This window comes from Schistocerca piceifrons, chromosome 2, assembly GCF_021461385.2.
Source record: "Schistocerca piceifrons isolate TAMUIC-IGC-003096 chromosome 2, iqSchPice1.1, whole genome shotgun sequence".
Classification (NCBI taxonomy): Eukaryota; Metazoa; Arthropoda; class Insecta; order Orthoptera; family Acrididae; genus Schistocerca; species Schistocerca piceifrons.
The window spans coordinates 496,565,073-497,141,788 of record NC_060139.1 but is presented as its reverse complement, the minus strand read 5'-3'; the positions used below and the strand labels follow the sequence as shown (position 1 = coordinate 497,141,788).

General features: G+C 41.9%; 1 protein-coding gene and 1 long non-coding RNA gene across 4 annotated transcripts; one reads left to right on the top strand and one right to left on the bottom strand.

Annotated features, from left to right (window-relative positions):
* The first annotated feature begins 217,076 nt into the window (after nucleotides 1–217,076).
* On the top strand, nucleotides 217,077–436,032 carry LOC124777786. Of its 3 annotated transcripts, none has more exons than XR_007015780.1 (3): nucleotides 217,077–217,448; nucleotides 217,862–218,426; nucleotides 435,897–436,032. It is a non-coding gene; the product is annotated as an uncharacterized LOC124777786 (long non-coding RNA). The 3 variants fall into 3 exon arrangements; XR_007015782.1 differs by lacking the exon at nucleotides 435,897–436,032 and adding an exon at nucleotides 222,537–222,558; XR_007015781.1 differs by lacking the exon at nucleotides 435,897–436,032 and adding an exon at nucleotides 218,557–219,039.
* Nucleotides 436,033–436,205: 173 nt separating this feature from the next.
* LOC124777785 lies at nucleotides 436,206–569,067 on the bottom strand. The gene is made up of 2 exons (XM_047253296.1): nucleotides 568,951–569,067; nucleotides 436,206–439,453 (listed from the first exon to the last, which is right to left on the bottom strand). Exon 2 carries the CDS (start codon nucleotides 439,437–439,439, stop codon nucleotides 436,596–436,598), a length of 2,844 nt encoding a protein of 947 aa, XP_047109252.1. The 5' UTR covers nucleotides 439,440–439,453; nucleotides 568,951–569,067; the 3' UTR covers nucleotides 436,206–436,595.
* Nucleotides 569,068–576,716: the final 7,649 nt, after the last annotated feature.

Below are 576,716 nucleotides of genomic sequence, written 5' to 3'. Positions count from 1 at the left end.
TGACTCTGCAGTAACTCGTCGAGTTTTGAAGTACAGAAGAACTAGGAGGTTATGGATTCATCCTATGAATAGCAACAGACATTTAGGAGAGTTTTTTTATTTATATGAAGAACTTAAAAACTGTCCTGAAAAATTTTATTCAAATTACAGAATGAATCATAATACATTTCAGTATGTGCTGCAGAACATTCAAGACAAAATTTCTGAACAGAACACAAATTTTCGCAGAAGTATAACAGCAGAAGAAAAATTGTGTATAACGATAAGGTAAGATTCGTTAGTACACACTTTTTGGTTTGCAGTAGAACTTTGTACAGCATTCGCTACCTCCAGTTAATTGTAGTCATGCTTTTGTATTTTAAATTTCACAAACGCTAACCTCTGAGGGGAAGAGAGTTTATGGGACTCCTGAGAATCATTAGGAAGTAATTAGCTTCGTCATTTTGGGTAATGTCTTGCTGTGCCTTCAACGAAGAATCGCAGAAATACTCCTTCAGAATTTTCCAACTTTTTTCTTCTTTTTTCTTCATGATGCAGCGCTTGGCAGCGGTGATGGTTCATCATGTGGAGCCACTGATGACCTCACAGAATTCTTTTCATTACCTTGTAAGATAGACAGATTGATAGGCGAAGAGTTTTGAGATAATGCCCTTTGAGTCAGTGGTTCTATCTCCACTGATAAGGAACTGCCACAGCATGACTTTACAATGCATTATCATCTGGTAGGGACACATTTCCGTCCCTCAGTGACACTCATACCTGTCTCCGTTTACAAGTAAATGCGAACTATTCAGTGGCGGCAATGCCGCGATTGCTGGCAAGCTATTGTTGTAAATGCATGTAAATACGGTAGATTAAATAAATGAAATAAAAGTAATTTCGCATGTATCATCATAGTAAACGTAATTTTTCCTCACTGATTGTGAAATGTGAGGTAACATCTCAAAGTAAAAGACGTGTGCAGTCACACTTGTGAAGAAAGCAGAAGGGAGACGTGTGATGCGTGTACTGCGGAAGCTGTAGCGCTGCTCCACAGGCTCGCGCCTGCGGTGGGCTCGCGCCGGCAATATTAAACACTCGGAATGTCGTCGGCTCGGCTCCGGGAGGCTCACACAGTGTCGGCGCGGCCCGGCCGCCAGTGTGAACACCGCAATTCAAAACCATGTGTTTGATATCGAAGCGGGCGGCGGCCCGGCCAGGCTCGGCTCGGTCCGGCCGGCAGTGTGAACGCAGCCTTACTGTTTTGATTGGTTATGCAGTCATTGATATGCAATGTATCTGGATCATTTACAGTTACTCGGACATTCCGGCAGTAATTTATATACGCGTCCGGAGTCCTTATCAGTGCCAGGTCAGTTTGCCGGTTGCCATAGGATAAAGTGCAGTTGGCCCGGGAGAGATCAATTCTAGCCTTCATTTCCCGCAGCGCATCAAGTCCCAGTATGTAAGGCACTGTAAGATTTTTAACCACAAGGAATGAGTATAATATGGCTTCTTTTTCCGTGGCAATCTCAGCCTGCACCTGATTCCTTATCATTTGCACTCTGCTCCGTAGAGCACCTACAACCTTACAATTTTCCACTGGAAAACTGTGTAATTTCTTTACACGATCTATACATTTGTATAACTGCTCATCTATGCATGAGGCACTCACCCCTGTATCAAGTATTACTGTCACTTCTATGCAGCCTGTACATGTTCTACCTCCTGCTGTTCCGCCGATCGCGGATCAACTGTTAATTCTTCTTTCGTATCGCTTCCGTCATTATAACGGAGTAAATGCACACCCACTTTCTGCCTGCCGCCCTCTTTAACTTTGCGGAACGTCTGGGAAGGGCTTACATAGGTCGGCCAGAGTTTGACGATCTGTCGCACCGTGCCGATATTTGGTCCGTCACGTCTATGATTCTCATCCCGTCTGTCACAGTTTGATATGTACCATGCGCGATATACACATGTGGCTGACTATTCGGTGGCTGAGGTGAGGCCGGTGGCATCGGAATAACGTTAATATGATTGACAGGCACATGACCTGTTGACATGGCTTATTGTGCCTGCCAATTCGCTGCCCCCTGTCCGTTGCCACTGCTCATTGTTTGTTCTCATGTTTTTGTTTACGAAATTGGAGTTCCCTCTCTCTTCGCTCCTTCTCTTTCGGTTATAATTGTCTCCCCCCCCCCCCCCTCTTTTTGGTGGAGACTAGTTCATGCTGGCATACTGGTTCGCCATTATAACCACTGCTACTCCAGTTGTTATTCGCAGGCGGCCCATTATTAATTGAGTTCACCTTCTTATGGAGGTTCTCTCCATGCGAATATTCGTTATTTTTGCCGTAACCATTTTTACGGGGGTTATCATTACCCTGATTTCTTGCTTTATTACCATTTTGACCGTTATTTGAGTTCCCTTGCTCATTCTGCCGGGCATCCTCATGTATTAAGTCCAAAGGATCTATTGTTGCCATGAACAGTTACAGGTCGGTATCAGTTACGTGCACTAATTTTTCCCTAATTGCTAATGCTAATTTAACTTTTAGTATTCGTAAAGCATATTTCGAGGGCGTGGGTTCATCCCAATACCTCGTCTCGTACAAGCATCGTTCAAAGTATTTCCTTAGATTACCACAATGAGGGTTAAAGGGTTCAGGGTTGTACACCTGTTTACAAATCTAGACCAGTACCTGGCTAGGAATTTGCTTTCAAGGTCCGAGAACGTCGGACACTGTTCCGCGATCTCCATCGCCCGCAGTGCCGCGTCTCCCGTAATAATGAATGAAATCACGAACTGAATTTTTTGGTGTTCAGTCCACGGCGCAGGTAACACATTTCGAAAACTTTTTACGAAAATCAGGATGCACGCTTTTCTTTTCATCGTTAAATGTTTGAAATTTCCGGTGTTTGATTAACGATTCTTCATGTTTTATTAGTGCTACGGTTGGTAGCATTCCGGTCTCGTTTGCAGCGATGTACCTGTATAATTCATCGGCGAGAGCTGTTACATTCTCTCGCAGCCTGATTTTTCTAACCCGCATATATTAAGTGGTACATTTCCGTGCGGCACTTTTGTTGTAGGCTCCGCAGTTGCTCACGCTAACCAGGGGACCACGGTGCTCCTGTGCTCACGTTATCCGTGATGTTGCCTATTTTGCGCATGGACTACTCACTTTGTATATGTTGCTTATTTTTTTTCATAGTTCCACACTTCTTCCTGTTTTCTCGAATGATCTGTGTTCGGTTTTTCAAGGCCTATCCACTGTGCCAACTTATAACTAAATGTGAGGGGGGTGCGATGGGGAGGTTCCCTTGTAAGTAGAGTCAAGAAATCAGCTGTTGGTGCGGGTACTTGCACATTAGCTGTTAATGGAGTAGCATCATCTTTCCCTGTCCCTGCAGCTGAGTGACCTCTCCGCTCCTCTGAGCCAGATCCTCAGCATTGCCTGATATGTTATCTTCACAGGCCGCTCACCTACCTGTCTAGGAATTTGAGAGCCTGCCATTTCGAGTGGATTCTTTACTGAAAATTCCTGTACATTATCATCTGTATCATACCCAGACATATTCTCGCTCTCTACTAGTTTTTCCTTCCGTGTCTTAACCATGTTTGCATAAATTTACACTCACTAACTGGATACAAATGTACACAGAAATCTGTTTCCTCCAAAATGTGACACACACGAGAAATACACAAAATGTACAAAACACACAAAAAATACTGAAATAATCTAATGAAATCTTACTAATTACTACAAATGAAGCTATTACCTATCTTTTTACACTCACTTTATGATGTAATCCTTTACAATACTTCTTGTGTACTGCAAAAAAATCTATCTCTACTGAAATATAGTTTTGGTGTCAATACACACACAAGTTAACCCATCGTTACTTGTACTTCAGATTATCTGAAATCCACACAGCTGATTGTGTGACCCCTATTTTAAATACTATTCGCTGTCTAGCAAATTCTAGCACTGATTCACTCTGTAGTATCAAGTTATAGTAAATGAATCTGACCAGTTTTCACTGTGATTCACTTTATCTACCCAATTATGACAAATTCGTGCCCAGAAAGTCACCACAGTGCATGGCCCCCGGGTTCCTTCCTCTTCTAGGTTCCAGCCAAACATGCACTTACACCCTTACTTTTAGTAATTAGTATTGCTTGCTGCTGAGTGTATCTCAGTTGAGACAATTGTATGTACTGATTCAGCTTCAGGTCCATAAATCTTCACTGCCTCAGTCTCGTACAAGTGAAAGTTTTTATATTGGGCACATGGAACATTGTTACATATATGGTATTACTTCTTGCATCATACACATCATTACATACATATAAATATTTACGAACACTTTTGTAAAATTTTCTAATAAATACGATTATACCTCTGTTAATTATATATATTCTCTGTATTTCTGTAGATAATGTTGGTACATAAAAATTCGAGCCCCGCGTTCTTAAGCGCCACTTATCACGATATAACTATATATTTTTGTTTTTACAATTATATTTTAAGATTTTGGTTGGGATGTCGTTAAATATTATGGGCTATAATGAGACTTTTAATTAACTTATACCGCGATAACACTCGTACGGACAGCGGCTGCCCCGAAGTACGTAGGGTTTAATATTTTTAAACAAAGCGCGCGACTCACTGCAAGGGCGTACCCAGGATCTGAACTGGGGGGGGGGGGGGGGGGCAGGTCATACTAGTCTCAGGAAACAAGGACCCGAGACAACATACAGCACTTCTTATTAAATAAAACAGTAAACCAGTGAAAAACTGCTTTTAATAAACACTTTAAATACAAGAATGCACTTGCACAATTCGAGAAAACATGCAGCATTTCTTATTAAATAAAACAGTAAACTAGTGAAAAACTGCCAATATCTTCCTGGAGGGAGGAGGGGGGGCAGCTGCCCGCCCCCCCCCCCGCCCCTCGCTGGGTACGCCCATGACTCACCGCCTTCTAATAGATAGTTTGCATGAGCGCTGCTATTTAGAAAAGAAAATATACGTATTCTTACGCAAACTGTAATTATTAATATGGGTCTCAGGGGCTACTGATTATTTATGTACCAAATTTCACAAAGATTAACTGAGATATTGTGGAGCTTATTAAATGGAATGATTTTCAATATTTCTTGGTCATAATTTGCAAGGCAAAACTGGAGAGAATCTCATCTGCCGTTAAGTGCCCAAAATAGAACTTACTGAAATCATTCAGTGCTGTGAATTTAGTTAATGAAATCTATCACTACTCTTTTTAACTTTGAAATTAATGAAAGATCAAAACTGAGAAGTCTCTCGCATTTACATTTAATATTATAACATAAATTATTAATTATAAACGATAGCGTAATGGCCGACCAAATGCTGCTAGGGAAGAAGAGCTCCCTGCAACTCGAACTTCTAAAAAAACTTGGTTAATGAGAATTAATGATTGCAACTATGAGAGGTGACAACTGAGTCAATAATACACACTTTCTAATAAGAATTTCTATTATATTTTGCAAAAATTCAGCAAAAACTTACGTAAATTATCATCCAGCGCTACAATGGCGGCCTACTGCTAGACGAAACAAAAACAGGAGAGAGAGTTCAATCAAAGCATTGTCTCTGATCTTCATGGCCTATGTTACACAGAGATTATACAAAAAACTGTTCTTTGTTAATCACATCGATATTTGTGTTTTGATAATAATAATTTACATTCTTTACTATTTGTTATACACCGCGCAGACGTACTTAGTCCTTAAATAATTTATGATTCACACATCTCATAACAAAAACTTCTTTTCCCTTTCTCCAAATGTCCATTTATGCGACGTAGCGTCACAAAGCCTTCTGGAAATCTAGGAATATGGAATCGATATGACATCCCTTGTCGACAGTACTCAGCTAGCTGTGTTGCACAAGAACGATATTTGCTGAATCCGTGTTGGTTGTGTATCAATAAGTCATTTTCTTCAAGGTGATGCATAATGCTCGAGTACAGAATATGCTCCAAAACCCTACTGCACATTGAGGTCAGTGATATGGGTCTGTAACTCAATGGGTTACTCCTATTTCCTTTCTTGGATATTGGTGTGACCTGTGCTACTCTCCAGTCTTTAGGAAGAGACCTTTCGTCAAGTGAGCGATTGTATATGGTTTCTAAGAAAGGCGCTATTGTGTCCGCACACTCTGAAAGGAACCTGATTGGTATCCCATCTGGACCGGAAGACTTGCCTTTCTTAAGTGATTTGAGTAAATCGCAACGTCTAAGATATCTACTTCTATGTCACTCATGCCAACAGCTGTTCTGGTTTCGAATTCTGGAATATTTACTTCGTCTTCTTTCGTGAAGGAATTACGGAAAACTGTATTTAGTAACTCCGCTTTAGTGGCACCACCATCGGTAACATTTCCATCGCTATCGCGCAGTGACGGTATTGCCTGTTTTTTGCCACTGGTGTAATTTACATATGACCAGAATCTATTTTGGGTTTTTTACCGTATTTTGAGACAATGTTTAATTGTGGAAACTATTAAAAGCATCTCGCATTTGACGTCCGCACTAAATTTCGAGCTTCCGTGAAACTTATCCAGTCTTAGGGATATTGCGTTCTACTGAATTTGGCATGCTTTTTTCGTTGCTTTTGCAACAGTGTTCTGACATGTTTTGTGTACCATGGTAGATCAGTCCCGTCTCTTATTAACTTATGCGATATGAATCTATCTATTGCTGTCGATACTGTATCTTTGAATTTAAGCTATATATGGTCTACACTTACATAATTAGCTTGGAAGGAGTGGAGACTCTCTCTTAGGAAGGCACCAAGCGAATTTTTGTCTGCTGTTTTAAATAGATATATTTTGCGTTTATTTTTAGTGGTTTTGGTTGATATGGTTTTGAGCCTCACTACAATGACCTTGTGTTCACTAATCCCTGTATCCGTCATGACGCGCTCTGTTAGATTAGGAATATTTGTGGCTAAGAGGTCAAGTGTGTTTCCGCAATCATTTCCAATTCGTGGGGGCTCATGAACTAATTGTTCAAAGTAATTCTCAGAGAAAGCATTTAGTACAATTTCGGAAGATGTTTTGTGTCTGCAACGAGCTTTGAACATGTGTTTTCGCCAACAGATCGAGGGTAGATTGAAGGTTCCACCAATTGTAACTCTATGAGTGGAGTACTTATTTGTAATGTGATTCAAGCTTTCTTTGAACAGTCGGGCTATTATATCATCTGAGTCGGGGGGTCGGTAGAAGGAAAAATGTCTCGCGGTTAAGGCGCTCAGTCCGGAACCGCACGACTGCTACGTCGCAGGTTCGAATCCTGCCTCGGGCATGGATGTGTGTGATGTCCTTAGGTTAGTTAGGTTTAAGTAGTTCTAAGTTCTAGGGGACTGATGACCACAGGTGTTAAGTCCCATAGTGCTCAGAGCCATTTGACCATTTGAAGGAAAAATGGTTCAAATGGCTCTGAGCACTATGAGACTAAACATCTGGTGTCATCAGTCCCCTAGACTTAGAACTACTTAAAACCTAACTAACCTAAGGAATCACACACATGCATGCCCGAGGCAGGATTCGAACATGTGACCGTAGCAGCAGCGCGGTTCCGGAGTGAACGCCTAGAACCGCTCGGCCACAACGGCCGGCCGGTAGAAGGAGCCAATTATTATTTTGGTACTGTTGTTGAGTATAACCTCTACCCATAGTAATTCGCAGGAACTATCTATTTCAGCTTCCCTACAAGATAAACTACTACCAACAGACACAAACATACCACCACCTACTTTATTTAATCTATCCTTTCTGAACACGATTTGCGCCTCTGTAAATATTTCGGCAGAATTTATCTCCGGCTTTAACCAGCTTTCTGTTCCTATAACGATTTCAGCTTCAGTGCTTTCTTCAGCGCTTGAAGCTCTGGTACTTTTTCAACACAGCTACGACAATTTACGACTACAATACCGACTGTTGCTTGGTCGATTCTCGTCGTTTCTTTGCCCTGTACGCTTTGAGACTGGAGCCCTTTTTTATCTTTCCCGAGACTGTCTCACCTAAAAAACCACCCAGTCCGCGCCACACAGCTCCTGCTACGCGTGTAGCTGCCTCCTGTGTGCAGTAGCCACCTGATCTATTTAGCGGAACCCGAAACCCCACCAAGTCGAGGAATCTGCAGCCTACACGGCTGCAGAACCGTCTGAGGCTCTGATTCAGACCATCCATTCGGCTCTGTACCAAAGGTCCGCAATCGGTCCTGTCGACGATACTGCAAATGGTGAGCTCTGCTTTCATCTCACTAGCAAGACTGGAAGTCTTCATCAACTCAGATAGCAGCCGGAAACCAGAGAGAATCTCTTCCGATCCATAGCGACACACGTCATTAGTGCCGACATGAGCCACCAACTGCAGTAGGCTGCACCATATACCCTTCATAGAATCATCTCGGATGACTCTCCCCGGTATGCACACGGAGTGCACATTGGCTTTCTTCCCGTCCTTAGCTGCCATTTCCGCAAGGGGTTCCATCATCCGCCTAACATTGGAAGTCACAATGACACGCACTCTCAGCCTGCTGAGAATTTTTTCGGGTCGTATGGCCGTGATCCATGGAACTCTTCAATCCCTGACGTTTCGTCCAAGGCTACGTTGGACATCATCGGAAGTGCTCCTGGTTGTGCTGACTCTTGCTGACTGACGAGTCGGATGTCGAAGAGAGGACTAAATACTGTGGAAAGTGGGCGTGGTCTGGATTTCACGTGATAGCAGAAATAAACCTTGTCAAAGATAAACAATTTTTTTAACTATCGATCATAGTACGCCAAATATAAAAACTTCTCATTAATTCTGTAGCACCACAGTCCATATATGACTGAGTTGCGAAACCATGGATGAAGGGTATCAGACGGATGCCATATTCCTTGATTTCCGGAAAGCGTTTGACTCGGTGTCCCACTGCAGACTCCTAACTAAGGTACGAGCATATGGGATTGGTTCCCAAGTATGTGAGTGGCTCGAAGACTTCTTAAGTAATAGAACCCTGTACGTTGTCCTCGATGGTGAGTGTTCATCGGAGGTGAGGTCATCATCTGGAGTGCCCCAGGGAAGTGTGGTAGGTCCGCTGTTTTATATCTGCGTAAATGATCTTTTGGATAGGGTGGATAGCAATGTGCGGCTGTTTGCTGATGATGCTGTGGTGTGCGGGAAGGTGTCGTCGTTGAGTGACTGTAGGAGGATACAAGATGACTTGGACAGGATTTGTGATTGGTGTAAAGAATGGCAGCTAACTCTAAATATAGATAAATGTAAATTAATGCAGATGAATAGGAAAAAGAATCCTGTAATGTTTGAATACTCCATTAGTAGTGTAGCGCTTGACACAGTCACGTCGATTAAATATTTGGGCGTAACATTGCAGAGCGATATGAAGTGGGACAATCATGTAATGGCAATGTGGGGAAGGCGGATAGTCGTCTTCGGTTCATTGGTAGAATTTTGGGAAGATGTGGTTCTTCTGTAAATGAGACCGCTTATAAAACACTAATACGACCTATTCTTGAGTACTGCTCGAGCGTTTGGGATCCCTATCAGGTCGGATTGAGGGAGGGCATTGAAGCAATTCAGAGGCGTCTCCCGGTATAACGGAGCTGGTCCGCTCTGAGGTAAAAGCTGCGCTTCGCGATAAAGACAATCTCGATCTGATAGCAGGCACTACATCAGGTACAGTAACGGCAGCAGTATTGGCCAAAATGCGTGAAACTGTTGAGGCCAGTACTGCCGAAATTACAGCACTAAAAAAGTCTTGTGTCTGAATACGAGAAAAAGGCACGAGAGTTGGAAGTAAAACTATCTGCCGCAACAGACGAGCTAGAACAGTACCAAAGGCGAAATAGTCAACGACTGTTTGGAGTGGCAGAAAACAAGGAAGAAGACATAGACAACCTGCTTATACAGGTTGCGCGTGAAAAATTAGGCGTTGAAGTGACTAAGGCAGACATTGACAGGAGCCATCGTGTGGGACGAAAACTACCAGGTGCTACCAAACCTCGTCCAATAATAATTAAATTTGTCTCATACCGAAAAAGGGCAGAGATCTTTACCCAGAAGAAGAGGTTAGCAAGGACAGGGGTTACAGTAAGGGAAGATCTGACACACGAACGGCTAAAGATTTTAAACAGTGCCATATCCCATTTCGGTCTTCAGAATGTGTGGACTCAGGATGGCAGAGTAATCATTAAGACAGCGGCTGGAAAGAAGACAGTCACAAACATGATAGAGCTGAATAGTATTTAGTGAAGCTACTCGAGCCAAAAGTGCAAACTTAACACCATTTGCAAATTGTAACAGCCCTATACTCAGATATACTGTCTTGTAATTGTATTAACTTTTCAATTATACCCATATTTTGCACCTTCAACTAATTGTTTTTGTAACTATATTAACTTTTTACTATTTTTTGTACTTGTAGCTCTAACGTTTACTTAATTTTAGTTACTGCTAATACTTTTTTCACTTTCTCAGTTTATTCTCTTCCATTCTGTAATAGTACCATTGCAATTATTAGTCTCTCCTTTAGTTCATTAATCACCCATCTCTCCGGTTTAGATTGTTCATAACAAAAATCACTATCAGTATCACTTAAGCAAATTTCAATCTAATTGTAGCTTCCTACGATAATCACTACCAGTATCACTTTAGTAAATTTCAATTTTACTCTAGCTTCCTACGATAATCTATTAGTTATTAAGCTTACTTCTCTCTGCTGACAGCATCGGCCTCTTAAATCACTCCCCTTTCCCTTATTTCCACCCTAAGCTGTTTCAAATACGCTAATTACATTTCTCCTCTTACGACAGAGGATACACAGTGACACACAGCCGTCACTATTTTGGTCATATTCTCCTTGCACCGAATACCACTAATCCATTTTCTATACTCCTGCAACCTCAGGAAATCTCTCGCAGTCGCCTTTCTTTCGGCACTCGCGGAGTCACAAACAGGACGCGCAAAATCTCGGACACCCCTGTGTTATGTCACTTGGCGGAAGCACCGGCCAGTGCCCCTCGCGGCAGGTAGTGCCTAACAAAGGGACAAACCAGTCTGCCACCCTACTCCAGGCTGCTCAGCGGAACGCGTCAGAGCTTTTAGCAGCTCACTGCAACATCCAGTCTTTGCCTGCACATTACGAAGAACTTAGCCTCCTCTTCAACCAACTAAACTACCACGTAATCCTCTTATCCGAAACGTGGTTAAAACCACACATATCCTCTGCATCTATTCATCTCCCAGGGTACACATTTCTTAGAGCAGACAGATCAAAAAGGGAGGTGGCGGGGTCGGCGCGTATATACGAACAGATCTCAAAGCGAAAGTCTTATGTACGTCAAATCCTGCTGAAGAAAAAGAGGCTGAATTCATGTTCATTGAAATAAATATACAAAGTCGGAAGTTTTTGACTGGCGTCGTGTACAAGCCGCCAAAAATAAGCTCAATGAGCTCCTTTCAGTCGGAATTACATGCACTTCAGTGTCAATACGAACATGTCATCATAATGGGTGACTTGAACACAGACCTCCTAAGAGACACTCCCTTCGCAATAAACCTAAGAAGATTGTTTAGTTGCAATAGCATGAACATTCTTCCATTACAACCTACACACCACACGGCGCACAGTCATACTCTTATAGACGTAATCGCAACGAAACAGACTGCCAAAGTAAGAGATGTTGGTCAAACATCGGCCCCTGGCCTCTCAACACATGATGTAATATTCCTGGCCTACTCTGTGCAGCCCCCAAGGATCAAATCGCGTTACATAACTTGTAGGAACATGAAACGTATTGACTTTGACGCTCTAACAGCCGACTGCTCAGAAATCTCATGGCATCAAATAATCAGAGAACCTGCAATCGACGGCAAAATTAATGAACTTGGTGATAAACTCACTGCCCTCTACGACAAACATGCACCTGTACGCACAATCCGTGTAAGAAAATCTCCTGCTCCATGGCTGACAGCTAAATTACGTCAAATAATGAATAATAAGGATGCTGCCCACAGGCGTTTCAAGGCAGATCCGAAACCCGAGCGTTTCGAAGAATATAGAAAGCTACGGAACAGAGTGAAACAATGCATTCGCAATGCTAAAATCAGGCACGCTCGCTTCCTTGTATGCAGCGATCTGACGCCCACGACTCTATGGAAGAATCTCCGTAGCTTGGGGGTCGGAAAGGCAAAATCGGAAATTACTTTTCATGTGTCAGCTAACGAATTAAATGAATTCTTTTCTGCACCTCTGAATACCCACACGGCTGATAATTACCGTCCACAACAATCCCCAAACAGGATAACTAAGAACGATACCTTCCATCTAAAACATGTAACAATAAATATGGCAAGAAAAGCAATAATGAGAATCTCTTCTGATGCAATAGGCAATGACAGTATCAGTATAACCATGATTAAGAATGTTGCCGATGTCTTAGTACCTGTCTTAACTGACATATTTAACTTTTCCCTGGTGAACGGGATATACCCCACTGCATGGAAAAGAAGCATAATTCGACCCATCCCCAAGATCGAAAACCCGCAAGTGCCTAGTGATTACCGACCAATTAGCGTACTGCCTGCTGTTTCCAAAGCACTTGAATATATTGTTCATGATCAAATCACTGAACACCTGCATGAATTCAGCCTATATGACAAATTTCAATCCGGTTTCCGTAAACATTACAGCACAAACACTGCTCTAATTAAAGTAACTGATGATCTGAAATATGCCATCGACAACCGAAAGGTAACAATATTGACGCTACTGGACTTCAGCAAAGCTTTTGACACTGTAAACTTTAACATATTGCTCAGAAAAATGCAACAGCTTAATTTCTTAGATAGTGCAATGAGATGGTTTGAAAGCTACTTAAAAGACAGACAGCAATGTGTTGTCTGCGTAAATGAAAAATCTTCCTGGAAACATGTTTCCTCGGGAGTGCCAAAAGGATCAGTCGTAGGACCTCTTTTGTTTTCTTTATATGTCAACGATATTTCGTCGGTTCTGTCCTACTGTAAATATCATTTCTACGCCGACGACCTCCAGCTCTACCTAAGCGTCAGACCTGAAGATATAAACACTGCAATCGCTCAGATGAATGATGATCTGTCTTCAGTAGCAACACGGGCGAAAAACCTGGGGCTTAAACTAAATGCAAAAAAGACGCAAGTAATCTTAATAGCCCATCAGAAATTAATAAGTTCAGATTTCCGCGAACGGCTGCCTCCTATTCTGCTCGACGGTACTCCAATACCATATCAGAAAACACTTAAGAACTTGGGTGTAACTTTGGATTAGCATCTCAACTGGGCGGAGAATACAGTCGCAGTGTGCCGGAAAACGTCCGCTTGTCTCTATGCTCTCAAAAAGTTTCGGAACATATTTCCATAGGACTTGAAACGCCAGCTCGTGCAAGCACTCGTTCTACCGAACCTCCACTATTGCGATGTAACTCAACAAGGCATGAGTAGTGAAAACAAAAGACGGCTAGAACTAACCATGAATGCCTGTGTGCGTTACACCTGCAACATTCGCCGATATGATCATGTTAGTGCTTCATAATCCCAGCTAGGGGGGCTGCGGCCGGACAAATTGCGTGACTACAACACTCTTATGTCTACTTCACCGACTCCTCGTCGCGCAAGCACCCCAGTACCTTGCTTCACAGATTAAACACCTGTCATGCCATCATAATCGAAACACGAGGTCACTCGTATATGGTATCCTAACTGTGCCCACTCACAAAACAAAAACTTTTGCAAACTCCTTCTCAGTTGCCACTGTCCGCCTCTGGAACAAAATGCCCCTTACCTTGCGCAAAATTCAATCCCCTGCTGCTTTTAAGAAGAAGTTGAAGCATTTCCTACTATCATACTCATAACGTTCTCCACAAAATTAATGTACAAGGCCCAATCCTCTCATCTGTCAAATAGCAAAGCTAGCGTCTCCTATCGTGCGCCTGAGATGCCTTCCTCTTCACCTATCTCTATTAGCCACGCAATTTTCTTTTCCTTTATATTTCCGTAATTATGTTTCATCATGTCTCTATTCTTCTCCTCCCTTCACCATCAGTCTCCCTCATACTCCCTGCTGCTAGTACTCCTATCTAAAATCTGCCTCTTCAATAATGTCTAATTATAACAGTACTTATGATCTACGAATATAAACTCTACATGTATGTATTTTTCCAGATGTGCTTCGTAATTGTTTATTTCACTTTTTGTACTAGATGTAGTTTAACATGCCTACTAAAGCATATGAATGTAAAATAAGTAGAATGCCTGGTTAGATGTAAGAGACGGCTTCATGGCCCTAATCTTGCCAGGTTAAATAAGTAAATAAATAGATTTGTTACGGTAGGTTTGTTCATCACGCGAGTGTTACGGAAATGCTCCAGGAACTCGGGTGGGAGTCTCTGGAGGAAAGGAGGCGTTCTTTTCGTGAATCGCTACTGAGGAAAGTTAGAGAACCAGCATTTGAGGCTGACTGCAGTACAATTTTACTGCCGCCAACTTATATTTCGCGGAAAGACCGCAAAGATAAGATAAGAGAGATTAGGGCTCGGACAGAGGCATATAGGCAGTCATTTTTCCCTCGTTCTGTTTGGGAGTGGAACAGGGAGAGAAGATGCTAGTTATGGTACGAGGTACCCTCCGCCGCGCACCGTATTGTGGATTGCGGAGTATGTATGTAGATGTAGATGAAACTCAGTGATATATGGACTGTGGCGCTACAGAATCGATGAGAAGTTTTTATATTTGACGTACTATAATCGATAGTTAAAAAAAATGTTATCTGTGACAAGAAGATGTCCAACGTAGCTTTGGACGAAACGTCAGGGATTGAAGAGTTCCATGGACCACCGCCATACAACCCGGAAAAATTCTCAGCACCTGAAACATCCGGGTTTGTTGAAGAGCTAACAATGTATTTTAAAAATTTTACCTTACTCTTGTGACATCCAGTTTCAAAAATTATATAGTTGTCAATAATTCCACTGCCCAAACATTATCAACTAAACATCTATCATCATACATTTCCTTGCATATTTTCTTATAAACACATCATTTCATCTCATTTTACAATGCATGTCCTATCAACACAGAGTCTCCACTAAGAACATCATGTCCATGCACCTCCCGAACCATTCCCTAACTGCTAGTCCGTCCAACCACAGAATCTCTTGCCGAGAGCGCAGAGCGCTGTCAGCGATATTAACACAGTCTCTAGCGCTGACAACATACAAACAGGCTACTTACACCGTTTGCAAAGTTTGTAAGCCGATGTCAAAATACAATGTGTATTACTGTTTCTTATTATCTTACCGTTCATTTAAGACTGTAGGCTGAGATGATTGATCTCATACTTGACGCTTTGAGGGCTGTTGTGACCCTAACGTGTAACGGGCAGTCAGATGAAAACGAGACAGGTGGAAAGAAAGTAAGGAAACTGTGTATCACTTCAAACGCCGTAGCGGTTGATACTGGGTGATTATAATTAAAGTGGAGCTGCTCAAAGAGTCCAGTGTGGGCTATAATTAAGATGTTGTTGTTGTGGTCTTCAGCCCTCAGACTGGTTTGATGCAGCTCTCCATGCTACTCTATCCTGTGCAAGCTTCTTCATCTCCCAGTACGTACTGCAGCCTACATCCTTCTGAATCTGCTTAGTGTATTCATCTCTTGGTCTCCCTCTACGATTTTTACCCTCAACGCTGCCCTCCAGTACTAAATTAGTGATCCCTTGATGCCTCAGAACATGTCCTACCAACCGATCCCTTCTTCTAGTCATGTTGTGCCACAAACTTCTCTCCAATTCTATTCAATACCTCCTCATTAGTTATGTGATCTACCCATCTAATTTTCAGCATTCTTCTGTAGCACAACATTTCGAAAGCTTCTATTCTGTTCTTGTCTAAACTATGTATCGTCCATGTTTCACTTCCATACATGGCTGCACTCCATACAAATACTTTCAGAAACGACTTCCTGACACTTAAATCTATAATCGATGTTAACAAATTTCTCTTCTTCAGAAACGCTTTCCTTGCCTTGCCAGTCTACATTTTATATCCTCTCGACTTCGACCATCATCAGTTATTTTGCTCCCCAAATAGCAAAACTCCTTTACTCCTTTAAGTGTCTCATTTCCTAATGTAATTCCCTGAGCATCACCCGACTTAATTCGACTACATTCCATTATCCTCGTTTTGCTGTTGTTGATGTTCATCTTATATCCTCCTTTCAAGACAGTATCCATTCCGTTCAACTGCTCTTCCAAGTCCTTTGCTGTCTCTGACAGAGTTACAATGTCATCGGCGAACCTTAAAGTTTTTATTTCTGATCCATGAATTTTAATACCTACTCCGAATTTTTCTTTTGTTTCCTTTACTGCTTGCTCAATATACAGATTAACAAAAATGGTTCAAATGGCTCTGAGCACTATGGGACTCAACTGCTGAGGTCATTAGTCCCCTAGAACTTAGAACTAGTTAAACCTAAGGACATCACAAACATCCATGCCCGAGGCAGGATTCGAACCTGCGACCGCAGCGGTCTTGCGGTTCCAGACTGCAGCGCCTTTAACCACACGGCCACTTCGGCCGGCTACAGATATAACAACATCGGGGATAGGCTACAACCCTGTCTCACTCCCTTCCCAACCACTGCTTCCCTTTCATGCCTCTCGATTCTTATAACTGCTGTCTGGTTTCTGTACAAATTGTTAATAGCCTTTCGCTCCCTGTATTTTACCCCTGCCACCTTCAGAATTTGAAAGAGAGTATTCCAGTCAACATTGTCAAAAACTTTCTCTAAGTCTACAAATGCTAGAAACGTAGGTTTGCCTTTCCTTAATCTTTCTTCTAAGATAAGTCGTAGGGTCAGTATTGCCTCACGTGTAGTTAAGATATGGCAGCGAAAGATGGCAGATAATCTAATGCCTTAATGCAGATCACTTACACTGGAAAAATTAGTTCCAGTTTCGGGCACCAGGTGCAAATCTGGCAGTGTGGATGGAGAAAGACGTATAGAAATGTTTCCGTATGTGATGGATTAGGAACGGGACGCGGGCAGAAAAGGTGAAACAAATGATAAAGGCATAATGTCGATTTTATTATTAACGGCCACTTACACAGATAGTTCAATATGAGCACTGGGGCCGTAGACGAGATGCTGTACCAGATTTGCACCTGTTGGCCGAAATTTGAAGTAATTTTTTCAAGGCAAATCGGCCCCGAACTAACTCATTAGCACACTGACAAGTTAGCTGCCACATAATAATTACTGTCCACATTGGACCTCTGAGAGTATATGCAGTTTAGCTATAACCACCCGGTACATTTATTCCACAGTGAGACAAGATGGTCATTGCCTTCATGGAAAAATCTCAGCGGTTGTCTGCTGAACCACGTGTGTACCCCAGTCGTGTACCTCTTCGTACGAAGCAAATCGACGGCCTCGATTATCTCTCTTCAAGGCACCAAAAATACGGAAATCTAGTGGGTAGAGTTCGGGGCTGAATGGGGGATGTGTAAGGGCTGCCCAGCGAAATTTTTGCAGCTTAGTCGAAACAACCTTGGCAACAAGAATAAAAGTGCAAATTGTTTTTGCCTTGCGTATTATGATATTCTGGATTCCAGAAACAACGATCTTGCGAAACTCAATTTGCCCCGTTCGCCCATGGGTTTCGCAGGGTAGTCGACAACAGCATCCAGAATCATGTGATTCACTATTTGATAGTGTGTGGCAGAGGGTACTTCTGGTACCACTAACTGATCCTCCATCCTTGTTCCGCTCGCTAGTGCTGCGTAGGAAGAATGATTGTCGGTAAATGTCTGTACTTGCTCTAATTTCTCGAGTTTTTTCGACGTCGTTATTTCTCGAGGTGCATATGGGAGGAATCAATATTCTATACGGTTCTTCCCGGCAAGTAATCCCTCGAAGTTTCTATAGTGAATCTCTCCATGATGTACAACGCCTCTCTTGTAGCGTCTACCACTATACGCAGGTCACTCCAAAAGAAATGCACACTATTTTTGAAAAATACAGTTTTCATTCTGCATGTGTGAAAGTTTTACAGTGTGTAGATGCATCCTTCCTGTTTGTTTTCAAACTTAGTTCTACCTGTTCCCGTGAGTGGCGCCGTCACAGCATGTCTTCAAGATGGCTGTTACACTTGACGTTCGTCAGAAGCAACGTGCTGTCGTAGAATTCCTGTGCTGTGAAAACGAGACAGTGGGAAACATACACAAGAGGTTGAAAAAGCTGTATGGAGATGCTGCTGTCGATCGCAGTACAGTTAGTGGGTGGGCAAGCAGGTTACGTGATGAAAGTGGGCACGGCAACATTGAGGATTTTCCTCGCAGCGGCAGGCCTCGAGCTGCACACACTCCAGACAATGTGCAGAGAGTTAACGACAACACTGAAACACCCGCCTTACAGTCCTGACATGGCTCCATGTGACTATCATCTCTTTGGGAAACTGAAAGACTCTGTTCGTGGAACAAGGTTTGAAGATGATGAATCCCTTGTGCACGTGGCCAAACAGTGGCTCCAACAGGTTGGTCCAGAATTTTACCTTGCGGGTATACAGGCGCTGGTTCGAAGAGGGCAGTTGAGAGGGATGGAAATTATGTGGAGAAATGAAAATATTGTTCCTGAAGGACGTATCTACACACTGTAAAACTTTCAAACATGTAGAATAAAAGATGGATTTAAAAAAATAGTGTGCATTTCTTTTGGCGTGACCCTCGTAGTTTGTCGAGCACCTCTTTAATGCTCTCGCGCCGACTAAACGATCCCGTGACGAAACGCGCCGCCCTTCGTTGAATCTTCTCTATCTGTTCTATCCGTCCTACCTGGTAAGGGTTTCAGATTGATGAACAATACTCAACAATCGGTCGAACAAGTGCCTTGTAAGCCCTTCCTTTTTGGAAGTGTTATATTTTCTTATAATTCCTCATATGAATCGCAATCTGGCGTTTGCTTTTCCTACTATCTGTTTTATGTGGTCATTCCACTTAAGGTCGTTCTGGATAGCTACTCCTACATTTTTATATACTGTTTCCAGCAATTTGTCATCAACAGCATAGTTGTTCAGTAGGGATTTCTTTTAAAGTTAAAGCAATTACAGCCCTCGGTCAAAAATTTAATTCTTTTCACCAGGTTTCGACACTTCTGTGAGTGGCTTCACCAGAAATTAAATATTGAAATTGGCCTAGAACATAAGTACAAAATTATGGGAAAATTTTTATATAAAAGTGTAAGTACTGACTAGCAGTATAAGAAAGAAACAGTGTTTACATGACACGTATAAGATAAATATCAACCGATAAGGCTTTAGTCACAAAAATTATTTAAAAAAGAACTCATGGAAGGCGAGCCACTATGGGCTGCTCATACACATAAAGCCACAGGTAGCAACAGACTGAGGCGCCCACGTTAGCAACTGCGAGTCGGTGAACACTACACCAAGAGTGCCATCTAGTAGCCGTAAATATCACTAGGCTACTTAACATTTAAAATGAATGTTAAGATGAACAGTATTTAGTACATGAACTAACAGGCAGTTTTATTTGACAGCAGCAAACATGGTAACTTTTTATGTAAAAATGGTTCAAATGGCTCTGAGCACTATGGGACTTAACATCTGAGGTCATCAGTCCCCTAGAACTTAGAACTACTTAAACCTAACTAACCTAAGGACATCACACACATCCATGCCCGAGGCAGGATTCGAACCTGTGATCGTAGCGGTCACGCGGTTCCAGGCTGTAGCGCCTAGAACCTCTCGGCCACAACGGCCGGCCCCACGCTAAGACCATTGCTCATCAAGAACGGCGAATTGTTAGATGAGAGCACATGTTCCGGGTTTCCTGCGGGACGTATAACAGGGTACATATAGTGTGGGAGTGAAATGGTGCAGCAGCTAGAAACTTTCTCCAAAGTTGAAGTACGTGGGGCTGTGCGATTCTTGTGGGCAAAACATCTAAATTGGACACATATTCACCGTGAAATGCTTGTCGTATGCAGTGTCATGTCCAGCCGTACGGAAATGTTGCCAACAATTTGACCACAGACGTGGATGATGGTGATCGAGAAGGAAGGCCATCGACAGCGGCCACAGGCGATAGTGTCCACTTAGTCGAGGAACTGATTCCCCGCCGGCCGCAGTGACCGAGCGGTTCTAGGCACTACAGTCTGGAACCGCGTGACCCCTGCGGTCGCAGGTTCGAATCCTGCCTCGGGCATGGATGTGTGTGATGTCCTTAGGTTAGTTAGGTTTAAGTAGTTCTAGGGAACTGATGACCCCAGAAGTTCAAGTCCCATAATGCTCAGAGCCGTTTGAACCTTTTGAACTGACTCCCCGGAACCGCAGATTTTCCAATGACGAGGACGTGTACACACCGATTCTGAAATGGCTCCGTCTCGAAGAAGCGGACTTCTATCGTCGAGGAACTGAACAACTGGCAGAACGTTCCGACCTTCATTTACAGATGTTTTAAGGGATACTGAAAAATAGTGTCGTGTAACTGTGTCACTATTAAGTGTTGTGTAGCAGTCAAAAAAAGTTACTTGAGCTGCCATAATAATTTGTAATACGTTTTTATGTCCCCCGTACATTCCTTTCATAGCTGGCTTTTCTCTTCTGGAGGTGTAAAACTTTTCTTTTATGCTGTAATGCTCTTAGATTTTGTTGATAATTTATAGGTACAAGATTTATACAAAAATATTTACCCTTTTCAGTATAGACTTCGCACATCTGGCGTGTTTTATGGACTAAACTAACTAATCTTTAACAAGTAAAGTGGTCATCCAGTAACTAACGTGTAATATAACAATAATAATAATATTCATATATACAGTGAACTATAACTAACCAACTACTTCCATACACTCTTGCGGTCACAAGCTGCTGCGTTCTGTTACATTGGCTTGTTGATAATGTTGTAGTGAAGCCGAACAGTTGGGAGCACTTGTAAATGACGAACAGGTTGAATATGCACAAATGAGGTTTCCAGTGGAGAAAAATGTTTCTGTTCCAACTAAGAGACAGTGAAATTTAATGTACACGATTGTTGCCAGTGGTTGTGAAAGGGATATAGGAAAATAGGGAAATTGTAACAAAATGCAGTCAAACCTGCAGAGAATCGACACGTGGTTCAAGAATAGGCAGTTGATTATCATTAAATATAATATATCGTTTTGCATAATAACAACATGCTGAAAGAACCTCTATAGCTCGATATATCAGATACTGGAAGTAGTAAAATAGCAAATCATTTAAGAGTTTGCTTTTGGAATGTTCTCAGGTTTTAACATAGAATTGACGTGTTGTAACACATGAAGCTGTTGTATAAATTTGTGGAATTGGACATGCGCTCAGTGGCAACTGTATTTTCTAAAGAGCTTGAGATCGGTTGGCAGTGAACAGTCCCGACACTGATCGTCGGTCTTAGTCGTTTGGAATCTTGTTATGCTCCAAAGCGACCAGTGTTCTCGTTCACCGGGTGACTAATGTCTCGCCCCGTGAGCTTATCTATAATAGAAGACTGCTCCCGGTCGTCCATCGTGGAGAACCTCGTCTGTGGCGTGTGTAGTGGACTGCGGCGGGAGGGGGGCTGGGGCACTGTGAGGGGGGGGGGGGGGGGTGAGTCAGGCCTGCTCCTGGTTTCCCAGCAAAACAGCTCCTGTTCTCCGCAGATTCAACAAGTGTCTCGCGAGGGTCCCTGAATGTACAAATACTTGAAAATCTCTAATAAGTCGTAACATTGCGATTGCTTCCTAACGTCGAAGAGTTTCTATATAAGCGCCGAGCGCTTCAGTCGAATGCTATCGCAGCACGCAAAACATCACAGTTATGTCTCTAAACAATTTTGTAATTTGGAATCACAAATGAGTAAATTGACACGAAAGTGTGGTTTATTTCACAATAACAATCGCTTCGTAACAAGGCCGTGAGGAAGAAGCTTTCCCCGGTGGTGGTGGTGGGGGGAAATTTATAAATTGTCTGCTTTAAAGCTATTGCCAAGTTCCAGAGTCCATTTGCAATTACGAATAAAGTTAATTGCCTATCATGTTCAGTGGCTAACTAGAGCTGAGTTCGAGGTATCTAATTAAAAAGTTCACTTCGGTCTAATGTAAGGTAGTCCTCTATCTAAATTCTAAACGACATTATAGTTGAAGTCAGTGTTTCGATTCACTGCGTCGTAGTAGATCGCAATTATCAATCCTTGAAAAGCAATCTAAACGAACAAGTCTGACCAGCTTCGGCTAACTCTCGTAAGGTAGTGACAATGGGTCAAATTAACCTTAGCCATTACTCACGATTCTCGAAGAGTACTCACACGAAGTATTCTTGGAGATCGTTGATTCTACTTTGCTAATTTTAATATAATGATTTTGCGATTTACTATGATATTGAGTTTGAATTTACTGAGAATCTAGCCGGCATGATGGCCGAGCGGTTCTAGGCGCTACAGTCTGGAACCGCGCTACCGCTGCGGTCGCAGGTTGGAATCCTGCCTCGGGCATGGATGTGTGTGATGTCCTTAGGTTAGTTAGGTTTAAGTAGTTATAAGTTCTAGGGGACTGATGATCTCAGAAGTTAAGTCCCATAGTGCTCAGAGCCATTTGAACTGAGATTCTACCTTTCTTTTGTAAGCTGATAAATTACTAAGTATAAGGTTCTTGTTTCAATTATTGGTTATTATCCAAATAACAGTGTTAAATGGAACGTTGGTTACTTGTTCGCTTTTCATGGAATTTGGAATTTGTGTTGGGGAAATTTTTGGGGTATTGGTTGCTATTTTTTCTTTTTTAATTTTTCGTCCGAGTAACTGACATTACAAACTGGAGCCAGTATTAAATAACCCGTGTCAGTAGAGCTCTGGTTTACACTTTTGTCAAAGGACCTGAAGATGGTGTAAGGAAACACCGAAACTGGTTGTGTAAATAAATTAAATGCAAAAGAGATGGCTGCAGGTGTTTTCATTTTCATTTCAAACTAAACAGCCGAAGTCTCTGTAAACTACTAAAAGGATGGACTCACAAAGATATAATGTTTGAAAACGTTTTGCAGTAAAAGTTCATTTCAGAAACGAAACACTGAAGGTAGTAAATAACAGCAGTTACAAATTCGAAATTATCCACGTTTCTCTTTTTGTCGTCTTGGCTCAGCACTCGTTGTTTAGCAAATAATATCTTGATTGTGATGAATTTTTGAACTAGAATAGTTCTTTATTTCGACAAAATGCTTTCTGTTTTATTTCAAACCATTAACAGTATTCACCGTAACAATACGATGCAGTTTGATGTAAGAGCTTGTAACGTTTTCTTCTTAATTTTTTTATTTATGTTTACCTTTTTATTCACATTTTCAGCACACGCAGGCTCGTATAATGAATGTAATCTCATTCGGACTTTTTTTTCTACCGCCGTTAAGTGCCTACAAGGAACAGCCATTGTGTGCGCGTGCATGTGTGTGTGTCTGTACGTGGCTTTTTTTAAAAGTTCATACATAATAACAATCTAACGTGACACGTCTTTCATTTTTACGTTTGTGACTGTCGATAACTATCGTGTTATCTGAGCATGTCCAGTACAGAAATTAAAGAGTAATCTGCGGCAAAGACGCTGAAGCTGGTATTGTTTAATAAATTTAGGTCAAAGTCTTTCTTCCTTTTGTTCTTTTGTGCATCTTACTCCAGCGCATAAAAGGAAGGTTGAATAATGTAAATAAATGCGTGGGAATGCTGCTAATACAGGGTGATCAATCCATAACGCAACCGCCCCACAGCCAGCCTGCGGCGGCGTTGCTTCGCTGGCGAGGCCTTGGTTTCTATAGAGGCCTTGCGCAGGTCAGATAGGCGACACAATACGGTGCGCCGAGTGAAAGTGTTTCACGTGAAATGATGGAATACCAGTATTCTGTTCGCGAAAGAGTATTCGTGTATAATTCGTACTTGCATTCAGAATCAGTGTGTGCAGTAATGAGATTATTTCAAGAGGAATTTCTATAAGTTCAAGGTCCGATTCATCGACTGATAAATAAATTTCGTGAAACGGGACACGTCCACAACCACGTACAGTAGTCACAGGAGAAACTAAAGATAACACAGGATGTGCTCTGGAAAGGTTTGCAAAAAATAACTTCGATATCTTTCTCAGGAAATGCAAATTTCCTATGGCTCTGTTCAAACGGCTACAAAGGTACTGAAGGTACAGCCCTATAAAATGAGTGCAATGCAAGAGCTTAGTCCATGTTACCCTGCAAAAAGACTGAAGTTAAGTGAATGGATTCTGAATCTACATCTACATGATGTAGATTCTACATCTGCATCTACATCTACATGACTACTCTGCAATTCACATTTAAGTGCTTGGCAGAGGGTTCATCGAACCACAATCATACTATTTCTCTACCATTCCACTCCCGAACAGCGCGCGGGAAAAACGAACACCTAGGTTAAACCTTTCTGTTCGAGCTCTGATTTCTCTTATTTTATTTTCATGATCATTCCTACCTATGTAGGTTGGGCTCAACAAAATATTTTCGCATTCGGAAGAGAAAGTTGGTGACTGAAATTTCGTAAATAGATCTCGCCGCGACGAAAAACGTCTTTGCTTTAATGACTTCCATTCCAACTCGCGTATCATATCTGCCACACTCTCCCCTATTACGTGATAATACAAAACGAGCTGCCCTTTTTTGCACCCTTTCGATGTCCTCCGTCAATCCCACCTGGTAAGGATCCCACAACGCGCAGCAATATTCTAACAGAGGACGAACGAGTGTAGTGTAAGCTGTCTTTTTAGTGGACTTGTTGCATCTTCTAAGTGTCCTGCCAATGAAACGCAACCTTTGGCTCGCCTTCCCCACAATATTATCTACGTGGTCTTTCCAACTGAAGTTGTTCGTAATTTTAACACCCAGGTACTTAGTTGAATTGACAGCCTTGATAATTGTACTATTTATCGAGTAATCGAATTCCAACGGATTTCTTTTGGAACTCGTGTGGATCACCTCACACTTTTCGTAATTTAGCGTCAACTGCCACCTGCCACACCATACAGCAATCTTTTCTAAATCGCTTTGCAACTGATACTGGTCTTCGGATGACCTTACTAGACGATAAATTACAACATCATCTGCGAACAACATAAGAGAACTGCTCAGATTGTCACCCAGGTCATTTATATAGGTCAGGAACAGCAGAGGTCCCAGGACGCTTCCCTGGGGAACACCTGATATCACTTCAGTTTTACTCGATGATTTGCCGTCTATTACTACGAACTGCGACCTTCCTGACAGGAAATCACGAATCCAGTCGCAAAACTGAGACGATACCCCATAGGCCCGCAGCTTGATTACAAGTCGCTTGTGAGGAACGGTGTCAAAAGCTTTCCGGAAATCTAGAAATACGGAATCAACTTGAGATCCCCTGTCGATAGCGACCATTATTTCGTGCGAATAAAGAGCTAGCTGCGTTGCACAAGAACGATGTTTTCTGAAACCATGCTGATTACGTATCAATAGATAGTTCCCTTCGAGGTGATTCATAATGTTTGAATACAGTATATGCTCGAAAACCCTACGGCAAACCGACATCAATGATATAGGTCTTTAGTTCGACGGATTACTCCTACTACCCTTCTTAAACACTGGTGCGACCCGCGCAATTTTCCAATCTGTAGGTACAGATCTATCGGTGAGCGAGCAGTTGTATATGATTGCTAAGTAGGGAGCTATTGTATCAGCGTAATCTGAAAGGAACCTAATCGGTATACAATCTGGACCTGAAGATTTGTCCGTATCAAGCGATTTGAGTTGCTTCGCACCCCTACGGTATCTCCTTCTAAGAAACTCATGCTAGCAGCTGTTCGTGTTTCATATTCTGGAATATTCCACTCGTCTTCCCTGATGAAGGAATTTCGGAAAACTGCGTTCAATAACTCCACTTTAGCGGCACAGTCGTCGGTAACAGTACCATCGGCACTTCGCAGCGAAGGTATTGACTGCGTCTTGCCGCTTGTGTACTTTACATACGTCCAGAATTTCTTCGGAGTAACTGACCACTTAACTTTCTTTTCAAACAAATCATGGTTCTACCTAACGGATATGTTAATTTGCAAAATAATCGATACCGGAGTTCTGAAAAACTTAACTTAATACACGAGATCACCTTGCATGATTAAAAAATAGCCGGCCGGAGTGGCCGAGCGGTTAAAGGCGCTACAGTCTGGAACCACACGACCGCTACGGTCGCAGGTTCGAATCCTGCCTCGGGCATGGATGTGTGTGATGTCCTTAGGTTAGTTAGGTTTAAGTAGTTCTAAGTTCTAGGGGACTTATGACCACAGCAGTTGAGTCCCATAGTGCTCAGAGCCATTTTTTGATTAAAAAATAGGAGTGTTGTACGTCATTAGCTGTGAGAGAATAAGAGGCCCAATTTTATCCAGGAAACAGTTATCAGTGAGATATATGTCGAAAACATTTTACATCCTTTTTGGTCATTTAACACCTGCGTGTTTTATTATCTCCAGGATGGGGGGCATTAAAAGAGAAAGTGTACAAATCAAATTAACAAACTTTAGATGAACTTAAAACTAACGTTCATCGAGATATTGCTGTCATTTCTCGGAGGGAACTGCAGAGTTTAATAAGCAGTCTCCGAATCAGGTGTCAGAAATGCTTGAACAACGAAGGGAGGCAGTTACAGCATCTCCTTGCTTAATGCACTTGCTTAATTCACGCGGCAAACCATATCATAGGCCGGCCGGTGTGGCCGTGCGGTTCTAAGCGCCTCAGTTTGGAACCGCGTGACCGCTACGGTCGCAGGTTCGAATCCTGCCTCGGGCATGGATGTGTGTGATGTCCTTAGGTTAGTTAGGTTTAAGTAGTTCTAAGTTCTAGGGGACTGATGACCTCAGTAGTTAAGTCCCATAGTGCTCAGAGCCATTTGAACCATACCATATTTACTGCGGACTTACTGTCAGCCGCACCGCCCGCAGCAAGGCGGGAAACTGGTTACGTTAACGATTGATCACCCTGTATGAAGAACATATGATCAATATTCATCTTTTGGATTTGCAACACTTACACATTTTTTAGTGTTTGCAGTTAAAATTGTTAGATATAGGTTTACGCCCTTTATGTAAAACACGGTTTTTTCTCGTTGCCCAAAATTGTTTCGGCACCTCTGCGCCATCATCGGTGGGTTTTGTTTATTGAACGACTTGATTTTACATTATATTGTTTCGCAGGATTTTTTGAATGTTCTTGGTTCAAATGGCTCTGACACTATGGGGCTTAACATCTCAAGTCATCAGTCCCATAGACTTAGAAGTACTTAAACCTAACTAACCTTAGTACAGCACACACATCCATGCCCGAGGCAGGATTCGAACCTTCGACCGTAGTAGCAGGGCGTTTCCAGACTGAAGCGCCTAGAACCGCTCGGCCACCAGCGGCCGACTTGAATGGTGTTCTGCACAGATAACTTGTCATGTTTCGTTATGTTGATGCTTCTTTCGTGTTCTGAGGGCACTGCACACTCGTATTGAATCTACTTTTTGTATTTCGGTTTTATAAACGCCGTTTCATTTCACAAAAAGTGTACAACATGGTGTAAACTACATTTTGTGAAGTTAAAAGCGTTTATAAAACTGGAATTAGACGATGTAGATTTAATATGTGTGTGCAGTGACCTCAGAAGACAAAAGAAGAAGAATCCGTCAAAAGTATATATTTTAGAGCCCGTGTTTACAACACAATTATTCCTAGTTTTGATCCATACTACCTCCTCGCAAAAATGGAAACAAAGATCTTACAATAGAAGAGATTTGTTTCACAGTACAGCATCGACCATAGAAAGTGCTTATAGCTCTTAACGCATGCATTTTTCAGCCAATTTTAGTAGACTTCTTTTGGCTTCGAATGATCGTTCCTATCATAGTCCTGAATGGTGATCATTTCACCTGGGACATCCTCTACACACCGTGATTCAGTTGCCCCTGCCCATCAGATTTATGCAGATTAAAGGTAAATTATTATCCCTACAGGCATAATTAAGAGGGCCTTTTGCAGGAAATTTATAGTTAAATTTTATACAGAGGTATGTTCTCACGGAGGTCACGGCTTTAGAGTTATTCAAAAAAAATTTATTTGAAGGTCTCTCTTGTACGTTTGTCATGAATAATTCTAAAACTACGGCCAGTAGTGAAAATGTATCTTAGTACAAAATTTAACTACATTAAATTACCTACGAAAGGGCCCTGTTCATTTTTTTAGTAGGAATAATAGTTTGCACGCAGCGAGCGAGAGTGTATGAAAATGTTGCAGGTGGTATTTGAAGGTGTTGCGCGCTGCAACAAACCATGTGGTAGGGACAGCTGATTCACCCTGTATACCGAGTGGCTATAATTGAACTTTCCCTGTTAACACGTTATAACTCCAAAACTAATTACCGTACGAGGACCTCACTTGGTAGCATTAATGTCAAGGATATGGGGAAGAGAAATAATGCAGAATCAGTTCATTTGAAACATCATACCATTACATACCGGTACCATTACTGCTACAAAAGAGGCTCAATATGGCACCTATCAGCGCCCAGATGGGTCTGAAAGCGCAGGATTGCATTCTGCACAGCAGAACGAATCACGTCCATTGGTATACTGGTTACCTCTCTTGATATGATGCGCTTCAGATCAACACATGAGTGAATGTTCCCCTGGTAAACCCTGCCCTTCAGGTAGCTCCACAACCAGAAACCACAGGGAGTGAGATCAGGTGATCGTGCCGACCAAGCATTTGGAAACGGTCAGCCGATAATTCGATCGTTTCCAAATGTGTTTCGGAGAAGCAGATGAACTTCACGAGCCATGTACGGTGGGGCCCCACCTTGCTTGAAAACTGTTGAGTTTAATCCGTATCTCTCCTGTAAGGCGAGTATGACATGCCCGCGAAGCATATCGCAGTAACTCTGGCCTGTCAAACTGCACGTCTTTGGCCTTTGAGCCACAACTTGTTCAAAAAAGAATGGGCCAATGACAAACGTAGCCGTGAAGCAGCACTGTACAGTGACACGCTCACCATACAGAGGAACTTCACGCACAATGACTGGAGGTGAAGCTCCCCACATTCGGCACTTCTTTGTGTTCACCTCACCCGTCAGAGAAAAATTAGCTTCGTCTGTCCATAGCATGGTCCAGGGCCAGCCCTCGTCAACATCAGTCCTTGCGAGAAAGTAGAGAGCAAAGTCAACAAGCCGTTGTGCATTCTGATGTGCAAGCTGCTGTGCGATATGGATCTTGTACGGATACCATGTGAGAGTGTTTCGAACCCCTTCCGTACAGTGGACCACGAGATGTTCAGCTGTCGTGACACAGCACGCGCACTGCCTGACGATTGGGCATTGCGCGCAGCGTTGTCTGCCATAGCAACAGCGATTTCATCAACCACTTGCGGTGCAACCGGTGGTCGGCCTCTTCCCGGAGCGACGCACAGTTCGAACTTCTTCATCAAGCTCCGCACAGCAGGTGGAGAAAGAGGACCCTTTCGTAATCCTTTCAGCCGGTGATATTCCCGAAGTGCAGCTGCAGCGTGACTGTTGTTTTGATAATAGAACTTCACCAATAATGCTCTGCTCCTTTTGTCCAATCTCATGCTGACACATCAACAAGTGCACTGCTACTGGTCAGGTGTGTGAGACTATGAATCGCGATGACTGATCACGGTACCTGCTGGGAGTAGTTGGAACTGAACGGTGGCTCTGTGACGCATGCTACGAAGTATGGCAATAGTACGGAAATTAGTTTCCGTGTTATAACGTGTTAAATAGGGAAAGTTTAGTTATAACCACCCGTTATAGTAACAGTAACCATTGATCCACAGAGAAGCCGTTTCTGAAATAATTACGAATATTTGTTTGCGACTTGCCACTGACTTCAGAATGAATAGTCATCTTACGTCATACAGATGTATTTGGAATGTAAACTGTTCACTTAACTGCCACCATCTGCTTGAGCTCAAATTACACCCATGGCCTTTGATACCTTAATAAGAAATGCAATAGTGCTTCAGCACGTTACATGATACAATATAGTGTTCAAAACTGGAAATTTGTGGTAAGGTCTTATGGGACCAAACTGCTGAGGTCATCGGTCCCTAAGCCTACACACTACTTTATCTAACTTAAAATAAGTTACGCTATGGACAACACACATTCCCATGCCCGAAGGAGGACTCGAACCTCTGACGGGGAGAAATATAGTGTTCACTGGTACCTGTTAAAGAAATGTTTGACGTGTCGTCGCGGCGTTTGCATGAAATTCTACACTCGTCTCTGCAGTGAGTTACGAATTCTTTCAGACAGACTCGGACCATCTCGCAAATGTAAACAAGATTGCACAGTTCGCTCTTCCAGTTCCGCAATCATAGCAGCGAAGTGCTGGACATTGCAGTTTTGAGATGACCTCCAAATAGAAAAATCCTAGACTGAGATCAGGTCATGTACGTGCCCAAGGTACAGGCCTAGCTCGATTGTACGATGCATGAAATTTTAGTCCTATTTACATAGGGACTTAATCGAGATATTTACATTTCAGTTACACTCTAAGACTCACACACACCAACAAACAAACAAACAAGCAAAACAAAAACGACACACCACAAGAAATTATCCAAATGCGATGGAAATCGGTAGATGTGGTATACACGTGCAGAGAAACAAATGATTAGAATTTCAGAAATATATCCAGACACGTCTTAGATGGTCGTCAGGGCTCATTTCGAAGCGGGACTCATCGCTGAAGACAATTCTACTTCAGTGAATGAGATTCCAGGCCGCAGAGGTGTCTGGAGATGACCCGGACACTGATGGGATACCAACCCGACTGTCGCCCACTATGCAGAGCGACACCCTGGAGTGATGGTCTGGGCTGCCATTTGTTTTCATAACAGGATCCCGTTGCTTGTCAGTCGCGACGCACCTGCAGCACAGCGGTACGACGACGACGACGTTCTACGCCTCATTTTGTTGCTCTTCATGGCAAGTCATCGTGGGGTTACATTTCAGGAGGATAATGCCGACTCGCACACGACGAGCGTTTCTACTGTTTGTCTTCGTGCTTGCCAAGCCCTACCTTGGCCAATCAGAGCGCCTGAACTCACCCCAACTGAGAATGTTTCGAGTATTAGGGCAGGGTTCTCCAAGCAGCTAGAATGTATGACGAACTAACGTGCCAATTGGACATAATTTGGAACGATATCCCTTAGTAAGGCATCCAACAACTCTGTCAATCAACGCCAAGCTGAGTAATTGCGTGCAAAAGGGCCACAGGTGAACCGACGTATTACTGACTTTCTGAATTTGTGAAACTCTTTCTCTTGAATAAATGATCCAAATTTTCTGAAATTGTAATAATTTGTTCGTCTGTTCATGTTCGTCACATCTACTTATTTCCGTCCCATTCGGATAATTCCTTTTTCGTGCATCGTTTTTTCTTTGTCTTTAGAGAGTACAGTTTTACCAACTAGGACGATATTTCATACTGAAGTCAGTCATGGCTCCTAACCACATATTCATTGTTATCTAGCAGATGGCTAGTATTTGGGCCGGCCAGTGTGGCTGTGCGGTTCTAGGCGCTTCAGTCTGGAACCGCGTGACCGCTACGGTCGCATGTTCGAATCCTGCCTCGGGCATGGATATGTGTGATGTCCTTAGGTTAGTTAGGTTTAAGTAGTTCTAAGTTCTAGGGGACTGATGACCACAGATGTTAAGTCCATAGTGCTCCGAGCCATTTGAACCATTTTTGCTAGTATTTGGATACTTGTTGACTGCAATGGGTTTGCTTGTGTTATTATAATATAGTTTCACATGCTGTTAATTATTATACCGAGTACGTGTTTGAAAGGCGGAGTAATTTCTACCAGTCTTGGTACAAACATTATTTACTAAGTAGAAAAAGTGTTGTTGAAGTGTCACCTTTTCTTTTCTGATCTGACATTTCAGTATGTGAATGTCAGACTATTAACCATGGTAACCATGTGACTTGGCAGCGAACCACTCGTTGCCGGCGATTACATGACTATCACATTGTAACTGCGACATGCGCTCTCTGCGCTGGTTATCCTTTGGTATCAAGTACTGTGACACATCCATGTGTGGAATAGTTAGTAGCGGTTTTGGAACTGCTCAGTACGGATAAGTTGTGAAGCGAATTGTTAGTGAGCGATAAAAAGTATTTTGCCATTTCATTTTAAAAATGAACTGTCAAGAAGAAGGAGTTAAGTAAAAGTCCTCATCACGAGATCGCTGATGAGACTCAAATCAGACTGAGTATACTACTTGTTTCATTAACCGGTCGTCAAAATTTCAGTCACGACGGTAAAATCTGAGACTCTTGCCACACGATTCTCTCGTTGATCAATTTTTTCAGCAATTATTGTTAGTGTTAAATATGTTATGTGCAGCCCAAACTTGGGCAGGATGTGGGAAGGGCGATCGCATGAGTGTCGAATTCCTAGTTTTTAGCGTCACTAAGCTGATTAGTGACAGTCCTAACGACGTTTAAGTCCGCATTTACGGGAATAAACCGAGCAGAAGTCTGTAGAATCATCTGGAATTTTTTAGAATCAACTAGAACTCTGTTTATCTTTGAAGAAGGAACTGAACATTCAAGAAATGTTACCGTGCCCTTTATTTTGTGAGAACACATTCATCTTCCTGTATACATACATATATATGCCCATGGTTATGTGCTAGTTTTGGAGGGGGGCCGGGTGAAAGTGTGGGCTTCCTGTATACATCGAACCGTGACTATGTACGAGTGTTGGAGGGGTCGCATGAGTGTGGTCAAGAATCAATTGCCGTACTTAATTTTAATCCCTAAGTACAAGAGATGGGAATATCGAACACACCTATTCGGAACAACTATCCCAGCAGGAGTAGTGGTGGCCCAAACTTTTAACTAACAGTTCTAGGTCGAACCTTTTGTGTTATAACCAGGCAATACGTTCCAAAAGCTTTTAAGTCTGGTTAAGAAAATCATTTTTATTCGAGTTGTATAAGATTTATTAAAATCCTAAACAGTACGTTGATACATTCTTCAAGAAATAAGAATCTATTCAAAAATATAATCTTTTACAGATTATTTGCAATTAAAGGAGAAAGACGATTATTTATAATGTCCCGACTTTTTTAAAAAATATAATCTTTCAAGGCGTTGATGTTGATAATAACTGGAACCGTTTCTTTCATCTCTTACAGAAAAATATCTCCACAAAAACTACATTTATTTAACTCGTCACTGAAAACCTCATGCAGCTACACAAAAAATTAAATGTAAAATTTCTAAACTTCACTTTCTTAAAGTACCTATATCACATTTGCGTGACTTGCCTTCACAGGACTACAGTCAAGAATGCACAACACACTTGAAGCTGTTTACGTGTCACAACTTCCGGGTTGGAACGGTGGAACGACCTGAAGTCGAACGTCCGTCCTTGTTAGCAGTTACTGGTAAAACGAAGGAAGGTGGATTACAGTCGAACGTCCCGTCGACATCGAGGTCATCAGAGACGGAGCCCAAGCTCTGATTCGTTAAGGAAGGGGACGGAAATCGGCCATGCCCTTTCATTTTTCTGGAGCGATGTAGGGAAATGGCGGAAAAGATTGATTTGGATTGTCGAACGAGGGTATGAACCGTTGACGTCCAAAAGCGAGTCCACTGTGCTAGCTATTGCGACACCTCGCTCGGTTCGACGAAACGGACAGGTTCCTGTCGCTTATTAGCAACCTGCAGGAGGCGGGTCTATTAACGAGTCGCAGGCAATGGCTACCGTACGGGAAGGCTGCTATGGAACATTTCGAAGAAACAAACAACTTCCAAGAATGTGAATAACGCGCAGCCCTGCGGAACAGTTGCGATGCAACATTCCGATGATACGAGTATGATGCAAGCGCGCAAGTAACTTCCTAATGCACGGAGCTGTGCGCAGTAGTTTGTGAGCGGGAACTCCGAGACCGTCGGTTAACAGCGACAAATCCCGAATGGTACTGATTTGTTTAAAATTAGTGAAATTTTAAGAGCAGGCAGAAAAGCACTGCAATAAAAAGCAAACAGTTTTCACACTGCTAGATGAATGGTGAGAATCCGCTTATCTGTTGGTGAATCCTATCCTGTTAATAATTTAGCAGGCCCTGCCATGTAACGTATTATTTGCTTAATAGAACGAAGTTATTTTAATCTTCTTCTTGTTCTTCAGCATCTTATGTACGACGTAAACCGCCTATTCGTAACGGTACTCCATCGTTTGTGTGACATTCCTACATTTCTTCTTGCTTTGCATTTACGGCAGCCTTTACCGGGAGTCTTTCTTCGTTCATACGGTCTACATATTCCTTCGATTTGCTGCCATTTTCATTTATTTTTTCATTTAGGTTCTTCATTCCGAAATCTTTCCTTATATCCTCGTTTCTTTTATACTCTTTCCCAGTACATCCTGTCATTCTTCTTAGAAAAATCACTTCCTGAGTCTGTATTCTAGTTTCTTGGAGCCACCCATGTACGTAGGGGTACATGGTTTTGTAAAACTATAGCTGGGTTTCTTCCCTGGCTTTATTTTGCAAATTCTTTATGGTTTTTCCACGTATAGAAGTAGATTTACTTACAATTTTGTCCACGTCATGGTTGTATTCGTAAGTGGTTTCGAATTACAGATATTTAAAATGTTTAATTTCCTCCAAAATTTCATTATTGGTGACTACATTTGATCTTACTTGTTGTATGCCGCCGGCCGGAGTGGCCGAGCGGTTCTGGGCGCTACAGTCGGGACCCACGCGACCGCTACGGTCGCAGGTTCGACTCCTGCCTCGGGCATGGATGTGTGTGATGTCCTTAGGTTAGTTAAGTTTAAGTAGTTCTAAGTTCTAGGGGACTGATGACCTCAGAAGTTAAGTCCCATAGTGCTCACAGCCATTTGAGCCATTTGTTGTATGCCCTGAAATGCCATCACTTTCGTTTTACCTGCAGATAATTTTAAACTCCATTCTGAGGCTATCTTCTGAATGTAGGACTACTTTTAGTCCAGTGTCACGCTAAAAAAATACTCCTTTTTCTCTTCACTTTCTTCCATTTTCTGATTACTTCAGTCATGCATATATCAAAGCGTGTTGGGGAAATACAGCATCATTGTCTTACTAGGGTGATACTTTTTTTTTTTTTTTCGAATATAAAATTACTTCATGCACAGCCCCCAGTTTTTAACCTTTGTGTTTTAAGAAGATTTCTTGCAAGGGAACCTCCCCATCGCACCCCCCTCAGGTTTAGTTATAAGATGGCACAGTGGATAGGCCTTGAAAAACTGAACACAGATAAATCGAGAAAACAGGAAGAAGTTGTGTGGAACTATGAAAAAAATAAGCAAAATATACAAACTGAGTAGCCCATGCACAAGATAGGCAACATCAAGGACAGCGTAAACTCAGGAGCGCCGTGGTCCCTTGGTTAGCGTGAGCAGCTGCGGAACGAGAGGTCCTTGGTTGAAGTCTTCCCTTGAGCGTAAAGATTAATTCTTTCATTTTCAGACAATTATTTTGCGAAGCTGCACAGGTACACAGAGCAGTATTGTTTACGTGATCGTGTGTCAATTATCAAAGTTCAGGCACTTATACATAATCAACTTCGCTCTCCAAAATTCCAGGACATGTTCAGATTTGCTTGGACATATGCTGGATTTGACGGTCTACACACGGAAAAATTTGAAAACGTTAAAAACATATGTTTCGACAGAGCACAGGGAAAACTGTGCGACTGTGAAACTGTTGCATTCATTTGTTGCAGTTTATGTGACAAACTTTTATGTTTTCATCACTTTTTTGGGAGTGATTATCACAGCCACAAGAAAACCTAAATCGGGCAAGGTAGAAGAATCTTTTTACCCATTCGCCCAGTGTACAAGTTGGGTGGGTCGACAACATATTCCTGTCATGTGACGCACGTGCCGTCACCAGTATCGTATAGAATATATCAGACGTGTTTTCCTGTCGAGGAATCGCTTCACCTATGATGGTTCAAATGGCTCTGAGCACTATGGGACTTAACATTTTAGGTCATCAGTCCCCTAGAACTTAGAACTACTTAAACCTAACTAACCTAAGGACATCACACACATCCATGCCCGAGGCAGGATTCGAACCTGCGACCGTAGCGCCGGCCGGAGTGGCCGAGCGGTTCTAGGCGCTACAGTCTGGAACCGCGCGACCGCTACGGTCGCAGGTTCGACTCCTGCCTCGGGCATGGATGTGTGTGCTGTCCTTAGGTTAGTTAGGTTTAAGTAGTTCTAAGTTCTAGGGGACTGATGACCTCGGCAGTTAAGTCCCATAGTGCTCAGAGCCATTTGAACCGTTTTTTTTTTTTTTTTTTTTTTGCGACCGTAGCAGTCCCGCGATTCATGACTGCAGCGCCTAGAACCGCACGACCACCGCGGCCAGCACCTATGACCTTGCGATCAAATGTTTTCGGTTCCCATTGGAGAGGCACGTCATTTCGTCTACTAATCGCATGGTTTTGCGGTGCGGTCGCAAAACACAGACACTAAACTTATTACAGTGAACAGAGACGTCAATGAACGAACGGACAGATCATAATTTTTCGAAAATAAAAAAATTAAACTTTTCACTCGAGGAAGACTTGAACCAAGGACCTCTCGTTGCGCAGCTACTCACGCTAACCACGGGACCACGGCGCTCCTGGGTTCAGATCAGTCTTGATGTTGCATATGTTGCGCATGGACTACTCAGTTTGTATATTTTGCTTATTTTTTCATAGTTCCACACAACTTCTTCCTGTTTTCTAGATTGATCTGTGTTCAGTTTTTCAAGGCCTATCCACTGTACCAACTTATAACTAAATCTGAGGGGGGTGCGATGGGAAGGTTCCCTTGTTAGGACTTATTTTGATGAAACTGAAGGCGAAGAAGTGGCCAAAAAGTTGCACCATGTCACTGTGTGTTGCTTATTAGCGCTTATGCGTGTGCTTGACTGCTATCGACTGTTAACCGTCAACTGGAAACCTACATTAACTTCACTTTCCGCCATACTATATGTCACCTTAAGATTTTAGGTAGCCTCTTTGAGACTAAAGTAGGAAGTATTTGAATCCATAGAAAAGGAATCTTATTTTGGAAATGTAAATGCGTGGTTCCTTGGTCAACATGTAGAAACTCTTGATTGAAGTGAATCCACTTTCCCGCAGTAGAGTGAAAATTTCATTCTGGAAATACACTCGAGGCTATGGCTAAGCCATGTCTCCATAATATCCTTTCTTAAAGGGGTGCCAGTCCCTCAAGTTTCGCAGGAGAGCTGTGAAGTTCGGAAGGGTACAGATGAGATACCGGCGGAAGTTCATCTGTAAGGACGCGTCGTGAGTCGTACTTGAGTAGCTCAGTCAGTAGAACATCTGCCTGCGAGGGCAAAGATCCCCAGTTCGTGTTTCTGTCCGTCACATAGGTTTAGTCTTCCAGGAAATTTCATATCAGCGCACAATCCGCTGCAAAGTGAAAATTTCACTACACACAGAAGGCGGCTACAGAGATACCGGGGTTGTGTGGAAGGGACTGGGCGGTTTTTTAGATTAGAGGGTCTCAGGGAACCACAGAAAGGGAGTCCGTCTAAAAGCGGGCAGGTAAAACAGTAAGATAGTTGTAGAAACGATAGGTATAGTAAAACTTTGAACATAGCTGCTAAGGTTCAGTGAACGTGTCAGAGTTATCAAATTCTGAAGACGACGCTCATAGTAGCGTCAAAACCCGGTCAATTGTGACTTAATATTTGTGACCGAGGGCTTATTTGTTCTAATATGATAGGTATTGTAGTTGCAAATTGTCGTAGCAGTGTTGAGAAACAACTAGAGCTCCAAGCCCTAACAGAAAGCGCTGTAGCTCAAATAGTTATAAGTACAGAAAGCTGGCAAAAGCCGGAAACAAGATTAGCTGAAATTTAGTAAAAAAAATCTAACAGTGTTCAGAAAGGATAGATTAGATACAATTGGTGGTGGAGTATTTATGGCTATCAGAAGTAGTTTACCTTGTAGTCAAATTGAAGTAGATAGTTCCTGGAAAATAGTATGGGTAGAGTTTATACCTGACAACCGAACTAAACTACTAATTGGATCGTTTTACCGAATCTCCCCCCCCCCCCCCCCCCCGCCAACTCAGAAGATATAGTTGCTGAATAGTTCAAAGAAAACTTGAGTCTCATTTCAAATGGGTACCCCATTCATACAATTATAGTCGGTGGTGCCTCCATCTACCCTCAATACGCTGGAAAAATTATACGTTTAAAGCCGGCAGCAGGCTTAAAATGTGATCCGAGATTGTACTGAATGCATTCTCAGTAAATTATTTTGAACAATTAGTTCATGAGCCCACTCGAAGCGTAAATGGTTGCGAAAGCATACTTCATATCCTGACGACAAATAATCCTGGACCAATTGTGAGTATCGTGACGAATACAGGGATTAGCGACCACAAGGAAGTTGCTGCTGGGCTGAATACCGTAACATCTACAACCATCAAAAAGAAACGCAAAGTAAATCTATTTAAAAAATATGATAAAAATGCTCATAACGCCGTTTTAAGAGACAGTCTTCACTCCTCCCCATCTCATCATGTAAGCGTAGAAAAGTTGTGGAATGATTTCAAAGAGATAATATCGACAGCAATTGAGAGCTATACAGGGTAAGTCACCTAACGTTATCGCTGGATATATTTCGTAAACTACATCAAATACTGACGAACCGATTCCACAGACCGAACGTGAGGAGAGGGGCTAGTGTAATTGCTTAATACAAACCATACAAAAATGCACGGAAGTATATTTTTTAACACAAACCTACGTTTTTTAAAATGAAACCACGTTAGTTTTGTTAGAACATCTGAACATATAAACAAATACGTAATCAGTGCCGTTTGTTGCATTGTAAAATGTTAATTACATCCAGAGATATTGTAACCTAAGTTGACGCTTGAAACCTCCGACGTTCTATTGCGTGTTGTAACAAACACGGGCCACGGTCGGCGAGCAGCATCTGCAGGGACATGTTTACGATGACGACCGTGTTTACGAGTGTGGCTGTAGTGCACTGTTGTGGTTTGGTCTAGCTGTCGCAGCGTCCGCATGTAGCGCTTGCTGCTATTGTTATTCTGCATTCGTCTCCGCACGCAGACCAACTGTAGTACACCGTGTTACCAGACGTCTGTGATAGTGTAGTGTTGTAGGAACTGTGACCATGGTGTATTCGAACTCTGAAAAGGCGGAGATGATACTCATCTATGGCAAGTGTCGACGAAATGCAGCTGAAGCCTGCAGGGTGTATGTAGAACGGTACCCGGACAGAGAGCATCCAACGTGCCGCACATTGCAAAACATCTACCGCCAACTGTATGCAACAGGTATGGTCGTAGCACGCAAACGGGTCCGTAACAGGCCCGTCACAGGAGAAGCGGGTGCAGTTGGTGTGTTAGCTGCTGTTTCCATGAACCCACACATGAGTACACGGGACATTGCGAGAGCCGGTGGACTGAGTCAAAGTAGTGTCATGCGCATACTGCATCGTCACCGCTTTCACCTGTTTCATGTGTCGCTGCATGGTGGTGACTTTAATCACCGAGTGCATTTCTGTCGATGGGCATTAACAGAGAATGCGTTGCAGTTCTACCTGTTTACCGATGAAGCGGGTTTCCCAAACCACGGGGCAGTGAATCTACGGAACATGCATTACTGGTCCGTGGGCAATCCTCGCTGGCTCAGACAGGTAGAGCGACAGCGACCGTGGACTGTAAATGTATGGTGCGGAATCATTGGCGACCACCTCATTGGTCCTCACTACATTGCAGGGGCCCAAACAGCTGCAACATACATCGCGTTTCTACAGAATGATCTGCCAACGTTTCTCGAAAATGTCCCACTGGAAACGCGTCAACGTGTGTGGTATCAGCATAATGGTGCACCTGCACATTCCGCAATTAACACTAGGCTGACCCAAGACAGGATGTTCGACGGGCGTTTCATAGGACGTGGAGGACGCATAAAATGGCCAGCCCGTTCTCCTGATCTTACACCTCTGGACTTCTTTCTGTGGGGTACGTTAAAGGAGAATGTGTACCGTGATGTGCCTACAACCCCAGAGGATATGAAACAACGTATTGTGGCAGCCTACGGCGACATTACACCAGATGTACTGCGGCGTGTACGACATTCATTACGCCAGAGATTGCAATTGTGTGCAGCAAATGATGGCCACCACATTGAACATCTATTGGCCTGACATGTGGGGACACACTCTATTCCACTCCGTAATTGAAAACAGAAACCACGTGTGTACGTGTACCTCACCCCTCATGGTAATGTAAATGTGCGTCCGTGAAAAAGACCAATAAAAAGGTGTTAGCATGTGGACATAATGTGCTGTTCCAGTCTCTTCTGTACCTAAGGTCCATCACCGTTCCCTTTGGATCTCTACGTAATTCGGTACTCTCCGATACACACGATCGAACAGCGGAGGAGTGGTACTCAAGGGTCAACTTTAGGTTACAATATCTCCGGATGTAATAAACATTTTACAATGCAACAAACGGCACTGATTACGTATTTGTTTATATGTTCAGATGTGCTAACAAAACTAACGGGGTTCCATTTAAAAAAAAAACGTAGGTTTGTGTTAAAAAACAAACATACTTCCGTGCATTTTTGTATGGTTTGTATTAACCAATTACACTAGCCCCTCTCCTCGCGGTCGGTCTGTGGAATCGATTCGTCAGTATTTGATGTGGTTTACGAAATATATACAGCGGTAATGTTAGGTGACTCACCCTGTATAGCAAATCAATTAATAAGTGATGGTACTGGTCCACCATGGTACACAAAACGGGCCAGATCGCTGTTGCAGAAGCAGCGAAAAAAGCATACCAAATGTAAAATAACGCAAAATCCCCAAGACTGACAAAGTTTTGCAGAAGTTCGAAATGTAATGCGTACTTCAATGCGAGATGATTTTAATAATTTCCTCAACGAAACTCTGTCCCGAAATCTGGCAGAAAACCCAAAGAGACTCAGGTCATACATAAAGCACACCAGTGGCAAGACGCAATCAATACCTTCACTGCGCGATAAGGATGGTGAAGTCTCTGTCGGCAGTGCCACTAAAGCAGAGTTATTAAACACGGTGTAACAAAGCAGCTTAAATCACTTAATAAAGGCTAGGCCTCCGGTCCAGATTGTGTACCAGTCAGGTTCCTTTCAAAGTATGTGGATATAATAGCTCCATATTTAGCAATTATTTCCAACCGCTCGCTCACAGAAATTTCCGTACCTAAAGACTTTGTAAATTTCTCAAGTCACACCAATACTCACAAAGGGTAGTATGAGTAATCCGTTGAATTACAGGCCCATGTCTCTAACGTTGATTTGCAGTAGGGTTTTGGAACATATAATGTACACGAACCTCGAAGAAAACTATTTATTGACACATAGTTAGCACGGATTCAGAAAGTATCGTACCTGCGAAACACAACTAGCTCTTTATTCTCACGAAGTAATTAGTGCTCTTAGCACTTGACATGGAAGAAGTTCGTCCGCGGATCACAAGTCTCCAGAAAATTGCTTCAAAAACAGGATTACAAATATTTTTGAGAAAACTGAAATCATGCCCATGAAACCTCTTTGCATAGATAAAATCTTCATAAATTATCAAGTAATTAACATAGTTCTACAATTTAAATATCTTGGAGAAATTATTTTGTACAACTTGGCTGGGAAAGCAACATGGATAAATAGAACCAACAAAATGAAAAAAAACACAATTTCTAACCTGGTCAACATATAATAACAAATGCCTGTCAACAGACACTAAGATCCAACATTACAAAACTTTAACCCTCCCGGAAGCAACTTATACTTCTGAAACTCTGTTCCAAATTAAAAAAGAAAGATGAACCGATCAACTCCTCAAGACTGAACGAAGAATTATCAGAACACGCATCAATAGAAAATACCAGGTCGATGGAGTCTGGAGAATCCTCCCTAATAAAACTGTCTATTGTGAGATTGACCCAATCACCAGCACAATGAAGAAGAAAAGAATCTCATGTTTCTGTCATGTCTTACGACTGCCTGACAACAGGATTTTAAGACAACTAGTGATTAGAAGTCTGTGAAAGAAGACAGGAGGACAGTGGGTCAAAGAAATTCAGCAAGATCTTGAAGGAGTCGGATTAAAAATTACCGATGCAGAGAACAAAAACAACATTAACACTCTCCTTATGAATCACAAAGTTTCAACAGAAATTATGCGCAGAAGACCGGTAGAAATTTCAGACGAGTTAAGAAAATTGCGTTCGGTACGAATGAAAAAGTACTGAGCTGAGCGTAAAAAGCAAGTTGTCCAATATTCAAAGAGAAAGTGAGCATGGAATGACTCAAGTGGTCCAATGTGGCCAATTAAGTTAATAAAAAAAACAGTGCTACCGACAGGGGTGTCAAATTGATTTCATATTTTTAGATTTCCAGAAGGCTTTCGACACCGTTCCTCACAAGCGCCTTCTAACCAAACAGCGTGCCTATGGAATATCGTCTCAGTTGTGCGACTAGATTCGTGATTTCCTGTAAGAAAGGTCACAGTTCGTAGTATCAGACGGAAAATTATCGAGTAAAACCGAAGTAATATCCGGCATTCCCGAAGTTAGTATTATAGGCCCTCTATTGTTCCTGGTCTATATTAACGACATAGGAGACAATTTGAGTAGATGTCTTAGATTGTTTGCAAATGATGCTGTCATTTACCGTCTTGTAGAGTCATCAGATGATCAAAACGACTTGCAAAATGATTTAGATAACATATCTGTATGGTGCGAAAAGTGGCAATTGACCCTGAATAAAGAAACGTGTGAAGTTATTCACATGAGTACTAAAAGAAATCCGCTTAATTTCCATTACGCGATAAATCACTCAAATCTGAAAGCTGTAAATTCAGCTAAATACTTAGGGATTACAAAACGATCACATAGATAATGTGTGGATAGAACACCCAAAGACTGCGTGCGATTCATTAGCAGAACACTCGGAAGGTGCAACAGGTCTGCTAAAGACACTGCTTACACCACGCTTGTCCGCCCTATTTTGGAGTATTGCTGTGAGGTGTGGGATCCGCATCAGCTGGGACTGACGGATGACATCGAAAAAGTTCAAAATGGTTCAAATGGCTCTGAGGACTACGGGACTTAACATCTGTGGTCATCAGTCCCCTAGAACTTAAAACTAATTAAACCTAACTAACCTAAGAACATCACACACAACCATGCCCGAGGCAGGATTCGAACCTGCGACCGTAGCGGTCACGCGGTTCCAGACTGAAGCGCCTAGAAGCGCACGGCCACACCGGCCGGCACATCGAAAAAGTATAAAGAAGTGCAAATCCTTTCGTATTATCGCGGAATATGGGAGATAGTGCCACAGACATGATACGTGAATTGGAGTGGCAATCATTAAAACAAAGGCGTTTTTCGTTGCGACGGAATCTTCTCATGAAATTTCAACCACCAGTTTTCTCCTCCGCTTGCGAAAATATTCTGTTGGCACCCACCTATATAGGGAGAAATGATCATCATGATAAAATACGAGCAATCAGGACTAGCACAGAAAAATGTAAGTCCGCAGCTCGTGGTCGTGCGGTAGCGTTCTCACTTCCCACGCCCGGGTTCCCGGGTTCGATTCCCGACGGGGTCAGGGATTTTCTCTGTCTCGTGATGACTGGGTGTTGTGTGATGTCCTTAGGTTAGTTAGGTTTAAGTAGTTCTAAGTTCTAGGGGACTGATGACCGTAGATGTTAAGTCCCATAGTGCTCAGAGCCATTTGAACCATTTATTTGAAAAATGTAAGTGCTCGTTTCGCCCGCGCGCCATTCAAGAGTGGAACGGTAGAGAGACAGCTTGAAGGTGGTTCATTGAACCCCCTGCCATAGCAGATTAATTGTGAACAGCAGTGTAATCACGTAGATGTAGAGTAGATGGAGTGTGATACCAGTCAAGCACACACGCATAAGCCGTAATAAACAACACCTAGCGACATTACACAACTTCTCGACCATGGCAGCAGGGGTTTCTCGTCTTCAGTTTCTACAAAATAGGTCTTAAAATTCTTCGTAAAAAAAAAGGAAAAAGCTAGGGTGTGTACGTAATGAAAAACGACATTCGAAAAAATAACGAGGAGCCTATTGTCTTACCCTTTGCTTTTTTTCACTGGCTTTGAGATTGCGTTTACAATCTCATAGCAATTCGGTGTCTGTGTATAAAGGATTAACAGCATTTATGAGATGATATCGATACCCTCGTTCGCCCATTTTACTCCATAGCATTATCTGTTCACATTATCCAGTGCCTTTTCTAATTCTATAAAAGCAAGATGAGTTTCCTCATTGAATCCTCGTCTCTTTTGTTTAGCTTGCTGCGCTGTAATAACATTGTCAATAGTTGACCGCACCTTTCTAAAACCCGATTATTCTTTAAACATTAGCTTTACATGACTTTCAATCTTTCATTGAGGATTTCGGCATATAATTTCTAGGCAGAATGCAGGAGGCTTATACCTCCACAGTTATTACATTTGATTTTATCATTATTTTTAAAGATAAATATAACTTTGGCTTTTCGTTGGCTTATACTTTGATGCTTTCTTCTTCTCCAACATTTATTAAAAACGTGAAGAAGCCTTAGATATAGGAACAAGCCTCCATATTTTAACATACTAATAACTCTTAAACCAGTGGCTTTCCCATTTTTTGTGGCTTTTGTAGGTGATTGTTACCAATATCGTCCAGGGGTTTTGTAGCCGCCAACGAAGTCCTAAAGAGGTCGATTAGTGCAAAAATAGTGTAGCCGCAAATTTTTGCATAGTGCTAGGAGAGAGTGTCCTGACCAACATACTAAAAATCCTGATCGCTGGGGTGTGCACGTTGGTGGTCCGGTGGGGGCGGGGGTTTTAAAGGTAACTTTTTATGTTTTTCTCCAATAACTCGAAATCCGCGGCTCCTAGCGAAAGTATTTCCCAGTACTCTTTTTAAACCATGTCAAATTTCCTACAAAAATGTTCTATTCATTTCTCCTCTAGAACCATAGTTTTCGCTTTGCAGGGATAAAAAATTGTAGATTATTAAAAATATCGTTTTAACAGCGTAAACTTAATATTTGTATTTAAATGAAGTCGGTTAAAAAAAATAGGAAAATTTGTGTGCCTCGTGTAATTGCAGTAGAGCCGTATTAAAGGATAAATTGTGTTCTGGGGGTGAAACAGGGTGTAGAGGGGATGTTGTTGTTGTAGTGGCCTTCAGTCCAGAGACTGGTTTGATGCAGCTCTCCATGCTGCTCTATCCTGTGCAAGGTTTTTCATCTCCCAGTACCTACTGCAACCTACATCCTTCAGAATCTGTTTAGTGTATTCATCTCTTGGTCTCTCTCTACGATTTTTACCCTCCACGCTGCCCTCTAATACTAAATTGGTGATCCCTTAATGCCTCAGAATATGCCCTACCAACCGATCCCTTCTTCTATTCAAGTTGTGCCACAAATTTCTCTTCACTCCAATTCTATTCAATACCTCCTCATTAGTTATGTGATCTACCCATCTAATCTTCAGCATTCCTCTGTAGCACCACATTTCGAAAGCTTCTATTCTCTTCTTGTCTTATAACCCTGTATTCACCTGACCAGAAGTCTTGTTCGTCCTGCCACCGAACTCCACTAATTCCCACTACATCTAACTTTGACCTGTCCGTTTCCCTTTTTAAATTTTCTAACCTACTTGCCTGATTAAGGGATCTGACATTCCACCCTCCGATCCGTAGAACGCCAGTTTTCTTTCTCCTGATAACGACGTCCTCCTGAGTAGTCCCCGCCCGGAGATCCGAATGGAGGACTATTTTACCTCCGGAATATTTTACCCAAGAGGACGCCATCATCATTTAACCATACAGTAAAGCTGCTCACAATTGTACCCCATACACCCCCATGGTTCATGGGGGTGTATGGGGTACAATTGTGTGAGGGAAGGTAGGTTGCCGGATTGTGTTCATGCATTTTCCTCCTTCTTAGGTCTGCAGCTGAAGAACGAGTAAGTGATTTCCTACTGTGTCTACCCCACTGCAGAAGTACCCGCAGGGTGTTTCACGAAGTTACATCGACCATCTGCAGCGCGCCATTAATTACTGGCGAGGAAGTGCGCGAGCTTGCCTGAAGGGTGTTAATTTTCCACAAGACGCGTTAGCACTACATGGAATGCAAATATGAGTTACTAATAACACTAACACAATAAATACGTGTGGGCAGAATATACGTAAATCTTTGTACACTACTTACACTGCTAGAGGGAACATCAATTCTTAGTCACCCTCTGCGGCAGCTGCGGCATTCTGCTTCGAAAGGCAGCTTCCGCCCACCTACGAGCGGAGAGACTATACCACTTATATTATAATAAAATAATGAAATAGATGATAATAAAATGCGTGGCTTCTTAAAATGTATTGAATTAATGAGATTAATTTTTCGGCGTGAATGACAAGCACAATAAGCTGAGCTGTGCCTGGAAATAAGTCCGTATTAGTTCATATTATTTTGCAGGGCGGAGTAGTTTCTTTCTCCGCTGTAGATTTGTGCTTACCATTCTTTATAATACTATGTTTGGTCGCCGCGTTCACCTTTGAAGTCTTGACCGTGTTCCTATTAAGCTTATCGGATCTTCGTAATTTTCCAAAGTACACAGGTGGGCTTCAGTGATTGTAATTATTGTACTATTTGAAATAACAACTAACACGACCTTTCTGTTAATAAAACAATACTGTATTTTTCTAAACGGTGCACATATGAAATCCACACTCCTCACTTATTCATAGCGACCCCAAAATGGCGGTCTACAATTACTCGCTAAAAAATTGACGTGCTTCTCACTCTTTCACTAGCTGAGCGCGAATCCCTCCTTCCTCCTACCGGTACCAGAAAAAATCCTCTGTTTATTAACAACTGAAAGTCAAAAAATACATGACGGTAGGCATAGGCTCTATGATGGGCTACCGCTTCATCTTGTCTCTTTGCCTTTAAGGAAGACGAAAACATAAAGGAAATGCAAAAGGTTTATCACACACTCCATTTCCTGTCGAGTTCACTTGCGTGAATCGAAAAAATCACTTCACTAAGCTCGTGTTTGTATAGTGTGGCTATTTTCTGTTTATTGAACGCCTACATGCAGTTGTTAAATGAGCTATTTCGTAAGGAAGCTCAACAGCTGGAGCTGTCCACCGTCCACCACGCAGAAGAGCCTGTCCCAAGTGTAACCTGCTGTCAGTATTTATTCGGCAATGGCGATTTCATTGTCTCCAGTACCACCGTCTGGAATGCTTTTCACATCACGAGGGGTAACAAATGCATCACACCAGCCGCGGCTCTCCCAACATTTTCACAGACCCAGGGGCTTAAATTACATCTCTCTACAACGAAGTAGGTACCGTAGATGTTGTAGTGCTTGAGATATTTCAACATACTACGTCAAGCAGTGCATTAGAGCAGATTGCTGTTCTAGACTAGAACATGACAAGTGTCATTCCATCAGACATATTCACACCCATTTTGGAAGGTATACTATGGATGCGTTGTTAGTGGCTTCACTCAGTGCAGCCTATTCGAGAAGTGCGAGCATTTAGTGAATGAAAGAATTTATGTAGCCTATCAGTAAAACATTTAATTGCGGGAGAAGTACATTAAGTTTCTGGTCATTCATTAATTCACCACCAAGTGGCTGCAACACAATAACACGGCTTCAGAACGATAGACAGCAGCAAGGTGCCATAATTACCAATCCAATCCATTTCCCACCAACACTAAAAAGCTCAATAACAACATCAAAATTACAAATTAATCACTTCTCACCCATTGTTTACACGGCCGTATTTTATACAACAGTCTAAGGAACACCTGCAAAAAGTACACATTTAAGAAATTTAAAATAACTCCACTATATTAACACAAGCTCAGTGGAGTTAATTTGTCTGCTAACATAAGAGACATGGACAGAAGTTTCGGGAAGGGGGGGGGGGATAGGAGAGTGGATGGCAGATGTACAGTCTCTGTGTAAGCTGAAAGGCGAGCAGCTCTCGTAGTAGAAGTTGCCTTTCGAAGAACACGGCAGTTGCCGTACAGGATGACAAAGATCCAATTTCCTCTCTAGCAGTGTTGAACAGTGTGCAGAGATTTACGAATATTACGTCCACATGCGTTACTTGCGTTAGTATTGTTAGCGTATATCTGCATTCCATGTAATCTGACGCTCTTCACGAAAAATAAGCACCCCCGGGCATGTGTGTCTTTGGTGAATCATAAGGCGCTCTGCAGAAGGTCGGTGAAACGCCTTGAAACATCCTGTACATGCTTCTTGTGACGCGGTGGGGTAAATGGAGTGCGGAATTACCTGCTTCATCTTCAGTCTGCAGACCATTGAAGGAACTCAGTACAGCGACCTACGTGCCCTCTCACTTCTACCCCACACATATACCGTCCACCACTCACCTATACCCCCAGAACATAATATATCTCTTAACACGGTACCATTGCACTTAAATGTGGTAACACATTTCATATTTGTTTTTAACCCACTCCATTTAGTGATATTAATTTTATACCGATAGAACAATACTTTTAATAATCTGAGATTTTTTCCATCCCCTGAACTCCGAAACTATTAGACTTAGAGAAAAATGAGTAGCTACATTTTTGCAGTCAGTTTAATGTAATTTGATTTTGTACGAGGAAATATTTTCGCTAGACTCTCCAGATTTCAAAGACTCTCCAGATTTCAAATTATTCGAGGAAATTGTAAAAAAGTGACTTCTAAAGCCCCCTTCCCCAATCCCAATGCTCAAACTTTTTAGTATGTTTTTCAGGAAACTCCGTCCAATCACAGTGCAAAAATTCACAACTACACGAATTTTTCCTCTAATTTCCCTTCGTTTACTGGATATTGTGTCATTTAGCTCAGGTAGTGTCTAAATTATACTATCATCATACCATAATTTTTATAATGATCTATCCATTCCATCTCTTATTGAAATAGTTACCTTATACATCGCTCACCTTCAGGAAAGAGAGGGTGGGAAACAGTTCTTTTCCCACTCATACTCCCTAGTCCGACTGATTACCGTTTATCATCAACTGTTTATATTTTCCGAAGAGACGTCAGAACTAATGATTCACATGGGCAGTGCACTATTCACTGCAGATTGGTTTTTCTCACTTATAACTTTATGTTTCTTGCTTATATATGTGTTCAAGAATTTACATAATCTTGTTGCTGGCGGGGAAACTGAAAATGCATCTTATAATAATGTTTCGTGTTAAATTACTATTATAGCGAATCTGTGAAAGCTTAGTATTTGTAATTTGTATATTGTACATACATTTCTACAGAGATTTCACGAATTCCTTTGATTATACACTGCAGACCTATTTCGCTCATTTTCCGTTCGGCTTTAAAGGTAGCATACGATTTACTCTGAAAGTAGCCTTTCTCATCCTCCCCCCCACTCCCTTCTCCCTTTCTCTCTCTCTCTCTCTCTCTCTCTCTCTCTCTCTCTCTCTGTCCGGCACAGATACACACACACACACACACACACACACATTTATACAACCTTAAATATTGTCAAAATGGCTCTAAGCACTATGGGACTTAACATCTGAGGTCATCAGTCCCCTAGACTTAGGACTACTTAAACCTAACTAACCTAGGGATATCACACACATCCATGCCTGAGAAAGGATTCGAACCTGCGACCGTAGCAGCAGCGCGGTTCCGGAGTAAAGCGCCTAGAACTGCTCGGCTACTGCGGCCGGCGTAAATATTGTCCTGTATCCCCTGATATCTATCTGTTGATCATTTTGATTATTTTCAATATCACATACTGTTACGATTTTTCTTTTATTTCATTTTCAATTTCTACGCAGTTCCACAGCTTTGTGCCTCAAACAAATGTTGAATTTTTAGATCCAAAATCCACAGATAAACTGAAAGTAGTGTCTCTGTTACGAGTTAACCCAGTCATCTCCTGATGATGGGGAGGGTAGTAATCTTATAAATCTCGAGATTATGTGATCTGCTTTAACAGAGAGAGAATTTTATACATCCTTCTGGAGTAATTTCAAAGGGTGAATATCTATTACTTTTATGCATTGCCCACTACAAATAGAAACCTCAACAGTTTCTTCGACATGAGAAGTCACAGATTCTCCCCATGACTTATAACTGACAGAATATAGATTTTCCTGCATGAATTCCCTATCCGTACTTAATGAGGACACGTCGACTTTTACAGAAAAGTAGCAAAACAGAATTCTCAATGACACGCGACAATGTTTCAAGAAAGATATGTCTTTGATGTGTGTCCATCCTCGTCCAACTGAGCTACGAGGCGTGTTTTTTAAGTACCGTTTTGCCACACCGCGGCCGCAGCACTGCGGTCAACGTTCTGCGCATGCGCATTGGGTACCTACATCTGTTGTCTACGCACTGACGCCATCACAGTGTGATTCTTCTTGTTTACGTTGTGTACTGAGTGTTTAATATGCCTCCGATAATCTTGAGTCCCGCCGACTGTGAAGTACGGGCTGTTATAAGATTTCTTAGTGCTAAAGGCCGAAAAGAGATCGATATTCATCGTGAGATGTGTGCAGTTTACGGAGAAAACATTACGAGTGATGGAATTTTAAGAAAGTGGGTGAGAGCATTTAAAGATGGCTGCACAAAGGTGCATGATGAACAACGGAGTGGCTGTCCTTCGGTCGTCAATGAAAGTTTGGTGCAGGAAGTGGGCAATAAGGTGAGAGAAAACAGATGCTCTACGACTTCCTCCTTGCAGGACGACTTTCCTAATGTTTCTCGTAGTGTTTTGTATTGCACTGTAACCGACCACTTAAAATACCGAAAATTGTGCGAACGTTGCGAACCGAAAATGTTGACGGATGTGCACAAAACCAAACGTTTAGACAGTGCATTGACTTCCCTTGAGCGGTACCATAACGACGGTGATGATAACTTAAGCCAAATTGTTACGGGCGATGAAACATATGTGGCCTACAGCACACCAGACTCAAAGCAACAGTCCATGGAATGGCGGCATTCAGATTCACTCAGAAAAGTGAAGTTTAAACAAACAATTTCTGCCCGGTAAATCATGTGCACAGTTTTTTGGGACAGAAAAGGAGTATTGCTTGTGGGATTCCTGCCTCGTAATGAGACAATCAATGCAGCAACTTACTGTAAGACATTGCACAATCTGCGCCCTTCAGTTCAGAAAAAAAGACGTGGCAAGCTGAGCAAGGGCATCGTTTTGCTGCCAGACAATGGCCGTCTGCATGTGGTGAATCAGACCAAAGATCTCATCACATCTTTTCGATGGAAAACTCTAGATCATCCTCCGTACAGCCCCGATCTTGCGCCCAGTGACTACCATCTGTTCCTACACTTGAAGAAACACCTGGGCGGTCAGCGTCTTCAAGACGATGACGAAGTCAAAACAGTGGTGATGCAGTTGTTAACAAGTCAGGCGGCAGACTTCTATGAGGAGGGTATTCAAAAACTGGTACAACGTTATGACAATACTGACAGAAATTATATAGAAAGGTAGATTTGGGTACAGGCTATCATGTGAAAATAAAATTATTGAGATATCTTAGCACGTCTTTTTTTTTTTTTAAATTCAAAACTGTACTTACTTAAAAAACACGCCTCGTAATATGGGCTTCTGACGACTAAAGTGTCGATGGGAAGCCAGATTCTACTTTTTTGGTGCCCCGAAGTCTGCCAATTTCGATTTTTCATCACTTCTGCGATACTTACGTGTTAGTCAAACGAGAAGTCTGGGATCATTTTCGCTGAGTTACAGTGAATTGCATTAATTTCGCGCGTTCGGCGTTTTTCGGAATCCAAGCAGTTTTCCACGGAGAAAGTGAAGTGTGGAACTCGAAAATATAAATCCAGCTGTGTCGAAAACAGATGGGAACTTCCAGGCCTGCGTAACTCTCCCGCTAGAGGCTCTCGCGAGCGAAGGATTTCGTGGGCCAATAGCTTGGTTCTCAGCAACGGATCTGTTTTCACAGGAAGGACTAATAGCTAATGAAAGTACTGGACCTGGCTTCCCGGTATTCCAGTGCGCGACAGCGCGCCGGTATTCTACATTCAGCTTCCGCAGTCCGAGTATTTGTAATCCACTTAAGTGAAAATGCTCTCGTCTTTTCCTGGAAGCTGAGCTCTACAAGTTCTAGGAAAATATCTCAGGTCTAATATCTGCAGTTATCGTCCGTTCGATAAAGCGTCAATTACATTCCAGCTCACAGTATGTTCTGCACTGATGAACAACGTCGGGAAAAGTGCAGTAGTTTAGAAGTTTAAAATTCAAGAAAAGTTATTACGAGACTACATCTTCGGAGACTTCAATGTACCATCACATGTTTACTGATGCATAGATGGTTCAAATGGCTCTGAGCACTATGGGACTTAACATCTGTGGTCATCAGTCCCCTAGAACTTAGAACTACTTAAACCTAACTAACCTAAGGACATCACAAACATCCATGCCCGAGGCAGATGCATAGATGATTACATTACTTTATAAGTAAACGAATAACTAAATTTGTCCCTAAACTCAGTGCCGCTTTGATGTGAGTGATCACAAAAGTATGGTAAAGAAGAGAAATTGCCCAGAAAAGTATTACGGTCCTCTGTCGGTATCAGGAAAGGCGCATATTGTGTTGGTCTGTTGCTGACAACCCGTGCGAGCTGTCATGTAATTACAGCGCGTGACGCAGGAGGACACATCGGCTGACTCTAGGGCCGTTACATACACGGCGAAGCTTTCCGCCGCGGTCAACTGACCGTCGTCGCCGTTACCGCAGTGGTGCACTGAAGTAAACTGGAGCTCCCGGAAAGAAAACGAGCGGCAAAATTTGCGTCGGCAGTAGCTGTGCGACTTCCGTCTGCCAAAGGCGCCAACGATAGTTTTAATGTCACCACCGAAGTATTAGCGTCTACGTCTACATCCACATGATCACTCTGCAGTACTCAGAGACGTGCCTGGAAGAGGGCTTATCGAACCACCTCTGACCTGCTTCTCTACCGTTCTACTGTCGAACATCGGGCGGGAAAAACCAACACTTAATTTTTTTCGTGCGAGTACTGATTTCTCTCATTTTACTATGATGATCTTTCTTCTATATGAAAGAGGGAGACAACACAATACATTCACATTCTGAGTAGGCGTGTGCTAACAGAATGTTTCCGCAATGGGAGAAGAAAACTGGTGATTCAAATTTCATGAGAAGATCCCGTCGCAATGAAAAACGCATTTATTTTAATGATTGACACTCCAACTCACCTATCATGTCTGTGCTACTATCTCCCCTATTTCGCGATAATACAAAACGTGCTGCCTTTCTTTGTACTTTTTCGATGCCATCCGTCAGTCCCACATGATGCGGATCCCACACCGCACAGCAATACTCCAGAATAGGGCGGACGAGCATGGTGTAAGCAGTCTCTTTAGTAGACTTGTTGCACTTCCTAAGTGTTCTACCAATGAATCGCAGTGTTTGGTTTGCTCTACCCACAACATTATCTATGTGATCATTCCAATTTAGGTTACTTGTAATTGTAATCCATAAGTATTTAGTTGAATTTATTGCCTTCAGATTTGTGTGACATATTGCGTAATCGAAATTTAGCGTGTGAACAACTTCAAACTTTTCTTTATTCACGGTCAATTCCCACATTTCGCACCCTACAGATATCTTATCTAAATCATTTTGCAATTCGTTTTGGTCATCTGATGACTTAAAAGACGATAAATGACAGCATCATCTGCAAACAATCTAAGACGCTTACTCAGATTGTCCCCTATGTCGTTAATATAGATCAGGAACAATAGAGGGCCTATAACACTTGTCCACAGCTCGTGGTCGTGCGGTAGCGTTCTCGCTTCCCACGCCCGGGTTCCCGGGTTCGATTCCCGGCGGGGTCAGGGATTTTCTCTGCCTCGTGATGACCGGGTGTTGTGTGATGTCCTTAGGTTAGTTAGGTTTAAGTAGTTCTAAGTTCTAGAGGACTGATGACCATAGATGTTAAGTCCCATAGTGCTCAGAGCCATTTGAACCTATAACACTTCCTTGGGGAACATCGGATATTAATTCTGTTTTACTCGATGACTTTCCGTCTGTTCCTATGAACTGTGACCTTTCGTACAGGAAATCACAAATTCACTCTCACAACTGAGGCGATATTCCATGGCACGCAGTTTGGTTAGAAGACGCTTGTGAGGAGCGGTGTCGAAAGCGTTCTGGAAATCTAAGAATATGGAGGTTAGCTTTACATATCCTGTCCTTACTACTCATTGTTTCATGAGTATAAAGAGCTAGTTGTGTTTCGCAAGAACGGTATTTTCTGAATCTGTGCTAACTATGTGTCAATAAATCCTTTTCTTCGGGGTAATTCATAATGTTCGAACACTGTATACGTTCCAAAACCCTACTACAATTCGACGATAGGAATTTGGCCTGTAATTCAGCGGATTACTCCTAGTTCCCTTTTTGGGTATTGATGTGACTTGAGAAATTTTACAGTCTTTAGGTACGGAAATTTCTGTGAGCGAACAGTTGGAAATAATTGCTAAATATGGAGCTATTGTATCAGCATACTCTGAAAGGAACCTGACTGCTATACAATCTGGACCGCAGGTCTTGCCTATATTAAGTGATTTAAGCTGCTTTGCAACACCGAGGATATCTAGTCTATGCTTCTCATCTTGGCAGTTGTTCTTGACCCTAATTCAGGAATATTTACTTCGTCTTCTTTGGTGAAGGTGACTCGGAAAACCGTGTTTAATAACTCTGCTTTAGTGGCACTGTCATTAGCGACTTCACTGTTGTTATCGCGCAGTGAAGGTAATGACTGTGTCTCGCCACTGGTGTGCTTTATGTATGACCAGAATCTCTATGGGTTTTCTGCCAGATTCCGAGACAGAGTTTCGTTGTGGAAATTATTAAAAGCATCTCGCGTTGAAGTACGCGCTATATTTCGAACTTGTGCAAAACTTTGTCAGTCTTGGAGATTTTGCGTTCTTTTACATTTGGTATGCTTTTTCCGCTGCTCTTGCAACAGCGATCTGGCCTGTTTTGTGTACAATGGGGACCAGTACCATCACTTATTAATTTATGTGGTATAATAATTTTTATCAGCTTTTGTAAATAGATATTTTTGCGTTTTTCTTTTTTTGATGGTTTAGGTGTTACAGTATTCAGCGTAGCAGCAACTGCCTTGTGGTCGCTAATTCCGGTATTCGTCACGATACTCCCTATTTGTCCAGTATTATTTGTTGATAAGATGTTAAGTATGCTTTCGCAACCATTTGCGTTTCGAGTGGGTTCATGAACTAATTGTTGAAAGTAATTTTCCGAGAAAGCATTCAGTACAATTTCGGATGACGTTTTATGCCTGCCACCGGCCTTAAACGTATAATTTTTCCATCATATCGAGGGTAGACTGAGGTCACCACCGACTATAATTGTGTGAGTGGGTTACCTATTTGAAATGAGACTCAAGTTTTCTTTGCACTATTCAGCAACTATATCTTCTGAGTCGAGGGGTCGGTAAAACGATCCAAATAGTTTAGTCCGGTTGTCACGTAAAGCCTCTACCCATACTATTTTGTAGGAACTATCTACTTCAATTTCACTACAAGGTAAACTACTTCTGACAGCAATAAATACTCCACCACCAAGTGTATTTAATTTACTCTTTCTAAACACTGTTAGATTGCTTGAAAAAATTTCGGATGAACTTATTTCCAGCTTTAGCCAGCTTCCTTGTACCTATAACTGCTTGAGCCTCAGTGCTTTCTATTAGGGTTTGGAGCTCTCGTTCTTTCCCAACACAGCTACGACAGTTTATAACTACAATACCGATCATCTCTAAAACTAACTTGCTGTGTTTTACCTGCTCCCTTTCAGACGGATGCCCGTTCTGTGGTTTCCTGAGACCCTATAACCTAAAAAAAAAAACGCCCAGTCCCATCCACACAGACCGCGCTACGCGTGTAGACTCTTCCCGTGTGTAGAGGACTCCTGATCTTTTAAGTGGAACATGGAATATTTTAAGTGGAACCTGGAAACCCACCACCCGATGGCGCAAGTCAAGGAATGTGCAAAGTACACGGTCACAGAACCGCCTGAGCCTCTGATGCAGACCCTCTGCACCAAAGGACCACAGTCGGTTCTATCGACGATGGTGCAGATGGTGAGCTCCGCCTTAATCTCGCAAGCAAGACTGGCAGTCTTTACCATTTCCGCCGAAACCAGAGAGAGAGAATGTTCTCCGATCTAAAGCGACACACGTCATTTGTACCGACATGAGCCACCACCTGCATCTGGCTGCACCCTATACTCTTCATGGCATTCGGAAGCACCCTTGTAATGCTACTGACAACCAAGCGTCACGTTGTTTGTACTCAGAACCTCTGCGGCGTAGGACATGGAAGACTTTGTCTGATAAACAGCCACTGTATAAATATGATGTATGACAGATGGAATAAAAATAGAGCTCATATCACTTTCATTCTTGAACATCAAAAAATAAGCCAGTGACCTGCAAAGCAAACACGATGCAATAATTGTCGCCGGAGGGGGAAGCACTATGGTCTGGGGAATGTTTTCGTCGCATTCCGTCGGTGATATTCTGAAACACACAATGGGTCATCACAGATATTCATCTATCGTTGGAGACCATGTGCGCTCCTACATGCATTTTGTCTTTCCTCAGAACTGTGGCATTTACCAGCAGGACAATGCAACGTGTCACACAGCTCACAGTGTACGTGCGTGGTTCACAGAGTACCAGGATGAGTTTGCAGTACTGCCCTGGCCACCAAACTCCTCGGATTCAAAACCAATCGAGAATCTGTGGGACCACCACGATCGGGCGGTTCGCGCCATGGGTCCTCGACGGAGATACCTTGTGCAGCTGGGCCACAGTACTGGAGTCGGCGTGGCTCCACATCCCTGTCGCTACCTTCCAGCACCTCAATGACTCTCTTCCTGCACGTCTTGCACTCCAGAAGTCTATTCTTCAGGTTTGTTACAGGTGGGCGTATTAATGTGACTGGGCTACGTAGTTGTTCGTCTTGACCGCTATTAATTTCTTTTTTTTTTTTTTTTTTAAGAAGTTTACATTTTAGCACGTTTCGACCTTAGCAATCGTCAGAATCTGTCAGATGAGCAGAACAAATGAGAAGTAATTTCTACAAGATTTACAGAAATGCATTTATAGAACAAAATGGCGACATACCGCATTTAAACATCGATACACCGTATCTCGTCAGCTCACATATACACTTGTACCATAACTACCGACGTTTAGTGAGGCGGCCTACCTTAAATAATAATTTGTCGCCGGTAGGTAGCATTAATGCAGTTGTACTCGTCACTTTAGAATTCAAATTAATGACCACAGATTCAGGATACTGTCATTTCATAAAACTATCTATGAAAGCAATAAATTGGAATTATCTCACTAAAATTGAAATTAACATCTGCAAATTAAGCATTCAGCCATTTCATGAAAAATAACGTATAAGAATAATGAATTGGAACAGTAATGTTAAAACTCCAAACTAAAATCTACGTAAAGCCTAGAAATTTCGTAAAAGGTAATCTAAAAATAATAAAATGGATAACTGTGTTAATAAACACAACTTAACGTACGGCTTTAAAATTGTACACAGCAGAGCTTAAAGCAACTTTACCGTGAGGTATGTTATACTGCACGAACATCAACAAAAGCAAAACGAGGATAATGGAATGTAGTCGAATTAAGTCGGGTGATACTGAGGGAATTAGATTAGGAAATGAGACACTTAAAGTAGTAAAGGAGTTTTGCTATTTGGGGAGCAAAATAACTGATCATGGTCGAAGTAGAGAAGATATAAAATGTAGACTGGCAATGGCAAGGAAAGCGTTCCTGAATAAGAGAAATTTGTTAACATCGAGTATAGATTTAAGTGTCAGGAAGTCGTTTCTGAAAGTATTTGTGTGGAGTGTAGCCATGTATGGAAGTGAAACATGGACGATAAATAGTTTGGACAAGAAGAGAATAGAAGCTTTCGAAATGTTGTGCTACAGAAGAATGCTGAAGATTAGATGGGTAGATCACATAACTAATGATGAAGTATTGAATAGAATTGTGGAGGAGTATGTGGCACAACTTGACAAAAAGAAGGGACCGGTTAGTAGGACATGTTCTGAGGCATCAAGGGATCACAAATTTAGCACTGGAGAGAGGGAGACCAAGAGATGAATACACTAAGCAGATTCAGAAGGATGTAGGTTGCAGTAAGTACTGGGAGATGAAGAAGCTTGCACAGGATAGGGTAGCATGGAGAGCTACATCAAACCAGTCTCAGGACTGAAGACCACAACAACAACGTACGGCTTTAAAATTGTACACAGCAGAGCTTAAAGCAACTTTACTGTGAGGTATGTTATACTGCACTCTATTATCTTTTTGTAAAATTAGTATGTAAAACGTAATGATTTTACTCTTAGAAGACAATGTAAGGGCATTAACATAACACGAAAAGAGATGTAAACTTTGATACCGCCGCCATCTCACGGGTGTTCGGCCCAGCCCACTCCACTCGCCGCAATACTACATCAGTAAGTCTTGGAAGATGTCCAAGTACCAATTTAATTTGAAATAATTTTGTTGGTTAAGCAGGTGCTGGGGTTCTCTTTTGCCGTGACCAAAGATTTCCATTTCTCCTGATCTGTTTAGGGCGTAACTTTAACCCTTTCAGATGCTCTGGCTACATTAACTTTTACTGTATCTTATCTGCAACAGAAGTACTTTTTCTCAGTGGAAACCTGAGGTACACATTTTTGGATGACCAACCTTTTCAACATGTGCAAGAGCTCCCAACTATTGGGCATCACTATCAAAATTTCACCAAGTCATGTAGCAGGTGCGCAGCAATTCGTGACCACAAGAATACACTGATGTGGTTAGTTCACTATATTTCATCCTATAATTGAATATTATTAGTATTATTTTGCATGGTAATTATTGAATTACTATTTTACTATTTATTAGAATAGAGGATACTTCGTAATTAGTTACTATAGTCCCTAAAATGAAGCCAAGTGGACAAAATATGTTTCGAGAACGGGTACATATATTGTATAAATCTTCCTCCTAAATCATTAAAAAATCACCTAAGGGATTTACCGCATAAAGAAGAATGTTCCTTTTTCCAGAAAAAATTCAGGCCTGAAATGGTTAAGGTATATTGAGTGTAATTACTAAATTATCTTGCGTATGTCCTATTTTCTGTTTTCCAGTATTCAAATGATTACCTAGGATGTATGAGAGCTTTCTAAATTGAAATGAGAAGTACCTGCCTGTTTGTACCATATACAGTTTATCACGGACTTGGCAGTTTATTTTATAAACACCCGAAACCATGAATTATGTACTAGTCCTCTTGGAGCGAGAAACATTTATTTATGGTTGACATGAAATGTTTAAAGGAACTCTTATTGTGTGTGCAAAAGAGTGCGTAAAAATATTAATCTACTCTGGTTCGAATCTCCATATAAGAAAGACGTGGATGGAGTCGTATGTATCTTGTAACGTATTTCTGGGATATGTATCTTGTATTTATGGTAAATAAGTACAGTTATTTATAATCAAACCACTTATTTCAAAAATGGCTCTGTGGTCATCAGTCCCCTAGAACTTAGAACTACACTCCTGGAAATTGAAATAAGAACACCGTGAATTCATTGTCCCCGGAAGGGGAAACTTTATTGACACATTGACATCACATGATCACACTGACAGAACCACAGGCACATAGACACAGGCAACAGAGCATGCACAATGTCGTCACTAGTACAGTGTATATCGCCCTTTCGCAGCAATGCAGGCTGCTATTCTCCCATGGAGACGATCGTAGAGATGCTGGATGTAGTCCTGTGGAACGGCTTGCCATGCCATTTCCACCTGGCGCCTCAGTTGGACCAGCGTTCGTGCTGGACGTGCAGACCGCTTGAGACGACGCTTCATCCAGTCCCAAACATGCTCAATGGGGGACAGATCCGGAGATCTTGCTGGCCAGGGTAGTTGACTTACACCTTCTAGAGCACGTTGGGTGGCACGGGATACATGCGGACGTGCATTGTCCTGTTGGAACAGCAAGTTCCCTTGCCGGTCTAGGAATGGTAGAACGATGGGTTCGATGACGGTTTGGATGTACCGTGCACTATTCAGTGTCCCCTCGACGATCACCAGTGGTGTACGGCCAGTGTAGGAGATCGCTCCCCACACCATGATGCCGGGTGTTGGCCCTGTGTGCCTCGGTCGTATGCAGTCCTGATTGTGGCGCTCACCTGCACGGCGCCAAACACGCATACGACCATCATTGGCACCAAGGCAGAAGCGACTCTCATCGCTGAAGACGACACGTCTCCATTCGTCCCTCCATTCACGCCTGTCGCGACACCACTGGAGGCGGGCTGCACGATGTTGGGGCGTGAGCGGAAGACGGCCTAACGGTGTGCGGGACCGTAGCCCAGCTTCATGGAGACGGTTGCGAATGGTCCTCGCCGATGCCCCAGGAGCAACAGTGTCCCTAATTTGCTGGGAAGTGGCGGTGCGGTCCCCTACGGCACTGCGTAGGATCCTACGGTCTTGGCGTGCATCCGTGCGTCGCTGCGGTCCGGTCCCAGGTCGACGGGCACGTGCACCTTCCGCCGACCACTGGCGACAACATCGATGTACTGTGGAGACCTCACGCCCCACGTGTTGAGCAATTCGGCGGTACGTCCACCCGGCCTCCCGCATGCCCACTATACGCCCTCGCTCAAAGTCCGTCAACTGCACATACGGTTCACGTCCACGCTGTCGCGGCATGCTACCAGTGTTAAAGACTGCGATGGAGCTCCGTATGCCACGGCAAACTGGCTGACACTGACGGCGGCGGTGCACAAATGCTGCGCAGCTAGCGCCATTCGACGGCCAACACCGCGGTTCCTGGTGTGTCCGCTGTGCCGTGCGTGTGATCATTGCTTGTACAGCCCTCTCGCAGTGTCCGGAGCAAGTATGGTGGGTCTGACACACCGGTGTCAATGTGTTCTTTTTTCCATTTCCAGGAGTGTACTTAAACCTAACTAACCTAAGGACATCACACACATCCATGCCCGAAGGAGGATTCGAACCTGCGACCGTAGCAGTCGCGCGGTTCTGGACTGAGCGCCTAGAACCGCTAGACCACCGCGACCGGCCCACTTATTTCAGTAGCGATAGTATCCCTACGTGTGTAAAAATGTTATTGTACGTTTTTCAGAGATTAATAACGAGGGGTACAACGTCAGTTGTAATTTGTATTGTTGGCTGCCATTTGCAAGACGGTAGATTCTTGTTCCAATTACTCCAGTATTAAGTGTCGTAAAGAAAAATGGGGTATGTTTACAATTAATTTTTTGAGCAAACATACTAAAGGTAAGTTGATTTCATTTTGCAAAGAGTCCTACCTATAGTAAAATATTCTTGTGTTTGCCGCTTCACTGATATATTTTGTTCAAGCGACGAGATTTTCACAGTTAAGAAACTTCTCAGCTTTGAATTTGTGCACAATGCAAAAGATGTTTCTCCACGCGAATCCACGAAAGTTTAAAGTATTAGTCGTGTCAAAAGATACTCAATTACAAACCTGAGATATTTCTAAATGTAAAAGATTAAGGTGCTTCACAACGAGCTGTTCCCATTTTGTTTTATGTCTATACAGAAATTCCAAAGTGATTTTTTTATCGGGCAGTTGAGTGTAGAAACCTTAACTACATCAAAAGTAATAATACGCGTGATTAGAAGTTGTAGTGCATATGTTGTGTGTAGCCTTATGTGATCTTACGATGTACTGCTAACAGCACAAGCACACATACACACACACAGACATACAACACACGAAATAATCACTATATTGGTGCCCATACGATGTGGGCAGATATACATGTGTGGTACAAGATACAACATTTGTATTTTATTGTAATGTGTGTTGTATTTTATTTCATTACACCATTACATGCAACAACGAGGGTATAAACTGATCGGCAAGACAATAAGCTGAAAGAGGTTGTCGCTGTCGCTAATAAGATCCTGAGCAACACTATATAACTGCGTAATATCCAAGGTAAGGGTAAGGTGGCATACAACCCAAAGCTTCAAGAATAAAGGTAATAAGTGTCTTTGGGGGCATATTATAAGCGAAATTTTATTTGTGCATTTTCAAAATTGCTTCTTGTGCTATCCAAATTGGCAGTGTTGTGTGGGAAAGTCTATCGTGATAGCGTAGGAAGTAGTGGTGGGAGTGATTTTTTATTCACATTATTGTGCTTCTTCAGTATGTAAATATTTCTTGTGTCTTGTATTTTTGCTTGTACATTGTGCTTAGTGTATTCAATATAGATACGCCTAAGAGGAAAGAAAGGTTAGAGGGAGATAACGTGACAAAGTTAGAGGAAACTGATAACTGTAGTGAGTTGGCTAATACCGGACCAGAGAGCAATTGCTCGGAATTTCAGATTTTGGAAACCGAAGAAACCTAGATATGTAACCAGATATCTGGTTTTATAATCCGTTCATCATAAGAATAAACCTGATGTAAACATTGCACTATGTATTCTTCCGCGTTTGCTGGAACATCATTGGATTTCTGTTTCACGTGGCACTGCAGCCAAGTTGTCTCCAGTTCTGTCAAGGACGATAATAAGGGTATGTTTTGTGCTGTGCGTTACGCGCACATCAACTTAGCGATTATACGGGATTACAGCTTTACCGTGGCATTTAACTTGGACAGCACTGGTCGGTCAGCTGGTACAGCTGCAGTGACGTGGCCAGTTGCAGTTCACACGTCAAAAGAGACGAGCAGAGAAGCAATACAGCTTCGAATGTCATTTAATTTTTAAGCAAGTGAAATAATACACTTTAAATCTCCCACAATACGCTCCTTAGACGACTAAAGGAAAACCGCGATACGTTACACGTTATCGTTTTTAGCTAACGTACTATTGTAAATAAAAACAAGAATGACGAAAATTCCTGAGTTAAGCACACAGGTAATTTTTCTGCATAAGCTGCGTGTAACGTAAGAGAGTTTGGAAGGGTTTCACTGTATAGTTGAATATTGAAACTACAGTCAGTCGTTTGGTAATCTCTTAGCTCCTTCCTTATGCGAATCTGAGAAATATACACTCCTGGAAATGGAAAAAAGAGCACATTGACACCGGTGTGTCAGACCCACCATACTTGCTCCGGACACTGCGAGAGGGCTGTACAAGCAATGATCACACGCACGGCACAGCGGACACACCAGGAACCGCGGTGTTGGCCGTCGAAAGGTGCTAGCTGCGCAGCATTTGTGCACCGCCGCCGTCAGTGTCAGCCAGTTTGCCGTGGCATACGGAGCTCCATCGCAGTCTTTAACACTGGTAGCATGCCGCGACAGCGTGGACGTGAACCGTATGTGCAGTTGACGGACTTTGAGCGAGGGCGTATAGTGGGCATGCGGGAGGCCGGGTGGACGTACCGCCGAATTGCTCAACACGTGGGGCGTGAGGTCTCCACAGTACATCGATGTTGTCGCCAGTGGTCGGCGGAAGGTGCACGTGCCCGTCGACCTGGGACCGGACCGCAGCGACGCACGGATGCACGCCAAGATCGTAGGATCCTACGCAGTGCCGTAGGGGACCGCACCGCCACTTCCCAGCAAATTAGGGACACTGTTGCTCCTGGGGTATCGGCGAGGACCATTCGCAACCGTCTCCATGAAGCTGGGCTACGGTCCCGCACACCGTTAGGCCGTCTTCCGCTCACGCCCCAACATCGTGCAGCCCGCCTCCAGTGGTGTCGCGACAGGCGTGAATGGAGGGACGAATGGAGACGTGTCGTCTTCAGCGATGAGAGTCGCTTCTGCCTTGGTGCCAATGATGGTCGTATGCGTGTTTGGCGCCGTGCAGGTGAGCGCCACAATCAGGACTGCATACGACCGAGGCACACAGGGCCAACACCCGGCATCATGGTGTGGGGAGCGATCTCCTACACTGGCCGTACCCCACTGGTGATCGTCGAGGGGACACTGAATAGTGCACGGTACATCCAAACCGTCATCGAACCCATCGTTCTACGATTCCTAGACCAGCAAGGGAACTTGCTGTTCCAACAGGACAATGCACGTCCGCATGTATCCCGTGCCACCCAACGTGCTCTAGAAGGTGTAAGTCAACTACCCTGGCCAGCAAGATCTCCGGATCTGTCCCCCATTGAGCATGTTTGGGACTGGATGAAGCGTCGTCTCACGCGGTCTGCACGTCCAGCACGAACGCTGGTCCAACTGAGGCGCCAGGTGGAAATGGCATGGCAAGCCGTTCCACAGGACTACATCCAGCATCTCTACGATCGTCTCCATGGGAGAATAGCAGCCTGCATTGCTGCGAAAGGTGGATATACACTGTACTAATGCCGACATTGTGCATGCTCTGTTGCCTGTGTCTATGTGCCTGTGGTTCTGTCAGTGTGATCATGTGATGTATCTGACCCCAGGAATGTGTCAATAAAGTTTCCCCTTCCTGGGACAATGAATTCACGGTGTTCTTATTTCAATTTCCAGGAGTGTATTTCAGTTCTGGAAGTGTCACCTGCTACATTGATAACGAGCCTATCAACAACAGAATCCACGAAACCAACCAGGTGCAGCATTTTCTCTTCTTCTTTTATGATGAGCCGTTCTATATCCCTCCAGGGTTCGGCAGTGACGTGCGAAAAAGCTGTGTGAGTTAGTTCCAGTACGTCTGGCATCTTAACAGTCTTGCTACCCGTAGCTTGGCTCCAGATCAGTTCTCTTGGGTTCATATAGTAATGGTACAGTAGCAAATGTAAAAATGCAGCATTTGAATGATGTGCTCGATGCTGTGAAATTGATTTTTTTTTCATGTTTCTACGATACTTATCTACCTCTGTGGTATAAAACTATGGACATAGTCCAAATAAAGAGGATTTGGTATTTCATTTTTGCCCTAAAAATTAAAATGTCATGTTTTCGTAATTTAAACAACCTTTATGAACAGTCTTTCTCAGCATGCAATTAGAAACAAGGAGGCGTGCACTATTCATAGAAAATGATGACGAGTTTTATAATTACGAGATGTAGGTATTTCAAATTGAACGTGAAAAGAAAATTATAATGGAACGGATTTGAACCAACGCACACACAACGACATTTGCTTCACTTGTCATTACGCTACCAACTGTGCTACACTTTTTTTTTTAATTTCATTTTTGTTCGCTTTTGTTCGTTGCATCTGCTCTGGGCGGACGTCGTAAGACATCCGTTTGAGTTCGTTGTTGATCGATTAACTCAGTATTTTTTATTACAGAGGGCAGCTAACCCTCTGACCGAGCACGCTGAGCTACCATGTCGGCGACATCGGATGCCAGTTAATGTATCAGCTACATTGTGTAGAAGCTTGAGATAACTTCAAAGACGATTATCTCCGTATATTTACGAAAAACATTCAGAACAGCCTATTTCTCGTCACTTTTTAATCGTGTTCCAAGCGCGTGTGTCACTACAGAACAGAAATCAGCCTCAGCCATTTTCATTCTGCGCATTAACAGCGCGACAATCTGAGCACAACGCAGCAGAGGCTGTGACTGTACACGATTTTTGAAATAAAAACTACCTAGCTAAAGCGTGACTAAGAAATACGTTGATGGCTGTTAATACATTTGAATATCTTAAAGTTTCATTTAATGTAACTTAGCAATAAGGTTTCTAATACATAAGTAGGACCTACTTCCAAGAACGTAACAACACCAGTGTACGTGACCAATCATCGCGTTTGTGTTTGTTTACATCAGTTTCATTCTTATGATGAACGGATTATAGACTGGGAACACTGGAAAAACAGGCAAGCGCCAGATCAGCTGACGCTGTTACTAATACTGCACAGGCCGTTGCCTCAGATGAGGTGCTGTTACTTACGGCGAGAGAAAACGGTTTCCTTTCTCTGTTGCTACAAAAGCTAGACTTGAGAGTATAAAGGAAAAGGAACGAGAGGGCACGGAAAGAATGGGCGAACTCGAAAGAGATAAAGCCTGAACGAGCAACTGCACAAGTTCTCGAAGCTCGTGATAAGTGTATCCTGGGCCACATAAAGGAGGGAATGGATGGCATACGAACACAAATGAAAGAAGTAGTTACTCAAAATAATTATTTGCGTAGTAAAATGAGTGAACTGAACTCACAAGTAAAAAGACCAGAAGAAGCTCACGAAACACTTGAAGAGGAGGTAAAAAAAATTACTAGCACTGTGGATGATTTGTCCAGTAATCATGAGAAGAAAATAGAAGCTGAAGTTACCGCGACACTGCAACATTGGAACATTGAAGTAAATCAAGAGAAATGTGACCTTAATGCACGACTGCCACAGGATGTGTGTGAAACACAACAGCGTATGGTTATGGCAGGCTGTGAGCCTAACGAGAACAGATTTACAGAACTTAATGAAATCCCAAGTACTACTTACCGGTACGGCAACAGCCCCATTAACACTGCGCACTGCGAGATTTTAAAACGCAATCAAGCTCGCAGATACAGCCCCAGCACTGACGAGCGCATTGTTGGCACAATAGCCGCTGACGATGCAGTGCCAACCTTGGCGCATATAAAGCACGAAGAGTCGCTTATAAAACATAGACAATTCCAGACGTTCTCGGAGACGCAAAAGACGGTACATTCCGTAATTTTCATTAAGAGTTATAGGAATGTACTGCTTACTTCTTGGCAGAGTGACAAAGGGTTCAGTTTGTGATTTCTTTCATAATTGGCGAGGCAGCATTGTGGGCGATGGAAATCGTCGACACCTGTAAGAATTTTTCAGAATTCAGAAAGTTATTTCTGTCATGCTTCTGGTCGAAGTGTGTTCAAGAACGCTTAAGGAAGCACGTTTACAATCCGAAACTATGTAATCCTAGACAGGGAAACCTGCGCAAATTCTTTGAAGAGTACTTAAATACTGAGATGAGACAAGGTCTCCAAGAGATGTAGTGCGACCACTGAAAGGCAGACTACCAACTGACATTAAGGAAAAACCTTTTCATGTCCCTGATACGGACTTCGAACAGTTTATGGCCAATGTTGACTCACTTGACCTCATACAGAAGGATGCAAACCAAAGTGAAAAAGGGGGGAGTGGCATGAGCCACAATAATTTTAACAAAAGTAGAAACGAGAATGGAATTGTTGTTGTTGTGGTCTTCAGTCCACAGACTGGTCTGATGCAGCTCTCCATACTACTCTATCCTGCAAGCTTCTTCATCTCCCAGTACCTACTGCAACCTACATCCTTCTGAATATGTTTAGCGTATTCGTCTCTTGGTCACCCTCTACGATTTTTACCCTCCACGCTGCCCTCCAATACTAAATTGGTGATCCCTTGATGCCTCAGAATATGTCCTACCAACCGATCCCTTCTTCTAGCCAAGTTGTGTCAAAAAATTCTCTTCACTCCAACTCTATTCTGTACCTCCTCATTAGGTATGTGATCTACCCATCTAATTTTCAGCATTCTTCTGTAGCGCCACATTTCGAAAGCTTCTATTCTCTTCTTGTCTACACTATTTATCGTCTACATTTCACTTCCATACATGGCTACACTCCATACAAATACTTTCAGAAACGACTTCCTGACACTTACATCTATACTCGATGTTAACAAATACCTCTTCTTCAGAAACGCTTTCCTTGCCATTGCCAATCTACATTTTATATCCTCTCTACTTCGACCATCATCAGTTATTTTGCTCCCTAAATAGCAAAACTCATTTACTATTTTAAGCCTCTCATTTCCTAATCTAATTCCCGCAGCATCACCCGATTTCATTCGACTACATTCCATTATCCTCGTTTTGCTTTTGTTGATTTTCATCTTATATCCTCCTTTCAAGACACTGTCCATTCCGTTCAGCTGCTCTTCCAGGTCCTTTGCTGTCTCTGACAGAATTACAATGTCATCGTTCGAACCTCAAAGCTTTTATTCATTCTTCATGGATTTTAATTCCTACTCCAAATTTTTCTTTTGTTTCTTTTACTGCTTGCTCAATATACTGGTTGAATAACATCAGGGATAGGCTACAACCCTGTCTCACTCCCTTCCCAACCACCGCTTCCTTTTCATGCCCCTCGACTCTTATAACTGCCATCTGGTTTCTGTACAAATTGGAAATAGCCTTTTGCTTCCTGTATTTTATACCTGCCACCTTCAGAATTTGAAAGAGAGTATTCACTCAACATTGTCGAAAGCTTTCTCTAAGTCTACAAATGCTAGAAACGTAGATTTGCCTTTCCATAATCTATCTTCTAAGGTAAGTCGTAGGGTCAGTATTGCCTCACGTGTTCCAACATTTCTACGGAATCCAAACCGATCTTCCCCGAGGTCGGTTTCTACCAGTTTTTCTATTCGTCTGTAAAGAATTAGTGTTAGTATTTTGCAGCCGTGGCTTATTAAACTGATAATTCGGTAATTTTCACATCTGTCAACACCTGCTTTCTTTGGAATTGTAATTATTATATTCTTCATCAAGTCTGAGGGTATTTCGCCTGTCTCATACATCTTGCTCACCAGATGGTAGAGTTTTGTCAGGAATGGCCCTCCCAAGGCTGTCAGTAATTCTAATGGAATGTTGTCTACTCCCGGGGCCTTGTTTCGACTCAGGTCTTTCAGTGCTCTGTCAAACTCTTCACTCATTATCATATCTCAAATTTCATCTTCATCTACATCCCCTTCCATTTCCATAATATTGTCCTCAAGTATATCGCCCTTGTATAGACCCTCTATATTCTCTTTCCACCTTTCTGCTTTCGCTTCTTTGCTTAGAACTGGGTTTCCATCTGAGCTCTTGATATTCATGCAAGTGGTTCTCTTTTCTTCAGAGGTCTCTTTAATTTTCCTGTAGGCGGTATCTGTCTTACCCCTAGTGATATGCATCTCTACATCGTTACATTTGTCCTCTAGCCATCCCTGCTTAACTGTTTTGCACTTCCTGTCGATCTCATTTTTGAGACGTTTGTATTCCTTTTTGTCTGCTTCATTTACTGCATTTTTATATTTTCTCCTTTCATCAATTAAATTCAATATCTCTTCTGTTACCCAAGGATTTCTACTAGCCCTCGTCTTCTTACCTACTTGATCCTCTGCTGTCTTCACTATTTCATCACTCAAAGCTACCCATTTTTCTTCTACTGTATTTCTTTCCCCCATTCTTGTCAATTGTTTCCTAATGCTCTCCCTGAAGCTCTCTACAACCTCTGGTTCTTTCAGTTTATCCAGGTCCCATTTCCTCAAATTCCACCTTTTGCAGTTTCTTCAGTTTTCATCTACAGTTCATAACCATTAGATTGTGGTCAGAGTCCACATCTGCCCCTGGAAATGTCTTACAACTTAAAACCTGGTTCCTGAATCTCTGTCGTACCATTATATAATCTATCTGAGACCTTCCAGTAGCTCCAGGCTTCTTCCATGTACACAACCTTCTTTTATGATTCTTGAACCAAGTGTTAGCTATGATTAAGTTATGCTCTGTGCAAAATTCTACCAGGCGGCTTCCTCTTTCATTCCTTACTCCCATTCCATATTCACCTACTACGTTTCCTTCTCTTCCTTTTCCTACTATCGAGTTCTAGTCACCCATGACTGTTAAATTTTCGTCTCCCTTCGCTATCTGAATAATTTCTTTTATCTTATCATACATTTCATCAATCTCTTCGTCATCTGCGGAGCTAGTTGGCATATAAACTTGTACTACTGTGGTAGGCGTGGGCTTGGTATCTACCTTGGTCACAATAATGCGTTCAGTATGCTGTTTGTAGTAGCTTACCCGCATTCCTATTTTCCTATTCATTATTAAACCTACTCCTGAATTACCCTATTTGATTTTTTATTTGTAACCCTGTACTCACCTGACCAAAAGTCTTGTTCCTCCTACCACCGAACTTCACCAATTCCCACTATATTTAACTTTAACCTATCCATTTCCCTTTTTAAATTTCCTAACCTACCTGCCCGATTAAGGGATCTGACCTTCCATGCTCCGATCCTTAGAACGCCAGTTTTCTTTCTCCTGACAACGACGTCCTGTTGAGTAGTCCCCGCCCGGAGATGTGAATGGGGGACCATTTTACCTCCGCAATATTTTACCCGAGAGGACGCCATCATCTTTTTACCGTAGTAAAGCTACACGCCCTCAGGAAAATTACGGCTATATTTTCCCCTTGCTTTCAGCCGTTCGCAGTTCCAGCACAGCAAGGCAGTTTTGGTTAGTGTTACAAGGCCAGATCAGTCATTCATCCAGACTGTTGCCCCTGCAACTACTGAAAAGGCTGCTGCCCCTCTTCAGGAACCACAAGTTTGTCTGGCCTCTCAACAGATACCCCTCCGTTGTGGTTGCACCTACGGTACGGCTATCTGTATGGCTGAGGCACGCAAGCCTCCCCGCCAACGGCAAGGTCCATGGTTCATGGGGGGGGGGGGGGGGGTGGAAGGGGGAGGGAGAGTAAGTCCTGGTAGTTATGGAATTAATAGTAACAACAAATCCATTGGGAATTCGTGTAGGAACGGGAACAACAATTTTTTTAATAGAAAGAGGAGGAATGAAGGGGGCTACAGTGTCTCGTTTCAACCCAAAGATGGGAGGGCGATGAATGAACAAGGACAAGAGACAGGGTCACCAAACTGCCATTCAATCCAAACTTTACAGGTTATGAACCATCCTGTCAATAATATTAATGTTATACCAATGTCAGCTCATAATCAACAACCACAGTGACTACCACCGGAGAATGAGGTGCCGCAACGGATGCAACAATCACATAGCACCAGACTAGCATAAATGGTATATGACCAACAACCAAGTACATCGTAAGCGTCAAATTGCGCACGACCAATGTAAGCCTTCCGTATGTGGTCGTGGGAGCATTCGGTACGTAAATGTATCCCTACTCAGATACAATGAAAGAAGAACTCAGCGCTGATCCGAAAAAATGCGCTCAGCGAAATACTGAGTTGGTGCAAGCCACAATCAAGGCAGACATATACGGCATGCCCGTGAATGCAATTATTGATATGGTTGCAAGTGTATCCGTTATGGACTATGACCTATTCAAGTGCAACAATCAGTTGAAGAAGTTACCATCATTGCCAGTTTAAAATTGTACAACTGTAGGAGCCATATGTGGACACATGCAGCGACTTCAGAGTCAGGTACCGGCCGTCACTCAAGTGGGAAACGAGGCGACAAAATGCTCATTCCTTGTTGTGAAAAATTTAGCGGTTCCCTGTATCTTAGGCTGGGAATTTTTAAGGGAAAGGGATACAAGATCTTTATCGAGCTGTTGTTGTTGTGCAATCCAGAGACTGGTTTGACGCAGCTCCCCATACTACTCTATCCTGAGCAAGCCTCTTATTTCCGAATAACTACTGTAAACTACATCCTTTTGAATCTGCTTGTTGTATTCATCTCTTGGTCTCTCTCCAGGCTCTCTACAGTACTAAATTGGAGATCCCTTCACGCCTCAGAACGTGTCCTACCAACCGAACCCTTCTTCTCGTCAAGCTGCGCCACAAATTCCTCTGCTCCCCAATTCTGTTCAGTAACTTCCCATTAGTTACGTGATCCACCCATCAAATCTTCAGCATTCTTCTGTAGCACCACAATTTAAAAGCTTCTATTCTCTTATTGTCCACACTGTTTATTGTCCACGTTTCACTTCCATACATGGCTATACTCCAAACAAATACCACCAGAAAATCTATACTCGATGTTAGCAAATTCTTCAGAAACTCTTTCCTTGCCATTGCCAGTCTAAATTTTGTATCCTCTCTACTTCGACCATCATCTGTTATATTGATCCCCAAATAGCAAAACTCATTTACTGCTTTAAGTGTCTTATTTCCTAATCTAATTCCCTCAACATCACCTGATTTAATTCGGCTACATTCCGTTATCCTTGTTTTGCTTTTGTTGATGTTCATCCTATATCCTCTTTTCAAGACACTGTCCGTTTCATTCAGCTGCTCTTCCAGGTTCTTTGGTGTCTCTGACAGAACCACAACGTCTTCGGCAAACCTCAACGATTGGATTGGATTTTAATTCCTAAATCAAATTTTTCTTTTGTTTCCTGTACTGGTTGCTCAGTAAACAGATTGAAAAACATCGGGGATAGGCTACAACCCTGTCTTACTCCCTTCTCAACCACTGCTTCCGTCTCATGCCCCTCGACTCTTACAACTGCCATTTGGTTTCTGTACAAATTGTATATACCCTTTCGCTCCCTGCCGCCTTCAGAATTTGAAAGAGAGTGTTCTAGTCAACGCTGTCAGAAGCTTTCTCTAAGTCTACAAATGCTAGAAACGTAGGTTTGCCTTTACTTAACCTGTCTTCTAAGACAAGTCGTAGGGTAAGTATTTCCTCGCATGTTCCAACATTTCTACAGAATCAAAACTGATCTTCCCTGAGGTCGGCTTGTACCGGTTTTTCCAATCGTCTGTAAAGAATTTGTGTTGGTATTCTGTAGCCGTGACTGGTAATTTTCCCACCTGTGAGCACCTGTTTTCTTTGGGGTTGGAGTTATTTTATTCTTCTTGAAGTGGCTCTCCCAAGGCTGTCAATAGCTCTGATGGAATTTTTTCCTCTCCCAGGGCCTTGTTTCGACTTAAGACTTTCAGTGCTCTGTTAAATTCTTCGGACAGTGTCACATCACCCACTTCATCTTCATTTACGTCTTCTTCCGTTTCCATAATACTGCCATCAAGTACATCGCCCTTGTATAGACCCTCTATATACCCCTTTCACCTTTCTGCTTTCCTTTCTTTTCTTAGGACTGGTTTTCCATCTGAACTCTTGATATTCATACAGGTGTTTCTCTTCTCTCCAAAGGTCTCTTTATTTTCCTGCAGCCGGTATCTATCTTACCCCTAGTGATATATGCTTCTACATCTTTATATTTGTCCTCTAGCCATCCCTGCTCAGCCATTTTGCACTTCCTGTTGATCTCATTTTTTAGACGTTTGGGTTCCCTTTTGCCCACTTCATTTACTGCATTTTTATATGTTCTCCTTTCATCAATTAAATTCAATATCCCTTCTGTTACCCAAGGATTTCTACTAGCCCTCTTCGTTTTACCTACTTGATCCTATGCTGTCTTCACTATTTCATCTCTCAAAGCCAACCATTCTTTTTCTACTGTATTCCTTCCCCCTGTTCATGTCAATCGTTCCCTAAAGCTCTCGCTGAAAGTCTCTACAACTTCTGGTTCTTTCAGTTTATCCAGGGCCCATCTCCTTAAGTATTGGGACAAAGAGTGCGTCACCTGACTCTCCATTGTTGCCACATTTATTGAGGATGGTGGATCCTAGATAGCGGCGATAGATATGGCAATGTCGCAATGACATCATGACAGAAAGTTCAAATTCTGGCGGGAAAATAGGTCACTTGCGCAACCTCCACTAACCTAACCCTCCCCCCCTCCCCTCCCCCGCAAAATGTTAGAATTTCAATTTCCAGCAGGACAATGCAACACACCGTGGCTACCTCCACTAACCTAAGAAAATGGCGGGGAAAATAGGTCTCTTTTGCCACCTCCACTAAACTAAGTTATCCAACCACCACCTCTTCTTTGTAATTGGTAGGAAATGGACTCAGCCTGCGCTGGGCTGCTGGACAGAATGGACATAAGTCTTTATTTTGCAGGCAGTCTTTATTTAAACAGTTTGAGCTAGTAGCTTCATTCAGTGTGTCCAGTGTGTTCACCATGAGGTCCGAAGTCCAGCTGAACTAGCACACAGAACTGCCACCAGAGGGCACTGTCGTCCCTCCTGTGACATAATCCAAGATAGCAGTCTGGGGAAAAGTGGCAGGAAAAGGACTCAGCCTGTGCTGGGCTGCTGGTAAGAGGAAGGAGTTTACTTATTTTGGAACAATTTATATAGGGATTAATTTCAGGTAGTTTATTTATTACAGTGATACAAAACACTTGCCCTGACATGCTTGGGGTCACAGTAAATAGTCAACAGACCTGCACACAACTCGTAAATCACCAAAATAATGCAGAACACTGTTGTGCAGACACGAAAACAACTCGTAAATAACCGAAATAATGCATGTTAAACACTTTGCAGACACACTCGCTAATACTAAATTGTCCAAATAATGCAGTACACAACATACAGGCCTGCAAACTACTCATAAATCACCAGAATAATGCAGTGCACTGATGTGCAGACACGCAAACAACTCGAAAATTGTCAAAATAATGCATGTATAACGCTCTGCAAACAAACTCTAAACTGTCCAAATAATGTAGTACATAGCCTACAGACACGAAAACTACTCGTAAATTGTCAAAAAATAATTCATGTGTAACGCTCACAACGCTTAAACAGCCGAAAATGATGCAGTGCACAAACACTCTTTGCATGTAAAAATGCTTTCAAACTATCGTCAACCTCAACGTTTCAGCGAACTCTTCCCTAAAGAGCCCCAAGGTACGCACGCTGGGCGGTGTGCTCAAGCTGGTCCCATACGTGAGACACCTCTGGGCTGCGCGCTGTGTTTACCGTTGTTGCTGGTGTGATACCTCTCTACCTGTGGATACTGACATCACAGGTCGCGCTATAGAAATCTGTACCAATACTTCCCAGAATAGTACAGGGTGCTTGTTCCTAGCGATACTAATGAGACTTTCGAGCTGCCGCTAGCCGTGCACGTGTTTACCTGACCAGCGTAGCTGACACATCGTTATGAAATGTTGGCATAGCAACTCACCATATAAAAGGTTCTCAGTGTTATACTGATGTCACATGGCTATGTAAATAAGAGCCAAGTCGACCTCTCGGAAATTGTTAAGTGTCGCAGAAATAGTTAACTATCGCTTTTGTAGGAGCTTTCGTGATGTCTCAGCTTGTCTGCATGGGAATTCTTGTCCTAACAGAACCTGTTTACGAAAATAACCCAGAATAAAACGATTGCACTCTTCCTGATGGTCCTACCGAGGCACCCCGTCCATCACATGTTACCCTTCCTGGAAATCGTTAAGTCCTGCTTTCAGCCTAGGTCCCAGAAGCAATAAATGTTCTCACTGCTATGTAGAGGCTCCTACGCTCCAGCACAAACTATCTCTTGTGAATGAATGGAGCTTTCTGATTGGCTCTTACTGAATTTACCTGCCAAATTACTGATGCTGCTGGTGTGGAAGCACTGTCCTCCTTTTTTTTCTGCAGACGAGACTTTCAGCGACAAAACTATTTTGTACAGATCGCCATATTGCACTAACAGTTAAACCGTACAAAAGTGATTTACAGATCGTCAAATACACAGTGCCACTGTGTAGCGCCGACGGAGGAAACTACCGCCATAAACGCGGCCCATGACAGCGGCCGCGGAAGGGCATGTCAACCAGAGAGAGGCCAGCTGGCTGTGGACGACCCCACATCCCAGGAGAAAGCTATCAATATTCCCAGCGCTAACACTCGTATTGACTCTTCTCAAATTTCTGCAGAGTATGCACGCAACACTCGCGGTCCCAAAGGCGACTCAATGCAAACTGGGTATTAGTTCACTATTCACTTGTCCAGGGGAGGCGCGAGTCAATTCATCATAAGCCAGAAGCATTCTCAGACTCTCTGAACCAGTGTATAAAGGATGGACAATCCCCAGCTCGGAACAAAGGCGACCGTTGAGATGCTGTTTCTGACCCCGACCTGCCTGCTTGCTGCTGTGCTTTCTACAATCATCTCCAGACTCACAAGAATATTGGGAACCAGACATATATTTATCAGTGTAACTACAATTAAATATTAGGATTGCTGCCACAGTCTGACACCAAGCAATGTACTGGGCATGTCTCCTCTTTATGACTGTGGTTCTGGAATGAATATCAGTATCTATGGCGCACATAATTTTCCGCGTAAGAAAAAAAACAATCTTTCATTCCCCTTACGGCTATCAGTGTGCTGAATCTATACCTCCCTCACGGTAGGACACACAGTAGCGATCACCGGCCACTCGTACATATACCATGAAGACTCTTGTACAAAGGCTGTGTCGGTTCCCTTGGCACAAAAAAGTCTCACTGTTTCTGGAACCGATCTATTTGCTAGCTTTCTTGTTTTGTACACCAATCTCCAGAGTCTGGGATTACAAGAACATATCTAATTTCACATGGCTTTGCCAAAGTATTATACCATTTTCGCTATACTTCTCGATATCAAGCACATATCAGTATGCTACCGATCGCTAGCACAACATAATTCCGAAGATATAGACTGGAAATTATACATCTAGAAACCTGAAACTTTAGCGAGGTGGAACCTGCTGTAAGCCATTGAGTAACTAGAAACTGATCTCGCCTGCGAAGACCTCGAAAAAAATAGAGGAAACTGATATTTCCACTCGCGAATACCGATGTCAGTGATATAAGAAATGGCTCAAATGGCTCTGAGCACTATGTGACTTAACATCTGTGGTCATCAGTCCCCTAGAACTTAGAACTACTTAAACCTAACTAACCTAAGGACATCACACACATCCATGCCCGAGGCAGGATTCGAACCTGCGACCGTAGCGGTCACGCAGTTCCAGACTGAAGCGCCTAGAAACGCACGGCCACACCGGCCGGCGTGATATAACACGTCCCAAATCATCCTTATAATTTCCAAAGTCAACTAATGTGTTTCTCATGTCTAGAGAACCAGCAAACGTGTCTTCCACCCGTCTTTCGCCTGCTAGAAACGCACACCACAATCGATTTTCTCTCAACCAAATAAAGACAGGAAATGTGCGGAAGCAGTCAACCAGACAGTTTACATGGGAGCGGATAATGGTCCAGCGCAATCCATATTGAATATTCTCAAATTTCCACGCAATCACGAAAGCTCTCTAACACATAATAACTATTAGTTCGCTATTCCGCCGTCTAGAGGACGACACGGTTAAGTTAACTACATTCCTGCATCCCTACAGGCCTCTCCATTCGGACAGCATATGCTATTAACAGAGAATGTGAATCATTACCGCCACAGGCCACCAGCGCAGTGCGCCAGGCATGCATAGATAGAATCAGAATCCTCCTGGGAAACTGGCCACATATATATTTGATCACTCTACTTCCAATTAAATGTTACCATCGCGGTCTCAATTGGACGACACTCGATAATGAGCGAAGTATCGAATACACCCTGCTGACGGCTGTTGCTCTTGAAATAGAAATATCTGTGCCGTTCTTATGATCTGACATACTCTCCCCTTTGCTATCACAGTATTCCATGTCAAAACCATACCCTCCCTATGACTGGACATATCCATTTCCTTTGGACATATCAGAACACACACACACACACACACACACACACACACACACTTTACAAGCCTGATGCTCAAGGCAAACCTATCACGCATCCCCTACTACTACATATAATACTTTGCCAATAACTGATAAACAGTTCAAAGGGCTCTAAGCACTATGGGACTAAATATCTGAGGTCATCAGTTCCGTAGACTTAGAACTACTTAAACCTAACTAACCTAAGGATATCACACCCATCCATGCCCGAGGCAGGATTCGAACCTGTTACTGTAGCAGCCGCGTGGTTCCGGACTGAAGCGCCAATAACTGATTGCTGGCGGTACGAAATAATACTCACCGAAAATCAGCGATGGGTGGACATGTGTCATGAGTTTCTCTTGAGATTGGTACCACTGTGTCTTAGAAAGAGAGGCGTAATCGTCTTACAAAATGCTATATATTAAAAAAATATTAAAAAATACGTCCATATTACTGTCACAAGTAGTCTTGGTTCTACAGGTGCAGACAAGTATCCATGTTAAAATATAGATGGTCATCGCTGGAGTGTATATTATCAGACCAAAAGTGTGGTTACATGTCGCCGACAGTGCAACCTCTTAATAAAATTACTAAATTTAGAAAGTGATTCGGCTAAGGATCGTGGTATGAAACTGGTATTTGCAACTCCCTCATGCCGACGCTAGATATTTCTCCAGTATTTGTAATGCATACTGTCTCGATGGAATGTCAGAGGTTTGGTGATATATCGACTGGGTTATAGGTGATGGTTGACTGAGAAGGACCACAAACAGTAGATGGTGTGCTGATTGAGGTCGTAAGAAATGTGCACTAGCTTTTCAGATCTCTAGTGTTACACTAACCGCTATAAATGCTGTCTGGGATTTGAAACCAAGTCTTTCCATTCAACCACATACCTGTGTTGGATCCTACAGAGGAGTCCTTTAATGATTACAGCCACTAATGAATCATATTTCTGGCACTCTCATATCTCAAAACGAGTCACCTTTCTCGAACCTATCTGCTACAGTAAAATTCCATCATGGTTTTATGTAGCTCCTATGCATCTTGCAACTGCTGCCGTTTCTGCAGCTTTATGCATGTGATATTTCCAATTTAAGTCGGAACTGAGTAGAAGTCGGAGAAAGCAATATCTACCACCTTCTGCAACCCATGTAGAAACAGGCTAAGCTGAGTTAGTGTGACAGGACTGTGTTTTGACCATTCGATAGAAATGGGAACATGTCGTCATAGCTCTGCCAACCGTGCATGATGTGCAAGGTCAGCACCAAATGAAGCCCGCTTCTGCAACATGAGGTAATATAAAAAACAGTACGGGAACTGGGAGAATGACAAGGATTTTGTACTTCATTGTGGCACTTCTCCAAACTACATACAAATATTGTAGTCTGAAGCAGATTCACGTCCCTCAGGACCCATTCACGTCTATCACTCCAACATGCTATCATCGTTATTCTGTACTATCCAACAGAGAAATATTACAAACTATGAAAGCTCCACTAACTTCATCTGATGGAGAACTCGATAAGATTTTTACCACATCTCTCTCCTCCCATATGTCGAAAACAAATACTGCATGCATGGTGGCACAGAGCACATGTGACGATCCTATTAAATGTACAGGTATTAATCCACTGCTCAGACCAGTTTAAAGTTTCACCACCTGTACTGTAGGAGGATGACCATATCTCACGGACTATACTGTAAGTCGCAAGAGACTCTCGCTGTAACCCTGCGCTGTTGTTTGAAACATTGCTTTTTTTTCTACTGTAACATGCTTTGTACACTGCGATACATTTTGTTTTTCCACCACAACGTCGAGGTCTGTGTCTGATTCTAAACTGACATTAACACATTTTGATCCACTGTGTCTTGCAGAAAACTAGACATAGCATGATATAAATCATGTTGTTACTGCTGCTACCATAGCACACCACACACACTGGATTTTAAATAAAAGACCAGTGGCTCTGAATTCCGTTTCGACTGATTCCTCATATTGCAGTGAGGTATGCAATCACTGTTTCAGTGCTAGCCATCCCCAGAAGGTGTCGCCCCTCCACCAAAACTCTTTCTCCATCGCAAACAAGTGATGTCAGTCAAGCATTATGTGGTGACCAACAGTGTACCAGTGGACAGATGGGATGGAAAAGACACTGTTGATGTACTGTAATAATAAGCATCGCTGTTGATGATGTGAACAGTTTCAGTAATTTTACAGTAATTTTAACACCAACCAATGATGCAACATCATGTTTCCCAATTTCAGTATCATCGCTAAACCAACCATTCTCTACTTTGCGAGTATCATTGCAAATGTAGATACATGACTGTGCAATATGCCCATTCACTGTTAATTCTCGAACATATACATCACAGATATCAGACAGTGCTGTACATATTTCAAGCACCTCGAACATAGTGCATAATTTACGATGTATCTCAATGCGGATGGAAGTCACAGAGCATTCTTGCAGTCTTAGGATAACATTAGAGACTGAAAGACCCCCTCGCACTGTCTTTGAGCAACCCACCTTGCAGCCCTGTTACCAATTTAATCTGCAGCTGACCAGAAGTAGAACACTATGTTCCGTGTCTCAAGAATGAAAGGACCTTGCCGAGTGATGTGAATCTGCTTCAGACTACAGTATTTGTATGTAGCTTGGAGATGCACCACTACGCACTAGCAAAATCCTCATCCTTCTCCCAGTTCCCATACTGTGTTTTATACTACCTCATGTTGCAGGAGTGGGCTTCATTTGGTGCTGACCTTACACATCATGAACAGTTGGCAGAGCTATGACGACAAGTTCCCGTTTCCATTAAATGATCAAAACACAGCCCTGTCACACTAACACAACTTAGCCTGTTTCTACATGGGTTGCAGAAGTGGTAGATATAGCTTTCTCTGACTTCTACTCAGCGCTGCAGGATACGAATTGTATGTTTACTACATCGACATGGCATGCGGCGATATATTGCCAGATTGAAGATCGGTTTCATGCACTAATATTCAAGCTTCCGTTCTCACTGGCAGAGCAATGTAATTGAATAAGAGTTTTTCCATGTTTGACGATCTGTAGGCCACTTTGCATGGTTTAACTGTCAGTGCAATATGGCGATCTGTACAAAATAGTTTCGCTGCTGAAAGTCACATCTGCAGAAAGAAAAAGGCAGACAGTGCTTTCACAACAGCAGCATCAGTAATTTGGCGGGTAAATTCACTAAGAGCCAGTCATAAAACTCCATTCATTCACAAAACAAAGCAACCTATTTAAAAACACAAACATTAAAATAAGCTTCCACACAAACACCAAAGTACAGCAGTTAGCAGTTCATAACTTAATCAATAACAAGCCCCCATACAAAAAAATCTCCCATACACAATCTCAGCTGTCAGCCCCTCTTACTATATAGGACAAACTGGAAGAAGCATTGAGGCATGGTTGAAAGAGCATACACAAGCCATATGTTTGAACAATATTTCAAAATCCACATTTGCTATGCACACAAGTACCAACAAGTCATGGAATAAAGAACATTGAATACCATGTACAAGTATTGCACCATGCTGAGAAAGGTAGCCTTATGAATTGGCTTGAGAAGATAGAAATAATGTATATAAAAGCAAATCACCACAATATCTCCTCAATGAACAAACCGAGTTAGCCAATGCAGCTTTTCTTCAAAATTTTATTCACCTGCTTTCCAATTTAAAGTAAAAAATAAAAAATGTCCACTTTCGTAATATTTATATATGCACATCCGTCCCAACCCATTTACTGTGCTTTCAATGTATGCCATAATATGTCTTCAATGTATGCCATAATGTGTCCATAATTGTAACATTTATTTATGTACATCATTTAGTTTTGTTCCAATGTATACCATAGTGTTTACGTAATATCACTTTAGTAACACTTTACAACTGACTGCTTTATTTGTTTATCTTAATTTTAATCAGTTCTTTTTCAATGCAAATAGTAATTAACGTAACATTAGCGATCTGTAAATTTCTACCACGGTCTAACATGACAGTCGCGACACTCACTGCTGTAAAGTTGTTACTGTTTGACTTCTGGAGCGACACTAGCGCTCCAAGCGGCGAAAAAGGAGAACTTCAGATGCGTCGTAAGCATAATATTTGTTTTGCACCAATTTCCTATGTGGTTTACGAAATACTTGAATTATTTTTTTGCCACCAAGGCTTTGTGTAATATCAGAAGACATACGGGATGTTTCTAAAAAGATTCTAAAATAAGCGCAAGTAGGGATAAAAATTATGAAAACAGTGGCAAGTTACAACACATTCGTGAAAAAACACTTGTGACATTGGACAGAACTGCAGCTTACAAAAGTTGATATAAACGGAATATAGACACATAGATTCACATATAAGAAGCACAGACATGTATCTCTACATGCAAAAGGGATCGACGCCGCATTTGTCGTTCCATAGGCCTACTGTGTTTTAGTCACTGTCGCCTGTGGGCACATGTATGACCCTCATTTTTATATTATTCTAAGTGGAACAAGAAACTGCCATATAGTGGGGGAAACATACTGTTAGTGTAAACCCGAAATCCTCAAACCAATAACACTGTCAGAAGTGCTGTCATATGTTAAATTTGCCATTAGAGGCTTTTCATCCTATGACATATCAGAGAAATGCTGTACCTTCTGCTTTAAAAGGTGGAACATATTGTCACTTATGACACATTTTATTTGTATGCCTTCTGTAATGTTTGCACTGATGGAGACATAAAACATTTTGATAAAACCTGTATGCCTGAGTGTTGTAATATAGTACATTTAGAGCAAACAGCTTATTTTTGTCTTTCCATCTTGCAGATGGCATGTTAGTCTGGCTTAACAACAAATCAATGGCACCTTTTTTTAAATATCGGGATCCTATGGTCTTCAAAATTTGTTTATCCTTCTTCACTTGATCCTTCTGATAGTTTCCTTTGCTGTCTGTGCTTAAAATGAGAGGAACTTTCCTTGTCCCGTAACAGTTTTGCACGAAGTCTAGTGATCTCCACATTCTGATATTCCACACGCTTTTTCTGCACCAATAATTGCACTTCATTTTACCACTTCGTCGTGGAAGCAGGCCTGTGTTGACGATTCAGATGAATCTCGCACTTATATATGGAGAGTTGAACTTGGTGCTTCAGTGCCAAAGGAATGTTTTACAGCTTTAGAGAGCTTGTCGAACCTTTGTGGCATTTTTCTCTTCAGCGTCAGGTAAGGTAACTAATCTGGAATGTCAAACAATGCGGTTAACTGCATTCCACACGAGTTTATTAGTGTTAGCGTTCATGAACTAGTCTTGATCGACGTGTAGCGGACAAAACTTTACATTATTATAAAGGTAAATAGGGTCTTTTTTAATAAGATGCTTTCGCCTGCTATTCGCCATCCATTTTGTGCTCTTAGAATGAAACATAAATCATCAATATACGTGTAGTTCGCAAGTGAATCCTGACGATACAATTTAGTCCACAGAAAACATAAAAAAAGAGAGATGTGGTATCTTCATATTGTTGTTGCTGCAATTTATTGCGCTACGCTACGTTTCTATTTGTAAAAAGCACAGTACAAACCAAAATAAACAACTACTATTCGTAGTGAAATGCCCGCTAAACCCGCTGGGCAGAACAGGTGATTAGGATTGTGGAAAGGGCCAAATAAGGTTGGGGTCAGTTTCACCTTAATATTGTAATTTATTGTAATGTAATAACACATTTACAACCTAAGCGGCACATAGCCGAACTTTTACAACTACGAGTTTCAAACTCGTAATCTTAGACGACTGAGGGCCTTCCAAACAAGAAATCTTAAAAATCAGCAAGGTAAATTTCAAGTGACTGAAAACAGGCAGTTAAAATTATCAATAAAACAATTAAAAATATATATGACAGATAGGCTGAAAGCCTCAAAGCAAGGGTGGATAGACAGACATAAACAAGATACAATACAAACGGCTGAAGGCCCACAATAAAATTTTCAAGGTTTTAATACAAATTACCGTAACCTTTCAAAGGCAGAAGGCCGCAATGTTTAAGCTTGGAAGGTAATTTTAAGAATAAGGTTCCAAGGCTGAAGGCCCACAATTAGTTTTCAAAAATTTTAAAAGAATATAACCATAAGCCTTAAGTTTTAAGTAGCTGAAACCAGACTAAAAGAAGAGACAGCGGTAAACTTTTAGCAAATATCCACTTGCCGGTATTCAGACTTACTTACATAAAACACAGTAAAACCAAGAATTTTTCTTTTATCATTGGCTATGATAGATTATAAACAGAGAATTAAACACCGTTGAGCAAGACAGTAAGACAACAGCACTCAGAAGCCTCCAGGGGGTCCGTCTGCTCTCGTTCACTTAGGTGAGACAGGTGGTGAGCGCAACTACACTTGAGCCGTCGGAAACCAACCAAGGGACAGCCTCGGACTGACCGACAAACGACTTGTTTGCCACCAATCGGTACATGAGAATTCAAATACAAAACGTTACAGGCGTGGTTATCCACAATCAAATATGTATATCAATTAAGCTGTCAAAACTACACACTGTGCTGGACAGCGACAACAGGTGAGGAAAGGACACTGCCTGACTCCTCTCAGAATGCCGACAACATCTAAAATAGTCGACAGTGGAAATAACGCCAACTACACACACAACCTGACAAACACTTGCACAAAGGCCTGAACGATACCCAGCAGTAACTAAGCACGCCCGAAGACAAATCGGGAGACGATTCACACACACACAGCCGACTCACGAACGATCGGCGAGCCAAAACGCGTCGTCTAATAGGACGACCGACCGACGATCCACCAAGACCATGGCGGCAATGGTCGAGCGAGCCATGTCGACGCAGACCTCACTGCTGCTCCAACCCGACTGCACTAGTGCCGCATTGCAACCCCCAACTGGCAGGTCCAAACTGCGCTCCAAACGCATTCCAACTGACTGGCCGCCCGAACCCGCGACACGAACTCCTTACGATAGGCAACGACCAGGAAGTAATAGCAGTCGACCAAAGATACTACGAGAGGGGATATATCGATACGCGCTGCTAGCGCCGGTCTCAGTCAGGCAAAGCAGCAACTCAGTGACAGTAGTCATTTTAATGAACGTAGTGAGGTGGAACTACGTTAAAACAGGGTGTAAAATACATGATGGCGGGAACAGGAGCCACGCACGTCTCATGTAGGATATGAGGTCCGCCAGTTATGCGAAACACCGTTTTTTCCAAGTGCCCAAACATGTTTCAGCACCACTGTGCCTTCATCAGTGGGTTTCCATTTTATTTAATCTGTAATGTGAACATTTTTTCTAAATGATTACAAAATTATATTGATATTTAGTTCAGACAATAGTTCGTTACACTTAGTGTGTATGATTTTTCAGGACCACTTGTGTATTATTTATTACAAGTAGCTTGTCATCTGCAACCAAACGATATTGATGAGAAATTTTGTTGCGAGTTAACCTATCATCTAAACGTAATTTAGTCTGTCGCGAAATTTCGCGCCTTTATTCTCACCATCATGGCGAGGTTTCGTGATGCACACGTAAATATAACAATGTATTTTCACAAATGAGGCCGTATAAGCACTTTGCACTTCACCAAAACATAGTGTAATTGTGGTTGTTGTGTGTCCCAACCCAGTAAGTGTTCATTTGTTCACCAGAGAGTTCGGCGCCAAATTTGAATTTTGTTTACATTTTATCTTTCTGTGTGTGTGTGTGTGTGTGTATGTGTGTGTGTGTGTGTCTTTTCTGTACGCTTCATAGCTGTTTGTGTTGTCTTTTACATGGTGTTCCATTTGTGTGTAAAATGGTGAGTCTTTGCAGAGTGTAGTGAGTCAATTTTTCGTGTGTGTGTGTGTGAGTAGACTTTGGTTGGTTGTTTGGTTTAAAGGGGAGGAAGGGACCAAACTGCGAGGTCATCGGTCCCTTGTTCCCGGTAAAATACACTCCTGGAAATTGAAATAAGAACACCGTGAATTCATTGTCCCAGGAAGGGGAAACTTTATTGACACATTCCTGGGGTCAGATACATCACATGATCACACTGACAGAACCACAGGCACATAGACACAGGCAACAGAGCATGCACAATGTCGTCACTAGTACAGTGTATATCGCCCTTTCGCAGCAATGCAGGCTGCTATTCTCCCATGGAGACGATCGTAGAGATGCTGGATGTAGTCCTGTGGAACGGCTTGCCATGCCATTTCCACCTGGCGCCTCAGTTGGACCAGCGTTCGTGCTGGACGTGCAGACCGCGTGAGACGACGCTTCATCCAGTCCCAAACATGCTCAATGGGGGACAGATCCGGAGATCTTGCTGGCCAGGGTAGTTGACTTACACCTTCTAGAGCACGTTGGGTGGCACGGGATACATGCGGACGTGCATTGTCCTGTTGGAACAGCAAGTTCCCTTGCCGGTCTAGGAATGGTAGAACGATGGGTTCGATGACGGTTTGGATGTACCGTGCACTGTTCAGTGTCCCCTCGACGATCACCAGTGGTGTACGGCCAGTGTAGGAGATCGCTCCCCACACCATGATGCCGGGTGTTGGCCCTGTGTGCCTCGGTCGTATGCAGTCCTGATTGTGGCGCTCACCTGCACGGCGCCAAACACGCCTACGAGCATCATTGGCACCAAGGCAGAAGCGACTCTCATCGCTGAAGACGACACGTCTCCATTCGTTCCTCCATTCACGCCTGTCGCGACACCACTGGAGGCGGGCTGCACGATGTTGGGGCGTGAGCGGAAGACGGCCTAACGGTGTGCGGGACCGTAGCCCAGCTTCATGGAGACGGTTGCGAATGGTCCTCGCCGATACCCCAGGAGCAACAGTGTCCCTAATTTGCTGGGAAGTGGCGGTGCGGTCCCCTACGGCACAGCGTTGGATCCTACGGTCTTGGCGTGCATCCGTGCGTCGCTGCGGTCCGGTCCCAGGTCGACGGGCACGTGCACCTTCCGCCGACCACTGGCGACAACATTGATGTACTGTGGAGACCTCACGCCCCACGTGTTGAGCAATTCGGCGGTACGTCCACCCGGCCTCCCGCATGCCCACTATACGCCCTCGCTCAAAGTCCGTCAACTGCACATGGGGTTCACGTCCACGCTGCGATGGAGCTCCGTATGCCACGGCAAACTGGCTGACACTGACGGCGGCGGTGCACAAATGCTGCGCAGCTAGCACCATTCGACGGCCAACACCGCGGTTCCTGGTGTGTCCGCTGTGCCGTGCGTGTGATCATTGCTTGTACAGCCCTCTCGCAGTGTCCGGAGCAAGTATGGTGGGTCTGACACACCGGTGTCAATGTGTTCTTTTTTCCATTTCCAGGAGTGTATTTACACAAGGGAAAGAAGAAAAGAACGGAGATGTACAGCGCAATAACAGGAGAATAGAAGAACGACAAGGACAACCAATACTACTACGGACAAAAGAAGATAAGAAAACCATAGAGAGAAGCAAGAAATAGGAAGAAGGGATAAAAACAAGAGAGTGGCCGACCGACCACGCGAGTAAACAGGAAAAGCCAGCCACTCTGCGACACAATAAAACATCCAGCCTAAAAGCATTAGAGAGCAGAACACAAAGGTACAAAGGACATGCGCGAAAACATATACAGAAACCCAGCGACACGTATAAAATGTAAAACTAAATTAGCCAATGAGGCGTTGTAAGCAAAAATTAATGCAATGAGTCCTGTAACTGAAGAGTCCATTCCAGGGCAGCCAAAGGAGGACAGCTCACGAAGATATGGGCCACAGTCAGCTGGGCGCCACACTGACACTGAGGTAGGTCATCACGCCGTAGGGGGTAGCCATGTGTCACCCAAGTGTGGCCAATGCGGAGTCGACAGAGAACCACAGAGTCCCTGTGAGAGGCCCGTGTGGAGGTCTTCCACTGAGGTTATGCCATTCCATCTCCCAAAGCCGCAAAACCTTCTGGTGTAGTACTGAACACAGGTCAGTTGCAGAGACACCGACCTCTCTAAGCGGTTTCCTCATAGCCTGTTTGGCCAGCCTGTAGGCAAGTTCATTGCCTGTGATTCCGACGTGACCTGGGGTCCAGACAAACACTACTGAACCACTGGACCGTTCCACGGCATAGATGGACTCCTGGATGGTCGCTACCAAAGGATGACGAGGGTAGCACTGGTCGATAGCTTGTAGGCTGCTCAAGGAGTCAGCACACAGAAGAAACCACTCCCCTGGGCATGAAAGGATGGGCTCAAGAGCACGAGACATAGCCACCAGCTCGGCAGTGAAAACACTGCAACCATTGGACAAGGAATGCTCGTCAATATGTCCTCCACGGACATACGCGAAGCTGACGTGATCATCAGCCATCGAGTCGTCGGTTGAAACCACTTCATGGCCTTGGTACATGTCAAGAATCGAGAGGAAGTGACAATGGAGAGCCGCAGGATTAACTGAGTCCTTAGGTCTAGGTGTACACCATGGAGGTGTACACGAATGGACCTCAAGTATAGGTGGTAAAGGCAAGGACTCCAGTTCTGAAAGAAGGGACTGGACACAAACTGCGATTGGAAGCCCTGATCTGGGCAGCCGATGCGAGAGAAGACCTGCCATGGGTGGGAAAAGGAGATGGTAATTCGGATGTGCAGGAGTACTATGAACGTGTGCAATGTAACTGGTCAGCAGTTGTGTATGCCTAACCTTCAGTGGAGGGACTCAAGCCTCCACCAGGACGCTGGCTACCAGACTCGTCCTAAATGCTCCTGGCGCTAGGTGAACGCCACAGTGGTGCACTACGTCAAGTAAACGCAACCCTGAGGGCACCGCCGAACCATAAATCATAGTCAAGGTGGGATTGAATAAGGGCTCTGCAGAGCTGCAGCAGTGTAGAGCGATCTGCACCCCAGTTGGTGTTGCGCAGGCAGCGGAGGGCATTGAGGTGCTGCCAGCACTTCCACTTAAGCTGACAAAGGTGACGAAGCCAAGTCAATCGGGCGTCGAAAACCAGTCGTAAGACTCGCTATGTCTCCACTACAGTGAGTGGATAGTCTTTAAGGCAAAGTTCTGGTTCCAGATGAATGGTACAACGCCACAGAAGTGCATAACCCACGACTCTGCGGCCGAAAACTGGAAACCGTGGGCTAGAGCCCATGACTGCGCCTTGTGGATGGCGCCCTGTAGGCGCTGCTCAGCAACACCAGTACTGGTGGAGCATTACGAAATGCAGAAGTCGTCTGCATGCGGAGAAGGTGAGACGGACGGCCCTACAGCTGCTGATAGACCATTAATGGGCACTAAAAATAGAGAGCACTCAATACAGAGCCCTGCAGGACCCCATTCTCCTGGATATGGGTGGAACTGTGAGAAGTACCAACTTTAACACAGATAGTATGAAGTGACAGGAAATTTTGAATAAAAATCAGGAGTGGGACTCAGAGACCCCACACGTTTAATGGGGCAAGGATATGATGTAGCCAGGCCGTGTCATACGCTTTTCGTAAATCAAAAAATATGGCAACGAGGTGTTGGCGTCCGCAAAAGGCTGTTTGGATGGTAGACTCCTAGGGTCAATATTATCAGTGGTAGAGCAACCCTGGTGGGAGCCGCCCTGACATGGATCCAGTAGGCCAAGTGACTCCAAGACCCAACCCAACTGCCAACACACCATACCTTTTAGCAGCTTACAAAGAACGTTAGTGAGGCTGATGGGCCGATAGCTATCCACATTATGAGGGTGACTGCCGAGTTTGAGCACTGGTATGACGGTGCTCTCCCGCCAAAGCAAAGGAAGATGCCATCGCACCAAATCCAGTTGATGACCATGAGGAAATGTCGCTTGTAGTCAGGCGAGAGATGTTTAATCATCTGACTGTGGATCTGATCTGGCCCAGGAGTAGTGTTGGGGCAATGTGCAAGGGCACTGAGGAGCTCCCACTCTGTAAATGGGGCGTTATAGGACTCACTGTGGCGTGTAGTGAACAAGGCCCGAGCATAGTCCTCAGCAAAGTGCTCGGCAATCGCGATTGCGTCGGTATATTAAAACAGGGGACTCCAGTTGAGGTCTGGTAACCGAAAACACGTTTGATCCTTGCCCAGACTTGGCAAGGTGACGTATGGCACCCAGTGGTCGAGGCATATCTCTCCCAACACTCCTGCTTCCGTCATTTGATAAGATAGCGAATGGAGGCACGAAGCCATTTAAAGGCTATGAGGTGCTCCAGGGAAGGATGTCACTTATGCCGCTGTAGAGCTTGCTGACGCTTCTTAATTGCTTCAGCGACTTCCGGCGACCACCAAGGGACTGCCTTTAGCTGGGGACACCCCAAAGAACGAAGGACCGCGTTTTCTGCCGCAAAACGATTGTTGTAGTCATCTGCTCAACCACCAAATCGATGTTCCCGTGTAGGGGAGATTCAACAGTGACAGCGTAGGTGAAAGTTTCGCAGTCCGCCTTGTTTAAAGCCCATCTGGACAGGCGTCCATGTGCCTGATGCTGGGGCAGTGACAAGAAGATGGGGGAGCGGTCACTACCACACAGGTCGTCATGTGCTCTCCAGTGGATAGATGGGAGAAGTCCTGTGGTGCAAATTAATAAATCAGTGGCCGAGTAACTACCATGAGCCACAATGAAATGTGTGGTGGCCCCAGTACTTAAGAGGCAGTGGCCGAACTGAGACAGTAAAGTTTCGACTTCTGTGCCTCAGCCAGTAAGCATGGTGCCACCCCACAAGGGGTTATGGGCGTTAAAATCTCCCAAAAGTAGGAAACGTTTAGAAAGTTGATCAATCAGTGCAGCTAATACATTCAGAGGTACTGCACCATCTGGAGGAAGATATTCATTGCAGACAGTTATTTACTGTGTCATCCGTATTCTGATAGCCACAGCTTCAAGAGGGGTTTGAAGGGGCACAATTTCACCACAGACTGAATTTAGTACACAAACGCAAACTCCACCTGACACTCAATTATAGTCGCTACAGTTCCGTAATATCCCTTATAGCCATGCAGGGCAGGGGTCCGCATTGCCGGGAACCAGGTTTCCTGAAGGGCAATGCAGAAAGCAGGTGTAATGCTTAACATTAGCCGTAGCTCAGACAAGCGGTGGAAAAAAACGCCGCAATTCCACGGGTGGATAACGTAATCGTGAGACTGGGAAGGCATGGAACGTTCAATGAGGCAGTTTACGCCTCAGGGCCATCTGCTGCAACCGACTTATTACCTGAGCAGTCTATACCCATTGTGTCTGAAGGTCCAGCGAGATGCAGGTCCTCAGTGGACGCCAGAATCTCCACCTCATCCGCAGACTCAGAGCTTGTAAGTAGCGGTGGTGTGGGTGCCACTGCAATACTTGTTCTTGGGGGTCTTCTTTTTCGATTTCTCGCATTGTTCCTTGGGTTTCCCTCGCTGGGAATACTTCACTGAATCAGTCTCCGGGACTGAGGATGAACGTGGAGCCCTACAACCAGCTGCTTTTGGGCTCTTCAGCCACTGGCGGGTGTTATCTTTCCCTCTATCAGAAACTTGGGAAGGGAGTGACCCAAGGGACCCTTTCCTAGCGGGAGTAGCCGAAGAAGACTTATGCTTCTCCACCGCAGAAGTATGGACTGATATCCCCAATGGTTGGGGGCGGGGGGATGTTGCTCCCAAAGTGGGTGATGCATGAGCAACTGGGAGGGAAGTGCCCTCCACCATCAAGGGGACAGGTGTAGTCTTCCGGATCTGAGAGGTGACTTGGGTTGGCGGAGCTGATGGGGCTAGAACTATTGTAGTGGTGGCGTAACATATTGTCATATGTACAGGAAGTAGATATTCAAATTTCCTCTTAGCTTCAGTGTAGGTCAGTCCGACCAGGCTCTTGTATTCTATGATTTCCCTTTCTTTCTGGAGAATCCTGCAGTCAGGCAAGCAAGGCGAATGGTGCTCTCCGCAGATTGGAGGCGGGGAACATGGAGTATTGAGATGTGATGTGCGTCTGCAATTTCGACGTGTGATGCAGAAGAATAGCAGGAAGACATACGGCTGAACTTCCAGCATTTAAAGCACCACATTGCGGGAGTCATCTAGGGCCTTACATTACAATGATAGACCATCACCTTGAACTTCTCGGGTAATGTATCACCCTCAAAGATCAAATGAAGGCAACAGTGGCAACCTGATTATTCTTCAGACAAAATACGATACCCTGGACCATATTTAAGCTCTTATAGGGTGTGATAGTTACAGAAACATCCCCAGCATGTCACAAGCGAGTATGCCTGTGACCAGGCAGAGGATGCTATTTTAATCAAAACTGACACAGATCACATTTTGGACAAGCCCTCCAATTGTCGTCTAAATGCTCAACAAAAAACTGAGGCTTCATCGTCATGGATGATTCCCCATAAGCTCTCGAACATACAAGGTACTGGGGTGAATAAGAGCTGCTGCCACCCTTAGCCTGACGGTTCTCTAATGGTGTGGCCAGGAAGAGAAACGATTTGGGGTTGTACTTCTGTGCACTGAATTGAGCCCGTGAACACTTAGAGACTCCTGGTGTTTGACCATGAGCAAGAGATGATGTACTACAGTTCATCATGTGTCATCCCCCCTGATGGCACCTACTCCGACCAGGCCCCTCCCCACGGGCGCCACCCAGCTGCAACAAAGGCCACCTGGCAGGATGGCCATTGCTGGGAGTCCCGATATCCCAGAGTGACAGGCATCTACTCCTTGGCATAAATGCGGAGTTAACGGCACAGGCATCAGCACACAGATCCCTGTGTGGTCAGGGGGCTACAACCAACAGGGTACATGATGGCCTCACCACAACACACTGCCTACCATGTTGGATATCAGGTGCAAACAAGCAAACAAGTCCATTATCATCATCAGTGTAGAAAACGATACTGCATAGTTGATGGAAAAATACGCACCCAGGAAGGAGATCTCGCCCAACAGTTGGAGAATGAGCAGAAATGCAGATCCACGTCAATGAAGGATGCAATGGCTCTCAGCACATGATGGACATAAAGCACCATTTAAGGCACCCTTCCCCAGTTGGCTCGCTCGTCGGGAAAATTTTGAAAAATGGAGGTCAAACCCTACAGGGGACCTTCACATAACGTGAGAGACTCATTTTCGTCTCAGGAAGGAATACCTTGGGCCTATTCTAACCTCCAGACATGCACGAGGTGAGTAGACTTTATCTGTTTGTGTTGTCTTTTTTGTAAAGTTCCTTCAATTAGTTAAATTTTGTGCTCTTGTAGAATGTAGTGTATTCATTTATGATCTGTTTTCCTTCTGCTATTGCCTTCTGTATGCGGAAGTTTTCCTCAGTAGTCAGTTTGCTGTAAAGGCTGAGTTTTAGTATTCTTAAGTCTGGCTGGCTCTGAGCACTATGCGACTCAACGTCTGAGGTCATCAGTCGCCTAGAACTTAGAACTAATTAAACCTAACTAACCTAAGAACATCACATACATCCATGCCCGAGGCAGGATTCGAACCTGCGACCGTAGCGGTCACGCGGTTCCAGACTGAAGCGCCTTTAACCGCACGGCCACACCGGCCGGCCATTCTTAAGTCTGTTTCTATTGTAGTTGGGTGATGATTGTGGGCTATGCGTTGGTCAGCAAATGTGCAATGCGAGCTGTTGCTTTTTGAAGCTCTGAGATGTTCGAAATATCTGGTTTTGAGGTTTCTGCGTATTTGTCCTATGTACACTGACTGACAAGTGTTGCATGTAAGTTCGTATATACGTGATCTGTTACATTTACCCATGGGTGTTCCATGTGTTCTGATCTTTTTTTGTGTTGTGTTCTCTGTCCTGTATCCTATTTGGAGTCCCTGTTTCTTTAACATGTTGCCTCTTCTGTGAACAAACTTGTTATTGTAGGTGAGTAAGTGCCATTTCGTTTTGTGTGTGTTGTTGCTCTGCTGTCTCTTGCATGTGGTCACTGTTTCTGTTTAGTGTTGTTCGGCGTTGGGTGAGGATTTGTGTGTGTGTGGTATGTTCATTTTGTACTGTTTACATATTTTTTGGGTTTAACGTGTCTACCATATGGGTGTCATAACCATTTTCTACTGCTATTTGTTTTATTGTGTTTAGTTCTTGTGTGAAGTTCTGCTTCTTCATGGGGGTTCTGTTTAATCTCTGGAGCATGAATCTCAAGTTTGCTTGCTTATGTGTCAATGGGTGGTTATATAGGTTGTGAATGGCGGTGCTTGTGGTTGTCGGTTTCCCGAATATTGTGACGTTGTGTGTGTTGTTTGTTTTATGTATGGTGAGGTTTAGAAAACGTAGTGTGTTGTTAGATTCTGTTTCTAATGTGATGAGCCTTGGCTGGCTCGGTTGATGCCGTTCCTTCTTTGGCATTTTCTCACAATCGAGTGGCGTCTTATGGCTCCCTGAGTTACTACCATAATGAGTTTCTGACTTGCCTCTGTCAGTGGCAGCAGGAGCAATAATCGATACTAGTACTGCTGTACCACCTTTGGTGTAGCCGCTATGTTTCCGTGTGGTGGTGTGTGTGAGGCAGTCGGTCGGTTGCGACACAGCAGCGAGGAAGTCTCCACGGCATGAGGTGAGCCCAGGGCCCGCTGGTGCCGTGCACACGTGGTTGGATTTGTGAAGCACTAGCTGCGAGAGCTGCAAAGTTCGTCGCCCACTGAACCTGGACACTGGAGTTGAGTAATCAGTTAACCTGTTATGAAACCTCAACTGCTGTGACATTTACTCGTTCAATGCCGGTTGTTCCTTCCTGGCCGTTCCCGCGAGCAGCAACGTATGATGTGCTTAAGTCGGCAAAAGTTTGGAGCCGTCTTCCTGTATGGTGTTTAACTATTGAATTGATTGTAACTTATTAGTGAAGAGCACCAGCGGTATGTTCTGTCTTGTGGCCGTTAACGTTCCAGTTACCTGCCCTGGTTGTTAGTGTAGTTTTCTGGCAGTGTGTTTTCCGCGCCGTGTTGATGCTGTCCGGCCCAGCGTGTAGCTCGACAGCCTTGGTGTTAATTTTTTTTCTTTTTTTTTTTTTTTTTGAGTGGTTATTGTGCCATGACTGTATTTAGAGGCCAATTACCAAGACTTAGTGCTGCTGGTATCTTCGTCTTCGACTGTTGTCGTGCCGTTGATTGGGTGGAAAGGAATAGATTAGATGGATGGATGGTTTGGGGAAGGAGACCAGACAGCGTGGTCATCGGTCTCATCGGATTAGGGAAGGATGGGGAATGAAGTCGGCCGTGCCTTTTCAGAGGAACCATCCCGGCATTTGCCTGGAGTGATTTAGGGAAATCACGGAAAACGTAAATCAGAATAGATTAGATTGTTGGTTGTTTCTTCAGGCGTCCCTAGGTCGTGTTGAAATCAGATTATTTCGTATTACGCTTTGCTGCCTGTCTCGGCTAAACTTTTGTTAGAGTTTCGTCCCCAGGCCGACCCTTAGGAACACTTCTGAACACAACTCTTCTGTTGTTTTCGATTGTGATTTTCTGTTAATCTCAAGTACTGTGCGAGGCCTTCAGCCATGTATTAATTTCGTTTGTTTTAATGTTCAGTGTGTGGTCTTCAGCCGAACTTCTACGTGAAATATTTGACGAAAAGGCCTTCTGCCGTCTTAAACTAAAATTTGAAAAATCATTTGAAAATTTGAGAATTTTCCTTTCCATCTTAATTTTGTTATCTATTTTCTTACTGAAATTCTTGTTATGCAGGCCTTAAGCCCTCAGTTCTTCTATTTTGTAACTAAGGCCTTCAACTGTGTGTATTCGCCAAGGAAATTTTAATATCTTGTGTTCTGGCCTTCAGCCATATTGTTTCTGAATTCTTTTAACGGCATGTGTGATTAACTGTTTAACCAATATAAAGTTTGTATGTATGTGCAACTAACAGGAACTGATTTGGGCCCCTTTCCACAACCTGATCTGCACTGTCCTGTGATCCCAGTTTTCGACTGGTAGCAGAGCGTGGTTACGTTTGTGATATTGCCATTCCAGTTGCTATTAGTTTGAATTTTATTTCTGTTAGTGCTGCACCATATTGGTTTAGTTGTTGATTGTTACAGGTGCCTTATTTAAATGGCGGTCAGGCAATGCCAAAGGATTGGCCTGTTGGGGAAAGACCACCTCGTTCATGAGTTGGCGATAAGGCGCCTGCCTATTGAGGGCAGAGTTCCGGACTTCGTGTCCTCCTTGCGTGCTACTGTTCTCAACCCGGTTGACGTCACGCTGGCGGTGATGGCCGAGAAAGAAGCAGCCTTGGAATATTTGTTTAAGGCTGTTAGGGGCCTTGAGGACACCATTGGAGTTTCGGAAGGCACTCAACCTAGTGACAGTCAGTTGTATAGGGTGCGGCCACAGTTAGTGTATTTGACCATTCGGATAGCGGATATGGGCATGTTAGGTTTGGATGATCATCATAAAAAATGAACTGTCGAGTTGTTGTCTTTGGTTAATGCATTGCAGTTTAAGCTTACATATCTAGAATTAGATGGCAGACAGTCTGAAGAACGGGACTTGCTATATAAATGGCGAACAGAGAGCCAGCCCAGGGGTTTTGTTGTTGTATCCTCTCTGAAGTTAGACGCAGCGTTTGCCGAATTGCCTAATCCTCTGCGTATTTCTTTCGAGATATTACTGAATTAGTTGTAGATCAACTTGAGCAGGTTGAAAACTTACTATGGTTGTTGGATCATCTTGAACAACGTGCTGCTGCCTTTCGCGTTCCGCACCAAGTAGTTTTGTCACTGTTGTACCCGTTAGCTAGAGGTAAGCTGCGGAACCTCCTGTCCCGAGCCATGGCAGAAAGGTTCTCCTTAAAGCAACTGAGGGAGCTCGTCATTAGCCAGAGACTGACCACCGGAATTCGGAAACAGCTTGAGTGTCGTTACATTTTGGAGATGCAGCAGGATAAAGAGCAGTATATCGACAGAGTTCAGACTGCCTGCTTGGCCTTGATGATCGATTTACCTGAACGAGAATTGGTGTCTATTGTGCTTAGGGGAATGTGAGCGGCAGATGAGTCGCACTTTGTTTTTAGTGATCGTCCTTCAACCTGGGAAGAGCTCTGTGCAGCTGTTGTAGCGATGTCTCCGTTACCGCTTGCGGACAATGTATGTTGAGAAGTTAAGGGTCAGGCCACAGGCACTGTCAAGAAAGATTCCGAATTAATCACATCATCTGACGTCGGTGAAAGGGAACCGTGGCGTTGCTTCAGGTGTAGTAGCACGGCTCATTTGGTGCGCTGTTGCGTTCATCCTCGTCCGCCCAGTGCCCATAAATGACGCTGGGCTGGCCAGCGACCTCGAGATCGAGCCTTTAAACCTTGCTGTACCCATGTCGTCGCTCCCTCATCACCGCCCTTCCCTTATATCTGTTCTCGAGTGGGGAACCGATTTGCACTCTTTTGGATTCTGGTAGCTACCTTTCACTATTAACTTGGAATGGTGTCATGAATTTGGTCATCTTACGAAATTTCGGTCGGTCTCTTCTCCGGTGCAGAGATAGTGGATGGCCAATGGCCAGGTCATTCCTCTTATGGCTGTGTCCGAGGGATTATATCGGTTGGGGGATTTCCCTACCCTTTATCATTAGCCTTGGTTAAGAAGCTGCCAGTCGATTTATTTTTGGGTGCGATTTCATCAATAAAACTGGGTTAGTCTTGGGTTACTCTGGGCACACATTCTTTTTTAAGTTCGCTCCAGCGCAGAAGTTGGTTCCTGTGATTGTGCTAAATGTACTGTGCATCGGGTTACCGGCATCCTGGCTGTTGTGGCTGTGTCTAATGAGTTCGATCTCGCCCATCTCTCCCCACATCAGGCCTCTCAGTTACAGGATTTGCTGCAGAGGTTCCCAGAGCTTCTTTGATGTAGGTTTGGGGTTACTATTGTTATTAATTACCATATCCGTCGAGCTGACAATTTTCCTGTTAGGCAGTCCCCATATCGCCTCTCACCCCATTATTATTCCTTCGACGTCTGCCTATGCTTTTCCCATATTCCTTGTCCCTAAGTATCAAGGGGGGGGATTTCAAGCATGTTGTTGACTACCGGCGCCCGAAAACTAAGGTTGTTCTCAAGTCTGTTCCTCTACCCCATCTTCATAACTAACTTACTTGGTTTGCCGGTGCTAAATGGTTTACGGTTTTTGATTTGAACCAAGCCTATTATCGGATTCCTTTAGCTGAAGAATGTAAGCTTGTTATTGTATTTTGCACTAATTGGAATATGTTTGAGTTTAACGGGGTTCCTTTTGGTTTGGCTACTGGTGCAAGCCGTTCTTACTCGTTTTCTGGATGATATCCTTGGGGGACTTAAAGTTAGTGTGTGTGTGTATAATTATTTGGACAACTTAGTTGTTTATAGCCGTTCGTTTCAGGACCATTTGGACCATATCCAGCAAGAGTTTTCGAGATGGCAGGGACCCGGGTTAACTGTTAAACTCAGTAAATTGACGTTAGCCAGGCAGCAGGTGTCGTTTTTAGGTGATACAGTGTCAGGTCAGAGCATTCGCATCGACCAGTAGCTGAATAAAGGCATTACAAGCTCTGTCTCCACCCACTAATAAACGTCGAACTGCTAGCTTCATACGCATGGCCAACTATTTTAGGCGTTTTGTCCCTCATTTTGCTCAGTTGGCGGCCGCCTTAAACGAATTGCCCAGAAAGGAGTGCGTTTTGAATGGGAACCTACCCAAGAATCCCTGTTTGAGCACAATAACGCAGCTGTAGCCAGCCCTCCCGTTCTTAGAGTACCGCTCTTTATGGTCCAAAGTGACACATCTAATACCAGTAACTCGTCTGTCCTCCTTCAGGTGTTTGAGGGTCAGAGGCAGCCATTAGCATATACGTCTCGTTGGTTGACTGGTGCCGAACTTAAATATTGCGTCTACGAGTGCGAGCCGTTGGCCGTTTTGTCCGCGCTCGAGAAGTACCACTTGTATCTTGAGCATCGGATATTTCAGCGAGAAACCAACAACCAGGCATTCAGCTGGGTGTTAGCCAGGCCACATAAAACTGCTCGTATTGCCAGGTCGGCAGTACGGATTTCTGCGTTTCAATCTGAAGTTAAACACGTGAAAGGCACTGAAAATATCCTTGCGGATGTCCTCAGCCGGACGTTCACGCAACCTACACCTAGTGAGGACACCATGGAGGCAGAGGGAGGCAGTCTTAGTTGTAGCGTGTTAGGTGAGATCCCTTTTTATTAGATGATGTTGCTCAGCATCAGGATCAAGACCCTACTTGGGTACCTGTTAAGCAACACCTCTTGGCTGGGGAACTATCAATGAGTATGTTATCAAGAAGGGCATTTTGTGTAAAAGGGTGGGACGTGCTAAGCAACTCAAGATCTGTTTGCCAGTAGCTCTGGTGCGCCGGTTTTCCGTTATTTTCATGATTCTTTGGTGGGTGGGCACTTAGGAACTTACAAGACTTTACAAAAGATAAAGGAGCATTTGACTTGGTCCTCCACGGACCGTGATGTGAGAGAGATGGTTTCTATATGTCGTATGTGTAATGTAGACAAACCTAAGAATGTTCTTCAACAGGGTCTGTTGAGTTTTGAGCGCGAATCCTGTCCTATGCACAAGTTCGATATCGATTATGCAGGGCCCTTACCACGTACTAGGAGAGGTCATCGGTACGTATTGGTTGTTATCGATGCGTTTTCGAGATTTACCTAGCTCCTTCCGAGCCGTAACGTGACTGCTACCTCTACTATTTCGCATTTAACTAACGTTTTCAGTGTTTTTGGACCCCCTAAACAAATAGTTAGTGATAATGCGAACGCCTTCCTTTTGGCTCCCTTTAAGGCCTTCTGTTTTCATAACGCTGTTAAGCATATCACTACTACGCTGTATTATCCGCAGGGATCTTTTGCGGAGAGGGTCAACCGAAATCTTAAATCCACTTAGATTATTTGCCATCAGAAGGCGCTTACCAAGTGGGACTCTTGTCTTCCTTGGCTTAGTTTTGCTTTCAATAGCGCCTTAAATGATGCCTTTAAAGCTCCCCCCGCCTCCTTGATCCTTGCCTATCCTGTTAATTTTTCTCTTTCGAACTATCAAGATGATATTCCGGCGGTAATTATCCCTGAGGTCGTTAAGGAAAACTGGAAGTGTGCCAGACATAGTATACTCAGGGTCCAAAATAATCAAGCTGAGCGTTATAATCATAATCAGCGAGCCTTTACGGGAAGGCCTGGAGATCAGGTCTATGTCCGTAATTTTCCTTGGATGCAGGTGCGTGTCATAAATCTTAGTAAATTCACTCCCTGTTTTTTGGGGCCTTGCACTATTGTACGTATTTTAGGCCCGGTGAATCTGCTGGTTAAGGATAGCCGCACCGGTAAGCAGAATCGGGTTTATCTTAGTCAATTTAAATTTGATTAGTCCTATAGTTGAGTTACCTATGGCCCCCTCACGGGTTGGTGTTTAAGGGGGAGAAATTGATCTCCGGCTGGTTTGCGTTGATGCTGTTCTTCTTTGGCATCTACTCACAATCTAGTAGCATCTTATTTCTCCCTGAGTTACTACCATAACGAGTTGCTGGCTTGCCTCCATCAGAGGCAGCAGCAGCGCTTGTCAATACTAGCTAGTACTGCTGTACCACCTTTGGTGTAGCCGCTATGTTTCCGTGTGGTGGTGTGTGTGAGGCAGTCGGTCGGTTGCGACAGAGCAGCGAGGAAGTCTCCACGGCATGGGGTGAGCCCAGGGCCCGCTAGTGGCGTGCACACGTGGTTGGATTTGTGAAGCACTAGCTGCGAGAGCTGCAAAGTTCGTCGACCACTGAACCTGGACACTGGAGTTGAGTAATCAGTTAACCTGTAATGAAACCGCAACTGTTGTGACATTTACTCGTTTATTGTCGGTTGTTGCTCTCTGGCCGTTCCCGCAAGCAGCAACGTATGATGTGCTTAAGTCGGCATAAGTTTGGAGCCGTCTTCCTGTATGGTGTTTAACTATTGAATTGATTGTAACTTATTAGTGAAGAGCACCAGCGGTATGTTCTGCCTTGTGGCCGTTAACGTTCCAGTTACCTGCCCTGGTTGTTAGTGAAGTTCTCCGGCAGCGTGTTTTCATCGCCGTGTTGATCCCTTCCGGCACAGCGTGTAGTTCGACAGCCTTGGTGTTGTAATTTTTTTTTTTTTTTTTTTGTGGAGTGGTTATTGTGCCATGGCTGTATTTAGAGGCCAATTACCAAGACTTAGTGCTGCTGCTACCTTCGTCTTCACTGAAATTTTCTGTTGTCGTGCCATTGGTCGGGTGGAAGGGAATTGATTCTGTTGTTGGTTGGTTCTTCAGCTGTCCCTAGGTCGTGTTGCCATCCGATTTTTTAGTATTATGCTTGGATGCCTTTCTCACCTAAATTTATGTTGTAGTTTATTCCTCAGGCCGACCCTTGGAACACTTCTGAGCACCACTGTTCTTTTGTTCGGGATTGTGACTTTCTTTTAATTTCAAGTACTGTGCGAGGCCTTCAGCCGTGTATTAATTTAGTCTGTTTTAATGTTCAGTATGTGGCCTTCAGCCGAACTTCTACGTGAAATATTTTAAGGTAAGGCCTTCTGCCATCTTAAACTAAAATTTGAAAAATCTTTTGAAAATTCGAGGATTTTCCTTTCTATCTTAATTTTGTTATCCAGGCCTTAAACCCTGGGTGGTTCTATGTTCAGATATGGCCTTCAGCCGAATGTTATGTGAAATATTTTAAGATAGGGCCTTCAGCCATCTTAAATTAAAATTTGGAAGGTCATTTGTTTAAAACCTTTTAAAATTTTCTTACTGAAATTCTTGTTATGGAGGCGTTAAGCACTTAGTTCTTCCATTTTGCAACTAAGGCCTTCAACTGTGTGTATTCGCCAAGGTAATTTTAATATCTTGTATTATGTCCGTCAGCCATATTTTTTTCTCAATTCTTTTAAGGGAAGGTGTGATTAAGTGTTTTACCAAAATAAAGTTTGTATGTATGTGCAACTAACAGCAACTGATTTGGACCCCTTTCCACAACCTGATCCGCTCTGTCCTGTGATCCCAGATTTCATGTGAACTTAATTTTTGGGTGTGAGTTGTTTATTTCATTGTGTAGGTGTTCTATGTGCATGTGGTTCATCAATCAGGAATTTTGTCATAGACATAGTGGTACCAGTATATAACTTTGTGGTGTTTTGGTTTTGTTATATGTCTGAAGATCATGTTCCCCAGATTGTTCATAAATATGTTAGCTAGGAGGCCACTGCTCGGTTATCCCATTGGCAGTCCTTCATGTTGAGAATAAAATTCTTTGTCGAACACAAAGTAATTTTCTGATGTTGCAGTCTTGAGTATGGTTGCTTTCTTCACTGATGTGTGTGTCTGGTGTGTTTCCTTGTAGTTTTTATCTTTGTGTGATGATGGTGATGGTTTCATTTATTGGAATACAAGTGTACATTGATGTAACTTCAAATGATATGAGATTTGCTGTGTCTGGTGTGTGTATGTTCTTGAGTCTGTTGATTAATTCCTTTGAGTTTTCTAGGTTCCTGTTGTTATCAAAAGTTTATAATTTATTTAGTAGTGTGTGTGTCTATTGGGCTATGTGGCAGGAAGCAGCATTACAAAACTGACCAGTGACCCAACAGCAAGCTACCAGAAAAACATTCATCAGACATTGAAAACCCCAGCCACAACCTATACAGCAAACTCACTGTTGAGGGAACTTCCACATACAGAAGGCGATTGCAGAAGGAAAATAGTCATAAATGAATACACTACACACTGCAAGGGCACACTATGTAACTCATTAAAGGAACTTTATGAAAAATACAGCACAAACAAAATCTACCTACACAGACACACACACACACACACACACACACACACACACACACACACACACACACACACAAAGGTAAAATGTAATCAAACTTCAAGTTTTGCCCCTAACTCTATTGTGATCAAATGAACACTGACCTGGCTGGGACACACAGCAACCACATTTACACTGTATTTTGGTGAAATGTAAAATGCTTTTACGACCTCATTTGTGAAAATACGTTTTTTCTCTTCAACGTCGTTTGGTTGCAGATGGCAAGCTACCTGTAATAAATAATAGACAAGTGGTCCTGAAAATTCATGAACAGCAAATGTAAAAGTATTAACAAATAAACGAACTATAGTTTGTACTAAATATCCACATAATTTAGTAATCAGTTAGTAAAAATGTTCACGTTAGAGATTAAATAAAACGGAAACCCAATTATGTTGACAATTATGTTGACATGCTGAAACATGTTTGGGTACTTGGAAAAACTGTGTTTTGCGTAACTGGGGATCCTCACATCCTACAATTTTAACTGCAGACACGGTCAACACAAGGAACTGCAAATCCACATCATGGACTACTATTCGCTTTCGCTTTAACGATCGCGCCGAACTCAAGAGTTTAACTTACTGCCTGCTTGGCGCACTGCTGGAACAGAAGGACAAAAAATCGAGGCAAAGGTCGCGACTGTTATGTTGGACTGTGGTTTCTACTGTCAGACACATGGACGTAATGAAATATCTCTGAGAGTGGAAGTCTTTGACAACGTTGTAGTTGAAATAACGCGAACTTTGAATGCATACTTCTATGTTGTGAAACCCATAAGTGTATAATAATACACAAAGCAAGTGCATAATACAGTTTTGGATATTGCAAGATGATTATCAGCCTGCAATAGAACGTAATGGCGCGGATTTTTTTATGTAAGTAACCGAAACATCCATTTAATAATAATAATTTGTTTACGTCACTTAAAATCATCATGAGGCACATTGATAATTAAAATGGCTTTGCCTCACGTTTCCTTCCGGTTGTAGCGCATCACATCTCCCAGGAAATTTCGTCAGATGGGGAATCATGACACGAAATATAAAATGAAGCGTGATGACGGCGCTGTTTAAATAAATACATAGCTCTTTAAAAAGTGGCGGGTCGCTGTAATCTTCTGTGCAAGGGTCAACCTATAACTTGAAATGTGACAAAAGGACGGAATTCGACAATATGGTGAGTTATCTAAATGGTTTCTTAGCTAGCTCTTTCAATGTCATTCACAAGATACTCATTTCACTAAGGTTTGAAGCTTCTCCTTTCGTTCTTCTTTGTTTGGGATTTAAAAACAGGCCTTATGCAAACATAATTAGTTTGTTTTTATATTTCCCCAGACATGTTTGTATCACATTTGTAATAATTTAACTGCTGTAGTCCTAAGAAATACAATATTTGTAACATACGTTTTTGAGTGGGGTCCACCTTTAGCAAAACATTGTTTTGTTTTTGTACTAGACATTTTGCACTGCAGTTTCAGCATAATGAGTGGTTGGTTTTATTGTTATGGTTATTAAACATGAGGAATGTTCTTTTCTGCTTAAGTACAAACAAATATTTGTTTCTAAATAGTAATTAAAGGTTTTTGAGGAGCACATAAAATTGTTTATTCATACTTTCTTATCACATGGGTTTTCTGCTGTATTACGTTTAATAGTGTCTGTTTTTCTTTACAGTTTGTAACCTGATACTTTATGAAACTTAATGTAGGCAAAACATTTACGCAAAAATTACCATTTCCAAAATGTTGTGGCTATGGCTGAGTTTAATAAGTAAAAGGTGTGAAAACACGACGCCGGCAGCAGAACAGTTGAAGATGTCTTTGGCGGTTCTTTTGAATTTCTCAGAGAGGGAGTGTGTGTGTGTGTGTGTGTGTGTAAAAGGGGAGAGAGAGAGAGAGAGAAGGAGGGAGAGAGTAGGTTTGAGGATTTATCATGATTACTATATACATCTTATGTGTTATTTTGGGTGTTTCTTGTTCATGTGTGCTTGTTTTTGTGATACGTGTATAAGTTGGTGAGAAGGCTTTTGTGTATTGGGTAGGGTCGAGGCCCCAGTTATGGGCCACATTAAGGGCAATTTGAGATACATCACATTTTTAGTATAGGATAGAGTGTCCATTCCATTTTCATTGAAAAAGGGGACATTTAAAACAAATTAGAGAAAAACCTGGGACAATGAAGAAAAAAACGGGACATAAATATTGTATTGATTAAATATAATACACATACAATTATACCTTTACAACGTGCACTCAGATGATCCCAAATCACAATTATTCTGCCACGCTATCACCGTACTTTTCAGTTTTATGTATTTTATCAAGAAGTGCATTTTCGTTTGGAATCGTATCATAAAAGTCAGTACACGATACACCATTAAACTGTGTTTTGACAATGAGCAAGGCCCTCACTGTTTCAACTTTCGTTCTGTTTTTTTCATCTGACCACAAGGAGCTCGCTAACGAAAACACACGTTGCACAGCAGCATTTGATCCAGGAATTGCTAGACAAAACTCTACCAAATGAATCATGTTAATGTTTTTACTTTTGAAATAAGCAAATATTTTACACCACGTTGCACTAACAGTTCGTCTTCATCAACAGGAAAATTTGGTACAATAGTTTAACAAGAACACAACAGTCCTGAATATCCTTCCACTGTAGCTGCTCCTTTTCAGTATTAACCCAGTCAAATACTTTAAAAGTGTGAGAAATGGTAAACACCATTCTTTAATGTACTCAATGCAAGAGTCATAGAAGATGTCAGCATAAATATGAAATTGTTCTACAGTAATTTCACCCTCTTCTTCCAGCTTTCTCAGAGTCTCATGTACAAAGGATGTGAGAAATCTTTCAGATTTTCTATATTGTAATTTGCCCAATAATTTGTTTATTTCTTGATAAACTTCCACTATTGTGATTTCTTGTTTCTCAATACATTTAATTGTTGTGGAGAAAGGTTTTAGCTGGCTAACAAGAAAATGTAGAAGAACAATAGGCACAGGGTTATCAAAGAATTGTTTAAGAATAACAGGACACTTATCAAGGGAAATGAAATATGATTTCAAAGCAGGAAATATATCTACAATTCTTTCCAATGCTGGTAGCAGTGGTAGCCACCTTGTCTTGCTGTGCCCAAGTACAGTTTTGTATTCAGTTTCAGTAAACTTACAGAATGACTTCAGAGATTCAACCCTTACTGTATATATATGGAAATGCTGGCAGTCGATGTGTAGGCAATCTGAGAGCCAGTTTGTAAGGAATTGTGCACCACATGTGCTGGAGAGCCAACACCTACTATATTATTCACTGTGTTCTGTTGCAGTTTATAGAAGAAATTGTTTTTTCCTTTCCTCTGCTTACCACCAAAATTGGTGTTAGTGCTGTCTGCGGAAACTGCAGTCACCTTTCCCTCAAGACCATATTTGTTTAAAACCTCCAGCACATAATTCTGAAGTAAATCTGAAGTTTCTCCAGCTAAATTAACCAATTCGAGCACTTTCACCGTGATGCCATTTTCAGGGTGAAAATACCTGATAAGGAGAGGAACCAACTTCAAATCCAGATGATTCGATGTATTAATCATTACAGAAATGAATCGAGCACTTTTCAGTTCATGTAAAACCTGCTGAGCTGCATACGGCGCAATAACATTTGAAATGATTGCATTACATTTTGTGTGTCCACATGTGAATTTAGGATTGAAAAGTTTTTTAGCAACTGCTGTAGTAAAGTCCATTGACTTAAAGCTGTGGTTATGCATTGCACTGTGGTGTGCAAACGTAGCTTCTTGTGCTGCGAACTGCCTATCCATTTCTGTTACTGATTTTAAGTTTACACAGTAGTCACTCACGCATTTATTTGCTCTTTTCGTTTGATCACTCATGCGATGTTTCTTTGTCTTAATGTGATTCACAATGTCAGACCTTCCACCATCACCAATAGCAAATTTTGATCTGCACAACGTACATTCTACAGTTTCTCCACTACCAGTGGAGAATATTATTTGGCATAATGAAACAGTGATTGCACAGTGCAAAACATTAACAGTGTGGTGACAAAAGCCAGAGAGCAAGTATTAGTGGTGTAGAGTATCTCTGGACCGAAAGGACGGATTCAGTGGATCGATTTAGAAGAGAAGAATCTTCGTTGTTATTCGTAACCTATAGTGCGCTTGCGATTTTTGACAGTTCGGTACATGTTTGTGGTATGCTGAAAGTCATCACACTCTTCCTAGTGAAAATAATTGCGCAGTTAATAGCAAGTCAAACAACCAGTAGAGTAAAATACTCTAGCCAAGCGGAATCATAAAAAAAACGGGACATTTGAGCGTCCCCAAAAAAACTTTCGGGACAGCGGGACATTTTGGTAAAAAACGGGACTGTCCCGCGAAAAACGGGACGAATGGACACCCTAGTATAGGAAGAAAGTATACAAATTACTTCAAAAAATCGTATCTATTGCTTCAAAGTCTACACATTACACCTATGTAAAAACAAATATTCTAAGTTGTATAACAAAACCAGAAAAAAATATTGAAAAATAAATGGCGCATTTCCCAGGTTTTGGCCATGTTAACCCTACCTATGGCCAGTTGCTTCCCCACTTATGGCCACTTCATATTATAATAAAACTATGGCTAAACTAACTGTCAATCCATGTGCCAGAAAGTAATTTGTGCTTTATACAAGTATATAAGACAACAGACAACAAACATACATCAAATAGGTAAAAGGTACAGCAACTGAATGAACAGAAAAAAAATCATTAGGCAAAGTATTGTCCCAGTAATTACTTAAATCAACTTCCAGACAAGTTTATTTCTCATGAGTATCTTCTTCTTTCGTTTCACCCTCTTTGGGGTACGCTGGATCAATCATTTCTTTGTGCATTGTTCCTTTCTTAGGGCCCAGTATTTCTTCATTCTTTCTGATCTTCTTCTCCTCTCTTCTTCCGAGATGAAGGATTTGGACTTTTGTGTGGATTTGTCTTGGAACCTTATGTTTTCATCTTTAGTAATTAATTTAGCAGTTTGATCAATAAGTGAATTTTCTGAAATATTTAATTCCACTAGGTCTTTCTCAGTTTCTTTAAACCAGTTGGGCTTCGTTTTTCGGTTACGGAAGAAGTCAAAGATTTGTTTAGTTAATCTGTTGGAATTCATTCTGAGAAGATGACCATAAAAATTTATTCTCCTTTTTCGTATAGAATCTGAAAGTTTTTCAATTTTCTTGTAGAGAGTTTCATTTTTGATGTATATAATCTTATTGTCTTGAAATTTTGGTCCAATGATCAAGTTTCTCCATTTGCCCTTTGAAATTCATGTTAAGTGTTTCTGCTGCATACAGTGCTTCTGGCTTAATCACTGTCTTGTAATGTGTAATTTTGGACCCCATGAAAGGGATTTTTTGTTGTATGTATTTTTTGTTAGTTGGGAGGCCAATTAAAGTTTATTTTTTCTGGATTCCATTGCTTTGCTTTCCCCAGCATTCCAACTAATCCAGTCTCCGAGATATTTGAATTCTTTTACTATTTCAGTCTTCTGTTCTTGAACTTTGAGGTATTTACATGAGTGCTTGATGTTTGTCAATATCTTAGTTTTTTCAGAGGAGATGTGAAGACCAATTTTAGCTGCTTGTTTCTTTAGTTCAAGGATTTGCTCCCGTGCTTCTTCCATTGTTTCAGCAAACAGGGCAATATCATCCGCAAAAGCAATGCAATTTTCTTTAAGGTTCTTCTTTTTGCAACCCAGTCTTATACCACTCTTAATATTTGTGTTCCATTCTCCGACTACTTTCTCAAGCGCACAATTGAACAGCAACGATGAGAGCCTATCGCCCTGTCGCACTCCCGTTTTTATTTCAAAGGGTTCCGATAGTTCGCCCATAAATTTAACTTTCGAAAATGTATTTGTAAGGGTCGCTTTTATAATATTAGTTGTTTTTTATCCAAACCCATTTCTTCCAGGACTGATAACAGAGATTCTCTATCGATCGAATCATATGCTTTTTTGAAATCAATGAAGGAGATTATGTATGCCTTTGCCCTTGATTTTTGGTATGCCGTAATGTTTTTGAGGTTTAGTATTTGTTCCGAACATGATCTACCCTTTCTGTTAGATGTTTTAGTTTCCCGGTTTTCAACAATGAGTTTGCATTGAAAGTTGCTAGGTACGTTGATTGCCTATTTTGAAATTTGGAGGAGATTCCAAGCCTCTCCAACTTGTCTTTGTGCGATGTTGCAGACTCCCCAGAATCCGAATGTTTGCTGACGTACTGGCGTACGGTGGATCGTCCACCTGGGGTAAAATAGTTTACATCACACACTTCCATGATTGATGAAAGTTATTTTGGGTGTGGCCCAAAGGCCACAAAATGTACAACCAAGATTGTGAGTCCTGGAAGTAGTTCTTGTGCTCTCTCCGCCGTTGGGAATCTGAACTTCCTCTTCCGCCTTTGAGACCGTTGACCAGGTTTCACCTAGTAACCCTAGGCAGGGGCCCTTACAGGGTGCTACCATCCGGAGCCAGATGGACCCAGGTTTTTTAACGAGGTGTTACTCCCCCTCCTCCTTCCTCATCACTTGCGCAATGTGGCCCCAGACTTGGGACCGGGAGTGGTAGAGCTTCTCATGAGTATCAATGGAACCAGGAAACTTTTTTTTTACTGAATGTCCTTCTTGCATCAAGACTGTATGTGGCAGTTTCCCTATAATATCGTCACCCGTTATAATCGAAACATCATTTTCAGTGTATTCGAAACAAGTTTTCTGAACATTAGAACATTTTAGGCACTGAATTTCATATTCAGAATCAGAAAGCACTTTCAAAATTACACATACATACTTAAAAATTGCAGTTCTTGTTCTGTTTCCTGTTAAACTAAATTTTACCTAAATGAAGTCCCCTACTTTCAAATTCTCACTCGAAGGTAGTTTCACATTTTCTGGTATTTCATCTTCATCTCCTACGTAGTCATCTAAACTGTTTCCACTGTCTGTCCATTCTTCTTCCTCGGAAGAACTTGTTAATTCTTGTCTGTTTCTTGTTTTCCCCTTTTTTACATGAGATAATGCCAAGTGCTGGTCTTTGGACTTTAACTCCTTCATAGCTTTTCTCTTCCTATTTTCCTGCTCCTTCTCCTGCTTCTCTTTTTCCTTCAGTTCATGATATTCCACCCACTTGTCACTAGTCACAACAGTGGGTGGGTGTTCTTTCTTTCTCTTTGTGCCATGTTGTTTGGGTTCTGGCCAAGTGATGACACTTTCAAAAATTTTTGCTATTGATTTGGGTGGTATCACTTGAATACGCACTGAAGGTGGACTACCTGAATTATGTGAAATACTATTGGGGTTTATTGATATATCTGCAGGAATAAGACTGTTGGTGAGTGTCGAAGGAATATCTGAATTTTGTAAAATGCTGCTGTGTGTTGAAGATATGTCAATATTATCAACAATTTGAATGGATGAAAGATTAAGTCTGTCCGTGTTTTGAGAAAGATTCTCTGTTGGATTTTCTTCAGAGGGAGGCGCTATGCTATCTGTCAGAATGTCATCAGTGTTACCACTAGCACCATGCGTTTCAACCTCATCAGCTATTTTTCTCCAGAACTTGAAAAATAATAATGCTTCTTGATTTCATTCCCACTCATGATTCCTTCTCTCGGTTGCTCTGAACTCATCTAGAAGGCCAGGATTAATTTGCTTTTCTATATATGAGAAATGTCTGTGAAGCTTGTCATTTGTCTGAACTGTGGTGGAGGCTGGTATACTACGAACAACTATCTTGCTGTAATCTACATTGTTCACGTTAAATGGAAACAGACCAGTTGCCCTGAAACCAGCACGAATATTTGCCACCATTTTTGGTTCTGTAATAATGTTGTGACAGAACAGAAGGTACATCAGATTTTGAAATTTCAGTGGCATTATTTTCAAAACGCCATTTCTGAGCAATCGTCTTCCAGATTTTTTTCATAGGTCCAAAGACAGCTACATCTAATAGTTGCAAGATGTGTGTAGAATTTGGATGGAGAACAACTAGAATTATCTGATTTTCACTACAATATCTGCTCAAATTAAGTGTCAAATGAGAGCAGTACCCATCTAAAAATATTACTACAGGCTGGGGAATTTCAGCTTCTTTCAAGAACAGATTTGTTATATACTCGAAAAAACTTTCACCTGTTATCCACCCATTTTCTGTTTTTCCAATGCCCCAATTAGGAGGAGCTGCTTTCACCAATGATGCTGGAATCCTTGCATATTTGAACAGTGTTAAGGGAGGAGCAAATGTTCCAGCAGCATTCACTGCAAACAATGTAGTCACATTATCTTTGTCAGAGTTACATGACTCATCATAAACATGACGGCCACGAGGACCTATGATTAATTCCCCTTTAGGAACCAAACAAAAAAGAAGTTTCATCCATATTAAAAACTCTATTTGGGTCATTTAACGCATCCATATCATTTAAAGTGATGGATACTTCGTGAAACCAGTTTCTGATTTTATCTTCTGTAACAGAACCTCTAGCCCTATTGACATATTCTACATGCTTTTGTGACAACCTTGTGTCTCTTAAGAAATCCATAATACCACTTTTTTCCAGGTCAATTGTTAGTAAATGTAGCCTTACTATTTTCCATATCTGCACTCTCAATAAGTTTTTGCACAGATGCACAGACATTTTCTTTAGTAACTGGAGATCCCATGGTAGAACAGTCCAAAACCCTGTCCACCAATTTTTTTTTCAATTTGTTCTCCTAAGACAGAATGTGGTCCATAGTTCCCTGTAGATTCTTGTGGAGATACACCAGAAATTTTGTTTCTTAATGTTCTCCTTGGAACTTTGAACAACTTGCTTGCAGTAGCAACCTTCATTCCTTCATCAACAGCCTTTAGAGCATCTTTAACTTTGCTGGGAGAATATTGAAACCTCTTATTCTTTGGCTCTCTCATTTTTCCTATAAATAATGCACAAATATGGAGTTAAAGAATGTTGCATATTTGAATAGTGCCTATTGCATATTTTGTATCTTACAAGCCCCCCCCCCCCCGAAGATATTCGCAGTTTTTCACTAGTTTACTGTTTTATTTAATAAGGAATGCTGCATGTTTTCTCGGATTGTACAAGTGCATTCTTGTATTTAAAATGTTTATTAAAACCAGTTTTTCACTGGTTTACTGTTTTATTTAATAAGAAGTGCTGAATGTTGTCTCGAGTCCTTATTTCCTGAGACTAGTATGACCTGCCCCCCCTAGTTCAGATCCTGGGTACGCCCTTGCAAATAGCAAATAACAATACAAAATACGTTTGCAATAGCTCTCTTTAAATACTGAATGATGATTTTTAAACACAATTTTGAACTCACAACCAATGTAATCGTGTGTAACTAACAATGCTTGGTGAACTGTTGAGTTAATACCTATTTGCAGCGGGTGAAATTACAAACCGACTAGAAATTTGAAACTATGTATTTGAAGGACGATGTTTGAACTGATTAATTAATAACTGGTTAAAACAAATACGATTGAGAACCCACAATTGAAGTAAGAGTGTTCACATAACATATAACACGTTCATCATAAGAATAAACCTGAAGTAAACATTGCACTGTGTATTCTTACGTGTTTGCTGGAACCTCATCGGATTTCCGTTTCACGTGGGACTGCAGCCAAGCTGTCCCCAGTACTGTCAAGTATGATAATACGGGTACGTTTTTTGCTGTGCATTGCGTGCACAAACTTAGCGATAATACGGGACGACAGCTTTACCGGCGCACTTAACTTGAACGGCACTGGCCGGTCAGCTGGTACAGCTAGCCTGCAGTGACGTGGCCAGCTGCAGTTCACACGTAAAAAGAGACGAGCAGAGGAGCAATACAGCTTCGAATGACGTTTAATTTTTAAGCAGAATGAAATAATACACTTTAAATCTCCCACAATATGCTCCTTAGACGACTAGACGAAAACCGCAATACGTTACACGTTATCGTTTTTAGCTATCGTACTATTGTAATTAAAAACAAGAACGATGAAAATTCCTGACTTAATCATGGGGTAATTTTTCTGCATAAGCTGTGTGTAGCGTAAGAGAGTATTGAAGGATTTCACCATACAGTTAAAATACTGAAGCCACTGGAGGTATTACTTACAGTCAGTCGTCTGGTAATCTCTTAGCTCCTTCCTTATGCGAATCCGAGAAATATATTTCAGTTCTGGAAGTGTCACCTGCTACATTGATAACGAGCCTATCAACAACAGAATCCACGAACCCAACCAGGTGCAGCATTTTCTCTTCTTCTTTTATGACGAGCCGTGCTATATCCCGCCAGCGTTCGGCAGTGACGTGCGAAAAAGCTGCGTGCGTTAGTTCCAGTACGTCTGGCAGCTTAACAGTCTTGCTACTTCTCGGGCCAAATCCCGCAGCTTGACTCCAAATCAATTATATTGGGTTCATATTGTAATGGTACAGTAGTAAATGCAATAATGCAGCATTTGTATGGCATGCTCGATGCCGTGAAAAATGATTCTTTTTCGTGTTTCTTTGATACTTATCTGCCTCTGTGGTATAAAACGATGGACATGATCAAAACAAAGAGGATTTGGTTTATCATTTTTGCTTTAAAGAATTAAGTTGTTACGTTTTCTTAATTTAAACAACTTTTATGAACAGTCTTTCATAAAACATCGTTGGAACCCACACGTGTACTATTTCAAATGGTTCACGTCCCATTACACTACCGACTGCGCTATACGTTCGTCAACTACATTTTATACAACACACGGAAAGCTTAACGCGGAATATCTCCGTAAACTTATGAAATACATTAAGAACAGCCTATTTCTCAGCACTTTTTAACCGTGTTCCCGTGCGTGTCTCACTAGGAATAGAAAGCAGCCTCAGCAATTTTCATACTGTGCATTAACAGTGCGACAGTCAGAGCACAACTATGCTGACGCTGTGATTGTACACGATTTTTGAAATAAAAACTACGTAGCTAAAGCATGTTTAAGAAAAACGTTAATGGCTGTTAATACATTTGAATATCTTAAAAGTTTCATTTAACGTAACTTAGTAATAAGATACCTCTTACATAAGTAGGATCTACTTCCAAGAGCGGAACATGAGGGCATTGTGACAAACTGTGATGTGACGAATTAGCAGGTAGTGCATGTGGAATGTCTGTCTACAAAACTTTATATTATTTCGGTCCAGTCTTTCTAGGGAACCTTTGTACTGGTCCTTTGGGAGGGAGGAACATTTATTTATGGTTGACACGAAATCTTTAAACGGACAGTTCAAAAAATGGCTCTGAGCACTATGGGACTTAACTGCTGTGGTCATCAGTCCCCTAGAACTTAGAACTACTCGAACCTAACTAACCTAAGGACATCACACACACCCATGCCCGAGGCAGGATTCGAACCTGCGACCGTAGCGGTCGCGTGATTCCAGACTGTAGCGCCTAGAACTGCTCGGCCACGGACAGTTATTCCTTGTGCAAATGAGTGCATAAAAATATTAATTATCTCACTGTGATGTATACGAAAAACAGTATCAGAATTGTAGGATGATCTATGTTTGGAAAACAATTAAAACAATAGAAATAGATTTTTCATAATTATTTTATTCTGGTTCAAATGTTCATATGAGAAAGACGTGGATGGGGCGTATTTATCTTGTAACATATTTGTGGTCAATAAGTGCTGTTACTTATAATCAAACCACTTATTTCAGTGACTGTAGCACCCCTACGTGTGTGAAAATTCAGTTGTACGTTTTTCAGAGATTAATAACATGGGGTACAGCGTGAGTTGTAATTTCTATTGTTGGTCGCCTTATGCAAGACGGTAGATTCTTGTTCAGATTACTCCAATATTACATGTCGCAGAGAAAAATGGAGAAGGTTTACAATTAATTTCTTAAGCAAACATATTAAAGGCAAGTTAATTTCATTTTGCAAAAAGTCGTGTCGATAGTAAAATATTCTTTTGGTGCCGCTTCACAGGTATCTTTGTTCAAGTAACGAGATTTTCACAGTTACGAAACTTCTCAGCTTTGAATTAATAGTAAGTGTAGAATGCAAAAGGTGTTTCTCCACGTGAATCCATGGAAGTAAAAATTATTATTTATGTCAAAAGATACTGAATTAGAAACCTGAAGTATTTCTAGATCTACACGATGGAGGTGCTTCACACCGAGCTGTTCCTAATTTATTTTACGTCTATACAGAAATTCCAAAGTGATTTATTTATCAGGCTCTTTAATATATAAAGACTTAAGAATATCTAAAACAATAACACTCTCCCTTGATAAGAAGTTGGAGTAAATATTTTGTGTGTAGCCTTAAGTGATCTTACGATAAATTATTAACAGCACATAGACAGTTACACCCACACACGTACATACAACACACGAATCAATCACTACAGTTATATATGTTTCTCGCCAGTTCTATGGCACAGTCTTGGTCCCAAGAATCGTTTGGCGCGAAAGCCTACACTCAGTTCAGCTGTTTTAAAACTATTCGCGATTCGTTCCGAGTGTGCACTACTGTAAGCTATTCCGACACATTTTTTTTTAATCGCGAGCACCCTTACCCTGATGAATATTTTCTTCACGTCACTGTCTTTATATCAGTTAGCCTTCGACACCTGCAGGATTATGGTAAGTTCTTTCGCGATGTCGTCATTTTATGTCTATTCGGTTGGCTGTAGTCGACACACAATGGTATGTGTTCGTGAGTTCTCAGTCGCTTTACAGTGTGATATCTCGATGTTTAGTCGACCTGACTGAGCCAACGACATACGGAGGAAACTGCCTTTCATCACACCAAGTAGATATTCTAAGTCGTCCTGCATCCTTCTACACTCAGTAACGACGCATTCCCGTAGACTACGTAGTCATCACAAAACAGTCGCAGTTTACTGATCACCCTATCCGTCAGATTGTCTATGAGCATAGAGAAAAATATTGGCCCTACCACAATTTCCTGGGGCACTCTTGACGAAACCTTTGTTTCTATTAAATGCACACCCAGCCTCTGGATCACAATTTCTTTTAACAATTACCGGTTTCTATCCACCCTGTAGATCGTTTTCAGATATAGGTCACAAAATGAAAAAGAGGAAACCAAATAAAAACTATAAAAGTGTAACGTTCAAAACAGTACCATCAAGAGTTGCGCAAATAACATTAAAACTTCTGGAAATATACACATACCTGAAGCCGAAAGGTACAGTTTGTCAATAGTGGTTTGTCAATAGTCTTAGAACACTGATAGGCCTACAACATAAAGGAAGATCTTCCATCATAAAAAGTAATTAAACAATTAATAAACACTTTAACCTGATGCCGTTAATAATGTATGACGAAATTAAAGTAAAAGATAAAATAAAAATGCACGAAAGAACGTGACAGTAAATTGTACATCATTCATTTCTATTTTTCTTTATTCACTCCGTAAGAAGGGCGAAATTAACAGCCACATCTAATTTGCATTATCTGAATCCTCCATTCGTAAAACCACAACTTTAAGAACTTGCTTTCATATAATATACAAAAATACCGAGGACAATTTCTTTTCTATCATCAGCCTTCTGGCTGGTTTGATGCGGCCCGCCACGAATTCCTCTCTTGTGCCAACCTTCTCATCTCAGAGTAGTAAAAGCAACCTACGTCCTCAATTATTTGCTCAGTGTAATCCAGTCCCTGTCTTCCTTTATAGATTTGCCTTCAATAACTCCATCTAGTACCATGGAAGTTATTACCTGATGACTTAACACATGTTCTGTCATCCTGTCCGTTCTTTTTGTGAGTGTTTTCCATATGTTCCTTTCCTCGCCGATTCTGCGGAGATGCTCCTCATTCCTTATGTTGTCAATCCACCTAATTTTCAGTATTTTTCTGTAGCACCACATCTCAAATATATAGATACTCTCCTGTTCCGGTTTCCTCAGTCTTATGTCTCGCTACCAAAGGAGGCTGTGCTCCAAACGCACATTCTCAGAAATTTCTTCATGAAATGAAGGCCTATGTTTGATCGTAGTAGACTTCTCTTGGCTAGGAATGGCCGTTTTGCTAGTGCTAGTCTGTTTTTTGTGTTCTCTTTGCTCCGTCCATCATTGGGTTATTTTGCTGCCTAGGTAGCAGAATTCCTTAACTTCATCTACTTCGCAATCCCCAACTCTAACGTTAAGTTTCTCCCTGTTCTCGTGTCTGCTACTTTTCATTACTTTCATCTTTCTTCGATTTACTCTCAATCCATATTTTGCAGTCGTTACACGGTTCATCCCATTCAACAGATCCTGTACTTCTTCTTCACTTTCACTCAGGATAGCTATGTCATCCGTTATTCTCATCGTTGATATCCCTTCACCTTGAATTTTAATCCAACTCTTACACTTTTCTTTTATTTGCTTCTTCGAAATGCAGCTTAATCAGTAGCGGCGAAAGACTACATCCCTGTCTTACGTCATTGTTCTCTCCTGGTTGTTGTACAGATTGTGTATTGCACGTCTTTCCTTACAGCTTACCCCTATTTTTCTCAAAATTTCGAACTATTTTACATTGTCGAACGCTTTTTCCAGGTCAACAAATCCCATGAAGGTGTATTGATTCTTCTCCAGTCTTGTTGCCATTATCACCCGCAACGTGAGAACTGCCTCCCTGGTGCATTTACCTTTCCTAAAGCAAACTGATCATCATCTAAGAGACCCTCAATTTTCTATTGCATTGTCCTATGCACTATTCTTGTCAGCAGCTTGATGCATGAGGTGTTAAGCTGATGGTGCGATAATTCTCGCACTTTTCGGCTCTTGCAGTCTTCGGAATCGTGTGGATGATGTTTATCCGAAAGTCGTCCGCCCCCGGTAGCTGAGTGGTCAGCGCGGCAGAATGACAATCCTAAGGGCCTGGGTTCGATTCCCGCTCAGAGACTGGGTGTTCTGTTGTCCTAACCATCATCATTTCGTCCCCGTCGACGCGCAAGACGCCGAAGTGGCGTCAAATCGAAAGACTTGCACCCGGCGAACAGTTTACCCGACGGGTGGCCCTAGTCACACGACATCCGAAAGTCTAATGGTATAGGCCTCATACATTCTATACCTCAACATGAATAATTGTTTAGATGCCACTTTCCTCGATGATTTCAGAAATTCCGATGGAATATTATCTATCCCGTCTGCCTTATTTGATCTTAATTCGAACAAATCTCTTTTAGATTCTGGTTGTAGTACTTGAGCCCCGTTTCTTCCCTGCCGACTCCTGTTTCATCTATCATGTCATCAGACAAATCCTCCTCCTCACAGAGGCTTTCAGTGCATTCTCTCCACTTACCGCTCTTTTCTCTACATTTCAAGTGGACGCTTACTGTGAGTTTAATCTTGGAAAAAAGGAATTTTGTTACAAAAACAACTACAGCTTTTATCAAACCATATTACTGCATGTTAACAAAGGCGTTGCATAATAATAATGTGTAAAAATGTAGTGGTCGCTAGGGAGTACCACGTACCATAGCCGGCTGACCGATTAGCGATGTACTAGTGTGTGTGTGAGATGTCACAGACATCTATGCCAACCAACTTCCATCTACGGCCAACCGTCATAGGCAACTTCCAGCTTTCATAGGTGGTAGTAGGGACTAAATCAAGAGGCTCTAAAACGTAGAGCAGATATGGGCTTTAAAATGCATACATTAAGAGCTAGGGACACCCCTTCAGTATAAGAGATGTGTTTCACAACTTTTGGTTTCCCTATTTTAATATTAATAAACAAAGAAAATCATCTTTTTTTCATATAAAGCCTTCATCCGTTACAAATTTTAAATTCGTTTGTAAAGACGGTTGCATCATTTTTAAATTTATTCTGTTTCATCTTTGTGTATGTTAGGTATCTGTTGGATGTAGTGAGGTTGATTGTATCGCTGACAGCCCGGACCTCGCTCGTACGAGGAAACATAAAACTTCATGCACAAATTGTAACAGATGTGCTGAGCACAAATGTTCAACCACATAAACTTTCTTTTGCAACATTGCTCATACGTTAGATTGAAATACAAGGGACTTTCAGTAAGTAATGCAAAACTTTTTTCTCGGTCAGTTTCGGTTTAAAAAATTCGGAATTTGATGTGTGACCTAGTGGAATATTCCCGCTTCGGCTGCTATAGTTTCATGAAGTTCCGATAGGCAGCGGCGCTAAACGTAACCTTCGAAATGGCGTCTGCAACGGAGGTACGTTTCAAGCAGACAGCTGTCATTGAGTTTCTTTTGGCGAAAAACCAGAGCGTCGCACATATTTATAGGCACTTGCAGGATGTCTAGGGAGATCTGGAACAGAACAAAAGCACGGTGAGTCGTTGGGCGAGGTGTCTGTCATCATCGCAAGAAGGTGGTGCAAACCAGAGTGCCGGGCGGCAGCACACAACTGTGACTCCAGCAATGTTGGAACATATGGACACTCTCATTCGAGGTCATCGACGGATAACCTCATTGTTCAGCTGGACGTCTCTGTTGCCAGTGCTGACACACTCGGCCACCAGTTGGGCTACTGAAAGCCGTGTGCCCGCTGGGCTGCTCGCCGCCCATCAGAAGACGACAAAGACAACGCGGGCCCACGTGTGCGGGACTGCTTGCGCGTTAGGAGGCTCATCGTGACCACTTTTTGTCGAACACCGTCACAGGCGATAAAACATGGGTTGTTCGCTTCGAACTGGATACAATGCGGCAATCAGTGTAGTGGCGCCTCACCACTGCTGCTCTGAAGAAAAAAGTTCAAAGACGCAACCTCAGCCAGTAAAGTCATGGCGACGGGCTTCTGGAACTCTGTTTGATGTCCTCCCTTATGGTGCAACGATCAGCTCTGACGTGTATTGCGCTACCGTCAAGAAACTGAAGAAAGAACTTCAGCGTATTCGTCGCCACAAAAATGCAAACCAACTTCTCCTCCTCCATAACAACCCAAGTGCGCGCACCCCGGGTCTGGCACCTTTGGTCTTCCATCTGTTTGGCCGAGTGAAGGATGCACTCCGCGGCGAGCAGTACGTGGATGATGGGGAGGTCATTGATGCAGCAAGACTTTGGTTCCGACGTCGACCAGTACACTGGTACCATGCGGGGTTCAGGCCCTCTGAGTAAGGTGGCGTAAGACATTCGTATTAGACGGAGATTATGTTGGAAAAAATGATTTTTGTAGCCAGAAAAGTGGGGAATAGTATGGTGTACGAGAATCCTGAATAAAGTCAACCTGCTTTCAGAAAAAAAAGAGTTGCATTATTTATTGAACGTCCCTCGTAATAACTCAGCTGAAGTATAAATGAAATAAAACCAATATGAATAGTAATGTGCTTTTAACTTCTTAGAGAACGTAGCTCGAACAGAAAATTTAATATGGTGGATTATATTATAAGGCAATAATGCACATATTATGATATAATCATGCAACCCCTTGGTTCTCAGAATGTTTGGCAGAAAAGGCTATTTGGGTTGCACTGATAAAACTAGTTGTACGATTTTCGCAGTGATTTACTAAGATGCAGTACTTTTGTTAACGTAGGAGCATTGTAAATAGAAATTACATATATGAGTGCAGACGAGACGCCTTCTTTTTCATGTGGAGCACTACAAAACAATGATATCGTATACCACGATCCATATCACAAAACCGGGATACACATGAGTCAGTACATATTCTAAAAATTGATGCATGTTGGTATTCTTAAGCCAATTAAGAAAAGTCAAGTCTTGTAAGTAGCTAATGGTTACATAGGGAGGCACGTATTCGGTGTGTTCAACAAATAAAATTTTTCCAATGTAGTTCAATTGTGAAGCATATTTTGGACACATATTCAACAGCTTTTTACAACGATGCAAAACAGTCGGTGTAAATTTGTATGTTATGTACAGTGAGGTGACAGAAGTGATGGGGTGGCTCCTAACATCCTGTCGGACCTCTTTTTGCCCGGCATAGTGCAGCAACTCGAAGTGGCATGAAATCAAAATTCTTTGTACTTCGTCTGCAGAATTATTGAGCCATGCTGCCTCTAAAGCAGTCCAGTTGCTGGTGTGCAGGATTTTATACACGCTGACTTCTTGATTACGTCCCATAAATGTTCGATGGGATGCATGTCGGGCGATCCGTGTGGCCAACTCACTCGCTCGAACCGTCCAGAATGTTCTTCAAACCAATCGCTAACATCTGTGGCCCTGTGACATGGCGCATTGTCATCCATAAAAATTCCGTTGTTGTTTGGGAGTATGGAGTCCTTTAATGGCTGCAGATGGGTGATGATCTGTTCAGTTCGACTAGAGGACCCAGTCCATTCCATATACACACAGCCCCCACGATTGTGGCACCGCCATCAGCTTCCACAGTGTCTCGTTGACAACTTGGATCCGTGATTTCTTGGGGTCTGCGCTACGCTCGAACCCTACAATTGGCTCTCACGAACTGAAATCAGGATTCATCCGATGAGGCCACAGTTTTCCAGTCGTCTAGGGTCCAAACGATATGGACACGAACCCAGGAGAGACGCTTGAGGCGATCTCGTGCTGCAACAAAGGCACCCACGCCGGTCGTCTGCTGCCATTTCTGCGGCTATTTCACGCAGTGTTGCTTGTCGGTTAGCACTGACAACTCTAAGCAAACGCCGCTGCTCTTGGTCGTTAAGTGAAGGGCTCTCGGCACACCCTTGACACTGTGGATATCGGAAAATTGAATTCCCTAGCGGTTTCTGAAACTGAATGTCCCATGCGTCGCAAAACTTTTCACACGAATCACCTGAGTACAAATGACAGCTCCGCCGACTCACCGCCCTTTTATATCTCGTGTACGCAATACTACCGCCATCTATATACGTGCATTTCGCTATCTCATGACTTTTGTACCTCAGTGTGTATTAATATATTTTATGTTTTAATAAGAGACTGTTTCAGTATAGTGTACTGGGCAAGGCAGAAGCTGATTTTCGTTCTAAAGCATATACAGATATTTAAAACCGTATAACTAACAACCTCATCAGTATAGCGTCCGACATGAGATACGCGCCCGACATAAAGATAATTCTATTACTGGGCTAGAATGCATCACCATGTCCGCTACCTTTTATTATTAGCACATAATGCTGAGTGGATATTAGTTAAAAATCCCGTGTTTCTTAACTCTGTCTAATCGATACAGATGACTTTGAAGGAAGTCGTATATCTCCATTTCTTCTAGTAGATTCATAGTTCTACCTTTGGGCAATGTGTGAAGAATATTTTGAGCTGAATCTATATTATTAACACTTCACTGAAGCGTCAAAGAAACTGGTATAGGCATGCGAATTCGAATACAAAGATATGTAGACAGGCAATTCCAGGAGGACAATGCGACACCCCACAAGTCCATAATTCCTACAGAATGGCTCGAGGAACACTCTTCTGAGTTTAAACACTTCTCGTACTCTTTAAGGATTTATGGACAGCCCGGCAGGATTGATGGCGTCACTTCCCTCCAGCACTAGGTCAGACATTAGTCGAGTCCATGCCACGTTGCTTTGCCGCACTTCCGCAGGCTTGCGGGGTACTACACGACTTTAAGCATATGTACCGGTTTCTTTGGTTCTTCAGTGTATGTTTTTGCGTAAATGCTTAAGGAAGCTGTAGGTAATGATCCGTTCGTGCCTGACGTGAGTGCGACATACATACATGACAAACACTTTTTTATGTTTTGACACGTCAGTAATATGTTATTTTTGACATTGTGTTATATTATATGATTGCCATATCTATGTTACCTTATAAGTGCCATTCTGTAGACAAGGATCCACCTACGTTTGTAGACAAGGTGTTCGGAAAATCCCAATACAAACGTCTAGGACCTGTAGAGGGGAGTGAGTAGATAATATTCTGAATTGGAACCCATGTCCGGAAACGGAACCATTTTTACAATAATTGATCAGGTTTCATCTTATACATCACTTATTTTACAGTTCCACTCACTACTAGCTAAAAAAATTGTTCGTGTACTCGTGTACTCGTTGACAGGTTCTCTTCAACAGTACGGCCTCTTCCAGTTCTGGTGTGCGACGTCATCTAGGAGCGCCACGGCCACGCCTGCTGACGGTGAAGGTACTCTTCCTCGAAGCCGGTGAGTAATTCTGGCAAAGAGAGTATGCGATGGCGTAGGATGTCGTGAAGAACGATCTTGATAAAGATGACGAGCGGCTCTTCCATTAGCGTGAAATTCGCCATTCAGAAGCATCATGTCGGTGTATTCTACAAACGTGTACTCAACCCTAATACCCACAGACACGTGAATAAGGCTCGAACCAGGTCAGGGAGGTAGGGCAGATGCCATATGATTATTGTGTCAAGTAGAGTTTAGAGAGATTTTATGTTACCGTGGATAGCGGAGAACTGTGGTGGCTGCCTGTATCAACAACGTTGCAACTTCGGACGTTATATGTCAGTTGCTAACTAACCTGAATCAGACTTTGGAGGCGATCCTTTATATGATATAATTTGTCCACTTTGTTCTTGATGAGGAATTATTGTGCTATGCATGATGACAATCGACAATCTCTGTTACACTGCCAAATCCTAAAACGCATTTAGTCAGAAACGAAGCTTTGTCTGTGATAACAAGGGGAAAGCGGTATTCCCTCATCGATTTGTAACAAGTCTTGCGCTACACGTGGCAGATTTTAACGAACAAGTAATATTAAACCTAACAGATAATCACATGAAGCTGACGTTCATTAGCAAGTAGCAGTCATGTATGGCGCTCTGATTACGTGAAACGTAATCTCTGTAGCGAATTTCAGTTTGATGAATAGGATTCGAAACAGTGAGCTGATAAAGAGCAAGGTAAGCGCAGGAACAATTGCGTGCTGTACACGTGCACGAACAAAGAGACAAATGAATCAATTCCGACGGTGTGAGCTAAAATCCGGACGCAACGCAATATCATTGGTTTCAGATATAAAAATAGAGCTGTAAAATCGTTACATCTGAGCAAAGAGTAAGAGGAAAATGGTGAATGTTTCAGTAAAACAATGTGGGAAACAAAAATGCATTATTTAAACTAATTTATAAGTCCTAGGTTTTTATTCGTTCGTTCTTAAATGAGTTTGTAATTCCCAGATTATTATTCAATCACTCTTAGATGAACTAGTCACCGAACGAAAGACAGAGTGCCTAAATAACTTCTTTGAAGTTCTTTCTCGAAATAGAATGGTCTAGAAATTTGGTGATACTGTGTCGACCATTAGTTTTCGCGGACAGATCTCTTACCATCTCATGTAAACTACACTCATGCTCATAAATTAAGGATAATGCTGATACATGGTGAAACAACGCTCTGGTGTGCGGTTTGCGGGTTTAAATCACCTCAGGGTACGACCATGCGGTGCATCTGACATCTGGTCGTCGCACGGTGGCGCTGGCAGCAGTCCACATACGCAGAGGTGTGTTGGTGCACGTGAGAGAACAGTGCAGCGAGAAAGTGTGCAGACGTTTTCAGACGTGCTAATGGTGACTGTGTGTTGAAAATAGCTCAAAGAACACATATTAATGACGTTATGATGGGTAGAATACTAGGGCGACTGGAGGCTGGTCAAACACAGCTGGTCATAGCATAGGCCATCTGCGTGCCACAAAGTGTGATCTCAAGATTATGGCAACAATTCCAGCAGACAGGAAATGTGTCCAGGGGGTACAGTACGGGACGCCCACAGTGTACAATACCACATGAAGACCAATATCTCACCATCAGTGCCTGCAGACGGCCACGGAGCACTGCAGGTAGCCTTGCTCGGGACCTTACCGCAGCCACTGGAACAGTTGTCTCCAGACACACAGTCTACAAACGACTGAACAGACATGGTTTATTCGCCCGGAGACCTGCAAGGTGCATTCCACTGACCCCTGGTCGCAGAAGAGCCCGTAAAGCTTGGTGTCAAGAACACAGTACATAGTCATTGGAACAGTGGTCCCAGGTTATGTTCAAGGACGAGTCCAGGTATAGTTCAAATGGCTCTGAGCACTATGCGACTTAACTTCTGAGGTCATCAGTCGCCTAGAACTTAGAAGTAATTAAACCTAACTAACCTAAGGACATCACACACATCCATGCCCGAGGCAGGATTCGAACCTGCGACCGTAGAGGTCGCTCGTTTCCAGACTGTAGCGCCTAGACCCGCACGGCCACTCCGGCCGGCCCAGGTATAGTCTAAACAGTGATTCTCCCCGGGTTTTCGTCTGGCGTGAACCAGGAATCAGATACCAACCCCTTAGAGTCCTTGAAAGGGACCTGTATGGAGGTCGTGGTTTGATGGTGTGGGGTGGTATTATGATTGGTGCACGTACATCTCCGCATGTCTTTGACAGAGGAACTGTAACAGGTCAGGTGTATCGGGACGTCATTTTGAACCAGCATATCCGCCTCTTCAGGGGTGCAGTGGGTCTCACCTTCCTCCTGATGGATGATAACGCACGGCCCCACAGAGCTGCCATCGAGGAAGAGTACCTTGAAACAGAAGATACCGGGCGAATGGAGTGGCCTGCCTGTTCTCCAGACCTAAACCCCATCGAGCACGTCTGGGATGCTCTCGGTCGACGTATCACTGCACGTCTTCAAACCCCTACTACACTTCAGGAGCTCTGACAGGCACTGGTGCAAGAATGGGAGGCTATACACCAGCAGATGCTCTACCACCTGATCCAGAGTATGCCAACCCGTTGTGCCGCCTGTGTAGGTGTGCATGGTGATCATATCCCATATTGCTGTCGGGGTACATGCGCAGGAAACAGTGACGTATTATAGCACAAGTGTTTCGGGCCGGTTTTCTCAACTTATCACCAATACTGTAGACTTACAGATCTGTGTCGTATGTGTTCCCTATGTCCCTATGCTACTAGCGCCAGTTTTTTGTATTGCCGCGTTGTGTGACACCACATTTTGCAATTATCTTTAATATATGAGCATGAGTGTAGCCCAGACATCATGACAGTTTTAATATGTCGGTGTCTCCTATTTTCGAATCCAGATCGAGAAAATAGGTTTTAATTTGTTGCAGTAGTGATACCTAGTGGAATGAAAGATTCTCTCCGGTTATAGAGTCTTCTGAACGTCTCGCAAAGGCTCGCTATAGAGTCAGAACGAAATATATGAAACGGCAACACAGGTGAGATTTTCACAGTTGTTGGCAGGGTAAGACCTGAGTCGAAACAAAATGCATGGAGTAGACGATATTGCATCAGAGTGACTGATACCCTTGAGAAAGCTCACCACGAGAAAATTATTCCACCTGTTGCGCAAGATGTATGAGGCAGGCAAATTACCGTCAAACTTCAAGATGAATGCACCAGGGAGTGGTGAAAAGTAATGCCTCCGAATTTTTTATGTGAACATTTTTAAAGCTTTTTAAATAAAATAAACGTTATTAACATTCTACATCTTCATTCTTCATGTCTCCATATTTATTTCTCAACAAGGTCACCCTGGCGACGAACACATTTCTCCCAACAAGAGACTGGTTTGGTGATACCGTTACTGTAGAATGTGCGAGGTGCCGGGGGTAGCAGTGTATTTAACACTCAATTCTTCTAGAATCTACATATGTACATGATGCTCTAAACCCCCCCTATTCTAACTCCAACTTTTGCTGTTGCACAAGGATAAAAAAAAATACGCAAACTGACTCTAATCAACCCTGCCAGTGGAGTAGAAGAGAGTTTGGCACCTGCAATAATTTAATTTGATAAATAAGTTAATTAAGCGAAGGTTTCATTAACATAGTGAGGAATGATGTGGTTGCTCTACCTATTAACAGAATGAAAGTTCTGTCCAAAATAACAATATGATTTATTAAGACTAAACACAAAATAATAAACAACAACACATGAAACATTAACAATACATCAAATTGGCTCTAATTGGATACTTAAACAAACGCTGTGAATGTGAAGTTGTCCCCAAACTAGATTGTGAGGATTATGACGAAGTGATATGTGCAGCCAATTCCTAGCAACTCAATTCTTAGAGAAAACACATAGCCAACCCAACATTAATTGCTGCTACCCAAGACAGAACAAAGTTAGAAAAAGACGAACAGGCGCGCTCTGCTGAGCTCTGATTATCACCTAGGAAAATCCCTATCTGCCGGTGCTGCGGACATACATTACCAAACCGACTTCTTGACTCCCAGGACACGATCTGCCGTACCGGAGCCGTTGGCTGGTTGCTTCGACGTCCTCGACCGAAAGGCGAGAGCCAACTACCCACCAGAGCACCCGTACAAAACCGAACACAGAACATTCCCGCCCCCACGACAGTGGCCGTGGTTAAACGTTCCAATCAGCAACTCGAAAACCGGCGGAAAATTCCACTCCATTGCCGGAACGCTACCATTCCACCAATGGAGATTCTTGGCGCCAATTTCTGCGCCGATCTTGCTACGTCACAGAGCTATGCCCTGAGCAAGCCAATCACAGTTACTATTTTGCAGAAAGCGCGGGAATTTTCCCGCCACAGCTGCCTGGGTACACAAGTCATTCCCACGCCTCGCTGGTAGCCCGCCAGAAAGTGTTTTCGCTAAGTTTCTGCGAAGTAACGGAACCTCCAGCCCAGCCGCTACTTCTGGCCCTGTGGGTGTGCCTCTTGACAATGTCGGCGTCTGGAAAGCATTCACTCGACCCCCTCACACCTGTCGGCTTATCCTTTCAAAGTCAGACTGAGCCCGCCTGTCACTGGACCACCCGGGTGACGAGAGACGCTGCGTGGGAAGTCCGCGTGTGAAGGAATAGCAACTTTCCACCGCATGCAATTAGAGAGGAGAATCGTAAGATAGAAATATGAGAGGGGGCTCATGCCACCTCTCATAGCCCCTACGCCATTTTAGATTGTAATTGGTGAGCGGTTGGCTCACTTAGGAGCAAGGTAGTGAGTCAATCGCCCAAGAACAATCTCGCAAACTGGCTGCACATACCGCACTTTATAAAGAAAATCACTGCAACTGAAAAATGCAGCTCATAGAGGGAGGATTGTTTATGATGGAGCCAACGTCACCTTCTTAATATGGAACACTAACACTCACATCACACATCCATACCCAGGGAGCCCCTTCCAAACACCGATTCACACAGACATTCACTCTCTAAATATGGCCCGGACATGTGAGCCAAATATGGAGCAATTTATTCTTTACAATCAGAGTTGGAGTGCTCCGCAATTAAATGCCCAAGATGTTACAACAATTTTAATCATTCAACTAACCTGAACTCACTCACACATGATATTATTTAAGTTAACAATCTCTTTGTGAGCTTTCAGAATCTAATTACAACCTCCGATTCATTCTGTCTCCCTGCAGCAAGAATAACCTTTACAAAATGTTCCCTGAACTGATGGTCCATTCACAATGACAGTGGTGGTATCTGCTTCAGTTTATGGGGACTTCAGGCACACTGTTTGCATACACACAACCATAAATACAAGATACAAAAAAAACATGGTGTGGAGAACAATACAGTAATTTGTAATAAGAATCACAGTGTGAAACAAACACATACAAGGTATCACATACATTACAAAAAACAACACTTGAGAAAGAAATTTAAGAAAAAAAACAAGGTTCATGGGACATTAAGTTGTGCGTGCACATTGCACACTGTTCACGACTGTGCTGAGAATGAGGCACTAAATCACATTGTTAGAAATGTTCGAAGCACTTCACAAATTCATTAGTTTCTCTGAGGTATGTTGAGTCATATGCACTGATGCACGTGGTTCCATGTCTTGAGCATTGGAGGGGGACTTTTGGGATGGGTCCACAGTACTGACATCACATAGGGCTAAACGTCGGGTGTTGTTGCTACGTTGTTGCAACAGCAATAGGGAGTGCTGGAGCGTCTGCAGTACGCTGTTCAGATTGAAGTCAGACCCACGCATATGATCACGGCAGTACGGTAGAAAGACACAGTGATAGGCCCTCCTCACGTCGATTAATTGTCTCTGAGGTCTACTTGTTGGGATACATCACTAGTCTAGGTCTCTTCTCTCGCTGGACAGTACTTTACGTTTCCCAATATTGCAGTTCGACGAGGGATGATGGCACGTGGAGTGACTCCACAAGTGTGTGAGGTCATCCATACAGGATCGAACTAGAAGCGACGATTGCCAAAACTGCTCTCTAATAGAGAGGAGAAGTTAGAAATGAGACCATACATTTGTTAGTGTGGCACGATACTGCTTTGTGTATGCAGATCGGCCAATGCTAGTGAGTTATAAAAACCCAAACAGGTGAGTATATAGCGTCCCTTTCTGTCCTGAGGCACATGAGACGCCGGTTATGACACCATATGTGATCTTCTTCGTGTACTCACGACAACGTGGTCTGCCGCAGGGAATCCCTCCAAACGGCTGCCGCGTCCGGAGAGCTAGTTGGCTGTCGCGTGTGGGTCGCGTGTCAGTGTCAACGACCAGCCTCACTTTCACTTGTGGCCCGGCGAGGGCTGTCTGCCGCCAAATCCCTCAGGTATAGAGCCCGGTGACTGTCAGCTTGAAGGACCGGATGCTCTCGAGCCCTTCACGTCAGGTGGCGCGCTGACGCTCTCTTCTGCAGGTAGCTGATGACCTCTTGTTTTTGCTCCGGCTGGCCTCTGCATTGCCACGATCCCCGTCATCTGCACAATTCTTACAAAAATCTTATGCCTCACTTTTCCCCATGACCTTCTATGTTATAATAAATTTACATAACGATACATTGATGGTCTGTCATTTCAGACACTCTAATTTTAATTTTATAGTTATTTATCTGTAGCTATCTTGGTGTATCTAATCTAGACATGGAAATAATTTATCTTGATATTTGTGTAGAGACCGATCTCAGTATTGTACATGGTGTGTGATAACTGATGCTATGTAATGGATGAACAACTAAATGTGCGGGCCCGCACTAATATTACTATTAATTATATAGACCGACAGTAGACATGCTCAAGAATTAACTACCATTTGCCAACGATCTACATTCTATGTCTTTTAATTAAATTATGTTGTTATGCAGGTCTAAGTTTTACTGTGCTATAAAGAACATGCAACTATGCTACTTTCGCTCGCCCGTCGTCCCTCCATCTCAGGTCTGTGGTTTGGTGACCTGAAAAATAGCATCTTAACAAGCGCGCCAAACACTTGTGGTAGAAAACCGCCACAATATTAAGGATCTAGTTATTGTAAAATCCTAAAGTTTAATTTATCCTAGTATATGGTACTCTCTTATTATTATTATTATTATTATTATTATTATTATTATTTTGTTTTTTACCTTATACAACACTCTTACATAATTACTGTTACGCTGAGATGTCTCGCTGCTCGCCGCTATTGACGACAGTGATGTGCGCGCCGTACGACATGGCCTCCGAGTTCTCACTACGCCTCACTGAAACTCCAGAGACTGGGTTAGCCATGGCTATACAAGACAATAAATTTATAGTTGCAACTTCTTTTTCTATGTTATGCGGTTTTCGCGATCAAAGCACACCTTTCCAGAGGCAATGTAATATGACCAAGCCAGGACTGGTTCCTGTTGAGGATTCCGTCGCCCACCACACATCAGCTACACAGTATGTCACGAATATCCAAGTATAACTCCTTGGTTAATCATCTGTGACAGTCAGAAGCAGCACGCTAAATCCCCAACCAGCACATTGGCATGGTAGGCTTTATGCCCGCATTTCTACCGTCTGGGCCCTAGGGCACCATTGGAGTCAAACGCTCACAGGTTAAGCCCGACTTGTAAGACAACGATGCTGGCGCAGCTCTGCAAAAAAAACTATGCTGCCCATATTCACCCTCGAAATCACGCAATATACCACAATCTTGCAGTGCAATGATGCGTGCCTGCAAGCATTGGTATGAACGTTTCACGAACTGGTTGTGGCCGCTATGGAGCGTAACACGACTTCTCAGAACGCTTCTAAGAGCACGTTCTTGTATGCGCCCGTTTGTGCGACATCTCGTCACTCATCACTATCCCTTAACATGGACACCATACAGGAAAGGACAAAAACATTGCTCATGGAAAGGTAGTGCCTCTTATCGCATTGACAGTGGAGCTTGCGAACATAAACAGAAAAAAAATTAGCAGCAGTAAATTCTTATGCGAGACAACGCAGCGTGTTAATACTTTAACAATCTTAATCTATTAATGCAACGACTATTGTTCCCCGAAGAAAGATTCATATATTTGCCTATTCTACTATGTACACCACTTAAACTACTATTATTCCACGAACTTCTTTGTGTGAGAGAAGTGGTGGAGTCCTATGGACTAGCGTCAATCCCTTCTTAGACTCCCCCTCCTCTGACGTGCATTAGGATTTGGAGGTCTAATTTCAATCTCCTGGTTCTCCTGTTGTCCTTGATTTCGCACTCTCCAATTACGGTCGCTTTGCCGTTCGTCATTCCTCCTGTCCAAGATTCCTTGTCTAGATTGACCCTGTTCCCTAACGTTCTCGTTTCCGTGTCTCTGGTTTCCATAATCTTGAATTGCGTAACCTTGATTTCCGTAACCCTGGTTTCCTAACTGACGAGCGCGATTACGCGATCTGTTGTCGTCTGCCCTTGCTGGCCCGTGGTATTTGTTATTTTGCGCCTTCTTCCTGTCCTTTGCGTCTTGTTTATCGAAGACTACTTCGAGTTCGCGCAATAGCCTCTTGAATACTTCTATGTCAGATCCACACTTGCCGACAAGTGTCTGTTGATACCTAACAGGCAATTTGTAAAAACAAAATTTGATGATTTCTCCCTTGCTATATGGACTATCTAAAAATTGATTCTTCTTGAGTAAATCATCAAAAAATTTGGTTGCGCTCCTTTGCCCGGACACTTCCAGTTCAGGACAAAATATTATTTCCTCTTTAATCCTGTCTTGCGTTTCCTTTGACCAGTAGATCCCCAGGAACGTATCAACAAATTCCTGATAAGTCTGACACGTCGCTGCCACACCCCGCATCTTTTCCGCGGCTTGGCCTTCGATGTGTCCACACATGAATTCTAATTTTGCCGGGGTTGGCCATGATGACGGTAATGAATTTGTAAACTGCATCACCCAGCTCTTGGGATGCATCGACCCTCCATTATCTCTGAACTTTTGGAATTTTAGTATCGACAGGAAGTGATTGTGATCAAAATCCTGTCCGATCCTCGCACTGGTGTTGTCACTCGTTTCCGATACTTGCACGTCTGCTGAGTGTCCTGGTCTATCTTGCTGATAACTGTGATGTGCTACCTCTGTATCACAGTGGCAGTGGCACTCAGAATTCACTCTCCTAAGTGGGCTACAATTATTGGAGCTATTACTAGGTGTTTCTGCGTGTGCATTGTTAGTTCCGCACTCTGTCACTGGGCTAGAGCACGGCGGGCTTTTCCTCGGAGACACAATTCTGTGTACTCCATCATTGGTATCCGAACGCGCAGTTCTCGTGTGCCTGTTTCGCTCTAGTTTTGCTATCCGACTCTCTACTTCTTTCATTCGTTTCGTGATGTTCGTAACCGCAATATTACCTTGAGTCTTTAAGGCCGCTAGGGATTTTGAGTGGACTTGCGTCGCACGTCGCAAGCGCCCTGCGAGTTGAGAAGTTACTCTTGCGATTTTCATTGCCCCTGTTGCTGCAGTTTTGGCTAGGCCTGCTACTTTTTGTGCTACCATTGACATTTGTTTTGCTTCTCCACATTCTTTCTTTATTGTTAGTAATTCCCCACGAATTTTCCCTATATGCGAAATTATTGCCTCAGTATCCTTCTTACGCTGTTCGTCAGCTTCTTCCTTCTCCCTCTTACGTTGTTTCTCCTCTTCTTCGTTCTCCCTCTTACGCTGTTCGTCAGCTTCTTCCTTCTCCTTCTTACGTTGTTTCTCCTCTTCTTCCTTCTCCCTCTTACGCTGTTCGTCAGCTTCTTCCTTCTCCTTCTTACGTTGTTCGTCAGCTTCTTCTTTCATTGATCGTAGGAAGCTCAGTATTGGGTTAATGTCATCATTTTGATCCTCGTCACACATGGGTGATGTAACTCTGGACACCTGGGCGCTAGAGCTCTGACGTGGCCGAGCTGGCCCCTGTCTGCTCTCGTTCGTTTGATTATAAACTTCTGCTACCGTCTCGACCTGTGTGACTGTCTCTGTTTCATCCTCTACCTCACTATCATAATCACGGCCGCAACGCTGCTCTAAGATCGCGTCCAAATCACTTTCCTCATCAATGACCCTGGCGTCCTGTCCTGCTAAAAATGTTCCCATCTCATCTCCGAACCTATTCCCGTCGGTAAACTGCCCCTTATCCATTATGCTATCCTCTTTTGTTTTAGCGTCGCTCGATAATAGTCGTGCCTTACTTCTCGTTATCATTCATGCAAAACAAATTTATCAAAAATGCACAATAAAATTAATCTACTCCATATATTTTTTTTACACATAGACCTAAAGTTTCAACAACGCCGCTCCAACGCTGTAATTATACGCACGATTTGTTGTGGTACAGAAACCGCACACAAACCCAACAAAGTGTGATGTGATACGGACACACCATCAAAGGAACACAAAAACAATGAACAAAAAAAAGTATATATATATATACTGAAAACAAAAACTGTAATCATGCGCCGCTACTTAAAACTAAACGCGGAACTACCAGAAAAAACTTGGGTATTAATCAATAAGAGAAATTAGAGAAAAAAAAATTTGAATTTTCGTACTAAGAATATTGTTTGTTAATCAGTGATTCTCAGGAAAGATCCGAGGCTAAGGGTCGCCATATTATGCGAGGTGCCGGGGGTAGCAGTGTATTTAACACTCAATTCTTCTAGAATCTACATATGTACATGATGCTCTAAACCCCCCCTATTCTAACTCCAACTTTTGCTGTTGCACAAGGATAAAAAAAAAAATACGCAAACTGACTCTAATCAACCCTGCCAGTGGAGTAGAAGAGAGTTTGGCACCTGCAATAATTTAATTTGATAAATAAGTTAATTAAGCGAAGGTTTCATTAACATAGTGAGGAATGATGTGGTTGCTCTACCTATTAACAGAATGAAAGTTCTGTCCAAAATAACAATATGATTTATTAAGACTAAACACAAAATAATAAACAACAACACATGAAACATTAACAATACATCAAATTGGCTCTAATTGGATACTTAAACAAACGCTGTGAATGTGAAGTTGTCCCTAAACTAGATTGTGAGGATTATGACGAAGTGATATGTGCAGCCAATTCCTAGCAACTCAATTCTTAGAGAAAACACATAGCCAACCCAACATTAATTGCTGCTACCCAAGACAGAACAAAGTTAGAAAAAGACGAACAGGCGCGCTCTGCTGAGCTCTGATTATCACCTAGGAAAATCCCTATCTGCCGGTGCTGCGGACATACATTACCAAACCGACTTCTTGACTCCCAGGACACGATCTGCCGTACCGGAGCCGTTGGCTGGTTGCTTCGACGTCCTCGACCGAAAGGCGAGAGCCAACTACCCACCAGAGCACCCGTACAAAACCGAACACAGAACATTCCCGCCCCCACGACAGTGGCCGTGGTTAAACGTTCCAATCAGCAACTCGAAAACCGGCGGAAAATTCCACTCCATTGCCGGAACGCTACCATTCCACCAATGGAGATTCTTGGCGCCAATTTCTGCGCCGATCTTGCTACGTCACAGAGCTATGCCCTGAGCAAGCCAATCACAGTTACTATTTTGCAGAAAGCGCGGGAATTTTCCCGCCACAGCTGCCTGGGTACACAAGTCATTCCCACGCCTCGCTGGTAGCCCGCCAGAAAGTGTTTTCGCTAAGTTTCTGCGAAGTAACGGAACCTCCAGCCCAGCCGCTACTTCTGGCCCTGTGGGTGTGCCTCTTGACAATGTCGGCGTCTGGAAAGCATTCACTCGACCCCCTCACACCTGTCGGCTTATCCTTTCAAAGTCAGACTGAGCCCGCCTGTCACTGGACCACCCGGGTGACGAGAGACGCTGCGTGGGAAGTCCGCGTGTGAAGGAATAGCAACTTTCCACCGCATGCAATTAGAGAGGAGAATCGTAAGATAGAAATATGAGAGGGGGCTCATGCCACCTCTCAAATGTTTGACGTGTCTGGCTGAGCCACAGCCTCACCTCAGATTGCACTGCTTCATCGCTATCGAAGTGAAGTCCTCGAAGTGCTCTTTAAGCTTTTGAAGCACGTGAAACCGGGATGGGGCCAAGTATGAATTGTGTGAAGGATGATCGATGACAATGAACGCAAGGCGTTGCGGTGTTGCAGATATAACTGCGCTCGTGTGTGGTCTGACATTGTCAGTTCAAGGAGACGGTGCTCCACATGGGGGCGAACTCTTAGAATTCGAAACTCGATTACAGCACACTGTTTCTCACGCACAGACATAGTTACGTTACACGCCGTCAAGTTACACGCTACTGTTTGGACTTCCCTAGCGGCAGATGGCTGCAAATACACTGAAAGAAAAAAAATCTCAACACTAAAAAATAAGTAACGTAGAATAACGAAATTTCAGGAATGCATTTTTCTAGGTAACAGATTTAAGTGATTAACATTGCAGGATCACAGATTAATGTAAGGGCGAGGTAAGCCATAGCAAATGTGGAATAATAGTACATTAATAACCGGTAACATCGCCAGAATGTTGAATGCTGGAATGCGAACGTACGTACATCGTGCTGTACAGGTGCTAGATGTCGGTTTGAGGGATGGAGTCCCATGCCTGTTGCACTTGGTCGGTCAATACAGGGATGGATAGTGCTGTTTGTGGATGTCGTCCCATGGTGTCCTATATGTGCGCGACTGGAGACAGATCTGGCGATCGAGCGGGCCAAGGCAGTGGCATCGAAGCAGAACCTGCTTTCATAAGAAACACAACATACCTGCATCCTACCCTCCGATGACTTCTCGCTTGACATCACTGAAGTCGCAAATGGCGGTGGTCTGGGGTCAGTGGAACGCACGGTGCAGGACGTCTGACTCGGAGCTGTACTTGAAGTAACCGATTTGTAACAGTTCGTTGTGTCACTGTGGTGCCAGCGGCTGCAAAAATTGCTGCTGTAGATGCAGTACTATGCGCCAGAGCCAACGCCGAACACGATGGTCAGCCCTCTCCGTGGCGCTGCCAGCAGTCATGTACTGCCAAGTCTACATCTACATCTACATTTACACTTGGCAAGCCACCCAACGGTGTGTGGCGGAGTGCACTTTGCGTGCCTCTGTCATTACCTCCATTTCCTGTTGCAGTCGCGTATGGTTCGCAGGAAGAACGACTGCTGGAAAGCCCCCGTGCGCGCTCGAATCTCTCTAATTTTACATTCGTGATCTCCTCGGCAGGTGTAAGTAGGGGGAAGCAATATATTCGATACCTTATCCAGAAACGTACCCTCTCGAAACCTGGACAGCAAGCTACACCGCGATGCAGAGCGCCTCTCTTGAAGAGTCTGCCACTTGAGTTTGCTAAACATCTCCGTAACGCTATCACGCTTACCAAATAACCCTGTGACGAAACGCGCCGACCTTCTTTGGATCTGATCCATCTCCTCTGCCAACCCGACCTGGTACGGATCCCACATTGATGAGCGATACTCAATTATAGGTCGAACGAGTGTTTTGTAAGCCACCTCCTTTGTTGATGGACTACATTTTCTAAGGACTCTCCCAATGAATCTCAACCTGGCATCCGCCTTACCAACGATTAATTTTGTATGATCATTCCACTTCAAATCGTTCTGTACGCATACTCCCAGATATTTTACAGAAGTAGCTGCTACCAGTGTTTGTTCCGCTATCATATAATCATACAATAAAGGATCCTTCTTTCTATGTATTCGCGATACATTACATTTGTCTATGTTAAGGGTCAGTTGCCACTCCCTGCACCAAGTGCCTATCCGCTGCAGATCTTCCTGCATTTCGCTGCAATTTTCTAATGCTGCAACTTCTCTGTATACTACAGCATCATCCGCGAAAAGTCGCATGGAACTTCCGACACTATCTACTAGGTCATTTATATATATTGTGAAAAGCAATGGTCCCATAACACTCCCTTGTCGCACGCCAGAGGTTACTTTAACGTCTGTGGACGTCTCTCCATTGAGAACAACATGCTGTATTCTGTTTGCTAAAAATTCTTCAATCCTGCCACACAGTTGTTCTGATATTCCGTAGACTCTTACTTTGTTCGTCAGGCGACAGTGCGGAACAGTATCGAACGCCTTCCGGAAGTCAAGGAAAATGGCATCTACCTAGGAGCCTGTATCTAATATTTTCTGGGTCTCAGGAACAAATAAAGCGAGTTGGGTCTCACAAGATCGCTGTTTCCGGAATCCATGTTGATTCCTACAGAGTAGATTCTGGGTTTCCAGAAATGACATGATACGCGAGCAAAAAACATGTTCTAAAATTCTGCAACAGATCGATGTGAGAGATATAAGGCCTATAGTTTTGCTCATCTGCTCGCTGACCCTTCTTGAAAACTGGAACTACCTGTGCTCTCTTCCAATCATTTGTAACCTTCCGTTCCTCTAGAAACTTGCGGGTACACGGCTGTTAGAAGCGGGGCAAGTTCTGCAGTATCGAAGACGGAACATCCAGCTTCTTGTATCCCTTTTACATGACCTCGTTCAAGCTCATTGAGGTGTTCATAAAAGCGTCTTTGTCGCCTCGAAGGCATTCTTGACTAATGGCAACTCACCATGTCCAATCTCAAAGCTAACTAACGCTCCCGACCGTTACAGCGTGTATTTAAAGCAAACCTGATGTGCATCCTCATAGTGGCGCTACTAGCGGCACTCTAACGCGACTGGCACGAAATTTGAACAGACGTCATATTACAGGTGCAGATACTCGCCTACAACTTTCATTTATGTCACACATCTCCTTCTAGGTGTTGAGATATTTTTCCGCCAATGTATGTAGACTTGAAGAATAAAGACGTACAAAGTTAATAACGTTTGTTTTATTCAAAAAGCTCAAGAGTTTCCACACACAAAATTCCGGGCTCCTCCTTTCCAGCACGCCCTGTTAGTAGTTCCATTTCCAAAGACAGGTGTGAATATTACCGAATTATCAGTTCCGTAATTCATGGTTGCAGAATAATGAAATTTGGAAATTTGTGGAAAGTTCTTATGGGACCGAACTGCTGAGGTCATCGGTCCCTAAGCTTACACACTACTTAGTCCAGCTTAAACTAACTTACGCTAAGTACAATACACACACCCAAGCCCGAGGGCGGATTCGAACCTCGACGGAGGGAGCCGCGCGGACCGTGACAAGGCGCACTTAAGACAGCGCAGTTACCACGCGCGCAGAATACTGACACGAATTAGCTGTAGAAGAATGGAAAAACTGGAAGACGCCGTTCTCGCGGAATATCTGTTAGGATTCCCGAGAAATGCAGGAAGTCGCAAGGCAACACTGGCTCTACAGCTTCTCTTAGAAGACAGATTAAGGAAAGGTAAACCTTGCGTTTATAGCGTTTCTAGACTTATGGACAGCTTTTGACGATGTGGGCTGGCATAAATTTTTTGAAATTCTCAAGGTAACAGGGATAAAATACAGAGAGCGAAACGTTATAAATATCTTGCGCAGAAACCGGACTGAAATTGCAAGAATCGAAGGCTATGGGAAGGAAACTGGCTGAGAGGGGAGTGAGACAGGGTTGTAGCCCCGGTGTTATTCAACCTGTACATTGAGCAAGCAGTCAAGGAAACCAAACGAGAATTTTGGCAAATAAAGTAGAGGGAGAAGAAATATATCTTTGAGGTTTGCCTATGACACTGTATTTCTGTTAAGAGAGAGCAAAAGGCTTGGAGGTCAGTTGAACAGAATGGGCAGTGTCTCGAAAAGTGAGCAGAAGATGTACATCAACAATAGGAGAACAAGGGTAATGGTGTGTGGCTGAATTAAAGCAGGCAATGCTGAGGGAATCTGATTAGAAAATGACTTTGAATGTGTTACATGAGTGTTGCTATTTTCGCAGTAAAATAACTAATGATGGCCGACGTAGACAGGATGTAAAATGTAGACCGACAACGGTAAGAAAAGCGTTTCCGAAAAATACGAATTTGTTAACACTGGATGTAAATTTAAGAGTTGGGGATTCTTTTCTAAAGGTATTTTTCTGGTAGTTCAGACAAGAAGAGATTAGAAGCGTTTGAAATGTGGTGCTAAGAAAGATGAATAGATGCGTATATCGCCTAACTAATGAGGAAGTACTCAACAGAACTGAGGAGAAAGGAAATTTCTGGCATGAGGGATCGGCTTGTGGCGTATCCACCGCCTCTTTTTTCTTATAACATTACAGTTTGATAGGAGACACCCTGTGACATCAGGGATCATCAGTTTAGTATTGGAGGGATATGTAGGGGAAAAAATTGTAAAGGAAGACGAAGAGCTGTAAAGAAGGTTCAAATGTACGTAGGTTGCGGTAGTTATTCGGAGATGAAGAGGTTTCCACAGGATACAGTAGCATGGAGAGCTGCATCGAACTAGTCTTCGGATGGAAGACCACAACAACAAAGGCAAGGAAAATTCTTGCTCCTACACTTTCTATGTTCTTATAGAACCCTGTCCTCGAAGGATATGCCAAATTATTATCCAGCCTACCAAGATACATCGCTTGTATGTAAAGACTTAGTGCTCAGGTTAACTGTAATCCTTTCTTGCCTTCTGCTCATCTTCCTCGTCTGCTGATGCGAATTCAGTATCGTACGGTCAGGTAGATAGCTTGAACAAAAAAAAAAAAAAAAAAAAAATCTTTCTGTTTTTACCCTGTCAGCAGAATTGTAATCAGAGAACGTAGGCTTGGCAGAATGCCTTTTTAAATGTGTTAAGTCTTTTTTCAGTCTGAACGTAAATCTGTAAGGTTCCAAGTTCGTGATCGAAACGCGGCAGTTTTGTGTTGCATTTTCTGCTTTTTTTAAAAAAAAAAAAGTATACGTGCCTAACTACGAAAATCACTCCCATTCTGATGAATATTCATCCCTTTATTATTAAAAACAACAATGAGTGTCACAGTAAAAAGAGGCAACAAAGCAACGAAGAATGCCGGAACTAAAACATGGACACAGTATTGTTCTAAATTTCTCTATTCTTCAATTTTCGTTGCGACCTTGTTGTACAAGGTAGTTAGTAGCATACCGAAATTCAGTGTTGCTTTACATCTACATCTACATTTATACTCCGCAAGCCACCCAACGGTGTGTGGCGGAGGGCACTTAACGTGCCATTGTCATTACCTCCCTTTCCTGTTCCAGTCGCGTATGGTTCGCGGGAAGAACGACTGTCTGAAAGCCTCCGTGCGCGCTCTAATCTCTCTAATTTTACATTCATGATCTCCTCGGGAGGTATAAGTAGGGGGAAGCAATATATTCGATACCTCATCCAGAAACGCATCCTCTCGAAACCTGGACAGCAAGCTACACCGCGATGCAGAGCGCCTCTCTTGCAGAGTCTGCCACTTGAGTTTGTTAAACATCTCCGTAACGCTATCACGCTTACCAAATAACCCTGTGACGAAACGCGCCGCTCTTCTTTGGATCTTCTCTATCTCCTCCGTCAACCCGATCTGGTACGGATCCCACACTGATGAGCAATACTTAAGTATAGGTCGAACGAGTGTTTTGTAAGCCACCTCCTTTGTTGATGGACTACATTTTCCAAGGACTCTCCCAATGAATCTCAACATGGTACCCGCCTTACCAACAATTAATTTTATATAATCATTCCACTTCAAATCGTTCCGCACGCATACTCCCAGATATTTTACAGAAGTAACTGCTACCAGTGTTTGTTCCGCTATCATATAATCATACAATAAAGGATCCTTCTTTCTATGTATTCGCAATACATTACATTTGTCTATGTTAAGGGTCAGTTGCCACTCCCTGCACCAAGTGCCTATCCGCTGCAGATCTTCCTGCATTTCGTTACAATTTTCTAATGCTGCAACTTCTCTGTATACTACAGCATCATCCGCGAAAAGCCGCATGGAACTTCCGACACTATCTACTAGGTCATTTACACATATTGTGAAAAGCAATGGTCCCATAACACTCCCCTGTGGCACGCCAGAGATTACTTTAACGTCTGTAGACGTCTCTCCATTGATAACAACATGCTGTGTTCTGTTTGCTAAAAACTCGTCAATCCAGCCACACAGATAGTCTGATATTCCGTAGGCTCTTACTTTGTTTATCAGGCGACAGTGCGGAACTGTATCGAACGCCTTCCGGAAATGAAGATAAATAGCGTCTACCTGGGAGCCTGTATCTAATATTTTTTGGGTCTGATGAACAAATAAAGCGAGTTGGGTCTCACACGATCGCTGTTTCCGGAATCCATGTTGATTCCTACGTAGTAGATTCTTGGTTTCCAAAAACGACATGATACTCGAGCAAAAAACATGTTCTAAAATTCTACAACAGATCGACGTCAGAGATATAGGTCTATAGTTTTGCGCATCTGCTCGACGGCCCTTCTTGAAGACTGGAACTACCTGTGCTCTTTTCCAATCATTCGGAACCTTCCGTTCCTCTAGAGACTTGCGGTACACGGCTGTTAGAAGGGGGGCAAGTTCTTTCGCGTAGAATCGAATTGGTATCCCGTCAGGTCCAGTGGACTTTCCTCTGTTGAGTGATTCCAGTTGCTTTTCTATTCCTTGGACACTTATTTCGATGTCAGCCATTTTTTCGTTTGTGCGAGGATTTAGAGAAGGAACTGCAGTGAGGTCTTCCTCTGTGAAACAGCTTTGGAAAAAGGTGTTTAGTATTTCAGCTTTACGCGTGTCATCCTCTGTTTCAATGCCTTCATCATCCCGGAGTGTCTGGATATGCTGTTTCGAGCCACTTACTGATTTAACGTAAGACCAGAACTTCCTAGGATTTTCTGTCAAGTCGGTACATAGAATTTTACTTTCGAATTCACTGAACGCTTCACGCATAGCCCTCCTTACGCTAACTTTGACATCGTTTAGCTTCTGTTTGTCTGAGAGGTTTTCACTTGGAGTGAAGCTATCTTTGCTTTCGCAGTAGTTTCCTAACTTTGTTTTTGTACCACGGTGGGTTTTTCCCGTCCCTCACAATTTTACTCGGCACATACCTGCCTAAAACGCATTTTACGATTGCCTTGAACTTTTTCCATAAACACTCAACATTGTCAGTGTCAGAACAGAAATTTTCGTTTTGATCTGTTAGGTAGTCTGAAATCTGCCTTCTATTACACTTGCTAAACAGACAAACCTTCCTCCCTTTTTTTATATTCCTATTAACTTCCATATTCAGGGGTGCTGCAACGGCCTTATGATCACTGATTCCCTGTTCTGCACATACAGAGTCGAAAAGTTCGGGTCTGTTTGTTATCAGTAGGTCCAAGATGTTATCTCCACGAGTCGGTTGTCTGTTTAATTGCTAGAGGTAATTTTCGGATAGTGCACTCGGTATAATGTCACTCGATGCTCTGCCCGTCCTAAACATCTGAGTGTCCCAGTCTATATCTGGTGAATTGAAATCTCCATCTAAGACTATAACATGCTGAGAAAATTTATGTGAAATGTATTCCAAATTTTCTCTCAGTTGTTCTGCCACTAATGCTGCTGAGTCGGGAGGTCGGTAAAAGGAGCCAATTATTAACCTAGCTCGGTTGTTGAGTGTAACCTCCACGCAGCATACTGCAAAGTTACATTAATACTTCGCGACCCGACATACACTCCTGGAAATGGAAAAAAGAACACATTGACACCGGTGTGTCAGACCCACCATACTTGCTCCGGACACTGCGAGAGGGCTGTACAAGCAATGATCACACGCACGGCACAGCGGACACACCAGGAACCGCGGCGTTGGCCGTCGAATGGCGCTAGCTGCGCAGCATTTGTGCACCGCCGCCGTCAGTGTCAGCCAGTTTGCTGTGGCATACGGGGCTCCATCGCAGTCTTTAACACTGGTAGCATGCCGCGACAGCGTGGACTTGAACCGTATGTGCAGTTGACGGACTTTGAGCGAGGGCGTATAGTGGGCATGCGGGAGGCCGGGTGGGCGTACCGCCGAATTGCTCAACACGTGGGGCGTGAGGTCTCCACAGTACATCGATGTTGTCGCCAGTGGTCGGCGGAAGGTGCACGTGCCCGTCGACCTGGGACCGGACCGCAGCGACGCATGGATGCACGCCAAGACCGTAGGATCCTACGCAGTGCCGTAGGGGACCGCACCGCCACTTCCCAGCAAATTAGGGACACTGTTGCTCCTGGGGTATCGGCGAGGACCATTCGCAACCGTCTCCATGAAGCTGGGCTACGGTTCCGCACACCGTTAGGCCGTCTTCCGCTCACGCCCCAACATCGTGCAGCCCGCCTCCAGTGGTGTCGCGACAGGCGTGAATGGAGGGACGAATGGAGACGTGTCGTCTTCAGCGATGAGAGTCGCTTCTGCCTTGGTGCCAATGATGGTCGTATGCGTGTTTGGCGCCGTGCAGGTGAGCGCCACAATCAGGACTGCATACGACCGAGGCACACAGGACCAACACCTGGCATCATGGTGTGGGGAGCGATCTCCTACACTGGCCGTACACCACTGGTGATCGTCGAGGGGACACTGAATAGTGCACGGTACATCCAAACCGTCATCGAACCCATCGTTCTACCATTCCTAGACCGGCAAGGGAACTTGCTGTTCCAACAGGAGAATGCACGTCCGCATGTATCCCGTGCCACCCAACATGCTCTAGAAGGTGTAAGTCAACTACCCTGGCCAGCAAGATCTCCGGATCTGTCCCCCATTGAGCATGTTTGGGACTGGATGAAGCGTCGTCTCACGCGGTCTGCACGTCCAGCACGAAAGCTGGTCCAACTGAGGCGCCAGGTGGAAATGGCATGGCAAGCCGTTCCACAGGACTACATCCAGCATCTCTACGATCGTCTCCATGGGAGAATAGCAGCCTGCATTGCTGCGAAAGGTGGATATACACTGTACTAGTGCCGACATTGTGCATGCTCTGTTGCCTGTGTCTATGTGCCTGTGGTTCTGTCAGTGTGATCATGTGATGTATCTGACCCCAGGAATGTGTCAATAAAGTTTCCCCTTCCTGGGACAATGAATTCACGGTGTTCTTATTTCAATTTCCAGGAGACAATGGACAATGGACAATGACAGAAAGGGTCTGGAGCAGACTGCAAGCAGGGGAAATGAAATTTCTCAGAGCACTTAAGGGAAAAACAAGAATGGACAGAGTAAGGAACGTAGAGATTAGAAAGGACCTTAAACAAGAAAGTATGAGAGAAGACAATGAAAAAAAGGGAGTAAGATGGTATGGGCATGTTAAGAGGATGCATGGGCAGAGACTCCCCAAAATTATGGAAGAACTAAAGATGGATGGGAAAAGACCTAGAGGACGCCCCCAAGAACACGGTGGAAAATGGGAGTGAGAATATCTGTAGAAAGGAGAGGTGTTACCTGGCAGCAAGTGGAGGAAGAAAAGTGGTGGGAGGACCGATCCAAATGGAGAGGACTCGTCAGCACCCAGATCCGGCAGTAGCTGGAGTGGGATTCGGATATAGATAGAATACTGAAAACTGACAATTACAGAGATTTCATCCTGCAAGGTCCTAACTCAGAAAAATTCACAACGTTTAGAGCTGGTGATCACCGCCTGCGTACAACACATCTGTAACGTTCGTCAGTTTGGTCATATTCCACCATCTTACACATAGCTAAAGGTGATAATTATTGAACTATATGAAATAAAATCGTCATAACTTTTGGACGGTTTGCGTTAGGACGTTGAAATCGCACGGTTGGCCGCGGGGCATGATGGGAATTAGTATGCGCAGTGTGGTTTGGTTTAGCGACGAAGCCCACTTTCATTTGGATGGGTGCGTCAGTAAGCAAAATTGGCGCATTTCGGGGACTGAGAATCCGCATTTCACAATCGAGACGTCTCTTCACCCTCAATTGGTGACAGTGTGGAGTGCAATCGGTGAGATATTTCTCGACGGCACGGTGACTACCGAACGGTAAATGAAGGTTTTGGAAGATGATGTCATCCCCATTATCCAAAGTGACAGTAATTTCGACAAGATATAGTTCATGCAAGACGGAACTCGACCCCATCGAAGCTGGAGAGTCTTTGTTGTCCTGGAGGAGCACTTTTGGGACCGCATTCTGGTTCTGGGGTAACCAGAGGCAACTGGCATCGGCCTCTGCTGACCGATTGGCCGCCGTATTCTCCGGATTTGAACACGTGCGACTCCTTTTTGTGGGCTATATTAAAGGCAGGGTGTACAGCAATAACCTGAAAACCACCGCTGAGCTGAAAACAGCATCGATGTTCCGACACTTAAGCGGGGTCATGCGGAATTTCGCTATTCGCTGCGCCATATCGTCACCAATGACGGAACGCATGTCGAACACGTCATAATATAAATCCGAATATCTTTAGTGACGTTTACATGTTGAATAAAGTGTGTGCACGTCGTACTTTGTAGCTAACTTACGTTTTTTTTCATGTAATTCAGTACTTGTCACTATTATACACTCCTGGAAATGGAAAAAAGAACACATTGACACCGGTGTGTCAGACCCACCATACTTGCTCCGGACACTGCGAGAGGGCTGTACAAGCAATGATCACACGCTCGGCACAGCGGACACACCAGGAACCGCGGTGTTGGCCGTCGAATGGCGCTAGCTGCGCAGCATTTGTGCACCGCCGCCGTCAGTGTCAGCCAGTTTGCCGTGGCATACGGAGCTCCATCGCAGTCTTTAACACTGGTAGCATGCCGCGACAGCGTGGACGTGAACCGTATGTGCAGTTGACGGACTTTGAGCGAGGGCGTATAGTGGGCATGCGGGAGGCCGGGTGGACGTACCGCCGAATTGCTCAACACGTGGGGCGTGAGGTCTCCACAGTACATCGATGTTGTCGCCAGTGGTCGGCGGAAGGTGCACGTGCTCGTCGACCTGGGACCGGACCGCAGCGACGCACGGATGCACGCCAAGACCGTAGGATCCTACGCAGTGCCGTAGGGGACCGCACCGCCACTTCCCAGCAAATTAGGGACACTGTTGCTCCTGGGGTATCGGCGAGGACCATTCGCAACCGTCTCCATGAAGCTGGGCTACGGTCCCGCACACCGTTAGGCCGTCTTCCGCTCACGCCCCAACATCGTGCAGCCCGCCTCCAGTGGTGTCGCGACAGGCGTGAATGGAGGGACGAATGGAGACGTGATGGTCGTATGCGTGTTTGGCGCCGTGCAGGTGAGCGCCACAATCAGGACTGCATACGACCAAGGCACACAGGACCAACACCCGGCATCATGGTATGGGGAGCGATCTCCTACACTGGCCGTACACCACTGGTGATCGTCGAGGGGACACTGAATAGTGCACGGTACATCCAAACCGTCATCGAACCCACCGTTCTACCATTCGTAGACCGGCAAGGGAACTTGCTGTTCCAACAGGACAATGCACGTCCGCATGTATCCCGTGCCACCCAACGTGCTCTAGAAGGTGTAAGTCAACTACCCTGGCCAGCAAGATCTCCGGATCTGTCCCCCATTGAGCATGTTTGGGACTGGATGAAGCGTCGTCTCACGCGGTCTGCACGTCCAGCACGAACGCTGGTCCAACTGAGGCGCCAGGTGGAAATGGCATGGCAAGCCGTTCCACAGGACTACATCCAGCATCTCTACGATCGTCTCCATGGGAGAATAGCAGCCTGCATTGCTGCGAAAGGTGGATATACACTGTACTAGTGCCGACATTGTGCATGCTCTGTTGCCTGTGTCTATGTGCCTGTGGTTCTGTCAGTGTGATCATGTGATGTATGTGACCCCAGGAATGTGTCAATAAAGTTTCCCCTTCCTGGGACAATGAATTCACGGTGTTCTTATTTCAATTTCCAGGAGTGTATATATATATATATATATATATATATATATATATATGTGTGTGTGTGTGTGTGTGTGTGTGTGTGTGTGTGTGTGTGTGTACGTGTACATGCAGTATAGTCCAGTGCAGTGTATACAGACAAGGCTAGTCCACTTTGTGGTACACTTACGACCGTGTAGAAAACGTGTGGTAGTAAGTTATGTGACATGTTTGTGTGAAGATTCTGTTAGAAGTGCAAGTGCAGATATTTTTATATGTGGTACCTTTCTGTGTACACACATCAGTGTGTTGTTTTTTCTCTGCGTCGAACAATCTTCCCACAAACACGTCACATACTTTACTACCTGATGTTTTCTGTACAGTCGTAACTACACCACTAAGTCGACTACCTTTGTCAGTATAGATGGTTCAAATGGCTCTAAGCACTATGGGACTTAACATCTGAGGTCATCAGTCCTCTAGACTTAGAACTACTTAAACCTAACTAACCTAAGGACATCACACATACCCATGCCCGAGGCAGGATTCGAACCTGCGACCATATCAGCAGCGCGGTTTCAGACTAAAGCGCCTAGAACTGCTCGGCCACAGCGGCCGGCCCTACCTACTTGCATGTGTTACATCTGCTGCATCTTTAATTCTTACGGGTGATCCAATGAAAATTACATGTGATCCAATGAAAACTACATGCTCATTTTTGAAGTCGTTTGAATGTAAATGTTTTCACTCATAATCGTTGCCGAATGAAAGACGCTGATTTGGCCGTAGCTGAACCTGGCATTCCCCTACTTAATGGATCAACTCTGGTAACTGTATACTTTAGTCACCGATGTAGTTAGACCCTTTTCTGTTGTTTGGCTCTAAGAAGGAACGGGAAAACACGAAAGTCCAAGTAAAACAGTCACCAATCCCAAGATCTGATTAAGGGGAAACAGAATGGCATTAAAATTATCGTTATTATTATTACTCTCATCATCATTACTATTTTTCTGAACTCTAGAATTTTATGCTCAAAATGGTGTTCAAATCTTGTTCACAGCGTTACTAGAAGCATTTTACTTTATTTTCAAAATAATTGTTTGCAGTAGAAATTGTCTGCTAGACGTCAATAGGCCGCAGTCGTAGCTGTCAAAAAAATTTTCTACAGCGTTTTGATTCATAGGATTCTACGTTCCCTTGCTTGTCTGTTTCTGTATACTGTTTATTACTGTTAGGAACTGATTAGTTCTGCTAACAGTAAAGGAATTCTAATTATAGATTGCCTAGGCAAAATAACAGAGATTACAAACGCCGTATTGATTGGAGAAAAAAGTGTAAAAACATTGAAGAAACCTTAATAGCCTTAACTGCTATCGCCCAAAGAAAATTCTTCCTAAAAGAAACTGAACACTATAAAGAATATTTATAATACTATAAATAAAAATGAAATGAAGTCCCATGCTTCTTTACAGAGCGTAGGGGAACGATGCGGGAGACCCGCACCGCCTTACTAGGCAAGGTCCTAATGGAGGTGGTTTGCCGTTGCCTTCCTCCGACCGTAATGGGGATGAACTATGATGATGAAGACAACACAGCAACACCCAGTTATCTCGAGGCAGGAAAAATCCCTGACCCCGCCTGGAATCGAACCCGGGATCCAGTGCTCGGGAAGCGAGAGCGCTACCGCGAGACCACTAAGGCGGGCTCTATAAGTAAAGTCAGTGACAAATTTCAAGTAGTTTATATTTCTATTTTATCCAGTGGTTTGGAGAACCAGGTATTGTGTAAATAATATAAGAGCGGAGACAAGAAACTAGAAATAAACAAACACAGAAGAATAGTTGCAGAGCTACAGTTAATTTGTACATATCGCAGATATGTACAAATTAACTGTTTCTTCATGTCATATTACAATTGACAATAACAGCAAAGTGTACATTTCCAGTATTAGACTGGTATATGGCCTACTCTGCAATGAGACGGGAAAAGCAGCCGGGGATACGATATGTGGCGTAATGAACCTGCCTTCAATTTAGCAGTTATAATTATACATCAGAGTATGCAGGTGAAGATGTTGCCAGTGAATGTATGTAAGTTGCAGTACAGGAAGCACTGTTAGAAAATATAGCATGTGACAATGAAAGGGATATATCTACAGCACACTTCAAAACATGGTCACATTCACTAGTGTGGACATAATCAAACTTGCTATTGTGTCGCCGTCCGCTGTGGCCGAGCGGTTCTCGGCGCTTCAATCCGGAACCGCGCTGCTGTTGCTGTCGCAGGTTCGAATCCTGCCTCCGGCATGGATGTGTGTGATGTCCTTAGGTTAAGTTAGGTTTAAGTAGTTCCAAGTCTAGGGGACTGATGATCTCAGATGTTAAGTCCCATAGGGCTTAGAACCATTTGAACCATTTTGCTGTTGTGTAAAAATCTTACAGTTCTCCAGAAAGACAAAAGCAACTTCATTTAGACAATTGTACAGAAAATTTCAATATTACAGTGGAACCATGGAAGTGGCAGACTTTTTCAACTCTCTCAGCTACGTTGTGATGTATGGTTCAATAAGGACTAGGGCGAGGGAGGCTTCAAAACCTGTAATGAAGTTGTCACCCAAAAGATATTTGGGATGGTGTACAAATAAAGACATGAATGTGTGGGGCATTTGCAGATAAGAAGGGGGGCCTGTCTTCAAAACCTGAAGTCGTCGCTAGGGAAAACTTGCTTGAGAGATGGGAAACCAGTTGGTGGCAAGGATAGACTGACATTCCCAGCTGTAAAGACACTCTAAAATTATTGTGATTTAGCAGTTAGACAAAATACCCATTGTGTAGAAGCAATGAAGCAACGCTATGGACAGTGTATTTTCATACACTGTCCAACGATGATGAACCTGTGTAACGGCGATGCAAATACAGTAAGGGTTTAGCAAATGGTGAAAAGTATAATTATCGAAATAGTCTGCCTATTGCTTCCATGGAGGCAGAAAAGCCGGTATTCAAAGGCTTCGCAAACATTGATCTTCGAAAATGTTTGCATGACAGGATACAGAATACAAACGAGTCTATGAACGATGTCATTTGGACTCGTTTAGTCAAAAAGTGTGTCTGCAGCATATACACTTTACACTTTGCGGTGTTTGATGCCATTGCTACTTTCAGTCGAGACAACAAAGTGAAGCAAACTCTGGGGTTATGGGGTTAGGTATAGGCTGTCTTGCTATTGAGACGATGACGGTTTTGAATAGCAAGAGACAGAAATGCAGGAAACAAGCTAAAAATGTACGATAAGGATGCAAGTATAACTAACAAAGGCGCCAAGAGGAAGATGAAGAGGACCCTGATCATCAAAGCCATGCAGCAGGTATCTTATTATGTCTCAACTTTGAGCTCTATCTTCAGTAAGTTTATTTTTCGATATTCTCAGTTTCTTTCCAATATACACTGAAGAGACATAGAAACTGATACACCTGCCTAATATCGTGTAGGGCTCCCGCGAGCACACCGAAGTGCCGCTACACAACGTGGCATGGACTCAACTAATGTCTGAAGCAGTGCTGGAGGGAACTGACACCATGAATCCTGCAGGGCTGTAAGTAATCCGTAAGAGTATGAGGGAGTGGAGATCTCTTCTGAACAGCACGTTGCAAGGCATCCCCGCTCAGTAATGTTCAAATCTCGGGAGTTTGGTGGCCGGCGGAAGTGTTTAAACTCAGAAGAGTGTTCCTGGAGCCACTCTATAGCAATTCCGGACGTGTGGGGTGTCGCATTGTCCTGCTGGAATTGCCCAAGTCCGTCTGAATGCACAGTGAACATGAATGGATGCAGGTGATCAGACAGGATGCTTACTTACGTGTTCCCTGTCAGAGTCGTATCTAGACGTATCAGGTGTCCCGTATTAGCCGGCCGAAGTGGCCGTGCGGTTAAAGGCGCTGCAGTCCGGAACCGCAAGACCGCTACGGTCGCAGGTTCGAATCCTGCCTCGGGCATGGATGTTTGTGATGTCCTTAGGTTAGTTAGGTTTAACTAGTTCTAAGTTCTAGGGGACTAATGACCTCAGCAGTTGAGTCCAATAGTGCTCAGAGCCATTTGAACCATTTGATTCATGAGATTGTTTCCATACCCGTACACGTCCGTCCGCTAGATACAACTTGAAACGAGACGCGTCAGACCACACGCAACGTGTTTCCAGTCATCAACAATCCAATGTCGGCGTTGACGGGCCCAGCCGAGGCGTAAAGCTTTGTGTCATGCAGTCAAAAAAAAAAAAAAAAAGGTTCAAATGGCTCATAGCACTATGGGACTCAACATCTGAGGTCATCAGTCCCCTAGTACTTAGAACTACTGAAACCTAACCAACCTTAGGACATCACACACGTCCATGCCAGAGGCAGGATTCGAACCTGCGACCGTAGAGGTCGCGCGGTTCCAGACTGAAGCGCCTAGAACCTCTCGGCCACACTGACCGGCTGTCGTGCAGTCATCAACGGTACATGAGTTGGTCTTCGGCTTCGTTGAATGGTTCGCATCCTGATACTTGTTGATGGCTCAGCATTGAAATCTGCAGGAGTTTGCTGAAGGGTTGCACGTCTGTCACGTTGAACGTTTCTCTTCAATTGTCGTTCCCGTTCTTGCAGGATCTTTTTCCAGCCGCAGCGATGTCGGAGATTTGATGTTTTACCGGATTCCTGATACTCACGGTACACTCGTGAAATGGTCGTACGGGAAAATCCCTACTTCATCGCCAGCTCCGAGATGCTGTGTCCCATCTATCGTGCGCCGACTATAACACCACGTTTAAACTCACTGAAATCTTGGTAATCCGTCACTGTAGCAGCAGTAACCGATCTAATAACTACACGAGACACTTGTTGTGTTATACAGGGTGAGATACCTAACGTTACCGCTGGATATATTTCGTAAACCACATCAAATACTGACGAACCGATTCCACAGACCGAACGAGAGGCGAGGGGCTAGTGTAATTGTTTAATACAAACCATACAAAAATGCACGGAAGTATGTTTTTTAACACAAACCTACGTTTTTCTAAATGGAACCACGTTAGTTTTTTAGCACATCTGAACATATAAACAAATACGTAATCTGTGCCGTTTGTTGCATTGTAAAATGTTTATTACATCCGGAGATATTGTAACCTAAATTTGACCCTTGAAACCCCCGACGTTCAGTTGCGTGTTGTAACAAACACCGGCCATGGTCGGCGAGCGGCATCTGCAGGGACATGTTTACGATGATGACCGTGTTTACGAGTGTGGCTGTAGTGCACTGTTGTGGTTCGGTCTAGCTGTCGCAGTGTCCGCATGTAGCGCTTGCTGCTATTGTTATTCTGCATTCGTCTCCGCACGCAGACCAACTGTAGTACACCGTGTTACCAGACGTCTGTGATAGTGTAGTGTTGTAGGAACTGTGACTATGGTGTATTCGAACTCTGAAAAGGTGGAGATGACACTCATGTATGGCGAGTGTCGACGAAATGCAGCTGAAGCCTGCAGGGTGTATGCAGAACGGTACCCGGACAGAGAGCATCCAACGTGCCGCACATTGCAAAACATCTACCGCCAACTGTATGCAACGGGTATGGTCGTAGCACGCAAACGGGTCCGTAGCAGGCTCGTCACAGGAGAAGCGGGTGCAGTTGGTGTGTTAGGTGCTGTTTCCATGAACCCACACATGAGTACACGGGACATTGCGAGAGCCGGTGGACTGAGTCAAAGTAGTGTCATGCACATACTGCATCGTCACCGCTTTCACCCGTTTCATGTGTCGCTACATCAGCAATTACATAGTGATGACTTTAATCATCGGCCGGCCGGAGTGGCCGAGCGGTTCTAGGCGCTACAGTCTGGAGCCGCGCGACCGCTACGGTCGTAGGTTCGAATCCTGCCTCGGGCATGGATGTGTGTGGTGTCCTTAGGTTAGTTAGGTTTAAGTAGTTCTAAGTTCTAGGGGACTGATGACCACGGCAGTTAAGTCCCATAGTGCTCAGAGCCATTTTTTTTAACTTTAATCATCGAGTGCAATTCTGTCAATGGGCATTAACAGAGAATGCGTTGCAGTTCTACCTGTTTACCGATGAAGCGTGTTTCACAAACCACGGGGCAGTGAATCTACGGAACATGCATTACTGGTCCATGGACAATCCTCGCTGGCTCAGACAGGTAGAGCGACAGCGACCGTGGACTGTGCGGAATCATTGGCGACCACCTCATTGGTCCTCACTTCATTGCAGGGGCCCAAACAGCTGCAACATACATCGCGTTTCTACAGAATGATCTGCCAACGTTGCTCGAAAATGTCCCACTGGAAACGCGTCGACGTATGTGGTATCAGCATGATGGTGCACCTGCACATTCCGCAATTAACACTATGCTGACCCTTGACAGGATGTTCGACGGGCGTTTCATAGGACGTGGAGGACGCGTAAATTGGCCAGCCCGTTCTCCTGATCTTACACCTCTGGACTTCTTTCTGTGGGGTACGTTAAAGGAGAATGTGTACCGTGATGTGCCTACAACCCCAGAAGATATGAAACAACGTATTGTGGCAGCCTGCGGCGACATTACACCAGATGTACTGCGGCGTGTATGACATTCATTACGCCAGAGATTGCAATTGTGTGCAGCAAATGATGGCCACCACATTGAACATGTATTGGCCTGACATGTCGGGACACACTCTATTCCACTTCGTAATTGAAAACGGAAACCACGTGTGTACGTGCACCTCACCCCTTATGGTAATGTGGGTCAGTGAAAAGGTGTTAGCATGTGGACGTAATGTGCTGTTCCAGTCTCTTCTGTACCTAAGGTCCATCACCCTTCCCTTTGCATCCCTACGTAATTCGGTGCTCTCCGATACACACGATCAAACAGCGGAGGAGTGGTACTCAAGCGTCAACTTTAGGTTACAATATCTCCGGATGTAATTGAAATTTTACAGTGCAACAAACGGCACTGATTACGTATTTGTTTATATGTTCAGATGTGCTAACAAAACTAACGGGTTTCCATTTTAAAAAAACGTAGGTTTGTGTTATAAAACATACTTCCGTGCAATTTTTTATGGTTTGTATTAACCAATTACACTAGCCCCACTTCTCACGTTCGGTCTGTGGAATCGATTCGTCAGTATTTGATGTGGTTTACGAAATATATCCAGCGGTAATTTTAGGTGACTCACCCTGTATAGGCGTTGCCGACCACAGCGCCGTATTCTGCCTGTTTACATATCTCTGTATTAGAATACGCATGCCTATACCACTTTATTTGGCGCTTCAGTTTAGAAAGCTGAAATTTTCAGGATATACTCAAACATATAAGAGGCTTGGAACTTTAATAGCGGCATATAGTCTCCGGTCCGAGTATTCGTATTGATCAAGAGCGAACGAAAGCCCTGCGGGCGTTGCCTCTTCCTATTGATAAGCGGGGAATCGGAAAATTTATTGGCATGGCAAATTACTTTAGGTGTTTTGTCCCCAATTTTGCGCAGCTGGAGGCACCCTTAAATCAGTTACGCCGTAAGGGTGTGCCTTTTGTGTGGGGGGACCTGCCCGGGAGGCTGCTTCGAGTATATTAAAACAGCCATAGTTAATCCGCTGGTTCTTGGGGTACCGGATTATAGCAAAAGGTTTTTTGAACAGATTGATGCCCTAATGCCGGCATTTCAGCTGTTCTTTTACAGGAATTCGAGGGGCAAAGACAACCATTAGCTTACGCGTCTCGGCGGTTAACAGATGCCAAGCTTAAGCAATCGGTCTATTAGTGCGAGGCCTTAGCTGTTTTATTTGCGTTAGAGAAGTATCGATTCTACCTCGAGCATCGGGTTTTCAAATTGGAAACGGACTATCAAGATTTGAGCTGGGTGTTGGCGAGGCCGCGTAAGACGGGGGGTATTGCCAGGTGGGCAGTGTGTATTTCAGCATTTCAGTTCGAAGTTAAGCATGTTAAAGGTTCCAAAAATATCTTGGCGGATGTTCTCAGCAGGATGTTTACTGAAGAGGTGCCTAGTGCTGGAGGGAAGCACGTGGGTTGTGACAATCTTAGTTGCAGCGTATTAGGTCAATTTCCCCTTTTGTTTGAGGACATTGCATACCATCAGGATCAGGATCTTGTGTGGGCTGGCATTAAGCAGCGTCTGTTGGCAGGAGAGCTCGCTCAAGAATATGAGATTAAGAGGAATATTCTGTGCGAGAAGGTCGGCGATGCTCGGCAGTCTAAAATCTGTTCGCCAGCTACCTTGGTTCCTCCGGTTTTCAGTTATTTTCATGATTCCTTGGTGGGTGGTCGTTTGGGCCCTGATAAGACGCTCCAAAAGATCAAGGAGCATTTAACTTGGCTCTCCAAGGACAAATATGTTAGACAGATGGTAGCTCAGTGTCGCTTATGTAACGTAGCCAAACCTAACAATGCCCTTCAACAAGGCTGGTTAAGCTCCGAACGAGAGTCCTCTCTAATGCACAAGCTCTACATAGATTATTTGGGGCCTTTACCTCGCACTAAAAGGGGTCATAGATATGTATTCGTGGTAATTGAGCATTTTCTAGGTTTACTTGGCTTATTCCTAGCCGAAACGTTACCGTTACCATCACGATTAATCACTTGACTAGTGTTTTTAGTGTTTTCGAGCCACCTAGGCAGCTGGTTAGTGATAACGCTCCTGCCTTTCTTTCGAGCCCTTTTAAGACCTTCTGCTTCCAGAACGGTGTTAAACATATTACCACCACCCCGTATTGTCCCCAAGGGTCCTTTATGGAACGGGTTAATCGCAATCTCAAATCCGCTTTGATTATTTATCATCAGAAAACACCCAGAAAATGGGATTCCAGTCTTCCCTGGCTCAGTTTTGCTTTTAATACAGCCATTCATGAAGCCTCGCGAGTTACGCCTGCATCCTTGATTTTGTGCTACACAGTTAATTCCCCTCTTCCCAACGTGTGGGGAGTTCAGGATCTTATTCCACCCCAGGTTATTCTGCAGGTCATCAAGGAAAAATGGAACCAGGCCAGGCGTAACATACTGAGAGCTCATCATAGGCAAGCCCAGTGTTACAATCGTGGTCGCGAAACCTTTAAGGGCAGGCCCGGGGACAAAGTTTATGTCCGCAATTTACATGGGAGGCAGGTGCACGGGGGCAACCTTAGTAAATTTACTCCTCGTTTTCAGGGGGCCGTGCACTATTATACGTGTATTAGGTGCGGTCAATCTCTTGGTTAGGGAGAACAGCTCAGGCAAGCAGTATTGGGTTCACCTTTGTCAAGTTAAGTTCAAGTAGTTCAGGGTTGGGGTTAACCCCTTCCTAGGTTAAGTTTGAGGGGGGGGGGGAGGTTGTATGCCCGAAATACTTGAACAACTTGTCTTGTTGGTGTAAAAGAATTTGAAGCCATTTTGACTATTTTTCGACCATGACTGTCTCAAGAAATATGTAAAGGATTTTTTAGTTACCGCTACCAGTCACAAACTTTGTCAAATTCGACAGTAAAAAACTTAATAACAAGGGAGAAACACAGAGATTAGCAATTATGAACCCAACAGCCCCAAAGTTAAGGGCCCAGCCTAAGATCCATAAACTTAATAATCCCATCAGACCAACTGTCAATGTTGTAAATCATCCAGGGTACAAAGTTATGCATAAGCTGCATTCAATTTTACAAAAACAATATAAATTGAAAACCTCATTTTCAGTGAAAAATAGCAACCAAGCAATTCAAAGTATTAAAGATCTTCATATCACTTCCAATGCAAAGCTCATCTCCCTTGATATAGTAAACTTATATAGCAGCATACCCATCAAAGAATCCATAGATATAATCAAAAATAATTTATGAAAAGGTCAGACTATGATCACAGCTGAAGTAGTTGAATTAATAGAATTGCTAGAGATTGTTCTTTCACCCAATTATTTCACATTTAATGGCAAAATGCAGAAAGAAGATGTAGACCCAGCAATGGGAAGTCCTCTAAGTGGAATCATAGCAGAAATGTTCATTAACCAACTTGAAAATAAACTTCTCAACAACAAAGACACAATAACTCAGAAAATAGTACACTACTGCACATATGTAGATGACACATTCATTGTATACAGTGGAACTGATGAGGAAATAGAAACTCTATTAAACAAATTCAATAATTTACACAACAACATCCAGTTCACCATAGAACATGAGAAAGATAATAAAATTAATTTTCTAGACATGACAATATGTAACACAGGCCAAACCCTAAATACCAATGTATACAGAAAACCAACATACACAGACACAGTCATTAATGAATTTTCCACTCATGCTAAGTCACATAAACAAGCTGCATTCAAGTCCTTCTTAAACAGAGCACAGAAATTCCCACTTAATACTGCCGACTATGAGACAGAAACGAACACTATCATTACATTGCACATAATAATGGCTATCATGAACATGAAATAGACACACTTTCACAACACACAACCAAAAATAACAACAAACAATGTGACACAGCTTCCTCACATAACATCCAAAAAACACAAGTACATAACATTACCGTATTTAGGTCTCATATCAGACTAAATAGCCAAGTTGTTCAAAAAACCGTACATCAGGACCACCTTTACCACCAACAACAACTTTAAAAAGAAACTGATACATGACATCTCACATCCCACAGAGAAACTTAACAAAGCAAGAATTTATAAAATTACATTGCAACAAATATGACATTGGAAAAAATGGGAATTAATTTTAAAACCCACTTTAAAGAACACATTGACTGTTTCAAACCTGGCAAACCGAATAAATCAGCTATAGTGAAACATATAAATGAAACAGGACACAGTGTTACATTAGACTGCGATTTCGAAGTACTACATAATTTAGAAAAGAGCTGAAAATCGATATCTTGGAAGAAATGTAAATATTCATCCAGGGCCACATGAGGAATAACGAGATCCTGAATGAAATGACAAACTTCAAAAACTCTAATTTCTTTTCCAATTTCACTACAGTACTCCTAGAGTAAAAGATACATGACAGTCGTTTGGCTCTAGCGCCAGCAATAGCTTAGAAATATGTAAAATAAATAGTTTATATTATGATATGTTAAATAATATGTAACAGGTCCTCAATAAGTAATGTATTTCGTCAACCTACATCTGTAATACGATAAGACATGTAAACATCGGACACCACATAGATCGACAAATCTATAGTCGAATCGAACGTAAATATCGGACACCATATACATTGACAAACCTATAGTCGAATCGAAACCAGCTGTATTTCGACCGCCATCTTGTTTACTGCATTACAGAATTCTCTCTGGTCGTGTTTCAAAGTTACTGCTGTGTAAGTGACAATTTGTGAACAGTGACCAATAGAGCCACGGAAATGGATACACCGCACACGTCACAACGAGACTGCCACGCCAAAAGAACTAAGTAAGTGACCGGTACACAATATTTTCGTGCAAACATCAGTCCAGCTTCCAAAGTGACATTCATTATTCAATATTAAGGCTGACTTTAATGCAGAAAAGGGGGCACAATACAGTCAGCAATTTTACATCACTTGCCCAGTAATGTATAATGTCTGACAAGCAACAAAGTTAAATTTGAAAACAAATAGAAAAACTTCCAAATCCTGTAGGCTTCTCTTAAACTGAATTTCATTGGTTGTTAAGCTTTTTATGGCTGCTGGCAAGTTATTGAAAATGTGTGTTCCTGAATAATGCACACCTTTTGGTATAAGAATAAGTGACTTTAAATCCTTGTGAAGATTATTCTTATTTCTAGTATTGATTCCATGAATTGAGCTGTTGGTTTGATAAAGTGATGTATTTTTAATGACAAATTTCATTAAGAAATAAATATATTGGGAAGCAGTAGTTAGTATCCCTAGTTCCCTAAACAGGCTTCTTCAGGATGTTCTTGAGTTCACACCACATATAACTCTTACTGCACGTTTTTGTGCCCGGAAAACTTTAGCTAGGCTTGATGAATTAGCCCAAAAAATAATCCCATATGACATTATGGAATGAAAGTAAACATAGTATGTCAGCTTTTTCATTTTTATATCCCCTATGTCTCACACATTTCGCATTGCAAATAGAGGTTTGTTAAGTCTCTTCAGCAGTTCTGTGGCGTGCTCCTCCCAGTTGAATTTATTATCAAGCTGTAATCCCAAGAATTTAACACTGTCCACTTCTTCTACCTGCTTGTCATCGTATGTTAGACATATACTCGTGGGACACCTCTTACAAGTTCTGAACTGCATGTAGTGTGTTTTTTCAAAGTTTAGTGACAAAGAATTGGCTAACAACCAGTGATTAATGTCCACAAATATTTTATTAGCCGATCTTTCTAAGACTACACTTGATTTGCTATTTATTGCATTGTTTGTATCATCAGCAAACAAAACGAACTTGGCATCTGGTAATATTACTGATGAAAGGTCATTGATATACACAAGAAAAAGAAAGGGCCCAAAAAAGGAACCTTGTGGGATCCCACATGTAATTAGTTCCCAGTTGGATGATGCCTGATAGCTTGATACATGTCTCTTTTCTAATAACACCCTTTGTTTCCTGCCAGAGATATGAGATTTGAACAATTTTGCAGCATTTCCTTTTACACTATAGTACTCTAATTTACTTGAAAGGATATTGTGATTTACACAGTCAAATGCCTTTGACAGATCACAAAATATACCAGCTGACTGCAGTTTTTTGTCTAATGAATTAAGCCCATTTTCACTGTAAGTGTAGATAGCCTTCTCAATATCAGAACCCTTTAGAAATCTGAACTGTGGCTTTGACAGTATGTTATTTGAGATAAGATGGTTGTGAAGCCAATTGTACACTACTTTTTCTAAAAACTTTGAGAATGCTGGCAAAAGAGAAATTGGATGGAAATTTGATGCCATTTCTTTATCTTCCTTCTTAAACAGTGGCTTAACTTCAGCATATTTCAACCATTCAGGAAATATTCCACTGATAAATGACTGGTTACACACTAGCTTAATATGTTACTTAACTCAGAATCACATTCTTTAATTAACTTTGTCCATATTTGATCATACTCACTATATGTTCTTGATTTTAAAGATTTTACGATGGACATTATTTCTGCTGGGGTAGTGAGGGTCAAATTCCGATTATGGAAGTTACTTGAAATGTGTGGCCTGAGGTATTCCATAGCAGCATCTACAGAACCTGACAACCCCATATTTTCAGTAACAGTTATAAAATGTTTGTTAAAAAGTTCTGCAACACTATACATATCTGTCACCAATGTATCATTTACTCTTAATGGTATTTGTCTCCCTTCATGTCTGGTTCTACCGGCCTCCTCCTTCACTATATCCCAGATTGTCTTTATTTGTCATCTGATATGACTACCTTTTCTTTGTAATATATTTGCTTTGATGTCCATATTACAGTCTTTAATATTTTGCAGTATTTCTTGTAATGTGCTATAGCATCAACATCGGAACTGTTTCGGATTGACAGATACAGTTTTCTTTTTGTTTTACAAGACACCCCTATTCCTTGAGTAATCCGTGGATTCTTTGTAGACTTTGCTCTAACCTTGGTTAGTTTTGGGGGAAAACAGTGTTCGAATAAGGTAAGCACTTTATTAGCAAAAGTTTTATATTTTTCATTCATGCCATGAGTACTGTAAACATCAGTCCAGTGAATATCTCTGAGGGGTGTCCTAAAATAATCAATTTTTGGCTTATTGATTAGTGTCTTGAGCTCAGATTTAACAGATTTTATATCCTGTTCAGTATTAACATTTAACAGAAGGAACTGTATGTCATGGTCTTAGAGACCATTGACTATTGGTTTTGTAATATAATTTTGTTCAATGGACTTTTCTATAAAGCTATTATCAATAGCTGTTTGTGAGCAATTGGCTACCCTAGTGGGGAACTTTACAGTGGGAATTAAGTTGAATGATAATATTACTAACTCAAATAAGTTCTTATTGGGAGAGTCTTTAAGGAAATCTACACTGAAATCACAAGCAACCACTATTTCTTTGTTTTTAGTTGTTAAATGTGCCAGTACATCTTCAAGGTAGTTTACAAACAGATTAAAGTTACATGCAGGTGCTCGATATACACTTAATATTACGGAGGATTTTTTTGTGAAATTCTTCTTCTGTTGCAAATGCTTCCATATGCTGTTCTAGGCGAAATTAATGAATGTCTATGTTCTTAAATTTAAATTTAAGTGTAACAGTAATGGCAGTGAGGTACAGTGTTCATTTTTATAAAAAAAATATTAATGATAATTAGCTGTTATTGAAGCATAAAGAATCAGTTTTAATGTAGATGTAGATGTAATGGCTGCATTAGACTATTATTGTTCTTCTGATTTTATTACACATATGTTTGTTCTCATTATGCAAACCAAGTTGTGTGAGTGAGTCCCTAATACTTCATAACATTGTAAAGGGACAAAGACAAATTTAAGATTATGTTTCAAACCTAATTAGGCAAAGCTGGATTTTGCAGTATACTTGAGCCTACTGAAGAATACTGCAGATGTTAGTTTTGGAGGATTGTTACAGACTGACATGCAAAAATAATAACTGGCTAATTAAATAAAAATAATTAATCAACCACATCATTAATTTTATCTTGCTTTTTATACTTACCAAATATTTTTGTTAGTTTTTCCCAATCCCTCAGAACAACATGACTCTGCAACATGTATTTGTACAAAAAGAGAATGTTTCACAAAAGTAACAAGTCATATGTATTTCATTTCAAAAATTATTCTTTTAAATGTTACCTCTTTCCAGAGACATAATTTCAAATGATACTAAACTGCCTTATATGACATGTACATTCACATTACATTAAAAAGGAAACAGTTGCCAGGGCAAATTTTATTTCTTTTGTTTAATTGTTATTCTAAGATTTGCTCTTTCCTTATTAATTTCCATGTTTTCACATGGTAAATAAATTATTAAGTTAGTTCTGGTTTTTAATACAGAAACTATTCAATGCCAACAAAGAATTATGAACTGTGCTATTAATTTTATGGAACTAGATGAATACATGTGCACACAAACACACTAGCAACTACTGTATTTTGTCAATTCCTTGTTGTGCTGGAGCTTTAGGAATGGTGAGACATCCAGCATGATATCCTGAACATGTTATTATCTTCATTTCTAATGCAACATTTCAAATTAATTATGCAATGCTCAATAGATATATCAATTGCAGACAGTTTTGTATGTCTTGATGAGAACACCATCTCTGTCACTCAACCCTAATTAAAGCAGCAAGAAATAAATATATTTTTACATGTACATCCATACTCTGTAAAACACTGTAAATTGCGTGGCAGAAGATACTTCCAATTATACCCATGATTATGGCTTCTTCCATTCAATTTGTATATGGAGGATGGTCAGAACAACTGTTTAAATGGCTCTGCATGTGCTGTAATTAATCCAGCCTTAACTCTTTCAATCCCGATGGTTGTGTGGTTCAATAGGTGATCCACATAAATAATTTTATGTATACTTTAACATATGGAACTAACATTTAATTTCCAATGTAAGGATAGAGGAATGTTTAGTAAAGAATCAGAGGCTGTACAGCACCCTCCTGCTCCCATTTTCCTGTAGTGTGGAGCACCCAGAATGTCTTCATATTTAAACTTGATCTAGAGGTCAACTCTTGTAGCCTCAGGTGCTGTGGTGGCAGCAAAGTTGTCAGCCACAGGTGTATCTGAAGGCTGCTAGTTTGGGTTTGTCAGCAATTGTTAAGTAAGTTTGATACAATGTAATTCTGTATGAGGTGTGGATGTGTTGCAGCAGATTCTGCTTGACACCACTGCTTTGCACTCATATCTGTAACTTGCTCAATGGTTTAATTGTGTAGTTCTTGGAAAGCCTCTGTGTAGGAGCATTTACACATTTCAAACTCACAATTTCAGAATTGGCCATTAACATCTCCTTATTCATGGCAGTTAATTTTGCTTTCAGTTCCTGGTTTCGCAGTAAATGCATATTTTTTTTTTGTAAATCATGGCACTCGATCATTAGTTGTATTGGGTTATCAATACTGCATTCAGAAAGTCCATGTTCCTGCATATGTGTGCATGCAAACCCTGAAGGAGGCCACCTGAGCAGTAAAGTACTATGTCAGTACCACAGCATGTGTGGGCAGCCATCCCAGCAGAATTCAGTAGCCAGCCAGCCACTGATCCAATGTACTAATTAGTGCAGATGCACTGATAAAAGAACCTACTTTTGCACCTGCCTTTCTCGGGAGACAACTAGGCTCCCAAATCATCTCCACCACTTGCTCACACCATTGTGGCTCATAGCCACCCCTGCAACAGGATGCTCTATACTTTGTTGTCAGAATTTGCAGCATCATCTTCATGCAGCACAGCATCTGGACCATAACCTATGTTGTCAAAATGGTGCTGTGAGTGATGAACCATTTAATTATATTTTGGTGGCTGTAATAGACAAGGAAGTGAGGCATTACTGTCGTCATAACTTGCACTTTACCTTGTTTAGGCTGGAAGAGTTGACTACCTTATGAGAGTGTAAGGGTAATTCTAGAGTATCTGATGTCTGTAAGGTATAGGCAATGTAGCTTACTTGGGCATACTGCACCATGCACAGAGTCATTATCTCTAACCTATTATACACACTGTGATTGCCAGGCAGTGTAAACGGTCTAGGTGGCTGATGATATGATGTACAGACTGATTGGTATTGGTCATTTGAAGCTGTAATTTATTTGTGCCTTATTGAGTGTAATAGAGAGTAAGAAGCCACTATGGCAGAGCAAGAGATGAAAGGTTTGCCAGAGCTGGAAGCAGCACAGATACTGTCAGGAAAGGTAGTGCAGCTAATGGTAGATAATATACAGCTACACAGGTAGTTGGCAGCTAAGGACAAACAGTTAGCCTTGATTCAGATACAGCAGCATGAGTTGGATCCAGCTACCACAAGATTAACTGTTCCCTTTTCTGGAAAATCATCTGAGGGTGTATGGCCAAATTCAGCACAGATGAGTGTTTGGACTGATAGTCAATTGTTGCAGGTAGCAAAACTGCAACTAGTAGGAGAAGTAAATATGTTTGTGAATTATACAAAATCAAATGTGTGTGAAATCTTATGGGACTTAACTGCTAAGGTCATCAGTCCCTAAGCTTACACACTACTTAACCTAAATTATCCTAAGGACAAACACACACACCCATGCCCGAGGGAGGACTCGAACCTCTGCTGGGACCGGCCACAGAGTCCGTGACTGCAGCACCTGTACTCACACAAGTCTAACACTGTTCTACATGTGGTGGTGCCATTATAGTTATTATTAAAATATTATTTTGACATATATAAAGTAATATAGGTTGATTTTATCTATATCCACATAACATCTTTTCTTAATTTGTGTGTGAGGAATGTTTCCTGAAAGTTTGGCCATAACTTTTTGTAACACCCTGTGTATATATATATATATATAGTATAGGTTGACTCCCCCCCCCCATTAACCATGGACCTTGCCAATGGTGGGGAGGCTTGCATGCTTGCATGCCTCATGGATACTGATAGCCATACCGTAGGTGCAACCACAACGGAGGGGTATCTGTTGAGAGGCTAGACAAATGTGTGGTTCTTGAAGAGGGGCAGCGTCCTTTTCAGTGGTTGCAGGGGCAACAGTCTGGATGATTGACTGATCTGGCCTTGTAACACTAACCAAAACGGCCTTGCTGTGCTAGTACTGTGAATGGCTGAAAGCAAGTGGAAACTACAGTCATAATTTTTCACGAGGGCATGCAGCTTTACTGTATGGTTAAATGATGATGGAGTCCTCTTGGGTAAAATATTCCGGAGGTGAAATAGTCCCCCATTCGGATCTCCGGGCGGGGACTACTCGGGAGGACGTCATTATCAGGTGAAAGAAAACTGGCTTTCTTCGGGTCAGAGCGTGGAATGTCAGATCCCTTAGTCAGGCAGATAGGTTAGAAAATTTAAAAAGGGAAATGGATAGGTTAAAGTTAGATATAATGGGAATTAGTGCAGTTCGGTGGCAGGAGGAACAAGACTTTTGGTCAGGTGAATACAGGGTTATAAATACAAAATCAAATAGGAGTATTGCAGGAGTAGGTTTAATAATGAATAAAAAACTAGGAATGCGGATAAACTACTACAAACAGCGTAGTGAATGCATTATTGTGGGCAAGATATATACAAAGCCCACGCCTACCACAGTTGTATAGGTTTATATGCCGACTAACTCCACAGATGACGAAGAGATTGATGAAATGTATGACGAAATAAAAGAAATTATGCAGATAGTGAAGGGAGACGAAAATTTAATTGTCATGGGTGAATGGAATTCAAAAATGGTTCAAATGGCTCTGAGCACTATGGGACTCAACTTCTGAGGTTATCAGTCCCCTAGAACTTAGAACAACTTAAACCTAACTAACCTAAGGACATTAAACACATCCATGCCCGAGGCAGGATAGGAACCTGCGACCGTAGTGGTCACGCGGTTCCAGACTGTAGCGCCTAGAACCGCTCGGCCACTCCAGCCGGTGAATGGAATTCGATAGTAGGGAAAGGAAGAGAAGGAAACGTAGTAGGTGAATATGGAATGGGGATAAGGAATGAAAGAGGAAGCTGCCTGGTAGAGTTTTTCACAAAGCATGACTTAACCACAGCTAACACTTGGTTCAAGAATCATAAAAGGAGGCTGTATACCTGGAAGAGGCCTGGAGATACTGACAGGTTTCAGATAGATTATATAATGGTAAGACAGAGATTTAGGATCCAGGTTATAAATTGTAAGACATTTCCAGGGGCAGATGCGGACTCTGACCACAATCTATTGGTTATGAACTGTAGATTAAAAATGAAGAAACTGCAAAAAGGTGGGAATTTAAGGAGATGGGACCTGGATAAACTGAAAGAACCAGAGGTTGTAGAGAGTTTCAGGGAGAGCATTAGGGAACGATTGACAAGAATGGGGGAAAGAAATACAGTAGAAGAAGAATGGGTAGCTTTGAGAGATGAAATAGTGGAGGTAGCAGAGGATCAAGTAGGTAAAAACACGAGGGATAATAGAAATCCTTGGGTAACAGAAGAGATACTGAATTTATTGAAGAAAGGAGAAAATACAAAAATGCAGTATATGAAGCAGGCAAAAAGGAATACAAACGTTTCAAAAATGAGATCAACAGGAAGTGCAAAATGGCTAAGCAGGGCTGGCTAGAGGACAAATGTAAGGATGTAAAGGCGTATATCACTAGGTGTAAGATAGATACTGCCTACAGGAAAATTAAAGAGACCTTTGGAGAAAAGAGAACCATTTGTATGAACATCAAGAGCTCAGATGGAAAACCGGTTCTAAGCAAAGAAGGGAAAGCAGAATGGTGGAAGGAGTATATAGAAGGTCGATACAAGTCGATGTACTTGATGACAATATTACGGAAATGGAAAAGGATGCGGATGAAGCTGAAATGGGTGATACGATACTGCGTGAAGAATTTCACAGAGCACTGAAAGATCTACGTCGAAAAAAGGCCCCGGGAGTAGACAACATTCCATTAGAACTAGTAACAGCCTTGGGAGAACCAGCCCTAACAAAACTCTACCATCTGGTGAGAAAGATGGGTGAGACAGCTGAAATACCCTCAGACTTCAAGAAGAATATAATAATTCCAATCCCAAGGACAGCAGGTGTTGACAGATGCGAAAATTACCGAACTATCAGTTTAATAAGCCATGGCTGCAAATTACTAACACGAATTCTTTACAGACTAATGGAAAAACTGGTAGAAGCCTATAATCCCCTCCCCCCCCCCCCTGCTTTCCGGGATTTGCTAAATTACAAGTTAACAATGACCATGAATTATGGATTTTGACCCGTGTCGGGATAAGGCATCGGAATCCAAAGTAAATAATGGTTATTCCGCGGGAAACAGGAGGCGTTATAACTTGATCGTTATTGAATGAGTAATTTCATTCAATAACGATCGGTAAATGAAATAATGGAAATAATTTGGAAATAAATTTTGCCAGTGGAAATTTTTGCCGAAAGAAATGATTTAAGTTGTAAAAGCAATTAAAAAATCGGTCGACAGCTCAACTTATGAGCGACAGTACTGTTAAGTACATGAATAATTGTGTCAGAAATAAAGGAACGGGAACTTTTACGTTAGTGATGTGTCAGGCTCTGTAGTCATATAAAATAATGTCATAACAATCTAACTTCACTTAAACATTAATGGTTAACTTCAATAAGTATTTTGATAATTATTTTGTTCATAATTTGTCAGCTAAGTGCAATGCTGACAACACAACTAATTATCTACCGTAATTTTGAATAATGACCTGTCATTCTGTCTTTAAAATTACGTACTTCGCACACTTTTAACTACTGATATTTAAATATATTGCCATTAATTGATTAACCATGTTTTGAATGATAATAATTCATTAATTGGGCGATTGTCAGGTGGAGTAAGCTTTATAGTTTCATGAAATATCCTTGAACTAACTTCAGGTGAATATGCATTGAAATAAATCTTAATAATCAGATTTATTACTTCAGTCTATTATTAGGTTACTACGGTTGGCGTAAGCTTATTAAGTGCAACAATTAACCACGATAACCAATCGTTCAAAACAGTCTGAAATTTACTCTTCGCCGTCTATGCAAATAACTTGATAATTAACATATTTTCTCTTGATAATGGCGTGACACACTCGGTTCAACAAGGTAAGGATCGGAAGGAACCTACTTGGTGTTATTGTCGGGTGGAATGTAACTGCAACACTTCGCTCATAAAGTGCTTGTTATTAATTGTTCAACTTCAGAGAAAAGCACAGTCACTGGCAAGCCTTCTACAATTTTATCCTACGAAAATTACGTAGATCTTACTTCCCTCGTTGTCGGTGGATTGACGGAAGTCCACGGCGGCGACACAATGTGGCAGCGAGCTTTTACCGTTGCGACTTGGGCCCACAGTGCGCTTCACATTTAAGCCCTCGTTTCTTCAGCACTTTGCCCATTAATCCATAATAACCTGCACGGCCATGTTTCCAAATATGCCGACCATTACTTTCCCGTCGTACTTAGAGCCACACACTAGCCATTAGATTTAACACAGCACTCGACTGCACGTCTTACTCCGAGCACGGCGTCACTGCTACTACTACCCGCTGGCGCGCTCCCGAGCCCAGCGGCACGACAAAACAATCTCTCTGATTTCAGCGTTAACTAAATATGCCCTGACTTGCCAGTGTTAAATATTACATAATTTAAACATAGTATTTACAATACATATTTACACTACACAATACATCGTATACAAACAGTTTCATGTGATAAGTAAGCGAAAAAATTCATAGCAAGGACTGCGTTGAAGCGTCACAAGCCGACCTCGGGGAAGATCAATTTGCATTCCATAGAAATGCAATACTGACCCTACGACTTATCTAAGAAAATAGATTAAGGAAAGGCAAACCTACGTTTCTAGGTTTGTAGATTTAGAGAAAGCTTTTGACAATGTTGACTGGAACACTCTCTTTCAAATTCTGAAGGTGGCAGGGGTAAAATACAGGGAGCGAAAGACTATTTATAATTTGTACAGAAACCAGACGGCAGTTATAAGAGTCGAGAGGCATGAAAAGGAAGCAGTGGTTGGGAAGGGAGTGAGACAGGGTTGTTGCCTTTCCCCGATGTTATTCGATCTGTATATTGAACAAGCAGTAAATGAAACAAAACAAAAGTTCGGAGTAGGTATTAAAATCCGTGGAGAAGAAATAAAAACTTTGAGGTTCGCTGATGACATTGTAATACAGTCAGAGACAGCAAAGGACTTGGAAGAGCAGTTGAACGGAATGGATAGTGTCTTGAAAGAAGTATATAAGATGAACATCAACAAATGCAAAACGAGGATAATGGAAAGTAGTCGAATTAAGTCGGGTGATACTGAGAGAACTAGATTAGAAAATGAGACACTAAAAGTAGTAAAGGAGTTTTGCTATATGGGGAGCAAAATAACTGACGATGGTCGAAGCAGAGAAGATATTAAATGTAGACTGGCAATGGCAAGGAAAGCGTTTCTGAAGAAGAGAAATTTGTTAACATCGAGTATAGATTTAAGTGTCAGGAAGTCGTTTCTGAAAGTATTTGTATGGAGTTTAGCCATGTATGGAAGTCAAACATGGACGATAAATAGTTTGGACAAGAAAAGAATAGAAGCTTTCGAAATGTGGTGCTACGGAAGAATGATGAAGATTAGATGGGTAGATCACATAACTAATGAGGAGGTACTGAACAGAATTGGGGAGAAGAGGAGTTTGTGGCACAACTTGACTAGAAGACGGGATCGGTTGGTAGGACATATTCTGAGGCATCAAGGGATCACCAATTTAGAATTGGAGAGCAACGTGGAGGGTAGAAATCGTAGAGGGAGACCAAGAGATGAATACACTAAGCAGATTCAGAAGGATGTAGGTTGCAGTAGGTATTGGGAGATGACGAACCTTGCACAGGATAGAATAGCATGGAGAGCTGCATCAAACCAATCTCAGGACTGAAGACCACAACAACAACAACAACAACAACATAGGTTGGCTGTGTTTGGTGCTACTTCATGTTGCCGTTACTAAGGTAATGTCTCCATAAAGTGGGGGTATGTAAAGTAACGGGGGATAATATATCTATACAGTAGCTTTGCTGGCAATGAAAATATCAGCTACTGAAAAAATGGATGCGATGTGAAAAACACAAAGATAAGTCAATATATTTATAGACTCATCTTTCCCTGATAAAGAGAAGGCAGCATTCAGCAGTTTCAGATGGTTAAAATTACTTCATTATGTAATTGCATTTAATTACTGTACATGACTTTGCACTTAAGTAAACAATGTAGGATGTGCTTGTAATGAGCCCTTGGCTCATTGAAATAGAAGTCATGTGAAAACGAGCACTTCCAAGTAGTTCGTAATTTAAATTTAAAGGACAGAAGCAGAAATAATATGTTGGGCTGGTGTACTTCAATCAAAACGTTTCATAGTAGAATTAGGTTATAAAGATATTTAGAACCACTGCAAAGTAAGTCATTGTTTTATTATGAAGACACCATTCAGTTTCGATCTTTGTAGTGCCAGACAAGTATTTGCATGTCTCATATTTCGTGCAAAGACATCATTAAATGGAGGGAGAGGGTGAAACTGTGCCAAAACATGGAGTTATCCCTAATTAGTAAATCTGATAGCATGTTGTAAATTAGTTCTGATTTTAATTTTCCGTGCTTAAGAATAAAATTATGTATTAAATGCAGAGTGAAAATAGTGTAATGCAAAATGGATATGAAAATACTTGTTTCGTGTTTTGATGAGCGCTCGTAGCTCTGTTGCATTGTGTTTTTTTTTTTTAATTGCAACGAATTATAAAATTATCTGGTAATAAATGTGTGTAAAATTATATAATTTACTTAGGTTTAAGTATTTAAATCTTATAAAAATTGTAAACGAATTGTGGCCATATTTAGGAATTACTTTGATTAACGTAGTGTCACGTGACCCCACTCAGGACTGGGGATATGAGCGGAAAAATAGGGTCATTGGTCGTTGTCCGTTGAGGTGATAAGATCCGAGCGGCAAACTGCCGCGAGTAAGCATGGACGCCAGTGTATGCGAATAAACTGTGAAAGAACAACGTAAAAGTGTGTAGGTGCGAGACAATAAACCATGTGTACGAATTGCACCGATTATTATTTATCCAGGTCGGATTTATTTGTGAACTGTAATATACGTGGCCACAAAGTTAGAAGTGTTTTTTTTTTAATAAATAAGTTTCAGTCTGAATTTGTATAGTGTACCTCATTTTGCGCAAGGTTGTGGTATAGACAACTGTGTATTCAATTCACTGCTGTTCAAAGGCTAGGCAATATATGACTCAATATCAGGGGCGCAAATGCAACAGTTCACTACTAACCCTCTTTGCAGATGAGCCACGTGTAAAATAGGTAGTGAACGAGCCCGAGAACAGTTGCAAGCACATTATGTGCCTTTTCGAACACATTCTGTGAATTTAGGCGGCACTAGTGTTGCAAGCTATTGCCAGGAAGCATGTTAATTTTTCAGTTTAGTGCAAAACGTTCATAATTTTTTCTCTAGTTCTACACAACGCTATGATCAACCTTTTCTTTCATGAAACCAGGAAGCAAAACAGTTAATAGTTTAAAAGCACGTCGAAATGAAAACTGGGATAGCGTTATCAATGCCCCCACACATGTTACCAATAACACCTGTGAGAAACCACTTGCGCGAAATGGGGTTTCAGATTTACTGAATCAACTCAGTAGACTAGAAATAGTATTCATGGTGACAGTTTGGAAGTACATACTCCAGAGATTTAATAGTGAAAATGTGCAACTGCAAAGAGTAAATATTGATATCGAAATAGTGCATCAATTATATGAATCTCTTTTAGGGTTTATTGGCTCTATTCCTGGCATGTTAGACTACTATGAAAATAAATTCAATGAAATTCTGACGGATGTGGACTACGAAGGCAACTATAAAAGATCAAGAAATTCAAACTTCACGTTGATGAAAAGCCGACATGAAGTTCTTCTTATTGGTGGGGAGAAATTTAGAGTCGAGACATTTTTCCCAATATTCGACTACTTTCACGCTGAATTAGTGCCGAGGAAGAAAAGTTATAAAACACTGTTAGACTCCATAGTTTTCAGTGTACTTAAGAATGCTGAAAAGTTCGGTGAATGGTCTCAGAAAATAAAGGAAACAAATGTTACAACAAAATATCTTGACTGGCCTTCACAGTTGTCACCAGTAATCACTATTAGCTACAATTTACTTCTGACACCGATTGCAAGGCTGTTGGGAACTGCCAGCAAAGGCATCTTGTGGAATCGCTCGAAGCAGCGTGGTCACTCGTTTTTGCATAACAGCATTGTTACAGGAGATGAGAGTGGTGTTGCCAATACGATACGGTCACCAAGCGACAGTCAGTGGCAAGGTGTTCATCGTCTCCCCCCTCTCCTTCGGGTAGAAATTCGTGATGGATCAAGTTTTTGTTGTCGAAAGAGGCTATCAACATTGTCTTAATCTTGGATTTTGTAAGAGCCGACATGTTTTGCAGGCGGGGAAGCGATTCTCACTATGCCAATGTCTTCTCTTTGCCTCCGGACCGTGTTGGTAGCAGCAGGACACATCTCCTGTAATGAAGCGGGTAACCAACAACGCATGACCACGGTGCTTCGAGCGATTCCACAAGATGCTTTCGCTAACGGTTGCCAACAGCCTTACAGTCGATGCCAGCCGTAACTTGTAGCTAGTGGTTATTACTTTAAAGGCCAGTAAAGGTATTTTGTTTGGAACTCTTCTTTTCTTTATTTTCTGAAACCATTCACCGAACTTTTGAGACGCACCTTACAGTTCGACAGGCGTTGTTTTTGAACGCGCAGCAAATCTCCAAGCGCCATATGAACTAGTTACGAACCTTCCTTCCCAAGTGAATGTGTACATTTCACGGCACTTTTGATCGTGTAACGTTAATGATTCACGAATCGGAATGAGAAAATTTCTACAAAAGGAGTGGTTACAGTTCATGTTTTCGAATGTTGACATTGTTCTTAGAATGTTTCTATGTACTGCACTTAGGAACTTTCAAGCAGAACGCTCGGCTTAAATTATACCTGCGTTTTACCTTTTATGAAGAGAGAATGAATGCCTTGTCCATTATTCACATGGAAGCTGACCTAACTGATGACGGTCTCATGTGTGAAGATATGATTAACGAGTTTGTTGCCATCAAAGTCAGAAGCAAACTTCGGTGACTGGTAAGTTTTGTTTACTTCTTCATATTAGTTAAAAAATTTGAAATTATAATGTGACTTAGAACACATTCGTTGTGATTTAAAAACTATATAGTTATCATTTAAAACATGTTTTTGGAGGGACGCGTATGTTACAATGTGCCTAGGGGCGCAAAAATTTTTAATCCATCACCGAATATAATGGTTTATTTTTTGTTTTGGATACAACTAGAAATTAGCAAAGTTTTAATCACTAGTATAGCGCCTCACTACCAACAGCGGTTTCGAAAATAGACAATGAGTTCAAGGACTGAATTTTGGAAGGCTCCTTGGATGCTTCAGAAGTTAGGTGTAGAGTTTTCGAGTGTGATATTAAGGCTAAAAGGTATGACTTAATTCAGGATGGTTGTACTAAAAAACACATCAGTGCGTTACAGTCGTTCTCAACATTTTGCTCGCTAGCTTCTTTTGTGGTGAAGATCGCAAATAAGGCGGCAGCTAGTGAGGGAGCTCTTACTTTATTTGTGGCAGCCCATACTTCATTGATGTCAACTGATCGTTTATTGAATTCACCAAACATAATTTTGTTGAAAGTAGCGCAGCAGTCGATATGGGATCACATAGGGCAAAATACATAAATTTTATTTCAAATGTTTTAGCACTACATTTTGAAAATGATTTGCCTGCGAGACATTAGTGGTGCTTATTTGCTGATTGACGAATCTACAGATGTGAGCGTCATAAAACTTTTGGGAACTGCTGTCAGTTACTTCAGAAAAGAGCATGGGGAAATAATCTCTACAAATTTCACAACCTGGAACTTGGACCATCTAATGCTGATGGAATTGGTTCTGCAGTTGTTGCAAGAAAGGGACTTAGCTTAAAGAAACTTGTTGGTATGTGCACTGATAACGCACCTATTAAGGATGTCGTGAATGATGGACTTCACAAAAAATTTAAAGAAAATGCTTTTTCTTTGTTACTCATACTTTCAACCTTGTGTATGTCATTCCTGCAGTCAGTAGATTCTGCTGCTGCTGCAGAAGAATTTCCTAAGAGTTAGGATACTCTTATCAAAGAAGTTAACACTCCTTTTGGTCATTCTTCACTCCGACAGTAGGAGTATAGACTTACTTTTATATCAGACAGTAAATGATGGTCACGATTCTCTTAAAGTTGTCAGAGCTTGAGATACTCGCTGATTATTCACCCAGACAGCTGTCAGCACAATCATGGCTCAATGGCTACAACTGAAAACCTTGTTTGAAGTGGAAAGTCATAAAGAACGATGTTACACTGCAGAATTACTGTATTACATGCATGCCGACGAAACCTTAATACTTATTTGCTATTTTTTAAATCAGTTCACAGTGAAGTTCAGGCAGTAAATGAAACATCTGAGTCCAATAGTGCAGATTCCACCAAACTCTTAAATGATTTAAACCCTCTTAAAGACGATGTTGATTCATGTATTGACATAAATGCCTATCTCGGATATGAATTTGAGTTAAAAATGAAAATGCTGAATTGTCTTCAGAGCATGACCGACAGCTCTGAGATGGTTGCAAAACTATTGAAACATCTGCGACACAGACTCTCTCTCAATCTCTAAATGCTCAAAATGATTGCATCCATATCAGTAGAAAATGCTTTAAAAGTAATAAAACACTCTTTAATTCCACTTATAGAAATGTTCTTATTGCCAACAAATGAAATTACAAAAATTCAAACGCTGTGAGTGAACAACATAGTTTCGTTTTTGGACGAAGTTGCAAAATGAAAGAGCATATGTAGAACTGCAAGATTACTTTTAAAAACAGCGGTGCTGAGATATCCAGGATCGCAAAGAAAAGCATCAGTGTTAAAGAACATCGCTATTAAAAACGATACATCGACTTTTTTTTACTGTTTCTATATATTTTAGTAGTACTCCAAAATGATTTTATTTTAAAGCATTATGATAAAAGTACGGAATTTATGTGGTCAGAGATATTTTAAACTACAAAGTAACTGGAAATAGTCTCCTATTTCTTCACCCACCTATCTATATCTTCATGCCATTCCTAAAGTTAACTTACTTTACGCACAATGATACTGCCCGACGCTGTTATCTATACTACTATATAAAGACAAGTTGTAGATTAACGTTGTTACCGAAAATCTCGAAAAGTTCTTTAACTATTTACTTCAGACTTATACACGATGTTCTAATGAACGTTCAGATGGACATAGACTACACATTTTGAAATGTGTATAAAATTTAATTATGTATATGCTATATAAAAAGGAACGATTTTTAACAAAAATCTCGGAAAGCTGTTGATCGATTTACTACACATTTTAAATTAAACTCCGTCCGAACAGGCCTTGGAAGGCCCAACGGTACCGACCGGCCGCCGTGTCACCCTCAACCACAGGCGTCACTTGATGTGGATATGGAGGAGGATGTGGCCAGCGCACCGCTCTCCCGGCCGTGTGTCAGTTTATGAGACCAGAGCCGCTACTTCTCAATCAAGCAGCTCTTCAGTTTCCCTCACAAGGGCTGAGTACACCCCGCCCGCCAACAGCGCTCGGCAGACCGGATGGTCACCCATCCAAGTGCTAGCCCAGCCCAACAGCGCTTAACTTCGATGATCTGACGGGGACCTGTGTTACCACTGCGGCAAGGTCGTTGGGACACATTCTACACTACCCTAAGTCATTGATTAATGTTGACACCAAAAATTTCGTGAAGTACTTGGCCAATTTACTTCAACTTTTTCACGATACTCTAATAAACGCTCTGATGGACATAGGCTACATATAATACATAAAGTGGAAACGTCGCTAGTAGCAAACACGAGAAATTCTTGATCGATTTAGTTCACATTCCTAGATGACACCCCAATATACTTTCGGATGGACAAAGGCTACACATTTCTTCAATGTATGTGGTATATAAATTTATATATAATACATAACGAGGAAACGTTGTTAGCATGAAGTTCAAAACGTTCTTGACCACTTTACTTCAGATTACTGTCTTTGTCAGAAAAGTTCAAGGGCAAGTCTTTTTTTTTTTTTTTTAATATAAAATTGCTCCTATTGAAGTAGTCCACTTGGCTATTTATACATAGTTGCCAACGTTTCTGGAGGTCTTGGATGCAAGTATGGAAATTTAAACTTTGTCACAACCCGTTGAATGTCTGAGGTGTCTTAATGAAGGTTTCCTTGCAGTCGCCTTTTCACTAGCAGAAACAAAAAAAAAACACCTACTCCGAGGTCTCTCAACTTTTACAAACGTACAGTTAGGGGAACATTCGTAGTTTACATGGAATGTTTGGACAAAAACTTAGGCCGCTTGCACCCTATGGCACTAGGGAAATTATTGCATATTTCCTTGCCAGAAGTGAACAATTCTATACTTAACATCTCTTCAGCAGGAAAACCAAAAGTTAAGGTGGAACTGAAAACCCCAGACAAGGCAAATTTCCTAGTTACCAGTGAGGTATTAAAGTCAAAAAATATAGAATCTTACATTCCTTCCTTTGTTGTCCATAAGCTGTGAGTAATAAGGAAAGTAGACACCAGCCTTGAAGAAGCGGAGATTTTGGAAGTCGTACAATCTCCCTTCCCTGTTGTAGGCGTTCGGAGGTTTATGAAGAGATATGGTAAAGATCAAATCGTTCAGTTGCACACCTGTTTGTTAACCTTCGACTCTCAAACCTTACCGGAAGCCGTGTCTATTCATGGAACAAGATGTCCCGTCGACCTTTATTTACCAACTGTCAGGCAGTGCTTTAATTGTCTTCGTTACGGGCACATCTGCAAACAATGTCGATCTCAGATGAGATGCATTAAATGTAGTGGTCCACATAATGTTGAATCCTGTGTCTCACCTATCACTATTTGCGCTCATTGCGGGGGACAACACGCATCCACGGACCGTTCCTGCCCGGAATACCATATACGGCGACAAGCTCAAGAATTAGCTACGTTCAACAACATTGACTTCAGGGATGCGCTATTGCTCGTATGCCAACCTATGCATCCGTCACCGGGGTTCAGCAACATCACTTGCCGGCTCCGGTCATTCCTGCTCCAACAAATTTGAGCTCTCCGGACTTTCAAAACCCACAACTCTTTCCGCCGCTGCCCGCCGCAAGCATGCAGAGTCAACAACGCGGAAGTGGGGACGCAACTCAGTGTGCAACTGTGCCCCAGCAGACACACGTCGCTTACCGGCCTCCCCGGCGGCAGGCGCTCAAGTAAACAACCAAAGTAACGTACGTGAGTGGTCTCAGTACCGCAGCCTGTTATATCCCATGCAACATTCATTCACTCCTATCAGCCAAAATCCATACCAGCCTGCCGCTCACAGATTAGCAACCCCACAAGCGCCGAATCAACGACAGCCTCGTCATGCTGAATTTATAGATAAGATAATAAATGTGATTGATATTGTCATGCAAAACATGAGACAAAATAGTGCTATGAACAATTCCGATATCCGGCACCTCGTTACTGGCATATTTCAATCTCTCTCTCCCTAAATTATGGCGGCTTTAAAAGTATTGCAGTGGAATGCGAGATCGGCTAATTCTAATAGAGAAAGCTTGCAACGAGAACTGTTCGTACGTCAGCCTGATATCGTTCTGTTATGTGAAACTTGGTTCAAATTCGAACGAACTGTTCGCTTTCAAAATTATTCTATAGTAAGGGAAGACCGTCTCGATAGGTGGGGCGGCGTAGCTATACTGGTAAGAACTTCGCTGCCGCATCGACCACACCCGTTACATGTACCTGTCAACAACCTTGAATTAGTTGCTGTGGAGATACGAACTGCCCACAAAACCTTTACAGTTGTCTCGTTGTATAACGCTCCCCACCACAGTATCGTGGAGGATGACTGGAGACAATTAATAAGTCAGCTTCGTCCTCCCTTTATCGTAGCTGGAGACGTGAATGCCCACAATGTAGCGTGGGGAGGAGACGCGACAGACAGGAACGGCAGGACCTTGATTAAGCGTTATCGAATATAATAACCTAGTGATACTCAACGATGGCTCTCCTACTATGATAACTTCACTTCTCCGTAGACCCTCCGCAATTGATGTAACTCTTTGCACCCCTTGCTTTACCGAAATATCTAATTGGTGCATTAAAAAGGATTCAATGGGATCCGATCATCTCCCAATAGAGTTTCACATTAACATCAATGTCGATACTACGCACATCTGTTACTCTAATAGTACGTGGAAAATCAAGGAAGCCAATTGGGCCTCTTATAAGGAAACGGTTCGGCGGGCACTCGCAAATACGAGACGTGACTTACGGGACGAAGATGCATACCCAGTTTTACTCAATGCTATGAATGTCGCAGCTGGCGTCAGCATCCCTAAGAAAAAAGAGTTTACAGTAATGAAGCACCGTTCTCCTCCTTGGTGGAATTCTGAATGCTCTCGGGAAGTTGCGAAACGACGACTCGCATTGAAAACCTGTCGTCAGAATCCTTCATTGGACACCTTCTTGGCTGTGCAGAAAGTGAATGCGCGAGGTAACAAATTCCTGAAGAAAACCAAGAAGGACAGTTGGAAACAATTTTGCCTGTCCCTAAATAATGAAATCAAGTATGGCAAGCATCTGGCTTAAAATAAAAGCTTTTAAAACACGAAGACTGTCTTCCTCCCCTCCTGCTACCACGGCCTGGTTAGAGGAATTCATGGATACAATCGCTCCTCCCACGGTGCCATTTTTAAACCATCGCTTCCCTGCTGAAGAAGACCGCTATCATGTTCTCCGTCGTCCTTTCTCTAAAGAAGAACTCAACGAAGCTATTAAAGTATCGAGCGACAGTTACCCTGGCATTGATCATATACACTACTCTATGCTTGCACACCTGCCTATAGAAGCGAAAGACTTTCTCTTGAACATTTTTAATCAGTACTGGATGAAGAAAGACCTCATATCAACATGGAAGACGCAAGTAATTATTCAAATTCTCAAAAGTGGTAAAGATCCAGATGTCGGTACTAATTATAGACCTATTGCCTTGTCGTCGTGTGTTGCAAAAACACTGGAACGAATGGTAAAAAGGAGACTAGAATGGATGCTTGAAAAAAGTAATTTGTTGCCTCGGAGTCAATACGGCTTCAGAAAAGGCAAAGGGACCATGGATAACCCGTTTTTGCTTAATATGGATATCACGTCAGCCTTTCAAACGAAAGAGACAGTAGTGGCAGCTTTTCTTGGCGTTAAGGGTGCATATGATCACGTACAAATACCGATACTCTTGGACAAGCTGGCAGGATTCGCAATTCCTTCACGGATGATCTACGGTATCAGTACCCTGATTACTCAAAGAACGATCTACGTCCGTTTCAAAGGTACCATGATCGGACCTTTTTATGTCTCCCAGGGCTTGCTGCAAGGTGCAATTTTAAGTCCTCTCCTGTATACTCTATATACGCACGACCTAGAACGCATAATTACTCCCCCCACAAAAATCCTACAGTATGCTGATGATATATGTGTTTATTCAACTGCTGCTTCATGTCTTCAGGCCAAAACGTCATTAACCACAACCATCGCACACATCGATGAGTGGCTCTCTATCAACGGGCTCGAGATCTCGGCTGAGAAATCAGCAGTCGTTCCCTTCTCCAAGTCGACGACAGCTCGCACTGAAGATCACATTACCTGTGGCAAGTACACCTTCCAAATAAAATCTCACGTTCGATTTCTGGGGATGATTTTTGACTCTGGGTTAAGCTGGCCGCCCCACATCCGATCCACCGTTACCAAGTGTGAAGAAGGTTTAAATGTAATCAGATCACTCACTCGTGGCTGGTGGGGAGCGCACCAGAGTGTTTTACCCACAATGTACCGAGGGATAATTCGATCTAGATTAGACTATGGCTGTCAATTCTACCACACTGCGTCAAAGATTCATCTCTCCAAATTAGATACTCTTCAATATAGAGCCATTCGTACCTGTCTTGGAGCCATGCGATCTACGCCCACCAACGCCCTTTTAATAGAAGCAGTGGAGATGCCCTTGAGCATTAGGCGCCAAATGTTATCGGACAAATTCTACATTCAAGGCATGGCCATTATGGACAGTTCCGTCTATCAAAGTAGAGACTGCATTTATCGACTGTGGATTGCCAGTCGTTTGTGCCAGCTTTGACACATGGTCACCTGTCATACATTCTATACGACGTTCAGCGCATCTACCTGTTTTTGAATATGATCTTCAAACGCTCTGCTCCCAGATCCCAGTCCATTGTTTAAGTACGACCTGGTTGGACAGTACTAATGTCAACGTTGGCTTCAATCGTCTCGTTCAAGCACAATGGCCGGGTTTTCTCTGTGTATATACCGATGGCTCCAAAATTCCGCAAGAAGAGTGTACAGGATGCGCTTTTTTCTGCCCTCAGATCCAGATCCGCAAAACCTTCAAACTGCCTACGAGCTCTTCTATTTTTACGGCGGAGACAGTGTCAGTTGTGGTAGCACTTTAGTTTGTCTCTATCACTTCCTTCCCCAAGATATTGATACCATCTGACTCGCAAAGCGTTCTTAAAAACATTCATTACAGTCGATGGAACAAAACAACCAACAGTTATATCTTGGATGTGATACATGAATATATTCGCAGCACACGCACGGGCCGGACGATCCATTTGTTGTGGGTACCTTCCCACTCTGGTATCGTCTATAATGATGAAGTCGATGCATTAGCCAAACAAGCGGCAACCTTAGGCACCGTCCTGGATCTGCACCTTCCTTATACAGACTACTTACGTGAAGTCAAGGATCACGCAAGACAACAATGGCAGGAAATGTGGAACGTTTCTCAACAGACAAAAGGCGGCTACTACGCAGTGCTACAACCTCGGATTCCTTCACAGCCGTGGTTCATGAGGACCCATCTGAACCGATCCACGATTTCTACCATCATAAGACTCCGCTTCAATCATGCGCCTTTCCTACAACATCTACATCGGATCAACGTTTACAGTTCACCAGCATGTGAGTGTGATCCTGAGTCGGAAGCTGATGTCAACCACATTTTATTTATGTGCCCCAAATTTGACCGTGAACGGTTGGTCTTTCTGAAGACATTGCTGAGTATGGGCTACCATCTTCCTCAATCAGCTTCTTCTCTTTTATGTACTACAGACGTTCGTCTATATAAAGTAATAGTTAACTTCATCAAGAGTACTGGTCACAATCTGTAGGTTTTAATGGTGTATGTAAATTATAAATATGTCTTGCTGATGAAAATATTTCAGAATTGGTGTGAATTGTACGCCAAGACACTTTTAATTATTTCCAATTCAATTCAATTTTTAAAACATTATGTACAAACCTGTAACAGTTAAACTTTTTATTCTTGTAAATATGCATTTCTGTATTTGTTTATTCAATTATGTGTACATTGTCACTATGTGTTGCCGATGCCTAAATTGAGTACACACTCAAAGGCCAAATAAACAAAAAAAAAAGATGGCAATAACAATATCTCAGAACAGTACTCGGCAACAGATAAAGCAATATGGGATCTTCCATTGTCATGTAGTTAAGAACCAGTCCTGAGAATACCACAAACCAGTGCGGCGACGTCGAATTGTTTGTCGCAAATGTTTCAAGACTTCTATGTAAAGAGTTTGGTTCGCTGATTGATTTGGAGGGGCATATTCATGTTGGAGTAGTTCTTTACAATCAAAGAACGCGATCAACATTGTGATTGTTCTCGAAGTTGTAGCTTCATTTTCTTCAAGGCTGGTGATCCGGGACTCTGCCATTCATCACTTTGACGCTTCGTCTGTGATAACTGCTTAATCATCGTCTACGTTTCACTAGTAGTTTTTCCGAGCTTAGCGCAGAACTCAATGTTCACTCGTTGCTCACAATCAGCAACCGTTGTGTCACCGTAATGTGCCTAGAACCCGAACAGTGTGTTGCTAAGCACAGCCCTGCCAACTAATGAGTTTGCATAGAAACATGGCGAAGTTCATCCAAGGACGCACACATAACAGTTAACAAAAAAAAAAGAAACGTGTTCGTTCTTGGTATTGCAAACTCAAAATTAAAAAAAAAACTGTCCTCGAATTTTTCAGCCAAAGGGAGTATTACATGCTATGATACTGACAATCAGACAAAGATAGGCCACGTATTTTTCGAACAACAATATATAGGTTTTTTGTTAAAACTGACTGCCGTGAAAATGTGCGGTTTCAGTTTCTTTCTCACGGCAGTTTTAAGTTGGATATCGGAGCATTTAAAGCATAGAACAAACTGTATTTTCCACATATATTCTTTCTCCTTATACATAATTTTAAAAAAAATCTGTACAGACAACATTGTGCTGTTTTGTTTTCTCCGTCGCAGACAGTTTTAAGAAGAAAGAGGATGTAGTGTTTATGGCTTATCGACTCATGATTAGAGCACTCCTATGAATATGAATCATTGGAAAAGAGTTCAAATGGCTCTGACCACCATGGGACTTTACATCTGAGGTCATCAGTCCCCTAGACACAGAACTACTTAAACCTAACCAACCTAACGACATCACACACATCCATGCCCAAGGCGGGATTCGAACCTGCGACCGTAGCAGCAGCGTGGTTCCGGACTGAGGCGCCTAGAACCGATCGGGCACAACGGCCGGCTGGATCATTGGAAACTTCGCAATCTTACCCATCCACAAACTAAAACTACGAGAAATACTGCCATTGAAGCTACTGTCTTCGTAGATCCGGCAGCTGGACAGGGCTCTTCTATACCCCCTACATTAATGATCCCAACAGACGATGTCTACTCAAATTTCGCCGCAGTCGCATGAGAGTGACGCTAGTAGGACGGCGCAACTCAAGTTTGCTTTAAATACACGCTGAAACGGTCGTGAGCCTTTAAGACTGGGCGTTGTGAGTTGATGTTAGTCAAGAATGCCTTTAAGGTAACAAAGATGCAATTGTCAACAACTCATCGAGTTTGAACGAGGCCGTGTAATAGGGCTAAATGAAGCTGGATGTCCCTTCTGTGATAGTGCAGAAAGAGTTGCCAGCAATGTAGCCACTATACATGACTGCTGACAGCGGTGGTCACCAGAATGTACGGTCACAAGATGACTGGGCTCTGGCCGGCCATTATGGCTCTGGCACATCGTACTGCACCAGCAGCTGCAGTTTGAGCAGTAGTTGGCACCACTGTCCAGCAACGAATTTTTACAAATCGGTTACTTCAAAGACAAATCCGAGCAGGACGTCCTGTAGCGTACGTTGCATTCATCCAAACCACCACCATTTGCGACTTCAGTGGTGTCACGGAAGAGTTCATTGGAAGGCAGAGTGGCGGTTTGTTTGTTTTCTGATGGAAGCTGGTTCTGCCTCGGTGCCAGTGATGGCCGTGTGTTGATTAGAAGGAGACCAGTTGAGGACCTGCACTCTACCTGTCTACGTGCTAAACACACTTGATCTGCTCCTGGAATTATGGTTTCGGGTACGATTTCGTATGACAGCAGGAGCACTGTCGTGGTTATCCCAAGCTCACTGAATGAAAAATCGTACGTCAATCTTGTGATTCGACCCGTTGCACTGCCATTCATGACAGCATTCCTCGGGGTGTTTTTCCATTCCAAAAGGATAACGCTCGTCCATATACCACTGTTGTAACCCAACATACTCTACAGAGTGTCAACATATTGCCTTGGCCTGCTCGATCGTCGGAACTGTCTCCAATCTAGCACATATGGAACATCTTTGGACGACAACTCCAGCGTCATCCACAGACAGCATTAACCATGCTTGTATTGATCGACCAAGTGCAACAGGCATGGAAATACATTCAACAAACTGACATCCGATATCTGTATAACAAAAGGCATGCACGTTTGTATGCTTGTATTCAACGTTCTGGAGGTTACACCGATTATTAATGTACCAACAATTCACATTTGCGATGTCTTTTCTGGTACTTACATTAACCTGTTATTTCCCAATATTAATCACTTACATATGTTGCCTAAACAAATGTTATTCTATATTAATTATCTTTTGGTGTTGCGATTTTTTTCCTGCCAGTGTATTTAGCAGTTGTGAATCATCGCCGGGTTCGCTAGTTAACTATGTTCACTAAAGTCAGATTACGTAACTACATAAAATGGATTTTGTAAATAAAATTCATCTTTATTACTGAAACAATTTATTTATTTGTATTTATCAGTTTTAATACCAAATTTAGGAAAAGAAGCGTAGATGATCTAGTCCCTAGAAGCCTGGTTTTTTTTTTTGGCTGATGATTGTCCCGTCCTCTGAGAACAAGCGTTCGCTTGGCACAGATATGTGGCGATGGTGGGAAGGTATACATTTTATACGTTTGCAGTTTTTGAAAGTCCGTCCTCCCAATATTCTGTAGGGTCTCTTTTTATTGGTGTAACAAAGGACGACAAGTACATCTGAAACTCTTTTCACTAGTGTTACCAGCGTATGTTGATGTTTATTTTTCATGTTTTTGTGTGGCAACTGTTTGTGGTATTTCCGGATGTCAAACTATCAGTCTTTTTTATCAGCCTCATCGGATGTATAGTTCTTGATTGTACTATATTTATTTAAGTGACTAAGTACCTTTCATTTTGCGACGGAATCTTTGACATGCGTGAATTTAATTCTTGGTTCAGGAGTTGCTGAAATTGCCGGAATGTTATGGAACCTTCTTTCCATGCCAGTTGGTGCTTCATTTTTTTAAGTTATTTTGCTGATTTTTCAAATGGTCGTAGTAATTCTTGCATTTCTGACATACTCTAGCTCGCTGCTAGAAATCGCTGGGGGGCGGAGCCTCAGATTTAGTTCCAGGTGCTGCTGCCACAATGGACATGAACTCCAGGAATCTTTCTAACATACGCAAGCAAGAATTTCATCGTATACGAATATCAAGTACATTTTCTTTTTAATTTGTCCGTATTTCAGTCCCGTCTATACCTGCCTTTTCCGTAACTTGTCACTCGCAGTGACGCTGCCTGTAGTATACAGTACCTGAAAATATCCCAGACCAAATCCAATACAGTATTTTGCATCACTGATGGATTTACTTACGCCTAGGTTAATCGTATGAGTAAAACAAGGGATAATCGTTTTTTCGCCAAACATGTTCCAACTGGCCTTTCATTATCTGCGATGATAGCTGAAACTTTTTCTATTGAAATATTCCACCCTGAGAAAATGTATGGCAGTTTATCAGTGATAGTGTTCTGTCAGCTGAAAAAACCTAATATTCCGCTGAAGATAAAGTGAACAGCAAGGCACACAGATGATTTATTTTTCATCATTTATGCCCAAATATCATAGGTAATGCAATAGTTTTCGGCTTTTAAAAACATCACTTATTGCCTCATACTTAGTCAATCCCGGTTTTTGTTCTTTTCCGACTTTGCACCTTGTGCAATGGACACACTTGTTTCATTAAATATAGAAACTTTTTTCCTCTACAGTAGGAAACGGTTTGTTATCCATGATCATAAAATTCACATAGCTTCAGTTATTTTCCTTGATTTTTCTCCATCCTGTGTTGGTATGATTTCATGTTTTTATGAAGCCATTAACATTTCGCTGCCTTGTTTTATCAAAACCACAAATGACAATGCTTAGCGATGTAGTGGCAACTATTTTTCTGTTGGAAGTTAAACTGGCATGTCATCACCATCGCTACTCGATTTGGTGGAAGAGCTGTGTTTTACATCACCGTTTAATTGCGATGGAAGACCCACTTTCCCCAGACACCTATTGTCAGGCATTCCGGCATTTATTCCTAAATAACCAGTAATGTTATTATCTCTGGACCTCTTGCTAGGTGGTTCAGTAACTTGCCATTGCAGCCGCGGGCCACGTTTACTAAATGACCACGAAGATTCGTCGTATTGCCTGACAATTTTAGTTTGTCATCACATACCTTGCACACAACTTCATTGTCATCAAATTGTCACAACAACTCCAAATTTTGCTTGTAAATTTATTGTGTGGCACTGGAAGCGAGGTGTAGCAAAGCTAATGCAGTGAGCGCTCAGCTACGATATACTCTCTTCTGCAAGAAGGAAGTCAGTACCTAGACTAAGTTATCTGTCCACCGTTCAAGCTTTCGAACAACTTTGTTGTATGGGAGCGAAAGCTGGGTGGATTCAGGTTACCTTATCAATAAGGTTGAGGTTACGGATATGAAAGTAACTAGGATGACTGCAGGTACTAGTAGAGGGGAACAATGGCAGGAGGGTGTCCACAATGAGGAAATCAAAGAAAAACTGGGAATGAACTCTATAGATGTAGCAGACAGGGCGAACAGGCTTAGATGGTGGGGTCATGTTACACGCATGGGAGAAGCAAGGTTACCCAAGAGACTCATGGCTTCAGCAGTAGAGGGTAGGAGGAGTCGGGGTAGACCAAGGAGAAGGTACCTGGATTCGGTTAAGATTGATTTTGAAGTAACAGGCTTAACATCAGAAGAGGCACCAATGTTAGCACTGAATAGGGGATCATGGAGGAATTTTATAAGGGGACTATGCTCCAGACTGAACGCTGAAAGGCATAATCAGTCTTAAATGATGATGATGATGATGAAGATGATGATGATGACTGTTACGTTTAAACAAACAAATAAACGTTACACGCGATAACAATCGTTAATGGATCCTACACGATAATACCTACCATACATAGCTTTGTGAGTGTAACAGTTAAAACACAATATTGCGCAAAAATTTGGGGGAAAATTTATAGCTTTAAAATAGTCCTTCGACGGTAGAAATCCGGGACAAACTGATGTACCGAAATAATTTTCAGGACGTTGAAATATTTAATCCAAAACCGGCACTGTCCAAGAAAACCGGAAAATCTGGCAGTTCAAGGCAAGAGTCATAGATGGCACCAAAAATGAGCCAAATAAACATGTACTATAGTTTTAGGATTTTGGCTTCAGAATAAACGTTGGGTTTCAACTATAAAAAAATGTAATTATGGTACATACATGCAGGTTACGTAATAAAAATAACGCTGCCGGTATAATTATTAAGTTTAAGAAATTATAATAAACAATAATACATTGTCGGTAACACGGGCTAAGCTAGTGGGACTTTCCACACGAAATTATTAAAATTTAATTTGTACACTTTGACAAGGTATCAAAATCCATGGCATGTAACATTCATTTAAAAACTCCCGCCATTTCATACCATGGTCACTACCAGTGCAGTGTGGAGCGTGAGCGAAACGGTAGCGATTGTTGGCTGTCATATTTCTCTTAGTACAGTCTGTGCAGTGTCTCCAGATAGTTTTTTTCGCAATTTCGAGGAAAAATATTTTTTTTTTTAGGAACGTTTGGGGAAATGAAAACTGTGGGGAAATATTTTGCGGAAAACAATTTCGGCAGTGGGGAAATTGGGGAAGTATTTTCTTGGATAACCATACTATTAATGCCAACTCTGATACTTTAGTTTAAGTAACGCATACCTAGTTTTATTCATATGCTTGCAAGATATGGATACAAATGAAGCCCATACTGATGTGGCGTGTTGAAACATTACTACCTGAAGCTGCCAGCCCTTGCAATGCCTGATAAGTTTTTATTTCTCCCTTAAGGAACTAAAGAGAGATTTACGATTACGATTTACAGTTTCGTAGATGTGAAAGATAGTAAGCAATGATTTCACTGACATTCGACAAGTTGTTGTCATTTCTCCAAACTTAAGTACAACAATGCAGAGTCATCATTGTAGTACACTGCATCTTGTAGCACATTGCGTCCGTTTCTAATTCTTTCATGCATTCGACAAAGAAGCAATTTATTTCCAACACAGCTGCTAAAAGTTGCGATGTACGTGTTTAGATGTACGTGTTATTTGTTTTTTGGGTGTTTTGTTTGCTGTTGTGTTCGCTGATGCTGTGATTTTTTACATATATTAACTGAAAGAGAAGAAAGTTATCTCTTACCTAAACCATTTACCATGCAAAGTTATCAGCCTGTATGGGAAGCCGAACCACAATTTTCTGGTAAGCTTCTGAATTTCTACGGGTTCTAGGCAGTAGAAACCAGAGTTTCAATATTGTCTAAATAGCTACAAATAAGCGATATTCATTTTATTTTTAGAGTAAATGCAACTATGACAAAATCACATTGTACGGTGTCATACCATTCCGACACTGCGTATTGAGTGAGATCAGTGGGTACTTAGTCGAGCGCTATAATATGGGAGGTTGGTTATTGGTTTGTGTTTTGTTTATACTGAGTTGAAGCTGTGGGTTTTCGTGCTGTTTTGCATGCCATTAAACTAAGAAGTAACTGTGTATTAAGGGGAACTGAATTGCTGGCGTTATGGGCTTATTTTCGTTTTGGTGGAATAATCTGCTTCGCTCCCTAAATCGCCTGTATACGATATTTTTCGCGAAATTAAACGCATATAACTTCTAATTTTTTGCTCTTTGACCTTAATAACTCGCGCATTAAATATTATAGCGATTTAATTATGGTAACACGTATTGACTAGATGCCAAACATGAGACACGAAAATTTGTATGGAGTGTGAAAGGATTCTAGAATTTAATGTTTATTTGATAAGAGAACACCAATACCCCCATTTTTTACTGTTTTACTATTTAACATCTAATAAAGATTATTTTTTAAATTTTCTTTTCGTAGTTGGCTTTCTGCGGCCAGGATAAATATTCCGGTGTTATTGCATGCAACGTAACAAACACTGCTTTTGTTCCTCCTCAAATATGATTCAACAATGAAAATTTGTACAGAGCTTCATTTAGTCCGGCGCCTCCCCTGGAATTTATTTTGAATGCGATGGAACAAGTCCACACCGGAGATTTAAAATAGTGCACGTGTATTACATCGCAATGTAATTATAATTTGCCGCTGCTCCGGCACAGTGGATATGACTGAGCGACCAACGTGATGTGATGAAATGTCTTCACAATCAATCATCGCCAAATATTTCATTAATTAATACTGGACACACGTTCACCGAGCAGGTGCAGTGCTACTGACTGAACGTTGCGACTGGCAGTAGTTAATAACATTATCTTGTAGTCACGTGGACTACCGACTTGGGTCGCTAAATCGAGCAGAAATAGGTAGCGAAGTGAGACTGCTACTGAGACAGACGGTAGCGCCTGGTGTTTATGTTAAATATTGTGGTCTTTTTGTTTTGATTATAAGAAGTTATGTTTTAAATACCCGAAATTCAGAACAGCCTTCTCTAAAAAACGATTTCTCAATCTAAGTTTTTTCAGAAGTTTTCAGAAATCGAAACTTGTGATTTTTATGTGTGCGTGTGGGGTGGGGGGCGGGGGGGGGGGGGGGCGTTAGAGGTGCGTCCGGGGCTTTCTTCTTCTCCCATAAGGAGAGTTCTGGCAGCCCAGACGCTGGCTACGAGCGCTTTTCACTTGCTTTGTTAAGAGATAAGTAATTTAGCTAGTAATTAATTGTTTTTGCTTAATATTCTATAGTATGTACGTGCATTGGTGTCAGATAGACGTGATAAATTAAAGGTTTCAGTTTTTATTTGCGTCTGAATAGGGAAAGCGAAGTTTCTGTTTAGGACAGTTTTGCGCGTATGCAAACGTTTGTTTACATTCGTAACTGACGGCAAATAAGCAGGATTATCAATTAAATCAGTGTACAATCCTCAGTATTTACGTTTATTAGTGTCATTTAGACTCGATACATCGAAGGTAGCAGTTTTTATAAGTTTTATTAGGAAAAGTGATACTGACAGTGAATTCTAACCTCAGTTGTACACGTTTGAATAGCGCAACCTTCGAGCGTTAACAGTTAAGCAAACGTAAAATACATGGTAAATTAGTGTTATACTACAATATCTGAGCAAATCAGTGTTAAATGCAACTTCTGAGCCCTTCCTAAATACAGTTTAGTTACCAGAAAGCTAAAACTCACCTCGCCGTCTGCTTAAATTCCTTAGCTTGTTGTGGGCTTCAGTGATCGTGTACTGTAAGACCATCGGTTCCTATAGAGTTCGTATTTGTGCTTTACGTTCTGAACTCTTATTGTTAGCTACAGGTTTTCTTTCGTACCGCTATGTGTCAGTGTACAATACTCACTATTAACTTTAAATGCGAACCTTTTAGTTAGGCTTTACCGTGACTGTTATTGACACTAAATGAAACAAGTTTTCTGTTACCAGTCACAGTTTTATTTATCTCCACGACGCGTTTCAAAGGTTTAAGGGGAGCCGGAACGATCCATCTCCTCCACGTTAAGTTTAGAAAATATAAGGAACATTTTTTTCTGAAACCATTAAACATAGTGGTCTGAAATTTTGACTACATGTTCAGTGAATATTTCTCTACAAAGTTATAAAATCAAGTTAAGAATTATTTATTGGATTTTTGTTTTAAAATTATTTTAAACAGATTCTTATTTTTTTCTCTAAAATTTTGCACTTTTTCTTCTATAACTATTGAATTATACAATTTTTTTTTCAATTTGTTTTAAAAATGAAGGAAAAGAAGTAAACAAAAAAACAAAATTGTGTATAAATTACATTAATATACTTTTAGCAGTATTTGAGAAAACGTTCCTCAAAGATGAAAATTGTAAACTTACGGGAAATGGCTTCCAAAGTTTTTTAATACATTCCTGACCCATATGATGGATTATCAGCATCCTCTTCTTTTTCCAGTTTTAGTTTCCTTTTCACTGGTCTTTTCTTCCCTTTTGCTGTATGTTGTAGGCTTTTGTCTCTTCTTCCTGCACCTTTTGGTCATTCTTCATCAATTAGGCACATTGTGGAAATGGTGTTGTATCCTGGTTGGAAACTTAAACGTTTCAGCACATCACATTTGATAATGTTTCGTTCATTGTATGTTGCCACTGCATCATACACTCCAAAATGCAATGTTCATATCTGTACAAGCACTCTTTTGGGAATCCTAATCCAAATTAAATTATTTACACTTTCATTTGGATTTTTTGTTTTCCCATGTAAACACTTTCCCAATAAACTTGGGTGTGATAAATCTCTGAACATGAGCTTAATTACATCAATTACAGCATTTGGAAAACAGTTTTATGGGCATATTCCTTTCCTGATTGGTACTTACACCATGAGTCATCACCTATGGGGCACAGTGCATGTTGTAAGTGCTCATTTGTTGATGCAGTATAAAAAAATAATGCCCATACTGCTCTCCTCATATGCTCAGTGCTTCTTGCATTTTGCCTAATTGCACACCCAAAATACCTCTGCAATTTATCAATTGCTTCATCTGTCAATCAGTCTTCCTCTTCCTCCAAGGGTCTTACCATCACTAAACTTCTAGGATCCTAATGTCTGCTTTAGTTCGCACAAGTGAGCCCCCATGTGCTTCTGCACATGTCCAATGCACTCCTGTTTTTTAATGTGAATTTCATTGCGATAAAGTTTGAGTTCCTCTACAGCTTTATATCCCTTAGAATCACCATCTCCTAGATAATTAGTGTATCGTACATTATACCACTCCTGTAATCTGGAAAAAATTGCTTTCATTCCCTCTACTTTCATCACTCCACTCGTACCGTGAAAATTTGCTTCACAACTTTCACTGTGTTCGTCCTTGATATTGCCCTTACATCTACAATGTTTTGAGAGAATAACAACATCAACTACTTTGCAACTGTCTCCACTGGTAACTGTCACAACTCCATTTAGAGATTTATGACCTCTGCATTGGCATGATCCATCTAATGCACCAGTTAAATCTCTACAGTTTCCATTATCTGTCACAGGTTCTTCAACTGCTTTCTTCATTGTTGCTTGAGCAATATCTTCACCAGAAGATTCCACCAATTCATTAAAAATCCAAACTTGATTGGTGGTTTTGGCAAGTTCATAATTCCACATAACGTAGTCCCTGCAGCACTGCCCTTACCAGAGCAACTCAAGCCATGCACTAGCCTAACATTTATGTCATACACCTTTTTCCACTATTACTACTATGAGGAATACTGGTAGAAAACGAAACTTCTGCAGCACATTTCTTACACTTCAATAACATTTTACATGCCAAACCAATGTGTGAAGTTATTTTCAATTCCAGTCCTCTTTCTTTGCAAACTTGGCACAATACATTATGTTTCAAAATATTAGAGAGCAAGGAAATGTTAATTATTTCATTCACATCATTACTGTCACTTTCATAGTTTTCAGATTTTTCTTTGTGTCACAAAGTTTCTTGCTGGAAGAAGTTCTATCACATTCATTTGGAGTAGTTGGTGAAGCAGTCTGAGCAGCATTTGACTCCAGGAGGTGGTGACTGGAATTCAGGATTTTGTCATCTAGGTTATACTTCAACTCAATACAATACTCTTCAGAATTATCAAAGAAGCATACACATTCAATAATGAGAGAACACTTAAAAACACAACAGAATTCACGCAATATGTCAAAAACATACAAGTACCTGATAGAGCCACACTTGCCTCATTTGACATACAAAACCTTTATTCCTCTGTGCTAATAGATCCCACACTACAGATAATCAATGCCAACCTACATAAACACAAAGAAGTCCCTTCAACTCACATTACTGAACCAATCGGCCTGCTTGAATTCAGACCTTCACACAACTATTTTAAATTTAACAATAAAATCTACAAACAGACAGATGGTCTGGCAATGGGCTCAAATCTTTCCGGATTGCTAGCAGAAATATTTATAAGTAACCTAGAAGACAAAAACCTTAATTCCAATCACCACCTCCTCAAAAAGATTATCTACTACTACAGATATGTAGATGATACCATCATTTTAATTAAAGGCACTAAAGATGACATCAGTGAGTTGAATGAGTTGAACCAGTTATTTAACAACTCCCATGAAAACATAAAATTCACAGTTGAACCAGAATAAAAAATAACAGACATTAGTTTGAAATTTATTGGAAACCTACCACAACACATACTACAATCCACAACTGCTCTTGTCACCCCACACCACATAAAATGGCAGCATTCCGGTACATGATCAATAGGGCTATCCAACTACCAATCTCTGAAGACAAATGTGATCAAGAAATTGAAATAATAAAACAAACAGCTATTGAAAAATGCTATAACAGCTCCATAGTAGATACCCTATACCACTCAATAGTTTTTCAGAAAATCGTAAAGTGGTTCTCTGCAAATGAGCTGTCATTAAACTTTGACAAAACACAGTATATACAATTCCACACAGTAAATGGAATGACACCATTAATACATATAGATTTCGATCATAAATCGGTAGCTAAGGTAGAATATTCAAAATTTCTGGATGTATGCATTGATGAGGGGTTGAACTGGAAAAAAACACACTGAAGATCTGCTGAAATGTTTGAGTTCAGCTACTTATGCTATTAGGGTCATTTCAAATTTTGGCGATATACATCTCAGTAAATTAGCTTACCACGCCTATTTTCATTCTCTGCTGTCGTATGTCATCATATTCTGGGGTAACTCATCATTGAGTAAAAGAGTGTTCATTGTACAAAAGTGTGTAATCAGAATAATTGCTGGAGCTCATCCCAGATCATCGTGCAGACACTTATTTAGAGAGCTACAGATCTTCACTGTAGCCTCACAATATATATATTCACTTATGAAATTTGTTATTAACAATCTAAGAGAATTCAAAAGTAATAGCAGTGTATATGGCTACAACACTAGGAGAAAGGATGATCTTCACTACTCAAGGTTAAATCTAACTTTGGCTCAGAAGGTGGTAAATTATGCTGCTACAAAAGTCTTTGGTCACTTACCTAATAGCTTCAAAAGACTGGCAGATAGCCATATATCATTTAAAAAGAAATTAAAAGAATTTCTTAATGGCAACTCCTTCTACTCATTAGATGAATTTTTGGATATAATAAGTGGGTAATTTCCGCAAGTCCCACAAAAAAATTAAAAATATTAAGTGTCATGTAATATTTTGTGTAATGTAATATCTTGTATAGACACCTTTTATTAAACTGGCACGTTCCACATCATTGCAAAATGTCGTATTCATGATCTATGGGATAAGTAGTAATCTAATCTAATGACAGTGAAAGGAACCTGTGACTACCTGAGGTACTCTGTTTAACTTATTTTTTGTTTACGATGAGATATAAGTTAAGAAGAAACCAAAAACCATGTTCTGATATAGTGTCTTGTTTCTCTACTAGACAGTGCCACAAGATCCTCCAAAAAATCGCAACACAACACACACATAAATGTCACACTAACTAATGTAAATCCACCCAACGATGGAGGTTTAGACCTTTGAAACGCGTCATGGAGATGTTAAAACGGTGACTGGTAACAGAAAACTTGTTGTTTCATTTAATACTCAGTGTTTACGTTTATTAGTGTCATTTAGACTCGATACATTGAAGGTAGAAGTTTTTATAGTTTTATCAGGTCATTTTCGCGTGTATGTAAACGTTTGTTTACGTTATAAATACGAGGGGTAATCGGTAGGTGTAGCTTATCGTAGGTTACCGTTTAATTCTTTAATAATATTCACTAGCTAGCCCCTAGCAGTTTACTGTAGGTCACTGTTTTTTCTTTAGTATTCACTAGATAGCCCCTAGCAGGAAAATAAGCGCCAGATCTAGTTTCTACCACACATTTTCATTGTTTTTCATTGTTGAGTGTCCTTTCTGCCCACTAGAGTGTAGCTGTTAACGTTGTGTGGCAGTAGGTTTCCTTAAGTTTCCTAAAGTAAATCACATATTAGCTAGATGGATAGGGACTGTGTCTGTTGTGTATGGATACAGGAGTTGGCCACAGTCCAAACCCAACTGGAAGCTTTGTTGGCCACAGTCTCCAGGCTCCAGTGTGCCACCTTGAGGTGCGGTGGGGATGGGGTGCCTGGGGCAGCCTTTGCTGTACTGGATGTGCAGGGGGGATGTCACAGCTCTGTGCCACTGAGCCGACATCAGGTGCGACTGAGGAGGCCGGCCCACTCTCACCTCAGTGTGGGTGGCGGACTGTGTCGATGTCTCGAGCCTCAAGGCGAAGACTGCATGGGGGACGCAGGCTCCTTCCAAATCTCACGCACTTTGCTAATAGATTCACTGCGCTATCTGATGCTGAGGAGGGGGGGGGGAGGAGGATAATGGCAGCTCCTTCGGCAGGGTCCGGACAGGCACGTGGGGATAGGGTTTTGTTAGTTATTGGGAGCTCCAATGTTAGGCGGGTCATGGAGATCCTCAGGAACATAGCGGCTAGGGCGGGGAAGGAGTCCTACGTTCACTCAGTGTGCTTTCCCGGGGGGCCTCGTCCAGGATGTGGAAGAAGCTCTTCCGGCGGCTACCGAGCGTGCGGGGTGCAGCTAGCTGCAGATTGTTGCACATGTCGACACCAACGATGCCAGTTGTCGGGGTTCCGAGGAAATCCTTGGGTCCTTTCAATGGCTGGCTGTATTGGCGAAGGCGGCCTCCATCTCTCGAGGAGTGGAAGACAAGCTGCTGATTTGCGGCATCGTACCCAGGGTTGACTGGGGTCATCTGGTTTGGAGTCGAGTGGAGAATCTAAACCAGAGCCTACGTCGACTCTGTGACGGAAATGGTTGTAGATTACTCGACCTACACTATGAGGTGGAAGGTTGTAGGACGCCCCTCGATAGATCAGGGTGCACTAAACACAGGAAGCAGCTACATGTTTAGCACAGAGCACTGTACATGTGGCGTTAACATGTTTTTTTCTTTTTTTTTCTAGATTAGGTTCCTCCCCACGGAAAACAAACCGTTGACCTGAATAATTACCAGTTCATGACACTGATGTGGGTGTGCCAACTGTAAAAATTGTTAGTTCGACTAAACAGGTCATTACAAAGGAGTTAAATATGCTAAATCTCATGTTAGTAAATTGTCGAAGTGTCTGTAGCAAGATCCCCGAGTTACTCTCCGAAATAAACAATAGTAATGCCAATATTGTATTAGGTACCGAAAGCTGGTTGAAACCAGACATAAATGACAGTGGAATTTTGTACTTGGATTGGACAATGTTTAGGAAGGATAGGACTGATGTAATGGGATGTGGTGTGTCCGTTGCAGTTAAAAGCTGTTTAAACGCAGTTGAGATTGAGAGTGGGTCGGACTGTGAAATAGTCTGGATAAAACTGTCAATCAGACAAGGACTGACCATTGTATTAGGACTTTTTACAGACCACCAGCATCCGCGACAAACGTTGCAGAACGTTTCAGGGAGGTGGAGTCTTTAATCTGGCGTCCATTGACTGGGAAAATTACACGTTTATCACAGGAGGCAGAAGCAAAGACTCGTGTGAAGTTATTCTAGTCGCGCTCTCAACTAACAACCTTGAGGAATTGGTTAGAAAGCAACTCGAGATGGGAACAAATTAGATATCTTGGTGACAAACAGACCTGATCTTTTTGAGCAAGTTAATCTAGACGAAGGTATTACTGACCACAATGTCGTTGTGGCTTCTATGTCAGTGGAAGTTGAAAAAAAAAATTAGGGGAGGGAAAGGATCCACCTTGGTTCAACAAACATATTAGGAAGTTGCTGAGAAAGCAGAAAATTTTGCACAGTCTTTTTAAACGTAGTCACTGCTTCGCTGACAAACAGAAATCATGGGAAATGAGAGAAGCTCTCAAAAGGTCAATAAGAGATTCTTTTAACGAATTCGAAAGCAATATTTTATCTGCAGATTCTAAAAATAACCCCAAAAAATTTTAGTCGTATGTAAAATCTATGAACGCTACAAATAATTCAATACCTTCTCTTGCTGACAGTACGGGTAATGTAACGGATAATGATAACCATAAGGCCGAAATTCTAAGCCTACCTTTCTAAAACTCGTTTACAGTAGAGGACTGCAGCACCATTCCCACTTTCAGATATCGAACAAACTCAAGGATGGCCGACATAGTGTTTAGTTTATCTGGGATTGTTAAACAGTGAAGATCCTTAGACGCCAGAAAGGCATCTGGCCCACCCGGTATCCCCGTAAGATTTTATGTTGACTATGCTACAAATATAGCACCATTCTTATCCATCATCTATCAGAGATAATTGGAACAGCGGAAAGTTCCACGGAAGTTTAAGAAGGCCCAGGTCATAGCAATCTATAAAAAGGGTAGAAATCGGATGCACATAATTAGCGGCCAATTTCACTGACATCGATTTGTTGTAGAATCATGGAACATATTTTGTGTTCAGACATAATGACCTTTCTAGACTCTGAGAAGCTCATCTGCAGAATCCAGTACGGTTTTAGGAAACAGCGGTCACGCGAGACACAGGTGGCCCTCTTTGTATGTGATACACAACAGGCTCTAGATACCGGCTCCCAGGTTGATGCCATATTCCTCGACTTTCGAAAGGCGTTCGACTCAGTTCCGTGCTGTCGCTTGCTCCAAAAAGTGTGCGCTTACGGTCTATCCGATGACATATGCGGTTGGATAGAAAGTTTTCTGACAGACAAAGAGCAGTATGTCGTTATGAATGGAGAAACTTCAACAGAAACAAGCATAACATCAGGCGTGCCCCAGGGCAGCGTAATAGGTCCGCTGCTTTTCACGATTTACATACACGGTCTGGTTGATGGTATTGACAGCGGCATTAGAGTGTTTGCCGATGATGCTGTAGTCTATAGGAAAGTAGTATCACACGAAAGTTGTGAGCAAATCAATGAGGATTTGCAGAAAATAAATGTGCGGTGTAATGACTAGCAGTTATCTCTCAATATTAGTAAGTGTAACCTACTGCGTATAACAAAGCGAAAATCCCCATTACTGTACGAGCACAAAATAAATGCCCAGTCTTTGGAAGCGGTAACATCCGTCAAGTATTTGGGTGTGACTACTCGAAATGATCTCAAATGGAACGATCAGATTACACAAGTAACGGGTAAGGCGAACTCTAGATTGCGGTTTATTGGTAGAATCCTGAAGCGATGTAGTCCTTCAACAAAGGAAATAGTTTACAATACTTTAGTTCGTCCTCCGACTCAAAGGAAGGCCCTGGCACTACGTCATCAGTAGTTAGTGACGTCACAACGCCTAGGCATGCCACATGGCGTACGATCGTGAGTGTTGGTTGTGCAGTGCCGTTCCTTTTATGGTACTTTTGTGTTTTTTCGAACACAACAGTTACAGTGAGAGTTTTCACCATGGTGTATAAGTGTTGTGTTCCTCACTGTAACGGGAATTATCCAAATGGACCTAAGGTCCATGTGTTTTCGTTTCCTAACAACGAAAACCTTCGTCGTAAATGGATTGCCGCCATTCACAGGGATGCATTTACAACAACCAAATGTTCCAAAGTAAGTAAATCCGATAGTGTTCCATGTTTTCAGTGTTTATGGTTCTATATTCTTTATTTATACCTTTTGAAGACCTGTGCGATATTTTACCCAGGCACCACTACTGGTTTTGTGTCTTCAGGCTTACGTAGTAAACGAATTTTACCGGTCAGTTCAGCAACTAGTATTCACACTTGAATAGGCGAAATCGCGTTTTCTACATTATTTTTTATTTGCTCGAAGGCACGATTTATTTGACCTGCATGGAGGCAAAGACTGCTTTTTAGAGTAAAGATCATACAGTTAGCTGTGTTGTGACAAGTCAGGTTTTAGCAAAGATGTCAATTGAAAATAATAGTACGATGTGTAGATTCACAGTTATGAGCTCTAATACAATCGAATTAGTGTTCAACTTCAGTCATTATTTTCGAAATTAGTTTCAGGTATGCGAACTACGTTTTCCAAAAGAGGATGTTCTGAAACATACAGAGTGCTTTGATCAGAAAACTGGACGGAAAATAGTGGCTCCACTCTACACACTGCGACTTAGAGCTCAATCTGTGCCATCAATTTTTCCCAACTGTCCTCAACACCTGACAGTGATACAGAATAAACGAGAAGACCCAGAGGCAAGAAGAGTAAGATTGGACAACAGCGCTGTGTCTGCTGCAATATCTGAATCCTTGTGCACATATAAAATGTTCGATTAAAGGAGAAGATTCACAACATTTAGGGAATTTGTGGACTGTTTGGAACGGTAAACGTTTAGTGAATGTTGGACTGTGGTGCAGAAAAAGAAGTGTGTATTATTTGTTTTTATTGACACTTCAAATTTTGTGCCATTTTTACCAGTGTCCGCTTGTAAAACTTGTGATTCAGAGATAAATGTTTTTAAAGAACAAACAGCCTTAAAAACTGTAGGGAGTCACATTTTCCCGAAAAAGATTCAGGATATTGGTGAAGTGACTGTTATTTTGGAACTACTTGCAATGGTTCTTTATTTACGTAACCATTACAGCACTCCAACTACAGGTCTCGGTACTAGTAATATCGTACTACTTTTCTGCGAAGTAACAGACATATTTTTGTGACAATATTCACATTTGGTTTTATTAATGTGTAGGTACTCCGATGTATCGATATATGACAGTGATATGGTTCTTGTGTGTATTCATTTCTGTGAGACTGTCATAATCTTTGACTTGCTTGTAACCGCTTTGGCGCGAATGCGCACAGAACAGTCTCTGTTTCACTTTGCAGAAGTTAAGTTGTTACTTCGCTTTGTAAAAGAACAGTCAAGTCTTGTGTTTGGTTAATGTGGAAATTAAATATATGAAGAGTGATACAAAACTGTTTTCTTGATGATGTGACAATTAAGTAGAAGTATATGTGAATTTACAAGAAGTTTAATTAAAATGTGGATCGTGAACACCAAGTCAAAAATTATTTCTACCATACCATTGTTCTGATCTGGGATTGTTTGATCATTAAGAATTTCCTGAAAAACGCATTTGTTAGGTCTTCAAATATTGCTAAAATACAGATCTGGACCTTCTAGCAGTCAAAGTGAAATCACCCTAGAATCAACAAGATGAGCCATAACATCTTCAACGAAATCTACGTGGGAATCCCTTCAAGGTAAGTGCCAAAATTAATGATTTTTTACAGTGACTTCATTATTTCCATTCTGACGATACCATCCACAGTCAATAACTTTGTTGTTGCCCGATAAATCCAACATATGCTGCGTGAGCAACATCATTAATCTGATTTCTAACCTACTTTGAAAGTGGTGATATTGTTAGATACTCCTGTCCATAAGTGCCAATGTTCAAAGCACACAGGACAACATTAATGTAGTCTGTGATTTGTTGCAAACCATTGGTAAAGTTACAGAAGGAAAAGAGAGAATTGTAGCATTTCTAATGGAACAAGTTAGGCTGTTGACTGTAGCCCAAGAACGGTTGAGGTGTTCTCCTGAATATATTGTTTTCTGTGCTATATTATTTTCAGTTTCCCCACATACTTATAGGTTTATGAGAAAATCTCATTACATGTTTGTGCCACATCCTCGTACACTTCAAAAGATATGTTTAAAGTTTGATGCAAGCCCTCAGAAGGAACAGGTGGAAGATTAATTTCTTGCTTATGTTGAACAGAAGTTTAGTTATTTAAAGGCAGAGGACCATGTTGTTTCATTAATGATAGATGAGTTGCACATCAAACCATACTTGGGCTATAAGGGAGGCAATATTTTAGGGACTGCATTCAATGTTGCCACTGCAGCTAGTTCTGTATATGTTTTTATGATCCCAAGCCTTTTGTCTTCATTTAAAGCAGTTGTACATATTCTTCCTGTAAACACTCTTCAGGCATGTGATCGTTTTACATATGTTGGTATAACAGGCTTTCACAGTATTGGTTTTAAAGTGATTTGTGTTGTGACGGATAAAAATTCCATAAACAGAAAATGTATGGCATATTTCTCAACACTGCCAAAAAAGAGTGTGGTTTATCCCCATCCTTCAGACCCTCGTTCACCGTTATTTTTTATCACTGAGGGTGTGCATGTGTTGAAATGCATTCGAAACAAGTGGATCAACCAGAAAGATGCCCAGTAGGTCCCACATATCCAAATTTTGAAAACATGGACAACACTTTGTCATTAAAAGTTGCTTCATTTTGTACTCTGAAGAAACTCCATGCCTTGGAAAGTAAAACAATCATTAAGTACTTCTATGACTTGTGTATGTAAAATATGCTTTAAACGTTTTCAATCCATATGTTGTACAGGGGCTTCTCACTTTAGGCGAGGAACACAACCTGTATGAATATGAGAGTACTGCAGATTTTATTACTTTAATTGAAAATTGGTGGTCAGTGGTGAATGTACAAACGAAATACAAAGGTGAACGTTTGAAAAATTCACTTAAACACCCACAGACTTGTGACAGGAAATGAGAATAATTTCTTGTTTCTGAATAAGTTTTTGAACTGGCTAGATGTTTGGGACCAGATGGGGTTAAAGTACAACTGCCTTATATGAGACACCCACTGGGCACTATCAAACACCACTCGTGGCCTAATTGAAATGGCCAAGTACTGTATTAATGAACTTGGCTTCAAGTACTTTTTGCCAGGTAAAATACGGACAGTTGCTCTTAAGGCAAGGTTTGGCAATTACAGAACATATGCGGGTTCACAATACTTAGTATCATTGAGACAAGTCTTTGAAACTGAATGTAAGGTAAGACTTCAACACCTTCTACCATTGCAATCCAGTTGAATATTCACCTACATATGTAAAGGAAGTGGGGAAACGTCTTCCTCTTCTTACATATTTATCTGGATACTGTAATCGAATTGCTCTAAAGAGACTTAAGTGTGAATTTTGTGCTTCAGTTATGGTTTTGGACAGGGGAGCATTGCCTGAAACCAGTGCTTGTAATAATACTTAATAGCAGCTATGGACAGGGGAGGCCTGCTGTACCCACACTTGGATATGGTGAATGCTGTCATGCACAACTACATAACAGTACAGAAGCTAATTGAAAGTAGCAGGGAGACTGCATTCCTGAGACACAGCAATCAGAGAAAGCTTGTAATTAATTTGACAACTAACAGGGTAAACACATTAGGTTTCTTCCTACCACACTTCACTTGTAAAAAAGGACATTCTAAAGATAGAGTACTAAGTGAGATGTCACTTGTTTCTACAAATATTCTCCTCAATGATTATGTGAAGAAATTTAATGATTGTGATAATGCTAAAAATAAGAGGAAAGTACAGACTTTAACTTAAGAAGTATATGAATGTAATTGTAATTGTGTTATTACTATTAAAACAAAAGGAAATTGCTTTTAATTTTTTTCTTAGCTCTTACCACTCAGGGCACTGAAAATGTCATACATGGATAGAAGATTATGTTAAATATTGGTAAAAGAGTGGTAGGTCAAACATTGAAATTCATTTGAAGTACTAGGACAAACAAATTTCTGCTTCTGTTTTACATTAATGATTATGGTCCACCCTGACAAGAAAATGAAATTTATGCTGTACTACACCATAGGTTTTCAACACATACTATTCAAGTGACTTACACATGCAGTACACTATGTAATTCATTAAATCCCTTGTCAAAGCGTACATTGCTGTGCTTAAATTTCATAGTCCAACACCAACAGAGCTGTTGCTGTTTATGCATTACTGATACATTTTATAAGGAAATTAGTGTACACTGTGTTGCTTCTGCAACAAACTATGGCCACAATTGGGCTCTTCTGAAGGTTTTTTGGTTGATCGATGGTATTTGGAGCTTTGCAAGGTAATGAAATGAAATTTCTGGTCTCTGACACATTGTGGCAGAAGGAAGGAAGAAAGAAACAGAAACATGTATTTTATTTCTTAAAATTGTGTTGGCTTATAAAGTTTCTTCATTACACTGCAAGATATGAAAATGTAATTTTTATTGTGTACATTCTGAAGTGTTATCACATAATATGTTTTCTTCTCCATTACATTCATAATGGTAGTGTGTTTCTCCTCTTAACAAGAAAACATGATACTTGAGTTGATAAGTGAGCAACACATTTTGTATTCGGTTCCTTTTGCAACCAGTAAAATCATAATTCATCACACTTCTTAGCAAAGCGTATACTGCTGTACTTGAATGTCAGTTAACTTTTAGTTTGTTGCACAGTCACTGTATATTCTACAGTCCTTTTATCACTGAGAGATCTGAAAATGTGTTACATGCAGAGCGGGTTTCATAGCTAGTTTTTCTTATTAGTGAAAGAGTTGTATGTCAAAAGTTTAAATGTGTATGAAGTGTTAGCACCTAGGACTACTTTTATTATACTCATAATGGTGGTGTCTCCCTCTCTGACACAGGAAAATGTGAAACTATTTGCGGTAGTTTACCAACACACATTGTTCTGAGAGATTTCTGCAATCAATTAATTGTGCAATTCATTATACTTCTTAACAAATAGTGTCCTTCTGAACTTAAATTTCCACCTTGTTTAAGGATTGACATACAAAAAACTCCATGGTCCCGCATCAACAGAATTCGTGCTTCTTTACCTTATTTGTAAATCTGAGGAAGTTACGTTTGTACTGGGTTGCTTTTACAAGAAACTGTGAACATATTGGTGCTCCTCTTTAGGTATCTTGGTTGACTATGGCGTGAGGAGCACTGAATGTTAATGAAATATCTTGCGATTGTACACGTTGGGGAGGGGGTGGGGGACAGAAAAAGAGGCAAGAGAGAGATACTTGTTTTATCAAATAAAATTGTTTTATCTTATAAACTTTCTCCTTTCAGTTGCAAGAGGGGAATATTTATCTTTTCAAATGTGTGTGTTTAAGAAAGTTTAAGCTCAGCAGTATTTTCGATGTATGAAGCTGTTTTGTTTCCTGTTTAGAATTGCTTTCGTTGAAAACGATCGTAATCTAATGACTGGCAACAGCTGGACATTTACACATGTAAATTAGTTCACATTTCCAGTGACGATGACAAACGAAAATAAATAAATAAAAGAAAGGAATTCATTGTAACGGGGTGGGTTAAGTTTTGATAACAAAATGGATTAAGTAAATATAGTTACTTGAATGTAAAATTTCCGAAGCTTGCAATGGGGCAAAACATCTTCTCATATTGATCTACGTTTGTTTCGACAGGATTCAGTAATACAGAACTATGATCTTCATTTGTAGCTTTATGATAGTAAGAAAATCTTTCATCTAAATATAACTACAGTATCCAAAACAATACCAAACATTCTGTCCAAAAATAAGAGATTTATAGTGATAAGCACGCCCAGGCGTTTCTGCCTGCAAGAGACCTGGCGTTCGCCGTGTCTAGCTGACGTGACGTTGAGAACAAGCGCCGAGGCCTTCCTTTGAGTTGGTGTTGGTGGAACAGAGGAGGGATGGGGTAATATGACTTTGGCGCGAATGGTGCCCTCCGTCACGCACCGCTTTTTGGCTAGCGGAGTATATATGTAGATGTAGATATGTACGTGTTTAACTTACAGCAGAAAGGAACTCAAAAGTTCTTCCTTCTGTGGGATGTAATGTTCGCCATGGGTTGATAAACTCTTTCGTTAAATTTTCAACCATTTTTATTTTATATATTGATCCACGTCATCGTCAAACGGTAACAAAACAGAAGCTTTATCAGTCAACTACCATAAATACTGGCCTCTCTTCTTGAAAACTTATTTTGAGGTGCTTTAATCAATTTTTACGTAAGCCTACCATCGACATCAAAAACCACAGTCCTTGGTAGTGTGCTATTACTGCCAAAATAAATTGAATCCATGGCATGACACAGTGTATCACGATGAACAGGCAAACATCTAACAGCGCTGCTGCCTTATCCTTGCTCGTAATTTAATATTGAACACAAGCTAATGATATTTTTACGGAATAAATACTCCCGCCTTCCATATAGCTTGGTATATTGAACATGGAGGTCGAATTTCAAATTTTCTGCATATCTCTACATAAAAATATTACAGAAATCTATGTAAACCCTCGATAATCATCTATGAGTAATTCTTTAGTCAGTTCAATTCGGTAAAACTCAAGCAGACTGTCAGTTTCGGACGCAGTCAAGTGCTATGCGACCTTTTCTTTATGGGACTACAGGATTTGTTGCTGCTTGACAGAGTTTTTATTCTAACACGCTTTCTAACAATAATTGATACACGTGGTGGCTGCAAGCAAAAATAACTATATCTCTGTTACAGTTTTGTTCAAGAAGCATACAGGAACGACCGATTAATCGATATGACCCCTTTTTTAAGCCATAGTATCACAACAAAGAATTATTACTTTATCTTCGAGATGGCAGTCTACAACCGCGTTACGAAGAGCTTGCACCTGTTGGCATCCTGAAGAGCTTTCTAGCCATGACACAGTAGTAAGTTGTCGTTATTCAAATATGAAGTAACTATTGGAAGACAGTCTTCTTTTGATTTTTTATCATGTAAAGCAGGCAACAGTTTGCCATCCCAGTGATCAGTTATTCAAAAATTGGTACTTCGTTCTGAAAATTAGTTTTTATAGCTGCTGCACGCTCTTTACGTTATTCTGTACGAATTCTTTGAATCGAGAACTTACTTGTAGGTAATTAATCAGTATTATATCCAAGTGCCTAAATGTAGCTTCAAGCATACAAACTGAAACTTTCATACGTAACCAGCACCTATCTAGTGCTACTAATTTTGGACTAATGAAAATTTTCCGCATATTGTTTTACATGTTCCGAGATGTATGTTCTCGAACAGAGATGGATAATCTTCTTGTCAGTCCATGTCATTTTCATTAGAATCAGAGGATGAGTTTTGTAATAGTTCATAAGATGACGTCGGAGGCAAGGATATGATAGACATATAGTGAGATTTGTAGTTTCATTGATATTTAAGGTCGCTTCACTGATATCATAAAATAAAACTGCCAAAACTTACTTAAGGTTGCTTCACTGATATCATAAAATAAAACTGCCAAAACTTGCTATTAGAGGGCAATTTTGTGCCTTTTATTTGATGTTTTATGCCGTCTAAAAAACATACACTTCGTAGAAGTACTACAAACAGTGTGTTAACTTCTAGATGTCAGACGACTCCCTAGTCCAGAATCGGCAGAAGTCGGTAAATATACGACGGCTTTGGCGGATAGTCAATGGTTTCTGGCTGCAGCGAACATTAGCTAGCTGACAGTACTGTGTGAGGTAGCCAGCTGTTGTCTGCTGCGTTACTTCGTTGCAGCTCTCTGTATTTAGTACTGTTTCCTTTCCTTGCGGTAAGCGTACATAATTGCTCCAGTTAGAATGTGTAATAAACACGTCAGTACGTATGACGATTTTCAGTTCCGTTTACGAACAGCGATTTTTTACTTCCGTGCATGACTTCTGCTTTCGCGGAAGAATGTAACGTAGTTTATGGTGCCAGCACTGCAGGGGTGACTTACAGTTAACACACTGAGATTCCACCGACATGTTAACTGATTGATAACAAGCCGTTTACAGACAATGTAAAAAATATTTACAAACACGTCAACGCAATACTGCACTTTTGCCTTACTTAACAAGTAGTGACAGGTTTCAGTACAAGTCGGCACGGATTACCGAGGTCCTACGTTTACGAAACTTTATTTACAATTGTTTCTCACATCGCATGAATAAATTAAGAGGATATGCGTTCGACAAAAAACGACTTCGATTTTTTTGGACACCGTAGCTGCCATTAAATAAAGATTGTCCGTTTCTGGGTAATTACTTTGACGACAATTTCGATATTTGATTCAGGGTGACTCACATGTTCAAAAGGTGATGGAAGCAAAGCGTTTTGCAAATTGTGTAAATGCACATTATAGGCACATAAAAAAGATTTGTCTAACCATGCAGACTGTAAGAAGTATTTACAGGCCCTCAAATTTTCTCAAGTCGGTTGCGGCATCATTTTATGGTGCAAATATACCTAGAGAGAGAAAAATATCAGAGCTGAAAATGGCGGTATTCATTGTGGAGCATTGTTTGGTATCAGCAGTAGACCATCAGGGAGATCTGTTGCCACCTTTGGACAAGTTATCTACTGTTCTCAGTGGAATGAAGAGGCCCCACATTAAGAGGGAAGGGCTGTTTAATAATCTGATTCCACCATGTTTGCTTCAGGAGCTCTATCAAGACGATAGTCATTATTCGATGATAATAGATAAGAGAGCATCCAAATTGAGACCAAGAAAATGCTGTGCGTCATTGTGCGTTATTTTATTCAAAACACGAGAAAGGCAATAATGATGTTTTATATACTGTTGGAAATAGGAGGTGGTGATGCTAAGTCTTTAGCTAATGCGATTAAAAATCAAGTGGCTACAGATGGCCTTGATTTAAATAAGTTAATAGGTATGGGTGTCGACGGAGCTAATGTAATGGCAGAAGAGCATCATTCATTCTCTTCAGTTTTGAAGGAATCTCTGCTCCATCTTCCTTCTCTCAGATGTGTGTCACACTCATTGCATCTTGTCGCAGAAAACGCTTGCAAAGTATCACCTTCGCATTTAGCATACACCGTTTGAGAAGTTCACAACTGGTTTTCGTGCAGTACCAAGCATCAAACTGAATATTCTCTGCTGCATGAACCACTGACCGGAGAGAAACCGCTTAAAATAGACAAGTTGTCAGGGACGCGCTGGCTAGAGCCATTACTAAAATTCTAGACCAATGGGATGTTTTAGAGCCTCACTTTAAATTGGCCAAGGATAAACAAAGATGCTATATTGCTGGTGAATTACATCTTATGCTATTATCAAAAGCCAATAAATTATATTTTATATTTATGAAACACCAACTAAAAGCGGTCACCGACTGTAATCCCCTGTTTAGGGCTGATAATGCTGAACCTCTTAATCTGTTATCAGACCTACATACTTTGCTGCTGATCTATCTGTCAATTTTAGTTCCACCAGGATGATTAGATAATAGCAAGAGATAAGATTTGACAGGCTTCAATTTCAAGAATTATGTAATGAACATTGAATGCATCAATTTAGGATTGAATTGCAATGATGTGACAGGTGGCATTGACCAGAAAGATTTAATAGTTATAAAAGAGTGGTGTGTATAATTTCTTTGTTAATTATGCCAAGAAATTCAGGGAACGATTCCAAACAAATCCAAAGCTTTTGGAAAAAATTGCCTGTTTCGCCCCTGACTAGGCTACTAGCCGAGTGCGGACTGATGTAGGAAATATAATGACAAATTTTAAAGAACAGCTTGGAGCTGACAATGTTGACAGTGCTTTGGATTAATGACGAGTGCTCCCTTTCCAACAATGGAACAAGATTAATTCAACAGCAGAGGCATTTTGGGGCGAAGTGTCGGCCTTTGAAGATGCTGATGGAGAACGGAAATTGGCGACTATCAGCAAGTTGGTGACGGGAGTTTTGAGCCTCCCATTCTCCAGTGCTAGTGTGGAGAGAGAATTCTCCACAATGAATGTGGTAAAAGACAAATTGAGAAACAGAATGCACACAAGCACATCGGATCACATAATTAGAGTGTGGCACAGTTTGAAGAATGAAGGGTGTAATAAATTCGAGTCAAGTACTAAAATGCGTAGCAGATTTAAGTCAGAGAATGTATATAATACTCACAACGATGTCAACGTCATGTCACTAAGGCCGTAAAAAAACTTATCATACCTGTTTTATTGTTTTATTCCGCTGTAAATGATAATGAAAATTCTTTATATCAGTACAATAATTGTAGTAGATTAAAGCACTCCGTCTTCAGGCCACAAGTGGCCCATCGAGACCATCCGACCGCCGTGCTATCCGCAGCTGAGGATGCGGGCAGGAGGGGCTTGTGGTCAGCACACCGCACTCCTGGTCGTTATGTTGGTTTTCTTTGACCGGAGCCGCTACTATTCGGTCGAGTAGCTCCTCAGTTGGCATCACGAGGCTGAGTGCACCCCGAAAAATGGCAACAGCGCATGGCGGAATGGATGGCCATCCATCCAAGTGCCGGCCACGCCCGACAGTGCTTAACTTCAGTGATCTGGCGGGAACCGGTGTATCCACTGCTGCAAGGCCGTTGCCCATAGTAGATTACATTTCACATAATTTCATTCATTGTACCATGTAATATGATATCTTTATGATAATAAATCATTGTACTATAATTTTTATGGCAGAGAAAATTTACCTTTTGTATTGGTAGATGCTTAAGAGACTAAAAATGTTTTAATTAAGCTGCCGTAATTGTACTTTTGTCAGTCACTAAGCCATGAAATAGATCTTTTATCTATTTCTAAAGTTTCTGTAGCATCTAACAGTAAACCAATAGGACAATGAAAAAAATATGATGAAAGCAAATGTGGCGCACGTAGACCATGCTTTTCATTTTTCTGGTTAGGTTACGGGTTTTTCTTTACAAATTAAAAATTTTAGTTCATGTAATACATTTTTTTGATACATATACAGGACCGTCAGAAGTAGTTTGAAAAGTTTTTATGGGTGTTCCAGGGATGGTTGTGTTGAGAAATAATTATTAACAAAAACTTTCGGTATGTTGCGCTGTTCCCGAGTTGTTCGCTCAAATTCAAGCGGCCCGCCATAGGTGGTCTCATCAAACGAGTCCTTCGTTTGGTTTCCTAAAACCGAACAACAGAGCGATACAAAAAATGCAAGTAAGGATCGAACCCGAGCCACAGGCTGAGCAGTCTTACGCATCATCTTCTAAGCTATTAGAACATCTGACACTATACCTTGCAGCCTGGATGAATCTACACGCGCAGGGATCTGATTGGCCTACTTCAGTATGAAATAAGTCTGAAAGGGCGTAACGTAAGCATTATTTCCTTTATAATTATTTCCCAGCACAATCTCCTATTCAACGCCCTTACAAGTTTTTCAGACTGTTTCTGAACAACCTGTATATGCAGGGCTGTTCAGCTGCCACTACTGACGTCTTTTATGCAACCCGCCTTACGTATGTATCAGGAACAGAATCCAGACAGGCGACAGCCAAGTAATCTATTACGTTCCCTCTAAGAGCTTGGATCGACTGTTAGCATACAGAACCAAACCATAAAAAATACAAGTGAGGATTGGCCATAAGTTACGCTGTGTTTTTGGACAAATATATACCTAACATCTACCATTCTTATCCCAGCGCCGCCAATTTTTCTTTATGTAATTAGCAGTGTATCATACAGGATCTGGATGTCTTTCTAAGTTTATTCCGTTTATAGCACTTAAACATCCGTAAAGAGACATTGTCGTATGAAGTATGTTTCACCATCGTAAACAACGAAATTAACAGGCGATATCAAAATGGAAAATGTGGAAGTAAAGACTTTTCAAAGTAAAACCCGGTGAAAAGATTAATATATAACTTGCCGCTTTAATGGGCTAAAGTAATTTCATAACCGAAATTTATATAATAGGTCTAAGATGTTGTCACGTACTTTCCACTTATTCTGCAACGTTTTGGCATTGTGCATCAAATATTCAGAGTGAACTGACGAACAACATTGTTCTGTCATGCGTGGTTGCATAAAACGACATCAGTAAGGACAGCTGAATGACCATGTATGTAAGTATGGTATATAATTCAGAGTTGTTACATGATCTATGAGAAGTCCTTTTTTATGATTACCGTTTGTTGAAACACCCGCCCACTTTTCCCTCCCTCCTTCCTAATTAAATCCTGGTACACCAATGATCTGTAACCGAAAATTACCATCAATTCAACTAAAATACTACTAAAATCAGAAGTACATGTAAAAATATTTACCTCAAGGGATAGTTAAAATTTCATTTATTGGTACATCTACTTGCTGAATGGCATCATACGTAATGCACCTGCATCTACAGTAATATTATCGCAGCAAAAGTTTAGTAGCTTCATGGTGCAGTGGGCATGGTGCTATGTTATTGCATGGAGGATCGTGAGTTCAAAACTCACCTGGATTGCACTACTTTAATTTCTATATTTCGTAGGAGTACAGTCTAGAAGTATCCGCAAATGTCAAGAATCATTGTACTGGAATGTTCTGTAGCTGTATATATACTGTATGTGTTCTGGCCGGAGGCAGTTTGCTCCGCGCTCTTGCATGTGCAAATGCTGAATAAACCTTCGTTAAGTGAAGTTAGTGTTCGTCATTCGTCTAATTACACCTTCTTCCAGGTGACTTTATTTTGGAGGAGGCGCCGGGTATTGGAACTTGTGATAGCGCACATTATCGACGACACAGTGGCTCCCATCAGGCCACGACAGAGCCGCCGTTTACGTGGTGAGAAACCCGGGTTCGAGCCATATTCAACAGATCGCAATCTATCGGAGACAGAAGAAGAAGAGGACGTTACGATGACAGCAACTGTGTGTCACCACATGAGACATCTTTCCAGGTTCTCTGGTGACGATGGGCAAGATCCAAACAAGTGGCTGAATGAACATGTAGCCAAATTTAACAAATGGGATGACACCGTGTGTTTGGCTAACGTATTTCTCCACTTGGAGGGCACTGCCAAGCAGTAGTATGAGAACTACGAGGAGAAGTTCACAAACTGGGAAGTATTTTGGCGGCACACAACGACAGAAGTGCAAGGTTGAAGATAAATTAAAGTCCTGGGCACAGCGTCCATAAGAAACTACAGCATCCTACATTCAAGGCGTCTTGCAGCTGGGTAAAATAGTGGATCCTAGAATGAAGGAGGAAGATAAGGTTGGACATCTCATGAACGATATTGCTGCGGACAAGATCAAGCCCTCCTCCTGAAGGAGGTTTCGACAGCAGATCACTTCATAAAATTTTGCCAGTATATCGAGACAATGTGTCAAAAAAGAATTACGTGCAAAAAGTTTGAACAGCTTCAAAACGTCGTATCGATGTCTGTGATGGAGAAAGCAACTGATTTCACAAGTGTTCTTCGTAAGATAGTGAGAGAGGAAGTTCAGAAGGCACTTGGGATGTATGGCGAGCAAAAAACCGAGACGCTTCAAGAGGTCATAAGGGAGGAAGTGGAACAGACATTGAACCCAATCTCTCGTCCTTCATTTCCTTTTAAAACGGTGAAAAGTCGAGACCGAGGTGGAGTTACATTCCTACAATGCCACATGAAGAACCTGTTTGGTCACCAAGAAAGACTGACGCTGGAGGACCCAGGATAACCAACCAGTATGTTTGCACGGTGGACGACCGGGACATGTGGTGCGCTATTGTCGAGAAAGGCGGCGGATATTTGATGACGCCCGCGCCAGAAGACAGCAGACCGATCTTGGCCGACGCCAACTCCGGGACGACGAAGATGAACAAGAAGATTTGGGTGCAGGACGACTTAGGTCACCATCGCCGCAAGCTAGCCGCTGGGGAGGACGCTCCCCAACACGCCAATCAAGGTCTCCATCGCCATTTAGAAGCTCCAGCCGATCACCTAGCCTCCGCAACCTGGAAAACTAAAGGGTGCGACCTTCCTTGGAGGTGAGGCCGCAGAAGAGAAAAATTCTCTGCCGTCGATCGCTACAAAAATGATAGGAAACTACGTGGATATCCAGATGGATGGCCGACCAGCCCAAGCTCTTGTGGGCTCTGGAGCATCATATTCAGTCATTTCGGATAAGTACGTCGCCAATTGCAGAAAACCATATTCGTCGACAGCAAAACATCTCTGCTGAAGGTAGTTAATGGGAAATATTTAAAACCTACAGGAAGATGTACCATTCGTGTATGTGTAAGTGGCCATACACAGCGCTTAGAATTCATTGTCTTACAAGAGTGTAGTAATGATGTCATTCTCGGATGGGACTTTTTGAAAGCTTCTCAGGCAATTATAGATTGTGGTTACTCGAAGATTATTCTAGACGAGATGAGATACTGTGGACAGGAAGATGCGCATCCGAGTGTGTGGCGACTATGTGTGCTGGATGAAGCGATCATTCCTGCAGTCAGCGCTAGAAAGATAACTGTCATGTGTCATTCCATGCATCAACCGATGGGTCTTGAAGTGCAATGTAAGAGAAGCATACCACTGAAGAATAACTACGTCATCCCAGCCTCAGTCGTCTCGTTTAATAACGGATTCGGTGAACTGTAGATAGTTGACTGTCGCCAAGAACCGCAGATCCTTCCAAGAGGCATGTGCGTAGCAAACGCTGAGCCGTTAATTGAAGAACAGCTGAGTGTCATAGGAACCTCCCATGCCGAGTCTGTGGGCGAAATTAGCGCTACCACTACGAGACAAGATCTTCTAGCTCGACTATCACTAAGGAACAACAAAAGAAGCTACTTGCCATTCTTCAAGAGTTCTCTGAATGCTTCAATCCACAGGTCAAGAGCAACTTAGACAATTCAGTGGTGAAGAACCGGATTAGCACTGGAGACCATCAACCAATAAGCCAGAGAGCATACTGTGTGTCAGCAATGGAACATCGAATAATTCGCTACGAGGTAGAGAAAATGATGAAGAATTACATCATTCAGCCTTCGTAGAGCCCATTGTCGTCACCAGTGGTTCTCATCAGGAAGAAGGATGGCAGTTGGCGCTTTTGTGTTGATTACAGGAAGCTTAATAAGATAACTGAAAAAGACGTTAAATCTCTTCCACAAATTGACGATACACTAGATTGTCTGAAGGGGATAAATTTTTCTCAACCATGTACTTGGGATACTGGCAGATTGAAGTAGATGAGGCTAATCGTGAGAAAACTGCATTCATCACCCCTAAGGGCCCGTATGAGTTTGAGGTAATGCCGTTTGGTTTGTGTAATGCACCAGCAACTTTTGAACGGATGATGGATAATCTTCTAAGGTACCTGAAGTGGACGATGTGTCTTTGTTATTTAGATGACATTATAGTGTTCTCAGAGACATTTGATGAACATATAAAAAGACTGAGGGCCGTTCTTAAGTGTCTCCAACAAGGAGGACTGAAACTTAATCCAAGAAAGAGCTCTTTGGAGCAAAAGAAATCAGAATACTTGGACACCTCGTGTCAAACGAAGATGTGCAGCCATACCCAGAAAAGGTGAGATCTATAACGGAATTTCCTATTCCTGAAAGTATTAGAGATGTGAGAAGCTTTTTCGAATTATATTTTTATTACTGTCGTTTTATCAAAGACTTTTGTATCAAAGCCAGGCCACTCCAAGAATTGTTAAAAGCTGATGCTAAATTTATCTGGGATGGTTCTCAACAAGATTCTTTTGATGTGCTGCGAAAAGCTCTGATGACTGACCCTTTACTTCGTGTGTATGATGAGAGAGCATCTACAGAACTACACATACATGCCAGTGGATATGGGATCGGTGCTATTCTGGTGTAATTTTCGGATGGAAAAGATAAGGTTATAGCCTATGCTTCTATGACACTTACAAAAGCCGAGAGAAACTGCTCAACTACATAAAGAGAATGTCTTGCTGTGATCTGGGCCATGTGCAGAATTCGACAGTATCTCTATGAAAGGCCATTCACAGTTGTTACAGACCATCATTCACTTTATTTGTTGGCCTTAAGGATCCAACAGGACGACTCGCCAGGTGGGTACTATGCCTTCAAGAGTATGACATTACCATAGTGTTAAAAAGTGGATGAACCAAGATGCCGACTGTCTCTCAAGAAACCCTGTGCAAGACCAACAAGACTTGGATGAATATAGTGACTGTCTCGCTGCACTCCAGGATCTCTCTGCTGAGCAGAAAAAGGACGCCACGATATCTCAAATTATGCCTGCCTTAAATTGGTCAGAGGATGTGAAAGGACAATTTAAGGTAGTTAATGGATTACTTTGCAAGAAAAACTTTGATCCGTTTGGAAAGACGTGGCTACCAGTGATTCCCAAACACATGCGCTTAAATGTTCTAAAGAAATTCCATGACATATCTGAGGCCGAACATGTAGGATTTATTAAGACATACAATAGAATCCGCTGGAGATTTTTCTGGCCAGGTTTATTTAGGAGTGTCTGTCACTATGTGTCGCCAATTCCACCAGTCAAAACGCCTTTCCAGCGTGTTGGGATTGACCTCCTCGGTCGATTTCCAACGTCTGCTGGTGGCAATAGATGGATTATTGTTTGCCCTGATTATCTGACATGCTACGCCATTACAAAAGCCGCGAAAACAGCCGAAGCGTCCTAGTTAGCCAAATTCATTGTGGAAGATATTGTATTGATACATGGTGCCCCATGGTCGTTAATTACGGATCGAGGGGAAGTTTTTCAATCGAATCTTGTGACAGAGATAAACCGTCGGTGCTACATTACTCATCACATGACCACTGCCTACCACCCGCAAAGTAATGGGTTTACTGAACGCCTTAATAAGACCTTGGCCGACATGCTATCAATGTTCGTCAATGTTGAACAGAGCAACTGGGATGAAGTGCTACCTTTCGTGACGTTTGCCTACAACACCGCCAAACGAGACACCACAGGATTTACGCCATTTTTCCTGGTGCATGAGCGTGAGGCGACTACGACAATAGACACTGTGTTTCCGTTACATCCTGATGATGTGAACGACGACTACATCGGCCAGGTGTTAACCAGAGCTGAGGAAGCCCGGCAGTTAGTTCAGTTAGTTCGACTCCAGACGCAGCAGGCTCAAGAAAACGATCGCCAAAGGTAAGACACGAGCCACAGCCCTGTTGTCTGCCAGCCTGGTGTCCTCGTCTGGATCTTCACTCCTGTTCGGAAGGTTGGTCTCTCTGAGAAGCTCCTCAGGCGCTACTTTGGACCTTACAAGGTTGTAAGACAGTTGTCTGATGTTACTTATGAAGTTGAAGATTTCGACCCCTACACAAGACGATGAAAGATCAGAGATACGGTCGATGTCCTTCGAATGAAGCCCTATAAGGACCTTGCAACCCATGATAAATTCGAAGCTCCAGCGACAGGCAACAAGCGGAAACGTGACGAAGAGTGTAGCGGCAAAATAAGTTCTAAGAAGATCACCGCCAGGGCGAGAATCAATCATCAAGAGTCGGAGTATGCAGGACCGATCACTCGTTCCCGGTCTAGGACGACGTAACACCGAGACGTTGTTCTCTTAAGAAGGGAGCAACGTCCACGAAGAAGCTGAGTAGCTCTGTGGTCTGTGTGGATATGATACTGAACTGTTGTATGGGTTCATCAGTTCAAATCTCACTTAAACTGTACAATTTTAATTTCTGTATTCGGTGCGAGTACATTCTAGAAGTATCCACAAATGTCAAGAATCATTGTATTGGAATGTTCTGTAGCTGTATATATAATGTATGTGTTCTGACTGAAGGCAGTTCGCTCCACGCTCTTGTATGTGCAATTGCTTGTTAAACCTTCGTTAAGTGAAGTTAGTGTTCATCATTCATCTAATTACGCCTTCTCCTATTTGACAATATCATTAAATGTTACAGTGCACAAGCACACTCAGAGACATAGAAATCGACAATGAGAATGCCTTAAATCATGTCCAGTGATTGCAGCGCAGAATTCAATTGAGATCACTTGTAGTAAAACATAATACTATAAACTTAATACACATACCAAAAGAAGTTTTGCACCTCCCAGGTTCCCAAAACTCCTGAAGATAAACATTGCCTATGGATATTGTATCACAGAGGAAGTCCCTTTGACTGTTCAGAGATGTCACTAATCCCGCCCAAAGATGTAAACAATCATGCATAAGCTGTGCCTATTAGACGGAAGGGTTCCGGCAGCTGATGATTTCCAGTCATTCCACCAGGAAGGAGGTACACAGCTCGTGTTGCCTGTCGTTCAACCATGCCTACACAGTGAATACCGCGGTTCGATCGCGTCCGCATTGTTACTTTGTCCAGGAAGTGCTCTCAACAATGGGACGTGTCCAGGCGCCTCGGAGTGAACCAAAGCGATGTTGTTTGGACATAGAGGATGGACAGAGACACAGGAGCTGTTGGTGACATATCTCCGTCAGGCCACCCAAGGGCTACTACTGCAGTCGATGGCTGCTCCCTACGAATTTTGGCTCAGAGGAACCCTACAGTAACGCCACCATGTTCAGTAATACTTTTCGTGCAGCCACAGGACGTCGTGTTACGACTCAAAACTGTGCGCAATAGGCTGCATGATGCGCAACTTCACGCCGGATATCCAATGCAAGGTCCATCTTTGCAAACCACGACACTAAGCAGCACGGTATAGATGGGACCAATAACATGCTGAATGGACCACTCAGGATTGGCATCATGTTCTCTTCACCAATGAGTGTCGCATATGCCTTCAAACAGACAATCGTCCGAGACCTGTTTGGAGGCAACCCAGTCGGGCTGAACGCTTTAGATATACTGTCCAGTGAGTGCAACAAGGTGAAGGTTCCCTGCTGTTTTGGGTTGGCATTATGTGGTGCTGATGTACACTGCTGCTGGTCATGGAAGGCGCCATAATGGCTGTACAATACGTGAATGCCATCCTCTGACCAATAGTGCAACCATATTGGCAGCATATTGGCATGGCATTAGTCTTCATGGACAACAATTCGCGCCCCCATCGTCCACATCTTGTGAACGACTTCCTTCAGGATAATGACATTGCTCGACTAGAGTGTCCAGCTTGTTCTCCAGACATGAACTCTATCGAACATGCCTGGGATAGATTGAAAAAGGCTGTTTATGAATGATGTGACTACCCAACCACTCTGAGGGATCTACGGCGAGTCGCCATTGAGGAGTGGGACAATCTGGACCAACAGTGCCTTTATGAACTTGGGATGGTATGGCGCGACGAATACAGGACGTGCTACTGTGTATGAGAGGTACTGGTGTGTACAGTAATCTGGACCACCACCTCTGAAGGTCTCGCTGGATGGCGTTACAGCATGCAATGTGTAGTTTTCATGAACAATGTGATGTCGATCTCTATTCCAATTTTCTGTACAGATTCCGGAACTCTCGGAACCGAGGTGGTACCAAACTATTTTTGATGTGTGTAGTTTACTTACCTATTACTTCAAAAGTACACAAATCACGAGTACAGCAATAAATGTAGTACACCACGTATTACGAGACTCGACTTGTCGACGGCTGAGAATTCACGGGTGGAAATTAATTGTTGAACAATGTCTATGATTTTAGGTGCTTTGACATCGATGCATTAGCGATGTATCGCCATTCAAAATGTCGATGGAAACCTCATCTTCGTGGTGGAAACGTCGAAGTTTTCGAAGCATCGATGTATCGTTTGCAACCCTAGCAGAGGAGCAGGAGCAGCAGCACTGCAGCAGGCAGTAGCGTATGGCGACCGTGGAATCCTGTTGGGCTGTGAAGTGCTGGGTGTGTTGTTTTACTGTACGTCTCTTTCGCCACCGCGTAGTATTTGCTTTGCGTCAGACCATGGAGAGTAAGTGCTGTGTACCAGGCTGTACTGGCTGCTACCAAATTGGCGAAAAGATATGTCTTAAAATTTGCAAAAGACGCCGGACTGAGGATGAAAAAACTCTTGCTATTGCACTCGAGAACTTTCCACTAGAACATTCTGAGACAGGTACTATAAAGTTTTATTTATAACAAAAAATGACGTTTCATCTCACCTCGTATGTGCTGTAAGTAACAATAAATTATAACCACAAAGGCTCCATTATCAGTGCACAGCTTTGTTGAAAGTATTATGCAAACGACTTTCGTTGTTGAGATGTCTATTGTTTCAATTGTACATAAATCTATGTGTGACAATGTCTGTAGCTTAATTAATTACAGCTCTGTACAGTGATTGTGATCCAAAAATTTTTGCGTTTGATGAGTAGCTTATTATGAATAACAAAATAATTTTAAGGTTGTGGAAAAGCAATGATCCAGGTTTGCTATCAGAACTGTTTCGCATACTTTTCCTAATGTGAAATCTCATTTATTTCATTTCAATTTTTTTCTGGAATAATTTTCTTCTCGCTTTCTTTCCAGATTTATGAAGAAAACTGAAGCCTGAATGATCCCATTCTCGAAAATACTGCAGATACCTGGAAAGGAGTAACAGTTCCTTTGGAAAAACCTGGATTGAAGGAAGGTGTCTTGTTGTATTAGTTACCGAACTGTACCAGTTATTTGAATTGAACAAAAGATGTGCAACGGGTACCCCAAGTCAAAGAAAACAAGGGATGGAAGGTGGTGGTTATGGGTTGAGAATGACTATATCGGAAAGCATAGAAACAGCTTCTGCAAAAAGGTGAAAAATTCGGTTTTCACGGTTATGATGAATTTGTGAGAGAAACTGAAAATGTTACAGGGAGTGAAGTGAAGTGAGAAAATAATATGTACCGAACGTGTACCTGAATTTTGAGACAGCTCCACCTGATATTAGATTCCTAAGTTTGCCCGAGCCTCAGTGTTAAACTGTGTATTCCCTAGGGACTTAGTAGTGTAATTAAAGTTGAAAGTGTTTTGAAGTTATGTAGAGATTTAATTAGTGACAGAGAAATGATTTGCACAAGCCATTCCTTCCTTCTTGAAATTTTAGCAGTTACAGAAGGTAAGAAAATATATGATTCTTTCATTTCTGAAGTCGCAAATTAAATTTACTTAAATCCAGTACTCGTCATAAATTTGATCTAGTGTGTATGATTCTATGTTCTTTATTGTTTCTCTACATACCTTTTAAGGTTTTGAAGATGTCTAGTTTCGTCATTTTACCATATCCAAATTCATTAAGGGAAGAAAGCTGTAATAAAAATGTGAACCTAAGGAATCCTAAACCACATGAACTATTTGTGATGTCTGCTAGATGAGATTCACATCAAGCTGTATGTAGATTTTAAGGCAGATGATGATACTGGAATTACTTTAGATACTGTTGATATACCATTATTGAAAGCATTCTTTATTCCTATAAAAATGTTGTGTATGCATTGGCTCTGAAGAAGCTGCAAAAAGCTTGTTTAAACTAGCAGTAGGTGTAGAAGCTGATGGGTTTCAGACTCTTTCAATTGTTGCAGATGATGATCCATTAATAGGTTTGCAAATCCAATGCAAGCAGATTTTGTGTACCCATCCTGCAGATAGTAAAAGATCTATTTTTTCTACATAACAGTATTCATGGTTCTAAGTGTGTGTGAGGCAACTGAATAAATGTGAAGAAACAGTCATACATTTTGTTTTGCAGATTTTGAAAATCCTAATAGTGTTAGATATGTGTCTTTTGCTGCAGCTAGGGAAATATGATATAAAAAGACAAAAGCTACTAAAATGTAGTTGTGGAATGACAGCGAAAGCTCTCTGGCCTTCATCTTTAGAAAGGCAATATGTTAAACTGATCACCCTAGTGTTCAGTGATTGTCAAAAGTAGCTTGGTTGACTTGGGGCAGGGTACAGCTAAATTTATAAATTGTATTAGGATGGGTTAGGATTGGATGTCATATTAACAGCATCTCTGAAAGGAATGCACTGTAAGTAAGAAATGCAGAAGCCTCTGACCAATAAAATAGCAGACGTGTTGTAGTTCCCTAGATAAATTTATTACTTTGTTAGACAAATGAAGGAGTTTAAGTTCAGGGATGGTAGACTGTCCCTAGAAACACACAAAACACTGGCACGCTATGTATAGATTAAAGTTTGTGACTCAATACTGTAGCAAAGTGGTAAATGTGTGTGTGTGTGTGTGTGTGTGTGTGTGTGTGTGTGTGTGTGTGTTTGTTGTAATTTCAGTATTAGTAATGATGAACTCAAAAATATTGAATTCAGTGTCCCACTCTTAACATATATTCCTAGTTACTATTGCCTTTCATGATAGTTGGTAGCTCTATGATGACTCATAAGCATTTAATGACAGTTGGATGGAGGAAGCTTGAAATTCCCATGTGAATTTCCTGTGACAGTAAGTACATTTATTTGATGCTGCTAAAGTTGTTGCGATAACATTTATTCATGAAGCTGCTGAATCAGAGACAAGTAGCAGTTTACCTCATTTTTTTTTAAAAAAAGTACTTATGGCTGGCTAATGATGTGGGTGTGAAAATTATTGCCCTCAACACACTATACCAGAAATGTGTAAGGAAATTTAGGACCACTGTAAATATGGAATGGAATAAGTTTTGCAAAAAGGAAAATAAAGATAATTTTGTGCAGCCTCTTCAAGGATCGAAGAAAAGGAAATTTTAAACACTTTGTCACAAGTAAGATTTTCTATTTTTATCTGTTTAATCTGTGTTTCTTCTTATTTCCCTCCACATATATCAAATACAAACTGTTTTTGATGCAGTGCATTGTGTGCTCTGTGATTAGAGTTAAATGAAATGTGAGTGCTGCTAAGTGTCTTGAAAATGCTGAGGAACAAAACTCAGAATTTTTATGGCATGGTCTGAAATTTTCTTTTAGTACATAATATTCACTGCCAGTTGTTACCTGTCATGAACTCCAGGTGAGCAAGGTAAAATTCTTGTACATTATAAATGAATGATGTGGTACGTACTGTGATCAGTGGCAAGTGTAAAATCAAATGTGTGGCACGCTATCTTGAAAATGCTGTGAAATGTAACACAGGTCACAGTCTGACATTTTCTTTATTGCTTAATTTGTATTGCTTGTAGTCTTAAGGTGAGCCAGCCTATAATAAAGTGCTTTTATTCTTTAAGTGAATTATGCAGTGCACACTGCACTCAGAAACAAGTGTTAAATCGAGTGTAAGTGTTGCAGTATCATGAAAAATCTTAAGAAACAAAAAGTCTGAAGTTTTTGAGCACAGTCTAATATAAATAAAAATAATATAATATAAATAATAATATTAAGAAAATAAATAACAAAATAATATATAATATAATAAGAAATAGTATAAACAATAACAAAATAAATTATATATATATTTTATGAATTTGGCCAGCTATGGACCGCATACAACTTAAGACTTATGGTGTTCCTTTTTTCTTCCGTCCTTCCCAGTACTTCTTCATTTTCTCACCAACTGCTCATCTCTGCTCATCATTTTCATTTCATTCATTTTATTATCTTCCTGTAAATCATTTACATGATGTAGGAATTGTCACAACAAAGTTATCATACTAGTACAAGTACTGCAGGCATAATAATGGAATATCACTTTCAAGGCATTTTTTAAAAGTACAAATTTAGACATATAAATTAAAATTTTTGGCAATAAATTTACACACAATCAAAGTACTCATCTACGTCATAGAAAGTTTTGCTTAAAAGGTAATTTTTAAGCTCAGTCTTAAATTTTACTTTATCTATTATTTCCTTTTTTATTCCAAAATAACTTACATGCTTTTGGGTTTGTGTTGTCCTTACCCTGTCTACATACAAATTCTTATGAGTTTTAGTATTATTATTATGGCAGTCCTCATTTGTACATACATTTTTCATATGTGCTCTTGTACACAGAATGCTTTTATAAATATACAGTGATGGTATTGTGAGTATTTGCAGTTCTTTGAAAAGGGGCCTACAATGAGTTCTTGGAGAGCTATGTTTTATGATTCATATAGCTCTTTCCTGAAATTTGAAGATATCTTGATTTAGTTTTACCCCACTCTCTTGGGTTGAGGTTTTGGCTCATCTTCTTCATAGTTTGCATTTTCTATAAGTAGCCTAGAGCTATTCCTGTCACATATTATTTATTCTGTAACACCTATTTTGTTGGCGTCTTTCTTTACTGTGTCTATTCATCCTACAGTTTTTTCAGCTTACTAATGTAATTAAAAATTCTCTTTGTAATACATGTTTCTTCCATTCTTTTTAAATGTCCATAAAATTTTAGCCGTCTCTTCCTCATTGTATCTGTGATCTTTTCTGTATTTTTGTATAGGCCTTCATTTCTCCTTTTAATCCACCTATTTTTCTTGTTTTTTCTCAGGACCTAGAATTTTTCTTAATATTTTTCTCTCTTTTTTTCTAGTTCTCCTAATTCACCTTTCTTATTCAATGTTAGGCACTCTGATCCATATGTTGCTTGTGTCCTAATAACTGAATTATAATGTTTAATCTTCGTTTGTATGGATATTGATTTCTTATTGTAGTAGTTTTGTGTTAATTTATATGCAAATTCTAACTTTTTTATTCTTTATTTGTTGTGTTATCCAGTCCATTGGCTTGGATCCACTCCCCCAGGTATTTGAATCTATCAACTCTTTTAATTTTTCCATACTTTGTTTTCATAAAATTTTCTGTATTATGTTTGTGTTCTATATACTCCGCTTTTTCATAGGATATATATATATATATATATATATATATATATATATATATATATATATATATATATATAAATGTAAATAAAAATTTGTACTCGCACTTCTAGATATACTTGAGGGGAAACTACAGTGCCCCTTGAAGTTCTAACTGCAAAGTCCGTGACAACTTATGCCATTGCATGTTTTAAGTAATTAACGCATCCCGATTGTCCGAGAATTTAGCTGCTTACAAAAACAGTGTGTGTGTGTGTGTGTGTGTGTGTGTGTGTGTGTGTGTGTGTATACATACGTATTTCATTGTCCACCTTTGCTGACAGTACAAAGTTGAGCGAGCATAGAAGTTCTCTTAGAGAAACAGTGACAAATTTTTGAGACATTTGCATTCCGTTTCACTGACAGGTGTGATGCTGCCCATTAATTGAAAAATCATTTTCTGCTAGCCCCTAAGCCATGCTCCGCGTCAGCGCCCTGCTGCTACCATGACCAGGGTGTCAGACAGCTGGAGGAGGTAGCCAGCCGCCGCTAGCGCAGATCACAGCAGTTCTGCGCCCGCACCGCGCCACCTCCTCGCGCCAGCTGCTGCCCTGGCCCTGGCAGAAACAGCCAAGCGTCTGTCCCCTCAACGACAGGGTAGCATTCGTCGTCAGCGTCAACGTGACGTAGGCACGCGTCGGCATGAGTTTCACGAGTTGTCCTATCGACTGTTGTGTGCATTCTGTATACATCGACTGTTGTGTACGTCTTGAATCTGCACTGTTCATTGTTGATTTACAACATGAAGGCAAAATTAAATGGAACTAGATGGTTTTAATATTTCCAGCAACATTCGGAATTACTTCGAACTTCAGTTTCTCAGTTTAACGTTTCAGCCCACACGAATTATGTACAATTCATTGGCTTTTATAAAAATACGAAAAACTTTAATTTCTCCCTATTTCACGTTTTTATCCACATGATTTATGCACGATTAATCGGACTAAAATATGCCTAGATACTTTCGTTATGGTTATCTTTCCTTCATTCAGATATTCGTTATGTTCATGAAACGCGCAATAACATCCCACATTCTTTGGATTGCAGCTTAATAATTAATTATGTCATGTTTCTATCCACAGGATTTATGCACGATTGATCAGATTTTTTTTTAAATGAGTTAGCATTCATTTTAGGCTAGAAAAATAACAAGACACTTTCGTTATGGTTATGATTCTTTCATTCAGATATTCGTTATGTTCATGACACACACAATAACATCCCACATTCTTTGGATTGCAGCTTAATAATTAATTATTTCATGTTTCTATCCACAGGATTTATGCACGATTGATCAGATTTTTTTTTAAATGGGTTAGCATTCATTTTAGGCTAGAAAAATAACAAGACACTTTCGTTATGGTTATGATTCTTTCATTCAGATATTCGTTATGTTCATGACACACACAATAACATCCTACATTCTTTGGATTGCAGCTTAATAATTAATTATTTCACGTTCGTATCCACACGATTTATTCATGGTTCATCGGATTTTTTAAAAAAAATTGACTAAAAGCTTTTTCTTACTTTCGTTATGGTTCCTTCGTTCAGACATTCATTATGTTCCTGAAACACACAATACCACCCCAAATTGTTGGGATTACAGCTTAATAATTAATTCAACTGGGATGAGCGTAACAAATAACTCCTGTCACTTCGTTTGTCCACATGTATTTACATTCAGCTTTGACGTTATCGGTACAATCGCAAAGATCGATATACGCACTCATGTAGTCGATTTAGGTTATTTACGTCACGGTGACGTAGAGTTCTCCTCACCTAGCGTGAGATGAATGCTACCCTCAACGACAGGCGGTCGCTCCCCATGGGAAAGAGTGAATGAAGAGGGTGTAAGAGAGGAATCACTCAATCCCAGAGATCGAGTGAACATATTCATATAACAGACGTAACCGGGAGATTATCACATATTAACGTTTAGAGAAAACATTGGTACGAAATATTTACATTTGTGAATGAAGTGGTTGCTAACAAATGTAGGTAAGCTACATGGTTTGTTTTACAGTATGCCTAAAGTTCTGGTTTTCATAGCTCATTTGGAGAAAGGTGGATGTGTATTTCGCGACTAACTGGCGACAGCGTGCCAAGCTATGTTGCAGCACACGTGGCCCGCTGAGCGTGGCGTCATAACTGTTGCCGGCCTTGTATTCTCTGGGGTATCGTCTGCCCTGTACCACTCGACTCACTGAACCGTCAGTCAGTCATTTTAAGGGAGTATAGTAGCTGACGGGACGAAGCATTCTGTAGCAGCCCAAAGTTATCCCACTTCCACAGATTCCTTTGGTCCCATTAAAGAACCCAGTTATATTACGCGTTTCGTACAACATAATTCGCCGTTCCGGGAGAACAGTGACATAGCTGTCAAAATGAATAGTTTACAGGAGAGGCAGAAAACCAAACGACATTTTTAAAAACTTCATAAAACAGTAAAATTATCTATGGAATTGAAAGTTGACCTAATTGTGACACTAAGGATTCTCTACAAAATACAAAAATTATTTCCTTCAAACAGCATCCCATTCACCCCCTTGCAACCCGTTAAGTGTCTTTTTTCTTCCAACATTGTTATCGAAATTAACAAATAGGACTAAAGAAGGTGTGTGGGGAAAAAAGCAATATATCTCTAAACAATCATTTTTTTTCACTCTTAGTTTTGTTTTATCATTTTTATTATTTGCATCTTATAACTGACATAAAATAATATACTAAGATTAATAAAGAGCTTCCAAATGACACAAAAGCAACAAATTACATTTATGTGGAAAGAGAATCACAGAAGGCCTTGTAATATTTAGGAATGATGTTGCTGTTAACCAAATTGTTTGAATGTTGAATTTTGTTTTCTGAGAGGGTCATTTTTGTAGTATAAGCAGGTTACTCCCATATGCATTCCCTGTTCCACGCCTCTTCTCCCTTTGAACAGAACTCGTCCCCACGCGGACTATTTGTAGCTGTTCTTATACTGAAACACATCACTTCCCTTTTCACGTCCTTGGACATGTAAGGAGCCATCTCATCATGCAAATCTTTAATGTGATTGAAATCTGAAAAACTCATTTCTCTAGGCTGTCGCGCATTTCGGGTGACTGATTGTATTTGATGGGGCACATAAATTGGCCCTGCCTTCTTAGCACTCTTAACTGCTCTCTCAGTGATGCGGTGAAGTGCGTCTCCCTCGTTCAGGGTGTGACCAAGAATCAAATACTTGTGCGTAATGAACCAAATATCCAGCCTTTGTACTGCATACAAATACGTTGCAGTCATGTATCTGGAGTAGAAGAGAATGAACATTTTAATCAATGTGATTTTTACAATGGAAACTGTTTGCTACATGATTTCTGTGGATCATAGTCTGAGTTTATGGTACTTACCTGTTCTTCTGTTGCCCTCCACAACTGGATAACTCCAAGATATTGTAAGACACAAGTTGCTATTGCTACCTCGTACAAAAAAAAGGTAGTTTTGTCGTTTCCAATCTCAGTGACCAGCAACGAACAACAAAAATAAGTAGAACAGACTTCAAGAGTAATAACAGACAGTGAAAAAAAATATATGTAAGGACACTTACTGTGAAATTGTAACAGTTGAGCCTCGACTTGTAGAAAAAGGCAGATGTTTGTGCCGTTGGTACCGGTAAGACAGCTTGTAAATCATAAACAGCTAGTTGTATCTTCTTATTTTGAGTCAATTCCTTATCAAAGTTTTTTTCTATGCGACTCAGTTCGGTTTCTTCCTGATGTTCTTCAAATGCTTCTTGTAGCTTTCCCTTGCCTTCATCTGTAGCGCTTTGTACGCTTCACATTGGTCGCAGTGATCCTTCTTTGGAACAAAAAATCCGATGTTGAATTCGATATTGAATATAGCCGCATAGGCGTCATAGTTCACAGCTGGCAGGTCAGCGGAGGATCACTCTGAAAAGTAATTTCTGTGCGTTTCTGCGATGGATAAGCCACCATCGACGAATGCTCTTGTTGTGTCACTTCTTACAAAGTAACTCTCAATATGGGGGAATTGACTTTGTGATTCCTAACAGACTCCAAGATTTCGGGATCAGTCTTCTGGTGTTTTCCATGTTGTCCCCTTTTGTCCACACTTGCCATCCCAGTCCCAGTCCTTTTCGCTTCGATAACAGTACAGATTTGCCTTTCGGTTTTGTGTTTATCAGAAATGTTCTGCACACACGAATCTTCTGCTTATCTTTCACCAAGCAGAAAACTCAATTCGACTTTCTAGGTTCTTGGGCAGTAATGCGACGATGTTTGAGAACGAGCGTTTAAATGCATGTATTCAGAAAATCCCCTTGTCTTTGTAACGACCCTAGTGCCCAGTAATTCGTGAACAGCTGACATCTATCGTCTTCTGTTACCTTCTTTGTACAAGAGTGGATACATTTATCAGTACATGGAGCATCCATTTTTTCGAGCCTTGACAATTTTACCCGTACGTGATGTATAACTTTCCCACTGTTTCCCATCGTTTTGGCTTTTACTTTGCCCCAGTTGCTAACATTTCGAATTCTTTTTTAGGCTTTTTAATAAGAGATTTTTCCTTATGGACGATTGATTTTTCACTTGAATTAGGCGATTATAGCTGCTTGATGAATGATTGTCACTTGAGCCAGAGGACAAATCTGAACTGCTATGGGAAGTGCTGCTCGGCAAAGGGGATGTTAATGTCAGCCTTTTCAGAACTGATTTTGTCGCGCTTGCCCTTTCAGCCGCATACACATTTGAAACTTTGTGGTACCTTGGATTATCTTCAGATGATGATGATGATGATGCCTGTGACTCCATCTTGCTCACTTGCTTGTCTGTTATGTCACAGTGTGGGCTTGATAGTTGTTGCTCAGTACTGCTCACCCGTGCTTGTGGTTCACTTATCATGGAACAGCTTACTTCCATGTCCCTTTGTTATCCTCCGTTAGCCCTTGAAGAGCAAGTTGCGTGATCTTTATTTTCTCGGTCGCTCATTTTTACCCCTATAAAACGGAAATGAAGTTGACCTTCATGTATTAAAAAGCTATTTTCAGATCAACAATGACGCGATGAACAGTTATGACAAAAGAGTTATTTAAATGTTGAGGAAACAATGACTCTGAACAATTACGACGCAGAAGTTATTGAAACATCGGGAAAGCAATCACACAATGTACACTTACGTCGTTATTGCACCAAGGATTTTAGCTGAAATGATTTCGCAGTATTCATAACTTCTGTCGTTATTTCACTGGATACACTCACCAAACTGAAACACACAACTGACAATTACGTCAATGTTTTTTCCAACCCAAGTCACAACAATCGATATTTCCACAAAGGCGCAACTACCCTCTAGCGGCACTATGTATTAACTATAGTTCTGTCGATCTTTCACTGCATGCTCTACCTTTTTCTGAGATGTCTTGTGCTATAACCTCGATTTGGTGAGTTTTGTAGTTGTCATTGTTCTTCCGGAACAGCGATGTTATCAGATGATTTAGTTACATAGCCATGCGATACAGGTGGGTCAGACACGCGCCGGCCACCCCACTGCTGGGGGAAGCGTGCAACTGCCGGTTGATTAGTCATTGTTGAGACAATACTTTGTTAGCAGTGCTAGTCAGTACGGGCTGCCTCCGCGCTCTTCATGTCGACCGTAGTAAGTCAAATGAAACGATAGACCGTCATAATGATGCTATTGGAGCTTTAATTGACGTAATTAATGCTGGGTGACCAGTATAACCCGACGTATCACACGTGCCGTCTCAGACAATGAACGTGTCACAGACAATTACGCGTTATTCGACCATAATATTGTTAAGTGTTATATTACAGCAGTGTATAAACTCAGTCTGAATGCAATTAAATCGATCAACCGTGCGATACAGTTTTTTTCGGGAATGTCGAACCCATGTCAGAGTTTTCATTTCCGTTTGTCGTTTCTCCCGCTAGCAAAAGGACAAAACAAACACAGATGTAATTATTGTACTTTGTTGGATATCTTTTGAAGATAGTTTCCTTGTTTTCATGAAGGCCTTCAGTACTAAATGTGCGTCACATCCTGATGGCAGCTGCCCCCCCCCCCTCCCCCCCCCCCCCCCCACACACACACACACACAAATGTTTCTTAATTCGCCAAAATTGGGAATTTGCTCGGTCGATGTTTGAGATTTTTGTCTAAATTGCATCATTTTAGCCGAATGACAGTGATAAATTAGTGTACAATTTGATGTTACTGATTAATAATCTCTGTATATAAAAGGGAATGTCCCCTCATTGACTCATCATCGCCCAGCTCAAACCGCTAAGGATAGAAACTTTAAATTGGCAGACGGTGTTCGTCGTAAACTGTAGGCGTCGTTTAAGAACGGATTTTTCGAAATTCCACCCCGAAGGTTCTTTAATGGGGGATGTAAGGTTTCTTTTAAAAAAATGTCGCTATTAAGTCAATTTTGAAGCTAGACCTACGAAAATTGGTATTTAGTTTTTGGATCAGAAATAAATTCGTGTTTCAGCATTTGTGGACACCTATGAGGTCAAATAGTGGGTGGAAGTTTTTTAAAAATATATATTTATCAAGGAACTACTAAAATATTTTCAAAGCTACAGCTGTGAAAATTGGTAGTTGACTTCACGATTACGAATTTCAAAAAAATAAATGTTTCAGCGTTTCTGATAGTTCAACCACTAAGGAGTTGAAATAGGGGGTGAAATGTTTTATGGCGGTAATTCATTTTGAAAGTGTTTCTAAAAGCAAATCTTTGAAATCTGGTGTTTGGCTTCTCAGAAATGAAAAAATACGTGGTGCACTGGTTTTGGAAATTCAAACCCTAGGGCTCGAAATACGACCAGGTTCATCCACTGCCAAATGAACGCCCAGCCAGAACCGCCAAGGATAGAAACTTCAGATTTTGAGAGGGTGTGGATTTTATACTACAGACATTTTTTAAGACGGAATTGTTCGAAATTCTGCTCCTATGGGAGTGAAATAGGGAACGAAAGGCTTCTTGAAAATATGTCGCCATTAAGGCAGTTTTGAAGCTAGAACTACAGAAGTTGGTATTTGGATTCTCAATCAGAAATAAAGAAATGCATGCTGCAAAATTTGTGGAAATTCAACGACTAAGGGGGTAAAATAGTGAGTGAAAGGTTTTTTGAAAATACATCATTATTAAAGAACAGGCATTTTATAGCTACATCTATTAAAATTGGTTTTTGACTTCTCGGTTGCAAATAAAAAAAGACATGTTTCAGATTTTTTGAAATCCAGTCTCATAAGTGAGTGAAGTACAGTATGAAAATTTTTATGAAATTATTTGATTTTGAAAGCATTTTCAAAGTTTAGTGTATGATAATATGTTTGGCTGCTCTGTTAGAAATTTTAAAAAATACATTTCTTACCACGCATGGAAATGCTACCACTAAAGAGGTGAATCATCATCATCATCATCATCATCATCATCATCATCATCATCAAAGACTGATTATGCCTTTCAGCGTTCAGTCTGGAGCATAATCCCCCTTATAAAATTCCTCCATGATCCCCTATTCAGTGCTAACATTGGTGCCTCTTCTGATGTTAAGCCTATTACTTCAAAATCATTCTTCACCGAATCCAGGTACCTTCTCCTTGGTCTGCCCCAACTCCTCCTACCCTCTACTGCTGAAGCCATGAGTCTCTTGGGTAACCTTGCTTCTCCCATGCGTGTAACATGACCCCACCATCTAAGCCTGTTCGCCCTGACTGCTACATCTATAGAGTTCATTCCCAGTTTTTCTTTGATTTCCTCATTGTCGACACCCTCCTGCCATTGTTCCCATCTAATAGTACCTGCAATCATCCTAGCTACTTTCATATCCGTAACCTCAACCTTATTGATAAAGTAACCTGAATCCACCCAGCTTTCGCTCCCATACAACAAAGTTGGTCGAAAGATTGAACGGTGCACAGATAACTTAGTCTTGGTACTGACTTCCTTCTTGCAGAAGAGAGTAGATGGCAGCTGAGCACTCACTGCATTAGCTTTGCTACACCTCGCTTCCAGTTCTTTCACTATGTTGCCATCCTGTGAGAATATGCATCCTAAGTACTTGAAACCGTCCCCCTGTTCTAACTTTGTTCCTCCTGTTTGGCACTCAATCCGTTTATATCTCTTTCCCACTGACATTACTTTCGTTTTGGAGATGCTAATCTTCATACCATAGTCCTTACATTTCTGATCTAGCTCTGAAATATTACTTTGCAAGCTTTCAATCGAATCTGCCATCACAACTAAGACATCCGCATATGCAAGACTGCTCATTTTGTGTTCACATATCTTAATCCCACCAAGCCAGTCTATTGTTTTCAACATATGATTCATAAATAATATGAACAACAGTGGAGACAGATTGCAGCCTTGTCTTACCCCTGAAACTGCTCTGAACCATGAACTCAATTTACCGTCAGCTCTAACTGCTGCCTGACTATTATGTAAAGACTTTTAATTGCTTGCAAAAGTTTGCCTCATATGCCATAATCTTGTATAACAGACAATAACTTCCTCCTAGGAACCCGGTCATATGCCTTTTCTAGATCTATAAAGCATAGATACAATTCCCTGTTCCACTCGTAACACTTCTCCATTATTTGCCGTAAGCTAAAGGTCTGGTCCTGACAACCTCTAAGAGGCCTAAACCCACACTGATTTTCATCCAGTTGGTCCTCAACTAATACTCGCACTTTCCTTTCAGCAATACCCGAGAAGATTTTATCCACAACGCTGATTAAAGAGATACGTCTGTAGTTGTCACAATCTTTTCTATTTCCATGTTTAAAGATTGGTGTGATTACTGCTTTTGTCCAGTCTGATGGAACCTGTCCCGACTCCCAGGCCATTTCAATTATCCTGTGTAGCCATTTAAGACCTGACATTCCACTGTATTTGATGAGTTCTGACTTAATTTATCCACCCCAGCTGCTTTATTGCACTGCAACCTATTGACCATTTTCTCCACTTCCTCAAATGTGATCCTATTTCCATCATCATTCCTATCCCATTCTACCTCGAAATCTGAAACATTACTGATCGTATTTTCACCTACATTGAACAACTCTTCAAAATATTCCCTCCATCTGCCCAAGGCATCCACAGGATTCACCAGCAGTTTTCCTGACATGTCCAAAATACTTGTCATTTCCTTCTTACCTCCCTTTCGAAGATTGCTAATTACACTCCAGAATGGTTTTCCAGCAGCTTGACCCATAGTCTCCAACCTGTTTCCAAAGTCTTCCCAAGATTTCTTCTTGGATGCTGCAATTATCTGTTTGGCTTTGTTTCTTTCTTCAACATAAATTTCTCTATCTACATGAGTTCTAGTATGTAGCCATTTTTGATACGCCTTCTTTTTCCTTTTACAGGCTGCTTTGACTGTGTCATTCCACCAAGCTGTTTGCTTCATCCTACCAAGACATTTTTTAGCCACTTACAGTACTGTGTCCCTGTACCTTGTCCATTCCTTTTCCAATGACTGTAATTGACTCCATTCAACTAACTGGTACCTTTCTGAGATCGCTGTTATGTACTTGTGCCTGATTTCCTTATCCTGAAGTTTCTCCACTTTTTTCCTCCTACATATGGACCTGGCCTCCTGCACTTTCGGCCTCACAATACCAATTTCACTGCAGATTAAATAATGATCAGTGTCAGCAAAGAATCCCCTGAATACACGTGTGTCCCTGACAGCCTTCCTGAATTTCTGATCTGTTGTTATATAGTCAATGACAGATCTGGTTTCCCTGCGTTCCCAAGAGTACTGGTGAATGTTCTTATGTTTAAATAAGGATTTGTGATTACTAAGCCCATACTGGCACGGAAATCCAAGAGTTGTTTCCCGTTCCTGTTGGCCTCCATATCCTCTCCAAATTTACCCATAACCTTTTCATACCCTTGTGTTCGATTTCCAATCCTGGCATTAAAATCACCCATGAGCAGAACACTGTCCTTGTCATTTACTCTAACAACTACATCACTGAGTGCATCATAAAAACTATCCATCTTATCTTGATCTGTCCCTTCGCAATGCGAATATACCGACACAATCCTAATTTTCTTGCTAGACACTGTCAAATCTATCCACATCAGTCGTTCGTTTACATACCTTATTGCAACTACGCTGGGTTCTATTTCTTTCCTGATGTAAAGCCCTACACCCCATTGTGCTATTCATGTTTTGACTCCTGACAGGTATACCTTGTATTCTCCCACTTCCTCTTCTTTCTCACCCCTTACCCGAATGTCACTGACAGCTAAAACGTCCAGCCCCATCTTACTTTCAGCCTCTGCCAGCTCTACTTTCTTCCCAGAGTAGCCCCCATTGATCAGAATAGCTCCCCATCTCATTACCATTTGTTTGCCAAGTCGTATCTTAGGAGTCCCTGGTTTGTCAGTTAGAGGTGGGACTCCGTCACCTCCAAAGGTCCGAGGGATTTTGCTCTGATTGTTGCCAGCATCATATTTAAAGTACCAGGGAAGCAGGTTGCTAGCCTTACTTGCCCTGTGTCCCGTTGAGTTTTAACCCTAACGGTTGAGGGACTCACTGGTGGATGTGGTAGGCTTTTCCGTATGAGCACAAAGGTGACCACGACTCAGAATATGTCAGAGATGCCCAGCCTTATTCCAAAGTAACTGGTATCCCGACTGTCAGGACCACTTACTTGGCCACTCGTACGTTGCCCGTGGTTCATGAACTAGGACATAACAGGAACCCACACCATGAACCACAGAGGTGAAATATGGGATAAAAAAAATTATGTGACGAATTATTTTCTTAAAATTTTTGATCCCAGAGGTGAAATATGGGGTCAAAAATTTTAAGAAAATAATTAGTCACATAAATTTTTTTAAAGCTAAATCTATGAAAATTGGTATTGCGTATGTAAAGAAATATCTGTTAGAGGATGAAAGTTTCTATGAAAATGCTACCACAAGAACGCAAAAGGCATGATTATCCGAAACCTCCGACTCCAGCTACCAGAATCGGTTTGGTCGCCGGCCGCTGTGGTCGAGCGGCTCTAGGCGCTCCAGTCCGGAACCGCGCTGCTGCTACGGTCGCAGGTTCGAATCCTGCCTCGGGCATGGATGTGTGTGATGTCCTTGGGTTAGTTACGTTTAAGTAATTCTAAGTCTAGGGGCTGATGACCTCAGATGTGTACACTCAAATTTCATAGGAGTTACATGTGACGAGACCAGATGCTAACGATATTGTTGTGAAGCGGAAACATGAGGCAGCTTTTTCACAAGCAATGTGAACGCATACATTACTTGGAAGTGGAATGTTACAGGTTATATTTACCGTAGCCAAATAAGTGAAAAAAGCCAACAAATGGGGAAAATAATTTATGAAATTTTAAATCTCGAGAAAATACACACATGGGGTTCAGTGGTAAGAAACTGAAAAGTTGCCTCCCCCACCTATAGGGAGGGCGCGTCCCTACCTTTCCTCACAACGAAGGTCAATTTAACACTTTTTAAATTTTTGCGCAAAAGGCTCATTTTTTAGAAGAGGACTGTACTTTTTAGAAGAGAACTGTATACTACTCATAAATTCTACACAAAACATGTCTTGTGCACATTTTGAGTCAGATGAGTAGTTTTAGACACATGAGGGTGGGAATAAGAGTTTGTAAGTCCAGAATTTTTGTTGCTTCGTTATATAAATGAAAAGAGCAATAAAGTATTTGGAAATAATTCGTATGTTTTTAGCTTATGAAATTCCGTGATTGTTCACTGTTACTGAAATCAGAATTAGGTGCTGAACAATGAAAACCGCAAGCTTTCCTTCTCATGTCACTCACCACTCCCCTGCCAGTGTCGCTGCCGTTTTTCCCTGCACATGCCCAGTTTAACTGAGTTTATGTTATGAATTTAGTCAAGCCATGCGGGTCATTCAGTTTGTTGTGTTATGTAGTGTTTGTTCCTTCTCCCTCTTCTTTTCTGTGGACTGATAGAGTAAGGACCGATGACCTCAGCAGTTTGGTCCCATAAGACCTTACCATCACTGATAGAAGAATAATGCTGGACCCTGCAGCTGTTTTATTTGCGATAAATTTATTTCGGAAGAATACACAACAAAATTGACGAAGGAGTTGGAAACTTTGACACGTATAGGCAGGGAACGGAAGTACGAGGTTTATGATCATCTAGGAAACAAAGCAATAGCTAAAGTGCAGAAGGTATGTCGATGTGGATGTATTCAGCAACGTAATGTAAGGAAAGTAATAACCAGAAAGCTATACAAGTAGATGAGAGAATTTTAAGATCGCCTTCCTCTTATCCACCCAGTTTCAAATAAGACTGTTTCCTCCAAAATCGTAGTGGATAGTTGTAAGCTAGTTCTTTAACTCTGGGATACACACTGCTTGAGAAATCAGAGAACCGCGATGATGATTTTGTTAGAAAGATTGTCGACCTCATTAAAAGTATTTTGTTTTCAGCAGCTTCAGAATCCCCTATTGCTATGGTAAATTAATGCCGAGACCACCTCTGTTCGGAAGACGAGGCCGGCCACATAACATTAATTTCGAGGCTGCTTTCCAAGAAATAAGTAATTTTTTAGATTTTTCAGAGTAACGTTAGTTTTCACTGCGCCTTATATTGCAGAAAGTCAGTGAATATCTTCCAGTAGGAGGCACAGTACCGTAAAACTAACAAAAAAAAAAGAAAAAATTGACAGAGCACTATGATGATGGAGGCCTGTTTGCCACATTCGCACACCCAACCCTCCCCCACCTCCTCCCCTTATTGTTTGTTACTGTGGCAGCGGTCACGAACTATTGAACCACTGGTACAACGAACGAGCTGTCAACGAAACGATCATCAGCTCCAGTAGGGTTGTCACCACCCATCTCATGCGACTGCACTCGAAGCTGCGGAAGAAAATGCAAGTTTGTGAGGCTAATATGGGCTGCACAACAATGGGTAGAAGCTGCCGAGGCGACACTAACGTGAGTCACAGTGATTTGACACAAAATTTGGGGTACATTTTTCTGTAAGTAATTATATACAGTAGCTCATTTGTTCAACATATATTGTGATATTGTAAGTGTGTGTGTGTGTGTGTGTGTGTGTGTGTGTGTGTGTTGTATATATGTTGAGTGTAAATATACTGTATGATAGCAATTATTGATTAATTCTACAATAATTCTTAATTCTCATAACAAATTATCTTGTTTCTAATATAAATATTAAGGTGCATAATACTGAACAAAAAACTATATAGCACAATTACTACGGATCAGTAAATGTCAGTTTTAAAGGGAATTTATCTCTTTTAATGTTTTTTTTAATTTTTACCTTCAGGTTTTTGTACTAATATTTGCGACCTACGTACACGGTGATTCACTTGCGGCTACTGTTGTCATCTGCGAGGTCATCGGTGCCCTCGGATTAGGGAAGAATGGGAAGGAAATAGGTGTGCCCTTTCAAAGGAGGCATCCTGGGATTTGCCTGAAGTGATTTAGGGAAATCATGGAAATCTAAATCAGGATGGCCGGACGCGGGTTTATACCGTCGTCCTCCCGGATACGAGTCCAGTGTTCTAACCACAATGCCACCTCGCTCGGCCGAATATCGGGATAATTGTGTAGTTGGAAATTTTTATACAGTGGTAGGATGGAGTGCCATGAACAACATACTGGAAATCCTGACTCGTGAGGTATAAGTGTGGGGGTGTAGGTGCGTTTGAAAGTCACTTTTTCTACGTTCTTCTCGAATAACTCGAAGAACTATACGGCCTCTAGTGAAAACATACCAGTACAAAATTTAACTACATTATATTTCGTACAAAAGGGTCCTGTCAGTTTTGGAGGCAGAGCTAATAGTATACTCGATGCGAGCGAGAGAATATGAAAATCTCGCGCGTTGTTTTTGAGTGCCAGATATAGAATTGTGGGTTACATAAAACATCGGTAGGGGCAGATGAATCAACTACTGTATGTTTCTGTTTGTATAAAAGGCAAGTAGTTGCGGAGAAACAGAAGAAAGATTTCAACGAATTAAAATAAGAGTTGAAAGTTATGCCGAACTCACATGCTAATGGATTTTCAGTGTTCCCTACTGAATGCCTCGAAAACTTATCTTGCTTTAAACATGCATATGACCTTCTTCGAAAAATGAACTGTTTTTCGTAAAAATTGAAAGTTAAAAAAATTGAATTAATAATTTGGGGAGGGGGTGCTTACCCGCTATAAGAGGGAATTTTTCTCTTCCTTTCTACTACGCTCTTCATGAGATTTTCCCGAAATTTCAGAACTTCATAAATTATTTCGCCAGTTTTTCCTAATTTACCTAGTTCTAACAAGTTGATTAGGCTATTCCCAACATAGTTCTCATTTAGCCCTGATGTTTTGCACAAAACTTAGCGGATACTAAATAAGAGGGTTGGAACTTAAATAGTGGCAACTACTTATTCACAACCGATACAAAAGAGTTACATGTTTGCACCTGTTACTGTCCTTCAAAGTAGTCACCAGCGTTGTGTAGAACCCGTTGCCAACAATGTGGAAGGCGTAGTATACTGTCACCAGAGCCTGTCGAATCACTGGAACAGCTCTGAAGAGAATGCCACGAAGTGTTTCCTTCATCTTCGGAATCAAATAAAAGTTGCAAGGACTTACGTCCGGGGAGTATGGTGGATGGTACAGTACTTCCCACTCTCATCGACTGACTAGAGTAGCCACAGCTTGCACTGTATGCGCCTACTCATTGTCGGCGTAAGAAAGCCTCTCCTTCGCGCTCATAGCGCTCCAAGTGCGTCTGAGCAGTGTTGTAACGCATCCATTTCTGCATTTCCGTCAAGTCATGCGGAACACATCGTGATGCAATTTTCTGCATGCCCAGGCGTTCCTTGAGGATGCGAAGCACAGTCATATGCGCTAATCCGATTTCGCGGACGAGCTCACGAATCGTTTAGCATCGATCACTGTCTACTAACGCGGCAACAGCATGCACTTCTTCAATCCGGTGACGTGGGACGGGCGATTCCATTTGATCGGAGGTAAGGTATGTATGTCAACAACGTGTGATGTCAGCGACGATGTCCGCCCCTGGTAGCTGAGTGATCAGCGCGAGGGAATGTCGTACCTAACGGCCCGGGTTCGAGTCCCGGCTGGGTCGGAGATTTTCTCCGCTCAGGGACGGGTGTTGTGTTGTCCTTACCATCATCATTTCATCCCCATCGAGACGCAGTTCGCCGAAGAGGCGTCAACTCGAAAGACTTGCACCAGGCGAACGGTCTACCCGACGGGAGGCCCTAGCCACACGGCATATACATTATATAGCGACAATAGTGGATTCCATTGCACAATGTCTCTACAGCAGTGTTGCCACTATTTAAGGTCCAACGCTCGTAGATTCACAATCAAATAACTTCAGTTTTCTGCAGTTCTGCATACATTTGTTTGTTTTTTCTGTCTGATTTTAACCCGCGTGTGGTTTTAAAATTGGAACCATGTTGCGAGCATCTTCTGTGAATGAATTTCAGAAGACAGTTTTGTACTGAAGCCTCCATTTTATCGTATCAGTGACATTTCGAGAATCCTGGTACTTTGTTTGAACACCTTGTTTATTTTGAACATTAACTAAATTTTACAAAGTGAGAAAAACTTGGATTATTCAGTGATTATTTCAATTTACATCATAACTAATAACACAGAAAACTTAATAAAACTTTTAAAAAAATAATTAGCATCGTCAAAATGTCGAAAAAACGGCCATGATGATAATTTTGAGGAGCACCGTTTGGGACACGCTGATCTAGACAGACGGGTTTGATCCAGTAGATGAGTAGACTAACCGAGGAATACGTTCAGCATGGTGGCTGATGGTAGCAGCGGAACCAACAAAAAGTCGCAAGACGGTGTACTACTTCGGAACGATATTCACTTGTTTCGGGTCACGATCAACCTCACTCCAACATACCATGCAGCTTCCCTGGTATTATTGTAGCCATTCTTCGTTGAGCTCCGTTTAGTTTCGTGTAATATTTACTCCGCACGTCACGTTTTCTATCGTATTCAAAAGCATATGACGTGCTGACCTCGGTGCTGTCTACCAACGATTGCCAGGTTGAAAGCGAGGGAAAACTATCGTGAAGTGCCTTCTATTTGTATCGATTTACCTAGCCCCCATCACACTCGGCGCCGAGTTCAAACGCCCTTAAGTAGAGGCGTACAGCACACAGGACCAATAAATGTCTCTTGCATATATTGGCCTCCAATACCTCTGAATTTATGACGTACCTCGCCCACATTCTGCGCCCGAGAGCCGATGTAGTTAGTTAGGTGTTCCATAGACCGCATTCACGATAAACGTTGTGATATGGAACATGTCAAATGAATAACCATAGACCACAAATTGTAAAAAAGGAAAAAAATATGGCTAAGTACTGGTCATTTATGGTTTTTTTCTGCTTATGTGACCAATTATTTCTATTCAAGACTTCCACTATAGCAGTGGTCGTCAAACTTTTTTGCTCAAGGGCCAAAACTAACAATGTGATGTGGCACCTCGGGCCGCAGATTTCCAGGTCTTTTTATTAACTGGCAAACCACGTAAATGGTGTGTTACGAACTTCCAATAGACTAGCTATAGTAAAGAAGCGAGAGTTTTACCACTTACTTTCTAGCACTTATCGTTAAAGTCGATACCATTCGGACCACAATGTGTAGAATGTTCTCCGTTTCAGTTTGTTGCCACCCTCAATGACCTGTAAATTGTAACACTGTAATTGCCCGACGAAATGTTGCTGCGTTGTCTTTGTGAACAGATGGTTAATTACAGCAAATGGACTTATACTTAAATGTAATATGTAACATGAGACACGATCACAACTGTTTTCTACATGTTTTGAAAGTCATTTTTCTTCATCTCACTTGACTGAACTACAACAACCTTAATTTTATTTTATACTAGATGGGGCACCTGGCACTGGCTAGATACGTATTTATTCCAGACTTACGTTATTCTGTCTCTTCCTTCCCTCACTCTCTGTCATCCATCTCGACTTTCCCCTCACTCATCATCTCCTCACCCCTTTATCTGTCCATTTCGCACTCCCCCTGTGTGTGTCCATGTCCTCCTCCCCTTCTCTCTCTACATTATCATCCCCCGCCCCAACAAGACGTTGCATTTGCTTACCCCACAATATTTTTTTACAGATTGAAAATAATATGTGTATCAGTGTCGTTGAAATAGATCCGAGGTTTTAGGAGGAGAAGTGGAGGATAAACGCGCGCGCGCGCGCACACACACACACACACACACACACACACACACACTTCTTTTAACAAATATGTACCGCATATGACCGTCTCTGTAATGCGTATTCATGAATCCAACGCACTTTCATTTAAGATTGATACAATAGCAGATAATTGATACGAAGCACACGCACCCATTTGTTGTCAGCACTGAGAAACAAACAAGAAAACATTTCCATTATTATGTCCCCTCCCACCGCAACGACAAATCTATCTGCTCCTGTACCAAGTGGCACCTGTAAAGGTTATAGAACAACTTTACGCGCTCCTACTTACAATTCTTCCAGCATACTTTTCATTTGACGAAGGAGACAGGTACAGCCGACAGTAGGAAACCATTTACTCTTTACCGGATTTGGATATATATCATTTATCGTTCTTCAGAAACTGTAAACATCAGCACCTGTTAAAATGAAATAGTACTTTCGGAAACATACCACTCACAACTGTTGGATGTATGTGACTCCTTCACCAAATAACATTGTGCAGTTGCTGACAACAATGAGCCATGTTTATGACACTGAAATTCTGCAATACAGGGAAAAAGATTTTTAAATACCCGTCCGCCTGTTTGACAACTATTAGTTTATGGGGGTTATATTCGTAGGAGACATACGAGTAGTTATGTCACGTTGTCAACAATTACGTTTTTAGTCGGTCTTCACAGGAGTCGAGTGTTGAAACCTACTGGAATAATCGTTGTGGTAGTGAGTCAATGACATGTGCCATTCACAGACTTTCACAGAACGACTGTCACCATGTTTACGAGTGTTGAAAACTGCATAAAATGCTGCTGATCAAATTTCAATAAACTGGAAAAAAGCATATAGTGCATCTGACTAATTCATTCCAGTTTAACTATCGCTGTGAAAATAAAATTCACACACATTCATGCAAGATGAGATAGGTGTATTATTAAAATATTATATTACACTATTCAAATGGCCACAAAAACTTTATTATAATTGTATTAATCTCAAACTTTCAAAAAATGTAGAAATAAATAAAGTTAAAAAATAAGAAAAGGACAGATGCACTGCACATGTATGACATATAAGAAAGCTACAGGTGTGTTATTGAAACTGGTTTTTATTCATTATAATTGCAAAACAAATGTAAATACAAATATATAATTTTTCTTTAATGTGACTTGTGATGTTGATCTTTTTTGGCTATGTCGTCTATATCTGCGTCGTTTGGGCTGCATGCAATTGTCATTGCGTCTTCTAAATGACTGGGCAACCGATTACGATAGCTATTTTTCAGGTACTTCAGTTTTGAAAATGAAGCTTCGCAAAGGTAAGTTGAAGGAAATAATGTTAATATGAACTGTGCGCAGTCTCGTATTTTTTTTAATTGTTAGGCATACACTTCCAAAATTCTATTCACTATTTCATTTAGCAAATTATTTTTAGGAAATCCAAATTGGCAGAATAATTTGAGATCATGATGTTCAACATGCCAAGGGTTCTCTACGAGAATGAAACAGCTTCGAATATTTCTAACATCTGCAAATATTATTTCATGTTTTGGTAAATAGTTTCGGCGATAGTTACGCCTGATCGAAGCATAGCAACAGTGGGAAAATTAGACAGATCTTTTACTTAGAGTTCATTTATATATAATTCCAGTTTGGATTCAAATGCAAATATTTTGTTAGTCATTTGCCCAATTGTCTCGTTTGGTCCTTGTAATTCCAAGTTGTGTGTGTTGGTTTTTGTGCAATATCGGTCAAAAAAGCTGTAAGTATCCATCATTTGTCACCATCAAGTTCAATATAATTTTTGCCCTTTTATTGTAAGAATAAAATAATTTCAAATTTCAAATTGACAAACCGTTCCAGCGCACTTTTCCTTTGCTTAGCCATCTGACAGCAGTATGTAGGAGAACATCACTGTAACAAGCTTACAATTCCTGCAGAAGTTCTTTAAATTTTCGGTGTTCATGGGCAGGAACGAAATTTGACATGCCAGACTTTCGTGATGCAGTAAGCAGTGAATGGAGAGTAAATCCGGCAAATTCCATTCCTTCTTAATCAGTGCTACCAAACCATTGCTGACGCCCGTTATTGACGGACAACCATCTGTACACACTGATATTAATTTGCTCATAGATAAGTCATTTTTTTTTTACAAATTCTGTAATTGCATCCACATAATCACACCTTTTTGTGTGAACTTTCATGGTTATAATTGCTAAAAAATCTTCCTCTATTACCCCATCATTTGTGCAGTAACTCACAGATAATGAAAACTGAGCCATCGAAGCTAAATCTGTACTGGAATTAAATGTGTGACTGAAGTATTTGCATAGTTTGACTTCATTAATGACTGCCTCAAACATATATTTTGAAATATCTTCTATACGACGTCGACAGGTAGTCTGAAAGTGTGAGCTTATTTATTTCAGGTGATATATGTTTACTGTTGGAGAAATTTTGAATCAAAGTTCCAGAAACAGGCATCATACATTGCTTCACTGATTCAGCATCAGTGAAGGCTTTCATATTTTTTTGCCAGAATATTACATACAGTAGAACCCCTCTAATCCGTCACCTTCGGGACCGGGACCATGGTCGGAACGAAAAAAAGGTCGGATTATCCGAAAAATCTAATATTTACTGCAAAAAATATAAAAAGACGTTTAGTACAAAAAATTAAACGATTTAAGAACTAAAAGACGTCTACAGTAATATAAAAAGATGTTTTTTACACGGTGTTAAACAATATATTAACTAAAAAAACGTCTACACACACTATAATATGTATTGGTTTTAAAAGGAAAACGACAACAAGTTACAGTACTGTACTGTACTTAATAACGTATAAATGATATATACTGTAAAGTAAAAAATATTTATAGCACTGTATATAAAAAGAAATTTTTTTACGAAGAAATAAACTACTGTATGTATAAACTAAGAAATTATTATGCTGTATGCAATGTTTTTACAGTAAAAACGAAAACAAATTACTTGGAAAAAAGGTCAGTGATACATTTTTGTTTAGCAGATGTTATTCTAGATTTAGCTGCAGTGTCCCTCCATTTTTTCATCGACACAACGTCCATTGGATTCTGCTCGATTTATTGAAGGGCGATGCCAAAAGCGTTTTTTGCATCGTTGTGTGAAATCTGGGTGAATCTACAGTAATAAGTACTGTAGAGAACACGGAATAAAGCAAACAACGACGTTTTCTAATCCCAACAAAGGATAAAACTGCACAATAACGTACAGTATAACAATATGCACAGTGATAGACACCGCAACAATGGCCCGACAGGCGTCCAGTCAGTGACAAGTCGGCACAGGCTCGCGAGGCTGAGCATGGTCGGACTAACCGGAGTGACGGACCATCCAAGGTCGGATTAGAGGGGTTCTACTGTACTTGGTATGATGCTCTTGTGACATCCTCACTTTGCCCAACTGCTGCAAACATAACGTTTTGTTGACGACGGATGGTAGATTTTAGATGAGCAATTTTTTCCTTTCTTTCTTTTGAATTCAAAGAAAAAGCTACTGTAAATGAATTGTGCTTACTTTTGTAGTGGCGAAATAAATTGTATCTCTTCAGTCCCACAATCGTATTCCGGCATATTAAGCAAGTAGCAGTACTTTCTTTGTGTCCACTTATAAAGCAAAACTCCATATTTCTTGGAAACCTTTTCTCTTCACATATTTTCCTCTTAGTCACCGTTCTTGAGGGTGCATCAGATATTATTTACTCCACTAATAATTATGTCACCAAATATGAGCACAAATACACTCAATACGCGACGAATGCTCTGGGGCACTGAAACTTAGTTCAGGACTGACACACTTGCACGACAAAGCTAAGAATGAGGCGGCTGCGGAACAAGCCCGCCGCCGACAAACGAGCGGCCGTGGGCCCGCGGCGCGTTTGATGCACGGCTCACATTGTTGGCTAGCAGGCAGATCACACCTTCAGCGCTGCGGAACACCGGCAAGTGGCGCGTTAAATGGAAGTGGTGGATGGTTTTCAGTTACCTAATTACTTCCCCGACTTCAATCACAATTTTACGCAGTTTCCGTAAACAGAACACCGCTACGCCAGACAAGTAGATAACTAAAGCTACCCGTGCGAAGCCGACGAGGGTCGCGGCAAGCACGAAAACAGGATCTGGGCCGCATGCGGTTCGCGGGCCGTAGTTTGACGACTACTGCTCTATAGTACAGAAGGTGTTATGAAGGAGACATAACTTTAATCTGTAATTGAAAACACTTCTGCCATTCTATCAGACATGGTATTTAAATAGGTGGGGTTTTATAACTGCATATTTCATCACTTTCTCTGCCAAAGTTAGTTTCATTAGCGGATAATACAAATCAGTTTTCCTTCTAGTGTTGTGGATATCTCGGTTACTTTCAAACCCAGACAAACGGATGTCAGTAAATTCCATAACTGAATAAGTGTACTGTGAAACTGTGGTTTATATTCCCACCTGCTCAATGAGGAGCCTGTGAGATATACGTGTGTGACCCGTCGCGTAAACTTAGTTACTTTCTTTAGTGCAGTGAACAATTTTTGCGTGAAAGTTTGCTGTTGTCCGCTCAGGTAGTTTATATTCGTTTCGTTAGCGATAATCAGATACACTACTTAACTTTTCGTTCAACATTGACCTTTGCGAATGCCTTATAGTAGCTTATTTCACATCCTTTTACATTTACATCCACTGAATAGAAAATATGTGACGATGATGTCGAAAACATGGTTGATATTTTAACATAATATTCTTGCTTCCGGCATAAGAAGTCACCCTTGTTCTGCCAACGACTTTGTCAAAGAGGGCGGAGGAGCAGACAGAGGTTCAGGGCACTCTCTTGTCCCTGGGGTGAGGAACTGCCCCTAAAAGGCGGAAGAATAAGCAATGGTCAAAGGCATGAGGATGCAGAAAGAAATGGGAACCACTGCATTCAAGACGTATAATGTATATCCATGGGACATGTGGCCTGTAATTGAAAAAGTGACATGATGGTCTCTCCAATGGCAAAGGATTCCGGACTAGTCCCTGATTCAGATCACCGGAGGGGGCTACCAAGAGGGAGGTGATCATCAGAGAATGATTCAATAACCAATAAAAAAAGGTAATTTTCTATGAGTCGGGGCATGGCATGTCAGAGGTTTGTACGTGGTGAGGAAAACTAGAAGATCTGAAAAGGGAAATCCTGATGTTCAGTCTAGATATAGTGGGTGTCAGTAAAGTGCAGTGAAAAGAACACGACGATTTCTGGTTACTCGAGTATAGGGTAATATAAACAGCAGCAGAAAATGGTATAACGGGAGTATGTTTCGTTATGAATAGGGAGGTAGGGCAGAGAGTGAGTTACTGCGGACAATTCGGTTCTTATTGTCATCAGGATCAACAGTTACACGACACTGAAATAATAGTTCAAGTATACATGCCGACGTCGCAGCCAGATGAAGAGATAGAAAAAGTAAATGAGGATGCTGAGTGGGTAATTCAGTAAACAAAGGGAGATGAAAATCTAACAGTCATGGGGAGACTGGAACGGGTTTTGGAGGGAAGGAGTAGACGAAAGACTTATGGGAAAAAATGGAATTAGTTGCAGGACTGAGACAGGAGAAATTTCAGCTAGTAATAGGGAATAGTATGTTCAAGAATCGCAATAGGAGGAGATAAGCTTGGAAAAGGCCTGGAGATACAGGAAGATTCCAATTAGATTACGTCATAGTCAAGCAGAGATTCCGAAATCAGATATTGGTTTGTAAGGTGTACACTCGGGAGCAGATACAGACTCGAATCACAGTTTAGTAATGACGAAGAGTAGACTGAAGTTTAAGAGAATAATCAGGAAGAATCAGTGCGCAAAGAAGCGGAATACGGAAGTACTAAGGAATGAGGAGAAACCCTTGAAGTTCTGTGAGGCTATAAAGACGTCGATAATAAATAGCTCAGTAGAAGGGCTGAAGAGGTATGGACATCTCTAAAAACTGTAACTGCAAAGAAACTTCTGGTAACAGAAGAATTACCTCAGCTGATCGAGGAAAGAAGGAAGTTCAAAACTGTTTAGGGAAATTTGGGAATACAGAAATACAAGTCACTTAAGAATGAAATAAATAGGTTGTGCAGAGAAGTTAAGCCGAAATGACTACCTGAAAAATATGAAGAAATCGAAAAAGAAATGATTGTCAGCAGAACTGACTTAGCATATGGATAAGTCAAAGCCACCTTCGGTGAAATTAAAAGCAGCGGCGGTAACATTAAGCGTGCAACGAAAATACGACTGTTCGATGCAGAGGAGAGAGTGAATTGGTGGAAAGAGTGCATTGAAGGCCTGTTTGAAGGGGAAGGATTTGTCTGATGATGCGACAGAAGAAATCGACAGGGAAGAGTTAGATGAACCACTATTAGAGTCACGGTTTAAATGAGCTTTGGAGGACTTAAGATCAAATAAGGCAGAAGACATAAAAAAATATTCCTTCAGAATTCGTAAAATCATTGGGAAAAGTGGCAACTAAATGGCTCTTTACATTGATATGTAGAATGTATAAGACTGGCGATACACCACCAGGCTTGCGGAACAACATTCACACAATTCCAAAGATAGCAAGAGCCGACAAGTGCGAGAATTATCGCACAATCAGCTGAATAGCTCATGCATCCAAGTTGCTGACAACAATAATACACAGAGGAAAGAAAAAGAAAATTGAGGACCTGTTACATGACGATCAATTTGGCTTTAGGAAAAGTAAAGAAAACAGTGAAGCAGTTCTAACTTTGCGGTTGATAATGGAAGCAAGACTGAAGAAAAATCAAGACACTTTCATAGGATCTGTCGACCTAGAATGATATTATACAATACGTACAAGAACCAAGAGGGAGGAATAAGAGTGGAAGACCAAGAACGAAGTGCCCACATTACTAATAGTGTAAGACAGGGATGTGGTCTTTCGCCCCTACTGTTCAACATATACGTAGAAGAAGCAATGACGGGAATAGAAGAAAGGCTCAAGAGCAGGATTAAAATTCAAGGTGGAAGGATGTTGTTTGTTGTGGTCTTCAGTCCAGAGACTGGTTTGACGCAGCTCTCCGTGCTACCCTATCCTGCGCAAGCTTTATCTCGAAGTACTTACTGCAGCCTACATCCTTCGGAAGATGCTTAGTGTCTCCCTCTACGATTTTTACGCTCCACGCTGCCCTCCAACACTAAATTGGTGATTCCTTGCTGCCTCAGAACATGTCCTACCAACCGATCCATTCCTCTAGTCAAGTTGTGCCACAAATTCCTCTTCTCCCCAATTCTATTCAGTATCTCATTAGTTACGTGATCTAGCCATCTAATATTCAGCATTCTTTTGTAGCACCACATTTCGAAAGCCTGTATTCTCATCTTGTCCAAACTATTCATCGTCCACATTTCACTTCCACACATGGCTTCACATCAGTGTTAAAATTCGATAATGACATTACTAATCTCAGTGAAAGTGAATAAGAATTACAGGATGTGTTAAATGAAAATCAGTCTCATAAATACAGAATTTGGATTCGGTGTAAGTTGGAGAAAGACGAAAGTTATGAGAAACAGCGGAAATAAAAAGAGTGAAAATTGGGGACCACGAAGTTACGGAATCCTACTACCTAGGGAGCTATATAACCAAAGATGGACGGAGCAAGGAGTGCATAAAATGCAGACTAGCACTGTCAAAAAGAAACTGTTGGTCAAACGAATTCTGCTAGTGTCAAACATAGGCTTCAATTTGAGGAAGAAATGTATTGGAATGTATGTTTGGAGCACAGCATTGTATTGTAGCGAAACATGGACTGTGGGAAAAATCAGAGCATAAGAGAATCGAAGGATTTGAGATGTGGTGTTACAGAAAAATTTTGAAAATTGGATGGATATGTAAAGTAAGGGATGAGGAGATTCTCCGCGCAATCAGCGAGCAATGGGGAACGCTAACAAGAAGAAGGGACAGGATGGTAGGACATCTGCTAAAACATTAGGGAATAACTTCCATGGCATTTGAGGGAGCTGTAGAGGGTAAAAACCGTAGAGGGGAACAGAGATAGGAATACATCCAGGAAATAACTGAGGAAGCCGGTTGCTTATGCTGCTCAAAGACTCTTAAGATGAAAAGACTGGCACAAGAGAGGAATTTGTGAGGGTCGAATCAAACCATTCAGTAGACTGATTTTTTTAAAAAAAAAAAATAAAAAAAAAAATGTGTCAATATATTGCCTGAAAGAGCGGCACAGTATCACTGCACAATATTTACGCTATGTGATCAAAAGTATCTGGACACCTTTCTGAAAATGACTTACAAGTTCTTGGCGCCCTCCTGCGGTAATGCCCACCCTCAGCCTTGATGACAGCTTCCACCCTCGCAGCCATACGTTCAATCACGTGCTGCAAGGTTTCTTGGGGAATGGCAGCCCATTCTTCTCGGAGTGATGCACTAAGGAGAGGTATCAATGTCGGTCGATAAGTCCCGGCGCGAAGTCGGCATTCCAAAACGTCCCAAAGGTGTTCTATAGGATTCAGGTCAAGACTCTGTGCAGGCCAGTCCATTACAGGGATGTTATTGTCGTGTAACCACTCCGCCACAGGTCGTGCAGTATGCTCGATCGTGTTGATAGATGCAATGACCATCCCCGAATTGCTCTTCAACAGTGGGAAGCAAGAAGGTGATTAAAACGTCAATGTAGGCCTATGCTGTGATAGTGCCATGCAAAACAACAAGAGGTGCAAGCACCCTCCATGAAAAACACGACCACACCATAACACCACCGCCTCCGAATTTTACAGTTGGCATTACACACGCTGGCAGTTGACGTTCACCGGGAATTTGCCGTACCCACACCCATCGGATCACCACATTGTGTACCGTGATTCGTCACTCCACCCAACGTTTTCCCACTTTTCAATCGTCCAATGTTTACACTCCTTACACCAAGCGAGGTGTCGTTTGGTATTTACCGGCGTGATGTGTGGCTTATGAGCAGCGGCTCGACCATGAAATCCAAGTTTTCTCACCTCCCGCCTAACTATCATAGTACTTGCAGTGGATCCCGATGCAGTTTGGAATTCCTGTGTGATGGTCTGGGTAGATGTCAGCCTATTACACATTACGATCCTCTCCAACTGTCGGCAGTCTCTGTCAGCCAACAGACTAGATTGGCCTGTACGCTTTTGTGCTGTACGTGTCGCTTCACATTTCCACTTCACTATCACATTGGAAACAGTGGACCTAGGGATGTTCAGGAGTGTGGAAATGTCGCGTACAGACTTACGACACAAGTGACACCCAATCTCCTGACTACGTTCGAAATCCGTGAGTTCTGCGTAGCGCCCCATTCTGCTCTCTCACAATGTCTAATGACTACTGACGTTGCTGATATTGAGTACCTGGCTGTAGGTGGAAGCACAATGCACCTAATTTGAGAAACGTGTGTTTTTAGGGGTGTCCGGATGCTTTTGATCACATTGTGTATGTCCAGGACACGACAGCCATAACTGTACATCCATAGAGAATATGTCGACGCTCGGCGATGTGGAACTCATATATACAGCAACTGCGTTTCGTGCCTTGCAAAACTCTAGCTGAAAAGATACAGCCAGAAGACTGATTACTCAAAAAATATATACTTTGCACCGTAATGCGCTTCCTCAAAGTGACGAGACAAAAGAGACGCTATGAAATGCTCAGTGGGGAGACCTGAACAGTCCGCTTGATTTTGCTGCAACTGACTTCCATCTGTTAGATCACGATAAGCATCACCGTCCAGCTAAAGATTTTCACAATAATCCCTCTGTAGAAAGAGAAGTTATGGCCTTGTTCAGAAGATAGTAACTTACGCTACTTTTTACAGTGATAAACGACAGCATTTTTAATCGATACTTTCATTTCCATCTGTAATTTACGTACTAACTCATTCTCATATCACAGAAATAAAGCAACATGTATCCGCATAATGCTGTTACTGTTCATACCAACACAAACAGAAATAACCCACCTCGATTGCTCAGAGGTCACAGCGTCTGACTACCTTGCGAAGCGCCCTGCTTCATTTCCGTATACTGTCAGAGATTTTCTTGGTTGGAGGCCTAGAACGCGGTGCATTGAACGCCGTGAGGAAATTGAGGAGCTATTTGAATGAGAAATACAGTTGACTCTCGGCCTAACAAAAAGTTCGATTTAGTGAGAGCTCACTTAACGTAAGTTTGACCGATCACAGTGTAACACCGGAAAGGTCGAAGCAGTAGTATAAGCTGGGAAATGGTAGTGCAGTTTTAATAACGTACTTACTTCTTTACAAAAGGAATCGGAAAATAATAACTATAACTCAAATTTAAAGAAAGTTGGAATTTAATGTACTTAATTCTGATGATTTATTTTAAAATTTCCAACGAAACCATACACAAAATTCCGAGAAGGCATAAGGAAACTTCAATTTTATTCATTTCTTCCATGTTAAAGAACCTGTCTCCCTTAAACTGCATGAAAACAAAGCTGTCTTTCTTTTCGTAGTTAGTCATGTCACACTATCTATAACGGCGAATCTATAAATGCCCATACTGTCAGCAATGACTTAACCTTTTCTTTAAGCATGTAATCTCTGACACGCAAGTTTAGACTCTATAGACTAAGCCATTTCAATAAGCATTGTTCAAAACGCAGGAATTCACCTCGCTGTACCGGCTTTGTCTCTCCTTGTGATACTTCAGCAATCATGTCTTTCTGCTTGAGCATTTTCGCCAACGTACACTCCTTATAGAGGGCCTATGCAAGAGAAATGAACTTGAAGGCAGTATTATAGAAAGGAAAGTGGATATACACTCCTGGAAATGGAAAAAAGAACACATTGACACCGGTGTGTCAGACCCACCATACTTGCTCCGGACACTGCGAGAGGGCTGTACAAGCAATGATCACACGCACGGCACAGCGGACACACCAGGAACCGCGGAGTTGGCCGTCGAATGGCGCTAGCTGCGCAGCATTTGTGCACCGCCGCCGTCAGTGTCAGCCAGTTTGCCGTGGCATACGGAGCTCCATCGCAGTCTTTAACACTGGTAGCATGCCGCTACAGCTTGGACGTGAACCGTATGTGCAGTTGACGGACTTTGAGCGAGGGCGTATAGTGGGCATGCGGGAGGCCGGGTGGACGTACCGCCGAATTGCTCAACACGTGGGGCGTGAGGTCTCCACAGTACATCGATGTTGTCGCCAGTGGTCGGCGGAGGGTGCACGTGCCCGTCGACCTGGGACCGAACCCCAGCGACGCACGGATGCACGCCAAGACTGTAGGATCCTACGCAGTGCCGTAGGGGACCGCACCGCCACTTCCCAGCAAATTAGGGACACTGTTGCTCCTGGGGTATCGGCGAGGACCATTCGCAACCGTCTCCATGAAGCTGGGCTACGGTCCCGCACACCGTTAGGCCGTCTTCCGCTCACGCCCCAGCATCGTGCAGCCCGCCTCCAGTGGTGTCGCGACAGGCGTGAATGGAGGGACGAATGGAGACGTGTCGTCTTCAGCGATGAGAGTCGCTTCTGCCTTGGTGCCAATGATGGTCGTATGCGTGTTTGGCGCCGTGCAGGTGAGCGCCACAATCAGGACTGCATACGACCGAGGCACACAGGGCCAACACCCGGCATCATGGTGTGGGGAGCGATCTCCTACACTGGCCGTACACCACTGGTGATCGTCGAGGGGACACTGAATAGTGCACGGTACATCCAAACCGTCATCGAACCCATCGTTCTACCATTCCTAGACCGGCAAGGGAACTTGCTGTTCCAACAGGACAATGCACGTCCGCATGTATCCCGTGCCACCCAACGTGCTCTAGAAGGTGTAAGTCAACTACCCTGGCCAGCAAGATCTCCGGATCTGTCCCCCATTGAGCATGTTTGGGACTGGATGAAGCGTCGTCTCACGCGGTCTGCACGTCCAGCACGAACGCTGGTCCAACTGAGGCGCCAGGTGGAAATGGCATGGCAAGCCGTTCCACAGGACTACATCCAGCATCTCTACGATCGTCTCCATGGGAGAATAGCAGCCTGCATTGCTGCGAAAGGTGGATATACAATGTACTAGTGCCAACATTGTGCATGCTCTGTTGCTTGTGTCCATGTGCCTGTGGTTCTGTCAGTGTGATCATGTGATGTATCTGATCCCAGGAATGTGTCAATAAAGTTTCCCCTTCCTGGGACAATGAATTCACGGTGTTCTTATTTCAATTTCCAGGAGTGTACATGAAGATAGTATTGAAAGAAGGATATGAAATGAGCGCCAAAAAAATGGAATGTAGTCGAATTAAATCAGGCTATGCAGAGGGAATTAGATTACGAAACGAGACACTAAAAGTGGTAGGCGAGTTTGGCTGTTTGGCCAGCAAAGTAACTAATGATGGCCTTAGGACAGATGCACGTAGTAACATGCCTATATCGTTGACTTCAGTCTGTTGTAGAAGTATGGCACATGTTTTATGCTCAAGAATGATGACGTTTTTGGAGAATGAAAATCTCTCTAAAAATCAACGCGGATTCCGCAAACCGAGATTCTGCGAAACTCAGCTCACTCTGTTCCTCCATGAGATCCACAGCGCCGCAGACAATGGAGCTCAGGTTGATGTGTTCCTTGACTTCTGGAAGGCATTTGATACCGTCCCGCACTGCCATTTAGTGAAAAATACGAGCTTATCGAGTATCACAGCAGACTGGATTCAAGACTCCCTTGCAGATAGAACCCAGCACGTCGCTCTTAACGGAGCAAAATCGACAGATGTAAAGGAATTTCTGGAATACCCCAAGGAAGTATGATAGGACCGTTACCGTTAACAATATAATAAATGATCTGGTAGAAGTCATCGGATGCTGTTTAAGGCTGTTCAGAGATCAGCCGCTTGTCTGTAACAAAGAAGCAACGTCAGAAGATAGTAACGATTTCCGGAATGATCTTCAGAAAATTGACGAATGGTGCTGGCCCTGGCAGTTGACCCTGAACGTAAACAAATTTAACACATTGAACCTACATAGGTAAAGAAATCAACTACTCTACAGCTACGCTATTGGTGACAAACCGATGGAAACGGTATCTACCGTAAAATATCTAGGAGAAAGTATCCAGAGCGACCTTAAGTGGAATGACCGCATAAAACAAGTAGCGGGAAAAGCAGATGCCAGACTCAGATTCATAGGAAGTATCTTAAAGAAATTTCGTTCATCGACGGAGGAAGTGGCTTGTAAGTCGCTTGTTCGGCCAATTCTTCAGTACTGTTCATCTATCTGGGATCCCCTCCAGGGAGGACTGATGGAAGAGATGGAGAAGTTCCAACGACGAGCGGCGCGTTTCGTTACGGGATCGTTTAGTCGGCAATAGAGCGTTACGGAGATGCTCAACAAACTCCATTGGCAGATAGTACAAGAGAGGCGCTGTGCATCACGGACAGATTTACCACCGAAATTTCGAGAGAGCACTTCCTGGGAAGAGCCGGACAACATATTATTTCCCCTTCATATCTCTGGCGTAATGACCACGAGGAAAAAAATTCGAGAAATCAGTGCTAATACAGACGCTTACTGACACTCATTCTTCATAAGTACTATTCGCATGTGCGGCTGATCCCGGCGGAGGTTCGAGTCCTCCCTCGGGCATGGGTGTGTGTGTGTTTGTCCATAGGATAATTTAGGTTAAGTAGCGTGTAAGCTTAGGGACTGATGACCTTAACAGTTAAGTCCCATAAGATTTCACACACATTTTTTTTGCTATTCGCAAGTCGAACAGGGTTGGAGTGCTCAGTTAGTGATGCAACAAGTACCCTCCGCAACACACCATTGGGTATCTTGTGTCTTAAGTCTTTTGGGGAACAAAAATTTGTTAACATTGAATACAGATTTAAGTGTCTGGAAGACTTTTCTGAAGATATTTGTCTGGAGTGTAGCTATGGATCGAAGTGAAATATGGACGATAATAATTCGGATAAGAAGAGAGTAGAGGCTTTTGAAATATGATGCTATATAAGACTGTTGAAGATTAGATGGATACGATATGTTAATTAACGAGGAGGTGTTGAACAGAATTGGGGTGGCAAGAAATCTGTGGCACAACTTAACTAAAAGAAGGGATAGGTTCACAGGACAGATTCTGAGATATCATGAGATAACTAAATTAGTATTCGAGGGAAGTGAGGGGTTAAACATGGTAGAGGAAGACCAAGAGTATAAACACAGCAAGCAGACTCAGAAACGCATAGATTGCAGTAGTTATTCGCAGATGAAGAGGCTTGCACAGGATAGAGTAGTGTCATGGAAAGCTGCATCAAATCAGACTTCGGACTGAAGACCACAACAACATTTCACTGTCTTAATACTCTGTTCCTTTTTTGCAAATGTTAAACACTTGTATTTCTTTGAAATTATGTTTGCAACTGGTTTATATTCCGTAGTATGTTACGCGTTGCCGAGAAACAAGAGGAGTGTCGTGAAGAATTGAATGACGAAACAATTACCTGAACAGTTGACGAAATATTTCGCATTACCGAGTGGGTTCGAATGATAGTGTGTGTCAAGAAAATTGATTAGTTTTATTGAGTGCATCAGAACCCACAAAATTTCTTCACATTTTGTCCTGGGTTTTCCAAGGGGCTTGACAACTATAATCTGATCCAAATTTCTCGTAACTTGAAGTCTTTCACTTGCCGCTACAGTGTTGCCACTGTTAAATGTGTAACGCGGAGTATTGCTGGCAAAGGCCGCCGTGAGACATGACGGGTACGCGAGACGCTCTGTCGATTTTAACCCTTTAATGCATACTGTAGCTGATAAGCTACAGACCTCATTTCTTCGATTTATTCCATATGGAGAAACATTTTCGATCAAATTCGTTATGTAGCTAAGTGTATACACTCCGCTGCAGTTTCTAGTAGTTCTTCATAGCGATCATAGATGGCAGGACGAGCTGAAGCAGTTCGACAGTGAGCTGTGTGGACATACTGCCAAGTGTGTGTTTTGGCGGAAAGTTGAGGTGTGTTTTTGGTGTTTGTGCACTGATTTCTGGGTTTGAAAATTACTTTTTCATTTTGAAAACGTAAGTAGATATAGTGTAAACAGTTAATTCGAGTGTCTTTGCGATAGATTTGAAATGAGGCCTGTTTTTGTGTATGTAGCTTATCAGCTACATTTTTCATTTACTGCATTTCAGGCGCTGACGTAAAAATGTCTCGAAAGAGTCAAGAAGAAATGCTTATGGAATGGTTAGAGATTCCACTAAGCAGTGATGACGATCTTGAGTGTTTCTCTGACGATTCCATTCAAGATGAGACATATGTTGCTCCAGAATTTGTTGATTGTGATAGTGACAGTAGTGACGAAGAAAGTCAAGTACCAGTAATTAGGACTGAAGATGTTTCTGGAACAAGACAATCTGATGTTATAATGAAGGAATCGACGTCACACTTGTCTGATAATGCTCTGAAACTGCCATGCAGCAGCAAAAATGTTACCAAAAACAGCAGGAGTGTGGTTTGGAAAGATAAACAGTTGATTATTCCCGAACTGCAGTCAAAATTTCATGGCAATACTTCGTTACCAGAAGAAGTAATAAATTTAAATACTCCATACCAATTCTTCAAACATATATTTCCATCTAAATTGTTTGATCTAATTGTCGAAGAGTCTCATAGATACAGTGTGCAGTGTAATCCTGATAGACCAATAGATTTATCCTGTGATGACATAAAAAAATTTACAGGCATCTGTCTCGTAATGTCAATAGTTCATGTACCTAATACGAGGGACTACTGGGGAGAAGTTACTGGTACTCATCTGATCAAGTTTCTTCACTTCAATGACAACAGTGCAATGATACCCAGGGGTGAAAAAGGTCATGATAGACTCTTCAAGATAAGACCCATAATAGAATTGATGAGATCTCGGTTTCAAACAATACCTGTTGAGGAGTGTGTTTCTGTTGATGAACAGATATGTTCAACAAAGGCTAGAAGTTATTTGAAACAATACATGCCAAACAAGCCTCATAAATATGGATACAAATTATTTGTTATTAGTGGCATATCTGGTTATGCCTACGATTTTGAGATTTTCACTGGAGATGAAAATGAACCAGAAAAAAGAGTGACTGGGGAGGAAGACTTGGGAGCAAGTGCAAATGTTGTAGTTTGACTCAGTAGGATACTACCAAGAAATATGAACCACAAACTGTACTGTGACAATTATTACACAAGTCTGCCACTGCTTGTATGGTTACATAAACAAGGAATTTACTCACTTGGGACAGTCAGAAGAAACAGAGTGCCAGACTGAAAACTCCCTTCAGAAGCTGAGCTGAAGAAAATGGCACGAGGTGCATCAGTAGAGCGCGTCGCAACAGTGGATTGTGTCGACATATCAAATGTAGTGTGGAAAGATAACAAGAGTGTGACGTTGCTTTCTACACTTGCTGGACAGCAGCCTACTCATGAAGCAGGGAGGTATGACAAAAAAACAAAGTCAAGAATAACAATACCTTGTCCACAAATAATTAAGCTCTACAATAAACATATGGGAGGTGTTGACCTTCTTGACAGCATAATGGGTCGACATAAAATTCTTGTGAAAAGTCGAAAATGGTATATAAGATTGTTTTACCATCTCCTGGACATGGGAGTAGTCAATTCCTGGCTGTTGTATAGGAGAGTAGCAGAAACCAAAGGGATTAGGAGAACTATGAAACTCTCCGAATTTCGAATGGAAATTGCTCACTGTTTGTGTCGCTCAGGTCAAACTTCAGCAAAACGTGGAAGGCCAAGTAATGAACTCGAAAACCAAATACAAGCTAAGAAGACAAAGGGGCCCACAGCACATGTACCTCCACAAGATGTAAGGCTGGATCAAGTAGGTCACCTGCCTTCGTACTTGCAAGTGAGACAGAGGTGCAAAATGCCAGGATGCAAGGGATTTTCCTGGGTTCAGTGTAATAAATGTGCAGTTGCATTGTGTTTGCACAAACAAAAGAACTGTTTTCAAACTTTTCATGTAAAGTGATTATCACATGCTTGGGTACAAACCTGTTGGAACTAGATACCTTATTGTTCATATATAAAAGTGTATAAAATATACAATAAATGCTCAATATTTACAACATTAATGTCCTATTTATTATTTTAGGATTTTTCCCTTCCTATACAAAGTATTTAATCATAATCAACAATTAAATTACGAGAGATTTGGTCAAAATTGAGGGAGCAAAATAAGCACGTTTATTGTGGCTCGTAAGGTGTTAACTCAAAATGTAGCTGATCAGCTACAAAGCGATTTTCAACAATAGTGCTTTGTTAATTTAATTTAAAAAAAATTTCAATATTTTTTTCGAAATGTAGGCACTATAAACTAAACATGGTAATTTTTACAGCTTGAAATAAAAAATCATGCATTTAAGGGTTAAAACGTTGGCAGTTCCAGACTTATGCGCTTGGGGCGCTGGTACAGACCTATATACGGTAAGTGTGTCATGTAATACCGGCATAAGTGATCAATGACGGAACTACGATAGAAGACACATTTGTCTAGCTCTAACCACAACCACGTGATGCGTTGTATAGCGTAGAACAGATCGGTTCAGGAGGCGGGTGGCGAGCACGAGCGCCGCGCTCGCTACCGGAGTGGCTGTCGGACGCCATTATGTTGCGGATGGGAAGTGCAAATAGTACACTGCTGGCCATTAAAATTGCTACACCACGAAGATGACATGCTACAGAGTCAAAATTTAACCGACACGAAGAAGATGCCGTGATATGCAAATGATTAGCTTTTCAGAGCATTCACACAAGGTTGGCGCCGGTGGCGACACCTACAACGTGCTCGCATGAGGAAAGTTTTCAACCGATTTCTCATACACAAACAGCAGTTGGCCGGCGTTGCCTGGTGAAACGTTGTTGTGAGGCCTCGTGTAAGGAGGGTAAATGCGTACCATAACATTTCCGACTTTGATAAAGGTCGGATTGTAGCCTATCGCGATTGCGGTTTATGGTATCGCGACATTGCTGCTCGCGTTGGTCGAGATCCAATGACTGTTAGCAGAATATGGAAGCGGTAGGGTCAGGAGGGTAATACGAAACGCCGTGCTGGATCCCAGCGGCCTCGTATCACCAGCAGTTGAGATGACAGGCATCTTATCCGCATGGCTACAACGGATCGTGCAGCCACGTCTCGATCCCTGAGTCAACAGATGCGGACGTTTGCAAGACAACAACCATCTGCACGAACAGTGCGACGACGTTTGCAGCAGCATGGACTATCAGCTCGGAGACCATTGCTGCGGTTACCCTTGACACTGCATCACACACGGGACCGCCTGCGATGGTGTACTCAACGACGAACCTGGGTGCACGAATGGCATAACGTCATTTTTTCAGATGAATCCAGGTTCTGTTTACAGCATCATGATGGTCGCTTCCGTGTTTGGCGACATCGTGGTGAACGCACGTTGGAAGCGTGTATTCGTCATCGCCATACTGGCGTATCACCCAGCGTGATGGTATGGGGCGCCATTGGTTACTCGTCTCGGTCACCTCTTGTTCGCATTGACGGCACTTTGAACAGTGGACGTTACATTTCAGATGTGTTACGACCCGCAGCTCTACCCTTCATTCGATCCCTGCGAAACCCTACATTTCAGCAGGATAATGCACGACCGCATGTTGCAGGTCCCGTACGGGCCTTTCTGGCTACAGAAAATGTTCGACTGCTGCCCTGACCAGCACATTCTCCAGATCTCTCACCAATTGAAAACGTCTAGTCAATGGTGGCCGAGCAACTGGCTCTTCACAATACGCCAGTCACTACTCTTGGTGAACTGTGGTATCGTGTTGAAGCTGCATGGGCAGCTGTACCTGTACACGCCATCCAAGCTCTGTTTGACTCAATGCCCAGGCGTATCAAGGCCGTTATTACGGCCAGAGGTGGTTGTCCTGGGTACTGATTTCTCAGGATCTATGCACCCAAATTGCTTGAAAATGTAATGACATGTCAGTTCTAGTATGATATATTTGTACAATGAATACCCGTTTATCATCTGCATTTCTTCTTGGTGTATCAATTTTAATGGCAAGTAGTGTATAAAACGCTATCCACTACGTTTAATGGCGTAGTGTTTAAAATGGAAAGTAGCACTTCTTAAAACCGATGAAAAGAAGCATTATGGGGGGGTTAGGAATTTCGAAGCCAAAGTCAGACAGGCCAGTATCCATTTTTAACGCGTCAATGCAGGATGCTTAGTAACAAAAAATGGTTCAAATGGCTCTGAGCACTATGCGACTTAACTTCTGAGGTCATCAGTCGCCTAGAACTTAGAACTAATTAAACCTAACTAACCTAAGAACATCACACACATCCATGCCCGAGGCAGGATTCGAACCTGCGACCGTAGCGGTCGCTCGGCTCCAGACTGTAGCGCCTAGAACCGCACGGCCACTCCGGCCGGCAACCGCTTAGTAGCAGTTAGAACATAGAGACCTGCAGTGTGACAGACAGTTGAGCGATAAGTTCCACAATAAAATAAGTCTCGTAGACTCGTACAAAAATTTTCTTCGACATAAATTTCCAGAACTTCACAGATTAGCAGCCAACATGGCACATGACATCTGAAGACTTAATGGAAAATATTTTGTGTGTATCTGGTACAACATGTTTATAACAAACTGTACGAAGATCTGATGAGGGTAACATAGTTCTACCGAAACTGGTCATCCACATCCTGTCTTTTAATGCGATCTTAGCTAAGAAGTTTTTCTTCTCGTAAAAAAAGTAAATACAGATCGCCCCTGCACACTCAGTGTTAGTAAACTAATTCCTATAGGTTTAATCAGTGGAACAGTTTTAGGAAATAAATTTACCACGAAAGACATTAATTAGCCACTGTGAAGCGGCACGCTTCCATAGAATACTGCAGTCGTAGAGTAGTCGCGCTGAAAGCAGTTTCTCATGCCGAAGTGCCTTGTTCCCATTCACTGGTAAGGCGTGACCAGGCCTGTTCCAGGATGCAGCCGTCAACAACCTGCAGCACATCTGTTAATCACGCTCTCTTTGTCCGCGGTAACTAAACCTAACCTCTACGAACAAACTCAAGACAGAAAATTTTCGGTTTCAGCACTAAACTCAAACTCACACCGGCTACACAAGCTGACGCGTTACCAGCTGATGAGCATTGTGGTTGGTACACGGTCACAAGTAATAGGTAATACAAGTAGATTCCAAACGAAAAAACAATGATAGGGAGAAGAAATAAGAGAAAAATAAAGAATTCAATACGATGATGAAAACGACGCTACAAAGGATTATAGATAAAAAATTTCATTTAAACCAGCTAATTGAACAAAAATAAAGTCATATCGATAAAGATTTAAAAATAAAAAATTTCAAAGCTTCTAATGAGATTCAACCCACAACCTTCTACAAGTGAGGTAAGTATCTTAACCACTGCTATATTCACGACTCAGCAGCACCATTCGCGACGATTTGCTGCCTTAAAATATGTTGCCCTCGTGCGATGTAGTACGAAGCTTATCTAATGTAGGTCTGTATTTATGATGTTAATAATTGTATATGTGGCACCAGCTCACGTCTTGTTCGACAGGATCCAGTAGTGTCTGGAAGTGAATATTTCAATGACATCGTTGTGCGTGCGTGTTGTTTTTGGCGTGATTATCATGTCTCATTGAAATGTAAAACAAAAAGGGCAAATTCGGGATCCAAACACACCAAGAAAGAAAGCTGTATAAGGAATTGAAAGTGATCTATTTGTTGTGGCAATTTGACAACGAGGAAGAGTTCGGACGTGACTTCGAGTGCTCTGGTTGGAAGAAGCCAGCTCCAACACGTGGAGTGCCAACCAAAAAGTAATTGTAATCAGACTATAGTTCCTGTAACATGAAATTCGATTTATAGAGACCATAGCGGCTCCGAGTTCTGGACAGCTGGCAACGGCTGGGAATGGTCCTGCTAGTTTGCAACTTGAATAGCTGATGTATGTAGGTAACTTTCTGCAGCTGCTAAATATTGGAAGAAAAACATTTTTATAGCCATCATCTGTAGACATTCAACTTCATTCTTATTTCGATTAATAAGCTGCCCAGTCACGTTAATATGGCCACCTGCCAAAAGCTTGAATAACCACCTTTTGCAGCGGTGGCCGCTGCGAGACGCGCAGGAAAACAGTGAAGTTCCGGAAGGTACCTACAGGGGCGTAGAGCGATCCCGACTCCACTGCCGTGGCCAACTGCGCTGGGTTCCTCAGTTGAGGATCCATGCTTCGAACGGCCCGATCGAGGTGTTTAACAGATTCTTGGTTCGACTTAATAAGTTCTGGGAGTTTGGTGGCCACGGCCAGGTTGCCATACGTAGCAGTGACCTCGTCGGAATACTCTGAGATGGGGGTTGTCAAGAAATTGGTTCTATACTTCCGAAAAAAACCCTTTTAAATAATAAAACATGACCTATACAAGGAATCTGACTACCCCTGTTAGTCAAGGATGAAAAAAAAAATTGGCTTTGTCTTTGTCAGAAAGTGTAGAATCTTATGTGGGGCCAATAATACGTCAATTTTAATCTAAATATGGTATGCCAATGTTTACGTAATAAAAAAATCCATTAGGTAATTCAGCACAACTATTATACAGATGCGATAAATCACTTTAACGGGGCCCAAATGAACAATAAAATTCCGGTAAACCTGCAAAGGTATATATATACACTCCTGGAAATGGAAAAAAGAACACAATGACACCGGTGTGTCAGACCCACCATACTTGCTCCGGACACTGCGAGAGGGCTGTACAAGCAATGATCACACGCACGGCACAGCGTACACACCAGGAACCGCGGTGTTGGCCGTCGAATGGCGCTAGCTGCGCAGCATTTGTGCACCGCCGCCGTCAGTGTCAGCCAGTTTGCCGTGGCATACGGAGCTCCATCGCAGTCTTTAACACTGGTAGCATGCCGCGACAGCGTGGACGTGAACCGTATGTGCAGTTGACGGACTTTGAGCGAGGGCGTATAGTGGGCATGCGGGAGGCCGGGTGGACGTACCGCCGAATTGCTCAACACGTGGGGCGTGAGGTCTCCACAGTACATCGATGTTGTCGCCAGTGGTCGGCGGAAGGTGCACGTGCCCGTCGACCTGGGACCGGACCGCAGCGACGCACGGATGCACGCCAAGACCGTAGGATCCTACGCAGTGCCGTAGGGGACCGCACCGCCACTTCCCAGCAAATTAGGGACACTGTTGCTCCTGGGGTATCGGCGAGGACCATTCGCAACCGTCTCCATGAAGCTGGGCTACGGTCCCGCACACCGTTAGGCCGTCTTCCGCTCACGCCCCAACATCGTGCAGCCCGCCTCCAGTGGTGTCGCGACAGGCGTGAATGGAGGGACGAATGGAGACGTGTCGTCTTCAGCGATGAGAGTCGCTTCTGCCTTGGTGCCAATGATGGTCGTATGCGTGTTTGGCGCCGTGCAGGTGAGCCCCACAATCAGGACTGCATACGACCGAGGCACACAGGGCCAACACCCGGCATCATGGTGTGGGGAGCGATCTCCTACACTGGCCGTACACCACTGGTGATCGTCGAGGGGACACTGAATAGTGCACGTTACATCCAAACCGTCATTGAACCCATCGTTCTACCATTCCTAGACCGGCAAGGGAACTTGCTGTTCCAACAGGACAGTGCACGTCCGCATGTATCCCGTGCCACCCAACGTGCTCTAGAAGGTGTAAGTCAACTACCCTGGCCAGCAAGATCTCCGGATCTGTCTCCCATTGAGCATGTTTGGGACTGGATGAAGCGTCATCTCAAGCGGTCTGCACGTCCAGCAGGAACGCTGGTCCAACTGAGGCGCCAGGTGGAAATGGCATGGCAAGCCGTTCCACAGGACTACATCCAGCATCTCTACGATCGTCTCCATGGGAGAATAGCAGCCTGCATTGCTGCGAAAGGTGGATATACACTGTGCTAGTGCCGACATTGTGCATGCTCTGTTGCCTGTGTCTATGTGCCTGTGGTTCTCTCAGTGTGATCATGTGATGTATCTGACCCCAGGAATGTGTCAATAAAGTTTCCCCTTCCTGGGACAATGAATTCACGGTGTTCTTATTTCAATTTCCAGGAGTATATACACTCCTGGAAATGGAAAAAAGAACACATTGACACCGGTGTGTCAGACCCACCATACTTGCTCCGGACACTGCGAGAGGGCTGTACAAGCAATGATCACACGCACGGCACAGCGGACACACCAGGAACCGCGGTGTTGGCCGTCGAATGGCGCTAGCTGCGCAGCATTTGTGCACCGCCGCCGTCAGTGTCAGCCAGTTTGCCGTGGCATACGGAGCTCCATCGCAGTCTTTAACACTGGTAGCATGCCGCGACAGCGTGGACGTGAACCGTATGTGCAGTTGACGGACTTTGAGCGAGGGCGTATAGTGGGCACGCGGAAGGCCGGGTGGACATACCGCCGAATTGCTCAACACGTGGGGCGTGAGGTCTCCACAGTACATCGATGTTGTCGCCAGTGGTCGGCGGAAGGTGCACGTGCCCGTCGACCTGGGACCGCACCGCAGCGCCGCACGGATGCACGCCAAGACCGTAGGATCCTACGCAGTGCCGTAGGGGACCGCACCGCCACTTCCCAGCAAATTAGGGACACTGTTGCTCCTGGGGTATCGGCGAGGACCATTCGCAACCGTCTCCATGAAGCTGGGCTACGGTCCCACACACCGTTAGGCCGTCTTCCGCTCACGCCCCAACATCGTGCAGCCCGCCTCCAGTGGTGTCGCGACAGGCGTGAATGGAGGGACGAATGGAGACGTGTCGTCTTCAGCGATGAGAGTCGCTTCTGCCTTGGTGCCAATGATGGTCGTATGCGTGTTTGGCGCCGTGCAGGTGAGCCCCACAATCAGGACTGCATACGACCGAGGCACACAGGGCCAACACCCGGCATCATGGTGTGGGGAGCGATCTCCTACACTGGCCATACACCACTGGTGATCGTCGAGGGGACACTGAATAGTGCACGGTACATCCAAACCGTCATCGAACCCATCGTTCTACCATTCCTAGACCGGCAAGGGAACTTGCTGTTCCAACAGGACAATGCATGTCCGCATGTATCCCGTGCCACCCAACGTGCTCTAGAAGGTGTAAGTCAACTACCCTGGCCAGCAAGGTCTCCGGATCTGTCCCCCATTGAGCATGTTTGGGACTGGATGAAGCGTCGTCTCACGCGGTCTGCACGTCCAGCACGAACGCTGGTCCAACTGAGGCGCCAGGTGGAAATGGCATGGCAAGCCGTTCCACAGGACTACATCCAGCATCTCTACGATCGTCTCCATGGGAGAATAGCAGCCTGCATTGCTGCGAAAGGTGGATATACACTGTACTAGTGCCGACATTGTGCATGCTCTGTTGCCTGTGTCTATGTGCCTGTGGTTCTGTCAGTGTGATCATGTGATGTATCTGACCCCAGGAATGTGTCAATAAAGTTTCCCCTTCCTGGGACCATGAATTCACGGTGTTCTTATTCCAGTTTCCAGGAGTGTATATATATATATATATATATATATATATATATATATATATATATATATATATATATATATATATATATACATCGCGCATTTGCTAGATGCCCACGAAATACGTAATTTTGTTTTGAAGCTGACAGCCAGTGAGAAAATAGGTGCAAAAATACTATTGGTCAGTTTTCAAGCAGTAATGGCGGACTGCATCAGCTGGTAATATACGTAATTTTATGGTAGCTAATTTTACTGCACAAAAAATAAAATATTTACTCCCTCCAAAAGAAGTTACACACAAACATTAAAATAAAATTATGATGAGCAGCAATATGTCTGAGAAGAATTTTGAACTTTAGTTTGGCAGGTTTTCAACACTGTCAACAAGACGAAATAATGGAAAGCATATTTACTGAAACTAAACAATTTGAGCCTTGATGTTGTGACAGTATTTTTAAATTAAATAATTTAACTCGAATTGTCTTTAATTTTGAGATAAGAGAGAGCGTAATAATTTTAATGTCTTACCTGTTGCTGCAGGCAGTGCGATGACGTCAACGGTGGTCCGCGCGGACGATGTATGAAGTTAATCCTGGTTCGTGGCGTGAAGATAATGATAGAGCCTCATGTTTCATTAATATTCCAGTTACAGCGGTGGTCCACGTCTCCGTTGTAGTCGAATCAGCGGGCAGCACTGGCGAGATAATAATAGTTCCAGTGTGTGCGTTGTCGTCACGAGCGCGACGTTTTATTATTAAAAGTTTCTTAATCACGCGGTGCGGGTAGGTCGGAATTATGCAGTGTCTTTGGTATTTACGATATATAGCCGGTTAATGCCAATACTTCGCACAATGCTTTCCCCGAGTTGCAACAGGAAAACAGTCACATATCTGATTTTATCCATTATAAATGGTTTTTGAAAGCCTGCGACTGTAGATACAATAGCTTTGTTTATAAATAAATAAATCTTCTGCTACCAGTCACGATTTTTTCTTTATTGTACTATCCGCACGACGCGTTTCGAGAAATAATTCCCACTTTCAAGTGTTTTTTTTGGTGTGTATTAAGCCATTTCTTTTGATGTTGTCAGTGTGTGTGAGTCTGCTTCATTTTGTTGGCTTTTACTGTAATACATAAGAAGCGCGATTTTTAGTTGGATATCAATTCTTTTTGTGAGGTTAGTGGCTAAAATTTAGAACAATTTGTGGTTACAGTTTCCTAATGGTCCATTTGTGTACAGTCTCACACACACTTAACATCACACACAACTTGTTGTATACTTTACACATCGAAAATATCTTATATAAATAAAACAGTTACCAAGATTAGGTATTCCACAGATTATGATATGCTTTTGTACAGAGGTTATTTATCTTAACAATTTGGCTCATGAATTACTTATATTGAGTTTACAATTGTACTTATTTCTATGTTTTACTATTTTTATTTGAGTATATTATCGAAACATCTGAAGAAATTCACTGATTCACTTTCAAGTTTTTCATTTAATATTTTATCTTCATATTTTCTGTAATGTGAATATATCACCAGTTCTTCAAGCAAATCCATTTTATGACCTTTATTTAGTCGGTGGAGTACTTTGACAGTTTGCTCTATTTTTCCAAATGGGTGTCCTGTATTATGTATGTGTGTTGCTATTGCTGATGTAGTGTGTCTGTTGTTGTGTATGCTCTAATGTGCTCTGTGTATCTGGTGTTGATATTTCGGCCTGTTTGTCCTACATAGAACTTGGAGCACTGCTGGCATGTTACCTTGTATATTCCAGAGTCTGAATATGGATCATGATTACACTTTATATTATGTATTAGTTTTTGGTGTAGTTTATTGGATGTAGAAAACCCAATTTTTACTCTGTGATTTTTGAAAATATTTGCAGTCTTCTGTGATACATTGCCTGTGTATGGAATGCTAGATATATATTTGGTTTCTCTTTATCGTCTGTGGTGCAGTTTGTACCTGGGTTTCCCTTCACTTTGTCTAAGATTATGTCAACCATGGAAGCATTGTAACCATTGGTAACTGCAATCTTCTTCACTGTGTTTATTTCTTGTTGCAAATTTTCTTGGTTCAATGGTATGTTTGTTGCCCTATGCAGCATTGACCTGTATGCTGCCTGTTTATGAATATTTGGGTGACATGAGGTTGCAGGTATTGTGGTGTCAGTTATTGTGCTTTTCCTATAAATTTTGAATGTGCATGTGTTGTTGTGTCTTGTAATCAGTTTACGTCGGCGTCTTTAAGACAGTTTGGATGGTATAATAAATGTTTCTTGATGAAATCACAGTACTGTTCTTTTACTTAACGTTTTGGTTTGTTCCACTTTTACGCAATTCTAACAGTTAATGCCTCCACACGACAATGGTGTCTGGTTCCCGGCTAATTGTCACAAGCTCACACAGTATGTAAAATCGTCACCGCAAACACTCGATATACTTTTCAGGTTTTACTGTTCACTTAATAATGCACGATCGCCTAGTATCACAGCCGACGCACTGTAATTAATTGTTCCTCCTTGTATTACGTCTTTCACTCCGAACTCTGCAACGTTTCTCCACCCGCGACCCGGCCACAATACCACAAATCGCACGTGCTCTATCGATAATCGTTCGATCTCTCTCTGACACAGTACTTCTCATAGCCTAACCACAGATTTACAAAGCATATAAAACCAGAACATTCATATTCGTACAATATAAAATATAAAAATGTAGCAAAATGAATGAAGAACCAATGTGACATATGAACAAATAAAGAATAGTTGAAGTAATTGATACATACGTGTTATGACAAGGTAACACACAAAAGAAAAAAAAATATTACTGACTTTCGGGTGGAAAAAAGAACACATTGACACCGGTGTGTCAGACCCACCATACTTGCTCCGGACACTGCGAGAGGGCTGTACAAGCAATGATCACACGCACGGCACAGCGGACACACCAGGAACGGCGGTGTTGGCCGTCGAATGGCGCTAGCTGCGCAGCATTTGTGCACCGCCGCCGTCAGTGTCAGCCACTTTGCCGTGGCATACGGAGCTCCATCGCAGTCTTTAACACTAGTAGCATGCCGCGACAGCGTGGACGTGAACCGTATGTGCAGTTGACAGACTTTGAGCGAGGGCGTATAGTTGGCATGCGGGAGGCCGGGTGGACGTACCGCCGAATTGCTCAACACGTGGGGCGTGAGGTCTCCACAGTACATCGATGTTGTCGCCAGTGGTCGGCGGAAGGTGCACGTGCCCGTCGACCTGGGACCGGACCGCAGCGGCGCACGGATGCACGCCAAGACCGTAGGATCCTACGCAGTGCCGTAGGGGACCGCACCGCCACTTCCCAGCAAATTAGGGACACTGTTGCTCCTGGGGTATCGGCGAGGACCATTCGCAACCGTCTCCATGAAGCTGGGCTACGGTCCCGCACACCGTTAGGCCGTCTTCCGCTCACGCCCCAACATCGTGCAGCCCGCCTCCAGTGGTGTCGCGACAGGCGTGAATGGAGGGACGAATGGAGACGTGTCGTCTTCAGCGATGAGAGTCGCTTCTGCCTTGGTGCCAATGATGGTCGTATGCGTGTTTGGCGCCGTGCAGGTGAGCGCCACAATCAGGACTGCATACGACCGAGGCACACGGGGCCAACACCCGGCATCATGGTGTGGGGAGCGATCTCCTACACTGGCCGTACACCACTGGTGATCGTCGAGGGGACACTGAATAGTGCACGGTACATCCAAACCGTCATCGAACCCATCGTTCTACCATTCCTAGACCGGCAAGGGAACTTGCTGTTCCAACAGGACAATGCACGTCCGCATGTATCCCGTGCCAGCCAACGTGCTCTAGAAGGTGTAAGTCAACTACCCTGGCCAGCAAGATCTCCGGATCTGTCCCCCATTGAGCATGTTTGGGACTGGATGAAGCGTCGTCTCACGCGGTCTGCACGTCCGGCACGAACGCTGGTCCAACTGAGGCGCCAGGTGGAAATGGCATGGCAAGCCGTTCCACAGGACTACATCCAGCATCTCTACGATCGTCTCCATGGGAGAATAGCAGCCTGCATTGCTGCGAAAGGTGGATATACGCTGTACTAGTGCCGATACTGTGCATGATCTGTTGCCTGTGTCTATGTGCCTGTGGTTCTGTCAGTGTGATCATGTGATGTATCTGACCCCAGGAATGTGTCAATAAAGTTTCCCCTTCCTGGGACAATGAATTCACGGTGTTCTTATTTCAATTTCCAGGAGTGTATATATTCATCTTTTGGAGTGAGTATTCGCTAACTGTGTGTCATATCTTTAAATATAGTTTGCAAAATTGTAGATTACCACATCATATTGTCTGTGTTCTTTGACATAAATTGGGTTTAATTTGTCCCAATGTGGTCACTACTTAAAATTTCATGGGCTGACATATGTATACACAAAGTTCGACATATGTATACATAAAGTTTGACATAAATTGGTTTAATTTGTCACAATATGGTCACTATTTAATATTTCATGGGCTGACATATGTATACATAAAGTTTATCGTCTTACTATCTCATTAACATTGACCCTATTCAGTAGTTATAGGTCATATTCTGCTTCTCACAAAATTATTTACTAACCAAATACCCAGTTAAGGTTTCGGATTCCTTGCAGTATAAGGCTTTAAATCCACTATATTTTTAAGAGCAAACTTCTTTTTCGATTTTGGGTAAGCCAGATAAAATGCATTCAGGTGGGGTACACCAACCACCTCAAATGGACCTTTGTACACATCAAAGAATTTAGAAATCTCACTATTTATTTCTTTAGACTTCTCATATGTTTAAATAAAACTAAATCCCCTATTTTTAATTTAACACCTTTTACTTTGTCATCATGTCATTTATTCCTTTCCAACAGTTTCTTCTCTACCAGCTCTCTTCCTCTTTTCTTATTTTCGTCCCAGCTTAATTCCTCTTTAGTAGGGAAAGGTAACTTTTCCTCCAGGAAACTTTTCTGTCTCTCACCTTTCATAATCTCCTCAGGAGTAAACCCTGTTACATCATGAACAACAGTATTCATAACCTCTTCAATATTTCCTACCATATGTCCCCAAGAACTGTGGTTACTGCTACAGTAGGTACAGCAGAATCTGCCAACCTCCCTCATATAACGTTCTATGGGGTTCCCCTGTGGGTGATATGTTGAAGTGTAAATTACTGTAATTCCCTGATTAGTAAGTCCTTCTTTCCACTTCTTACATGCAAACTGTGACCCATTGTTGGAAAATATGGCCTTAGGCTTCTCAAACTTCACAAAATAATCACCTTCCAGTTTGCTCAAAACGACTTTCCCAGTAGCTTTACGTAACGGATAGAGTTTTATAAATTTAGAAAATACTTCTAAGACCACAAAATTGTATGCAAAACCTCCCTTAGTCTTCGGCAATGCACCATAAAGATCCACAGACAACTGTTTCTTCACATCATTCGGTTTAATATTTTGCATATGAAGCTTGCATGTTTGATTTGTAACTTTTTCTCTTTGACATTTGTCACAGGTTTTGATTCGGTTGTCATGTCAAAAACTCAAATGTATATAATCTATTATCTCATTTATATATTCCCGAGGCCTACACACTTTCCAGTCATTCGAATTTTCACCAGTTTGCCTTACAAAACACCCCATCATGAATTTTGTAATATTTTGGCAATTTATTGTTAGTATCCTTCCTTTCCAACTCACGTTTCACCATCTTCTATATTTAATCCTGATTCTGGTACTTTCTTATGTTTTTACAAATCCCATCAATTTTCTTTTCCCCTTGAACACCTTTTATATAAAATAATTTTACATGTTCCTCATCCACATCATACAATACCTTATTACCTTCACTCAACGTTAACCTGGATAAAGCATCTGCAATTTTGTTCTGTATACCTTTAACATACTTTATCTCAAAAGCAAACTGCTTTAAGAAGAAAGTCTATCTTGTTAACCATCTATGTAGCAGCTGAAACTTTTTGAAAAAGATAAGGGCTGTGTGATCAGTATAAATGATAGTTTTATTTCCCCATAGGTAATCTCTAAACTTTCGATCTCTCTCTGATGCAGTACTTCTCCTAGCCTAACCAAAGATTTACAAAGCATATAAAGCCAGAACATTCATATTCGTACAATGTAAAATATAAAACAGTAGCAAAATGAATGAAGAAACAATGTGACATATTAACAAATAAACAATAGTTGAAATAAATGATACATACATACTATGACAAGGTAATGCACAAAAGAAAAAAAATATTATCGACTTTCAGGGAAAGCAATTGCTTTACAAGTGGCTTAATTTTGGCTGAATTATCTGTTTTATGAACTATAAATGAGTTTACATTCATAATTTTGTGGGAATCGTTGTATATTCCGAACTATGAATAACACTAAAATAAAAATACTCAGAAATATCGTACGGGGGTAATAGCACTGTGATGAATATAAAGACGGTAAGAGTAACTTTCGAGACTATAGTATTTTGTTGTTCCACGCGAGAACATTATCATCGCTTACCGATCATTGTATCGCGTTGTATCCAAAATTATCATCTACGCATACCATACATTCAGTATCCTGTGTCTGATGCATTGAATGTTATAACATGGTTTGAACCCACAGCACCTCGACAGATGGACACCAATGATTGGAAAGCTTAACCCTCGCAATACCAGGAGGAAGTGGCGGTACTATACCCCCACCTTTTGAAAAAATTGTAATCTAGGAAGTTACTTCATACTTTAAACTTTTGGAAAAAATATTTACTGTTTTTAATTAATTATTCTACCAGATTCCACAAAAGTGTTAAATTTTTTAATTAAATTTAACCCAAAAATTTAAGTCTTAGCAGACGATATAACTTCCCACAGTGATCTCATATTCAGTAGTTTCAACTTCAGGACGTTATTTACATAGATCAAAAAAAGTTTTGCATCACCTTGTTACCGAGAGTTCTGGAACCTGTACAGAAAATTGGAATAGAGATCAACATAAACATCATTTCCGCCCTTTGTATTGCTCATGAAAAACTCACATTGCATGTTGTACCACCATACAGCGACACCTTCAGAGGTGGTGGTCCAGATTGCTGTACACACCGGTAATTCTGATACTCAGTAGCACGTCCTCTTGCATTGCCGCATGCCTGTATTCGTCGTGGCATTCCATCCACAAGTTCGTCAAGGCACTGTTGGTCCAGATCGTCCCACTCCTCAACGGCGATTCGGCGTAGATCCCTCAGAGTGGTTGATGGGTCACGTTGTCCATAAACAGCCCTTTTCAATATATCCCAGGCATGATCGATAGGGTTCATGTTTGGAGACCATGCTGGCGATGTCGTTATCTTGAAGGAACTCATTCACAAGATGTGCGTGATGGGGGCACGAATTGTCGTCCATGAAGACGAATGCCTCGCCAATATGCTGCCGATATGGTTGCACCATTGGTCGGCGGAAGGCATTCACGTATCGTACATCCGTTACGGCGCCTTCCATGACCACCAGCGGCTTACGTCGACCCCATATAATGCCACCCCAAAACAGCAGGGAATCTCCACCTTACTGCACTCGCTGGACAGTGTGTCTAAGGCGTTCAGCCTGACTGGATTGCCTCCAAACACGTCTTCAACGATTGTCTGGTTGAAGGCATCGGTGAAAAGCACGTGATGCCAATCCTGAGCCGTTAATTCGACATGTTTGTTGGGCCCATCTGTACCGCACTGCATGGTGTAGTGGTTGCAAAGATGGACCTCGCCTTGGGCGACGGAAGTGAAGTTGCGCATCATGCAGCCTATTGCGCACAGTTTGAGTCGTAACACGACGTCCTGTGGCTGCACAAAAAGCATTATTCAACATGGTGGCGCTACTGTTGGGGTTCCTCCGAGCCATAATTCGTAGGTAGCGGTCATCGACTGCAGTAGTAGCCCTTGGGCTGCCTGAGCGAGACTTGTTATCGACAGCTTCTGTGTCTCTGTCTGTCCTCCATGTCCAAACAACATCGCTTTGATTCACTCCGAGACACCTGGACACGACCCATTGTTGAGACCCCTTCCTGGCACAAAATAACAATGCAGACGCGATCGAACCGCAGTATTGACCGTCTATGCATGGTTGAACTGCAGTCAACACGAGCCGTGTACCTCCTTCCTGGTGGAAAGACTGGAACTGATCGGCTGTCGGAACCCCTCTGTCTAATAGGCGCAGCTCATGCATGATTGTTTATTTCTTTGAGCGGGTTTAGTGACATCTCTGAACAGTCAAAGGGACCGTGTCTGTGCTACAAAATACACAGTCAACGTCTATCTTCAGGAGTTCTTGGAACTGGTGTGATATAAAACCTTTTTTGATGTGCGTACTTAAAAAGTGTGTTGCGAGTATGACTGAACAAAATTTAACGAAATTTGCATTTATTAATTTTGGTTTATGGTGAACATAAAGCATGTCCCAGCCCCTTTCTGGTACACGTGGTATGTTGATGTTGCTAAGAGTGTGCGAAAAGAAATTTTCGTGTTCTGGACACTACTTTCAAATCAGCACCGCTTTAACAAGTAAGTTGTTTAATATAAGATAAAAACACTTAAGGATTTTAGTTTTTTTAATTTTTTTTATAGGAGTGGGCTTAAAGTACCATGGTAATGCGCGTTCTGGAAAATACGTTGGTATTGCTAGGGTTAATGTAACAAAGACATTCCTCACATAATTTGTTTCATATCGCAACAGGTGTTGCTGCTACAGTTAAAGGATGTTTAAATTAGTTCATAATCTCCCTTTTGTGTTACTACAATGTCTAGCTGATACTGGTATAGCGCATCTCAATAATAGAAACGTGCCAATTGGAACTCTGCTTGCTGTACAGCTCAGGGTGTCTGACGACGGGTAGTTAATGATGGCGCTTGAGCTGCAGGATCACGTAGCAGTTACATTATTGAGATATAGAGATAATTTATTGCCCACTTCGAATGTTAAATTCGTGTTAATGGTTGTGTGGAGAACGGCGGTTGTGGAACATTGTCGGAATAGACAGACCGCAAACTATTCTCTGTTCCTTGCTCTTACAACCCGATATCGAACTGCAGATAAAGGGATGATCCGGCTACGTGGTGCACAGAGGCCGACTTCTGTTCAAAAGGCTACTCCTTCCTCACAACCTCAGTCTAAACATGTCTGCATCGTATTTGGCCGACATGCGTGTGCAGTCACTACAAGGCCACTCCTGTCCCCCAACTGCACACGTTAGAAAAAAACAGTATACTTTTCTTCCTAGCACAAACAGTTCCTTTGTCAAGGACCATAGAGAAAAATAACCTGTGGTGGCTTCAACTTAACATGTCAGAGAGATTGTAGTACACACGACCGTGCTACACTGTATCTTCACCTATGGACCCAAATAAATCATTCGGAAATAAAATATAGGGGGAGACTGGGGCTAGTTGTCATATGGGGTAAGTTGGCACACTTCTTGTTTTCTCTATCGTTATAAGGACTGAGAGATAGGATCGATACAGTCAAACTCACAAACGACATTGTACCTTCCATTGTAGTTTCAAGCTGATTAGAACTCCCAGAGAGGAAGGACTGCGTAAAACTTTTTGTGCAGTAGTCAGGCATCCATACTGTCTAAAATGTGTTGTTGGGGCAAGTTGGCATAGACTACATGGCGTATGCCAACTTATCCCTCACTCACATTTTTTTCATATACGCATCTGCTGAAGTTTTTTTTAACTACTTTCTGATACATTTCGTTGAAGCTTTGCCATGAGGAATTACAAGAGAAAGACGGAACGAGCAAAGCATACTGCTCAGAAAGTACAGAATCCCATACGTGCTCACATTATCGACAAAAGAAGCCTAGCCGCCACAGCAGAATATTTCAACATACCTATACAGAGCTTAGCTAGTTGCTGCCAAAAAGCGAGAGAATGTGATGCTTCCACTGATGAAGTCCCTGATGTTTTAAGTGGATATAAAACTCTTAGGAAGGTATGTATCAGCCAAGTGACATAAAACTTGCACTCAGCTATCGGGGCGGACCAAGTGACGTAACTTAAAAAAAAATACTTATGCAACCTTTTCCGTGTAGGCCTATTGAACTCCAGAGCAATATATCCTAGCTACACCACATGCCTGTCACAATATAAGGTTCGCAACTGATGACGTACTTGGTATTTTGTTCTCTTAAACAGGAGTATCTGCTAAGTGAATACCTGAAGAAAATCTCAGATATTTATTTCGGCTCACACCCGAAGGAGGTTAGAAAATTTGCTTTTCAATACGCTATCAAAAATGAATTTAACGTACCACTTTCTTGAGAGGAAAAGAAAATGGCGGGACCTGACTGGTACACGTATTTTATGAAGAGGCAACATAGCTTATCCATCCCAACACCTGAAGCCACAAGTCTAGCCAGGGCCAACAGTTTTAATGAAGTAAAATGTGAAAAATTTCTTCAGTTTGCTTGAAATATTTTGGATGGACTGAAGTTGCAAGCTCAAGATACATGGAATATGGATAAATCGGGGGTCACAACTGTACAGAAACCAGACACAGTGGTAGCAGGGAAAGGTCTGAAACAAACTGGAAGGATAACCTCTGCTGAAACAGGCAGTCTCGCAACCGTAACAACATGTGTATCAGCCGGAGGTAATGCTATCCCTCCTTTCTTCGTAATTCCTAGAGCAAAATAAAAATCACATTTTGTTCGAGACGTTGCAGCTGGCTCTGACGGTGATACCAACAAGAGAGATTGAATGGTATAAACAAATTTTATTAAGTTCTCCAAGCACTTCATTCGCTATTCTAGAAGTTCGAAGGTTCGCCCAACACTTTTACTGCTTGACAACCACGACTCTTATTTGTCTATTGAAGCATTTGATTTATTTGAAGAAAGTGGGGTGGTTCTCCTATCATTTCCCCCACACTGCAGTCACAAATTGCAGCCTCTGGACCGGAGTGTGATTGGGCCACTTAAGAAATATATCAGTACTGCTTGGATGAGTAATCATCCTGGCCAAACGATTTCAATTTATGACATATGTAGCATCGTGAACACAGCTTTTCCGCTTGCAACAACCCCGTTCAGTATCACCGCAGGGTTTTAGAGTAAGTGGGATTTGCCCTTTCAGTCATGACATCGTTCATGAATTCGACTTTCTGCCATCATCTTTCACTGATCGCCCGCCTCCTGATGTTGTCCAGACTGTAAATGCCGACGTTGTAACTGATCCGCCTCCTCAATATGGTTCTTCCATCCTGTCTTCCACTGATGCACCTACTCCAAGCACACGATCATCGTTCAGAATTGTAACACCAGAAGAAGTTAGCCCTTTTCCAAAAGCAGGCCCACGAAAACTGTCTAACCGTGGAGGAAAAGGAGACAAACTGCTATCTTGACAGACACTCCTACCAAAAATGTTCTGACAAAAAGTAAGCAAGTCTCAATTAGTAGGCCTATTTTAGAGAAGACAGGCAAAAGGGCGGCAACTCAAAGAAAGGGGAAGGGAAAACGATCTCGGGGAAATGATTCAGAAATGACGGAATTTGAAGACGATACGTCAGATATAATAAGGTATTCTTATTCTGGGGATAGCCTCGATTTCCCACTAAGTACACACGCTGAAGAGGAATATGAGCCCAAGTATCCATCTCGGGAATGCCCACCAGCACCGACTACTAAAGAGAACAACATGAATGTAGTTCAAGAAGACAATTCGGAGCAGTATCAAGTTTAAGACTTCGTGATGGGGAAGTATAGTGCATGTCTGTATCCTGGAAAGGTATTGGAAGTTGATGGTGATTAATTATTTGTTTCCACAACGGTGAAAGAAAAGAAATTTTGGAGATGGTCTGAAGTTCCTGACTCCATCTGGTATAACAGAAGCAAAACTGTGCGAAAACTAAAACCACCAATTCGAGTGAGCAGTCGGGCTACTTTCTTGGTGAACGCGAAGTTGTGGTTCTATAATTTGGTTGCTATTTTTTATTTTATGTAACTTTTCTATGTTCATTTACTGACTTAATAATATTTGAATATTGTTGCCATTTTCACAGACACTAATACAAAATGTACTAGGGAATCGAGAGATCTAAAAGTAAGAAAGTGTCAACACCATTTGTCTTTCATATTGTATTGAAGTAAAAGTGTCTTAATTACCAACTCGTGTTTATTCCTCAGAACCTGTTAAGCATGCCAACTTACCCCAGCACATGTTCCAGTGTGCCCCACATGTGGAGTAACGTTTTAGGAAACATTTTTTTTACGAATTCAGCATGTAATCCTAAATGATATTTTCATCATTAATTTATATCCAAGTGAAACCACTATGCCAACTAGGTCCGGTATCCCCTACCATTTTCTGCACTAGAAGAGAGGCGTTACATTTAAAAGTCGGAAAGATTTCCTTGATATCTACGGACTGCAACAAAGCACAACATGCAGTTATTGAGATACAAATTATGCTGTTCAGTTGGCATGCCTGTTTGGGGAGACGAGAACTGTCTAGGTTCAGTCTTCTTTCACACATCATTATTCTCGAATTATTAGATTAAACTTCACACAAAGAAACACAATGTAGCTATAAAATCGTTTGCTCAACTTTAATTATGCCAGTCGACATAAAAAAATAAGACATTAAAAGTCTACATCACATCCATTAACACGTTCATAGATGGGTAGATCACATTACTAATGAGGAGGCATTGAATAGAATTGGAGCGAAGAGAAATTTGTGCACAACTTGACTAGGAGAGGGGATCGGTTGGTAGGACATATTCTGAGGCATCAAGGGATCATCAATTTAGTATTGAAGGGCAGCGTGGAGAGCAAAAATCGTAGAGCGAGACCAAGAGATGAATACACAAAACAGATTCAGAAGGATGTAGGTTGCAGTAGGTACCGGAAGATGAAGAAGCTTGCACAGGATAGAGTAGCATGGAGAGCTGCATTAAACCAGTCTCAGGACTGAAGACCACAACAACGACAACAACATTGGAAGCTTTGTAAGCTGAATGTTACAAATGGCATCAACATGGAAAAATCAATATTGAACATTTGTTTCCTGTTTCTCCACTATGACGAGTATAATCTATGGATATTTATGCTGGTTATTTTTGTTGATGTGTTTTGTTAAGCATTTTCTCAGTCGTTCTGCCTCAACTTCGGTTTCAGATGTTTAATTTTCAGTGAGAACCTAACATTATCGAGAAATGAATTAAAGGATCTCTTGTCTATATTTGGTACCTTTATTTCAACCCTACTTGGATACACTGCATTTAATCATTTGCGGATGTAATTTCAGGTCACGAAAGCAGTGGCATTAGTAATCATATTAATGATACAAAATGGTGTACTTTACCTGTACTATAAAGCATGTCGCCTTCTTTGGGTTCAAAGCAATCTAGCTTAAAAAAAATGTTGAATGGATAACTACTAAGCGTTTGAGATGTAATACTTTTTTATGTATTTCTTCTCAAAATTAGATTTTGAGTAACGATACGTCTTCAACATCACCTGATATATTTTATAAAAAATTCCAGTTTTATAATCTTCCCCCTCTTGGATAAAGTTTTCGGACGACCGTGTACACTAGATACTGAAAAACAATGGAAACTACTCAGACAACAAGACGCTGGCCGTTGTTAATTTTTACATTCAACACGCTGCGACATTAGCCCCTCCGCACCCCGCACTCGCACGGTGACCTACACAAAACGTTCTACGGTCGCATCAGCGAAATGGTTAGTGTTCGAATCGAGGAATCACAGCATGCGGGTCTGTGATGACCGTACGTCTGGATGCAATCACCCACTGGTACGGTCCCATCGAAGAGGTAGTAGACAGAAAGCGATGAAAGGGTGGCGGTCTTAAGTGCAGATGGGGAGAGCAAGTGCCACAGCGAGTGTCGTGCGGCTGGTAGTAGGACTACTTGTGGATTTGTTGTAGTAGCGTCAGTTCAAGGTTGGTTGTTAGTAAGTGTTAATAGATAGGTATTAACCGTTATGGCTGGGCTCCGGCGAGATCTCCTAGGCCAGCTGCAGCGTCAGCATACCTGCAACATAACGAGTCGTCTTCTGAGAGGTCAATTTGATTATAAAATTGGCCGCTCGTTGTGTGGAGTCGTTTGGGGTTTGTCTGTGTCGCGTGTATTCGGATTTCCTGCTTGCGCTGACTAGTTAGCTGTACGACTACAACTGCAGGTGCCAGTCACATGTGCTGTAATTCAGTTGTTTGTGTACTGAGTTTAAGCCTCCCAAGTAAAAGATCCTCTAACGTTCTCATTATACATAAAGGATATATCAAACATGAAAAGCACCACTATAAGATTTTTTCGCTAATTGTCTACATGAAAGTATTGTCGTTAGACAATCGTAAGGCACTGCAGAAGGACTTGAACAAAATTTTCACTTGGTATAATGCATGGCAGGTCATTTTGAACGTGGAATATGTACAATAATGTCAATAACAAAGAGAAACAACCAGTCGATATCCGATTACTAGATTAATGGTGAACATCTTACGCACATCACATCGTGTATATAGATAAAAGTAATAAAACTCTCAAAAAAAAAAAGAAAGGTCAAAGCACCACGAAGGAATTATTCGAATGGGACGGAAATCGGTGGATGCGATGTACATCTACAGACAAACAAATGGTTAGGCTACAATTTCAGAAAAATTGAATGATTTATCCCAGAGAATGAGCTTCACAAATTGAGCAAGTCAGTAACTCATAGTTATGCTCTTATGCAAGCAGTTATTCGGCTTGTCGTTGATGGACAGAGTTATTGTATATTCTGCTGAAAGATATCGTGCCAACTTACGGCCATATCCCGAGCTGGTAGTAGGGGTCCTGACCACAGTGATCCAAAAGTTCTCAATTGGGAAGAGATCCGTCGATGTTGCTGACCAGGATAGGGTTTGTCAAGCACAAAGAAAAGCAGTAGAAACTCTCGCTGAATAATGCCCGCCCACACACGGCGAGAGTTTCTACCTATTGGACAGTTGGAAATCAGGAGAACGTGCGGGGAACTCGATGAGCCCTTCGCCTAGTCCAGCGACCAGGCGCATTTTTATCCAGATAGGCGCGCATCTCTCTTTGGAAGTGGGTTGGGGCGCCATCCCGTTCATCACCAAATGAAGCACGAATGGATGGTGAAATTAACGGATCGGGCAACTCCAGGTAACTGCTGCCAGTATTCATACTTTCGAAAAGGATGGTCCAGTCAGTCCCCTTGATGATATCCCACACCACACATTACGTCCCAGACCATTGACTGCTCGCTCGACATAAACATAAGCAGTTCATGGGGGCCAGTGCCTCAGAAGATCACACCACTTTTTAAACAAAATTAGCATCATGTTCTTCTGTCCTGGTCGTCGTTCAATGCTTGCAATAACTGCGAAAAGTAAATTCTCCATTTTACTTTGTGCAAGATACGACTTAAACGCTTGACCTGCTCACGCCTGTTTCACGCTTACATAGTTCTGTTAATCTCTGTGGTGAGCTTATAAATGAGTCTAACATATGGGCAGTACACTCTTCGCCTGTTGCTGTGAGTGGCCGGTCTGATCTTCCTTATGGATATTCATAATTGTTTCAGCGGTTTCGAACTTATCGCGAAGGTGGGCGATGCTCACGCGTGTTTCTAGATAATTTCCGTATTCCTGCCTCCATTGTCTCTGCACTTCACTAATGTTCTCGAACTTCCATTACCATTTGAGAATGGTTTTTCGCTACTCGAATGTCAGTCGTTTTTGCGTCATGTCTCACTTTGGTACACTGACATGGCACGTCACAACACTACTATAATCTGTTGCTCAGCCACTGTACTACACTTTCAACCCATTCCCCACTGTGATTTCAAAGCGTACGGTTTGTATAGCCAGTTTTAAGTTGTATACGTATTTTTGGTTTACCCTGTGTCTCACGTATTTACCTGAGACTGTAAAGAGGTATGGCTCTCCTTCCGGCGTTAAAATTATTTTCGATGTGTTAGCTCCATTTGGTACACAGCAGTCCCGTAATGCACCAATCGTAAACTGGCCAGAGACTACATTTCTCTTCAAAACATGCGCTGTGTTTTACTTAATTTCGAAGTATTACAGTAACTGTGGACAGCTCCGAAAAGAAAACCAGTTCATTATCAAGCTGTGATATCAAACTGTAGGATCCTAAAAATTATATTTTTATCAAACAGTTTCCTCAAAATTAAATGACAGAGACTGCATAGCGGAGAACACCCCTGAATCCTAAAATTAATTTTTTATGCCAAAACTAAAAGTTTTACTGGGGAACTAAGTACAAAAACGGATGATGCTTTATGTCATGTTCGTACGAGGGTAATCCCAAAAATTCGATACCTCGGAATGGTGTTTTATTATAAAATGGAAAATTATTAAGATTCAAATTGATAAGAATTTTTTTATAAGTACAGAGACCTGTTTATTTCTACAATAATTTATATCAGTTTACAGCTTAAACATTTAGCTATTTATCGACATAATCACCATTTCTGTCGATGCATTTTTGTAGACGCTGTGGCAGTTTTTGTATGCACATGTCATACCAGTTCGCCGCCATGCTGTTCAGAAAGTTATGAACCTCTTATTTCACCTCGTCGTCGGAGCTGAATCGCTTTCCGGCCAAATGTTCTTTTAACCTAGGGAACAAGTAATAGTCACTGGGCACCGAGTCACGACTATAGGGTGGCTGGGTGATTATGTTACACTGAAACTGTTGCAGGAGAGCAACGGTTTACCGAACGATGTGTGGGCGAGCGTTGTCATGGAGAATGTGTACACCCTTGCTCAACATTCCTCTTCTCCGGTTCTGAATTGCCCATTTGAGTTTTTTCAGAGTCTCATAGTACCTGTCAGCGTTAATTGTGGCCCCAGTGGGCATAAAGTCAACCAACAATACCCCTTTCCGATCCCAAAAAAAGGTTGTCATGACTTTACCGGCAGACTGTGTTTGTTTGAATTTCCGCAGCTTTGGCGAAGAAGGATGCCACCACTGGCGTGATTGTTGCTTGGTCTCGGATGTAAAGTGGTATGCCCAGGTTTCGTCACCCGTGACAATTGAGTCCAGGAAGTTGTCCTGTTCGGCTGCAAGGCGGTGAAGAAATGCGGGGGAAGCATCAACTCGTTGCCGCATTTGGTCCTGTCAGTATGCGTGGCACCCATCTTGCGCACATCGTCAATTTTTCCGTTAAAATTCTGTGAGCGGTGCTTCGGGAAACATCAGGAATCAACGTGCAGAGTTCATCCAGGGTGATCCGCCGATCTTCACGCATGCTTTGGTCAACCTTCAACACTGTCTCCTCAAAAACTGACAGTCTCCCGCTCCTTTGTTCATCGTGAATTTCGGTCCGACCAGCTGCAAACTCTCTTCACCACTTACCAACATTTTTGACGTCCATGCACGACTCATCATACACTTCTGTCAGTTGGCGAAGGATTTCAATCGACGCAGTGCCCTTTGCGTTCGAAACCCGAATAACAGCGCGCAATTCGCACTTCGCGGTGCATGTTTACACAGAGTGCATGAAGCACTCTTCATAACAGCGTGACCAACTGCCACACAGAGTTCTGTACTTATAAAAAAATAGGAGACCTTACTTTTGGGACTACCCTCGTAAAATGTTGTTTTGAAGCACATTACATGACTTGAAATTTCCCTCCCTATGTATCGTACGATACTGCTACATGGAGCAGCCAGTACTCCGTGTTGTACCGACCAATACGACACAAAATCTCATTGGTGTTGTGAACCAATTAAGTCGCTTCAACTAAATTACTACGAGCTCCACCAATGCGGGTTGCTTCTGTGTCCTTTCGTGAGTCGCATCGCGTATCGTATCGGCTCTGTGGGCACCGCGGCTAAGAAGTGACATGGAACAGGACCATCACATAAAATTAGTACTGAGAAAGCCAAATGCAGACACAAGGTTGCTGTAAGGTTTCCAGGAAGATGAAATGCGTCTATAAACGAAGTCACGTACTAGACGCTAATGCGACGAATTACAGAGTATTGCTACAGCGACTCTTTGGAGTCCTTATCAAGAAGGTATGGCGACAGATATGGAACGAGTTCAGAGACGCAATTCTAGGACCTAAACAGGTTGGTATACCATCTACGAAAGTGTAACAGAAATACGTGGTGAATTTCAATAGGAATTCTTTGAAGAAATGGACCTACGTCCCGAAAAAGTTAGAATACCTATCATCGAAGAAGACTGTGCGAGGATTATATTGTCACCGAGATATAATAAATGACTCGAGGGCCAAGAACAAACGCTGAAGGGGCCCTAACACGCTCAGTCTGTGTGTCCCAATAATGTTGTTCACGCGTGGTCTACGGGTAGTGTCGCGTCGTTGGCTACGTATCAACTCCTCCGAGGTCCCGGATTAGAACCTCACTACTTCTTTAATTTTGAATAAAAGTCATAGCAATGGCGGACGAAGACTTCCGGCACAAGATGTCACCCTCGTTCTGCCAACGGTCTTGTAAAGAAGGCCGAGGAGCGAACAGAGGTTTAGGACACTCTATTGCTTTTCAGGTGTCAAATTGTCGCTAAAAGGCAGAAGATTCATCAATGTTCAACAGCATGAGGATGCAGAAGGCAGTGGAAACCACTGCATTACAAATAGATAATGTGTATCAACAGGACATGTACCCTGCTATTGGATAAGTGTCATGATGATCTTTCCATTGGCAAAAGATTCCACACTAGACCCCCATTTTGGATCTCCGGGAGGGCGCTGCCAAGGGAAGGTTGTCATGAGAAAAAGATTGAATAATTAATGAAAGGGTAACGTTCCACGAGTCGGGGAGTAGAGTCTGAGGTGCCTGAACGTGGTAGGTAAGCTAGAAAATCTAAGAACGGAAATACTACGGTTCAATCTAACTGTAGCTGAGGGCCAGTGCACTGAAATGGAAAGAAAACAAGGATTTCTGGTCAGACGAATATAGGGTAATATCAACACCACAAAAAAACGGTATAACTTGAGTAGAATTTCTTATGAATAGGAAGGTAGGGCAGAGAGTGAGTTACTGAGAACAATTCAACGATAGAATTTTTCTTATCAGAATCGACAACAAACCAAAACCGACAGCAATAGTTCAGGTCTACATGCCGACGTCGCAAGCAGAAGCTAAGGAGATAGAGAAAGTATATGACGATATCGAACTGATAATGCAGTACGTAAAGGCACAAGAAAATCTAATAGTCATGGGGTATTGGAATGAGGTTGCACAGGAAGAAGTAGCATAAAGGGTTACGGGAGAATATGGGCTTGGCAGTAGCAGTGAGAGAGGAAAAAGTGTAATTGAGTTATGCCTTAAGTTTCAGACAGTAATAGCGAATACTGTGTTCAAGATTCAGAGGAGGAGGAGATATACTTGAAAAAGGCCTTGCCACGGTTCGTGCGGCTCCCTCTGTCGGAGGTTAGAGTCCTTCCTCGGGCGTGTTTGTGTATGTTGTCCTTAGCGTAAGTTACTTAAAGTTAGATTAAGTAGTGCATAAGCCTAGGGACCGATGACCACAGCAGTTTAGTCACATAGGAACTTCTCACCACCACCACCATCACGCCAGGTGATACAGGAAGATTCCAGTTAGATTACATCATGACTGGACAGAGATTCCGAAATCAGACATTGGATTGAAGGGCGTACGCAAGAGCAGACATAAACACAGACCACAATGTAGGTATAATAAAGCGCAGGCTGAAGTTTAAGAGAGTAGCCAGGAAGCAATGCACAAAGAAATGAAATAAGGAAGTATTAAGGACTGAAGCGACAAGCTCGAATTTCTCTAAACCTATAGACACTGCGAGAAAGAACAGCTCCGTAGGTAGTTCAGCAGAAAACGAATGAATGTCTCCAAGAAGTACAAACACGGAAGTTGGAAAGAAAAACATGAAATACTTCAATTGATCGACGAAAGATGGAATTACAAAAACGTTCAGGGAAATTCAGAAATACAGGTCACCTAGGAACGAAATTAGGAAGTGCAGCGAAGCTAAGGCGAAATGGCTCCATGCAAAATGTGAAGAAATCGAAAAAGAAATGATTGTCGGTATTGAAATATGCTCACTCTTTTTTTTTTTTTTTTTTTTTTGGCTTCAGTCGTCTAGTGAAAGTATGATTCCACAATGCTGTTTCGTCGGCTGCGGAAATGTCCTGGTTCAATGCGTTTGCCTTGTTTTTGGTGCTTCAAATACCATTTCTCCGAATGTGCTTCCTTCTTGATGTTTTGTTAGCACATCTGAACATATAAACAAATACGTAATCAGTGCCGTTTGTTGCATTGTAAAATGTTAATTACATCCGGAGATATTGTAACCTAAAGTTAGCGCTTGAGTACCACTCCTCCGCTGTTCGATCGTGTGTATCGAAGAGCACCGAATTACGTAGGGATCCAAAGAGAACGGTGATGGACCTTAGGTGCAGAAGAGACTGGAACAGCACATTACGTCCACATGCTAACACCTTTTTATTGGTCTTTTTCTCTGATGCACTTGTACATTACCATGAGGGGTGAGGTACACGTACACATGTGGTTTCCGTTTTCAATTACGGAGTGGAATAGAGTGTGTCCCGACATGTCAGGCCAATAGATGTTCAATGTGGTGGTCATCATTTGCTGCACACAATTGCAATCTCTGGTGTAATGAATGTCGTACACGCCGCAGTACATCTGGTGTAATGTCGCCGCAGGCTGCCACAATACGTTGTTTCATATCCTCTGGGGTTGTAGGCACATCACGGTACACATTCTCCTTTAACGTACCCCACAGAAAGAAGTCCAGAGGTGTAAGATCAGGAGAACGGGCTGGTCAATTTATGCGTCCTCCACGTTCTATGAAACGCCCGTCGAACATCCTGTCAAGGGTCAGCCTAGTGTTAATTGCAGGTGCACCATCATGCTGATACCACATACGTCGACGCGTTTCCAGTGGGACGTTTTCGAGCAACGTTGGCAGATCATTCTGTAGAAACGAGATGTATGTTGCAGCTGTTTGGGCCCCTGCAATGAAGTGAGGATCAATGAGGTGGTCGCCAATGATTCCACAGCATACATTTACAGTCCACGGTCGCTGTCGCTCTACCTGCCTGAGCCAGCGAGAATTGTCCACGGACCAGTAATGCATGTTCCGTAGATTCACTGCCCCGTGGTTTGTGAAACCCGCTTCATCGGTAAACAGTTAGAACTGCAACGCATTCTCTGTTAATGCCCATTGACAGAATTGCACTCGATGATTAAAGTCATCACCATGTAATTGCTGATGTAGCGACACATGAAACGGGTGAAAGCGGTGACGATGCAGTATGCGCATGACACTACTTTGACTCAGTCCACCGGCTCTTGCAGTGTCCCGTGTACTCATGTGCGGGTTCATGGCAACAGCAGCTAAAAAACCAACTGCACCCGCTTCTCCTGTGACGGGCCTGTTACGGACCCGTTTGCGTGCTACGACCATACCTGTTGCATACAGTTGGCGGTAGATGTTTTGCAATGTGCGGCACGTTGGATGCTCTCTGTCCGGGTACCGTTCTGCATACAACCTGCAGGCTTCAGCTGCATTTCGTAGACACTCGCCATAGGTGAGTATCATCTCCGCCTTTTCAGGGTTCGAATACACCATGATCACGGTTCCTACAGCACTACACTATCACAGACGTCTGGTAACACGGTGTACTACAGTTGGTCTGCGTGCGGAGACGAATGCAGAATAACAATAGCAGCAAGCGCTACATGCGGACACTGTGACAGCTAGACCAAACCACAACAGTGCACTACAGCCACACTCGTAAACACGGTCGTCATCGTAAACATGTCCCTGCAGATGCTGCTCGCCGACCGTGGCCCGTGTTTGTTACAACACGCAACTGAACGTCGGAGGTTTCAAGCGTCAACTTTGGGTTACAATATCTCCGGATGTAATTAACATTTTACAATGCAACAAACGGCACTGATTACGTATTTGTTTATATATTCAGATGTGGTAACAAAACTAACGTGGTTCCATTTTAAACAAACGTTGGTTTGTGTTAAAAAACATACTTCCGTGCATTTTTGTATGGTTTGTATTAAACAATTACACTAGCCCCTCTCCTCACGTTCGGCCTGTGGAATCGGTTCGTCAGTATTTGATGTTGTTTAGGAAATTTACCCAGCGGTAACGTTAGGTGACTCTGCGTGTATAAAAAGTAGTACAATAACTCATTTTTGCTGGTCACTTGCAAATTATTATAGTGGAGACCTGAACATTGTTCCAGCGTCACTCACCGAGACTTCATTGCCTACTGACTACGGTCAAAGACGACTCCAGCGTCAAAGACATTTCACACAACACACAAGCTTTCACTTGAAACCAGTTACTTTGATATTCTTCGTCACATCTACTAATATTAATCAATATGCTGTCACTCTCGAACATATAAGCAAATTAGCATAAAATAAGGCAAATTACAATTCACAAAAAATATTCTGACAAAAATATAAGAAAACATTTACAACCTCCCTCATTAGATTTGGTATCGACAAATCCGGTAGAAAATAACACATCTCCCAGATCCATTACAACTGCTCCCCAGGGCTTTTGTTGTTATGAATATATAAAATAAAATCCCGACCACATTCAGCAATGGATCTGTATTACAAAATTAGTACGTAAATTATGAAGTCTGATAACCTCTTCCAAATTTGTTCTTCACCATGGCTCCACACCACAGCTCGGTGACTTCCTAAGACACTTGAACAGTCTCCATGCCAACATAACATTTACCATGGAAGTAGAAAAGGACAAGAAACTGCCATTTCTAGATGTGCTGGTCCCAAGCGACGGCGAAAACCTGGGACACAGCGTGTATCGAAAACCGACACACACGGACCGATACCTGCACAAACTGTCAAACCACCACCCGAGCCAGAAAAGAGGCATGATCAGTACGCTCGTAAAGAGAGCAGGACGAATATGTGAGCCGCAACACCTCAAACGAGAAATGCAACACCTGGAAACTGTTCTGAGGAGCAAAATTATATTAGAAGTGTAACAGGGCCAAACACTCGGCGAAGTAAGGAACCAGAAAAAGAAATGTCGGGTACGGCCTTTCTGCCATACATTCCCAGAGTGACGGAGAGAATCGGCCGTATATTGCGCAAACATGGCGCAAACACGGCGATTTTCAAACCGACAAGTTAGATCAAAGAGTGTCTTAGATCGGCAAAAGAGAAAAGCGACCCACTTGCAACGTCAGGAATATACCATATACCATGCACATGCGGAAAAGTTTATGTCGGAATGACTGGACGGTCAATTAACACCAGGATCAAAGAGCATAAGCGACATTGCAGGTTGGGGCAGGTGGAGAAATCGGCCGTGGCAGAGCACGCACTGAATGAGACCGACCACGTAATAAAATTCGCCGACACGGAAGTTCTGGCTGTAGAGAAGCACTATCACACGCGCCTGTTCAGAGAAGCTGTAGAAATACAAAAACACGCAAACAGTTTCAACAAGAAAGAGGAAAGCCTTAAGGTAAACGGATCCTGGGCTTCCCATACTGCAGCGAACGACCGTCGCAGGTAGTAAGAGGAGAACCGCACCGGAAATGTCTGTTTAGAACGGCGACGAAATCTCCTGTAAGGCATCGTCCTGTATGGCATCGTTCTAAACAGACAGTGTATAAAACCATCGAGAACATCGAGTTCGCCACAACAGCCAGGGACAAGAAGAATCGCATACCAGTTAAGAGTGTTGCTGCTACTGCACTTGTCGACGGACCTTGTGTTTTCTGTGGTTGTAGACTTAATTTTAATATTGACATTAATGATATCTTTGATCATGGTAATGGTTGGCTCACTGTAGCCATTGTGCGTGGAGGTACCGGAATTCCTAACGTACCTGGACTTGAAAGTTTCGTTGATAGAGACGTTATCGCCTATCGTACCTACCATATGGCAGAACTTGCTAATAAAGACTTTGGTAAACCAGCTTATATGTCGCCTTCTGCATTGTTTTTGTATACTCGCAATAAGAGAAAAATATCTCTAAATGAGTCTGTATTCAGCCACTCGTGCTGGCGAAACGTCAGAAAAATCATTAGATGAACGTCGGCCGAAGAACCCGAGAGAGAAGCCAATAGGCAGTTTGCCAACATGTGGCCACGAAAGCCTTAACAATGTCCTCACATGCATGCCTTCACCCACAGGGAAGACTTAGCTTCCAAAAATTAGAATAAATTCATAAATGCTCACTATGGAGACCTTTTTTTGTAAAAAAAATTGTAATAAATCTTTCTCTCATTCATTCTTACAACAGTGCTTTTCATCAGTTTCAATTAACATGTGACTTCAAATTATTAATTTATACATGCAAATATACATACTTGGTTGTACAGGTAGTTTTGTTATAACAAGCATATTCCAGTGGAGGACTTTTGTTTTAGATGGAAATAGGTTATTTAAATTTTGAAATTATGATTTCTGTTTATATAGTTTCAAAGATACAACATTCCTGAGACCAAATAATTACTTTGACTTAGGGTACACCAAACGATAAGCATTAGGGTATGGATTTTATGACTTCAAAACGGCCAATATTAATTTCTGAAGTTAACAGTTTTGATTTTTCATGAGATTTTACCAGAACAAGATCCCCAATTTCGAAAGTGGTTAATTTTACCCTGTTGTTATGTCTTTTATTCCTCTTTCCCCCTTGTTTCCTCTTAGTTTCCCTGACAATATCTTCTCTCTCTTGCATAGTTAAAGGTGTACATTTAGGAAATTCAATAAGTTCTGATATAAGATTTGCAGGTCTGATATTAAACATAATCTCATACAGTGAAAATCCTGTGGAACTATGTTGTAAGCTATTCATAATATCTTCAAAATTTCGAACGTGCTCAAACCAGGTTGGATGTTTGTGGCTACAATAGGTTCTGCGAAGTCTCCCAATTTCCCTCATATATCTTCTGCAGGCTTGGTGGATGGACAATAAACAGATATAAGTATATGCTTCAATTTTGATCTTTCAATAAACTTTTTCCAAATTTTAGAGGTGAACTGTGAACCATTATCTGATAATATAACTTTTGGTTTACCAACTTGTGCGAAATAATCTCTTTCAATTTTTTTAATAATTTCATAGCTAGTGGCTTTTTTCACTGGATATAGTTTTTTTAATTTTGAAAATACATCTACCATAACAAATATGTAACAATGACCTTCTTTACTCTTTGGTAACATTCCATATAAGTCCACAGCAATTAGATCTAAAGGTTTTTCTGGAATAATGTTTTGCATCTCTCCACCATGTCTTTGATTGCTCACTTTAACTCTCTGACATTTGTCACAGGTTGCCGATTCTTTTCTTACCTTCTTTCCAATATTGTAAAAACAAACGTTTTCTTGTATCTTTTGAATGCACTTCTGTATCCCAAAATGACCAAAACTTTCATTTATGTAAATGATCAGCTTTTCAGCATCTGCCTCTGGCCAACACAGTTTCCAATCATCAGAATCTACATCTGTTCTCCGAAATAAAATCCCCTTATGTAATTTGTAAAATTTATCAAGTTTCTCATACCCCTTCTTGCCTAAACATTCTTTGATTAATTTCCAACTTTGATCTAAATTTTGATTTTTCCTAATTTTGTTACACATAAATCTAATTGTTTTCTCATTTTCCACCACTTTCAAGTATCTAATTTTAAATTGCTATTCCTCATCTTGCTCAAAAATCTCCTTTTCTCCTCCAATATGGTAAATTCTAAATTTTGTAAAAGCCCAATGAATTGCCAAAAGTCCCTTCTCTGTGACTGTATAATTCTTCTCATACTTGAGCAACATTCAGCTTGCAAATATGATTGGTACAATGTATCTTAACTCCATTCTCTACTCTTTTTTAAAATAACTCTACTCCAAGTCCATAATTACTGTTATCAGTTTTCAAACAAAATGGTAAATTAAAATTAGGTTTGTGTAATAAGTGTTGCTTCCTCAACTCTTGCTTAATTTTATCAAACTCTTCCTGACAATTTTTATCCCAAACCCAAACAGTGTCGGGGTCAGGGATTTTCTCTGCCTCGTGATGACTGGGTGTTGTGTGATGGCCTTAGGTTAGTTAGGTTTAAGTAGTTCTAAGTTCTAGGGGACTGATGACCATAGATGTTAAGTCCCATAGTGCTCAGAGCCATTTGAACCCAAACAGTGTTTTACTTGAGTAACTGACTTAAACATGGTGCATTCAGACTCTGATCAGTTACATGTTTTCGGTAATAGCTGCATAATCCGCAGTGGTAGAGCACTTGCCCATGAAAGGCAAAGGTCCCGAGTTCGAGTCTTGGTCGGACACACAGTTTTAATCTGCCAGGAAGTTTCATATGGGTGTGTGTTGTCCTTAGGGACTGATGACCTTAGCAGTTAAGTCTCATAAGATTTCACACACATTTGAACATTTGACAACTTGCCTTCAATTAAAAATGTCACTAAAGCCTGGCTTTTTACCAATTTACTGCTTTTCCCAGTAGCACCTTTTATCTTTACCCCAACAACTGGCATTTCAACATAATCTTTCCCCACTTTTAATTTCTTGTTTAACCTTTCAGATATTCCCGAGACCTCACTTCCTGTATCAATTAAACATTTACCAACCCATGACCCAATTTGAACTTTTATATAAGGACTGCAAAATTGATTGCTTTTCTCAGAACCAGTATCCTCATGTAATAAATCACTTTCAATTTCCCCAAACCTCTACTTATCAGAATCATATGGTATACCATTATATGTATTATTTGTCACAGTTATAAAATTTGCACAAGATACAAAATTGTCATTCGTACTCTCTATTATCTCAAATAGCCAAGAATTTTCATCCAAATCACATCGTATACTACTGAAGTACTTACCTTTCAGCTTTTCAATAATAAAATATCTCATCGTTTTCCACCACTCAGGACATATAGTTTCACATACATTAATTAGCATCTTTCTAAAGTTTTTGTCAAAAGAAATATTTTCACTGTTCAGCCATAGATTCGTAAGAAATGTGTGTGTGTCGTTAGTATCTGTAAATGTTTCACTTAGGCCAGAAGTTATACATGTGTCATTATTTGTGTAGTCAGATTCTTTACCAACAACATCAAAATTCTCACTTTTACATACACCCTGCCTGTGAGCCTTATTCATCCTGGTAACATCCCTGGGAATTTCTATAATATTCTCACTATTTAATCCATTTTCAAAGATGTTTATACCCAACTCCCTATTTAAACTAGTGAAACACATATCCTCAACATCATCATCAATATCATTACCATCATTATCAACTTAATCATCAACATCATTATCATTACACATATTCAAGTCATACACATTCAAATTATTCCCCAAAATATTATTTCCCCTTTCTAAAGTTACCAGATCCCTGTCACCAATACATTCATTCTAACAGCATGCACTCTCTCTTTCATTCACACATGTCTCTGAACTATTACAAATCTGACTACAAATTACATCATCTGACAAACTTTTTTACTAAAACTTTTGTGTTCTCATCCAAATTTTTAATTTCCCCCTTTATCTCATTAAAAATAAATTAAATTTCTTTCCCTATCTGCCAGTAACTCATTTTTTACAGTATTAATTTCATCGCTCAATTTAGCATCAATTTCTTGTACTTTTGCTTCCACAGATTCAATTTTTTCCTCAACATGTCCAAACCTGTTCGAAAGATCACCCACTTGGGTATTGACTGCTTGGACTTGCAACAAAATGTTATCAATTTTTTCATCCCAATATGTGTTATTGTCGTCAACTGATTGTTTAATTTCTTTCGTGAAATTTACAAGAAAACTTTTTAAATGAAATTGATTGGTTCTTTCTGTTTCATTTGACCTGTCCTGATTTTCGAAGTAATTAAATTACTATTTTCTACTTTAGGCACAATACTCTCGAAAATCTCATAAGTCATTGTGAAGAAAAAAATTTAAAAACACAGCAATAGGAAACAAGGTAGAAATATTGTTTTAATAAAATACGAGGGTTTTGTGACTTACCTGGAACTCTCTCCTACTGTTGCAAATCCACGTTTTCCATCCATATGATTGTTGACTAAAATTCTTGAAATTCCTTCTTCTGTCGAAAATTATATTTTTTGCCGAAACATTTCTTCTCCAAAACTTTTACTTCCCGATGAACACAAATACTGCAACACACATTCTGAAAAACTGGTATTAACATACAAAAATTTTCTTCTTTGTGGCACTGTTGTATATCAGATGAACACAATATCCCGGCTACAGTCCCCAGTTGAAATATGCTCACTCTTTTTATATACTTGAATTTAGCATATTTCGTGACAGTACTCACTTTTCCGTGAAATGTTTATAAGACGATATTTGACTTTTTTTTGTTGGCTTCAGTCGTCTAGTGAAAGTATGATTCCACAATGCTGTTTCGTCAGCTGCGGAAATGTCCTGGTTCAATGCATTTGCCTCATTTTTGGTGCTTCAAATACCATTTCTCCGAATGTGCTTACTTCTGGATGTTTATATAAAAAGTAGTAGAATAACTCATTTTTGCTGGTCACTTGCAAATTATTATAACGAGGACCTGAACATTGTTCCACCGTCACTCACCGAGAGTTCACTGCCTACTGACTACGGTCAAAGACGACTCCAGCGTCAAAGACATTTCACACAACACACAAGCTTTCTCGTCAGACTACAGCAAGGGCGATAACGTTAAGAGAACACTGTGAACTCCATTGCTCAATTCAGAGGAGAGAGTGAATAGGTGGAGACTGTACAATTAGAGGCAAAAAGATTTCCTGGCCCAATTAATTTAGACTCCAAGAACAAAGCACTGCTCATGCCCAAGTTCAGAAGTGCCAGTGTTTACAACTCTAGCAGTCCGTGGAGCTTCTGCTTGGTGTTTACGTCGTCAAATAGAAGCAATATAATCGTTATTAACAGTATATGTCGAGCTTCATTGCAGTTTAACTCATAGTATTATTTCCTTTGAAAATCATTATTCGAGCACGTAGAAACGATTGAAATATAAGAACTCCACGTCGGTGGAATGTTGGAACGACGAGCGCTTCGCATCTGTTTCAGTGGCTGAGTTTTTAGGCTGTCGGTTTACGAACGTATAGGACGAGCGGTCGAATCTAACTGCAGTCAGTTGTCATATTTTATTATTTAGACATGTACAGCTAAATTTTTAAACCCCAGTTCGCTACGAATTGTGCAGATGTAGACTTTTCTAGGTTCCACACTCTTTCAAAAGATTCCATTTTAAAACAGTCTAGTCTTTAAACTAAAAGGCAGATGGCTTAGTAAAAATATTGAAAATGGATGTATTTATTTGTATTTACTTCGACCGCCACCTGGTGTGTGTATAGTTTTCAGCGAAGAGAAACGTATCAGGTAATTGGCATATCTTTCTAAGTCCTTACGCGCTGTTTACACGCGTGGGTTGCTGTGCCTTCCAGTATCTGTTGTTTCCAGTTTAATAGTCGTTCTTCAATTGCGGTACGCCTATTCGACCATTATGCTCAAAGAAGAGATCGGTAGCTTGTTAGCAGCGTGTTAGCTTTCTGTCCTGGTAGCTGCAGTATGTGTTAGATCGAATCTCACCACATCCTTTTTTATCGCGTCGCAAATGTTTCATGTTTTATTTAATTTTTGTTATTAAATTTTATTTTCCTTCTTTTTAATATTTTCAATAATATTCAGTACGTAAGTAATTATAGCTTGTGAATTTGATGTCTAACCTTCCTTGGAAGTTAATATTTATCTGACCTTCCATAAAAATACAAATAATCTTCATTGGAGGACGATTTTCATGTGACCTCCCATAAAAATACAAATAATACAGTAGCAACTAGACTTGAATTTTGGAATTAATATTGTTGGCCTAATAACTATGTAGGTTTTTTACAGAAAAATGAAATAATATAAAATGAACAGTAGGATATGTATAGCTTCAGTATTTTGTCCACATGCCACTGGCATCAAGAACAGCTTGGATCCTTCGATGCATAGAACTGACAATTCTATGGAAAAAGTCCTCATCTATGGCAATTATTCTTTCCCATGAAGAATGAACCAAATCCCATTGGGCATTCACAGTTCCCAGAGAAGGGTCTGGGCAATTGTACCACATAGTCTTCTTTAGTTGAGCTTATATGTGCTCTATGGAATTGACGTCAGGTGACCTTTGTGGCCACAGAAGGCAGTGAGTAATATTCTCTCCCCTTTGAAACCAGCTCTGAATAGTAATGCTAGTGTGTGATGGATGATTATCATGTTGGTAAGAGAGACGTCCTTCCGCGCACCAAAGTCGAGCTCCAAGGATGATTACATTTTCAAGGAAATGTTCATAGCATGTTGAACTGAATTTGCCTTGGACACGTTCTAATGTTCCTGTTGCCTTGGACACGTTCTAATGTCCCTGCACCCATATAGACATCCAGCCCCAACATTTCACACTTACGCGTCTGCTTCTAGCTTGTGGCCACGAAGCGCACGTCATATCGCTGCCCATCTGTGCCGTAAACAAGAGCAGTACCTCTGCTCGGGGACTTAACTGTGCACTCGTCGGAGAAAATGACTTTCCTCCAGTCGACACCTTCCCTGGAACTCACAATTGCTAGTCTATCCACTCGTTCGTCAAACAACGGTTATTCGATAAGAGCACGACGCTAGCTACGTGATTCTATGGACCTCTAATTTTCTGGGAGCAGTTTTCGACGAGCCAGGGAAATGTGGAGCTCTCCGTGGTTCCCGGCTGAGTGACAGTGGAGGATTCTGGACCGCCCTGCCTAAATCTTCATTTTGTCTCCGTGTAGAGACTCGTGGTCTTCCTGGTATTGGATGTCTCGCCACGTCACCGTTACCTCTAAATACTCTAACCCATCTCCTTGCAGTGGAAGCATCAACATCATAACAACGTTCTGCCTTAGATAACTAACACCGTTTTCAAACAGAGCAGTTGTTCGCTCTCGAACATTCACATCGGTCATTTTGAAGCAGACTTATCACGTATGCCAAGTAGCTGATACGTTTCTCTTAGCTGAAAACTGTAGAGACGCCAAATGGTACTGGAAGTAATTACAAATAAATACATCCATTTTCAATATTTTCACTATGATCATTTGTCTGTTTGTTTAAAGATTAGGCTGTTATGAAAAGAATCTTTTGAAAGATTATGGAACTTAGAAAAGCCTACTTCTGCACAGTTTTTAGCGAATTGAGGCTTTGAAATACTACCTGTACAGGTCTAAATAAAAAAGACAATTGACTCCAGTTAGATTCGAACGATCGTCCTTTACGTTCTTAAACCGTCAGCGTATCCACTCAACCACTGAAACAGGCATGAAAATCTCGTCGCTGTAGTAATTCTACCGACGTGATATTCTTATATTTCAACTGTTTCTACTTGCTCGAATAATGATTTTCAAAAGAAATGATAATACGAGTTAAACTGCAATGAATCTCGATATGTACTGTATCCTATTATATTGCTTCTATTTGGCGATGTAAACACCAAGCTAAAGCTCTACAGACCGCTAGAGTTGTTAATGCTGGTACTACTGAACTTGGGCATGCGCAATGCTCTGTTCTTGGACGCTAAATTAATCGGGCCAGCCGGCCGGAGTGGCCGTGCGGTTCTAGGCGCTACAGTCTGGAGCCGAGCGACCGCTACGGTCGCAGGTTCGAATCCTGCCTCGGGCATGGATGTGTGTGATGTCCTTAGGTTAGTTAGGTTTAATTAGTTCTGAGTTCTAGGCGACTGATGACCTCAGAAGTCGCATAGTGCTCAGAGTCATTTAATCGGGCCAGGCAATCTTTTTGCCTCTCATTGTACACTGGAGGCCTCTATGACGGGAAGGACTTGTATGGTGACGTGATAGAAGAGACACAGGAGTCGATAGGGAAGTGACAGGGGATCCAGTTTTAGAATCAGTATTTAATAGAGCTTTGGACGACTTAAGGTAAAATAAAGCAGACGGGGTAGATAATATTCCATTGGAACTTCTGAAGTGTCGGATTTGTCGACCTGGGAAAAACGTTCGACAAAGTAAAATTGTGCAAGATATACAATATTTACAATAAACAAGAGGGATCAATAAGCCGAAGAAGCAATGACGGAAATAACAGAGAGTGGGATTGAAATTCAAGGTTAAAGAATATCAGTGACAATACTTGCTGATGACATTGCTATCCTTACTGAAAGTGAAGAATTACATGATCTGCTGCATGGAATGAACAGTCTAATGAGTAAATAATATGGATCGGGAGTAAAACAAAGATAAGAAGTAACAGAAAACCGAACAGCGTGAAGTCGGGGATCACGAGGTAGACTAAGTTAAGGAATTCTGGTACCTAGGCGGCAAACTAACCCATGATGGGCGGAGCAAGGACAGAAAAACCAGACTAGCACTGACAAAAAGCATATTTCTGTCAAAGAGGAATCTACTAGTGTCAAGCATAGGTCTTAATTTGAGTAAGAAACGCACGTTTGGACCACAGCATTGTTAGTAGTGAAACATGGACGGTGAAAAGCTGAACAGAAGAGAACAGAAGCATTTGAGGTGTGGTGTTAACGAAGAATGTTGAAAATTAAGTGGACTGATAAGGTAATGAATGAACAGTTTCTCAGCAGAATCGGGCGGGGAAAGGAATGCAGAGAAAACACTGACAAGAAGAATGGACAGGATGATAGACACCTCTTAAGGCAGCAAGGAGTAACTACCATGGTACTAGATGGAGCTGTAGAGGGTAAAAACTGTAGAGTACGACAGAGATTCGAATAATTCCAGCAAATGATTGAGAACGTAGGTTGCAGGTGGTGCTCTAAGATAGATACACGGCGAGTATAGGAAAATAAAGGAGGTATTTGGGGAAAACGGAAGTAGCTTTATGAATATGAAGAGCTCAGATGGGAAACAAGTGCTAAACAGAGAAGGAAAGCTGAAAGGTGGAAAGAGTATATAGAGGGGCTATACAAGGAAAATGAATTTGAACGCAATATTACAGAAAGGTATGAGGACATAAATGTAGATAAGATGGGAAATAAGACACTTAGAGAAGAATTTAACAGGTTACTGAAAGACCTACATCGAAACAAGGCCCCTGGAGTAATGTCATTCCTTCAGAATTGCTAATAGTCTTAAGAGAGTCAGCCATGACAAAACTCTTCGATCTGGTGTGCAAGATGTTCGAGACAGGCGAAATATCATCCGATTTTCCAGTTCCAAAGGAAGGGGTGCTGACAGGTGTGAATAATACCGAAATATCAGTCTAATAAATCACGCTGGCAAAATACTACCACGAATTATAAACAGAGTACTGGAGAAACTGCTAGAAGCACACCTCAGGAAAGATCAGTTTGGACTGTGGAGAAATGTTGAAACATGGGAGGCAGTACTGACCCTATGACACATCCTAGGAGATAGGTAAATGAAAGGAGAACCTACCTCTATAGCATTTGTAGACTCTTAGAGCTTTTGACTATGTCGACTGAAATTCCAAAGGTAGCAGGGGAAAAAACGACTTCTACAGAAACCAGACGGCAGTCATAAGAGTCGAAGGCCGTAAAAGAGAAGCAGTGGGTGAGAGGGGAGTGAGACAGTGTTGTAGCTTATCCCCGATGTTATTCAGTGTGTGCGTGGAACAAGCGGTAAACGAAACCAAAGAAAAACTTGGAGTAGGAATTGAAGTTCATAGAGAAGAAATAAAAACTGCGAGTTTGCCTATGACATTGTAATCCTGTCAGAAGCAGCAAAGGACTTGGAGAAGTAATTGAACGGAATGGACACTGTCTTCAAAGGGGGATATAAACTAAACATCAACAGAAGCAAAACAAGGGACTGGAATATAGTCGAATTAAATCAGGTGATACTGCACCAGTTATGTCAGGAAACTAGGACCAAAAGTAGTGGACGAATTTGACTATTTGGGCAGTAAAATAACAGATGATGGCCTAAGTAGAGAGGATATAAAATGTAGACCGGCAATGGCGTTACGAAGTCTATTCTCAAGGTGTAGCCTTGTGTTGAAGTGAAACGTGGACGATAAGCAAATCAGTCTAGAAGAGACTAAAAGCCTTTGAAATGTGGTGCTATAGAATAATTCTGTAGATTAGATGGATAGATCATGCAACTAATGGGGACATACTGAATGGAATTGGGTCGATAACAAATGTCTGGCACAACCTGACTAAAAGAAGGGATCAATTGATAGAACACATTCTGAGACATCACCAGTTTAGTACCGGAGGGGAATGTGGGGAGTAAAAGTTGTAGAGGGAGACCAAGAGATGGATGTAGCAAGAAGATTGAAAAGGATGTAGATTGCAGCAGTTATTAGGAGATGAAGAGCCTTGCACAGGATAAAGCAGCATGGAGAAGTGCATCAAACAATTCTTTGTACTGAAGACCACAAAAACTGTAAAAACAACAAGAAGCGAACTGCATAATTTATTGCGTACTTGTGCTGTTCTCTATGCATTTCTCTGCTGCAACTGTTGCAAACAAAATAAAGCAAAAAGAAGGTTCAGCATTGGTCGCTGGAGTAGTAATCTTTATTTCTGTTGCAAAGCGATTTCAATCACTGCGTGACCATCATCAGCTGCGGACTAACACTAGCACTGATAATGGTCCGCAGTGATCGAAATCTTTTGCAACAGAAATAAAGGTTTCTACTCCAGCGACCAATACTGAACCTACTTTTGTTACTAATACTGCTATGGTGGTCTTGGTGCAAGCAACTTCTGATGGAGCTCGAAATAAAACAGTTACGCTGTTTGATAGCTTCCATAATCTTATGTCTTTGCTATGAGAATTGTTGCAAGAAAAATAAGTGTGCTCCACGGGCAGCTGACCCTGTTTTATTTGCCAATTCTCAGAACTGCAAGGAGTAAAAGAAACATTTCTGTTTACTGCCACAACACCATCATCATCAGTTTCCTATGCTGTTGCTGACAACGAAGTATCTGGCGTGCCCTGATCAATCAGGAGCTTCATTTCTTCGAAGTACAACGTGGTACTTTCATACACGGTCCAGGCACATTAAAATGACAGCCACCTCTGGTCTACATCAATGTGCAATAACCACTCACGATGGCAGATGGTTGCACTAGCAGCAGAGGATAAATACAGCTGATCAGGAAACGAGAAAAACAGTTCAGTCGTTTTCGTAATGCCGAAACGGTGCGATTTATCTGACGTCCGAAAGGGCATGATCGTTGACTTTCGGTTCAAAGGCGGAAGCATTTCCGAAACAGCTAGGTTTGTAAAGTGTTCGTATAGCATCGCGGATAAAGTTACAGTGCATAACAAAATGACACCATCCAGTACCGGCGCCGAGACAACTGGCCATAGCTGAAAGGAGTGAATGATGGCCGCAGAGATATTTACAGGCGAATGGGCGTACAACTGATGAACACTTGGCCGCCCAGATGAACCAACGGGCTGCCGACAGTGTCTCCTCAATGACCATTCAGCGAACGTTGCTGTATGGATCTCCACAGCAGCAACCTGGTTCAGGCACCCACGCTGACTGCTTTTCATCGGCGACAAAGGCTGGAATTAAGACGCCTGTGCCGCAATTGGACGTCCAATGAGTGTGACAGGCGGCCTTTTGATGACTCACGTTTTATGCTCCATCGGACAGATGGCGAGTTGTGTACGGTGTGAAATATCTGAAAGGTCGGAATGGACCAGGCCGAAGGAGAGAGCGATATGGTCTGGGAAATGTTTTCGTGACATTCAGTGGCTGATCTCGTCATTCTGGAGGGCGCAGTGGATCAACACAAGTATGCATCTGTCCTTGGGGACCGTTCCATGTGGTTTGTTTTTCCTCGGCACGATGGCATCTACCAGAAGGACAACTCAACGTGTCACACAGTTCGCATCGCATTATACGTGCGTGATTCGAAGAGCCCTAGGATGAGCTTACAATAACGACTGAACTGTTTTTCTCGTTTCCCGATCAGCTGTATTTATCCTCTGCTCCTGGTGCTACCATCTGCCATAGTTGAGTGGTTATTGCACGTTGATGTAGACCACAGGTGGTAGTCATTTTAATGTGCCTGGACCGTGTATGAAAGTACCACGTTGTACGTCGAAGAAATGAAGCTCCTGATTGATCAGGAGACGCCAGATACTTCGTTGTCAGCAACAACATAGGAAACTAATGATGATGATGTTGTGGCAGTAAACAGAAATGTTTCTTTTACTCCTGGTCACCAAACTCTCAGGATTTAAAATCGATCGAGAGTCTGTGGGATCACCTCAGTCAGGTAGTTCGTGCCATCGATCTTTAGCCGAGAAATCTAGCGCAGTTGGCCTGGGAACTGGAATCAGTATGGCTCCACATCCCAATCGGTATCCGATCTGAAACTTCCTGGCAGATTAAAACTGTGTGCCAGACCAACACTCGAACTGGGGACCTTTGCCTTTCGCGGGCAAGTGCTGTACCAACTGAGCTACCCAAGCACGACTCTCGCCCCATCCTCACAGCTTTACTTCTGCCAATACCTCGTCTCCTCGTGAATCGTGCTTGGGTAGCTCAGTTGGTAGAGCACTTGCCTGCGAAAGGCAAAGGTCCCGAGTTCGAGTCTCATTCTGGCACACAGTTTTAATCTGAGAGGAAGTTTCATATCAGCGCACACTCCGGTGCAGAGTGAAAATTTCGTTCTGGTATCCGATCTTCCTGCGCGCCTCGCAATGGTCCGCGCTGCAAGAGACGGTTATTCGGGTTTTTGACAGGTGGTCCTGTAAATGTGACAGGACAGAGTACACAGTATGGTTGGAAACAGCCTGAAAAATCTTGTCAGAATATTGCAGGGTAGTGTGTGCTGAGCAACAGCATCAGATTTACTATATTTCCGATCCGGGGCATCCCCCGCAAGCATTTGAGATAGGGCGTAAAAAATTTAAAAAATCGATATTTCAAACATGTTCATGTTGTAGCGCACATCTTTCTGACGAGTATCATGTATAAAACACATATGTTCGAGGAAATGTTGGTCGGTTGATTTGGGGTGGGGCAGGAGGGGACCAAACAGCGAGGTAATCGGTCCCATCGAATTAGGGAAGGAAGGGGAAGGAAATCGGCTGTTCCCTTTGAAAGGAATCATCCCGGCATTTGTCTGAAGCGTTTTAGGCAAATCACGCAAAACTTGGCTCAGGATTGCTGGACGCGGTTTTGGACTGTCGTCCTCCGGAATGCGAGTCCAATGTCCTAACCACTGCGCCACCTCGCTCGGTTTAGGAACTGTAAGACATGTTATTCGCTCTTAAGTGTGGCAAAGTGCAGTGCCACACCTCTTCACACAGCATTCTTCTATTGCACGTCATATATTTCGCTCTGTAATTCAACCGTGTGTATTTTGTAATGGAAGCCATGAAACCTACATACAGGACAGTAGAAATTAAAATGTTCTGTGTACCTCCCCTGCTCCCAGTCGGCCGGTTTGACGCCCTACCCATTAAAAAAATTCACAATTAATACTGGGTAGGATTAGCTGTGGGTCCGCAGCTCGTGGTCGTGCGGTAGCGTTCTCGCTTCCCACGCCCGGGTTCCCGGGTTCGATTCCCGTTGGGGTCAGGGGTTTTCTCTGCCTCGTGATGACTGGGTGTTTTGTGCTGTTTAGGTAGGTTTAAGTAGTTCTAAGTTCTAGGGGACTGATGACCGAAGATGTTAAGTCCCATAGTGCTCAGAGCCATTTGAAACATTTTTGATTATTTGTGACCGGGAGAATAAGAACTCTCCAGAAAATTTCAACTCTTTATTGCCTATTAGCTAATAACTTTCTCTTTTGTGTGACATACAATTTAATATGGGAAACATAAAACCAGTAAGGACAAGAGACAAGCAAGCAAGACAAAGCAGATTTCTTCAATCCTTAGATCCCAGCATTTTTTTCTCTCTAATCTTGTTACAGATTTACACGGCGTATTTTCCTTTCTGCGAAAGAATCTTTTACCGCATGAAAATCCGTCAAACATTGTGCTACATGAAAAACCGAAAGGCAATTGTCTAACACCGAAAAATCTGTTAATACGAATAGTACCCAAGACTGTTGTGGTTTCTCGTTTTGGTTACGTCTATTTTGTCATTGACTGCTAGATAAAACGAAATAGGCAGCAATTGTAGCATACGCCAAATAATCGAGACTGGCAGTTTTTAGGTACCTCATTTACATAAATAATACGACAGAACATAATTCACGAACTACCAATATCAGATATCTGTTAGGCCTACTACAAGCAAAAAGTTTTGTCAGGAAACAGTTCCACATTTCATTCCTACGTTCCAGTTTGTAAAGCATGAAATCGAAACGTAGTATAAATTTTGAATCGTCATATTCTTCCAAATAATTTGTGTGATATCCCTATTTCTTCTTCTTCTTCCCCGTTCTAACAAACGATCTTGCCATCACTAATTCTCTAACTATTCCTGCCATTGTCAAAACTTATCCTCCGGTTAACTTCACTAATCCTTCCAGAACCACAGGTACAGTTATCCCGCGTTTATTCTCCGGTTAGGCGTTATTACGTGTTCGTACAACGCGTTTTCTGCGCTATTCCGAGAATAGAACTTCAGCGGCTGCTAACCGGGGACTGTACAATTGCCGCTTACTAGTGTAGCGATCTGGCAAAAAATTTTCTGTCAAAATTTGATTTTCTTGGATACACCTAGAAGATAATACGTCATCTTTCTTACCTATTATTCCTGTTAGTCGTTTATTTCTACTCTGGTAATCTGACTCTATGGATTTCGCAAATAATTATAACAATGCTGATCATTCGCGCACCCAATCAATTACATAAACGAACAGCGATCGGCATTCACCCGCAAAGAGCGATTGGAATTCATCCTTTCGGCTTTATTCGGCTAATCTCGCATAGTCCCGTCCCCTTTCGTCTGCGTGAAAGTTTTTTATTTCTAGATGCGACGGTGATTCCCCTGGCAGAGACCTTACTTACACTATGCGCGCATTCAAAAATCAACTTACGATTCGCTCAGAAATCAACTTGGAATGTGTTCAAAACTTTTCCAAAACCACTGAGATGCGTTTCAAAATCGTATGAATAATCGATGGACCAACGTGCGATGGATGCTAGTCCCTTTGTGAAAAAAGGTTCTTTTTATTCAAGAATACTAATTTGGCGCCCCCTGAAATTTGAAATTGCCGCCCGGGACAGATACCCCAGTTTGCCCCCCCCCCTCCCCTCGCTTTAGATCCGGGCTTGCTGAGCAATAATTGTTCAGAAGAAATTCAATACATTGTGCCGTTTCCGAATTAATTAGCATTGAAGTTAATCAATGAGGCGGTTCCGTGCGCAGATTCAAGCGGCTCGCCGTATACAATTGGTGTCAGTGTCTTTCACAGCGTAGATGACAGCGCACGAGAGTCCTCCGCCTTTGGCTCGGGTTCGATCCTTACTACCATCCAATATTTGTATAGCTCCGTTGTTAGGTTTTTTGATGAATGCGTTTGTCGTCACCGTCTCTGGCGGGCCGCTTGAATTTGTTTGTGCACGCAACGGTCTGATTGGCTAACTGAAACGCTAATTAACTCGGAAACGTCCGCCCCGCTGAGTGGCGCTGGAACCGTATCGCAGCGTGCTCGGCCAGAGGGATAGTTGCCTTCTGTAATAATGATAAAAAAACTGAGTATATAGATCAACGATGAACTTGAACGGGTATCATGAGACGTCCACCCCGAAGAAATGCAACGAACTATGGCGAGCAAAATGAGGAAAAATAGTGGTCAGTGCGACGGACTGTCATGCCAAGGGGCCTGGGTTCGATTCCCGGCTGGGTCGGAGATTTTCTCCGCTCAGGGACTGGGTGTTGTGTTGTCTCTATCATCGTCATCTCATCCCCATCGACACGCAAATCGCCGAAGTGGCGTCAACTCAAAAGACTTGCACCAGGCGACAGGTCTACCCGACGGGAGACCCTAGCAACAGGACATTTCCATTTTCCAAGTCGGAAACGCACAACGTATCGATTTTTTTTCTGAACAATTATTTCTCAGTACAACCTACCATGCAACACCCTTACAAGCTTTTCAGCCTATTCCTGACCGCCCTGTATACAGAGTGCGGAAAAAAATTTCACCAAATCTGTAGGGCAGAATGACAGCATCCAACGAACGAATTCGAGGGATGGGAACTAGGGTTCGCAGTTGCATATTTATGGCGCTACATGTATCAACATCAACTCCGGCATTGTGACAATCGCCAGAAAGACTAGAGTAGGTACCGACGTGTGAGTGAGTATTGTGAAGCAGCAGCATACGGTGCTGCTCATGGCAATGCAAGGGCTGCTCGTAGGATTTACGAGGACTATTATCCATATCGGTGCTGGCTGAATCAGAAAAATACTTTTGTGTCAGTTGACGGACGTTTCAGAAGGACAGTATGTTTGCGGGCTAATAAATTTGATACAGGCAAGAGACTCGCTGTTCGTACAGCTGAGTTTGAGAAAGATGTGTCATCGCCAAGTCCAACGACAAGTACCATGCGAATCGCTCATGAGCCTGGCGTGGACAGCCGTTACGTCTGGAATGTCTTTCATGAGATTGGTCTACATACTTTCCAGCGAAGAAAGGCACATGCTGTGGGTCTGGACTACTTCCCTAGGCGTCTGGAATTTGTTGTCTGATTCCTATAACTGCCGCGTTTCCCTGAATCTATGTTGTTTACGGACGGGGCTTGCATTTTCAGTTCACACAACAGCCACGTTTGGGCACTACAGAATCGGCATTCAACGTACATCCACGGTAATTAAGAGGGGTTCACTGTAAACATGTGAGCAGGAACTGTGAATGCGCGGGGTAGTCGTGCGGTGTAGGACGACCTTGCCACGGTTCGCGCGCCTCTCTCCCTGTCGGAGGTTCGAGTCCTCCCTCGGGCATGGGTGTGTATATTGTCCTTAGCGTAAGTAAGTTTCACTTAGGTTAAGAAGTCTGTAAGCCTAGGGACCGATGGCCTCAGCAGTTTGGTCCCATAGCCCTTACCACAAATTTCCAAAACATTTTGACCCACTCATTGACCTCTAAACGTTATCTCAAAGATTGAATGCTCAAAAGTACCGTGAGTTCTTGCAGCAAATATTGCCTGCGTTCCTGGAGGATGACAGGACATTTGCTGATAGATGGATCTGACGCGAACTATCAATGCGGTGGCTTCCACGTTCGCCAGACTTGACACGGCTGGATTTTTTGCTCTGGGATACCATGGAGACTGTGTATGCAGCACCATTTGAGGATGGACACGACTTGGTGGCTAACCTTATTGCAGCAGCAGAAGTGCTTCAGACAGCTCCTGGGGCATTTCAGAGAACATCGTCGCTATGTCTTGTGCCAGCATGAAAATGGTAGTCAGTATGAACATCTGCTACGACATACTCATGTTAATTAAGTGTTGGCAAGTCTGTGTACAAAAGAATACTCATTTTTCATATACACTCCTGGAAATTGAAATAAGAACACCGTGAATTCATTGTCCCAGGAAGGGGAAACTTTATTGACACATTCCTGGGGTCAGATACATCACATGATCACACTGACAGAACCACAGGCACATAGACACAGGCAACAGAGCATGCACAATGTCGGCACTAGTACAGTGTATATCCACCTTTCGCAGCAATGCAGGCTGCTATTCTCCCATGGAGACGAGCGTAGAGATGCTGGATGTAGTCCTGTGGAACGGCTTGCCATGCCATTTCCACCTGGCGCCTCAGTTGGACCAGCGTTCGTGCTGGACGTGCAGACCGCGTGAGACGACGCTTCATCCAGTCCCAAACATGCTCAATGGGGGACAGATCCGGAGATCTTGCTGGCCAGGGTAGTTGACTTACACCTTCTAGAGCACGTTGGGTGGCATGGGATACATGCGGACGTGCATTGTCCTGTTGGAACAGCAAGTTCCCTTGCCGGTCTAGGAATGGTAGAACGATGGGTTCGATGACGGTTTGGATGTACCGTACACTATTCAGTGCCCCCTCGACGATCACCAGTGGTGTACGGCGGGTGTAGGAGATCGCTCCCCACACCATGATGCCAGGTGTTGGCCCTGTGTGCCTCGGTCGTATGCAGTCCTGATTGTGGCGCTCACCTGCACGGCGCCAAACACGCATACGACCATCATTGGCACCAAGGCAGAAGCGACTCTCATCGCTGAAGACGACACGTCTCCATTCGTCCCTCCATTCACGCCTGTCGCGACACCACTGGAGGCGGGCTGCACGATGTTGGGGCGTGAGCGGAAGACGGCCTAACGGTGTGCGGGACCGTAGTCCAGCTTCATGGAGACGGTTGCGAATGGTCCTCGCCGATACCCCAGGAGCAACAGTGTCCCTAATTTGCTGGGAAGTGGCGGTGCGGTCCCCTACGGCACTGCGTAGGATCCTACGGTCTTGGCGTGCATCCGTGCGTCGCTGCGGTCCGGTCCCAGGTCGACGGGCACGTGCACCTTCCGCCGACCACTGGCGACAACATCGATGTACTGTGGAGACCTCACGCCCCACGTGTTGAGCAATTCGGCGGTACGTCCACCTGGCCTCCCGCATGCCCACTATACGCCCTCGCTCAAAGTCCGTCAACTGCACATACGGTTCACGTCCACGCTGTCGCGGCATGCTACCAGTGTTAAAGACTGCGATGGAGCTCCGTATGCCACGGCAAACTGGCTGACACTGACGGCGGCGGTGCACAAATGCTGCGCAGCTAGCGCCATTCGACGGCCAACACCGCGGTTCCTGGTGTGTCCGCTGTGCCGTGCGTGTGATCATTGCTTGTACAGCCCTCTCGCAGTGTCCGGAGCAAGTATGGTGGGTCTGACACACCGGTATCAATGTGTTCTTTTTTCCATTTCCAGGAGTGTACTTCGACCTTTATAGGACAAGTTGTAACATGAAACATTCACCTGTGATTGTTTTCATTTCTAAAGAATTGCTCTGTGGAACGTCAGCTAAGTATCCCGTATATGTGAAACCATAAGTTTTTCTTGCTCTCATCGTGACGATTAGTGAGTCCAAACATGTAAGTTAGTATTCATTTTCTGTTAATCACTTTTAGTTTTGAGTAGAGGCGACGATATCTCAGATTTCAATTACGCTCATGAAGCGCCGAAAATATGCAACTGCGACCACTAGTTACTATATTCAAATTCCTTCGTTGGATACTGTCTTTCTGCCCTACACTTTTGGTCAAATTGTTTTTCCAAACCCTGTATTTTCCAGTCCACTTTATAATCTTCCGTCAGGTACATTTTTCAGTTCTTTGTGGAAATCCGTTCAGAGTCAATTGAATTTCTTTCGCTCTCAGCAGGAACTGACGTGTACTACACAATTCCGGCCTTACAAGGTGCAATATACACCAGACTTTCAGAAAATGTAGAGAAATAAAATGTGTTATATGGACATGGACCCCGAAATGCTTTATTTCTGCGTAGGGCTCGTTTTTTACTTCTCTTCACAATCGCATTAGTCAGAACGTACCAGCATTACATAAAACCTTTCACGTTCAAAATACAACCCCCCACCACCACGCCACTACGTTTGGTTGGCATGTACAGTTAAGTTGTAATACTTAGCTTCACGGCCAGTGTTTGTTGTTCCACGAAAGTGGTAATGAAATCTGACTCATTTCATTGCTGATGTTGACATGCGACTACCGTTATTGCTCTATTAGCGTTAAGCACGTAGCATCGACAGTTTATGCAGCGATTGTGCAAGCTCGTAGTATCAACTGTTTTAACCCTTTCACTGCTCCAGACGTAAATATACGCTAATCGTTTCAGTGCTCCAGATGTATATACACTATTTGCTATAAAAAATTCTTACAGCGGTTCCCTGCTACAGTCGTATAGTTACGTATAACGCCGACAATCGGGCCAGCGAGTCGGAGGTAATTGTCGCGCAAGTATGCAGCTTAATTGTTGGAATACTAGGAAATACCTGAACGACTACTGAATACTGAATTCTCTTTCTGCTGAGTTCATTCGTATAGCTATATTACCTAGTTTGTGCGCGGCCGTTTCCGCGTTACCGAATAAAATGACGCGACGTTACCGGCCGTTTACAGACGATGAGCTGCTGAGTATTCTAAACCAAAGTGACGACGTGGACTTCATAATGCCCAATCCAGCTGATTATGGGTGGACAGATAATGACGACGACGAGCAGACAGATAAATCTGTCACCACAAGTATAAAAAATATTTGTGAACCTACAAACGTTGAACCAGTAAATGCAGATCCAGATTTTGATGTTATTGTCGATTCTTTCTCCGATTCCGAAGAAGAGCCTGAGCGTATTCCAGAAAAATCTCCTAAGAGACACAAAACAGTTGATTTTAGATGGAAAGACCCTGATTTGGACCCTAAAGTGTATAATTTTGATAACAGTGATTCCGGTTGCAAATCGTCAATTTAGATGATTTATGGACTGTATACGACTGCTTCCAAGTATTTTTTAGCCAAGAAATTGTGAGCTACGTAGCTGAGCAATGTAACTTATATTATGAACACCTTTGCAATGATGACAGTGAAAAATCACGACTGCGACGTTGGAAAAACACAAACAGTGACGAAGTTTACTGTTTCCTTGCTGTAAATTTTCTGATGGCTCAAGTGAGAGAAAATGAAATAAACAGTTATTGGACCAATGATCAGTTACTGTCCACTCCAATGTTTGCGCAGATCATGCCGAGAGATAGATATCTTCTGTTACTTAGAATGTTACATTTTGCTGAAAATAGTAAGGAAACTGGAGATGACAAAATCTGGAAATTACGTCGAATTGTGGATCACTTAAGAAAAGTATTTCCAGGTGATTTCTATCCTTTTAAAAATTTGTGCATTGACGAAAGTTTAATTCTCTTCAAAGGTCGTGTCTTCTTCAAGCAGTACATTCCTTCCAAACGCCACAGATTTAGTGTAAAATTTTTTGTGTTATGTGATTGTGAAACAGGTTATATTCTTGGCTTTATTATTTATGTGGGTGCAGCAACAGACGTAAAAAAAGAAACTGACTTTGGTGTAAATGTTGGAATACCTGGAAGCATTGTTCTCACTTTACTTGAACATTACCTTGGTAAAGGTCACACATTATATGTTGACAATTGGTACACTAGCCCAACGTTATTTTCTTATTTGCATGACAGAGTGACTAATGCCTGTGGAACTGTGAGAACAAACCGCAAAGGCATGCCTGCTTTATCAAAAAAACTTAGAAAAGGCGAGATCGAGTTTATGTCAACAGATAAACTTCTTGCTCTGAAGTGGCAGGACAAGCGGGAAGTGAGGATGCTTTCAACCCTTCATAGAAGCGAAATTACAGCGACTGACTAAATTGACAGAACCACGAAAGAACCAAAAACTAAACCAGCTTGCATCGTAAGCTACACTGAAAATATGGGGGCCGTCGACAGGAGCGACAGTAGAATGTGTACGAAAAACTATAAAATGGTATAAAAAAGTATTTTTTTCATTTGGTGGATCTGTCTCTGCTCAATGCGCATGCATTATATAAAACTCAAACGGGACGAAATATTTCAGTATCTGATTTTCAACAGAAACTTATCAAGGAGATCCTAGAGATACACCACCAACCGCAAACAGAGGGACGTCGTGGAAGGAGATCGGCTGATGGTAACAGTCCCTTACGCCTAACCGAGCGCCACTTTATCTCGTTAATCCCGGGAACTTCAAAGGGGAAGGCCGCCCGGAGAAGGTGTATTGTATGTGCAAAACATGATAAACGAAGTGACACAAGATACATTTGTGTAAAATGTAATGTGCCTTTATGTTTGAATTTTTGTTTCGAGAGATATCACACTTTGAAGTATTACTAATGTAATACGTTTTGTAATTTTTTCTTCTAATAAAGTACCTTTTTTGAACAAAATAAGACTTTCTGAACAAAGATTTAAAAAAAGGAAACGATTTACACCGACAGTACTAGATTTTGCGTCTCATTTTTATCTCAATAATAACGGTAGACTGCCACAGTCGTATATATACGCACCGGGTGAAAATAACGCGCACAGGGCGGGAGCCGCTGAGAGTAAATGCGCAGTGAAAGGGTTAATGTACATCATGGACTTGGTTTCTCGTACAGTGGCAATGGAAATGTCCTCGAATGTGGAGCTGGCAGATATCCATTTGCTGTACGGATTAGCGGATGGTAACGGCCACGGCGCTCAACGTTTGTATCGCGAGAGACTTCCAGAGTGACGGTGCCCCCACAGGAGAGCGTTTGAAGCTCTGGGTGCACTGAAGTTAAAGCTACTGCTCGCGACCAGGGGAGTTCTAGGAGTGGACACCTCAGCTGGAAGAGGAACTTCTTCGTGCAGTTGACGACATTCCTAGCGTCAGCATAAGACAATTTGCAGCAATTAATAATGTTGACTACGTGACTGGATAGTGCTACGTACGGACCTGCTTTGTCCTCCTTGCTATGTACAGCGTGTGCAGGCACTACCATCAGCTCATATTCCCACTCGGGTACACCTCTGAGACCGGTTCATTCATCTTATGCCAAACCTCACTTTAGCGCAAATTTTCTGTTCAAGGATTAGGCTCCGCTTCAACGTGGTCAGATTGTAAATTTTCGCACTCAGCACCTCAAGGAGTTCTGCAGTCCCATCGTCAACAAAGATGTTAAGTCAATGTTCGTGCCAGCATTGTTGGTGGCTGTTTGTTAGGGCCCCATGTTTTTCCACCCAGGCTCAACGGAAAAACTCACCATGCTTATTTAGAGAATATTCTACTTGTTTTGCTAGAACATGTTCCTTTACGAGTGCGACAAAACATGTACTCCATGCACGTTGTAGCACCTCATTTCAGTGTTAAAGTTCATTTCCTTTCCTGTTCCACTCGCAAACAGAGAGAGGGAGAAACGACTTTCTATATGCCTCCGTATGAGCCACAATTTATTGTATCTTATCTTCATGGCGTTATGCGCACTGCATGTTGGAGGCAGTAGAATCGTTCCGCAGTCAGCTTCAAATGTCGGTCCTCTACATTTTCGCAATAGTGTTCCTTTGAAACAATGTCGCCTCCCCCCCCCTCCCCCGCAGGTATTCCCATTTGATTCCCGAAAGCGTGTCCATAACACTTGCATGTTGTTTGAAATCGAACCTACCACTAAGAAATGAAACAGCCCGTCTCTGAATTCCTTCGATGTCTTCCTTCAGTCCGACCTGGCACAGATCCCAAACACCCGAACAGTGCTCAGGAATAGATCGTCCTAGCGTCCTATATGCGGTCTTCTCCACAGATGAATCACACTCTCCTAAAATTCTCCCAATAAACCAAAGTCGACAATTCGCCTTTCCGACCAGAATCAGCACATTCTCACTCCATTTCATACCACTTTGCAACGTTACACCCAGATATTTAAACTATGTGACGGTGTCAAGCAGGGCACTATTAATGCAGTATCCGAACATTAAGAATTTGTTTTTCCTACTCATCAACATTAACTTACATTTTTATACACTTAGAGCTAGCTGCCATTCACCACACCAAATAGAAATTTTGGCTAAGTCATCTTGCATTCTCCTACAATCACTCAACTTCAACACCGAACTGTACAACACAGCACTGTCAGCAAACAACAACAGATTGCTGCCCACTCTGTGCGCTAATTCATTTATATATATTTAAATAATAAGAGCGGTCATGCCCCACTTCCCTGTGGCACTCCTGACCATAACGGTATCTCTGATGAACATTCGCCGCAGAGGACAACGTACTGGGTTCTATAACTTAAGAAGTGTTCGAGGCACTCACATATCTGTGTACCTGTTCCATATTCTCGTACCTTCTTTAACTGTCGGCAGTTTGGCACCGTGTAAAATGCTTTACGGAAATCTAGTTACGGAAATCTAGAAATATGAAATCTGCCTGCTGCCCTTCACCCATAGTTCGCAGTATATCATCTAAGAAAAGGGCAAGCTGCGTTTCGCACGAGCTGTGATTTCTAAAACCACGCTGATTCGTGCACACAAGACTGTGGGTCTCAAGAAAATTTATTATATGCGAACTGAGAATATGTTAGAGTACTTTGCAGCAAACCGATGGTACGGATATTGTAATTTTGCGGGTTCGTTGTGTTGCTATTTTTTATACAGGAGTCAACTGCGTTTTTCTCCTGTCGCTTGGGCCTTTGTGCCGGGTGAGAGATTCGTGTCAGGCAGAGGTGGACCAATTCCTTGGTCTCCGACCTCTCCGTACCCTAAAACCACTAGACTTTTATTTAAGGGGGCATCTGAAAGATGTGTATGCAGGGCCCTTTGGTCACATTTTTCCATACAAGCAACTTGGCGCCCATTTATCATTTTTCGCTACTAATTGTGATATGCACTGTAAAGTGTATAAAAATCTCAGCGTAGCGCTGCAGTCGGCTGCTACTAATTGTGATATGCCCTGTACAAAATCTTACAGCTGTGACGCCTCTCTCTGTGTGACGCCCCAAGCGGCTCACGTCGTTTGGGATTTAAACCGGCTCTGTGTGTACAGCCTTCGTATACGGCTGTGAAACAACACACAGTTCTCCCGGGATGCATCAGCGCATCAGTGGTTCGATATGACGGGGGATAATGCATGGAAACCATCTCCCTATAACATTTTCTTCTTCTACGAGTGGAGGAATGTTTACTTTTTGTTACACCGTGTAACGCGCGGTGTACTGAACGAGTACTTCTAAGGCTCGGCAGTCTTCTTCAGCATACTGCGCAAACCGTCAAAACGGACTACAGACGGTCTGTATTGTTGCGCAATATTCATTACAGTGTAATAATTACTGAGTATGTGATGACCCCTATAGAGAGTCATTTTCCCTCCCTAGACACCCGACTATGCTATGTACTCTCCGTATGCGCTGTACAATGACTTGCGGAGTACACCTGTAGATGTAGAACAGTTTTCAAGAGGTCGCGACTGAATACTGCGCCCAGTGCTATCCGGAATCATAATCTGTGGCGTTTGCCACACAGTTGTATTACCGGCCAAATTGCGCTCACCGCGTAAGATTCAGAAACATGTTTGACAATCTGCAGGAGAGACTGAAACGTGAACGAAATTGAACGGTCCTCATGGTCACGCAGATCAGATGACAGATATCCCGTCTTGCAGACGAATTGTGTTGTGCAGTACATGCTCGTCGATGCCTAGGATCCTCATTCATGACATACTGGTATTACGCCTTTTGATATCGACGATGTTTGCGGACATTTGCGTTGTGCATCCACAAAGTTTGACAGCTTCCCAGGCGGGATAGTACGTACATCGTTGTCCTCTATACATCACTGAGAGGCCTACACTACACATATTTTAGCTGCTATTGGTCTGATTGGAGATAGGTGAATACCAACGGAAGGAAAAATATGAAAAAGCCCCGTCTGTGCCCCTGCAACCTATCCCTCTCGCTCGTAGACCAACAGAAATTAACTCATGTAAGAGGTTCGAACTACATAACTGAAAATTCAAGCTGCAGTTAACAGATGGTTATTTCCGTTCTGTACTACACACTCTGGAATAGAAGTCTTCCACAGAAGATCTTATAATGACTATTCAGATGTTACCACAAATAATGTGAAATAGCCTGAGCATACTGAATTACAAAATCGATAAAACTGCAACGAAAATGGATGTGCATTTCTATTAATTATTTTTATGCCAGCCTAAAAGACCACTTCTAGCCAATAAAAGTCTTACTTACGGTGTGGAATTCTATTTATAAAAACGCAAAATTAATTTTCGACGTAATGTTTTCAAGTTAATTTCAGGAAAAAATTTGTAAGACCCGAAGTCAGGAGCTGCAGCGGCATATTCGTAGTCCATGACACATTCTAAACGAATACTTTCCCCATCTATACGAAACAATATTGGCATACTTTTAAGCCTAGAGTAATTACCTCAAAAACGAATTCCAATGACAAAGGCACGGAAAATTAGTAAATCCACTGAGGCAGCAATGAAAACTGATAAAGTTCTGCTCCTTCCCCACAGTGACTGCTGTTTATGGAAGAAACGGCATTCAATTTGCGGAGACGGTGGTTGACTTGTTGTAAGGTACTTTTTTTTCATTTTTGACACAGTCACTTTTTTGTGTTACAATCATAACCGGTTTCGGCCTTCAGAAGCCACCTTCAGATGCAGTGGGCGGCATACGCATGAACACACGTTCATCAAACGTCACCCATAGCATCTGGAGATGGCCTTTGTGGACCGAACCGGTTATGATTGTATCATAAAGAGTGACTGTGTCAAAAATGGAAAAAATAATACCTTACAATGACGGCTGTATTGTGACACCACTGTGTGGACCACCATACAACCCTTCTCACACTCTGAGCAACAGCCTATTTACAGTTCAGCTGAAATGTATACGTCTCGGATTTGCTTCACAATCCTCCAAACAATCGTTTATTGCTCGAATAGCGACAGTGCATAGTTCAGACACGATGCACCAGATCACCCTATAGACGATAATTATTTACAATTCACCAATTTGGGTTTTACTAAGCACTGAAAAAAATTTCTGAGGTGGGAGATCACCAGCCTTACTATCCGGCCAAGATTTATCTTATTCCAACATAAACTGTATGTAAATTTACGTATTCCTCAAAAGGAAAGTGTAGTAACTTCAGATTTGCTGTTGGACAAAATTACAACTTTTCTATTTATAGCTCTCCAAACAATATTTAAAACATTTTATGTTCATTACACGCGTTTCTGTGTAAGTACTTTTCATAAACTACTTAATCCGCAGCGATTATAGCCAATTTACGCTGATTCATCAAATTTCCTGGCCGACATTAATCTTTAACATTACAAACATACACGCTTCATTCTAACCGGTATTTTCTTTTAGATTTCGTCAGTGAGTGAAATTCACTTTTCTATCTTCATTGTCAACAGCAAACGCAGTTCAATTAAATATTACATATCTTGGAAAAGAACTAAACGGACCTCCCGTTAGTCAGGACGTCAGTCGCCCAACCTCTCAGCAATCGTCTCACATCCGGCCTGTAGTCGGTCAGATAGAAATGACGCGCAGAACAATGTGAATTACAGTGAACAAAACTGTTGTCAGTTAATCACAATGTTAAACAGTGCTACACATTCCAGGAGGACGAGAAAGAAACTGACGAAGAATATGATGCTAAAGTGACTGAACGAGGAAATCTGTGAGACGGGCAAATTTCAACAGATGAGGAAATAAAAGTGTCAAGAAAAGTTACGATGATAGTGATTAAGGAGAGGAAATGGGAGCAGAGAGCATGAACATCTCTCACACTGCTGATGCCGAAACTGTAAACATCTTCCTGGAGTACGGTATGCAACAAGCACATGCATGCAATACTTACGCAATGCTTGTAAAACAGCTGCTTGCCAGCGTCGTGTACGATCATTGTGACAGTTAAATATTCGGGACGTATTTCATAGTGAGTGATAATGCAATGTATGTGCACACTCAAGAACTAAGGTTTCTTTGAGAATGGATGTATCTTTGGATTTAATAAAAGAATAATCCGTACGTGTTTAAATTAAATTTCAGACACTCTCAGTAACTCGGGACTGTCTAAAATCCAGCATCCATACGTGCAGCGAGAGTCTAGGGTACTTCACTCCTATGAAATATTTGAGATAATTCCTTTACTGTTTTCTTCTTCTTATGGTGATCTTCTTTTCTTTAATACTTTGCTACGTTCAAAATTGCGCAAAGTTTTGCGTTTTACGTGACCTGTTAGCACTGATTAAGGAACTGAGGAAGAGGAAGAAGCATTGCCTACAATTTTGTTGGCGCCGCCCCACCCTCGTTTTGCGTCAGATATATTAAATGAGTTTGACGTAAGGCTGATCTGTATCGTCACATAAGACAAGAGACAAATACCAACGTATGAGCGATATACGTCAGCAACCATTGTTTAACGTAAGCTGTGAATGTGTTGGCGCACTTAATAATGGCTTTAAACCGAAATTTGCTGATATTGGTTACAGACATACAAGGCCATTGAGAAAAATAATCACCAGAATTCTATCGGTTTGTTTAGTTTAACTTTATTTTACTTCCTGACTAACGTGGTCCCGGTATTTCTTATCTTCACTTCCGTGGCAAAACTGCTTTAACGATAGGACATACAAGATTCAATTACATAACAATGACGCCTGTAAAATTTTCGTAAATTTTTGAACAGATGGTGCGAGTAGAATTTTTACGCTGCTCGTCGTAACTGAGTTTATGTCTGGTTACAAAAAAGGCTTATAACTAATGTACGGCCATCTTCAAGAAAAGTGGCCGATTATTCACACTGTCGGTTGTTATTCTTTAAACTTAACGCGCTATAGCATCACTAAGAAGTTGTAACAGCTTTTTAATTTCGCTTGCGACAATGTTTCAAAAATGATTTCTTTCGTTAAATATGAGAGGGATGTATGTAATCTGTACGTTTTGAATACCACGTTACTCCGTTTATCTATGGTTTGCTTTTACTGATGTATGACGTTTTTCCTATGGCCAGAAACGTGTGCAAGTATAGCTCCTACCTCGTGATATATGAAAACGGTGAGTGATGCTGATTCCCCTCTTTTTTGAATATTATGTAATTCGTCGGTAAAATTATTGATGGAACCATCTAATACAGCAGTTTCTAATACCTGTAGAACAGGTTTTGATGGGATGTTTAGTGGATACGGAGACTAAAAGCCCACAGACAAAGGTTTCATTCACAGTTTATATTAAAATAAGTCGACGGTCGTTTATTCATTATTAAGCACAACGGATTAGGTGTACTACGTACACATTCTATTACTTATATATTCTACCATCCACAGCAAAGGATTTTCCGAACCGTAATATTCTTTTTCTGAAAAAGCGTAATACGATATGTAGCACTTTACTTTCACACATTAAAAATGGACATCCAGTACTCTGCACTCACTTTACGGTTCTTTCCACACCGTCAATTAATTATTTATGTCCTTTACTATAAACATTTTGTGTTCCTCGCACGTATCTACTCACTCTTCTTAAACTGCCTCAGTTTCCTGTTCCTCTGATTTTGTATTCGTTTCTTTGGGCATAATACTTAAACGATAGAAAATATACGCGCACACTTTCTGTATCTACATCCTACACCGCAAAAAACCTAAAGGTTTGTGGCGGAGGGTACTTCTGGCACCACTAACTGATCCTCCATTCCCTGTTCATCTCGCGAGTGGCACGTGGAAAGAATAGTAGTCGGTAATTTTGCGTATTACTTTAACGTCTCGAATTTTCTCGTCGTTTACGTTTTGCGTGATGTACAGTATGTAGGAGGATTGCGTGACGAAATACGCTGCTCTCGTTGGATTTTCTCTCTCTTACATCAGTCCTAACTGATAAGAATCCCAGATTGATGAACAATACTCATCAATCGTCGTGTTAGACACTTCCGTCGTGGATGAGTTACATTTCCTTAAGATCCTTTCTATGACTTCCAGTGTGGCATAAGCTTTCCATACTATTTGTTTGTGTGTGGTCATTCCGCTTAAGGTCGTTCAGGACAGGTACTCTAGTTATTTTAAGGTAGACATTGTTTCCAGCAATTTGTCATTAGTACTGTAGTTGTATAGTAGTGGATTTTTTCCTATGTATGCGCAATATGTTAAATTTATTTACATTCAGGGTCAACTGACGGAGCACGCACCATTCATCAATCCTGTATAGGACATTATTCTAATCGATACTGTCTTCTGGTTGAACCCCTCCCTGAATGAACGTAATGTTTGTTTCTCCCACCCAACCTCACTAGGACCTCGGGATGCAATTTAGATCAGATATTGTAACAGGAAGTTGTTCAGTTTCTTAAAAAAAAATAATGATTCGTTTTGTATGGGGCGTCAGTTTATGATCTGAGTGAGAAAAATATGTCGTTATCCTCCTGTTCACTTCACACATTAATGTGTGGTAATAAAGCTGGTATTGGGAGAGCTTGCATTATTTCGCTAACTTGTTAGTTAAAGTCACAATTCTGCAATAAACCAGTTTTTATTTGAAATCTAGTCTGGGAAAGTCCATGTATATCACACTAAATAACTTGGCTGGGCTTGTCCCGTAATTATTTAGAAATGTTTATGTCAGCGGTCGTAGTTATTATTCTCTTGCAGTCGCTGCGAGTGAACCATGGAAGTGAAAAAAAAAGGGAGGTGGCACTACAGACTTAACACTGTATGTTGTTTTGAAGCCAGAGTGGGCGCTATTTTAAATAGCCCAAAACATTAGCAGACTACTGTTTATGAGTGCTTCGTGTTCATTATTTCTGTCGTGTGTGCGCAATAACTGCTAAAAATTAGAGAGCTTACATGAATAATGTAGCGTCAGGAATGCGATAGCCGGCCGGAGTGGCCGAGCGGTTCTAGGCGCTACAGTCTGGAACCGCGCCACCGCTACGGTCGCAGGTTCGAATCCTGCCTCGGGCATGGATGTGTGTGATGTCCTTAGGTTAGTTAGGTTTAAGTAGTTCTAAGTTCTAGGGGACTGATGACCACAGCAGTTAAGTCCCATAGTGCTCAGAGCCATTTGAACCATTTTGAATGCGATTTCCAACGTTTTTCTGTTCTTGAACGCGTATTTGCTCTAGTAATACAATACAGTGACGACACGGGGAAGTGTCACCGCGGTGACGTTGGGGGGTGGGGGGAGGGGGGAATGAATGCGGTGAACCTAATGTTTTGGGCTAGTTAAGTTGGCGGATGTCGGTTTCAAGTTTGTGATGTAATGCCGCCACCCCTCTGTTTTTTACCTCCTTGGAGTGATACCTCAAGAATGCTTGGTACGTCACCGACTTATCGTTGCCTGCTCGGACGAGTCTCGTTTTAAATTGTATCGAGTGGATGGGCATGTATGGGTATGGAGACATCCTCACGAAAATGGTTCAAATGGCTCTGAGCACTATGGGACTTAACTGCGGTGGTCATCAGTCCCCTAGAAGTTAGAACTACTTAAACCTAACTAACCTAAGGACATCACACACATCCATGCCCGAGGCAGGATTCGAACCTGCGACCGTAGCGGTCGCGCGGTTCCACACTGTAGCGCCTAGAACAGCTCGGCTACTCCGGTCGGCCATCCTCATGAACCCATGGGCCCTGCATATCAGCAGGGGACTGTTGAAGGTGGTGAACGCTCTGTAGTGATGTGGGGCGTGTGCAGTGGGTGTGATACAGGACCTCGGATACGTCTAGATACGACTCTGACAACTGATACGTACGTAGGCATCCTGTCTCATCACCTGCATCCATTCATGTCTGTTGTGCATTCCGACGGACGGGAAATTCCAGCACGGACACACGTCCAGAATTGCTACACAGTGGCTCCAGGAACACCTTTCTGAATTTAAACACTTCCGCTGTCCACCAAGCTCCCCACACATGAATATTGTTGAGCATATCTGATGTAAGGGGTAAATTACATGAAGTTCATGACACATTTAGAGGGGATACAAATTCGCCACCTGTTACCTGACCTGTCATTACTGTGATACGGTATGTCATCTTATAACCGATACTTTGCGATCTCTCTCCTCCCAGTACCTTAATTCTTACTTCATAAATCCATTGCGGATTATCGTCCTACAGTTTGGCCATATTATGACACATATGTAAGTAATACCGCTTAAACGGTTTTCATTTATTAACAAGACTTAAAATCGTGGAATTCTATTTGTTTGCCGTACGTAAAATAGTTAAATTTTTCCAACGCACATTTAACAGCTAATACTTCCGGCACAGTCACTGTGTAAGTCCGTTCACATTCTAATAAAATCCTACTGGCGAAACCGATGACTTTCATCTCTTGTTCGTTACATTTTTGTTCAATTTGGTACAACAAACGCCCAGCCCCGTGACGATGGGCTTCGAAATTTTCCGGACACTTATCTGTCCATTACCAGGGATTGTTTTTTCTGAGTAATCTTAACATATGATCGTTATTTAATAACTGATTTGGTATGAATTTACCTGGTCACCTACATATAAAGTGACTCTATCTATGATCTCTAGTTCCGAGACAGTGTACAGAGCCGCTGACATTTAATCCAAATAGCATCACTTTGAACTGATAACTCCGACCAGCAAAAATTATGGCCATGTATTTTCTCTATTTCTCTGCTAACGGGACCTCCCAGTATGACAAATTTAGATCTATGGGAGGTGGGAATTTGACACCTTGGAACTTTTGCAAGAACTCCTCTATGTTCTCAGGCCGAGTACACATCTGGGCAATAATCTTAACTATGTCATGTGGGTCCAAAACCAATCTATACTCCCAACTTGTTTGGTCACGGCTAACAGAGGGCTATTATAAGGTGAATTGGATGGTTCGATTATCTGCCAGTCATCTTACGAATTTCTTTGGCAACCGCTTCCTTTTTTGTCCAGGGGATTGAGTAGGAGGCACAACAAAATGTTTCATGACGATGTACATCCGTTTTATACACGTACCCTTTCATAATTCTGGGTTTTTCTTCAAAAACTTGTACGAACTGACACAGCATCCGAGATAATTCATTTCTCTATTGGTCTGTTAAAATTTCCGTTTCTGATACCTTCTATTGTATGGTATTAAATCCGGCTTTGTCTGTCCTAAGGCTTCTAATGGGCAATGCTCGGAATTAATATTCCGTACGGACTTTAAAACAACGTGCTGACAGTGTTTGTCATTTAATTGAGGGGTCTTTAATAGGTTCAGCCTTATAGGTTTCCCCGAGTCCTCTTGGAGGCAATATCCCGCCGAGAGATCTATTACTGCTTTCCTCTCACGAAAAAAATCCCAGCCCCACATACATTGTACCGATAATCGAGGTACGCACAGAAAGTGCATTTTAGTCTTTCCCCCTGTACGTGCAGACGTAACAGTGCCTGCCATTTTATTGTCTGAGGTTGAGCCCCCAAGGCTCCAGTCACCCTAAAATTCTGAACAGATAAGATCGGTATTTTATTATTACTATTGCTTATTTGCTGACAGTAACCTTGGCTAAGTATGTTCGTCTAACACAATGTCAACGGCTTCTTTTCGAAGCTTTCAGTACGGATGAGCAAAACCTGAAAGGGGTCAGTGGCCAGGCAGGCAATTGCTGCATTTTCCAGCGTTCCTTGTGTCTCACATAGCGAGTCAGTCTCTTTCACCACTTTGGAATTCATCTCGATCAAACTAGAGGCCACCTGAACACTACTATTATCAGGATTACTTAATTCAGAATTTGAAATACTACGACAAATCATCACCTGATCATGTTCTAATTCGATGTCTTCTCCTCCGTGCAGAGTCTCCCTCGATCCGAGGTCCATCAACTGTTCCGTTTTCGTGCCTAGTGCGTTTATCCATTTTAAATTTATTAATGTGTTAACAGTTATTTTCCAATTTTAAAAAGAAAAACTATAACTTTAAACTTATCATACTCTGTTCGTATCACTTCCGCGGCACTCCAAAAAAGTGTCAATGGAATGTGTCCTCCAAAAGATGAAAGAAAATTTTATAAAATCTGAAATTAGCGCAATCTAACCCGCTAGAGAAAGAAAATTTACAAAACAAGGCACGATCTCGCCAGTGACAGTGTCTTATCTTTATCCCACATGAACCAAGGACATTGCTGCCGGTGGGGTGGCTTGCGTGCCGTATCGTAGGTGCAACCACAGCAGAGGGGTATCTGTTATGAGAGGACAGACAAAAGTTGGTCTCTGAAGAGAGGCAGTAATCTTTTTAGTAGTTGTAGGGGCAACAGTCTATATGTTAGGCTCATGTGGCCTTCTTATAGCAACCAAAACTACTTTGCTGTGATGGTACTGACAAGGGATCCTCCCAATCGCACCCCACTCAGATTTAGTTATAAGTTGGCACAGTGGATAGGCCTTGGAAAACCGAACACAGATCAATCGAGAAAACAGGAAGAAGTTGTGCGGAACTATGAAAAAATAAGCAAAATATAAAAACTGAGTAGTCCATTCGCAACATAGGCAACTACAAGTAAAAAGCAAGCATGTGGTTGCCGTGGACCCGTGCTTAGCGTGAGCAGCTGTGGAACCAGAGGTCCTTGGTTCAAGCCTTCCCTCGGGTGAAAAGATTAACTTTTTAACTTCCAGTTTATGTGACAAACGCTTATGTTTTCATCACTTTTTTGGGAGTGATTATCACATCCACAAGAAAACCTAAATCGGGCAAGGTAGAAGAATCTTTTTACCCATTCGCCAAGTGTACAAGTTAGGTGAGTCGACAAAATATTTCTGTCATATGACGCACATGCCATCGCCAGTGTCGTATACAATATATCAGACGTGTTTTCCTGTGGAGGATTCGGTTGACCTATGACCTTGCGATCAAATGTTTTCGGTTCCCATTGGAGAGGCACGTCCTTTCGTCTACTAATCGCACGGTTTTGCGGTGCAGTCACAAAACACAGACACTAAACTTATTACAGTGAACAGAGACGTCCATGAACGAACGGACAGATCATAACTTTGCGAAAATAAAGAGAGTAAAAATTTTCATCCGAGTGTAGACTTGAACCAAGGACCTCTCATTCCGCAGCTGCTCACGCTAACCACGAGACCACGACGCTCCTGATCTCGCACTACCCTTGATGTTGCTTATGATGCACATGGACTACTCAGTTTATATATTTTGCTTATTTTTTCATAGTTCCACACAACTTCTTCCTGTTTTCTCGATTGATCTGTGTTTAATTTTTCAAGGCCTATCGAATGTGCCAACCTATAACTAAATCTGAGGGAGGTGCGATGGGGAGGTTCCCTTGTGAGAACAGCTTAAAGCAAGGCAGAATTACAGCCGTACTTTCTCTCGAGGACATGCAACTCTACTGTATGGTTAAATGATGATGGCGTCCTCTTGGGTAAAATATTCCGGGGGTAAAATAGTCCCCCATTCGGGTCTCCGGGCGGGAACTACTCAGGAGGACGTTGTTATGAGTAGAAAGAAAACTGGCGTTCTACGGATCGGAGCGTGGAATGTCAGATCCCTTAATCGGGCAGGTAGGTTAGAAAACTTAAAAAGGGAAATTGATAGTTTAAAGTTAGGTTAGTGGGAATGAGTGAAGTTCGGTGGCACGAGGGACACAACTTTTGGTCAGGTGAATACAGGGTTATAAATACAAAATCAAATGGGGGTAATGCAGGAATAGATTAAATTAAGAATAAAAAATAGGAACGCGGGTAAGGTACTACGAAAGGCATAGTGAACGCATTATTGTAGCCGAAAACGGATACGATGGCCACGCCTACCACAGTAGTACAAGTTTACATGCCAACAAGCTGCGCAGACGATGAAGAGATTGAGGAAATGTGTGATGAGGTAAAAGAAATTATTCAGATAATTAAAGCAGAAGAAAATTCAATAATTTATAAGAGAAAGGAAAATAGTAGGTGAATATGGACTGGGGGGGGGGGGGGGGGGGAAGAAATGAAAGAGGAAGCTGCCAGGTAGAATTTTGCATAGAGCATATTTTAATCATCCCTAACACTTGGTTTAAGAACCATAAAAGATGGTTGTATACGTGGAATAGACCTGTAGACAATGGAAGGTTTCAGACTGATTATACTGTATAATGGTTAGACAGAAATTTAGGAACCAGATTTTAAATTGTAAAATATTTCCAGGAGCAGTTGTGGATTATGACCATAATTTATTGCATATGAACTGTAGATTAAAACTGAAGAAATTGGAAAATGGTAGGATATTAAGGAGATGGGGCCCGGATAATTTGAAAGAACCAGAGGTTGTTGAGAGCTTCAGAAGGAGCATTAGGCAACAGCTGACTAGAAAAGGGGAAAGGAATGCAGTAGAAGACGAATGGGTAGCTTTACGAGATGAAATGGTGAAGGCAGCAGAGTATCAAATAGGTAAAAAGAGAAGGACAAGTATAACTCCTTTGGTAACAAGAGATACTGAATTCAATTGATGAAAAGAGTAAAGTGAAAAATGCAGCAAATGAAACAGGCGAAAGAGAATACAAACGTTTAAAAAAGAGCTTAACGTTCGTGGAGCGTAGCGCCTTCTCTGTCCACGGCCACCGCCTACCGTCATGGTATGAGGTCTGAAGATTGTCCAAAACAGACCTAAACCGGTACCCTAAAAATAATGTTTATTGCGGTTGTGACTGTTTATGTAAAGTAATAGAAAACGCCGTTCTCCAAGAGAAATGTTCTCAAAAATTATTTAAAAGAGGAGATCGACAGGAAGTGCAAAATGGCTAAGCAGGAATGGCTAGGAAAGATGTAAAGATTTAGAAGCACATTTCACTAGGGAAAGATAGATACCGGCTACAGGAAAATTAGAGTCCTTTGGGGAAAAGAGAATGTCAAGAACTCAGATGGAAAAGCAGCCCTACGCAAAGAAGGGAAAGCTGAAAAGTGGAAGGAGTATGTAGAGGGTCTATTCAAGGGAGACGAAGGCTATATTAGGGAATTGGACGTAGATGAAGATGAGAGGGAGATACGAAGCTTTGACAAGATAATCCCGGTACACAGCGAGAGTTTCTACCGACTGTGTTCGTGCTTGCTATACCCTACCTTGGCGAACAGAGTCGCTGAATCTCTCCCCAATTGAGAGCTTTTGGAGCATTACGGGCAGTGTCTCCAACGTGACGATCTAACGCGCCAGTAGTCAGAATTTGACACGATATCCCTCAGGGGGACAGCCAACAACTCTATCAATCAATGACAAACCGAATAACTGTTTCCATATGAGCCAGAGGTGGACCAACGCGTTCCTGACTTGCTCACTCTGTGAAGTTCTTTCTCAGTTATAAACGTCCGCGGCTCGTAGTCTTGCGGTAGAGTCCTCACTTCTCCCGCGCGCGGGGGTCCCGGGTTCGATTCCCGGCGGTTTAGGGATTTTTTCCGCCTCGAGATGACTGGTTGTTGTGTGTTTTTTATCATCATTTCATCCTCATTCACCCGCAAGTCGCCGTAGTGGCGTTAAAGAACTTGTGGAGCGGCGGCCGAACCTCTCCGCGAGGGGTCTTCCGGCCACCAATGCCATACGCTCATTCATTCATTCTTTAATAAATCATCCAAGTTTTCTGAGAATGTAATGAGTTGCTTATCTGTGCATGGACATCACATCAACCGATTGCCGACCCACTCGGGCCATTCTTTCGTGATGCGTTGGTTTTTTATCTTAGAGTGTACAGGGTGTCCGTAATTTAAATTCCAATTTGAAAACGCTATAGAAAAGAAACCACTGCACAGAATGACGTCAGATTTGAGCAGCATGTTATTGACGGATGGTGAAACGTCAATAAACAACAATAACAAAAAAAATTAACGAAAATTTGACCAGTAGGTGGCGCTACAGGGGTCTTATCGTACGTGGGTCATCTCCAAATGACAGATGAATCGCAATAAGACAGTTACGGTTTGAGCTGCACATTACGGGATCCATACTGTTCAGTGTGCGTGACTGCACAAGTTCGGAAGTCAAAAGCTGTGGCACTTTCAGTTGGGTAGGCCCATTCATTATGGCACTGTCGTACCACATCGGACGAGAATTATCGTTTTTTAATTGTCCTGAGGCCAAAAACCGCATAAAAAGCAAAATGATATCAATTTCTTATTGCCGTGTGATTAGTGTAAGATATTTCAGTACGCTGTCCACCGTTACTATGGAGTGTGTGGAGGAGCGCCATCGTACATGAAGTGTTCTACACATCTACACTGTTGAAGAGTTGGAATGACGTTGGTCCTCAAAAGGCGCTCAAAGCGTTTAGCAGTGATGGTACAGGTAACAAGACCCGCAGGATTCATCTTGAAAAATACGGCCTTACGATAAACATGCCATCAACCCGCAGCACACATTCACCTTTCCAGAATGAAGTGGTACCAGTTGATGTGCGTGCGGATTTTCCATTGCCCGTATTCTGCAATTCTGCATATTGACATGTCCTTAAAGATGGAAACGGGCTTCGTCTGCCCACAGGGTGTTCCACGGCCATTCGTTTTCCACCTCCGCGCGAGCAAGAAGTTCCAGAGCGAAAGTTTGTCTTGCTGAATTCAGCTCCTGAAGAGGGTGATTTTGTACGGATAACACTTCTGGATGGTTCGTAGGATTTTACGCACCTTGCTCGTAGGCGTGTCCAACGTTCGTGCAGTTCCTCGAGCACTGCATGTTTGTACACCTCTTCTATGAAGTTGTTGCTACGTTTTCGACAGAAGTCGGACGAGATACTTTCCCGTCCTCTGTCAGATTGCACTTCAAAAGAACGTGTCATTTCGTATTTTGTAATCGTTTTCTCCAGCCCCGTAGCAGACATCGGTCCAAAGCCTTTTTTCATACACTTGAGTGTCCGGAACTTCCGCACGCCTATTGGCGCACAGTCACGGTTCTTGGAAAAGAGCTTTACTAGCGGCGCGCGGTACTTCATGGACACAGGTATGTTGGGCGTCTCGGACGCAAACTGGGGAACAGCCGGGTGCCGCGCGCCTTTTGGTGTGCGTATTCTGACGCTTAAGCGTCCTCTATTGATAAAAATTGCGTTAATTTTCTTTTTCTTTCGCAATATTTCCCCCTACGTCAATAATATGCTGTTTACATTTGACGTCATTCTGAACAGTAGTTCTCTTTCTACAGCGTTTTGGAACCGGAACTTTAATTATGGACACCCGGTATTTCGTCTTCTGAATTATTTTCTTGAAGAAAATAAAATACCGTGGGTCAACTGGTCTGCTATATGTACAGATAGGGCAAATGCATAATTAATGGGGCTGTACAGCTTATTAAAAATACCGCAAAAAAGCAATGGAAAAACGCACAAGTCATAGCCATCCAGAAACCAGGGAAAACAGGAGAGAATGCTAAAGATTATAGACCGATATCTTTATTGTGCACCACTTACAAGCTGTTTGAACGAGTCATCCTAGGCAGAATAGAAAGTAAAATAGAAGCTGCTCTTCCCCCAGAGCAAGGCGGTTTTCGAAAAGGAAGAGATTGTTGCGATCAAGTTCTCGCCCTAACCACTTTCATTGAAAGAGGTTACCAAAACAAAAAGAAAACGGGCATGGTATTATTAGATCTCACCTCAGCATACGACACCGTATGGACAAAAGGGATACTGTATAAACTGTCAAAAGTCGTGAAATGCAAGAAGATCATAGATCTAGTCAGAAATATGTTGATAAACAGGAGATTCAAGGTATCTCTGAATGGGAAAACAAGCAGCTACAGGACACTACAAAATGGTCTCCCCCAAGGGTCTGTGCTGGCTCCATGCCTTTTCAATTTATACATAGCGGACATCCCAAACCTGGAATCTCGTTCTTTTATGTATGCAGATGACATCGCTATCGCGGCTCACGCCAACACTTTCGAAGAACTGGAAGAAATTTTAAACAGGGATCTGGAACGACTACAACAATATTATGACAACTGGCACCTCAAAGTAAATCCGACTAAATCCGTGGCATCAATAATGCACTTGTGTAACAAAGATGCAAATCGTGAGCTAAAAGTGCAAATAAAAGGTAAATTGTTGAAAAACGATAGAACGCCAAAATATCTGGGTGTTAAGCTAGATCGCACTCTCACATATAAGAGCCACCTGTACGAAGTCGCCCAAAAAATGAAAACAAGAAACAACATCATAATGAAACTGGCAGGAACAACCAGGGGATGTTCCACAGAAACTCTACGCACATCAGCACTGGCACTTCTGTATAGTGTAGCGGAATATTGCGCACCCGTCTGGGCCCGCAGTAGGCATGTCAGATATATTGATGTGCAACTTAACGAGACAATGAGGCTCATAACAGGAACAGTAAGACCCACCCAGAAACCTTGGCTGCCCGTCCTTGCCAATGTCGAACCACCCTCGATTAGACGTGAAAGAGCAATCCAGAGGTACAAAGAAAAGTTCAGGGACCTACCTCCTCCCCCTGACAGATTGATGTCAAGAAATCCCTTCTGGAAAGAACTCAAACAACAGATTGATATCGATAACCTGTGGAAACAGCAATGGCAGGAAAGCAAAGTGAATAACAGTTTCCTTATTGAGGACCCATCTCAACGAGTTCCAGGCTTCCAACTCCAACGTAGAGTGTGGGTAACTCTAAATCGTCTGGGGACAGGTGTTGGTCGGTGCGGATATTTGTTGAAAAAGTGGGGTTTCTCCCACGACCCCAATTGTGAGTGCGGAGAGAGTCAAACCATGCAGCATATAGTTGAGTGCGACGTACACGGACTTAAGGGAGGAAATCTGATGGACATACATGTGATAAGTGACCAAGCACTTTTGTGGCTGGAAACCCTGAAAATTTTATTGTAAATCATTGTTAATGTTAATTTAAATTTTTATGTTGATGTTTGTAAGTGTATCACGCTTTGCCTGTAGCTGAACGAGAAATAAAAAAAACCGCAAAAAAACTGTTCTATTAGCTGCTGCATGGGGGTTGCGACACTTGTGAGGAGCGACATTTGTGAGGAGACCCGGCCGAACAGGTAGCGGCCGGCCTACAGGAACACCAAACAGGTAGCACACCGCAGTTCAGTACTGCATCGCCACATCACTGCCGTCACACAGGAGTGCAAAACGATCGCTGCAACGCATCAGGCAAAACGCATGGGATCTACACAAGATCCGACCGATGCTGCAGGAATATTTCTGCAAGAACATCATTTGCTTTGATGGGAGCAAATTTTTACTTGCAGATGACGACAGAGGACCAAATGATAGGATATTGGTTTTCGCCAGCGAAAGGGGAGAATCCTGTTTAACAGACTGCAATTCGTTCTTTGTCGATGGAACGTTCAAAAGCTCCAGCAAGCAGTTTGGAAAGTTATTTATATTCATGCCGATATTTCTAGTTCTGAGGAGGAAACAAACTCAGTTCCAACCGTGTACGCCGTGCTACCCAATAAAAAGCGAGAAACGTTCGATCGCTTTTTCACAGCTGTTGAGAGCAATGTACCTGGATGGATTCCTACAGCTATCATGACGGATTTTGAAGCTGCAATCATCGCATCAGTAACACATTTTTTTCGTGCAACTGCCATTTCAATCAGTGGTTGTGGAGGCAAGTGCAGAATTGCGGCCTTGTTGCTGCCTACAAGGAAAACGAAGAAATTCGTTTTCGCATAAGATGGTGTTCCGCTTTGGCTCACATTCCCCTCGACATGTTTGATGATGGGTGGCTATGCATTCAGGAGAGCACGCGAGATAATGAAAAACTGCAGGATTTTTACGACTATTTTGTTGAACAATGGCTGGATAATGAAGACATGCCAAGAGGTATAAGGAACTGCGCAGGAAGGCGTCACCGCACCAACAACGTTTCATAAGAATGGAATCGGAGGATAAATACATTAATTTCGAAGGTTCATCCAAATTTTTTACTCCTTAGCAAAAATTCTCAGAGATGACGTAGAATATCATGGGCACCGACTAGTTTTAAATCTAGGTGGGAAAAGAAGAAAGAGGTCCGCAATTGAGGCAGATGAGGTAGTTTCTAAGACCTTATAAGACTCCAAGTTGACGGCAATATAAAATCATTTCTTACTTGCGTGGCTTATGCACAGAAATTACAATGAAAAGGAATTGGGCTGAAGTTACAGAAACACTTGTAAATATTGAAAAGGGGTTCAGTTCACGCCGATAGCACTATTGTAAGAATTGTAAATAAATAATCATCCTGTAAATATTGTAAATAAATATAATGCAGGACGAAGAGAGACTACCTCCTCGTGATGTTCCCTGGAAACGACACGAAGTCGGCTAAATGTCTCTTGCAAATTGTAAAAGATTCACTTATAAAGTCTGAAAAGTCATAGCTTTTCTAACAATCACAATCAGCATTTTTGTGTAGAGAATTTTAGATGAATACATCTTGTTTCAATACATAAATTGCATTCCTTAACGCTAATTGCTAGCAGGACTCACATTAGACCTCAGTACACTTCCCTGCGTGGCACGGAAAAATTGTGGTTTATTTCGAAATAATTAAAGAAAAAGTATCTACCGAGAACCAAATTCTTTAGTTGGCTCCTCTTAATATATGGTAAAAGGTTGCCACTCCTATCATATCAAATTTGGGGTGAGGGGTTTGAAAGATGGAAAACATTTTCGGTTTCTATAGTTTCTGTAAAATACATCGTTAAGTATGAGGTTGAGCGAAAATAATGCCCTATGTAAGATTAATCAGAACAAAAATTCCAATGAAAAGGTCTTATGCAAACTGTCCTGCAACTAATGGTTGACGTGATACCGTGGGGGGCAAAATCAGCTCCGATATCTAATTTGACTAAGGCTACTCTTCCTTGCCCAAAAAAATTCTGAAATAATGTAACCTGGCTGTACTGGAGGAGTGTGAGTGTCACTCGGCAGCTGCCCGGGCCCGGCACAAGCCGAGCGCTCAGTCACACTGAGCGGCAGCAGGCAGTGGCCGAGCAGGTAGTGGCGCAGCATTTGCGACACACCCTGTGGCGTCCCTTAGCATCCCGGATTTCTCACAAGTGTCGCCACATTCCAGTTTCTCACAAGTGGCGCTTCTCACAAGTGTCTACAACTCGCTGCATGATCGACAGACAGGCACCCGCCGAAGAAAAAAGAAGGAAAGCTCTCCCAGGTGTATGAATACTCTTGCTGAAGTCAACAAAATCATTAACATCGTAAAATCTCGATCACTAAGTAATCGTTTATTCCAAGCACTATGGAATGACATGGGAAGTGTACATACAGCTATTGTTTTATTTTGAGCTTAGGGACTTGGCATGTGTATCTTTTTAGAACACCGTTCGAATTTAAAGGTCAGCTGTTTGACAGAATTGGCCGCTTCGAACTCCCTATTTAATGTCATTTTTCATAAGGATCAAAGAACATAATTTTACCATCCAAGGAAAGCAAATAAATGAATTTCGATCTCAATTTTTGCTTTCTAGAAAAGGGTATACCTTATGCCGATTTGTACACATTCCAGTTAGTCTCCTTGCTTTACAACATAAAACGACTTTCAGAAGACCAAGGAATTGAAATAAGAAAATTTGAAGATGTTTTACAGCACCTGAAGGCATGAAAGAAGCTTTTACTCAGTTTTTTTCCAAATGAAGAGCAAATTAAACATCAAAAAGATTTGTCGATTAATAACCCATTCGTTATCAATGCACAATCGTCGACCATGTCAGCAGAAGATTACGAAATTTTTATTGAACTAATCTCAAGCCGGCAGGGGTGGCCGAGCGGTTCTATGCTCTACAATCTGGAACCGCGCGACCGCTACGGTCGCAGGTTCGAATCCTGCCTTGGGCATGGATGTGTGTGATGTCCTTAGGTTAGTTACGTTTAAGTAGTTCTAAGTTCTAGGGAACTGACGACCTCAGAAGTTAAGTCCCATAGTGCTCAGAGCCATTTGAACCATCGTTAGAAGAAAAACTTAAATTATTGGCATTGGCGGAATTTGCTGTTGTTTAAAAGACGAATATAGTGAATTGTTGCAGAACGCAGTGTCGCTACATTTTACTATTTGCAACTGCATAAAAGTCCAGAAGTGCGTGCTGAGTGGATGTGGCGACATAAAATACTCATTGCAACAAATTTCATGCCCAAATTGACACGAGAATACAACTTTTATCCATAAATACTAACGTTGTGTATATCTACAGAAATAATAACCAGTACCACAAATCTCATTTTAAAAAAATTAGGAGTCCTATTGGATTATGTCTCAACCGAATTTACTTTAAGAACGTTTTGAAGTAATTGCAATTTTTGTTGCAAGTAATTCATTTACAGGAAATTGCTTTATAAACATACTATACGAACAAAGCAGGGAGCTGCTGGGTACCGGGGCCCGTGGGAATAGTGGGAAACGGCAGGGCGCACCTAGCAGCCAAGGAGGCGTGCCTTGATCGTCAGGTACTTCAGTGTGCCATCCCCCTGCGTGCCATGACCTCGCTGTTGAGCTCCAGAGTCTGGCGCCGGTGTAGTCCAGTAGAATTAGTATTCAAATCGGAAATAATTGCTACAAAAGGTTTTATTGTTTCAGTGGCTTTGTTTGTGTCCCGGTATGATTATCCTAGGTTTTCCCCCTCGGCGGAGTTATGGAAAAGTGGCGGTGGTGGTGGTGGGGGGGGGGGGGTGGGGGCAAAAATGAAAAATGTACCCGAAAAATGGGTATTTCTTCGGTTTTGTGATTATATCTCGTAAATGAATCACAATATCGAAAACATAGTGGAATTAAAAACTGTAGAGCATGAAATTCTGCATTGAATGAGACCATCCGCATATTTTTTGGACCACCCGTTTCCATTCTAGTGCTCTTCAAAATTGGACCAATTTTACATGTTCATGAAAAATTTTCGTTTTAACCTCTCTTTTTTGCTAACATCTTTTAAACTAACCCACCTATCAATAATGTCGTTCATAAAAAAGATATCGAGAGATAAATTCTGCATTCGATGAAATCAGAGGTAAATTTATTGGACCACCCATTTGTGTACAGCTCCTCATTAAAGTTGGACCATTTCTCATTATCAATGAAGACAATTTCAAATGTAGTTCTTCAGTAATTCTAATGTACACTCTTTTAAATACAGAACTATAGCAACCCATTGTCTTGTACTTATTTAATATAATAATAGAATAAAATATTAAAATTTCGTAAATTTTGAAAATAAATATTAAAAAAGTTTTTCATATATCGAGGATTGAGAACTGAGACCTCGTATTTGACAGATCTCAGAAAAAGTTCTGGCTCAAAGAAACTTGTAAGTGAAAAAAATGTATGTTATAACAAAATGATGCAAAAAAGACAATGCACAACCTGAGAGTAATAAATGATTATGCTCTAAATACAAAAATCAAAGCAATCAAAATTTTTATTAAAAAGTTATATTTTTACCTCCCTGTAAAATTTGTCTTTTGTCAGATACGTGGTTTCCGTTCTTAAACCTCGATGTAATATAGTGATACCCATTCAACTGATATGAAGGAGGCTGAAGAGAGAGACATTCCTTGAAATTAAGTAGTGGTTATTATATTTCGTAATTACATAATTTTACATAAATGTATGAGATGAAAAGGGTAAAAGTAGGTATGTACACAAATTTCACATACGTCGACGTTTGACTGTCATTGCACCACTCGGCTCCTCAAAGTCTGTAATTTCCGAGTCCGACGCCCCGCCACTCGGCTCGTCAAAGTCAGTAATTTTCGTCACCTCATATATGCAGTCCAGGTCCTCGTCAACATATGGTTCGTCAGTTTCATCTGGTTGGACGGAGTTAGTGCATGAGATCCCCTTGCAGTTGACACAAATTAATGAGCACTTAATACCAGCCTTCCGACACCCACAACTACCTGCACAGCCCTTGTTGCATTTGCAGGAAATTGTTAAGAGAAGAGACTGTGGAGCTGGTTCTTTGGAGGTAAGAACGGGGCCAAGACCAAACTCTGAAGCCTGACATCCCCAGAGAAGCGGATCCATCTGGTGTCCTATCCACTTGTAAGTAGGTCCTCAAGCAACGCTGGCGAGCTGCTTCCGACGTTGGTGGTAGGGATACTAGGGTGATTCTGGATTTCACAATCGCTTTGGAAAACAGGTCGAATCGCAATTTGTCTAAAGTGTCTCCTGCCCTACCTCCATAGAGGGCTGTTAAAAATCGAGGGGCAGCAATGACAATTGCTTCAGCTTGAGGGTCATGCTCTAAGAAAGGTTTGATATCTTCCAGAAGACATTTATTTTTGACCAGTAGATTGACCACCTTCTTCTTGCCCTGACCGAAGAGTGCTGAAGTTGTGTCGCATCCACTTATGGCGTGGAGAAATACGATCAATTTTGCGCAGATAATTCAAAAGTAATATTTTCATGAGTAAAGATTGAGTAGTTTTTTTTATTTTTTTTTTAATTTTTGTAAAGGCAGACAAGAAGTGTCAGGTCAATTTCGGGAATTCCTATTGAACGACAAAGCCTTTTTACACATTGTTATTCTGATTTTGTGTGTATGTTCTGCTGGGCAAGCCAGTGTAATAATGAAAAAAAACTGTATCTTTTGTACTTCCTGAGATAAGGGACCAGAAAGTTGCCTCCACAAAATCAGAACATTATATTTGACCAAATTTGCAGGCAAATATCTTTATAGAGGTTGACTCAGATTTTAATTTCAACTGCATCATTAGAAAGAGCAACTTATTCTCTACTATAATGCTGTTTGTTTATCCTTGGTCCTCTATGGGTTGAATGGTTATAGAACTTGAAAGATGACGCAACTCGTCATATGCAATGTATGTACTGATATGCAAAAACATGGTTCTCTTACTTACGGTAGCAGTGACGATGGCACAAAGGCTGCGAGGTGTTGCGTTATGCGTAAATGCGTCGGAGGCGGCCCGAGGGAAACGCGGGTGTGAGGCGCGGAGGCACGTTGGGGTCGCGGCACGCTGCACGCCGCACGTTGCCGTCGCGCGAAACACCGGCACTTATCGCCGCGTGGCGTGTCGTTCTCTGTGGGTAAATAACTGCGTCGTTTGGCGTGCGTCCACCCCGGATGAAAGGTGGAAACTGGCGAGACCCGGCCAGAAGCAGCTTTTACCTGGGCCATACCTGTCCTTTTGCCCGCGGGTGGCGCCAGGCGCCCCTAGATAGCAATAAACCGTGTCGCCTAGCGGGCTGACGCAGGACGCTGCCGCCTGGTAACTGCACACTCACACTGTGCACAGTATTCTAGTAAAGCGAAAACTGCTCTTCCAAATGGTGCATTTTAAATCAAAATCAGAGGTGACCTATATAAATATATTTGCCTCCAAATTTTGTCAAATGTAGGGTTCTGATTTTTTGGAGGCAAATTCCTGGTCCATTATCTCAGGAAGCACAAAAGATACCGTTTTTTTTTTCATTATTACACTGGCTTGCCAGGGAGAACATATACACACAGGCAGAATAACAAGGTGCAAAAAGACTTTGCCGTTTAATAAGGGATTGCCAAAGTTGACCTAATTTCGTGTCACGGAATTTACCCCTGACTTTGAACTGTATTTTAATTTTTTTTTCAATCTGTACTCATGATAATGTTATTTTTGAGTTCTCTGCATAAAACTGATCTAGAGACCTAGATTTGTAAATGTGAAGTACCTTACATGTATAGCAATGAAAGTACAAACTTAGCCGTACATAACGGGTGGTCTGTTTCACTTTTGGTCTCATCAAACGCAGAATTTATTTCTCTATGTCGTTTGTATGAACCACTTTATTGATAGATGTGTTAGTTTCAACGATATTACCAGAAAACAGAGGTTAAAACAAAAATTTTTCATGAACATGTAAAATTGGTCCAGTTTTGAAGAGCACTAGTCAGGATGGTTCAAATGGCTCTGAGCACTACGGGACTTAACTTCTGAGGTCATCAGTCCCCTAGAACTTAGAACTACTTAAACCTAACTAACCTAAGGACATCACACACATCCATGCCCGAGGCAGGATTCGAACCTGCAACCGTAGCGGTCGCGCGGTTCCAGACTGAAGCGCCTAGAACCGCTCGGCCACTCCGGCCGGCACTAGTATGGAAACGGATGGTCCAAAAACTATGCGGATGGTCTCAATCAATGCAGAATTTCATGCCCTACAGTTTTTAATTCCACTATATTTTCGATATTGCGAGTTATTTACGAGATATAATCACATAACCGAAAAAATACCCCTTTTTCGAGTACATTTTTGTTCCCCTGCCTACCCCACTTTTCCACAACTCCGCTGAGAGGGAAAACCTAGGATAGTCGTATTGGGCCACAAATGAAGCTATTAAAACAATAAAACCTTTTGTAACAATTATTTCCGATTTGTCTAATTTTTAGCCGAACTTTGTGGCCGTGCGGTTCTAGGCGCTTCAGTCAGGAACCGCGCGACTGCTACGGTCGCAGATTCGAATCCTGCCTCGGGCATGGATGTGGGTGTAGTCCTTAGATTCGTTAGGTTTAACTAGTTCTAAGTTCTAGAGGACTGATGACCTCAGATGTTAAATCCCATAGTGCTCAGAGCCGTTTGAACCATTTGTCTAATTTTTAGGTTTAACCCTACTGGACTAGTGGGAGGTTGAGTGGCTGGAAGTGACCGACAGTAAGCTCCTTGTTGTAAAGCCCACAACTCGGCCGCGGCGTACCTCCTTCCACCCGCGTCGACGGGACGAGGTCCTCCTCACTCGTCTTCGCATAGGCCACAGCCCAATGACACATGACTTCTTGCTCTTGCGAGAGGACCTTGCAATGTGTGGTGCTTGTGGCGTACAGTTCTCTGTGCCCCACACTTTATTATACTGCATTTTATTTTCCTACCAGAGGGTCGCGACGGATTTACCGACGTATCTGCGGTCTATTTTAGGTGATGATCAAACGTATGTTGCTCGAGTTTTAAAGTTTTGTGAACTGTCCAACGTTTTTACCGAGATTTTAGGAAGATAGTTTTAATATATTTACAGTGTGACTGGCTCTCCCATATTTTACGTAAGTGGTCAGCCAGCGACATTTTCCTGCGCCTTCCTTTTAGCTCATTTGTCTTTTTACCTGTGTTTTAGTCTCCTGTACAGCATCTTTTATTTTTTCCGGTTGTCTTAACGTGTATGGACTCATTTTAATCCTTTTTTCCACATTCGTTTCTTTTAATATGTGTAAGGGCGCTGATAACCTCGCCATTGAGCGCCCGTAAACCCCAAACACACACACACACAGACACACACACACACACACACAAACAAACAACAAACCAGGGGTCGCGCTATAAAAGTCGACATTAAAAGGGCTCCATTTATCGCAAAAATTAAGAAATACTGTTCCAGGACATTGGTCGTGTGGAATGCGCCGAGGGTCTCCGCAGAGCCACCATCGTTTTGTTCGTAACACATGGCACAATACCACCAGAGTTTTTATGTGTTTTTGATTCCAAGAAATATATTTCAAAACAGTCAGAAACAAGAGGTGGTAGTTTCCAACGTGGTCAGTGTACTTCATTGTTAACAAATGCCCACATCTCGTGGTCGTGCGGTAGCGTTCTCGCTTCCCAAGCCCGGGTTCCCGGGTTCGATTCCCGGCGGGGTCAGAGATTTTCTCTGCCTCGTGATGGCTAGGTGTTGTGTGATGTCCTTAGGTTAGTTAGGTTTAAGTAGTTCTAAGTTCTAGGGGACTGATGACCATAGATGTGAAGTCCCGTAGTGCTCAGAGCCATTTGAACCACTTTTTTTGTTAACAAATGGGCTGCGTTATCATTGTCGAGCACATCGCAGCGTCTGATCATCAGCTTCGTCATTCACTGGAAAGTGACACAACCACAAAAGTTGTCCTGGCTCTATCGTTGTTCGGGGTTTTGCATGAAGCACACGTGGTTCGACACTCGGGGGAATTACTGAAGCGTCTGTTCTTCGAGTAGTGGTGACATTTCCCCACCTGTTCCGCAGTCGCTGAAAACACTAGCTGAGTTTTAATCATCGGTGTTATTATTACATTTGGAACGTTACAATAAACATTATTAGATTTGGAACGTTACAATGAACAGTTATTGCAGCAGTACTGTTTGTTCGCGACGGCCGGACAGAGTTCACTGCGGAGAGTAGAGGAAGTGAGCCCCTTCCACCCGCCGCGCAACATATTGTCACTCGAGGGGAGGGTTTCTCCGAGGGAGCAGCCTTCGTTTCCCCACGCAGTGCTGTCACCGCAAATTTGATTTCTGCCTCGATGCAGCACTGCTCGACAGTCACGTTGCACTGTACCCACGGAGTACTGTTATCTTTAGACAGCCAGTGTTGCAAGTGGCCAGTAGAGATGGGCTAACTCGTTCATCCTTGGGAACTAGTTCACTGGTGACCGCTCTTTTTTGGCAATCATTCATTTTCACTCGTTCACCATTCATTTGTGCTTGGTATATGGTTCTTACGAAAAATTGAAAATTGGTAGCATAGGTGACTGAAGATGGAAGGCGCCAAGATGGGGCACTTGCCTCCCCCCAGAGTACAGAGTCTTTGTTCAGTAACAGAATTCTCACACACTTGTAATTTTTGTGTCTGCGACACCTCTCGTTTAGCCAACTGTAGCGTCATGTGGCTGATTGCAGTGAAATGATATAATATGGCGCAGGAAAAACCGGCCCCGGGTACAGACTGCTCGCCAGTTACGCACGATTTGTTGACCGCTACGAGCAGAATAGATAAACATGTAATAATTGGGCAGTGAAGACATAACAAGTAAGCTAATGCAAACAACTACTTCGAAACAATAGATGACGATTGGTGGGCGACAATGAGCAGTCTAGTATGGGGGCCGATTTTCCGTGCGCCGCCCTGTACCACTGAAATGATATTGTAGAAGTTATCATATTCTCTTTACAAAATGTGACACCAGACACTCGATTACGGAGCGCGGGCTTCATTCGGTTGTAAGTCGATCTGCCTTCCATAACAATGAATATGCCCTTTCACCTTGCATCAAAAAAAGACAGAAAATGGCCACTCGTGTGTGCCGTGCCGACTTCCTTTGCATGTGTAATAACAAATTTTTTTACAAGTATTTCTTGTGATGTCTATCGATATAGTGAAGTAAGCTGATACGCCGTTTTGTTACCTGAAAAGATGTTTTACATACCACGTAATTAGAAAATACATTTTAACTACTGGTCGTGGACGCTCAATAGAATACGAAAAGAACCAGAAGCTCAGTGTCCAAAAAAGGTTTTGAAACAGATATAGAATGAGCGTGCGCAGCGAAAGAAACGAACAACTCGATACTGAACTAACTATGAGCAGTGGAACTGTGACGAGTGGCTACTCGAAGAAGGGCGAGTCCGGCCGAGCGAGACCGAGACAGACGGGGACGGAACCGAGGCTGGAACGAGACCGGCCGAAGTGCCGCTGTGGGAACGAGACCGACCGTTTCCCGTTCCCGGGAACTATTAAATAGAAAGCCGCGACCAAAGTGAACTATTAAAGACCGCTCCTCAGAATTCGTTCCTCGATCGTTCCGTTCATCTTGGTGAACCGTTCCTTTGGACCCGTTAGTTCGCGAACGACCCGTCTCTAGTGGCCAGACACAAAGTCCTCGTAGCCCGAAGTAGACCGACTTCTGCAGATCATGAACTTGGGAGCCCCAGAGCAAGAAGTCGTGGGCAAACAGTGCAGATAGTTGAAGCTGGAATATTTCTTTTGGATCGTACGAAATTACAATGCCTTGCTCAAACACTTATAAGAGGAAAACACAGACGAATGGGGAGTCCTATGTCCTTAACCATCAGTTAGCTTTCTGCCAAGCACACTGATAGGACACTACGTTGAAAAACATAAATCCCTTTTCACAGGCTGAAAAAGAAAATAAAATCTGTCGATTAAACAGGTGGCTGAAAGGCTAAGAGTTAAACATCATTTGTTCCATCCGCGTATCTTGTGGGACATGTGGCGAAATAAATAAAAAACATTTTACATTTTAAATTCCACGTCATTGTTGATTTAATCAGAGTTCTCACCTTAGACGTAGAATTAGTCCTTCTGCCACAATATTAATTCATTAGTCGCCATCGATGTTCTTCTCTTTGTTGACCGTGTGTACCATCATGAGTCGGCATCGGTTCACTTCACGAAGACGGTGGAAACCAATGAATACTATGCTACGTCGCTATAAATAATTTTCGTAACACTTCGATACTTTTCACTATTTTTTATTCACAACACAATAAGACTTGCTGTGCTCATCGCACAAACCATAATTACCAACCACATGGCTGCCTTTCCGCACAGTCCAAAATCACGTCCATCCTCCACAAGGCAACAATCGAAAGTGTCCCTTAGCTCCTTGGAGTATCAAACAAAAGAGAATCCAATGTGAACTTTACAAAGATTATAATATACATGCCTCTCAATTTATCTTTGGCGCAGCTTTTAAGATATCGTATGTCTCTGCATAGGAATGTGTCATTACAACTGCCCCCCTACTGTATACTGTCACTAGAAAATTTTATTTGATTGACAGGATACAGTAGTCGACCTTGCAATTGATGGGTTTGGGGGTCTTTTATTTACAAACTTCATTTTTATTGTCTCATTTTCATGGCACTGTGAATTCTTTGGTATTTCTGAGTGTGTGTCAGTTTTTTGGTATACTTATGCTAATATTTACAAACCTTAATCCTAATATACAAAGTTTTGGTTAACACTGAGAAAACATCATGTGGTAAAGTTTGTACAATAAAATATACACTGAATACAACGTTACATACAAATGTTTCCTTCCTCATCAGAGGTGAAAATTAAGTCCTTGTATTGCTTTCTGTATTTATTCTGGGGCGACGAGCTTTGTTCGCTAGCCCGTGTTGAATATGGGCGTGTGATACGCGCGCCTGATTGTTTGGTCGTCCGTTAGCGGGCGACGTTGGTTGAATGCGCGCGACAGTGCACTGAATATACACCGACGTGCGGGTACCGTCAAGACTTCCGAACCTCAGTATGCGTGTGCTTTTTGTAGTTCCTTCCAGTACTTAGACTGGATACAACGCGGTACATTGGAATATGTGCCCCGAAGAACACACCACACTATGTGCGAGGCGGAGGACGATCCCGTCGATGCAGCTCCAGGTAAGAAGCGTACCATGTCAAACTTGTTTGGCATTGTCCTTTCCTATTGTGACGCCATGGGTCGTTTGACGATACAAGCTTCAATTTTCGATGTCACTTGTTTAGGCTCGCTGACACTTGTAACGTAGCACTACTTTGCACAATTTTAATTTCTACACACACCACTTTAACCGCGAGTATTGCGATCGAAACTTCCTTTTCACTACACTTTTTTTTTTTCTTCGCATTAACCCCTTTTACCTATTGTACTGAGATTCATTCCCCTCAATACTTCTGGTCAATGCACATAATTTGTAAGTCACGGGACTTGGCATGAAATACAAAATACATCACATACAATGGAATAACATATAATACATCCAATACATTGTTTACCTTAACTACAGGAAAAAACTATCGACTAAAATTGAAAAAATTTTTGACCACTCATAGTGGCTTCTTCGTCTTGGATTTTACTGACACACACGCTCGCCTTTTTCCATTAATCTGTTAGAAGGAACAAGTCCTTTGTTTTCCTTCTTGAACTCGAGTATAAGTTAAGGTTTACCTCCGTTACGTATTCTTCATACGTAACGACATGCATCAGCATGCTGAGAATACACCTGTAGCCGCTCCACTGAAGCTTGGGAAGGGAATTTTCTACCTTCTACTTAGGGTAGTGGCAACGACTACGTGTATGCTACGGTTTTTTGCGTATAAAATCTGAAAATGCACGAAATAATCATTTATATGCAGCATAACCCTAATATGTACAGTGTTTTGGGCGTAAGCACATTCTGGTGTGCTTGTAAATCATTAACCCTAATAAAACTTCCTACCTTAACATGGACATATAAACATAAAATTTTGAAGTTCAGGGTGTAACTACTATTACTATGTACAGAGTTTCATAATAGCGGCACGCCCTTGTTTGCGTGTATCATCTTCAATTAAGTGCGCTTATAGGCGTCTTGTGTTATCATGGGCGAAAAAATACAGACATTTTAATGCATCGGTTGTCATGAAAATCTATGTACACGAACAATCAGACTTTCATAGCTTCAGTGCAGCATGAAATTCTTTACGACGCTTTTGTTCATAATTCATTTTATAGACGATTCCTTTGCTTACAGGTCGTCGATCACACTACTTACCTGTTTCTCGTATAGCGGCGAGATCATTTTCATTCTTTGTGACTGTAAATTGTAATAGGTGTGAAACATATAATTTTGACATGATTTTTTTCTTTCATGTTTCAAGTGGGTAAAGTAATTCATACCTTCCTTTTGCATACATGAGTGAAGCATCGCTAATATTGCACTTTGTGTCAGGTTTTTCACCTTTTCTCGTACACTCGTAGAGTCTTACAGTTTTAATTGTTTCCTGACGTTAGGTATACCTGTTTATACGAGGTTGTCTTACAGTTTAATTTTCCTTATACACTTCTACGTTGTTTAAGTTCCGTACATGTACAGAGCTTCTTTCGCCTTTCACACATTCATACATACGTTTATACACAAAAAAAATATCTACCACTATAATATACACTTTGCTGGTGGGGCCCTTTTTCGGTACCCTGCACCGTTCCTTCAATATTCCAAAATAATTCAGGGTGTGCTGAGCATCGTCCCTTATACTAATAATACTTACAACTAAATATTTCTTCTTACATACATAACTGCCTTACAGTCCATTAATGCGCAACATTCCCTATTTTCCTCCTTTACACTTTAGCTTTCGTACATGTACCCTCGTGTATAGCTTATATATTCTACAAAGTTGTTTGCTGAGTGCTTCAGGTGTTTCCTAACGTTAATGTGTGTCTCTCTCTCTCTCTAAACCCTAGGTATTTGTTTTGAGAGCGATTCAGTTCATTACTCACGCTGCATAGATCTGTTTATTATTTTCCTATTTTAAAGCTTGTGTCACTCTTTTCCTTAGTCACAAAAATTCCCGCGTTTACCTTGTTGTTCATTCTGAAAATCGCTATCTACTGTGTAATGTAAATGTATGCGTTATCTCTTTGATTTCCTCTTTGCTGCTTTTTCCCTATATGTAATTGTGTGCTGTTCTCGTGTACATAGCCTTTCTTCCGGTTATATATCTGCATTATTTATCTATTTATTTTTTTTCTATTTTCTTTCTCCTTCCGTACAAGCTAAGATTTTACTCAGTATAATATAATATTACAATACCGTCCATGACCAGTATGTACTTGCATGTTCACTTTTATTACGTAATACCAGCTTATAATTAAATTTTCTAAGTTACTATTTACAAGACTTGTGTACCCTTTCCTTTCTTGTTTTTGAATGACTTTCGTCTCTGTGTCTCATAGTAAGAGTGGTCTCAAAACTTTTAAACTTTCCGCGCATGCGCGCTTACGTACCACGACTGGACTGTAGTTGCGGGGAAAACTCTGCATTGTTGGCGAACATTATTCGTGATAGCCACCATCGTGTAATAGTCACGTGACGCCTGGACTCGACCGCGCATGCGCCTTCGCGCTTTGTATACGCTCAGCTGATCGGACATGGAAGGGGGGAAGATTTCTCCCCGGCTCGCTGCCTACAGCGCGACCAATGACCTCGTCTTGACATGCAGTTATCGCGTGCTCATGAGCTGAGCATTGGATTGCAACTTCGACGCGTGGTTTCTTGCTCGTCTCAAGCGAACAAACTCTGACCGTCGCGCTAATTTGTCTTTGTTCCCCTCTCTTAAATAACTGAGTTAGACTACAAAAGTACTGTATGGTTTATTTTTATAGTGTTAAGACTCACAGTAACACATGTTTCATTAGGTTTGGTTAAATATGCGCTTTTAAGCTGGCATATGCCCCCAGTTGTTCGCAAGTTTCTTAGGTTAATGACAGCAATTTTACTATGTGATCCAAGGTTGTACAATTTCAATTTTACTAAAATAACATATAACCTTTAATGAAAAAATTCCTTGATTTCCTTGTGAGGGTATAACCCTTTCACCTTGCTCGTTCGTGTGTTACCTAACAGATAACATCCTGGGTGAGGTTTGTCTATTATAATGAAAGGGCCATCATACAACAACTGCCACTTTTTGTTTAATGCCTTAATTTTAGAGGATTTTGGGTGGGTACGTAATAGTACTTCCTGTCCAATGTTAAATTCTGTAACCTTTTTTATCTTTTTGTTGTCATTACAGCCTGCACGAGGTCACTTACCTTGTCCGGTGCTTTCATCTCTTCTTCACATAGGTCATCTTCTACGGTCGCATCCTGATCATATCTTAAAAATAATTGTCTAAGATGTAATGTGTGCTTGTTTGTGCCCCCTGTTGTCAAATCGGTCGGCCGGTGGGGGCTCATTACGACCGATTGTTGTTTACCGGGGGAGACAAAGGCGTTGCTTCAGTACTGTCCGTTACCTCTACAAAGTGTACTGAGTGGTTATTCTGTCGCCAATTAGTTTCCGGACCGCTGCGTGCAACATTTTCTTGCGACCGGCCGTCGCTATTCCTCCTTGGTCTATCATTCCTATTACTGTAACTATTGTAATTTTCATTTGTGTGCCGCCTTTCATCACGCGGGCCTGACCAATCATTCACGTGATTTCTATCATTTCCATACCGGCGTGGACCGTAATCTGTACTATACCTTCGGTCTTCACGTCTCTGTGGCGCCGAATTCCTCCGATTTCCGTAATTCCAGGTTCCATTATTTGGCCTTGTCGCATACGGATGCCAACTGTGTGGGTTTTGTCCACTGCCATTAAAATGATATCCGTTACCGTTGTTTTGATTGGTTCCGGAATATTCATTCCGATTACCTGTGCTCGGCTCTTCTTCGTATATTAGATCAATTGAGTCAAGCACGGAAAGAAAGTATTCAAGGTCGTTCTCCGGTATGGTTACCAATTTTTCGCGTAAGTTCGCGGGTAGTTTGTTTTTCAGAATTTTGAGAACATCTACGTGCGGTATTGGATTGTTCCAATAGCGCGTCTTATTCAAGTACTTTTCGAAATACTTTCTCAACCCGCCGTTTTTGAGGTTGAACGGTTGTGGGTTGAATACTTCACGGCGCAGTCTTTCTTGGACCCCAGCAGACCAATATTTCTCCAAGAAAGCCCGTTCAAATTGTTCGTAGGTGACGCACTGTTCAGCCATGTCTGTGGCCCACAAAAGTGCGTCGCTTTGTGTGAAGCCTACTACATATCTAATCTTCTGTGCCTCAGTCCAGTTTCTTGGTAAGACATTTTTAAATGCTCTTACAAATACGACTGGATGAGTTTTTCTGGATTCTGTGGAGAAAACTGGAAACTGTCTATGTTTCAACAGGCTCTCATCGACTAGAATCGTCGAGATGCAAGGCGACACGCCTACTGCCTGTTGCAGCACCGCGTTTGGCGAATAGCCATTGTTTGCCTGTGCCGGTGCGTGCACATACGCCGGACTGGGCGCGTGATGTTCTGCGTTATTGACATCGTAATCTGGCACGGGCGAATAAGTGTCGCACTGCCTGTTGCTTGACGTAGGCAAGTCATTTGAAACATTCAGTCTACCAGCAATTTCCTTGCGTATTCTGTCCTCGGCTACTTTGATTTCATTACCTAATTTTTCAAAAAGTTTTGTTTCCCGGTCAGTTATTGATTCATTTACACTACCGTTTTCTAAAGTTTCATTTATTTTGATAATGTCAGCGTTGATACGTCGAGTCTCCTGTTTCAGAAAACCGACTTCTTCGTTAACTTTATTAACTTGGTCAGGTATTTCTTCACATGCGGACTGTACTCTTGTTAAATTTAATTGAATAACCTGTACGTTTTCATGTATTTCTTTTTGTACGGTTTGTGTTTGATTGTGTGTTTCTACTATTTCTGACAGTTCCTGTTCCTGTTTGGTTGTAAGATCTGACAATTTCTTTTCTAAGTCATTTGCCAATACATTGTATACACTATTGGCGGTTTTGATGACTTTGTCTTCGATCTTTTGATCGATTTCATTGGTGAGTTTATTTAAGCGTTGATCGAAATGTCTGTGTATGTTTTCAAATTGCGTGTTTACACTTGAAAACTGCTGTTGGAACCCAATTTCCATGTTTGACAATTTTGTGTTTGTCGTTATTTCTAGATTCGCCAGTTTCTCGCTCACATTTGACATCAGACTATATAATGCCTCAAGCGTAACTGACGAAGCTTGTGTGTTTGTATTTATGCCATTATTTGTTGCCATTGTTTCTCTGCCACGGTCTGATTGAATCGAAACCGGGCTAGGTTCACTGACTTCACGCGAAATATTTTCATCTGATCTGGTAATCGATGCTTCATCGACTGTGCACAAGGTTTCATTTGCAAGTGGTTCGTTATTTTTAATCCCTGTGGAGTGCAATTGAATTGTATTTACTTCTAGATTATGTTGTGCTGAAAAACTAATTGCGTCATCATTTACGTCACTATTGTCAGAATCGGTGACGTGTCCATGAACATTTGTCAAATTAAAGTTCTTCGATTCCATTGTGAAGATATTATTTTTATCTGTACTTTACTGTTAATCTAAATCTTTAAATTCTCTCGCAGTTGAATTAATAAAAATATCTCGCGATTGTTATTTGTTGCGCGTCGGAAATTTACAAGATGGCGCACTACGTCTTCTAATTCTGCGATTGTTGAACATAAAAAAGTAATTATCAAAGTGTAATTGTGTGTTGCCACAAACACTACCAGGATTTTAATATGGACAGGAAAAGGTTCTGCTTTAAGTGGAGCTAAGCCAAGGTGCAGCCACTGCATGCGTTTGCGCTTTCCTACCTTAATTCCGACTGAGCTGCGTCACTCACGATTACGTTAGTTTTGTAAATCCTTGTCCTTGTTCCTTCTGGTTATTGTGCCATCCGTTTATACAGTTAATATTGTTTCACTTTATTCGTCATTTTCCATGTGCGTCATGTAACAGAGAAACAGTAATTAGTACAAGTACATTTGTAGCACAACAATGAAGTACTTACTCTTTGTTCCACCAGCACTGTCCCTGTCAGCGGTCGCCAGTGTGGCGAAATAAATAAAAAACATTTTACATTTTAAATTCCACGTCATTGTTGATTTAATCAGAGTTCTCACCTTAGACGTAGAATTAGTCCTTCTGCCACAATATTAATTCATTAGTCGCCATCGATGTTCTTCTCTTTGTTGACCGTGTGTACCATCATGAGTCGGCATCGGTTCACTTCACGAAGACGGTGGAAACCAAGGAATACTATGCTACGTCGCTATAAATAATTTTCGTAACACTTCGATACTTTTCACTATTTTTTATTCACAACACAATAAGACTTGCTGTGCTCATCGCACAAACCATAATTACCAACCACATGGCTGCCTTTCCGCACAGTCCAAAATCACGTCCATCCTCCACAAGGCAACAATCGAAAGTGTCCCTTAGCTCCTTGGAGTATCAAACAAAAGAGAATCCAATGTGAACTTTACAAAGATTATAATATACATGCCTCTCAATTAATCTTTGGCGCAGCTTTTAAGATATCGTATGTCTCTGCATAGGAATGTGTCATTACAGACACCACGTACTACATGACGGAACCCTGTGCACTTTCCCAGTTACGCAAGTTATAAGATTATCATGTCGGCTGTCTCAGGTGTGTAATACTGAACGAGTAAAATCGTGAAAAGTGGGTGACGTCACGTCAGTTTCGTACTTGTATTGGATCTTCGAACTGTATTGTTCAGCTATATTTACAGTCGAAATTGTTGCTTTAATGCTATATTAAAACTGCGATTACAATAGCAGAATGCAGAAATGTGATTTAAACTCTGACAAGTATGCTTGGGTGGTTAGATAAAATTACTTCACCAATTGAATACGTTGTGAGGTTGACTTTTATAACCACACAAGAAGTTGCACTGCTAGGCTTAGGTGGATGTCATCTCTATGCAGTCTTACTCATTGATAATACACTAATCTGCTCGTCCTCCTAGTTATGATTGTTTCAAATAATTGCTTCTGAATCCTGCATTTTTCCAAAAACATTTCGAAAGGAGTCTTTTCCTTATACCTTCTGTCGCTCCCTTGTGTCACACACATACATTTTTGTAATTTGATGGTTTTATCTCTCTATCGTTTAATATGCGGAAGCCTGAGATTCGCTATGTTGGGACAGAAAACTAATGTAACCTTTTCGATTCTTTTGTTTTCGATAGATTTCGTCGTTGTTCAGCATTCATACACTTGAACCCTCTTAAAGTGCATTGAATCGAACGACTAGGGATTTGCATCGGCCAGTGGTAGCGATCAGCCCCATTGTGCATCTCTACACATCTCACAATAAAGTTCACGTGCTGAATGCCAACGTTTGTATCTTTATATTCTCGGTGCACATTTCTCTTCTCACTCATAGAACATGTGCCCAGGCCTTCTATCAATACTATACTCTGAGCTTAGCTAGGCACCTGCTTTTGAGAAACTATTGTTTGCGCTTGAGTCCCATAACGCTCTGAAATAGATAATTCCCACGCTTAATTTGTTTGATTTTTCATTTTGCTGTTACCATCTGTTTCCATAACGAGCTAGTCTCCTCGTAGCCCATGTAATAAATGTATCATAAGCGTTTATTAGTGTTGTTCCAGCGTCTACCCCCGGAAGCTGAATGGTGCCGGCACGGTAGCTCATCGTGTTCGGTCAGAGGGTTGGCTGCGCTCTGCAATAAAGGAAAGCGAACAAAATGAGATTTAAAAGTGTTCAACGCGACAGAATGTCACTCCTAAGGGACCGGGTTCGATTCCCGGCTGGGTCGGAGATTTTCTCCGCTCAGCGACTGGGTGTTGTGCTGTTCTAATCATCACGCAAGTCGCCGAAGTGGCGTCAAATCCAAAGACTTGCACCCGGCGAACGGTCTACCCGACGGGAGGCCCTAGTCACGCGACATTTACATTTTAGTGTTTTTCCAGCCACTTATTGTGCCTTCAATGTCTCCATTTATACGTAAGATAACTTTTCTTTTCGAAGTTTATAGCACATTATGCAGGTGAGGCAAAAACCAAGATAACACAACCAATATCTACGTCTACACACATACTCCGCAAGACATCTTATGGTGCGTGGTGTACCACTACTAGTTCCTTTCTTGTTCCAATACGAAATAGAGCCAGGGAAAAATAACTATCTATATGCCTCCGTACGGGACCCAAAACTCTCTAATCTTATCTTTGAGGTCCTTATGCGAAGTATACGTTGGCGGAAGTAGAATCGTTCGCTGTCAGTCTTAAATGGTGATTCTCTAAATTTTCTCAATAGTGCTCCTCGAAAAGAACGTCGCCTTCGTTCCAGAGATTCCCATTTTAGTTCCCGAAAGACCTCCACAATACTTGCTCTTTGTTCCAAGTATAGCAGCCCGTCTCTGAATTGCTTCGATGTCGACCTTTATTCCGACGTGGTGCGTATCCCAAACATTCGAACAGTATTCAACAGTGGGTCGCATTAGTGTCATATATGCGGTCTCCTTTACAGATGAACGACACATTCGAAAAATTCTGACAATAAGCCGAGGAGACCACTCGTTTTCCATACTACAATCCTTACGTGCTCATCGCATTTTATATTGTTTTGCAACGTTGTGCCTAAATATTTAATCGATGTGACTGTGTAAAGCAGCACACTGCTAATGCTGTATTCGAACATTATGGGTTTGTTTTTCCTACCCATCAGCTTTAACTTACATTTTTCTACATTTACAGCTAGCTGCCATTCGCCACATAAACTAGAATTTTGTTTAAGTCATCTTGTATGCTCCTACAGTCACTCAACACGTCACCTTCCCATACACCACAGCATCACCAGCAAACAGCTGCAGACGGCTGCGTACCCTGTCCGCCAAATTACTTATATACGAGGGTTATTCGGAAAGTAAGGTCCGATCGATCGCGAAATGGAAACGACAGTCAAAATCCGATGAAACTTCGCACAGATATGTTGGGCAGTGCCTCTACTATAGTGTCACGTCGCTGTTATGGGTTTTAAGCGCAGAGTGAGCACGTAAAGATGCCTAGAAAAAAGTGGCTCCTGCCAAGTGTGAGCGTCTGGTGAGGGATTTCGCCTGAAGCTATTCAGCCCACATAAGATGACTGTCAAGCATTTCTTCTTCATGACAATTCTTGCCCGCTCCTGCAGCGTTTTCAGTTGGAAGTGTTTGATTACCAACAATACAGCCCGTAATTAGTTCCCACTGAGTTTCGTCTCTGCTCACATGAACCGCTGGCTATGAAAACAACATTTTGGCACAGACAACGAGCTGTAGATCAGCGTATAGATTTGGCCAAAAGCACAGGCGGCTGCTTTCTATGACGAGGGCATTGGAAAGTTGATACAACGCTATGACAATGTCTAAGTCAGAGCGGCGACTATGTAGAAAAGTAGATGGAAGTCTAATTAACAGTTTCAAATGAGTCTAGCTAACTGTTTCAAATGAATGTCACAGTGATTTCCATTTCGCGACCGATCGGGCCTTACTTTCTGTATAGCCGTCGTATAAGGAAAATAACATTGGTCCTATCACACTTCCCTGGGGCACTCCTGACGACACCCGTGGCTCTGACGAACACTCGCCGTCGAGGACAACTTACTGAGCCCTGTTACTTAAGAAGTCTTCGAGCCACTCACATACCCGCAAACCTTTTCAGTATGGGTGTACCTTCGTTAACAGTCGGCAATGTGGCACCATGTCAGATGCGTTACGGAATATCAAGGAATATCTACGAATATGGAATCCGCTTGTTGTTCTTCATCCATAGTTCGGAGGGTATCATGTGAGAAAAGGGCAAGCTGAGTTTCACACGAGCGATACTTTCTAAAAACGTACTGTCTTTGAAAGAGAGTATTCCAGTCAATATCGTCAAAAGGTTTCTCTAAGTCTACAAATGCCACAAACGTAGGTCTGCCTTTCCTAAACTTACCTTCTAAGATAAGTCGTAAGGGCAATATTGCCTCCTCACATGTTCCAACATTTCTACGGAATCCAAATTGATCTTCCACAAGGTCGGCTTCTACCAGTTTTTCCATTCGTCTGTACAGAATTCGTGTCAATATTTTGCAGCCGTGACTTATTAAACGGATAGTTCGGCAATTTTCACACCTGTCAACACCTGTTTTCTTTAGGATTGAAATTATTATATTCTTCTTGAAGTCTGAAGGTATTTCGCCTGTCTCATACATCTTGCTCACGAGTTTTGTTAGGGCTGGCTCTCCCAAGGCTATCAGTAGTTCTAATGGAATGTTGTCTACTCCCAGGTCCTTGTTTCGACTTGGGTCTTTCAGGACTCTGTCAAATTCTTCACGCAGTATCATGTCTCCCATTTCATCTTCATCTAAATCCTCTTCCCTTTCCATTATATTGTCTTCAAGTACATTGCCCTTGTATAGACCCTCTATACACTCCTTCCACCTTTCTAATTTCCCTTCTTTGCTTAGAACTGGGTTTCCATCTGAGCTCTTGATATTCATACAAGTATCCTTACATTTGTCCTCTAGCCATATCTGCTTAGCCATTTTGCACTTCCTGTCAATGTCATGTTTGAGACGTTTGTATTCTTTTTTGCCCGCTTCATTTCCTCCTTTCATCGATTAGGTTCAATATCTCTTCTGTTACCCAAGGGTTTCTACTAGCCCTCATCTTTTTACCTATTTGATTCTCCGCTTCCTTCACTATTTCATCTCTCAAATCTACCCATTCTTCTTCTACTGTATTTCTTTCCCCCGTTCTTGTGTATAAATCCCCAATGCTGTGTCTGAAACTCTCTACAACCTCTGGTTCTGTCAGTTTATCCAGGTCCCATCTCCTTAACTTCGCACCTTTTTGCAGTTTCTTCAATTTTAATCTACAGTTTATAACCAATAGATTGTGGTCAGAATCCATATCTGCCCCCGGAAATGTCTTACAGTTTAAAACCTGGTTACTAAATCAATGTCTTACCATTATATAATCTATCTGAAACCTTCCAGTGTCTCCAGGTCTCTTCCACGTACACAACCTCCTCTCATTATAAGAAAGTTATTTGTACAAACTCACCGTGGATATTAACACTTTGACGGTATAATTAATACCGCCATTACAATAGCGTAATGTAACAAAACACTGAGTTTTATCAATTTTTTATCATACAGGTATACATCTAAAGATTGTATTTAGCACAACATATAGCAAATCAACTTTTAAATTTTCATATTGAGTACAGGAACGTAAGTTTCCTCTCACAACCTAGCGTTAATTTGAAGAGTAAAGTGACTACTTTTTCGGCGAATAGGGGCCTAGAGGAAAGGGGAAGAACTCGAAAACACCTCTGAAGTGAAATATGAAACGTTAAGGCTGTACTCTGTTCGTCATAAGAATAAATCCGATGTAAACAAAAACAAACGCGATGATTATTTAGAAGCCGTAACACACGTACACTTGTGTTATTACGCTCTTGGAAGTAGGTCCTTCTTATGTATTAGGTATCTTATTACTAATTTACGTTAAATGAAAATTCAGTGTATTCTAATGTATAAACAGCCATCAACGTTTTTCTTAATCACGCTTTAACTATGTAGTTTTTATTTCAAAAATCTTGTACAGACACAGTTTCTGTACTGTTGTGCTCTGATTGTCGCGCTGTTAATATGCCGTATGAAAATGGCTGAGGCTGCTTCCTGCTCCGTAGTGAAACACGCGTATGGAACACGGTTAAAAAGTCGCAGGAAATAGGTTGTTCTTAATGCTTTTCATAAACGTACAGAGGAAATCGAAGTTTTCCGATGTGCTGTGTCTGATATAATTAAGATACAAATACACGTGGGATGTACAGCGGAACTGATAGCTTCGTAGTCTGTTACGTAGTGCAGTTCATGGTCAAGTCTCCTATTGGTCCTTTTTTTTATTCAATTTGAAATACCTGCATCTCGTAATTGCGAAATTCATCATCATTTTTAATAAATAATGCACGTCTTCCTGTTTATAATTATATATTGTACGCGAAATTCCTATTTTCAATTCAAATATAAATTCTTAATCATTGATATTTCATGAAAGATTGTTAGTAAAGGTTGCTTAAATTAAGAATACATAACAATCTAATGTTTAAGAACAAAAATGATAAATCAAATACTCTTTATTTGGAGACTAAGTCCATTATTTTATACACCAGATGTAGTCTCACACGAACCAGTATGGTAAGTGTAGTAGAAACATGAAAAACAATCATTTTCACAGCATCGAGCACACCATACAAATGCTACATTTTTACGTTTGCGACGTACTTGAACTAACGCACGCAACACATGTCACTGCCGAACGCTGGCGGTATGTAGAAAGGCACGTCATACAAGAAGGGGAGAAAATGCGGTTCCCGGTTGGCTTCGTGGATTCTGTTGTTGATCGACTCGTCATCAGCGTAGTAGACCACAGTTCCAGAACTGAGATGTATTTCTCGGATTCGGATAAGGAGGAAGCTAAGGGATTACCACGCGACCGACTGTAATTAATATCTTCATTGGTTTCAGTATTCAACAAAAACGATGAAACCTCTGCAGTATGCATTTGCATCACGCATAGCTCGCTCAGAAACATTACCCTATGTTTATTTTGTTAGGAATTTCCATCAGTTTTCGTTGTAATTAGAATAGTATGTGGAAGTCGTAGGATACTCTTAGAAGTGTCAGTTGTGTTGACAGTTCGAGTCGCGTGGTCTATTACCCGACGAAATTGTAGCAGTTCTGAAGCGAATGTCGTGAAGCATTTTATGCTCTCCGTCTGATCACCTAAAAAGCGTGCGATAGTGCTGGAGTTTTGCCGAATGTGGTTTCATTCTCTTTAAGAATTAAATGATATTCGAAGCTATATTGTTTCTCTGCTCGTCTCTTTCTAAGTCTGAACTGCAACTGCTCATATCACTGCACGATAGTTGGACCACCTCGTTGGTCAGAGCTGTCCAAGTTAAATGCACCGGTAAAGCTGTTGTCCCGAATTATCGCTCAGTCTATGTACGTGTAACACAGCACAAAACGTTTCCTTATGGTCTACTTGACAGTACTGGACACAGCTTGGCTTCCGCTCCACGTAATACGAAATCCAATGAGATTCAAGCAGACGCGGAAGAATACATGGCGTAATGCTTACGTCCGGTATATTCTTATGATGAACGGAGTACAGTGACACTTCAGGATCCAGGCGACGTCACCCCAGTTCACGATGGCAACATTCCTGAGGGCGTGAGTTGTCAGCAGAGCAGATAGCGCATTCAGAGAGCGATCTCTGTTGATGTTCAGTCGACTGTAAAATTTTCCGCACAACGCATTCCTTGTCAGAAACTGACGGCTCGGTTCCGGGAAAGACCAGTGACTATTGTCTACGGCCATGAGTTTCAGCTTCTTGTGACTAAGAGGGTTTCGTCATCACAGCGCTGACCGGAGGACTTGAGTCGCTTTTACCAAAGCGTGTAGGAACAAAGCAACACATGGAAACAGACAACATTCGCTGTATGATATGAGGGTTAGAATTTTAATAGTGGCAAACTATTTATTTACAGCTCGTACAAAGTTTTACTGACCTTCAAAGTAGTCACCTGCACTGTGTATAACCCGTTGCCAGCGATGTGCAAGTCGTAGGATACTCTTAGCAGTGTCGGTTGTGTTGACAGTTCTGAAGCGAATGCCGTGAAGTGTTTCCTTCAGTTTAGAAATCGAGCTGAACTCACGAGGGCTTAAGTCAGGGGAGTGCTGTAGGTGCCGGCCGCGGTGGTCTAGCGGTTCTAGGCGCTCAGTCCGGAGCCGCACGACTGCTACGGTCGCAGGTTCGAATCCTGCCTCGGGCATGGATGTGTGTGATGTCCTTAGGTTAGTTAGGTTTAAGTAGTTCTAAGTTCTAGGGGACTGATGACCACAGATGTTAAGTCCCATAGTGCTCAGAGCCATTTGAACCAGCTGTAGGTGGTACAGCACTTAGCAGCACCATCAGTCAAACAAATCAGTAACAGCTTGCACTGTACATGCTTGAGCATTGTCCCGCAAAATGATGGTTAGGTCCTGCAGAAAATGTCGTCACTTCTGTCTCTATGCTGTTCATTTCTGGAACGCAACCTACGACCAGCTTAGAGATAGAAGTGATGACACTTTCTGCAGGACCTGACCATCATTTTGCAGGACATTGCTCAAGCGCGTACAGTGCAAGCTGTTCATCTACATCTACATCCACATTTATACTCCGCAAGCCACCCAACGGTGTGTGGCGGAGGGCACTTTACGTGCCACTGTCATTACCTCCCTTTCCTGTTCCAGTCGCATATGGTTCGCGGGAAGAACGACTGTCTGAAAACCTCCGTGCGCGCTCTAATCTCTCTAATTTTACATTCGTGATCTCCTCGGGAGGTATAAGTAGGGGGAAGCAATATATTCGATACCTCATCCAGAAACGCACCCTCTCGAAACCTGGCGAGCAAGCTACACCGCGATGCAGAGCGCCTCTCTTGCAGAGTCTGTCACTTGAGTTTATTAAACATCTCCGTAACGCTATCACGGTTACCAAATAACCCTGTGACGAAACGCGCCGCTCTTCTTTGGATCTTCTCTATCTCCTCCGTCAACCCGATCTGGTACGGATCCCACACTGATGAGCAATACTCAAGTATAGGTCGAACGAGTGTTTTGTAAGCCACCTCCTTTGTTGATGGACTACATTTTCTAAGCACTCTCCCAATGAATCTCAACCTGGTACCCGCCTTACCAACAGTTAATTTTATATGATTATTCCACTTCAAATCGTTCCGCACGCATACTCCCAGATATTTTACAGAAGTAACTGCTACCAGTGTTTGTTCCGCTAGCATATAATCATACAATAAAGGATCCTTCTTTCTATGTATTCGCAATACATTACATTTGTCTATGTTAAGAGACAGTTGCCACTCCCTGCACCAAGTGCCTATCCGCTGCAGATCTTCCTGCATTTCGCTACAATTTTCTAATGCTGCAACTTCTCTGTATACTACAGCATCATCCGCGAAAAGCCGCATGGAACTTCCTACACTATCTACTAGGTCATTTATATATACTGTGAAAAGCAATGGTCTCATAACACTCCCCTGTGGCACGCCAGAGGTTACTTTAACGTCTGTAGACGTCTCTCCATTGATAACTACATGCTGTGTTCTGTTTGCTAAAAACTCTTCAATCCAGCCACACAGCTGGTCTGATATAGGCACTTACTTTATCAGGCGACAGTGCGGAACTGTATCGAACGCCTTCCGGAAGTCAATAAAAATAGCATCTACCTGGGAGCCTGTATCTAATATTTTCTGGGTCTCATGAACAAATAAAGCGAGTTGGGTCTCACACGATCGCTGTTTCCGGAATCCATGTTGATTCCTACATAGTAGATTCTGGGTTTCCAAAAACGACATGATACTCGAGCAAAAAACATGTTCTAAAATTCTACAACAGATCGACGTCAGAGATATAGGTCTATAGTTTTGCGCATCTGCTCGACGACCCTTCTTGAAGACTGGGACTACCTGTGCTCTTTTCCAATCATTTGGAACCCTCCGTTCCTCTAGAGATTTGCGGTACACGGCTGTTAGAAGAGGGGCAAGTTCTTTCGCGTACTCTGTGTAGAATCGAATTGGTATCCCGTCAGGTCCAGTGGACTTTCCTCTGTTGAGTGATTCCAGTTGCTTTTCTATTCCTTGGACACTTATTTCGATGTCAACCATTTTTTCGTTACTGTTACTGATTTGTTTGACTGATGGGGCTGCTAAGTGCTATACCACCTACTGCACTCCCCTGACTTTAGCCATCGTGAGTTCAACTCGGTTTTTACACTGAAGGAAACACGTCACGGCATTCGCTTCAGAACTGCCACAAATTCGTCGGGAAATAGACACCGCCGCACGAACTGTCAACACAACTGGCACTGCTAAGAGTATCCTACGATTTCCACATCGCTGGTAACGGGTTGTACACAATGCTGGTGACTACTTTGAAGGTCAGTAAAACTTTGAAACACGTATCTATTTTGTAAATAAATAGTCGCCACTATTAAAGTTCCAACCCTCGTATGTGTTGAGGCAATTGTACATGTTAACAGATGGCATTCAACGTTCTCTAGACATTAGCTGAGATTGTTCCGTTGCCCATGTGTACTGTGCCTCTTTATTTATTTATTTATTTATTTATTTATTTAATCTGATCAGATTAGGCCGTTCAGGTGCTCTCTTACTTCGGACCAGGATTCTACACCACAGTTCTTTTTGCATCACAGATTATTTAATTTTAAAATGTGTGTGAAATCTTATGGGACTTAACTGCTAAGGTCATCAGTCCCTAAACTTACACACTATTTAACGTAAATTATGCTAAGGACAAACACACACACCCATGCCCGAGGGAGGAGGATTCGAACCTCCGCCGGGACCGGCCGCAGATTATTTAAATAATGATAATAATTATAATATTACAAATAATACCCGTGTGGGGTTGTTGGTACCCCCATCGGGCACCTCCCCGGGTGGCGGATAGGGGAAAGCTTCCTAGATATTGGTGGTACTGGGGAAATGAAATACCCAGGGCGGACCAAAAACCAATAAACCCAGTGGTGTCTGTTCAGCATCTGGCGGCCAGTGGCCAGCGTCTGTTCCTCTAGTTGAGGCGGCTGCACAAAATCTTCTCGAACTCAAAAATTGAGTCGTATACCTGTGGTCTCAACAGAGATCACCACAAAAACTAAAATTCAACTTGAACGCATGATGGAAAAGACGACCACAGAGCCACTACCCCAGGCACCAGTCGATAGACTGGATTCACCTGATCATCGGATTCTGGGGGATCAGGGACACCATGCGGAGAAGACTCGGAGCTTCTCAAAAACTCCTCACGCTCTCAAAACGAAACGTAAAAATTTTATTGGTGCAATTAATGCGAACACCCTCACTAAAACAGGCAAATTAAAGCAACTTACCAACGCAATGGGAAAATTTAACCTGAAAATCACTGCACTGCAAGAGACAAGATTCACAGATGAAGGACAATTTAACACAGAGAATTACAGAATCTACAAGGACATACCTGCCATAAAAGTAAGAGACAAACTACCACTTTTCGGAACAGGATTCGCCGTACACACTTCCGTACTCGACTCAATTACTGACTTCACGTCTCCCAATGAAAGAGTCTTCCTGTTATCAGTAAAATCAGCTAATAAAGCATACACTCTGATCAATGTGCACGCCCCCACAAATCACCACAATAAAATCTACCCTGAAACAGTGGACAATTTCTGGGAAACACTAGAAGAAACAACAAATAAAGTACCTAGGCACCATGTGAAAATCTTAGTAGGCGATTTTAACGCACAATTAGGGAAGGAAAAAAAATTCAGAGATACCACTGGACCCCACACCAAACACAAACGTACCAACAAGAATGGTGAAAAACTAATCGACTTCTACAGAAACTTTGGACTTAAAATAATGAGTACCCAGTTTCAAAAACCTGCACATAAATTAACCACATGGAGATCACCCAGTCTTAGACAGAGTGAATACCAAATAGACCATGTCGCAATTTCCAAAGAAAACATAAAAGAAATTCAAAACATCAGAACCCGCAAAGGTGTCTTTGAATCAGATCATCATCTTCTCCAAATAAAAACAAAATTCCAATCCAACAGAATGCTAAAAAGGCCACCCAAAAGTACCAAACCAGATCCGGAATTTCTGCAACTCAACAAAGAAAAAATCATCATGCAAATTAATCAGGAAAAATCAACAGACTGGAAGAAGCTAACAGAGAAAATTCAGGAAGCCCTCAAATTAGGACAACCCCTTCGCAACAGGAAACATCGCTGGTGGAATGCAACCTGTGATGAAGCAGTCGACAACCGAATAACTGCACGGAAAAAATTTAGCAGTCACAAAACTGAAGAAAACTGGGGAACTTTCTTAAAACTCAAAAACAGACCTCAAAAATAATTAGAAAAGAAAAACGGGGATATGACAACAACAGACTCTCTGAAATCCAGCAGGATTTCATCAAAAATAATACAAGAAATTTTTATAAGACTTTCAGAGAAAACTTACAGGGATACCAAGCGCCTAGCTTGTGCTTCAAGAAACCCGATGGCTCTTTAGAAACCAACACGAAAAATAACTGCAAAATCTTAGCCCAATATTTCAGTTCCCTCCTCAACTACGAACGACCCCAAGAAAAACTTGTCTTCTCTTCTCCAGTATTCACACACCCAGGCTCACATGCCCCGGATCTTGAAGAAATTATGGAGATAGTCAAGCAGTTGAAAAATAACAAAGCACCAGGAGAAGATGGGATCATTGCTGAGTTCTGGAAACTAAACGATCCTATACTTATGCAGAAATTACACCATATAATGTCAGACATATGGGTAACGGAGCAGGTACCAGAGGACTGGAAATGCGCTCTAGTGTACACTAATTGGTGAATACCAGGCCGGATTCAGAAAAGGACGCTCATGTGCGGAACAGATCTGGTGCTTAAAGACAATATTACAAATGAGGAAATGCAGAAACACAGTAGTTACATTCATCGACTTCAGGAAAGCATATGATTCAGTGGACCGTGGAACCCTGTTTAAAATCATGGAAGAATTTGGGATCGACCGAAAGACACGAAAAATCACAGAAAAGACACTTACAGGAACAACGGCCAAAGTGAAATTCATGGGCGAAGTATCAGAACCCTTCGAAATCAAATCTGGAGTCCGACAGGGGGACGGACTATCCCCAATCCTTTTCAATATTGTTCTAGAAAAGATAATCAGGGAATGGGAACCTCGCGTAAAGTGTATCCAAATTGGTATCAAGAAAGAGAACCGAATTAAAGTTAAGTGCCTTGCTTTCGCTGACGACATTGCAATTATCACCAATAACAGAACAGAAGCGATTCACGCAGTGGAAAAACTACATGAAATTTCACAAAAAACCGGACTACAGATATCTTATGAAAAAACCCAATATATGGAAAGGCAGCCAGAAAATAAATCCCCTTTAATAACAAAATATGGTAAAATTGCACAAGTCTGCCATTTTAAATATCTCGGTGAAACTATACAGTCCTCAGGATTAAACCGAATTGCCAATGAACAAAGAATCACCAAGCTCCAGAAGGCCTACAAGCTAACATGGACGCATTACAACAAGAAGTGCATTTCGACGGACGTAAGATTAAGGCACTATACAACAGTGATTCTTCCAGAAGCAATCTATGCAGCTGAAACAATGGTGATTGATGGTCATTCAAAAATTAAGGAAATAGAAAAGCAGGAAAGAAAAATTCTCAGGAAGATTTACGGTCCAATCAACAAAAATGGCATTTGGATGAAGAGACCACAAAACGAACTCTATAGAAAGATCAACATAGTAACAGATGAAATCAGAAAGCGCCGAGCCAAATTTTATACACACATCTACAGGATGGAAGACTACAGAACAGCAAAGAAATTATTCAATATTATAACAAGGAGTAAATGTGGCACAGAATGGCTGAAAGAAGTCCAGAGGGATCTACAGCAGATCAACATAAAAAATCTCGAAGATTGCACCGAGTGCCGGCATAAAATCACAAGTGTGAAGTTTGGGGAAAGAACATCGCGTCAGCCTGGTAAAAATGGACAGAGGAACAGAAGAAGGAGCATTCTGAGAGGATGAGGAGGTTTTGGGAAGCAAAGAAGAAAAACATCCGAAGATGAAATTATGAATTCAAGTTCAATCGCTCTCCTAAAGGGGAACAATCGTTATAATAATAAAATTACAAATAATAATTTCTCGCAACAGAAGTCATAGGATGATTTGGAAGCAGGTGTGCACGTATCTAAGTCCATTTGGAATCGTATTACAGCCTAGGTTGCAAGAATAACAGCAAAACTACAACTGCTGATAATAACAATAAAGTTGACATCAGAAATCGTAAATGTAGTTACGAGCGTAAAAGAGTTGCATGTAACGAACGACATATTGAGCCCTAAGAAAGAGAAGTTCAGCTAGACTATCCCAGATAGGGAGACTGAGAAACGAAAAATTTCTGTCGTGGCACTTCAGTATACAGCGAGGAAGATCATTTCAAAGTCTAATTCCTGCTATCGAATGAAGTTCAGGAATGACGATTGCGCGACAGTCTAAAAGAGAAAATATTTTGATTTGATGGAAACGGGTGTTTCTGCTGTTCTGTTCAGATACGAGGACAAGTAGGTGGTACTGCATTCACTGATCAGTCAGGAAACCAGACAGAGTGTAAAACTTGGAAATCTCAGAGCTCCTCTGCACATAGTCAAGGTAGTCGTGAGTAAGATCGTGAAACATTATAGTAATTTACAGTGTTGCAGATATATAATACGTAGATATTCATCACAATCGACAAGCGCCGTGAACTTTCCTGAGACATCACTAACATCGGTGTAATCGACTGTTGGCAGGACAGACGTTTGTATAGATTTCTTTTTCAGACACAAACGTAAGAGAGTTTTATACACTCATGTCCAGAAAAAAACAGAACACCTGAAACGGCTAAAGATAGAACATTTATATTTGCAGGACTCATAAATTAGTATGTTCCGCAGAACTGGTTACCATTTCAGTCCCCTCGGTTCAGCATGTTTCCTGTTGCCTAGATGGCACAGGGTCTGCCACGGGCCCTGGTACCTTGTTCCATGCGTGATGGCATCGACGCTTACAACGTGCGAATGGCGTCGTGTGGTATAGCCGTCCGTGCTGCATTCACCTCATTCCAATGTTCATCTGTGGTGGTTGGCACTGGGTTACAGCGATGCACCTACCGTTTCACCATATCCCACACATTTTCGATTGGCAACAAGTCTGGTGATCTGGCGGACCAGAAAAAAAGGCTGAAAACCTATAACACCAAGAAGGCACGTGTTCGTGCAGCAACATGTGGTCTGCATTGTCTTGCTGAAAAATTGTGTCTGGGGTGTTGCGTAGAAAGGGTATGGCTGTGGGGCGCAGGATGTCAAATGGTTCAAATGGCTCTGAGCACTATGGGACTTAACTGCTGAGGTCATCAGTTCCCTAGAACTTAGAACTACTTAAACCTAACTAACCTAAGGACATCACACACAGCCATGCCCGAGGCAGGGTTCGAACCTGCGACCGTAGCGGCAGCGCGGTTCCAGACTGTAGCGCCTAGAACCGCTCGGCCACTCCGGCCGGCGCAGGATGTCATTCACATAGGTCACACTGGTCACAGTGCACTGGACAGGCACCAACTGTGATTTGTGGTTGTATCCAATAGCACCCCACACCATAAAGTGTTGTGTTGGCGCTGTATGTCTTGTGGGAATGCGGACACTGTGATGGCGCTCCCCCTGTCTGTGGCGAACCAAAATACGGCCATAATTTTTAAACAAACAGAAACTGGATTCGTCCGAAAACACTATCTGATGCCTTCCCTGTACCCAGTGACATCGTGTCACACAACATTGCCGTCTAGCATGTTTCTACACGTTCGTCGAATGTAGGCGGGGAAATGGACGACGCGCACGTAACCCGTGCCGTAATAAACGGCGACGGACTGATAGTGTACGGTGTGTTAGACTGGTTCACTGTTGCGCCAGAGCCGAGGAGGACGCAGATCTGTGCTGCAGTGCCATTTGAAGTGTCGATCTTCTTGGGGAGGGGGTGGGGGGGGTGTTAAGTGGTGCGACCTAACGCATACCATAGTGTGCTACGGCCTTCCGTGAACCATTGTGCGCACACCCGATGCAATGTTGAAACACTTCGTCCCGGAAGAACAGCAAAATCCCGGATGAATGCATCACGTTCTCTCATACCAATAACGCGCCCTCATTCAGACTCGGTACGGTGCGTTTCGCTCATAGTTGTATGTCTGCGAGGCATCCTGCACGTCTGCTCAAGTCACACTGATCCATTACCTTCGGTTTGTAGCGACAAAGAGAGTAGCAGGAACATTTTACCGGTAGATGGCGTTGCGCTGCAATATCGATGTTGTCCTTGAACCCACAGGCCGACACCATTTTCTGCAGAACATTATAATGTACATGTGCTGTGAATATGAACTGCCCATCTCTAGTCGTTCAAGGTGTTCTGTTTTTTCTGAACGTGACTGTATTTTTGCCGTTGTTGGAGAGATGCTGATGCCATCTTTCAAACTGTAGTCGTGTTTTCAGCTCAGTAGTACTCGAAGACTCTTCGCTGATGGAGAGAGATTTATATTCGTCATGGAAAGGACTAAAGAGTCATCCTCTCTACTGGCTTCTACCCTGACCTGTGGAAGACCTCCCGCGTCCTCTTATTCCTCAAACCCAACAAACCCCCTTCTGCCGCCTCTTCCTATCATCCCATCTGCCTCACCTCCGTCTTCAGTAAGGTCTTTGAATCCATCCTCTCCCACCGTATCCATCAGCACCTTGCTCAACACCACCTCCTCCCCCTTAGCCAGTGTGGCTTCCGACCCTGCTTCTCTGCGGACGACCAACTCCTCAACCTTGTTCACCTTCTGTCCCTCCAGCTCAACTCCCGTTGCTCCGCCATTTTTGTTTCCCTTGACCTCCAAAATGCCTATGACCGTGTATGGCATCCCGGTCTCCTCTTTAAACTCCAAACCTACGCCCTGCCTATCAATTTTGTCCGTCTGGTCGCTTCCTTCCTCTCGCACCGTCCTTCCTATGTCACCCTCCACAACACCAACTCCCGTATCTTTTATTCCACGGCTGGCGTCCCACAGGGTTCTGTCCTCTCCCCTCTCCTTTATCTCTTGTATACAGCTGATATGCCCAAGCCACCCACACCAGTCCACCTTCTCCAATATGCTGATGACACCGCCTTCCTGGCCCTCTATCCTACCCTTCAACGGTCTCAACGTACCCTCGAAACCCACCTTAACCAGTTCAGCTCTTGGTGTAACCAGTGGTTCCTCCGTCTCAACCCCTCCAAAACCCAGGCAATCATCATAGGCCGCACCACTCGCTCCTTTCGCCTCCACGATTTCTACCTCACCCTTTATGGTCGTCCTATCCAACTCACCCCCACCCTGAAATACCTTGGCCTCACCCTTGACCGACACCTCACCTGGACCCCTCATCTCCTGACTATCCAGCAGAAAGCCCATTCCCGCCTCCGCCTGCTGAAACTCCTGTCCGGCCGGACATGGGGATTGCATCCTTCTACCATCCTCCACACCTACAAATCCCTCATCCGTCCTATCCTCTGTTTTGCCAGTGTCGCCTGGATCTCCACCCCCACCCGCTTTTACAAGGCCCTCCAAATCCTTGAACGCCATGCGCTCCACCTTGCCTTCCGTATCCGCCTTCCTTCCCCCACACGGCTCCTGTATGAACTGATCCCCTTCCCCCATCTCCTCCTGTTCCTCCAACATCTCTGCATCCTTTACTTTGTTCACAGGCTTGATCCCCCCCACCCTCTGGTTTCCTCCTTCCTCTCCAACCCCCGCCCGTTGCCTCTATCGCTGTATCTCTCCCTCTCTCCACCTCCACACCCTCCATCTCCTTCATCAGGGCAATTTCCAATGCCTCCCCCTCCCTGATGACGAACTTCGCCGTGAAATCTACCCTTCCTTCCAACTATAACCCGGCCTTGTTCCCAACCCCCCCCCCCCTCCCCAGGGCCCCCTTTTCCTCTTTCCTCCGTCTCCCAGAGCGGATTTTCCTCCGTCCCCCCCTCCCCTGAGACCCTGCACCCCATACTTGCCTCTCTCCTTCCCACATCCCCCCCTACCTGGCCCTCTTCCGCGTGCCCCCCGCTCCCCTCCCCCATCTCTTCCCCTCCCTCCCTTCTTCAGGTCTCCCTCATCTCCTAGCGCCTGGCAGATCCTCTGTATTGATCATCATCAGTGTGCCACATCAGTGTTGTGTTTAGTGCTGTTTCTCCTGTGCGTCAAGAGGTGTGATTTTAATTGTGTACTGCCTTGAGGTTCACCGTCAGTGTTACGTTATGTGCTATGCCATCCGTCAACACCTTTATGCTCCAGTCATACTGTGCCTTGTGTTCTTTTAATCGTCGCAGTGTGTGGCTTTTTGTGTGTGCTACTTTTAAACAGTTTTTTATCTCCATTTTACAGTCACCCCTTTTTTTTGTCTATTGCCTTCCATGATGTTCCCCCTTTTTTATATCTATGTTCACCTTATTCTCTCCTTTGCTGTTTTTAAATGTCTTCTATTGTTTTGTTCTATGTCTTTCGGCTGAAGAGCAGCGCATATGCTGCTGCCAGCCCGCCCCGATGGGGAATTGAAATACAATAAAGAAAAAAAAAAGGACTAAAGATGGGAGGGATTTACAAAATTTTGAGGTACTGAGCCCCAGAATGTCTACTCAGGATTGCTTGGGTTTTGAATGTATAGAGATTCAACTCTATATTCTGAACCCATTTTGATAAAGCCCATAATGCATCATTGATATTCTTGCTAACTGTCCACCTAATGGTGCTTTTAAGTCTGATACTTTCCTACATAAGCTGTTTAAGAGAACTGTAACGATTTTTTTAACTTTAGATCGTGTTGTTCAAGAGAAGAGAAATGAGACACTTTTCTTTTGTCGAGAATGTGAGACTCGATTGTGTGACATACCTTCCTGTTACAATAACGTACTTTATGGCAGGCCTCATATTCTACTATGGTTAAGCGTTAGTATTAATCGACAGGCCCGTGCCGCTCACCTGCAATAACATCCACAACAAATCAGTGAAAATGGAAAAAAACAAAGATCATGGTCATCAGGTTATTTCACTCACTTTCAGATATTGAATCAAGGGATCGCACAGTTCGTATCGTGGATACGAAAGTGTTACGAAGCTTACCATGTGGTTATGGAACAATGTGCGACGAACTTCAGGTGCTGAAAGTACTGACTGTCAGTTCTTCAAGAGATGTTGCTTCATTCATAACGGCATCACATCGCACGTAAGACACAATGTTTTGCAGTCCTGCGAGTGGTTTCTTGAGCATACCGCTTGAGATGAACATTTCACAGATTCCATTCTATTTACAGAGGACATGGGATTCGCACAGGGTGGAACAGTAAATGACAAAAATAGAGCCAGGTTGTGGCCGAGCGGTTCTAGGCGCTTCAGTCCGGAACCGCGCGACCGCTACCGTTGCAGGTTCGAATCGTGCCTCGGGCATGGATGTGTGTGATGTCCTTAGGTTAGTTAGGTTTAAGTAGTTCTAAGTTCTAGGGGACTGATCTCCTCAGCTGTTAAGTGCCATAGTGCTCAGAGCCATTTCACAAAAACAGATACGAGACGCAATGACTTGAGCCATCATGGATGCAAGGGATTCATTTCGCTTAAATATTGATTTTTAGGCAGGAATTGTGGATGGGAGTGGTCGAGTCTCTCCTATATTTGCGTCCCCGTTCACCAGATGTTAAACAAGTGGATTCTTAGAGTTTCGGCGGGAAGTCCCTACACATGCTCCACACGCTCCCGATCTCTTCACGTGCAATTTCCGTATCTTTGGAACCCAGAAGAAAGACATTCGTGGCCGTCGGTTTATTTCTGGCGAAGACGTGCACGCCTGGATACAGTCATGTTCCGTAGGCAACCGCAGGCATTTTCCCATGAAGGTATTGACCGTCTTGTCTCAAAGTGGGGTGAATATGTTAACAGTTACAGCTATTGCTTTTGACATAATAAACAGTTTACTTAGTTTTTTTCCATCTGTATCTTTTTCAGTTGACGGCCCAAAAAAATCGAGGATTGGAGATGTGTCCTTGATCCAAATGCTCCTTCACCTTTTCGTGGTAAATCTCAGTGTGAAATTAACTAACGTCGATTCCAGACGAATCTTTCGAGATTTTTCGAGACTGTTATAACGGACCTTTGGTTCCACAGCTCAATTTTGCTAAAAGTGCTGCTGAGAACAATTTCTTGTAACATAGGACTGAAAACATCATTCAGCGGAAGTTGCACAGGCAACTTTTCCCTTCTCTTTTCCGTAGGAATTAAACGACCGAAATACACTTAAAATTATCAGCATGGTAAAAGTAGTGAACTCTTCTTTTCTTTTAATTTTTGATACATTTATGTGTAACATGGTAATTGGATGTCTCTATAGGCCCCCTGGCTCAGCAGCTGTTGTGGCAGAGCACCTGAAGGAAAATTTAGAAAATATTTCGAGTAGATTTCTCCACCATGTTATAGTCCTGGGTGGAGATTTTAATTTGCCGGATATAGACTGGGAGACTCAAACGTTTATAACGGCTGGCAGGGACAAAGAATCCAGTGAAATTTTTTTAAGTGCTTTATCTGAAAGCTACCTTGAGCAATTAAACAGAGAACCGACTCGTGGCGATAACATATTAGACCTTCTGGTGACAAACAGACCCGAACTATTTGAAACAGTTAACGCAGAACAGGGAATCAGCGATCATAAAGCGGTTACTGCATTGATGATTTCAGCCGTAAATAGAAACATTAAAAAAGGTAGGAAGATTTTTCTGTTTAACAAAAGTGACAAAAAGCAGATTTCATAGTACTTGATGGCTCAACACAAAAGTTTTGTCTCACGTACAGATAGTGTTGAGGATCAGTGGACAAAGTTCAAAACCATCGTACAATTTGCATTAGATGAGTATGTGCCAAGCAAGATCGTAAAAGCAAGATCGTAAGAGATGGAAAAGAGCCACCGTGGTACAACAAACGAGTTAGAAAGCTGCTCCGGAAGCAAAGGGAACTTCACAGCAAACATAAATGTAGCCAACGCCTTGCAGACAAACAAAAGTTACGCGAAGCGAAATGTAGTGTGAGGAGGGCTATGCGAGAGGCGTTCAATGAATTCGAAAGTAAAGTTCTGTGTACTGACTTGGTAGAAAATCGTAAGAAATTTTGGCCTTATGTCAAATCGATAGGTAGATCGAAACTAAATGTTCAGACACTCTGTGACCAAAATGGTACTGAAACAGAGGATGCCAGACTAAAGGCCGAAATACTAAACGTCTTTTTCCAGAGCTGTTTCACAGAGGAAGACTGCACTCAAGTTCCTTCTCTAGATTGTCGCACAGATGACAAAATGGTAGATATCGAAATAGACGACAGAGGGATAGAGAAACAATTAAAATCGCTCAAAAGAGGAAAGGCCGCTGGACCTGATGGGATACCAGTTCGATTTTACACAGAGTACGCGAAGGAACTTGCCCCCTTCTTGCAGCAGTGTACCGTAGGTCTCTAGAAGAGCGTAGCGTTCTAAAGGATTGGAAAAGGGCACAGGTTATCCCAGTTTTCAAGAAGGGACGTCGAACAGATGTGCAGAACTATAGAACTCTATCTCTAACGTCGATCAGTTGTAGAATCTTGGAAAACGTATTATGTTCGAGTATAATGACTTTTCTGGAGACTAGAAATCTACTCTGTAGGAATGAGCATGGGTTTCGAAAAAGACGATCGAGTGAAACCCAGCTCGCGCTATTCGTCCACGAGACTCAGAGGCCCATAGACACGGGTTCCCAGATAGATGCCATGTTTCTTGACATCCGTAAGGCGTTTGATACAGTTCCGCACAGTCGTTTAATGAACGAAGTAAGAGCATATGGACTATCAGACCATTTGTGTGATTGGATTGAAGAGTTCCTAGATAACAGAACGCAGCATGTCATTCTCAATGGAGAGAAGTTTCCGAAGTAAGAATGATTTCGGGTGTGTCGCAGGGGAGTGTCGTAGGAGCGTTGCTATTCACAATATACATAAATGACCTTGTGGGTAACATCGGAAGTTCACTGAGGCTTTTTGCGGATGATGCTGTGGTATATCGAGAGGTTGTGACAATGGAAAATTGTACTGGAATGCAGGAGGATATGCAGCGAATTGACGCATGGTGCAGGGAATGGCAATTGAATCTCAATGTAGACAAGTGTAATGTGCTGTGAATACATAGAAAGATAGATCCCTTATCATTTAGCTACAATATAGCAGGTCAGCAACTGGAAGCAGTTAATTCCGTAAATTATCTGGGAGTAGGCAGTAGGAGTGATTTAAAATGGAATGATCATATAAAGTTGATCGTCGGTAAAGCAGATGCCAGACTGAGATTCATTGGAAGAATTCTAAGGAAACGCAATCCGAAAACAAAGGAAGTAGGTTACAGTAGACTTGTTCGCCCACTGCTTGAATACTGCTCGCCAGTGTGGGGTCCATACCAGATAGGGTTGATAGAAGAGATAGAGAAGATCCAACGGAGAGCAGCGCGCTTCGTTATACGATCATTTAGTAATCGCGAAAGCGTTACGGAGATGATAGATAAACTCCGGTGGAAGACTCTGCAGGAGAGACGCTCAATAGCTCGGTTCGGGCTTTTGTTGAAGTTTCGAGAACATATCTTCACCTAGGAGTCAAGCAGTATGTTGCTCCCTCCTACGTATATCTCGCGAAGAGACCATGAGGATAAAATCAGAGAGATTAGAGCCCGCACAGAGGCATACCGACAATCCTTCTTTCCACGAACAATACGAGACTGGAATAGAAGGGAGAACCGATAGAGGTACTCAAGGTACCCACCGCCACACACCGTCAGGTGGCTTGCGGAGTATGGATGTAGATGTAGATGTAGAACATTTATAAGTAAATGAATACATAACTTATTGAATACATGAATTTCTTGCTCGCTTCGCTCTCGCCTTTCACGGCTAGCTCTACTCACTGAGAAGCTCTCTGTCTCAAATAACTGGTGATTCATTCGCCCGTGAGCATTGGCCTTCCTTTCAGTTGTTGAATGATCACAAATAGTTTATATTTTTCAACAATGACAAGGTTTGGACAACAATCTTGTTTCTTTTCACTTACGAACATCGAAAGGTCTTACACGATATTTTTGTAGTTATCTCCGTTGTTGATATGAAACTTCTAATTTTAGTATGCATCGGAATTCGTGACTGTTCCCAAATAAATCATCACTTCCTTCATGGTTAGTGTGACACTTTGATACACAAGTAATTTGCATAAGCATAGATTGCAAAAGGAACCCATTATCGTATATTTGACATTTAACTTCCATAATGAAATTAACTCATAATTGCGAATTGTTTGACACCAGCTGCATTAGCTAGAGTCACATAACCTACTGGTGACATGTAAAAATCTATGCCGCACGAGAACTCGAGCCCGGATTTCCTGCTGGGTAGCTTCAACCAATTGGCTATCCGTGCATGCTTCCCGGACCGATCCAAACCTCAATGTGCCACACTGTCTGCTACATATCTGAAGGAACAGCCATTGTACAAATAAGCTTACTTCCAGTAGCTCCATGCGAATAATACTCCAAAAAATGTATTATATCCTGTAAACGAACTGAAGACAAAACAGTGTACTAGCTATGACTACTACCTTCACTTGAAAATGGATCACTGCTGGGGTGGGTCATAAAGAATTTTCGCTGCAGCTCTTTCTGCCAACTCTTTGCCGGGTTTCAGGTCGCTGGCCCTTCACGTCACCTGACCCAGGTCACCTATGAAATGAGAACCATTCAGTTGAGGAACTCGAAGTAACCAACCTCTCCACGTTAGGCAACCAATAAATATATGATGCAGAAGTAATTTTTTAGTGAATTAGATTTTTTCTGAATTTTTTAGCTTTAATGGCTCCTTATCCTACTAAGCCCCAATTTCAAGCAACTCATTTTTTCATGAAACGGCGAATTATCGATAATTTTAAAAAATGCCTCATAAGAACCACTCTAGAGTAGACATTAAGAAGATGTGTGGGCGATGCATCTGATCAAGTCAGCGAGTTCGTGATTGAGATGGAGGGCGGAAAGAAAGGGGAGAATGACCGATATACACATGGAACACCTAGGAGCGGTTTCAAGTCGCGCGAGGCCTGTAGCATTGATGAACTGCGAAGCGTATATTAAAAAGTACGTACTGATGTATTTTGAAGATATTATTTTACTTCTATGCAATATGTGAAGGTAAGTCTAATAAAGTATTATAAAGCGTTAATCTACGAATATTAACAGTAACAGATGATTCGGACTTTGATTTTTTAACCGTTAACTGATCAACTTAATAAACAATAGTCAAGATATAAAACTACCCGCCATAGTTGGCTTTCAAAAGCTACATTTGCTTAGCAAAGAGAAAATTCACTGTTATGATATATGAATGGTTAAATATTACCCATGTCATTATTGTCGTAAATGCTGCAGCTGACCTAGAGCAAGTCGGAAACATTTATTGTGATTACTTACCACGAACAATAAGTCTCTCCAGCATAAAACTGAAATAAATGTTTTGGGCTATTTCCTACATATGACGCGTATACATTGACACTGGCCAAGTGACCGGGCAGGGTACTGTTACTTCTTGTTGCCACCAGTGTGCGATTTGGAGGGGGGGATGGGGGGGATTTCCCCCCCCCCCCCCCCCTGCATCAGACCATCCCCTCCTTTGGCTTTAGTTTATGCATCCCTACCTGGGATCTTTATTTCCCATGCACTGCAGTAAAACTTTACCTATAATTTAAATTTGTGGAGCCGAACACTGAAAGTTTACTATTAATAATATTAAGATGTTTCCTTATTAATTTTGAAAAAGTGTTATGTAGTAGTTAAGCATTTCAAAACATTTAGAACTAAATGACACGACGACGCACGCCACATTTATGTAGCATGCCACAATGTTGCAATACGTCGCCCCAGCGTAAACGAGGCTTTAGAGTCAGGTCTGTATTGTATGGTGGATGTGATGTGTTGCGTACGAAACTAAAACCTGCAATCAGATCCAAACGTCGTGGAAAACTGTGAAGAGGTGTCATCCTGCAGCAAGATAACGCTCGCCCACATTCTGCCAAACCGACAGCCGACGCAATAAAGGAGTTGAGTTTCGAGGTGCTGGAACATCCACCATACAGTCCAGACCTGGCTCCAAGCGATTTTCACCTGTTTGGATCCTTAACGGAAGCACTACAGGCAAGAAGATTTGAAAGTGATGAAGACGTCATTGCTGCGGTGCAAAAATGGTTACAGATGCAACCGATAAACGTATTTTCTGATGAAATAGAAAAACTCGTAAAACGTCGGGAAAACTGCATTGAAGTCCAGCGAGGTTACGTAGAAAAATAACGCATGTTTCAGTTTTCTATCATCAGAATAAGTACAGCTTTTCACAAATGTGCCTTTACTTTTTGAATTCCCCTCTTATAACTGTATGTAGATGATTTTGTAAATAAGCTTTACCTATAATGTACTTTTAAAGATATAACAAGGGATGGCTTTTCTGATAGTGCATACGCGTGAATAGTGAGTTTCGGCATTAACAACTATTTATAAATAACTGTTTAACCATGGGTAACGCCACGGTCCATGATAGTAACATATATAATTATACTAACCCCTAAGACATCCCCCCCCCCCCCCACACACGCACTAGTAAAAGCACAAATCGCACACTGGTTGCCACTACAGTAAACTGATCAGCCAGAAAATTATGACCACCGACCTACTATCGATATAAACCCGTCCAGACGATACCAGCGTCATCTAGCGAGGAATGACTGCTAGTCAGACACACGCACGGTAGTAACAGTGAGCGCGCTGTCCGTATGTAGAATGGGTAAAGCGCGCGATCTATCTGAGTTTCACTGACGGCGAATTGCGATGGTCCGGAGGCTCGGCACAAGCATTTCGGAAACTGCGCGACTTGTCGGGCGTTCGAGGAGTGCTGTGGTGAGTGTCTCCAACACGTCTTCAACACAAACCAAGGTTACCAAGGTTAAAGCACGTCCAGACGTCGTGATGCCGGACCCTCGACCGTCGCCTCTCCTGGACACCCCATCTCCAGCCAAGGCACGTTCCCGACTCCGTCTCCTCAAGCTCCTTTCCGGCCGCACGTGGGGTCTGGACCCCTCCACAATCCTCACAACCTATAAATCCCTCATCCGCCCTATCCTTTGTTACGCCCATCCAGCCTGGATCTCCGCCCCCCCTACCTTCTATAAATCCCTCCAAATCCTTGAACTCCATGCTCTCCGCCTTGCCTATCGCATCCGTCTCCCCTCCCCCACGCGGATCCTGTATGATCTCATCCCCTTCCCCCACCTCCTCCTTTTCCTTGAAAGGATACGGATCCTGTACACCTCCCGTAAACTTGATCCTCCTCACCCGCTCGTGTCCCCGATCCTCTCCCACCCCCGCCCGCTGCCGCGCCTGTATTCCCACGTCCCACACGGTCTCCATCTCTCCACCCTCCTTACCCTCTCCCAAGGTGGCTTCCGCCAGCTCCCCCTCCCTGATGATGTCCTCCTCCCCTGCATCTACCCCTCCTATCAACTTTGATCGTCCCCCCCCACCTCCTGTGTCCTTTCCTTCAGGCACCCTCCCTCCCCCCCTTTCCCTTCCCTTCTCTTTCCTTTCCCCACCTCCCTCCTACCCTCTCCTCCGGGCTTCCCTCCCCCTTCCTCCCTCCCCCTCTCTCCTTTGCCCATGGAATCTCTGCTCTCCCCTCTCCCATTTCCCCTTCCTCCTCCTCCACCTCCTCTCTTGGCAGGTCCCCGGACTCGTACACGCTGAGTGGACATTCGCGCGCCGGAGATCATCGCCATCAGTGTCTCGTGAGTGCCGTCATGTTTAGTGTTCAGTGTTCCCGTCATACTCCATCGTTCACCTGTGCCATCGCCATCTTCAGTGTTAGTGCGTCGTGACAACAGTTTGTAGTGAATTATCGTCGAGTGTGAACGGCTCCGTGTTTGTCTTTATGTGTCTACTGTTTTATTACCCACCGTTATGTCACATTTGTGTATTCTTTCTGTTCTTTCTTTATCTCCTCTACGGCTGAAGAGCGGCGTACCATGCTGCTGACAGCCTGCCTGTTTGTACGGGTTTGAAAATAACAATAAAGAAAAAAAAATCGTGATGCCGGGCGACCACCCATCACTACAAATGTGTGGACGTCGTAGGCTGGGAAGACCGGTAGCACAGGACAGGCGGTGAACAATGGCGGAATTAACATCAGACTTTTCATGCTGGGCAGGGTACAAATGTGTCTGAATAGACATTGCACCGAACGCTCGTAATGGTGGGCCTCCACAGCCGACGACCCTTGCACGTGCTAATGTTAAACCACAACATCGGCAACTACGACTGAAATGGGCACGTGGCCATCGGAAGTTGACGTTGGCGAAGTGGCAGAGCACTTCTATGGTCTGATGAATCTCGATACTACTTCATTATGCCTATGGGAGGGCGCGAATCTGTCGTCTTCCAGAGGAACAGCTCCTCGCCACCTTTACTGCAGGACGGAGGTAATCTGGCAGCGGCTCCATTATGCTCTGGGAAACACTCACGTGATCATCCATGGGTCCAGTGGAGCTCGTGCAAGGCACCGTGGCCGTCAGAGAGAATCGCACACTGGTTGCAGACCACGTACACCCCATCACGACAATCATGTTTCCCGATGGCATTGGCATTTTTCAGCAAGACAAAGCGCCATACAGTGGCGAGCTCCAATTGATGTGCTGGCCCCCCTACTCTCCAGATATGAACCCGATCGAACGCATCTGCGATGTTATTGAACGTGGCGTCAACGCCTTCGGCCCCCTCCCTGGAACTTGCTGGAGTTAGGTGACTTGTTTGTGCAGATGCGGTGCCAGCTCCCTCCAGCAACCTACGAAGGCCTCATTTCTTCCATGCCACGATGCGTCGCTGCTGTTATCCGTGCCAAAGGTGGACGTACCAGTTATTACGTAGGTGGTCATAATGTTCTGGCTGATCGGTGTAGAGCCAGCGACAGAAGATCTCTGGCAATTGCAGTGGACTTCGCGCGTCTACCACAGGCAGTCAACTAATGCGATTTTGCACACATCTTAACGGCGTCACCTAATTGTGTTGGTGGTAAGTTCCAATGAGACCAAACTGCTGAGGTCACCGGCCCCTAGGCATAAAAACTACTTAATCTTACTGTCCAATATAATAATAATAATAATACCACCCAACATCTTTACACCCACTTATCCATCAACCGCTCCTCAGAATATTGAAACGAAAAGTGAAATCAGCTGTCACCAAAGTTTTCAACCACACGCTAACAGCTAGTACAACATCATACAATTCAAACCACCAACCTCAAAAACATAAAATAAAATAAAATAAAAAGAGCACTCGTCGGCTCTCTCCATCTCTCACAGAGACACACATTATGTACATCATGAATAGAAGTTAGTCTTGAATATATATTTCATACTTCGTTAGGTTGTCAACAAGCAGGTAAACACACCAAAGAGGAGGAAACACGTAATGAAGTCGCAATATTCACGTTGTGAAAGGTAATGTCCGGCGAAATAGTTATATGGTGTGGCAAAAAAACAATAGAACACCACAAAAAGAGTGAGAAATATGGTGAACAGTGTGAAGGGGGTCAGAACGCAAAGTTGTGCGTATATGTCAGTGATAAAAGTGGTAGTGCGACCTCCAGACTAAATGTGAGGAAATGCAGATCAGCAAATCGTAAGTAATTACTTTTTACAAAAAGAAAATCGCGACGTGAACTGTTTAATAGTCCGAAACTAACAAAACTGTATCTCTATAGATCCCACTGATGATGCCTTAGGACAAGATAAGGCGAAACGCGTATGGGATGAATAAATTAAGTAGTAGCAGGAAAAGGCAGTTTTATTTACAAAACAAGTATTTTATATGCTTGCTGCGGAGGATGGGCACACAAACTTGTACAAATATTCGTTCAGGGAAAATCCAGTGGAAGACCGTTGATATACGCGAAGCTGTTCAGGGGCTTTAGACCAGGGGTGCGAAGATTTTGGCTTATGGGCTGTGTCTGGGCACGAGTGTCAAAGCGCTGAGCCTCGCAGCACATTTGCGCCACCACCACACCACACCACACTGTCTGTGCACTGTGAGAGGGCAGAGGGGAAAATGGTGAACGCGCCTCGTTTAAATGTCAGTGCAGCTGCACTGCATACACTTTGATTTTATATTTCACATTTGTCAACGACATAGATTACAAACATAACAAATGTTCAGTATTATTTAATTATTTTTGGCGCACTGAAGACGTCTTATTGTTTTTATCTGGTACAAACTGTCAGCATACGGACAGATGCAGACAATTTGACGGAGTTCCACACTCAAGTTGCCGCGTAATTGTGATTTACGTAGTTTCATAATCAAAAAAGTTCTGTCACATTACTATGTCAATCGAAATATTCTACCACTTTTGCAACCTCACTATGGGGACGGGGAAACTCTACCTGAGAAAAGCAGTGTCCTCGTAGACGTTCTGGACAGTTTTAGAGTAAAAACAATAGTCACTATAACTAGAATTACCTTGCAAGTCAATCAGTTACATTTGCACACCCACAGGGCGCTTTCAATTCAAACGGCAAACGGTCTCGAATTATCTGGAAAACAGTTGTAAGTCTGACAGTGTATCAAGGCCTTTATAACACTCTCCTTGTAATGTTTTCGGGGCCACACTGCGCTCTTCAAATCTTACATTTTCCTTAACGCCATTGAGCGTAGGGAAATGGACGCTCTTTGTCAAAATATGTCCCTTCTACAGTAGGATTTTCTTTTTAAGTGCATCCGCACCAAATCAGAAAGAAGTCTCCTTGAAATGTCTTACTGTGGGCAGTGTGCAATAAAGTCCACTTAAGATGCAAAGCCTGCAACCCATTCCAGATGTTATTATTTCCGTTCCTGCCCTCATTTCGTCTATAAATTCAACAATAGCCAGTTTTAAATCGAAAAATCATTCCAGGCATGACTCTTGACATAACCGACGTACTTTGGAGTAATATATGAAGTTTCCATATTCTTCGTTCAGTTCCACGAAATATGTTGCAGCTGTCAAAGGAGTAATACGTGCGACTTAAGAAATTTTACTATTCGTACCGCCAATTTCTTCGCGTGTTCCATGCCTGAGAATTTAGCACAAAGTGTTTCTTCATGTACAGGGAAACAAATTCTGTGTGTCGATCGGTGTAATTTCTTGCTCATTCACTGTCTACTAAATCTTTAAATTCTTTTTTCACAGTATTGTAATGTCGTTTCATACAAAATATGCAGTATCCGCCGTTTATGCGAATTGGCAATTCTTCTCTCTCTCTTCCATCATTCGCATTCACTGTAAAAGATTCGGCAGATCGTTAGATTACCTCTTTCTGAGCGTATAGCCACAACAGTGAACGTCCTTCTTACCACGAACAAATAGCGAAGAGTAAACAGCACTGAAACAACGATTCTGCTGAACTCAGAGAGTTGTGCTGACAGAAAAATGTATGTTCCGGATCTTCCGAGAAGAAGAAGTCTATCTGCAAGAAGTTCTCGCAGACAGAGCTCAACACGTCGCTTTTAACGGAATTAAATCCACAGATGTAAAAGTAATATCCGAAGTACCACAGGGAAGTGTTATAGGGCCATTGCTGTTTACTATATATATAAATGATCTAGTAGTGTGTGTGTGTGTGTTTGAGGTTTACGGGCGCTAAACAGCGTGGTCATCAGCGCCCATCTAGTAGAAAGCGTCGGATGCTCTTTAAGGCTATTCGCAGATCAGGCAGTTGTCTATACCAAAATAGCAACAGGAGAAGATACTAAGAATTTGCAGAACGACCTGCAGGCAATTGATGAATGGTGCAGACTCTGGCAGTTGAACTTGAACGTAAATAAATGTAACATATTGTTCATACGTAGGAAAAGAAATCCACTACTGTACACTATTGATGACAAACAGCTGGAGACAGCGTCTGCCGTAAAATATCTAGGCGTAACTATCCAGAGCGACCTCAAGTTGAATGGGCAAATAAAACAGATAGTGGGAAAAGCAGACACCAGACTCAGATTCATCGGAAGAATCTTAAGAAAATGTAACTCATGCAAGGAAAGAAGTGGCTTATAAGGCGCTAGATCGCCTGATTCTTAAGTATTGTTCATCTATCTGGGATCCCTATCAGGTAGAACTGATAGAGAAAATCCAATGATGAGCGACGCATTTCGTCACGGGATCGTTTAGCTGGCGAGAAAGCGTTACGGATTTGCTAAACAAACTCCACTGGCAAACGTTACAAGAGAGACGTTGAGCATCACGGAGAGATTTTCTATTGAAATTTCGGGACAGCACTTTTCAGGAGGAGTCGGACAACATCTTACTTTCTGCCACACACATCTCGAGTATTGAACACGAGGAGAAAATTTGAGAAATTAGAACCAATACAGAGGCTTACCGACAATCATTCTTCCCACGCACTATTCGCGAGTGGAACAGGGTTGGAGGGATCAGATAGTGGTACCGAAAGTACCCTCCGCCACACACCATTAGGTGGCTTTCGGAGTATGATGTAGATGTAGACGTAGACGGAGCAAAGTCGAGTGACAAGCCGGGCCTTGGCCTGCACGCGGCCCGCACATCTTGCACATGTGAAGTTTGGCACATTGTGGCCAGCCGCACTGTAGACGCTTAGCTTACCAAATATTTGAAGCAAATTTACAATTATAGTTAGAAGATAACGATGCGTGGAAAACGCTGTTTCTTTTTTGTGTTAATACAGTTTAATTCGATCCATCGTAGAGTTGAGAGTTCACTACGCTATGCATGCTATCCAGTGTAACAATTCACTGGAGGCTTCTAGAAACAGCCTTCAGGGCGGCAGACACTAACGTGCGTCGTAGGAGTGTGGGATTGAGGCTTGCTCAGTTGTGAAACCGCTTGTTAGTTCGCGCACTGTTTAACAAAACTTGTTTTAGTAGTATAATTCATCAGTGCATGCGATTTACTGATTATATTAGGGCTTGTGCGGAGGGAACACTCGTGTTTATTTCGCAAATTAGCTGGCAAACATTTTCAAGCTGGAGTTACGTAATAAAGTGCGGCTACAAAGATAAGCGATTCGCACCAGACTTGGACATTAAAATAGTTGATGGGAAACAAAACTGAAAATTTCAATTTTCTTGGTATAAAAAGTATTCTTGGCTTACACGTTGCTCTGTAACAAATAAATTGTATTGCTACACGCTTATTTTATTTGGTGGGCCTTGGATTGAAAAATCATGGACGTCAGCTTCTTTGGGAGTATGTGTGACAAAAATTTCGACAGAAAAGATAAGAAGCACCAGAATTCAAGAAAGCACCTTTAGAATCAAGTGAGTTTTCAACTGTTCGCTTATGGACAAATTGAACACTCATTTTCCAAAGAAGCCAATCTTATAGCCATAAAATATAATGCGATTGTGAAACAACACAGATTCGTAATTGAGAGACTTATTGATATTATATTCAGAGTAAATTTTGAAGATGAAAGTCCGACAACAAGGGAGTTACCTTGAATAATTGGAACTTTTGTCTACAGAGATACATTTTATTTGTAATCATTTGCAAAACACCCTTGGGTTCAAAAGAATATCAAGCACAATTGGAAACGAATTAGTTGAATCGGTTACCCATGTCATTAATGATTGCATTAAAGAAGAATTACGGTCATGTGAGTTCTACATCTACATCTACATCCATACTCCGCAAGCCACCTGACGGTGTGTGGCGGAGGGTACCCTGAGTACCTCTATCGGTTCTCCCTTCTATTCCAGTCTCATATTGTCCGTGGAAAGAAGTATTGTCGGTATGCTGGTTTGCTGGAGTGCAAGCACATGAAAGAATTTTTCCTGTAAGTCACAAATGAGTGTTATTCTCAATGTTTGTACACAAGACGTCCCACAGACAGGTCTATTTGTTTTTGGAATGTTTCTAGTGATGACGTTACTCAGGGTTTCTGAGAAATTGTACTCAGTGCACTAGATGTAGGAAAGTTACTGACAAAATAATGAGTCAAACGTATGATACAGCCTTAGAAATGGCAGCTAAACAAGGAGGTGTACAAAATTTTGTTAAACAGAACTACCCACAAGCTATATCGTTTTACTGTTATGCTCATAAACTTGATCTAGAATTACTTCATTTCCTAAAAATATCATTTACAGTGTTGTAGCACTCCATTTTTAGCAAGTCCTCAGAGAGAACAATTGTTAGATACTAAAGGATTCAGACTGCCTCATACATGTACTGCACGCTGGAATTTCAGTTCACGAGCTGTTCAGACAACGTACCTTAAATACCATGAGTTGAAAGATATTTTCCAAAATATCACCACAGATGACGATGACAGAGATACAGAGTCATTCAAGAGTGCCTGCTTTGCCTTTATAAAGGTATATTTGTATATGATGACCATCCCTTTGCACTTCTTACAAACAAAATTGCATGTGATATTAGTAGGTGTAACGCTGAAATCAAGAAGACTATAAGTTCATTATAAGATAAGAGTTCAGAAAAAGCTGTGACCTCACGTGCTAAAAGATATCACAAAAAATTTAATTGTGAAATAAGTGTTTGCGAGTGTGGCTTCCAGTCCCTTCAGATGTTATTTTATGAGATCTTAGATAACATGATAGGGTAAACTGAAATGCGTTTTGGAGATCTTCAGAATACTAAGTTTCAGAGTTGTTTGATAAGAAGCAGTTTGGAAATTATAAATAAAATTCGCAACAATAAAATGGAATGGGCTTCTCACAACTTACCTATTCTTCAACAAAGAACGATGGTTAAATGAGTTAGGAAACATATTGACAAACATCAATAATGAACTTCAAACAAATCTTATCAAATTGTATCTTACATTCCCTGTCACTATAGGTTCTTGTTAAAGAAGTGTGAGCACACTTAAAAGAATTAAAAATAGCCTTCGCAATTCAATGGCAAGTGATAGATTAAGTTCTCTTTGAACTATTGTCATAGAAAAAAGCATGGTTAAACCAATTACAAATGATCAGGAATTTAAAGATGACATGATCGATAACTTTGCTACCAACAAAAATGGACTCATGGATTTCCTGTAAAAAAAGATATAATGTAAGTTTATCCAAAATTAATGCATTAGCTTCGCCACTGATAAACAGAATAAACCTTATGAAACTAAAAAATAATTTTACCTTGAAATGGGAACAAATAAAAACAAAAAATTCAAAATCTGCTGATAGCTAACATTCAATGCTGTTCTGCTCCCACCCATGCATTATAATATGCTTGCATCCTTCTTGACATGCTGTACACCAGATTGTGGAGATGATGTTGCTCAAGCGTGCCATATCTGCCACAGTGGCTCTCCTGAGGTTGTCTAGTGTGTGGAGGGTTCTGGCAAAGACAAACTGCAATTCTCAACTGATTAAAGCAAGCTCAGTCGTGCTCATGTCTGCAGATCCTGCACACTGTTTCATTTGACTGATGCTTCACTCGTGGAGGAAGGTGTTAGCGAGGTGGGCGCGATGTGCTCACGCATTTTTGTCTTGAAGGAAGAACCCTTTGTCAAAATGTTGACTGTATACATGGGCACGAGAGTTGATGACCCTATTTCGAAACAGCACAGTGCACAAATTATCCCTGAAAGCGATGACAGCCGTCCGACACATGTATCTGGTACCGACAAAAGACATGAGAGGCCCACATGCCTGCTGCACCTCTCTGACTGCATGCCAGAGTCGCGTATCAGCACCCGATCGACTTCACTTCCTACTATGACGCTCATCAGGTGTCAGACGAATCCATCGCTAATGAATGAAGTGAACGTGGGACCACTGACCATGGTTCCATGTTCCCAAGCCCAGCCAGCTGGTCGTATAAAACTGTTGTGTGCAATCTGCATCGACACAGTCGTCTCAGATGCCCCTCAAAAAGCTGCATGCAGTTCTTCATCATTCTTCACAGGTTGCCTACGAGCGTACCTGTATGTGTCGCTCATCAGCTGGTAGTGTTCAGCACGGGCAACCTCTGTTACGCATATCTTCAGTTTTTGTATCTCATGATAGTGACTTAATGCTCATATCACGTCGTTGTGTTGTCTGTCAGTTCAGTGGATAACTTGATATGGCGACAATCCTTTTTGCTGTGAAGTGACAAAGTGGGCACAATCTACTCGCGAAACAGTCCTTCAAGTGACAGATAAATGTACTTGTGATTACACATAGCGTTTTCGTGTGGTCAAAAGAGTATTGTGAAATACCTTTACGACTATTTAAAAAAAATGCAAATCATGGTGTGGGATGGGGGGAAAATGTTGTATTTTGTTTGTTAGTTAATTCTTTATACGTTGAAATTCTTAGTAGTCTTGTGTGATTTTCGGAAACCACAGCGCTTTACATGGGCCTGACAACCATTCGCGCAAACACCCAGAAACCTGTGGAGGACGTACTGTCCCTAGTCTTCAGTCCACAGGTTTACCATTCAGCCCGCCGAAACTTAAATGAAATGTTCTAAATTTCGATAATGCAAAGGAATCGGGAACCATGACGATAAATTAAAGTCTACAGTCGTTTAAATCAGCAGTACACTCTGACGAATCTTCACATGCACGAGAACTAATTTCGAAAATCATTAAAGCCTGTTTTATCGTATTCAGCACTTGACACAGTTCAGAGACATTTCTACTCTTTGTTCCTAGTTACATAAGGTTAACTGCTTGCTATGAAGGTGTACAATAATCTCAGACACTTGCCACGCGGTTTTCTGCAATGCAGCAGGCGGCACAAGAAACAGAACCTCCTAAACGAAACACGGAATTTCCAGTTTAGTTTTTAATCCAAGTAATTTCACTTTTACACAGTTTCACAAGATATATGCGATATCTTATTCGATTGAAAACAATCATATAATTTGTCATTAACGCCACCCCAGACTTAAGCTGACATGGACGCGAACATATTCATGGCACATACTGTTGTGGAATGTAACTGACGACGATCGAATAACCTGCCAAGCGCAAAGTTGGTCGTCATATACTCGCAGTGGGGACGGCGGTTGAAACGCTCGCCCCAGAGCAGCTTCCAGCATCGGCGTCAGCACTTGTTCTGCCAAGACCACCTACAGTACATCAGACCACAACATAGAAACCAAGATGGCGGCTGTCTTAGGCCAAGTATTTCAGCGCTACCCTAATACGAATTATTTACAAACTTCATAAATGGAAAGTAAATTCTAAATTGCGTAAGAAATGTCGTATTGTTATATATTTTTCTATATTCAAACTTAAATAAAAAGTTGTCACTAAAGCCACAAATTACGTAATGAGTACTATGACGAAGTAAAATTATGAGATGCAACTCAAAATCAAATCCAAAAAACTACTACACAACACATGTAAATGGCATATTTGGACACTAATAATAATTTGCAAAATAGAAGCTACATAACAATAATAAATGAAGCGTGTAACTAAAGCTCAAAATTGTATTAAACTATATGCAGTTAATTCATTACTGTTATTACGTAATATGCTAGAAGTGGTTTGATTCTGAGTACCTGTTGGATTTATTTGCTGCTCAGCTTGACCACTTTGCGTTTTGTTATTTTTGCTGCAGTGTCTTCATGAGTTCCTCTTTTTTGTTTGACTAGTGTTCGAGCAATTTCCTTTGAAACACACTTCTCATTCAACAGTTTTGTGTAATTATTAATAAAAATATTTGAAAGCAGTTTAATACTTTTCTTGATTATTGTCTTTAATGAAATGCCACATTTGCACACATCACTGAGGTTACTAATGGCATTTTCACGCAATTCAGTTCCTAAGGCAAGTACTGCATCTCTCTGATTTTCAAGTTTGAGAAGTTCTGGTTCATATGTGCTGCTAATCAGAACTTGAAAAAGTTTATATATATTACAACACAAGGATATCATTACAGAAGGACACTTCTATCCAACACGATTCAGTTGGTTGAAATAAGAAAGGAGTTCTTTGGTTTCACACTGCAACAAAATTTCATCATGTATCTGTAACATTTCTTCACAGCCTGAACATTTTCCACTTTTTTGCAGCTTTTCAAGCACTGTTTTGCTGGTGTAGCTAGCATTACAAACAAAGACTTTCAAATCCTCTTCCATCATAGGAATGTTTGCTAGTTCCTCTAGAGCAGGTTATAATTTATCTAAATTTTCATACGTTTGGTGTTTTATGCTGTAATTTACTTTTGCTGCAAAATCATTTATTGTAAATTCACCATGTCTAGTAAATCTGAGATTTAGTAGACTTATTACTTTCAGTTTCCTCTCAGATTCCAAGATTTGCTCAACTGAAACATTATATGTGCAGCCATTTAGCTCCAAATCTTGCTTCTAAAGCATCAGTGTGTAATTTTGCTGTAGGAATGTAGGACCACTTGTAAGTGTTAAAAATGTATCTGCATAACTGAACGGTTGTTGCAAATGTGTGAGAGAAAGCAGTATATGTTTCATTGGTTAATTTTCCATGAGTAGGCAATTCATGCCAGGTATCAAGATATGTTTTCAAATTTTCAAGAAACACATGTTTGGAGTCAGTAGGTCCAGTGATTGGGCTAGAATTATCATCTAATGTATATTTGTCTTTCATGGGATGCTGTACATTAGAAACTGTCCACCATTTAATGATTAATTTCAAAAACTGAATAGTGCCATCATAAATCTCAAACCCCTGACTTTTCAAAATTTCTAGTGCTGCCACATTTTTAGAATCAAAAACACTGAGAGAACTCAATAGAAGTTGGATATACTGCCTTTCTCACTAGCTTTGGGGCAAGTTTCAACAGTTTATTTTTCTCAGAATGAAATAGGTTCCTCAAATCTGAAAACTTTGCTTCACTGACAGTATTTTCACATGCAGCATTCCCTTCATCACTGTGTAGAAAGGTATTGATGAAAGCAAATGTATCCTCAATATTTGGCATTATGAAGGATTCATTTTTTCCATTCAACCAGTAATTTCTGATACACTTAAGCAAGTGCACATTATTGCTACTATGGTTATCTGTTACCAGGCATATAACATCATACTGAAGCTCATGCATTAACTATAATACATCAATTGTCATTTTCAGTACTGTATAAGAATTAACATTTTTGACAGGAAAGAGAGCTATTACTTCTTTATAATCAGAATGTAAAGATGATGCTATAAAAAACTGCATTGTACCTTCTGTTGTATGGAGTATTTGTATGGAGTGTAGCCATGTAGTGAAGTGAAACATGGACGATAAATAGTTTAGACAAGAAGAGAATAGAAGCTTTCAAAATGTGGTGCTACAGAAGAATGATGAAGATTTGATGGGTAGATCACATAACTAATGATGAGGTATTGAATAGGTTTGGGAAGAAGAGAAGTTTGTGGAACAACTTGACTAGAAGAAGGGATCGGTTGGTAGGACATGTTCTGAGGCATCAAGGGATCACCAGTTTAGTATTGGAGGGCAGTGTGGAGGGTGAAAACCGTAGAGGGAGACCAAAAGATGAATACACTAAGCAGATTCAGAAGGATGTAGGTTGCAGTAGGTATTGGGAGATGAAGAAGCTTGCATAGGATAGAGTAGCATGGCACAACAACAATCTGCTGTTGTAGTATCTGAAGTACTCTCAGCAACAACCAAGTATCTTTCCTACATTATAAGAGAATTTTGAATTAACATAAACTTCATCTAGCATCACTGAAATTACCTTGTCACTTTCCTGAAGAAATTTATTTTTTTCCCTCAAAAAAGCTACCTGTGATGGATCAATACAAGGTTTATTTGGACCCATTTTGCATAGAAACTGCCTTAAATAGACAGGATGAGGTAATGTTAACACATTTGTTTTTCTCAAGCGATGGTAGGCACAGGAAATGAAAAGCAAATGGTTGCTGCCCATATCAAAAGCTCAGTAGAATATCTACTTTGCTTTGTTATTGCAAGTTGTAATTGCTCAAAAACAAATTCTATTTTAGGTGCTATTTCAGTGCCAAAATCACTACCAACTTTCAGTGCTTGTTTGAGAACATTGACTAAAATTATAATCTTGTCAATGGTGCCAGTTGAGTTATCTGTGAAACCATTTAGGTGAATCACCAGATTATGAAATTTCGTCCACTTTTCACATTTCAATTTCTCTTCCTCCCCAGACTGTAGATTCCATTTCAAAGCTTCTCTAGGCAAACACACATTTTTGTGAAACACTTTTACTTCCAAGGAACTTGATATCTTGCAGCACACTGAAACTTATGGCACATCACTGACTGAATCATCCTTTAATTTAATGAAAGATATGTAGTCATCCTTTACTAAAATTGTAAACAGACAAACATCCTTTTCTGCACTTCGCTTTTAAAACGCTGAAAATCAGGTATATTGTTATTTTCTCACCACTTAGTGAAACTACATTCATCACGTTCCGGTAGCTGTTGAACACGATCTTCAGGATTCCTCCTTTCCTTAGGAACTGGTACAGTGTGATAAGAAGGTTGGATAGTTGGAATTGCATCATTTCTTAGTTTAGGTATTTTTCGTGGCACACGTATTGGTTCACTATTTTCCACAGGAAAAATGTCTTCCCTGACCACAAACTTAGGTTCAAAATGCTTAATGCATATCACAGCTTTATCGTTCAGTTCAGAATTATCTCTATGAATTAGTTTAATCCGTTTGTTTCTCAATGCTGTTTCCTTGAGAAACTTAAATGTTGAGGTATCGTATGTTTTACCGTAATTGGATTTACATCCTGGTACACAACAGCTACGACCCATCGCAAGAACAGTTTACACTTTAAATTATGCTGATTTACTACAGAATCTACAAAATAAATACTAGCGTAGCACTTTTGACGACATTCACAACATATAGCATAAATAACAGCTAGTAATAAATGCTTTCACTTCTCTTGAACGTCACGTATACATCGTTACACACACACGTTATGGAAACACAAGCACACTGGTTTGTTTCCCCCACAACTGCTGCCATATTGTCAGCTATCGATATATGCCTTAAGGTATGATTTATTGTAGGTGGCTTGGTTCTGTATCCTTTTTGGCTGCAAAGTTTATTTATATCGTTGCTAGTTGAAGACTTACAACGATCCCAATTTTTCTCTATACTCTGTTTATATTGTATAAAATTCTCATCCTGATAACTTTTGAACTTTGACCTTCAGAATTTTCAAACGAAACTGAGGATACATAGTGGCCTCAGAAGTGTGTGTTTATAATTTCTGTACTTTTGATAAATTACAGTATCGTAGTGAAAGTTGGTACAATTTCATGATTACTTAAATCAAATGTAGTGCTGTCATTTTAGCTTTGTAGATTATATACTAAGGTATAGTTCAATTAACTAATTTATATAGTTTTTGGCACAGGTTGATTTTTACTTAATAATTCAAAAACTGAAAGAGGTATCTTCATGGAATCTTCTACTATATGTTTTTATGATGAACTGAACCTAATTCCAAAGGTACAACTCTCTAACTTCAGTATTACGCACTTTGAAGATTTTGAAAGAAGTGGAATAAAAAAGTTTTTAAGAAGTAGCTTCACTAAAACCTCTTACAGAATATTTTTATAATCCAGTGAACCTAACTGCAAAAGTACAACTTTCTAAGTTTAATATTTCATGCTTTTAGGATTTCAGAAAAACTTTATTTTTCAAGAAACTGGTTATAGATCATATTGAGTGTCAGAACCTTTGTCATTCAGTTAGTTTTTCATAATGTGGCCGAGTTTTGTAACAATACTGAAACATTTAACTTCATTCTGATTATTCATAGCTTACATCATGCAGTGTCATCTTGACCTTGGCCGAATGATGTGATGATAAGTGCTTGCTTCCCCACATTACCCCTTACTCTATTTTGTGATAATATTTTTAGAACAAAATCAAATTTTTAAAGCAAGTATTTACTAAGAACTGATATCTCCACTTGAATCTATTATCAGTAAAGTTTTCTAACTCCTCAATATGTGTATGAGGCAGTTATGTATATACATCAAAATGCAAATCCATGTGTCATTACTAATATATACATAAAGTGAGAGATAGTTCTACACCTTTTTTCAGTTTACTCGTATTTCACATTAAGATAATATTGGGTTTGAAAAAAGTATGTGGCTTTGTTATTTAATGTACCTAAAAGAAAAGAAACAATTAATCCTGCACCCACATAACTTTGGTACTCACTTGACAAGGTTAGAGGTCGCAGGCACTATGGCGAGTATACCACCATCACTCACTAATCACTTTGGGTAAAGGGGGGAGTCACCAGGATGAGCATTCTTCTCAGCACTCCAGTTCTATACAAGGTAAAGGCGAATAGTCACTTGGTTTCCGTTCAATACTGTCCCCACACAGCTCACAGTCTGCAATAATATGATACCTCCATGTCCACAGGGAACAGATGACAGTCTCACCCACTGTTCTTTTACTACGCTAGTGGAAGATAAAATAAATTCTAATTTCATTTTCTCCAATGTACGTGTATGTTTAATATGATAGATATCAGCAGAAAGAATGTTTCTTTCAAAATAAATAAATTTTTCAAGATAGTTAGTTACAGTACATCGTTCTTAAAATATGTGAAGATACCGAAGCGATCTTAATTTCTTTTTTATTGCAGTGCCTGTACTCTGCTCTCTACAAAATTAGTGAATTTATTCTAACAAGTTTACATCGATATTGAGTTTGTCATATTTTGGCTAGTTTGCATTAAATTATTCTTACAATAGTTGTTCCATTATTTTGTAAAGTTAAATAATCTCAGCGAGCTTTTATGTAAGCATGGCTCATTAGCATACGGATTAACTTACTATGAAAGTTATTTATTTTTCCACAGCTGCTTTGCATTTTCGTTACCTTTGTTAAAAAGATGTTCAGTTACATTCACATTTCTCAATAATGTACATTTTATGTGCTTATAGTGCAGTCTGTGCTTTAAATGGCCACTTTCTTGATGCAAGTATACGCGTTTTTAAAACACTTTGTCAAACGTGAGGAAAAAAAAAATCGAAACTGCTGTTCATTTCCATTTCTACACTGATTACATCAGCCTACTGACCCTATTACACCTCATTTCTCCGAATGCGTCATCCTAATGACCTCTATTTCCATTCTGTTACACTAGCCTGCTGACCTACTTACACAGATTTCTGGCAAGAGCAACACTCCACTTCCCCACATGTCCTTCAAATAGTAGCAAAGACACTTTTGCTTACCTCTATATGGAATAACCTTACGAAATTCTCTCAACTACAGACGTCATGTCAACCAACTGAAAATACGATTTTACTCAGATTCCATTTCTTAGGCTTTAGAAAACTTCATCTTTCACTATGCTTCCTGCAAAGTATATAAATATTTTCCTACTAACCATTATGTTAAGATGTTACATCCCATATTTCCTACTACCGTTTCTGCTGTTGTCTAAAGTCACAGTATTTCAATGAACATCTTAAATTTGATTATTGCAAACTTCCCTCTCGTGTTTGGTATGTCACAATTCAGGTATGTCCAGATCAGTGAATAATCATTAATGCTAAGAAGATTCTTACTCATTAATAGATTATGTATATTATGTGCTTGTATCACACTTACTCACTATGGACAGAAAACTCTACTCCGCTAATAGGAAAGATAAGAAAAAGGAACGGCACCTTAAAGGAAGCAAGATGTCATCCTACTTGAATTGCACAGTTCGGCAGATAGTGTACCTACCAAAGAGTGGCAGATACCCTAGAGGCACTAGTTACTTAGCTCCAAATATCTTTATATCTACAATATTTTTCTTTCTAATATTTTGGATACTCCAGCCTGTAAGCATTTGCATGTGGTTTACCTATTATTCTGAAAGATCCTTGGGATACATGCATGAGTTTACTGGTTTTAGCTGAAATCTTCTTGGATATTTCTTTTGCCTTTGACTAGTTCAACACTCCGTAAACTAGAGCTGATTTTCCTTCATCGGCCGGCCGGAGTGGCCGAGCGGTTCTAGGCGCTACAGTCTGGAACCGCGCGACCGTTGCGGTCGCAGGTTCGAATCCTGCCTGGGGCATGGATGTGTGTGACGTCCTTAGGTTAGTTAGGTTTAAGTAGTTCTAAGTTCTAGGGGACTGATGATCTCAGCAGTTAAGTCCCATAGTGCTCAGAGCCATTTGAACCATTTTTTCCTTCATCGACATCTTTTTTTTGTGCAATGTTCTTTTACGAATATTTGCTCTCACACTTATTTTCTGTTCATCCAGGGAGATTTTAGTCATAACTGGAAAATCAGCCATATTTTGAAAAGTGGAAAGCCATGTCACATGGCCTTTTCACTTAAACAAAGGACGACTCAGTGATTAGAGGGTAATAACAGTGTAGAATATGATAACAAGCTTTTATTAAAATAAATTAGATTACTGTGACTGTATGTACTCAACTCTTACTAGCTTCATATAATTATATTTAACGAGGTGCAGGTCCCCCTTGTTTTTTATATGCTTTCTGTTAGTTTGTGGAAACGCAGCACACTGGATCTGGGACAGACAGGATAGTGAATGAAATGAAACTAAGGGCCCTTTGACATCGGCCCAGACAGGAAGCCTCTGATGTTCTCCCACGAAAGGTGGCATACTGGGCCAGCCACAGGGGGTGTCAGCAGTTGTGCATTTTACAACCGAGCCCTGCCTTGTGGCTGAACTGAGGCCAGGAAGGGACACTCTCACTGCGTGGGCGGCGCTTTCTTGTGTTTTGAAGAGTGCCTTCAGGAGAAAACAGTATTACACTTTTCAAATAAATATGGGTTGCAGAGAAATAATGGCCTGGCCTTGGGTGTAGCTTTTTACTTTTAAAGGACCCTCAATGCAGGCTAGTGGCTGGGCACAAAAACGTGGGAGATCCTTGTGCTCTAAGTAATGTCGTCATTGACTGGCTGAACGTTCATATTCTGTGGATTACAGGCATGTCCAGTTTAGCATGAAGAAACAGCAGGGATTAAGATTCAGCTAGGAAAACATGAGTTCATTTGGAGGCAGGGAAGCATGCACATCTGCTGCACACCGTAGTAAGAGTTCAGTGGGAGGTAGGGAAGCGTGCACATCTTAACAGATTGGTCTAAAGTTGGTGCTAACGGACATATCATTCTCATTCTCTTCAGCAGAGACACACCCACGATAGTGGTGTCCTGCTCAGCTGTTTCTGAATATGTTGAGAATAACTGGCAGCACTGGCATTGTAGGGCAACTCTCGGTCCACACCTGCTGATGTCATTGTAATCATCTGTCTTTAAGTCCAGCATTGCTTTAGTGGATGTATGAGTTGTTCAATATAACTATCAGGCCAACAGTCACTGCATTCATTTGAAAAAGTTCAAGTACAATTTTCAGAGTGTCAGTTGCATCAAAGTGGCATGTTTCTTGTTGTTTCAGGTAACACTGAAAAACTGATAAATTTGCTGGTATGAATTTACACATGGAGGTACCAGTTGATATCAATCGATGATCTTTCTTCGTCTGACCAGTTTAACATGTGTTTAAATTGATAAATTACTATGTTATCCCGAATCTTGTTCCTGTTAACACCTCCCTTTCATACCAAATTTATTTCTTTGTAATTTTCCACTTTATGATCCATAGCTAATACCATAAATTATTTACATTATTTATTCTGTTGTGCTCACCAATTGTAGCTTGGTTCTTCAAGGCATGTTCAGCTCTTAATTAATTTTTTGGGGCAGAGTAAACACTTTTGCACGCAACTGGTTTTACAAAAATTGGCGACCCTGCGAGGATAACATGTCGCAGTAAAACTCAAATGACATTTTTACCATTCACTCCTTTTTACATCCAGCCAATGGCCTCGAATCAGAGGGCCTCTGAAAGTAGAAAGCTGTGCCCAAGGCTAGGCCATTATTTTCCTGCAAGCTGTGTTGCTTTCGTAAAGTGTAAGTTTGTTATCTCCTGAAAGCACTCTTCAGAACATGAGAAATCGCTGGTCACCTACTGGCAGTCCGTTTTCTGACCTCTGCTCGGCTGTAAGGAAGGGCTCACGTGTAGAGTGCACAGTGGCTAGCACCACCCACGGCTGGCCCGGCATGCCGACTTTCGTGGACATAACCCAGAAGCTGTCCTGCTAGGCCACTGTCGGAGGGCCACTTCTTTCATTGCTTTCTGCCTTGCCTGGCCTGTATCCAATGTATTTCATGTTTCCATGCACTCACAGAAAGCATAGATAAAACAAGGAGGACCTGCACCATTTTAAATATAATCTTATCAAGTTAATAAGGGCTCAGTACGTACAGTCAATTTATTTTAATAAAACATTGCTAATATATTATGTACCACTTTTATCCTCTGATTACTGAGTCTTCCTGAGATTAAATGCATGTGGAATGGTTTGCCGCTTCTCAACTTGAAACGATATTATGATTTCTGACTGAAGGCGCAAATCCTCACAAGGATCAAATCTTATTACATCATGTTTGAATTTGTTGGTGATATCTGCGAAGTTTATTATACAATTAGCCCATATGGGACTCTTGTCTTGCAAAACAGGTTGGACGTAATAAGTTTAAAGCACGCATAATCCTCTCACTCATATTGCCTTTAAGGAAATACGTCGAGACTTTTGTGTCAAATCCCAGCATTCTTCAAACTTGTATTGAATCTGCCTGATACAGATTGTGAACCCTTATCCAATAAGAGATTTTCAGGATTGCCTATGTTTACAAAACAGTCATTTTCCAATTTGCCTACCAGAGTTCTAGCTTCTGCTCTTTTTATTGGATAAAATTTCACATATTTATTGAAACCATCAACCAATACAAAAACATTAGTACATCCTTCTATAGGGGCGAGAAGGGGGGCAAATAGATCAGTTGCCAGTAATTCTAAGGATTCGCGTGGTTGAACAGTGTGAGTGTTCCCTTGCGCTATGCTACTTACTGCAATTATCTTCTGACATGCACCACATGAAGCCGGCCTCTTTCTTACTCTGTGATAAATATTCTCAAAAATCATCTTTTCACTTAGTTTGGCGATGGATTTCTTAGTTCTTTAATGGCCATACCGTAAATGCACATAATCTATCAGCGAGTCTACATTCTGAGATGGGGAACATAGCTTGCATTTTGCTGAATCTATTTTTCTTCTTCAGAACAAATTTCTGTTATGCAGGCAATAGTCCTGGACTGCCTTAGGATAACTGGGGCTCCTAAATGACTTTTTATCATCCTTAGTTGATCGTCATCATACTGCTCTCTCCTTATGCTCTTAAATATTTTCCTTAAGGCGCTTTCACCTGTAATCTCAGGTATAGCAGACGTATGTACTTCATCCTTCTCTGTTAAAGGAATTCCTGATTCTTGGCACAGTCAGCACTTCTCGACAGCCGATCTGCTACCAGATTGTGCTTACCTTGTGTATGTCTGATTTGTTGCTCAAACTGCTGGTGGTATAAAGCCCTCCTTGTTAGTTTTGCATGCCGTAATTTCTGTGGGTCGCAGGGAACTACTCGTGACATGGTTGTTTTATGTACCTCTTTAACTCCCGTTTCCACCCAAAACACTTCTACATCTGTTCTCTAACAATTTGCAAAAGGACTTTCAAAAATCTTGATGATGCAATATCAGACTATTTATCAAACAATGTTTTAGTTCTTCAAAAGCGGGCTGGAATTCTGTAGTCCAAACCCAAGGGATACCCTTTCTTCAGTAGGTGCGTTAAATGACTGATCACCTAAAAAACTTCAGCAGAATCCGAATAATCCATACATAGATCTGAGTTGCGTTTTGTTCCTAGGTGCCTCAAACGTCTCAGTAACTGCAAGCTTGGCAAGATGTGGCAAAAAATTTCATTTGTCTGTAACACACTCGATCTTTTCTAGCTTTATCCCTAAGCCTCCCTCTTCTATTGCCAACAGCGCCCTATCTAGTAGACTAATACATTCTTCCGATGTCTGATTGTCCAATAGTATATCGACTACATAAACTGTGAGCTGCTTTAAGAGTCCTTTCCCCAATACATGAACCACTACTCTTACACAAGCACATACAAAATTATTTAATCCAAGAGGATAACTCTATATTGGTAACACACTCTCTCGTATAAAAAGACCGTATATTTACGAGTTTCTGTTGTTAAAGGCAGATTACAGTATCCACACATTCATTCATTGAAGTGAGACACTTAACCCTTTAGAATTTTCGCTGTAACTTTTCCGCATTTTGGGGATGGTCACTCACTCTCATTATGATTTCACTTAACCAGTGGCGTTGAACTCCAATCTAGTATTACTGTCAGGTTTAGGTACGGGATTATTAAAGCTACTCACTGCTTGTTCAGTCAGCTCCTCCCTCCCCAGTCTGACATACGTTAGGTTTCTTTTTTGACTGCTTGCTTCCTAGCAACATGTATATGGCAAGATTTTTGAAAAAGACTTGCCCAGGTTTTACATTTAAATGACACTCATAACCTTTCATGAGACCTGGCGTAAACAAAAATAAATTGTGATGCTTGGTTAACACTTTCCATAACTCTGCCCTTTTCTTATAGTAAATCTGTTCAGTTGACAGTGTTTTAGCCTCTGTTTCTCCGGAGGTATTTTGTCTTCATCGTCAGCATCGTGCATAATTCCACTGAATTCCGTATATTATGTAAGTACCCCTCATTTTTCATTATTCTAATGACCTGATCTGTCTCCTTATCAATAAAAACATGCTTTGCGATGAAAGGCGCAGTGATAATTTAAAAGTTTGCCAAAGTTAATACTACTTGGATCTGATCGAAGTCAATCTTTCCTTGGTACTTTGATAAGAAATCGGTGCCAGTTAATATACCCACACTTCTACATCTACATCTACATCTACATACATACTCCGCAATCCACCATACGGTGCGTGGCGGAGGGTACCTCTTACCACAACTAGCATCTTCTCTCCCTATTCCACTCCCAAACAGAACGAGGGAAAAATGACTGCCTATATGCCTCTGTACGAGCCCTAATCTCTCTTATCTTATCTTTGTGGTATTTTCGAGAAATATAATTTGGCAGCAGTAAAATTGTACTGCAGTCAGCCGCAAATGCTGGTTCTCTAAATTTCCTCAGTGGCGATTCACGAAAAGAACGCCTCCTTTCCTCTATAGGTTCCCACCCGAGTTCCTGAAGCATTTCTGTAACACTCGAGTGATGATCAGACCTACCAGTAACAAATCTAGCAGCCCGCCTCTGAATTGCTTCTATGCCCTCCCTCAATCCGACCTGATAGGGATCCCAAACGCTCGAGCAGTACTCAAGAATAGGTCGTATTAGTGTTTTATAACCGGTCTCCTTTACAGATATCCTCCTACAGTCACTCAACGACGACACCTTCCCGTACACCACAGCATCACCAGCAAACAGCCGCACATTGCTATCCACCCTATCCAAAAGATCATTTATGTAGATAGAAAACAACAGCGGACCTACCACACTTCCCTGGGGCACTCCAGATGATACCCTCACCTCCGACGAACACTCACCATCGAGAACAACGTACTGGGTTCTATTACTTAAGAAGTCTTCGAGCCACTCACATACTTGGGAACCAATCCCATATGCTCGTACCTTAGTTAGGAGTCTGCAGTGGGGCAACGAGTCAAACGCTTTCCGGAAGTCAAGGAATATGGCATCCGTCTGATACCCTTCATCCATGGTTCGCAAGATATCATGTGAAAACAGGGCGAGTTGCGTTTCGCAGGAGCGATGCTTTTTAAAGCCGTGGTGATGCATGGACAGCAACTTCTCTGTCTCAAGGAAATTCATTATAGTTGAACTGAGAATGTGTTCGAGAATCCTGTAACAAACCGATGTTAAGGATATTGGTCTGTAATTTTGAGACTCCGTCCTTCTACCCTTCTTATATACAGGCATCACCTGCCCTTTTTTCCAGTCGCTCGGGACTTTATGTTGGGAAAGAGATTCGCGATAAATGCAAGCTAGGTAAGGAGCCAATGCAGTAGAGTACTCTCTGTCAAACCGAATTGGAATCCCATCAGGACCTGTCGATTTATTTATTTTCAACCCATTCAGCTGCTTCACAACCCCAGGGATGTCTATCACTATGTCCTCCATACGGGAATCTGTGCGAGACTCAAACGGCGGTATGTTTGTACGATCCTCCTGCGTGAAAGATTTCTCAAATGCTAAATTTAAAATTTCAGCTTTTGTTTTGCTGTCTTCCGTTGCCAGGCCAGAGTGATCAGTGAGTGACTGGACGGAAGCCTTCGATCCGATTACCGATTTTACGTAAGACCAGAGTTTCCTTGTGTTTTCAGCAAGATCTTTTGCTAAGGTTTGACGGTGGTAGTGGTTGAATGCTTCGCGCATCGCTCTTTTTACAGCAGCAAGAATCTCTACTAACTTTTGCCTGTCCTCATTCTCCCGATCTTTCATGTACCGTGTGTGCAACTGCCTTTGCTTCCTGAGCATTCTCCGAATTGCGCTGTTAAACCACGGTGGTATTTTCCGTCCGTAACCCACTTTTTCGGCACATTCTTGTCCAATGCGTGATTTACAATGTGTTTAAAATTTGCCCATAATTCTTCCACGTCTATCATACCGGAAGTAAATGAAGTCGATTCATTTACTAAGTGGGATGCTAACAACTGCTTTTCTGCTCTTTCTAGTAAGAATACTCTCCTAGTCTTCTTGACTTACTTTTTAACTTTCGTAACCACAGTCGTAATGCCAACATCATGATCACTAATCCCTGTCTCAACACTGACACCGTCGATGAGGTCTGGTCTGTTCGTGGCTACCAGATCTAAAATATTTCCATTACGCGTCGGCTGTCGATTTAGCTGCTCAAGACAGTTTTTTCGGATAATGTGTTCATAAGTAATTCACACGTCGGCTTTCCTGTACCACCTGTAATGAATCCATAGACATCCCAGTCAATACTAGGTAGGCTGTAGTCGCCTCCTACTAATATAGCATGATCCAGGTACTTCTGCGATACATAATGTAGACTCCCTTTGAATGATTCTAGAACTGTCACGGTGGAACCTGTTGGCCGGTAATAACACCCAACAATTAACTTTATGTCCCCTAGCCCTGTTAAACGTGTCCAGATAACTTCACAACCACACTCTACTTCGACCTCAGTAGACTCAATATTTTTGTCAACTGCAATGAAGACACCACCTCCTACGGTGCCTAATCTGTCTTTCCGATACACGTTCCAACCCCCACTAAATATTTCAGAACTTCCTATCTCAGGGTTCAGCCAGGTCTCAGTCCCGAGAATAATTTGTGCGCCACACGCTTCCTGGAGAGCAGTAAATTCAGGAACTTTATTCCGAACACTGAAAATTTATTGCTAATATCTTGATAGCCGAAGTGTCTTTACACTGAGCGCGTCCTGATTTCCCTGCCTGCACGTCGACTGGTGAGTGTTCATCAGGACCCCTCGCACTACTGCCTAGCCTAAAAAAAACCCATTTGCACGCCACAAGTTCTCCGCTACCCGAGTAGCCGCTTCCTTTGTGTAGTGCACCCCTGACCTATCTAAGGGCGTCCTACAATTCCCCACCCAATAGCGCAAGCCTAGAAATCTGCAGCCAAGACCGTCACAAGAGTCGACGAAGCCTCTGGTTGAGACCCTCCACTCGGCTCCAAACCAAAGGACCCCGATCCACACTTAAAACTAACACAGTTAAACAAAGATCATCAATAATGATTTCTCTTATGCTTTTTGGAATCAATGCTTCTACCTTCACTAGCAGCACCCACTTTTCTTAAACCAGAGACTCTCATTACACTTAAATTATTTTCTGTAGGAATAAAATCAAAGAAAGCCTGGGCCAATGCACTTGCTTCACTGTCACAGTCCAGCAGACAGCACACTGTCACGACTGACAGATTTAATTCTGTAAGCTGGACGAAGTGGCCGTGCGGTTCTAGGCGCTGCAGTCAGGAACCGCGAGACCGCTACTGTCGCAGGTTCGAATCCTGCCTCGGGCATGGATGTGTGTGATGTCCTTAGGTTAGTTAGGTTTCAATAGTTCTAAGTTCTAGGGGAGTAATGACCTCAGAAATTGAGTCCCACAGTGCTCAGAGCCATTTGAACCATTTTTAATTCTGTAATAGAGTGGCTTATTCTACTGCATGCAAGTGCCTCATGAAAATCGCGAAGGAAATCTTTTTCAGTCTGTTTCCGGCTAAAATAATATCTTTAAGTTGCAATTACATGTACACATAGATCACTGGTGTAAGGAGGGCAGTTATCTGTAATAATGTCGAAACTGTACACCTTACTTAATCACTGGCTCCTGGAACATACAAAGCCGAGCGTGCCTTCTCTCTGTGAAAGCATTACCTGGTTGTGTAATAACAACAATACCCCACTGCTAGCGGTCACGCACCGTCTTGGGATGGCGAGTGAAGTCGGTGTTGAGCTTCCGCAGGTCCGCGCGCAGCCGCGCCGCGAATAAGAATGTGCAGAATTTGATAGCAAGTGTTCCGACCGTTTGTGCAAGTAAAGTATTTAATTTATTTCGCGGAAAGTCAGTTGTGAGTAATTAAGACAACCGTAAGTCGATACAGTGTCATATTGGAAAATCAGTAATTGTTGTGGAGAAAGGTTGTGTTTAAGAATCAGTTATTGTGGTAGAGAAACGTTGATAGTAGAACGTAAATGAAAATGCTTCGTGATCAGTGACTGCATGTTTAATTAAATGTGAAAACGCAACTTAGCAACGGTTACTTCAGCGTGAATGCGAAACCAACAATGGGGTTAAACGAGACTGGATGACAGCATGCATTGTTAGGGAAGTGTGTTATATGCAAAAGGATTTTGAGTTGCACGATAAATCAGTCTAATCTAAAAGCCGTAAATTCAACTACATATGTGAGAATTACAATTACGGGCAACTTAAACTGGGAGCATCACACAGATAATGTTGTGGGGAAGGCTAACCAAAGACTGCGTTTTATTGGTATGACAGAAAATGTAACAGATCTACTAAAGAGACTGCCTACGTTACGCTTGTCCGTCCTCTTTTAGAATACTGCTGCGCGATGTGGGGTCCTTACCAGACCGGATTCACGGAGTACATCGACGAAGTCCAAAGAAGGCCAGCACATTTTATATAAAAGCGAAGTAGGGGAGAGAGTGTCATGTCACTAAAATGATACAGGATCCGAGGTGGACATCATTAAAACAATGGCGTTTTTCGTTGCGGCAGAATCTTCTCAAGATATTTCAATCATCAGTTTTCTCCTCTGAATGCGTAAATTTTTGTTGACACCGATCTGCATAGGGAGAAACGATCACTATAAGAAAATAAAGGAAGAGCTCGCACGGAAAAATATACGTGTTTGTTTTTTCTGCGCGCTGTACGAAACTGGAGTAATAGAGTATTAATGTGAAGGTGGTTTGATGAACCCTCTGCCAAGCACTTAAATGTGATATGTAGAGTATCCATGTAGATGTAGATGAACAGTAAACACAAATAATTTCACTTGTACTGTTCCTGTGTCAAAGTGACAATTTTCATTCTTTAAATAAATACCTTCGGTATTTGCAATCTACAGGGTGATCTAAAATTCCCCTTACAAAGTCTAGGACTTATAGAGGAGGCTGAGGAGATGATGTTCTGAATTGGAACCGATGTCCGGAAACGTACTTTTTCCGTGCCACAACCACTTAAAAACACGATGGTAACGCAACCAGTTTTACAAGTTATTTATTAGGAGCGACCCAGTACATCACATTTTTTATACTGAAGAGCTAAAGAAACTGGTACACCTGCCTAATACCGTGTACGGCCTCCGCAAACAAGCAAAAGTAACGCAACACGACGTGGCATTAACTCGACTAATGTCTGAAGTAGTGCTGGAGGGAATTGACACCATGAAACCTGCAGGGCTCTCCATAAATCTTGGAGATTTCTTCTGAACAGAAGTTGCAAGGCATCCCAGATATCATCAATAATGTTCACGTCTGGGGAGTTTAGTGGCCAGCGGCAGTGTTGAAACTCAGACGATTGTTCCTGGAGCCACTCTGTAGGAATTTTGGACGTGTGGGGTGTCGCATTGTCCTGCTGGAATTGCCCAAGTCCGTCGGATTGCACAATGGACGTGACTGGATGCAGGCGCTCAGAAAGGATGCTTATGTACGTGTCATCTGCCAGAGATGTATCTAGATGTATTAGGGATTCCATATCACTCCAACTGCTCACGCTCCACACCATTATTGAGCCTCCACCTGCTTGAACAGTCCCCTTCTGACATACAGGGTCCATGGATTATGAGGTTGTCTCCAGACCCTTAGACGTCCATCCGCTCGATCCAATTTGAAAGGTGACTCGTCCGACTAGGCAACATGTTTCCACTGTCGTGCATTCATCGCCTCCGAAAGTCCATATCAGTGATGATGTTTCGTTGAATGATTCGCACGCTGACACTTGCTGATGGCCCAGCACTGAAATCTGCAGCAATTTGCGTAAGGGTTGCACTTCTGTCACGTTGAACGATTCTCTTCAAATGTCGTTGGTCCCGTTCCTGCAGCGATGTCGGAGATATGTTGTTTTACCGGATTCCTGATATTCACGGAATAGACCATAAAATGGTCGTGCAGGAAAATCCCCACTTCACCGCTAGCTCAGAGATGCCGTGACCCATCGCTGGTGCACTGACTACAACGCCATGTTCAAACTCACTTAAATCTTGATAACCTGCCATTGTAGCAACAGTAACCGATCTAACAACTGCGTCAGACACAGGCGTTGTCGACCGCAGTTTCTTTGGTGCTTCTGTGTACAATTCCATTCATTAATGACCAAAGATACAAAAAGGATATTTAATCAGTTTTTACAAACACTGTTGTTTACAGTTAAACCGTTATCGTTCTTTTCAAAGAAGGATTAACATTCTGATCCACTACAAGTAAGATTCATGTGATGACTCCACTGGACCTACGAATGATATGATACACACGCTCTATCACACCTGGTGTCTGCAGTGCATCCTGCAGTGACCACAACTCGTGCCACCTGGTCTTCTTCCGTCTCTACAGGAGTCTCACAAATCAAAGTCTTCATTCGACCCCAGAGGAAAGAGTCCAATGGATTCAAATCCGGTGACTGTGGAGGCCACGCGATTGGACCACCTCGGCACGTCCGTCTGTGTCCGAATCGTTTTCCACATGTTTCCGAACATTATGTGAAGAAGTGAGCGGATGCCTTCATCCTGTGTCTTGACGGACGTTTAATGGCACAGAATCTAACAACACGGGAATGCTTGTTGTAGCAACGTCAAGCAGATGGGACTCGTGGGCTTGGGTGGAGGAATGTGCGGTCCAATCAGATGACCATCCAGAATACCTGCTCACACATTGATTGTTGGAATCCCTGAACATGCGTGGCATGTGTGGTTTCGTCCATCCAGACATAGCTGTTTCGAGAATTGAGAACACAATCTCTAGTAAGTTTACGTTCATCTGAGAAGAGAACGCGCCGTGGAAATACTAGGGGCTCTTTGATACAGCCACACAGAACTCAACGCGTGGCTCAAATGGCTCTGAGCACTATGCGACTTAACTTCTGAGGTCATCAGTAGCCTAGAACTTAGAACTAATTAAACCTAACTAACCTAAGGACATCACACACATCCATGCCCGAGGCAGGATTCGAACCTGCGACCGTAGCGGCTCCAGACTGTAGCGCCTAGAACCGCACGGCCACTCCGGCCGGCCAACGCGTGGTCCAAAATCGGCTTGTATTAGTGACTGTATCCTTTGGAGGTGGTTTGGACGTAGTTGTTGGTCATGCTAAGCAAACCAGACGGTGCTGGGAGCAACATCCATTGCACGTGCAATTTCTCGTATGTTCGTTGACTGATTTTCTTCAACGTGATGTAGTACGGCCTTTTCCAATTCAGGTGTGTCGCATCTCCTTGGAGCACCACAGTCACGCCTTCTGATGGGAAAGGTACCCATTCTCGAAGCCGCTGCGTAATTGTGGCGAAATGGGTATGCGATCGAGTCGGACGGTTTGGAGAACGATCTTGAGGAAGGTGACGAGCAGCTCGTCCTTTACCATGAGCTTCGCCATACAGAAGGATCACGTCGGTGTATTCTGCAAACATAACATGTACTCATCTTTGTTGCTGTAACACTCACAGACACTTGAATGACGTTCGAACCAGGTCAGAGAGGTAGGATAGACATCAAATGAAATTATCCAATTCGACGTAAGCAACCACCACCATGGCTATCCTCTTGCGACTTAGCAAACATGCTTTTAGTCGGTTGGGCATGGGTTCCAGCTCAAAAAATTGTGTACTCAATCTCCTCTACAAGTTCTAGGAGTTTGTAAGGGCGATATTAGAGTATCTTGTTTAAGGCACACGTATTCTTATGAGACACTTGGTCAGGTTATTTTCGTAAAGAAGCATGATCCCTATATCAAGCTTCCCTACTTGAATCCGATAGACTGAAAGCAGCAAAAAGAAACAAAGAAAGATATTTAATGCACACAGAAGGCGCTTTACGGCGGAATCATCAGTAATCACATTTTCAGCTGCCATTTTAACCTGTCCATCAATTTCGGGTTGAAGTATTTGACGACTTCTTCTATCTTTGTTTGCTGCACAGCAGCTAAGCCTTTCGAGCAACTTCGTTTCTTCAAATCGTCGCTACATAAATTATCTACTTCTTTTGACAAACTATCACAGCTCATAGGTTCCTCAACCGTGTTATACTTGCTACTCCCTTCATCTGCTAACTACTCCTCTTCAAAACTTTGCAATTCTGAATCTACTTCCTCCAGAGGAAACCTAGCCTACAGATTTCCATGATCATCATAAATATAAGCACTTACCTCAACTTCGCTACCACCTTTTATAAATGAACTGGTTGCCTCTTTCCTATTACTTGTACTTTTTGACCTTATTCCGCTTTCTAGCGTGTCCAAAACGCTTTCTGTAAGATAATCCGTATGTTTGAACAAATTATCGGTACTGGTAGTTGCTATCGAAACATCATACATTCCATGAATTTGTGAGTGTCGGTACCTTTGGTCTGTTCGTCAGTTATTGGCTTCGTTAGTCACTCCTGCTGCTGGGCGCCAGTTTCCTCATAAACGGGAATTAGTTTTCCCCATGGGGTCTATTGCTGTCGTTAATTACATTTTCAGACCGGAGTGCATTTTGCTCTCCAGTCTGTCTCAACTATTAATTCTCTACACGTCTGTTTTCGTCATAATTTTGAAAACGTGATGACTGTCGTCGTCATCTCTCTCTAGCTCTGCCACGATCATTAGATTTCGTTTTTTGAACTTCTAAGCTCCTCACATGTGCATTTCCACCATTTTCATTTCTGTTGTTTTCATTCATATATGACGTCCTAATATTACGCTGTACTTGTTCCTCATTAGCTGCCACTCTCTCTATCCTTTCTAGGCATTCAATGAATCTATATACATTGTCTCTAGTTGCGGAAATGATTCTTTTTGCTAAACCAAATGGAGTTTATCTTATAACCACATTATTAATATTTTCAATTTCATCTTTTCTGTCAGATGCTACAGAAACGAAACTCACTTCCTAGAAAACCCTTTGATAGATTCGCGACCGAAAGTGTACTTTTTACGACTCCAGAATTCCCTTAATGCGTCATTTTATTTATTATGTGACCAGTATTACATGAGAAGGCGGATGTGAATTCATTAAGTGTTTTACTAACATCAGCTGATCAACGAAAAGCACCTATCGACAAATAACTTCTAATAAAAGAGATTTTCTCGCATTAAGACCAACCAGGCAGCAACACATCTTCAAAATCGTTCCAGAGCTCTAATGAGTGTGTTGCTTGTCTGGATCAAAAGGCAAAAATTGCACACATCCCATAAAAGCAATTTCAACATAAGCAAAATGTTGTATAGTAATGTTACATAAACTACTAGAGATTATCCTACTTTCTATGTTAAAAATGCTAGAAATTAAATCTTCTACTTGTAGCTCTACTGCTTCAACCTTTTCAGTAATCTTTTTGCAACCAGTTTTTAGCTTTGTCTTCCGTTTGACACGTGTTCATTTTAGTATCTGTTTCTTCAAATTGACAAGAGCTAACTTCTATTCTAGCTGTTTATTCTAATTTTGAATCCCTTGTGAACTTCGCCGAAGTCGGTTTTGAAAATATTATGCAGTTTTGTTAACTGTTGCCCTACTTTGATTCTCAAATCATTATGATTAGAATCAGTTTTAAAAATTTAAACTATCTTCGTCAGATTTTAATTCATTCCTCAGTGAATTAATATTGGATTCGATTCTGTTTTTCAGTTCACTGTTGCCAGGTTCTATCTCATGCGGATTCCATTTTGTTTTGAGAAGTCATCCATGCTGGACTCAAAATTTATTGTGGATTCCTTCAAGTTTTGGAAAACAGTAACTGTATCCAATCTCACGTCCCTACATTTCCAATTTGAATTTTAACCGGCCGACGTGGAAATCCTAGCATTGTTTGACTCCCCTAAATTCCTGAATCATCAAATTCAGTTTCGCTATCTGACTCTTTCACCAGCTATCTTATTACTTTTGAAAAAAACCCATTTTTTATTTTTGTAACTTACGCATCCTCTTCAGAGACTGATTCTAGTTCAATTTTAACTTCGTCCTCTACAGTGGATTTCATCTTTGAATTCCTATCTGTTTTTACCTCATCATCACCAGAAAGTGGTTCTGTTTTAATGTTTACTTCATATTTTTCAGTAGTCTGCTTTTTCGATAGCTGATTAGAAGCAGTTAATAAATATTTTCAGTATTACCTTGTTGGAGTTCTGAGCTCAGTTCCTGTGCTTGAATGTAGGAAAATAATAATGAATTAACGATGAGTACGCCTCCTTACAAGTACACCAATTCTATTTTTATCACTCAAACATGTTTCATCACAGTTGCGTATCTTCAGTGGATTTTTTGTGATTTATTTGACATTGTGTGTGTTCTGTGGCTGCCAACCAAAATCAGCCACTGATCTTAACTGGTACACCACGTCGTCATTGTAGTACTTTGCTAGTCCTTAGCTGTGACAAGTTTGTTTTTATGGATCGAACGTGTTTTTGTATAGTTTAGCTGAAAGTTTTCTCCTGTTCCTTTGTAAATACAGCAGAGTCCCGCTAATCGGAAACCCGGTAAACCGAGCGTTCAGTTAATCCGAACATGAAAATTGTTAGTTTAAGTGTGGAAAACTGTGCGGTAAACTGCTGTACATACACACTATTTTAATTTATACACTACAGTAAACATATATTAGAAAAGTTGGCAAGAAAACATTAGGTTTAAACATTGCATAACAACGAAAGAAAAGCTGTCAAACTTACTAAAATACAGCGGACATATTATCCCTACTTCTCAGATGGCAAAAACTCAGACATTGGTTTTTGGTATAATAAAGACAGACTGTTATAAGACGCATAGTTGCGCCATCGTCTCATAAATATCAAATCAGTAGTTGTAGCAGTGGGCTGTTGATCCAAATAACGTAGCGTGAGGTCAAGGGCTTCTGCAGCGTGACCGTGTGGCACCAACTCTCCTTTTGTCGCTTGCAGGCTCATTGTCACTTCCGTCACAGCAGTCCACTTCTTCTTGAGTCACAGCAGCAACTGAATCAGCGTCAATAAGGTTCTCCGCTGCCATCCATTCATCTACGTCCCCTTTACTAGCTTCTTCACACCTAGGTATTGTTTGTATCATTTGTAGTAGATTTTCCTCTTCATTTTCAACTAGGTTGTCCTGAAATTCAAGAGATGTCCACAGTTTCCTCCACGATTTTCTCAGAGTATTTTCTGAAATATTTTTCCATGCCTCAGCAGCCCAAAAACAACATCCTTCACATTGGTCTTTTTAATTTTGTCCACTAAAGGAATGCTATCATCTTGAATCAGCATTCTTAAAAATTGTCTTGTGTAAATCAGTTTTAATGTTTGCAGTACGCCCTGGTCCATCGGCTGTAGAAGTGGTGTAACATTCGGCGGCAGAAACTTGGCCACAATTTCTCCATCACATAATTCCACAGTGCGCGTTATCGATCAAAAGGATTGCACGGGGAGACAAATGATTTTCCTTAGAAAACCGTCGAGCAGAGGGAACAAAGAGGCCGTGAAACCATTCTTTGAACAGCTTACCATCCGTCCTAGCCTTTTTCTGGTTGCGATAATATACGGGCAGGGACTTCATGTTGCAGTTTTTAAAAGCTCTGGGCCTAGCGGATTTGCCGATCAGCATTAAAGGCAGCTTGCGATTACCAGCAGCGTTGCTGCACGCTAATAAAGTCTCACGATCTTTGCACATTTTAAAACCAGGAGCATGGTCCCCTGCTTTTGATGCCAGGCATTTTGTTGGCTATGCCCTAAAATTAAGGCCAGTCTAGTCAGCGTTAGAAATTTGTTGGGGAGAATACGTTCCCTCTCTTATCATTTTTTCAAACTCACCCAAGTATTCCTTCGCTGCATCATGGTCAGAAGAAAGCTTCTCTCCAGTAATTGTTAGCTGACGGATTCCATGACCTTTTTTGAATCTGTCCAATCAACCCGTACGCGCACTAAAAAATCACCACCATTCATTAACTTGTTCAGGTAAACAGCCTTCTCCTGAACCAGTGCTCCACTCAGAGTAGTTCCCCTTTCTCTTTCTTGCGTAAACCAAAGTAAAAGAGCTTCATCCACTTTATTGTACTGGGACTGTTTCAATGTCTGGCAAATTTCGAGTGTTTTTCCCGAAGGAGTTCCACAGTACTGTTCAAGCTTCACTCTGTTCCTCTTCAAATCGCAAATGGTTGCTTTACCCACACCTAGTTCCGTTGCCAGTTCAGATACATTGTCACCATTGTCTATCCGCTTCAAAGCATTCAGTTTTTCTTTGAGAGTTAACGTTGTATGTTTCCGTTTACTCATGACGAAGACACGTACACCACTACACCCGAGCGAATACAATACAACTGTTACGCGTGCCAGTGATCGATAAACTAACATGTCCAAGCGCTTTGCGAGCCAACTGGCAGTTCACAGGTTTCAGACACTACAAAGGTATCAACAATGCACAACAACAAGGGCAGAAGTGAGTGTGAGCCATTGGTCCCACACTTGTTCCCATATGTTACCTTGGCGGACCTACTTATCTGCGTGGTATACATTCTAGAAACTCGTCACAGTAATTCCGGCTAATCCGAACAAATCGGTAATCCGAACTGGGTCCGGTCCCAATTAGTTCGGATTAACGGGACTGTGCTGTACAGCGTCCCGTCATGTTGCTGAGGCTCGGACACACGTTGCAGTGAAACATGCGTCCAGGCCAAAGCAACGTAACAGTACGCAGAATTTACTAACGAGCAGGAGAAAATGTTCGTCTCAGCTACACAAAAACACGTTTGGCACACAAAAACATACTTGTCACAGCTAAGGACTAGCAAAATACTAGGATGATAACGCTGTGTACTAATTAAGACCTGCAGCTGACTCTGGTTGGCATCCCAGGACACACAAAATGTAAACGAAAGGAAAATAATAATAAAAAAAAACGCTGAGGATACCACAACTGCCGGCTGGTGTGGCCGAGCGGTTCTAGGCGCTACAGTCTGGAACCGCGCGACCGCTACGGTCGCAGGTTCGAATCCTGCCTCGGGCATGGATGTGTGTGATGTCCTGAGGTAGTTCTAAGTTCTAGGGGACTGATGACCTCAGATGTTAAGTCCCATAGTGCTCAGAGACTTTTTTTTTATACCAGAACTGTGGTGAAAAGTGTTTGGCTGATAAAACAAAATAAAAATTTATTTACTTGCAAAAAGGTGGACCCGTCCTCAACTCGTTATTTTTTCAAGTACTTTTGGCTTAATTGTTTGAATTAACGAGCGATGTTGGCGCGGTGTACCAGCAATCCCGTTGCGACAGGTTGCGACGCAGTGCAGGCAGCAGTGCAGCTATGGTGCTGGGTATCGCCTACTACAGTAACACCAAGGGCGCGGCTGGGTGGTGGTGGCGGCGGGGGCGGGGGGCACCGATGAGAGGAGTAGTTCCGTACTGAGGCACCACCGCTTAGAGATCAGAAGCGGAGCGAATACGATTGTAATGTTCCCGCTGTAGTTCCGCGAGTACGACGAGTCTGAGAACTGTGGCGGTGGGGTCGCTTCCTGTTCGTCGACTCATTCTCTCTTACTGAAGCATGGATGAGCGTCAGGCGAGTCATGAATTACTGTTAACAGGTAAGATGTATACAGAATTTTTTTGCTGTAAAGTAGCACTTACACTGCGAAATGACCGACTGTCGGGATTTGATGGTCTTCAACGAAGCTGTGTTTTGTGGGACTGTGGAGGTGTAAGATGAAAATTAATTAATGCAAACTACAGGACTGCAAGCCTGCCCGGCTAGCCGCGCGGTCTAACGCGCTGCTTCCCGAGAGAGAAGGCGCGCCGGTCCCTGGCACGAATCCATCTGGTGGATTAGTGTCGAGGTCCGGTGTGCCAGCCAGCCTGTGGATGGTTTTTAAGGCGGTTTTCCACATGCGTCGACGAATGCGGGCTGTTTCCCCTTACTCCACCGCCGTTACACTATGATGGCGATTGCTGTACGAACACTGCCTCCACATACGCGTACACCATAATTACTCTACCATGCAAGCATTTGGGGTTTCACTCGTCTGAGATGAGACGTTCCATGGGGGGGGGGGGGGGGGGGGGGGGTTCCAGTGGGGGCCGAACTGCACAGTAACCAGCCGGCCGGAGTGGCCGAGCGGCTCTATTATAGGCGCTACAGTCTGGAACTGCGGGACCGCTACGTCGCAGGTTCGAATCCTACCTCGGGCATGGATGTGTGTGATGTCCTTAGGTTAGTTAGGTTTAAGTAGTTCTAAGTTCTAGGGGACTAATGACTTCAGAAGTTAAGCCCCATAGAGCTCAGAGCCATTTGAACCATTTGCACAGTAACCCTGGGTTCGGTGTGGGGCTGTGGTGAGGTGGATAGACTGCTGTGGCCTGTTGTGAGGTTGTGAATCACACAGGGCTATGGCGGGAAGAAGCCTCTCTGTCGTTTCTAGGTCCCCAGTTCAATACACAATACACACACAGAATTGCAAATGTGTTCCGTTAGAGGAGGACTGATACCTATAGTTTGTTTCACTCTTTAACCCACTCTTCAGACGAAAAACAAACAAATGTCGTCCAATGCAAACAAAGTGGTTTTCTTCTTGTTTATTCCACCACCAGCACGAGAAAATATATGTGCTGCGTCAAACTGGGCACATAGCACCGTTACTGTTATATCCCAGTGACCAAAAAGCTAGGTATCTCTGTATTCATTCGATGATAGCAACTTGCGTTTATGGGCTAAGGGCAAGTTGTGTCGCTTAACTGTCATTTCTGTAATTTATTTTGATGATTAACCACCATTTAGAGATGGCACTTCATCCTCATGTCATATTTTCTGTTACTGTCGTTACGGATTCGGTAACGCTTCGAAAGCGTGTATAAGTCAATGTAGTTGATAGACATTCACTGAAGAGATATTAAATTAAATAAAATTACAACTGCCTTCGAAAAAGTTTCATTTATAGAGAGGTTTGTGTGAACAGATCAATGTTTCCTCCTAACTTATCCGTCGTTTTATATAACTTGTTTCTATCGTTTATGCAGGTCGGACATTTATTGAAATTTCCACTTGCGTTTCAGAATGGCTATAAAGCCGAAATCACGATCGTGTGAAATAAAGCAATAGTAATTTACAATTTAATGGCGGAAATTCATTTCAAAACGGTTGCTGACTAGCGATGATACCGAGTGTCTGCGGTTATACGTGGGCGCTCGTGTACTCCCTCTCCTTTCTCAGCGAATCGAGTCCGACAACAGACTCATGAGACGAGGGGGGGGGGGGGGGCGGAGACACGTGAGTCCAGTCTACGAGTGAACGGAGACGGCGAGTTCGGAGATGACGTCACAGGATATGCTGGCGATTTTAAACCTAGCATACGGACCTCATTTCTGATCTCTACCACCTCCCTCCATACGCAGCGCCGGAGGTGGGCAAAGCGCTGCTCCGTCTTCCTTCCGTCCCTTCTAAATGGCGGTGGGTAGCATTCACTGTCCATTGTGCTCACTGTTTACTTCACTGCATTCTGCCTCCGTATATCCAGTTTCTGTATCCTGTTTATGTTAGTGAATTCACTTTCTGTACCGATCACTTTCAGAGATCAATCTCCCGGAGCGATTCGCACCATACGTGAGGTACTGCGTAAAATTTTATGAGTATATTTGGTTTGTTAGTTAATTCCTTATACGTTGAAATGCTTTATATCATGTGCAAATTTTGGATACCATAATCTTTTACTAGGGCCTGGAAAATATTTGTGCAAACAGCCAGAAAGTGATGGAGAACGGTACTATCCATAGTCGTCAGTTTACAGGCTCATCATTCAGCTCGCCGAAACTCAAATAAATGTTCTAACTTCTTAATAAGGCAGAGGAGTCACGGCTCAAGCCGATAAATACACTGAAGCGCCAAAAAAAAAGGTATAAGCATGTGTATTCAAATACATAGGTATGTAAACAGGCGGATTACAGCACTGCGGTTGGCAACGCCTGTATAAGACAACAAGTCTTTGTCGCAGTTGTTAGGTCGGTTACTGCTGCTACAATGAGAGGTTATCACGACGTAAATGAGTTAGAACGTGGTGCTATAGTAGGCGCACGAGCGATGGGACAGAGCATCTCCGAGGTAGCGGTGAAGTGGGGATTTTCCAATACGACCATTTCACGAGTGTACCGTGAATATCAGGACTCGGGTAAAACATCAAATCGCCGTCATCGCTGCGACCGGAAAAATATCCTGCAAGAATGGGACCAACGACGACCGAAGAGAATTGTTCAACGAGACAGAAGTGCTACGCTTCTGCAAATTGCTGCAGATTTTACTCCTGGGCCTCAACAAGTGTCAGCGAGCGAACCATTCAACGAAACGTCATCGAGATGGGCTTTCGGAGGCGATGGCCCACTTGGTACCCTTGATGACTGCACGACACAAATCTTTACACCTTTCCAGAGCCCGTCAACACCGACATTGGACTGTTGATGACTGGAAACATATTGCCTTGTCTGACGAGTCTCCTTTCAAACTGTATCGAGCGGACGGACGTGTGCGGGTATTGGGACAACCTCATGAATCCATGTACCATGCATGTCAGCACGAGACTGTTCAAGCTGGTGGAGGCTCTGAAATGGTGTGGGGCGTGTGCAGTTGGAGTGAAATGGGACTCCTGAAACGTCTAGATGCGACTCTGACAGATGACACGTACATAAGCATCTTGTCCGAGCATCTGTTTCCATTCACGTCCATTGTGCATTCCGACGGACTTGGGAAATTCCGAAAGGACAATGCGACATCACACACGTCCAGAATTGCTACAGAGTGGCTCCAGGAACACTTCCGCTGGCAACTACACTTCCTAGACATGAAAATTATTGAGAATATCTGGGATGCCCTGCAACGTGCTGTTCAGAAGAGATGACCACCTCCAGATTCTCTTACGGATTTGAGGACAGCCCTCCAGGATTTATGGTGTCAATTCCCTCCAGCACTACTTCAGACATTAGTCGAGTTCCACGCCACGTCGTGTTGCGGCACTTCTGCGTGCTCGCAGGGACCCTACACGACATTAGGGAGGTGTACCAGTTGTTTAGCGCTACAGTGTAAAAGTCTGCTGTCGTTTAAATGAACAATATATTCTGACAAAAGTTTACACAGACAAGAATTAGTTTCGAAAATCATTAAAGGTTGTTCTATCATACTTAGCACTTGACACAGTTCAGAGACGATTTCTGTTCTGTTTTCCTAATGACGTGAAGTTAATTGCTCGCCTTAAAGGTGGGTAGAGTCCGAGGCACTTGCCCCATGGTTTCCTGTAATATAGCGGGCGTCGAACGAAACAGTCTCTCCTAAACCAAACAATGTATTTTCAGTTTAGTTATTAATCCAAGTAATTTCACTTTTATACAGCTTCACAAGATATATGCGATATCTCATTCGATCGAAAACAATCACATCAGTTGTCATTAACGCTGGCACGGACGCAGACATAACCAAGGTACATTCTGTTGCGGAGCGTAACACATTCCCCATGGCTGACGACGATCGAATAACCTGCCAAGCACAGACACGCTGGTCGTTATATAACCGCGGTGCGGATGACGGTTGAAACGTTCGCCCCAGAACAGCTTTCAGCATCGGCAGTAGCGCTTATCCTGCATCCTTCTTGACTAGCCGGCCGAGGTGGCCGCGCGGTTCTGGCGCTGCAGTCTGGAACCGCGAGACCGCTACGGTCGCAGGTTCGAATCCTGCCTCGGGTATGGATGTGTGTGATGTCCTTAGGTTAGTTAGGTTTAACTAGTTCTAAGTTGTTGTTGTTGTTGTTGTGGTCTTCAGTCCTGAGACTGGTTTGATGCAGCTCTCCATGCTACTCTATCCTGTGCAAGCTTCTTCATCTCCCAGTACCTACTGCAACCTACATCCTTCTGAATCTGCTTAGTGTATTCATCTCTTGGTCTCCCTCTACGATTTTTACCCTCCACACTGCCCTCCAATGCTAAATTTGTGATCCCTTGATGCCTCAGAACATGTCCTACCAACCGATCCCTTCTTCTAGTCAAGTTGTGCCACAAACTTCTCTTCTCCCCAATCCTATTCAATACCTCCTCATTAGTTACGTGATCTACCCACCTTATCTTCAGCATTCTTCTGTAGCACCACATTTCGAAAGCTTCTATTCTCTTCTTGTTCAAACTGGTTATCGTCCATGTTTCACTTCCATACATGGCTACACTCCATACAAATACTTTCAGAAACGACTTCCTGACACTTAAATCTATACTCGATGTTAACAAATTTCTCTTCTTCAGAAACGATTTCCTTGCCACTGCCAGTCTACATTTTATATCCTCTCTACTTCGACCATCATCAGTTATTTTACTCCCTAAATAGCAAAACTCCTTTACTACTTTAAGTGTCTCATTTCCTAATCTAATCCCCTCAGCATCACCCGATTTAATTTGACTACATTCCATTATCCTCGTTTTGCTTTTGTTGATGTTCATCTTATATCCTCCTTTCAAGACACTGTCCATTCCGTTCAACTGCTCTTCCAAGTCCTTTGCTGTCTCTGACAGAATTACAATGTCATCGGCGAACCTCGAAGTTTTTATTTCTTCTCCATGGATTTTAATACCTACTCCGAATTTTTCTTTTGTTTCCTTTACTGCTTGCTCAATATACAGATTGAATAACATCGGGGAGAGGCTACAACCCTGTCTCACTCCTTTCCCAACCACTGCTTCCCTTTCATGCCCCTCGACTCTTATAACTGCCATCTGGTTTCTGTACAAATTGTAAATAGCCTTTCGCTCCCTGTATTTTACCCCTGTCATCTTCAGAATTTGAAAGAGAGTATTCCAGTTAACGTTGTCAAAAGCTTTCTCTAAGTCTACAAATGCTAGAAACGTAGGTTTGCCTTTTCTTAATCTTTCTTCTAAGATAAGTCGTAAGGTTAGTATTGCCTCACGTGTTCCAACTTTTCTACGGAATCCAAACTGATCTTCCCCGAGGTCCGCTTCTACCAGTTTTTCCATTCGTCTGTAAAGAATTCGCGTTAGTATTTTGCAGCTGTGACTTATTAAACTGATAGTTCGGAAATTTTCACATCTGTCAATACCTGCTTTCTTTGGGATTGGAATTATTATATTCTTCTTGAAGTCTGTGGGTATTTCGCCTGTCTCATACATCTTGCTCACCAGATGGTAGAGTTTTGTCATGACTGGCTCTCCCAAGGCCATCAGTATTTCTAATGGAATGGTGTCTACTCCCGGGGCCTTGTTTCGACTCAGGTCTTTCAGTGCTCTGTCAAACTCTTCACGCAGTATCTTATCTCCCATTTCATCTTCATCTACATCCTCTTCCATTTCCATAATATTGTCCTCAAGTACATCGCCCTTGTATAAACCCTCTATATACTCCTTCCACCTTTCTGCCTTCCCTTCTTTGTTTAGAACTGTGTTGCCATCTGAGCTCTTGATATTAATACAAGTGGTTCTCTTCTCTCCAAAGGTCTCTTTAATTTTCCCGTAGGCAGTATCTATCTTACCCCTAGTGAGACAAGCCTCTACATGCTTACATTTGTCCTCTAGCCATCCCTGCTTAGCCATTTTGCACTTCCTGTCGATCTCATTTTTGAGACGTTTGTATTCCCATTTTGCCTGCTTCATTTACTGCATTTTTATATTTTCTCCTTTCATCAATTAAATTCAATATTTCTTCTGTTACCCAAGGATTTCTATTAGGCCTCGTCTTTTTACCTACTTGATCGTCTGCTGCCTTCACTACTTCATCCCTCACAGCTACCCATTCTTCTTCTACTGTATTTCTTTCCCCCATTCCTGTCAATTGTTCCCTTATGCTCTCCCTGAAACTCTGTACAACCGCTGGTTCTTTCAGTTTATCCAGGTCCCATCTTCTTAAATTCCCGCCTTTCTGCAGTTTCTTCAGTTTCAATCTGCAGTTCATAACCAATAGATTGTGGTCAGAATCCACATCTGCCCCTGGAAATGTCTTACAATTTAAAACCTGGTTCCTAAATCTCTGTCTTACCATTATGTAATCTATCTGATACCTTTTAGTATCTCCAGGATTCTTCCAGGTAAACAACCTTCTTTCATGATTCTTCAACCAAGTGTTAGCTATGTTCTAAGTTATAGGGGACTATTGCCCTCAGCAGTTGAGTCCCATAGTGCTCAGAGCCATTTGAAATCCTTTTTGACTACAAAGTTTATTTATATCGTTGCTAGTTGAAGACGTACAACGATCCCAATTTTTCTCTAAGTATGTCTATACTATGTTTATATTGTAGAAAATTCTCAGCGCCGGCCGGAGTGGCCGAGCGGTTCTAGGCGCTACGGTCGCAGGTTCGAATCCTGCCTCGGGCATGGATGTGGTTGATGTCCTTAGGTTAGTGAGGTTTCTAAGCTCTAGGGGACTGATGACCTCATCAGTTAAGTCCCATAGTGCTCAGAGCCATTTGAACCAAAATTCTCAGCCAGATAACTTTTAAACTTTGACCTTCAGAATTTTTCACACGAAACTGAGGATACATAGTGGCCTCTGAAGTGTGTGTTTCTAATTTCTGTACCATTGGTAAATTACTGTATCATAGTGAAAGTTGGTACAATTTCATTGTCACTTATATCAAATGCAGTGCTGCCATTTTAGCTTCATAACATGCATACTAAGGTAAGTACAACTAACTTATACAGCCTTTGGCACAAAAATTGATTTTTACTTAATAATTCAAAAAGTAAAATATGTTTTTATGATACACTGAGCGTAATTCCAAAGGTACAACTGCCCAACTTCAATATCATACGTTTTGAAAATTTCGAAAAAAATGGAATAATTAAAAACGTTTTTAAAAAGTAGCTTCATGAAAATCTCTACAGAATGTTTTCATAACCACTTGAACCTAATCCCAAAAGTACGGCTTTCTAAGTTTAATATTATGCAATTTTAATATTTCGAAGAAACTGGACTTTTGAAGAAACTAATTACCAGATCATGTTGAAACCCAAAACCTTTAACGGTGGATTAGTTTTACTTTACATTATATGGCCAAACTGTAGCAGTATTTAAACATTTAATTTTACAAAAAGTAATCGTGCAATCTCTTTGTTCACTCTGTTCACGGATGTCAGGCGTTGACATCTTGACCTCGATGGAGAAAAATGAGTAACTCATTCACCACCAGAAATATCGATAAGTGCTTGCATCCTTACAATGAGAATGGTACAAAACAGTTCTCGAGCGGTTAAGATAGATTTTAACGAGCATCTAACACAAGTGAATGTCTGCAATAAAATCTCAAGTCGGCAAAGTCAAGTGAAACATCGAGGCCACCAGCATAGTGAGTCGCTGCTGAGGAGTCACTGATGTGCAGACATCGGATGAAGTCTCGGACGATCGCAGGTAAGTTCGGTGTTGCCTTGGATGTGTGAACATCATTAGAATCGCCAGTATTTCGGAATGTGAAATTTTGCCGGAACACTAAAATGATATTCACCATTTATATCAGCCAGCAAGATCCCCTGACCTCTTTTCTACAAAGTATACCTAGGATCCATTGAAGGGACGAACTTTTAGACTGTCAACCGACATAGAGGACCGTTCAGACCTTCTGCACAAGTTTTTCTCACAAATGGGATGAACAGGAATTGAATTATTCAATTTTATTTTTATTTCCTATCGCTCTTGTGCACAGTATAGGACTTCGATAAAGCCCTGCCAGTGCACTCGATTTCAGGCCAGTACCTTCAGCTCTGCAAATGTTTTCCGCTCCTTCTTAGCCTCTTCCTGCACTGTTCTCCTCCGTGGTCTTCCTCGTATACATTTACTCTGTGGGTCCCAGCAGAGAGATTGTCTTGCTACAGGATCCTGGCTTTTTGCAGGGTGTGCCCAGTCCAGCTGCAATTCTGTCTGAATGGCAATAGGGTCTTCTCTCATTCGAATCCAAAGTTCTTCATTTTAGATCACATTTGACCAAGAGATTATGAGAATTTCCCTAAGACATATATGTAGGAAAACCTGCAAACCCTCATGACTGGAGAGGTAACCTTCCAAGTTTCACACCCATAAAGTGGCACTGCTTCACGTTTGTTCTGTATGTTCGTAGTTTAGGTGTTACAAAAACGCCCTGTTCGCCTTTCGGATTCTTGCTCTGTTATCACAAGCTGCTGCTCTGGCTTCAGGAGCTACACTTCCAAAGTGTGTGAACTCGTTCACCTTTTAAACATCCTCATTGCTGACTGTGAGCTTTCTTGTGTCCCTTGTACTGATTTTTTATATTCTTCGTTTTGGTGGCATTCACTTTCATGACATCCGTCTTGGTTCAAGGTCTTACTGTTTCCCATCCATGTCAACATTGTTCTGCAAGATGAGGTAGATGTTGTGAGCACATTCAAGATCTTCCAATCGCTCAGACAGTCCCCATTATATCCCTCTTTTCTTCTTCTCCGTCACTTTCCTAATCACTTCATTTAGCACCAGCAAAAAGATGTTTGGAGATAAAACACTTCCTTGGCGAACTCTAGACATAACTGGGAAGGTTCCGTAACTTTACACTAGTAGATAACCCAGCATGTGTCGTTATTGTAAGTCTCCCTGATACACATTACTTTCTTCTCTGGTAACCCATATTTTTTTCAAGGATTTCCACATATTACTTCTCTCGGCGGAGTTGGCGACCTTCGCAAGATCTACTGAACAGTTCATTTGCTTGATGACTACTCTAAGTGTATTTATTTGATCTGTACATGAATTGTTACTTCTAAAAACAACTTGCTCCTTTCTTATCTGCATTTCAAATTCCACCTTGTTTCCATCAAGGAGTATCCGCGCCAACACATTGACTGGAAGCAAAAGAAGGGTGATTCCTCTCCATTTGCTAGGAAATTTGACGAGGAGTTATGTCCACTCCTGTTGCACACTCTCCATGTTCCGAACAAGAGCGAAGAAGATCCGTGGCTGTGTGTGGGTCAGTGGTTGAATGTCATCTGCCCCTGGGATCTTTCTGTTTTCTAGCTGCTTGGCTGCTGTCTCGATCTCTTCCTTTGAAGGTGGCTCCGAGCTATTTTCAAGATTATCTTTATCTTTGGGTCCTCTTTCTTGTTCAGACTCTCCCCTACTGTCTTTATTCAGCACCTCTAATAAGTGCTCACGCCATATTGAAAGTTGTGCAGCATCGTTGGCGAGCAGATGTCTTCTCAACTAATTCTGAGACCCACTTTCCGCGATCAGTCTTAAAACACATTTTCATCTCCTTTTCTTCAGATTTATATTCCTCATGTTATTTAATCTTCTGGTGCCGTGCCTTCCTACTGTTCAATTTTAGTTTTACTTCTTTCTGTTGTTCAGTACGATTCCAAGTTGTTTCTGACAACCATCCTTACTTCTTGGGTTCCTGAAGCCAGCAGTTTTTTTCAGTTGTGCCTCTAAAGGCTATTTGCACCTTCTCCCAGTGTTTATCGAAGCCCTTTTTTTCATGTACGCAAAGGTCCTCAAATCGGTTCCTCAGTTCTAGTATAAACGTTTGTCTGCTACTTTGATTATCCAGCTTCGCAACATTAAATCTCTTCTTTTGAGCGTGGAAATATTTTCTTGTAGCGGCTAACTTGATGCGAACATGTGGAGTCATAAGATGGTGGGCCGTCCGGGATGGCCGAGCGGTTCTAGGCGCTACAGTCTGGAACCACGTGACCGCTACGGTCGCAGGTTCGAATCCTGCCTCGGGCATGGATGTGTGTGATGTCCTTAGATTAGTTAGGTTAAGTAGTTCTAAGTTCTAGGGGACTGATGACCTTAGAAGTTAAGTCCCATAGTTCTCAGAGCCATTTGAACCATTTTTCATAAGATGGTGGTCATAACCTTTGTCTGCTCATCTATAGTTTCTCGTGTATATGACAGGTTTCCTCCACTGCATGCTAATATTTAAATGGTTAATCTGAAACTGTGTATGAAGTCTGCCTTTATTCCATTGTATTCGCATTCTTCTTGATTGTTCTACCATTTTATATAGTTATTGGTTTTTACAGTGTATTTAGCTGTCTTTTCTTGTGATTGCGTCGTAAAGTGCCATTTATCGTACCAGAGCTCCCGTTTTGTATCGGCACTAATATACACTTTAAGCCCAAGGGCTGTTTACGATCTTAGCAAAAGGATTTGTAAGAAAAACACCATTCTTACAGTGACCGCTGAAGATGCTTTGAAGTAAATCGAAACGCGTATGGTCTAAATGAGACACATTACAGACGCAAAAGACAGTGCATACCCTACACTATCTGATCAAAAGTACCTGAACACCTGATAGCGGACATTAATATGGCATAGGTCTACCCTCTGCCTGTACGAATTGGTTCAAATGGCTCTGAGCACTATGGGACTTAACATCGGAGGTAATCAGTCCACTAGAACTTAGAACTACTTAAACGTAACTAACCTAAGGACATCACACACATCAATGCCCGAGGCAGGATTCGAACCTGCGACCGTAGCCATCGCGCAGTTCCGGACTGAAGTGCCTAGAACCGCTCGGACACCGCGGCCGACTGCCTGTACGATAGTTAGAATTTTGATAAGGAGCTATTCAACGAGGAGTCTTAATGTCTGTAGAGGAACAACCGCCTATTCTTCCTCACAAGCCGAAACCAGGGAAGGTAGCTGAGTTGGACGCACGGGTCTGGAGTGAACTCAACGTTTTAGCTCATCCCAGAAGTGTTCCCTTGGGTTCAGTTCGGGACTCTAGGAAAGCCGGTCCGTTTTAGGGATGTTTATGTCCACAGACCATTGCTTCCTAGACGCTGTTCTGTGGCAGGCTGGATGCATTGTCATACTGATACAATCGTCTCTGAAATCTTTTTCACTATATACAGTACACAATACTGTAAAATGTATTCATATCATTCCACACTCAGCGTTTTATTAAATGCATGATGGGACCACACCCTATTCACGAAAAACAGTCTCGTACCGTAACACCACCTCCTCCTTACTTCACTACTGGCGTTACGTATGATGGTAAGCATCGTTTTCCAGGCATTCGCCAAATCCAAATCATATACTATCGGATTCCCACAAGGTATAGCGTGTGCAGCACTCCAAATCACTCGTTTCTGTCTCTCTTTACGCCGCGTAAAGCGTCGCTTAGCAATGACTAGAGAAAGGTGTGCTCTATGAGAAACTGTCCAAACATTGTACCTTGTTCTCTTCAATCCCCTACACACAGTCATTGTACTAGCTGGACTGCTGGGAGCACTTTGGAACTGAGTAGTGATTCCTTCTCCTGGTTTCACGTGACATTTGTAACCACCCTCCACAATACTCGACAGTCTCTGTCTGCCACTATATGAGCTTCGCCTTGTGTTAGTTTAGCTATGGCTGTTCCTCCGCATTTCCACTTCACTGTCATATATCACCAACACCCGACGTGGGCAGCTTTAGATGGATTGAAATGTCCCTGATGGATTTGTTACTCAGGTGACGTCCAGTGACCATCTCTCCTGACCAATCCAGTTTGCTTCTCTACTAACAACGTCTCTCGTTGCATCTAGTGTTTAGTTCCACATTACATGTGGATGTCTGGATGCTTTGTTCATTTGGTCATCAGACTTAAAAATTCGATGAATGTCGAAGATGATGTGACAACAAAATGTTAATAGAAGTTTCGTGTACTACAAGAGGTTTTCGTGTACTACAAGAGGTGTCTGTAAAACCAACGTTTACTAATACACCCTAAGAAAAAAGAAGAAAAAAAAAGATGCATCACGAAGGAGTTTTCTGAGTTGGATGGGGCTTATAATTCAGCAAGATAATGTCCGCCCAGACACGGCGAGAGGTTCTGTTTTCTGCTCATGCTTGCGAAACCCTACCTCTCGGGATTTTGACGCTCTGACGCGCCAGTTGGACAGAATTTGGCGTGATGTCCATGAAGAGGACAGCCAACAAATCTATCAGTCAATGCTACTTCGAATAACTGCTTGCATAAGGGCCAGAAGTGGACCAACACGTTATTGACTTGCTCAATTTGTGAAGCTCTTTCTCTTGAATAAATCATCCAATATTTGTGAAAGTGTAATCATATGAATGTCTCTACACAAACATCACACCTACCGATTTCCGTTCCATTCCGTTAATTCCTTAGTGGTGCGTCGTCTTAGACCTTAGAGTGTATATTATGCTCCTTATATCGATAATTTTTCGAAATCTGCGCTATTTTAAACAAAAGTAATGAGACATAAGCGCTTATTTTGTTTAAAAACAGGGCATTATAGACAGAAATGAGTGTAATTTAGTATAGAAGCATAATAAAACATCTCACACATATTATTGAGAAATCATCGAAAAACTAATTGCTTCTCAGCAAACTGATAATCTTCTACTTCTGTAGAGTGGTGAACCACACCACTCACAATCAAACAAAAAAGGTATCACCTTTTCGGCTGGCCAAATATATAAACAATAAACATCACATAATATTGGTAATTTCAGATAAATTAGGATAACTGTACTACTACATGTGTAATACCAATACAGCAAGTCGTTTAAGTGTTAAAATGCAACACATGAATTCAGCTATAAATGAGAAAAACTGTACCTGTCGGCTCAAATTTGCACAATGCATGACAGGAACTCGCTTATGCGTCTGTGTCATGTGACATAAGGTGTTGGCTTTAATCTGTAACACAGCACAGATATTGGTGTGCACTACATGTATCAATGGTCTAAGCTGCCCTTGATAATAATGTGGACGAATGCTTAACTGCGATTTATACTGTGGACTACCTGGAAGAGGATAGCCAGGACACCAAACACAATTCTTGGGTGATGCACTAAAATATACACAGATGCAAGGGCAAGGAAGTGGCAGATTGCAAAGTGGGTACCAATGTCGTAGTAGAGAAAGACTCATTGAAAAATTTTCTACTGGAAACTTGATTTGACAGCTAGGAGGCCATACCATAAATGTAGAATTATTGGCTGCAGCCGAAAACATTGGCAGATTCTCTCGACAAATATGAATATAGTTGGTGGAGACCAAATCCATACACAAGCATCTCAGCAGATCTGACAAGAGCAGAAACGATAATTCAGTAACAGCCAAAGGTAATAAAGTGTTTGGATCAAATTATACAATGATCAAAATGAAGCTGATTTGCAATTAGCTCTGGCCGATTTCATTGATGTTTTGGACGAGTAACCTGGGACAATCAACTGGTACAAATGTAAAGTTGATGGTTTGCCCCATAAACCCTTTGATCTGTTGTCATGTTCTATCCCATTAGCAAAAAGATCATCTCTTTCAAAAGAACTAAACTGGGTGTTGCTTTGGGGAATCACTGAACCTTCGAAAAATCCATATGTCAAATCAGTAGTTGTTATCACCATGCCAAGTGGAAAAATAATATTAGTACCTTGTCAGAGATATCAAGGTGGTGTACTGTTCCTGAGCAGCATAGATTCAAGGGCTTCCTACAGTCTCATTTCACTGGAAAGAAATTATAGCAAATACAGTGCTTTCGTTTTGCCAGTAGCAGCTACCAGTTCAAAGTTTTTTGGCTTGGCCTATATCTCAGCTCAGGCAGGTAAAATCCTTGTCACCTAGCTTCTCCAGTTAGTCACTGTATTTGTTAATGATGTTCTGATTACCATTTCCACCTGGTCAGAACACGTTATTCTAATACAAAAGATTTTTTAGGCTCTTAGGGAATCAGGAGTCACTGTCAATGCATCAAAGTGAAAAACACAGACAGGCTGAAAGATAACTTCTTGATCATATAATAACATAACAATAGAGTGGATTTCACAAATTTCAGTGAAAACGTGGCAGTAGTTACCAGATATGACGAACTGGAGAGGGGCTACTACTCCTGCAAAAGCTTTACATCTCCAAGTATTTTCCTAAGAACCTTACATTCAAAAATTATAGCTCAGTACAGCTCTATGCCTCTCAATATCTCAATGAACAGAAAATGTCCTCTCAGGAAACTAGAGCTCACGTAACAGAAAGTCTAAGGAGAATCCTAGCGCCAATACATGAGAAGCATGGCGCCTGCAGGATCAGACACAGCAGTGAGCTGCACTATCTCAAAGAAAACGTAATAATATCTACGACGAAAACAGGTTTGGCCTTCTGTGGACATTTGATCTGTGTGAACACCTGCAAACTCATGAACAGGATCTTATCCACGACTGTTAAGAGGGAAAGAAGCTCCAAGAACAAATGGATCACCACAGTGAAGTCAGACATGCAACAACTTGAAATTCCATTAGAAACCATACATGACCGGTCCAAATTCTGACTGGTCACTCTACATGGGATGTTCCTAGTGTCCCTCACCAGCAAAAAGAGCAGATGAACCACAGACCTAAGTGGACAGAGAGGAGGAAGCTTGCTTGCAGCCAGAAAATGAAAGGTTTGTGGGATAAGAAGAAACAGAAGACCTATGTGAAAAGTCAAAACGAGCCCTGTGGCCCTAACTAGGCTTAAACGAAAAGAAGACCACACCACGTATATCACCTGACAAAGAAGAGGTTAATGCAGTAGCTAACTTTCCATGTCCTGAGACACGGAAACGAGTGAAGTCATTCTGAGGTCTCTGTTTCTGCTGTCGAAAATCTTTGGGTCAATGAGGCACTCAATATTCATGTTTTATTGAATATATTAAAGAAACACCCATGATGGTACTAATCACCTAGTGCTGAGAGCAAAATGACGTATGTTATACCATCCACACATGATCCTAGACCTTTCTCCCATGACAGATGCCTCACATGTAGGAAGAGGCTCTTACCTATTTTAAACTAGAGGCGTGGAAGGCAAAACTGTGGTGTATTGTATTGCCTTTGCGAGCAGCGTCCTAAATACAGGGTGGGGCAAACAAAAATGGTCCAGATGAGTTGATATGATTTGACGGTAATGTATGGATAGAACCACACACCGTGAAATGCTCGTGCCCTCCAGTTTTGTGAGTAGCTGTTCAGTGAGATAACGATGAGTGGCTTGGACATGGGACTATTCTCTATGTCTTATGAAGCCTGGTTTCATCTGAGTGGTTATGTCAACTCACAGAATCACAGGTTCTGGGCAGTGGATAATTCGTGTAACTTCCACAAAACACCATTGCATAATCGGAAATTTGGGTTTTGTGTGCAGTGTCTGCATGCTGCGTTCTTGGCCCCATTTCCTTTCATCAATTACTGACTTCGGCACATTGCATTAACAACAGTTTGAAACCATTTGTGGCAGCATTATCGGAGGAGGAATAGACGTACAGTTACTTCCAATAGAATGGAGTTACTTCCCATACAGCTGGCCAAACCTTGGAGCACATGAACACAATCTTGAAGCCTGACAGAGCTGTTAGCAGACGTCAGTTGGTTGTGGCCCTAGCCGCCCGCCAAGGTCACCCGATCTGTCAGTGTGCGATTACTCTGTGTGGGCAGCCCTCAAGTCTAAGGTATATCACAACAACCCTCGTAGTCTTCAAGAACTGCAGTAGAATATTTCACATGAGATTGTAGCAACTCCAGCAGTGCAGCTTCATCTGCCTTCAGTAACTTGTTGACCAGGACCCATATGTGCCAAAAGATGAATGGTGGGCACTTTCAAGAGATGCTATAGTCCTCTGCTGTTTTTCTTTGTACTCTGTGACTCTGGTCTATGGGCCACTTTTATTCACCCCACCATCTAGTTTCAAAAGGGTTTCCCCCACCAGAGTTAATTGCATTATCAGTAGTGCAGATGTTAATTTGCTTCCGCATTATCTGCTTGGATACCACACTCAGGAACAGTGCGACCACAAGGCACTTAGTTTCTTACGTATCTACAAACTCTTGCATCCTTGGCTAGCATAATGGTTGCTGTCGCTGCATGAGTACGATTTTGAAATAATGTACATCAAAGGTACAGACAATATGGTGTCCAACGAATTTTCAATTACCACAAAATCTAGACAGTGTTAATGATATCAATTAGTTAGTAATAAAAGAGGCCGATCCTACCTAGCAGAAAGTGAAAAGCAGACTGTCAAACTAAAATCATGACCAACTCACATCACTTTATCAAGAAGAAAACAGTGTTCTGTTTTATCAGAGAAATCGGCGTAGCAAACATCTGGCAGCTTGTATTCCTAGAGCAGCTGAAGAAAAAATTGGCACACATTGTGTGAGATCACTTTCGAATAGCAAAATGAGCAAATAATCGGAAATAAGTATTGTTGTTACCGAAATATGTGTCAAAAGATGAACAAATAATAAAAGCCTGTCTAATGTGCCAAAAAGCAAAACTGGAAAATCTTTGTCGCCATGGTGACTTGCATCCTATCGTTCTCACGTGATGGCTACATCGTTTCGCAACTGAAATTCATGGACCCTTACTGAAGCAATGGCCAAGGTTTGCTACATAGTGGCGTTCGACAACAGTTTTAGTTACTACTTGAGGCTGTACTCAGCCAAAAAATCAACAAGCACACCAAAAATTAGGTTACACAATCAAAATATTTCGAGGGAGTTGATAAGCATGAAATACTTATCTTATCAGTGACAACTGGAGAAATTTTTTAAGGAACAAGGAAGTCAAACAAATTTTGTTTCGAAATATAATCAACAAGGAAATCCCATGGAATCATTTTTCTCTGAGCTATTAAGAATCATGTGCACTGACATATCCTAAGATCATAAACAAGCGACAGTACCATTAGAAAGAATAGTAAACGATTTATGAAAAACAACAATAAATTACATGCTACGTAATTTAATGTTTGACACAAAAGAAAATATTGAATAGTGTAAATCGGTTCCTGAAATAGTACTAAAAGGACAGTTCCACACGGATACAGTCAGGCAAGGTTCAGTGAAGTTAGCAGCAAAGACACACCAAAGAAAAATTCACTTCGACACAAGACACACTCAGATTCGTGGATATCAAACTGGTAATATTGTTTTGGCAGGTAATCATCGGAAGACCTTGTTAATCACAATGAAAGTAAATACATGGGAATTGTTATGGACTGGGTCATTTGAGGTTAACGTTTCACGCACTCGGGATCGTATTTTTCACAATGCTTTCCGTTCTCGAGAAGATGTAAACGACTGTCTATACCAGGATATAAAACATGACTAAAATGACCAAATACGTGAGATGAAAAATAGTCTTGTGTTGTAAAATTTTTTTAGTAAATAATGGCACTAACATAATCTTTTGCACACTATAAGCATATTTCTTTAAGTGTTATGTTAGTATGGAAGATGTTTTCTCCTTTAATCTAAGAATGATTCTAGATTTTGGTCAAAGAGTATATATATTGCTTAGTTTGACGTTTGCATGGGCAATCTCTGTTAAAATAGTGTTATGTGGGACATATATTAATTCTGTAATTAGGCTGGTATAGGTTGCAACCATATAATAAAATATTAAAAGTGGGACATCATTCGTAAATGCGTAATTACCTAATAGGACAAGAGGTGGTAGAGTTGGATGGGGTTTTATCTAATTTATTCTTGATCTCCAATTTAGTTTGGTATGTCAAACGTCAGTTTTGTCAACTAACAAATTATTGTATTTTACATTGGAGGGAGGGTGTTTCTTGTGACAAAGACGCGTCGTCTCGGGACTGGCGATGTTGTCAAGCAGTAGTAGCCGACCGCGACTGACGCAGCAACAGATAAGTAAACCGCTTTTGTGACTTTTACGAGTTCCTAACCAGGAGCGAATTTTATTATATCATCTGTGTGCTTTAATCGTTTAGTTTCTTGAGTTTTTGCGTGTAAATTTAAAATCTAATAGCCACGGTTTCCAGGTTTTCGTTTGCGTCAGAAAGTAAACCGATTTTGTGACATATTACAAGTTCCTTATCAGGGGCAAATTATTTAGTTTCACTAGAGTGCTTCGGTAGTTAAGTTCTTGAATATCTGCGTATTATTAGACACAGTTCGTGCGTTTTCGTCAGAGTCTACATTAGAGTTGTGCAGCCGTGCCGATAGTCCGTTTATCTGCATAGTTTGGTTTTCCACGGTTTTTGATATGGACAGGGACTGCGATTGTTGTGTGCGGATGCGAGCCGAGTTGGTGACACTTCGCTCTCAGCTTCAGGCTGTGATAGGTTCGCTTACACGGCTTGAGGTTGCAGTGGATGGGCACCACTGTTATGGGCCGGCCGTGCGGATCCAACGAACGTCAAGCGCGTCAGAGTCCTCCGATCGGTCCTCACCGGTGGCCAACCCAGTTACTGCTCACACTGAGGCTGACCCTTCACCTTTGGTCGAGTGGGAGGTCGCTCCAGGGCGAAACTGGCGGCGAAAGACTTCCCAGGCAGCCCCACGTAAAGCCTCACCCGTTTGTCTGACAAACAGGTTCCAGGTGCTGTCTGTGGCTGACACTGTCGCTGAGCCGGATGCTGTAGCCTGTCCTGTTTCAGAGGAAACCTCTCAACCTGCAATATCCGGGCAATCGCAGAGGGTTGGACTATTGGTAGTTGGGAGCTCCAACGTTAGGCGCATTATGGGGCTCCTTAGGGACTTGGCTGACAAGGAGGGTAAGAAAACCAATGTACACTCCGTGTGCATACCGGGTGGAGTTATTCCAGATGTGGAAAGGGTCCTCCCAGATGCCATGACGAGCACAGGGTGCAACCAAATGCAGGTGGTTGCTCACGTCGGTACCAATGATGTGTGTCGCTTTGGATCAGAAGAGAGCCTCTCTGGTTTCGAGCGGCTAACGGAAGTGGTAAAGGCTGCCAGTCTTGCTTGCAAGATGAAAGCAGAGCTGGCCATTTGCAGCATAGTCGACAGAAGCGATTGCGGACCTCTGGTACAGAGCCGTGTGGAGGGTCTGAATCAGAGGCTCAGACTGTTCTGCGACTGTGTAGGCTGCAGATTCTTCGACTTGCGCCAAGGGTGGTCGGGTTTCGTGTTCCGCTGAATAGGTCAGGTGTCCACTATACGTAGGAGGCAGGTACACGGGTAGCAGGGGCTGTGTGGCGTGGACTGGGCGGTTTTTTAGGTTAGAGGATCTCGGGAAAACACAAGATGGGATTCAGTCACAAAGGGTGCAAGCTGAACACAGGAAGAACATAGATACAGGAACCATTGGTATAACAGTTATAAATTGTCGTAGCTGCGTAGGGAAAGTACCAGAGCACTGATGCTCAAATCGTTATAGGCACTAAAGCTGGATATAAGCTCAGCCGAAGTTTTTGCGAAGAACCTAACGGTGTTCCGAAAAGACAGGCTAAACACGGTTGGCGGTGGTGTTTTTCTTGCTGTTAGAAGTAGTTTAACTTGTCGCGAAACTGTAGTAGATACTTCCTGTGAGTTAGTATGGGCAGAGGTCATTGTTGGCAACCGGAATAAAATAATAACTGGATCCTTTTACCGACCTCCCAGTTCAGATGATACAGTTGCTGAAACGTTCAAAGAAAACTTGAGTTTGATTTCAAACACGTACCCGACTCATACGGCAATAGTTGGTGGTGACTTTAATTTACCGTCGATATGTTGGCGAAAATACATGTTTAATTCCGGAGGTACACATAAAATATCATCCGAAATTGTGTTAAACTCATTCTCTGAAAATTATTTCGAGCAGTTAGTTCATGAGCCCACGCGAATAGTAAACGGTTGTGAAAACACACTTGACCTCTTAGCAACAAATAATCCTGAGTTAATAACCAGCATCAAAACCGATACAGGGATTAGTAAACACAGGGTTGTCGTAGCGAGACTGAATACTGTAATCCCCAAATCCTCGGAAAATAAGCGAAAAATATACCTATTCAAAAAAGCAGATAAAAATTCACTTGACGCCTTCCTGAGAGACAATCTCCACTCATTCCAAATTAATTATGTCAGTTTAGACCAAATGTGGCTTAATTTCAAAGAAATAGTATCAGCAGCAATTGAGAGGTTTATACCAAATAAACTAACCAACGACGGAGCTGATCCTCCTTGGCACACAAAACGGGTTAGAACACTGTTGCAGAAACAACGAAACAAATATGCCAAAATCCCCAAGATTGGCGATCATTTACAGAAGCTCGAAACTTAGCGCGAAGTTCAATGCGAGACGCCTATAACAGTTTCCACAACGAAACTTTGTCTCGAGACCTGGTAGAAAATCCAAAGAGATTCTGGTCGTATGTGAAGTATGTTAGCGGTAAGAAACAATCAATGCCTTCTCTGTGCGATAATAATGGAGATACTACAGAAGGCAGTGCTGCTGAAGCTGATTTACTAAACACAGCCTTCCAAAATGCCTTCACAAAAGAAGACAAAGTAAATATTCCAGAATTCGAATCGAGAACAGCTGCCAACAGGAGTAACGTAGAAGTAAATATCCTGAAGCAACTCAAATCACTTAATAAAAGCAAGTCTTCTGGTCCAGACTGTATACCAATTAGGTTCCTTTCGGAGTATGCTGATACTCCATACTTAACAGTCATATACAACCGTTCGCTCGACGAAAGATCTGTACCCAAAGACTGGGAAGTTTCACAGGTCACACCAATATTCAAGAAAGATAGTAGGAGTAATGCACTAAATTACAGGCCCATATCGTTAACGTCGATATGCAGCAGGCTGGCTCTACCCTCACGAGAGTATTACAGCCGTTGTTCCAAATTTCTGGAGAGAAACAAACTGCGTTCAAACTAGCTCAAAATACGATGACATTTCTGCTGTAGTTTGGCTGGAGAGTGATCAGCAGGTGCAGAAATAAATTCGGATGTGCCTCAGGGGAGTGTGCTGAGACCCTTGCTGTTCATGTTGCATTTTCATGACCTTGCAGACAATATTAACTTCTACATTTTCGTTGATGGTGTAGCTATTTATAATGAAATACTGTCTGAAAGAAGCTGCACAAATACTCAAATCCTGATAAAATTTCAAAGTGGTGCAAAAACTGGCAAGTTACTTTAAATGTTCAGAAATGTAAAATTGTGCACTTCACAAAACGAAAACACATAGTATCCTATGTCTACAGTCCGTAACAGTTGGAACCGGTAAGCTCACACTATTTCCAGTCTCCGTCATAGGTAAAACAGGTGCACACTGTGCTTCATTGGTAGAACAATAGGGAGACGTACTCCACAAAGGACACTACTTACAAAAGACTCATGAAACCCATCCTCCAATATTCGTCAATTGCATAGGACACTTACCAAAGAGTACTAACACAGGATCTTAACAGATACAAAGAAGGGCAGCACGAACAATCACAGATTTGTTCTGCCCATGGGAGGAAGATGCTGAAAGAACTGAACTGCCAGACACTCGTGCAGAGGTGCAAACTATCGCAAGCAAACCTAGTTATAAAGTTTCTAGACCCAACTTTAAGTGACAAATCTAAGAACATATTACAACCGCCTATGTATCGCTCCCTTGGGCATCGGGAAGACAAGGTTAGATTAATTACTGCAAGCAGAGTCATTTAAGCGATCGTTCTTCCCACGATCCTTGAATTATCGGAACAGGAAAAAGCCCTTGTAACTGGTAGAATGAGATGTATCCTGTTACGCTCTTCATAGTGATTTGAGGTGTATACATGTAGTTTATGATTTCAAAATTAAAGTGTGATAAGGACTTTGATAGAATGATTAGAAAATTGATTCTGCTTTATGCACTTATGCCTTACTAATTCATTCCATATCGTGAAAAACTGTGCCATTAGTTGCAGCAGAAATATAATCTGCACTTATGGATATTACATGCGTGTATGGGATTATTCGTAAATATCTCTGGGGTTTCAGAAGACGACTGTGCGAAGAAAAATGAATAGAACATCTGTCCCTGGTTTGGATTCATAATACGCGCTATTGCATAGCGACAAGAGTGTCAGCAGACGATGTAGAGAAATCATCCGCACTGTAGTGTCGCATCAATTTGGTTCGTGCCTATAGATAGACAACCTAATAAATAGTTTTCCAAAGCTATCATAGGAGCAGCAGCAACGTCAATCAATTGCACGCACATGCTCTCCCTTCCCCGCACCCCCTTCTCCCCCTCAACCCCATCTCTCTCAAGCAAGCACCTGTAATACGAGTTAAAACCTTGGAGAGATGTTCTGTTGTTTGATTTGATATGTCTCTGTTTTACATCCGCCGATACCAAGGAGGAATTTTCAATTAAGTTGCTCTACCCTGTAAGGGAATCATACAGTGTGTGTACAAGTACAGGTTGTGACGCAGGAACGACGACATATTGAAGTTTTGATCTCGCTGTGAGGGGTTAAGGCAACCGCTCACTTTAAGTGGGAAATCCATTCATTGTCGTCACTCCCTTGTATTCGCAACTGTGAATACATTCGACGTATTTTAAGAATGTCTTACAGCTTTAGCGAAGTTGCCTTCTGAAACTCTGGAGGTTCTTATGAATAACCTTGTACTTTAAGACCAAGGAGATGTGTACAGTATGACATGTCATGGATTTCGGGAATAATGTTGCAAATGACTTTTCGTTCTGTTGGATACACATAGAAAATACATCTTCTGAATTTTAATTAATAAATTAGTCATAGTTATCTCTATCCATTTACAGGAAGAAAATTTCAAGACTAATCGCGGAATTCTTAACTCGTGTGAGGGAACTGATTAATCTTGTTATGTGAAAGTTATCAAATCATGTATTGAAATATTGTGCTAATCTGATAGTTCTGTGCTTCAGACTCCGTTAAAGTCAATAAAATCAGGTTTGCAACTAGGAATAAAGAATAATACCTCTTGATGCACAGACTATCGGAAACGTTTTGGCTAACATGGCAGAAGACAAGAATTTGCAGTCGTACTAAGGTTCTGTGTTCGCAGAGCAGAGTTCTACATGCAGTGATAAAATTACAATTACTATTCCTGCTTCACTTTCTACCTAGCTTAAACGCGCACCAAGACTGGAGCATAGAGATGTCTTAATTTTACGATGTGTGTTAAAGTACAGTGTCTGCTGACAGCTTCAATGAAGCTGTGACCTACTGTTTGATCACCAGCTGTTAAATACTGAGAAAAAATGCGGCTGTGAAAGACTTCACGTTAAAGTCAATAGTTAATACATTCTGTTGGTAAGTTGAGAATGAATTGCGCTGCCTGCGACGCAGCTGACTTATTTATACTAACAAATACATAACCAAATAAATATAACTAAATAGTGAATTGTCGAAACTGTCATCTTGACGTACTGAACAGTAACTTACAGCTTTAGGTTTAAAATACCAATTTACATTTAGTTGTTCTGACTTGTTACCTTTTGTGTACACATTTTTTTATAAGATACCATATTGGATGAAATGAGTTTGTGTTCTGGTGGAATTCCAGGACTGTAATTTTATTTATCATGAATTCGTCTAGTGTGTCGCATAAAATTTGTTTCATCCATGTCCTGACCAACTACATCTACCTAGTCCACTGTTCGTATTAAGATAAATATATTTTTCACCTTCACGTGAGTTACTGTAGAGGTGTTCTTGCCGTCAGTATAATGGCAATGTAACATTGTCTTGTAACTTCTTCTTAAACTGTATGACTAATGCATTTATGACCAAATTAAATAATTACTTGAAACAAAAAAACAATATTTTCAAGATAATAGGAGACTAACGATTCTTTAGGCAACAAAAAATTTGTAAAGCTAAATGGAAAAATTATTAAGGAAATAGTAACTGTGGAGGTACAGGGATTAGAATGTTGTAGCAATTGTGAAATGGCAGTAACAAATACATGAATTGTAGCTCCTCACACTTAACCACATACATGGAAATCACCAGGAGATAACAGCAACAGCATGTAAACTGTATTCCATCTAAATAAAGGAACAGGAACAAAATTAAATCGAGTCTTTTATTTAACACTACATTAATAAAAAGGCAACCTAAATTTTGTGTAGAAAGACTTAAATCATGACACAATAAGGGAATACAGGTCTCTGACAAACAGCATGAACAACAGACCATAATCTTGATACACTAATAGAATGAATTACCAAAACAATATGGAACATTCAAAAAAAGAATATTGAGCCACAAAGATCATTTGACCCAAAAAATATTGAATCGTATAAGACAATGAAATAGAGCTGGACGAATATATACTGCACTTGTTACAAAAAGTTAAAATGGCACTGAAGTACTATGCAGCAAAAGATAAGTATAAGATATTAATAACTAGTGAAGTTGCAGAAGGCCGAACGACAGCGAACAAGTACAGTGTTCAGAGCTGCAGTATCACAGTAAAAGATAATTGTATAAAACACTGCAAATAAAAATGCGGAACTGTAGGAGAGATGATACACTCTTAAGAAAAAAAAATAAACGATGCACCACGAAAGCATTAATCAAATGGGACGGAAATCGGTAGATGCGTTGTACATTTACAGACAAACAGATGATTACATTTAAGAAAATTTGTATGATGTATTCAAGAGAAAGAGCTTCACAAATTGAGTATGTCAATGGTATGTTGTCCCAGCCATTATGCAGGCAATTATTCGGCTTGGCATTGATTAATAACAGTAGGATCACCTCCTGAGTGATATGGTGAACAATTCTGTCAGACTAGTATGATAGAGTGTCAAAGTACTGAGTTGTTTGTACAGACCTTCCCACAAGGTTACAAACATTCCAAATTAGGGACACATCCAACGACCTTGCAGCCTGAGGTAGAGTTTGGCAAGCACAAAGACACGCAGCGGAAACTCTCGCCATGTGTGTGGGTGGGTATTGTCTTGCTGAAATGGATAATCAGGATGGCTTGCCATGAAGGGGGAAAAAAAGCTTATCGAACATGTAGTGTTGTGCTGTAAGAGTGCCACAGATGACAAACCAAAGTGGTCCTACTGTTAAAAGAAATTGCACCCTCAACCAACATTCCAGGCTGTCAGGCCATATGGCTGGCGACAATGTGACTGGTATCCTGCCATTGTCTACGGCGTCTCCAGACACGTTTTTGGCCTATCTCATTGACTACAGTAGAATTGTCTTCAATGATGGGTCGCACATCTAACGGAGCCTCAGTGAACAGCAAACAAGTGTTAGTGGTGGGATACCAACCTGTCACCCACCAAACAGCCCTACAACCAGTATCCTTGGTCTGGAGTACCATTTGATTTCATCGTAGGACCCCTTTGGCTGTCATTCATGGCAACCCCATGGAATAGTGGTATATCTACGTTATTACGCGCCAAGTTTTGTAGTTCTCCATGGTAAGCTATCCTGGAGTTACATTTCAGCATGATAATGCCCACCTGTACATGACGAGTTTCTACTGCTCGTCTTCATGCTTGCCAAACCACAATTTGGCCAGACAGGTTGCCAGACCTTCCCGCAACTAAGAACGTTTGGAGCATTATGGACAGGGCTCTCCAAACAGCTCGGGATTTTGACGATCTAATGCATCAATTGGACAGAACTAGGCATGACATCCCTCAGGAAGGACATCCAACAACTCTGTCAATCAGTGACAAGGCGGATTACTGCTTGTATAAGGCCCAGAGATGGACTGATGTGTTACTGACTTGCTCAATTTGTGAAGTTCTTTCTCTTGAATAAATCATCCAATTTTTCTGAAATTGTGATCATTTGTTTGTCAGTACATGTAAATCACCCAATTTACATGCCATTTGGGTAACTGCTTCATGGTACGTCTTTTTTTTTTTGTCTCAAGAGTGTGTATTCTGGAACTGTATGAAAAAAATTGTTAACGCCTCCAGAGAAGTAAGACTATAATAACAATAAAAAAGAACAAATTATGTAAAGCACATCACCTTGGAATACTTAAACATCCAGACAAAATGCCTATAGAATATACCTTGACAGCTATTATGGAATGCCAAGATAAGACAAAAGAACAGATTAATGAAGCAATATGAATTTTTGGTAGAACTTATGAAATTAAGGTATCACCATAATGTAAAATGAAAACACTAATCATTGCTCAAACTATAGGAACCTGCCTGTAATATTATATTCTTAAAGATTTAACTGAAGGCTGTTAAAGAGAAAATAGCAACTGACTGACATCTTTCAGAAGACGAAATTTGCGTTTTGAAAGTGGAAGGCAGTAATAGTTATATAACAGAACTGGAGAGATCAAAGGTTGGAAAAGAATGTTTACAAAAAGCAGAGTATGCAAAAGGGATGAAAATACTCAAAAGTGTAAAAACAGCACTGCCCTCTCTGAACCTACCTACTTAGTACTGATACAGACAACTTAGTAGTATAACTAGAAAAACAGAAGGCTAAAACTTGGCGGTAATTTCATTTCACTTTTTGAGATTATTTTAGTGTATTGAGCAAAAGTACTGTTTCATACACCAAAACTGAAATATTTGCCACAGATAAATTAAATATCAAAGCAAACCTCAAAATTCTGACACACTTTTGTAAAACAAGTAAATGCAATGTGTTATTTGGACAGCACAGTAGCAAACAACGTTAGTGCAACATATATTAAAAAAGAGTTGCTGAGGCAAAACAAACTTTTCAGAAGCAACCTAATCTACTGAAACAATAGCCACAAACCAATAAATACCAAGGGGTATTGTCAGGAGAGTTTAAACTAGATAAGAGTCATGAACAAATACTATGAGATATTTTAGGAGGGTTGTGGATATGAGTTGTGTACCCTTGGAAACAAGAATGGAAAATGAAAGTAATAGATATGTTATAATACAGAAGATTCCAATAAGTATTTTGGATGAAGTTAAAGTACAATGAGATAATTTGACTGGAAACTGACATGGAAGAGACACTGTATAAAACATTACCAGCATTTTCAGGAAAAGGTCAAGGCAAACCAGTTTATCCAGATCACTGCTACTAAGTGTGATTAGTAAAAGGAAGCATAGCAATATGATAATTCTGTTTTATTCACTGATCTGTTATATTTAATACGCTTAAAAAACGTAAAATATGTAGAAAATTGTTAAAACAGTCTAATTAAAAAGATACAAACATTTTGCACTATAGTACACATTGCAGTAAATAATTAGATTACAGCAGTTTATATGAAATTACAATGTAGTGCAATAACACCATTTTATTTTTAGAAAATTTCATTTTTAACATTGTATCAGTCTTCACACATTCACCACTAGCATAAATTAACAATTATATACTTGCAACAACCAGTACACTGTCACTGAGTAGGACTGCATATGTATTATGGATAAACTCATTACATCAGTTGTTTAATCATCAATATATCGTCCCATTCCATGTATTTTTAGACAGTATTGTTAAGTTCAAAAATAAAATCACATTGCAGAATTTGCTATAATATCTGGCAACTAAGATGTATGAGAATGGCTCTAATTTCTGCATGAACGAGACTTTTATAACAATTCAGAGCTGCTTTACGCATTCTTTCCTAATACAAGCAGATTTTATAAACCTCATCCATAGTGTTTCACCATCTACACTACGGAAATAGTGTCCATTATCTGACTCATTGTTTTGATGTATAAGTGGTATTATTGCAAGTAATATTACATCACTCAGAAACGTCTATTGCTTTTTTTATGATTCCTGCAAGGTCATAAAATATTTTGCCAACAATGTAGCTTTAAAACTTGGAAAGTACCTTACTTTCTGTGTGGTTCATTACATGCTGCAAGCTGTTTGCTTCATTATGGCGTCAGACATGTATTTTTGGTGTATGTGATGAGTCGTGTAGACTATAGTGTTGCACTTTTGTGTTGTTGTTGTTGATGATGATGGCAGGGCAGCTATAAAAGGAAACTGCTAGCATCACATAACCTGTTCCTCTCACATAAAAGCACTACTGCCTCAGCTAAAGTCCTCATCCTATGACAACATTAATGATACATCTTAGAGAGATTTGGAACTTAAACTAGGTCCTTTGGTACGAAGTGTGGTGGTAGTGAACTTTATGCCTCTATCTGTCTTTCCCTTGTCAGCCAAATTCTAATGATGGAAATTTCTTTCCATTCCAGGATTCGAACCAGATAGCTCCTCACTAAACAGCACCACACACAGGAGCATTACCAAATGTGGTTATGGAGACCAGTATCTCTGATCCACTAATAAGCTGAATGAATAAAGCAGGTGACATATGTAACTGTAATTCACTCATAGCCATGGTTTCCAAATAAAGCCTAATGTATAAGCTGAAACATACCAATACTGAAAATAGAAATCAATAAATCAATAACGTATGAGAATTTTATGCTATATAAAAAATTATAACTTGTATTTTATTGATTCTCAAATATATTTTAGTCATATTACAACAGTATGCTCAGTCTATTTTCATTATTAATAATTTTTGTTCCAAATATGAAAGAAAGTCACAACCGATGTGTTATCACAAAATAAAAGATTAAACTTTTCACAGAAAGTGTCATGTCAATAATATTATTTATGCACACCCCTGAATCGATTCCTTACGTATTCTTCCCATGCACACATACACAAATGGGGCAGGTCAAGAGTATTGCATGCAGCACAACACAGGTGAAGCACTGTAAACTTAATATAAGACAAACTCACAACACAAGTCACATGTACAATAATTGTCTTACAATGACAGAAACCTCACGTGACATCTCTTAGGAATAACAACTGTTCACTTTAGCATGAGCAACAGAAATGCACACACACTTCATGTATATTTTAGTATGCTGTCAGACGCTTCATTCACCAGTTCCTCTCTTAGCAGGGAATCTTGGACGCAGGAAATATCTTTTGGCCTTCAGCTTTTCAGCAATCCGAACACTTCGTCTAGGCTCACCTTCTCTCCGCTGAATCCAAATGTGGCGTGGCAAGCTAAAAGCAAAGGAAGCAACAAACCTAAATAGGCCTTTGTGGTCCCATGGCTCTCTGCTCCTCTTTACAATCGCTTTAGATTTTGTCGCTACTCCACTCAGTTGAGGTGACCGAGGATACAGTAATGACATTGAAAATTCAGGTAACTGCAGAGGAGAGTCTTGCCCCACAGCCTTAGGTGGAGATTGGACCTGATGCTCTGGTGATGAAAATTCCGGTAACTGCTGAGGAGAGTCTTGCCCTACCGCCATAGGTGGAAATTGGACCTGATGCCTCCCAGCAGGTGGACTAGCTGTGGGAGGCTGTGAGGAATTTGCTTGTGAAGATGGAGTAGTTGGGCTTGATGTTGAAGCTGATGACAGCTGTGTAGCTGATGTACTGTCATCTGAGACTTGATCCCTTTTTTTCTGCGTTGGGGATGGAATTGGTGAAACAAGCAGTTGCATAGATGGCTCTAGTGATTTATCACACACTGTAGTGATGGAAACAGATGGTACTGGCTGGTGCTCAGCTTGATCTAGAGGCAAGTCATTTGTCACTGCTGATGGTGCCGGCTGTACCAATGGTGAGTGTGGCAGTGCAAGCTGTATGGGCATAGGCTTGCCAGACAACGGCAGAGAGTTCACCTTCTTGACTGCATGGTCCTTCGATACGGAAGTACATGATGGATTTGTCTTGATTGACGACTTTCGAGCAAATGACAAATCTGATCTTCCTGATGATGTGCTTGCTTGCACAGCTGGTGGTGATATTTGTACGGTCTGTACATCAGGTCCTGGAGACTGTAGAGGGTTAGATTGTTTTTGTAACAAGTGTGGAGGTGATGCGTTTTGCTGTACATAAGCTGGAATTGGTTGCACAAGTAATGGTCGGTTTGCTTCAGATGAGTTATACAGATCATTGGACAAAGTAGGAAGCTGTATAGATGGCGAGGATGCCTGTAAAGATGATCGTGCCACTTGTGGCTGCTCAGTGTGTCGCAGCTCATTTAGAGGCTGTGATTGTTCTGGAGGTTTATTGATAGTGGATGAAGTTGATTTTACTGTTGGGGAAGACGATTCCCCAGGTGGAGACGACAGCCGTATTTGTGACTGTGCAGCTGGCAAAATTATTTGTTCAGATGGTATGCCCAGATGTTTAGGTGACACTGCTGCCTCTGCGGGTGATGATGACAATTGCAAACCCTTAATGAGCACAACTCCCGATGGCCCAGACTGTGGTTGGTCAGTACATGACTGGTTTACTTCTTTCTGCTCCTGCAACTGGTCCCCATTTTGTGAATGTCTGTTTTCTGCACCATCTTTTTCATCATTATTCGCATCATGCATAATTTCTTTTCCTGCAGCAGCACATTCTGCATCACCGTTTTCTGAATTCTTTCCCACTGGTTCATTTTGCACAGCTTGGTAATCTATTGCCAGTAGTTCGTTTTGCACAGCTTCACCATCTTCTTGAAGTGGTTCGTTTTTCAAAGGCTGGTAATCTATTGCCAATAGTTCGTTTCGCACAGCCTCACCATCTTCTTCCAATGGTTCATTTTTCACAGCATGGTACTCTATTGCCAATAGTTCGTTTTGCACAGCTTGGCCATCTTGAATCTCGATGATTTTTGGTCGGTGGTTCTGTTCGAGCTCATCTTCATCAGACACATCACTGAACTCATATAGCACAATCTCCTCATGCAGGACGTTAGAACCTCTCTCACACATTTCAGGTTGCCAGACAGGGAATACTAATGAGGTAACAGGTGGAGGGACTACTATGCTGTGTAAAACCACAAAACTTCCATCTTCTCCAACCATTACTGCACTGGATTCGTGATATGACGGTCCCATTACCACAAATGGAGGATATCCTGGTGGTGGTGTTTGCTGATATTGGTAGTTCTCCCTCATGTTAGGACCAGGACACGGTGTAGGAGGTCGCTGATTGCCATGGACGTCGTCCTTTAACTTATTAGAAACATTTGGCAGTTTTTTGGATGTCGGAAAATCGGCTGGATAGTCGTTATTGGAATCTTTTTCTGTTGCATGTACAGGTTCCACATCTCTCGGCACTATTTTTGGCAGTGATAAATCAGTTGGCTGATCATTTTCGAAAAATTCACCTCCACCACTAACTGTATTGCCAATCAGGGAAGGTGGCATGTAGCATACGGATCTGGACGACGTTTGGGTGCTGCTTCCAGCGATGGGAACGTCGAAGACAGAGCTATTGCGGGAAGAGTGTGCTCTGTTTACATCATCCAGCGTCTGCAGCGGGCAACTGGCTTTTTCTGTACTAGGAAAAGGGGTAGCATGCGTCGAATTTCGTGTACTGGGAGCAGAGCTCCCGGCCACTGGAGGAGGACAAGTCCATGCAGCTGACATCTCGGTGTCCTGTTGAGGTTGACCGTTTAGTATGGAGACGGTGGCGCGAAGTTGATTGCTGAACACAGACTCACTGGCACTGAAGTTGAGCGGAGACGTTCCGCTGCCTTCCCCGTCGTCTGTGGTGGAATCTGGCTCCTGCGTCGACGCGTCTTCGGCGTCCTTGTCGCACCTGGGCGCCCGCCACCTGCTGCGGTAGGCCAGAACTCCAGTGTCGTCCGCTCCAAAGTCGCGGGCCTCCGAGGGCCACTCGTTGCCCGCCGTCTCGCGGAACAACAACAACAGCTCGTCGAAGCCTTCCTCCTTGTTTGAAGGGACCGCGTCGAATCTGGATCCCAGCATAGGCGATGTATGTCCTAAAACGCCAAACATGAAAAGCATATTAATGATACACTTTGGTATACTGACACGACAACTGATGTTAAGATGCGGCTACACGATGCCTTTTTTCTGTTCAGCTTTGCGCATGCGTTTACATTTCCACCAGCGCAAACACGAATAAGCATTTGTTAGAATTCGAAAGGGTGCCTCTCAGGTTAGATGACGATCTCTCGCGCTGTTTAGCAGACGACGGGGTACTAGAGGCCATTTGTGTTGAGTTGAGTGTTGAGGTTACTCTTTAAGGTGATTTATGTGCAATGTCTGTTGACTCCAAAGACAGCACGCTGAAATTTATAGATGATAAGAGATAAAAGGAAGTCATACTAAAAGCGACTCCTCAAAATTTTTAAAATAAATATTTGAGATGTGATACCTTGAGCATCTAGTATTATATAAGAAATATGCTATCATATTACTGTATATAAGAAAGAATAACATAAGTCTCGAAGCAGTAAATATGAGAAGAAGCACACTATAAATGTGTGAGAAGTGTGTAAGAAAACTGTTGACTGTTGGAGACTTAACAGCACAGCTCTTAAGGGCCGTGACATCTGAACGAAAGAAAAGAAGGGGTATGTGCAACCCCTCAACAAATAACTACAAACTGAAATGATGCAAAAAATACAAAACTGGAAAATGCAGCCTCTATTCTAGTGGGTTCTGGGGTTTGTGACCCTCCCCAATTCGTTGAGTCCGAGGATAGCAACATATATATATATATATATATATATATATAATAATTTATGATCAAAGTTGTTTAAATAACTTTTTTACAAAATAAAATACAAATGACGTATTGGAAGCCTATTAGGCTTTACGTAACAACTAGGAATCTTCGTTGAGTATTTCTCAGTTTCAGAAATAATCACTGAAATGCCTTGTTTTCAAATGCGAAATAAATAGTTCAAATTGGTATGTAAGTCGCCAGTTACCAGCTAATTAAATGTTATTGCCAGCATTTTTGCTGCCCCAGTCAGAAAATTTCAAATCTCGTTGTGACTTCATTAAATTTTGAAGGAAAATTTGGCCGTCATTTGGTATTTCTTGTACTTCTGTTATTTAGATAATTTTCTTACCCACAGTCCCTTTGTGTTTTCTTTTTCTGTTACCATTTAATCACACGAAATAGAGCACAAACGTCCGAGCAAAGAAGGGGATGCATAGCAGGCTGCTTGCGCAATAATGCAACGTGTGCACACGAGAACGCGCTTGCAAATGTGCGTTCTTTCCCACTAATTTTTATGCATGGTCTCTGTTCTGGTAGATGGTCCACAAGTTTCTGCAAGTGTATCATATCCAACTGCAGCCACTCATCTATAATTAGATCCCATGAAGTTACCAAATTGTGGGGTGGCTGACAAGTTGCCGCGCGGGATTAGCCGAGCGGTCTTAGGCGCTGCAGTCATGGACTGTGTGGCTGGTCCCGGGGGAGGTTCGAGTCCTCCCTCGGGCATGGATGTGTGTGTTTGTCCTTAGGATAATTTAAGTTAAGTAGTGTGTAAGCTTAGGGACTGATGACCTTAGTAGTTAAATCCCATAAGATTTCACACACATTTGAACATTTTTTTTGAGCTGACAAGTTACATCCGTTGTTTCAAATGACCACATGCATTTCCTGTGGGATTCAGATCGGATGATTTAGCGGGCCAGTAGCACTAACATTGTTCACTGAAATTAATAGAGTTATAAAAATTCTAAAAAACAAAAGCTCATGAGATGTTGACAGAATTTCAAACAGAATTCTGAAAACTTGATAAATAATTTCCTCAGTGGTGTGTGAAATGCACCACTGACACAGATAATTTTTTCAGAAAGGTTAAAATATACAGCTGTTAAACCTATTCATAAGACAGGCGATAAGACAGTCTTAAAAACATTTATCGTCCAGTTACCTTACCGACAATTTTATTCCAAACTGTTCGAAAAAGTAATGTAAGGAAGACAAATCTCACTCTTAATCAGATAAAATTTACTTAGCACATCACAATTTGGATTCCAGAAAGGTAGCTCGACTGACAATGCTCTTTATATATGACTCATCAAACAGTACATCACTCATCAAACAGTACACACCTTAAAAAATGAAATATCGCCAGTGGTACTTTTTGCGATCTTCCCAAGGCGTTTGGCTTCGCAGATAACGTTACTACCTCGGAAAAACAATAGTTTAATGTGATTTCTTCATACACTACTGGTCTGCATGATACTCAAGCAGAATTGGTGTTTTTTGCAGACGATATTAGTGTTATAATAAATCCATTTAGAGAGAAAGCAGTAGAAATGATTGGAAATGACGTGTTTCAAAGAATTATTAAGTGGTTCTCAGAAAATGGACGCTCCCTAAAGATTGAAAAAGTACTCTATATTCAGTCCTGAACAACAAATATTCATACCGACAAGCAATGTCTTCGAAACTGCACCACTGGTATTATGAATTGTACAACTAAAGACTTTCTCAGCTGTAGCAAGGAATACACAAATTTCGTCAGTATGACCAATACTTATTTTAAGACATTAGCAATCAAACTTGAGCCATTAGTACATATTTATTATGTAAAATGTTAGCCTACTTTTGAACTTAAGCTACACAGTAGTAGTGGAGCAAGGGGGATCCCGCCCCAAATCCAATAAGGCGACCGTGACACAAGTACTCGGCGTTACGTGACGTCAACTGATGACGCGATTGACGTCAGCTGATGACGCGAGTACCGTTATCGAAACATGGCTGGAAGATACATCCACTAACCTAAGTCACTCCATCCTACGAACTCACGATAAGTTCGAATTTTTGGCGCGAAGGTAGGTCAGTTGAGCTACCTAAACTGACCTAAGAAAATGGTGGGAAAGAAAGGGCACTTGGACTACCTCCACTAACCTGTCACATCGTCCTAGGAACTGGCAGGAAGTTTGAATTTTGATCGGGAGATAGGTCAATTGGGCTACCTCTACTAAGCTAAGGAAATAGCGGCAAAGAAACGGTACTCAGGATACCTGCACTAACCTAAGTCACCTCCTCCTAGGAACTGGACGTAAGTCTTTCTTTAAACAATTATAAGCACTACCACGATCAATTTTATTAGCCATCCTCTTGGAAAATTTTGTTGAGCAGAGTTGGTATGCAAAGGGGTTCGCTACGCTTTCGACTACCTAGTTTCAACTACTTTTATTACGCTGATACAAAACACTCACCCTGCCGGCGGTCTGGAGGGAGGGAAAATAGTTGTTAAAAACGAATCTGCATGTTCTGGGCTGCTGGAGAGAGGAAGGGGTGCACTTTATTTATTTTTTGGGTAATTTATTTAGCTACGAATTTCTCCTAATTTATTCATTACGCTCTTGCAAAACACTCACCCTAACATGCTTGGAGTCACAATATCCAGTTTACAATCTCGAAAGTACTCCTAAATAATTCATTACGCTGATGTTCAGAGACGCAAACAACTTGTAAATTATGAGGTCGTGCAGTGGTTAGCACACTAGAGTCACATTCGGAAGACGCTGACAACGTTTAAACACCTGAAAATAATTCAACGCACAAACACTCAGTGCAAGTGAAACTTATCAACCACTCGAACTCTGATTCTACTGGGTGGAAAACCTAACGCCTGGAAACTCTCCAGATGCGGAAACTGACCCAAATGCTCATCCTAATTACATAATTAATCACAAAGGTCGGTCCTGTCCTGATTACACAACTATATGCATAGCGCTGCATAAGGACGGCTTAAAATCGCAAAAACTAACTATACAACTCACCTTATCATGCTTTAATTACACAACTATATGCATAGCACTGCACAAGAGCCGCAATACTTTGCAGATAACTGACAAATCGTTTACTCCTGTTTGGGAAAGAAATTATACAGTTCGAAACCAGTGACAGAAACTCTCAAACTCTACACTACATCTACAAGCTATGGGAAAAATATTCGACTCACTAAATCCTGCAGTTCGACTGAGATGAGTTCAAAAAAGTCTATTAGCTCCAAGCATATACCATCTGTCCCTATTTGACGTCAGAATTCACTACACCCGCCTACTAAAAAACCACCCTAACCGGAGCCAGTGGGAGATCCCTGTCCGAAAAGACTGCCTTGTCATCCATATACAATCACAAACTACGTGATCGAGCTACTACGCTAACAGTCTTATGGTACCTGCCGCCCCGAAATGCCTCGCCGCGAAAGACCAGCTTTCCCCTTCAAGTGCATCCTGTTCATCCCTAATATCTACGAAACATAGCTAGCGCAGCCCCACAACGGCTCGCGTTCACAGACTTTGCTTTTACGTCACGTAGTACGCTCGAGCAGAGCCGGACGAGAGTCACCGTTCAGCGTTCGATTATTATTATTATTTATTTAACAACAACTTCGCTCCTATAATAAAGCAAAACATTTCCGATCACAATAAATGTCCTAGGAAATTACCCAAAAAATAAATAAAGTGCACTCCTTCCTCTCTCCAGCAGCCCAGAACATGCAGATTCGTTTTTAACACCTATTTTCCCTCCCTCCAGACCGCCGGCAGGGTGAGTGTTTGTGATAAACCTTTTGCATTTCCTTTATGTTTTCGTCTTCTTTAAAGGCAAAGAGAGAAATTGAAGCGGTAGCCCATCATAGAGGCTATGCCTACCGTCATGTATTTTTTACTTTCAGTTGTTAAAAAACAGAGGATTTTTTCTGGTACCAGTAGGAGGAAGGAAGGATTCGCCCTCAGCTAGTGAACGAGTGAGAAGCACGCCATTTTTGGCGAGTAATTGTAGACCGCCATTTTGGGGTCGCTATGAATAAGTGAGGAGTATGTATTTCATATGTGCACCGTTTAGAAAAATACAGTATTGTTTTATTAACAGAAAGGTCGTGTGAGTTGTTATTTCAAATAGTACAATAATTACAAGAACTGAAGCCCACCTGTGTACTTTGGAAAATTACGAAGATCCGATAAGCTTGATGGGAACACGGTCAAGACTTCAAAGGTGTACACGGCGACCAAACGTAGCATTATAAAGAATGGTAAGCACAAATCTACAGCGGAGAAAGAAACTACTTCGCCCTGCAAAATAATATGAACTAATACGAACTTATTTCCAGGCATAGCTCAGCTTATTGTGCTTGTCATTCATGCCGAAAAATTAATCTCATTAATTCAATACATTTTAAAAAGCCTCGCATTTCAACATTTTATTATCATCTATTCCATTATTTTATTATATTATAAAGTGGCCACAGGTGACAGGCACGATACGTAGTGGGCAAAACTGTGAGTACTAGTATTTTTAGGAAAATGAATATACATGTATGTTAACAATTTCTTTATGTTCCATGTACGCTGATGATGTGACGGAGACGGTGATGTGATACTGAAGAAATACTATAAAAAGGAAATAATAAATAAATTAGAAGGAAGAAGGCGACAATATCAAGAGCACACAACAAAGCGCAATAGAGGAAGTACCATTTACAAGACAACAATCAGTTAGGACCGCGCAATGCATATAGAGAATGCGTTCCCAGTAGACCTATTAGAAGGCCCATCCACCTATTTCCTAAAATCCAGAACCTAAAGCTTCAGAGATTAACGCTATTGTAGTCAAGTAGAGATAATGACATTTCTTTATTAGTACGGAAAATATATTGATTGAAGAACAGTTGAGACTACAATTACATACAACTGTGTATGCATTTTTTCGCGTGAGAAGTAGCCCGGAAGTAAAATCTTAAAAAAGAAAAATTTTATTTTGATAACTGCAGTGGTATAAGGATTTCTATAATGGAGGATCAAAACAATAAGGTAATGTCATTCGAAAATCAAATGCCAATGTAGTGGATGTTCATGTGCAAAATGCAACAATGAGTGGTTTGGAACCGTTTAGCGGTGATTATTTGGATGCTGGACGCGACATGCCATTGTTGCATTCGACGCCCGTGAATACAGAACATTTAATTACAAGCAATACATTAATTACAGTAGATGTAACTAATGGCACCTCGAGGCAAGAGATTATTTTAAATGAGAGCAGTACGCGTAGTACGGACGCAGATGCTGACAGGCGTAGGCCGGAAGCGAATATGGAAGACATGCAAGCCTTATTTCGAGCCTTAACAGAATCCATACAAACAAGCATGAATGCAATGAAAGCAGACATAAACTCAAAAATGTCGGGTTTAGAGACTAAAATCCCAAGTTTACAAACGATACAAGCAGACATGACTAATATGAAAGCAGACATGACTAATATGAAAGCAGACATGACCACAGTAAAGTCCGAGATCGAGAAGGTTAATACAAACTCGACACACATTTCAGACGAGGTAAAAAATTTGCGCACAGAACTCAACAGTCTGGACACGAAGTTCACACAGCAGATTTCACAAATCTCCACGGAGGTGGATAGGAAAATTAATGAACAAGTACAAATTTCGGTTCAAGATATGGGTGAGAAATTAAAAGGCATAATGGGCGAAAAATTTGAAACACTAACACACACGTATCGACAGGAGCTATCCGGAATTAGAGAAACCCAAGAGAATTTACAGGCAATGCAAAAGAATACGCAGGTCAACTTAGACAATATACAATCAGAAGTAGCGAAACTACATTCTTTCTTGACGACCTGCCAGAAAATGTAGAAAAAATCACATTGGAGGTAGGATTACTCAAGTTAGAACACAAGAGGATCAACTCAGACATTGTGCAGCTTTATGAATCGGTAAAGAGCAATGCAAAGGACGAAAATACAACGTTCGCAGAAAAATGCGTACGTGAACAGCGTACCTATGTGGAAGCGGTAAAGGAAATAATGGGGGACAAAGAAGAAGAATTCTTAAAACGCGTAGGACATGATATCAGACAGTTAGAACAACGGTTAAGAGACGAAATAGTTAACAAACAAAGTACGGTAATATCATCGCCTGGGGCGGTAAGCGATAAACAGCCATTCGCCAATGGGAGAAATCAGTGGCGCGGACAACAATGCCCAACCCACGCCGCGCGACCGCATGTCGACGTGCGACGCGAGCAGCGGGCAAAACTTTGCTGAAACAAATATACCATCACCGCAGGGAAATGCTGTTCCGCCGTGCTGGACAGCGTTGTTAATGGATGAGAGCTTAATAAAACATCGACAGTTTCCCGTATTCTCAAATGAGAAAAAGCGAACGCACCCGGTAGTGTTTGTCCGAGCCTTCAGAAATGTACTGCCCAGGACTTGTACAGAAGCTCAAAAGATTAAATATGTAGTAGGACACACCGAGGGTGATGCCCTTTTGTGGGCTACGGAGATGTCAGAACTTTGCGAGACATATGATCAGTTTGAGAATGCATTTTTAGATAAATACTGGTCAACAGCTATCCAGGAGAGGTTAAGACGAGAGGTATTTAACCCAGTACCATATCATTCAAAATGCGGGGGGCTAAGATGCTATTTTGAAAAATACCTAAACAAGACCCGTTACTGGATTAATCCGATATCTCATGTCGATGTACTGAAAATCTTAAAGAACAAGTTACCTGCAAATGTTGGGGAAAAATTAATAACTGTTCCCGAATATGATCTCGAGTATTTTCTTTCAGTGCTCGACTCAATAGATCTGATTCATGAGGATGGGCAAGCCACGCCTAGTTATCGTAACGGTAATGGGCACAACCCAAACGGGAAGAACTATGGTAGCGGCAATGGCTTTGGAAATTATAACGGTCGTGTGCGTATGAATGAATGGCATCCGTATGCACCGTCGTGCCACAACGGAAATCCGTACAATCGGTCTACCCATCAGCCACAGAGTGACCGAGGGTACGAAACTAAATATCAGCCCCATAGGTTCGGTAATGGCAGAGACAATAGAAATTCGAGGGAAAACTTCGACAATAGGCGACAAGGAAATGAAAACTACCAGGAACGGAATATGCAACACAGGGATCCGAGAGATAACAGGCAGCCCGTACAGTCACATCGAAACAACCGGGACACGAACTGGCGAGCACGCGAACATACGGTAAACATAGCAGAAGTGACGGCAGAAAATGAAACAATACCTTTACCGGCCCCGGGAAATAATAATCGAGCGTGACTAGAGGAAGAAGGTAATGAACTGTCAGTGTGCCACAGTACTAATATGAGCGACTTAAACACTAAAACGAACAGGAACGGAAAGGAGGAAGCAGACACTGAAACAAACCTACACATACAGCATATCCGGAATCTATTTTTAAGGTATGATAAGGACGCAGAAATGAAAGAAGACTTGTTTATCGAAGAGAAAGAAACAACACGCAAGGTAAGTGAAATTATTCAAACAACAATAAAGGTAAAGATGGGAAACATATATGTACTAGTTGTTTTGGATACTGGCGCGTCGACAAGCCTAATGTCTACTAACTTGTTCAAAGAGATAGCGAGGGAAGTAAATGTTCCGACACTACCTGTAGAGAACTGTAAGATCGTAACAGCGATGGGAAGTAAATCTATAGTTATAAAATTACAGGCCAGCATACCCATTAGCATATGTGGTGTAATTTTGCAGTGTACTTTCTTGTTGGTAGACAAACTTATAGTGAATGTATACTTGGTATGGAGGTGTTCAGAAGATATCGGATAAAAATAGATATCGGCAGCGGGGAATGCCAATTTCATGTAGGGGAGCGCACACTGACTGTGGACTTAAAAAGAACTACAATGACAAATCATATTAGGCCGATACCAGACATTAATGTTAAACTTGTCTACCCTCAATCCTTAATGGCAAAGGAGATGGAACTTGATGACTCTGGTAGGGAGATCCTCGATGAGCAAATCGTAGACAGTAAAATAAGTAAATCCACTTGTCTTAACAATGAACAGCTAAGTGAACTGACGAAATTACTCTTCAAATATCATAACATCTTTCGTAAACAACCTAGTGTTATTAAGGGATATGAGTATAAAATGGAAGTATACCCGCATGAAACATATTGCAGAACGTCATATGGCACCCCTTGGGCAAAGAAAGAGGCAGTAAGAAAAGAAATAGAGCGTATGATTAGGTGGAGGGCTATTGAAACATCGCACTCACCTTGCTGCAGTCCAATTCTCGCAGTTGGTAAAACTAACGGAACGGTGCGGTTGGTGTTAGACGTGAGGAAAATAAACAAAATCATCGTTCCTATGAGAACAAGGCCAGAGAATCTAGAAGAGCAGCTATTAAAGTTTCATGGCGTTAAGTATTTAACATCCCTTGATTTGAAAGCTTCGTACTGGCAAATTTTATTACATGAAGAGAGTAGAAAGTATACAGCTTTCATAAATGCCGGGAGGAGCTATCAATTTAGGGTGCTGCCTTTCGGATTAAATGTGAGCGCTGGTGTATTTATTGAAGCATTACACAGGGTACTTGGACCGGAACTGCTTAGCCAGGTTACACTCTACGTTGATGATCTATTAATTGCAACTCAAACATGGGATGAACATGTCAGTATTTTGGAAAGGATTTTTCAAAAATTTGATGAATACAATGCCACAGTTAACTTTAAAAAGTCTGAATTCGGAAAGGAAAAAATAAAATTCTTAGGGCATATTATTTCACCAGTAGGAATTCTACCTGACCCCAGTAAACTAGATGCGATACGGAACTTCCCAACACCCTATACTAAGAAACAATTAAAAGGTTTTCTAGGAATGGCCTCGTTTTTCAGGAAGTTTCTGCCACAACAATTGTTGAACAGTAGTTCACTATTAAACTTACTGCGTAAAAACCACAGTTGGTTGTGGACTAAAGAATGTGAAAATGATTTTCAGCAGATTAAGCAGGCGCTGATTAACGCGCCTATCCTGAAACACCCAAATATGGAATTGGATTTTTGTTTAAGCACCGATGCTAGTTATCAGGGGCTCGGTGCGTGCCTGTTTCAAATAATAATAAAGGATGGTAAGGAAGAAGTCAATGTAATCAGTTTTGCCAGTAGAACCCTCACAGAATGTGAAAGATCTTATTCCGTAACTGAGCTAGAAGCGTTAGCAGTAGTTTGGGCGTTTCGTAAATTTCAATATTACCTTTGGGGAAAACATACCAAAGTTTACTGTGATCATCAAGCTTTGTCCTTTCTTCTGACGTGCAAGTTGTTACATAAGAGAATAGCGAGGTGGTGCATGTATGTCCAAGAGTTTGATTTTGAGACAGTGTACATAAAAGAGGAACAGAATGTTTTGGCAGATGCACTATCACGGTTACCTCACGGTCTTACCGATTTCCACGAGTTAGAGGAACAAACATCAGACTTCAAGGTGCTTTTAATAAATGATGAAACTTTTAAACCATATTATATTAAAACGTGCAAAAACATGCAACGTTTACAGGAGAAGACCCGAGATGGAGCAAGGTAAGGAAAAAATTGCAGGCTAGAACACACGAACGTTTAGAGCAGTATTACATTATACATAATGGCGTCCTCTTTCACAGAAGAGCTCGACGAATGGATAAGTGGTCTGTGTGCATACCTCAGGAATACGTGGAAAACTTAAATTCAACGCACGCACCGCACATGGGGGCACTATGGAGTGCTAAAGTGTGCCGCCAAAATTTCTACGTATTGTTATTTCCCTAATATGAGGCGACGTATAGAGCAAGTAATCAGACGCTGTGCGGTGTGTCAAAAGGTCAAACATCAGAACAGGACATGTCTTAACGTACTACACCCAATAATACCAAAGCAACCAAGAGATCTTGTATCTATTGACGCCGCAGGACTTATCCCCAAGCCCGCGGCGGGGTTAAATACATCGTAGCCCTGTATTATGTTTTTAGTAAGTATCTCCAGCTGTACGCAGTGAAAACAGTTAGATCAGGACCAATTATAAGACGGATTCTGGAAGACTACATACCACGCATTGGGAAACCCCACGCAGTCTTGACTGATAACGCATCAAATTTTACATGTGACCAATGGAAATCATTTTTAAAAACACAAAACATACGTCATATCCAAGTATCCAAGTTCCACCCGGAAGCAAGTCCCGTCGAACGGTGCTTCCGTGAATTTAATAGGTTTATCCGGACATATATACTACAGAAGCAAGGGAAATGGATAGAATACTTCAGTCCGTTTCAGCACATAGTAAATCACCTACCACACACATCAACAGGGCACACACCGGCCGAGCTAATGTTTGAAAAGGTGGAGCTAGATGAATGGGCAAAACCGATACCTAAATTATGGCACAAAGACGTAGTCTTAGATGAGAAAGTACGGCGAGCGCTAATAACATTGGAAGAGCAAGCTCAAATAAGGAAAGGAATTTACGACAGGAAATTGAAAAACGTAACAGAATTCCAGATTGGACAGGAGGTACTACTAACAACGCATCCGAAATCATCGAAATTAAAGGCACTGAATAAAAAATGGCAGTTGTTATATGTTGGTCCGTATATCATTGTTGACAAGCCACATCCGGGGTGCTACTTGATAGGAAATATAAAATATGGTAAAATAAAAGGCATGTATCCACATCAAGATTTGCGGAAATTTATTAAATGAAAATTCAAATCTCATTCTGTCCTTATCTGTTGCATCAGTAAAACGCAAGAAGGTAGGAGGTTTGTCGCTCTTTGACGAACAAACCGACTGGCGCTCGGTTCCTCTCCAGCTAGAGGGTACAATATTTATATTTCCGGTGCCCTCTCCCTCTTCTACTATCCTGCTTAATCAATAAGGAATGTTCAATTTTCTTTTACTATCTAACATGCAGAGAGTGAGATGCAGCCTAGTGAAAATAAATTTTCCTTGTATTTTGATATTGTACTGTCTTAAGATTTAATTCACAGCGCGCGAGCTTTAAGCGAGAGGCTTGAGCGATGAGGTATACTGAGCCGTGCTGCCGCGCTTAAAGCAGAGCGTACTTCAACAATTATACACGAAGCGGCTAACAGCTGATCGTAGGGGCCAAGTAGGCAAAAAGCAAGGTTGAGTTCAGTGTCCCAGGTACGATGCGCAAAGACACACAGCGCACCGCGACGGAATCCATTCTAGGATTTAAGCGAATCGGCACCCACACCGTCCAACCAGCTGCACAAAACGGAAGCGACACGAAGTGGGGTACCTATCAGCTAGTTACTCTGACGTAGATGAGCAACACAAACTAAACGAATAGAGACATTTATTCCTAAGACGGCGACTATACTGTAAAGAGCACTAATTTTAAGAGTATATCATTAAGTTAAGCATATGCAGCTTTAAGAAAATGAGCGCATTGACGCAAGTAAAATATAAGGATAGTAGAATACGCTAAATTTGTGAACTTAACACAATCCATTGAACGCACATAGTTATACTTATTTCTCAGTATTCAACGTAGGAGAGAATAAACACAGGAAATGACCTATCCGACTATATACGACCTATCCGACTATATACAACAGGATTAAGACAAGTTGAAAAGGGAAGTAACAACATGTACACTTGAAAGAACGCGATTAGCACATAACTTAAGAACTAAGCGACTTACATACAACACATAAGTGAGCGACGATGTGAAAGGTAGAATGAGATATAAACATAGAGAAATGCGTGTGACTGAGACGTAAACTATAAAATAACATATCCTACAAGATTTAGCGAGAGGAGCAGTTGTAAACTTATAGAACTACACTTCTTTACAGACAACATTAGAAGTAGTGAGCTTAATGTACAGGGAGAATACATATCCACAAATTTGTTATTACAGAACTCACCTATGTTAGTTGCTATTAATTACACGATACCTTATAGTATAAGCAGCAAACTAAAGCTGTAACCATGAATTGAACAACACGCGGGAGATAAGCTAAGTAAATACAAAAACCAACCAATACGCACACAACGTAATTACATGAACTTAAAACAAAAGAACTGAGGTAAGTACTGTATGTTTACAAAAGCGATATGGAGAAATAAATGAAATTTCACTGCTGGATAGTATTTTGAACTAGAGAGAGTGAAAGGTTTTATTAGATTCGATTGAAGGTATTAATTAGTTAATCTACGTTTGTGGTGACGTACCGTGCATGGAGTGAATCTAGGAAGAGAATGAAAGTGTATTAGAGTAATACGAGTTTATTTATATTTGTGGGAAGAAATAAATAGGGCGGTGGTTCTAGTGTAAGAACCCTGTAAGTAGTACATGGGTAAAAATGACGATTTATGTGGAAGATTTATAATGAATAATTATATGGGTATACGGGGATGAACATGAAGATTAATATTACAAGGGTACCTAGGAAAGGACCACGAAGCCGACGTAAGAAAGAATACACTATATTGTTTTAAGTCTTAGAATGAATGGTTGTATGAGTGTGGAAAGCAAAGTATGATGATGCATGTACGGTAAGTAATTATGAAAACGAACATCACGAAGAAGCAGTGAGGAGTATAGAAGAACCAGTGAAGTCGATAGTAACAATGGTACATGATAACATTTAAAACACACCACAGCACAGTGATTTGCTACACAGACATCAGAATGTAAAACAACCTAGTATGAAAAATATTTCCTTAGAGACTAACTGTTACAGCTCGAGAAACTATAAGGTTAATATAAATGAAAATATGATACACGATTCGTAATGAGGAATGAACACAAAATGCAGTGAAACAATATTTTCTACACTGAGTTCTTGACGCACGCAGGAGCGAAAGCATTACTTTAGCATAAGCGCGTTCTTATTTAGCGGTAATGAATTATGAGTGGAATTGCACATGACAAAAATACGGTAAAATTATCGGTTACACATCACAAAGGTAAACATGTACATGTCGTCGCATCAATAGGGCAGAAATATGGCTTGAAATACGTGTTTACGAATGTGGAATATTACGACGATTAACAAGGAGTGATGAAGACAGGATTGTCAAGGGATAAAACATCCCCCACACTCGCTCACAAACGAGCACTTGTAAATATTATACATAGTATGAAGATTCATCAAATGCCAAGGATAGAATAAGTACACTAACGACGCACTACAAATAGCAATCCTAGAAGTAGCTTGATCTCTGAAGCAGACCTTAGCGAATCCTGTTTTCCATGTAGTGAGTAGTGCTGGAACGTATTTTTTATGTGTATTTGTGATGGTAAAAACGTGCAGGAGGTTGGGCCTGCAAGTCAAGAGAAAAGCAAAAATTCAGAACAAATGAGAGATTCCTTCTAATTTACTTATTAGTGTGTAAGATGGATGATGCCTAACATGGAACCCATATAGGAAATGTGAATGTGACTTGTACATTTATGTGTCAACTTTACTATTGCCAATGTCGATGTCTATGAAAATATGTATGTAGTATTTTCTATTGTAGTTGTGGAAGTAAAAACGCGCAGGAGGTCGGTCCTGCAAGACAAGAATAGAAAATGCCAAAATAAATGAAGGATACCTCCCGATTTACAGATGGCTCTGAGCACTATGGGACTTAACATCTATGGTCATCAGTTCCATAGAATTTAGAACTACTTAAACCTAACTAACCTAAGGACATCACACACACATCCATGCCCGAGGCAGGATTCGAACCTGCGACCGTAGCGGTCTCGCGGTTACACACTGAAGCGCCTAGAACCACACCGGCCGGCTCCTGATTTACATATTAGTGTGTAAGAGGGTGCATGTCATGGAGTCCGTATATGAAATGTGAATGTGAATTGTAAATTTATGTGTCGACTCTATTATTGTCAATGTTTATGTCTATGTATGCACTATTATCAATTTTATGTGAGATTTTATACTTGAAGAAGAACAACTTATGTATGTATGTGAAGAGCAACGCGACGGACGAGTAAAATACCCGCACGTGTAAAGTGATACAAAAATATTAAGGCCTAATAATATTGAAAATAACGGCTCAGCCGTAATATGAGTAAACGCTACAGTCTAGCAAAGTGAATACAGAGAGTGTGATACGTGTGCGACGGAGATATCAGAGGAAATCCGTATAACCACGAGTTGAGGTGTGAGAACCGCTGAACTATAATGCACGACGGAAGACAATGCCGTATCCTGCAGTGCGGCTCTCTTAACAATGCCTTCCAGCTACTGATCCTAGACTATAGAATAATAGTTTAAAATTGTTGGCTTGGTTGATTTACGTAAAAATGCCTCGAACTCTATCCGTCTGATGCTCCATTACGCATAAAAAAATCACCCTTTCCTAGTTATTTTCCTTCTTGACGGTCTGCTGTTAGATCACAACACTTTCAAATCTGTTACTGTACATTGATAAAGTGTGGTAACCTCCTCGACATGGACACATCTCGAGAAATCCTGTACACTTGGATGTGCGAGGACTCAGCGAGCTCCAGCCATTCACGAGACGTGAAATGTAGCTGATTACTTCTGGCCGGTTGCATATTAAATAGCTAGCAGTGGCGCCGGGCGGGTTGGTCGATGACAGCATAAGACTGTGCGGATGCTCTGTGACTCTCATCTGCGTAGACACAGATCGTAAATTAAGCAATATGCTGTAGGTGTTAGAAATATGTAGGGTACTGTCTAATATACTTTAATGATGTATGTGTTCGAGAATTAACAATGAACGGTCGTACAGCATATTCATGATTCTGAAATTGGGAAACATGCTTTCACATGACTGGTCGGAGTTGAAATTAATTTAGAATTGGTAAAATTCTTCATATAATCAATTTTAATGGTTATTATTTCAGTAGATCGTCGGTGTCTTTTCCGTCCACTTGCACGTTGTTGGTTACCACACAATGATTGACTGACAACCCTTGTTCGAGTTGGGGAAGCAGTTTTGTTAGGGGCGACACCTTCCGGGGGATGCTAACACTGGATCAGTAACCGCGTGTATGACTGCAATATGAGGAATCAGTCGAAACAGGATGCATAGCACTCAGATTCGGACTGTAGTTTGCAAACCCTCGCGAATGCGTTAAAACTATTCCTATTTCGTTATCTTGTAAGTTAATTTTATTTAAAAATCGTCGAGTGTGTGTTTTAGTAACAGCAGTAAAAAATTTATTTACGCTGTGCGAAGTCTAGGTGTGTCCCAACTGATTTATCTAACCTCCAAAACTCAAACTTCCTGCAAAGGGAGGTTTGGTAGGGAGGTGCGGCACTCTCCTGTGGTCTTGGATAGTGGTACTCACGTCACTGCGGGAGGTCTAATTTTCTGCGATAGACTGTTTTAATGTCAGTTTAGAACTTGAGACAGACCTCGAAGCCGTGGTAGGGAAAAATAAATAAAATGTTTGAAAGTGTACAAAGCATGTTAGAGCAGAAAAATTAATGTTTCAAACAATGACACAGGGCCACAGGATGCGTCTCTTGCGACTTACAGTATAGTCATCGGGATACGATCATTGCCCTACGGTACAGGCGGTGAAACTTTAAACTGAGGTGTGCAGTTGATAAGACCTTGTATATTTAATAGGATAGTGGCATCTGCTCGATGACTGTACACGTGCAGTACTTGATATTCGATATATGGTAGGAGAGAGACGTGGTGAAAATCTTATCGAGTTGTCTATTGGATGAAGCTAGTGGAGCTTTTATAGTTGGTGACATTTCTTTGTTGGATGGTACAGAATAACGAAGATAGATGTGAATGGATGCGGATCTGTAGTACTTGTACATAGTTTGAGAGGGCACGGTAGAAAAAATCATTGTCCTTCTAGCAGTTCCGGTTTCCATTGAATGGTTAAAACACTGTCCTGTCTCAGTAACACAGCTTATCTTGTTTCTACACGGGTTGCAGAAGGTGGTAGATATATTTTCCCCACGACTCCTACTCAGTTGCGATTTAAATTGGAACGATCAGATTCGTAAAGCTGGAGAAATGGCTGCAGTTGCATGGGAGCTAACTAAAACGAGGTTGGGTTTTAGCTGTAGTAGCCGGCCGGAGTGACCCAGCGGTTCTAGGCGCTACAGTCTGGAACCACGCAACGGCTACGGTCGCAGGTTCGAATCCTGCCTCAGGCATGGATGTGTGTGATGTCCGTAGGTTAGTTTCGTTTAAGTAGTTCTAAGTTCTAGGGGACTGATGACCTCAGAAGTTAAGTCCCGTAGTGCTCAGAGCCATTTGAACCATTTACTGTAGTAGATCGGCTCGACAAAGGTGAGTCGTTTCGAGATATAAGAGTGATAGGAATATGATTCATTAGTAGCTGTAATAAAGGACGTCTCCTTAGCCTCCTACGCAGGATATGTGCTTGAATGCGAGGACTTGATTCAAAATCGGATACTGCATTTCTAGCGTATAGCGTAGCACTAGAGATCTGAAAAGCTAGTGTACATTTCTTCCGACGTCATCCACTGCTTGCGATCCTTCTCAATCAAGCACCGCCTGTAGGCCAGTCGATATATCATGGAACCTCTGACATGGAATAGAGAGAGAGAATGCTTTACATATACTGAATAAATATGCAGCCGCCGTGGCTTGAGAAGTTTGAAAGTACCGGTTTCATAACACATTTCTTAGCAGAATAATTTTCTTAACTGGGAGCATCTGGTTTATGAAGTATGTGCTTGTGTTCTGAGATGTTTGTAAAGGATATGACTATGTCCAGTGGTAAGGAAGGCTTGGATTTGAAGTGGAATACTGTGATAGCAAAATGTCAAGTGATAAGAAGGGTACAGATATTTCTATTTCCAGAGCCATAAGCAGGGTGTATTACGGATACTTAGCTCACTGTCGAATGTCATTCAATTGTTGTTATAGCGATGAAATATATATGTGTTCGACTTGGTTAGATGATTCTGTCCATGTGGGGTCTGTGTTGGGGATGATTCAAGTTTCCTGCTGACAGTGAGAGGCCATCCGAACGGAGAGGGCTGTTGCGGGAATGTATTTGACTTAACTGTGTAGTCGTCTAGATGGCCGATTAGCGAACTAATACTTAGTATGTGCTGGACAGCTTTCGTGATCAAGTGGTAATTTGACAAGATTGAATATGGATGTGTGTTTGTGCTGGGACTTTATTCTGTTATCTTGTAAATTGTTCGGTCGAGTGCTTCTTCGCATTTGACTTCTTTATTTAGTTGAGAGGAGGTCGATTGTGGAGCGTGCATCTAGCAGGTGGTAGACACGTTTGCCGGTTGTCTAGATATGAGAAGGACGTTATTTGACTTAGTAAATTATAGGGCGTGTTTGGAATCTGCTAAATCACGGAAATCTGTATTCGTGAGTGGATATATCGGTTTACATGTGTTCAAAGAGGTTATGAGTTTCTCAGTCCAACGTGAGAAACTATATAGATTTTTGCTCGCAAAACTGGACTTTGTCTATTTTCGAGAAAAATAGGACATTTATTGTGATCGTAAATGTTTTGCTTTATTATAGGAGCAAAGTTGTTTTTAAATAAATAATAATAATAATCGAACGCTGAACGGTGACTCACGTCCGGCCCTGCTCGAGCGTACTACGTGACGTAAAAACAAAGTCTGTGAACGCGAGCTGTTGTGGGGCTGTGCTAGCTATGTTTCGTAGGTATTAGGGACGAACAGGATGCACTTGAAGGGGAAAGCGGGTCTGTCGCGGCGAGGCATTTCGGGGAGGCAGGTACCATGAGACTGTTAGCGTAGTAGCTCGATCACGTAGTTTGTATATGGATGAGAAGGCAGTCTTTTCGGACAGGGATCTCCCACTGGCTCCGGTTAGGGTGGTTTTTTAGTAGGCGTGTGTAGTGAACTCTGACGTCAAACAGGGACAGATGGTATATGCTTGGAGCAAATAGACTTTTTTGAACTCGTCTCAGTCGAACTGCAGGATCTAGTGAGTCGAATATTTTTCCCATAGCTTCTAGATGTAGTGTAGAGTTTGAGAGTTTCTGTCGCTGGTTTCGAACTGTATAATTTCTTCCCCAAACAGGAGAAAACGATTTGTCAGTTTTCTGCAAAGTATTGCGGCTCTTGTGCAGTGCTATGCATATAGTTGTGTAATTAAAGCATGATAAGGTGAGTTGTATAGTTAGTTTTTGCGATTTTAAGCCGTCCTTACGCAGCGCTATGCATATAGTTGTGTAATCAGGACCGACCTTTGTGATTAATTATGTAATTAGGATGAGCATTTGGGTCAGTTTCCCGCTTCTGGAGAGTTTCCAGGCGTTAGGTTTTCCGCCCAGTCGAATCAGAGTTCGAGTGGTTTATAAGTTTCACTTGCACTGAGTGTTTGTGCGTTGAATTATTTTCAGGTGTTTAAACGTTGTCAGCGTCTTCCGAATGTGACTCTAGAGTGCTAGCCACTGCACGACCTCGTAATTTACAAGTTGTTTGCGTCTCTGCACATCAGCGTAATGAATTATTTAGGAGTACTTTCGAGATCTGTTATCTGGATATTGTGACTCCAAGCATGTTAGGGTGAGTGTTTTGCAAGAGCGTAATGAATAAATTAGGAGAAATTCGTAGCTAAATAAATTACCCAAAAAATAAATAAAGTGCACTCCTTCCTCTCTGCAGCAGCCCAGAACATGCAGATTCGTTTTTAACACCTATTTTCCCTCCCTCCAGAGCGCCGGCAGGGTGAGTGTTTTGTATCAGCGTAATAAACAAGGTTACATACGTCCCTCGATGTATGTAGGGTATGTGGGTGGATAACCTTGAAAAGTAGTTGAAACTAGGTAGTCGAAAGCGTAGCGAATCCCTTTGCATACCAACTCTGTTCAACAAAATTTTCCAAGAGAATGGCTAGTAAAATTTATGGTGGTACTGCTTGTAATTGTTTAAAGAAAGACTTACGTCCAGTTCCTAGGAGCAGGTGACTTAGGTTAGTGAAGGTATCCTGAGAACCGTTTCTTTGCCGCTATTTTCTTAGCTTATTAGAGGTAGACCTATCTCCCCATCAAAATTCAAACTTCCGGCCAGTTCCTAGGACGATGTGACTTAGGTTAGTGGAGGTAGTCCAAGTGCCCTCTCTTTCCCATCATTCTCTTAGGTTAGTATAGGTAGCTCAACTGACCTACCTTCGTAGGATGGAGTTCAAAATGGTTAAAATGACTCTGAGCACTATGGGACTTAACATCTGAGGTCATCAGTCCCCTAGAACTTTGAACTACTTAAACCTAACTAACCTAAAGACATCACACACATCCATGCCCGAAGCAAGATTCGAACCTGCGACCGTAGCGGTCGCGTGGTTGCAGACTGTAGCGCCTAGAACCGCCCGGCCACTATGGCCGGTTACGATGGAGTGACTTAGGTTAGTGGAGGTAGCCCAGTTGGCCTATCTTCCAGCCCTTTTTGGACAACGGTACTGGCGTCATCAGTTGACGTCAATCGCGTCATCAACTGACGTCACGTAACGTCGAGTACTTGCGTCACGGCCGCCATATTGGATTTGGGGCGATAGACCCCCTTGCTCCAGAACTTTGAACTACTTAAACCTAACTAACCTAAAGACATCACACACATCCATGCCCGAAGCAAGATTCGAACCTGCGACCGTAGCGGTCGCGTGGTTGCAGACTGTAGCGCCTAGAACCGCTCGGCCACTATGGCCGGTTACGATGGAGTGACTTAGGTTAGTGGAGGTAGCCCAGTTGACCTATCTTCCAGCCCTTTTTGGACAACGGTACTGGCGTCATCAGTTGACGTCAATCGCGTCATCAACTGACGTCACGTAACGTCGAGTACTTGCGTCACGGCCGCCATATTGGATTTGGGGCGATAGACCCCCTTGCTCCACTACTCACAGTTTCAACATTAGCTACTTAGTCAGGGTTTTAGCTGTCACAATAAAATATGTTTTCCTCGCAGGTACCTTCAAAAATAAGCTGTGGAACCATGTGCAACATTTAAGGGATTGAATCGAATCTTCCTCCTGCTCAACGTCGCTGATTTCTAGAATAAAGTTGACGATGTAATGCCACCTTTCACTGGCACTGTTGGTTTCTGCTATTTTAGTTATGTTAGACCTACTTTTGTATTCCTCGGGTTCATTGTCAAGGAAGAACCTCTTCTGAGGACTACCAACGATCTCTACAGCTGATGATACTGCTCTACTTCTGTGTCTTTTTTTGTAGGGTTGGGATAGGGCAGATATCTTACGGGCCTACTGACATTCCTATTACTGGCTTGTTTTGCAGGAGGTGAAGAACTAAGGAATGCATAATTTTTATTAGTTTTTCCTCATTTTTATGAGAATTCTTAACTTGTCTGTCCACTCATTCTCGTTCCTCATTTCTAACTTCTGATTCTGGATTGGATTTAGTCGCCACGAAGTCCGAGTCCCGAAAAATGTGTGGAACCAATGGCCGGATTCCAGTTTTGGAGAAGCCACTAATAGCTGTTTGCTCGTTTGCAGCCCTACCATAAACTCTGCTAAAAGCTGAGCAATACTTGTCTGACTAATATTTCTGTCAGGGTTTGAGCAAAGCCATCTGTGTACTGTTTGGCTGTAATAAGCTACAAGTGGTTTCGAAATTATAAAAATTGTGTGGTGTGTGATTTCCTAAGGGACCAAACTGCTGAGGTCATCGGTCCCTAGACTTACACACTGCTTTAAGTTATGCTAAGAACAACACACACACACCCATGGCCGAGGGAGGACTCGAACTTCCGGCAGGAGGGGCCGCGCAATCCGTGACATGGCGCCTCAAACCACGCGTCTTATAAAAAGTATCGTGGCTGTAGTCTGTGAGTGGTGTGCAGAGGCAGCCAAAAAATGATTACACCATTATTACCGACTAAAGTTACAACTCATAGATTTATTTGTCCCTTGCATGTGCGCCTACTATGAGTAGCATCCTTCTGTTATAGAATCATTATTTACAGTTCGAAAAACTGCCCCACCCCGTGAAAAAACAATTCGCTACTCATCCTAATCGATGGCAGATGCAGCTCCAGGTTTTAAATAATAAGAAACTCGTTTTCTCTTTAGTACTTGCCCTGGTGGCATATACACGCCAGCAGCACCGAAAAAAGAAACACATTGTCCTTACTTCTGAATTTTCCGAACTCGGTGCTTCCCTCTTCTTGTAACGACCTTTTCGGTCCCTGCACTATGGATAGGCTGGTTTCGTTCATATTAAATATCTGCATAGCCTGAAAACGCTGTTTGTCCACTGAATCGTAGAGAAAAGCCAAATGTTCTAACTGAGGAAGAAACTTGTGGTTGGTGCAGAGTTCGTTCAGGATGCCGGAATATGAAGCTATAATACCATAGTTTACCTGTCATCCTACTTTAAAATCTATGTGTAACCCTATTTACTACTGCCAAATCAAAGGTTATCTTTTGCGTTTCAGCTTGGGAACTTCCAAACATGTGGGATTCAAGCAGCGGAATGTCACCCAGCAGTTCGTCCGTAAGCTCCACAAGTAGGTGCGTAACAAAACTAAATTTCGTCAAATCATCACGTAATTTCACGTTTTTATTCTCCAGGCTTCTCTTCAAAGTGGGCTTCGGAACGCCGTACATCCTCCACATTTCGTTTATGCCACTGTATACATTTTGGAAAGCATTAATAGCTCTCTCAATGTGTCCTTGGGACCAGAAACCAAATTTCTTAGGGGACCCTAGCTGGAAAAAAAACTGATAATTTTCTATGAAAATTGGTAACCTTACAACTATTAATAAAAATACCAACAGTAATATTTGTATTTACTAATTAACTCTAATTCCGTCACTGGGGCTCTAGTAGCTAAAGAACAACGTTTTTATTCCGACTACAAAGTCGATAAATTTCGTACCCACCCTTTATTTATTTGCTAGACTGCCAACTAAAATGTCTTACGTTTAAGTGTTTCAATAAAATGAAGCAGCAAATGAAATGCAGTGAGACAATATTTGAAGACTGTAATTATAGATTTAACATTATCTGTTTCGTCTCGTGACTGAAATTATAAAATGTTAGAAATTCAATCGTCGATATGTAACCTGAATTACGAGGGTAGTTCAATAAGTAATGCAACACTTTTTTTCTGAATCCAAGTTGATTTTATTCAAGATTCCAATACTACACATTATTCTCCAGTCTTCTGAATACAAACCCCTATTTTTTCAACGTAATCTCCGTTCAATGCGACGGCCTCACTCCACTTTACTGGGAGCAGGGTGCACAAGAAATACGGCCTGCTACGAACTTGCGACGTCATCTAGTCGGTTTGTCCGCCACACTTGATGAACGCTCGGCTCCGAACAGGACCCATGGGAAAGCAATATTTAATTGAAACGGTAACCCCTGGAGGTCTTAACTTTGCTATGTATTGTCGAGAGCTTGCATGCATTCAAACGCGCAGTCAAGAATTGTTAAACTCTTCTGAAATAGTTACAATCTCCCCAAGGTAGATGGCAGGTGGTACTCGTAAGACGTGCAGTGTTACATGCTGTGACGTAAGCACCACGGCTTTTCTTTCTCGTGGGCCTCGTTGGGAGGATCTTTATGCCCGTATGGTTCCATACTAGTGATCGACGTTGGAGCCAAGTTTTGCTGCATCAATAACCTCACCATCATCCAAGTACTGTCGTAGGTCAGTGTTTCGAATTCTAAGAGAATCTTTTAGACATTCGATCTGCTGCGTCTCTGTGTTTCTTTCTTTCACGACCTGTTGTGGGTTTCGAAATGTGTCATAAACTTTTAGATATGCAGATGTTCCGATTTTCCCGTCCTTGCTTAGACACCAGTTTGGGTTTCTCATTGTAGAACGGTGCTTCTAAAAGTGAGGAAAATAAAAAGTAAGTCTCTTAACATCCCTGACTCCAGCAGCAAAAATAAACTAATCCACTAAGCGTTTCAGAAAAGCGATGAGCACCACAGTAGTTGTAGCACTCCGCAATTTTTTTCCTGTCTGACAGTGGCTCCAAAAAGCAGCTGAAACCTGAAAAATGGGGGAGGGGGGGGGGGGGGGTGGCGGGAAGTGCGGTGGGGGTTGCTGTAGTATAGTTTTGAGCACTCTCTGATGGCGTTTTTGAGGACTAGAGCAGTGTGTCTTCAAACTTCGAGGCAAACGTACACATCTGCGATCGGAAAAAGTGGTGGCGGAACGTGGGGTGGAGGCAACAGATTGTGGAGGACAATCCACCAACAGAGATAACGTCACCAAGAAGACATTTCCTGCCAAAATAAATACCTTATGTCCTTCCTCTCCTGCAGCTCAGACACACTAAGTCTTTTCCCGCCGAGCCGACCGGGGCGGCCGAGCGGTTCTAGGCGCTACAGTCGGGAACCGCGTGACCGCTACGGTCGCAGGTTCGAATCCTGCCTCGGGCATGGATGTGTGTGATGTCCTTAGGTTAGTTAGGTTTAAGTAGTTCTAAGTTCTAGGGGACTGATGACCTCAGAAGTTAAGTCCCATAGTGCTCAGAGCCAATTGAACCATTTTTTTTCCCGCCGATTCAGAAGTAGGGAGGGATTGAACGGGGTGGGTGATGTCATAGGAATGGAGGAATACCTGGGGGGAGTTAGGTTAGTGAAGGTAGTCGAAAGACCTATTTCCCTCCAAAAATTTCCCGCCATTTCCAGGTGGTGGAGGGGGATGTGACGTCATATTATGCTGTCAGACCATCACCTTCTCGTGTAGTGCAGCAACTATATGTGGCATGGGCTCGACAAGCCATCGGATGTCCCATGCGGGTATATTTAGCCTCGCTGCCTCCATAGCCGTCCATAATTGCGAAGGTGTTGCCAGTGCAGGATTTTGCGCACAACTGATCTCTCAATCATGTCCCATAAATGTTTGATGGGATTCGTGTCAGGCAATATGGGTGGCCAAATGAGTTGCTCGAACTGTACAGAATGTCATTCATACCATTTGAAAACAGTTATTGCCCGGTTACATGAGCATAAGAAGTCCATTGTTGTTTGGGAATGTGAAGTCCATCAATGGCAGCAAATGGTCTCCAAGTAGCCGAACATAACCATTCCCATTCAATGATCGGTTCAGTTGGACCAGAGGACCAGTCCATTCCTTGTAAACACAGTCCGCACCATTATGGAGCCACCACCATCTTGCACATTGCCTTGTTGACAACCTGGATCCATGGCTGGATGGGGTCTGTGCCACACTCTAACCCTCGGACTCATCTGACCAGACCACGGTTTTCCAGTGTCTAGGGTCCAACCGATATGGTCATGAGCCCAGGAGAGGCGCTGAAGGCAATCTCGTGCTGTTAGCAAAGGCACTCGCGTCGGTCGTCAGCTACCATAGCCCATTAACGCCAAATTTCGTTAGCACTGACCTAACGAATACGTTCGTCTACGTCCCACATTGATTTGTTCGGTTACTTCACCCAGTGTTGCTTGTCTGTTAGCACTGACAACTTTACACAAACGCTGCAGCTGTCGGTCGTTAAGTGAAGGCCGTCGGCCATTGCGTTGTCTTTGGCGAGAGGTAATGCCTGAAATGTGGTATTCTTGGCACACCCTTGACGCGGTGCATCTCGGAATACTGAATTCCCAAAGCATTTCCGTAATGGAATGTCCCTTGCGTCTAGCTCCAACTGCTACTCCGGGTTCAAAGTCTGCGGCCATAATCACGTCGGAAACGTTTTCACAAGAACCACTTGAGCACAAATGACAGCTCTGACAATGCACTGCCCTTTTATACCTTGTGTACATGATAATACTGCTATCTGTATACGTGTGTACCACTGACCAATGACTTTTGGTACCTCAGTGTATATGAATGTTGAAAAGTTTCATAAAGCAATTGATTGGCAACAGAGATACATTTATTATGTTGTAAGTTACTGTACACATTGAGGTATTCTTGTCGCTTGAACAGAAAATTTTGAACTGCTCCATGCAGTGAAAAAAATGTTAAGTAATTTTGCAACTTGTCTTTGTGTACCACCGAAGTTTCAGTGCCAACATTTGGCGTCAGTTGTCACAATTAACGCTGTTCTCAGCGTAATGTAAGATACTGCCAACAATTAATTCAGATTCATCAAGCTGTTCTGTGGCTTCTTACTTAGTCAGGGATAAGTAACATCCATAATGCACCACAGGTTTATAGTGAAGCAGATATATCACGTCATATTGCTTCTTATGCTATATACGAATGGGGGTACGATATATCGGTGTTAAGAACATCATCCATGATTTCTGAGAATAACAGTCAAGCTTCTCGACATGAATTTCACTGAAGTCTCCGTGAACAGTGAGCTTCAGGAAAACTGAATCAGAATTCGAAATGATTCAAATGGCTCTGAGCACTATGGGACTTAACTGCTGTGGTCATCAGTCCCCTAGAACTTAGAACTACTTAAACCTAACTAACCTAAGGACATCACACACATCCATGCCCGAGGCAGGATTCGAACCTGCGACCGTAGCGGTCGCGCAGTTCCAGACCGTAGCGCCTAGAACCGCTCGGCCACTCTGGCCGGCTCAGAATTCAAGGCATAACAAATGAACACTATACAACTTCGAAAAGTTAATAGGAGGTCCATCCGTTGTTGTATTTCTTTTTTCATGTTAAGAGTTAAGTCTTCCTCCTTACAGAAGAAACAAAAAATGCAAAATTTCCAGTTGCATGCCTCAATAAACAGACACTGTTGAAGGTAGAAAGCCTAGCCGCCTTAAATTACTTCCAAATAAATTCGGTAAATGTGGAAAACCATCCATTTGTGACATATGAAAATTTGAGCCGGATCGGGACTCGAATTCAGATTTACCGCTATCGCGAGCAGTCGCCTTAACCATTAGGTTATCCGTGCACACCTCCCAGACCGACCCAAACTTCCATTCGTATAGCACAGAATCCTACATTTATCACTAAATGCTCGCATCTGTTCTCTGTATTCCTATAGCTGTGAGAATGAGACTATGAGAAATCGAGACCTATAGTATTATCATCTTTTCGCGCTTCGGCTTCTATATTTACTTGCGTATCTGGATGAACAGACACTGTTGACGATTGACAGTCGTCAGAAATTCATTTCGAAGTCAAAATGCTAAAATTACTAATAGCATAATGCTACGAAACTGCACTGAACAATAGAACAAATTAAGAAGCCACCATAACTCCATAACGGTCTCCTAGTGATGCTCATCACAAGTATAACTATGGCTTACGGTTAATGTGCTCCAGATAAATATCTAAGAAATTTTCCCATAGTTAATGTTTCCATTAAATATTAGTATTATTAAAGAGTGCTACATATCACGCTGTCGTAATAAGCCGTATAGTAACATGCTGTGCCGCGCGGGATTAGCCCAACGGTCTCAGGCGCTGCAGTCGTGGACTGTGTGGCTGGTCCCGGCGGAGGTTCGAGTCCTCCCTCGGGCATGGGTGTGTGTGTTTGTCCTTAGGATAATTTAGGTTAAGTAGTGCGTAAGCTCAGGGACTGATGACCTTAGCAGTTAAGTCCCATAAGATTTCACACACATTTTGAACATTTTTAGTAACATGCTGTAATGCGGTTGGCCACGTGATTACATTTTGTTGATGCTTACCTCTCACGGTGATGCAATATCATATGGATTTGGCCGATAATACACAGCTACAACCCTATTATTACACGAGGATTCACCATCAAAACAGCCACCTTCCGTATCGGTTCCATACTTCTTTTTCTTTTTATCGAAATAGCTCACGCTGTTTGCTCTGGAAGACGATATCTTGCTGTGGCATACCATAATACAACACAAAAACGGCGAGCTGTGTTTTGGTGCAATACATAACAACAGAAGGATGTGCTGCCTTCTCTTACTTTCTTCAAATTCTACTACACCAATCGCTTTCCCTCCTCTAGCAGATATGGAAAGCGTACAAATCTTAATATTGCTCAGTGTGTGGTTTATCGTTATCTATTCCCGAACGCCAGATTTGTAGTTCCAGTGTTTCGCAAGCATCCGTTGCAGACAGCGGTACGGAAAGTTGCACGTCTTCAGTGGGCCAAACGACACAGAAAGTGGACAATACTTGAATAGAAACTCGTAGTGTGGGCGGAGCCGTCTAATTGCCTCATTTCCAACGGTACAAGCCGCCGGGCTTCCAGACTCGCCAATTATATCGAAAGTGGTTACATAATGATTCTTGCACCATGACTAGGGTACTCGCATATTCATTACGATTATCGTGGACATTAACCAGGATGTTTATTTGAAGCTTCTCGGTGATCCCTTTTGGCCCTGTCTTCATGACGAATAGGGGTGAGTCTTAATGAATTGTATCGCTTTTTAAATCGTACCACTAATATATCTCGCAAATCTTCTGCATGGTGACGTCGCCTGTTAGAAAGAATGTGTATAGGCTTCTATCTAGCTGTTGCACACAACGAGTTCGTTAGGTCGTTGAGAATTTTGACGCGTAGTGGCTCAAGTTTACCTTGTGCTCTGAGTAAGTAGATATTTCTGTGCGAAGCTAAGCGTGTGCACTCGTACAGGTACGTACTCGTACAGCCTACTTGTAATTTATAGAGCATAATACTACACATATCCAATGATAATATATCTTAGAAGTATTTGAAATCATATCCTCTGTGCCGCATAAAGGAAGTTTAAATAGTATGGCGTCTTCTTACTCATTGTGCCACCAAGTTCCATATAGTTTTAAAACAAACTTCACTACACAGGTTTTAAGAATTGATTTGATCTAATAATTATACAATTATACCTTTAGCCGATTGTTAAAACATATACTACTGGCCATTAAAATTGCTACACCACGAAGATGACGTGCTACAGACGCGAAATTTAACCGACAGGAAGAAGATGCTGTGATATGCAAATGAGTAGTTTTTCAGAGCATTCACACAAGGGTGGCGCCGGTGGCGACACCTACAACGTGCTGACATGAGGAAAGTTTCCAATCGATTTCTCATATACAAACAGCAGTTGACCGGCGTTGCCCAGTGAAACGTTGTTGTGATGCCTCGTGTAAGGGGGAGAAATGTGTACCATCACGTTTCCGACTTTGATAAAGGTCGGATTGTAGCCTGTCGCAATTGCGGTTTATCGTATCGCGACAGTGCTGCTCGCGTTGGTCGAGATCCAATGACTGTTAGCAGAATATGGAATTTATGGGTTCAGGAGGGTAATACGGAACGCCGTGCTGGATCCCAACGGCCTCGTATCACTAGCAGTCGAGATGACAGGCATCTTATCCGCATGGCTGTAACGGATCGTGCAGCCACGTCTCGATCCCTGAGTCAACAGATGGGGATGTTTGCAAGACAACGACCATCTGCACGAACCGTTCGACAACGTTTGCAGCAGCATGGACTATCAGCTCGGAGACTATGGCTGCGGTTACCCTTGACGGTGCATCATGTACAGGAGCGCCCGCGATGGTGTACTCAACGACGAACCTGGGTGCACGAATGGAAAAACGTCATTTTTTCGGATGAATCCAGGTTCTGTTTACAGCATCATGATGGTCGCATCTGTGTTTGGCGACATAGCGGTGAACGCACATTGGAAGCGTGTATTCGGCATCGCCATACTGGCGTATCACCTGGCGTAATAGGATGGGGTGCCATTGGTTACACGTCTCGGTCACCTCTTGTTCGCATTGACGGCACTTTGAACAGTGGACGTTACATTTCAGATGTGTTACGACCCGCGGCTCTACCCTTCACTCTATCCCTGCAAAACCCAACATTTCAGCAGGATAATGCACGACCGCATGTTGCAGGTACTGTACGGACCTTTCTGGATACAGAAAATGTTCGACTGCTGCCCTGGCGAGCACATTCTCCAGATCTCTCACCAATTGAAAACGTCTGGTCAATGGTGGGCGAGCAACTGGCTCGTCACAATACGCCAGTCACTACTCTTGATGAACAGTGGTATCGTGTTGAAGCTGCATGGGCAGCTGTAGCTGTACACGCCATCCAAGATCTGTTTGACTCAATGCCCAGGCGTATCAAGGCCGCTATTACGGCCAGAGGTGGTTGTTCTGGGTACTGCTTTCTCAGGATCTACGCACCCAAATTGCGTGAAAATGTAATTACATGTCAGTTCTAGTATAATATATTTGTCCAATGAATACCCGTTTATCATCTGCATTTCTTCTTGGTGTAGCAGTTTCAATGGCCAGTAGTGTAAATAAAGGACACCTACGAGGGGCGTTCCACAAGCAATGCAAAAATATTTTTTCTCGGCCTGTATCGGTGGAAAAATACGGGTTTGTTGTGGGACATCATGGCATATTCCCACTTCAGCCCCTACAGTTTTATGAAGTTCAGTGGCGGCGTTGTATGTAGCCATCAAAATGGCGTCTGTAATGGAGGTCCGTTGGAAACAGAGAGCTGTCATTGAGTTTCTTTTGGCGGAAAACTAGAGCGCCATAGATTTTCATAGGCGCTTGCAAAATGTCTATGCGGACCTGGCAGTGAAGAAAAGCGCGGTGGAGCGTCTGACATCATCGCAACAAGGTCGCGCAGACCTGTCCTACCCCCGGCGTGCCAGCTGGACGCACACAGCTGTGACTGCTGCATGTTGGAACGTGCGGACAGTCTCATTCGAGGTGATCGAGTGTCACAATCAAGCACCTCACTGCGCAGCTGGGCGTCGCTATTGCTAGTCCTAACAAAACTTCATTGGACTGTCCTTTCTTATCCATCCTACAGCCTGGATCTTGCACACCCCGACTTCCATATGTTTGGCCTACAGACGAGAAAAATGGTTGGAATTTTCGATGTCCTACCACTGCTGGTCTGGTGATACTTTAAAGCCACAATGGTGGTTGGGGGACAGCATCTAATCCGTCTGAACTAGAGGAGGCTGGTCTACCTGGACTTGTCTCTGAACACTTGAACAAAGAAAAGATCACATGACTCTCTGACTCATGGAATTTTCCGTAGATGCCTTGTTCTGCCCCTGTCTTGTTCAAACCAGTCTTTAGAGACCGTTAGAGGCAATATGGCTGTAACATCATGGATACAGAGAACGTTCTCTCCTTGGCTCTCATGCTCATAAATTAAGGATAATTGCAGAATGTGGTGCCACACAACGTGGCACTACACAAAACTGGCACTAATAGCATAGGCACATGGGGAACACACACGACACAAATCTATAAGTCCACGGTATTGGTGATAAGTTGAGAAAACCGTCCAGAAACACATGTGCTACAAAACGCCACTGTTTCCTGCACATGTACCCCGACATCAATACGGGATATAATCATCATGCACATGTACAAAGGCCGCACAATGGGTTGGTATACTCTGGATCAGGTGGTCGAGCAGCTGCTGGGTTATAGCCTCCCATTCTTGCACAAGTGCCTGTCAGAGCTTCTGAAGTGTCCTAGGGGTTTGAAAACGTGCAGCGATACATCGACCGAGAGCATCCTAGACGTGCTCTGGAGAACAGGCGGGCCACTCCATTCGCCTGATATCTTCCTCCACGATGGCAGCTCGGTGGGGCCTTGCGTTATCATCTATCAGGAGGAAGGTAAACCCACTGCACCCCTGAAAAGGCGGACATACTGGTGCAAAATGACGTCCCGATACACCTGACCTGTTACAGTTCCTCTGTCGAAGACATCCAGGGGTGTACGTGCACCAATCATAATCCCACCCCACCCCATCAAACCACGACCTCCATACAGATCTCTTTCAAGAACATTGAGGGGTTGGTATCTGGTTCGTGGTTCACGCCAGGTAAAATCCCAGTTAGAATCATTGTTCAGACTATACCTGGTCTCGTCCGTGAACATAACCTAGGACCGCTGTTCCAATGACCATATACTGTGTTCTTGACACCAGGCTTTACGGGCTCTCCTGTGATCAGGGCTCAGTGGAATGCGCCTTGCAGGTCTCCGGGCGAATAAACCATGTCTATTCAGTCGTCTGTAGACTGTGTGTCTGGAGACAACTGTTCCAGTGGCTGCAGTAAGGTCCCGAGCTAGGCTAACTGCAGTACTCCGTGGCCGCCTGCGGGCACTGACGATGAGATATCTGTCTTCTTGTGGTGGTGTACACTGTGGACGTTCCGTACTGTTGCGCCTGAACACGTTTCCTGTCTGCTGGAATCGTTGCCATAATCTTGAGATCACACTTTGTGGCACATGGAGGGCCCATACTACAACCTGCTGTGTTTGACCAGCCTCCAATCGCCCTAGTATTCTACCCCTCATAACGTCATCAATATGTGTTCTTTGAGCCATTTTCAAGAGACAGTTACCATTGGTACGTCTGAAAACGTCTGCGCACTCACTCGCTGCACCGTACTCTGACATGCACCAACACACCTCTGCGTATGTGGACTGCTGCCAGCCGGCCATGGTGGCCGAGCGGTTCTAGGCGCTTCAGTCCGGAACCGCGCGACTGCTACGGTCGCAGGTTCGAATCCTGCCTCCGGCATGGATGTGTGTGATGTCCTTAGGTTAGTTAGGTTTAAGTAGTTCTACGTTCTAGGGGACTGATGGCCTCAGATGTTAAGTCCCATAGTGCTCAGAGCCATTTGACTGCTGCCAGCGCCAAGATGCGACGACCGCAGGTCAGATGCACCGCGTGGTCATACTCCGAGGTGATTTAAACACGCAGACCGTCCACCAGAGCTTTGCTTCACCATGTATCAGCATTACCCTTAATTTATGAGCATGAGTGTAGATGCTCACATGTTCTTTTTGGACTGCCGACTGCGATGTACATTGCTGTACAACAACACACATCGGTGATGTCTTTCCAACCCTCTCGTCCGCGGAAGAGCTATTGATTACTACATTGTGCCAGACGCCTGTGCTTTACAACACTTATTTGAGAGAGTCTTGGTGGGATGCAGCACATTCCAGAAGCGCTGACTGAAAATACCTGCAGTGTATTCAGGAATCTGACTGGCTGGAAGACCTAAATGTAAAATAATTTCCTAGAGCTGAGAAGAATCAAGACACCTAGCGGTGTGAGTGGGAGCATATATTAATTTTTTTCTGACGCTACAGACATAGAAACGATAATTTCTCTGCTTGTCTGAAATGTGTATGTGTTGGACTGTAAAGTTACTGTGGTCAGTGTCAAGACATCTGCAAAGAAAATCATGTGGGTTAGGGAGTATTGAGTTGACATGTAAGATTGCGATTTAGGACATTGACAGCTGCAAGTGTTCTGAAAGATTTTACATGGAAAATTATGCCCAGTCATAACGAGAATACAGATTTACGTGAGAAATTGGTATTTCCAGTCATCAGTAGGAGCTATTTCCGATACTTCGCTTATGGTCGAATGTCACCTTATTGGCACTGTGATCATAATATTTTATTATATTCATACAGATAATTATGTGGCTGGTTTCCTAGGACGACTCTGCTTCGCATCCAGGCGACTGGCGGCGGTAGCCGGTGGCCGGAATGAATGGACATATCCGGCTTGAGGCGCAAGCCGCTGCTGAGCCTCGCGAACTGGACAGGCGGTGTACGAGGGTGCAGTTGACCTAACCGTGTCGCCCTCTGGGTGGGTGAATAGCGAACTAATACTCGATATATGGTGGGCAGCCTTCACCATCTCGTGTGTTGTTAGTTCTTCGATTTTTTTGTGAAAATTTGAGAAGACTGAATAAGGCGAATGTTTGCGCTGAACGATTATTCACCCCATGTAAATTGACCAACTGTATGCTTGGCAGTCGTGGTAACAAGTCTCTCCTGCCTCTGAGCGTTTAATAGGGCTGGCTTCTGAACAGGAAAGATTATTTTCAGTAACCAATAAGATTCAAACTTTGCAAGAAAGTTCCAGAAAAACTTGTTGGACTGTGAGGTGGTATGATCCATGATGTCACACTTCTTTTCGGGGTGGAGACTGCACGGAAACAAGTAATTATAACTCTTTCTCTTTGGTGACGCCAGTCCAACTGGACCGAGAATTCCAATGCCTCTTTTTCGGCTGTGAGGTATATTGCCATTCTACACATTTCCCGTCTTTATTTGGTTGAGAGGTTATCGATTGCGATATGTTGTTTGCATCAGAATGGTGAAACATCAATGGAAGAGACATTTGCTTGTTCTCTAGACATGAGAAACGCATTCGATTATGAGTGTTAAAACCTTAGTTGGCTTTGTAAAGTACAAGGATGATCTGGAATCTTTTATGTCATTGACATCGATACTCGTTAAAAAATATGAGTGGAACTACTAGTTTCCTCAGTTTTCGAGTTTTCACGTGGAAACCTTTGCAAACGAGATACGTTTCTAATTACTCAATAGTTTGCAGCACATCCCACGCTATGACATCATTGAAGTTTTGGCTGTCTGTAAATATAATTTCCACTCTCTATCTTCGGAATTATACTCTGCTAGCGATCGGTAAGATACTGCTAAGTAGTTGATACTGGAATGAATCGAGTAAATGGTACGATATTCCGACAAACCATGTGAAAATAGATGAAATTCTGAAAATGTTCAGATGCTACTCGATGATTTCAGCATAGAAGTGTTACTAATATCATCGTTTTTGGCGTGTAAAGTAGGATATTGCAGCTGATCTCGGTTTCGGGATCAGTAAATTAATTTTAATTTGTCAAAGCATTTCTCATCGACAGAGCTCAGAAAGTAAATATTCTTGTAACCCCAGAGTCTGGATATTCTCGCAACTCGTTGCAGAAACCATGGTACCAAGCAGGCCAGACCGGAAACAGTACCATTCGCAGATACCTTTGCACCAGAGGAGCCAGCCCAGCCTTTGTACACCAGTTCAGTGAGTGGCCGCTGTCTGCAGTGGGTGCCCCAATCACTCATCAAGCCAGCGCGTGCGCAGGGTTGCAGCTGTCTCGTCACCACTGGAGGCTGTGAATAACAGACCGACCTCGTGGGGGATATCTAGCACTGCGACAATGTACAGTGAATGTGCTTCTGATTTTGAGATCTTTTGTGTTTTTGCGATATATGTATGAGTGTCTCGTGATCGACAGCCATATGCATGCTGCAGAAGAGATAATTTCATATCGTGTAGAATACGAATAACGTTTACTACAGCGATGTGGTATAGTGGTTCAATCGCTGTGGTGGTTCGGCCTGGTTCTAGAACGGTTTCACGGCGAAAAGTTCAAGCTCTCCTCGACAGTAGCAGGGCAATATGACTAAGGGCCTTTGGCTATAGTTTCTGTACTTCGTGACCTGTGGACCACTTTTGCAGGCTTTAACTGTCAGTGCAATATGACTCCTGTATGCTTTTCGATCGGTTTAAAAATAGTTTTCCGCTGAAATTCTCGTAATTTGTCCAACTGTAGAAAGTGTTAGAGAGTGCTCCCCCACCGGCAGCAGCATTTTGGCAGGTGGAGGAGTCTCTACAAACTGGTTCGAACAAGACAGGGGCAGAATAAAGCATCTATGGATAGTTCTGTGATGTCAGAGAGTCACATGATGTCTTCATTTTCAAGTGTTCAGAGACAAGTCCAGGCAGACTAGCCTCCTCTGGTTCAGACAGGTAGGATGCTGTCCCCTACCCGCCATTGTGACTTTACAGCGTCACCACCAGCAGTTGTAGATCATAGAAAATTCCCGCAATTTTTTTCATCTGTAGGGTAGTGACTCGAATTCTAAGAGATCTCAGACATCTGATCTACTGTGCGTTTGTGTTTTTTCACGATCTGTTGTGGATTTCGAAATATGTCATGAACTTTTAGATATGCCATTGTTCTGATTTTCCCATCTGTGCTTGGACAACAGTGCATGTTTTCCATTATAGAACAGTGCTTCGAAAAGTGAGGAAAATAAAAGTAAGTGCCTTAACGTCCCTGACAGCAGCAGCGAAAATAAACTAAGCCCACTCAGCGTTTCAGAAAAGAGATGAACACCACTGTAGAACTAACACTCTGAAATTTTTTGCTCTCTGACAGTGCCTCCAACCAAGCAGCAGAAACTCGAAAAGTGGTAGTGCGGAGGGAGGGGGTTTGGCAGAAATTGTGCGCCGGGGGTGACGGATTGTGGAAAATAACACCACTAAGGACACATTTTCAGCCAAAATAAATAAATAAATACCTTATGTCCCTACTCTCCAATAGTTCAGCACTGATTGAGTCTTTTCTTGTCAATTCAGATGTGGGGGAAGGGGTGGTGGTGGTTGGTTGATGTTATAGGAGTGGGGGAGGGGAGGGGTGGGGTGCGTTATGTTAGTGGAGGTAGCCTAACTGACCTATTTCTCACAAAAAAACACCATTTCCAGCACGTGGAGGGGGATGTGACATCATGGGCAATAGGGGGAGGGGAAATCTAGCCACCATTTTTAATAAATTATTTGGGCTCGTAGCCGCTTATCCCATGACTTTTGCCGTCTCAGTGTGTGTCTCCTCTAGAATTTACTTCATGTGGCTTACCATTATGTAGCCCTGAACATCCAAAACTCAATTGCATGCATTCGCTTCGCAGTGTTTGTTCGGAAACGGTTATTCAGTCACAGCAGCAACTGCTGTCTGTCTTTTAGTCGATTGTTATTAGCGAGGCGGGACACGCCTCCAGTCTCTGTTGGTTATCGTCTCTTTACGACCGCTGTGCTTAAGCCGTGTTACATGGCTGCGAGTGGTGCACCATAACTTGTAAACGTGTTGGAGAGTCCTTGTTGGTAGACCAAGTAATCGGGCAACTTTGTGTATGTGGGTGCGTGTGTTTATTTCGATTTATTAGAAACCTGTCTATTAACAAAAGAGGCTATTGTTTTTAAGCATGAGTTACTAATAATGTCATTGATCTTTTGTGTTTTAAATTCGTTGGTAATTATAGAAAAGATGGATTGATTTTTTCAAAGGATACGTAGCACCGTTAATATCGACTGGTTGCATAGGTGTGACCAGATGCCAATAAATAAATAAAATTACGCAATTTCATTCACGGCGTGTTCGTGGGCACGAACAAACGCCGTAGCTTCCTTCTGTCGTCCTGTCACATCTCCACGTTTACCAATCTGACTGCCCTAGTGTTCACATCTCGTGGTCTAGTGGTTTGCGTGTCAGAGGGTTCCCTGGTCGATTGCCGGCCAGGAAAATCCCCAGAAGGCTTCTTCCGGCCAGTATTGCCACACGATCATTCCATTTTACTGCATTAATTCCATACAACCAAGTGGCAGATATACATCTCTTTCCTGGTGGTACTGACGTCAGAGGTGGAGCGTTACATGCCCGCCTGATACAATATCGACACTTTCTATACTGATAGAAGGCGAACAGTGTGTTCTGTTACGGAAGTGGCTAATATTCTATGCAGTGAGCGTATTTCTTTCTTTTTAATGGAGTGAGAAGGTGTTGTTAATACGTATGATACAGGAAACAGTGGTACCCAAACACTGTGAGTTAAGCAGGATGATGGACTCCCAGCCTTCCTCGTTCTCAGCTAGTGTTTACCTCCGATATTGTCATAAATTCCTTTCTGATTCATCGACTTGATTTGCAACATTGCAACGCACATTTTCTCTCATGTGTTTGTATTTGTGTTTCTGTATATCTTATCAAACAAACACCGTTTTGCTTAAATTTCTATCGTTGGAAGAAAAGATATACGGCTTAGCCACAGTCTAGGGGTTCTCACCGGAACGAAACTTTCCTTTGTACGCAGCTATGTAGAAGTATTGTAGTGTATGGAACACAACAAGACAATAACTATTCAAATAAAAAACTTTTAATTTAACTTGGACAATTTAAAACGATAAACGTGTGTACATGCAATATATAACGGTAAGGAGGTGAACTGTTCATGCCGGCCGGAGTGGCTGAGCGGTTAAAGGCGCTACAGTCTGGAACCGCACGACCGCTACGGTCGCAGGTTCGAATCCTGCCTCGGGCATGGATGTGTGTGATGTCCTTGGGTTAGTTAGGTTCAAGTAGTTCTAAGGTCTAGGGGACTTATGACCGCAGCAGTTGAGTCCCATAGTGCTCAGAGCCATTTGAACCATTTTTTTAAACTGTTCATGCATCAATTACGTATTGCATGTGCTCCACGAATTTCGTTTTAAATTCTACGAGTATTTTCATAGCTATTAAAAATTCCAAGAGCACAACTTTTTAGATCTCTATGTATTGGGTTAGGAATCGGTACGGATATATCAGAAATTATTTTATAATTTTAGTCAGTTTTAAAACGCGTTATATTAAAAAAAATTATGTAAGTAATTACTTTGTGATTTTTAGTCTTGTATGTGTCAAATTTTTCAACGGACTTCAAACGTTTTGATGAGATCTCAAAAGAGAGATGTGGTAAACGTCAGGATTCTCTCAGTTTCTCTTCGCCTGTGTCAACCAATACATGGCGTCTTCCTACAAAAAGACCTCGAAGGTAAACATTAGAGAGAAATGAGCTCACAGGGGGACTTAACCAACAACCGTTCTTACCTCCAAACATCTGCAAGTGTAACATGAAAAGGGGAAACTAGCAGTGGTACATAAAGTTCTCCCCACGACACACCAGACACGGAAGTGGGCTATTATTGAACTGTATCTAGTTCTGAGCTACTTCTCGGGAAGTAAGTTTAAAATCAACTGCAAAATTTATGTAGCCTCTGAAGACCTGTATACAGCACGGGTGGGCAACATGTGGCGAGCAGTTGATTTCAGAAATTCGTGAGAGGGAGAGGGGCGCTCGCATTGTACTCCCCTGTGAAGCATTTTCAGATACTCGCCATTCTGTTGTTCACATTTTGTCAGTTTGGTTTCTGTATAATGCGGCCGATGTATACTAAGTTCAAGCGATCTAGGCTTTCAAACTTTTTAAAGGGAACGAAGAAATGATGGCTTAATTTATTTAGTGTTACAGAAAAAACCCAAGGTTTTGGGATCAGTTATCAAACGTATTTGTGGACAAATAATTAAAAAATTCTTACTAATAGCTTTTGTGGATATTTATACATTAAATTTCAAAAACTACAAAGACGTGCCTGTGGCGAAAAATCGCAAAATTAGTCCTAATGGTTTGTCGACTAGGACTGCCTGTCTCATTGCGGGTAATTTGTTTGTATTTTGTATTAACATTACTTACTAATTTTTGCCGATTTTAGATGCAAATGTTGAAACTGAAGCTAGTTTAAACAGCTGCAAGCAGCTGTTTTTTTGACTCTTGTTTTTGCATGACGACGTTTCAAGATGCTTGGCACTCCATCTTCAGGTGTCTACATTTATTTACATCTCGTGAACATTTTTTACTAACGACGCTGCAGAATTTTGCGATCGAAGTTTTTAAGACAGCTATTGCAAAACGTCGTAAGTAAAGAAACCATGTTTATAGATGGGTAGCTCACATAACTAATGAGGAAGTACTGAATAGAATTGGGGAGAAGAGGAGTTTGTGGCACAACTTGACTAGAAGAAGGAACCGGTTGGTAGGACATGTTCTGAGGCATCAGGGGGATCACAAATTTAGAATTGGAGGGCAGCGTGGAGCGTAAAAATCGTAGACGGAGACGAAGAGATGAATACACTAAGTAGATTCAGAAGGATGTAGGTTGCGTTAAGTACTGGGAGATGAAGAAGCTTACACAGGATAGAGTAGCATGGAGAGCTGCATCAAACCAGTCTGAGGACTGAAGACCACAATAACAACAAGAAATAAATGTAAACATCTGAAGATGGGATGGACATGAATAAACTCTCAAAAACGCGAATTTGAAGGCATAATTTGTTGGCGTAGCATGTCGAGAAAGAGATGTCGATCATATTGGTGCGTTATTCAATAAGCATTAAAGTCATGGACTCTGTGGTTTTGACTTTACGTGCTGTGAGCCCTGGTGTAGCTTCGCCTGACGAGCCAGTCCGCGAGCTTAAGTAAGTACACTGACGGAAAAAAATCGAAACACCAAAAAATAATTAGAGTAATGAAATTTCTGGAATACATTTCTTCAGGACACACATTTAAGTGGTTAATATCGCAAGATCAGAGGTTAATGTAAGATCGACACACGCCAGTGCAACTAAAATGCTGGTACATCACTTACGGTGTAAGAGCGAGAATTTTGAAAACAGGCATGTAAATGTGAATGCACTGTGTTGTAAAGACGCCGTATGTCAGTTCACGGGATGGTGCTCCATGTTTGTCGCACTCGGTCGGTCAATACAGAGACGGTTAATGCTGTTCGTGGATGACGCTAGAGTTGTCGTCCGATGATGTCCCATATGTGCTCGACTGGCGACCGATCTGGTGATCGAATAGGCCAAGGCAACTTTCCGACACTCCTTTGAGCCTGTAGGGTTACAACAACGATACGTGGGAAAGCGTTATCCTGTTGGAAAACACCTCCTGGAATGCGGTTGGTGAATGGCAGCACAACAGGTCGAATCACCAGAGTGAACTACAAATTTGCAGACACGCTGCGTGGGATAACGACGGCAGTGCTTCTGCTGTCATACGAAGTCGAAGCCCAGACCACATCTCCACGTGTAGGTCCAGTGTGTCTAGCACACAGACAGGTTGGGCGCAAGTCCGCAACTGGCCTTCTTCTAAACAACACACGACCATCACTGGCACAAAGCCAGAAACAGCTTTCACCAGAAAACACAAGCGACTTTCACCCTGCCCTCCAATGAGCTCCAGCTTGACAGCAGTGAAGTCGCAAATAGTGGCGGTTCGGGGTCAGTGGAATGCACGCCACACGGCGTAATCGAAGCGACAGAGCCATACGACGAATACGATGGTCTTCACTCTCGGTAGCACCACGTATCGTCCGATCTTCTTGCTACAGTACATTCCGTGACAACCGTTGCCAGCAGTCGTGTACAGTGCCTGCATTCCTGCCAAGTCTTTCTGCAATAAAGCAGAAGGAACATCTAGCTTCTCATAGGCCTATTACACGATTTCGTTCAATCTCACTGAGAAGTTGATAGTGATGTCTTTGTCGCCTTAAAGGTATTCTTGACTGACATCAACTCTCCACGTCCAGTCTCAAAGGGACGCTACTGGCCATTAAAATTGCTAAACCAAGAAGAAATGCAGATGATAAACGGGTATTCATTGGACAAATATATTACACTAGAACTGACATACGATTACATTTTCACGCAATTTGGGTGCGTAGATCCTGAGAAATCAGTACCCAGAACAACCACCTCTGGCCATAATAACGGCCTTGATACGCTTGGGCATTGAGACAAATAGAGCTTGGATGGCGTGTACAGCTACAGCTGCCCATGCAGCTTCAACACGATACCACTGTTCATCAAGAGTAGTGACTGGCGTTTTGTGATGAGCCAGTTGCTCGGCCACCATTGACCACGCTTTTTCAATTGGTGAGAGATCTGAAGAATGTGCTGGCCAGGGCAGCAGTCGAACATTTTCTGTATCCAGAAAGGCCCGTACAGGACCTGCAACATGCGTTCGTGCATTATCCTGTTGAAATGTTGGGTTTCGCAGGGATCGAATGAAGGGTAGAGCCACGGGTCGTAACACATCCGAAATGTAACGTCCAGTGTTCAGAGTGCCGTCAATGCGAACAAGACGTGACCGAGACGTGTAACTAATGGCACCCCATACCATCACGCCGGCTGATACGCCAGTATGGCGACGACGAATACACGCTTCGAATGTGCGTTCACCGCGATGTCGCCAAACAAGGATGCGACCATCATGATGCTGTAAAGAGAACCTGGATTCATCCGAAAAAATGACAGTTTGCCATTCGTGCACCCAGGTTCGTCGCTGAGTGCACCATCGCGGGCGCTCCTGTCTGTGATGCAGCGTCAAGGGTAACCGCAGCCATGGTCTCCGAGCTGATAGTCCATGCTGCTGCAAACGTCGTCGAACGGTTCGTGCAGATGGTTGTTGTCTTGCAAACGACCCCATCTGTTGACTCAGGGATCGACACGTGCCTGCACGATCCGTTACAGACTTGCGGATAAGATGCCTGTTATCTCGACCGCTAGTGATACGAGGCCGTTGGGATCCAGCACGGCGTTCCGTATTACCCTCCTTAACCCACCGATTCCATATTCTGCTAAGAGTCATTGGATCTCGACCAACACAAGCAGCACTGTCGCGAGACGATAAACCGCAATAGCGGTAGGCTACAATCCGAACTTTATCAAAGTCGGTAACACGAGGCATCACAAGAACGTTTCACCAGGCAACGCCGGTCAACTGCTATTTGTGTATGAGAAATCGGTTGTAAACTTTTCTCATGTCAGCACGTTGTAGGTATCGCCACCGGCGCCACCCTCATGTGAATTCTCTGAAAAGCTAATCATTTGCATATCGCAGCATCTCCTTCCTGTCGGTTAAATTTCGCGTCTGCAGCACATCATCTTCGCGGTGTATCTGTTTTAATGTCCAGTAGTGTAATTAAAGCGCACGACCGTTATAGTATGTATTTAAAGCAAACCTGTTTTGGATTATCATATTGGCGCTACTAGCGCTACTCTTATGCGACTAGCGCGAAATTTCAATAGATATCTACCAACTTCCGTTAATGTCGCACGACTTCTTTTTCGTGTTGCAATTCTTTTTCCGTCAGTGTGTACGTAGTAGGCCCGCGGGTCACCAAAGGTTGCCCATGCCTGGTGTACAGAGATGCTACCTCTGGCAGAAACACTGTCCCCAAGTCGGCAGAGCGTCAGGTCGAACGTGTCGGGATGACATGGGTACGTCGTTATATGTTGCTCTGACTCTATGCGACAGTTCACCAATAGAGTGGTGGCGGGCCGATCTCTCGGCAACACGTGGCCACATGCTTTTAGCGGGCAATGAATCTCGAAAACATGTTGACCAGGTCTAAAGTTGAGCACCCTTTGTAGTGACGTAGGCCAAGGCAGCTACAAAAATGTGGCTTGACACGTCACGTCTTCTGTCTAAATTACCGGCTGTACGAACCAGAGATGATCGTACTGTATACCCGGTTGCACTCAATATTATCACGCCAGGCGCTGGCCCTGCAAGGTGATGACGCATGTGACTGGCGACGTTCATTTTACCCAGCTGCCGAGTACTTCAGCCGTGATGCTGTACGCAAAACCATGTTCGTCTATGTGGACGACATTGTGTCACTTCCTTGTGCGGTGTTGTTGGGCACACCATTGTCGCAGTGCCTCTGTCTGCTGCTGCGTCAAGCGAAGAGACGACAATGGTCGTCGTGCTAATATTGCATGGGATTCTAGACGCGAACCACGGCGAGAACTTACTGATGGGACAAGAAAATGTTTTCAACAACTGACTGGCCAGATGATTGATCTTTCGTACAGTTTTTTTTTTTTTTCAATCGAATGAAGCTGGAATGAAACTAGCCTGTGGCCGTACCACTACTGACGCCTAACGGTAAATCATGACACTAACGCTACTAACATCGCATCCTGCAGCGCACTATCTGAGGAAAAAAGTCGTAGCACTGAAACATAATTCACGTAAAATAATGAAGTTCCTGGAATACACTTGCCTAGGTAACATATTTAAGTGATTAACATTGCAAGATTTCATGTTCATGTAAGTGCGAGTTACGTTACTGCAAGTGTGAAATACTGGTACGTTAATAACCCGTGTAGACGCCAGAATGTTGAATGCGTGCATGCAAGCGTGCATGTACTTCTTATACAGGTGTTGGATGTTAGTTTGTGGGATGGAACGTTGCATGCTTGTTGCACTTGGTCAGTCAGTACAGTCACGGTTAATGCTGTTTGTGGATGACGCTGGAATTGTCGTCTGGTGGTATCCCATATGTGCTAGACTGGAAACTGCTCTGGTGATCGAGCAGGCCAGGGCAAAATGTCGACACTCTGTAGAGCATGTTGGGTTACAATAGCGGTATGTGGGCGAGCGTTATCCTGTTTGAAAACCCCTTGGAATGGTGTTCATGAATGACAGCACAACAGATCGAATCTCCAAATTGACGTACAGTTTTGCAGTCAGGTTGCGTGAGTTAATCTCTACAGTGCTCCTACTGTCATACGAAATCACATCCCAGACCATAACTCCTGGTGTAGGTTCAGTGTGTCATGATAGAAGGATGCCCTATTTTCAGCTGTTCTGCGCATCCCCCACCATTAACTCCTAGCAGCCAATAAGATTCATTCTCTTTCCGAGCGGCTAGCCAAGAGTTACAAACTAAACTGCGCTGTTGCCGTATTTTGCAACAATGCTGTTTCATTCACAGAGCAACCGATTATTCATTCAGATGTCGATGTCACTTTCTTGTAGCAGTATGGCTGTGAATCTGTAAACATTTTAGTGTGATTTCCAAATGAAAACGTCATGTGACGGCGGTAAACGTGAAGTTCCATACAAGCAACTTTAATTAAACTGCGTGCCTATTCAGTAGTGTCTTAGTTGTGCGACTGGATTCGTGAGTTCCTGTCAGAAAGATCGCTGTATGTAGCAATCGACGGAGAATCATCTAATAAAACGGGAATTATATCTGGCGTTTGTAAGGAAGTGTTACAGGCGCTCCTCTGTTTCTGATATAATAAACGATTTAGGAGACAATCTGGGCAGCCCTCTTACACTGTTTGCAGATGATGCTGTGATTTACCGTCTTATAAAGTTATCAGAGATTAAAGAAAATTAGAAGACGACTTAGACAACATACCTGCATGGTGAAAAAAGTGACAATTGACTCTAAATAATAAAAAAGTCTGAAGTCATCCACATAAGTACTTAAAGGAATCAGCTAAATTCGGTTTACAGGATAAAACACACGATTCTAAAGGCGGTAAATCAACTAAATACTTATGGATTACAACTACATATAACTTAAAATTCAGCTATCACTTGGATAACGTTGTATGGAAAGCAAACCAAAGACTTGGTAGAACACTTAGAAAATTGAAAAGGCTACAAAGAGACTGCTTACGCTATGCTTTTCCGCCCACTTTAGGAGTATTGCTGCCAGGTGTGGGATCCACAGCAGATAGGACTGATCGAAAAACATCAAAGAAGGGCAGCTAATTTTGTATTTTCGCGAAATAGGGGGAAGACTGCCATGGATATGATAGATCAAAAGAAAGGCGTTTTTCGTTGTGGCAGGATTTTCTCATGAAATTTCAGTCGCCAACTTTCTCCTCAGAGTAAGAAAATACTTTGTTGGCGCCCACCTACATAGGGAGGAAAGATCACTATAATAATATAAGAGAAATTAGAGCTCGCACGGGAAGATTAAAGCGTTCGTGTTCTGCGCGCTGTCCGAGAGGGGAACGGTAGAGAAATAGCTTGAAGGTGATTCTATGAACGCTCTGCCAGGCACTTAATTGTGAGTTTCAGAGTAATCATGTAGATGTAAATGCTTCACAAGAAGTCGAGGAGTTTTACGTCCCGCATTTATAACTTCTTCGAATGTGAATCTGAAAGCGATACCTCTATTTCTGACATTTTGATGACTCAAGAACGAACTGCGGAAGCACGTGTCGGCAAAAGAACTGTACAGAGAATAGTAAACAAAAGTGTCGGAGCTGTAGAAACCTCAGGAAAATTTGTTTTCGTGTCGCCTGAAAATCATCGAAATTCCAAGAAACCTGTATCACAAATAGACGGTTTTGACAACGATTTTTTAAAGCGCTCCGTCTTTGAAATATGTGTAAGAAGGGAATACCAAACATCACAAAAACTTGTTACAACTATGGCTGAGCAAACTAGTTTCAAAGTGTAGCGCTTCATCAATGCAAAGAGCTTTAAAATATGTAGGTTTCAAATATGTTAAGAAGAGAGTTCTTAATTGAAAGAAGCGACACAGAAGCAGCACAAAGCTCGTCCGTTATAAATATGCACGATACAGAAGAAGGAGGTATTCTCAGTGTATTACCTTGATGAAACGTTAGTGAATCAGAATCATTCCATGAATACCTGCTGGAAAATGAGTGATGGTAATGACGGTTTTAAAGTTTCCTTATTCACAGCAGATGGCTATTATTAGCTTGCTCAATGGAGCATAAATGCGTACTCCCGTGGACAAAAACATGGAAAAAGAACAACACGTTACCATGCATAAACGAATGGAGGAAAACCGCTGGTATTCTAAAGAGCATGCTGTCGTTTCTAAATGGATAAATACGGGTCCTCTATGGTTTTTAAGACAATCTCATACCACTCTTCCTGCAAAATAATGGCGAGGTCAGGTATATACGATACGAGGTGTATAGCAACCATGCACCCTTCTCTCCAAAGTATACTACAAAGGATCAGTAATTCCTCATGCCTACAAAACCAGTCCTCGACGATGCGAACTGCCTGAACAGGGGTTGTGTCGTCTTGAAACACACCATCACCACAGGGGAACAGACACTGTACCATGGAATGGACCTGATGAGCCAGAATCGTCACATAATCTTTGGCAGTAATGTGATCTTGCAGAGCATCCATGGGGTCCACGGGATACCACGATATGGCTGCCCATATCATCATCGAGGCCAGACAAACATGTGGTTCCTGAAGAGGGGCAGCAGCCTTTTCAGTAGTTGCAGGGGCAACAGTCTGGATGATTGAATGATCTGGCCTTGTAACATTAACCAAACGGCCTTGCTGTGCTGGTACTGCGAACGGCTGAAAGCAAGGGGAAACTACAGCCGTAATTTTTCCCGAGGACATGCAGCTTTACTGTATGATTAAATGATGATGGTGTCCTCTTGGGTAAAATATTCCAGAGGTAAAATAGTCCCCCATTCGGATCTCCGGGCGGGGACTACTCAAGGGGACGTCATTATCAGGAGAAAGAAAACTGGCGTTCTGCGGATCGGAGCGTGGAATGTCAGATCCCTTAATCGGGCAGGTAGGTTAGAAAATTTAAAAAGGGAAATGGATAGGTTAAAGTTAGATGTAGTGGGAATTAGTGAAGTTCGGTGGCAGGAGGAACAAGACTTTTGGTCAGGTGATTACAGGGTTATAAATACAAAATCAAATAGGGGTAATGCAGGAGTAGGTTTCATAATGAATAAAAAAATAGGAGTGCGGTTTACCTACTACAAGCAGCATAGTGAACGCATTATTGTGGCCAAGATAGACACAAAGCCCATGCCTACTACAGTAGTACAAGTTTATATGCCAACTAGCTCTGCAGATGATGAAGAAATTGAAGAAATGTATGACAAGATAAAATAAATTATTCGGGTGGTGAAGGGAGACGAAAATTTAATAGTCATGGGTGACTGGAATTCGTCAGTAGGAAAAGGGAGACAAGGAAACATAGTAGGTGAATATGGATTGGGGGGAAGAAATGGAAGAGGAAGCCGCCTTGTAGAATTTTGCACAGAGCATAACTTAATCATAGCTAACACTTGGTTCAAGAATCATAAAAGAAGGTTGTATACCTGGAAGAATCCTGGAGATACTAAAAGGTATCAGATAGATTATATAATGGTAAGACAGAGATTTAGGAACCAGGTTTTAAATTGTAAGACATTTCCAGGGGCAGATGTGGATTCTGACCACAATCTATTGGTTATGAACTGCAGATTGAAACTGAAGAAACTGCAAAAAGGCGGGAATTTAAGGAGATGGGACCTGGATAAGCTGAAAGAACCAGAGGTTGTAGAGAGTTTCAGGGAGAGCATAAGGGAACAATTGACAGGAATGGGGGAAAGAAATACAGTAGAAGAAGAATGGGTAGCTCTGAGGGATGAAGTAGTGAAGGCAGCAGACGATCACGTAGGTAAAAAGGCGAGGGCTAATAGAAATCCTTGGGTAACAGAAGAAATATTGAATTTAATTGATGAAAGGAGAAAATATAAAAATGCAGTGAATGAAGCAGGCAAAAAGGAATACAAACGTCTCAAAAATGAGATCGACAGGAAGTGCAAAATGGCTAAGCAGGGATGGCTAGAGGACAAATGTAAGGATATAGAGGCTTGTCTCACTAGGGGTAAGATAGATACCGCCTACAGGAAAATTAAAGAGACCTTTGGAGAGAAGAGAACCACTTGTACGAATATCAAGAGCTCAGATGGCAACCCAGTTCTAAGCAAAGAAGGGAAGGCAGAAAGGTGGAAGGAGTATATAGAGGGTTTATACAAGGGCGATGTACTTGAGGACAATATTATGGAAATGGAAGAGGATGTAGACGAAGACGAAATGGGAGATAAGATACTGCGTGAAGAGTTTGACAGAGCACTGAAAGACCTGAGTCGAAACAAGGCCCCTGGAGTAGACAACATTCCATTAGAACTACTGATGGCCTTGGGAGAGCCAGTCATGACAAAACTCTACCATATGGTGAGCAAGATGTATGAGACAGGCGAAATACCCTCAGACTTCAAGAAGAATATAATAATTACAATCCCAAAGAAAGCAGGTGTTGACAGATGTGAAAATTACCGAACTATCAGTTTAATAAGTCACAGCTGTAAAATACTAACGCGAATTCTTTACAGACGAATGGAAAAACTGGTAGAAGCCGACCTCGGGGAAGATCAGTTTGGATTCCGTAGAAATGTTGGAACACGTGAGGCAATACTAACCTTACGACTTATCTTAGAAGAAAGATTAAGAAAAGGCAAACCTACGTTTCTAGCATTTGTAGACTTAGAGAAAGCTTTTGACAATGTTAGTTGGAATACTCTCTTTCAAATTCTGAAGGTGGCAGGGGTAAAATACAGGGAGCGAAAGGCTATTTACAATTTGTACAGAAACCAGATGGCAGTTATAAGAGTCGAGGGGCACGAAAGGGAAGCAGTGGTTGGGAAAGGAGTGAGACAGGGTTGTAGTCTCTCCCCGATGTTATTCAATCTGTATATTGAGCAAGCAGTAAAGGAAACAAAAGAAAAATTCGGAGTAGGAATTAAAAGTCATGGAGAAGAAGTAAAAACTTTGAGGTTCGCCGATGACATTGTAATTCTGTCAGAGACAGCAAAGGACTTGGAAGAGCAGTTGAACGGAATGGACAGTGTCTTGAAAGGAGGCTATAAGATGAACATCAACAAAAGCAAAATGAGGATAATGGAATGTAGTCAAATTAAATCGGGTGATGCTGAGGGAATTAGATTAGGAAATGAGACACTTAAAGTAGTAAAGGAGTTTTGCTATTTAGGGAGTAAAATAACTGATGATGGTCGAAGTAGAGAGGATTTAAAATGTAGACTGGCAATGGCAAGGAAATCGTTTCTGAAGAAGAGAAATTTGTTAACATCGGGTATAGATTTAAGTGTCAGGAAGTCGTTTCTGAAAGTATTTGTATGGAGTGTAGCCATGTATGGAAGTGAAACATGGACGATAACCAGTTTGAACAAGAAGAGAATAGAAGCTTTCGAAATGTGGTGCTACAGAAGAATGCTGAAGATAAGGTGGGTAGATCACGTAACTAATGAGGAGGTATTGAATAGGATTGGAGAGAAGAGAAGTTTGTGGCACAACTTGACTAGAAGAAGGGATCAGTTGGTAGGACATGTTTTGAGGCATCAAGGGATCACAAATGTAGCATTGGAGGGCAGTGTGGAGGGTAAAAATCGTAGAGGTAGACCACGAGATGAATACACTAAGCAGATTCAGAAGGATGTAGGCTGCAGTAGGTACTGGGAGATGAAGAAGATTGCACAGGATAGAGTAGCATGGAGAGCTGCATCAAACCAGTCTCAGGACTGAAGACCACAACAGCAACAACAACAACATCATCATCGAATCCCCGCCATGTTTCACACTTGGAACATTAACTCGGCCAGAAATTAGAAACGGTGTGCAACAAGACACGTCCTTCCAAATTATTTTCTTCCATTCCTCCATAGTCCAGGTTTTGTGACTTTGCCACCACGCCGGCCGTTGTGACCGAGCGGTTCTAGGCGTTTCAGTCCGGAACCGCGCTGCTGCTACGGTCGCAGGTTCGTATCCTGCCTCGGGCACGGATGTGTGTGATATCCTTACGTTAGTTAGGTTTAAGTAATTCTAAGTCTAGGGGACTGATGACCTCAGATGTTAACTCCCATTGTGCTCAGAGCCATTTGAACCGTTATTTTGCCACCACGTTTTCCTGAAACGGGCATTTCCATCACTCATTAGTGCTTTTTCAGTTACATCTCTCCCTTTAGTTATCTGAATCCTCTTCAATGCCTCTGTCGCTCAACACATACTATTGTCCGCGTTGTGACTTAGTGGTTGGTGTTTTTCCGCTTTCCCTGTATGCAATACAAATCTTCGATATAGTGCCTCTAGAAACACCAAACACTTTGGCTACCTCGGGTACGAAAATAACCACCGAAAGGCACCAACAATTTGCTCATGTTCGAATTCACTTAGCTCCGACGTAATATACTCAGAACTTCACTTAACTCTGCTATGACCACGCCTAACACTTGCGACGTTCTGAGGAATTGAACAGCTGACGTTCGTGGACGAATACAGCAGCGCAACCTGCGGACTTGGCTAGCATCTGCATGGCATGTTCAGGCAAGCATTTCTCGCTGCGTATCCATACTTTTGAACAACCGCTCTATACGAGTATAGCTTGAGGCACCGCAACTCAGCGCATACACAAATCCAGTATATATTCACCCTCAATTTGGAAATGAGAGCTCTCAGTGACTTGCAACAAATTTTGCTCATAATTTTTAACCTTTGTGAAACATTTTCTCGCTGACAGCTCCCAAAAAATGATGAAAGGAATAAAGTTCATCGCTTACTACATTTTCGCTTTTCACGCAGCAAAAGTGCCGCATCAGGCATGACGTTTTAATTTATAGCTTCATCTACATCTACATCTACGTGATTTCTCTGCAATTCACAATAAAGTGTCTGGCAGAGGGTTCAATGAACGACCTTCAAGCGTTCTCTCTATCGTTCCACTCTCGAACTATGTAGCAAGTGCTAACAGAATGTTTTCGCAATCGGAGGAGAAAACTGGCGATTGAAATTTCATGAAAAGATTCCGTCGCAACGAAAAACGCCACTCCAATTCACGTATCATGTTTGTGGCACTATCTCCCCTATTTCGCGATAATACAAAACGAGCTGCCCTTCTTTGTACTTTTTCGATGTCATCCGTCAGTCCCACCTGATGCGGATCCCACACCGCAAAGCAATACTCCAGAATAGGGCGAACAAGCGTGGTGTAAGCAGTCTCTTTAGTAGACCTGTTGCACCTTCTAAGTGTTCTGCCAATGAATCGCAGTCTTTGCTTTGCTCTACGCACAACGTTATCCATGTGATCGTTCGACTTTAGGTTACTTGTAATAGTAACCATTAAGTATTTAGTTGAATTTACAGCTTTCAGATTTGTGTGACTTTTCGCGGATTTCTTTTAGTTGTCATGTGAATAGCTTCACACTTTTCGGCGTTCAGGGTCAATTGCCACTTTTCACACCATACAGATATCTAATCTAAATCATTTTGCAATTATTTTTGGTCATCTGATGACTTTACAAGACGGTAAATGACAGCATCATCTGCAAACAATCTAAGACGGCTACTAAGATTGTCTTCTATGTCGTTAATATAGATCACGAACAATAGTGGGCCTGTAACACTTCCTTGGCGAACACCGGATATTACTTCTGTTTTACTCTATGACTTTTCGTCTATTACTTCTTCACTACTTACTGTACTCACAACGCATTTTGCAGGAAATCTACGTATACCACTGAATGTACCTGCAAAATTATATCGTCCTACGACACATAGTTTAGGAGGTATGACATCATGAACATAGAGACTGGTTTAGAACAAGCTTTTAGTTGTAAACTGTACATATGTGTTAGGCAACAGTCCTAGACTATTAACGCAGTATTTGAGAACGAGGGAATTTATTGACTTGAAGTAAACTTTATACATAATGTCAAACATTTTCTCGCCAACACCGCCCAGAAAATGATGAAAAAAAATTAATTGATTAATTCATATTCGCTATTCCGCAATATGATCTTGCTCTCCGTTTCTAGCTGCGAGAGCGCAAATTACCTAGAATATATTCATGCACGGTTTGATAACGAAAGCACTTGGTGACTTTGAATACACTTTAAACATATCAATTGAAGACCCAAAGTCTGAAAATGAGTCCGTGATCACATTTTTGGCACTTTATTTTACAGGTCCTTCTTGATCACACAGACTTTTACATTTCACTATCACCGGTTTCGGCTGCTGCCATCTTCAGATCTGTTACAAACAAAAACAGTGTGTTCAGTTTGCTTACGCTAAATCTATAAAAGTTCTGGCGCTACATAAGAAAGATAAAAAGTCTTTACATGGTTAACAGCATACATACCATAAAATATTCTGGTGTAGTATCGACGTCAAATTAAACATGTAGGTACACAGTAAGTGGTGGTTATGATGAGAATGCGCCTATTATTTATACAAGCAAACTGAGGCCAGCAGAGAGCACTGTAGATAGGGTACACGATTAACCAGTATCCCAAATGTAATGATTAAAATTGATACTACATGAGAATATTTTATGGTACGTGTGGCCGGTATACATGGCTGTTAATCATATAAACATTTTTTGTCTCTCTCATGTATTGCCAGAACTTTTATAGTTTTAGCGTAAGCAAACTGAACACACTGTTTTTGTTTGTAGCAGGTCTGATGATGACAGTAGCCGAAACCGGTAATAGTGAAGACTAAAAGTCTGTGTGATCAAGAAGAACCTATAAAATAAAGTGACTTTAAACATATTTACAAACCTTTTCTAAACTTTGCCTCACGTACAACGTCAAATGTTTAATACATTAACTCATTTGTAAAGTAATCAGAGATTGGAAGCTTTTTTATGTATGGTAGTTTGATTCGTTAAGGAATCATGCATTTACTGGTCTTTTATAATCAGTTATGCCCTGAGAGGTGGCAGGGTGTAGGCACTCAGCAGCATTCGTATGTAATGTGTGTTGCCAATCATTCAGTCTCCTGCTCGGCATGAAATGGGATACGTCGAATGGTCCGAGCCACTCATACTTAAGGTTTTCTTGTTAGAAAATCACTCTATCAGTTTACTGGGATGAGTGCTATACAAATGCAGCACTCCTCATAGTAGACCCTGCTAGTTCTGTGAAATCTCTTCATCTCGGGGCCGGCAACTTCAATAAAACGACACGTAGTGTCTGGGAAACGTCAGTGAACATTTTGTCTCTAACAAAATGTTGTTCCTCCTGTCGTGATGTATCACCTCCAGACGTTTGATGTAAAGACGTTGAAATACCCAGCATATATACAGGACGTAAATGGTGTACGTGAATATATTTCTAATGTTAATTGGGGACGGTGTACTGAACTACATTACTAATTTTAAGTCGGTTAGTATCTCCAAGTATGTATGGCAAGAGCAAGCCATTAATGCGTATTTTCCCAGGTCAGGTGTTGAAGTGTGGACGCGAGGGCGCAAAATGGTTAATCTGTACAACATTAGTAGTACATCTAGTGGTGCGCCTACGACTGTGCAGGAAACCTCACGTCATAAAGTTTGTGACCTGTTTGTTGTAAGAATGTTCGACGTAGAGGAAAAACAACCAACACCCTGATATGTGTGCGTATTAAGTGACCACATATCAAAGTAACTGCACTTATAGCCGTTACTCGCTGCATAACTAGTGACCTGCCTTGGGTTTGTACGGGTAGTACTAAACATCTATGACCGGACGACTTGTCTGTTGTAAACATTTTCGGTCGTATACACCAACGTATTTCCAAGTCGACGAAAATAAAAAAAAAAAATAAAAATTAACACACGGCAGTTACTGAACCCTGAAGCCCAGTCGGGTCAGTCAAGCACCATAGACCTTCGACTACCTCTTTAATGCAAACATCATTGCCATTTTCATCAACGGTGCGTAAATTTATGTCGTCCATTTTCTCTAGTTCTTTCTGTCAAATTTGTTTTTGACAAGTTGTAATGTACGAACAACATAAATAGTTTCAAAAATGGCAGATTAAATCAGAATTGTACGAAAGAATGGAGCATAAGAATAAAAGCGGTCGGTGATTTTCTTATCCAGACTTCAAACGGAGCGTATTAGGTAGCAGATTCACAACAGTGCTGTTACATCGTTAGTATGGAAGTCGCTGTTTCGTTTAGTTAACGTGAACTGGGTTCCATTATTCTGGGTTCATCTTCCGTAAAGACACATCAGTAGAATTCTGTCCGCGTCGCGAGAATATCCACGCGATTACTTCCACCGCTGCAATCACGTGCGCTCGCAGCTGCCTTGGTGAGCTGCCTGCGCATCATTCTCTGTGTATAATGGCTTGCCGCCATTTCTGTTCGAATCTTTCGTCTCTCATGCTCATAAACAATATCTCCTGTACGTTTCTTACGATGGTTTCGCACGTTTCACTAATTAGAACTTACTCGGGGCTGGACGAACATCTACTTCTGGATGGACTGTTGTTTTCTTGTTAGTTATATTTCCTGCCGGCTATCCGGTGAGTAGTCCAGAATTGTGATTCGTAGCCGTCTCATGCTGCACCAAGGCAGTCTCGCATTTAAACTTGCTTTTGAATATAATTTTCCTACTGTCTTTTACGAGTTTGTGGCATCACACTGTCCCTCATTATATAGGTTAATTCAGCTGCCCCGATGTCGTTTTATGCAACCCCACAGACATAACAATATTGTCGGGCAGATCGCTCTGGAGATGCGAAGCACACTGTCTGCATGTCGCAGAACACCTGGTGAAGTATACGAAGTCACTTTACACCTATTGTACAAATTTTGTAGACACTTGGATAAGTAAAGGAGAAGTAAGGTATATCGCAGTCCAAAAATACCGTGTAACTCATCGGTCCAAAAATACCGTGTAACTCATCGCCAATCCTAAATTGTATTTTTCACAGTATAATTCCGTCTACTAAAGTCGCCCAAAGCTCTGAAAACGAACTTATATCGATTACATGCCTATCGCTTCTCCGGATACAGTTCCTAATACAGATATAGTGTGGGTTGCATAAAACGACATCATCAGGGGCAACTGAAACACCCTGCGTAATTATTTCTGGCGGAAACACCTGCTGTAAGGTCGACCCCCGATGCTACCATGGTCAGGGGACAGAAGACCTGCAGGTAAGAATTCTCTTACAGACAGGACAGTTAATTTTGTGTAATTGTTCTCCACTTCGACTTACCCCTACCACGCTAAATTAACAAAAATTAAGGCGTGGGTCCTTGAGATTTCGTGGTAAAAACATTACACCTTACATTAACACAGTCCCGCAGACAACGATGTTAGAGTGCTCTTTCTGCAGTACAGCTTGTTATCTTAATAGAGAAATATCATTACAGTACTTTTATTGTACTTGATTTCATAGTCAAGCTCTACCCAGTAAACATAACAGAAAATTCGCATGTGACGCAGCCAGCAGTGAACAGGAACTTAGTTTGCTTAATTTTGACAAGTCAGCTGAACCAATTATCTTCTGTTTATCTAATTAATAACTGCTTTCTTTAATAAAATATTAAAATATGATAAAATATTAATAAAATATAATAAAATATTAATAGAAAAATATTTGTGGAGTAAACGTACTCACTTATTACACACATGATGGCACAATAGATTAGATTAAGTCCAGCAGCTCTTTGACATAAACGGTAAGGATGAAACAAGAATTATTGCAAGTTGTGGCTTAATGTCTACTCATTGGTAAATGGCCGCAGGCAGAGGCTCTTGTCAACACATAAATGTAATAGACGTCACAGGATAAAATATTTGCGTAAGTTACATGTACCATATGCCAGAGACTAAGGCCAACTCCTACAAATATACAGGCTCAAGCGACCAGTAAAAATGGGGCTACAGAGGGCGCTAAACACATGCGTGTAAGAACTGCGCCTTGTGTTGAAAGCCAGCTTTTTATAATACAGTAAGTACGAAATTTCCTCTACAAGGCTATTAAAATGTAATAATTTCACAGGTGTACATTACGTATAAAATTATTAATACATTTGCTGACGGAGTAATATTGTACATGAATAACACTATGAAAGCTTAAGGGATAGGACAAATGGGAAAGCAGTGGGCACTATATACATGCCCGTAAGCACTGCATCTTGCTGGTGTTAAGTATCATAATTTTACATTAAAGCAATATGACAATTCGTTATAGATGGACACTAACAAATGCAACAATTTTAGAGGTATACATTAAATATAAAATCTGTATTACATTTATGTAGCACAGTGATATTGCGCATATCTTTAGTGTGCAGAAGATAACAGATAATAAAGCTTATTTCTGTTACCAGAACAGTGGAGGACATAATAAATGGATAAAGTTATATTACGACATAAATAGTTACATGACAACATGAAGTTACATCACAACATGAAAAAGAGAATCTTTTGTTAAACCATACCAATACCATTTTTTGGAATATCAACTGCATTAACATGTATTGATAAGGCCACGAAAAATGAAACCCAGTGACAGGAAATGTCAGGAGCTCAACAGCACAAAAAATATAATTTGAGGAAAACGGCATGTTCACCGACATGGTGTAGATCGTATACACATATTACGTGACTGTAAGCAGCGGTTTAAATCGATCAAGGAAGTGCTTACTTGCGAGTTGCAACTGATCGTTCAAATTGTTACCGTCTCCCTCGGCATAATGTTAATAAATTTCTAATTCTTCTAATAAATCCAATTTCAAACCTTTTTTCTTTACATAAAACAATGGTTTCTTCTAACACTCTCATAGAATGGTCAATAAGTAAATATTCAGCAAATGAAGAACTATGCACATATCCCTCTTTCTTACCCAACAGGGCCATTTTCCTGAAAATATGTTTTTTATACTGTTGAGCTCCTGACATTTCATATCACTGGGTTTCATTTTCCGTGGCCTTATCAATATATGTTCATGTTCATGCAGATGATATTCCAAAAAATGGTATTGGTATATCTTAACAAAAGATTCTCTTTTCCATGTTGTGATGTAACTGTTTATGTTGTAATGTAACTTTATCCATTTATTATGTCCTCCACTGTTCTGGTAACAGAAGTAAGCTTTGTTATCTGTTATCTTCTGCACACTAAAGCTATGCGCAATATCACTGTGCTACATAAATGTATAACAAAGTTTATAGTTAATGTATACCTCTAAAATTGTTGCATTTGTTAGTGTCCTTCTATAAAAAATTGCCATATTGCTTTAATGTAAAATTATGCTATTTAAGAGCAGCAAGACGCAGTGCTTACGCGCACTTATATAGCGGCCACTGCTTTCCCATTATTCCTATCGCTTAAGCTTCCGTAGTGTTAATCGGACTTTTTTTTCCTATTAGTGAGGCTGTTTTAGCTTATTTTTCGTCCTCTTTGCCCATGCATTTGTAAAGTTATCTTTTGTAAACACTTCTGCACGCCGAATTCATGTACAATATTATTCTGTCAGCAAATGTATTAATAATTTTGTACGTAATGTACACCTGTAAATATATTATATTTTTAATAGGCTTGTAGAGGAAATTTCATACTTTATCATAAAAAGCTGTTGTTCAACACAACCAAGGCGCAGTTCTTACGCGCATGTGTTCAGTGCCCTCTCTAGCCCAATTTTTACGTCACTTGAGCCTGTATATTTGTATCTGTTGGCCTTAGTCTCCGGCATAAAGTACGTGTAAGTTACGCAAATATTTTATCCTGTGACGTCTATTACATTTATGTGTTGACAAGAGCCTCTACCTGTGAGCATTTACTAAGGAGTAGTCATTGAGCCATGATGTGCAATAATTCTTGTTTCATCAGTTTCGTTTATGACAAAGAGCCGCTGGACTACAAAAAAATGGTTCAAATGGCTAGCACTATGGGACTTAACTGCTGAGGTCATCAGTCCCCTAGAACTTAGAACTACTTAAACCTAACTAATCTAAGGACATCACACACATCCATGCCCGAGGCGGGATTCGAACCTGCGACCGTAGCGGTCGCGCGGTTCCAGACTGAAGCGCCTAGAACCGCTCGGCCACTCCGGCCGGCCGCTGGACTACATCTAATCGATTATGCCATCATGTGATGTAATAAGTGAGTACTTTTACTTCACAAATATTTTTCTATTAATATTTTATTATGTATGTAAAAAATATTTTGTAACTGGTGTATTCATTTTTAGGGCCAGTACTTCAGAAGAAGATATTTTTACAAATATCGAAACAGTGCTCAAGGGATAATAAGCCTTTATTTGCAACCGGTTGGCTGATTTTTCAATCTCTTCAGAATTACATAGTTGCAGTTGCTTTTTCGCAGCCGTGTTTAAGACCTGTGAAAGACATGTTAACGAAAAACGTAGCGGCTGTGTGTAGGTGTGTGGTGTTCTACATCTTGTCACTCCGTTTTACTGTGCAGATCAAGAGATTTGTTTTCCCTGTTGCTTGTGTATTCTCTTACACCGGTGCAGTACGTAATGATTTCATCCTGCAAGACAAAAGCACTCTACCAAGGTCTCACTCCTGTTCGAATATATTCAGACACCAAACTATTCAGTACATGGAAATGTCAACTCTATTTCCCGTCTTCCAACATGCTTCATGTCTGGCATGCACTGAAGCAGCTTTGCGAGCACAAAGGTCGTCAGAAAGAACATCAGAGATCGCTGTTATTGTTTTACAGGTGCTCCAGGTAATCACATTCCAGCGATGGTACTTTAGTTATATGATGCACACACATTTGTTTCCTATCCCTCAGTCATGTTACAAAAATTCGAGAAAAATGTTATCTCTGTAACATTTATTTCACGTTTCAATTGTGCCGTTTTATTTTCTCCACAGTAAGTTTAATTGCATTTGAGGCAACACTTTTGCAATTATTTCTTCTTGATTTATAGAAATTTTGAGACATGTGACTGTAGCTTTTGTAAAACTGATGTATGCGGAAATCACTGCGAAGCAACCTATTATTTACCCACGTCAAAGAAACAAACGAACGGTCTGAGAGCAAACAGTGAAAAACAACAGAGTCTGAAAGCTGGCGGGAGCGATTTAAGTTGACTGTCGGAACATGCCGTTGAGCGTGCCCCGAGGCGGCTATAACTGCCTGGGAAATGTATTGTGCCGCCGACATTACGGGTGCGGGGCTAAGAGGGAATGACGTGCGCCTTGGCGACCGTAAACGGACCGGCAACGCCGGAAGCAACCGGCAGTGGTCGAGCGACTGCTTGGCGCGATAGCAGCGCCCCAAGCGGCGGAGCCGGCCTCTGCGTCAGCACAGAATGCAAACAAAGCAGACGCTAACGTTATACGGCGGAAGCCATTAGAACCTTAATAAAAAAATCTTAAGCTCTTTACAATCCAAACACTCTAATTATGTTGGAAAGTTACACTACCGAGTCAGATTATTATGAATATATGAGAACTCTGATATTTATAATACAACGCCCGTGATGCATTTTACGTGATGTGCACTCATGAATTACAAAATCTTGTACATGGCTGCACGTTCAGAGACCGTGAATAGTTAGAATCGAAAGAAAATCAACCCTCGGTCACTATTTTTAACCAATTAACCTAGTTTCGACACTGCTAGGAGTGTCATCCTCAGAATTTAAATCAAAGAAAGGTCTATATTCTATAACATGGTCACAGAATTATGACTAAAAACGTATGGTAGAATATAAGCACGGAATCGTGTTGAACGACTGGCAGTACTTATATGTCAATTATAAAATAATAAATATGCCAAAAGTGCATTAGTCGTACAGAAATTTAATACGACTAATGCCCTTTTGGCATATTTATTATTTTATAAATGACATATAAGTACTGCCAGTCTTTCAAGACGAATCCGTGCTTATACATACGTTCTTAGTCATAATTTTTGGCTGCCATCCTTTATTGTGGATAATTCTGTGACCATGTTATAGAATATAGACCATTCTTTGATTTAAATTCTGAGGAAGACACTCCTAGCAGTGTCGAAACCAGGTTAATTTGTTAAAAATAGTGACTGAGGGATGATTTTCTTTCAGTTGTACTCATGAATTAGATATGCCGCATGTTTCAGAAAGAATGATAAACATTTCAGAATGTGGTTGTATTTATCACAACGAGGTAAAAAGTTTATGTAAATGAGTCCTGTGATATTCGGGTGGTCGTTTGCATGCTTTATGTTGACGCATCAGGGATTTTCACCTGCCTCGAGATGACTGGGTGTTGTTGTGTCGCCTTCATCATCATCATTCATCCCCATTACGGTCGGTGGAAGACAATGGCAAACCACCTCCAATAGGACCTTGCCTATTACGGCGGTGCGGGTCTTCCGCATCGTTCCCTACACTTTATTGCGGAGTATGGGACTTCATCATCATCATGTTGACGCATAGAGTCGAAGACAGTAGCGACTGAAGCGAAGCCTGTCTCTTAAGCTTATTTCAGGCATCCGTACCGGACCTTTCATAAAGCGAATGCTACGCAATGTAGTAGACTTCTGGAATGGTATCATTTCGTGCTGCTGTTTCCGAAAAGCGAAACAATATTTGATTAATAATACTTTTCTCTTCAAAATCTCAGCGCGTAATTATAAATACACGAAATATTTTTAGAAAAATGCATTTACTTTAACGAATTTTTGTCAGGTATCTGTCTACTGATCAGTCATTTAGAAGTCAAGCGTTTTATTTTCGTGTTGAGGCAGCAAATGTTGTAGAAATAATAAGCGATCTAAATAAAGTTGTAGGAGAAATATCAAAAATTAAAACTGCAGACGTCGACGATTTCCAGCAAAAGTTTACGAGTAGCACAATATTCCGAATTTTCTGATTAGCTAGAAAGGGCAGATGGAATATGCATTTGAACTGTTTGCTCTGCCCATTCTGGCTTTATGTTAAAAAACAACGAACAGCAAGTTCTAATGTGCCACGAGTGCTCATTGCTGATTATGAGTTTGTAAACATTTATTTTGACGGTCATAGAAAACAAAGCTGATCTACTAATACCCAGGTTGTTCATACTATACGGAAGGCGTCGATTAGATGCTGAGAAGAAAACCTCAACATTTAGTTATCATGAGCTCTAACAACATTGTTGCGCGTTCATTTGCCGTAGCGTATTCTCAATGGGGAATAGCGGCCGTAACAATACAGAGGCCTGTATCTGGCTGACAATATTGTTAAACCCATTTCCTTTCTACATAATTTGATAATTCCCAAAAAAGATAGTGAATGTTACGAGAGGAAACAGTTTCACAGCCAGTAAATCGGTCACTTAACCAAACTTCTGTAATAAGACTACATCAAACGGCAACAAATATTCGCAGTATCTTGAAAATTTGTCGCTGTCGGAATATAATATTTCTTATTTAGCTTCAAAAAGTATCCAAAACGAACTGAATTAGTGTGATCTGCGTCTTTCTGGGCCCGCTATGCACGACTCGCATGTATTTCACCAATATCACTTATGCCATCCATATTCGATATCAGCGTAGAAAACTCAAGCAGGAATGATCGACGCTCTTATTTCATAGGCAGCGTCCACAGCGGCAACGACAAGGGCCGCCAGACCTCGTCGGCACGCCCTGTAACATCGTCTTACAGCTTGGTCACAGTGCGACCGATCTCTGTCAGTTTTTTGACAGGAGCTTAGGTTATGTTAGGGAAGATTAGAATCAATTCTGTCGAGGAGTTTAGCATATCTGTCCTCAGTTTTTGGAATAATCAGACAAGTATTAGGAACATATGAGATGAAGAAGGAAACTTTCTATTACAAACTCGAAATCATTCGTGGTGACATTGAGAAGCACACTCCGCACAACTTCAAAAAAATTCAGCAAGAGAGACATACGTCAACCAAACTTCAGTGATGTCATTTAACAGACTAGTGAAAAACAAACAAATTTTAGAATATGGTACTCTGAACAACTCAACCATTGAAAAGTGGAAACACACAGCTACATTTGCAAATCACCTCTAAACAGAATCACCACCCTACTGGCATAAAACGCAGATAAGCAGTAATAATAATTCGTGGATAGTTAATACCCACCACCACACCGAAAAAAAGCTAGATACACATAAAGTACCATAATGGACATACCTCATCCTTCTCACATTGAAACGTCTCCATGTGAGTCGTTTCATTGGTTTCGTTTAGCTGACTTAGATTTTCCTACAATTCTTAGCACCTATGATTTTCGGTGCTCTATGCTTTAAACTTGAGAGAAAGATGAACAGCACAGTGATTTATTTTGATAGCCACAGCGTCATTTCATTACACAGATCTTGTGATATTCGTGATTCACACTCCCTTTCCGACTATGTGTTTCTGTACTTCTAAAATCAAATTTGTTATGTACTTCTTAATCTATGGATCAATACCTTAAGAAGTTGAGATGATTATCGTTACCTTGTCATCATTTTATCTGTGCATTATTATCTTTGGGAATCAGTAATGTACTTGAAAATTGGTTTATAACCCGAACCCTGGGTTGTGCAGTAACATCGATAATAAAGTTGTGAAACGAGGCAGAAAACAGTGTTTGTTTAGTTAATATCTTGTTTCTTTGTCTTGACCCTCTGCCGTACTGCATCTTAGCGATGGGAAGGTGTTTTAGCCAACCTGTCTAAATTCAATTAGTTTGTGACCTTTATGTGTGAATGCGTTGCGTGTTCTCTTTATGTTCGTGCAAGAATTCTTTTTCTGTCGTTCGAGTTCATAACATTTCCCGGGTTTCGCGTTTCTTGTAGCGTGTAAGATCGTGTGATCGCATTAACGCGCTTCTTATATGATGTACTGGGCCCTCAGCTCCGGTAATCCATCTCCTTTTTCTGTGGCCGTTGTAATAACCTTCCGTGTGAGTGTGGTTCCATTTAATATGAGTATCTTTCGCGAGTTCAATGTTTTCTTAACTGAGTTAGACTACATGTTTTCCCGAACCGTGGCGACCTTTCAACACAATATGATCATTTCTTGCTTGCTCTGAATATTAAAAGCATCTTCTCTGTAAATATGTTTCTGATAGTATTTAACGACATATGAGTGTTTGTACACGAATTTACTGAAGCAGGACTTTGTTTATTGCTGAATCGTATAGTTTTTGGTGTATTAATTTTTTGTTTATTCTAAATCATGTATCGTGTGTCAAATTACTTTTGTTCAAGATGTTTATGTATTTATTGTATTCCCGAAGTTGGGAATTTCTATGTTAAGTTTCTGATAATGTCGTCGACCATTAAACCTAGTTACTTTCTGGTCCAAAGCGTAAAGTTTGGTATATCGAACTATCCTTATAGTTTCTGTTCTTCTTTCTATGTCGACTGTTAGTATGAATGTACGTGTGCGTATGATTTGATGAACTGCTTCTTTTACTTATCCTACGTATTTCAAATATTCCGTATTAGCTCCCTGAGCTGCTGTAAAATTGATTATTTACGCAGTCAGTTTCAGTCTATTTTCCATTATCAGGTTCATAAAAGTATTCTCCGCTTCGTGTTAGGAGAAATATAAAATCATTATCGTCAAATGATAAAACCACGAATTAGAAACTGTTACGTCATAATGTAATATAAATTACATTGTCAATCTATAGAAACTATATGTACTCATTTATTACAAATGTAATCGGCGTGAAGAGCTTACACTATGTACTGCAGACTGCACAGCTGGTTAGTGTTTACTGTTTATGATGTGATAAAAGTGTTTAATTCATGGCTGTATCATATGACGATAATGATTCTATATTTCACATAACGTGAAACGGCGAACACTTTTATGAACTTGATGACGGCCAGTTGACAGAAACTAGTTGTGTAAATAATGAATTTTACCAGCAACTCAAGATGGTAATATGAAATATTTCGAATATGTAGCTGAGGGGCACCACATCCTGGAAATTATCCTACATACTTTACATGTGTTGAGGCACAATTCATGAGATACTTGCTGTATTGTGTAGTAAGTATGAGGCACCAGCATTCCCTTGCGATTAAAATTTGATATCTTCTGTACTTTGAATAAAATAACCAGAAAGTAAATACAATTATTTCTTAACCGCCATTCTAATGTCAGTTCAAGCAATTTACCCCACCTTTCCAGTCCGGGCTTTTACAAAGTCATTCACTTATCAGTTCCCACCCTCAATGCCACCTATATGAATTTAATTTTTTTATGTGTTTGATACAATAGTCTCTATCATGATTTATAATACTGTCAACGCTAATCAACGAGGTAATGCTGCAACAGTTCATTTTAATTTTCATTGAATTAAGTATTCACCATTTGTTTGAGACTCATTCAGACTAAAGAGGCACCAAGCTTTTCTTCATCTTGACCAATGAGTACAATTTGTTAAGTGAAATCTGGTCAGTATGGCTTTAATAGAGAATCATTTGACTTGAATATATAATTTATTGACGTTATAATCTAGACCTAAAATATCCGATACAGAGTTTGCTGTGTTGCAGATGATGTGCTGCACTACGTATAGCTAGACAAGAGGCTGAAATGGATAAACACCCACATAACATGCATATGTAATATAAGGTAACGTTCAATAAATTATCATTAAATCTGTGGGTTGTTCGAAACTTGTGGTTTCCTATGAAGCAGTGGTTTCAGACCACAGATTCAGAAACTGACCCCTTCTATTCTCTTTCTCTTCCTCAGGATGAAACAAACTCCTGCTTCTAGTATTACACTTAAAAATTTCTCACAATCCATGTTTTGCGTAAAGCTTGGCTCAGAGCGGTGCTTCGATATACAGGCTGCACCAGGTAGAATGGTTAGTATTCAGGGATACGACAGGAACGACCATTCGAACCAAAATGAGCTCTAAAATCTTAAGATCTATGAACACTTGTTCATCTTCACTACTGTGAAACACATCCTTTCCAGTGAACAAGTGCTCATAGCTCTTCAGGTATACATTTTAGAGCCCAAGTTTACTAAACTGTTTTTGATTCGAATGATTGTTCATGTCGTTTCCCTGAATATTGGCGATTCCTCCTGGGACGTACTGTAGACACTGTTGTTGACACTTTCCGTCGCTACACTAGTATTATTGTTCTCTTCTAAGCTAACCATTAATCAATTTTTTTTACATTTTTACATGATGAATTCTTGCTCATGGGCTTTGTAAATGAGACGCTGTTCCGGTTGTAAAGATTGTCATACCGGAGACAGGCACAAGCTGACGGGTGGAGTAAGAGGAATAATCGCTTAGTCTCCGTTCATACTTTAAGGTGGTACCATTATACGGGTATCACTCATGCTTCACAGGATAAGGCACTACAAGATCACGTATGAAAACTGCTACCGCCAGTCCAGTATGCGTTACATAACTGCCGTGTAGATTGCTTGGCGTGTTATTATTTTCTAGACATTCAGTGTAAGCTCCTGTGGAATAACTGGTAAGATAAGATATTTGGTTATTACTGGTACACACGTGTATGTTACACAGTATACGGTTCACAGTCGTTATTTATTCATGTCTGATCCTTATTTATCCCACTAGAAAAATTAAACAATTTTAACTTAAGGGCGGTAGGACGCGAAACGGACCGACTTGGAGCAGGAGAGGCACCACAGGACATTTTAATTTACACTGTGTATACTTTTACAAATAAATTCATAAAACTTTGCTATCATGACCAGGAAGGACTCAGGATTCACACTCATAGCAGAGGAAGTTCAAAAACATAAGAAAACAATTCTTTTTTACATGTTAAATTTCATCAATTTTTCACTTGGTATTGGGTGCATTTGTTGCTGTAGGTACACTTCTATTCATAAGTAAGAGAGATTCTTCGATGAATTTTGCACAGCATACAAACCCTACTTACAGGTGTATGAAACTCTAGAATTTCCCAAATCTGTTAAAAACTGTGGTAGAAATTGAGATAATTAACTATAAAATTCGAGTTTTCTCTAAACACGAAGTTTAAAACGTAACAGCCCATTCATTTTTCCAGAGATTAAATAAATTCTAGAGTTTCATACACCTGTAAGTATGGTTTGTAAGCTGTGCAAAATTCATCGAAGAATCTCTCTTACTTATGAAGAAAAGTGTACCTATAGCAACAAATGCAGCCAACAGTATGTGAAAAAAAATCATGAAATTTCACATTTAAAAAATATTATTTTTTCGTGTTTTTGAACTTCCACTGCTATGAGTGAGTCCTGAATCCTTCCTGGTCATGCTGACAAAGTTTTATGAATTTATTTGTAAAAGTATAGACAGTGCAAATTAAAATGTCCTGTGGTGCCTCTCCTCCTCGAAGTCGGCCCGTTTACGTCCTACCCCCCCTTAACCGACCAGGGCAAGCTCACTGGGAAAGTCATGACTTCTTCGTCTACTCAGCACTGCACGTATGGTTTCAAAGGAAGCTTGATCGAATCGTTTGTTTTTTTATGAGCATTATTTCTCTGTGGCGAAAACCACAGGTTGTGTTGTGACAATACGCCTGCTCAGGCTGCAGGGAAAGGTTAACCTGCAGGAACTTCTAAGTAATCTTCTGATGAACACCACGTTAAGCATAACGAAGAATCAGGACCTTCCAAAACTACCGCTCTGTCTAAGGAGAGGTCATGTTTGAAAAAAACGGAGAAGTCTCAATACACAAGGCGAGAGTGTTTTAATAAGCTTACCAATGAAACAGATGTTGACTGATATGGAAGCATAGAGGGTAGAACAGGAGCATTTAAATTAACAAAGAAAAACTTCTAAGAAATGTTTAGTGCGGTATCCTGCATGTGATTAAATCTGTGTTGACCCTCCAAGAGAAGTCTGGGTGCAGATGCCACTCATGATGGGATGAGGACTGTTCAAATCTGTGTGTATTTCTGTTAATGAGTAATACTTACATAGAATTAATTTTGAACAGAATAGTTCTGTCAATAAATACTATCCAATAACAAATACGCAGCAATTATTTTCTAAGAATAAAAATATTTTCAACTTTTATCAGTATAATCATATTGCCCTGTGGTCAGTCATATTGTCCTGTACAACATAGTAAAAGGCTAGTCTATTAATACGTGCAAAAAAACTGCCTCCAAAAAACTTTGTTAATTATGAATGGTTGACCGCTAATATTGTCAACTTGCCCCTGTCTATCCTATACAGTTTCATAAATGCGGAGCGGAAAGAAAAACTGAAACCAGTTTGGGGCATCTAGCGCATCTAGAGGCAATTTTACCGTGTGGTTAGCAAGAGACTGCAGACATAGGGAACACATTGAACATAAACTGCATTTGTAAATTTGAGGAGTATTAAAATAAATGTGGAATAAAATACAGTATTTCCTTGGCTTCGTTAGTGTGGTATCAACTACATGTACGAACAATAATCTATTCCTTCATGGTCTGAAAACTGGAGTAGTCAGCACTGATACACTGACATGAGAGTCCTCAGGTACCGTGTTCGGCAATATCTAAAAATTAAATATTTTTCTTCTTTTCCATATCTTAGTGAAGCCTTGGGAAGTACTTGAAGCTATGTTTCCCCCCTCTACTTCCTTATTATCTTTATTAAGCGATTGGAAAAGCTAGCAATTCCTACAGCTCTCTGAAACACAGCTTGAGATTTTCTTCCTTGTTTTCTTCTTCTGACAAAAATTTAATGACATTGTATTAATCACATGTGCCTGGTTACAAGGAAGCTTTCTTACATCTAGGGAACAGGGAGATTGCAGAGACACTCCGTGTGGAAATGAGATGGTAACCACAATGCTCGAATTGTGCAGCTCGGCAGGCGACGGCCAACTGAGGCGAACGCCCCTTCGCCACAGACAGATAGACTCGCCCGAGCTCCCGACGACAATGCGGTCCAATGTTGTGCCTCGATATTCTGCGCACGCTGTAGTACCGTGTTTTTCTTATTTGATGCTTCTCACACAAGTCAGCTCAAACAGCAACTGAAACTATACATGGAGAGTCTTGTATTCAATATTTCTAAAAATGTTATCTGACGATATTAACGTTACCCCCAGGGGGTGGGGTGCGGGATAATATTGAAATCTTATATAGCAACATTCAATTTTTATTGTAAAATCGGATTGTACAGGAAAAACGTAACTTTTTTAAGTAATACTTTTATCGTAGCGTGACTGATAGCATTGTAACCGACAAATTACACAACTGAGTTCCCAAACGTTATTATCATGAGAAAAATGCGTTGGATGAAAAACATAAAAACATACATGTGTGGCAAACGACTCAGTGTTATGTGGTTTTCTCAGTGTGGCTGGCTGAAACATTTATTTGTTAATTACTAGCTCAGAAATCCAGCAATGCCCGGTTATCTACTTTGCCAGTTTTGCATTAGAAACGAAAACAAAAAATGATCCCTGATTGTAGTGTAATATCGAAAAAATTTCATTTCCATGAAAACACCTTTGAAGTTGTGGAACAGTGGTACAATGAAATATGCTTAATGTACAATTGTATAAGTACAGCTACGGAGCGATTCCCCCCATGAACCATGGACCTTGCCGTTGGTGGGGAGGCTTGCGTGCCTCAGCGATACAGATAGCCGTACCGTAGGTGCAACCACAACGGAGGGGTATCTGTTGAGAGGCCAGACAAACGTGTGGTTCCTGAAGAGGGGCAGCAGCCTTTTCAGTAGTTGCAAGGGCAACAGTCTGGATGATTGACTGATGTGGCCTTGTAACAATAACCAAAACGGCCTTGCTGTGCTGGTACTGCGAACGGCTGAAAGCAAGGGGAAACTACAGCCGTAATTTTTCCCGAGGGCATGCAGCTTTACTGTATGATTACATGATGATGGCGTCCTCTTGGGTAAAATATTCCGGAGGTAAAATAGTCCCCCATTCGGATCTCCGGGCGGGGACTACTCAAGAGGATGTCGTTATCAGGAGAAAGAAAACTGGCGTTCTACGGATCGGAGCGTGGAATGTCAGATCCCTTAATCGGGCAGGTAGGTTAGAAAATTTAAAAATGGAAATGGATAGGTTGAAGTTAGATATAGTGGGAATTAGTGAAGTTCGGTGGCAGGAGGAACAAGACTTCTGGTCAGGTGACTACAGGGTTATAAACACAAAATCAAATAGGGGTAATGCAGGAGTAGGTTTAATAATGAATAGGAAAATAGGAATGCGGGTAAGCTACTACAAACAGCATAGTGAACGCATTATTGTGGCCAAGATAGATACGAAGCCCACACCTACTACAGTAGTACAAGTTTATATGCCAACTAGTTCTGCAGATGACGAAGAAATTGAAGAAATATATGATGAAATAAAAGAAATTGTTCAGATTGTGAAGGGAGACGAAAATTTAATAGTCATGGGTGACTGGAATTCGAGTGTAGGAAGAGGGAGAGAAGGAAACATAGTAGGTGAATATGGATTGGGGGACAGAAATGAAAGAGGAAGCCGCCTGGTAGAATTTTGCACAGAGCACAACATAATCATAACTAACACTTGGTTTAAGAATCATGAAAGAAGGTTGTATACATGGAAGAACCCTGGAGATACTAAAAGGTATCAGATAGATTATATAATGGTAAGACAGAGATTTAGGAACCAGGTTTTAAATTGTAAGACATTTCCAGGGGCAGATGTGGACTCTGACCACAATCTATTGGTTATGACCTGTAGATTAAAACTGAAGAAACTGCAAAAAGGTGGGAATTTAAGGAGATGGGACCTGGATAAACTAAAAGAACCAGAGGTTGTACAGAGATTCAGGGAGAGCATAAGGGAGCAATTGACAGGAATGGGGGAAATAAATACAGTAGAAGAAGAATGGGTAGCTTTGAGGGATGAAGTAGTGAAGGCAGCAGAGGATCAAGTAGGTAAAAAGACGAGGGCTAGTAGAAATCCGTGGGTAACAGAAGAAATATTGAATTTAATTGATGAAAGGAGAAAATATAAAAATGCAGTAAGTGAAACAGGCAAAAAGGAATACAAACGTCTCAAAAATGAGATCGACAGGAAGTGCAAAATGGCTAAGCAGGGATGGCTAGAGGACAAATGTAAGGATGTAGAGGCCTATCTCACTAGGGGTAAGATAGATACCGCCTACAGGAAAATTAAAGAGACCTTTGGAGATAAGAGAACGACTTGTATGAATATCAAGAGCTTAGATGGAAACCCAGTTCTAAGCAAAGAAGGGAAAGCAGAAAGGTGGAAGGAGTATATAGAGGGTCTATACAAGGGCAATGTACTTGAGGACAATATTATGGAAATGGAAGAGGATGTAGATGAAGATGAAATGGGAGATTTGATACTGCGTGAAGAGTTTGACAGAGCACTGAAAGACCTGAGTCGAAACAAGGCCCCCGGAGTAGACAATGTTCCATTGGAACTACTGACGGCCGTGGGAGAGACAGTCCTGACAAAACTCTACCATCTGGTGAGCAAGATGTATGAAACAGGCGAAATACCCTCAGACTTCAAGAAGAATATAATAATTCCAATCCCAAAGAAAGCAGGTGTTGACAGATGTGAAAATTACCGAACTATCAGCTTAATAAGTCACAGCTGCAAAATACTAACACGAATTCTTTACAGACGAATGGAAAAACTAGTAGAAGCCACCCTCGGGGAAGATCAGTTTGGATTCCGTAGAAACACTGGAACACGTGAGGCAATACTGACCTTACGACTTATCTTAGAAGAAAGATTAAGGAAAGGCAAACCTACGTTTCTAGTATTTGTAGACTTAGAGAAAGCTTTTGACAATGTTGACTGGAATACTCTCTTTCAAATTCTAAAGGTGGCAGGGGTAAAATACAGGGAGCGAAAGGCTATTTACAATTTGTACAGAAACCAGATGGCAGTTATAAGAGTCGAGGGACATGAAAGGGAAGCAGTGGTTGGGAAGGGAGTAAGACAGGGTTGTAGCCTCTCCCCGATGTTGTTCAATCTGTATATTGAGCAAGCAGTAAAGGAAACAAAAGAAAAATTCGGAGTAGGTATTAAAATTCATGGAGAAGAAATAAAAACTTTGAGGTTCGCCGATGACATTGTAATTCTGTCAGAGACAGCAAAGGACTTGGAAGAGCAGTTGAATGGAATGGACAGTGTCTTGAAAGGAGGATATAAGATGAACATCAACAAAAGCAAAACAAGGATAATGGAATGTAGTCTCATTAAGTCGGGTGATGCTGAGGGAATTAGATTAGGAAATGAGGCACTTAAAGTAGTAAAGGAGTTTTGCTATTTGGGGAGCAAAATAACTGATGATGGTCGAAGTAGAGAGGATATAAAATGTAGGCTGGCAATGGCAAGGAAAGCGTTTCTGAAGAAGAGAAATTTGTTAACATCCAGTATTGATTTAAGTGTCAGGAAGTCATTTCTGAAAGTATTCGTATGGAGTGTAGCCATGTATGGAAGTGAAACATGGACGATAAATAGTTTGGACAAGAAGAGAATAGAAGCTTTCGAAATGTGGTGCTACAGAAGAATGCTGAAGATTAGATGGGTAGATCACATAACAAATGAGGAAGTATTGAATAGGATTGGGGAGAAGAGAAGTTTGTGGCACAACTTGACCAGAAGAAGGGATCGGTTGGTAGGACATGTTCTGAGGCATCAAGGGATCACCAGTTTAGTATTGGAGGGCAGCGTGGAGGGTAAAAATCGGAGAGGGAGACCAAGAGATGAATACACTAAGCAGATTCAGAAGGATGTAGGTTGCAGTAGGTACTGGGAGATGAAAAAGCTTGCACAGGATAGAGTAGCATGGAGAGCTGCATCAAACCAGTCTCACGACTGAAGACCACAACAACAACAACAACGGAGCGATTTATTAAACATCTCTATGGCAATGCGTTTTCGTATTTCTATAGGTGGCCCACGTTTTCGTCGGCAGCTGTTTGCTTTTCGCAGGTGAAAGCTGTCAAAAGCACTGCCAGGTGTCAGGGATTTCATTAAGTTGACTCAACTGTTAGAAGGTGTTCAAATGTTCAAATGTGTGTGAAATCTGATGGGACTTAACTGCTAAGGTCATCAGTCCCTAAGCTTACACACTACTTAACCTAAATTATCCTAAGGACAAACACACACACCCATGCCGGAGGGAAGACTCGAACCTCTGCCGGGACCAGCCGCACAGTCCATGACTGCAGCGCCCAAGACCGCTCGGCTAATCCCGCGCGGCATTAGACGGTGCGTGATTAGAAAAGAATTAATTAAAACTTCATGTATGATGTGACATTTTTTCATGCATCCTGTTGTTTACGACGTCAAATCTCTTGAATTATGATCAGTAGGTAGTTCTTACTCCCCACAAGCGATTGTTGCTTCACAGTACGCGACATGTGTACCAAGTTTGCCTGAAATCGGCCCATTGCTTTATGGAGGATATGTGAAACACTCCACATACACATACACACACACATACGTAGATACATCCAGTTCTATAATATGGTCGTATATGACTGGCTCTTATTGCGTGCACCCGTCCCTCACTTCTTAAATGCGTCACTTCATAGCTCGACTGCGTAATTAGTTACAATGCAGACTATTACAATAGAACAGTAAACTGATGTTCTACCCCTTTTATGCTCAGCGTTTTTCAAACAGGGTGAGATCACCCGCTTTTTTTCTCCCAGGTTCTTCGACAGTTCTCCACCAAGGGAATTGTCAAACCACGAAAAAGGAACCGTCGAAGAACACTAACTGGTCAATACCGCGGTATTGGTTGCAGTGAACCATAAACATAGCACTAGAAAATTCTTGAATTTGTCAGACTACTTTCTGCCAACTTTTGAAATGTAGAAAATATCATCCGTCATATTTCACTCATTGGGAACTTCATGGCAATGATTTCCCAAAACTAGTAACATCTTGGCAGTGGTCGCTTCAGCAAATGCACAAGTGTCCCCAATTTCTTTGGTCGATTATTGTTCTCCGAGGACTTGACCTTCAGGAACCACGGCACGATTAATCGACACGAGATCTGTTGCTGGAATGTGGAAGACTCAAATTGAACATCAGCGGCCGTGGAACGTGAATCTTTGATGTGTAGTAATTGGTGACAAATTTATTGATCCACTGTTTTAAGATGGTGATAAAATATCGAGCATTCTTTGAGGACGACATTCCAGTATTACTTGCAGACCTTCTCTTGGACTTGCGACAAACAATGTGGACGACTGTCTAGAATATTATTCTGTAACAATACGGGAAGTACTAGATCTCGTGCACAATTTTCAGTGGATGAGGAGAGGCACTCCAGTGTCCTGGACTGGAAGATGGCCACATCTTACTTCACCTGACATTTGCTTGTTGTGTTACTTGAAGAATGAAATTTGTAATGAAGCGTCAACATCGCGCGATAACATGATTCAGCGTATCACCAATGCATGTCAGAAGATAACATCGGAACAGTTCTCAGGTGTGTCGAATCATTCCATGTGCTGGGAATAACAGCACAGAAGTTGGCGACGACATTTTTAACACTTATTGAAATAATTTTTACAAGCAAGCACCCAGTTATTGAGATATGAGAGGACACACCACAAACAAGCTTGTCTCACAATAACTAAACGTGTCTGGTTTTCTTGTTTTCATTCAATGCATTTTTCCTCGATTTAATATCGTTTCAGAACTCAATTTTGTTTATATTTTTTCGATTTATGCACCATCTATCTTGCAAAGACAAACATATTACATACAAAAAGTTACGTACTTTTTCCAGTCGAATACGATTTTAGAATAAAACAGGATGTTCCTATTTAAGATTTCAAACTTACCACCCACCTCGACCCGTGGGGGAATCAACATTGTATCGCCGAAAAGAAAAATATTTAACACACATTTATCAGTTTTTTAATGTGACGCGTAGTTTTTGAGATATTTCCTAGTAACAACATAAAAAAACTCCCCCTGTATCTCTGTAACAAACTGGAATACTGATTCATTTTCTTAAACCAGTATCCAACGTAAAATATAAAATCTTCTAATAATTTATTCATACTGTGGGGCCACAGTCATAATATATTTCTTTAAAGTCAGTACCGTCATTAAACTGTTTTTTATTTGCAGTGTTACATTTACACGATCATGATTTCGGCTTTAAAGTGCCATTATCAAATGTTTTAATGTTATACAGTGCCTAAGATGGCATACTGTCGTATTGAAAATTTTTCTGGTAAAAGCCTTTTATGGCATCCATGTCGATGAATGCTCGATCTATTGCCACATTCTATGTACCTATGTTGTTTCATACCCTATGGGCGCATTTAGATTTCTATATGTGAAACCTCACAATTGGCAGTTGAAAAAAATGGCTCTGAGCACTATGGGACTTAGCATCTGATGTCATCAGTCCCCTAGAACTTAGAACTACTTAAACCTAACTAACCTAATGACATCACACACATCCATGCCCGAGGCAGGATTCGAACCTGCCACCGTAACGGTCGCGCGGTTCCAGACTGAAGCGCCTAGAACCGCTTGGCCACACCGACCGGCTGGGCAGATGAGCTGAGGTGAAACGTCACACGTCGTAAGCGGGATCAGCTGCTTCAAATCTGCAGCCCCGGCTTCCGTTTATTGGAACGAAAACTTCTCTGGCAACATTTATCAACAATAAGCAACTATTTTACAGCTAATAATGTCAATGGCGGCGAACTGATGAACTCGAAGGAAAGTATACACACTGAAGTGAAAAAGAAAGTGGTATAGCCGTGCCTATTCAAATACAGAGATGTGTAAACAGCCAGAACACGGCGCTGCGGTCGGCAACGCCTATTTAAGACAACAAGTGTCTGTCGTAGTTGTTAGATCGCTTACTACTACTACAACGGCAGGACATAGCATCTCTGAGGCAGCGATGAAGTGGGGATTTTCCCGTACGACCATTTCACGAGTGTACCGTGAATATCAGGAATCCAGTGAAACATCAAACCTCCGACATCGCTGCGTTCGGAAAAAGATCCTGCAAGAACGGAACCAACGACGACTGAAGAGAATCGTTCAGCGAGGCAGAGGTGCAAACCTTCCGCAAACTGCTGCAGGTTTCAATGCTGGGCCAGAAACAAGTGTTAGCGTGCAAACCATTCAACGAAACTTCATCGATATGGGCTTTCGGTGCAGAAGGTCCACTTGTGTACCCTTGACGTCTGCACGACACACAGCTTTATGCTTCGCCTGGGCCTTTCAACACCGACATTGGACTGTTGATGACGAAATATGTTGCGTGGTCGGACGAGTCTCGTTTCTAATTGTATCGAGCGGATGGACGTGCACGGGTATGGGGACAACCTCATGAATGCCGGCCGGGGTGGCCGAGCGGTTCTAGGCGCTACAGTCTGGAACCGCGCGACCACTACGGTCGCATGTTCGAATCCTGCCTCGGGCATGGATGTGTGTGATGTCCTTAGGTTAGTTAGGTTTAAGTAGTTCTAAGTTCTAGGGGACTGATGACCTCAGCAGTTAAGTCCCTTAGTGCTTAGAGCCATTTTTTTAGCCAACCTCATGAATCCATGGACACTGCATGTCAGCAGGTGACTGTTCAAGCTGGTGGAGTGATATGGGACCCCTGATACGTCTAGATACGACTCTGACAGGTGAAACGTACATAAGCATCCTGTCTTATCACCTCTATCTATTCATGTCCATTTTGCAATTCCGACGGACTTGGGAATTCCAGCAGAACAATGCTACAACCCACACGTCAGAATTGCCATAGAGTGGCTCCAAGGACACTTCTGAGTTTAAACACTTCCGCTGGCCACCAGACTCCCCAGACATGAACATTATTTAACATGTATGGAATGTCTTACAACGTACTGTTCAGAAGAGACTTCCACTACCTCGTACGGATTTATGGACAGTCCAACAGGATTCATGGTGTCAATTCCCTCCAGAACTACGTCAGACATTAGTCGAGGCCATGTCACGTCGTGTTGTGGCACTTCTGCATGTTCGCGGGGGCCCTACACGATATTAGGCAGGTGTACGAGCTCCTTTGGCTCTTCAGTGTACATAGAACAGCAAGAACGGTAAGGTGAGCATTACTGTTGTAAACAGAAAATACCGTGAGCGAATGGAACATGCTTCTTTCCAAAGAAAACACACGGGAAATACTGTCAACATTTGCAGTATTGTGCAGCTATTTAATGTGCAAGGCATATACGAAGATAAATGGGGTGTGGGGTAAGATATCGACCGAAATGCAATCCATAAGTATAATAAAACTGATGTACATATGCATTCGTGTATGTGTGTATGTATATATGTACAACAACCACCTGGCTGATTCCAACCCATCTTGCTACACATATCGCTTACTATCTGAAAAGAACCACTGTGGGGGTAGGGATCACCTGCTTATCACAGCTGTGGCGGTGAAAGTGCAGTGTAACCCACGATGCACGAATATCTATACTATACTCGTGCAGTATTTGAGAAAGAGAGCTCTTGTAGTGACTTGCAACAATCTTTATACATAATTTCAAGCATAAGAAACTTTCTCGAGGACAACTTCCACAAAATGACGAAAGGAAAATATTTATCGCTTACCACATTTTCGCTTTTCATACGGTAAAATTGTCGCATGAATAATCGTATTTTAATCTATTACTTCTTTTGTACTAATTGTATTCGCGACACATTCTGCAGACAATTATCACATATACCACTGAATGTACTTGCAAAAGTATATCGTACGACACCTAGACCAGAAGACACAGCGTCATAAACAATGAGCTCCATGGAAACGAAACTGCAAGGCGAAATTCGCTATAGATTGGTGCAATGAGATATGCATAATGTACAATTGCAAAAGTACAGCTTTTTCGCGTGTCTACGATGCGATTTACCGAACGTCCCTATGGTAACGCTTTTTCGTATCTCTATAGGTGGCTCTCGTTTTCGCCTGTAGCTGTTTGCTCTTCGCAGTTTAAAGCTGTCAAAAGCGCTGCCAGGTGTCAGGGATTTCGTTAAGTTGACTCGACTGTTAGATTAAATATGAATACGTGTACCTGTATGTGTGAAATACGCAAAGCCACGCGTAAAGAACCATAAATTTCCTTTTTGTGGTGTGGGTGATAAGGTGGAGACAGAAGGGAGGGGAGGGGGTGATCACAGACAGGCGGAGGAGGAGATGTATAGGGAAAGGAAAGAGGAAATTGTGAAAATTTGTGGTAAGTTCCTATGAAACCAAACTGCTGAGGTCATTGGTCCCTAGACTTATACACTACTTAATCTAACTTAAACTAACTTACTCTAACGACATCACACACACCCATGCCAGAGGGAGGACTGAAGAAACCTGCGAAGGGGTAGCCGCGCGAACCGTGTGCAAGGTGGCTGAGACCACGCGGCTACTGCGCGGCAAAGGAAAGAGGAGGGCAGAGAGAGGAGGAGTAGATGGTTGGGGAGAGGGGGAGCAGGAGTTTGACAGATAGATGGGAGAGAAGAAGATGGATAAAGAGAGAGGAGATGGAATTACATGGGGGGAGGAGGAGATTAGCAGATGGAGAAGGAAATGGACAAAGGTGAAAGGAGCAGATGGATAGAGTGAGGGGGGAGAGCAGATCGACGGAGAGAAGGGTAAGAGGAGATGGACAGAGAGAAGGGTAGGAGGGATGGACAGAGAGAAACAGAAGAAGATGGACAGGTAGTGGGGGCTGGAGGAGGGGGACAGAGAGAGGAGAAAGGAGGAAATGGACTAATGGAAGATTGGAATAAATACTTACCCCAGCAATGCCATTAGTCAGCTAGCTTCTCTATATAGTACCACAACAGACCAAGGATCCGTTGTGCATACAGAATCAGAAAATACCCCCATCAACATCCGATTTTCTGCTGGTGGAGTTTGTGGTCACCCTCTATAAGCTGAACGAAGAAAATATCTTAAGATACCCCTTAAATGGGCGCTATAGACGGTGTAGAACTGGTCCCGTCTTTCATCTCACTGTCCACCGTCACTGACATGTCGTGTCACTGAAATGGTGTGTCTGTGTGTGTGGAGCGATGGGGGTGAGAGGGGCTGGGGTGGGAGGGGGTACCAGTCGGATGTATGTAATCAGCACATTAAGAAAAGTCGACATGGAGGTACGACTGAATAGCAGAAAGGAACTGCAGTGTTTCGAGAGTTTCAACATGCCTACGTACACTGTCCAGTCACATTCACTGGACTCGAATTCGGAAGGGTGACGGTTCAAACTCACGACCGGCTATCCTGATTGAAGTTTTTCGTGATTTCCCTAAATCGCTTCAGGCAAATGTCAGAATGGTTCCTTTGAAAGGGCACAGCCGACTTCCTTCCCTAATCTGGTGGGACCGATGACTTCGCTGTTTGGTCTCGTCTCCCAAACGAACCAACTAGTCACATTAATGTGACCATGCACGATGCTCGACGCCAACGCGCAGTAACCACTAATAGACGATGGATGGCAGCACTAACAGTGAAGGGTACGTAAAGCGTGTCGTGGGATGCTGAAAGCTGCGCCGTCGTTGTTATGATGCGGAAACAGAGCGATTTTTCTGATATACAAAAGTACGTCTTGGAATCTCCTACATCTAAGTGCAGGGTACATTTCAAGTTAGAAGGTTCCAAGTTATGCTTCACTCGTCACGTAAATGTAAACATTGGCACAAATGTTCATTTTAACAACTGACAAGCGGCAGGGGAGTGCTACATGGGTAGACATGCCAAGTTCCACGGAGTGCATTTTAGCTGTGTATATTTTTACTTTTGACAAACCTGTTTGTAATTTTATTTTTGACAAACCTATGTGAAATGTCCAAAATATATTAACATGGCATGAGTAATGAACACACAATGGGGCATGACATACAGCCAAAATATTTTTTTAAGATCTGCTGATTACAGCCTTATCTGTCGAAAACGGTCAATAAAACGTAATTCTGAACGCGAAGTTCGCTATAAAAACCTTATTTGAAATACACACACATCCCTGCTTCTTACTTCTCATTATTAGAAACTGGAGTATAATCGTTTTGTTCGTATCACAGCACTTTTTTCCTGCCATATTGGTGAAGTCATGTGTGGTACATTTGATCCGGTGAATGGTGCCCCTGAAAGGAATATTTTTAAATGTACCTATGTTCGATCTGCCATGAATAGTATAATGGGCACAGTAAGATGCCCAGTGAAATGTCCCTTACCTATTGACGGTTTTGAAAATTTTTGTCGCTCCCCCCTTCCCTAGTACAGCAAATCGTCAGCTGCGAGTCACAATTGGACGTTGGAGAAGTGATCTGAAAAAACCGTAATTAAATTCTCTGTAATATTTTTTTAAGATTAATTTATGTCTGTTGGCTTCATAATTTGATGCCAAGCTTAAGTGACCTGTAGGGAAGGTATCTGAAAGCAATTAACACCTCGAACGGACTCAAAGCGACAGGTCTTCCGCGACAACCATGATGTGTCTGTTCAGTTTTCAAAGCTTTTCTGTGATCCTGGCTATATTATGAGTGCGGATCAGTCAGACTACCACCGCTACTCATCCCGAGGTGGTAAGGCCGGCTGCGTGTACTTACAGGACCAGACTCATACAGACTCGTAGTCCCTGCTCTGATGCTTGGGAGCTGCTACTTACCACCCGGCAAGCAGCAATTCTGGTGCGCCAGGCACAGGATACACACTGCTCCAAAATCACCAACATATCAAATCGTCGCTCGCTCCGCTATGGATTCAGTTTCCACGATGTAAACGGAATTTTTCTGACAAGGAGACGATCAGTATGACTATTTTCGAATATTTTGCATGAGATACTATTTAATGATATTCTGTACGACGAAATTTAAAAAAAAAGGTATAAGGGAGGGATTTGAAGCCGATTGGCAAAAAAATCTTGGCAAAAAAATAGTTTGGAAAGATATGTGTTGTGCAGCAACATTACGCTACACATTTTCATATTAAGATACACTGCATTCGTATTACGAAAGTATAGATTCGACACAGCACGTTAGTTTGTGAAGCACTGAAATCGAGATCAACATGCGCTTATGTAAGTCAATCATAGCTCATCTCACGTGATCTCGCCAGCCAATGACAACATATATTAAGAGCATAGAACACGTGACGAGGTCAGCCAATAGCAACATCACTGTTAAGTAGTGTGAACACACACATATGAAAAGTTAATAGTTTAGATTAATGTGCATAGTGTAACTACAAGAAAAGTTAAGCTTTGACGTATAATATTGGTCTTGAAGATTAATTAGCTCTGAGAAAAGCTAAGTTTTCACATATAATATAGGTCTTTTTTGCGTGTGTTACACTTTAAGATACATCGCACAAATGTGCAAGTAAAATGACCATGTCTGGTCTTCTAGGCTCGAATTTCATCTAAGTGGTTAATCCTCAATGTGTTAAGTTTTAAATGAGAGTCAAAAGCTCTGTGATTTAAGAAATTCATTGCACATTTGCACACGTAACATAATTTACCTAGCGTAAAAGGAAATTTACTTTGAAACTGACGCTTTTCAAAATACCATTCACAATATTTTCCCGTGACCTGTAAGAAATAGCTTCGTTTCAGCAGTTGCCAGAGAGAGCCAGAAAACAGGCGTTACTGCGCATGAGCAGCTACGATGGCGTAGGAAGGCCATAAGTTCGTACATAATAGTATTAAGAGATCTTATATGACCTCATAATAGAAATAGGATACTCCAAGAGCATCGGAATTTCGTAAACCATACTAAAATGCGTAATTTGGCTTAAAGTGCAAATTCTTATGTTCAGATTCACAATGAAGTGGGCCCCAACCTGATAAGCTTTCCAGTGATGTTTTCGGGATGCAAATTTTCTTGGAGTACCACTGCTGTATTCTCTCGTGTTTGGTTCTTTATTATGGCATAATGCCATACATGCCAGTAAAATGAAAATGTGCACTCGAAATTCAATGAACAGTTGAAACTAACCAATAGTGCAGAATAAAACACTTCGCGTCTAATATACTGACTGCCTCTGGGGTACAGATTAATAAAAGCCACATTTATTTAGCAAACCGACAAAAATAACTTCATTGTTCTGCAAGGCGACTGACTGACAAAACCGTGGAAATAAAATAAAATCAGAAAAAAAACTAATAACATATGTTAGCCTTCCGTAATTACGTGAATGTATTTTAATTCACTTGATAGCTCCCAACCACAGAAATCCGTTTTGTTTTCATTTTATGTGAGAACTGTAAACGAAGAGGAAGCAGCAAAACCACTAAACGTAAATGCAGGTTACGTGGAGACTAACTCCCTCCTAACTACAATCCTGACTGGTTTGCGCATGCGCGAATTTGGCAGCTTGGGCGCGCCAGAAAAATTTTTCCGGGTAGCATCTGGCTGCTTGTTGCTACTTCTGATACAGCTAACAGCCACACTTCAAGTAGCCGGAATCGTGAGAAGGTACTGCCCATACGCAGCTCAACTGCGCATGCGTGTGAGCCCGCGGGCAACTGCTCAAACGAACTTAATGTAAACAGTTGTGAAGTCACGCTCGTCGGCAGCATTTTATTGGTATGAAGTAATAAACAGTCTTCTTCCTAAAGCCTTTGGCACATTTATCATTTCTTACTAGTCAAAATTACAAAAATTTAACTGAAGACTGAAACAACGAAAAATTCCCGGAATTCTAAAAAAATCTTGGATTTCTCCCGGATATCCCGGTTGTCCCGGAGCTTATACACTCTGATAATGTAGGGATTTGGGGTCACGAAGTCCTGGCGTCATCTTAGAACGAGAAGAACACTTACGGAAACTGAATGTGTTGTGTCGTATCTGTACACAAAGTTTAGGTACCTTTCTGTTTTGTGGAGGAAACCGCGACAGGAATGGAGTGTTATACCTGGACATGCTGTAAAATTGGTTGCTTCCTCAACTTCACGAAGTTATGGATGACGACGGCACGCCTCACTTTCACCTTCTGGTGCTGCGTTATCTTAGCAACAGCATCCCACAACGATAGATTGTAGGAGATGGAAAACAAGATCTTGTTTATTGCTTTTAGCCCCCAGGTCACTAGACCTCGTACCTTGCCATTATTTTGGGGGATCCGTAAAAGAGAGTCTTTTTACCAACTATGGCAGCTACTCTTCAACAGCTGACAAATAGAAACGTCGAAGCCGTCGATTAAATAAACAGGGACCTGTTGATTCACATTATGCACATGTTGAGTGTCTGTGCGAACATTAAACTCTAAACCTTCCTGTACCCAGTGTAATATGTTTCTGTCTTTGATAGTTTGTCTGTCATAAACAATTGAAATCCGTCCTTTCTTTTTGGATCACCCTGCATTTTCTTCATAGCGGGCACAAAAGCAATGAATTTATTAAAAGAATGTGACAATTACCACTTTTGCTGTATACATTTTATTTGTTCACAACTAGTGTCAACCTTCTACGCCATTCTCAAATGGTTTTGTGATTGTACTGAAATGGCAATGTCTTTAAACGCAACCACAAAATCACCCGTGAATGGCTCAGGAGGTCGAAAGTAGTTGTAAACAAATAATATTAATATAAAAAAGTGGAAAATGCCACCTTATTTTAAGAAAAAGATTGGTTAACTCTTCCTAATATAAATTCCGTTTTCTCTACCAGCTATTGTACCCGCTTGTGCATACTTCCGCTAGTGTTAATGGTTTGACTTTGTGCCACTATTTGCTCATTACACTGACAATATTGTAGAAGCCCGCGGTTTGTTTCTTGAGCTACGCTAGAGGTAGACAAACTTGTAGGTAGGGCAACCATACTTATGAGTTATCATCTTGGGTATTTCTTTGTTTCATTTCCCTTCCTGTACCCGAGGAGTTTCCAAAACTTTCCTCTCGAGAACTCATTGCTAATCCTGGTACTTTGATGGAACACCTTGTTTACTTCGAACTTTAACGAGATTTAAAAAAATGAAAAACTCTTGTTTTTTCATTGATTACTTCAGTTTTAAATCATATTTAATCACAGAGAAATCATAACAATTCCTTTAAGAAAATTAATGTGGTCTAAATGTCGGAAAAATCGCCATATTACGAATAGTTTATTGCGGAGCACTTGTTCATCTACAGCGGAACATCTGAGTTCCGCAGAACACTGTTTAGGAAACACAGCTGTACAAAACCTTTAACTGTTATTACGCTGGTCAGGTAACTATTCATGGATGAAAGAGAGAAGCAGCGTATGACGTTAACCACTAAAGGATTTCATGGATTATGTTATGGCTCCAAAGAAATTTTGCTGTTTGGCCCGAGATGCGCTAGTCGCAGCCCACTTTTATGTATATTTACGTATTCCAAAAGGAATGAATGTACTGTAGCTGGATTCTAGAGGGTTACAATCACCTTGAAAGTATTTTCCGTTGCGCAGGTAACGTCAAAAGATGCCCCGTGAAGGAATGAAGCTTGGCATGCAGTTTTCTAATGAAATTTACTTCAATATCTCGCAGCGATTTACTGGGAAAGACCATTCAGGTAACTCTTATCACCGTCAGGTAGATCAGACAGTGTAAGAGAAATACACTCTAAGAACAAAAATATTGCACCACGAAATAATTATCTGAATGCCGCAAATCGGTGGATGCAATGTAAGTATACAAATAACACTTTCAGAAAAACTGGATGATATATTCAGAAGAAAGAGCTCCACAAACTGAGCAACTCGAAAACGCGTTGGTACACCTGTGGCCCTTACGCAAGCAGGTATTTGGCTTGGTATTGGTTCACAGAGTTGTTCCATGTCCTCCTGATGGATATTGTGCCAAATTCTGTCCAACTGACGAGTTAGATCGTCGAAATCCCTAGCTGATTGGAAGGCCCTTCCCATAATGCTCCAAACGTCTTCAATGGGGGAGCACTATGGGACTTAACATCTGTGGTCATCAGTCCCCTAGAACTTAGAACTACTTAAACCTAACTAACCTAAGGACAACACACACATCCATGCCCGATGCAGGATTCGAACCTGCGACCGTAGCAGTCGCGCGGCTCCGGACTGAGCGCCTAGAACCGCGAGACCACCGCGGCCGGCGCAATGGGGGAGAGGTCTGGAGTCTGGCGACCTTGCAGCTCCAGGGACGGGGGTGGGGGTGGGGGTCGGGGGGTGGGGTTGGCAAGCACCAAGACATACAGTAGAAACTGTAGCTTTGTACCGGCAGGCATTATCCTGCTCAGGATAGCTTGCCACGGAGCGCAACGCTGTCCTGTAAGGATGCCGCTGATGCAAACCAAAGGGGTCCTGCTACGAAATTGAATGTCACCCTAGATCATCACTCCTGGTTGTCGAGCCGTATGGTAGGCGACAGTCAGGTTGGTATCCCACCGCTGTTTGGGGGAGGCCTCTTTGTTGTCTTTCTTGGTAAGCCATCCTGGGTTTACTCTTCAGCAAGATAATGCCCGCTCACACATGGCGACAGTTTCTACTGCTTGTCTTCGAGTTTGCCAAAAGCTACCTTGGTCAGCAAGGTCAACCACCTCGAGATTTTGGAAACCTAACGCGCCAATTGGACAGAATTTGGCACGATATCACTTAGGAGGACATTCAACAATTCTGTCAGTCCATTCCAAGCCTAGTGGCTGCTAAAATAAGGGTCAGAGGTGGAACAACGCATTATGGCTCAAGTTGTGAGGCTCTTTTTCTTGAATAAATTATCAAATTTTTCTAAAATTTTATTTATTTGTCTGCACATGTACATTGCATCTACCGATTTACGACCACGGGTAAGTTCTTCGTAGAGCGTCTTTTGTTTTAGATTGCACCTTTTATCATGGTGACTTGGTGGCTCAGTGGTTAAATGTTAGCATTATGTAGCTAAGCGCGGGCCGCGCGGGGTAGCCGTGCTGTCTAAGGCTTCTTGTCACGGTCCGCGCGGCTCCCCCTGTCGGAGGTTCGAGTCCTCCCTCGGACATGGGTGTGTGTGTTGTCCTTAGCGCAAGTTAGTTTAAGTTAGATTAAGTAGTGCGTAAGCTTAGGGACCGATGACCTGAGCAGTTTGGTCCCGTAAGACCTTACCACCAATTTACAATTGCTTAGCGCGGAAGTGAAACGTGGACGATAAACAGTCCACACAAGAAGAAAAATTTTTGAATGTGGTACTACAGAAGAATGCTGAAGATTGGATGGGTAGCACCGGTGAGTAACGATGAGGTACTAAATCAGAATGGGGAAAAAGACATTTGTGACAAAATCTGACTATGTAAAAGAAGGAACGGATAGGACATTTCTCGAGGCACGAAGGAATCGTCTATTCGGCAACCGACAGAAGTGTGGAGGATGAAAGTCGTATCAGGAAGCAGATATTAGTATGCAGCAGGCAGGTTCAGATGGGTGTAGAGTGCAGTACTTCAGTAGAGACGGAGGCTAGTACAAGATAGACCAGCGTGAGGAGCTCCTTCAGACCAGTCTTCGGTCTGGAGACAACATCAATAAGATAAACATCACACAAAATTATTGATAAAAGTCATATAAATCGGTTGAAACAACTTTGTGGTTAACGTTTGAGCGTATTATGTGATAGGGTCAGGCGCCATTCTATCGCAGGTGTTTCGCGCTTCATATGCTCGCTGCTTCCCAGGCACGTGCAGAGCCACGCAACGCCACCTGCCAGGAGGGGCAGAGTACTTATATACTGCGCGGAGGGAGGGGAAGGCTAAACGCAGAGCGATATTGATCACATGAGCACGTGGAATGCCGTGTGACAGACGACAACACCAACCCTACCCCTGGCGTCTATCAGTCACACAGTTATATTATTTGTTAATATTAATAAGAAACCACCACACACGTTTATTAAGCCAAGAGCAGTTTCTTTCAAAAGGTTGCCCTGTCAACAGTATTCAGAACAAATCCTCGCAGAGTTGTGCCAGCATCATGACTCAAGGAATCTAGCTATCTTATGTAACACTATATAAGATAACTAGACTTTTTAAGCCGTGACACAGGCACAACTTGTTAGGTGACTGTTGGCAGGGTAACCTGATGACGTTATTTTGAAGGAAACCGGCCGTGACGCAGAAAATGTGTATCACTGGAGCTCTGCTCGCTTCTTATTAATATTAACAAGAATCACCTGTGCAGGTCAAGCTAGTCAAGATTTTATTATTCGAGCTGCAACAGACAACACTGTTTACCAATTTTCTGACGCTAGGCAGTAAAAGGTATTTGTGCAGGAAGAGTACACCGAAAGAAACACTGTATCAGAATTTTAGCTGCTGAGAATTACTGCAAGTACTTAAAAATGATGTTGGAAGTTGTCAAATTCTTGATTCGCCAGGTGGCTGGAGGAATGTACTTACACCCCTGCCGTAGCTGTGGCAGATGGCGTCTTGGTAAACACATAACACGGCACAATGTCATCGTAGTTTGTTAAGTGAATTTCAGTTTCCCTTAATAGTTTCTCTGACTCAGATGTTCGCAGTTACTAGTCTCTTGAATCTGCAACTATCCATAATGATAATAACAGTTGCCTTTTTCGGATCGCTACATTGGAGATAAAACTGAATTAATTTTCTTTGGCCGCGCGGGATTAGCCTCCCCGCGGTGGTTCGAGTCCTCCCTCGGGCATGGGTGTGTGTGTTTGTCCTTAGGATAATTTAGGTTAAGTAGTGTGTAAGCTTAGGGACTGATGACCTTAGCAGTTAAGTCCCATAAGATTTCAAACACAAAGAAATTTTTCTTTGTTTTCTTCGTATATGCTAGCAAACAGCATTTGTCTTTGCGGAGGTTCCAGAATTTAACAATACAATGGATTCCAGTTAATATTGTCAACCTTGCAAAGATGAAGGATGAAAACGTGGTATGCCCTCGAAATTACCTACTTCTCCTGAGGACCTACGTATGTGTTAGTTGTTAGTTAATTTCATGGACATTCATTCGAACGATGCCGAAATTTGGTTCGGAATTGTGGAAACATTAGAAGAAACAGAAATAACTCTGACGATTCTGTGAGTTGTGGTTCGAACTATGGTTGTTGTGCTAATAAAAGTCCAGAACGAAACACAGTATCCTTCTAGACCGAACGAAACGTGTACGGTAATGGCGTTAGTGTCAACAGGGAGAAGACGTTTAAAGTCAAGCAGTGTGCAAAGACAGTTACGTTTTGTAAAATCTGAAACTGAATTGTATAAATGGGTCAAAGATTTACATGACGTAAGAAATACATGCCAAAATGAAACAGCAAAACTGTGAAAGAAAAACCATTTGGAAGATTTAGAACTGCTCGTGAGAGTCAAAACACAGTTACTGAGGGAGATCTAATCGACAAAAAGAAATGTTCTGCGGCTGATTGCAAGAATTGAGCTTTTTATGTCAAAAAAATCATTTATTTATCCTCGTGGTCTCCCATAACGATCAACGCGTTTTGACCAACTTTGCCCAACTTTCCACTGCTGAAGTGCGTGACTGGAAGGTCTACAAAATATCCATCTACGGCTGTCATAATCGTATCAGTGGACTCTTGAGTTTTGCAGTACCAAATTTCTTCACACGAGAGAATAGGGGGATGTCAGAAGGTACTACTACATGTGGAGAATAGTGTGGTTGTACACAGAATTCGCATATCCTTCCGCAAAATCATTTTTGCTGTGGTAAAAAGATTACTTCTTATTTTTGAATCATAGGTTTTTAATTTTCACCCAGCTGATGTAGACGAATTGCATAGTAATTATTCGTTTCTGTTTTGAGGGGAACACACGTATCTGTCAAATGAAACCAACAGTGAGTCCGCAAAAATTTATCCACGAGGGGCAAAATTCAAAACTTGCCGTTTTTCATGTACGGTAACTCATTCGTTCAATTTGGAAAAGTGTCGTGCCCCAAGCAGCTCTAATTTTGACAGAAGGTTTGCAAAACTAACTGTACAGCACTTCAAACGACTGATTATTATTCAACAAGTACTTGTGAGGTATATTACTCTAACATGTCAGTAATATGCATACTTCGATAGTGCACGCAATCTTTTGGTATGCAACAATCTAAAAGTATATCATACATGATAACGTCCAGGGTAACCAATGACTTAGACACAGGTGGAAAATAGGCACACAATATTTATTACTATTCTACAATGTTAGGCTCACACTGAAATTAAAAATCTGAAATATAAAAATTCAGGTAGTTTGAGAAAATCCTGTTGGATATCAACAGAAATTACCAACAAAAAGTGCCCCATTAATGTTCTACGAAGCGAAGAAACTCGGAATAAACATTAAATACTACTTACTCAAGGTTGATAGCATCTAGGTTTATAGATAGCACTTTCTTTTATTATGAAACTTTACATCTGGATTTATTACATTACTTTCATGTTTTCGATCTTCAACGATGACTGACGTAGAACTGAATAAAACTTGTTATGAAAACAACGTTTTTTGAGCTGGTTGGAAAAACGGTAACCAAGGACCGTGATTCGACTGGATGAATGTGAAAAGTCTCCGAAAACCAACCTCAAATTGTCGGGTAGAATCGACTTTTAACAGCCTAGGACTGGAAGAAAAAGCCAGTCCTCGAGTTTGAGAAAGTCCCCCTCCCTGTAGAGAAAGTCTTTTTAACCTTGACATTTCACACTTTATTTCTTTTCTGCTATCGCAGACAGCGGTATTGTCGTTTTCCGACCGATGTATTTAACTCCAAAGATCAAATATCAAAATAAACACCTACATTACAGTAGTCCTGCGGTGTGAAAACTGAATGTATACTCAGCAAGTCACAAAGCGTCTCCTTCGTCCACAGAAAACGGTCAACTGCTGTTGTGTTTCCAATGTGCAGCAAACGAGATTTTGGGAGGTGGATGACGGGCACATATAGGCCTCTGCTGCCATGTATATGCTGCTCTGGGGACTGGCATCGGGATTCGTGCGCCACGGCAATCTGGAGTTCGATAAGGGTTCCACGAGGAAGTGACGAAGAAATAATTTGGCACACTGTTTCGCCACTATACTGTAAAGTTTCACATACATCTTGGCTGCAGAACAACATCGAAATCACCACCGCATCTATAGTCTCACAAAAATTACTTGATAGTTGACACCTCACGCGTTGGAGCTGGTGTCCTCCAATCAGAGCGCTCAACGTCACGCCCGAACCGTTCGCCGTTGCCGAATCGCCACAACAATTGATCAGTTCACCTTGTCCAGATTACTTTCATGTTGTGTTGGTATCATGAATCCTAGATCAGGCCCTTTAATTCCGTATTTCGTCACACATGATAACCATAAAACAACACACACACACACACACACACACACACACACACACACGCTCACTCACACACACACACACACACACACACACACACGCTCGTGCGTTTCATACGCAGCACTAACCAAACACTACTACAATCCTTCCGCACAAGAAGCAATTCAGCGTGATACATACTGTTAATAATCACAGAGATCGACTTACATCAGGAAAGTTTCGCACGACATTACGTGAAATCAAATTTTTGAAGGCTACAAATCATCGTTGTTACTGGAATATGAGTCAGGAATGTAATAACTGCATCCATGGCAGTACCGTACCGTAGCGCATTAAGCCGGCCGGTGTGGCCGTGCGGTTCTAGGCGCTTCAGTCTGGAACCGCGTGACCGCTACGGTCGCAGGTTAGAATCCTGCCTCGGGCATGGATGTGTGTGATGTCCTTAGGTTAGTTAGGTTTAAGTAGTTCTAAGTTCTAGGGGACTGATGACCACAGATGTTAAGTCCCATAGTGCTCAGAGCCATTTGAACCATTTGGACCGTAGCGCATTAACTTGTTGTGTAGAAGATGTCGGTTCGAAACTGGTGAAGGCAAAGAATTTTGTTGCTTCTAAATCTAATCAAAAAACTTGGGTTCGAAACTGGTGAAGGACAGAATTTTTTATTTGTAAATCTAATCAAAAGACTTACATTATTATTATTCATTTAACGGATTGAAATTTATTTTTTAAATTTGTAATACTTCGCCGTGACGTTTTCATTATCACATTGAATTTTTTGCCCTTATTCTATCATTTTTTATTTGCAAGCCACCAGTATCATCTATAACCTAAAACCAAGTGCCAAACAGGATTGCCCAACGGTTGGTAAAGCGGCAGATCGCGTAGCCACTGCAAGGACAGTTTCAAGTAATTAATGAATGACAGTGAGAAAGAAATACAGTAGAAGAAGAATGAGTAGCTTTGAGTGATGAAATAGTGAAGGTAGCAGAGGATCAAGTAGGTAAAAAGATGAGGGCTAGTAGAAATCCTTGGGTAACAGGAGAGATATTGAATTTAATTCATGAAAGGAGAAAATATAAAAATGCAGTACATGAAGCAGGCAAAAAGGAATACAAACGTCTCAAAAATGAGATCGACAGGAAGTGCAAAATGGCTAAGCAGGGATGGCTAGAGGACAAATGTAAGGATGTAGATGGGCATATCACTAGGGGTAAGATAGATACTGCCTACAGGAGAATTAAAGAGACCTTTGCAGAAAAGAGAACCACTTGAATGAATATCAAGAGCTCAGATGGAAACCCAGTTCTAAGCAAAGAAGGGAAAGCAGAAAGGTGGAAGGAGTATATAGAGGGTCTATATAAGGGCAATGTTCTATAAACAATATTGTAGTAATGGAAGATAATGTAGATGAAGATGAAGTAGGAGATATGGTACTGTGTGAAGAGTTTGACAGAGCACTGAAAGACCTAAGCCGAAACAAGGACACGGGAGTAGACAACATTCGATTAGAACTACTGACAGCCTTGGTAGAGCCAGCCCTGACAAAACTCTACCATCTGGTGAGTAAGATGTATGAGACAGGCGCAATACCCTCAAGACTTCAAGAAGAATATAATAATTCCAATCCCAAATAAATCAGGTGTTGACAGAAATTACCGAACTATCAGTTTAATAAACCACGGCTGAAAAATATTAAACGAATTCTTTGCAGACGAATGGAAAAACTGGTAGAAGCCGACCTCGGGGAAGATCAGTTTGGATTCCGTAGAAATGATGGAACACGTGAGGCAATACTGACCCAACGACTTATCTTAGAAAATAGATTAAGGAAAAGCAAACCTACGTTTCTAGCATTTGTAGGCTTAGGGAAAGCTTTTGACAATGTTGACTAGAATACTCTCTTTCCAATTCTGAAGGTGACAGGGGTAAAATACAGGGAGCGAAAGGCTATTTACAATTTGTACAGAAACCAGATGGCAGTTATAAGAGTCGAGGGACATGAAAGGGAAGCAGTGGTTGGGTAGGGAGTGAGACAGGGTTTTAGCCTATCCCCGATGTTATTCAATCTGTATATTGAGCAAGCAGTAAAGGAAACAAAAGAAAAATTCGGAGTAGGAATTAAAATCCATGGAGAAGAAACAAAAACATTGAGGTTCGCCGATGACACAGTAATTTTGTCAGAGACAGCAATGGATCTGGAAGAGCAACTGAACGTAATGGACTATGTCTTGAAAGGAGGATATAAGATGAACATCAACAAAAGCAAAACGAGAATAATGGAATGTAGTCGAATTAATCGGGTGATGTTGCGGGAATTAGATTAGGAAGTGAGACGATTAGACTAGTAAATGAGTTTTGGTATTTGGGGAGTAAAACAACTGATGATGGTCGAAGTAGAGAGGATATAAAATGTAGGCTGATAATGGCAAGGAAAGCGTTTATGAAGAAGAGAAATTTGTTAACATCGAGTATAGATTTAAGTGTCAAGAAGTCGTTTCTGAAATTATTTGTATGGAGTGTAGCCTTGTATGGAAGTGAAACGTGGACGATAAATAGTTTAGATAAGAAGAGAATAGGAGCTTTTAAAATGTGGTGCTACAGAAGAATGCTGAACTAATGAGGAGGTACTGAATAGAATTGGAGAGAAGAGAAATTTGTGACACAACTTGACTAGAAGAAAGGATCGGTTGGTAGGGCATATTCTGAGGCATCAAGGGATCACCAATTTAGTATTGGAGGGCAGCGTGGAGGGTAAAAATCGTAGAGCGAGACCAAGAGATGAATACACTAAACAGATTCAGAAAGATGTAGGTTGCAGTAGGTACTGGGAGATGAAGAAGCTTGCACAGGGTAGAGTAGCATGGAGAGCTGCATTAAACCAGTCTCTGGACTGAAAACCACAACAACAACAGTGAGAAATTACAGATCGCTTTTGAGCGCCGAAACTGAAATTTTTCTGGCCTGAGTTTCCTAGTGAACAAGGTGATGGTGATTTTAGTTCTGCCGCTGGTCGTTGACCGTTTATATTGCTCATCATTATGTTTTGATTAGGTCGGGACATGAGTTTCAATTCGGGCTACAATCTGTATCGTCTGGTGCAGTTCTGTTGGTGGTCACTTAAAATCTGCTGTCGAAAGGGCATCTCGCATTTCCGACACACCTCGCAGCGGCCGCTACCAACATAGCTCCACGGTACACCGTAACAGCACTTGTGGCGTGGCCCGCAATGTTTCTGTGTTAAGTACAAGCGACCGGTAGCCGGCAGCCGATGTGGCAAGTGACAGACGTCATCTATCAAGTAATTTTAACCAGACTCTAGGACTGGGCACAATTTCCCAACTCCATGATACGAATGTCGTACAGAGACTGATAAAGAGTGACAGCATTTTGCCTCTGGCTCAGCACCTACAGTTCTGTAGAGTCACTTATAATCTCTCCCAGAAGTGATTGAGAATTCTGTAATGAATAAAAAGCCTGTTCCCAGATTCCAGGACGCGACAAGTGCTCCCTTCCCTCCTCTTCTGCGGACGTCTATGCTGCCTTCTTATGCACGGATACACTAGCTTCCACTCACTGCTTTAGCTGCTGTTTCTTTCGTGTATTGAGTGTTTGTGAGGTTTGTGAAGTAACAATGAACAAACTATAGCGGTTGCATGTAGCATTGTTTAATATTCGCAAGGCAGGCACGCTCCAGATGCCCCCGTAACCAATCGGACATGACCAAATTCCTCTCATCTAGCCACGGATTTGCCAAACAAGCCCGTACACGTACAAACAATTTTTGTCAACGTAACCTCACTTTAGAAGAAGAAGCTGTTCGTGCTTGTGAGTATTTTGACGGTAGTGAGTGTGGCCACAAATGCTTATAAAGTAGTCCTGGCATTAACTTTGGTACTGGCTTTAAAAAAAGGAGAAGATGATGAAGAAAACAAGACGCTGGTCGAGGGAATGGATGGAAATGAGAAATTAACTCACGAAAATCTGCTAAAGGAAATATCACTTTCAGAACATGATGATTACATCGTCTTCGAATGGACAACGAAACTTTCAAAAACTCGTTAAGGGCCTCGCAAAACAGGAAACTTATCTGTCAAATTCAGTCTTATATAGTCGCTGATGTATCAAACAAGCGTTACACACACCAAGAAAACTCGTCAATTTAACTTACTTAAGTAGACGCTTTTCGTGTGTGCTGGATTTTGGCCCTAGAAGGAATGGCTACAAATTCAGATAAAGTATTTCTAACAGTGACTCTGGCACTACGTTTAACGAATAAGAAAACAAGACACTGGTCCCGCAAATGGTTTAAAATGAGAAAAATACACATGAAAACCTGTTAAAGAAAATGTTACACTCAGAACCTTGTGTGTGGATGGAAAGTGAAACGTTAGACAATTCGTCCTCGCAATAAGAAAGGAGACCCAAGTACTGTATGCAAAGATTTCTCTTCTACTTGACAGTTCATTAAAATATCACAACGTGGGAACATACTCAATACAGCGTCCGTGAAAGAACCGGAGAACTTCGATTTCTTCTATTTCATTGCCCTCCCGCTTGCATGTTATGCGTAAAATACTGATAGCTTATAACCTCTTCCTGCGTAACGTATGGCCGGGAAAGATGTGATACCTTTATCGTTTTGGTAACTGCCATTGCTGTATTGTCTTTGTCCTCGGTCGTACTTTCCATAGTTATAGAACGTCACGATATAGTGAGATAAATGGTAATAAAACAATTTTGTATGCAGCGTATCATTGACACAAACAAACATCTTGTCAAACTTTCTGTCAATTAAAATTTCTCGTAATCACTTCAAACATGATCTATGCTAGACAAACACGTCAAACAACACCGTACACAGCCAAATGTTTGGCAATCATTTTTTAAGTTTGACAGAATGTTTGAGGCGTCCTGTCACGGGATGCGCGGTCACTCCCGCCGGAGGTTTGAGTCCTCCCTCGGGCGTGGGTGTGCGTGTTGTTCTTAGCATAAGACAATACAGCAAGTTAGTTTAAATGGTGTATAAGTCTCGGGACCGATGGCCTATGCAGTTTGGTCCCTTAGGAATTCACACACATTTGAACATTTTGAACAAAATGTGTGTTTATCGGCTCTTAACAGCCCTTTAGTACGTAGCCGAGACTCGCTCCTCGGTGGCGCTTCCGCTGGCGAAGCTTTGCTTTAAACGGTTGCCTTCAGGCATGCATATCACGGCGCTTCTGTGGCGCCACTGGGCCTCCGCTGGCGGAACGTTGCTTCCAACGGCGGACTTCACACGACGCCAGTCGATGGCTCTGCTAACCGGCCAAGCAGCGGTTAATGCCGCATATTAACAATCGGCTCGTGATACGAGTTGCCAGATATTCGGTTTTTTACCGATCTGTTCGATATTTCAGTCCCCTGCTCGGTGTTCAGTACTGAAATATGAACGATTCGCCGGCCGGTGTGGCCGAGCGGTTATAGACGCTTCAGTCTGGAACCGCGCGACCGTTACGGTCGCAGGTTCGAATCCTGCATCGGGCATGGATGTGTGTGATATCCTTGGGTTAGTTAGGTTTAAGTAGTTCTAAGTTCTAGGGGACTAATGACCTCAGATGTTGAGTCCCATAGTGCTCAGAGCCATTTGAACCATTTGAACTAATTTATTTACTGATTATCAAAAGAATAATGTCGGTTCCATGCAGCAATGTCTGTGAGAAAAGAGTCATGGGTCACATGAATCATTTATGCTCTGGTTCTAGAAACGACATGAGTGTCGATATGGTAAAACTAGAATAAAGTTTTCGTTGTCATTTGGAGTTTGCAACATACAACGACTTTTGCTACAGAATTAAAAACAACAAAAATTTGATGTAAGCTGTAACATGCAGTAATATACATAACATTTAATGTTCACTGAGTGTTTTATTGTGTTCACCGCCAGCCGCCAGGTCAGCCAGGGAATGTTTGGAAATTTTGTCATTTTAATCTGTCAACCTTACTCGTGACGTATTGGGATTGCTGTGTACTGGTATTTGGCAGTACGGTTGCGGAGGTCATACTGTTGGCTAGATTGACATCAATGTAGAAGATTTCTTGTGTCAAACTGAAAAACACCCATCGACATGCAAAATGGTGTGTAAGGAATGTTCAGATAAACTGCAGAAAATGGGCAAAAGTTCTTTAGAGAAGAAGGCGGTTGGTGAGTATCACTAACATTTATTCCCGTTTGTATAGGATCTGTCATGTAACACACAAGTATGCAAAGTGTCTTCAAATCTGTATTGTCTCTATCACGACCAAATTTGCGCAACACGCAGCAAGTTATTACAATATCTTAGGCAAGCTCTGGAGTTACAATGAAAAGCTGAAATTCTGCACTCTGTAGCAAGAATGCTGACAGTACATTCATCATATTTTCCATCCCTACAGAGACTGTATCTGAAAACTCTTAGAAAAGAAATTGTGTCCGAATAGAGTAAGGAGGGAGGCGTGCCAGAGATAAATCCCTGCAGTCGCGCTATCCTCTGTGTCCTCGGTGGTTCAGATGGATAGAGCGTCTGCCATGTAAGCAAGAGATCCCGGGTTCGAGTGCCGGTCGGGGCACACATTTTCATCTGTCTCCGTTGACGTATGTCAACGCTTGTAAGCAGCTAATGGTGTTCATTTCATTGTAATTCCATTCTAACGAGCTGCATGGTCACCGATTGTATCTGTTCTTTCGGACATATCCGAAAGGACAGATACCATCTTAGTATATATATATATATATATATATATATATATATATATATATAGTTAAAGCTTACCGGCCACTTGACCATCTTCTCCTGTGCGAATGCACAAACAGTGCCCGAACTCTTACGGGAATCGGCAACGCGCCGCGAGTAATGAGTATAATGGGCAGGGGCACTACGAATGTAGTGCGGGACAATACGCTGAGGATGTGGGTTTCGCGGGAGGCGTGCCAGAGATAAATCCCTGCAGTCGCGCTATCCTCTGTGTCCTCGGTGGCTCAGATGAATTTGCCGGCACGGTAGCTCAGCGTGTTCGGTCAGAAGGTTAGAAGCCCTCTATAACAAAAAACTGAGTAAATAGTCCAACGACGAACGCGAAAGCGTGACATGGGACGTCCGCCCCGAACAAATGGAACGAACAATAAAGAACAAAATGAGAAAAAAAGATGGATAGAACGTCTGCCATGTAAGCAGGAGATTCCGGGTTCGAGTCCCGGTCGGGGCACACATTTTCATCTGTCCCCGTTGACGTATGTCAACGCTTGTAAGCAGCTAATGGTGTTCATTTCATTGTAATTTCAGAGTAAGAAAGATACCGAAACGTTAATCAATAACGATGACAAGAGGAAAGTAATCACAGCCTTTATACAACTGTCTGCTCTGAGTATATTTAGTTTCATTGTCAATTAACGTCTTGTGAAGCGACGAATCCTTGAACACACATCAGTTTGGCGCTCTTCTGTTTGCTCCAAAGTCAGTGAACATTAGATTGTGGTGGGAATCACACATGTGGAGTTACAACATAGATAAAAAGATTTTGTTGTTGTAATAAATTGACCCACATTCAGCAAGCTAGATGGCACATATATGTTTACCTTCGGCAGCCGCCACTTAGTAGAGTAAATTGGTTTCCCTTTTAGTAGATGTTTAACTATCTTCCTTCGAGAAATTGTGGCACTCAGGATTTTATTTAAAATTCAGTAACTCTTTTTTTATTTTGTAGTTCACTAAGAGAAGTAAAAGAGATGCATTCTGCTCATCACACTCCAAGACGGAATCGAAACACGGCGCCGCGGCAGATCGAAGCGGCGGCAAACGAGCCGCTTCTCTTTCGAGAAGCGCCGCGCTGCGTAGTGACGTCTGAAGGCTCTGTGCGCTACAGAGAAGCGTGACGGGGCCCTGTGGGCCTGTACACGGCACTGCGCTACTGGAAATAGAAGCGGCCCCTCTATCGCCGCTTTGATCTGCTGCGCCGCCGTGTTTCGGTGGAATGTGATGAACAGGTTGCATCTCTTTACTTTTCTTACTGATTAACAAAATCAGAAAGCGGTAACCAAAAATAAGTCCTGCGCGCCCGTAGGAATAGTAGTTAAAGGTTTTTCTAAAAAGGAAAGCAATTTACCCTCCTGCATGGCGGCAACAAATAGTAAATAAATTACACTGAAGGCTCCCAAAGTATTTTTATACTTGTTGTACAAGCTTATAATGTATGTATATTACCAGGGTCACTCCAAAAGAAATGCACACTATTTTTGTAAGAATACAGTTTTCATTCTGCGTGTGTGAAAGTTTTACAGTGTGTAGATACATCCTTCCCGCTTGTTTTCAAACTTAGTTCAACCTGTTCCCGTGAGTGGCGCCGTCACAGCATGTCTTCAAGGTGGCTGCTACACTTAACGTTCGTCAGAAGCAACGTGCTGTCATAGAATTCCTGTACTGTGAAAACGAGACAGTGGGAAACATCCACAAGCGGTTGAAAAAGGTGTATGGAGATGCTACTGTCAATCGCAGTACAGTTAGTCGGTGGCCAAGCAGGTTACGTGATGAAAGCGGCCACGGCAATATTGAGGATTGTCCTCGCAGCGGCAGGCCTCGTACTGCACACACTCCAGACAATGTGCAGAGAGTTAACGAATTGGTGACTACCCCGACTGGTGCATCACAGTGAACGAATTGTCACGCTACGTTGGGATAGGGGAAGGAAGTGTTTGCAGAATACTGAAAGTGTTGGCGTTAAAAAAGGTTTGTGTCAGATGGGTTCCCAAGATGTTGACAGTGGCTCACAAAGAAACAAGAAAAACGGTATGCAGCGAACTGTTGGAACAGTACGAGAATGATGGAGATGAATTTCTTGGAAGAATTGTGACAAGGCCGGCCGCGGTGGTCTAGCGGTTCTAGGCGCTCAGTCCGGAACCGCGCGACCGCTTCGGTCGCAGGTTCGAATCCTGCCTCGGGCATGGATGTGCGTGATGTCCTTAGGCTAGTTAGGTTTAAGTAGTTCTAAGTTCTAGGGGACTTATGACCACACATGTTGAGTCCCATAGTGAAAAAAAAATTGTGACAGGTGATGAAACATGGCTCCATCATTTTTCACCAGAGACGATGAGGCTATGAATGGAGTGGCATCATGCAAATTCACCCAAGGGAAAAAAAATCAAAACCGCACCTTCTGCTGGAAAAGTCATGGCTACGGTGTTTTTCGGTTCCGAAGGACTCTTGCTTGTGGACATCATGCCAAGCGGAACCACCATAAATTCTGATGCATATGTGACGACACTGAAGAAACTTCAAGCTCGACTGAGTCGTGTTCGACCACATCGCCAAAAGCAGGATGTTTTGCTGTTGCACGACAATGCACGGCCACATGTCAGTCAAAAAACCATGGAATCGATCACAAAACTCGGATAGACAACACTGAAACGCTCGCCTTACAGTCCATGTGAATTTCATCTCTTTGGGAAACTGAAAGACTCTCTTAGTGGAACAAGGTTTGAAGATGATGACTCCCTTGTGCACTCTTCCAAACAGTGGCCCCAACAGGATGGTCCAGAATTTTACCGTGTGCCTACACAGGCGCTGGTTCCAAGATGGCGGAAGGCAGTTGAGAGGGATGGAAATTATGTGGAGAAATGAAAATAGTGTTCCTAAAGGATGTATCTATACACTGTAATACTTTCAAACATGTAGAATAAAAGATGGATTTAAAGAAAATAGAGTGACCCTCGGAAGACAACAGTACACTTGTAATGTCTCCATTCCACAGAGTATACAGCAATGGCTTCTTCGCTTCGGTGGTCTTGCGGTTCTGGGCGCTGCAGTCCGGAACCGCGGGACTGCTACGGTCGCAGGTTCGAATCCTGCCACGGGCATGGATGTGTATGATGTCCTTAGGTTAGTTAGGTTTAAGTAGTTCTAAGTTCTAGGGGACTGATGACCTAAGATGTTAAGTCCCATAGTGCTCAGAGCCATTTGAACCATTTTCTTCGCTTCGTATTGCAACTGTCGTTTATTTGCTGCCCCTCCCTACATTTTACAGTTGTTGACACTTTTTTTATTCTTAATTATGTAATGTGTATGACCTCATATTTTACTTGATGCGCATCATACAATAATTTATGCCTGTTCCCGTCTTAATTCTGTTATTGGTTAGCATATATCTTTCTTCAAAGAAGATGATGCGTTAGCATGTATTTGCTCAATATTAGAGGCCTGTATAGGATTTGAGAACATTGTTTTGGAATTCCTACATATCGAATAATGCATGATGTAGCGAATGTTGAATACATATTGTAACAAACTGCTCTTCTTTTAGGAGTATGATATTGATTTACACACGTTTTATATTTTGGTGTTTGTTTACTTTATGTGGCCACATAACCCTTCTTGTTTTGAGCTTCTTTCTCCTCTTATTATTGTTATTTCCCACGTTGTTTCTCTTTATATTGAACCGATTCCATCGTTTTTTACAGTGTTTTATATTATGAATCTATCATACACTCTAACTCATGGAGTATTTGATGTTCACAATAGTGGTTGATATCTTTTATGACACAGGTGACATTTGGTTGTCACCCTTTCTCGCATCGTATATTGGTTGTTACTTAAAAAATAAAATAAAAAAATCTGTGAGTTATCTTTGTGTACAAATAGTCAGGTCTGGCTTCTGTGTGTCTAGAAATAGCCGTCAGACACTGATGACTTACGATATAAGGCAGTCGTTGTACCTGGCACGCCAGCAACTGATGCAGTATTCTATTTCATTTATTTGTGGAATTTTGTACGTACTTCATATACACATTTTTTGATATTCCGTTTAAAATAATGTACTTTGTCTGGGGTTAAGCCATGTACTGTATACAATATTTTATGTCCAGTTGTACGTCCTTAATGTATTCTTTGCTCCCTGACTGTTACACAAGACATCAACTAAGTCTGGCATGCCAGCAATATATGTAACATGCCTATGATATGTGCTATCGAGAGTCTTAAAGTCTCTGGATGAATATGTATCTGTGACAGCAAATTACCAGCTCCTGTCCGTTACCATTTTGTTGTACAAAGAGCAAAGTTCATAATACGATCTTAAAAGGTGTCATTTTAGTGTGCATCCTTCGTAAAATGGCGGAATGTAGCTACTTTTTACTTGTAATGAAGAGAGATTTGAAAATGACATGAAATACAGATGTTACAAACGTAAGAAAGAAATCTGTACAGTAATGTTTTATCTTAATATGGGGTGTGTAAAGTGTTGTTTATACGTGGCAGTGTATGCAAACTTTTCCATGTTGCTTTCATAGGTGACGATTAGTCGAAGTTAGCTAATCGCACGATTAAATGAACCTCGCATTACGGCAAACTAAGGACCATATTTACGTTTAGTAAGTACATGTATACATGTTGTCAAGGCAGCTGACTGTGGGTCGCTTTATTACAGCAACAAAAACATTTTCTCGATATTGTTGTTGGCCACGTGTGATTCTCACAAAGACTCACGTTCACTGACGCTGAAGCAAATAGACGATCGCCACACTGATCTGTGATCAAGAACTCCTTGCTTCACAAGAAGTTAGTTGACAATGAAACTAAATTTTTCTCAAAGCAAGCCGTCATACGAAGACTGTGGATTATTTCCTCTTGCTATCGTTTGTGATTAAAGATGTCATCATTCTTACTGCGTTAATAGCGAGACAATTTTTTTCTAAGGGTTTTCAGATACAATCTCTGTAGGGCTAGAGTACCGTGCGGTTGTTTTCTGCATTTGCAAAGCAACAACGCTGCAAGAATGCTGCAACGGTGAAAGTGTACGGCAACGTGCATTATTCGTCGGGTGGCGCAGACGCATCCATTGTGATAAATAAAAGTCTGAATGACGAATAACGAAGGAATGATGGAAGATTGTAGAGTTTAACGTCCCATCGACAGCGCAGTCATCAGAGACGGAGCCGCCCCGCCTTTTTCCCAGGGTGATTTAAGAAAATTATGGAAAACCTAAAAGTCGAATGCCGGATGAGGATTTGAACCATCGTCCTCCCGACTACGAGTCCAGTGAGCTAACCATTGCGCCACCTCGCTCGCTACTAAGCTTTAGCCACCTGATGACTGTCGACGACTGCTGCATGTATCACTGTAACAATAAGGCAAATGAACAACTCGAGACATGGAAACATGTGGATTCACCACAGCAGAAAATGAGAAAGATCCAAGCACTGTAGAGCAATGTGATACTGAATGTTTTCTGGTACTTCCATGGTGTGGTGCTAACAGATTACGCACATAAGATCAGCCGTGCGCTCTTCCGGTATGTAATCGAACGCGCAGTTTGACCTCTTTACCCGTAGCTAAGCAACGGCCTGCTTAGTTTCCCGCCAGGGGGCACGTACGTGATCTGCCGCATCGACTTAACGCCACCCCGGATCAGCTCCGTATGAGTTTGTTACCGAGCGGTAACAGGACGATGGCTGTTACAGTGTCATGGACGCTGCAAGCAACTGCAGAAAAGGAATAACACTTTCAGCCAACACCTTCATTGCCAATCTGTCTATTTACATGCCTGGGAGACGCGACGCAAAAATCTGGCGGAAAAAGATCTTGATATTACGTCTGCTGTTTGGTGTCCGTGGAAACTGCAGTCAAAGTGGAAATGCTCAGACATCTGCAATCTTTTAGTGAGCATCTTAACGTGCAGACCGCACGAGATGCTAGTTGGAGTTATCAAAATGGTTCAAAAGGCTCTGAGTACTATGCGACTTAACTTCTGAGGTCATCAGACGCCTAGAACTTAGAACTAATTAAACCTAACTAACCTAAGGACATCACACACATCCATGCCCGAGGCAGGATTCGAACCTGCGACCGTAGCGGTCGCTCGGCTCCAGACTGTAGCGCCTAGAACCGCACGGCCACTCCGGCTGGCTTGGAGTTATCCACTGTATGTGGTGTTCTTATACTGTATGTTTTATGCTACAGTTCACCCCAGTTTTCCTAAGAGGCGTTTTGCAATAGTTACACGCGTAAGTTTGTTTTGCTTCGCATTTATGGCTGTCTGTCGGTTGCCTTTGTGCTCTGTGGGTAATTCATGTGGATGATTCATAAATGTTGTGTGTCCTGTAATGTGTACTAAGCGTAAAGACAAGTTCAATTTTTCTGTCTTAATTGAAGCCCTGTGCGCATTCTGGTTCAGATCACTATATTAGGTTGGTTCACAAGTTTGTAGAGTTTTTCCATACGTTTAAACACAACATACATGTAACAGAGACTTAAGTCATCAATAATATTTCCTCTTCTACAATTTACAGCCAGCCGCTATGGCCAAGCTGTTCTAGGCGCTTCAGTCCAGAACCACGCGGCTGCTACGGTCGCAGGTTGGAATCCTGCCTCGGACATGGATGTGTGTGCTGTCCTTAGGTTAGTTAGGTTTAAGTATTACTAAGTCTAGGTGACTGATGACCTCAGATGTTAAGTCCCATAGTGCTTAGAGCCATTTGAACCATTTGATCTATTTACAGCAGTCCACTAACGCTGGGGAACTTTTCGGTTCTGTGGCTGTAGAAATTGTGCTGGCGTAAGCTATCGCCAGCACACCGGCCGCCAATGCCCTCTCAACTACAAAGATTTAGACCGCCGCCGCGGAACGGAGGGGTCAAAATAAAACGAGAAAATAATTTTTCCGCTGCGGTCACCCCTCTACTGAACTCAGAAACAAGAATATATCGGAAATGTTTCGATTTCTCCATTTGGCATTCCATTTTCTGGCGCCCACAGCTCCGTTCACTTGAACTACAAATAAAAGATTAAAATCGATAAAGAAACCCATATATCAACCGTAACATCAGACTGAAAAACAAAAGCGGTACGGACTTGTGCACGAACCTAATATTTATGTGCTTTTATAAGAGGGTTTCTCTCTGTTTAAGTTACAAATATTCCAGTTTATTGAGTTCAATGTTGATTTCTAATTTAGGTGTGTTATTTGGACACGCTGGGTTAAATATATTATTATTGGTTGTAGGCAGCTGGGCGGTGTTCCTTAAATTTATGTGCTCATCTGTTATAGCTACTGATTTGTTTCATAGTTTTCCTTCATAGTGGTGCCGGCCGGGGTGGCCGAGCGGTTCTAGGCGCTAGAGTGTGGAACCGCGCGACCGCTACGGTATCCTGCCTTGGGTATGGATGTGTGTGACGTCCTTAGGTTAGTTAGGTTTAAGTAGTTCTAAATTCTAGGGGACTGATGGCCTCAGAAGTTAAGTCCCATAGTGCTCAGAGCCATTTGAACCATTTTGAACCTTCATAGTGACTCATTGCCTGCTCTGAGCTAATACTAACTGTCCATTCATTTTAGTTTATTGGTATGCAACAACTGCTAATAGAAATGTTTTTCTCTGTGTTTTTGTTAATATTGTGCTTATTAATCTATACTGAAAAGGAACCACTGGAGTGTAGTGAAGCTTAATAGTTTACTCCCTTCAGCTAAATTGTCTAGTTTCTAATTCTGAAACTACACTGTTAATTGACTTTCATTTGGCGAATCTTAATAGTTTGTTATCTTCGGTCAGATTGTTCTAGTTACAGTGCTAAAACAGCAATGTGCATTTGTTTGCATTATTGAAGTTCCCAGAATTACTAACAACGTGCTAAAGAAATACACAAATATTTGCAGCGCAGTTTGATAAGTAAATTGTCTTTCGTGGTGCACATGCTTTCTTAGTAGTTAGGTGCTCGCTAGGTACAGCCTTCCACAGCTACAGCAAAGAACTATAGGTGTCGAAATCTGCTGACGAGATTACTGAAGACTGTCAAAACGAGGTGTTACAGAAAGCTGTTGGGGGTTGCGGACCACACCAATTTCCAAATTTTCTGGTCGCATTATACGGCGGCTTGCTGAAACATTCATCCGATTTTACAAGATTTCAACCTACATGAATCATGATAGGAGGTTGGGGTGGATTTTAATTTAGACACAGGATTACAAAGTTTTATATTAAAAAGAAACATCCGTTTTTACAAAGGTCCATTTTTACATGCATACACCTACCACCTAGATTGCACTTTACAAGTAGGTTTACAATCAAAGTTTTCATTTATTTTTCACAAACGGGCGTTGTGCCATCCAACAGACGCACGACAAACATCCTGATATCAGTCAAACTCGTTCCACACTTTCGTCAACATGACTAGAGATGAATGCATTTCGCCGGCCGGAGTGGCCGTGCGGTTCTAGGCGCTTCAGTCTGGAACCGAGCGACCGCTACGGTCGTAGGTTCGAATCCTGTCTCGGGCATGGGCATGGACGTCTGTGATGTCCTTAGGTTAGTTAGGTTTAATTAGTTCTAAGTTCTAGGCGACTGATGACCTCAGAAGTTAAGTCGCATAGTGCTCAGAGCCATTTGATAAATGCATTTCCAGCTATTGTTATTCTCACAGCAGTTGGAAGGGGAGACAAATGGACAGAGTTCGCTCTCTTGGTGGTTGTGGTTCAATTAACGATGTTCCAGTTGCTGCAGTGCGGGCTGTATGCATCGCAGGACGCTGAAACATCGTAGGCATGTTCATTAATAGGTGTGCTCGCGGAGTATGTGAAAATGTGGCACTGTAAGCAGTCAGAATGTGCTGTGGGTGCAGGAAATGGGGAGGAAAGATCAAACACGTGCTAACGGTGGTTCTGATACGTTTATTGCGATTCGGTCACAAATTGCAACACGTGTTCAGTATCGTCTCCGATTCAGCATCATGCTGCATCCATAGATAGGCATGCTCGACAGTTGGTTGCAGCATATCCGGTTTAGAGCGATATCCCGTCTTTTGATATCCTTCAGACAAAGAGTCCTGATACATCCGTGATAGCCTGCCGCGGTGGCCGAGCGGTTCTAGGTGCTTCAGTCCGGAACTGCGCGACTGCTACGCTCGCAGGTTCGAATCCTGCCTCGGGCATGGATGTGTGTGATGTACTTAGGTTAGTTAGGTTTGAGTAGTTCTAAGTTCTAGGGGACTGATGACCTCAGATGTTAAGTCCCATAGTGCTCAGAGCCATTTGAACATTCGTGATGGATACGATCTTTCATATATCCCCATAATTAGAATGCACACGAATCTAGGTCGAGCGATCCTTAAGGCCATACATTTTGAAACTATCTAGAGGTGATAGGGTCGGTACCGAAGCTTTCTCAAAGCAAATCTTGAGCACGCAAGCGACGCGTGGTGTCGCCCCATCTTGCATGAATGTAGTGGTGTGGACACAGTCGCGTTCTTGCAAAGCTGTAATCACATGCTGCACAGAACGGTCCTTATAACGTGGCGTTGTCTTTGTACACGAAACAGTCCGACAAGGTGTCTTCCCAAAGAAAATCGCATCGGGAATGAAGGAGGTTGTGAAACCACACCGCAGTGACATAAGCTCAGTGCATTGGATGTGCTGCACCGCATGGGGCAGAGCAGAACCCCATACGCGACAGTTCTGTGCATTCACGGCACCGTGCAGAGTAAAATGTGTCTCGTCCGTTCAAAGAATATTCCCCGGCCACATGTCATCCATTTCCATGCGTGACAAAAATACGAAGGGTAATGTCAGAGCGTTGTAGCTATCTTGGGGCATTATTTGGTTCACATTCTAAATCTTGTAGAGGTACCAATATAAAATGCGCCGCAAAATCTTTCGAACTATTGACCACGGCACAAACAACTCCCGTGACACAGCTCAAGCAGTGGCTGCAGTATGTGAGACCTGTGCTGCACGATCGACCATAGCTACAGCAACTACATAAACAACTTCCACGGGTATGGGCAGCCTCAGCCCCCCCGCTGCACCAGCTAATTCACCTGTTTTCTCAGATTTCCCTATCATATTCTTTAGCCTATTTACTGACATGAGGATTCTTCGCGGCTGTTTCAGTCGGCGATATTCCCGCAGTGTAGATCTGCTATTGCTTCCATTCTGATAAAACAACTTTTCCAACAGTCCACGGTCTTTCTTCACAATAGCTATTGCGTTTCTTACAGAAAACTTTAACCTTCTTAACCCTTTTCACCGACAGCCACTTTGCAGAAGAAACCGACTCGTGTCGCCAAGCGACAAACAGTGTATTGACGTCTGAACAGGAAACATGTGTGGATAAAAATCCTACGTCAAGATGGCAATTTTTCTTTACTGATTACTGATTTCGGCTCATTACCGAGACGTCTTCACATCAATCTAAAACTTGTTCAGCGTGTGCCCCTCCTTACATATCGTCGTATTTTTTAGAGCTAAGTCGCCCTACTCAAATAAAAAAACCCTACAGAGAAAATCTTAGCTGGTCATGTTAACTGACTAATGTAGTGATTATCTTTCTCAGTTTACATGACCAACTACGATTTTTACTTTAGGATTTTTTATTTAATTAGGGCGACTTATTTCTAAAAAAGTACGACGATGTCTAATGAGTGTCACACACTGAACAACATTTTCAACTGGTCTGAAGATGGTTCAGTAATGAGCCTTAACCGGTAAACCGTAAAGAATAATTGCGATCTTGACGTAGGATTTTTATCCACACACGGTTTAAATCAACACATCGCATATCTACCACCGTTGACATTGTCACAGAATAATAAAAACTGTAAACATTTCACATTCTGACTGCTCACAGTGCCATATTTTCACTTGGTGGCAGAAAGTGTAACTACTATTTTTTCAGCATACTCCAGTAGCGCACAGATTAATGAACATACCTACGATGTTTCAGCGTCTTGTGATGTATTCAACCCGGTCTGCGGCACTCGTAACATCGTCAGTTTAATTCTAACTACCCGATATAATAATAATGATAAAAATCATATGCTGTACTTAGACAACTTTGGAGACCGACACATTACTACGTGGGGCTTGAAATCAGTTGTGACTGAATTATATTTGTTGGAAATGGGGAACGAGAAACGCCTTTTGTTCCTTTGTTATCGCCATCTCTGCTCGAGGGACATAGCGAACGTGCGAACTGCATTGCTGCACCAGCTAACTATATTCCTACCTGCAAAAAAATGAGCTGGCGCCAAGGTAAAAGTTTTTGTTCGATGTGTAAGTCAGAAACAACTTCAAGTTTCAACCGTCATTTATGTGGAAAATATTGCCTTATGAATTCATTTTCTCCGATTAGAAATAACTTCAAGTAACTGTAAGGCATTTCTGGAAGCCTTCTTTGCAGCCAGAAAGCGTTCCATTGTTTCTCCGACCAGCTGTATTCTCTCTTCTGTCCAACCGATGCTCTGATTTGCCCATCGTCGAAGCCGATCAAGTCGCTGATCAGTGATTTGAACTGTGATAGGGTAGAAATTGCTTCCTGATTCACTCCAGTGCTGTTGACGCCTTTCTTCACTTCCTTGAACTATTAATCACAGATCTTTGGCCTGTTGCTTAGTATGTTGATAATCTGCTTCGTTAGTAGGGCTGCATCCATCCTGAACAGATGTCTACAGAATTTCAGTCGTCGTTTCCTTATTGGTTCCACCTGCCGTTCATTATCTCTACACAACTCCTCTCTCCCTCGAAGTCTATACTGTTCGTATTTGTAGTCTTATTTGATTGCACTTTGAAATAACAAAGTTATTCTTCAGAATCTTGCTATTCTTTATGCTGTCTCTTGTCTGATCCTCAAGAATATATCACGTTATTTGAGGCAGAAGATTTCGTACTAATGGATCATATTTATCTGAGAGCCAGATTAAAACAAAAGGAGACATCAGAAACATTCAACTTGCTTTTGACGATTTTTTAAAAAATTGTTATTTGGAAACTTAGCCGTAAATTCAGCTCAGCAGTATTTTCAAGAAGTCTGAGTCAACTTTTGTAAGGACGAAAACATTTTAGTGCACGGACCACCATGAGAGCCACATATCAAGTTTTGAATCTCGCGTTGTGGCCAGATAAAATATTTTCTTAGAAATTAAAGAAGGAAACTATAGCGAAATTGGTTTTTCACTAATAAAATATTCAGTAAAAGCCTAAGACACATGTTGTGCTATTTAGTACACTTAGTGGGAGATTTCTCTCTGGAATCAAAATTTTCTCAGATTTTGGCTATGTTGTATGAACAAAATACCTCATAAACGTTCGTCACTCAGGTTACTCCTTTATTTAGAATTTGTAAATTTCAGTAAAGAAAATGGTTCTTCACAGCAGTAGGTGGCCCCAACTGCAAATAACAAACTTCGTGCGAAGTCTTTGATCCTGGTGGTTTTCTTCTGGAAAAAACTTTTTATTTTCTTTAAATTGTCCTCCACGCTGTCATCAGCTTGCATATCAATGACTTCCAGTTAAAGAATACTGATTCCGAAAAATTCGGATTTCCTCGGAATGAATATCTAAATCTGGGAACCCCGAAAAGAATTCTTTCTTCAAATCGGTAAACAAGAGTGGAAATCTTTAACGATTCTGACCATTCAACGAATGGAAATTGAGAAAATTAGAGAAAATTAGAGAAAATTTTCTGTCTGACGCTGTGTTCTAAAACCGACAGTTTTTGTCTGCAAGCTTTAAAAAGCGTGTGAAGGTCACAAATACTATTGTGGTGTTCTCGAAGTTTACTATTTACTTCATTCGACACCAACATCAGTCAAGAAAGCTATTTTCCGTGGCAATTCTTTGTTCGATAGGACTTCCAAAGTACTAGTTTTCTTATTCTGAAATATTTCAGTCTCCGCTGTCAAAGAAAAAAAGGTTCACAAAATTTTTCCACAGACTGACCACCTTATTGCCATGTAGTATAGAGATAACTTGACAAAGATTCTGTCTCATCTAGGAATGACTTTAACTGACGGTGTTTTAAGTCCACGACATCGAGTGAAGTTGAGTGCAGAAATTACGTTCTTCATCAGACGGTAGATGCCCAGTTATCCACTGACTATGCACAAAGTGCTCCCTGATGAAGAACGCAATGTAATGTCAAGGGGTCGGTAACGCAACTGGCTTCATAGTCTCTGTTTTGTCTTTCAGTGAAACCTGCATTTGTGCAACACATTTCATCGGCGTAGGAGGAAAGTTGTACTTTTCAGCTACAGTTAACTGTACCCCTGGAAAACTACCGTAACCTGTTGTTGCACCAGACAAGAAACTCTGACCCTAGTTCTTCAGTAACTTCGGAGTCTGTATTAACACCTTTAAATAACAACAAGGGTAGCGCAGTATCAGAGATGTGCTTGGATTCATCGACGGTTGCTGAGTACCAAGCACACTTAAACGCCTTTTCTCGTGACTGATTTGGTAAATTAAAAGAAATGTCTTCAGCATGACGCTTCACTGTATTTGCTGAAAGAGTAACTGCTTAGACTATTAATTTTTGTCAGAAAGGAGTTTTTCAGGTGTAATTAATATGCACCTCTTTTATATAATGAACGCAGAGAAATGCTTGCCTTGTTTGGAGACATCATTGGTAATTCGTAAACTTACTTTTGTAATGGCATCATTTTCCTAAACCCTTTTTCAAATAATATTTTGTTGTAAACTAAGTCCACATTTTAGTTTTTGAGTTTATGTTCATGTACCTTGACCATGAACTTATCAAACTGTGCATCAAGCTTTTTATGGTAGTGGTGAGGAATACTGTATTCTTTAAGAACTTCGCTACCGACGACACACATTGGTTTGTTGTCTTTCTCTGTAATGAAATGTTTCGCAGTCCGCGTTGTACTGAACACTTGACACTTGCTATCTATTTTTCTCTTTCTAGTTTCTACGAAGGTAATGTACACACGTTCGAAAGAAAGAACACTTGAAATAATAACACAGCAAACGCAGCCAGAAAGTCGCAGTCCCTGCAGGCAGTGCGCCCCTGCTTATTTATGAATAAGTGAAGGCAATATTCTTAGCGGCCGCTTTTAAAGTTAAACGAGCGGAAAGAATCACGCCCGCTCAAGCGCGGGCGTGATTGAATCCGTTCGCGGAGCGGATGCGTCCAGCAGGCCGTATTTCGGAGACCCATGATTTTGAGAATACACGTAGTACCTTCACTTAGAGTCAAAAAGTTTCTATTAATTTAATTTTGATGTGCATAGAGACTTTATAAAATAATGCAAAATTACGTTAACACCCGTGTTGAACCAGCGAGCTGTAACTCTAGCTTCCCTAACCGCCAGGCTATAGAGGAACGCAATGACAAAAAAAAAAAGAAAAAAATCTCTTTCAGGGGATTCATTGGATTTAGAGAAAGACAAAGCACTTCCTTGCGATGTTGCAGAAATTGACGGAAGGCACCAACTAGTTAATCTCCTATTCAGAGAAGAAGTGCAGAAAAATATTCTTAAACCAAAGAGGGAGAAAAGCTGGAATTTACGATTTAAACGATCCCTTCTCACAGAGAGAGCATGACGTTTATCGAACGAATTCCTGCTGAGGTTGTAAAAGTGTAGAGTTATTGTCCTGAGAAGGAAGAAGACATAGTATTGCTTGAGTAAGTGAGACAATACATGAGAAATTTTTGGGGTACGGGCAACAGCTGCATTAAGCGTCATCACACTGGAATCTGTACGGAAAATTATGGTAGGAATGCGACCGTCTGTCCCACTTGCAATGCAACATCTCTGTGAGAAACGTCTGACCGCGACGGTTAACATCTTTGTGGTCGGCCCCAGTTGTCGTTTCAAAGAACTATGTTGTCCATAGAGGCTTTCCAGGTTGCTCTGAACAAATGGAGGCATTATAAACGAACAACAGCGCTTCGCGTTCAGTTTCTAGCTAGGCACAACACGAAACGACACCAAGAGCCATAACTACAAAGCTATTATGAGTTATTATTAAATCACCGCCTCCAAAAGCTGTACGTCCTTACTCCGCAAGCCATCTTACAGTTAGTGGCAGAGAGTGGTATGTGTACTATTATATTCTCCGTACATCTCTGCTGCAATCGCAATCAGTTTGCAGGAAGAATGACTGATGGTAAGTCTCTGTATTTTTCTTCAGGACCTTTTATCGAGATGCAAGTAGTGTTCTCTTTCTTGAACGTACTTCTCGCCCTTATTAAAGAACACGAGACGAAGCACGCTGCTCTTCTTTGGATCTTGTATATTTCTGCTGTTAACACTACAACAGCGGCGGTGTACCGATTATTAACTTTCATGGAGGCCAAGACTGTTAACCTGAAAACAGACTGGCATGATGAACTAGATAAGCAGTCTTAGCCTTGCGATTGGTCTTGAAAATAAGATCCGCAATTAACAGGGAAGCTATTGTCACTTTGATTTATGAAATGCTTTTGATTTGGTCAATTGGAAACTGACGATTACATCAGAACGAAGTCTTTTGCGACGGACTGACATGTAAAACATTCTCAAAGTTCTTGCCTCGTCAATTTGGGGTAAAATCTCGAGCTTTCGACGATAGCCTCCATCGTCATCGTCAGGAGCAACTGACTGTCTTCACTGCTGCTGTGATGGCCTCATATAGCCCGTGGACGGCTTCTGATTGGTCGGTTTGTTATTGGTGGGCGATTACGTACTGCTGTTGCATACAACACCCTCAGTGGCATTGTAGTGAGAAGGAAGTACATCTCTGGGCGGTATCACTAACCTGGTGTCTCGCTGCTTCGGTAAGTCCCTCGTAGCACAGTAGTAGCGCTCAGTCGCCAGGTTCCATGTAGGTGGCGATCCTGCTGAAGTGGAGTGTTTAGGGATACCAGTTGTTAATTGTCAACAACGTTTGTACTATACTTGTTTTAATACAGAAATTGCTTTGTCACACACATCACAGAATCAGAATTTGCAATATGACGGCTCTGGACTACGCCGTTGTATTCGACCCTTTACAACACATTAACACCGTTTTCTGACTTTACATAATGATAGACACTGCCCATGACACGTGGCGTTCATACTAATAACTTCACTTTATATCTTGTATAACAGCTGAAATATGTACTCGTGACCGTTCTTTTAGAACCGCCCCGGTTACTCGACCGTGCGTTTTGAATGGGTCCTCGCGATTAACTCCCCTGTCTTCCCGAAGGACAAGAGAGACTTCAGCCAATGGGCGTTCAGATCGCTGTTGCTAGGCGGATCTGACGTCACCTTTGCGGATATTGTGACGGAAGTTTGTCTCGGGACACTGTCTCAGATTGTAAGATCGTACTCCCGAATAGTCGGATTTGTCCCTACTAAGGTTGCACAACATTGCCTCCTATGATTTTATCACTAACGCTCCTTGCTGACGCTTAATTGTTAAATGTACATGTAGCCCGCCTGCTACTGAGCATTCCCGATCGCATAAATATGCATAATACTTGGCTTAAACACGTGAAGGGAATGCACATAGCATTGCACGCAGACGGTGTCAATGTCTGCGCTGGTGGTGCCACCGCTTCCGTGGGAACGTAAACACTGGAAGGAATGCTTCTCTGCATCGAGCGCTCGTTTCCATGCACCGCTCAGATAATATTCGGTATCACGCTTAAAGTGCTTCTCGCTCATTCTTATTTCAACAGCCTCCTTAATAACATCGGTCGCTGTGCAGAACACCAACGGCATACTAAAAAAAAAGAGAACGAGAGAAATCGGCAATTGCGGATCACAGGCTCACTAACAAACATAAAATACTGTTTGAGGAAACACACACTTCGTCCCGTGCCTCCACATACTGAGATTCTGTTATTAAGGAGGTTGTTGAAAAGCCGACCAATCAAAAGCCGTCCACGGGGTATATGAAGCTACCACAGCAGCAGTGAAGACAGTCAGTTGTTCCTGACGATGACGATGGAGGCTATCGCCGAAAGCTCGAGATTTTACCCCAAGTTGACGTGGCAAAAGCACCGAGAATGTTTTACATATGACAATTACACGTATGAAGGATGTAGACATTTATTGGAATGATAGAAGGTTCATTAGGAAACTGTGTCAGCGTGGTCCAGACACTAATTGTGTGAAAGAATTGTAAAAATCAGGGCTGTCCGCTTTCACTGTACATACGAGTATGTAGCGTGTATATTAATGAATAGCAAAAACACTGAAAAAGTTTCACTGATAACATTGTAATTACATACTTAGAAAAGGACGTGAACATGATGCTGCGTGTTCAAACACTTCGTCTCGAATAATAGCGGCTGAAGGTGAGTGCAAAGTAGAGAAAGTAATAAGCAAGAACCACGCAACAACTAGTACAAATACGAGATGCTGGGTAACTTAGAAATTGATGACCAAGTGAAACAGGCTTTTCTAAATTTTGGAAACATCATTTATGAAGATAACAAAAGTATTTCAGAAAGTAAAAGAAGAGCATTCCCTAAGCGCATCTTCCAGAACAAAAGAAGCTGGTTAACAAGCAACCACATAGTCATTAGGCCAAGGAAGACTTCTGGAGTGTTGAAGTGGAAACTGTACTATAGACAAAGAAAGAAAGATAGTCCGGATGCAACAAAAATGTTGATGATTAGCAAAGTAAGAATCAAGACAGGCAATAAAGAAGTTCTGAAATACGTCAAGAACAGCAAAGCGATAGAATACGCCTTAGTCATAACCCCTTTCTTACTAAACATCCCGTACGAAAAACTATTAGCGAACAGCCTATACTTAGTTCATCATAAGAATAAACCTGATGTAAACAAACACAAACGCAATGATTGGTTAGCAGCCGTAGACTGTCGCAATCCTGTAAACCCTAGTTGTGCTCAGAGTGTAGCGCCGTTAACAAGTACTGTGAAAAATGGCTCACACTGTTTCCTTCTTCATAGTTAAACACTTGCGCAGAACGCCGTTAAAAATGGCGACAAACAAGTTGTTCAAAATAATTATCACAAGATTAAAGAAAAAAATCAGCTCTGAAGTTTTATGAGAAACTGTATTTTCTAAAATAAGGTACTCGTTGACATGAGATGCGTGGCGTAATCGATACCGCTGGATCTTAAAAACAAATATCCGGTGGTTCGTGGGTTCACGTCTAGATGTGGCCTTTCTTTCCATCGTTCATTTCGAATACCGATACCATTTAAATGTGAGATTTATCAAGTATTTGCTAACTGAAACATACTGAATCATCATTTTTTTGAAAAAATCCATGTCTTCTTGTTTCTAATTGCATGTCGCACTCAAAATTACAGTTTTCTTTGCAAATATAAATTCTTAATTATCGATATTTTACAAAAGATTGTTAATAAGGATTGTTTTCGTTAAAAAAGTTTTTGGGTGAAAAATGAAGATCAAATACTCTATATTTGGACTATGGCCATTGTTTTATACCACAGATGTGGTCTCACACGAGGAACAGCGCACAACACAGAAAACAACAATTTTCGCGGCATCGATCACACCGTACAATAGCAATTTTACAGTTACCACCGTACCACTGCGATCTGTGTCCAACTGAATTGATCTGAAGCCAAGCTAAGGGATCTGTAGTGAGAAATAACTGCCAGACGTACTTAAACTAATGCACGAAGCTTTGTCATACATCACTGCCGAACGCTGGCGAAATGCAGAACAGCTCGTCATAAAAGAAGAGAAGAAAATGTAGTTTTTGGGGGATTGATTGATTGATTGAGGGGGGGGGGTTATGGGACTAAACGGCCAGGTGTTTTTTGGGTGGCTCCGTGGATTCCATGGTTGATCGCCTCGTTATCAACGTAGAAATTGACAGTTCCAGTACTGAAATGTACTTCTCGCATTCGGGTATGGAAGGAGTTCAGAATTCATCAGACGACTGACCGTAAGTGCTACCTTCAGTATTAAACTATACGGTGAAATTCCCGCTATACGCTTTTAAGTCACACCTGCCTCACGCAGAAAAATTACCCTGTGTTTAAATTGGGAATTTTTATTGTTCTTGTTTTTTCATTGCAATAATATGATAGCTAAGAACGAGAGCATGTTATGTTTTCTGTTTGGCAACCCAAGAAGCGTTCAGCCGGAATTTTCCGTAAAATTACATTATTTCATTCTGTTTACAAATTAAATTACATTCAAAGCTATATTGCCTCTGCGCTCATCTCTTTTTACGTATTAACTGCAACTGCCCACATCACTGCAGGTTACTTGGAACACTTGGCTAGCCAGTGCTAGCAAAGGTAAATGCACCGTTAAAGCTGTTGCTCCGTATCATCGCTTAGTCGACGTGCGCGTAACATACAGCGTAAAATGTATCCTTATTATCGTACTTGACTGTACTCGAGACAGCGTAGCTTCCGCTCAACGTGGAAGGAAATCCAATGAGATTCCAGCAAATAAGTCATGGTTGCTAAATACTAACGCGAATTCTTTACAGACGAATGGAAAAACTGGTAGAAGCCGACCTCGGGGAAGATCAGTTTGGATTCCGTAGAAATGTTGGAACACGTGAGGCAATACTGACCCTACGACTTACCACCTTAGAAGATAGATTAAGGAAAGGTAAACCTACGTTTCTAGCATTTGCAGACTTAGAGAAAGCTTTTGACACTGTTGAATGGAATATTCTCTTTCAAATTATGAAGTTGGCGGGGGTAAAATACATGGAGCGAAAGGCTATTTACAATTTGTACAGAAACCAGATGGCAGTTATTAGAATCGAGGGGCATGAAAGGGAAGCAGTGGTTGGGAAGGGAGTGAGACAGGGTTGTAGCCTATCCCCGATGTTGTTCAATCTGTATATTGAGCAAGCAGTAAAGGAAACAAAAGAAAAAATCGGAGTAGGAATTAAAATTCATGGAGAACAAATAAAAATTATGAGGTACGCCGATGACATTTTAATTCAGTCAGAGACAACAAAGGACCTGGAAGAGCAGTTAAACGGAATGGACAGTGTCTTGAAAGGAGGATATAAGATGAACATCAACAAAAGCAAAACAAGGATAACGGAATGTAGTCGAATTAAGTCGGGTGACGCTGAGGGAATTAGATTAGGAAATGAGACACTTAAAGTAGTAGATGAGTTTTGCTACTTGGGAAGCAAAATAACTGATAATGGTCGAAGTAGAGGGGGGTATTTAAAATGTAGGCTGGCAATGGCAAAGAAAGTGTTTCTGAAGAAGAGAATTTGTTAACATCGAGTATAGATTTAACTGTCCGGAAGTCATTTCTGAAAGTATTTGTAAGGAGTGTAGCCATGTGGGGTGTATGGAAGTGAAATATTGACGGTAAATAGCTTGTACAAGAAGAGAATAGAAGCTTTCGAAATGTGGTGCTACAGAAGAATGCTGAAGATTAGATTGGCAGATCACATAACTAATGAGGAGGTATTGAATAGAATTGCGGAGAAGAGAAATTTGTGGCACAACTTGACTAGAAGAAGGGATCGGTTGGTAGGACATCTTCAGATGCATCAAGGGATCACCAATTTAGTGTTGGAGGGCAGCGCGGAGGGTAAAAATCGTAGAGGGAGACCAAGAAACGAATACGCTACGCAGAATCAGAAGGATTAGGTTGCAGTAGGTACTGGGAGATGAAGAAGCTTACACAGGATAGAGTAGCATGGAGAGCTGCATCACACCAGTCCCTCGACTGAAGACCACAACAACAACAACAACAACTCCTAACACGTTTTTTTTTCCTTTTGAATTTCCATATTCTTTTATAAAAACGGAAATTAAATTCAAATAATTTGAAAGCCCTCTGAAACACTCGTGTGATACCTGTGACGTCACTCGCTAGCTCGCTGCTCCTTCTGTCGTAATACTAATTCACAATGATGTTATGTTTTGGAATTTGCGTTTCGGAAAATGTGTTACAAACTTTGTGTAACACCACTGTGTACGAATACATCTGTCAAAACTCCTGAAAAGTTGTTCTTGAGTGTTCCAGAGAATGAGAAAACGCGTGAAATGTGGTTGTGCTGCACCGGCAAATTGCCACGAAAGTCGATGCGCAAGTTCACTAGCTTACTTAAAAATGTTTTTCATTGTAGAGTTAACATTAACTTACCTCCGATATGTGCTCTCCCACTGTTATAACGATGGATAGCGTCAATCAACGAAATTAAACTCCTAGTGAAAATTCTCGTTTTACCCAACTACCCCTGAATTATTCGGTAGCTGTTATTAGAGCGGTAGACGGTCGAATTTTATATGATGCTGGCCATAGATCGCTGGTTCGAAACTAACCCGGAAGAACAATTAAACTTATTTGTAAAATGACTCGACAGTCCTCCCATATGAAAACCAAATCACAATTACAAAACTTCACTACACCTATCGGAAACAGAATTGTGTTCTCCTTGCATTTTGTGTGCGCTTACATTTGCAATCGCTGTTCACACACGTCACCCTGAGAAAGATATTTTCTAGCTAATGTGACGACGAATTTTTTAAATTTAGAAACAATGTTTTTATCTTCGTACTGTGCTGCTAGGATGCTTATTGTTTACACACTTAGATAATCACATTCTTGCGTTTTTTGTCACCTGCATGTTGCGCACGCTTTATACGCTTTATATCTCTCCATATAGCGTCGTCGTCCTACACCTCGTTGTACTGTGAGTGTGAGGTGATAACTTCACTACTAGTAACGCTCTCCAGAAAAGTGAATTGTTTACTCTCAAAGTAAATGCATTTATCCTCTTCTGTCAATTTTTCAGATTAAGACCAATGTGAAGCTATATATAAAATATCCCACAATCGAAATAACCGCTACAATCAGTTCTTGCTAATGCTATTTTCGTATTTCGTGTAGAACTTTTAACAATATGTGACCCTTCCAGGAATTGAACATGGGACCCATTAAATCTGCATTTGGATGCGTTAACTGTTGCGCTACCGAACGCCTGCTACATGTGAATCTCTGCTCAACGTCTTCTAGAAAGGGAATCTGCCCAACATTTTGCCAAGAACATTTTTTTGTTTTTGTTTTGGGTCACAGTTTATGACTGAGTCGACAGTCTAGTTATAATATATGGACCCATTTGCGAAAGCTCTACAATTCCTTAGTTCTGAGCGAGTTTAATGATGTTGCAGGGAGCAGGGAAAACCGTGTCCCTTGTTACACAAATCGCCACTCTAAATGGGTGGAACATCCACTGTCACGGTTTAAAAAACTCCTTTCTGTTGTTACTTGCAAAAAAATGGTTCTGAGCACTATGGGACTTAACATCTCAGGATTCGAACCTGCAACCGTAGCGGTCGCGCGGTTCCAGACTGAAGCGCCTAGAAGCGCTCGGCCACACCGGCCGGCCTACCAAAATTCCTGGCAAATACTTGTAAATGTGCTCTATATTTGACAAACACGGATAATACCCTCTATATTTGACAAATACGTCAAACTTCACTTTACGCGGTCGTTAAGATTGACAAAATATTTGATCGTGCACGGAGGCCTCATTATCTGATTGAAGTCAAGGCTATGGTCTCAGAAAGGTGAATATCAGGCTGATACTCACGTCCCGCCTTAGATACACGCTACACAAACATTTAGAAAACTTTCTCACCCTTGCATACAAAATTTACTGGAGACGCAACAGCTGCGGTTCACTGATTCCGTCCTGGCGGGGAGGGGAACGGGGAGAGAGAGTAGGAAGGTGATGACATAACAAGTTTAGACTCCTTAAAACAGTAATCAGCAGCAGCATAACAGCGCAAATGTCGACGACACGCGCTGTTCGTCTTGTTTGAAAAGGAAATTGTTCCATTCCCTGGCGGTGCCTGCTGTTGACAAAAGCCCACTTTTGTCTTCGCTCTGAAGCTTGCTTCCAGTACTGCTCGCTTCTATCATGGGCCTGGTTTCTCCGGCAATGTTCGCTATACGTTAAAAATGATACACTGAAGTAGGTATTGGTTTACTGATGTAGAATTGGCCGATATGAACCTTGAACATGGATTCACTGAATGTTATGTAAGAGCGGCGGCCGAACAATCACATCACAGTGCAGTGTTTCATTTGAGGGTTGTTGCATTAAACTATGTTTTATACAGCACACCTCGGTGATACCGTACTACAAGAAGTTTCACTGTTGTGAAGATATTTTCATAGAAAAATAGGTGATCGGCGCAACAAACAGAATGAATCATAATTATATTACTACTCTCAATCGAAACCACTGGAGCCCAAAGATCTTTTATACTAAATAAATAGTCAGAAAACTAGCCCTGAAAAATATTGGCAACTGAGTTAGAAATGACCTTGTAATAGTGCATTTCCTTCGTTACAGAAGCAATCAATTTTTTATGTTAACTTTGAATCAATAACTAGTCCCTTAAACGTTGCGATAATTTTCCGTGACAGCGCTGTTCCAATTGTAACGACTTTTATATCTTCTTTCAGTCTTGTTTATGTAAAACATGGCTTCAGCTTTTATGAAACTTTTCAGTGGCCATCTCTAGATGTCTGCTAAATTTTCTTGCAATTTGCGAGCGATTTATCTTGATGTATGACTGCTTGTGCAACGAGCTCTATCGTCAGCAAAGAACGACAGGTGACCTCTGGTTACTGCAGCATGTTATTAGTATAGACCATATAGAGTGAGTTGGGCCTTGAGGAGGCACCATCAGTTTTTGCAGAGACGAGATCCCAATGACTCCTATTGGCACAGCCCTGCACAGCATAACGTTAGTGTCAGTGGAACCAAACCGTGTTCGCATACGCGTCGCCATAGAACTGCAGATTACGTGAGCACGAGACCACCATAGTGAACTAACTTCCCCACTGACACTGCACTTCCATGGACACCCAAATCGTGTTTTCCGCAAACCAATTTATCAATTCCGCCTCAGGCTCCAATACTGGTTGTGGCAACGCGAATGTAACTGCCGGGTTCTATATCTCACAATCGACATCCGCTCCATGTAAACACTCTTCCGCATTTGAGTTGTAATTTTGTCGTACGTTTCCTATTTTTTTTAAAATCTGTCCTCGTGGCACAAGCAGTTCTCCTGCTGGGAAGATATCAGGCACGAAGGGATACTGGTGGTCCACATTCTTTCCTTAACTGTGTATTCTTACACGAACTTCCTCATAGCACCGTCAACGAAAAGCAAGAGAGGTCGATTAGTCGCAAATTTTTGCACAGAGCTTGGAGTGTCATGAAGAGCATACGAAAAATCCTGCCCGGTGGTTTGTGAGCGTTGAGGTGGGGGTGGGTTTAAAGGTCACTGTTTTATGAATTTCTCGAGTAACTCGAAAACAACGGCATCTAGCGAAAATGTTTCCCGTTACAAAATTAAACTCTATTATATTCCTTCAAAAAGGCTGTTTTCATTTTTTTCTGAGATTAATAGTTTCCGCGTTTATTTAGAATATTGTTCTAATGGTAGAAAACTGATGTTTATTCTTAAATTACGTGTTTTAAAAACAAGTATTAAATGTATGTCCCACATCTAAGTGGAGCACAGCCTATTTAGGGATAACTTGTGTCCTGGGTGTGTAGCAAGGTGAAGGGGGCAGATGTGTGGGGTAGAAGCGTGACGGAAGATAGGTTGCCGGATTGTTCTCATGCGCTTCCCCTCCTTCATAGGGCTGCAGATTTAAAGCTTCCCCATTCAGTCTACGCCACTGCGTGACAAGTAGCAACTGCAGCGTCTACCACAAAATTACGCAGGTCCTCGTCAGTGCGTCTTATGAGTCATTCTAGATGCAGGGTGCAGACATAACCGGGGAGCGTTTAGTTTTCACAAAATGCGTTAACACTGCATGGAATTCAGATATGAATTACTAATAATACAACGCAGGTAATGCATATGGATAGAATCTAAATAAATCTCTGCACACTGTGACCTAGAGGAGAAAATCCTTCTTAGTCATCCTATACGGGAGCTGTAATGTTCTTCCGGGAAAGGCAACTTCCCCACCATGAGCGTTGCTCGCTTCTCAGTTTACAGTCCATACCTCACTAGCACTTCCTGTCCAGTGTCTGACAAAACAAATCCACTGCGCTCATGTTTATGTATTGGTGCTATTTTCAGTTTATTATGTACTTGTTTGCAGTTGTTAAGTGAACTATTATGTAAAAAAAAAACTCAACAGCCGGAGCTGTAAGCTGTCTATCACACTGAAAAGCCTGTCCAAAGTGGAATATATAATCAATATGTATTTGACAATGTTCATTCCACTGTCTCCATTATCTCTGTCTGGAATACTTTTCGCAGCATGAGGGGTATCAAATCGATCACCGTAGCCTCATCTCTCAAAATTTGAAGAGACCTGGAGACTTAAATTGTCTCCCTCGGCATCAGGAGTAAGTTACCTAGGTGTTGTACAACTTAAGGCATTTCAACGTACGACTTCAGGCACTTCAACGTAAGTAAATCAATGCATTACAGCAGATCACTGTTCGAGATTTAAACATACCAGTCCCATTCCATCAGAATATATTCACACCCACCTTGGAAGATATACTGTGGGTGGGTTGTAAGTGGCTCCAATCACTGCCGTTCACTCTACCAGAGCCAGCAGATCCGAAATGGAGAAGATTTATGCAGCCTACCGTAACACAGTTAACGATGACAGACCAGCAGTAACTTTTTGATCATTTATTAATTCACGACCAAATGACTAAAACATAATTACATGGCTTTAAAATATGCTGTCAACTAGGCAACGATAGACAGCAACTTTGCGCCACATTTACCAACCCAATCAGTTTCCCGCGAACACTACGTACGTTACTGACAACATCACACCTAAAAATTAAACATACGGTAACGTAATTTACATAATAGCTCACATAGGAACTGCAAAAAGTAGCTCACTATATTAACATGAGAGTAAGTTATATTGGCTACATACACAAAATTACTATACAGGAACTGCCAGTGAAGGATAGTCTGTCCATAAATTGAAAAGCAACCACCGCCCATGGTAAGAGAAGCTGCCTTTCACGGAAGAACACTACAGATGCCATACAGGATGATTAAAAATCAATTTCTCCTCTAGCCTTGCAGACATTTACGTAGGTTATGTTGATGTGCATTATCTGTGTTGTTTTATTAGTTAACTCAGATTTGAATTCCATGTAGTGTTAACGCATTTTGTGCAAAATAGACACTCCCTGGTCATGTCTGCGCCTAAGGCGCAATTTAGACTGACTATATAACTTTGTGAAACACCCTGTTCTTGCTTCTTGTGACGTGATGAGATAGGCATAGTGGGGAAGCACCTGCTTGACTTTCAATCTGCTGCCTTATGAAGAAGGGAAGTGCATAAAAACAATCCGGCGACCTACCTTCCCTCGCACTTCTAACCCCTCCCCCCCCCCCCCCCAATCCCTTCCCAATGCTCTCCTGCACCTCCCGGAACACAAAACACAATATATCCCTTAATACGGCTCTGCTCCACTTAAGATGTGATAAACACATATAATATTTGCTTTTAACCCATTTCATTTAAAAATGAACATTAATTTTATACCGTTAGAACAATATTTTTAATAATCTGCGATTTTTCCATTCCCTGAACGCAGAAACTGTTAGTACTAGAGAAAAAAAATGAATACAAACTTTTTTGTCGGAAATTTAATGTAGTTTAATTTTATATCGGTAATATTTTCGCTAGAAGCCGCGGATCTCGAGTTATTCGATAAAACCATAAAAGTTACTTTTACACCCAACTCCCCCCAACGCCCACACCCCACTGGCAGGATTCTTAGTATGTTGTTCATAACACTCCCAGCACTGTACAAATTTTACGACTACCACTAATTTCTTTCCAACATTTTTCCTTGTTGACTGGGCTATAATGCCTCTGATTTCAGCTTGTAAAGTAGAGCAGATATTTGGATCTCTTCTCCTGACAGTGGGACAGTGGTTTGCCGCACTGTTATGTTGTTACTATTTCATCATGTTCCACATACGTTATTTAGTTGAAGTCCTCCAAGACTCTTGCCAGTGCCACTGAAAAAATGTAAATAATCCCATTTAAAAATAGCAACTTCGATGTCATAAACGTTAAAAAGTAATTACTTATGAAGGTCACCATATTGTTCGTCTAGTTAGCGAACATCCTACCACGATATATTTTCTTGTTTTAGGCATATCTGAGGTTAACACTCTGATGCTGGCGCTGGATCGGACAGATCCACTAGGTAGTGTTTCTGTGCCTGCGTCTCTACGCCTGCGGTGTTATTTACACCATTCCGTCTATATCCCTGACTCGGGCATTCACAACAGGCAATAGTGTGTTTACTTGCGCAAGAACAACGCCTTATCTACACAGGAGCGACGTATCTCACAGATACCACGCCAGCATCCCCATAAGTATTCTTGATTCATTGAATTTTCCTCGTAACACTAACTTGATTATTGAACTCGCTGGTTAGAAATTTGTATCAAACTACGATGTTCGAGCACTCCGCTGAAGAGTGAAAATCTCATTCTGGAAACATTCCCCACGCTGTGGCTAAGCCATGACTCCGCAATATCCTTTCTTTCAGGAGTGCTAGTTCTGCAAGGTTCGCAGGAGAGCTTCTGTAAAGTTTGGAAGGTAGGAGACGAGATACTGGCAGAAGTAAAGCTGTGAGGACGGGGCGTGAGTCGTGCTTGGGTAGCTGAGTTAGTAGAGCACTTGCCCGCGAAAGGCAAAGGTCCCGAGTTCGAGTCTCGGTCCGGCATGCAGTTTTAATCTGACAGGAAGTTTCACGTCAGCGCACACTCCGCTGCAGAGTGAAAATCTCATTCTGGAAACTACGATGTTATTGTTTCTGTGAATCTTCGGTTTCGATAAAACATCTCTATACTTTGGAATGAAAAATTGGAACTTGGCAGAAATGTATAGTCATGGATGAAGACTATTTACAGAAAATATTTAACTGCTATTATACTACACTTCCCAAAATATCGGGCAAGCAGTTCTATAGCATATGGTGGAGCGTACTTGGTACCATTATAGGGGTGTCTCCTTCTCCTGTTCCACTGGCGAATGGATTATAGGAGAAATAATTGTCTCTCTTAACATTTCCCTCTTTCTTCCTTTCTTCATAACATTCCAAATGGCACAATATCAATTTCTACTATTATCTGCCTGAGCTTCAGTATTTAGCAAACGGGAGGTTATGGATAAGTCGAATGTTATTACTTTACGAACGGACCACACTCACTCTCTTTTCCACAGTTACCGGCTATTCATTATTGGATGCAGAACGTTTTAATACAGCTTTTCTTTGGGGCTTTGAGTAGCGACGCTAGGAGTGAGGAAGGAATTATATTGCAGCTCCAGGAACAGTTCTTTTCTAAAATTCTTTTTCCTTTTTTTACATCTTTCTGATGAGGGGTGAAATGAAATTTTCTGACGGGTAAAAGCAGCTGGTTTAATTGTGTTTCAGTCCTGATACTAAATTATTTTTCTAAAATATCGTTACTATAATCACTATTTTGTAAGACTGTAATGTTGATTGCATAAGTTACTAATAATTGCATTTTTTCCCAAATATAGCATTGAGGCGTGACACATGCGGGGGAGGGGGGGGCGGTCTACAGCTTCTGAAGCTAATCGTTATTATCTGCTCCATTAAAACCACACGTACTTTGTACTACTCATCTGCGACAGTAAAATTGAGGCATATACGAGTATAAAACAAAGACTTAAATATTTCATGAATATGCCTTCGTCGAGTTGAACATAGTTCTCGCAATAGAACAGTCGTTGCTTCATTATTCTCTTCACATCAATAAACAAACAAATTGACTACACATCTGAACATTAACTATGCAATAGCTGCTGCGCTGCTGTATGACCTACACAATATAATAACAATAATAATAATAATAATAATAATAGTAATTACTGGCTGTCATCAGACATATTGCATTGGAAGCTTGGACTCTTCCAGCTACTGCCAGTTCTGAAAGTAAGGAGTCCAACAATCAAGTGATTTGCAAACAGTATATATAGTGCACACATTTTAACTTGGTTGATTTTAAACAGGGATTGAAGAGTGTGGGTGAAGCAAGTGATGGTGGGGAGAGGAAGCACATTCTGTAAGAAGTGTTTGTCATCAGCGTAGATAATAATGTTTTGTCTAAGACAGAGTTATAGATAGCACTCGCGATGCATTGAGAATTGCTTATCATTCCATAAAAAAAGATTGTTACAAAAGATCACCCACAAAACTAAATAACATTTATCTTTTGTCATTTTAACAATAAATGTTATGAAAGAAAATTATTTTTCAAAGAAGAACCGTCTGTAAATCGTTTAAACTTCATTCTACGTGCTTTAACAGCTAGCGTGTCATGATCATGAAGCGGTACTCTTCAAACCATTGCGCATCGCGTGGCAGAGTGTACTTACTATTCTACGAAATATTGAGGTTCTCGCCGTTCCTTTTGCGTATGGAGCGCGCAAAGAAGGCCACTTAAACGCCTCTGTGCATCCTAGTGTAGCAAGTCTAATCTTGTCTTTGCGGTCCCTAAGGGCTCGTGCCTAGTGGACTGTATCACACTGCTAGATTCTTTACTCGATGCTGGTTCTTTACACATTGTAAGCAGGCTTTCAATGTAAATTTGGTGTCCATCTTCAGGGACCTGCCAATCCAGAATTTTCAGTATTCCCGAGACGCTCTCCCAAACAAGAAACAACCCTGTGACCATTCGCTTTCTTCTTCTTTGTGTACGTTCAGTACACCCCTGTTACTCATATTAGACATAGATCCTAGACGCGTAATCAGTATTCTTGAGTGTCTCGTCCGAGTGTCGTTCTGAACGGAGAGAAATCTCCAGACGTTATAGTAACTTCGGGTGTCTCCGAAGGGACTGTTATGGGACCGTTACTTTTCACAATATACACGATATTAGGGGCATAAGTGCAAATATTTTTATTGGTGACTGAGTGCAGCGTACTGAACAACAGTACATCAGTATTTACTTCATTTACAGACTAATAATTACAGCTATTAGGAGTGGTATGTTTTTAGAAATGATAATTAAATCAAGACCCTACACTGTCGACAGGCGTTGATATACACCAACGGAGACAGTTGAAAATGTGTGTCCCGACCGGGACTCGAACCCGGGATCTGCTGCTTACATGGCAGACGCTCTATCCATCTTAGCCACCGAGGGCACAGAGGATAGAGCGACTGCAGTGATTTATCTCTTGCACGCTCCACGTGAGACCCACATTCCCAACATAATGTCCACACACTACATTCTAGTGCCCCTGCCCACTACACTCATTATTCGCGGCAGACAATCTGACCGAGCCCCGTAAGAGTTCGGGCAATGCATGTGCTTCCGCACAGAAGAAGAAGATCAATGGCCAGTTAAACTTAACTATATATGGAGATGGTATCTGTTCTTTCGGGACATGTCCGAAAGAACAGATCCCTTCTCCATATCTAGTATGTTTTTAGGCTGGTTAGTACCTCTGGGTACACGAGGCAAGAGCAAGCCATTATCAATCCTTATTTTCCCCTGAGCAGCAGCTTAGGTGATGAAGTGTGGACGTGTGGACACAAAACGGTTAGTCTGTACTGACAGGCACAGTCTACTTACTGATGCAGTTACGGCTGTGCAGAGAACATCAGGTACGAAATTACGAGAAGTGTTTGCGGGAAGACTGTTAGAAGCAGAGAATAAATTTGCCAAGGTCCTTTTAGAACTCGCGCACTTGGGTGTTCTGTACAAACGTAATTACGTATATAGGCAATCCTTCCATTCCGGGAATCGAAAATCCCCATGATTTTTGCCTGTTACGACATTGCTACTGGCAAGATTTTGGTCCCAGGGATTCCAAGACTTTCGAGAATGTTTTAACTTCAAGTTTGAAGTCGAATAACAAATGGCAAAAGAAATATTTTTTCGTGTGATATAATTACAAATTAACAGTTTTTAATTTTTTTCCTCCGATTGTAGTGTGAAATCTTGCTTCTCGGCAAATTTCATGACTACACCAGCGGGAAATACACTGTAGGTTTAGTGAGCAAGGTTTCGAGTATCTAAATATGTGACATGGCCATATCGTTTGACTGTATTGAGTTACAAGCGTCACTCTTTTACATCGCCAAGGTAGCGTAGACGTTAATATGTGTCATGAATTTCATATTGATAGGTCTACGAGAAAGCGTTTTGAAAAGACAGACATACGTGCAACAAAGTGATCCTGTAAGGATTCCGTGTTTACCGACTTAAGTACGAAACCCTAAAATCAACTTACACATTCAAGTGGGTACGTATTTAGGTACCAATGATCACAATATCTGAACCTGTATCCTTAACACCCGGTATATGATTGACCTAGCGGGTAACGTCAGAAGTTCCATGAGGCTTTTCGCGGACGATGCTGTTGTATACAGAGGAATCGCAACGCTGAAGAATTGGAGTGAAATGCAGGAAGACCTACAGACGATAGACAGTTGCAGGGAGTGGCAGTTGAGCCCTAACGTAAACATACCTAACATACTACGTAACATACACAGAAAGCACCTTTACTGTATATTACATACCCGAAGAACAATCACTGTAAGCAACTACTTCCATAAGCTATGAAATGAAATGACCACACAGAATTAGATGCGGCTGAGATACGTTGGAAGAATACGCAGGAAACGTAGTAGATCAACAAAGGGAGTATTGTTTGACCAATACTTAAATATTGCTCGTCATCTGGGATCCGTATTACACAGGACTGATAGAGGAAGTAATCCAACGAAGAACTGCACGCTTCGTTAAAGGTTCATTTAGTAAGCGCGAAAACGTCACAGAGATATTCAGCCAACTCCAGAGACATTTAGCCAACTGCATTGCGGTGTGGTCTACTAGTAAAAGTTCTGAGAGCGTACTTTCCTAGAAGAGTCAAGCAATATAGTGCTGCCTCCTACGGATATCTCACGAAAAGACCATTAGACAACGTCAGAGAGATTCGATCTCATGCGGAATCTTGCAATCGTACTTCCCGGGGATAAGCGATTGGAACGGGAAAAGGATGAAGTGGCAGTGTGCACAAAGTACCCTCCACCAGAAACTGTAAGGTAGTCTCCGGAGTAAAGATGCACATGTTTTGTTAGCAGGCTCCTAGACTGACGGTTCGGCACGCATCTAAAATGGCTGTGCAAAACCGCTTGAAAGCCACTCTCAGGATGGCCGTTTTCCCGAATCATGGGACGACGAGTAGTTTCGATCTGGTTCACATCTCCGTCTCGAAAACCAGCACTCTAGGCGTTCATACTCCGTCTGACCATGTGTGTTAATTTTTCAGACGTAAGACACGCCCAAACTAATTTTCTGTAAGGATGCTCTTACATGTATTCCTGTCGTAGAATGAACGAACTGTTCACATTTATATCGTTGAAGTACATTTTCGTCGCTCCTTGGGGGAATAATTTCGTATTTATCAACGGGAAACCCGAAATTGTGAATGTTCCACTTTACATTTAACAATCGCTTTTGATGTTAAGGTCCTCGTCAAGATGCATGTGATATCACGCGATAAAGGTCGAATAAATAGCCAATAGTCTCAAAATATAAGTAAAATACAAAAATGAGTAAACAGTGTTGTTATACACAATGTTGATCCATATGCGCATTTGGATTAAAGACGGCAACTAGGCTACGTGAAAATTACTTCGGAATGAAAATTCATTTTTACAATTTGCTAACCTTTGTACGAACTTATCTACATGCAGTCAGGCTCATTTGTTCTGAATAATAGTTTGGGAGTCAGCCGCGTTTGGTAAGTGATATTGTAATTCCTCTGTCCGATGAAAATTCAAGACGTGTGATTTTCTTACGTGAGAAATAATGTATTTCAGTACTGTGTAGCGGTATTCACATAAAAGGTTGTTAAACCACAAAAAATATTTCTAAAAGAAAACACTTGCAGGGAATATAGAGATTGTTACACGAAACAATGACCACCGCTGAATGACCAAGAAAGTTCAGTTTATCATGTGGTATCACTTGTGTTAAAAAGTGACCTTTGAAAAGAAGGAAAAACAGCAGAAATAAAAATAAGAAAATAAGAAAACAGATACAGTGTTTCAAGATCAGCGAAGAAGAACGAGCAAGAGAGACAGACAGAGAGAGAGAGAGTTCAGTACTAAAATTATAATTCAATGAAAGTTTTGTAGGTCTTAACATATCTGGATATGGCACGATTTCTCGCCCTGAAGAACAAATACTGTCCCTTGTTTTAGTGAATTATGAGGTAAAACGGACGTCTAAGTTTTTCGGTCCACAGTAAATCTGCTTTAGCGTTTCGTTAAACACGGGGCATTTCTAAAGCCACAGCAGAAAGAATAATTAGGGCCAAGTACTGGAAGGAAATATAGTTTAAAAACTGAAATGTGTCACATTAAGAGCTATCTTTCACTGCAGCTCACACGTCAAGGAATTTTGTGCTAGTAACACGACATTTTAAACAGACACGCACAATATTTTACCTATTTAAATGGAACTAGTTTCAGGGCTACAACACCATTTGAGATTTTTAGGCGAACGATTATGTTTTTGAGTGATGCAGATGTACATTTTGTGGCCAAATTCTGTTTATATAAAAGAATTAAAGAAATTTGTCGGACGAAGTTCCTAAGACGAAAGCAAACAGGCTTTGCATTAACACCGTATTTCTTAGTCAATTCGTCTGACACGCTTTTCTTGCAGTACCATCAGCGCTGAACATAGTCGTTCATTTACTGCGAGAGTATAAAATGAAGCAAATGGAATGCCTAAAACCATCAGTGACAGTCACTAAAAACAGGAGCTGTAGCTCCGAAACACTTTGGCTTTAAAAAGGAAAAATAAGATTTACATTAACTTGCGATTTAAAACTTGCATATCTGATTAGTTTTACCTCAACAACATTATTACACTTATGCAGTACGGTGATTATAACGAACGACATCTCATAACGCAAAGGCGCGCAGCAGTGTGAGTTTGCAGGGCGGTTCAGAAAACCGATACGAGATTGGCAGCGAGGGCGCGGCGCGGCGCGGCCGTGACCCGGTGGCAACTCTTGCCACAACCTACCTCAACTATAGCTGCAGGAGCACGGACCGCGGCTGTGTTCGCAGCTCTTCGTACGCCCTGGAATCTGCGTTGGCCTGGCGCAGGTCTCCCGAATTGGCTGCAACAAGTGGCTGCTGTAGGCGGCTGCTATGCGTCGAATGAGGTGCACGTCGTTGCCGCTACTGCAAGCCGCCGTTTCCTGCACCGGCCGCCTGGGGCGCTGCAGTCGCAATCGCTGCTGCCGCCCGCTGTCGTCCAAGCCTCTCCTACTGGTGGGGCTGAATAGTGGCTGCCGGGTTGCAGCTCCGTGCAGGCGCTTCCCAGGCACGAGACCTTCCTCCCTGGTCCTTGCCCAGGAATCTTGAATATAGAATACAAGAACAACCGTTCACTATTTCGCTAAATAGGACAAACCACAATTTCGTTACAAAGGAGGTAGCTTTCGCAAAATGTTCAGTATGCTTGTGGACTAACGCGAAGAAACGAGAACGTTTGCGAAGTCTGGACAAGGCAAGTGAAGACTCTGAAGTTAATTTGTTTTTGATAACGAAATACGATATGTAAGAAATGACGTTTAGTGCCAAATTAGTAAACAAAGATATCTGAGCATGTTTTGTTGTCACTTAAAATAATGGAAAGAAGGCCGAGAATATAGCAGCTGTGAGGGCAATCATAAGGTTTTAGTTAACTCCTCGATAAAATAATGTAATTAATTTTTATATGTATGTTTCTACAGTTCTTGTACACATATAAATCCCCGCGCCACTGTACCGTAGCACTGTGAAGAGAAAGTAGGGTGTCGTCCGGTAATTCGTTTTCTGCGTTTGAAGGGAAAACAACGGTGCAACAATCCAGACTGAAGCGCCTAGAACCGCTCGGCCACACCGGCCGGCACTGAAAGTCTACAACGGAGCACCATTATACCAGAGTACCATCGTATGGCCAGCGGTTGGTTGGTGAATACGCTTCCGGTGTTTAAAACTGATGCCAGACTGAGATTCATAGGAAGATTCTTAAAGAAAAGTAATTGATCCGCGGAGGAAGTGGTTTATAAGGGGCTTGTTGGACTGGTACTTGAGTATTGTTCATCAATAAGGGATCATTAGCAAGCAGGACTCAGAGAAGAGAGAGAGAGAAGATTCAACGACAAGCGGCGCTTTCGTCACGGGATCGTTCAATCGGCGCGAGGCCGTTACAGAGATGCTCAACAAATTCCATTGCCAAACGTTACAAGAGACGCGTAGTGCTTCACCGGTAGGTTTGCTATTGAAATTCCGTGAGAACGCTTTCCGGTAAGATCAGGACAAAAAAAAAGTGCGAGAAATTAAGAGCTAATGCAGAGGCTTACGGCAGCCATTCTTCTTATGCGCCGTTCTCGAGTGGAACAGGGAAGGCAGGGGGGAGGAGATCAATAAGTTGTACCAGAGTACCCTTCGCCACACACCGTTAGGTGGCTTGGGGAGTATGCTGTAGATCTAGATCCTTAGCCGCCTATCACCGTGGACAAGTCCTGGGTTTAGTTAATTACATGTTGCGTACACGATTTGAATAAGTCTTGTATCGTAATGATGTGGACCGAATCAGTTTACGGGATATTTACACATGATTAGTGTTAAGATTAATAAACATATTATTTTTTTATCTTACTCATGAAACTGAATTTTTTCTTTACTGGCTACTAGTTTTTAAGTAGAAATTCGTCAATGAAATAGAAGGAGTTGTACAGGAGAAATGATTTTAAATTAGATTTAAAACTTGTTTCGCTACCTGTCAGATATTTTATGTTATTGGCAAAATGATAAAAAATCTTTGTTGCTACGTACTGAACGGCTCTCTGAGCCACTGACAGTTCTGTTCAGTACCTTCTCATCAGTTACGTGATCTACCCATCTAGTCTTCAGTATTCTTCTGTAGCACCACTTTTCAAAATCTGCTATTCTCTTCTTGTGTAAACTATTTGTCGTCCATGTTTCACTTCCATACATGGCTACACTCCATACAAATACTTTCAGAAATGGCTTCCTGACACTTGAATCTATACTCGACGCTAACAAATTTCTCTTCTTCAGAAACTCTTTTCTTGCCGTTGCCAGTCTGCATTTTATTTCTTCCCTACTTCGACCATCTTCAGTTATCTTGCTTCCCAAAAAGCGAAATTCATTTTCTACTTTAAATGTCTCAATTCCTATTCTAATTTCCTCAGCATCACCTGATTTAACTCGACTACATTCTATTATCCTCGTTTTGCGTTTGTTGATGTTCATCTCACATCCTCCTTTCAAGGTAGTGTCTATTCCGTTCAACTGCCATAGGTTTGTCTGGCCTCTCAACAGAGACCCTTCCATTGTGGTTGCACCTACGCTACGGCCATCTGCATCGCTGAGGCATGTAATCCTCCTCACTATCCATGGCAGTGGTGGGGGGTGTCGGGTGGAGGGGGGGGGGGGGGGGTAGGCATTTTGGAGCCGATCTTTGCTGGACCGTTTTTTGTTGTTTTGATTCATAATACCAACTCCGAATGGTGCCTACCCTACAATCTTAGCAACACCATTACATATACATCCATTCCACTGTCAGAGCTGTCACAAATGTTTCCGCCTATAACTTCCGACTCCTTCGTTCCTTACCTCCGATTAATATATTTATCCTTCTCCATCATCTCTGAAAGTTTGTAACATCATCACGGAAGCACGTCGTTTATACATACATACACAGGCGCCGATGCTATTAACTTCGATGCTCTTTAGCATTGTTGGATGACGTTTTGGGAGACTTGTTTCTATCCTCATTTTGTTCCTCCAAACACCTTCTATATCCTCTCGAAGTTTATCGGTGTATTTTTGAAACACCCTGTATGTATTGTGACGTCTCAGTTAAATTGCCTAGCGCCTTGAACAGATGTCTACATGACGTCCGTTGGTGAACATTACATTTTATTCTTAATGCTCGCTTTTCACTTTGCCCCCTAGACAAAGGAAAGTGGAAACTAGAGGACTCACCATCGCTGACAAAGGCGAAGAACCAACCATAATCGGAAAATGAAATTGTGGATGTTTTTCGAGACTTCTAAGGTGCGGTGCTAACATTATGCTCGTAAGGGGCAAACGGTTACGGGAGTGTACTATCGAAATCTCTTATCAAGATTTCGAAAACCTATCGTCTGAAACTGTCGAGGGAGTGTTTTTGCTCGACGCAAACGCGCCAACTCATTCTTGGCAGCACACGGTCTGCTTCTTTGGGCAACCAAATCCAGCCTTTCCCTGATTATACTCGTGTCGTGGCACCTAGTGACATCTCCCTCTTTCCTCGGATGAGCAGGCATTTCCAGTTTTCCGACGAGATGAGGTGGAACGTTACCTGCAGACTGGTACAACCAAGGTCTCTGCCACGTCATACATCGTTGGCAAAAATGTGTTGCATTAAAGGGTCAAAATATAGGAGAGGACTGACAGCATCAGAAAGTTTCATGGTCACAGCATGAGTTTTTGTGATGATAATTGAAACTTTATGACTACCCCCGGTGAATATTTGAGGTGGCACTAGAATCAGGAGGGCGAACGCTGTTTAAAAGTCAACGAATCTACAGCTCTGAATAGTCAGTGTTGTTGAGCGACTAAATACGTAAAACTGTAACTCAAACTCTGTTATCTAACTATAAACGATGTGGGATTTATCTTGAGTATCCCACATAGCTTTTTGTCCACAACCCAAATAAAAACGGATGGTCCGCACCTGAAGGCACCTTTCCTTCGCGAAGTATGGGAGCTTTTTTTGTAAGTGTATCTGTTAAGGCGAAACTCCACCCTAAAACGTCAGTTTTTTTGAATTTTGATGGTTATTTCACATCTTTGGACTGTCTACTCTTAGACGTCAAAACGATTTGGCTGTATTAGAATTACAAGTACGTCTAGGAAATATTTGGTTTGTGGACTGCGCGAAGGGCCGTGGCACACTGATAACTGCCAAAGTGATCAAGACAGTACCTGTCTATCCGGTACTTGCTTCTGATGCGCTTCTGGCAAGGTACTCTGATGGCAAGACGCAAAATGCAAATGAAAGTTTGTTCAGTGCCATTTGGTCGAAGTGTCCCAAGAAAAAGAAAGATAGTTATGGGTCTTGTAGAAGCCGTCTCTTAGTTCAGTCTGGGATGTTTGGAGACTGAAGAAAGCAGGAATGCCAGCACTCCTTCGTCACCCTCCTAGTTCTTATCTAGAGTCCAATGGCCGATCAAGCAGTCCACAAGATACTTCATGGAGAAGGAAAAATTCGAGAAGAATGCTACCGTGGTTTTCAAATTATAAGAAGCCTTACAGGAGCAGGAAGACAAAACGTATACTGCTAGTGAATTTTAAGGGGTACGTGTCTTGTACTAGCACTCAGATTTTAATAAAATTTTAAGCTCCATTTGCCCGTAAGTTTGTTTTTCTAAGTTCAATGCCAAGCTTTTTCTTAAATATTAGCTAGTCTCAGTGAAATTTTTGCAGGAAGTAATTTTGGGATATTTGCATACTTCTATGCACTAATATTATCGAAAATTTAGTTTACTGTGTTATTACCACGTTTATATATCGATAATTGAAGAAAATTTAAATTTGAAAACTGAAAAAATGCCGAACATAAATTAACAGCATTTCTCATAAAATTAGTGGCTAGAACTTTTGTACATGTCTTGTGAATGTACCTAAAAATTCTGGTATGCGAAAACTGAGGTCTGAGTACCAAAAGTTGATTTTAAAAAATGCCATTAAAATAATACTACAAACTGATAAATCGAAAACCAGTGAAGTTCTCGACTTCGAACTTGCGTACTGCTATATTTTATATGACAGACATATTTTTAAAATTCGGTTGAAATCGCCAAATTAGAAAAAAAGTTAAATTTTTAGGTGGAGTACTCCATAAGTTTAGTTAACTATAAGGTCTGTGTGTGTACTGTAGCGTGGTGTTCGTGCTGGAGATGATGAGAGAGGGGAGAGGGTGAATCCCAGTGCTGGCACACAGCTTTCTCCTCTCGAAGAGCGCCGAGGCGTCTACCAAACTTAACGTCTCCGTCCCAAGGACTGATCGCCATTAACAGCCTCTCAGGCACTCACTTCAGGAGATACTGCGGAGATGTTTGGTATTTAACTCAGGACTTTGGAGTAAAGACTGCTGATCCAGGACCTTGTACCACCACCCCATCCCTTCTGTCCCCTCTACCGTAAAGGTAAAGGCGGAAAAAAAAACCATTACGCGGCGTAGCCGGACGTTAACCTATCCAAGTGCTGGCCACGATCGACGGTGCTTTGACCTCGGTCATCTGACGGAAACTGGTGTATCCGCATCGGTACAGCTGTTGACAAAACGCGTGAAGTAAATGTTGTTTAACTACCAAGGGCATTGCCGGTTTGATAGCCTTCCCTGTAACTTCATTCAGTAAGAACAGCCGTACTTATTTTTGAAATAGCACCCCATATTTTTCATTCGATATTCCACTTATTCTGTTCAAGAACGTATAACAGTGTACAATTCACTTTAACGTGACATTATTAATAACGTAACATAACACGTAGGAACACGTGAGGCAATGCTGTCCCGAGGACTTCTCTTAGAAGATAGGTTAAAGAACGGCAAAGCAAAGTTTATAAAGTTTATACACTTAGAGAAAGCTTTCCAAAATGTTGACTGGAATACTCTCTTTGAAATTCTGAAGGTAGCAGGGGTAAAATACAGGGAGCGAAAGGCTGTTTACAATTTGAACAGAAACCAGACGGCAGTTATAAGAGTCGAGGAGCGTAAAAGGGAAGCAGTGGTTGAGAAAGGAGTGAGACAGGTTTGTAGCATATCCCCGTTGTTATTCAATCTGTACATTGAACAAGGAATAAAGGAAACCAAAGAAAAATTTGGTGTAGGGATTAAAGTTCAGGAAGAAGAACGAAAAACTTTGTGATTTGCCGATGACGTTGTAACTTTGCCAGAGACAACAAAAGGCTTGGAAGAACAGTTGAACGGAATGGACAGCGTCTGGGAAGGAGGACATAAGATGAACATCAAAAGCAAAACGAGGATAATGAAATGTAATCGAATTGAATCAGGTGATGCTGAGGAAATTAGATTTGGAAAAGAGGCATTTAAATTAGTAGATGAGTTTTGCTTTGGGCAGCAAAATGACTGGTGATGGCCGAAGTACAGAAGATTCTGGCAGTAGCCAGAAAAATGTTTCTAAAGAAGAGAAGCTTGTTAACATCGAATATAGATTTCAGTATCAGTAAGGCTTTTCTGGAAGTATTTGTGTGGACTGTAGCCATATATGGAAGTGAAACATGGACAATAGACAGTTTAGACAAAAAGAGAATAGAAACTTTTGAAATGTGGTGCTACAGAGGAATGCTGAAGATTAGATGGGCAGATCACGTAAAGAGAAATTTGAAGTACAATCTGACCAACCTGACTAGTAGAAGGGATAGGTTGATAGGACATATTCTTGGTCTTCAAGGGATCATCAATTTAGAACTGGAGGGAAGTGTGTGGTCTGTTTGTGTGTGGGGGGGGGGGGGGGAGGAGGGGAACCGTGAGATGAATACAGTAAGCAGGTAGATGGCACGTTGCAGTAGTTATTCGGAGATGAAGAGGCTTGCACAGGATAAGGTAGCACAGATTGACTATATACAGTAACTGAATCACATCTACATACAAGTGAAGCTGTAGTGCTAGGAGCAAGGAACATATTATATAAAAGCATGTAGAAAGCATGACTAGGGTATGAAAAGAAGTTATATATAATACATTTGAAAAAACGTGGCACGTAGTTCTGAGATATGAAAGGAATGAGATCACTTTCACATTTTATTAGAGATGCTATGCAGTCAAAACAGTTCTTTTTTTTATATAAGTCAGTCGTTCAACAAATCTATTGAAATTAGGTGGGAATGTTTATATATTTCAAATTCCCCTAAAATATTTATTTTGTAGCCTTTGTCAATTGTATGCGAAATTTCCATGTTACGCAAGGGTTGAGGTTGAAGAGTGGGTTGCTGAATTTTCAGATATTCGGCAAAAGTTGACTTTTGTGAATTCTCAGCGTCTTTGTTGAGCTAGGAGGTTAGTGTGGGGGTAAAAAGCAGTTGGTGTTACCAATGAACTGATGCTACTGATGAGCAGCCATTGCTACGGTCTAAAACGCATACTGCATCAGCAATAGAAGAAGATGGCTTTTTTCAGAGTTCGAGTTTCGAAGTCTGATCCATTCCCTGCTAATCACAGGGAACAAATAACATTTAATCAAAGAATTTTTAACATGTTACAGCCCTGTCAGCAACTGTGATAAATTAATATGTCAAAAATCCGCCTCAGTTGCGAAATGTTACTGGTCTTTACCGAGGTTTCAGCTATAGTAATCTAACCTTTCTCATAAGCGTAAAATAAACTAATACATGCAAGAATAAGGCACGGTCAACCATAAAAAATTTTATTTTATGCTTCTGAAGAAGCCTAGATTACTCTAGCTGAAACCTGGGTAAAGACCAGTAACATTTCGCAACTGAGGTGGATTTTTGACATATTAACATTTAATCAGTTACTCAAGAAAGAGGAGGAAGTTATAATACGATTCTGAACAGGCCCTGATGAAATGTGGATTACCAAATGAAAAATGTAGGGTGCTATTGAAAAAAATAAATACTGCCGATCACATCTTCGCAACGAACAAGGTTATGAAAAAGGCAGTCTTGCTAGGTAAGTACCGCTGGTAGTTAAACAACATTTACTTGATACATGGTTTGTTTCAGGACATGAAGTTGCTTGGGCAG

Coding starts and splice junctions, on each gene's coding strand:
- LOC124777785 (XM_047253296.1), bottom strand. CDS start 439,439: ATGCTGGGATCCAGATTCGACGCGGTCCCTTCAAACAAGGAGGAAGGC.